Consider the following 497,766-nt stretch of genomic DNA (forward strand, 5'->3'; position numbering starts at 1 on the left):
ACATCATCTTCTGGCCAGGGGGGCCTGCTGACAATTTATGACCCTCTCCTTGTGACAGCGGTCAGTCAACCAGGACACTTATTTCTCCAGGGGTGATTATTCTTAAAACAGACACCACCCAAATAAAGTTACATTCCTATAAGGTGACGGTGTAGTGGGTTTTAGTTAAGAAAAGAATTTACTTAGCCTAAGGTCTAACGTGATTAATATCAAAGGTTAATACTTATTTCTTCTATATATTCATTAACGTGTGTAAGGGCAGGGGATGTGGAGACTTAGCAACAAACATTGGCTCAACAAATGAAAAACCCTTCACCAATACAATTTCTAATCAGCCCATTATACTTATCCTAATAGTTTTCTAACTTTTCTAAGGAACCTGTTTTTAGAAGGTTTAAAGCATCTCGTGCCTCTCACGGTTGGGAGGCTGGGAGCAATCACATGTGGCCGGACAAGCCTGTCAGGCAGGCTAGAGAACCTTTAGAGGAGTTTGTAGGTTAAAACACTCTTATCACGCCCAGGAATTATTATTAATTGGAGCTCTAAGTTAACTCCTTCTCCGAAAGAGGTGGTGGGGGACAGCCCCCCGTAAAGTCAGAGGTGTAGGTGAGAGCACAAAGTAGTAAAGTAGGCAGGCTCTGGTTATGGGGGTAGATGCTCGAGGATTTCCAGGGGGACTCCTGAGGCTCGATCCCGCCTTTGCGTATGTTGAGCCTCCTTCCTCATGACCTTTGCCATGGGCGGAGTACCTCACTCTGGCCCCCAACAGCTGAGTTTGAGTAAACTCCGGGAATTGGTGATAGACAGGGAGGCCTGGCGTTCACCGGGTCACAGAGAATCAGGCACCACTGAGTGACTGAACTAAACAGAAATTATAGCCTGCCAGGCTCCTCTGTCCATAGTATTTCCCAGACAAGAATACTAAAATGGGTTACCGTTTCCTTCTCCAACTATATAAACCGTATATTAACTATCATAAAATCGATAAACCACAAGGTTCTACTGTATAGCGTGGGGAACTATAGTCAGTAACCTGTGACAAACCACAGTTGGAAAAGAATATGAAAGAGAATGTGTACATATGTGTAACTGAATCACTTGGCTGTACAGCAGAAATTAACACAACGTGGTGTATCAACTATACTTCAGTCAAATAAGTTAAACAGAAAAAAGAGCTGTCCTTACAATAGATAAGCTACACGGTGTCAGGGGAAGTCATTGTGGGGTGACCAGGGGAAACTTCTCGAACATCAGTGCTTTAACAACATGTGTGATAAGAAGGATCAGCCTCGAGAGAATGCAAGGGAAGGAGCCAGAGGGAGACCCAGTCCAGCTGTACTGGCAAGTCTGGCAAATTCAAGTCCGCACAAATCTCCCCAGGCTGGAAGATAGAGCAGGGGGTTGGGGAGGGAGGTGCCTGCCAGGAGCTCAAGCAGAGAGGTGAGGTTGTTGCAGAGGCTGCCAGGGAGGAGGCTGGAGCCAGGGCTTACAGAAGAGGAGCCGGGAGGAGGTGAAGGGTCCCAAGGGAGCGACTGCCTTTGGTGATGGAGTCGGGCACCGTGGGGACAGGAGTGAGTGCTGTCGACATGGGAAGGGACTGTGCTCTTTCTGGCAAGAGCCAGCTCACCAATGAGTGTGAGGAGGAGGGGGTGGGTTTTAGGGACTGAGAGTAGAGGTGAGACGGGGTGCAGGTTTTGTCTGGCCATGCTCAGCCAGGAGACCCGAGCCTCCTCGTTGAAAGGGAGCAGGCAGGTTCACTTAGATTAGATTTAGCTGCTGCTGCTAAGTCACATCAGTTGTGTCCGACTTTGTGCGACCCCATAGATGGCAGCCCACCAGGCTCCTCCGTCCCTGGGATTCTCCCGGCAAGAACATTGGAGTGGGTTGCCATTTCCTTCTCCAATGCGTGAAAGTGAAGTCGCTCAGTTGTGTCCGACTCTTAGCGACCCCATGGACTGCAGCCTACCAGCCTCCTCCATCCATGGGAGTTTCCAGGCAGCATCTAAACCCAGACCTAAGCCAGAAAGACCACTAGGTGAGGAGACGGCAGTCTGAGGACAGCCAACCCCACAGCACCCGGGGGCTTCCCACATAAGGCTCGCCCAGGACGCAGCCCACGCAGGACTCTCCTGTTGGCGAGGCTTTGCCTCCCTGTCTCCTGTGGGTGGTGTGCTCCTAACCACTCCCCATTTGGCACTGCCCAGGTCGAATTGATTTTTGCTCAAAAAACTCAACATTTTTTTATATACTTGTTTATCCTTTTAATGAGCACGTGCTTAGTCGTTCAGTCGTGTCTGACTCTTTGTGACCTTGAGACCCTTTGGACTGCACACAGTTCAGTTCAGTCTCTCAGTCATGTCTGACTCTTTGCAACCCCATGGACTGCAGCACAACAGGCCTCCCTGTCCATCTACCAACTCCTGGAGCTTGCTCAAACTCATGCCCATCGATGATGCCATTCAACCATCTCATCCTCTGTCATCCCCTTCTCCTCCTGCCTTCAATCTTTCCCAGCATCAGGGGCTTTTCCAATGAGTCAGTTCTTCATATCAGGTGGCCAAAGTATTGGAGTTTCAGCTTCAGCATCAGTCCTTCCAATGAATATTCAGGACTGATTTCCTTTAGGATGGACTGGTTGGATCTCCTTGCAGTCCAAGGGACTCTCAAGAGTCTTCTCCAGCACCACAGTTCAAAACTATAAATTCTTCGGTGCTCAGCTTTCTTTATAGTCCAACTCTCACATTCACACATGACTACTGAAAAAACCACAGCTTTGACTAGATGGACCTTTGTCAGCAAAATAACGTCTCCGCTTTTTAATATTCTGTCTAGGCTGGTCATAGTTTTTCTTCCAAGGAACAAGCGTCTTTTAATTTCATGGCTGCAGTCACTATCTGCAGTGATTTTGGAGCCCAAGAAAATAAAAACTCTCTCACTGTTTCCATTGTTTCCTCACCTATTTGCCACGAAGTGAGGGGACCGGATGCCATGATCTGTTTTTTGAATGCTGAGTTTTAAGCCAGGTTTCCCACACTCCTCTTTCACCTTCATCAAGAGGCTCTTCAGTTCCTTTTCGCTTCCTGCCGTAAGGGTGGTGTGTTCTGCACACGTGTGGGCCTTGTTCCTGGAGCCCAGATTAAGAGTGTGTGTCTATGCTGAGTCTTTGCGACCCCATGGACTGTAGCCCGCCAGGGCCCTCTGTCCATGGGCTTTTCTGGACACAATACTGGAATGGGTTGCCATGTTCTCCTCCAGAAGATCTTCCCAACCCAGGGATTGAACTCACATCTTTTGTGTCTCCTGCATTGCAGGCGGATTCTCTACCACTGAGCCATCGGACAACCACAGAACATAAGCTGAGGAAGGTGGAAAGTGAGGACCTGAAAGGTCTTGTGGGTCGTGGCAAGACTGTAGGATCAGAGTCTGGGTGGGGGTCGTGGGGCTGGAGCCTCGCTGGAGTAGGAGAGCATCTGGAGTGGGAAGGGGCTAACACCCCTCCTGGGAGAGGGGCGAGGTGTGGCAGCAGTTTTCTAGATGTCAGAACACAAAGCATGGGGAGACCCTGACTCAGAGATCGGTTTTGGAGGGAGGAGCCCAGGTCACCAGCTCAGGGGCGGGGGCTGAGGCAGGTGGGTCAGACTTTGTCGAAATCAGGTGTGAGTGCCAGAGACCTCATTCTCCTTCTTTGAACAGAGGCCGCGATTCAGAGGCTAGGAGCCCCGGGGCCTGTCACAGGGTGACTGATCTGCCCCCAGTTCCTTCCGTGCCTCGTCGGCCTCTGTGCAGTGCTGGCTCATGCTGCTGCTTAAATTTATTTTATTATTGGAGTATAACTGCTCTACAACCTTGTGTTAGTTTCTGCTGTTTAACAAAGTGAATCAGTTATATGTATTCATATATCCCCTCTCTCTTTAGCCTCTCTCTCACCCCTCTAGGTCATCAGAGAGCCCCGAGCGGAGCTCCCTGTGCTGTGCGGTAGCTTCCTGCTAGTTATCTATTTCAAATGGCACCCCACGCCAGTGCTTGTGCCTGGAAAATCCCATGGACGGAGGAGCCTGGTGGGCTGTGGTCCAAGGGGTCGCTGAGGGTCGGACGTGACTGAGCGACTTCCCTTTCACTTTTCACTTTTCACTTTCATGCATTGGAGAAGGAAATGGCAATCCACTCCAGTGTTCTTGCCTGGAGAATCCCAGGGACGGGGGAGCCTGGTGGGCTGCCGTCTATGGGGTCGCACAGAGTCGGACACGACTGACGCGACTTAGCAGCAGCAGCAGGGTATATACACCGCATTCTCCACAGCTGAACTGGGCTTCCCTCATAGCTCAGTTGGTAAAGAATCCACCTGCAGTGCAGTAGACCCCAATTCGATTCCTGGGTCAGGAAGATCCCCTGGAGAAGGGATAGGCTATCCACTCCAGTATTCTTGGGCTTCCCTTGTGGCTCAGCTAGTAAAGAATCTGTGAGGGAGGCCTGGGTTTGATCCCTGGGTTGGGAAGATCCCCTGGAGAAGGGAAAGGCTCCCCACTCCAGCATTCTGGCCTGGAGAATTCCATGGACCATATAGTCCATGAGGTCGCGAAGAGTTGGACACAACTGAGCGACTTTCACTTTCACAGGGTATATGTGATGCTGAAGCTCTAGTACTTTGGCCACCTGATGCAAAGAACTGACTCACTGGAAAAGACTCTGATGCTGGGAAAGATTGAAGACAGGAGGAGAAGGGGACAGCAGAGGATGAGATGGTTGGAGGGCATCACAGACTCGATGGACATGAGTTTGAGCAAGCTTCAGGAGTCAGTGATGGACAGAAGAGCCTAGCACACTGCCCTCCATGGGGTCACAAAGGGTTGGACATGACTGAGCGATGGAACAGCACGCTGTGCTCCCGATCAAGCCAACCCTCACCCTCTTTCCCTGTGGCCACAAGTCCATTCTCTACATCTGCATCGCCATTCCTGCCCTGCAAGGAGTCTGCTTTTTAAAGTGCATCTGAGACCATGGGGCACCCCCAGCTCTTCTGGCGGGGTGGCATGAAACAGACCCTGGGAGAGGGCCCAGGCCAGGCATTGCTGACTGTCCACCATGGGGCCACTTGACCTTGGAAGATCCAGCCAGGCACAAGCTGGTACGATTCTGAGACAAGGGCTTCTCCCTAAAAATGTGTGTTATGTGTTCAACCGACAGCAACAGTGTGACAGCTGTCCTTGGAGAGCGGCCCGCAGACTGGGGCCTAGTAAGAGTTAGCTTGCAGCATCCCCGTCTGTTTCCCAAGGAGGAGGAACCGCCTGCTGTCCTGCCTGCTGTTTTGTAAGTCAGGCGCTTTAGGGAGGACAGGACTTTTGCCATGGGAAGAGGTGTGGGTTTGGGAGCACCGAGGGCAGGGGCGTGTGAAGGGCCAGCCTCCCATCCTTCCCCCATCACCCACCTTCCTCTCTAGTATTTACAAGGCAATGTCTGATCCACAGGTGCTTCCCTGGTGGCTAAAGAATCTGCCTTCAGTGCAGGAAGACATAGGTTCAATTTCTGGGTGGGGAAGATCCCCTGGAGAAGGAAATGGCAACCCACTCCAGTATTCTTGCCTGGAGAACTCCATGGACAGAGAGGCCTGGCTGGCTACAGTCCATGGGATCTCAAAGACTCAGACACAACTTACCATCTACACTTGAGCCATAGAATCATACCTTCCTTGGAGCCAATTGCAGACCTAGGGTTGCAGAAGCTCAGACTCTTTCCACACATCCAGACTGGCGTCACCATGACCCTGGCTCTCCCTGGATTCTTGCCTGCCTGCAGGCCTTCCTCCGAGCAGCCTCTGAGGCCTTGTCCTGACAGAGAGCCTTCCAGAGTGAGTGAGAGGAGATGACGGAGCTCAAAGATCCAGCCCAGATCGGCCTGGCCTCGGAATGCAGAAAGGCTGCCTAGGTCCAGCCTGTACACAGTGGAGAGCTTCAGACATGGCCCGGGGACTTCCCTGGGGGTCCAGTGGTTAAGAATCTGCCTTGCAACGCAGGGGACACTGGTTTGATTCCTGGTCTGGGAAGGTAGCCCGTGGGCCGCCACTACTGAAGCCAGTGAGTCTAGAGCCCACGCTCTGCAGCAAGAGAAGCCACCACAATGAGAAGCCCCCACACCGCAGTGAAGAGTAGCTCCCGTTGCCACAACTAGAGAAAAACTGGTGCGGCAACAAAGACCCACCACTGACAATAAAACAAAACCAAAACCCGCCTCCTGGGGCTGTGGGCCAGTCACACTGCACCTTCACCCCTACCTGGGCTTTCGGGCCGAGGTGACCCTTGGTCCTCTCTCCCGGGCCCTTTCCCCACCCTCTTCCACTCCCCTCGCCAAGCCAGGGGGAGCCAGGCACATCCCAGCTGGACTTTGGATTCCACCACTTGCTCTGACCTTGGCAGGTCGCACAGCCTTGCTGAGCCTCAGTTTCTGCATCTGTAAAATGGGCGTGTGCTCCGCACCTGGAGGCTCAGTGTTCAACTCAGCGCAAAGCTCAGAGACAGAAGACACCCCAAATCTGGAATTTGGTGGGAAGTTGATGGAGTCTGAACAGTCTGTGGCTCATTAGGTACCTCAGTTTTGTGTTGAATGAGAGACACCAGCTTGTTGGTGCCCCCTAATCCCCTGAGAAGTGAACCCCTGCTTGTTCGTCTCAGGAACTAGTTCAGCTGGGAAAGGGGAGCACCCTCAATTCAACCCTTCTGGATGTTTCCCTCTTCAAAAGAGCACTCTGTCCACGTGCCTCATGCAGAGACACAACTCTGGAAACCAGGAGGTCTTCGCTGGTCTTTATATACATGCTGAGGAGGCACCGGTAATTTTGTTCCCACCCGTGGGAGTGCGTTTCTCAGGGGAGAGCCTGCTGACCGGCCACAGACAGGTTCTAAGCTGACTCTGGAGGTGGGCCTCGGGGTCCCTGACACTGTGGCCCCTGCGGGCGAGTCTGTGCACAGGGCTCGGGGCTTTCTTCACACTCTTATCAAGCATCTGAGGCCCCAAGAGGATGAAGACCCCACTGCCCTGTCTGTGCCTGGAGGCTGACATGAAGCAAAAGTCTGCTGAGGGCAGGAGCAGAGACAGGCCGGCCCAGCTGGGCCCTGCCCCACCCCAGCGCCTTCTCCAGGGGCTTCTCGAAGCCCCTCTGAGGGCCCCTTCAGACAGGATCAGAGGCTATTTGGGTTTTTGCTGTGTGACTGTGGCCAACCCCTTGCCACTTCGGGCCACAGCCCCACCCCATCAAGACGTTCGAGGCTGGGCCTCGTGGGGCCTCACCACCTCCCACATGCAAGTGGCTGTTCCCAGGTTCGGGCGTGGAGGGGGCCCCCACGGGCCCCAAATGTCATCCAGGAGGTGAGGCTCCAGAGCTGGGACCTGTGAAGAAGGAAGGGAGGGGGTTCCGCAGGACAGATCCCCTGTATCACCCTGTGCCCTCTGCGTCAGCAAGGGCCCTGACACCCAGATGGGGCGGCACCCAGAGGGGCAGGGTCCCGTCATCTCTTGGGGCTGCACGGGGGCTGATCAGGACCCAGGCCTCCTCACAGGTCCCCTTCCCCTGGACCTGCTGTGGTTTGTAGATGGCACAGGAGTCGTAAGTACCTGGGTCAGGGCTGAGAAACAGACCCTCCCTGGGAGTGTCACCGAGATGGACACAAGCCCACCTGGACCACGCGCAACAGTGTCCAGGAGGGAGTAAGTTCTCAAGAAATGGTAACGAGAAATGGTCAAGAAATGGTGTGACAGTCATCATTCCTGCTGCTGGTTTTTTTTTTTTTTTTTCCTTTTTCATCATTGTAGAGAATCATTTTATTTTTTAATTTATTTTCATTATCTTAAAATTTTTTTTCTATGAGTTTTTATTGGACTATATATGCTTCCCCAGGTGGCTCAGTGGTAAAGGCTCTGCCTGCCAATGCAGGAGATGCAGGAGACTTGGGTTCGATCCCTGAGTCAAGAAGATCCCCTGGAGGAGGAAATGGCAACCTACTCCAGGATCTTTGCTGGGAAAATCCCATGGACAGAGGAGCCTGGAGGGCTACCGTCTGTGTGGTCGCCAGGGTCGGACACGGCTGAGTGAATGAGCACACAAATAGTTGCTTTCCGTTGTCGCGTTGGTTTCTACTCTACAGCAAAGTGAATCAGCTATGCGCTCACATATGTCCTATCTTTTTTTGGATTTCCTTCCCATTTAGGTCACCACGGAGCTCTGAGTAGAGTTCCCTGTGCTCTACAATAGGTTCTCATTGGTTATCTAGTTTATCCTTAGTAGTGTATATCGGTCAATCTCATTGTTACTACTATTAACTTTATTGTTTGCCAGGAAGTTTTCTGGGAATGCAGAAATGAATGGTTCATGGTCCCTGCTCTCTGGAAGCTTAGACATCAAGACATATGCGTGAATAATCAAAGATAGGAAGTCCTATAGCAGACAGAAATACAGGGCAATAGTGATTTTAATAACAGCAACAATAATAGTAGCGAGTACTATCGGGAACATGCTGTATGATAGCCCCTATGCTAGGAGTTGTATCTGGATTTGGTTTCATGCTTGCAATAACTCTGTGGGGTAAGGAATATTGTCACCTTCTCTTACAGATGAGGAAATCGAGGCTCAGAGGTGGAGTAACTGGTCTAGAGCCCACGGCCAGCAGGAGGTGGAGTCAGGGCTTGAACCTAGGCAAATTTCTTCTTCACTGAGACAAAGGGCACCTCCATTGGGAAGGAGGAAAGGGAGTCAGAGAGGGCTTCTGAGAGGAGGTGACCTCGATTTATTTACACATGCACATCTCGGCAGCCCCGCTTCCCCCCCAGAAGCAGGGACACAAGTGAGCTGACCCACATCTTGTCCCCAGTGCCCAGCGCAGGCCCTGGGGCAGGTCAAGGGGACTCGGTGACTTTGATGAAGGAATGTGTAAGGGGTGTCCACTCTGCCCCAGTTGTGGCCTCATGAAGGGCCTCGTTGCCAGAATTTCTTGCCCACTAGGACAGCCCGCTACCAGCCTTGCTCTGGAACACCAGGTGCCAGCCCCATGGCAGGGCAAGCTCCTCCGGGACAAGGCAGAGGGTGGAGCAGCAACGTGAGGACAGGTCCGTGCTGGAGGTGACCGCTTCCCTCAGGCTGATGTTCACAACAGGAGGGTCTGGCTTGTGAAGCGAGGACCCCACCTCCAACTGCCACCCTAGCTGGCTCCAGTCCCCACAGCCTTCAGCCAAGCCCACCTCCCACAGACCCTCAGATCAGCCCTACCCCCACCCCCCCCACCGTTATCACTGGCCCTTTCCTTTCCCCGTGAATCTCCATGAATCTCCGTGAATCTCTGCAAATGCTGGCCCCTAAGCTTCTTCCTCTGTGTGACTACAGAGCTCACCTTGGTGCCAGCCATCAGCCCACAGGTGACAGGAGCCGGGCCTAGATTGAGGAGGGGACAGATATTTCAGAAACTGTGTGTTGAGGGGTGGGAGGAACACTGGGGCCACACGGCTTGGAGAAAGGACCCCAAGTGCTTCTGATGCACCTTCCTCAGCTGGAAATCCAGCTTTAAAAACTGTGACAGTCTACTGTTGTTATTGTTCAGTCGCTAAGTCATCTCCAATTCTTTGCAACCTCATAAACTACAGCACGCCAGGCTTCCCTGTTCTTCCCCATCTCCCAGAGCCTGCTCAAACTCATGTCCACTGAGTCAGTGATGCTATCCGACCATCTCATCCTCTGTCATCCCCTCTCCTCCCACACCGTCAATCTTTCCTAGCAACAGGGTCTTTTCTGATGAGTCAGCTCTCTGCATCAGGTGGCCAAAGTACTGGAGCTTCAGCTTCAGCATCAGTCCTTCCAGTGAATATTCAGGATTGATTTCCTTTAGGATGGACTGGTTGGATTTCCTTGCAGTCCAAGGGACTCTCAAGAGTCTTCTCCAGCTCCACAGAGATCCTCGGAGGATGCAAACAAAACCGTGTGCACACAGGGCCCAGGGCAAGGAGCAGCTACCTCCGCAAGAGACTGAGCCACACCTGCGTTTGAGTGTGTGAGTGTCTCCTGTGGAGGCATAGAGAACTTCCACAGGACTGGGAGAAAGAGACTCTTGGAGGGTACAAACAAACCCTGGTGTGCACCGGGACCCAGGAGATAGGAGCAGCGACCCCACACGAGACTGAGCCAGATTTGCCCGTGAGTGTCCTGGATCTCCGGCAGAGGCTTGAGTTGACAGTGGCCTGCTGTGGGGTCAGGGGCACTGGCTACAGCAGTGCTGGGAGCAGCAGCGTGCTGGTATAAGTCCTTTTAAAGGAGGTCGCCATTACCCCATTACCCCTCATGGCAGGAGAGGGAACACAGCCCTGCCCATCAGCAGAAAATTGGATTAAAGATTTACTGAGCCTGGCCCTGCTCATCAGAACAAGACCCAGTTTTCCCCACAGCCAGTCCCTCCATCAGGAAGCTTCCACATGCCTCTTATCCTCATCTATCAGGGGGCAGACAGAATGAAAACCACAGTCTGTGCATGAGTTCTAGGCAAACCATACCTTTGACTATACGGATCACTGTTGGCAAAGTAATGTCTCTGCTTGTCAGTACGCCATCCAGGTTTGCCATGGCTTTCCTTCCAAGGGAAGTCTATGGTGAACTGGAACGTGTGTTTCTAAATGGAGGTTGGCCCACAGATACACTTAATTTTACTTTTAAAAAGCCCTCATATCTATTTAAAGAGATCTGAGGGCATTTTTATCCTGGCAACAGGTTCCTTTTGAAGAAGCTTCAAGGAGAGCTGCAGAGGGAGGAGGGGGGCAAGGCCAGCCTTGAGAACACACGCCTGCTTCTGGAACATCCAGCAATGAGGCGTGCCGGCTGCAGACGTGGGGTGACTCTGAATGCTGGTCATGATGGCCGTGGACTTTGGAGGGAGGAAGGCCCTCCCAGACGGGCCTTTGGAACAGCTGGCCTGCTTTCTGGAAGAAAAGGCAGCTGAGTGGAACCAGAAGCACCTGGACTGTCCCAGTTGGCAGGGCACAGAGGTGCAGGACGCAGTGATTTGAAACACCAGGATGCAAATAGCTGCCCCCACGTGAAGAGCCTCGGGTAACAGAAGACTCGGGTAACAGGGACGGAATTTCTGGCAGGACTCTGTCGCTAGAAACAGCCCTGAGACAGGGCGGGCCTGCCCGGTTACCCAGAGATGCCGGGGGTGGGGGCAGGAGCCACCGGCCAGCCTCCTCCTTGGTGCGTGAGATTTTAAACTTGCAGGAGGACAGGGCGGGGCTGGGGCTTGCCGGGTCTCTCAGGCAAGGTGGAACCAGCCTGGGATTGGCGGCCTCAGGGCCCATTGGTCATTACCAGATGAGTTTACCTCTTCCAAGTAGGAGTCAAAGCTTGGGGCCATAAGGAGCACACAGAGCCAATGCAAAGGACTCCTGACCTCTGCCAAGAACTTGGAAGAACACAGAAGCTAAAGGTCATTCCCCAAGTAATTCACCAGGGTGCTGGGTGAGGACGGGGCAGACCCACTGCGGGGCTCCGACAGCAGCCACAGACACTCAAACCCCCGTCCAGGCCTGCAGCTGCCCTGTCCACTCTCCTGCTCACTGGGCTGCACTGGAGTCTCACTCTCCCTTCTCTTCCCTGCCCCGGGGCCTTTGCTCCTATTCTTCCTTCCGTGCCCACCCCCTTTCCCTGCTAGGGGAATCCTCACTCAGCCTCTAAGCCCTGGGACGGCTGGCCTGTGACCCCCCCCATTCTGAATGCACACCAGCTGCCCTAGCTCCCCACCCGCCCAGCCTACCTCGACTCTCCTCCAGCCCGTCACTCCTGCGTGTGTGTTTTCCTCTGTGGATGGTGGGCTCCCTGGGGGCAGCCACCTGCTCACGCCTCTCAGAGACACCAGGGGTCTGGGAGGGAGTACGTACTGGGAGATATCAATTTCTACTTTGGATTCTAGACCTGTGTTCCCTTGTGTGTGTGTGTGTGTGTGTGTGTGTGTGTGTTTGGTTGTGGGTGGTCCTGGGCTTTGTTTGATGTGGTCGGATTCCTCCCCAGGGGCCAGAATCAGCTGGGGCCTCTGACTGACCCCCAGCTGCGGCCCACTCTAGAGAGAGCCTTGGGTTATTTGCCACCAGGCCAGGTAAGTTAGTTCAGGACAGACAGTGTGAACTTTCAGCTCACAGTATCTAAATCGAGGATGCTGCTAATGCAGGCTTCCCAAAGCAGCTCAGTTCTCGAGCCGGACAGAAGGACAAAGAGACCAAGAAATTCAGAGTCCAACCCCAGAGAGTAGGGCCTACAGAGGGTGTCACTGGATTAAACAATAGGGTATTTGTTCATGCAGAAGACGTGTCTGGATGGAACTCTTCTTATGGACATTTTCAAATACAGACCCAAGGGGAGTCTACGGCCATACCAGCCTGAATGCGCTTGATCGTGTCTGATCTTGGAAGCTAAGCAGGGTCAGGCCTGGTTAGTACTTAGGTGGGAGACCGAAGTGGAGAGGTTGGTACTGCAGACTTCACAGATTTTCACCTGGATACATCTGTGAACCAGCCATGGGCCCTGGTGGAGCTGCGTCTGGGGGCAGTTTAGGGGAGCTGGGTTCCACTTATAGAAGCCAGGCTCTCTTCTGGTCATGAGACATTTTAAACAATAGTGAGGAAGTGAGGCATGACATCCCTGTCATGGCCAGCGCCTTGCTGTGTGGGGGCTGGGGCATGTCACTCTCTGGGTCTCACCTGCCTCAGCTGGAATTGGGGGGCCTGACCTAGATGTTTTCCAGACCCCAGAGACATCCGGAGCTGAATTCAACACCTGTTCCCAAACCTGCTCTGTCCCCCAGATCCCTAGCTCAGTCTATGTACTGCTGTTCCCCCAGGCACCCAGAGCAGAAACCTGGGTGTTCCAGACTGCTCCCTCTCTTTCACCTCCCTCCAGCCACGGGCCCTGCCCCTTCTCCCTCCTGAGTGCCTTCTGCTGTGGCCATCTTAATCCCAGCCCCACCAGCATCGTCGTCCCTGCTGCCTACTGCACCAGTCCGAGCCATCGACAAAACAAAAAGACAGCCTGCTGAATGGGAGAAAACATTTGCAAATGATATAACTGATAAGGGACTCATATCCAACATATATAAACAGCTCATCCAACTCAATATCAAAAAAATTCTCAAGCGGGCAGGGGACCTGAATAGACATTTTCCCAAAGAAGGTATATAGAGGGCCAACAGGCACATGTAGAAATGCTCAACCGTGTTAATTATCAGAGAAAGGCTAGTCAAAAGCACACTGAGACATCACTTTACACACGTCAGAATGATGATCATCAAAAAAACAACAGCAGTAACAACACACAAATAATAATGGTGAGGATGTGAAGAAAAGGGAGCCCTTGAGCACTGTTGGTGAGAAAGTATATTGGTGTAGCCACTATGGAAAACCGGATGGAGGTTTCACACGCACACACCAAAAATAGAATCACCATATGACCCAATAATTCCATTCTTTGATATATATCCCCCTAACCCAAAAACTCTAAAGGAAAAGATACATACACCCCAATGTTCATAGCAGCATTATTTATAATTGCCTAGATTTGGAAGCAATTGAAGGGTCCATCAACAGATGAATGGATAAAGAAGATGTGGGACATATATTTCTCAGCCATAAAAAGGAATGAAATTTTGCCGTTTGTAGTCACATGGATGGACTTGGAGGGCATTATGCTAAGTGAAATAAGTCAGACAGGGAAAGACACATACTGGATGATATCACTTATATGTGGAGTCTAAAAAGTACAATAAACTAAAGAATATAACAACGAAGACGCAGACACAGATGTAGAGAGCAAACTGGTGGTTACCAATGGGGAGAAGGGAAGTGGGAGTGGCAGGATGGGGTTGGGGTTAAGAGGCACAAACTACTATGCATAAAATAAGTAAGCTAGGAGGATATATTGTATAGCACAGGGAGTATTTCATAATAACTATAAGTGGAGTATCATGCTTGTGCTCACTCGCTAACCTTGAAAACTTGTGAATCACCCCACTGCACGCCTATCATTTATGTGGTATTGAAAAGTAACTATATCTCAATGAAAGCACAGAAAAATTAAAAGCAGCTTTTGAGAGCTGGGAGGGCAAGTGGAAGGTGCATGCTAAGGACAGGAGAGGGGCTGGGAGCCTCCTGCCGCTCGGGACCAGCTCACAAGTCAGCGGCGGCCACGTCTTTTCCAAGGCTTCCTCCAACATCTGTCTGGCTGGTGGCTCCCTCGGGGGCGCCTCTGCAGTGTCCCCACCGCCTTCACACCCCTGTGGGACCATGTCGGCTGACGAGAGCGCAAGCAGGCTCCCCCCTGGCCCCCAGGGCCAAGCTGCCTTCTGCAAAGGATACATTCCTTTAAGGCAATAAGGGATGCATTCCTTTAATCCCCCCGCCCCATCTTTTCCAGGGCTGCCCACTGCCACTCAGGCCTGGGTGCCAGGTCTGCTCAGAGGACTTGCTGCAGGGGATTTTTTGGGGCCCCCCTTTTCTTACCTTCCATGTGGCTTCTACTGGGGGCCCCCATCTGTCTGTCTATATGGGCCAAACGTGCATGCCGGGCCCTCTGTCCGTCAGGGGTGGGAGGGCCGGGGTCGGGCAGGGCAGGCAAGGGCTGTGTCTTGCTGCCAGCTTGCCCTCTTCCCATGCTCCCAAGGGGGCTCCTCCAGAATTGGGGGTGAGCCAGCTGCATTTCCGTGGGCTGACACCTGGCCTGGAACAGCACCAGTGAGCCCCTGCCATTGCCGAAACTACTCCCTGGGGCAGGTGGTCGGGCTCCCCATCAGGCTGGGCTCAACACCAGGAAGGAGAGGTTTGGCTCCAGATGTGGCTCCCTGCGTGGGATCGGCAAAGCAGGGACCACCTAGCTCTGCCGAGGTGAGGAGGAGGAGTTGAGGCCCAGCTGGTGTCCAGACTGGTACCTGCTGTGCCCAGCACCCGCAGGGCAGCTTCACTGCTCCGGGAATCCTAACCTCCCTCCTCTTTCTGTGAACATGACCCATCCAGGCAGCCGATCATGCATCCTGTCCACCTTTTCTGAGCCCCACTTCCTCCAGGCACCAGTGGTAGCGTGGCCCCTCCCTCAAGGGGCTCATGGTCCCTGAGAGCATGCGGCATGTGTCACGTGATTAAAATAATAACACAACGGCAACGGTGGATTACATGCTGACCACATGTGAGGAGTGATGCCTCCCCTGCTCTGACTCATTCAGTCCCCACTGCGGTCCTACAGCATTGGCGGGGGTTTAGGCGACTCATTGGAAAAGCCCCTGATGCTGGAAAAGATTCAGGGCAGGAGGAGAAGGGGGCGACAGAGGAGGAGATGATTGGATGGCATCACCGACTCGATGGACATGAGTCTGAGCAAACTCGGGGACATGGTGAAGGACAGGGAAGCCCGCTGTGCTGTAGTCCATGGGGTCACAGTCGGAGACAACTGATCAAGCGAGCAACAACAGTGAGTGAGGAGGTATGGATCAGCTAAATTACCCAAGGTCACCGGCCAAGACGCACTCGGGGCAGAACAGGAATCCAGGCCACGTGTATCATTGTAAGCCAGCCAGGGTGGGCTGGCTGAACAGTTCATAAAGCACTTTGGGGTGTATTTATTGGTCTTTCCATTCTCTCCACAGATCTGTATGAATCTCAGGTAACCCATACTTCTAGGGAAAGGGGGCCATTCTCCTATGTTCTAATTCTTTGAAGATGATTATGCATACACAGGAGAGAAGGGGATAGCAGGAACGTGTGTCTCCCCTGATAAATCCCTCCATCTCTGCTCCCCAGGGGCATCAGCGTTATAGTACCTGTGGATCTCCCCAGAGATAGTTTACCCTTATATTCTCACGTGTTTATATTCTGTATAAAGTGAAAGTGAAGTCGCTTAGTCGTGTCTGACTCGTCGAGATCCCATGGACTGTAGCCTACCAGGCTCCCCTGTCCCTGGGATTCTCCAGGCAAGAGTACTGCAGTGGGCTGCCATTTCCTTCTCTATATTCTGTATAATTCTCCTTAAAAAAAAAAAAAAATCACTCGGATTTCCCTGGTGGTCCAGTAGTTAAGGGGAAATGGTTTCGATCCCTGGTCCGGGAAGATTCCATATGCCAGAGCAACTAAGCTTGTACGCCATGACTACTGAAGCCTGCGTGCTCCAGAGCCCGAGTGGCATGACTACTGAGCCCTTGATCCAAAGTGCTCGGCAACGAGAGAAGCCTCTGCTCACTGCAACTAGAGAAAGCCTTCGGGCAGCAACCGACCCAGCTTAAAAAAGGAAAAAAGAAAGAACAAGATCCAGGCGGCGGAACCCGATGTGCACTGAAGTACCCTGCTGCATGTCTTCCCCTCGGGTGCGCCTTTGTGGCTTCACCTACCCGCGCTCCTCTCAAGCCGGACACTCCCTGACAACGCTGCTGTTTGCCTCTGGACGAGTTTGGTTCTTTCTCGGGCCCCCTTTTCGGTGTGGTGCATCTTTTGAAATCGTTCCCTCTATGGTGTGAGTTGTTCTCTGCTGTGTGTATGTGCGTGTTCCTTCTGATCACTCGGAAGACCCGTTGTCAGCCAGCAGCGAGGCAGATAGGCACCATCAGCCCCGATCAGGCTAAGAGAGGGGCAGTGACCTGCCTGCGGTGGCCCAGCCTGGGAGGTGTGAGCCAGGACCCAGCTCAGATGTGCGGTCCCAGGCTCCGGCCAGCGCCTTCTCCGTAGGGGCTCTTTATGGAGACAGCAGCAAGACCTGCCTGCCAGGAGTGGGGTGGGGGTTCAGCCATTGTGGCAGGATCCGGAGGCACATGGCGGTGTTCTGTCTTGGAAGGGTTGGGCTGACACCTGTGTAAATAGGTCGGCGAGGGGTCTGGGGGAGGTTTGTGAGCCACCTTGGAGACTGTGGGAGGCAGTGGGAGGCAGCTGCAGATGATGGGGTGAGAGGCGATGAAACGTGGCCCTGCCGGGCACTGGGGAGGAGGGAAGAGGTGAGATGCTTAGGGAACCCAGGGAGCTGGCAGGGGTGGGGTGGGAGGGGAGGCTCAGCATGCTCGATGCTTGATTTCCAGCCGCATCCCCGGGAGAGGATGAGAGGGAGTGGAGAGGTAGGGGGAGATTGTTCTAGGGGATGGAAAATTCAAGGCTGGGGGAGCATCTCCAAAAGAGATGGGGTGGGGATTTTCCTGTGGTCAAGGGGTTAAGACAATGTGTTTTCACTGCAGGGGGCGCAGATTCAAATCCTGGCCGGGAAGGAAGATCCCACAAGCCATGTGGCACAGCCGAAAATAAAGAGAGAGAGATGGGGGTGGGCTGAGCGAGGGCCGCTGCCTTCAGGAAGACAGGCGGGGAGAGAACCTGGACGATAACCTGGGGCCAGGAGAAGAGCACGCCCCTTCAGGGGGGTGGGAAACGCACACCTGTTCCCAGCCGCCCCACCCGGCAGCCTGTTCATCGGGAGCTGACTGGGCACCTGGCTGCCCGGGAGCGGGCACCTGGCAGCCACAAGGACAGGGGTTTTCAGTCGCCCGCTCTCGGGGAAGGGTGCCTTTCCCAGTGGTCTGTGCTGCCCCCCAGTGGGCTCTGCCCGCCCCGCCCCCCCGCCGCATTGCCCTAGCCCACAAAGGTTGTCCGGCCACAGCCACCCTTCTCCTCCCCAGCAGGCCGCCCTTGGCCTTGGCGGCTGGTGAGTCTGCAGAGCTCTGTCCTGGCCCTTCTTCCTCCCGCACCCCGAAGGCCTCCTAAGCCCAGCTCCCCAACCACAGGGAGGGGGAAGTGGTGGCACAGACCCCAGCCCAGTCACCATCTTTCATACACGTGCATCTTTTGCAAAACGCTTGCCAGTCAGAGGCAGAACGGCTCTTCCCTTTACACAGGGGCAGAGATAAGCTCATAGAGGGCAGAGGATGCACTTCAGCCCTGCTGGGCTCAGTGTCCCGCCACCCCCCCTCCCCGGTGTCCCCACCCCTACAAGGGAGGCTGGAGCCATGGGGAGGCCGAGGATGCCAGTCCCAGCTGCCCAGACACTGCCCTGCTTCCCTTCCTGGAGGCTTGGGCCCTTGGATCCCAGAGGGGCACGCCTGTAGGGGGAGGGAGGCCCGACTCTCATGTGTTCCCACACAACCTGGGCCCAGCTGCTAACAGGGCACTTCCTGCCCGGACCCCTGCCCAGCCTTGCCCACCCACTAGAGCTCCATCTGCCTCACCAGCCTCATCTGGAATCTCTTCCTTCCTGTCCATTCTAAGAGCCCCTCATCGAGTCCCAGGCACACCCCACGCTCTCCTGCCCGTGTGGTTTTGCTCTAGAATGCCCTGCTTGAATCTCTCTGCCTCCCTCCCTCCCCACTCCTCCACCCTTCCAGGCTCTGCTCAAACCCCTCCTCCAAGCAGCCTTCCCTGATTGGTCCCCTTTCAGGGGTGAAGAGGACAGAGAGGGAAGACCAGCTTGTAGGGAAAAGGGCACTGGCTGTGGGCCAGCCTGGGCTTCACCAAGAGACCCCCAAGAGACTGGAGCGGCTCAGCATTCACACCTCTGTTTCTGTTTTTGCCTCACTGTGTGGCTTTGCAGGATCTTAGTTCCCGGGCCGGGAATTGAACCTGGGCCCTCAGCAGTGAGACTGCAGGGTCCTAAACACGGGAGCTCCTGGGAGTCCTCCGTAAGTCCTCTGTGGATGGAGGTGGACTAAAGAGATGAGAAGAGGAAGGAAGACCAGCTTGGTGTTTGATCTGTAAGACGCATGGTTCCCGTCCCCTCAGAGCTCCAGTGGTCATCTTGAGGGGTGTCCCGGGCTGAGGGGTCCCTTTGTCCCATCTTGGGTGGGAGCAGGGGCAGGTAGAGGCCCCTGGCCTCTCCCCAGGGCTGGGGCTGGAGCATGGAAGTCAGGTCAGCACCCTGCACCTGGTGCCCTAGAAGTGGGCTGGGAGCGAAGGCTGAAGCGCTGGGTCACCGCACTCAGAAGTCCTCCCCATCCCAGGGCCGTCCAGTGGAAATCCACTAACCCAGACAGTCCCAGGCCACCCGCGGGCACCTCGCTACACTGAGGCCGTCTGGTTAGCAGGTCAGCCCCTGGGCTGCATGCTCCCCTTTCCGGGGCCGGGCCTTGGTGACATTGTGAAGAGCTGGCCCCTCTTCCCTGGCAGAATTGAGGCAGCATTTCAGGAGCAGGCAGGTCTGGAGGCCCAGCAACCTGGTCCTGGCAGGACCCTAACCCGATGTGTGACTCAGGCAAGTCCCTTGGCATCTCTGGGCTCCAGTCCCTTCATCTGCGAAAAGGGGATAATTAACCCCGCTTCATGACATCAGACGGGGGCTGCCGAGGAAGGGCTCTGCACCTGGCCCTGGAAAGGGCGGACCTCCATCCTTGGTCTCCTGTTGGACGCTGCACCCTGAAGGAGGCCTGGGGCACCATCCCAGCCCCTCCCCATCCTCTATGGACCTCTGCTGGGTCTCTGTCGGTCTCTCTGCCCTGAACACACTGAGAGAGGGACCTGGGACAGCCCTGCCGGCCTCTCAAGTCCCATCTATCCAGAATAGCTCCAACTCCCAATATCTCACAGGCAAAGTCTCCGCGCTGATGGCCTGAAGTCTTTTGATAGATACTCCGTGGAAATTGGGAGAAGGCAATGGCACCCCACTCCAGTACTCTTGCCTGGGAAATCCATGGACGGAGGAGCCCGGTAGGCTACAGTCCATGGGGTCGCACAGAGTCGGACACGACTGAAGCGACTCAGCAGCAGCAGCAGCAGCCGTGGAAACCATTCTCCTGGATTTCTTCAAGTGGGACTTGGATGGACTCTCCGATCCCAACACCCATCTCCCTTGGAGCTGGACTCAGCCGTGTTGCCTCTGGACTTAGTCAGGACCTACTGTGTCCAGCCTCCGTGTTGGGCAGAAGGGAACTGGCGGAGGCCCCGGACCTGGGCCCACCACGTGAGCCTGGTTTGGAGGTAAATAGATGACTCTGCACACACAGGGACAAGCGCTTTCCAGTCCTTGTCTGGAAAGTATCAGTTGTACTGATACTCTGTACAGTACTTTTCCCAAGTGTTGCTGGATTCAGGGCCGCTCTCGGTGGCTCGGGATTCTCTCCATCAGTGGATGCTAAGAGGTCAATTGACTCAGGCGACTAAAAGGTCAGGTGACTCTCCAGGTGTGCCTGTGTGTGAAGCGACACCCTCGTTCCGGAAAAGGTTGGAGGCTATGATGTAATGATTCCCCCAATTCACAGGTGGGAAGAGAGAGGCAGAGAGAGGCAATTACTTGTCTCAAGCCCCAGGGACAGAGTCCACTCCAGAACCCACGTAGGTGGGTGGCCGCTTCTTACATCTGGGTCTTGGGTCCTGGGTGAAAGGCTCTTGGAAGATCCCGGCACAACCCCAGGGACCAGATGCAACAGTCAGGATGGAGGCAGGCCTGAGGGTGAGTGGGCACAGGTTCTGCCCGTGGCCCAGCAACCCTTCCTGCCTCCTTCTGCCCTTTTGCCAGTGGCCTGGACCATGTGACCGGCTGGCGCTGTGTTTTCACAGCCTTTCACAGCCTTTCACAGCCTTCACCACTCTGCTATCCCTGCCCCGACGTGGTCCTTCATGCCGCCAGTCAAGCAGCCCATCTTCTCCTGTTTTAAGAATATGGGCAGTGAAGAAGGCAGATTTGATGCCTCTGACTCCTGTGCCGGTTTATGTCAGAAAGCCTGGCCTTTCCACCCAGCACTGCCCAGCCGCTGACCACGGGCCATTTCAACATCCTCCTCCTCCCTTGGTTTGCCACCCACAAAACTGCATTCCCAGTTTTCAAAGCTTGTAGAAATGAAGTCTGCTCTGTGAAACAACAGCCACCCAATCACAGTGCTCGCCGGACGTCTTCCCCATTGGGTGCAGACCTGGCAAGGACTCCTGGTGCCCACGGTGCCCTGCAGCCTGGCAGCCCCTTTTCACTTCCAACAGCTTGTGCCAGCCGCCTCCATCACCTAAGTCCATCTGGAGGCTTGTGGTCCAGCCAGAAGTCAGACCGTTCTGTAGCTCAGGTGGCGATCTTCACCCACTTTTAAAGGATGAGATCACTCATGGCTGGGAGAAGAATACAGTAACTTATTAAAGTTTACTTGTTCCCCTTTTAATGTTAAAAAGAGAATAGAGAGTGCAGGTCTGAGCCTCAGGAAGGCCTGACCGATCAATATCAACCCTTATAAAAAGAGGGACTTCCTGGTAGTCCAGTGGCCAAGACTCTGAGCTTCCATATTGGGAGCTAGGGGTCCTAGGACCAATCCCTGGTCAGGGAACTAGATCCCATACAGTGCAACAAAAGATCGAAGATTCTGAGTACCGCAACTAAAATGCTACACAGACAAACAAATACATATATTTTTTATTATTATTTTAAAAAGAGATCCAGGGGTTGGAGGAGCCAGGGGAAGTCCCAGCAGTGTGGGGGCAGGGAAGAGGAACGCTGATGAATCCCAGGGTCGGGAGGCATGGGCAATGATCTTTAGATCCCTGCCCTGGACCTGAGGCTCAGGGAGTAGCCACCTGTGCCCTTTCCAGACCAGAGTCCCATTCCTTCGAGTAGAGGGCAAGTTACTGAGTCCCTGCTCACTCTGCTAGCCACACAACAGGCCTGTGAATCGGGTGACAAGGTGTTAAGGCAAGGAATAACCAGCAGATCAAGAAGATGGAAGCCTAGCATCTTAAAATAACCATCTTACCGGGGTCTTATCGGTCCAGTGTCTTTTATAGAACATAGAGGAGGAAGAGGAGAGGAAGTGAAATACAAAGGCCATTAATCTTGCAAATACCTCCTGTTATGGCCAGTCTCAGAGAGGGGATGAGCTAATTTCTTCTTTCTTTCAATCATTCACGGGTGGACAGGGTCAGGATGACTTCCTGAACACTCTTTGGTTCAACATTCAGTCAGAGGGGCAGGGCTCCCCAGTGCAGGTCCTTATGTATGGACACCATCCTTTCAGTGAACAAAAGCCACGGGAAGAAAAGGTTAAAGAAATACAGATCCAGCAAAGACTCAGATTCGGTCCTTCCCTGTAACAGACACGCTGCTTCAAGCCGTCGTCAAGGCTCAGAAACCACTTCCCCACTTCTGTCTTCTCTTCTTTTTTGGGGTGTCCCTGTCCTCACCTCCCAGCTCACCCCTCCTCTCGCACGCCACGTGGCCTTCCCTCTGCTCCCTCCTTTTTTTCCTCCTTTTTTCCTCCTCCTTATCTTTTCCTTCTTGCTCAGTTAGGGAGCCACTGGGAAGGTTTCCTTATTTCCTCTTTTGGCCTCCTGCTTGGGACATTTACTGCTTCAGCAACCAGCTCTCTGCAGAATCTCTGAAAAAGGCACCACTCTCCCCTCAGTGAGCCCGTGATCTCTGGCGAGTCTAAAACCCCTATCCAAACACTGATGCTGAATAGAACTCACCACTTACAGCTGAAGATAGACGCCCCCCATCTCAAGTCCGCTGAGCCAGGCCAGAAAGGGATAACTGTCTCCTGTCTTTTTCTTTTTGATATGATCTCATGTTTTCTTGTAGAGAAGTTGCAAGAACTGGGCCCCCAAAAATTCTCATGTCCCCGTAACTCAGGTTCTGGGATCAGTAACATTTGGCATGTTTTGCTTCTCTCTCTAGATAACAGACAGAGACAAATAGATGTGGTTTTGAGCTATAGAAAGATAGTGATTTTTTTTTGTAACTGCTGGAAATTAGGTTGCAGATACCATGCCTCTTCGATCCTGAATATCTCGATGTATTCCCCAAGAACAGACTTTCTTTTATGTATCCACAGTACAGTTTTCAAAATCGCCAGTGTAACATCAGTGCAGCTCTGCGATTTCATTTATGGCTTACATGTACACTTTGCCAATCGTCCGCACAATGTCATTTAGGGCTGTTTTCCCTCCAGGCCAGGATCAAATCCAGAGCTGTGTGTGGCTCAGATGCCCCATCTCTGGTGTCCTTTAATCTGTCCGACTCTTTGAGTCCCCATGGAGTCCATGGAATTCTCCAGGCCAGGATACTGGAGTGGGGAGCCTTTCCCTTCTCCAAGGGATCTTCCCAAGCCAGGGATCAAACCCAGGTCTCCTGCATTGCTGGCGGATTCTTTACCAGCTGAGCCACAAGGGAAGCCCAACAATACAGGAGTTGGTAGCCTATCCCTTCTCCAGCAGATCTTCCCAACCCAGGGATCGAACACGGAAGGCTACAGGGGTGATGTGTGTTAGTATCTCATTGCTGCTATAACTTAGCAAGCTTAGTGGCTTACAAAAGCACAATTTTATTATTGGGTTGGCAAAAAAGTCCATTCGGGTTTTTCCATAAGTTGGTATGGAATATTTTAGTTTGGAAGTTTGGAAGTCCAAAAGGGGCTTCACTGGGTTAAAATCAAAGTGTTAGCAGAGTCTGTTCCTTCTAGAGGTTCTAGAGGACAATTAGTTTCCTTGCCTTTTAGAGCCACGCAGTCTGTGGCTCATGACCCCTTCCTCCATCTTTAAAGTCAGCATCTCATGATCTTTAAATCTCTCTCTGACTCTTCTGCCACCCTCTTCTGTCTTTTAAGGACCCTTGTGATTACAATGGATCCACCCAGATAACCCAGAACAATCTCCCTGTTTTAAGATCCTTCCTTTAATCACATCTGCAAAGACCCTTTTGACATATAAAACAACATATTCGCGGGTTCTGAGTATTGGGATGTGGACAAGCCACCATTCCGTCATTTCTTGAACACTTGCTTGCTTTCTGGTATAAGAAGATGTCCTGGGTTCAGGCTTCCAGGATTCCCTGAGAATCGGGGTAGAATGCTCTACCCCGATTCCTGTAGAGAAGCTTCTGCTCCCTAAATTCTGAAGCCCCATGCCCTCCAGCCAGCCCCTCTGGAGTCCTCCAACCTGAAAGATACACTTCCCCATCTGCTTCCTGCCCTACCCTGGCTCCTCCTACACCTCAGCTCCTTCATTTGTAATATGGGACTGATAATATCTCACTGGGCAGTTGTGAAAATAAAATAGATGACCTAGGAAAAAGGCCTGACCCAGTGCCAGGCAGAAGGTAAATACCAGCAAAGGCGTCTTATCAGTCCTCTCCTAACTGTAACCCATCCCTTCTTCTTAGGTCCTCAGATGCATGTTCTCTGTGTTATTTTAATATTTTATTCCTTGCCTCCTCTTCCCCATTTCTGTTTCTCTTGTCATCCACTCCCCATAGTCACACCTGCTGATATACTTAATATCTGACCTTCCAACCCATCTTGCAGGCAGTTAATACATTATGTTTTTTAACTTTTAACAAATGTATTTTAAATACAAAATGCTTTTCAGGAGTCCACAAGTTTTACATCTTTAAAAAAGCGATGTAATTTTTAGGATTCAAAAATTCTGTTCTTCAAAAGAAATGACTAAGTGTTTTCTTCTGTGGTTTCAAACTTTCTACACACAACTATTTGACTGTTCTATGCTACCCCAGACAGGCCTGGCATAACTGAACTGCTTATGTGTTACTGACTTTCCCAAAAGAAAGTTAAAAAAGGAGTTTGCAGTAAATGCAAATCTCTCATACAATGTTTAATGCAATATCTAACACAAAAGAAGATTTAAAAAGATTATTTCTTTCCTCATTTGATTTGCCAGGAGTTAATGTTCTGTAAAAAAAAAAAAAAAAAAAAAATTTACAAACTGTAACACTGAGGGTTCCTTTTTCACTCAAGATGTTTACTACTCAAAATGACAACAATTACATCTGTAAGAATATAATAAAAGGGATGGAAAACAGCAATGCAATCGACAAGTGTAGATGTTAAATACGATTTTTTAAGGGTTCTTTTTACGGAGTAGGAAGGATTAGAAGCTTGGGAAAATCCAAAATTTGAAAAAAATAAATAAATAAAAGGAAAGAGAAAAAGATGTCCTCAACTGCGACCCCTCTGTTTATCAATAGCGTCTTGGGCTGTAGGACGGAGCGCTTGACCATGATCTGTATCGACTACAGTAAGGAGAAGGGATCTTCTGTACCGGTCATCACAGTCTTCATACCTGTTGTGCCCACGATCACACCCTCCATCAGAGTAAGAAACTCGGCTCTGCCACCTCCTCCGCCTCCGCCACCATGGCCACCACTACAAGGCGGGCTGCCAGTGTATATGTACACCTGCTGTAGGTATGTGGCCCTCTGGGTGACAGAACAGTCCACACAAACTCTCCCACCATCCAGTTCCGGTCCATTTGCCCTTTCCTTAGCTTCCCTTGAGTCATCTATTCTCTCGAAATAAACGAAAGCATATCCTCGGGATCGTCCAGTTCGCTGGTCATGAACCGCACTGCCGCCACTCAGTGGTCACACACGCTGAGGGGTTCGCCCTGCTGCCTGTATGTCTCCTCCGGCTAGACGCTGGAGAGTGACGTCGGCTCCTTTGGCGCCAGGATCCTGGTGCACCGGATCTACTTCGAGATCGCCTCTGTGGCTTCAAAGTTGTTCTCCCCTACATCATTCATGCCGGCCAGGTGCTCCCCAGAACTAAATAAGAAACAAGCCTTGGCTTGAGAACCGATGGCCTAATCAACCCACTAACTGGACGGTGGGGAAGAGGAAAGGGCCAGCAACAACGGCCCCTCCACTCATGCTCTGGCAAAAAGGCGCCACTGATGCATTATTTTAAAAATACATGGCAGAAAAGTATTTTGTTGTTGTTGTTATTCAGTCACTAAGTTGGGTCTGATTCTTTGTGACCCCCATGGACTTCCCGCAGAACACCAGGCTCCTCTGTCCTCCACTATCTCCCAAATTTGCTCAAACTCATGTCCATCGAGTTGGTGATGCCATCCAACCATCTCATCTTTTATCGTCCCCTTCTCCTCCTGCCTTCAATCTTCCCCAGCATCAGGGTCTTTTCTAATGAGTCAGCTCTTTGCATCAAGTAACCAAAGTATTGGAGCTTCGAGTTCAGTATCAGTCCATCCAGTGAATATTAAGGATTGATTTCTTTTAGGATTGACTGGTTTGATCTTCTTGCAGTCCAAGGAACACTCAAGAACCTTCTCCAGCACAATTCAAAAACATCACCTCTTCAACACTAAGCCTTCTTTATGGTCCAACTCTCACACTGGTATATGACTACTGGAAAAACCATAGCTTTGACTATATGGATGTTTGTTGGCAAAGTGATGTCTCTCCTATTCAGTACGTAGTCTGGGTTTGTCACAGCTTTCCTTCCAAAGAACAAGCGTCTTTTAATTTCACGGCTGCGGTCACCTCCTACAGTGATTTTGGAGCCCCCCCCCAAATAAAATCTGTCACTGTTTCCACTTTTTCCCCTTCTCTTTGCCATGAAGTGATGGGACTGGATGCCATGATCTTCGTTTTTTGAATGTTGAGTTTTAAGCCAGCTTTTCCACTCTCCTCTTTCACTTTCATCAAGAGGCTCTTTAGTTCTTCGATTTCTGCCATAAGGGTGGTGACCTCTGCATATCTGAGGTTGTTGATGTTTCTCTTCGAAATCTTGATTCCACCCTGTGATTCATCCGGTCTGGAATTTTGTATGACATACTCTGCATACAAGTTAAATAAGCAAGGTGTTGAGATACAGACTCGATGTACTCCTTTCCCAATTTTAAACTAGTCTGTTGTTCCATGTCTGGTTCTGACTGTTGCTTCTTGACCTGCATACAGATGTCTCAGGAGGCAAGTAAGATGGTCAGATACTCCCTTCTCTTTAAGAATTTTCCACAGTTTGTTGTGATCCACACAGTCAAAGGCTTTAGCATAGTCAATGAAGCAGAAGTAGATTTTTCTGGAATTCTCTTTCTCCTATGCACCCCAATGTTCATAGCAGCACTATTTACAACAGCCAAGAAATGGAAGCAACCTAAACGTCCATTAACAGATCTGTATTTGGGGGAGCAGCAATCAGAGCAGAAAGGTCTCTGTAGATGCTCATCCAAGCCCTCACATTATACTGCAAAACTGCAACCCAGACAGAGTGAGGAACTTGAGCAAAGTCCCAGGCACAGGTTGGGGCTGGGGGAGGGCAGCGGAGTTTAGAACCCAGACTCCCACTCCCAGGGCTCTCCTAGGTCCCTGATCCAGCACAGCTGCAGAATTAAGTCTGACTTGACCCCCGAGACCCGATGGATATTATGTGTCCAACTCCCCCACTTCCGGCTACCAGGTTCGCTTGCACTCTCAGTTTCCTCATCCGCGAAATGGGGGCAGGAACAGCCTTTCCATCACGAGTGTCAGAGACCTGGCAGAAGAGCTGGTCCCGCTCACTGGGGCCCCATCACCCAGAAATCTGGGACTGTGCTCTCGGCCAAGGACGTGCGTGTGGGGGCGCGTTAAGGTGCCCACATCCTGCTGACGCTGCCAGGGCACACCTGGTGCACACCCGGGTATGGGGATGGTGGGGGGGCTCGGCTCGAGGGACCTCATTGGCTGGTGGGTGATGCAGCCCGGGGGCGGGGCTTGGGCTCCGGCCTGAGCTTCACCTCTTGGCCACAAGTCCAACTCGGCACTCAACCGGTGAAACTTCCCGCTGGAGCACCCCTTCTCTGCCCCGTCGGCCAGCGATCATCCCTCCCGGCCCTGTTCCAGCCGCACCCCTGGGTCTGGTCCCATTGCCACGAGCTGCTTCGAGAAGGAGGGCAGCTGGAGCCGGTCCTTCGGGGCGCGGCTTTCCTGGGTCTCTACCACGTGGGGGTGATCCACCGCCTGAGGCAGCCAGCCCGCGCCTCCTCCGCGGCCCCAGCCGCTTCTACGGCTCCTCGTCCGGGGCGCTCATCGCCGTCAGCATCGTCAGCGGTCTGTCTGTCGGTGAGTCCGGGGACTGACTGCGTGGATCAGGAGCGCAGGGAGCATCGCGGCTTACCTGCCCGAGTCGAGGCTGATTCCAACCTGAGAGGGTGGGAGCGGAGAGGAGTGTCTCAGGGAGCCTGGCGCGGTGCCCTGCGCTCCCTACAGCCAGCCTGTTCTCACTTAATCCTTATGAGAACCCCTAGGACGGGGGACCACGGGCATCCCCATTTTCCAGAGGATAAATCTGAGGCTTAGTGCCTGGAAAACCGTTCCCAAGGTCAAGAGGCTGCACAGAGCATTTATTCATTGATTTATTTATTTTAATATTTATTTATTTGGCTGCTCCTGGCCTTAGTTGTGGCATACAGGATCTTTTAGTTGCAGTGTGTGGGATCTAGGGATCCCTGACCAGGGATGGAACCCAGGCCCCCAGCTTTGGGAACCCAGAGTCTTAGCCACTGGACAACCAGGGAAGCCCCCTGCACAGGGCGTTTGAAGGCAGTGCCAGACACAGAAATTCTGAGCTGGAGTTGGAGCGGGGAGACCATTCATTCCCCTGGCACCTGGGAGGGAGGGCGGGGCTGAAGGCCCCCTCCCTCCCCCACCCTGCAGATTTGTGCTGCTCCCTCATCCTGGCCATGGTCAAGCGAGTGGAGCAGCTGAGCCTGGGCATCTTCCACCCCGCCTTCATGCCCATCGAGACCATCAGGCAGGACCTGCAAGACTCGCTGCCCACAGACATTCACATCCTGGCCTCCCAGCGGCTGGGCATCTCGCTGACCCACTGGCCCGAGGGCAAGAACTTCATTGTCACCGACTTCGCCACCCGCGATGAGGTCATTGAGGTGAGCAGGGGGCGGGACGCAGGGCCTGGCAGCAGGTGAGTGAGTGCCCTCTCCTACCCGAGTGACCTGCAGGCGCTTTCCAGGGCAGACGCTTCTCTGGGGCCCTGGGGAGGGGGGCGGATCAAGCAGGAGATGTTTACTAACAGGGAGTTGAGTTGCACAGAGGGGCGGCCACGTGAGTATGGCTCCCAAGCCTGCTGTTCGGAGGCCCCTCGGCTCTACATGGAGGGATATGGCTGGGGGTGGGGGGCAAAGTCAGGCTTCTTCAGTCAGAGCCCCCACTGGGTCTGCTCTTCCCGGAAGAGGGGGTGCCTGTGCACCCCCAACCTGGTCCTCCAGGTGCCTTTGGATGCAGCAGAGAAGCATCGATTCTCTGTTATGTGCCAGTCACCACCCCAAGTGGGACAGCAGAATGACAGACAAAAATCCTTGTCTTCCGGGGGCTCCTATTCAAACCTGTGAGGGTACAGATAATGGCCACAAGCTCGTGTAAGGAAATAAGAAGCAATCCAGTATCGGAAGGGGATATGACAGGGAGCCCCATGGTCAGAGAGGGGCTGGGTCTACAGGGAACTCAGAGAGGTGTCAGGCACATCGCTGCTCAGCCTTGCCACCCGGATCCCTGCAGCAGAATCCTCTTCACCGTGGTGCCCCATCGCCCAGCACGGGGACCATCTCTGGGTGCTGACGGGTGTATGGGGTGCTGTGCTAAGTTGCTCCAGTCATGTCCAATTCTTTGCGACCCTATGGACTGTAGCTCACCAGGCTCCTCTGTCCATGGGATTCTCCAGGCGGGAATACTGGAGTGGGTTGTCATGCCCTCCTCGATGGGATCTTCCTGACCCAGGGATCAAACCTGCGTCTCTATGTCTCCCACATTGGCAGGCGGGAAGCCCAGTGTGTGCAAGAGCGGGGCCATTTGCTGTGCGTTCATGTCCATGGGCTCCTGGGACTCCAGTGAGTGTCCCAGCATCCTGGCCTGGATGACACATAGCCCAGGGCCTGGCAGTCAGTAGATGCTCAGTAAACATTAGCTGCTGTTGCTCTGATGACGAATCCGTGGAAACAAAGCTCTCACCTGCACCTCTATCCTGTCAGAGGTGGGATGGGTTCTGCATCTCTCAGAAAGGGCTGGAGGGATGTTTCTAGGAGTTGAGTCCCAAGAGACAGTGTTCTGTGCTCGGTGAGTCTGGTAAGCTCTAGGTCAGCAGTTTTCAACGAAGAGTGATCTTTCCCCCTGGAGACATTTAGCAACACTGGAGACACTTTTGGCTGTGACGGCTCTATGTGAGTGTGTGTGTGTGTGTGTGCGTGTGCATATGCACACAAAGTACTGGTAGCTACAGGGTACAAGCTGGGGGTGCTGTTAAACATCCTGCGATGCACAGGAGAGCGGCTCTGCCCCCAGTGGAGACTCCTCCAGCCCCCAAACATCACCCGAATCAGGGTCTCTGTTAAGCATCGTTTTCACTGCAGGACTTGTCAGAGCCTCTACTGGCAGGAGTAGACAGTGTTTTCCAAATGAGGAGAGAATCAGAGTTTTTGTCAGAGGTGCCCCTCGTAGGATGACCCCTGGTCCAGGGAACACACTTTAGGACATATACCTAGATTCTCGGTGGAGAATTCCTGGCAGTTGGATAAAGGAGAAATGGTGCTTGGTGTCTGTCCTTGAGGGGAAAGTCCCAGAAGCAGTCCTGAGTCAGCAAGGGGCCCAGCAGGAAGAGGAGGGCAGGTGGACTCCTGTTCAAATCCCCTCTTATGTTTCTGGTTTTTGGCTGCACTCCACAGCCTGCAGGATTTTAGTTCCGCGAACAGGGATTGAACCCTTGCTTCTGCAGTGGAAGCACTGAGCCCTAAGCACCGAACCGCACTTCTCAAATCCCTTCTTAACTTTGAGAGCTAGGCTGGGACGAGGTGATACCTCCCCTCCCTGGACACAGCTCTCCTGACACCGGTGTGGGCTGTTCTGGGTTAGACTCCACTCCCAGAGCAGGTTCTGAATGCCAGGAGCGTAAACGACTGTGTTGTCACTGGCTTGTCTTCCCAGGCCTTGGTCTGCACTGCGTACTTCCCTTTCTACTGTGGGACGATTCCTCCCACGTTCAGGGGGAAGGTAAGTGCACTTCGGGGGCTCAGTGACCCAGTCTGCCCCATCCCTACTGAGAGGTGTGTGGGTGGAGGACCCAGGGCTCCTGGAGCACCTACTGGGTGTGTCAGCCCCCCGACCCTGGTCCCAGGGGTGCTCAGAGCATCCTGGGCGAGGGGACAACCTAGTCGTTCGGGGAAGCTGGAGGTGACCTGCTGCAGCCAGTTTCTGGGGGTGGCTTCGTGGCCGTGTGGGCAGAGAGCACCCCGAGGGCAGCAAGGCCCCCTGAATTGCAGCGCTACATTGACGGTGCTCTAAGCAACAATATGCCCTTCGCGGACTCACCCTCCACCAAACGGGACGGTGGACATCTGTCCCCAGAGCAGCTCTGCTAGCATACACGAGATGAACGCCTTCAGTGCCAACTTCCAGATCTCCACCAAGAACCTCTTCCGGGGCATCACCTGCCTCATCCCTTCCAGCCCCGAGGTAGGTCTGGCCCCCACCCCATGACCAGCCTTGAAGGTGTTAGAGGCTTGGCCATGATCTAGTGCCCGGTGAGTCAGATTCTGTGCCCAGGAGCCTTCCCCACAAGCTCGGGGCAGTTAGGACGTGTGTCCTGAGTCTCATGGTCAAGCCCTTGAACTCAGCCTGGGCTCCCAATGTGTCTTGCCTCATGCTTCACATCGGGGCAGCACCCCAAGGCAACCTCTGCTGAACTGGGGTTTAAGCCAGGGCTCTGCAGGTGCTATTCAGGGTCAGGCTCATGACCAGGTATTGTGGTCATCTCTGCTCCTCAGGGAAGGACACCGAGGCTCAGAGAGGGTAAGCAAACTTCTTCAAAGTCACCCAGCCTGGAAACAACAAGCCAGACTTCAGATCCTCAGCTAGTCCAAACCCATGCTCAGCCTTAACGGCTGCCCTAGGCTGTGGCCAGATTGACCATCTGTATGGCAGCAAGGTACAAGCACAGAAAAACGTGGACAAGAGAGCCTCGTTTCCTGCTTTTTGCTCTTTGGGATTTCCGGGACGTGGGTGATTTGACAGTTTGTGATCCTAACAAGCTCCTTCACACCAGTCACCCCGGCCTCCTCTGGTCCTCCACTTCTCTTATGGTTGTGTGCATTTTGTAATTCATGACACAAAGTCCTGTTCATTTAAGCTGATCCTCCCTACACCCATGGAGTGGACAGAAAATCTCAGCCCGATTTTACAACCGAGGAAGGTGAGGCTCTCAGAAAGGTGGTGCAGCTGTCGAGAGGTCACTCGCAGGCTTTCCTGGGCCTGCAGGGGACTCCCTGTTCCTGGCAGGGCTCTGACTGAGAGCCTTGGCCATCTGAGGGTGGTCCTGGCCACGAACATCCGAGGGCAAAGGGCACTGCCGTGTACTGATCTGTAGGGGCCCAGACATCCCTGGCCAGGCCTTGTGATCCCATTTTCCAGAGGAGGAAACTGAGGCCAGAGAAAGGAGAGTTGGAGCAAAAGCCCCCAGCCAGGGCGTCTCAGAGTGGGAAGGTGAATGAAGCTGCAGGGAGGGAGTTGCTGGAGAAGACATGTCTCCCCGAGGTCCAGTGCTGGCCAGGGACCCTTGGGGTCCTCAAGCCCTGCTGAGAGGGGGTCTCGGGAAGCACAGGCTGTCCTGGGGTCCAGCTGAAGATGAGTCTCTGGCCTGTGACTACTGGCTCGAGGGGTAGGCGCAGGCCTGCTGCCCCTCAGCCTGACCCGTGTGTTGGCAGGTAATGGCTGACAGCTGCAGACAAGGCTACCTGGATGCCCTGAGGTTTCTGGAGAGACGTGGTAGGTGGCAGCCCCCCACAGGAGCTGGGCATCGCCCCCCTATGTGAGTGCCAGGTGGCTCCGCCTCTCAGCCATTTGAGTTCCCAAGGACCTTGGCTCATTCATTCTCTTCCTCAGCGTCTGCTCTGTGCCGGATGCTGGGGACCCAGGGAGAAATCGCACACGTGTCCTGGTCTCCAGCTACCCACTGCCTGGCGCCGGGGGAACAGATCAAGAGAGAGACATCCCCCAGGGATGATGGAGGGATGCTCAGGGTCACGGGAGCCCAGCAGGGGCACCTGGCCCCGTCTGGTGGGTTGGGTGGGTAACGAGGGCTTCCTGGAGGTGGTGACTGAGAAGCTGGGTTTTAACTAGTCATGAAGGCTGCAGAAATATTGACAAGAGGGCACTCTAGGTAGGGAGAAGAAGAGCAAGAGCAAAGGAACAGAACTTGGCACTTCGAGGGTGCATACCTCAGTGGGGCCATAGGATTGTGTGTGTGTGTGTGTGTGTGTGTGTGTGTGTGAGACGGAGCACTGGGAGGGTCAGAGAGGTCTTCTTAGCTGGAGAGCTTGGCTGTCATCCCACAGCGCCATGCTCTTCAACACGGTAGGGCTGAGACTTGAACTCAGGCCTTCTGGCTCCAGGGTCCGTGACACTTGATCCCCACTCTATGGCCCCAAACCCTCAGCAGCAGGAAGCACTCATGGAACACATAATATGTGCTCAGACATAGAAAGCTCAGACCTGGGCTCAAGCTTTGTGTGTTTGTTGTATCTGATTCATTGCATCCAAACAGCCATACACAGCAGGCCTTCATTTCCCCCGTTTTCTAGGGAGGGAAACCACGTACAGAGCTGGCGGGTGGTGACCCCAGGATCTGAGCCTTGGGTTGGGTCTTCTGGGCCTGGGCTCTGTCAACCACCAGAAAGTGCACAGGAATCAGACGGCAGACAGAGCAGGGCCGGGGAGCTCAGGACGAAGTCATTCAGGACCAGCCAAGGGTCCACTCATCCTGCGGTCAGCGGGTCCCCAGAGCTGGGTTCGGGCGTCGAGGGGTGCGGGTGGTGAGGGCAGCATGGAGTGCTGCGGGGGGGCGGTCACTGTCGCTGGGACGCTCCAGCTGTGCTGACCCATTGCATCCCTCCTCTCCCCAACCCAGGACTCACCAAGGAGCCAGTGCTGTGGAGCTTGGTGTCTAAGGAGCCCCCAGCCCCAGCTGACGGGACCCCAGATGCTGCCCATGACAGAGGCCTGTCGCTCAACTGGGCAGTGCCCAATGTGCTGGTCAAGGACGTGCCCGACTTTGAGCAGCTCTCCCCAGAGCTGGAGGCTGGTACTGCCCCTCCCATCCCATCCATGCTCACCTGCCAGGTGCCCTGCACGTGAGGGGCCTGGGGCTGGGGACCCCACCTTGAAGAGGACAGGACTCAGGCGTGCCGGGCGTGGTGCCCATGCCTCGTACACGTTGTCCCCTTCACTCCTCACCACAACCCGAGCGGGCCTGAGTGTTTTTCGCTGATGAGGAAACTGAAGCTCAGAGAAGGGAAGGGGCTCACCAAGGTCTCAGGACCTACAACTGGGGGATTCGAACCCAAGTCTGTGCCTGAGAAAGCCAGGTCTTTGCCCACTGCCCAAAGAAGGGCGGAAGGTGCCGAGGGACAAAGGAGAGGCGCACACAGGCTCTCCAGGTGGAGACGGACTCTTTTTACCCCCGCCCCACTGCCCGCCCCAGATACTCTGAGGATGGTGCTGAATGGTCCCCACTGGACAGTTGAGGAAACCATCACACAGAGAGCTTAAGCAACTGCCCAAGGTCACCCAGCTGGCAAAGCAATTAGTCAGCCCTCCTGCTCAGTGACCTAAATGTCACAAAGGCAGCAACAGGAAAGGGCAGACACATGTCGTGGTCGTGGGAGCGGGAGTCTGAGCAGCACCTAAGTGAAGTGTGAATGGAGGAGTTGGCCAAGCAAAAGAGGGGCCAGATGAGCATCCAGGCAGTGGGCGTGGCCTGTGCAAATGTCCCCGGGTTGGTGGGGAGGGGAGGGGCCCCTGCGGCTGAGGGAGAGGTGGGTTAGCAGAGATCGGCTTGGGGACGACTGGAGGGTGGGGAAGAAGGCCTCCAAAGCTGCAGGAGGAAAGAGACTGGGAGCCACTGGGGCGACCCCTCACTTTCAGAGTTCATGATTGCTCTGAACTCTGGGTCCCAGTGTTGGCTACACCCAGCTGGGACGGGACAGGCTGAAGAGGTGGGAAGCTGGGAGGAGAGGTGATGGTGGTTGAGCCCAGAGCAGGGGCAAGGGGGTGGGTGAGGAAATGAGGCGAGCCCCTCTTTCTGCCTGGGAGACCACATATGGCACAAAGACGAAGTCTGCATCTACGCTGAGCTCCTGAGGTCCAACCTTGGGGCTCTGGAACCCCCGGCGGTGTCCCTGCAGCCACAAGGGGGCACCAGAGAGCTTCTCTGAAGGCCTTTACAGCATCTCCTAATCCTAATCCTGGTCTCCTCTACTGATGGAGATACTACCTGTATCCCATTTTTCAGAGGCGGTGACCTAGTTCAGGGACAGGAAGGGACCCACCCTAGGCCACGTGGCAGGTTACAGGGAGCTAGGTCTTGGGACTGTGTTTTCAGGAACCTGGAGTTGAGGCTGGTGGTGTGTGCATGGCCAAGCCATAGTTTGGAGGTCAGGATTCGGGTTCTGTCTGTGTCCCAGCCAGAATGCTGGGCCCTTGCACGCTGATCAGTTAAGGGGTTGGGAGCTTAGGAAGCGGTCGTGTGGTCACAGCTGCTGTCATCAATAGCGCTGATGTTATGGGAAGGAGGTATGGTGGGCACTTGTCCCCCCAGGGGCCAAAGCAGATTTTCCAGAAGGGCAGGAGAGGTGGAAGAAGTGCAGGGAGCCCAACAGCCTCTGTCTTGGCCCCACCACTTCCTGGCAATGGGCTTGGGTGAGTCACTGCTCCACTCTGAGCCTCAGTCTACTCATCTGTGAAAGGGGCACACTCTGCCGTTTTAGGACTAACGAGGGAGCCTGGGCGGGGCTCCATCAATGCAGCTGCTTCCCCTGCAGACTGGCTGGGAGTGGGGGCGTCCTCTGTGGGCCGTGGGAGGTAGAGACGGGGCTCGGGCTGTCTTCCCTAAGGGTGACCTTGAGGGGGTGGCCGGAGGGGTGAGGGGCAACCGTGGCCTCTCGTAGCACTGAAGAAAGCCTGCATGCGGGACCCCAGTGCCTGGGCCTCTTTTTGCCACTCAGGGCCTGGGTGGGCGCTGACGTACCTGCTGCTGCCCTTTGAGTATGTCTACTTCCGGAGCAGAAGGTGAGGCGTGGCCAGGGGTCCTGGGAAGGGTCTGACCCGTTGAGACTGGTGCCCATGGCAGTAAGGTCACTGGGGCACTGGGGCGAGGGGCAGAGCAGGGCTGGTGTCCCCAAACTGCCTGACGCTGGCTGCAGGCCCTGAGGAGTCTTGGTCTCCTTTGGAAGACGGGACTGATGGGGTGGCTGGGTAACAGCTGTGACTTTAGTCCACCGGAAACGGGGCCTCGTGGTCAGCCTGGACCTTCCTGCCTCTAGGATCTTTGGTCCACTGTTGCACCTGTCAGAGCCTCAGAGGAAACGAGTTCTTTCTGAGGGTAGCTCTAGGGGTTGATCTGCCTCAGATTAACTGTGTGGCCCAGGCCAGGTATCTTGACCTCTCTGGGCCCCAGATTCCTTTTCTGTAAAACGAGGCCTTTCCAGAGCAGACTGGCTGTGGATAGGCCCTCACTAACCATCTGACTTTGCTGGTTCATGGATCACTCCCTGTTGTTTGTCCATTCATTCCACCAACAGTTATTGAGGGTCAGGCCTTGTCTGGGGGCCGGGAGGCAGGACTGACCGAGACCCAGCCCTGACCTTCTGGGGATCACAGCCCACCGATCGTCACGTATTTATCTGTGCCATCCGGCTGTGCCTGCAGATACCTAGAGAGATCGACAGTGGCTATGGATTCCTAGGAGAGGTGTACAGTGGCTGTGAACTGGAGCAGCTCACAAGAGTGGCTATGTGATCAGGAAAGGCTGTTTAGAGGAGGTAACTTCTGAGCTATAATCTGATGAGTAAGGATGAGTAGGAGTCCACTAGGCCAAGAAGGATGGAGCAGCATGTGCAGAGGTCCTGGGGCAGAAGGCAGAGGGAGTAAAGCTCATCAGAAGAGCAGAAAGGGAGGCTAGTGTGGCTGAAGCCAAAATCTGGAGTGTGTACAAGATGGAGCTGAGGGAGCTGGCAGGGGCTAGACACACAGGGGTCTGTGGCCAGGTGAGGGGTGTGGTCTTTATCCTGATGGTTACAGGAAGGCTGTGGAGGATTTTGGCAGGAAAGTGTCATGCAGAGATCTGTATTTTTAAAAAATTCCCCATTCCCTGGAAGAAGGTCTGTGATAGCGAGCCACTTGTCTCTGGCCCACTCCATGCAGAGTCCATGACAGGGTCAGCCCTGCTGTCTGAACTGCTGGTGACCCAAAGCTGGGAGTCAGCTTTCTGCTGATGTGGACTTTTTCTTATGCAGAGCTTTTAGACTGCAACCACAAGTTAAAAAAAAAAAAAAGACAAATGCAAATTCTAGCCATTTCAGTTACAAAAAGATCAATGTATGAGTGTTGATGGAGTCGCCAGCCTAGACCGCAGGGGTCTTTTCTGTAAACTACAGGCTCAACCACAGCATTGGTGATTCAGTGGTAGAGTTCTTGCCTGCCAGGTGGGAGGCCCGGGTTTGATTACTGGCCAAAGCAGGGTGATGTTTTGAGGCTTCTCTGGTGACTCAGTTGTAAAGATCCATCTGCCAATGCAGGGAGAAGGGAGTTTGATCCCTGGGTCAGGAAGATCTCCTGGAGCAGGAAATGGCAACCTGCTCCAGTATTCTTGCCTGGAAAACCTCATGGACAGAGGAGCCTGGCGAGCTCCTGTCCATGGGGTCGCAAAGAGTTAGACAAAGCTGAGCGACTGAGCACCACATACTCGACATACCGGTTACAATAATAGGGGCAGAAGGCCCAGAAACAAGGGGGGACATTCAGTTCGTGTTTGGCTTGTCGCAGTGTGCGCGGTGGGCTGCCTGAGTCTCAGAAAGTGCCTGGCCAGGCGTGCTCTCAGCTGTAGCTGGGTGATGCTGCCCTCTGCTGATCCTGAGTGGTCTAGGTGGGGAGTCCCAGGAGGGCGCTGGGCATGGGAAGGCCAGGCTCAGATGTGTTTAAGAAGCCGCTGGCAGCCTAAAGGAGCGTGGATGAAGGGGCATGAAGGGTGGAGGGCAGGGGCTGTTCTGGGGAGGAGGAGGGGGGATAGAAACGTGGAGGCGGTAAGGGGATGGTCCTCACTTGGCTGGTGAGAAACTGAGGCCCAGAAAGTTTCCCTGGCCTGCCTAGACCACACAGCGGATGAATAGGGCAGCGGGGCTGCAGTGCAAGCCGGCCTGACCCCAGGGCCCTGGCCTCTCCACCCCAGGGCTTCCCACCTGTGCCCTTTGGAGTCGATGGCCCTGAGGGCCTGGTGGTCTCCATCAAGTCCATGGTCCATGGGGACCGTTCCCCGCACCCTGGTGCCTCTGCAGGTGCTGACCTGCTCTACAGTGCAGTCAATGCGCCTGGAGCTCTGTACCCCGCTTCCTCCTTCCCTTAGCCTTGGTGCTTGGGTGCGGGGGCCCCCAGCTCTGCACCAGCCCCATGGGGAGGGTGGGCTCTGCCAGGCTGGGCACAGACCGGGGCCACTGTCGTTGCCTCTCCTTCCAGATTGGTGGAGTGGCTGCCGGACATGCCCGCCGACTTGTGGTGGATGCAAGGCTTGCTGAGGAGCTTGGCCCTCGAGGTCTGTTCCAGGACGAAGGACCAGCTCCTCAGGTTGGTCGGGTGAGACGGGCGGAGGGAGGTGCCGCTGGTTCCCCAGACCCTGGGCGGGCAGTCGCATCGTCCGTGTCCCCATCCACCCGTTCGTACAGCCCCGGAACACATGTTGGGTCCCTGCTGTGGGCCAGACCTGGGATGGCCTTGAGGCAGGAGCTGGCCAGTCACATCCATCAGTCTTGGGGGGGGTCACCTGCCCCCTTCATCCATAGGGATGGCCTGAGTCACGGGGCATGAGTGGGTCTCTCTGCTCTGCCACATCCCCTGCCATCCTTCCAGACGTCCCCCGGGCCTGGTGTGGGGTCTCCCCAACCTTCCCTCCCTCCTGGCTGGAGACCCCAGCATTCCACCCCCTGCCCCTTACACCCACTTGGCACCATTTGCTAAACAAGAAAGTCGGCACCGTGTTCCCAGGGAGCGGCTACCCTGGAACCTTCCTGATACCCCCGCTTGTCCAGGATAAGTGTTTATTGCAGAATTTGGGAGAAGAGCAACCCAGGGCTTCACCCAATTCCAGGCTCTGAAAATTCGCCTTTGCTGGCTTCTGCTTCCTCTGCAGCCTCCTTGTCACCAGCTCCCTCCAGCCTAAGACCGCTCCTCCCAAGGACCTGGCCAAGGAGCCCAGATCTGCCCATCAGGCCTGAGGGGACCGTGCCAGCCCAGCCCAGTGACTGGCCTCCCCTGACTCCCATCATGGCCCTTGTCCCATGCCCACATCTGCCTCTAGTCCTTGAGTCCTGACCCATCTCCTAGAGCTCAGAGCCTGAGCCTAGCCCAGGGTGGGCACTGGAATTGTCAGCCACATGGAGGGTAGAGAGGACAGAGACTCTTCTCCCAGGCCATGTGGGCAGGTGGCCCCCAGGATCGAGAAGAGCCCCCCTGAGTCTCTCCATAGCCCCCGCTCCTGGGTCTTCAGCTTCTTCTTTTCTGGGTGAGGCACAGCCTCTTGGTACAACCCCAGGTCATCCTCCTGTCTCATCACAGGGAGGAAGGAAGCCAGGGGCTGAGACACATGTCTGGTTCTGGAATTTCCATTTGGGGGACTTGGGGCAGCGTCTCGGGGAATCAGGGCTTGGGTGTGTCATAGAGCAGCATGCAGAGAACTTCAGGGAAGGTGGAGAAAATGCTACGGGCATACCAGATCCCTGGCTTCCCTGGTGGCTCAAACAGTAAAGAACCCACCTGCAATGCGAGAGACCTGGGTCAGGAAGATCCCCTGGAGAAGGAAATGGCAACCCACTCCAGGATCTTTGCCAGGAGAATTCCATGGACAGAAGAGCCTGGCAGGCTACATGGGGTAATGCAGAGTCAGACACAACAGGGCGACTGACACTTTCACTTGCACAGAACAGGGAACAAATAGAAATGTCAGGGTGAGGACTGCCACCTCTCTGACCCTTTCTGACTTTCTCTGTCCTGCGCTAGCCCTCGGGGGGTAATCTCCATGCTCTGCATCACTCTAGAAACCTTGACCTCTGACTTCCTCTGGGTCTATTCCCCAGGGAACCCCCAGCAGGAGATGGGAGGGTGGGAAGAGAGAGAGGGATTAAAATCTCAGAATCTCAGCTATGTGTGCTTTTGTTGGGGTTCCCAAAGGCCCCTGGCTGCCACCACCACAGGTCTTCCTGATGTGTTCCTTTTTTTTTTAATATCTTTTTTATTTTATTTTTAAACTTTACAATATTGTATTGGTTTTGCCAAATATCAAAACGATGTGTACCTTAAAAAGATTTTTGATGAGCAGTGCCTCCAGCCTGGCCCCTCCCTCTCTTGGGCACAGAAGGTGCTGGGACATCAGACCCTCCTCCAGCCTCTCTCAGGAATTGCTCCTCTTCCCATCCTGAGAGCAGAGCCCACACCATGCCCCTGGCCAGGCCCTTAAGAGACACTCAGCCTGAGGAGGGCTGGGAAGGATGAAGACTTGGAGGCAGGCCTGAGAGAAAAAGAAGCCAAGGAATAAATGTGTGAACAAGAGACACATTCATTCATTCATTCATCTGACTTAACGAGTTATAGGCTCTGGGGACACAGCTGTGAACAAAACTTATATTCTGGTTGGGGCATGAGAACAGATGCTAAACAGGAAACAGGAAAAGGTGAAAATAAGATCATCTCCAGGAATGGCAGTTCTGTGAGGAGACAGGAGGGTGAGACTGATGGGATGGTGAGCAACCTGGGACCAGGTGGTCCTGGAGGGCCTCTTTGAGGAGGTGGCACTGGAGGGGAAGTCTGAGATGAGACTTGAGAGCCGGCGAAGAGTTTTGCAAGCAAGGGGAACAGCACATGCAAAGGGGGACCTGTGCTTGCAAAGGTCTTGAGTTGAGAATGAAGAGGGGGTGAAGGGGTACACTGTGGGCAGTAAGGTGGTTGTGGGGTGGGCAGAGCTTGGGGCATGGAGGGTACTGTTTGGATTTCGCAGTCATTGGGGGGTGGTGAGAGCAGAGAAGCAAAAGGCGACTGAAGGGTGAGTAGAATCCAGGAGGGTCTGGGCATGAGGGTGGGACAGAAAGGTGAGTGGCTCTCCAGCTCCCAGTCCTGGCTTTCTGAGCGCCAACTGTCTGCTGAGTGTGAACTGAGCCCGAGGCAGATCCCCGCCTCAGGGAGCTCACGTTCCTCTATTGCTATTTCTGCGAAGGTAATAGGGAGTCTGACCCTCACAAGTGCCCACCACTTACAGTTTTCAAATCCAGTTACCTCAGTTAATTCTCACAGCAACTCTGGGAGGTGAGCATTATTCTGCCCCATTTTATGGGCAAGGAAACCAAAGCGCAGAGTGGTTCTGTGCGTTGGGGTAAATGGTAAAGCTGTAAATGCCCAAGTGTGTGCTCCAGGCAGCAGAAGGATCTCTGGAAAAATCACAGCTTCTTTGTGCACCTGCTGTGCAATGCTGAGCAAGTTCTTTCCTCCATCAGTTCCTCATTTCCTTGCCTTTAAAATGACTAGTTGGTTTCTAAAGGGCCTCCAGCTCCCACAAAAGAGACAATTAATACCACCGTGCTCAGGGGGAGGAGAGATGATTCCAGGAGGGGATTAGCCACAGAGGGCTAGGTGTTTGAACTGGGTCTTTATGGAAGCCTAGATTCTAGGTTGGCAGAAAGTTGCTCCAGGAGTGTGGCTGCAGGTGTAAAGACAGGTTTGGGGTGCCCCCTGGTAAGTTAAAGAGACAAGGAGTCTGGCTCAGATATGTGAAGCACCTGATCCCACAGCAAATCATTGACGGAGTTAGCATTCAAGACTAGGTCAGGGGACTTCCCTGGTAGCCCAGTGGCTAAGACTCCAGGTTCCAGTGCAGAGGGCCTGGATTCAATCCCTGGCCAGGGAACTGGGTCCCACATGCTGCAGCTAAGACCCAGGGGAGCCAAATAAATAAATAAAAATATTAGCAGTAAATAATCTAAAATAAATAGGATCATTAAAAAAAGACTAGTTCAGGCTGTGGTTCCATCCTGTCTGCCCACTAGAATGCTGGGTATAAATATTGAAGCTCAGGACTTTCTTCAGAAATTCTGGTATTGAATTAGACCTGTCTAGGCAGGAATGTGATTGAAGCCTGTAGTTCCTGGGCACTAGTGTCCTCAGGGGCCACTCTGTGGGTGTGACCATCTGCCTGAGCCAGCACCCTGGGCTCAGACTTTCTTAAGGTCATCTGTGGCAACAGGCTGGTGTGTGCCCATCTGTGTCCGGGGTCATGAAATGCTATTGGGTGACCTCTGCCCCAGCACTAAATCTTGGCTTCATTAGATATCCTCAGATACCTCAACCCCTCTGAACTTAGCATCCCACCCACAAGTCTGAAACTGTACACTAACTGGATATTTGGTGATGTTAAGGAATAATCATTACTTTTTAGTTGTGTTAATGTATTGGGAATATGATTTCAAAGAGTTCTTATCTCTTAGAGGTCTTTATTAAAGTAATGGCATAACACATGAGTTGCTTCAAAATCATCTGAGTGGGGAGAAGTGGGTGAGAGTTGATGAAACTTGAGTTGGTAACAGTTGACAGTGGGTGATGGGTACATAGAAATTCATTCTACTATTCTTTTTATTTTTGCATATGTTTGACATATTTTGCGTATGTTTGCATATTTCCCTAATAAAAGACAGCATAATCTTAAAGATTTGATAGTCCGTACAAATAGGAAAATATGCATCAAGACAGAACATAAAACAGCAAAACCAGAGCCACTGGGTGTCGTGTCTACCCAGAGTCCCGCCGTGGGCGATCATGAGGATCTGGTGAGCTGTGCGCTTTCAGCACCGCGGACAGCGACCAGCGGCCCCTCCGCAGTCTCTATACAGCCTTGGGTATCTCACAGGGCAGAGAACTTCGGATCCAGGTTACTTAGGAAGAGTTTCTTCAGGACAAAAGACTATCCAGCCTCTTACTAATCCTTAGAGAAGAGGGGCTCAGTACCCATGGGGAAGACCAGGACTTGGTGGACACTTTCGGCTCATAAGAATCTTCTGTTTCTTGCTCTTTAGAGATACCTTTGTCAAAAATCAATCAATCAGATATTTGTGTCTGTTCCTAGACTCTCTGTCCTGTTCCATTTATCTATATGTCTATGCTTATGCCAATCCCACTCTTTTGATTTCTAGCTTTAAGGTAAATAGATTTATAGTAAGTCTTGAAATCAAGTACTGTGAGCATTCCAGCTCTGCTATTCTTTTTGAAAATAGTTTTGACTAGTCTAGTGACCTTGCTTTTTTATATAGGTTTTAGAACTGGCTTGTTAATTTCTACAAAAGGGCCCATTGACACTTCTCTTGGGATTGCATAGACTCTACAGATGAATTTTGAAATATTTGAAATATTTTGAAATATTAGAAATAATTATATCTTAACAATATTGAGTCTTCTAATTGATGACCAGGATATATGTCACCATTTCTTTAAATTTTACAAATTTATCTTATCAATGTTTCGTAGCTTTGTTATATGAATCTTGCATATGTTTTCTTAGATTTATTCACAAGCATTTATTGTTTTTTGATGATCCTGCAAACAGTATTTTTAAAATTTCAACTTTCAGTTGTTTATTGCTGGTATTTGATTTTTGTTTGCTGGTCCTGTGTCTTATGAGCTTGCTAAACTCATTTATTCAGTCTAGTAGCTTTTTTGGTAGGGTCCTCAGGCTCTTCTATATTAACAGAGATTTTTCTTTAGATTTCTATTCTAAAAATTAAGTCAAAAGAGAAGTTTCAAGAAGTAATACAACTGTGGTAGGCAAGAATAACACCTCCCCACCCCCTCAAAAGATGTCCATGTCTTCCCAGAAACTGTGACTATATGTCAAAGGTAATTAAGGTTGCAGATGGAATTAAGCTTGCTAATCAGCTGACCTTAAAATAGATTACCCTGGATTATGTATTGGGAAGACCTAATATAATTATAAGGGATCTTAAAATGGAAGAGGGAGATAGAAGAAGAGTCAATGTCAGAGTAAAATGACGTGAGAAACAGTAAACCCAGTGTTGCTGACTTTGAAGAGGGAGGAAGGGACCATGAGCCCAGGAGTGCGGGCGGCCTCTAGTGGCTGGAAAAGGCAGAAAACTGGCTTCATCCTTAACCTCCAGAAAGGAATGGCGTTTTGCCAACACCCTTGATTTTAGCACAGTGACACCCACATTAGACATACAACCTACGGAACCGTAAGATAAAAAATATGTATTGTTTTAAAGCCCCCGAGTTTGTGGTAATTCACTATAGCAGTGATAGAAAAAGAAGACAACAGCGAATATGCACTGTCACCTACACTCACCAGTTGTAGCATTTGCCACATTTTCTTCTCTTTCAATGTATGTGTACACATTCGTGTTATAATTGTGTTGTTTCATAGAACTATTTGAAAATAAGTTGCAGACAGAATTCTACACTCCCAAATACTTCAGCATCTCCCTCTAAGAAAAAGAACATTCTCTTACATATCCACAGTACAGTTTTAAAGTTCATGAAATTTAAAATTAATACAATGCCGCCTAGTCACCTGGTCATGTTTGACTCTTTTGTGACCCCATGGACTGTAGCCTGCCAAGCTCCTCTGTCCATGGGATTTCCTAGACAAGAATACTGGAGTGGGTTGCCATTTCCTTCCCCAGCGCATCTTCCCAACCCAGGGGTCAAATTCACGTCTCCCGTACTGCAGGTGAGGGCTTCCCTGGTGGCTCAGTGGTAAAGAATCCACCTTTGATGCAGGAGACATCAGTTTGATCCCTGGGTCAGGAAGATCCCCTGGAGGAGGGCATGGCAACCCACTCCAGTATTCTTGCCTGGAGAATCCCATGGACAGAGGAGCCTGGTGCGTTACAGTCCATGGAGTGGCAAAGAGTCGGACACAACTAAAGTGACTGAGTATGCACACATGCACTGCTGGTGGGTTCTTTACTGCTGAGCCACCAGGAGATTCTGTCAATATTATATTACAATAATACAATATTACCAGCTTATCAAGAGTCCACATTCATATGTTGCAAATTGCCCCAAGAATGTCCTTTTCAATTATCTTTAGTCCTTTTATCTAGAACAAGTTCTTTCAACTCTTTTTTGTCTTTCATGACATTGACATTTTTGAAGAGTACAGGTCAGTTGTTACACAGACTGTTCCTTTCCTTCGGTTTTGTATTCTGTCCTGATTTATTAGATCCAGGTTATGAATTTTTGGTGGGAAAACCATGTAAGTGATTTGGGATCTTTAATGTGGTATGGAGTCCGCATCTAAATTTATATCCACATCTGTTCATCTGTATTTATGCTTATATCATCATGTGACCATCACTAAAAGCAAGACATTAACACAATGTTTCCAATACTCTGGAGGGTAGTCTTGTGTCTTTGCCCAGTCAACCCCCTCTGCTGCCTCAAATTGAACACTTTTCTGACCTCTGATCATAGATTAGTTTTGTCCGTCCTTGAATTGTATATGAATAGAGTCATCCAACATACCACCTTTTATGTTTAGCTTCTTTTGTTCATCATTTTGACTGTGAAATTCACCTATATTGTTGCATACACCAATCGTTCTTTTTTAAATCACTGTATAGTAAGAATTCCATTGTATGAATATATCACAATTTATCCAGTCTAATGTTGATGGACATTTGAGTTGTTTCTAATTCTTGTCTAATAGGTACAAAGTGTTAATTTGTTCCTAATTTCAAGCTAGCTCCTGTGTTCTTTTGACCTAGCCCCATCATTTTTAATGGTTTCTTCTTCTGCCCCAAAGATATTTTAGGCTCATCTTGTATCTTTGCCCAGCCCTGGAAGTGGCCTTCTCTCTGAGAAACTCTGGTTCCTTTTTGTGGGGAAGTATTTAGAAACCAAGATCTGGGCGCTGGCTCTGCCTGGTTTTGCTGGAATACAGTGCTTAAAGGCCTTTTCAGCAAAGATAAGGAATAGATTTTTAAAATAAATAATAAATTCATGAAATAGCTTAGATTCTAATCTAAAAGGACGGGGTTCCTCCTTGCTCTTCCATAGTGAGACCCTCACCTGAAACACCAGCTCGTTTATTTGCTCAGTTCCTCCAGCCTTTGGCTGCCTGTCTTTGTGCCATTACCTAATTGTTCTTAACGATATCTTGGTATTTGGGATCTTCTCTTGCATTTTTGTAAAGACATCCTCAAGCCCCCTGAATCAGAGTTAATGCTCTCTTTGCACATTTCATCCACCATGTACACATGGCCAATGTCCCCCTTGCCAGACTGTGAGTGTCTCAATCCTGGGGAAGAAGGAGAGAGAGAAGGTAGGTCCTATCCACCTGCGTTGCTCTGGATTCTTTTTAAAATTAATTTATTTATTTATTTAGCTATGCTGGGTCTTAGTTGTAGCTTGCGGGATCTTTGATCTTTGTGTGGCATGTGGGATCTAGTTCCCTGGCCAAGGATCGAACCTGGGTCTCCTGCATTGAGTGCAGAGTCTCAACCACTGGACCACCAGGGAAGTCCCACAGCTCTGAATTCTTGCTGGTATAATTATCTCTGTCCTCTCAACTGCAGTACCTAGAAGTAGAGAGTATCATTCCCTTTTCACAGTCAGGACACTGAACCTGTGCAATAGCATTGTTTCTTAAAAAAAAAGTCACGAATGTACAGTGACTTAATTAAATGTTTTATTGCTAAAAATTGCTAACTATCATTTGACAATGCAAGATGGTCACAAATGTTCTATTTGTAAACAGCACAGCATCTGCAAAGCACAATAAAATGAGCTTTGCCCGTGTGTGTTTCTTGAGTGAATGGATGAGGGGTTGTTCTAAAACCTCTATAGAATTCAGTTGTTCTCTAATTGTAGTCTGCCTAAGAAGTATATTTTAAATACAGACTTGTGGAGCACTACCCCAAGGGTCCTGGGTCTCATGAGTTCTGGGGTGGGCCCTGGAAATCTTCAGTTAACAGATTTAACCCTTTCCTGCTCTCAGGATATTGTAAGCGTGTGATTCACAGGTCTTATTCTGATCTGAAATTGTCTTGGTTATTCACAAATGTAAGCTCCAAGGGGCTGGGCTCTTGCCAGTATCACTGGTCTGGACCCTCGACCCGTGGCAGGTACAGATCAGAGGCTCCCTAAATATTTGTTGAATGAACGATGAATGAATCTCTTGGGTCATTGCTAGTTGCAGTGTTTATTGAGTTTGTGTTGAAGCTTTGCTGAAGGACAGAATCGCTGGAATCCCTGGGTTGGTTAACATATGCGTGATGAAGGTGATGCGGGCTACCGGCCTGGAGGAGGGCGGGGGAGGCGTCTTGGACGGCCCTCAGGGAGGGTGGGCGAGGGGTGGCTGGGGCGGGGCTCGGGCCATGACGTCGTGCCCGCATCCACGCCGGCGTCGTGACGTCAAGACACGGAACGCCCCCGCCCTCCCGCGACGGCTGGGGTGGGGCGCGGGCCGGGCGGCGCCGTGACGTCACGCCTGCGGAGGAGCGCCGTGACGTCACGCCTGCGGAGGAGCGCCGCGCGGCGGCTGCGGGGCGGCGGGAGAGGGCGCGGGGCGGCGGCGGCGGCGGGGCTGCGGGGCTGCGGGGCCGGGCGGCGGCATGGCGGAAAGCGAGGCGGAGACCCCCAGCACGCCGGGCGAGTTCGAGAGCAAGTACTTCGAGTTCCACGGCGTGCGGCTGCCGCCCTTTTGCCGCGGGAAGATGGAGGAGATCGCCAACTTCCCGGTGCGGCCCAGCGACGTGTGGATCGTCACCTACCCCAAGTCCGGTGAGTCCTGCGCGGACCCCGCCCCGGCTGGCTCTGCGGCGCGCCGGCGTGGACCCTGCGGCCCGCGCCCTGGGAGGCGGAGGGCCGACTGGGGGTGGGGGGCCGAGGGCGGGGGCGCGATGCCTGGAGCCCGACAGGGCGGGGTGGGGGTGGTCGGCCGGGGGTTTGGGGGGAAACCAGGTGTTTGGAGGTTGAGCCCCGGTGTCCGTGGCCAGGTGGCGTCCTGTGGGGATGGAGCCTTGTTTGGCGGCGGAGCTGCCAGGCAGACAGGCCCAGGCCCGCCACCCTTCCCTGCCTCCCCTCCCGATGTCCAGCTGGCTGTGTGACCTTGGACAGTCACTCAACCTCTCTGTTCTTGGGTTCGGTTCAGCCCTTTGATGAGCGCCAAGTCCTGGTGATGATCTTGGGGAGGGGGTGAAACGGGGCGTCAGGGCTGTGTTGGTGATGATCTTGGGGAGGGGGTGAAATGGGGCGTCAGGGCTGCGTGCTTCCCTCATTTCCTTGCGTGGGCACTGGCTGGGGGATGGGACTGGCCCGTGCCCAGAGTGCAGTGTCCGATGCGTCCCCCCTGATTCAGGGCCGCCTCCTTCACCCTGGTATATCTTGGCGTCTGGGACCCAGGGCAGTCACATTTCCTAGCATTAGGATGTCACTTTCATGACTGCTGTGTGAAGTCCAGGTGATCGTTCCCACTTCCACTCTATGGTGGGCACTGAGGCTCAGAGAGGGGAGGTTGCTCGCCCAAGGTCACACAGCTGCTGAGCAGGAGGAGCTGAGATTTAAGGCCAGGCGGGTGTGCATGTGCCCAGGACCTGATGTAAGAGATTTTTGATGTAGTGCCTCTTCTGAGGTTTGTAGGGAAAAGGGGCAACTTTCCTGTTTGAACATTCCTGCGGGTTTCCGTTGTTGCCGCTGTCCTGAAGAGAGAGGGATTCACTGCTCTGAACCCAGACAGTGCAGTGCGTCTTTGGCCTGGTGTCCCGGGTGGTGGCCTTGAGGTCGCGTGGTCGGAGGAACAGGCTGGCAGGTTGCTGGCAGAGCCCGTAGGCTTGGCTGTCCTTGCTGCGCAGGGTCCCAGATGCCCAGGGGGTAGGCCTGGTCCTCCCAGGAAGGCTGAGGAAGGGGCTTGTGAGTGGAGGGGTGGAGAGGAGTCTGGAGGCACTGCTGGGCTGTCTTTGGAAAGAAGGAAAGGAAGTGTGGGGATTCACAATTGGTCAGATTTTAGAGCCAGGGATGTCATTCATATATATAAGACCCCCAGCTGGGTGTGGGCGGGAGAGCATTTTGCTTCCCTTCTGTTATGTGGGATCACTGAAGGCTGAAAATGGCCTCCTGTCTGTTTAGGGCAGGGTCTGCCTACCTCTGAATTATGAAAAATGTGGGCACCCTTGAGGATTTTGGAGTGGCAGATGGACAGTTGTGGTTCTCTGTTACACCCCTCCATTTCGTGAGCAGGAGATGGTGGCTGAGAAGCTGGGCCGCTGGCAGGCTGGGGAGGCCCCGGGCATAGAGCTTGCTTGAAAGGCACGGCCCTGAAGCTTGTGGGGAGGCTTTAGACGGGCCCAGTGTTGGAGGCCTGCTGGGGTTCTGTAGGGACCTGACTGGGCACCTTGATGGGAATGAGGTGTTAGTTTAAAGAAGTTTTCTGGATAACCAAACCTCACATCTTGTTTGTAACTTGCATCTTTCAAAGATAAAAACATGTCCTTCTGAGTTTCCTCTCAGAAGGAGAGCAAAGATTGGCTCTTCCCTTCGGAAACAGAGAACCCAGCTTGGCCAGAGATCCTGGTGTGGGGTCCCTTTGCACACAGCCTGAAAGAGCCTCCTTTTCAAAGCTTAAAATTATTTTTCCCCTTATGGTCTTTCCAGGCCCTTACTGTTTCTCCATCTGCCCCCTGCTGGCTCCTTTTGCCTTTTACCTGCGGACCGGGCAGCCTGAGATGGTGCTAGTGGTAAAAAAAAAAACCTGCCTGCCAATGCAGGAGACGTAAGAGATGTGGATTTGACCCGTGGGTCAGGAATATCCCCTGGAGAAAAGCATGGCAACCCCCTCCAGTATTCTTGCCTGGAGAATCCCGTGGACAGAGGAGCCCACCGGGCTACAGTCCATGGGGTTGCAAAGAGTCAGACACGACTGAACAACACAAACCCATTTTAAGGGCTTCCCTGGTGACTCAATGGCAAAGAATCCACCTGCCAATATAGGAGACTCTGGTTTGATCTCTGGGTAGGGAAGACCCGCCCTGGAGAAGGAAATGGCGACCCACTCCAGTATTCTTCCCTGGAGAATCCCATGGACGGAGGACCCTGGCGGGCTACAGTCTATGGGGTCGCAGAGAGCTGGACACGTCTGAAGCGACTGAGCATGTGCACGGGCAGCCTGAAGATGCCCTTGTTCGAACTGTGTGTGAGCCAGAGGGAAAGGACATTAGTAGCGCTCAGCTGACGACCTGCCATGCTCCGTGCTTTGTCACTTACAAAGGCCTGTGTTCATGGCAGTAAGCTGTCTGCAGACCTCTCTGACCAGAGGTGGTCTCCATTTCAGAAGTCCGACACAGAAACTCTGGGAGGTGAAGTGGCTCGCCCAAGCTCAAGTGCCTGGGACGAGGCTTGTTTGAGTTGACGGCAGGCCTGGGATGAAGCAGCAGCAGAGTGTCACGGGTTTGTGTAGACCAGTATCTGCTGTTCCTTTTTTGCTTTCCTCCTGGTTCTTAGCCTTCACCCAGCCCACCCTGCTTGTCCATGTCGTGGGGTGGTGACAGGAAAAGTGAGACGTTTTCTCAGGAAGGACGACCTTGCTGAGACCAGTGCTTCTGGAGGTCCCATGTCCTCTCAGCCCCCACTGCCTGTAAAGTTCATTACTCAAAATGATCCCAGAGGGGCCTGAAGAATTGGTCCCCCATATCTAGTTTTCACTCAACCAAAGACGGCACACCCTGGAGGTCCTCTCCAGTGGCATCTGGTGTGGCAGGAGGAGCTGCCTGGGGGCAGGATCTGGGTTCCCTTGGGTCCCCCACCCCACCCCGGGCAGTTGCCCTCAGGTGATTCCCCTGCTGTGAAATCCACATGGTGAACCACGCAGTCACAGAGGCGGCTTCTGCCCCCGGGCCCTTGAAGGGGCTGTTACTTTGAACGCAGGCCAGGTGTAGTTTGCCTGGGCCCTCGGAGTGGTGAAGTGGCCCCTTGGCGAATCCTGTGTGCCCGGCGCTCTGCCGTGTCAATCCAGAGGCTCAGAGAAGGCAGGAACTAACTCAGAGTTACACAGCAGCTGAGGGACAGTCAGGTCTGATCCGTCCTCTGGTCCACAGCCAGTTTCGCCCCTGCCCCTCTGGAGGAGGGAGCTGGACTCAGGCCCCAAGGAGGAGGGAGGATCCCACCTTCTCTCCCCTGCCCTGGGGTGGAAGTCTCAGGATGCTTCAGGGTTTTAGGGGTTTTGTCAGAGTTCTGAGTCCTGGGCCACGGGGACTTCAGTCGGCCCACCTCATGATTCCATTCCTTCCCTGTCCCCGCTTCCCTGCTTCCTCCTCCCCACCAGGAGTGGGTCTGCAGGAGGCTCTGGCTTGGACATTGAGAGCCTGGCTTTGGAGCCTGCGTTTGAGCGCAGCTGTGCTGCTCACCTGCTGGCTGGCCCTGGGCAGATGGGACTACCGGCCTGAGCTGTGCTGCCCTCAAGGATGGGAGAGGCCGCCTCGGCGCCTTGCTGGAGGCGGATGAGGATGAGTGGGGTGATGAGCCGGGGCTTCTGCCTGGACCGGATGTGCCATAAGCAGACGGCAGGGTGTCGTCAATGCCAGCTTTCACTCCCTGAGCACCCGTGGCGCCCAGACCTTTCCTTGGGGCTGGGCATGCAGAGAAAAGTCCCGCTGGGTGCCTGTCTTCAGTGAGTGCTGTGTCTGCCAGGGGACGGACGGCTCCAGTGTGGACCCAAGGGACCCCTTGGGGGGGGTCGTCGTGAACTTGCAGGTGGCCCCAGGGCCCCTGTCCACCCTGCCTCCTCTGGTGGGGAACGTCTGATGGGAGAGGTCATAACAATTGGACCCTGCTCCTCTCCACAGTACTCCAGTACTTCTAGAACTTTTCTGTGTTTCTGACATTGGAGCTCAGGTGACAGGTTAGGACTGTGCTGTCTTAATTCGGGAGTCTCTAGTTCCCAGGGGGGTATCGAAGTTTAAGGAATTGAAATAAAATTATAGGGATTCAGTTCCTCAGTAGCACTGGCCACACTCCACAAGCTCAGGAGCTGCACGTGGCTAGTGGTCATCGCGCTGGACAGCAGGGCTTTAGATGTTGCCATCGTCACGGAGGTCCTGCGGGACGGCGCCAGTTTGCGCTGTGACCCCACGCTGGGAGCCCTGGTGCCTTCAGTGTCCGGGGACCCTCCTCGCTGTCCAGTGTTGACGGTCCTTCTTTCTTACAGCCTCTGGTCCCAGGGTCTCTCTCTCTCTCTCTCTCTAGTTTTTAAGTCGTGTCCGACTCTTGGAACCCCACGGACTATAGCCCGCCAGGCTCCTCCTCTGTCCATGGGATTCTCCAGGCAAGAATACTGGAGTGGATTGCCATTTCCTTCTCCAGGGGATCTCTCTGACCCAGGGATCGAACCGGGGTCTCCTACATTGCAGGTGACTTCTTTACTGACCGAGCCATGAGGGAAGCCCAGGGTGTCCGGTGTTAAATCCAATCTTGTCTGGGCGACGTCTGTCCGCGAAGCCGTGGAGATCACGTGGGCTCTGGAATGTGCTCCTTGGCTCGACCTGGGCATCCCCGCTCCTGGTTTTTCTTTCCTTTGGCTCCCACCCGTCTTGAAGTGCACCCCCATTCTCTGGTCACTGGTGGGGGGCAGGGGACAGTGAGTCACTCCCGGGGGGATGGGAGAGCCTGGCCCAACTCCAGCCCTATCACTGTGTGACTTCAATTTGCTCTTGAAAAATGAGAGGATTAGACCTGATGGGTTCACGTAAGTCTTAAGCATTAAGACCCCCCCTGGGGCGGGGGGCCCCACAGGCCCTAGGCTGGATGATCTTTGGCTGAGAGCGTCCCCAGGCCCGGGAGATGGGCGCAGGGAGTGTCGTGAACGCAGCCCTCAAGGAGCTCACTTGGACACTGGAAAGCCAGGCTCCTAATGCTGACAGCTGCCCAACGGGCCAGGGTGCTCATTCTCGGGGGTCAGGTCAGGGGCCCAGGAAGAGGGGCTCTGAGGAGGAGGGTTGCAGGGGGGCTGCATGGAGGAGGTGGCGGGACCTGGCCGTGAGAGTTGGTGGGGCCTCCCCGTCCATCGTGTTTGAGCCTCGGAGCAGCTTCGTGTTCTTTGTTGTTGCCTCTCTTGGATAGAAACAGGCCCCCTGAGGGGCAAGGGCGGTGTCAGCACCCGAGGATGCAGGTTTGACTTGCGGACGGTGGGGAGGAGCCAGCCCCAGAAGACCTGGACAGAGGGACAGCAGTGACCTGGCCTCGGTTCTGGGCTGGATGCTCCCAGGTTTCCAGGGATGGTTATCATGTTCCCCCAGCCTGGGGAGGAGACTGCCCTCAAATCCAGATCTGGAAGCAGGCTAGGAAGTTTTGGGGAGGAACTCGCCACCCACCCTGAGCTCACGTTTGTGCCAAGATCAGAGTCAGCATCCCTGCCTTCCAGCTGCAGGGTGATGAGTGACCCCCAGCTAGCACCTGCTTACCCGCTTCCCTGAAGACATCCCCAGAGGCTTGGTTCCAGATGACTTGTCGCCTTCCTCTGTCCTTCCCCTCCCTCTCCCTTGCCTCCTCCCTCTTCCTTCTCTTTGCTCTGACTCCAGCTGTTCGCCCATACTCGAGAGGGCTTGGCTTTGGGGAAGGAGGTGGCTGGTCCCAAGAGCCAGGGTTAGCTGGGGCAGCAGTCTTCTCATCACCCTATGAGACCTGGAATGAAAGCCTCCAGAGGAACCCACAAGGTTCTGGAGGAAGACAAGAGCAGGGCCACTGGGACGAGCATCTGCTGACACTCGTGGAATTAGGAGGAGGCCCCGAGCCCGCTCTGAGCTCCAGGGTCTCACGGGGCTCCTTACCTCCGCTTCCTCCGAGGCAGTGAGGACTGCCATCCCCCGCCCCCACATGCGCCTCCTTACTGTGCTTCTGTGGCTCCTCCCCCCAGGAAGTGCTCAAACCTGCCCACCCCTCTTGGCCCTGCTGCAGTCTCGGGAGCCTTCCTCTCTTACCTGGACTGTTGTGTGGCCTGCCTCCTGGGTTCACCTTTCACTCTGCAGCCAAAGTGACCTCTTAGGAACGCCAGAGCATGCCCTCGAGGGTTCGATCTCTCCCCCAAATCCGCCATGGCCTTCAGGCAGCGGTGAAGTCCACCCCGTAGCCGTCCTCTGGTGGTCAGCTGTCCTGCCCTTACTCACCAGCACGGTGAGCACGCTGGCTGTCCTTCCCTCCAGCCTGGCTGCCTCTGTCTGGGGTGCTCCTGCCTTCCCTTCCCTTCCTCTCCCTTTCCCTCCCCTCTGATTACCTGATGTGGACCTCTGTTTCCAGAACGCCTCTCATCTGTTCACTGTGGGACTGAGCATCCTCCTGTGCCCCCCGCTCCCACCTCTCAGGACTTCAGAGGTGCCATGCCGTTGTCTGCTGGCTCACATCACTTCTGCTGAAAAGTCAGCTGAAATTCTTTGTTCCTTTTGGAATGGATCTTTTTTTCCCCTTCTGGTGGCCTTTGAGATGTTCTCTTTGTCTGGTTTTCAGCGCTTGGATATTAGGTGTCCAGATATATATATATTTTTAGGGGAGGAGGATGCTTATTCTGCTTGGGGTTCCTGAGCATCTCAGTGCTGTGCTTTGATGCCTTTCCTTATTTTGGAAGAATTCTCAGTCACCACTGCAACTATTTCTGGTGCCCCATTCTCTCTCCTTCTTTTCAGATGCCAATTACATATGTGTTAGACGGTTTGATACTGTCCTATAGCTCTTGGACATTCTACTTTTTCACCCTGTTTCTCTCTTTGCATCTCAGTTTGGGTAACTTCTGTTGGTCAGTCTTCAGGTTGACTGACCTTTCCACTGTATCAGGTATACTGATGGGCCCACTGAAAGCATTCTATATTTCCATTATTGTGTTTTTATTTTTTCTCTAGCATTTCCATTGTGGTTTCCATCTCTCTGCTGAAATATTCATCTGTTTATGCTTGTTGTCCATCTTCTCCATGAAATCCTTCAACATTTGAGACAGAATCCTTTAATATCCTCTGAGTCTGATTCTGTTGATTGTCTCCTGACTGGGATTTTTTTTTTGGTGTTTTTTTTTTTTTGATGTGTACTACTCTTTGACTGAATGCTGGACACTGTGCCAGCATTAGAGACTGGAATCATTTTGAAAGGTTGTTGCTGAACCTCGAAAAGACGCCGGGATTCTTGGCCTACGGAGGAGAAGAATTCAATCTGGGGCCAGAGACGAGGCTTGATCGCTCAGAGCTTTTGTGTAATAATGTTTTATTAAAGTGTAAGGAGATAGACAAAGCTTCTGACATAGACATCAGAAGGGGGCAGAAAGAGTACCCGCTTGCTAGTGTTAGCAGTGGAGTTATACACTCTCCATTGAATCCAAAGAATGTCTGGAGGTTGTAAAGACCTCACCAGACCTACTCCTTAACCTACATTTTAAGATAACAGAATTAGCCAGAAGGTTTAATCCAGAGACTGTGCTCAGGCAGGATACATTCAGTTCAGTTCAGTCACTTAGTCCTGTCCAATTCTTTGCGACCCCATGAATCGCAGCACGCCAGGCCTCCCTGTCCATCACCAACTCCCAGAGTTCACTCAGACTCACGTCCATCAAGTCAATGATGCCATCCAGCCATCTCATCCTCTGTCGTCCCCTTCTCCTCCTGCCCCCAATCCCTTCCAGCATCAGAGTCTTTTCCAATGAGTCAACTCTTCGCATGAGGTGGCCAAAGTACTGGAGTTTCAGCTTTAGCATCATTCCTCCCAAAGAACACCCAGGACTGATCTCCTTCAGAATGGACTGGTTGGATCTCCGTGCAGTCCAACGGACTCTCAAGAGTCTTCTCCAACACCACAGTTCAAAAGCATCAATTCTTCAGCGCTCAGCCTTCTTCACAGTCCAACTCTCACATCCATACATGACCACAGGAAAAACCATAGCCTTGACTAGACTGACCTTTTTTGGCAAAGTAATGTCTCTGCTTTTGAATTGCTATCTAGATTGGTCATAACTTTCTTTCCAAGGAGTAAGCGTCTTTTAATTTCATGCATGCAGTCACTGTCTGCAGTGATTTTGGAGCCCAGAAAAATAAGTCTGACACTGTCTCCACTGTTTTCCCATCTATTTCCCATGAAGTGATGGGACCAGATGCCATGATCTTAGTTTTCTGAATGTTGAGCTTTAAGCCAACGTTTTCACTCTCCTGTTTCAGTTTCATTAAGAGGCTCTTTAGTTCTTCTTTACTTTCTGCCATAAGGGTGGTATCATCTGCATATCTCAGGTTATTGATATTTCTCCCGGCAATCTTGATTCCAGCTTGTGCTTCTTCCAGCCCAGCATTTCTCATGATATACTCTGCATATAACTTAAATAAGCAAGGTGACAATATACAGCCTTGACATACTCCTTTTCCTATTTGGAACCAGTCTGTTGTTCCATGTCCAGTTCTAACTGTTACTTCCTGACCTGCATATAGGTTTCTCAAGAGGCAGGTCAGGTGGTCTGGTATTCCCATCTCTTTCAGAATTTTCCACAGTTTATTGTGATCCACATAGTCAAAGGCTTTGGCATAGTCAGTAAAGCAGAAATAAATGTTTTTCTGGAAATCTCTTGCTTTTTCAATTATCCAGCAGATGTTGGCAATTCGATCGATCTCTGGTTCCTCTGCCTTTTCTAAAACCAGCTTGAACAGCAGGAAGTTCATGGTTCACATATTGCTGAAGCCTGGCTTGGAGAATTTTGAGCATTACTTTACTAGCGTGTGAGATGAGTGCAATTGTGCGGTAGTTTGAGCATTCTTTGGCATTGCCTTTCTTTGGGATTGGAATGAAAACTGACCTTTTCCAGTCCTGTGGCCACTGCTGAGTTTTACAAATTTGCTGGCATATTGAGTGCAGCAGTTTCACAGCATCATCTTTCAGGATTTGAAATAGCTCAACTGGAATTCCATCACCTCCAGTAACTTTGTTCGTAGTGATGATTTCTAAGCCCCACTTGACTTCACATTCCAGGATGTCTGGCTCTAGGTGAGTGATCACACCATCGTGATTATCTGAGTTGTGAAGATTTTTTTGTACAGTTCTTCTGTGTATTCTTGCCACCTCTTCTTAATATCTTCTGCTTCTGTTAGGTCCATACCATTTCTGTCCTTTATCGAGCCCATCTTTGCATGAAATGTTCCCTTGGTATCTCTAATTTTCTTGAAGAAATCTCTAGTCCTTCCCATTCTGTTGTTTTCCTCTATTTCTTTGCATTGATCACCAAGGAAGGCTTTCTTATCTCTCCTTGCTATTCTTTGGAACTCTGCATTCAGATGCTTATATCTTTCCTTTTCTCCTTTGCTTTTCGCTTCTCTCCTTTTCACAGCTATTTGTAAGGCCTCCCCAGACAGCCATTTTGCTTTTTTTGCATTTCTTTTCCATGGGGATGGTCTTGCTTCCTGTCTCCTGTACAATGTCACGAACCTCTGTCCATAGTTCATCAGGCACTCTATAATCCTAAGGAATGTAGAGGAAAAAGTTTGTCCTTTCTTCCTCCTTGAGAATTCCAGGCCCCTCTCTCCTTGGGGACCCCTAGACTTCTTATCAACCTGCCTAGGAAATGACTCTCTCAATTTGTATTGATGCTTTGAAATCAGCCTGTCTCTTCTTGGCAGGCCATTAGTGTAGGCACTGAGTCAGTCTGGTAGGAACTGGGCTGTGTCTGAGTTCTGTTATCTCTCTGGTCACTTGAGTGTTAACCCCGTAGCATCAGCTGTGCTTCGCGTGGCGGGGCTGGTGCTGAGGCCCTTTCCCCAGTGTTCCTGTCCTGTTGTCCAGGTGCTAGGTTGTGTTTGGACCTACTGGTTAGCACAAGGGGCTTCCTCCACTGTCTCCCGGAGTTTGCTCAGATTCATGTCCATTGAGTCAGTGATGCCATCTAACCATCGCATCCTCTGCTGCCCCAATCTTTTGCCTGCAGTCTTTCCCAGCCCTACCTTCAGCATTTGGTCTGAATCTTAAGAGGGGTTTCTCCCCATACCCTGTCCCCTCCCTCAAGGGTGGACAGCTGGTACTTGTTGCTCTGTTACTGGCTGAGAGAGGAGGGTTTTGAGGGCGTTGCCTGGTCCAGCTGCAGCCTTAGGTAGGCTCTGGGTTTCTTGGTCTTGATGGAACTTTCTCAGTGATGCCCTCCAGTGGCTGCCAACTCTGCCTTGATGGTGGGTCTTGTGCGGGAAAGAGTCTCACATCGCTCTTTCTGCGTTTGGGGTCTTCGGATCCCAGGGACGGGCTTCTGCCCTGCCCATAGGGCCAGAGTTCTTTTCTTTGACCCAGTGTCCAGCCACGGTGGGTCTTCACCAGCACCTGGGGTTGGGGTGGAGCAGCAGGTTTTGCTGCCCCTCCTCGAGTGGCTTAATGCTTTCTTCCCATAGAGGAGGAGGGTTGCAGGAGGTTTTCTGTTTTCCTGGGGGAGCTATAATGACCCCAGCTGTGGCACCTTTGTGTCCTGTGCCTGCAGAGCGCCCACGGGGTGGACTGAGCACAGGTGCTCGTCCCTGCGTCCTCTTCAGACCTCATTACATGATGACCAGAAGTAGGAAGCTCTGAGCCCCTGGGAGGAGGAGTGCGATGACTGTGGATTTCGGAAGCTCAATGTTAGCTGACTTAGCAGCTAGAGAACCTAATGCCAGCAGAGGGGAGGGCAGCAGGTACGTGGACCCTTTCACTGCAGGGCCCAGGAGTCGTACACTGTGCCCCTTGGAGGAGTTTGAAGGCAGGAGGCTGTTGCAAAGACAGGCAGGTTTCTTTGGGGGAAGTGGGTCCAGAGAGGCCGTGGAGTTGGGACTGTCACACACAGCAATAGGGTGGGATACAGTGCTGAGTCGGAAATGGACATCAGGTGAAGACCACAACGTCACCCTCTTGCTCGGCTCTTCTGGGATGCCTGTGGTCCAGCAGGGCAGAGAGTGGAGGCGTCTCCTCTGGAGAAATTGACCCCAAAGCGAAGACTTAGAAATGCTCCCACACGGGCATCTGCTGTCATAGTTGTGAGGGTGCTGGGCTGGGCTGCACTCAAACATGTGAGGCCCTGCGGTCAGTAGGCGCGTTCACCGCAGAGAGCTGTGTCCTGGGGCTTGTTCTCACCTGTGGGTGGACTCAAGGTCTCCAGATCTTAGCATCTCCCAACAGGAAGGACAGAGACCTGCCAAAAGGAGACAAAAAGCAGCAAAAGGCACTCAGCAGAATCCAACACAATGAGCAGAGCAGAAGAAAACCTAAAAAAAGAACCACCCTGGCACTCTTGACTCTGTTCCACTGTAAGAGAGTGAAGTCAGGTATGCTCTTGGTGAAGAAAGCAGTCACACCAGGAATGAGCAAGTAAGGATCCTGAAAGAACTCTTGGAATTAAAAACATTGTAGCTGAAATTTTTAAAACTCAGCTGTGAGGTTTGGATGGTGAAGCAGAGCAAATGTCCCGGAAAGTGGAACAGAAATTGTTACAAATTGATGACAAGTGGGAGCAAAGAGGTAGGAAAAGTAGAAGATCTCAGAGTTCCAGAAAGAGGGAATAGCGACAGCGGGAGAAAGTTACTGGAAGTCAGGATTTCCAGACTGGAGCTTGAGTTAAAGGCCCCCTCGTGCCTCAATGTGCCTCCAGGCACCACGAATAAGAGACCTGGCTGAAGCACTTAACTGTGAAATTTCAGAGAAGATCGCAAAGCTTCCAGAGATAAGAATGGGCCACATTCAAGGGACGAGGAACCAGGACCTCAGACTTCTCAGCACAGCGCTGGCAGCTGGAAGATGGGAACAGTGCATTCAGGGTCCCCCGCCTGGAATCCTATACCCAGCTCAGCCAGCCGTCCTGAGCGAGGTAGAATCAGGCGCTTGTCATCAGGCTCCGGCTCATAGAGGGTGGGCTCTGCCGCCGTGCACGCGGACACCAGGGGGCACACGGATGGAAGATTGGGTCCCTCCAGCCCCACGGAGACACGGGGAGACATTTGTGGGGCCCCGGGGGGCAGGGCACGACCCTCAGAGATCCATGGGGTGTGAGCGCAGCCCCTGCGTTTGGCTGTGTGTGGGGTGTTTGCCAGGAATAATTATCTAGAGTCGGGCAAGGAATTGTTAACAGGCACATAAAACAGTGAGCGAGCAAGCAAAGGAAACACAGTGAGCGAGGAAGCGCTACCACTACACTCCGTACTTTGGATTAGACCGAGAATTGTGCCAAGACCGTGTGGGGGAGAGAAGCCTGCAGGAAGGAAGGCAGCTCAGTCAGAAGTCAGTAACCCATCAGAACGTACAGACGTGAAATAACGGTGTAAGCACGTCAGAAACTGGAGGGTAAGAGAACAATCAGCAGGGCTTTGCTGTGTTCACAGGAGTGGGGTGGGGAGGGGCGTGAGATTTCTGACCTCAGTCTTTTGACTCTTTTTTAAATTTATTTTTGACTTCTGATCGCCCTTGCTGCGTGCGGGCTTTCTCTAGTTGCGTTGAGCATGGGGGGCTCCTCTTCCTGGTGGCTCAGACTTAGATGCCCCTCGGCTGGTGGAGTCTTCCCGGACCAGAAATCGAACCTGCGTCCCCTGCATCGGCAGGCGGGTTCTTAACCCCTGGACCGCCAGGGAAGTCCTCTCCTAACTTTTAAACCAGGTGTACACGTGTGATCTTCGGTAAAGAATAAAAATAAAAAGAACAGAATTCCAAGGTTTCCCAGCCCCAGGATCCTGGCGCCTGGGGGTCCAGTTCCGACTGGCTCCAACCGTGGCGTGCTGGTCTGTCCTGTCCCCAAGGGTTCCGGTGGGAATCTTGACGGGCTCTGCCCCAGCCGCCCCAGGGAGTTCCACCCGAAACCTCAGTGTTCTCTGCCGGTCAGAGTCACTGCCGCTGCCTCAGAGCCGCCTGGGAACAGTTTCCCTGCCGTCAGCAGAAGCACGCCTGTGAGCCATTGACTCGCATCTGTTGACTTGAAAACGAGCTGCTGGAAAGCGTGTGGCTCGTGTTACTCCCGCCTGGCCAGTCCCGTGTATCCCTGGGTTGAAAGCCTGGCTCTCCTCCACCTCACCTTGAATTTGCTGGGCGGCGGGTTGGCCTCCTGGGCACCTCTCCCCAAGGGGATCAGATGCAGAGGGGTAGCGGGGAGGGGGCTGAGGCCCAGCTTCACCCCCACCTGCTTTTGCCCATCCCATCAGGGTGGCTGGCTGTGGCCCCCCGTGCTCCCCCAGGGGTGCTGGAGAGGCCGTCGGTGTAGGGCTGTGGTTCCCACCACTCCAGGGGTCGCTCTCCCCTCCCCAGCTCTGTGACCTTGGCCCGGAACCTGAACCCTGAGCTTCTTTATCCACCCGGGGGTGCTTGTCAACCCTGCCTCGGCCGTGTCAGGCCTTGCCCCGGGTGTCACCCATCAGCCCATCTTCGCGGGAAGGCGGCCTGGCTTGGGGTGCAAGGAGGCTGAGGTATTTCCGATGTGAGCGGTCCAGGTGAGCGGTGCCCACAGGTGTTAGGGGATGTGACCTGGGGTGACAGGAGGCGGGGGTCCAGCTTCTCCCTGGAGCCCAGAACAGGGCACACCCTTGCCAACCACCTTGGTGTTAGCGCTGTGAGACCTGTGCTGGCCTCCTGGCCCCCCGAACGATACCTGGGTTGTTCTGGGCCGCTGAGTTGGTGGTAATTGGTTACAGCTGCTGTAGAAACTAGTAACACGACGCAGCCTTGCTCCCTGCCCACGTGAGCTGCCCCCCGTCAGCTCCCCAGCGGCGCCCAGAGTGCTGCGTGCAGCTGGACAGGAAGCCCAGGGTGCCCGGTGCCCCCAGGGCTAGGGAGACTTGGAGGGTCCAGGGAGGCCTCTGAGTGGTGGTCCAAAGCGCAAGTCCAAGGTGACTAGGCAGAAGGGCAGCCCGTAGCAGGCCTGGGCCCCGGGTGCTGGGTGCAGAGGGTGGTGGAGAAGGCTGGCTGCAGCACAAAGGGCCAGAGCCAGGGAGAGGAGGCCACAGGCTGAGCAGGACGGCGTCCTTGGACGTGAGAACAGCAGGCAGGGCCTGGGCCCGGGGTTCCCGGCCACGGTAGCCAGGAGAGTGGGTGGATGCGCTGGGCAGGGGGGACACCTCGGTGGCGGGACTTGGAGGTGCCAGTGGGCAGGGGAGGCGCCAGGTGGAGAGCTTGCAGAGCCGGGGCTGCCTGCAGGGCCTGCATTTGGACTTCGGTTGAGGGGCTTTGTCTGGACCCTGGTGGTGACTGCCTGGTAGAGTCATCATCCCCGGTCGCTCTTTTCCGTGGTGGTTTGGTCACATCTGGCTGGCCTGGGGTCACCAGGGGCCGTTGCCCGAGCTGATCCCGGGTCCCCCACTCCCCGTCCTCCCTGGTGCCTGGCAGGGGCATGGTGTGCCCTCCTGAGCTGGAGACGGGAGGGCCAAGCGGTGCCCCAACAGGAAATGGACTTACAGGGCTGCCCTGGAGAGGGGGCTGCGAGGGACAGGCTGCAGAGAGCTTCCTGTGGGCTCTAACGAGGCTGGCCTTCCGGCGCAGCTCCTTAATGGAGGCAAGGATGGAGCTTGTGAAATTGCTGTGTCGATATTGATGTTAGACGTACTAATGTGCAGGAATGGCCGTCTGGGTCATGCCTGTGGGGGCTCCTGGGGTGGGGGTGGGAGCACTAAACGTAGATCCTGAAGAACTCCTTGGTGGTGGTGGTTTGGCCGCTTAGTCGCGGACTGTAGCCTGCCAGGCTCCTCTGTCCATTAGATTTCCCAGGCACGAATACTGGAGTGGGTTGCCATTTCCTCCTCCAGGGAATATTCCCAACCCAGCAATCAAACTCATGTCTCCTGCACTGCAGGCAGATTCTTTACCATTGAACCACCAGGGAAGCCTGAAGACCTCCTTGGGAGGAAACTGCTCAGGGTCTGATTTCTAAGGGTAACCCCCCAGTTCCCACCCCCACTCTCCCCGCCTGCCCCACCCAAGTGCAGCTGCCTCGAGCTGCTGGGTGGATGGGCCTCGGCAGGAGGAATAGGCGGATGGGAGCCACACACTGGCGCTGTGACCTTGGGCCATTAGGCCTCAGGAACCTCCCCTCTAAATGGGGTGGTGGTCCCCATGTCTCAGGCTGGAGGGCGGCCGCAGCCATGGAGCAGACTCCTTTGGCGTCTCGCTCACTGTGCCCAGCATCGTGTCTGGACCCAGCCCTGCCGGGCGCTGCCGCCCTTTGTGGCTCCCGTCGTCTGAGTCTCGGGGCTGATTCGTTCATCCTGCTGCTCCAGCGACACTTCCGTTGTTTCCAAGGTTTGCTCCTCTGAGGACCACTGCAGGGCTGTTCTGGTCTGTGTCTCTCAGCATGGTCCCGGCTGCTGTTGTTCCTCAGTTGCCGAGTCGTGTCTGACTTTTTGCGATCCCATGGACTGCAGCACACCAGGCCTTTCTGTCCCTCACCATCTCCCAGGGTTTGCCCAGGTCCATGTCCATTGCATCGGTGATGCCATCTCATCCCCTGATGCCCTCTTCTCCTTCTGCCCTCAATCTTTCCCAGCGTCAGGGACTTTTCCAGTGAACCAGCTGTTCAGCATCAGATGGCCAAAATACTGGAGTTTCGACTTCAGCATCAGTCCTTCCAATGAGTATTCAGGGTTGATGTCCCTTAAGATTAACTGGTTTGATCTCCTTGCTGTCCAAGGGACTCTCAAGAGTCTTCTCCGGCACCACAGTTTGAAGGCATCAATTCTTCAGCACTCTGCCTTCTTTACAGTCCATCTCTCATAACTGTAGGTGACCACTGGGAAGACCATAGCCTCAACTACAGGGACCTTTGTTGGCAGAGTAACGTCTCTGCTTTTTCAGCACACTGTCTAGGTTTGTTGTGGTTTCCCTGCCAAGAAGCAAATGTCTTCTGATTTCTTGGCTGCAGTCACCATCCGTGGTGATTTTGGAGCCCAAGAAGAGGAGATCTGTCACTGCTTCTGCCTTTTGCTCCTCTGAGGAACTGTGGGGCTGTTCCGGTCCGTGTCTCTCGGTGTTGTCCTGGTACATTTCTCGTTACAGGTCAGACCCGTGTTTTGCTTTAGTAGATACCAGGAGACATGGTTTTCACTGTAAATAATTGACTGGCCAGTCATTCCCCTGGACCCTCATCACTCCTGGGTAAATGGAAATTCAGGTTCTGGAAGTCCAGGACTGAGATCACGTGCTCATCACAGTCCTCGGGTCCTTGGGGGAGGCAGGCACCGCACGTCCTGTTCACCCCTCATGGCGGCCTCGAGAAATCTCCTGTCTGCATTCAGTGCTGGCAAGACAGGAGCTCAGAAAGGCCGGCTCAGCCACAGTCACCCTGAGAGGTGGCATCGAGTCAGCCAGTGTTCCTCCATTTGACTCAGGACACTGCCAAGACCTCCCCACAAAACCTGCAACCCTTCAGCCGTTTCCTGGGGCGGTCGGTGCTCCCCTGAGAGCAGGGCTGGCCCTTGGGCTTCCTTCCAGGCACCCCCTCACCAGCTTCTCTCCCTCCAGGCACCAGCTTGCTGCAGGAAGTGGTCTACTTGGTGAGCCAGGGGGCCGACCCTGATGAGATCGGCTTGATGAACATTGACGAGCAGCTCCCGGTCCTGGAGTACCCGCAACCAGGCCTGGACATCATCAAGGTGGGCTCGGTGCAGGCGTCACAGCCTACATGAGCCCCTTGGGGGCCTTCCTGTGGTTGCTCCCGAGGGGTTCCTGGGGCCCCTTTGGTTAGAAGGAAAACAGCAAGCTCCTGGGATCCCAGGTGGCCAGCAGGGAGAGACTGCCAGCCTGAGCTGGTGACGGTGACCCTGGAACCGAACCAGAGGGTGACAGGGGGTGACTTTGAGGAGGAAAGGAGGCAGCTGCTGGGAGTAGGGGGGAAGGTGGGGTGAGGGGCCTCCTCCTGTGGTTCGTCCTGCCTGTTGTGGGGACTGGGTAGGATGTGTTTGCATCATAAATACTTGGTACCAAGAGTGAAACAAACATCCCCGAGTCCCGTCCGGCCCACCCCTCATGTTACCTGGGTTTTTTTTCTCTGCACTCTCCCCACTCTCCCCTCCGCCACCTCTCAGTTCAGGCCTCACTGCCCGCGTAGCCCCTCCCTGTCCGTTCTTCTGTGAGATGGGCATTCTGAAGCTCTGAGAGCACCCCCACACCCCCAGGTCAGCGTTCGCATTGCCGCTGGCCGAGCCCTGCTGTGGAGCCGGGTGGGCGCCTGCTGCTGCTGCCCTGCTCCTGGCCTTGGGGTTCCACCCAGAACTGAGCTGACTCTGTGACGTCAGAGCCCTTGCAGCACTTGGAGCCCACAGGACAGGAAAACCGAGGGTCCTAGTGGTTGAACGGTGGCCCCTCCGGACAGGAGCAATGTGGACAGGCTAGGGCCTGTCGGCGGGGACCCCTGAGTCAGGGCCTGGGGGCGGAGCACTGGCCGATGGAGGGGCCAGGGGTGGCCAGGAACAGCGGGGAGCCCCGCGCTGAGACCACTGCAGAGCCCAGCAGCCCCCCTCCCTGTGCTTTTGTTTCCTCCGTGGCCCTTCATGGCCCGTCCTGCGGCCGCTCTTGGCCGCTCCAGTCTGCAGCCTGCCCTCATGTCCTCTGAGCAGACCCCTGCTGGTACACTTAGACTCAGGCTGTTGGTACTTGTGTCTGGCTCATGTCTGCCCGCCAGGGTCCAGCCTGGGCAGGGCTGGGGGTCGTATCTCAGGGAGACGTTTCTGGGGCAGGGGTGCTGGTCCTGACTCGTCCGAGGCCCCATTGGGCCCCGGGCTGGTCAGAAAGTCTGCGTGTCGTCCTCTGACCGCCTCCCCTCTCTGCCTGCCACAGGAGCTGACATCTCCCCGCCTCATCAAAAGCCACCTCCCCTACCGCTTCCTGCCCTCCGACCTCCACAACGGCGATTCCAAGGTAACCCTGGCTCCCCGCTGCTCCCATCCGCTCCCCACTCCTGGAACCGGCGACACCTGTGCCAGGCCAAACTGGGGCCTGTCACAGGCACGGGCTCCCAGAGAGCCTCGGTGGGGTGGGGTCCCCGGAGCGATGTCCTGGAGCCTTGTCGCTAGTGTTTTATATCCACGTTGCTTATCTGGGTTCTTCCTCACAGTTGAACTTGACCAGCCAGGGCTCAGCCTCTGCCTGTTTAAGACCTAAGGACTCACGGCTGCTTTCATTGTCTCTGCTTTTTTCTGTGTTCTCAACTGCATGAGATGTTTGAGGTCTATAGTTCTCATCACCAGGAGGGTCAGGACCATAATTCTTCTGTCTTCTGCTGATGTTAAAGTAGTGCTAGAGACACTGCAGCGTTCATAGCAGCCCAGTGTCCAGTCGCCAGGCTGCGGAAGCACCCTCAGCGCCTGTCACCAGATGAATGGGTATGAGAGGTCTGGTAGATGTGTACGGTGGAAGACCATTCAGCCATAGAAAGAGAAGGGCATTCTGCCACTTGAAGGACAAATACTGTTTGGTATCACGTTATATGGCTTTTTCAGTGGAATCTGAAAAACTGCAACAATCTAGTGAATGTAATAAAAGCGACCAGACTCAAAGATACAAAGAAAACCAGTGGTTACCAGTGGGGAGAGGGAAGCCGGCAGGGCAAGATAGGAATGGGGACTAAGGGATACAAACTGTTATATAAAACGGACATGAACTTGGGCAAACTCTGGGAGATGGTGAGGGACAGGGAGGCCTGGCGTGCTGCAGTCCATGGGGTCGCAAAGAGTCGGACACGACTGAGCGAGTGAACAGCAGCAACAACATGTATAAAATGAGCTACAGGGTATATTGTACATCATGAGGAATATAGCAGATATCTTATATAAAAGGAATATACTCTTTACAAATTTTGAATCACTGTGTTTTATACATGTGACATATAATACTGTATATCAGCTATCAGTTCAGTCACTCAGTTGTGTCCGACTCTTTATGACCCCATAGACTGCAGCACACCAGGCCTCCCTGTCCATCACAAATTCCTGGAGCTTGCTCAAACTCATGTCCATTGAGTCAGTGATGCCATCCAACCATCTCAGCCTCTGTCGGCCCCTTCTCCTCCCGCCTTCAATCTTTCCCAGCATCAGGGTCTTTTCCAAGGAGTCAGCTCTTCGCATCAGGTGGCCAGAGTATTGGAGCTTCAGCTACAGCGTCAGTCCTTCCAGTGAACATTCAGGACTGATTTCCGTAATGATTGACTGGTTTGATCTCCTTGCAGTTCAAGGGACTCTCAAGAGTCTTCTCTAAAGGATCAACTATAGTTTAGAAAAACAAGTAGTGCTGGAGGACAGAAGTGTGATCAAACACGCAAGTGACTGTCCTAGCTGACACTGTCGTGTGGACAGGAGTGCAGCTCTGAGACAGAGCAACGGTGAGAAGGCACTTGGTCGTGGTGTGTGAAGGGCTGACCTCACCACGGGTAATGGGCTAGGAGAGTAGCTTGTAGGCCAGTGGAGCCTGCTCGGGGCGGCCTTCCTGGGCCGGAGGATTGCAGACTAACCTCCCCCGTCTGCCCGCCTGTGCCTCCTCCTCCCCCTGCCCACCCCTCCACCACAGGTCATCTACATGGCCCGGAACCCCAAGGACCTGGTGGTGTCCTATTACCAGTTCCACCGCTCGCTGCGGACCATGAGCTACCGAGGCACGTTCCAGGAGTTCTGCCGGAGGTTCATGAACGACAAGTGTGAGTGTCTGTGTGTGATGTTCCCACAGGGGTGCTTCCCATCACCCCAGGACTCTGATAACCCTGGGGCTGGCCTGCTTCCCTGCTGGTGGGCAGCGGAGCTCGGGCTGAGGGGGGTCAGGAAGCTTGTGCCAGGCCGAGCGGGCATTCGATGCCAAAGCCCATCTCTCTCCCCACACCCTTGGGGTTCTGAGAAGTCTCCCGGTTAAAAGCATCCGTATCCCTGCCTGGATTCCAAGCTGTGGGAACAGTGGCCTAGATCCCCGTTATTGGTGCCCAAGGCCAGCGTGGAGGCTTCGGCTTCGTGTGAGGGCCCCAGGCCTTCAGCTGGACTTGAGGGTCAGATGTGGCCGCCAGCCCCAGGCCAGTGTGGCAGGTGGGGTTCACTCCAAGGGAGGGGCAGGACAGTGCTCTGGGCAGGAAGCATGTTCCCAGGGGAGAGGCTTCGGCAGGGGCCGAGCCTGCCAGGGCCCCTCCATCCATGTCTGCCCTCCCTGGGGAGGAGTGGACCACGGAGGGAGCTGTCCCCTTGGCCGTGGTGGTGATTCTGTTCCCCTACCCGCCAACCCTGGCTTCTCTGCACACCCTGCTGCTTAAGACTTTGCGCTCAGGAGAGTTTTGAAATGAATTAAGTCAGTCCCGAGACTCTCCTGCAAATACACTTCCTGTTTTATTTCCCAGCTTGGGGAACCCTCAGCCTGGTTGTCCATTCGTTGTCCAGCCCAGGCAGGGCAGGGGTTCTGCAGTGAGATTACGTGGCAGGAGCATGATAAAGCGCATAGAGGCAGTACAGGAGCACAGCACCCCAAGTTTACACGGGACCTGGGACGGCTGAATCGGAGCCTGGCTGAAGACCAGACCTCCTGAGTGAGCTCCCCACAGTGCCTGAGGCCCTCTCTTTCTTGCCCTTGCGTCTCTGCTTCAGCCCAGCCTGGCGGGGAGGGACCCCGGATGGGAAGGGACAAGTGTAGGTGGCCTCAGCAGTTGTGCCTTAAGGCCCTGGGAACCTGCTGAAGGCCTCTGTTCAGCCTCCCTTCCGCCCAGCCCATCACCTGGCTCGGGCCCCTCCTGGTCTGTCAGGTATTTGGTTCCCAGAGCCGTGTTTTAAGTCCTGGTTTGCGCTCCTGCCTTTAAAGCAGCTGCTGGCACGGGGACACCGCCATTGCAAACAGTGGGTGGCCACTGCGTTCACACTGCCCCACGGTACAGACCTTAAAAGCCCCCTGCTCAGGCTGGAGGAGTTATAAGTTATCTAGTACAGGCCTGTCCACCTCGTGAAGGTCACGGCACTGCCCAGCACTGACGTTCAAGGCTGCACACGCTTGCTGTGGTCCCCCACAGCCCCTGCACCCGAGCACCTGGTCCTGTTTATTCCCTGCTCTGAGAAGGCTTGCCTTCTCTGTCCAAGGTGCTGAAGAGCTTGAGTGCCGTGCAGAAGAGGCAGTGAAACTCGCTGTCCGTCCACTGACAGTCTGGGCGCACTGCCCCGAGGCCTGTGTCAGGGGTTGTGACGCACACACTGCAGGGCAGGGTGGGTGGGGGGGTGCCTGGGCCCGAGTGCCAGGGGACAGGAGCAGGGTGGAGGAGTGCCTGCGTCCCCTGTCTTCTCGGCCTCCCTGTCCCCGAGTCCCCTCCCCCCCACCGCCCCATCCTCAGGCCCTGGTTGTCTGTCTGCGAGTGTTCTCTGGGAGGGGGGGGGGTGTTCTGGTCTCCATGTCCATGCCCAGTGGACCGCTCAGTCCCAGGACGCCGATCTGCGTGCCAGCTGTGGGCCCAGACTTGGGAGCGTCTGCTTGGGGACCCCAGGGTTACCAGCCTGCCAGCGAGTTGGTCAGGTCCCTTCCTTCTCTGGACTCGCCCCCATGCTGAAGATCGGGAAGGCTGGCCTGGCCCTCATGTCCTGCCCTGTGCGTGGGTCTCCTCCTGGTGTGGGAGGAGCAGGGATGTGCCAGGCCGATGGGAGGGTGCAAGACCTGGAGTCTGAAACCTTGGCCGTGGGGGGACCAGGCCAGAAGGGCCAGGGCTCACCCAGCAGCGGGCCTAGTGAGGCCTTTGGCTGTAGCCTGCACTGCTGATTCATTTCTGCCCACTCACCCCCATCCCCTTCCAGAGCGCCCCCTTCCTTCTCCATAAATGGCCTGAAGAGGGCCTTCTGCTCTGCTCCATCCCCACCACCAGTGCCCCTTGACCCATACCTCCACTCCCAGGACCCACGTCGGACTGTGGGCCTAGGGTGCCGCTGCGCTGCGCCCTGCTGGCGGGATGGCCGACTGCTGATGGATTGGGCTGGCGGGGTCGGGGTCCCCATTTCCCAGCCTTGGTCACGTGTGTACGCATGGCTCTGCCACTCGGTGGACTTCAATAGTATACATGGGACCCCCAGTGCCTCCCGCCAGAGAGGACACACAGCGACGCCCCCAGTGGTCCCCAGGGGCCGAGACCTGTACCTGCTTTTCTTGGGGCGGCAACCCAGTGGTAGGGGGGTGGGGGGGCACAGATTCTGTTGTCATGCCATTCACGGAGGAGGAGGTGCAGACAGGTTCAGGGCCTGCTCCGTCTCGTGGCCAGTGAGGGTGTGAGAGGCTGGCTGCCTCTGATCCAAGTCCTTGTCCTCTGCCCCCCTGCCTGGCCACCGTCTGATGGTGCCGTCTGCCTCTGACCCCCTCCGCCCATGCCCCCCCGCTTCTCTGAGGCCCCTTTGCAGCTCCCTGCCCTGCTTCCCGCCCAGCCCTCGTGGATCGCTTCAAGCTTGCCTGGTGTGGGAGGCGCCTGCCCCAGGCCTTGGGGCTCCCTCCCAGTGCTGGTCACTCCCATGTGGCCGTCACCAGTGTCCTTGGGCTTTGCCGTCAGGGCGGGCGCTCCTCTGGCCTTGGGCCATGCGTCATGTCCTAGGGTTCGGGAGATGGATGGGCACTCAACTAAGTGAGGGCCCTGGCAGTGTGACCACTCCTCTTGACTGGCCTCTGTTGTCCAGCTGGACCTGCTTCTCGAGGCTCCACCGGCCCAGGGGCCCCCACGTTCTCTGGCTGAGACCTCCCTCTAGTCCACATGGAAGCCCCCTTGGAAGCTGCCCTCACGGTGGGGGGCATCAGTGTGACCCTGTGGACACGAGAACCCATAGTTTTTATGAAGAATGCTGTGAAGAGGCCTGGCCACACTGACTGGTACATGGGTCCCCCTGTGGCCGTGGGACCCCAGCCCTAGGCCACAGCCCGGAGGGTCGTGGGACACGCCGGCTGTGGTGTAGGTATGAGCTCGTGTGTCGGGACAGCCTGTTGCCCCTCTTCACACTGTGCCTCCTGGTCCTGCCTGTGTCTGGCCCCATGTCAGCTCCACCCTCCCCGACTGCAGACCGACTGGCCCTGGGCCCAGCTCCTCTAGGTGGCCCTCTCTTGCATTCACCACGTGTTCGAGAAGCTCCTGGAGCCGGCACCTGCGCACCGGGGGGACGGAGGCCTCCCTGCTCAGGGTCGGGCCTTGGGCATCTGGGAGGTGGGGCAGAGGCTGGCAGGTGGGAGCGGTGGGGCAGGCGGCCAGGGGACATGCGGCTGCCTGAGGAGCTGGAGCTGCGTCACAACTGCTGGGCAGAGGAGCGAGCCGCCATCCACTCGCCCATCCCTCCTGTGACCTCTCCTGTCCCCTTGTGTCCACAGTGGGCTATGGCTCCTGGTTTGAGCACGTGCAGGAGTTCTGGGAGCACCACATGGACTCGAACGTGCTATTCCTCAAGTACGAAGACATGCACCGGGTGAGTGCCTCGGGGTGGGCGCCTCAGGGTGAGAGCCTCGGGGTTGTGTCCTGAGGGGTGGGTGCCTCGGGGGTGTGTCCTGAGGGGTGAGTGCCTCGGGGGGGTGTCCTGAGGGGTGGGTGCCTCGGGGGTGTCCTGAGGGGTGGGTGCCTCAGAGGTGTGTCCTGAGGGGTGGGTGCCTCGGGGGCGTGTCCTGAGGGGTGAGTGCCTCGGGGGCGTGTCCTGAGGGGTGGGTGCCTCGGGGGCGTGTCCTGAGGGGTGGGTGCCTCGGAGGTGTGTCTTGAGGGGGTGGGTGCCTATGGGGTGTGTCCTGAGGGGCATGTCCTGAGGGGGTGAGTGCCTCAGGGGTGTGTCCTGAGGGGTGGGTGCCTCGGGGTGTGTCCTGAGGGGCGCGGTCCTGAGGGGTGGGTGCCTGGGTGTCCTGAGGGGTGGGTGCCTTGGGGGTGTGTCCTGAGGGGCGTGTCCTGAGGGGTGGGTGCCTCGGGGGTGTGTCCTGAGGGGCGTGTCGTGAGGGGGTGAGTGCCTCAGGGGTGTGTCCTGAGGGGCGGGTGCCTCGGGGGTGTGTCCTGAAGGGTGGGTGCCTCGGGGGTGTGTCCTGAGGGGCGGGTGCCTCGGGGTGTGTCCTGAGGGGTGGGTGCCTCGGGGGTGTGTCCTGAGGGGCGTGTCGTGAGGGGTGGGTGCCTCGGGGGTGTGTCCTGAGGGGTGGGTGCCTCGGGGGTGTGTCCTGAGGGGCGGGTGCCTTGGGGGGTGTGTCCTGAGGGGTGGGTGCCTCAGGGGTGTGTCCTGAGGGGTGGGTGCCTCGGGGGTGTGTTCTGAGGGGGCATGTCCTGAGGGGTGGGTGCCTTGGAGGTGTGTCTTGAGGGGGTGGGTGCCTATGGGGTGTGTCCTGAGGGGCATGTCCTGAGGGGGTGAGTGCCTCAGGGGTGTGTCCTGAGGGGTGTGTCCTGAGGGGTGGGTGCCTCAGGGGTGTGTCCTGAGGGGTGTGTCCTGAGGGGCGGGTGCCTCGGGGGTGTGTCCTGAGGGGTGGGTGCCTCGGGGTGTGTCCTGAGGGGTGGGTGCCTGGGGGTGTGTTCTGAGGGGGCATGTCCTGAGGGGTGGGTTCCTCAGAGGTGTGTCTTGAGGGGTGGGTGCCTATGGGGTGTGTCCTGAGGGGCATGTCCTGAGGGGGTGAGTGCCTCAGGGGGTGTGTCCTGAGGGGGGCGGTCCTGAGGGGTGGGTGCCTCGGGGGTGTGTCCTGAGGGGGCGTGTCCTGAGGGGTGGGTGCCTCGGAGGTGTGTCTTGAGGGGGTGGGTGCCTATGGGGTGTGTCCTGAGGGGCATGTCCTGAGGGGGTGAGTGCCTCAGGGGTGTGTCCTGAGGGGTGTGTCCTGAGGGGTGGGTGCCTCGGGGGTGTGTCCTGAGGGGTGGGTGCCTCGGGGGTGTGTCCTGAGGGGCGTGTCGTGAGGGGGTGAGTGCCTCAGGAGTGTGTCCTGAGGGGGTGGGTGCCTCGGGGGTGTGTCCTGAGGGGGCATGTCCTGAGGGGGTGGGTGCCTAGGGGGTGTGTCCTGATGGGCGTGTCCTGAGTGGTGTGTGCCCTGGTGGTTAGGTGCCAAGGGGCAGGGGTGATGCTCCAGGCTCCACGCCGTCTGTCCCACAGTGGAGCCCTCAGGGAGGGTGGGGCCTGCAGTGCCTGGTCATCAGGGGTGCATCTTGGACCTCAGGGTTCCAGGTGGGCCCAGAGCCCCTGACAGGGCTTTGCCTCCAGCCCATGCAGGCCCCCAGGCCCTTGCTCTGGCCTGGGCCGTGCGCAGCTCCCGAGTTAGGGGTGGCCTGCAGTGCTTCTGAAAGGCCTGTTTATTTTTCTGCTTCGACGGTGGTGGAGCACTGCCGGGGTCCAGCCCCGGTGGATCCAGGGAATTCAAAGCAGGGACGGCGTTGGCAAACTGGATACAATCAGTTCAGTTCAGTCTCTCAGTCGTGTCTGACTCTTTGCGACCCCATGAATCACAGCACGCCAGGCCTCCCTGTCCGTCACCAACTCCCGGAGTTCACCCAGACTCACGTCCATCAAGTCAGTGATGCCATCCAGCCATCTCATCCTCTGTCGTCCCCTTCTCCTTCTGCCCCCAATCCCTCCCAGCATCAGAGTCTTTTCCAATGAGTCAACTCTTCGCATGAGGTGGCCAAAGTACTGGAGTTTCAGCTTTAGCATCATTCCTTCCAAAGAAATCCCAGGGCTGATCTCCTTCAGAATGGACTGGTTGGATCTCCTTGCAGTCCAACGGACTCTCAAGAGTCTTCTCCAACACCACAGTTCAAAAGCATCCATTCTTCGGCGCTCAGCCTTCTTCACAGTCCAACTCTCACATCCATACATGACCACTGGAAAAACCGTAGCCTTGACTAGACGGACCTTTGTTGGCAAAGTAATGTCTCTGCTTTTGAATATGCTCTCTAGGTTGGTCATAACTTTCCTTCCAAGGAGTAAGCGTCTTTTAATTTGATGGCTGCAGTCACCATCTGCAGTGATTGTGGAGCCCCAAAAAAGAAAGTCTGACACTGTTTCCACTGTTTGCCCATTTATTTCCCATGAAGCGATGGGACCAGATGCCATGATCTTCTTTTTCTGAATGTTGAGCTTTAAGCCAACGTTTTCACTCTCCACTTTCACTTTCATCAAGAGGCTTTTTAGTTCCTCTTCACTTTCTGCCATAAGGATGGTGTCATCTGCATATCTGAGGTTATTGATATTTCTCCCGGCAATCTTGATTCCAGCTTGTGTTTCTTCCAGCCCAGCGTTTCTCATGATGTACTCTGCATATAAGTTGAATAAGCAGGGTGACAATATACAGCCTTGACGTACTCCTTTTCCTATTTGGAACCAGTCTGTTGTTCCATGTCCAGTTCTAACTGTTGTTTCCTGACCTGCATACAAATTTCTCAAGAGGCAGATCAGGTGGTCTGGTATTCCCATCTTTTTCAGAATTTTCCACAGTTTATTGTGATCCACACAGTCAAAGGCTTTGGCGTAGTCAATAAAGCAGAAATAGATGTTTTTCTGGAACTCTCTTGCTTTTTCCATGATCCAGTGGATATTGGCAATTTGATCTCTGGTTCCTCTGCCTTTTCTAAAACCAGCTTGAACATCAGGAAGTTCACGGTTCACATAGAACCGTTCAACTTCAGCTTCTTCAGCATTACTGGTTGGGGCATAGACTTGGATTACTGTGATATTGAATGGTTTGCCTTGGAAACGAACAGAGATCATTCTGTCGTTTTTGAGATTGCATCCAAGTACTGCATTTCAGACTCTTTTGTTGACCATGATGGCCACTCCATTTCTTCTGAGGGATTCCTGCCCGCAGTAGTAGATATAATGGTCACCTGAGTTAAATTCACCCATTCCAGTCCATTTTAGTTCGCTGATTCCTAGAGTGTTGACATTCACTCTTGCCGTCTCCTATTTGACCACTTCCAATTTGCCTTGATTCATGGACCTGACATTCCAGGTTCCTATGCAATATTGCTCTTTCCAGCATTGGACCTTGCTTCTGTCACCAGTCACATCCACATCTGGGTATTGTTTTTGCTTTGGCTCCATCCCTTCATTCTTTCTGAAGTTATTTCTCCACTGATCTCCAGTAGCATATTGGGCACCTACTGACCTGGGGAGTTCCTCTTTCAGTATCCTATCATTTTGCCTTTTCGTACCATTCATGGGGTTCTGAAGGCAAGAATACTGAAGTGGTTTGCCATTCCCTTCTCCAGTGGACCAGATTCTGTCAGACTCTCCACCGTGACCCGCCCGTCTTGGGTTGCCCCATGGGTATGGCTTAATTTCATTGAGTTAGACAAGGCTGTGGTCCTAGTGTGATTAGATTGACTAGTTTTCTGTGAGTATGGTTTCAGTGTGTCTGGCCTCTGATGCCCTCTTGCAACACCTACCGTCTTACTTGGGTTTCTCTTACCTTGGGCGTGGGGTATCTCTTCACGGCTACTCCAGCAAAGCGCAGCCGCTGCTCCTTACCTTGGATGAGGGGTATCTCCTCACTGCCTCCTTTCCTGACCTTCAACGTGGGATAGCTCCTCTAGGCCCTCCTGCTACTGGATACAGTAGCTTTAATTAAATATTAATTAGAGACATAAAGAGTAATAGAATAAGGATAGCTCAGTGAGAAAATTCAGTGGAGAAAAGAGGCTGAATAATTCAGCCAGAAGGCGAGAGAAAGAATGACATGGGGAGACCAAGCTTTGGTGAACAAGGCCTGCACTTTATTTTCCAAAGTAGTTTTTATACCTTAAGTTATGCATAGAGGATAATGGGGGAAGGGGTAGAGTCATGCAGTAAGCCAGGCTTTCTTCCTGCAAACTTATCATATGCAAAAGTTTAGGTGATTTGCATCATCTTCTGGCCCGGAGGCCTGTTAACATTTTAAGACCCTTTCTTCAGAAAACTTATTTTTCTCTAAAGGTGATTAGTCAGGCGCCACCCTCCAAAAGCATTAGATAAAGTTGCATTCCTATAGGGCAAAGGTGTGGTGGGCTATAACAAGAAAAAGAATTAACTCAAATGTCCAAGGTTACAAACATTAAAGCTACTACTTACACCAATTATATTAATCAATACACTGCCAGGGACACAGCAGGTAAGGGATATGGAAACTTAGCAGCAAACATTGGCCCAACAAGTGAAAAACCCTTCACCAATACAATTTCTGATCAATCTTTTAACCGCTCAAAGGAATCTGTATTTAGACAGTTTAGAACATCTCATGCCTCTCACGGTTGGGAAGCTGTGAACAATCACATGTGGCTGGAAGAACTTATTCAGGCAGGCTAGAGGACTTCCAAAGGAGTTTGTAGGTTAAAACACTCTTATCACGCCCAGGAACTTTATTAACTGGAGCTGTAAGTTAACTTTTTTTCAGAGAGAGGTGGTGGGGGACAGCCCCCTGTAAAGTCAGAGGTGTAGGTGAGAGCACAAAGCAGTAAAGTAGGCAGACTCTGGTTTTGGGGGTAGATGCTTGAGAATCTCCAGGGGGCTTCTGAGGCTCGATCCCGCCTTTGCATATGCTGAGCCTCCTTCCTCATGACCTTTGCCACGGGTGGAGTTCCTCACGGCTGGCTTCTGGCAGAGCACCACCCAGCACCCTGTCCGAGGTGAGGGGACCAGCTCGGGGCAAAGGCCGAGGTGGCTGAGTCTGCATGTCTCGTCCGGGCTGTCTGTCTGTCTGTCTGTCTGTGGAGGGGCGGGGGGCTGGTTTGCAGGCTGCTGACCACCCGGCGGGTGTGTGCTGGTGTCTGGCCTCTGCTCCTCTTGGTGAGCTCCCCTGCTCCCTGGGGCATGTTCTTGGCAGCGTGTCCACCGTCGCATGTTTGTCCATCCACTCAGGGCTTCGGGCATTTGGGCTGTTCCCATTCTGGGTAACTGTGAGCAGAGTGCTGTGGGCGTTCCCGTGTCTGGGTGGACACGAGTTGTCTTTTCATCTTTTTTCCCCTCCACCCCTGTTCTGGGATGGGGGGGCACGGGGCTCCATGGCAGGGCGGGATGAGGAGGAGCCCGCCCGTCCAGCTGCGGACTCACCTGCAGGGCGCGGTGCCAGCTGGCAGGTTGCTCCCAGCGCCTCGCTTTTATGAATCACTTAGTATTTCATCCTGAGGGAGCAGGGCGTGCAGTTTACAGAAAACGTCAGAGCTGAAACACAGCCCTGTGCCCCGCTTCTCCAGACTCGCCGGGAGGCTGTGTCTGTCTTGCAGGCCTGTGGGAGAGGAGACAGCCTCTAGCGTTCTCCTCACGTGACCCAGCCACCGCCGGCCGGCATTTGGTCTGCTGACAGACAGCCCAGGCTATGGGCAGGACACTGGGGACGGTGACGCTGGGGCGGAGACCGTGGCGGGCTTCAGTGTTTCCTGGGGCAGGGCATGGCTGCGGAGGGGTGGGGCTGTGTGGCGAGCAGGTGGGTAGGGCCCCTTGGAGACGGTGAGGCAGCGGCAGCTGTGCCGTCAGCAGTGCCAGGACGCCGGGGCCCAGAGATGGCTTCACGTTACCGAATCTTCGCAGCGAGCCAGGTTCCCTGCCCTGCGAGGTGGGCTGGCCCTGGGGCCCCCGGGTCCCCCCCTCCTCAGGGCTCTCCTGAGCGCCGTCTGGGTTCCAGCTGATGGCGGGGAAGGAAGGGGAGAGTGAGCTGGTCCTGCCCCTGGCACAGTGCCCAAGTGCCTTCCTTTACTGCTTGCTGCTGCTGGACATGGCCACCGCTACGTCAAGGCCTCACATCTGCTTCCAGATTCCCAGAGGGCCGGCGCGGGAGCTGAGCGCCCTCGGGCAGTCTCTTTAACCCGGATCCTTATTTCTTGAAGATGATGGCGTCCAATTTGTCTCGAGGACTTGAGTCAGGCTGTGGATAAAAGGTCCCCAGAGTGGTGTTCCACAAAGGTGCCGCCTCTGATGGGCTCCCGCGTCTCTGCTCTTGTCTTCCAGGACCTGGTGACCATGGTGGAGCAGCTGGCCAGGTTCCTGGGGGTGTCCTGCGACAAGGCACAGTTGGAGTCACTGACCGAGCACTGCCACCAGCTGGTGGACCAGTGCTGTAACGCCGAGGCCCTGCCCGTGGGCCGGGGTACGTGCCGCCCGCCCCCCGCCCCGCCCCCCCCCGCCGGCGTCCCGAGGCCCTGCCCGTGGGCCGGGGTACGTGCCGCCCGGCCCCTGGCCACCCCCCCCCACCGCCGGCGTCCCGAGGCCCTGCCCGTGGGCCGGGGTACGTGCCGCCCGGCCCCTGGGGCGCTCCCCCCCTCCCTGCCAGCGTCCTCATGCTTTCTGGACCCCTATTCTCCCCCCGGCCCCGAGTCATGGTTCAGCCTCATATCTCCAGAGCTTTCTGCTCCCCAGGGTGGGGGGCAAGAAGGTAACCCAAAATGGGCCACTGAGGATCCTGGAAGCCCCCGCTGGAGTCAGCCTGTGGCCCTGCACAGGGTGTGGAGTTCACGGCGGGGCGGCTGCTGGCGGGGGGATGTCTCAGGTTCTTTGGGGAAGAGGTTTTCAGGCAGACACCTCCTCAGATGGCCCCCACCCTGGCGATGGGTTTGGGGCTGTGGAGTTGAGGAGCACAGAGCGTGCACACGTGAGCAAGGGCCGTCTCCCTCTGTTCCCCAGGGGAGGCAGCCACACAGGTGAGGTGCAGCGCATCCCAGGGAAGGGGTGTGTGTGTCTGTGGTGTATGTGCTGTGTGTATATGTGAGGGGTATGTGTGCACAGTGTGTGTGTGTGTGTGTGTGTGTGTGTGTGTGTGTACACGCATGTGAGAGAGTGACAGCAAGCAGGAAGTGCAGGCCTCTCCAGGGCTGGCCGGGCAGCTGTCACAGAGGCCAGGGGCTCTCCCAGCCTAAGAGCGGGGTGCTGGGGGTGGAGCCTTCTGAGGTGTGGGCAGGTGTTCCTGCAGGAGTCCTCCCCAGATCCATGGGGGCCGCTCTCTGTGCCCCGAGGGCTCGTGCTGTTTGCAGCTGCTTCACGGCAGAGGGCTCAGGCATTCACATCCGTGGCACCTCAAATCCATGGCCGAGGCTGGTTCCCAGCTCCTGGGTTGGAGGGGAGGGCTCGGAATGACACCGGACTCCATGAGCAGCCGCCCAGAGGGGAGAGAGGAGCTCCTCCTTGGCCTGGCCGGGCTGCTCTGGCCCTTCGTCCTCCCTGTACGGAGGGCCAGTCGGGTTGCCGACCTGTGTGGCTCCCAGGCTGTCCTGAAGGTCAGGCGGTTGGGTGCCTTCCTGTCAAGGCAGGTGGGCCACTCTCCGGGAAGATGTTAGTTAACGAGCCACGTCACCCTGCCGTTTATTTCCTGGCTGCATCTTCACAAACGTTTATAATTTTAAATTTATTTGCTCTTTTTTAGTTTTGCTTTCTCTGTGTTCTGTTACCCCTGGGTGTGACCTTCTCCAGAAGCCCCCCTTTCGGTTCACTTGTGTGGTTAAGAAGTGTCGAGAACACGCTGCGTGCACATATGCTCCTTCCGCTGTGTTTGCATTTATCATCGTTTACCTTGGTTTTGCTTTATTTCAGTTCTTTGGTTTTGTTTTCTTTTAGCACATTGCCTCTTTGCTCAGAAGACCTCCTTGCGTTGGTGAGAATGCAGGGGCTTGAGTAGCCAGCTGCATTGCTTAGATTTGATTCATGTCACAGCATAAATTGCACTGTCTTGAGTCCAAATCCTAAACCAGGTGGGTGACTCCTCTGATGAGCTCTTGGCTGCCTCAGCTGAGAAAAATAATCATGGAAAAAAATATACGGTGTGGTGGGTCCAGAGCTTGTAATTCTGACCCTGAGGTGTCCTTAGAGGGTAGCAAGAACAGTCTCTTGTTTTTTTTCCTCTCCATCACCAACATATAATTTTTCATCACCGAAGAGAAAATCCATGTCACTTTGGATCTGTTAGCTCAGCGTTTGCAGGGTTGCAGTTTCATACATTAGGTCCTGCCAGGACAGGGGTGACTGTTAATAGCACAGCTTAACGAGAGATGCTTGCTGGGACGGTCAGAGCTCTGCCGTCAGAGATGCTGATGGTGAACAGAATTCTAGGCGAGCACTCAGTGCCCTGAGGCCGGTGTGTAACAAGCTCGGCCGTGGTGCTCTGGGTGACGCACTTACTGCAGACGGAGGGCAGGGACCCACTCCTGACTTCTTCACAGTCACCATTCATAGTGCCCAGAACCGAAGATCTCGTAGTTAAGGAAAGCGGGTTCAGCAGTTTTCATCATTTTGATCTCTCTCCCTTCACGAAGAAGGGGAAGGCCCATGCCGGCCCATCAGTCTGTCGGCTCCAGGCCCCTCATGTCCTGCAAGGGGTGGGCAAAGGGGGTCTGACCAAGCCTCATTGGGATGTCGCTGTGATAGAGCAGCCACGAGGGCCTGGGTGGGACTGGTCTTGGTGTCGAGTTGGGAGCTCTAATGGTTTTATTCCCTGTCAGTTCTCCCCTGACGTCACATGGGCAGGCTTCTCGAAATCTCCACCCTTGACCTGGCCCCGGCAGCTGCCTGCCCACCATGAAACATTCTGCCTTTTAAAATTCTCCAGAAGCAACAGCTGCCTTGGTGGAGCTGTTGAGCTGCATGAGTGGTGGTGTCATGGGGCACACAGATCCCACGTGGCCCCTGAACTGCAGACCCGGGTCACGGACACTGCCCGTCCTCGGGGGTGTTAGCACGTGTGCCCCCGCTCTGCCTGGTGCTGGGGCCCAGCGGTGGACGGGCAGGCCCTCCCCAGGGCCTCAGCTCTGCACGTTTCTGGTCCTGGGTGAAAGCATGCCAGGATGGCCAGACTCAGGGAAGTGGGCTCAGCTAGCCTGAGGTTCACATGGCCATGGTGATCCCCGCGGGACAGGTTCAGAGGGGTCCGGGGATTCATGTGGAGCCTTCCAGGTCGCTCTCCCCAGCTCCCTGTGGTTTGGCAGCTGGCCTGACCGCAAGTGAACTCAGCTCGCCCGCCCCGTGTGTGTTGCAGGAAGGGTCGGGCTCTGGAAGGACATCTTCACCGTCTCCATGAACGAGAAGTTTGACCTGGTGTACAAGCAGAAGATGGGGAAGTGCGACCTCACGTTCGACTTTTATTTATAATATCAGCAACCGCACACTTGCATGCTCACAGTACCCAGACACTATAGCTCAGAGTCCCGTTTGCACTCATTTGTTCCTTGCTGGACAGACTCTGGAAGTGAGACCCCGGGGGAGGGAGGGGACGTGGCCGGAGAAGCTGGAGAAAGCGGGTTTGAGTTCTGATCCAGAGCAGCTGTCTCGCCTTTGAAGTCTAAACGTCTGCCCACAAAGATGGCGATGCTGGTGGACCACATGTGTCACGTCTGTTAACATATGCAGCTAGAGTGTCTACCTTTATTACAACCCACACTACGTATTGTATTTTATAGAGCTTTTCACTGGAAACCTAAATAAATCTCAGTAAACCAAATAAAAGTTCATTTCTGAGGGGCTCAGGAGAGCCACACCCAGGTGGTAGGAAGCGCTCAGGGTTGACTTTATTTTTTTTTTTTTTGTCGTTCACACGGCACAGCCATTTGTCCTCCCCTGGTGAGGACCGGAGTGAGGCTGGGGTGGGGGGCCCATTTCCCCCGCGGCGCTCAGTTCTCAGCAGTCGCCCTGAGTTACAGCAGAAGCTGTTCGCAGGGCGGGGGGCGTTTTCAAAGGCTGCCCTCCGGCCAGCGTCCCTGAGGCCAACGCAGAGGACCTGGAGGGATGGGCATGTGACGCGGTGACCCAAGAACCGCCCCCCACCCCTACCCCCCACCCCAGCAGAGACAGACCTGCTCAGAACCTGACTTTTCGTTCCACGGTCTTTGATTCCCCGAAGCAGAAACCTGCTTATGTTGGCAAACAGATGGCTTGACAGTACTTTCTGGAACTCCTGGGTCTATACCTACCGTTCATTGTTGTGTCTGGGCCTGCGGCTCTCAGCCCCACAGACCCACCCAGTGCGTGTGGTGCCCCGTCTTGGCCGGGATGGGCCGGTGGGGTCCCCTCGGTGCTGCTCCAGGGCCCGGAGGCGGGGGTCCACGCCAGGCCGGAGGAGTGACGAGGCGGCGGGCGAGCCGTGGGGCCGGCCGCCGACAGGCACGCGTGTCGCCGCCCCTGTGCACTGGGCTGTCCCGGCTGCGCGGGGCTGGGAAGTGCCTGGGGTGGTGGGGCCAGAGGAGTCACCGCCTCCGCGGGAGGGTCTGTGCCGAGGGCGGATGCGAGCGCTTCCGTCATTTTGTCAAGGAGAGCAGCTTGGACGGGGCAGGTGGTCCACGGCATCGCACGGTGGGCTTGGCAGCACCTTTTTTCTGTGTATCTGCGAGGGCGGCTGCTTTCTGTGAAATTTGTTTTCTATTTTTCTATTTTTAGTACTGTATGGATGTTACTGAGCACCACGCGTGAGACTTCTCTGTGCTTGCTTGCATCTTTAATAAAGACATATCCCATGCCTCGTGTCCAGCCTGTGCTGACGGGGGTGGGGACAGTTGGGGGGCCCCTCCACCCCGCCGTGGTCCCCTCTGGGTTTCAGGGCGGTAAGAGCGAGCCCACTGACCCCTGCCCCTGGGGTGAGGGTCTCAGCCTGGGTTGGGTGGGCTGGGTTTCCCTCGCTGTGGGTCCCGCCACCTTTTGGTATCTCTTTGAAGCTGAAGTGAGAGGGAGGGTGGGGGAGGAGAGACGTGGGAAGAGGTTTTGCCGCATGTGGAGTCCAGGCCTTTTGGGCTCAGTCTGGGAAGGCCCCCTTCAACAAGGCAGATGGTGGTGTAGATTCTGACCTGCTGACTTTCCTTTGCCTCCGTGACTTCCAGAGCCCATCTAACTGATGCCTTGTGGGAGGGAAGTCCAGGATGCTCTTTTATTGGATAAAAAGCCTGGACTCTTTGAAAAGTCATGCTGATTTTCAAATGAACTAGCTCCTTTGGGTCTCTGGTGAAGTCCCGGAATTTACTTTGGTGTCTGGGATGACCTAGACCCACCTTGGGCCCACATCCAGTCTGCTATGTTCCAGGGTGGGAGGGGTCTGCTCCTAAATTACCTCCAGATCACCTAAAAGCAGGCAGATTATAATAAAGGTGGAGCCACTGAATAGAGAGGCAGGGTGGGGCCGCGTGTTCATGGAGCTCAGTGAACGTCCCCTCCAGCCCTGCCCCGTGGATGTTTCACCGCAGTCCTGGATCCACTCAGGACACACCTCGGACGGCTGCAGGCACTGCTGGTGGCACTAGGGTCCCCAGCCTGTGTGGCGTGCCTGCTCTGGCAGGGAAGTGATGTCCTAAAACCCGGGGTGCGTTCAGGCCCAAATGCGCTGCTGGGGGCCCGTGCACTCCTGAAGGACCAGGGAGGCCAACAAGAAGAGGCCCCCTGAGTGGAGACCGGAGGCAAGTGAGGGACCCCGGGCTGGGGGCCGCCTGGGGGAGGGGGTGTGTGCTGGGCAGTGCTCAGAGGCTCGAAGCTGGCGCAGGCAGGAGCCCAGCTCCCAGAAGGCCTCAGGGGTCACGAGAGTTGGATTTTGTAAGAAGAAATGAAGGCCCAAGAAGGCTTAACTGAAGAAATGCTGCCTGGGGGTGCCCCCCCACCCTCAACCCTGCTGCAGGTAGAGAGCGTGAGGGGCCTGTACCGGCCTCCTGGTTCACCGGATCCACAGAAGGAGGGGGTGGTCGGCCGTGTCAGAACCCTGAGGTACCGTCCGCCCCCTCCCCTGGCTCTGAATGCTCTAGGGCGTCGTGTGGTGGGAGCTGTTGCTGCCTCTTGCACTTGGGGCAAGGTTAAAGGCAAAGTGAGTTGAGGGCAAAGGTGCTGTGGATCCTCCGAGTGAAGCCAGGTTAGAGAGCAGAGTGGCCCGGCGGGTAGTAGCCCCTGGGGGTGGGTGGGGTTTGAGGGACCAAGGCGAGGAACATCTGGACAGATGGACAGGACCAGAGAGGCCTGGGCGGTGGGCTGACCTTACGGATCCCACCATGGGGTTCTTGCACATCCCCGTCTCCAGGGAAGTCCCGGGCTGCCTGGCCTTTGGACTTCGCAGACTGAAAAGATTCCAAAAGGCACTTGGGGGACCTGCATAGGCTTTAACGCCCAAGTAGCTGGATTCAGCCACAGCCCCCCACCAGCTGGACCTGTCCCCGTGGCCTCCAGGCTCTGACACAGCCATCCAGGACTCATCAACCACCTCCCCCCAACCCCCCACCACGCACCCAGTCCCTTCATGTGAAATACCCAAGAAGGCCCTCTCACCTGAGCAGGTAAGCCACTTAAATTCTCCAATCCAGTGTGACAATTTATATACAATCTCCATCACGCTAACTTCATAGGATGGTCACAGGATTTAAAAGTGGCTTTGAAAACACGACGAATCACAGATCTGTGCCTGGCCTTGCTGGTGAGCGCCCCCTAGTGGCCAAGTCACAGGCGACGGCCGACATCAGTCCACGGGGAGGCCCCCCAGGCCTGTGGATGCAGGGGGTGTGCAGCCCCTGTCCTAGGAGGCCCCACGTGTGACACAGCTTTGTCGCCTTTCTGAGCGGGGTGGCTGCTGTTTGCAATGGTGGAGGGGAGTCCTTGGGTGTCCCGGAGGACTCCGCCCTGTGGATCCCGCCCTCCCCTAGAGCCTGGTCCCAGCCCTGCCCACAAGGCATCACCTTCCACCCCTCCCTGTTGAACAAGCACTTTCAGACTGGGGTGGCACGTCGGCCAGGCGGTCCAGGCTCCCCCAGTGAGGAATGCCCTCTGACATCCCTGGATGTCCAGTCTCCACAGGCTGACCACCTTCTGGGACGGTCATTCCATTGCTGGTGGTCCTCTCCGGCCACTTAAGCAGACCCCCACCTCTCAGCCTCCCCCCTCTCTGGCCTCCCTGAGATGCCCAGCCCTGCCCGACCTGGTGAATGTCGCCCCTCCGCTCCCAGGTGTTCCCTGCCTTCCTCTCACCCTGCCCCGCCTACTGCTCTGCGCTGGTCTCCCCGTGCGGACAGCGACACCCTGAAAGCAGAGCGGGGCTGTATATTCCTAGGTCAGAATATGGCATATAATTAGCACCTAATATTTGCTGAGAGGCATCTTGCACTGTTGGAGTGGGTTTCATTTTTTCTGAACACCGTCTGCCCTGCCCCTTCTAGGCACTGCTCCTGGTCCTGCCCTCGGGGGCCATAACTTCCCAAGACTTAGGCTGGTGCCCTGCCTCCTCCCCAGTCAGGAACAGGAGTGGTGCAGAGAGCCAGCCTCTGAAGATGCCGAGCAAGGAGAGGCGACTTCAGTGACAGCAGGGAGACGGCTGAGTGGAAGAGACAGGGCGAGAGATGGTCTGTAAACAGGCAGGATGTGAGTAGGACAGGCGCCAGAGAGGGGCATGCCAGGTGGGAAGAAACAGGACGCACTGCAGTGAGTCGGGCATTCGGCTGTAACCCACTCTGCCAACGCTGGTGGTGGGACTGAGGGGACGGCCCCTTTTCATCTCATAACGAGGAGGTCTCATCTCAAGTGTTTTGAAATCCTACCCTGTCCAAGCATGCTGTGATTCTTAAGTGGTCAAACTGCCTATCCATCCAACCCCGGAGGAGCTGATCCATGGGGGAGAGCGTGACGTTTTTAGCCGGGGATGGACTTTGCCAGCGAGGGCAGAGAGGATTGGTTGTGGGAGCACCCGGCACACGGCTTGGGCCCACCAGCGCCTTCTCCGAGGCGCGCTGAGCCTTTGCCAAGTCTACACATTAAATGACAGCCTGATTCTCACACTTGGATCCCTGTAAGCTAGTTGGCACTGGATGTCTGAGCTGTAGTCTTTAAATCTGTCCCCCTCACCATTGACGAAAGGAATCTGTGCTCTATTAAAAGCCTTCTTTAAAAACCAGAGAATGCTAAATGTGTTTAAAATATGAAAAAAAAAATCAACCAGAAAATGCATTTTCCCTTCTTGAGAGTTGTCATCTTTACATGTATCCGTGGTGTCGGGCACCAGCTGGGAACAGAAGTCTTAAAATATCGCGAGCAAGGCCATCTCTGCAGAAGGAAAAACTCCCAAAGCCAATAAGACTCTCTTCTCCAGTCTTTTGCATCCTCAAAAAAAACTTAAGTGATTTGGTTAAAAATCTCCCCCAACCCTATTTTTCTTGTCTCTTATTTCTCCCCTTTAGAGTTCACAGTACATGTGATTTCCAGAAAAAACTTTTTTTTTTTTACTCAAATGCAGCTGGTACCTTGGCTCCCATCTCAGTCTGCCCAAGAACCCCTGGCTGTTAGGTCCCCTGTGCCCAACTCAGCCTGTCCCCTCTGCCTGGACTCCTCCCAGATGACACTGACTTAAGCTTGAAGCTCAGCTCAGGTGCGGTCTACTCCGAGAAACCCCTGGCGTCTCCGGCTGCACCTCCTCCCAGGGGTGGGGATCACTGCCATGCCCCTCCTAACAGACCCCAAACCCAGCGACTGTCTGTTTCTTAAGAATCAAACCATGTCTCATTCTCCTTGGTGCCGAGAAGTCAGCTCAGAAAAGACATGCTGATGTCCGCAGCATCCCGACTGGCCACTGAATTCAGCCTACCCTGGTCGTCTCAACAGCCTCAGACTTTGCAAGCACATCATCTGTGACTTGCTGCCTGCGCCCTCTCCGGTCTGGCCACACAGCTCACTCCTACGCCCCTTGCAAGCTCTTCCTCAACCCGGCTAGGCCGTTTCGCCCTCTTGAAAAGCCCCCTTTGCTATTTCTGCTCCTGCTGCTGAGTCGCTTCAGTCGTGTCTGACTCTGTGGGACCCCATAGACGGCAGCCCACCAGGCTCCCCCGTCCCTGGGATTCTCCAGGCAAGAACACTGGAGTGGGTTGCCATTTCTTCTCCAATGCATGAAAGTGAAAAGTGAAAGTGATGTCGCTCAGTTGTGTCCGACTCTTAGTGACCCCACGGACTGCAGCCCACCAGGCTCCTCCATCCATGGGATTTTCCAGGCAAGAGTACTGGAGGTGGGGTGCCATTGCCTTCTCTGCTGCTATTTCTAAGTATTGCCAATTCATGTCCGCCACCTGCCGCAAGCTGGCCTCAAAAAACAGTCTCCAGGAGGCCATCATGAATTAACTTAGTTCAGACGCTGCCGTCCTGTGGGTACCCAGGCTTCCATTTTTACCAAAGATGTCAGAGGGGTTGCAGATTGGGGCAGACAGATTGTCAGGGGCTGGTGGCTCTCTCCCTCCTGGGTCCCTACCACACTTGGGACTCTGCAGCAGAAAAGGCCAGAACCTTCCTTAGTCCAGAGAAGGAGTGACTCAGGTGTCCCCACTCTCTCCATGAGACAAGCCGTGGCAGCAAGTACTTTTCTCCTTAGAATGGAGTGTGCCAGGAGTGTGCCTTGAATTCTCAAAGAGTAATAACTCTCTATAATGGGATATTGGTTTACATTTGTTAAGAAAACATTTTGTTCCTGGTTCCAAGTTTCCTTTCCCGAGGATGTGTTTTCAGCCGCATGTAGACCGTAAGTAGAGCCTGCGCCTCATTCATCACTCTGTCCCCATCCTGTGTTTAGCACAGCGCTCCACTCCTATCAGGTAATCAATAAATGCTTGTTACCTAACTAAAGGCAAATTAAATGCTAAACAGCACTAATTACAAGCTGTCGCGAGATCCTGGCTCTCCGCAGAGAGAATTGCTTGTGATTGTCAGGGGTTTGCTAGTTGCCCAGGTGTAGGAAACAAGAAATTGTTATTTTCTAACTGCTGCTTTGTTCCGGAGGGTGGGCCGTTCCTCTCAGATTGCTGCAATAAGACGTTCGGAGGGCAGAATTCATTAAAATTCTAAACACTGGTATTCTTCACCGTGGAATCTTGTTCAGGGGTAAGATAAGTGGATTTTGATTCCTGTCTTCGCGAACAGAGACAGGCAGTAACTGTTCAGGGAAATGAAAGGCATCCCCATCTACTGGCGCACAAAAGGGGAAAGAAACCCAGGAGCGGCTACCCGTCTCTCCACAGATGATCTTAAAATGGTCCCCTGTTTACAGACGATAATCAGTTATTTGTAGCGACAATGTTTAAAATGTGCAATTTGGTTTCTGGCTGATTGAACTAAAATGAGCAGCTGCGTCATCTGTCAAGGTACACATCCCGCCCGGAGAGGAAGCACCTATTTTAGTAAATAAAAAAATAACCACGGTGGTTCTTCCCAAAGAGATGCCTGTACCTCATTTCTTTTCGTGTAATTTTATCTTCGCCTAAGGACAGTTCAGGAGAGTCCGGTCTCCATTCTGCGAGGCCACCGAAAGCACAACCACCAGAGAAATCTCAAGTGGGCTTCCCAGGGGCGTCCTCCACTTCTCTTTCAATGGACCATGCATTCGTGGCACGGGCCAGCTCGTCCACCCTTTATTAATAGACGAGGTGGGAAACAGCACTTAACTTCTGAGGGGTCAATCGGTTCCTGCTACTTATTACTCTACATGAAAGCATAACCTCCACTTAAAACATCGCTGTTGATTAACCATGAGATGATCACAGCCTTGATCTCACAGCCTGGTCTCCCAGAGGTACTGAGCTGTGCTGAAAACGTAGCCGTGAGTATTCAGCACCTGGAGGGCACACATAGCTCTCCATCACCCCAAGTTTCTCCTGGATCACTGAGGGATGAGCTGGCTGCTGGATTATCACAGGCGTACATGCACTGCCCTCGCCTTTCCATGGGTTTGTGTCTCCAGATTTCATCAAAGGTTTTCAAAGTCTCACAGTGGTTGTGTAGTAGAGGCTGTGGCAATTTCTCCAGCAGGGAATGTAACTGGTTTTAGTGCTACTGAAATGTATCTTTTTTTCATTTCAGCTGTGCCACACGGCATCTGGGATCTTCCCTGACCAGGGATCAAACCCGAGTGTGTGCGGGCTGGATTGTTTCAGTCGTGTCCCAACTCTTTTGCGACTCCATCGACTGTATCCCGCCAGGCTCCTCTGTCCATGGGATTTCCCAGGCAAGAATACTGGAGAGGGTTTCCATGCCCTCCTCCAGGGGATCTTCCCGACTCAGGGACTGAACTGAAGTCTCTTGTCTCCTGCATTGGCAGGCAGGTTCTTTACCACTAGCGCCATCTGGGGTTTTAAATTTTTATTTATTTTATTATTTATTTTTGGCTGTGCTGGGTCATCACTGCTGTGCAGGCTTTTCTATAGTTGCGGTGAGCGGGGCTACCCTCTAGCTGTGGTGCTTGGACTTCTCATGGCGGTGGCTTCTCTTGTTTCAGAGCTCAGGCTCTGGGGTGTTTGAGCTTCAGTAGTTATGGCCCTTGGGCTCAGCAGTTCCAGTTCTCAGGCTTTAGAGCACAGGCTTAGTACTTGTGGAGCACAGGCTTAGTTTTTCCATGACAAGTGGGATCGTCTCAGACCAGGGATGGAGCCTGTGTCCCCTGCATTGGCAGGTGCATGCTTTACCCCTGAGCCCCCCGGGAAGACCAGAGCATGGAGTCTTAACCACTGGATGGCCAGGAAGTCCTACACTCTTGAAAAGTACTGAGGATCCCCCAAAGCTTTTGTTTTTTTGTGTGAGTTATATCTATCACTATTTATCATACTAGACAGTAAACAGAGAAGGCAATGGCACCCCACTCCAGTACTCTTGCCTGGAAAATCCCATGGACGGAGGAGCCTGGTGGGCTGCAGTCCATGGGGTCGCTAAGAGTTGGACACGACTGAGCGACTTCACTTTCACTTTTCACTTTCATGCATTGGAGAAGGAAATGGCAACCCACTCCAGTGTTCTTGCCTGGAGAATCCCAAGGACGGGGGAGCCTGGTGGGCTGCCGTCTATGGGGTCACACAGAGTTGGACATGACTGAAGTGACTTAGCAGCAGCAGCAGCAGCAGCAGCAGCAGCAGCAGACAGTAAAAGTGATAAAAAGTTTAAACATTTGTTTACCAATTCATTTAAAATAACAATAAACCTGTCACATAGTAACATTTTATGAAGCAATTGTATTTTCCAAAACAAAAAGAATGAGTGAAGAAAGGCCGTTTATATTTTTACGAATTCTTTAATATCTGCCTTAACAGAAGACAGCTGGATTCTCCTATTTTTGTTCTCATTCAGTCTGTTGCAATGTCATACATCATGCAGTGTCTGGAAAACCCTACTGTACACTTATGAGAAAGTGAGAGTGAACACACAAACAATATCTTACTATGAAGATAGTTTCGACAATTATGGACTCTCTGAAGGGGGTCTCAGGACACTCAGGGGTCCCCAGACCACCCCTGGAGACCTGCTGACCTGGACAGTTCAGTCCAAGAGCTGGTGAATGGCCATGGGGTTTAGGACACAAGGGGCAGAAGTGGCCTCTGTGGAAAGCTCCCTTTTGGTTCCAAAGTTCCAAAGCCTCTTTTGGAACAAGAGCAGAAGAGATGGCGGCCAAAGTGATTGTAAGGCAAATGTACATTCCCTTCTTATGGACTGGTTTTCTCAGTGGGACCTGAGGTGAGGTCACTCACTCAGGGTGATGAGTTAAAGGGTGTGGGAGGTCTGAGCAGAGAGAAGACATGAATTGACTCTCTCGGTGAGTAGAAAACTAGCTAGCCAGTGATGGACAATCAGATCGACAAGAGGGATCATAAAACATCCTTCTCTGGGGCTCTTGGCAGGTCACCCTGTAACTCATCAACTGACAGAACCATGTGGCTGGGATTCCTCAGTAAGGCTGTGCCTCTGGGGACATTGCTTCTCTCTCACCTGTGAGTTAACACAATGACGAACAGGGTGACGCATAGCAGGACCTGAGACTCAGCCTGCTGCTGCTTAGTTGCTTCAATTGTGCCCTACTCTGTGCAACCCTATGGACTGTGCAGCCCTATGGACTGCCGGGCTCCTCCGTCCATGGGATTTCTCCAGGCAAGAATACTAGAGTGGTTTGCCATGCCCTCTTCCAGGGGAACTTCCCGACTTCAAACCTGGGTCTCTTGCATTGCAGGCAGACTCTTTACCACAGAGCCACCAGGGAAGCCTGGGACTTAGCCTGCCTGGGTTCTAATCCTGCTTTTGCCACTGACGCACTGTGCCTCTCTGTGCCTCAGTGTCCTATCTGTAAAATGGGAATAATTACTCCTAGAACCTACGTCCTAGGGCTGTTATGAAGATCAATGACGACTAAGTGCATGTAAAGTATTTAGATGAGTGCCTGGTAAGGGCAGTGCTCCGAAGAGTCAGCCACATTATTGCTACTATTACTGGGCTTTCCTGGTGGCTCAGGCAGTCAAGAATCTGCCTGCAATGCAGAAGACCTAGGTTTGATCTCTGGGTCCAGGAAGATCCCCTGGAGGAGGGAATGGCAACCCACTCCAGTATTTCCAATGGGAAATCCCATGGACAGAGGGGCTGGTTGGCTACAGTCCATGGGGTCCTCAGAGTCGGACAGGAGCGACTAAACCACACCACATTATTATCCCATGACTTCCTGAGTTTCTACTCAGCCTGTGAGCATGGTAAAAAACTGGCTCATCGGATAACTATTTATTTACTATCTACAGGGGTTGGAGGAAGACCGGGATGTGAGTGCTGAGGATACCAGGCTGGGGACAGCAACCTTGTCCTGCCTTTTCCCCAGATCACCGGGAGGAGGCCAGCCGTACACAACTAGACGCAGGAGGCAACAACCGGAATCGCTAAGTGCTGACACGTAGGAAGGGCACAGACGTGCTCGGGGCTTAGACACCTGCCTTCACCTGAGGCTGTCCCTTGTGGCTCAGCTGGTAAAGAATCCGCCTACAATGCTGGTAGATCTGCGTTCAATCCCTGGGTTGGGAAGAGGACTGCATAGTCCATGGGGTTGCAAAGAGTCGGACACGACTGAGCGACTTTGACTTGGACTTTGTTCATCCTGAGCCCAGGCTCTGGGTGGGTACGCTTGGTTTTTTAACAGGTGAGGAGTCTGCTTCGCAGGATGAGACTAACCTCCTTCGGCCACGCGGCTCGAAGCGGTACTCTGCGACCCGTCCGACCGCTCGCGCGACGGCCAGGTTAGCAGAAAAGCGCTCCCATGATGCCCGCCACCCTGACTCTCGCCGCGGTACCAGCCCCCCGGAGGACCTGACCTCCGGCGGAAGCTCCTCCCCCGGGGCGGGGGGTGGAGCCACCGGGCAGGCCTGGCCACGCCCTTCGGCGACAACGTCCTAGCCGACTTGGCCAATTGGAGCTCCGTTTCTTGCCGGGTGGGGAAACGTGTTTTCCAGTCAGCGAGCGCCGTCGTCGCTCGGGCAACAGCGTCCTAGCGACACCGCGTGGGCTGGGCCTCTGTGGCCAGGGGGCCCTGGAATCCGCGCGCCGAGTTGGCTCCCATGAGTCGGAGGATTGAGAAAGGGGCCGGGGTAAGGCGGGGCGGCCTCGGCAAGAGGGCACGAGCCCGGAGCGGGGAGTGTGGGGGGCGCTGAGGAGGGCCCGGGAGGACAGCTCTGGGGTGCCACAGCCCCGGGACACGTCGCATCCCCGCCTTGTCTGTGGCCAAGGGGCGGTAGTGACCCGTTTACTCGTTTCACGTACGTGTGTATGTGGCGCACCTGCCTGTGCCAGGAGCCGTTGTCGGGTCTGGGGGCTCCTGAAGTGAATTCGTTGTTGTTTTTCAGTCGCTCAGTCACATCTGACTCTGCGACCCCATGGACTGCGGCTCGCCAGTTTTCCCTGTCCTTCACTATCTCCCAGAGTGAATATTCTCCTGCAGTGAATAGCCCCATCCTTTTTCTATTTCTATAAAGACCGACTATAAACAACGTAGAAGGTGGTGAATCTGCCTCCCAGTCTCTCTGAGGGTCACATCACTCCGACTTACAGAATATCTCATGTTTTCTTCTTCCGTTTGTCCCCACAGCAGCCTTTCGAATATTTTAAGTTCCGCCTTGAGAATGAGGACTTGAACCCCGCAGGGTGAAGGGGGCTGTCCCTGAGAATCACACCACTAGACGTTGCAGAGCCAGAATTCAAACTGAGCACTTCTGTCTCATATCAGAATCTTCAGGCTTTCTGGAACATTCCTCTTCCTCAAACCGCAGGAGTGATCCCTGCCTCCCTCAGAACTCTGTTTGGAAGCACTCTGAAATGTTCAGCGGTTATTTAAGACCATTGGCTGAATTACCCCATACTTCCTTTTCCTTCTGTCCTGAAAATCTTTGCCTTTCAAGATGTCTTGCCCCTGTTAAGAAGACTCTTATTTCGTTTTCAAGAGGAATAATTTAATAATGTTTTTTAAATTGTGTGTGCCGCTAAATGAGTGTACCTACAGAAATGCTGTAAAAAAAATTTTTTTTTTCGACTTTCACATGCTGCTGTTCCTTCTGTTTTATCCATTGTCTTCAACAGATGTATTTACTTGGCTAAATCTGGGGAACTGAAAGTGAATCAGGCAAGGGCCCTTTGATTATCTGTGAATATGTTTGTCTCTTCCTCAGCCTTACTGCAAGGTTTAAGAGGGCAAGGATTTATTTCAGTTAGCTGTGCTCATGGGAACGACACCTTGAGTTTAGGGCCTGGCCCATGGCGGGTGCTTGTGCTTGTAGATGTTTGTCAAGAATTGCTTACCTGAGACGTTATATCTGCTGTCCATTTTGTCTTCTGTGTCCGTACCCTTTTGCAGCTGTCCACCTCTCCCATGCAGAGATCTCTGCATCGCCCTTGCTGTGACCCCTCCAGCTGACTGGCACATGGAGACAGAACCAGCTCTAGCAGAATGCTCAGGAGTCTGGGGCCCGCCTGGAGCAGGAATCCACTGGGAGCCCACTGGCTGTTAACAAGGCAGTTGCTTTCGTAAAGCCTCTTGACTGGGATCAAGTGAATGTTTAAGGTTAGTAGATGAGGAGAGTCACTGAAGTTTTTCTTGGGCGACTCCTTCCCCTGCCAGGGTTGAAAAATAAGCTGTTTAATATAGATGAGAAAGTGTGATGAGGCAAGAAGCTAAAGTCACTTTCTTCCTTTAAATATCACAAGAGAGCTGATCTTTTTGTAAAATGTATTTATCTAAAATTACCCCCAGATCTGGCTTCCCCTGTAGCTCAGCTGGTAAAGAATCCGCCTGTAATGCAGGAGGCCTGGGTTTGATCCCTGGGTTGGGAAGGTCTCCTGGAGAAGGGAAAGGCTCCCCACTCCAGTATTCTGGCCTTGAAAATTCCATAGACTATATAGTCTTTGGGGTTGCAAAGAGCTAGACGTGACTGAGCAACTTTCACTCCAGATCTAGGTTTGTGTAGTTATACAGATTGGATCCTTGTACTAGTTAAATATTGATTCACTTTCCACACAGTGCTGTCTAGGACATCGATGCCATTCAGAAGAGGAGATGTAAAGGGAAGGAGTGTTTGGGGAAACTCTGTGAATGGAGATAGCATATGAACATGATACACTTCCAGTATGAAAGAGCTTCATTTTCTACTTTTTTCTCTTGGTTTCAATCTTTTACTGCTCTTTTGTTTAATTTGTTTCAGGCTCCACTGTTAATCTTTTCACCTGTTTTTCTGCAGTTTGACTATTTCTATTACCATTGCTCCTCCTGGCTAATACTGAGCACTCGCTGTGTTCCAGGCACAGTTTGGAACCTCTTATTACCTTTTTTAAATTGAGTGCTTCTTGCCTATGAAACAGTACACTTAGTATTCCCATTTTACAGATGAGGTAGCAAGGATGTAGAGAAGCTAAGGGGCTGCAAAACAGATAGGTTGTGGCGTGTGACCTCTGCTCCAGGACTGCCTGGTGACAGAGCCTGCTTTCTCAGCCAGTCCTCTCACACTCTCAGAGATGTGTGTGCCCTGCACGTCCCACTGGGCTTTGAGGGGACTTGTAACAATACATACAATATGGTAAATAGGAAAGTAACTTCAAGAAGAGAATAGTCAGATAATTCGTAATGATTAATATAGTTGGGCTGCAAATTTGGCTGTGAGCTTCTTTTTTTGTTTGTTTTTAATCAAATAAAAGATTCTTTACATTTTTTATAGTGGTTTATAATCTTTTAAAATTTCACACACATGATTTCACGTAATCCCATAACAACCCCATTTTCCTCCTCACCTCCATCTTGCCCACCCCCGCTTCCCTCTCCCCACTGGTAACCACTGGTTTGTTCTCTATATTTGTGAGTCTGCCTCTCTTTCGTTTTATTAGCTATGAACTTCTTAAACTCAGGAAAAAGAAAATTAAAAACAAAACAACCAAAAAAAGAAAGAAGTTGAATTCATTTTGTCCAGGCAAATAAGGCATTTTAATTCCTCTGGAAAAAAGAAAGTGTTTCTAATGCCTCCATCGAAAGGACATTTCTCCTGGGGTTCATCAGCAAGTCCCAGATGATCCGTTTAACACAGAGTGCCCAGGGTGTAGGCTCAGTGTCCTAGCTATTAAGGGAAAGAAATGTAGACTGTTGCATTTGTATAGAATTTTTGAGTAGTACAAGGCACAAATCAGAGTCAAAATTTACAAAATACATAACAAAATAAGATTAAACAATAGCCAGCAGCATAGAAATTTTCAGGAACACCTTCTGAATTTTGTTTTTCGGTGAATGATGTTATCCGGTCCCCGGGGTTGGTTCCAGCCATTTGTTTGCTTAGCAGTTACCTATTGAACACCTGCCACGCGCCAGGCCCTGGTCTAGGCAGTGAGGACACTGCAGAGATGGCCAGCCACCCTCCTTTGCCTGGGGTCTCCACCCTGTCATTTTCTCCTGCTGGACTGTTTCTGGACTGACTTTGGTTTGCCATCCTTTTTTGCCCTTCCTGTAAAAGCCAAGACCATACTCAGCACCTTGCACCATAACGGTCTCCCTGCCTTCCACCTGGGCTCTGATTTTTCTTTCTCTGCCTTCCCAAGACCTAGAGTCTGTGACAGCCATCAAGGAGTGAGCACAGCCCACTGCGCGTCAGTATCTTTAGATACATTGTCTGGGTCTTGTGGCAGCCTTTTTTGTTTGTTTGGTTGTTTTGGGCCATGCCCCGTGGCATGTGGGATCTTAGTTCTCCAACCAGGGATCGAACCCACACCCTGGCATTGGAAGGCAAGGTCTTAACCACTGGACCACCAGGGAGTGCTAGCGTCAGCCTGTAGAGGGTTGCACTGAACCCCCGTGGGTCACTTGCCCCTTGGGGGCCGGGTGGAAGCCATGTGTCCTCCCTCTGGAAAAATCATCTCTCGCACCCTTTGGAATTTAATCTCAGAGAGTTTGAAGGTCCAGAAGTGCACACACGTGAACCTTGTCCCTAGATCCCAGATTAAGAGTGTGCGTGCATGCTGTCGCTCAGTCATGTCCGACTCTTTGCGGCCCCATGGGCTGCAGCCTGCCAGGCTCCTCTGTCCATGGGGAATCTCCAGGCAAGAACATGAGTGGGTTGCCATTTCCTTCTCCAAGGGATCTTCCCAACCCAGGGATCGAACCTGTGTCTTGATTAGCAGGTGGATTCTTTACCCCTGAGCCACCTGGTAAGAACACTTGCTTTAAAGAGAGAGATTATCTCCGTTTTGCAAGTGAGAAAACTGGGTGACGAGAAGGTTAATTACCTCTCAAGTTTGCATGGTCGGTAATGGAGCCGACGTTGACTCCACGTCTTCTTGACTCTAAACCCTTGATGCTCAGTAAATGCAGGAGTGAGTGTGTAGAAGGTCCAAAAGGGAGCTTTAAAGTGAATATGCCCCTACTACGGCAGAACATCATTTGATATCAGAATAGACGGGGAGAAGATTTTTCTCAAGTGTTTGGATTTAGCTGCCAAGATCTTTTGTGCTGCTTGCAACTTTCCCCCAGTTTTGTCAAGTGTTAATTTCCCCCCCATGATTCCAGTTCCAACAGTTTTTGCTTCGATGCCATTTCTGTTGGGCTGTGCACATTTCTTACTCTGGTGTTGAATTATGTCTTCTCTGGATGCCAAGGCAGATGGATGGCACTTTTGTTATGATTCTGATATAAATAGCATCTGTTAAAAACTGGACACCCGTGCTTATCTGACAAATAAACAAATACATCAGTAGGATAGCCTTCTAACCGTGTTTTTGCCGGTGGTTGATAAGTGTATCTGATGGTCTGTGACTTGGTGCTTGTTTGGGGAGCAGTGGTTTTATTTTCCTTGCTAATTTCAACCTTATTGTACATTTTGATAGACTCGTACTCATGAACGGCTCAGAATTCTCTTTATTTAGAAAACCTAAACTGAGGTTGACGTCAGGCCGGGGGTGACCTAAAGAACTCATCACAGTGCCTTGCTCACGCTAAGAACACTGTTTAGCTTTCAAGGTCGAGGGTGAAATGAGTCCAAGCTCCTTACCCTGGCAGTGTTAGCTGTTAATAGCCGTGGTCCATCCAGAACAAAGATGAACAGAGTGCCCCCTGTGTGCTAGGCACGGTGGTAGGTGCTGCATAAAGATGGTGAGTGCACTCGACTGCCTCCATGGGAGGGGCTCCCTGGTGAGGAGGGGCCACAGATAAACAGCCAAGAGAAAAGCCTGGAAGCAGAGAATCAAAGTGAAGGTAGATGTGGGGCTAGAGGAAATGACACCCCACTCCAGTACTCTTGCCTGGAAAACCTCATGGACAGAGGAGCCTGGCAGGCTGCAGTCCATGGGGCTGCACAGAGTCAGACACAACTGAGCGACTGGGCGCACACACACACACACACACACACACACACAGCTGGTTAACCATTTGAATTGGGACTTCCCTGGTAGCTGAGTGGTTAAGACTCTGTGCTTCCACCACAGGAGGCATGGGTTTGATCCCTGGTTGGGGAACTAAGATCCTGCATGCCATTCATAGTGGCCAAAAATAAAATTAAAAACAGACAAAAACCAATGTTGTGTTAGTTTCAGGTGTACAGCAAAGCGATCCGATTATACACCTACCATCTTTCTTCAGATCCTTTTTCATTATAGGTTTTTTTTTTTTAATTTTATTTGGCTGTACCGAGTCTTAGTTGCAGCATGTGGGATCTTTAGTTGTGGCATATGAACTTAGCTGTCACGTGTGGGCTCTGGTTGCCCTGCCTTGCACTGGGAGCACGGAGCCTTACACACTAGACCACCAGGGAAGTCCCTCAGGTACCGGCCACACAGGGCGGTGAGGATAGTCCGTCCCCCTGGTCCTTGTTGTTGACCTGTTTTTTATGTAGCAGAGTGTATCTGTTAACCCCTAAATCCTAATTCATCCCTCCCCCTTTCCCATCTGGTAACCATACGTTTATTTTCTGTGTCTGTGAGCTCTATTTCTGTTTTGTAAATAAGTTCATTTCTATACTTTTTAAGGGTTACGTGTATAAAAGGCATCACGCGGTACTGATTTTTCTGACGCTCTTCGCTTGGTATGCCAGTCTTTACGCCCATCCGTGTTGCTGCAGATGGCATCATTTCATCCTTTTTAAGGCTGAGTGAAATGGGGTATTATGAATTTATATACATCTCACAGCTTCTTTAGCCATTCACCTGTGAATGGACACTTAGGTTGTGCTGCTAAGACATGTGTCTTTTTGAATTAGGGTTTTCTTCTCTTCTGGATTATATAAGGCATGATTAGTTTTAAGGAGGATAGGAAGGCCTCATGAAAGGAGGGACTCCACTCTCAGTCTTGAAAGATGAAGTGTGGTGAAAAAGGAGATTCTAGCAGGAGTAAAAAATTCGAGCAGGAGCATGACCCAGTACACAGAGATGAGGACCTGCATGGTATATTCATTTGGATTTTGTGTGAAATCCGGCAGGCATGAAGCTGTGGTGTCTGGAAGTTTCTTGTGGCCAGGTTATTAACGATGTGAATGGCCTTATACAAACCACAATTAGGAGTCTGACTTCAGTTTGTATACCTGGAGTAGTCATACAAATGCATGTTGTTGGTTTTTTTTTTTGAATTTAAAAAATGTAGATTCACAGAAAAGTTGCAGAATTAGTACAGAGAGTTCCCATGTGCCCCCAGCTTCCCGCATGGTACCATCTTACAGAATAACCACAATCCACTTAGCAAAACCAGGGTGCTGTCCCTGCTGCAGTCCTAGTAACAAAGAGAGACTTTATTCAGATTTCACCCGTCTTGACAGGACTCAGTCTCTTTTCTCTTGGTGCATAGTTATGTGAAATTTTAGCACATGGGTGATTTTGCCTTGCACGTTTTTTAAGCCAGGGAGTAACGTAAGTGAGTGTGTGCTTTAGCAAGAGAGATCCTGGCCACAGAGGAGGATGGATTAGAAGGGAGCTGGAGACCTGGATGCGATCTAAGGGGCTGTTTCTGGAATCTACATGAATGAGGATGAACTCGGGTAGTGAAGGGAGGGGTGGAGAGGGCGGGGGGACCAACGTCACAGGTGTCCTCCAGGTACCGCAGACAGTCCCTGCTGCCACTTGCCGCTGCTGCTACTGCTGCTAAGTCGCTTCAGTCGTGTCTGACTCTGTGCGACCCCATAGACGGCAGCCCACCAGGCTCCCCCGTCCCTGGGATTCTCCAGGCAAGAACATTGGAGTGGGTTGCCATTGCCTTCTCCAATGCAGGAAAGTGAAAAGTGAAAGTGAAGTCGCTCAGTTGTGTCCGACTCTTCGCCACCCCATAGACTGCAGCCCACCAGGCTCCTCCGTCCATGGGATTTTCCAGGCAAGAATACTGGAGTGGGGTGCCATCGCCTTCTCCATGCTGCCACTTAGAAAGGGCCAGATCCCAGTCGTGGAGAAAGAAGCAAACCTCAGCTGTCATTACGGACCATGGTCAGTTTTCTAAGGGCAGTAGGAAGCAATTGGAGTTCTTAAAGCAAGGAAGTAACAAAAGGAGATCAGCATTTTAAAATGTGGCGGTAGTCTGTGTGTGTGTGTGTGTGTGTGTGTGTGATTTGTGTATGTGATGTGTGTATATGGTTTTGGTGTATGTGTGCTTGTGTGTGTGGTGTGTGTATGTATAGTGTGTGTGAGTTCGAGTTATGGGAAGAGAAGTGGTGCTCATGGTGCTGGCATAAAATATCTCTATGTGACAAACCCAGAATTTAGCATGAAATTCATGTACAGGACCTGCCCGTGGCGGTGGGCACAGTTCTCCAGTAACCTGCAAAACCGCTGGGTTGCTCTGCAGACCCAAAGTCTCTGTTCCCGTGGTTTGGTGAGCTAAACAAAAAAATCCGCCTAACCCCGCCGCTTTCTTAATTTCCAGAATTCACCAATTCAGAAATAGTTTTTCTTGAAGGAAATGAAACAAAATAGCACCCAAACAAACACCTTCACCGTCCCCAGTACTGTACGGAGCAGTCCCAAGGCCAGCGAGCCGCCGCTCTTTCCTGAAGGTCTGTGTCAGCTGACGGCTCGGAGAAGCACTGTGGGTTCCTGGACGGTGCCGGGCTCAGAAAGTTGGTGGTGATAACCGGGACCACTTCCATCTGCTTTGTTTCCATTGTTCACCCAGCAGGCGTGTGCCAAATGCTGCTTCTTGGGCCAGAATTGTCTAGGAAACTTACATATCTTATCAGCAAGCATCGGCCCGTACATTTTAAAGTCGGGGTCCTTTGTTGGGTGCTCCACGTGACCCCAGCTGTTAGACAGCTACGGTGAACTCGGCAAATGCCTCCCCGCAGGCTGGCAGAGCCCTCTGGACGGCGCAGGTCCCCGTGTCCTACTGCAGGTGGCAGCAGCTGCCCGACTTCCCGGTGCCAAGCTCAAGCTGGGAATCCATCGCATGCCCCCTTTGCCAGCATCCGAGGACTTGCTGGGCCGGCTTCGATAAAAACAGGACGCGTTCAACACTCCTGGTCGGCTCACAGGAGCGGGGAGGGCCCAGTGGTTTCCAGCAATTACATCTTAAAAGCCTGCCAGGGAGACCGCGTTTGAGCTGGGAACAACCGTTTGACAGCCGACGTGCGGTCAGTTCCTCCGACGCAACTTGTTTTTCTGTCGTCTGTTGCCGTATCTGTCAGCACATTAGGTGTGGTGGTGAGTCTGGAAATGTTCGTTAGGTAAGAGTGAGTTTCTGAGGCACTTTCTGAGATTAGGTGTTTGTGTCCATGGTAGAGAAGGCATGTTACAAACAAAATTGCAGTAAGCTTTTTCTTTTTCTTTAAGGCTCTGTGTTCTGGGCCAGCAAGGCATTCATGCTGATATAAATGATCCCGAACCCACAACACTCAATTCAGTTAAACTCAGGAAGCATTATTTTTGGATCGCTGTCATCAGATGTGGTTCCTGCTCTCGTGGCATTGATGGTTCTTAACAGGGAACATAGACATCAAACAATCCTGGATGTGAATTAAGAAAACCTTTCACTCAGGTCACTGGTTCTCAGTACAGGGGATGAGAGTGAGAAATCACAGATGATGCCAGGACTTGTACCTTGGCTGACGGGAAAGAGTGAGGATATGGAACAAAATCCAGGAGTGGCGGGGTGTGAGGAGAGAGAGAGAGAGAGAGAGAGAGTGTGTGTGTGTTAGTGTGCATGTGTGCATTTTGGGAGGAGAATGCTGTTTGGATGACTGGGCTGTGAAAATCCTCCCTTCGTTAATTTGACAAACACTTTTGGAGCTGCAGAGGTGTGCTGGGTGCACTGGGGCAGGGGGTACCGTAGCACCGAGCCACTGTTTTATTTCGTGCAGTCTATAATGAAGTGTATAATTTCCCAAATGAAAGCATAATCACCTACTGAGATGCGTGCAGCTCAGGGGAAGGACAGGCTGTGATGAGAGACTCTACCAGGAGGATGTGGACGAGGCGAGCCGGGGGACGTCTCCAAGGAGGGGGTGGGCACGCTGGGATCTGGAAGAGAGAGGAGTTAGCTGGGTGAGGAGTAGGACGGGGGATCTGGGCAGAGAGCCCCGTGGGGCCGAGGGAAGCAGGCGGGGAGGGTGACAAAGGCAGGAGCTGGGTCCTGTGCTGCCGGGTAGGCCCTGGCAGGCACGCTGTGTCGTGTAGCTAATGTACGTTTATTGTCGTTCAGTTCACTACGCCGTGTCCGGCTCCCCGCGACCCCATGGACTGAGGCACGCTTGTCTGTGGCTTCCCTGTCCTTCACTGTCTCCTGGAATTTGCTCAAACTCATGTCTGTTAATTCGATGCATGTTTATTAGACAACGTTTAAAGACTGATGTTAGCACCATCCCAACATAGCTATTTTGTCTAGAAAATAGACCCTGTCCACCCTTGGAAATAACATTTTTATACCGTGTGTATATAGTATACCTTTTCCTCTTAACCTTGTCCTAAACATGTTTTTCCATTTCCACGTGTTCTATATTATTTATAATAGTGGTAAATAATCACCTGCTCAGACTTGGCAAGCCTTGTGTTATATGTATTTTTGAAATATTTATTTGTGATTTATTTGGCTGTGTTGGGTCTCAGTCGTGGCCCACGGAACCGTCACGTCACAAGGTGGGGAGGGGCGTCTTCCGTGGCGGCTGAGGCTTAGTTGCCCCGAGGCATTGTGGGATCTTAGTTCCCCGACCAGGGATGGAACCCACGTCCCCTACATTGTAAGGCGGATTCTCAACCGCTGGACCACCAGGAGAGTCCCTTGTGTTTTATTTTGAGTTAACTTCTGAGCTGGTGGGTGGGTCTCGTGGCATATATGGGTAGACGTGAAATTTACGCTGCCAGAGAACGTATTTGTAAAAATGAGGTTTGGGAGGAAGGTGAAAGCCCATGTTGGGGTCTGAGGAGACCTTGGTGTAGCGGAGGGTGGGGACCCTGGATGGAGGAAGGCTGAGAGGCTCAGACTGTCTGGGTGCTGGCTGGGAAGGAGGTCAGTTTATAAACGGAATTTTCCACTAAATTGAATTCAGATGACTGGCTAAATTGTTTTTTACGATACCCTATCATTTGAAATATATTTGTAAATCAACTTGCATTCTTATAATTCCTATGTTTAGAGCAGTGAGGGGTTGCCAGCCAATTCTAAGATCTTAAGGGAGTACGGGACCCAGATGAGGGAGGCAGACTGGGCTTCACACATTAGTGCCACGAACCCAGGAATCCTCATATTTGACTAGTTGTTCATGTAAATGTTTATTCGCCAAGTTGTGTCCGATTCTTTTGTGATCCCATGGACCATAGCCCACCAGGCTCCTCTGTCCGTGGGATTTTCCAGGCGAGAATACAGGAGTGGGCTGCCATTGCCGTCTCCATTATGTAGACGACTCACTTCATTTTCTGCATGTTCTTTTGAGTAGGTTGCAGAATTGTTAGACTGTTTTGCAAATGCAAGGTATCCTTTCTTGATAATTGATAGGTTTTCTCATCGCTCTATTAATATGTACAGACTTCATGGTTCTTGTCTCCGTGTTTGTGTGAGCTTGCCCACAGACCACGTGCAGGCACCTGGGCCAGTGCACACCCCTGGTACAGTTGGGCAAAAAGCTCGGTGCCTCTGGGTCTTGGCCTCATGAGTAAATCTGGCTTTTCCTGCTAGTGTTTCATTTCTCTGCCTCTAAACATGTGGATGAAAAATGAAATGAAATGTTAGTTGCTCAGTTGTATCCAACTCTTGTGACCCCATGGACTGTAGCCTGCCAGGCTCCTCTGTTCATGGAATTTTCCAGGCAAGAATACTGGAGTGGGTTGCCATTCCCTTCTCCCGAGGATCTTCCCAACCCAGGGATTGAATCTGGGTCTCTGCATTGCAGGCAGATGCTTTATCATCTGAGCCACCAGGGAAGCTAAAAATGTGCATAGCGGTATCTAACTCACAAGGTTGATGATTAACCAGTGGCCTGAAAAATGGGTTCTTGTGAGGTGACGGTAGTTGAATCCCCGAAATACAGCATGTGCTGGTCTTTTAACTCCATTTTGATGTCAAACTGGGAACTTTCCTTGTGAGCTTCCTTAAAAACTATAGACTTGTCCATGTAAATCAGCTTCAGGTTCTTGTGAAGCAGTGGTCCCAGCTTGTTATTAAAACACAGAGGCTGGGCCCCCCAGCTCAGGAGATTCAGGTTGGTCGGTCTGGGTGGAGCCTGGGAATTTGCATTTCTGATAAGGCCCCAGGTGATGTTGGTATGGCTGGTTCAGGGACCACATTTGAAGAACCACTGAAAGCTGTATGTCTGCTTTAATAACCTTTTAAAACTAATTTTTTTTTTGATGGAAAAGAAACGCACAGAGAAAATAATAGTATTAGTAACAACAGAAAACCATGTTCTGTCTGCTTGAGGAATCTGGAAATGGAATAATAGCTCCAGTCCTGTTGAGGTGGACCCCAAGGACGTCTCTTGGGCAAAGTCTTGAAGCCAGTGCCTGAGCCAGGAGATGCAGGTCAGGAAGACAGGCATCACTGTGACTCTAGGTGCGCCGTCAGGGTGGCCGGACGTGCTGCGGGAGTACCTTGTTCCTGCTCTTTGAAAACACGTGCCATTTTCTTCAAATCCTGAGTTAGGTCTCGTGCTCCTGGGGGGCCGGGTGGGTCATACTCTTCTCTCTGGCCCTCCACTCGCGCCTGCAGCACTGGCTGGAGGATGAATGGTCGAGAGCAGAGTTGGTTGGCAAGTGCTCCCACCAAGGATGTTTAGGTGGGACACCCAGACCGGAGGCTCCGTGTTCAGAGCTGTCCAGATTTGGCTCTCTGAAATATTCATGTCATAATTGAAGTCTCACTAGCTTTCACAGTCCCGCAGTTGGTAGAAATGAGGATCGGAGAAGACCCAACAGGTCATCCAGACCATTCTCCCGCTGGAAGAGGCTTATTCCCTGCAGTGCACTCAGCAGCATTAGGAGGAATTACTTTTCATATGATTACTTTTTTTTTTCCTTCTCATTCTGTCTTCAACTAAGTGTTTCTTGAATTGAATCACTTTGCATTCAAGTAATAAAATGCACAACAGGCAGTCCATTTCTGGGTGATTATCTCACTCCTCAGGTGGCGTAATAAGGCAGGAGGCCAGAGCCCTGGCATGCCTTATTGTTATTAGGAAGGGAATTTATGGACAAAATAAAGAAAGTGGCTGTTTGCATCAGCGATAACCACAACGAGGAGGGCGGTCACGGCCGATCCCCCCACCCCTGTGCTCGGAGCGCAGGGCAGGCAGGAGCCCGGTACCCTAACCGTGCAGGTGGCGGTCGGGGTGGACAGAGGCGTAGCACCACTGCCTTCAAGGGGCTTGTTGTTTATTTTGCAAAAAAGCAGCAGGAAAGCCTTGGCTGTTGACTTGTACCTGGGAGGGCCCGTCTCGGGCACCAGCTCCGGGCTTCGCTTTGTGTGCCTGGGCCAGTCGCTTCCTGCTCTGCGCTCCCGAGTCCTCACCTATGAAATGGGAAGAGCCGTAGGTGGTTGGGCTGGGAAGGGTTAAATGATGTTTTTTTTTTTTTTTTTTTTTCCATAAATCTTAAGCGCATTTCCCGGCTCAAAGGAATCCCTATTAAATGCTTATAGGATTAGAATAATTTTTTCCCCCTTAAAATTCTTCATAAGCTGGAGCTTCTGTGTCTCTTCTTCAGCCCGTGCTTGCACCAAGGATGTTTAGGTGGGACTCCCAGGCAGGCTCCGCGATCACATCGGTCCGGGTTGGCTCTCACGTGCCTCATCGTTCCCGCACCCTCGGTGTTCTTTCCCGAGTACGCTGTGGCGTGTCCTCACTTCCCTCACACATGCCCTCCTCTTGCCGCTTCACACGTGCTGTCCAAGGAGGAAAGAAAGAAAGTGAAGTCGCTCAGTCGTGTTTGACTCTTTGTGACCCCCATGGACTGTAGCCTACCAGGCTCCTCCGTCCATGGGATTCTCCAGGCAAGAGTACTGGAGTAGGGTGCCATTTCCTTCTCCAGGAGATCTTCCCGACCCAGGGATCGAACCCTGGTCTCCCACATCGTGGGCCGACGCTTTACCGTCTGAGCCACCAGGGGAGTCCGCTGTCCAAAACGTGGACCCAGATGAAACCCAGCTCGGTGGCCTCCCCGTGCAGCAGCTGACTGTGGCTGGAGAAAGGCCGCCTCCGCCTGCCCTGGTCCTCAGGTTCCTGTCCACGGGCCTCGGGTGGGCTCTCTCAGCCCTCTGCTGGTCGTGCGTGCTGCTTCTCCCGCCCTCCTGCTCACCTTCCCGTCCAGCCAGCTGTCCCTTCACCCTCAGTCCTGAGATGCCTGTCCCCGTCCTCATGTGCTGCTGCTGACCCGACTTCCCTTTCCCTGAGAAGAGAGAGCCAGCAGGAGGGGACTCCCACGTGCCTTCCGCTCTGCGTCTGCTCACACGCTCTGCTGTCTTGGTTGTCATGAGCCATCCCTGTGCCTAGAAGAGGCTCCGGCACCCAAGGAGATCCTGTCTCCACTGGCAAACCCACCGGAACCACCCATTCCCTCCCTTCTCTCCTGCTTCATCCCTCTTGGCCTCCAAGGCTGGTCGCGACCACGAGTATTCAGACCTGCTGCCAGTTCTCCTGTGATAAAGACAGCTCTCTGTGGCTGCCCATCTCTCCTCTGCTGCCCCCCACCCCACTGCTGCTTTACAGCCGAGTTCCTGGAAACAGGTGCCCCTGTCTGCTGTCACTGATTCTTCTCTGAGTTTATCTGAACTCAGGCAAGCTTCCTGCCAACCACCCGGTTCCACCAGTGTGGCTACTGTTCAGACCATCGGTGGCTCGTGCCTGGCTTCGTCCCGGGGCAGTTCTTGGTCATCTTACGTGGTTATCCCTGTAACCTTTGACACACAGCATCACCCCCTCCTCCTTGACACACTTTCTTCACTTGGTTCCCTGGACACTCCGGTCCCCCGGTTTTTCTCTTCTCCCGCTGGTTGCTCTTCCTCGGTCTCTTTTGCCAGTTCCTCATGTCCCTGAGCTCTGAAAGTCAGTGTACCCCAGGGCTTGGCCCCGGCAGCTCTTCTTTCTCACACCCCCTTTCCTGGTGGGCTGGTCCGATAGCATGCCTTTACGTGCATTGTATGCTGATGATCCCCAAACTTCCATCTTTATCAAACCTCGTGCATCCAGCCGCCTATTCAGTATCTCCACCGGGATATCTAGTAAGCATCTCAGATGTAACACGTCCAGAGGAATTCCTGATCTTCCCCTCCAGACAGTCTACCTGCTATCTTTCCCATCTCAGTTCACAGCCACTCGATCCAGCCTTTCTTTTGCACAGCAGATCCGATCTGTAAAGCTCTTTAGAATGTGCCTGGAATCTGATCATTCCTCAGCACTTTCCCCAGAAGGACTCCACTCCCCACCACAGCTCCCCTTGCGTGGACGATGGCAGGAGACTTGTAACCGGTCTTCCTGTTTCCTCTCTTGCCTCTGTCGATCCATTCTTGACATGCAACCAGAGGGATCCTCCAAGTACAGAGGCCAGAGCGTAATCCTGTGCCTAACCCTCCAGCCGCTCAGCGTCTTCAGAGCCTAGCGCTCACGGGGCCCAGTGCTTTCCGTCCGTCTGCCGCCTGCTGCCTCTTTGCCCTCCTGGCAGCTCTGCTCCCTTCAGACCTTTGCTCAGTGTCTCCTGTTCTCCTCCTCTACTCCGTTTATCCCCACAGCAGTTACGCATGTGTACAGTGCTAGTGCTAAGTCGCTTCAGTCGTGTCCTGACTCTTTTCAGTCCCGTGGACCACAGCCCCCAGGCTCCTCCGTCCATGGAACTCTCCAGGCAAGGAGACTGGAGCGGGTCCCCTTCTCCAGGGGATCTTCCCGACCCAGGGATCCAACCTGCCTTTCTTGAGTCTCTGGCATTGGCAGGTGGGTTCTTTACCACGAGTGCCACCGGGGAAGCCCACTCGTGTTTAATTTACTTATTTTATTTGCTGTGTGTCTTCCGTTACTAGAATCTAAGGTCCCGAGGGCTGTGATTTTGCCAGTTTTGTTCATTGACCAACCCCCCACCCCGCCGCAAGGCTTCAGTCTGCTGCTGCTGCTGCTAAGTCGCTTCAGTCGTGTCCGACTCTGAAGGCTCCAGTCTAGAAGGAGCTTAACAAGCACCTTTTGAGCATGTACAGAGCCACGTTCTTCTGGAAATTTACCAGTGCTGTGATTCTAGGTTTCAGTGCAGTTAAGTGTGTCTGGTTGAAGAAGGAGATATGTGGAGAGCGGTGGAAGCTCTCAGCCTCCCCCAGCATTAGCCCCGGGGCGGTCCCGGCCTGCAAGGACCTACCGACGGTCGGTGGCAGATAGGACAGGTGCAGACTGACGCAGCGCTGGGCGTCTCTTCGTGTAGGCCTGCCCGAAGAGAGGGAAGCCGAGCACCGGCCAATGTGGATTTCCTGTACGTGAGGAAGTCCGATCCATTTCTTCAACCCTGTAAACTTGAGGTTCTTCAGATCCAGTGCGTTAGAGGTGCTGCCTAGCCTGAGTCTGTGTACTCAAATAGTGCTGCGCACACCCACCTCGGCTTGACTATTATTAATTATGCACGTTTGTTGCAGTGTGAAGCCCAGCAGGGAAAACTGTTTTCTTTTTCGGCTGTGCTGGATCTTCATTGCTGCGCGAGATTTTCTCTAGTTGGGGTGCACAGGCTTCTCATCGCGGTGGCTTCTCTTGTTGCTGAGCGAGCCCCGGCTCTAGGGTGAGAGGACTTCGACAGTTGCAGCCCACGGGCTCAGGAGTTGGGGCTCCCAGGCCCTAGAGCACAGGCTCAGTAGTTGTGGCACACAGGCTTAGTTGCTCCGCAGTATGTAGGATCTTCCTGGACCAGGGATCAAACTTGCTTCTCCTGCATTGGCAGGTGGATTCTTTACCACTGAGCGACCAGGGAAGCTCCAGCTCCCAGATCAGGGATCAAAGCCGTGTCTCCTGCATTGGCAGGCAGATTCTTTACCACTGAGCCACCAGGGAAGCCTGAGAAAACTTTTTTTTTTTCCCAGCTGAAAAGGATGGCCAAGTTAGGAGCGTCAGACAGGTGATGGCTATAAAACTTCCTTATAGCGCTTGAACTTAGGCCTCTTGGTTCACTTGAGGCAAGGGAGAGTTTTGTCTCTTACTCTTATACCTAAAGTGGCCAGAAAGGAGTGAATCAAAAATTTGCCCTGATTTCTGAAATGCCAATAAGCCACAGACTGGCAGTCTCTGAGTTGCAAATTCCTAAATGCATGTAATAGCATGGTGACCACTGAGGGCTAGTGCCTCCTGCTGGCGGGTGTAGGGAGCACAGCCAGTTTTGCCCTAACTGTGGGGCATCAGCCTGGGTGGGCGCTTCCCCACAGCGCCCCAGATAAACAGGACATCCCCGATGCCAAAGGTGCCCAGGCCAGTAGCTGCTCTCTTTGCCTCCGCCTCCTCCCCTCCCTCTCCTTCTTCCCCTCCTTTTTCTGTCCTGTTCTGATATAACTCATATACCATAAAATGAATCCTTTTAAAGCATACAGTTCTGTGGCTTTTAGTGTATTCACTGAGGGTGTGACCATCACCACTAACCTTTGTCACCTCCAAAGAAACGCCGTACTCATTAGCTGTTCCATATCCCCCTACCTTTAGACCCTGGCAACTGCCTAATCTGCTTCCAATTTCTATGGATGTATTTATTCTACGTGTTTTGCATCAGTTGAATTATACAGTACATGGTTGGCTGTAGCGTAACGTTTTCAAGACTTGTTTGTGTTGTAGCATGAATCAGTGTTTCATTCCCTCTTATGGCTGAATTTTGTACGTGCTGCTTTAGTCGCTCAGTCGTGTCCGACTCCTGCGACCCCATGGTCTGTAGCCCGCCAGGCTCCTCCGTCCATGGGATTCTCCAGGCGAGAGAACTGCGGTGGGTTGCCATTTCCATCTCCAGAATTATGTATAGCCCGCTGAATGAGTAGACCACTTTTTGCTGATCTGTTTCCTCGTTGATGGGCCTTTGGGTGGTCTCCACTCTTTGGCTGCTGTGGGTATACTGCTATGAACATTTGTGTACAGTTTCCACGTGGACATGAGGTTTTCAGTCCCTCACCAGTACTTGTTATTGTTTCTTTGATTATACCATCCCTTGTGTGCTGTGTGCTTAGTCGCTCAGTTGTGTCCAACTCGTCGTGACCCCCGTGGACGGCAGCCCTCCAGGCTCCTCTGTCCATGGGGCTTCTCCAGGCAAGAATACTGGAGCGGGTTGCCACGCCCTCCTCCAGGGGGTCTTCCCAACCCAAGGATCAAACCCAGGTCTCCCGCACTGCAGGTGGATTCTTTACGGACTGAGCCGCCAGGGAGGCCCCCGGGGGGCTTAATGGATGCCTTCTTGTGCTGCTGACTTGTATTTTCCTAACGACTTGTGATATTGAGCATTTTTCATGTACCTGTGTATCTTCTTGGGAGGACTGTCTGTTCAGACCCTTTGCCCGTTGTTAAACTGGGTTATTTGCCTTTTTATTATTGAGTTGGAAGAGTTCTTGATATAGTCTACATATTAGATTCTTATCAGATATATGATTGACAAATAATTGACTCCATTCTGTGGGTTGTCTTTTCAGTTTCTTGATAGTATCCTTTGAAGCACAAAAATTTTTAATTTTAGTGAAGTCCAGTTAACATTCCTTCTTTGGTTGCTTGCATTTTTCATGTCATATCTAAGATATCATCACATAATTCCAAGTCACAAAGATTTACATGTATGTTTTCTCCTAAGAATTTTGTATTTTCAGCTCTTAAATTTAGGTCTTTGGTTGATTTTTCATTAATTTTTGTACATGGTGTGAAATGGGGGTCCCGTTTCATTCTTTTGGCTGTGGATATCCAGTTGTTCCAGCACCATTTGTTGGAAAGACTATTCTTTCTACACTGAGTGATCTTGCAGCCTTATCAAAAATCAATTAATGCTACACCTAAGGGTTCATTTCCAGATTCTCCATTTTATTCTGGTGTGTTGTGCCTTCATTTTCACTTATCTAGAAGTATTTGCTGATTTCTATCATGATTTTTTTCTTTGACTCACTGGTTATGTAACAGTGTGTTGTGTAATTTCCATATATTTGTGAATTACCTAATTTTTTGTTACTTCTAATTTCATTCTCATGTGATTGGAGAACATACTTTGATGCTTTCCGTCCTCTTAAATTTGTGGAGGCTTGTGTTAGGGCCTAGCATGTGGTGTCTGTCCTGGAAACTGTCCCCTGTCTACTTGGGAGGCGCGTGTCCTGTCGTTGTCGGGTGAGCTGTGCTGTAGTCGTCCGTTAGGTCCTGTTGGTTTAAAGCGTTGTTGTTCAGCTGTTCTGTGTCCTTGTTAGTCTTCTGGCTAATTGTGTCCATCCTGAGAGTGAGTATCAAAGTCTCCAGTTATTATTGTTGCAGCGTCTAGCTCTTCTTTGAGTTTACCAGTTTTTACTTCGTGTCTATTGGGGCTCTGTTATCAGCTCTGCGTATATGTTTGTTTTACCTTCCTTTATTCTTTCTTTACTGCTCTTTCCTTACATAGGTCTGAGTTCTGCTGCACATGAGTTTTTTCATCTTTCTGAAGAATTTATTTTAATAATTCTTACAACCAGGTCTACTGGTGACATTTCCTCAATTTTTGTTGATATGATCAGGTCTTTGTCTTTAAATCTGAAGGATGTTTTGCTGGATACAGAATTCTACGTTGGTGGATTTTTTTTTTTTCCTTTTGACACTTGAAATATTTCATTCCACTCTTTCCGTGTTTGCATGGTTTCTGAAGACAAGTATGTGTAGGCCATACTTTTTTTTGTGGTTGCAAGTGTCATAAAATTTTTGTTGAAAACTGGGCAATTCTCAAATCATCTTGGCCCTCCTTTCCATTTTGTTTGTTTAGAGGCTCTTCTAAACTAACTTGGTAAGTTCTGTATCGTTTGTCATGCATGGCCACCGAAGTGTCCCTGACTGGTCAGCAGCTGGGACAGAACTCTCTTTAAACGCCTGGACACAGCAGCCTGATAGTCTTTGCTGAGGGCTCTTGGTGTGTGTTGAGCCTTCTGTCCACACTCAGGCAGGCAGCTTACAGCCTTGGCTCGGCCTTCACCTCCTGCTGTGCAGAGCCTCCCAAGTCCGCCAGTGCTGAGGGCCTGCTCAGCTCTTTCTGAGCAAGCGCATAGCCCCAGACATGTGCACCACCTTGTAGATCCCCAGGAATATGTGGGAGCTTCTCAAAGCCCCTCTGGACATCTTGTTCCCTAGCTTTTCCGTTTAAGCTACTTAGTTAGTCTTTTATTTGCTCTATCTGTTATCCACCCTCCTTGGGTGGATAACAGATAGAATTTTAAACAATTTTAAACAACAGTTGTCCCTGAATTTTTTTTTTTTTTCAATCAAATGCCTTTTGACAATAGCTGGTCCTCCCTGGGAAAGCTCTGAATCAGTTCAAATAAAGACAGCCTTGCATGTGGGGGTCTTTCAGGGAGCCCTCAGGTAAGTCATAGAATGAAGAGTTTATGCTAATGGGGCTTTGAAGGTGCTTCCACCCTGTTCTTCCCCTTCCAGGGTCTGGCGGGCTGCTGGGTTTTCCCTGTGATGGCAGGATGTTGGTTTCATGGCTACTGCAGATTTGGGGATGAGGGGAGATAGGGAACAGGGGAAGTCAAAATGCCACAAAATGGGGGTTCATTCCCGGATTCTGGCATCTCCCATGAGTGAATACTCCCCAGATTGCTGCAAACTTTGGTTAGTTTCCAGAGTTCTGAAACAGCTGATTCTGACAGTTCTTGCCAGTGTTCTCATTACTCTTTTGGAGAAGGTTTTCAGAGGCCTTCACTCTAGCATTTCTGGTGCTCTTTTCCCCAGCTACGCCTCTGACTGTGTGTCGGATGAGTTCAGAGGACCGAAACTTTCCACCCTTCCTGCCCCACCCACCAGGAATGAGTGACTAGCAGGTACAGGTGTCCTGTCCAAACGCCTCTTTGTTTTCCCATCTTTGAAGATTATTGGATCTGCTATAAAAGCGAGTCTAAAACCCACAATTTTGTATTTACTTTAAGAGGGGGTCTCTGAAACATTGGCGAGGTCCTGACCAGCTACATGTTTACAGTCCCCGGCTGCCCTTTCAGAAAAGGCGTAGACGGGAGGCTGGCCTCACTGGGGGATGTGGTTGAGGGTCATGTGACCTGTTTTTGTTCATTTCACAGGGATTTAATGTGCAAAATGGCAGTTGTACCAGATTGGCATATTATATGTCCTTACACACGGAAATTCACACATACAAGACCACACTCTTCACCATGCAGAGTGTATTCAAGGAGTGTTTTCCAAAATATGTTCAGACCTTCTTCATGTGAGTATTCCTGAGCAAATGGTACTGATAGTGCATGCTGGACTCTGCACAGAGGCCTCACACGATGTGTTGTCAGCCCAATAAAGCTGTGAAATAGATTCTGTTACTGTGCCTATCTGTATGGGGAATCTGAGACCCAGGTTTATCAAGCCACTTGCCCAAAAGTTACGTGGTTTTTAGGTGGCAGGGTTGGGATTTGAACCCAGACATTACAGGAGCCATGGAATTAAACTACTATATTATCTAGTATACTGCCTTACTCAGGTTTTTTCTTAGTTAATAAACTATATTTTTTGAGTAGCTTTTTTTTAAAAAAAATTTTTATGCTGTGCCGTGCAGCTCGTGAGATCTTAGTTCCCTGCCCAGGGATTAAACCTGGGCCACGGCGGTGAAAGCACCAACTAAGCCTTAACCCCGGGACCACCAGGGACGCCCTGAGTAATTTTAGGTTTACAGAGAAACTGAGCTACCGTGCAGAGAGTTCCTGTACACTTCTGCACTCCCCTCCCCAGGTTCCGTTATTACCAGCGTTCGCAATGGTGTGGGACAGTGTTTACAAGTGACACACCATTACTGGTACGTTACTGGAGTTCACACTCTTTGTTTTGTGCATCCTCTGGGTTTTGATCAATGTGTGACGATGTGTATCCACTGTTACCGCGTCTCACAGACAGTCTCATTGCCCGGAAACGCCTCCGTGCTCTGCCTGTTCATCCCTCCCTCCCCCTGGTTGCAGGCAGCCGCTGGTCTTCCTGCTGTCTCCGTAGTTTTGCCTCTTTGAGAATGTCATTTAGTTGGAATCATACAGTCCGAAGCGTTTTCATATTGGCTTCTTTCACTTAGCAATACGCACGTAAGGCTCCTTCATGTCTTTTCATGGTGTGACAGTTCATTTCTATTTTTTCTCTGAATAATAGTCTCTTGTATGGATGTACAACCATTTATTCACTCCTCAAGGACATCTTGGTTGCTGTCATGCCTTGGCAATTATAAATAAAGTTGGTATAAACATTTGCATGCAGGTTTTTGAGTGGACCTGAAAGCCTAACTTATTTGGATCAATTTTAAAGCAATAAAATTTGACATTATATTTTCTCTAAAGTGTGCGTCTTCTCATTTGTTCCTTCCTCCCTCCCTCTCTTTCTTCGCACACATTTTCTTAGCCCTAAGATGTAACAAGAACTGTCCTAGGGACTGAGGATAAAGAGCAGGTCCTGTAGAGGGTCTGCCCTGGAGGAGCCCACGGTCTTGAAAGGGAGAGGAGGCATCCCAGCCAAGAGAGACCAGGGCTGGACTAGACACGCGCACGCCTGGACGCATAGCCCGAGGAGCCGGAAGGGCTCAGAGCAGCACAACGGAAGAACAGGCCGGAGGAGAGGCGAGCCGCTCAGAAGTCACGCTGGCCACCGTGCCCACCTGCCATCCGCAGGAGGCCACGGGCCCCCGCCGGAGAGCCGGAGCGGAGCCCGGACGACGTCTGATGGGCGTCTGTCTGCCCGGGTCTCTGGAAGCAGGGGAGAATGGATGTCGGGGTGACCGGCAGTCTCCGCCACAGACATTTATCGTCACTAACAAAGCTGCTCCACGCCCGCAGTGTTCTGCAGATATATCCTCGTTAACTAGCTTTCTGACTGCACAATGAAGAATGGAGTGAAGCAGGATTACCAGATTAAGGGGCGTTCACACTCGTAAAGGCGCCACAAATCGCCTTTAGGAAGCTTGTAGCTCCACATCCCCCAGATAACAATTAAAAGTGCTTGTTTCTGAGCATCCTAACACAGAATGTTGTCTTTGACTTCTTGTCCATTTGATATGCATGAAACAGCATTCTGTTGTGCTGTTAACCTGCGTTTCCCTAATGGCGAGCTTATCTTTGATCGTCAAGTCCGTCAGGTTCACGTCTTCCTCTGACGAACTGCCTCTTCATGTCCTTTGCCCATTCGCCCGCTGTGGGCGGGTCTTTTTAGTTACTTGTGTGAGCGCTCTTTGTTAAAAGTATGAATGCTTTATGTGCAATCTGTATCTTTTTTCATCTGTCATCTGCCTTTTGTTTTTACTGATGGTTTTTAAAATGTACTGAATTATTTTTCCTTTTCTAAATAAAAGTTATATATTTAAAATAAACACTTAAATAAAAACTATTTACATACATATGTAATGTCCCCTAGCACCCCTTTCCTCTCCAGAGTTGGTCACCATTGAGTGTTTGGCTGTCCAGCAACGGCACATCATTCATGCACACACACGTGTAGATATGTATTACAGAACTCGTATTAAATAAACACAATTCATGGGTAAATCTGTGAGCCACAGATACTAGACACCCTGTTTCCTTTTAAGATGTTTTTTGCTTTATGTTTCAATTTGAATAGTTTCTGTAGACCTGACTTTATACTCATGAGTCCTTTCTTCTGCCGTGTGGACAGTCTGCTGTTAAGCAAATTAAATGAACTCTTCACTTTGATATTGTATTTTTCCTTTCTAGCTTTTTCATGTGCTTTAAAAAAAAGTTTCTGCTTCTCTGTTGGAATCCCCCACATGTTCAGCATGTTGTCAGTTTTCCCTTAATCTCTTTAACATATTTGTCATTCTTAGTTTAAATACCCGATCATTTTCCGCATCTGTTCTCTGTGGGTCTTCTGATGATTGGTTTTGCTCCTCATCAGGTCATGTTTTCTTATTTCACTTGTCTTGCAATTTAAAAAAGATTTAGCAGCAGACATTTGTGTAAAAGAGAGTAGTGTGTACACGCTCAAGTCATGTCCGATTCTTTGTGACCTCACATACCGTAGCTTGCCAGGCTCCTCTGTCCATGGGATTTCCCAGGCAAGAACACTGGAGTGGGTTACCACTTCCTTCTCCAGGGGATCTTCCCGACCCAGGGATCGAATCCACATCTCCTGCATTAGCAGATGGGTTCTTTACCTCTGAGCCATCAGGGAAGCCCCCAGAAAGAGTAGGGAAGTGAAGTTGCTCAGTTGTGTCCGCCTCTTTGCAACCCCATGGACTGTAGCCTACCAGGCTCCTCTGTCCATGGGATTCTCCAGGCAAGAGTGCTGGAGTAGGTTGCCATTTCCTTCTCCAGGGGATCTTCCTGACCCAGGGACCGAACCCAGGTCTTCCACATTGCAGGCAGATGCTTTACCGTTTGAGCCACCAGGGAAGCCCCCAAAAAGAGTAGAGACAGAAGTAAATCATATTTACCACCAGAAAAAGGAATGCTCCTTCCACTCAGGCTTCTGATGAGGTGGACTGGCTCAGTTTATTTCTTGATTTAGTCGTGTCTGGATTTGGTGTCAGTGGTGGTTAGATTCAGGTGACCTCTTGTTTCAAACACTTCCCTTCAGCAGACCCTGAGATCTGAGCAGCGTGGACACTTCAGTCATCTCTGCTTCCCAGTCCAGCTGCCAGCCTGGTGTCCTAGGGGGGACTCTCTGCTTCCAGCCCTCCCGCCACAATTGGAGGAGGGTTTCTCCAGCTCAGACTCCAGCTTTGTGCACCTCAGGAGGTCCCCCTCCACCTTGCCCCCCTGCCTCCAGTCTGCAGTGGGCCACCAACGGGCACTTGGTGAGGGTCCCATAGGCTTCAGAGGGGCTTGCCGCTGGTCTGTACTCAGCCATGGTGAGCAGCTGCCTGATACTTAGGGAAGACCCCCCATGTCTCAGGGCATAGCTCATAGCCCCCCTGCCTTGCTCCCAGCTTCAGGTGCTGCCACTGCCATGTGGGAAGGCCCATGTGGATGGGTGCAGACTTGCTGTGTGCCTGAGGCTCTGGCGATACAAGTCCATGGGATCGGTCCACACGGCTGCTACATGCTTCCCATTGGTGGTTTTCTCTACGCCCCTGTCTAGGATGAATCTGCTTCTCTTCCCAAGACTTTGCGAGGAGGAAAGGAGTCCTGGGGGCTTTCTCTCCAAGGAGTGGCTGGTCCTTTCTGTTTCTTCGCATCCTCAGTTCTTTGATGGATTTCAAACCCTTCTCTCTCTCTCTTTTTTTAAAGCTTATCCTCCTGGTTCTCTTTGCTGGGGTCAGGATGACAGTCTCTGTGACTTCCTATATCCTAAATGGAAGTAAAAAATTTTGTCAATTCTCCTCCAGAAAGATCCTATCAATTCGTACTCCCACCAGCAGGTTATGCAAGTTTGGCTGTTGCTTTCATTTTAAACCAAAGAAGGCATATTAGACTTATGAAATAAAAAGTTTCCTTCAGGTAAAATCAGATCGTTTCAAATCAATATTTTCTGATACTTTAAAATTAGAATCGTTGGTTGCTAAGAAGGGGGTTCTTGGGAAGCATTGAAAATACACGTGAAAAGTCTGAAAAAAGATTTCAAGATGGAGACAGATATAAAGGGGTCCCTCCATGATGCTGGGTGCAGGAGGAGGAATTCCAGGCTGCGTGGGCAGAGGGAGAAATATTTGTCACCAGCTGACATGGGGCCCTGCAGCTCCGCCACGTGAATCAGCTGCTTCTGAGGTTCAAAGCAACAGGAACACAGAGGGAAGCAGAGAGCCGCCCCTGCACAACCAGCATCCTTGGGGACTTCAGTCCCTTCTTCTCCCCCAGGCTCTGAGCCCAGTCTTCTGCCTGTCTGACCTCTCGTAGGTAAGCATTTGGCTCCATGTCCTGAAACACCACTGCAGCAAACAGCAGCTCCATTGTGACCCCTGTCCTAAGCTCCAGGTCGCATCTGCGGTTGCCCCCTGACCTTTCTGCTTGAGCATCACCTAGCGGGCATCTCAAACACAAACTGATGGGACATCTCTTGACACCTGGCATTCTCCATCCCGGTAAAGAGCATCATCCTTTATCTAGTTCCTCAAGTGCAAGGACTTATCCTTGATTTCATTTTCTTTTCATCAGCCCTCTCCAGCTCACCAGGCCAATCTATCAGTGAGACTTTGTCAGCTGTGTTTCTAGGTTATGTCTCTAATCTGCCTCCCCCGCAAAAAAAACCCTGCCTCCACCACAACCTTGACCTTGTTCAAGTCACCGTCACTTCTTCTTGGAACTTGGAACTGCTTCCTCATTGAACTTCTCATTTCTTGCCCCTCTGTAATCTACTCTCCGCATAGCAACCAGAGTAACTTTTTACAAGCCACATATATTAATAAGATCACTCACTGCTTGAACTCTCCTGAGCCTTCCCATTGCCTTTGGAGAAAACCCCAGTCCTTGTGCAGGGATCTGAGGTGTCACCCACTCCGATCTCAGCCATCACTGCCTCCCTTTCTCGCTGGACACACGCCTCTGTCCACAGAGATCTCTTGCTCCCTGGACCCGTTAGACTCACTCTTGCTCAGGGGCTCTTTATTGGAGGCTCTTCTGCCTGTTGAGGACACTCTCACTGCAGCGCTTGACTGGCTCATTCTGTCCGTCTGGTTTCAGCTCATCAGACTACCCAGAGAGGCTCCCCCCAACTCCCCTACCTGAGACAGCTCCCCGGCCGCCCTCACCTCCGTGGTCTGTCCTGCTGCCTGTAAGCACTTGGCACCATCTACTGTTACATCATCATCTATTTTCTGTTTCTCCTCCTGCTTCTCTCTTCTGGAGTCTATCTAAGCTTTCCAAGAGCAGAGCTTCCTGTCTTACTCACGGCAGTCCCGCCAGTGCCTAGAGCAGCGCTGGCCTGTGACAGGTGCTCAGAAATACCTTTTGAATGAATGAATTCCACATCCTTTCAAGCCAATGTTTCGAAAGGGTCTCTTCTCTTCCTGCCTGCCTTCTTTCCTGAGGCTCCCACACAGCCAGTCCCCACACCTGGATCTCCAGCACCACCCACTATGACCTCTAGATTTGTGTATTCAGTTTTCGAATGGACATCCCCACTTGGATATCCCAAACCGAGCTCCTTAGCTTTCCTGCAGACTTTTCTGTTCCAAGTGTGCATTGTTATGAATAAACTCCCCCAAACACAGAGGCTCGAAACCTCAACCATCACGTGTTCTGCTCACAGATCTACAGTTAGGTCCCAGGGATGGCTTGTCTCTGCTCTTTGCACTTCAGTGGGGGAGGTGCCAAGGCGGGGGGCAACTCGACATCTAGGGCTGGAATCTTCTGAAGGCTGGCCCTCTCGAATGGCCAACAGGTGGTGCGGGCTCTTGGCTGGAAGCTCAGCTGGGGCTGTTGGCCAGACACCTCCGCGCGGCCTCTGCGTGGCTCCCTGCCCTCCTTGCGGCGCAGCAACTGGTGTGAGCGTCTTAGGAGGGCCAGGCAGAGGCTGTAGTGCTTTCTTTGTGGCCGTGTCTCAGCAATCACATCGTGCCAGTTCTGCCTTAGCCACGGACTCATGCACATTTTAAGGGGGAGGAGTGTACACCCCACTTTCTGACGGGAGGAGAGTCAACACGATATCATAAGAGAAGCATGTGTGGTGGGCAGCTTGTGCGGCCATCTCAGACAAAACCACCAACCAACCCCATCCTCCGTATTCCTTTTCTCCCGGCTCACCCAGCCACCCACACGAACTTCGTCCTCGTCCCCTGCTCACCCAGCACATCACATCAGAGTGTTCTGTGGACCTCCTCTATCTTAACCGCTCTTTTATTCACCCCTGCGTTGCACCCACTGACCATCACAGTAGTGTAGACCTCCCTTGAGACTCATCTGAGCTGGCTGTAATCACCCAGCACGTCTTCCACCACCCCTCTCCTCCCCCTTCTGTTTCTCTCCCATGTGATACCAGAGTGAAGTTTAAGAATGAAAGAGGGCTTCCCTGGTGGTCCAGTGGCTAAGACTCTGCACTCCCATTGCATGGGGCCCGGGTTCGATCCCTGCTCAGGGACCTAGATCCTAAATGCTGCAACTAAGAGTTCTCATGCTGCAAGTAAAGGTCCCACGTCCCACAACAAAGATGGGAGAACCCTTGTGCTGCACCTAACACCTGGCTTAGCCGAATAAATCAATATTTGAGAATGAAGATTGGGCCGTGTCACCCTCTCAGTGACAGTCCTGCTGTGGCATCTCACAGCCAGAGCGCAAGGCCAGAGGACAGGGCCGCCTGCCTTGGCTCCTTCTGACTTTCCCAGTCTCCTCTCCTGGCCGAGGTCTGCTCTGTGCAGCCCCTCCCCTGGCCGTCCTCCACAGCAGCCACACTTCCAACCCCCTATCTTGCTTTCGAGGAACACAGCCTTGCAGTGGAAATGTCACTGTGTCCTCTAAGATTTTCCTGAGACCCTCATCCGGTCACCTCAAACCAGCCATCTACGTTCAGGGTCTCCAGTGTTATCCCTGTTAAATGATCCCCTGCCTGGAGGTCGCTGTGGCCGTTGTGAGCAAGAGGAACCCCCAGCACTGGGCACAGGCCTCGTGTGTGCACAGAGAGCAAGCTTCAGGGAAGGCGGGCACTGGGGTGACGGCCTGTGAAGCCCCTGGAAGGACGGAGTGGTCCCTGGATCCTGCCACATTGCTCCTCCTGAGCTGAGGGCACCTGGGAGCTCTTCACGGCAGTGGGGGTGCTGGTAGGTCCTCTGTTACTGCCTCAAACAGAAGGCAGCTCAGTCACCCTGCAGCTGTGAGCAGGCCCCTCGCTGCCTCTGGGAAGGTCCATGCTGGCACTCCGAATCTGTTGATATCATCTGGCCCAGGTCACCCCAAGGCTAAAGCCATCGTGTCCACGTGCCAGAAAGGTTCCACTGCTTGATGAGAAATTCTCGTTTCAAGGGAAATACCGAGTCACTCTCTCCAAGCCCCTGCTTGTGAATGATTTGACGAAAAATGCAGCAACGTTCAAGACATTTCACATGACCGGAGTTTACTGCGTAAAACAGAGGTACTAAATGGACTGTGGTCACCAAGATGAAAAGTGAATACAATGGTCTGAAGATTTATGTGATGCTGGAGAGGATGTGGAGAAAAGGGAACCTTCCTGCACTGTCAGTGGGATGTAAATCGGTGCAGCCACTGTGGAAAACGGTATGGAGGTTCCTCAGAAAACTGAAAGTGGGAGTTACCGTGTGATTCAGCAGTCCTACTCCTGGGCACATATCCGGACAAAACTGTAATTCCAGAATTATTCATGCACCCCAGTGTTCATAGTAGCGCTATTCACAATAGCCAAGACATGGAAACGACGTAAGCAACCTACATTTTATAGATACAGTGAGTGAGTGAGTGAGTGAAGTCGCTCAGCCACGTCCGACTCGCTGTGGCCCCATGGACTGGAGCCTGCCACGCTCCTCCAACCGGGGGACTCTCCAGGCAAGAGTACTGGAGTGGGTTGCCATTTCCTTCTCCAGGAGATCTTCCCAACCCAGGGGTTGAAACCGGGTCTCCTGCATTGTAGGCAGACACTTTAGCGTCTGAGCCACCAGGAAATCCTATATATATATAAAATATATATATAGTCCTATATATATAAATATAAAATATATATATATATATGGAGTGCTACTCAGCCGTAAAAGGAATGAAATAATTCCATCTGCAGCAACATGGATACAGCTAGATGGACGTGAGTCTCAGTGAACTCCGGGAGTTGGTGATGGACAGGGAGGCCTGGCGTGCTGTGATTCATGTGGTTGCAAAGAGTCGGACATGACTGAGCGACTGATCTGATCTGATATATAAAATATATATATATAGTCTTATATATATAAATATATATATATATGGAGTACTACTCAGCCATAAAAGAGAATGAAATAATTCCATCTGCAGCAACATGGATACAGCTAGAGATTTTCATACTAAGTGAAGTAAGTCAGAGAAAGACAAATATGTACCACTTATACATGGAATCTAAAACATAACACAGTGAACCCATCTATGAAACAAACAGAATTATGGACACAGAGAGCAAACTGATGGTTGCCGAGGGGTGGGGGTTGGGGGGGTAGAGAGGGAGGTTGGGGTTTGCAGATGCAAACAACATCAGGTCCTGCTGTGTGGCACAGGGAGCTATATTCCATATCCTATGACACGGTAATGGAGGGGAATAAAAAAAAGAATGTGTGCGCATATGAGTATATAACTGAATCCCTTTGCTGTACAGCAGTAATTAACCTAATACTTTAAATCAACTAATGCTTCGATAAAAAATAAATTTGAAAGAAAAAGCTTTATTTGCGATGACATTAATTCTTAACTAGGTTTTAACTCCAATATCCAGTGACATAGGTCCTTTCTAGGGAAGAATCTTTGCCTTTTTCTTTCTTTCTAATGTGACTGCTATTGTCTATATTGATTGAAGTGTAAATTTCAGAGGTGAAGACAATGACTGCAGATTTGCCATTGCGGGTCATCTGCTTATAAACCTAGATATGGTAGAAGAAACACTGTTTTAGAAGTCTGCTGGGTCCTAGTACGCAGTGAAGTAGTTTTCATCATCGTAGCCTTAAGCACGTCCAGTAAATAGCTCTCTCTCTCTCTCTCTCTCTCTCACAGCCACAACTGTTGCAAATCCAATACTGTCGTCCTTAGATGTTAAACGGATTTTATTTCAAAAAATTACCGAGAAAGGAGATGAGTTGAAGAGAGCCTTTCACCTGCTCGACACCGCTAACAACATGACGGTGACCAAGAGTGAACTGCGGAGGGTCATCACAACCTTCCTGCTGCCTCTCACGAGAGAACAGTTTCAGGATGTTCTGGCTCAGGTATCAGGCGAAGGAGACTTGGAAGCACCCGGTATGCGGTGGGGAGATGCAGGAGAGGACGGGGCACATGACCTAGCCTGGCTTTCCCCGCGCTGTCCCACAGAGAGTTTCACTTGTCACAGTTGAGTGGAGTCCTGGCAGGTTTGGGCCACCACCGTGTGCTTGGGTCGTATTTTGCACGCAGCACTATTATAGCCATTCTCTTTTATTTTTTTTTTTAAGACTTCCATATACACAATATTTGGGGGACTTCCGTGATGGTCCAGTGGCTAAGACTCTATGCTCCCAATGCAGGGGGCCAGGTTCGATCACTGGTCAGGGAAACAGATCCCCCCACCCCACCCCGCATGTCACAACTGAGTTCACAAGCGTAACTAAAAATGACCCCATGGGTGGCAGTGAAGCTCTGTTCATTTAAAAAAATATTTTTCCTGTCTGTTTTGCAGATTACATAATATCCATTGATCTGTCTTCAAATTCACTGACTCTTTCTTAGCATCTCCATTCTGTTATTAAGTCTATTCAGTGAACTTTTAACTTTAGACATTGTATTTTTCAGTTCTAGAATTTCCATTTGGTTCTTTTTTATAACTGCTATTTATCTGCTTAGATTTATTGATTTTCTTTCAATTATGAACATATTTCTTGTAACTCATTGAGCATATTTTAAATAGCTGCTTTAAAGTCCTTGTCTGGTAATTCTCATCTCGGGGTTGGCCTGTTTTGATTTTTTTTTTTTCTTGAGAAGGGTCACATTACTCTGGTCCTTCATTTAAAAAAATCTTTTTTTATTTTTTAAATTATCGAAGCACAATAGCACATTTAATGGAGATTTGGAACATACAGAACAAAGTTACATATAGTTCTACTATATATTACAATTATTTTTTCAGTAGATAAGTTAAAATTTTAGTTGGAGTTTCAATATCAAGCTCTTAAAAATTAATATAATGAATAGACAGAAAAGTACGAGGGGATAGTAGACCTGAAAAGCACTATGAACCAATTCAACATAATTGAGATGTATACAGTTTTCACACAACAGCAAGATACAAATTCTATTCAAGTTCCCATAAACTATATACCAGGGACATAAAACAAGGTGCAAGAATTTCATGGTCTAAAGGTTTGAAATCATACTGTCCTCTTATCACTGTGGAATTATGTTAGAAATCAGTATCAAAAGATATTTGAAAATAACCCACATATTTTCAAGGGCAATGTATCCTTTACCAAAAGATCTTTGACTTAGGCATTGAAAGGCTCAATAAAGTTAAAAGACTGAAAAAATACAGAGGGTGATTGCAGAGAAGAAAGCATTTAAATGAGAAATTCATACCAAAATGATAAATTAATATCAAAGATACTTTAAAAACCCCCATGTATTTGGAAATTAAATGTCCACTTTTAAATGATGGGTATATCTAAGAGGCCATAACATGGAAAATTAGAAAATAATTGTAACTAAAAATGAAAAGAGAATTTATCAGAATTTGTTGCATGCAGCTGAAGCTGCTCAATGCGACTAAATGCAATGTGGAGTCTTGAATTAGGTATGAAAACAAATAGTTGGTCCTTCACTGTTGAGTGTATTTGAATTATATCCCAGACTAATGGTTTTCAATAGAAACATAATGTGAAGCACATATGTAATTTAAAATGTTCTGGTAGCTACATTACAAAGAAAAAAAGAAATAAGTGGAATTAGTTTTAATAATATTTTTGTTTGACCAAAATGTCTCATTTCCACATGTCATCACTATTCAAAATCGGTGGTAAAATATTTTCCATTCTTTTCTGTGTACCAAGTCTACAAGGCCTGGTGTGTACTTAGAGCAGACCCCAGTTCAGACACCACATTTCCATTAGAAATACTTTATCTGTATCTTATTATTGTTGTTCAGTCGCTCAGTCGTGTCTGACTGTGACTTCCTGAACTACAGCACGCCACACTTCCCTATGCATTACCATCTACTGGGGTTTCCTCGAACTCTTGTCCATTGAGTTAGTGATGTCGTCCAACCATCTCATCTTCTGTTGCTCGCTTCTCTTCTTGCCCTCAATCTTCCCAGCATCAGGGTCTTTTCCAATGAGTCAGCTCTTTGCATTAGGTGGCCAAAGTATTGGAGCTTCAGCATCAGTCCTTCCAATGAATATTCAGGGTTGATATCCTTTAGGATTGACTAGTTTGATTTTCTTGCAGTCCAAAGGACTCTCAAGAGTCTTCTCTAGCACCACTGTTCAAAATTCTTTGATGCTCAGCCTTCTTTATGGTCCAACTCTCACATCCATACATGACTACTGGAAAGACCATAGCTTTGACTATACAGACCTTCGTCGGCAAAGTGATGTCTCTACCTTTTTTTTTTTTAACCTGTATTGAGATTTCATAAAATTTGCAGTTGAAATACTAATTTCACGTAGTTATTCCAAACATAAGAATTTTCCAAAAACGAGCTTACTTTTAGAATTTAAATTAATTAACATTAAAGGTAACCGCTCGTTTCCTCAATTGCCCTGGCCGTGATCCACGTGCTTTGGAGTCGCATGTGGCTCTGGCTGTTGATTACACAGCGTGGTACCCTGGAGACACTGGATTCTGTTATACTGACTCCTTCAACTGTCAATGCCTTTACTTTGGCACGGCAGTCAGCTTCCAAATTCTTTCTTGCCTGCAGCGGGCAGTCATTCATATCTTGGTTCAGCTCTTTTGTCTTTTTTAAAAAGATTTTATTTATTTTTAATTGGAGTATGGTTTCTTTATATTATGTTGGTTTTGCCATACATTAACATGAGTCAGTCATAGGTACACATATGTCCCCTCCCTCTTGAGCCTCCCTCCCACCCTGCACCCCGTCCCACCCTTCTAGGCTGTCACAGAGTGCTGGGTCGGGCCCCGTTTGTTATACAGCAGCTCTCCATTAGCTGTCCGTTTCACGTACGGTGGTGTATGTCCCCACGCTACTCTCTCCATTCGTCCCACCCTCTCCTTTCCCCACTGTATCCGCAAGTCTGTTCTGTGTGTCCGCGTCTCCATTCCAGCCCTGCAGATAGGTTCATCAGTACGTCCTTCTAGAATCCATATATATGTGTTAATATACAATATTTGTTTTTCTCTTTCTGACTTACTTCACTCCATGTAATAGGCTCTAGGTTCATCCACCTCATTAAAACTGATTCAAATGCATTCCTCTTTATGGCCAAGTAATATTCCGTTGTGTACATGTACTCCAACTTCTTTCTCCGTTCATCTGCTGATGGACATCTAGGCCACTTCCGTGTCCTAGCTATCGTAAATAGTGCTGCAGTAAACACGGGGGCACGTGTGTCTTTTTCAATGATTTCCTCAGGGTCTGTGCCCAGTAGTAGGGTTGTCGGGTCATGTGGTAGTTTCATCCCTAGTTTTTTAAGGACTCTCCATACTGTTCTCCGGAGGGGCTGTATCAATTTTCACTCCCACCTCTTTTGTCTTTAGCTGGGACTCTTCACATGTGACCTGCACACGCATGGTTCAGGCGTCAGCTGGAATGTGGACAGGGTGTGTATACAGAAGGTGGGGCTCCTCCTCTCTCTCTCTCCTGTCTCAGATCCCCCTCACATTGCTAATGGCTGTGGTTGCTTTGGGTTCAGTGTGTTGGTTCTTCAGGCCAGAAAGACAGTCGGGTTTTGGTGGGGTGAGCTGCTTCGTGCTGGCCACTGACTGTGGCCACTCAGGTTCAAAGCCATTAAGAACAGGAAACTCTGTACTTGTCCTTTCTTCTGAAGTTTTAAAGGTTTTTCCTCCAACACCTGCCTGCTTTCTTTCACTCTCCTGAGCCTTTAGATAGTTCTTTTTTTGTATTTTGACAGAGTCTACAGGGGACTGTGGGAGGTTAGTCTGTTCAGAGCTTTCTCTGCCACAACTTCTGCTACTTTGTTTTAAAAAAGCAGTCCCAGAGTTAGGGACCAGTTGGAAGTATACTGCAAAGAACAATTGTTTTTCCTAAGCCATTTAGAAGGAAGCTGCTTCATTACCTCAAGTATCTCAGTGTTCAGTTCAGTTCAGTTCAGTCGCTCAGTCGTGTCCGACTCTGTGTGACCCCATGGACTGCAGCACGCCAGGCCTCCCTGTCCATCACCAACTCCCGGAGTCTACCCAAACCCATGTCCATCAAGTTGGTGATGCCATCCAATCATTTCATCCTCTGTCGTCCCCTTCTCCTCCTGCCTTCAATCTTTCCCAGCATCAGGGTGTTTTCCAATGAGTCACCTCTTCACATCAGGTGGCCAAAGTATTGGAGTTTCAGCTTCAACAGCAATCCTAATGAACTCTCAAGACTGATGTCCTTTTGGGTGGACTGGTTGGATCTCCTTGCATGTTTCCTTAAAACCAGCCCTGTTCTGTACTCCCACAATGCAACCATAATGGTAAAGACAGTAACGTCAAATCACAACGACTGCCTCAGCCCCGGACCCAGGTCACAGTTGTGCAGCGCATCTGGCAAGTCTCCTTCCATCTGGACGTTTTGCAGTCTGTCCTTAGTTTTGAGGACCGTAACACTTTGAAGATTGCAGACCCGTTATTTTGTAAAGTGTCCCCAACTTGAGTTTGTCAGATGGTAGGTGTTTCCCGATGGCTAGATTGAGGCCTGCATCTTCGGCAGGAATGTCGCAGAAGCCTCACTGTGCTCGCCTCGTGACCTTTTGCTAGGTTGCAGGTGACTTCCGCCTGTCCCATCACTGCTGCTGTTCACTGCGGTCTCTCCACTAAGGTGGGAGCTGTCAGATCCCCCTTTCTTTTCCCAGCGGAATGTTCTTTATACTGTGTAATTAATAAGCAGTTTGTAGGAGACATCTTGGAAGCTGTGTAGATGTGTCATTCCTCACCAAGCTTCATATATTCTTTATTGTTTATATATTTTCAGGGACTTGAGATTTCCTGTTTTAATAAGTGGGTTATGATCCATTGCTTTCATTATTTATTTTGATATTTAAATTGTCCCTAATTTAGCCACAAAGGCACCTTCATGCTGGTTTCTGTGTCCTTTTGACGTGTCCCTAGCATTTTTGGAGCACTTTCTGACTTCCTGATGCAAGATGTTACAAGCTCACCTGTACTTTCCATGCTCAGTCCTGGAATCATCTGTCTCTCCAAAGAGCGCTGGTTCTTTTTAATGCAAACAGGCATCCGGAATCCGGGATCTAGGCAGCAGGGCTGCTCATTGCTCCTGGACGCTACTGCTCCGGGCCCTCTAAGTGGGCAGAGCTCCAGGGGCCTGTTCCATATGCACATCCCTATACACACATGTGCGTGTGTGTGTGCTCAGTCACTCAGTCAGGCCCGACTCTGTGACCCCAGGGATTGCAGCCGCCAGTCTCCCCCATCCGTGGGACAGATCAGGCGAGCGCACTGGAGTGGGTTGCCATTTCCTCCTCCAGGGGATCTTCCCAACCCAGGGACTGAACCCGCTTGTTTCACTTATTTGAATGTGCTGGCATGTGACTCATCACCCATCTCCCATCTCCAGCGCCCACACACCCAGGTGGATGCCCTCTGCCCGCCGTGTGGGTGCGCTCCCTGGCTCTGGACCAGGCTCCCTGACATGGCAGACACCACGTGTCTCTGCCCCGTCTAATGACTGCAGGACTGAATTGTGAGGGGCAGACAGGGAAGAAGGGAAGGGGGAGGAAGGTGAAGAGCTTTCCTCCTCTTCTTTTAAAAAATGTTTCCCCTTTATTCGCTTCCAGAATCTCAGAAATAATATATATTGATTCTTTCACCTTTCACTATTTATTATATCCACATTTTAAATAAGAGCTTTACTGAGATACGATTCACATATCATAAAATTCAGCACTTAACAGTGGACGGGTCTGTGGGGTTTTCCGGTGATTTCATTTGTTGATTATTCTGGCTGTGCTGGTCTTCGCTGCTGCACAGGCTCTTCTCTGGCTGTGGGGAGCAGGGGCCACTCCCTAGTTGCGGTGCGTGGGCTTCTCCCTGTGGCGGCTCCTCTTGTTTCAGAGCACGGGCTTTCGGGCACTCGGACTTCAGGAGCTGTGGCCGTGGGCTCAGTGGCTGCAGTTCCCAGGCTCGAGAGCACAGGTTCAGTAGTCCTGTTGCGTGGCTTAGCTGCTGTGAGGCTTGTGGATCTTCCTGGACCAGGGATTGAACCGGTGACTCCTGTGCTGGCAGGCAGATTCCTTCCCACTGAGCCACCAGGGAAACCCCCGAGGTTTTTAATATGTTCACAGAGTGATTCACAATCACCACTATCTAATTCCGGAACATTTCATCATCCCTAAAAGAAACTTTCGTATTCCTTAGCAGTTACTCTGCACTCCCCCTTCCCCTAATCCCTGACAACCACTAATCTACTCTGTGTCTTAATAGATTGTGTAGTCTGGCTATTTCATAAAAAGGAATAATGTAGTGTATGATCTTTGGTGTGTGGCTTCTTTTACTCAGCATAATGTTTAGTTCTGCTGAACATCCATGCTGCAGCATGAATTGGTACTTCGCTCCTTGCTATGACTGAATGGTGCTCCGCTGCATGGAGACAACGCAGCCTCTTTAGCGTCAGGTGATGGGCCTTTGGGTTGTCTCCACGTTTTGGCTTCTGTGAACAGCGCTGCTGGGACTTCCACGTACAAGTTTTTATGTGGACATATGTTTTCACTTCTCTTGGGTACGTACCTAGGAGTGGAAGTGCTGTGTCGTGTGGTAATGTTCTCTTGCTTTTAAAGAACATTTGTCCTCACAAACATCGCATCCGTTTCATCACAAGCTTGATTGAACTGATCTTTTCTTTATACCAAATGGAAAGTGAAAATATTATTTCCTGCTAATGTCTCCCTATATTCATGATCTAATGTTAATTTAAAATTTTGACAGCCTCCCAAGCTAATCAGCTATGCAGGAAGAGGAACAGCACAGAAAATGTGAAATGTGGATCCGTTTTTTTAAAAGCGACATCTGTTTTAAAAAGAAGTCACTGAGAACTGTAGAACTTCAGAGCCTTTACATAACAGGTTCACGTGGTCTGTCTTACTATCAGCGTGTGTTTCTAGAACCTTGAGCTCTCGTGACCCATGCATAAACCCAGGAGATCGGAGTGCAGTGCCTTCACAGGAGGCCAGGTTCACTGGGAAAGCAGGGCAGAGCTTGTCTCCCTAATCCCTGGACTTCACAGGGTGTGTGACCTTTCTAGGTCTTTTAATGACTAATCCACGTGGTGATACCCAACTTTCTTTTTCAATGGTCAATATAAGCCTAACTGGCAATGTATAAAACTGGTAAAATAGTTCATGGAAATCTTAAAAATTAGAAAAGAGGGGGCTTCCCTGGTGGCTCAGTGGTAAAGAATCCACCTGCCAATGCAGGAGACACGGGTTCAATCCCTGATCTGGGAAGATCCCGCATGCCGTGGAGCATCTAAGCCCGTGCACAACTGCTGAGCCTGTGCTCCAGAGCCTGGGAGCCGCAACTACTGAAGCCCTCTCACCCTGGAGCCTGTGCTCCACAACAACAGAAGCCACTTCCACGAGAAGCCTGCTCACCACAACTCGAGAGGAGCCCCCGCTGCCTACAACTAGAGAGAAGCCCGCCCAGCTGTGAAGACCCAGTACAGCCAGAGATAAAGTAAATAAAAATTTACAAAATGCATTAAAAATTAGAAGAGAATTTCCCAGTTTTAGTGAATTTATTTTAGCTGTAATTTTATCTTAAGAACCGTGTCAAGAGTGTTTGAATGTCAGGGTGATGATAGACGAGGCATTGTTTGTTAGCCACCCTGTTCCTTAGTTTCATTAATAGTGATATGAATTGTTTTAAATGTGTCTCAGTCTCTGAATATCAGTATAAGTTGAACATTTTAAAGGAAGTTGCACCGGTTACTAGATGCCAGAGAAGGAAAGCAAAGTTCTATTCAGGTCTTGGTGGTTGTCCCAAGGAAAGAGAAGCCTTGGAAGGTTCTGATCAACACGCTGGACGTGCATTCACAAACTGTGCTTCGCCAGCTGCAGTCTAAGGATTTGCTTCCAGTGATTCATCAGTGGACGGTTTTGAGTCTCAAGAGATTTTTGCCAGAATCGCAAATCCTGGAGAAGTGAATCCATAGTCCAGCCTTTCCTTTTAGACTGGATCCTTGAGCTTAGTTTGGAAACTAGGCATTGCAAAAATGTATCTGCCACCTTAGAATTTGCATCAGATCACAGGTAGTACTTGTGTTCTTGCCTGGAGAATTCCATGGACAGAGGAGCCTAGTAGGCTGCAGCCCATGGGGTCACAGAGTCGGGACACGACTGAGCGACTTACACTTCACTTCACAAGTAGCACTAATTTTCCCAGGTGGTGCTAGTGGTAAAGAACCCGCCTGCCAGTGAGACAGAAGGGAGGGGGTTCAACCCTTGGGTCGGGAAGATCCCCTGGAAGAGGAGGGCACGGCAACCCACTGCAGTACTCTTGCCTGGAGAATCCCCATGGACAGGGGAGCCTGGCGGGCTACAGTCCCTGGGGTTGGAAAGAATTGGACATGACTGAAGCACCTTGGCACGCACGCACAAGTAGCAACATGAAATGTGACAAAAACCTCAACGGTTGATGGACTTTTTTTTTTTTTTTTCCCCATAAGGTGGTTAGTGTAGTGAAATGAGCTTGGGCTCTGGAGCCACAGATTTCTGTGCTGTGCGGGGAGGTCATTCCTCTGCTCTGTGAAATGTGGAAGGTTTCAGCTTCCTCAGAAGGTGGTCTGGGGCTGGATGAGTTAGAACTAAGAGCAGTGTCTGTGCCCGTTTACGAAGTATGAGCCCCTTCACCGTCAGCTTCCTCCCTTCCGCATTAACGCTCATCACTGCTGAGACCAGGGGGCATCCAGTCTGGGAAACTGCACGTTTAATCTGTCCTTGCCCTTCTTCTGTGGGACTTGGGAACCTCTGAGGTGCCTACCCAAGTTGTATCTGCTGAAAACCACCCTGTCAGAAGTCAGAGTCCTGGTGTCCTTTCCAGGAAAAGGCTTTGCAGAGGCCCACCCTGTGAGCCACTCTCCCCACAGTCCCATGTCCTAGTTATACATGTTTTAAACAGTAAAGGGAAACGTGTCCTTTGGGGAAGACCGAGATAACTGTGCTAGGCTTTGAGGCTGGAATTTTAAGGGCTAAGTAAATATCAGACTTGGTTGTATGGGCTCAGGAGCCATTCAGCTGTACGGGAGATTGTACTTGTGTATTTGCATGAAGCTTAAAATATATATTTATATTGATTGTGTGTTTATTTTAATTTTAGTTTCACATGCTTTCTGGGGAAATAATTTTTTCACTTTTTTTAAAAAATTGGCTTTTTATTTAAAAGTAATTTCAAGCCTCCAGCAAGTTTGTAAAGGAAAGTATGGTACAAATAATGGCCGTTTACCCTTGCCCAGATTTTTCAACTGTGAACATTTAACCTCATTCGCTTCTCCTGTAATCTTTCACTCCCTCTGTGCACATATGCAAACTATATATATTTGAAATACACAAATAATGTATGTAATTTTTTCTGAACCATTTAAGCGGAAATTGCTTATACTAATGGTGCTTTCTTTGTTTTTTGGCTGTGCTGGGTCCTCATTGCTACGCACGGGCTTTCTCTCGTGTCAGCGAGCAGGGGCCACTCTTCGTTGCGGTGTGAGAGCTTCATAGCGGTGGCTTCTCTTGCTGCGGAGCCCGGGCTCTGGGCTCTGGGCTTCGTAGTTGTGGCTCTCGGGCTCGAGAGCACAGGCTTCAGCAGTTGTGACACATGAACTTAGATGCCCCACACAACGTGGAATCTTCCTGGCCCAGGGCTCGAACCTGTGTCCCCTGCATTGGCAAGCAGATTCTTAGCCTCTGGACCACGAGGGAAGTCCTATTACTGGTCCTGTACTTCTAAATACTTCAGTGTGTATTTCTTCAAGAATAAGAACTGTTCTCTTACCTAATCATAGCACAGTTATCAACTTTGGTAAACATTGAGGTAGTAATACTTTTATTTACTCTAGAGTCCGTATTAACCCTCCTGGCCCAATGATGTCCCTTGTAGAATTTTAGATTTAAAAATGACTTTTTTCTACCTTAAAAGCATATGACTGTATAGAAAGGGTACATGATACTCAGAGGATAAATTGTGCTGTGGCCTCAGACTCTTGGGAAATATATATATATTTATACACACACACACATATATAAATACATATGTAAAATATATTAGAATATATTTCTACTACTGTTAGTTTATCTTTTTAAAAAACATTTATTTATTTGGCTGAGCTGGGTCTTAGTTGAGGCATGTGGGATCTAGTTCCCTGACCAGGGATGGAACCTAAGCCCTCTGCACTGGGAGCGAGGAGTCTTAGCCACTGGACCACCAGGGAGGGCCCTACTTTACCCTTTAGAAAGACCTGTTGTTGCTGTTCAGTCGCTCAGCTGTGTCTGACTCTCTGTGACCCTGTGGACTGCAGCACTCCAGGCTTCCCCGGCCTTCACTGTCTCTCCGAGTTTGCTCAGACTCGTGTCCATCGAGTCAGTGAGGCCATCCAACCATCTCATCCTCTGTCGTCCCCTTCTCCTCCTGCCCTCAGTCTTTCCCAGTTAGATGGACCTAGATTTTAGCTAATTCTGTAGAGGGCTTGGTGGCTTTGGTTGAGCGCAGACTGGCATTCTGGTGTGTCTGCTGCTCGTGCTTGGTTTGCTGATGGTGCCTGTCGACTCAGGCGCCTGGGCTGAGTAGCTGTAAGCGTCCTGGAGCGCCCGCCCTGCTCTGAGTGCCCTGCCCGTGTCTTGAACCCTGCTGTGCTGTCCACGGCTTGGCCCTGAACTCACTAACGAGCTGCCACTCTTCTTGTTTGGGTGTAGATCCCCCTCACCAGTTCTGGGGCTGTTCCGTACCTTGTATTCCTGTCCAGATTTGGAGGAATTGACCTGAATATCAATGTTATAAAGAGGTAAGTGTTTTGTTTTGTTTTTTTCCTCGTATGAAAATTTAAAACTTGAAGTGATGCGAGATAAGACACAAGCACATTAGAGCTAAACATGTCAACAGATACAATCCTCAGGCAAAAAATTTACTTAGAGAAGATTCTGATGTCTAAATGGTATATGTTTCAGGATAAGAGAAATAATATTGTATTCAAAGTGGAGACACAGCAAATTAAAACCAGACCAACATGTTTCACAAGTAGTGCTAGTGGTAAAGACTCTGCCTGCCAGTGCAGGAGATGCGGGGGAGTCGGGTTTGATCTCTCGGTCTGGAAGACCCCTTGGAGAAGGAAATGGCAGCCCACTCCAGTATTCTTGCCTGGGAAATCTCAGGGACAGAGGAGCCTGGAGGGCTACCGTCCATGGGGTCACAAAGGGTCAGATACAACTGCACACACCCAGCACAACATACTTCATATGCGATGCCTTTCATATTTGGAAATAAGGAATTTAATTTTTTTTTTTTTTTGCCACATTGCAAGGCTTGTGGGATCTTAGTTCCCCAGCCAGGGATGGAACATGGGCCCTGGCATTGAAAGCAGCACATCTTAACCCTGGACCACCAGGGAATTACTTGGAAATACGGAATGTAAACTTTGAAGTAAGAGTATTAAGATGCCACATTTTAAATTTGTTTTTTCCATGCATTTTTAGTGTCTTTCATTGGCTAGTGATCATATTTTTGTAGCTATAAATGAAAAAATTTTAGGAGATCTTTGTATGAGGTCCTCATAGCTGTAGCCTGAGCATGGGGCTCGTTTGCCTTATCTGCAAAACTAGAGTGCTGAAGCCTGAACTTTACTGTCTCTGTCAGCTGTTAAGTTCCTTGATGCTAGTGTACAATGTAGGAAATATTGTTTTATAGTAGAAAAATTATTGACTCAGATTATTCTGACTCTAAATGAGTAAGCTTCATTTTCTCAGGAATTGTGTAAACAATTGTGAGAGAATTAGACTTGGTTCTGAAATATTAGCACATTCTGGTATTGTGACTTTCGTGATCGAAGCCATCTTGGATATAGCTGAGTTGTGAGAATTAGTGCAGCCGTGCAGAGAGGGAAGGGGGATTGGTGATTACTGGGTACAGTTTCTGTTTTGCGAGGTGAGCAAGTCCCAGAGATCCCTTGCATAGCAGTATGGATATATTCACATTACTGAAAGTGAAAGTGAAAGTCGCTCACTCGTGTCCGACTCTTTGTGACCCCATAGACTATACAGTCCATGGAATACTCCAGGCCAGAATACTGGAGTGGGTAGCCTTTCCCTTCTCCAGGGGATATTCCCAACCCAGGGACTGAAACCAGGTCTCTGGCATTGCAGGCAGATTCTTTACCAGCTGAGCCACAAGGGAAGCCCAAGAATACTGGAATGGGTAGCCTATCCCTTCTCCAGTGGATCTTCCTGACCCAGAAATCAAACTGGGGTCTCCTGCATTGCAGGTAGATTCTTTGCCAACTGAGTGAGCTGTACAGTAAAAACAGCTAGGATGGTAACTTGTGTCCTTCCCTGGTGGCTCTGATGGTGAAAGAGTTCATCTGTGATGCAGGAGACCTGGATTCTATCCCTGGGTCAGGAAGATCATCTGGAGAAGGAAATGGCAACCCACTCCAGTGTCCTTGCCTGGAGAATCCCATGGACAGAGGACCCTGGCAGGCCACAGTCCACGGGACCACACAGAGCCAGACATGACTGAGGGACTAACACTTAAAAAAAAAAAATTCAGTGCAGCAGCTCCACCAAGAATGACAAAGTATTATCTGCTCTGGGATCAGGGACTTGTGATCTGCTGATGCTGTCTGTAAGTGATGAGCTAGGATAACTTCCAGACTCATTCAGAAGAATGACTGGTCATTTCATAGGCATATTCTTACTCTTGACATAATGAAACCATCCCCATTTGGGGGATAAGTAACATAATTTGAATATTCTTTGCTGAAAAAGCTCAACAGTTGGAAAAAACTAAAAGCAGGAGAGTTCTTTTTTGTTTTTGTTCAATTGTGAAACTTCAGTCTAATAATTTGAGATGAAAAGTATCATACATTACTTTCTTAAACACAACAGACTGAATATTTAAAGTAAATTAGAAAGATATCTGGCTTACTCATGAAGCTAAATTCTCTTTATTGTTTCAGTTCAGTTCAGTCGCTCAGTCGTATCCGAGACTCTTTGCGACCCCATGAACCACAGCACGCCAGGCCTCCCTGTCCATCACCAACTCCCGGAGTCCACCCAAACCCACGTCATTGAGTCGGTGATGCCATCCAACCATGTCATCCTCTGTCGTCCCCTTCTCCTCCTGCCCTCAATCTTTTCCAGCATCAGGGTCTTTTCCAATGAGTCAGCTCTTCGCGTCAGGTGGCCAGAGTATTGGAGTTTCAGCTTCAACATCAGTCCTTCCAATGAACACCCAGGACTGATCTCCTTTAGGATGGACTGGTTGGATCTCCTTGCAATCCAAGGGATTCTCAAGAGTCTTCTCCAACACCACAGTTCAAAAGCATCAATTCTTCAGCACTCAGCTTTCTTTATAGTCCAACTCTCACATCCATACATGACCACTGGAAAAACCATAACCTTGACTAGATGGATCTTTGTTGGCAAAGTAATGTCTCTGTTTTTTAATATGCTGTCTAGGTTGGTTATAACTTTCCTACCAAGGAGTAAGTGTCTTTTAATTTCATGGCTGCAGTCACCATCTGCAGTGATTTTGGAGCCCAGAAAAATAAAGTCAGCCACTGTTTCCCCATCTATTTGCCATGAAGTGATGGGACCGGATGCCATGATCTTATTGTTTAAGGCCATGTATTAGAGTGAATAGAAAATTCTGTTTCTAGTACTATGGTAGGCTACCTCCATGAACAACACTTCCACTGAAAACAACTAAAATGGTGGATTAAAGGTAAAATATTTTAATGCATTACTGAGCTGGCAAGAAAGGAAGTAATTCTTAGAGGCTAAGCATGCGGTAGGAACTGGAATCTAGAGAAGTTTTGTATAAAGAAGTTTTTGCCACAAAGTATTGGCCAAATCTTGGTGAATTGGTGTTTCAGTTTTGTTGGGTCTTCGGAGTGAAAGGGATAAAAGACAAAGCCTACAGGGTCTATCCAAGGTGGAAAAACCAAAGAGAAGACCAGTACATGGACAGTGGGGACCCCTATACCCTCTTGTAAGGATAATTATCAAAATATAGATCTGCATCACAGAAACCTAGCTATTTCAACACTGGCATTGGGTGAATAGAGGAAAGATTGTAATCACAAGTCAATTTTAATGAAGATCTATACCTAAAATAATGCTACCTGTGTGGTCTGAAAAGTCTCAGGCTAGGAATTTACTTAAAACTGGTCCTGGACTGGGTGTGCCCTTCAAGGGAGGGATACGTCTACAACATAGCCCTTAAAGAAAGCCACAGGTAAAGTGTCACACAGAAAACCTTGACGACACATGAAGAAATGAAGAATGAGGACCGCAAACAAATGGAAATCCTGTCCAGTAGAATCAGATCTCCAGACACTTGCCATGTTGAAACTGTCAGATACAGAATATAAAACCAGTGTTGTAATAGCTTTAAAGAAATGAAAGAATGGATTCAATACATGAATGCAAAACAAGAGGCAACAAAAATAAAGATTTGAAGAAGTACACAGTGGAACTGCTAGCACTGAAAGATAACGCCTGCTGTAGAATAAAGTTTTAGTGGATGGGTGAAAATGGTGGATTCAGCACAGCTGGAAAGAGCATTAGTGGAGTGGAAAGCAGATCTGAAGGTAGTATCCGGAATGCAGCTCAGAAACAGAGATGCAAACATGGAGGACAGGTGTAAGAACATGGGAGGTGGGCAGAGAAGGCCCAGTAATACCTCTTGTTGGGTTTCCAGATATGTGAGAGAAGGAGTAGCACAGGGACTGTATTTGAAAAGGTAACGGTTTAGAATCTCGAGCCAGATAAACAAAAAGGGATGCCTATCTAGACATATCACAGTGAAACTATAGAACATTAAAATCAAAGAGAAAATGTTGAAGGCAGGGAGAAGAAAGATGGGGTTGACTTCAGAGGAGTGACCATTAGACTGACACAGATGTCTCAACAGTGACAACGAAAGGTGTGAGTGTGTGGGAGGAGCTCTTCAGTGTGCTGAGCTAAAGTATTTGCCTTCCTAGATTTTTTTTAAAAGCTGTATTTGTAAGAATAAGAAGGAGAGCTCTTTCTGTGGGAACCCCTGGCCACCTTTCCTCCTCTTCCCACGGTGTCTGCTCACCACTGGGACCAGACTGTTTGGAAAAGGGAGCCACATCTGGTGCCTTTGCCCATGATGTTCAAGGTTACCTTTCAGCTCCATCTCGTAAACTTTCTTCACACTGACTTGCAGAAAGGGAGCCTTTGCATTGGATTATCCTTCCCAGGTGGCTCAGTGGTAAAGAACCTGCCTGCCAATGCAGGAGACACAGGAGACGCGAGTTCCATCTCTGAGTCGGGAAGATCCCCTGGGGAAGGCATTGCAACCCACTCCAGTATTCTTGGCTGGAGAATCCCATGGATAGAAGAGCCTGGTGGGCTACAGTCCACGGGATCACAAAGAGTCAGACACGACTGAGCAAGTAACACTCTCACTTTCAAAGGTTCAGACAGCATCTTTGAATTTCTAAAGATTAAAGAGAAGGCAATGGCACCCCACTCCAGTACTCGTGCCTGGAAAATCCCATGGACGGAGGAGCCTGGTGAGCTGCAGTCCATGGGGTCGATAAGAGTTGGACACGACTGAGCGACTTCACTTTCACTTTTCACTTTCATGCATTGGAGAAGGAAATGGCAACCCACTCCAGTGTTCTTGCCTGGAGAATCCCAGGGACGGGGGACCCTGGTGCGCTGCCGTCTATGGGGTCACACAGATTCGGACATGACTGAAGCGACTTAGCAGTAGCAGCAGCAGCAAACACAGCAAGAAACATTAAAAAAAAAAAACAAAAAAAAAAAGCCTGAGGATTAAATAACAACATTTCAGACAAAAACTGAGATGGTTCACCTCCTGCAGATCTTGACTAGGGAAATGCTAGAAGATGCTACCAGCGAAAGGCAGGTGATCCCACGGAAACTGCAAGGCCCTCTGTGATCTGGCTGGCCTCCCTGATGGGACTCTGCTGCTCTGCTCTCGTTCATGGTGTTCCCAAACTGAGGACATTCTTGTTGCTTCCACCTTATCACTTTTGACTGGTGCTTCCCAGTGTCTGCAGTGCTTCCACCAGATAAGCCTGTAGGTCACTCCACCCACACCCTTGAGGCTAACACACAAGTGAGACTTTCTCAACATAGAACGTGAGCTCCACAAGGGCAGGCAACTTTATCCGTTTGACTTATTGATGTATTCCAAGTCCCTAGGAGAGTGCTTGGCACAGATCAGGTGCTTAATGTGCTTCCCAGGTGGCTCAGTGGTAAAGAATCTGCCTGCCAATGCAGGAGACACAGGAGACACGGGTTCGATCCCTGGGTTGGGAAGATCCCCTGGAGTCGGAAATGGAACCCACTCTGGTATTCTTGCCTGGGAATTTCCATGAACAGAGGAGCCTGGCGCGCTGCAGCCCATCGGGTGGCAGAACAGTTGGAAATGACTTCGTGACTAAACAGCAGCAACAGAGGTGCTTAATGTATGTTTATTGAGTCAGAGGCTGCAAAAACGCCAACTGAAGTGAAGTCAAGTGAAAAGTTGCTCAGTTGCGTCTGACTCTTTGTGAACCATTTACAGACCTAAGCCAGAATACTGGAGTGGGTAGCCTTTTCCTTCTCCAGGGGATCTTCCCAACCCAAGGATCAAACCCAGGTCTCCTCCATTGCAGGCAGATTCTTTACCAGCTGAGCCACAAGGGGAAGCCCAGTGACAACCAACAAATGACATGTGTAGTCAACAGCCTGAATGACTCATGGATGTAACACTGAGGGAAGGAGGAAAAAGTGAACAAATACTTCTGTTCACATGTGAAGTTCAAAACCAGACAACTGAACTGTTTTGTTTAAGGATACATACCTAGGTGGTAAAATTATAAGAAGATAAAAGATAAATGTAAATGAAGATAAAAGTATGTCAAGGCTATGTATTATCACCTTGCTTATTTAACTTATATGCAGAGTACATCATGTGAAGTGCTGGGCTGGATGAAGCACAAGCTGGAATCAAGATTGCTGGGAGAAATATCAGTAACCTCAGATATGCAGATGACAACACCCATATGGCAGAAAGTGAAGAACTAAAGAGCCTCTTGATGAAAGTGAAAGAAGAGAGTGAAAAAGTTGGCTTAAAGCTCAACATTCAGAAAACTAAGATCACGGCATCTGGTCCCTTCACTTCATGGCAAATAGATGGGAAAACAATGGAAACAGTGGCAGACTTTGTTTTGGGGGCTCCAAAATTGCTTCAGATGGTGACTAAAGCCATGAAAAAGACGCTTACTTTTTGGAAGAAAAGTTATCACCAACCTAAACAGCATATTAAAAAGCAGAGACATTACTTTGCCAACAAAGGTCCATTTAGTCAAAGCTATAGTTTTTCCAGTAGTCATGTATGGATGTGAGAGTTAGACATAGGAAAGCTGAAGAATTGACGCTTTTGAACTGTGGTGTTGGAGAAGACTCTTGAGAGTCCCTTGGACTGCAAAGAGATCCAACCAGTCCATCCTAAAGGAAATCAGTCCTAAATATTCACTGGAAGGAGTGATGCCGAGGCTGAAACTCCAATGCTTTGGCCACCTGATGTGAAGAGCTGACTCCTTGGAAAAGACCCTGATGCTGGGAAAGATTGAAGGCAGGAGGAGAAGGGGACGACAGAGGATGAGATGGTTGGATGGCATCACCGACTCAATGGACATGAGTTTGAGCAAGCTCCAAGAGTTGGTGATGGACAAGTAAGCCTGGTGTGTGCAGTTCATGGGATTGCAAAGAGTTGAACATGACTGCGTAACTGAACTGAAAAGTAAATGATATCCAAAGTGCTAGGAGAGTGGTTACTACGAGGAGGAGAGAAAATATTTAAACTGGAGAAGGGCAGATGGGGCCTCTTTGTGTTTGGCTCTAATTCTTTAAAAACTATTTTTTAAAATTGTATTTATTTATCTGTTTTTGGCTGTGCTGGGTCTTTGTTGCTTCATGAGCTTTTTTCTAGTTGCATAGAAGGGGGCTGCTCTCTCGTTGTGATGCGCGGGCTTCTCATTGCGGTGGCTCCTGCTGTTGTGGAGCACAGGTTTGGGGCACACGGGCTTCAGCAGTTGCAGCTCCCGGGCTCTAGGGCACAGACTCAGTAGTTGTGGCACACAGGCTTAGTTGCTCCGCAGCATGTAGGATATTCCTGGACCAGGGCTCAAACTCGCTTCTTCTGCATTGGCAGGCAGTTTCTTTACCTCTGAGCCACCAGGGAAGCCCCAGCTTCTTAATTTGAGAAATTGTTAAACAGGTGTTTGCCTTAATTGTAAGCAAACTATGCATATGTGCTGTACATACTTTTCTGGGTCAAGGTTACATCTCATAATAACAATTTAAAGCAATGAATTTAATAAACAGATTAGATGCAGCCAAGGAAATAAGTGAACTGGAAGATCGGTCAGAAAACATTAGGCAGAATGTAGCACAGACACAGAACATGTAACTGGAGCTCTTACAAAGAGCGCAGCTAGAGAAAGGACGGGAGTAACAGACAAAGAGACCACGGCCCGGCCCGGACCACCAACGGAAGGCGCCGTCCTGTGGATCCCAGCAGCCAAGTCTCCAACAAGATTTAAAGCAGAGGTGGGGGCAGAACCCCAAGGACCAAAAGATGGGAAAGCAGTAAGACGGGGACTGCCCTGGTGGTCCCGTGGTTGAGACTCTGCTCCTCCACTGCAGGGGCCCAGAGTTTGATACCCTGATCCGGCAGCTAAGATGCTGCATGCTGTGATGCAGCCAAAAAAAAAAGATTAAAAAAGAAAGAAGCCAAAGGGCAACACTTACACAAAAGTGACTTTTTAAAAGTAATTTATCGTATTTACTTCTTTCTGGCTGAGGTGGGTCTTCGTTGCAGGGCGCGGGCTTTTGGCTGAGCTGGGTCTCGACTGCAGGGCGCGGGCTTCTTACTGTGGTGGCGTCCCTGTCGCCGAGCACGGGCTCTAGGCCCACAGGCTTCAGTAGCTGTACCTTGTGGACTCAGTAGCCGTGGCGCCACGGGCTTAGCTGCCCTGCAGTGTGTGGGGTCTTCCCGGACCAGGAATCAAACCTGTGTCCCTGGCATTGGCAGGCAGATTCCTATCCACTGCGCCACCAGGGAAGTTCAAAAGTCACTTTTGAATGGATGAATAACTAAGATGTGTTGGAAGACCATCACTGCCTCCCTAGAACTGTAGATCTAAAGAAAGCAGTTCAGTTCAGTTGCTCCGTCGTGTCCGACTCTTTGCTACTCCATGGACTGTAGCCCACCAGGCTCCTCTATCCCTGGGATGCTCCAGGCAAGAATACTAGAATGAGTTGCCATTCCCTTCTCCAGAGGATCTTACTGACCCCGGGATCAAACCTGCATCTCCTGCATTGCAGATGGATTCTTTACCATCTGAAGAGAGGCCCTTTGACAAGTATGCTGGTTGTCATTTCCAGAGCAATTGCTACAAGATTAAAAATGGACTGTGTAACTCCCAAACTCCAAAAAAAAAAAAAAAAAGGCACAAAAACTGAATGATAAAAATTAGATCAACCCAAAAGAAGGCAAGAAGAATCAGAAGAAGCAGGACAAATGGAAATCCTGAAAATATCAGTAATTATAATAAATATTCCATTTAAAAGTAAAGCCCACGAAAAGAAAAACCTAAACATAAGTTTATAGGAAGGTTAAAAGTGAAGAGATTTAAAAAGACATACCATTCCAAGAAATGCCAGTCTAAAGAAAGCTGGAGTCACTGAGTTAGTATCAGGTAATAGAGATGGGGCTCCCTTGAAGGAGACAGAGATGGAGTTTGGAGTTTAGGGTGGCAGAGGAACTGCCTTGACCAAATGCAGAGGTGGGAGGAGGAGGGAGAAGGCTGAGGTTGAGGGGGGCAGCCTCCCTGGGCCCTTGGGGCAGCTGATGGGGGGTACGCAGGTATGTCTACCTTTTACTCCTTAAATCTTAAACATATGCTACATGTACTGTTTTGTATCTCTTCAATACCTAATGAGAACAGTATTAAATATATGACATTTAACAGAGAATTGTAAGGCTGGATTCCTGGTTTCATCTTTAACTTGGGTCCAGCACTCAACTCCTCTGAGCCCTTCGTTCTATGTAAAATGAAGTTAATTTCCCTTTAAAGCACTCTAGTGTCTTCCCCTCGTCCCACTGTGAAGTCCAGGTTCCTCATCAGGGCCCCCTGCACCACTGGGCTGGTGCCCGCCTCCATCTCTGAGCTTACCCCGTGTTCCTCGGCCCTGCTCAGTTGGCTCTGGTCCCCCAGCCCCTGCAGTGCCAGCCCTGGGATGTGCCAGACTCCTGCCACCTCTGGGCTTCCTGCCGCTGCGTGCTTCCTTTGCTTTGCTCAGAGAGCTGTTCCTCCAAGAGAGTGGCTCCTGGCTCCTCAGCATGTGGGTCTCTATCCCAATGCCCTGTTGTCCACCCCGTCCAGGAGACGGGCCTTTCCTTCTTACCCTGTCTCTCCCCGCCACCCCCATCGCCTGCCTTTATTGTCTTCACAGCACTTCTTATTACATCAACTTACCAACAAAGGTCCGTCTAGTCAAGGCTATGGTTTTTCCAATAGTCATGTATGGATGTGAGAGTTGGACTATAAAGAAAGCTGAGTGCCGAAGAATTGATGCTTTTGAACTGTGGTGTTGGAGAAGACTCTTGAGAGTCCCTTGGACTGCAAGGAGATCCAACCAGTCCATTCTAAAGGAGATCAGTCCTGGGTGTTCATTGGAAGGATTGATGTTGAAGCTAAAGCTGCAATACTTTGACTGCCTGATGCGAAGAGCTGATTGATTTGAAAAGACCCTGATGCTGGGAAAGATTGAAGGCAGGAGGAGAAGGGGACAACAGAGGATGAGCTGGTTGGATGGCATCACTGACTCAGTGGACATGAGTTTGGGTAAACTCCGGGAGTTGGTGATGGACAGGGGGCCTGGGGTGCTGCAGTCCATGGGGTTGGAAGAGTCGGACATGACTGAGCGACTGGACTGAACTGAACTGAACGTTGCTTATTTGATTGCTTATTTCCCGTCTGTCACCATCACTGGCATTAAGCTTTTTCAAGACTGGAAATGGTGTTCTGCTCGACGTGGTGCCCCAGACCTGGGTACAGGAGGCGCTGGATAAATACTGTGAAGTGGCATCTGGTGTTCTTTGTCCCCATCCTAGCCCCACGGTTGATTCCACAGAGGGAGTCTGAAGTGATTTATGGGTGGACAGAGGATGCAAAATCAGAGTTAATACAAGCAGATGGAGCCAAGCGGCTGGTTACAGATGTCCAGCCAGGCTCAGCCCTTTTCAGCAGGGCTCAGCATGCACTGCGTTGGAATGGGAGCCCACAGGGTCAGAACGCAGTGCCTCAGCCCAGGGTGGGGAGGGGGCGGCGAGGCCAGGCCACCCGCGTCTGAAGACTGGGCCTCCACTTCCCCATCATGACCTTTGGCCCGCCCAGCCTCTGTAAAGCGGGATGTCTGCTAACCCATGGAATGAGGCCTCATGGAGTGCAGGCTGTAATTACTCAGTCCCCGCACCGCCCTGGGAGGAGTGGATGTTGTATTTCATTTTACAGAAGAGGGGCCCCAGGCCTGGAGAAGCTAAGTAACTTGCCTGAGTTCACACTTCTGGCAAACGGTAGTACATAAGAAACACCTTGCATTTAAAAATATGCAGTGTAGAAATTCTTATCATTTTCATCTCTGTGTGTCCTATGTAAACGTTAATTCAGTGAAAACATGCTAACAAGAGGTTTTTAATTGTTGTCTTTAAGGGGAGGTGAGAATGAAATGAATGGCTGTCGGACGGTAAAAGAGCTCGAGGCCCAAGTAGGAGAAAAGGTAATAGAGATCTTTCAAAGTTCTTCCGCACCCCCCAACCCTACCCCCCGCCCCCACCCCCCACCCCCTGCCCTGCCGCTTGTCCAAAGTAACCGGTAGCAGAGGGAGCTGACGGAGCCGATGCAGAATGAGCTGGGTCTTGTCATCTGCGTTCTCATGTCAAAGTCGCTTGACTCAATAGATCGCATGTGAGAGCCTGCGTTCACTCGCCTTCGCCCGCTCCGATGGCCTCCTCTGTGATGAGCCACACCGGCAGAAGTCCTGGAATATTAATTACCTTTGCTTTAACTTTAGATCATCATCCTTAAGGCGGTCCTTTGGTTTCTGTCTACAACCAAGGCAAGGTTTTCTTTAGACTGAGAAAACTGCTGCTTTTCAGCAGCGAGTGCCAATCAAGAGCGGCATGGTAAAAAATAACCAGAGACACGCAGGGAGATAGACATTTATGGATGGAGTAATTTAGCCACAAAAACTCCCGCATGTGTTTAGGAAGGAGCATGTAGCTTCGTTCTTGCTTGCGGATTACAGGTGGATAGCGGGGCACAGCTAGGGAGGGACGGGGTGTTCACAGCGTTTAGGGTTGGAATCGGACCGCTATTTAAGATGCATGTGAGCCTGCTCAGTTACATGAGCAGTTTGAGAATCATAGTTTAATTCCCTTGACTCAATATGTTGGTTAGAAATGTGACAAATTTTCTTTCCTTTTTGAACTTTTCTGAGATTTTCGTACGTTTCAAAATCAAACAGAGCCAGAAACCCACAAAATGTTTGTCTAAACCCCACAAAATGTTCTCCCGGCTTGTGCCGTTAACACCAGAAATTCATCTTTTAGCGTGATAATTTTTTAGCACCACGCGCTCCTAGAAATGTACTTTCTCTACAGTTTACATCAGTAGGAGCCCTGGCACAATTATTTGCTGCTTCCATTGTTGTTCGTTTGTTACTCTGTGGGAGAAGGCCACGGCACCCACCCCAGCGCTCTTGCCTGGAAAGTCCCACGGACGCAGGAGCCTGGTGGGCTGCAGTCCATGGGGTCGCTCAGAGTCGGACACGACTGAGCGACTTCACTTTCACTTTTCACCTTCATGCATTGGAGAAGGAAATGGCAACCCACTCCAGTGTTCTTGCCTGGAGAATCCCAGGGATGGGGGAGCCTGGAGGGCTGCTGTGTATGGGGTCGCACAGAGTCAGACACGACTGCAGCGACTTAGCAGCAGCAGCAGCAGCAGCAAGAGATACATAACACACTGGATATTATTTATGGTGTATGTCCTCAATTTGTCTCTTCACAAACTGTGTTCATCATGAAATTATCCTGGGAAAGTCAGCTGTTTACGATGGCCATCATGTCAACTTAGATGCCCTTGTGGATCAGTAACGTGACATGACGGTTAGGGGAGGGTGTGGACACAGGTCCGGCTTGTAAGTTACTGAAAGTGAGGCTTCCAAGAGGAAAGCTGGAGGGGACTTCCCACTGGATGGCTGGCCTTTCATCTCAGTTGTCTTTTCATCCCAGCCTCCTTCCAATAAAGCCCTCGCACTAAGAGTGAGTTTCAACCAGGGCAGTTGTCACGCTGGTTCTAGAGAGAACAGAAAGGTGACAGCCAGAGGCTGAGCAGGTGAGGGAGGGGACACCTGCTCCCTGGTTCTCCCTGCCGAGCAGTCAGGCCCACGCAAGCTGGAACCCCAGCTCGACCAGCTACCCTGGCCCTGGGCAGGCAGGTGGCCTGGATGGGCTCTGCCATTTATCAGCTGGTGGTCTTGGGCAAGTCCTTGTCGTCGGGTTTCTTCATCCGTGCTTGGGAATAGGAACACCCATCTCGTGGTGCTGTTGTGTAGCTTAGAAACATTTGGTATAAAGGGCCTGGAACACTTAGGCGATGCCATCTGTCATTATTATGGCGATTACTACAGTTTCCTCTGACGAATAGGTAGGAACTCATGAATGTCATCCCTTCCCACCGAGCCCAGAATAAACAGAACAAACCCAGTACCCTCCTTGGCTGCTGGCTGTGCAGTAGCGTGTTTCCAGCTACCGCTCGGGTCCTGCAATCGGACCACACTCAAGCCCTGGTGACAGAGAGGAACACCTGGCGATTAGTGAAAGAAGGCTCTCTGCATATATACGTTGTCATTGCTGGGCAAGCCACACAGTTGGGGAGTGAAAGATGCTAATGCTTTTGTTTTAAATATAAGTCCACGAGCCTCATTGGAGCCAAGAATGCATGCAAATGTCTCTTGTGAATTTTGGGAGCCAGACTTTGCTAAATGTGTGTGTGGTCTAGCCATCCTAAACCAACAGGCAGTTAGCTGCTGGCACCCCAAACTGCCTGAGCCCCACTGCTTGCGTGTCTCAGTTGATTTCTTCTGCTGTGAGCTTGGTCTGATGGCTGGTTCCTCAGCCTTGTCCTAATTCAGGTTCACTTAGGCCCTCCAAGGGGCTTCCCCAGTGGCTCAGTGGTAAAGAATCCACCTGCCAATGCAGAAGATGCAGGTTCAATCCCTGGGTTGGGAAGATCCCCTGGAGGAGGGCTTGACAACCCACTCCAGTATTCTTGCCTCGAGAATCCCTGGACAGAGGAGCCTGGTGGGGATATAGTCCATGGGGTCGCAAAGAGTCAGACATGACTTAGCGAGTAAACAAACATAACAACCAGACCTTCCAAACACACTAGTCTGGGACTTCCCCCTCCAACTATATGTCCTCCCTATGAGTCTCCTGGGATTTCCCTATATGTCAGATGGTAAAGAATCTGCCTGCAGTGCAGGAGAACCAGGTTCGACCCCTGGGTCAGGAAGATCCCCTGGAGAAGGGCATGGCAACCCACTCCAGTATTCCTGCCTGAAGAATCCCATGGACAGAGGAGCCTGGTGGGCTACAGTCCTTAAGGTTGCAAAGAGTCGGACAGAACTGAGCGAGTAACACTTTCACTTCCCTTTCACTAGACCCTCCAGTGTGTCTTCACGTTCAGTTGAACCCCTGGTCTCCCTGAGCCTCGTTTCCTCCCTCCTGTCAAGGCGGAGATAGACAGGGTGGTCTCTGGGTCCAGACTCTCTGCCCTTCGGGAACTGTGACCCGGGGCTTCACACGAGGAGGCTGCTATCTGCGTCCTGGGGCCCTGTATCGGGGAGGAGGAAGCTCTACATGCCCAGGTGGTCCCCAGGATGCCATCCTCAGGCTCTGGGTCCGGGGTCCTGGATCGATCTGCGCCCAGGTTCTACGCTGTGGGCACTCTGAGTCTGGTGTGCCCCTGCTTGCCCTCCCCTCTCGATCCTGGCTTCTCCTGGGTCACAGAGAGGACTGCTTCCCTGAGCTTCGCTTCTGTACCTTTGGTGGGTGTCTGCGTGGCTGCTGTCAAGCTTTCTGGTTTGCAGACCCCTCAGGGTCTCAGTCTGCTGGGAGGCAGTGGGGCTTAGTGGGCAGGAGGCTCCCCTGGCCTGAAGCCCCGTCCCTGCCCCTGCCCATGGGCCCTCAGGCCTGTCACTGCTCTATGCCACCATCTCTGAAGGCGAGGCGACAGCACCGACCTGCCGGAGTGGCCACAAGAATGAGTGAGAGTAACGCAAGCGACCCCGTGCGTACATCGGGTGCTCGATAAATATCCGTCCCGTTATCTGTCCTGCCAGGCCCTCCTGAAACCCTTCCTGTGGGAGCTTTCCCCACCTCCAGGAGGCAGCCCATCAGCCACCACCACCGAGGTGTCTGGTTGTCCTGCCTTGTGAGAAATGTCCAACCGAGCTGAGATGATAAGGAGCTTCTCATCTTGTCCAAATCTGAAGGGAGCACAGGTCAGGGTCTGCTCACTCACATCTCCTCTGGTCACCAGGAGGTGGCCAGCATTCCAGGTCTGACACATGGATACTGCAGTATCAGGTTTTTGGGTTTTTTCCAGCATACCATTTCTGCCAGTATGACTCTCCATAAACACGGTGGAACGTCTCCTCATGACTCATAGCCCAGGGTCTTGTCCACACACAAACCAGTCACTGGCGATGGCGTTGCTCTAACCCTGGTCATTCCCTGGTGCAGTGGCTGGACTCCCTCGCCCGAGGCACATGACCATGGGTGGGGGGCGAGTGGAAGCTAATATATGAACAAAATGGAAATGGAGGGCTTTGTTAGAAAGAGACGGGGTGGGCAGAGGTCAGTGGCTTTGGAGAAAGTGACCGACAGTGTCTGCTTCAGCCACCCAGCGAAAGGACCCCCAGGCTGGCCAGGCCTTAATCCTCTGGACACTGATGTAATTTTTTGGATTTCTCCAGCTGTGATACTAATAAGAGGTGGCAGGGACTGAGCATTGACTAGGAGCTGTTCCAAGCGCTTACTGTGTTTACATATTCAGTTTCCAGGAGAACCCCCTGGGGCAGGTGCTCTTGGTATCCCATCTTGATGTGGAGGAAGCTACAACAGAGGCTGAGCAGTTGAGCCCTGTGTGCACAGCTGGGGACAGAGGAGCTGCAGTTCCTGCCTTGGGAGCTGGCTCTGGGGTCCTGGCTACTAATTACCAGCCACCTGCTTCTCAAGGAGGCCCTTTAAGAAAGGCGGTGATACGTAGTTTGTGTGTGTGTGCATGTATAGTCGCTCAGCCCTGTCCGACCCTGTGGACTGTGGCCCGTCAGGTTCCTCTGTCCCTGGGATTCTCCAGGCAAGAATACTGGAGTGGGTTGCCATCTCCTCCTCCAGGGAATCTTCCCGACCCAGGGATCGACCCCACGTCTCCCGGGTCTCCTGCATTGGCATTGGCCGGCAGATTCTTTACCACTGTGCCAGCTGGGAAGCCCCAGTACCTCGTTTGCCCGTAGCAAATGTGACTCTTGCTTATGCCCGGAGGTGGACCCGGCTGGTCCCAGAGAAGCCTCTCTGATCACCACTGTATGAACAAGCGGAGGTTGTTTGCTAAACCCAGAGTTGCATTGTTGGTCGTGTGGCATCCACTTCAAACAGGCATTTGGGAGGTTTCTTTCCCTTTCTGTCTCTGGCCTCCTGCCCGTCTCACACTCATTCCCAACTCCTCAGCTGCTTACACTCCTGTCAGCCCTGTGGCGCCCCGGCCTGTCCTGCAGCAGCAGCAGCAGCACTTAGTTCTCCACAGGCTTCAGGTGAGGACTCTGTCAGGGCAAGAGGGCTAGAGCAGGGCTGCAGGGTGTTGCCAGGGCAACCACGTTCAGGTCTTTTGAACTTGTTTCATCTTTTGTCAACTCCTAACATGAGCGTGAGGTGGAGATCAAAGAAGGGGCTAGCAGGGGAAGAGAATCATCTTGTCCTGCCCTCGAGTTGGGTGGCGGGCAGATGCTCCCTGTAAGCTACGTCCTGGGAATGGCCAGGACACAGGAAGCTGTTCTCAGTTATGTAAGAACTTCAGTGTGTGTTTAGAAATGTCACGACTAGTCTCCTCCCCTCCACAGGCAAGAAAAAAATTGTTTTAAATTGAAGACTAGAATTTAAGAGTGTGCAATTCAAAGACATGAAAAAGAAAAAAAAAGGAAAACTAAACAAACCTCAAAAGCCCTAGGTCATTGGCTCTCATACCACATCACCACCCCTTCAAGAACATTCTTTCAAGTCTGGGTGACGTGATGTCAGAACATCTGGTCGACCCAGTCAGCCGCGACGAGCCTGTCTGTGGGACACGGAGTGAACTGACACGCGTTTTTATGGGATCACTCCGGCGCCTTGGAGTCGCACAGATGCAGCTCAGTCATTTCAGGAGCAATTAGTAAATAATTAGAGGCACTAAGCTGCTTGCTTGCTCGGTAATATTGTCACAAAAGTGAAGACACGCAAGTGATGGGTATATTCATTTTCTTAAATAGGTGGATTTTCTTAAAAAAGAGATTTAAAAAATTATCGCTTGAGGAATAAAGAAACAGTCGTTAGGATCACAGCCATTTCATAAACATACCTTAACATTGGAACACCACATTAGCACGCACGAATGTATCAGAATACAGCCTGTTTGCCTAATAAAAAGACTGTGTCAGGCTCAAAATGAGGCCATTTACTAAAACATACAAGCTTTTCGTTAATTCGTAATATTCTCCTAATCCCGCTTTTATCATCTCTCCTCCGGTGCACTTGGTATTAATTGCCTATTATAGCAGGTATTTGAACACATCTCCTCTTTCATCTGAAGAAAATATTAGCATATCGTGGGGCTGTTGGGACAGCTTGTATCTGAGGCACTTTCTCCTCCTGCAGAAAAGCCTATCAATCATAACCGAATATAGTGATTAATAATGTCACAGCTCTTGTTCCTGTGTCTCTGTGCAGCTAAATGAAGAGCTGTGCTTACATTTTGATCTCGAGCATTTCACATAACAAAATAATCAGCTGCCATTTTATTAAAAAAAAAGATATTGAAAATGCTCCTACCCCAGGACCTATTTTTGGTTGCTCTATTATTAATTTACTAAAGGCTTCATCAGGAAAGTAATGCAAAGATGCTGTTATGTCAGAATTTATATTTTTTCAGACTAAGTTTATCTTTAAAAAAAAAAATCTTTCTTACATGTGGCAAGTCAACACAAGATTGCATGAATAAATGTTTAAAACAGCACAGTGTGGGGGAGACGGGCCAGTGGGTGAGGGACAGGCCAATGGTGTAGGGGGGGACAGGGCAGTGGTGTCAGGGGGATAGGCTGGTGGTGGTGTGGGGACAGGCCGGTGCGGGGCGGGGCGCAGGCCGGACCCCTGGCTGAGTGTGCATCTGAACCAAGACACTCACTCTCTAAGTGACCCCCAAGTAAGCTAGTTTCTCTGGAAACTGTTTTCTCAGCAGTGAAATGGGGAAGCAATTTTGCAAGATTTTTCCAATATTGTTGAGACTATGAGAAACAATATAAAATGAACTTACCATAGTGCAAGGCTCATGGAAGTCTTTCAAAAAATTAGGAGTTTGCATTTGGAGTGGATAAAACCAAAGAGTTAATGTGGAAAATTAAAAGTGCTCGGTCATCTATGGTTTAAAGCTTCTAAGGGGCTGCGTGCTGTTGGTTCCCGCGTTTCTGTCTCCATTTGCATCTCCAGACTCACCTCTGTCCACAGACCAAACCAGGGCAAACGGTCCCGCCGACGCCACCCAAGAAGCCTTCCTCTCTGGACCTCCCTCCATCTCAGTGAGTGGCTCCAGTCCATCAGCGAGTCCTGTCCACCGCAGCCTCTGCCGTATCGGAGCTCCGTGCGCTTTTGCATCCCCACGGCCCCCGTGGAGGGCCCTGCCAGTCACCCTGGGGGTGGTTCTTTCTGCTCCCGGTCTTGCCCCTCACAGTCTCCATTTCATGCGACACCAGAGCCATGTTCTTAACGTGAAGAACACGTTAAGGGTCTCATCTGACCCCTTTGCTTAAGACACCCCATGGTTACTGGTCACTTACTGAACGAAGTTCGGACAAGCACCCAGGTTTTTTGGCGCTCAGCATGAAGTTTCCCCACTGGAGTGGCACGCCCACACCCCCCGAAGGTCTCTGGACTACACTATCTATAGTCGCTCAGCACTCAGAACATCCCGAGGTTTTGTTTATTTGCCCATCACTAGGAAATACGCCCCTGGGAGTGGGCACCTTCCCTACCCTGCTCCCTGCTGTCACTTCAGTGCCGTGAACAGACCCCGGCACCTGATCTGAGCTCAGTAAATATTTACAGGATAAGTAAATAAGGTTCTGCAGGAAGCATGCACAGGAGAGACATCACGAGGAAGGTGAGAGTGCAGCTTGAGTTGGACCATGGATGGGCTTTCCATCCACGTTGAGGACAGGGCAGAGGGTGAACGTGGGGCAGCACTCAGGACTGCAGCCTGGCAGGAGGAGAGGAGGCGGAGGTGTGGGCGGGGACGCGTGGCCGAGTCAGGGAGGAGACCAGCTCTGTGACAGGGACAGAGCAACTTCTGAAATGTAGAGAAAAGGGTGGAGGTGTTTGAAGGTGAGCTACTGTTAACCCTAAAGCACGGGCCACGGGGTGGTGGTGGTGGAGCTTGTTGATGTTTCTGATGGGGGCGATGGCCTGAGAGCAGAGGATTTAGGCGATGACGTCAGCAGAGGAGGGCTGCACAGGAGGGGAGAGCAGCCGGGATCAGGGGTGCCTGTTAGCAGGCCCCAGGATAGTCAGTCCCTCACCGTCGTCGTCAGACTGTGCTTGCTGCGCACCTCTGCTGTGTGGGGTCCTGGAGGTCCTGGGGGGGACCGGCCTGCCCCTCCTGGGGTGCAGCTGTATGAGTTCTGGAGTCAGGGTGACAGGGACCCCAGTACGCATGGCCCGTGGTGTCTGGGCAGGAGCTCCCATCCTAGGCATGTGGGTGGGGTTAGGAAGAAGGAGAGACATGAGATACTCCTTCTGGACTAGGCACCCTCTTGGGGCTTATTTTTGTAGCTGTGCCGGTTGTTCAGTGAGTCCACAGAATTCCAATTAGATGTCTTTAAGCCGTTTGTGGCCGGTGAGCATCTTAAAAATGAAAGTCAAAGGTGGGAGGAGGTATATGTGGGGTATATACAGCAAGTTTCTCTTTTCACTGTGGCTGCAAGGAAACCCCAAACCAGAGCTGGATTTTTGCTCTGTGGTAGCAACTATGCCCTGGAGGAGGGCATGGCAACCCACTCCAGTTTCTTGCCTGGAGAATCCCCATGGACAGAAGAGGCTGGTGGGCTACAGTCCGTGGGGTCACGAAGAGTCCGATATGACTGAGCGACTAAGCACAGCACAGCAACTGTGACTTTTAGGTTGCTTTAGCTTTTCTCCCCGCCCCCACCCTGAAGAAGGGAAAGGCTACCCACGCCAGTATTCTGGCCTGGAGAATCCATGGACTGTATATAGTCCATGGGGTCGCAAAGATTCGTACACGACTGAGCAAATTCCACTTTATGGGCTTCCCTTGTGGCTCAGCTGGTAAAGAATCCGCTGGCAATGCAGGAGACCTGGGTTCGATCCCCAGGTTGGGAAGATCCCCTGGCGGAGGGAAAGGCTACCCACTCCAGTATTCTGGCCTGGAGAATTCCCTCGGGCTCCTTTTTAGCCAGATCCGATCCCTTCTCTCCGTTTTCGCCGGTCTTCTTTAGGTGTCTTTCTGTGTGAGCTTGTTCCGTCTTTGGTAAAGACAGGCTTTGAGTCCCTCCAGTGAGTCAACGCCGAGTCCTCTCGGAAGTCGGAAGTCAGGGACAGGGGAGGGTGGGGACATCGCAGGAGCGGGAGGGGAAGTCGGCCCCTTTGTTAAAGGTGAGCAGTGCTGGCCACTGCGCCTCCCACACGTCCCCAGATTGAAAGTTTGTGTTTATGAGGTTCTGAATGTAGTCTAATTTTTTCCTATCTGGTTTGGCTCATCTCTACCAGCTGGTAAATAGGAAATGTTCACGGTAGGAAGCCAATACTCTGCAGAGTGTAAACAGATGGAATCGATATAAAGTGACAAGTTAGACTGTGCTATTGAGAACACAGAGCCAAAACCAAGAACATAACAGTCAAGCTACTTATTCCGTTCCAGTTCATTTAGTCCTGAATAGCGCTTCATATCTGCACAGCTGTGTTGTTCTTTTTTATTTTTCCCCTTTCTTTCTTCTGGGTTGATAATGACAATTTCAAAGAAAAACTTTAATTAAAGATTTTATACGAAATAGCCAAAAGTAGAATAATAAGGAAAATGAGCATTGATGTGTTTATTGTAAGAGAAATCTTTTTCCTTGGCTTCAATTTAAAAAAAAAAAAGAAGTGTACTCCTTAAATTTAAAATGAGTTTCGTCGTGGCGGCAGAAAGCTGCCAGACTGACAGGGTGGCAGCCGAACCCCGTGCTCCGCCGCGGAGCCAAGACACGGCCGGCCAAGGGCCCCTCCCCGGCGCCCCCGGCCCCAGGCAGGTGGGTGGGCTGCGGCCCCCAACCCCCTCCTGCTGGAAACCGGCGACGAAGGCGGCTCCAGGTGAGGAAACAGGAAACAGCTGAACAAGAGCCCGTTCGAATGGCCGCACGCTGGGAAAACATCATAGGCCTTGCCCTCTGGCCTGAGGAGGGTTTGCCGTCCTCCCCCCGGGGAAGGGGCCCTGCCAGAGCCAGGCCTGGACACGGGGGTTGGGGGGCGGGTTCTGGGCTCCAGGGAGGGAACAGGAGGCCCTTCCTCACCTCCTTTCAAGTCTGGGTGGTCATATTTATTTGGGTTCACAGCTTTCTCTCCTGGAGCTCCCTTCCCAGTGCCATAAAGAGAATTTTAAACAAAGAACCGTGGAGTAAGAATCATCCACTGTTAGCAGTTTATCGAACCCGTCTGCACTCAGCGGGGGCACAAACGGAAGCAGTTTGATTCTTTGCTTCCCAAGCAGGGGCTGGTGAATCTGCCGCCTCCCGGAAGGAAGGTGGTCTCAGAGGGTCCGGGATAACAGGCCCAGCTCAGGTTACACCTGCCAGCTTCAGCAGCCCCTCTGCCCTCCCTCCAGCCCCAGGGGCCCCCGCGGCGGGCATGGGACCTGCCCCCTCGCCCTCCTTCAGCCTCTTTCCTCCCGGGTTCATCAGGGGCGTGATGAGGGCTGAGGAAGAAGAGGGGGCCTTCCTGCCCCCGGCCTCCTCTGTGACTGCTCATGGGGCACTCGGGGACTCACAGGGATGGTGCCTCGGGGGCCCCTGAACTGTGTGGTTTCCCGTGGAGACAGAGCAGCTCGGGGCTCACCCTCCCCTCTCTCCCAGTGCCCTGCCCCGGTGGTCCCCTTCACCTGCTCCTGCAGCTCCAGTCCCCCCAGCTGGTGAGCAGCCCCTGGGAGCAGACCAGCTCAAGCCTTCTACCTTTCTTTTTCTTTAAAAACATTTTTTATACAATTTGTAAAGGTTGCTCTCCATTCACATTATTACAGAATATCGGCTCTTCTCCTGCGTCGTAGAACACACCTCGAGCCTATTTCACACCCACAAGTTTGCGTTAGTGTCTCCCACTCCTGTGTTGCCCCTCCCCTGCCTCCATCGGTAACGCTAGTTTGTTCTCTGTATCTGTGAGGCTGCTTCTTTTTTCGCTATATTCACTGGTCTGCCATATTTTTTTAGATTTCACATGTGATATCATGCAGTATTTGTCTTTCTCTATCTGACTTCCTTTCCTTAGCGTAATGCCCTCCAAGTCCATCCACGTTGCTTTGCAAATGGCAAAATTTCTTTCTTTTTTATACTACATCTTCTTTATTTATTCATCTGTCGATGGACACTTAGGTTGCTTCCACGTCTTGGCTATTATAAATAATGCTGCTGTGAACACTTGGATGTATGCTGTATGTATCTTTTCAAAGTAGTGGTTTCGGTTTTTGGGGGGATATATATGCAGAAAGCTAGGACCATGGCATCCGGTCCCATCACCTCATGGCAAATAGATGGGGAAACAGTGGAAACAGTGGCTGACTTTGTTTTTGGGGGCTCCAAAATCACTGCAGATGGTGATTGCAGCCATGAAATTAAAAGACACTTACTCCTTGGAAGGAAAGTTATGACCAACCTAGACAGCATATTAAAAAGCTGAGACATTACTTTGCCAACAAAGGTCCCTCTAGTCAAGGCTATGGTTTTTCCAGTGGTCATGTATGGATGTGAGAGTTGGACTATAAAGAAAGCTGAGTGCCGAAGAATTGATGCTTTTGAACTGTGGTGTTGGAGAAGACTCTTGAGAGTCCCTTGGACTGCAAGGAGATCCAACCAGTCCATCCTAAAGGAGATCAGTCCTGGGTATTCATTGGAAGGACTGATGTTGAAGCTGAAACTCCAATACTTTGGCCACCTGATGCAAAGAGTTGACTCCTTAGAAAAGACCCTGATGCTGGGAAAGATTGAGGGCAGGAGGAGAAGGGGACGACAGAGGATGAGATGGTTGCATGGCATCACCAACTCGATGGACATTGGTTTGGGTGGACTCCGGGAGTTGGTGATGGACAGGGAGGCCTGGTGTTCTGCGATTCATGGGGTCGCAAAGAGTTGGACACGACTGAGCGACTGGACTGAACTGAACTGAACCAAGGAATGAAATTGCTGGGTCATATGGTGGTTGCATTGTTTTTTTTCTTTTTTTGAGAAACCTCCATACTGTTTTCTATAGTGGCTGTACCAATTAATATTCCCACCAATAGTGTCAGAGGATTCCCCTCTCTCCACATCCTCACCAACATTATTACTTGTCTTCTTTGTGATGATGGCCATTCTGACAGGTGTGAGGTGGTATCTCATTGTGGGTTTGATTTGCGTTTCCCTACTGATTAGTGATGTTGAGCGTCTTTTCTTGAGCCCGTTGACCATCTGCATATCCTCTTTGGAAAAATGCCTACTCAGTTCTTCTGCCCATTTTTTCATCGAGTTGTTTGTTTTTTTATATTGAGTTGTATGAGCTGCTTGTATATGCTGGCCATTAATCCCTTATCAGTCATTATCATTTGCCAAAACTTTCTCCCATTCAGTAGGTTGTCTTTTAATTTTGTTGATGTTTTTTTTTTTTTGCTATGCCATGTGTACGTGCCAAGTCTCTTCAGTGGTGTCTGACTCTTTGCAACCCTGTGGACTATATATAGCCCACAGGTGCCTCTCCTCTGTGCATAGGATTCTCCAGGCAAGAATACTGAAGTGGGTTGCCATACCCTCCTCCAGGGGGTCTTCCTGACCCAGGGATTGAACCCGAGTCTCTTGTCTCCTGCATTGGCAGGTGGGTTCTTTACCACTAGCACCACCTTGGAAGCCCCTTTTTTTGCTATGCAAAAGCATTTAAGTTTAATTAGGTCCCATTTACTTATTTTTGCTTTCATTTTCTTTGCTTTAGGAGATGGATCCAAAAATTATTGCTGTGATTTATGTCAATGAGTGTTCTGCCTATGTTTTCCTCAATAAATTTTATAATATCCAGCCTTACATTTAGGTCTACATCCGGTCTACATGTAATCTATTTTGGGTTTGTTTTTGTATGTGGTGTTTAAGGATGTTCTAATTTCACTCTTTAGATGTAGCTGTCCAGTGTTTCCAGCGCCACTTACTGAAGAGTCTGTCTGTTCTCCACTGGACATGCTTGCCTCTCTTACTGTAGACTGGCCGTAAATGTGTGCGTTTATTTCAGGGCTCTCCCCGTTCTGCTGTGATTCTGTTTTTCTGTCAGTACCACACCGTTTTGATTACAGCAGCTTTGTAGTTTAGTCTGAAGTCAGGGAGCATGATTCCTCCAATTCGGTTCTTCTTTCTCAAGATTGTTTTGGCTGTTTGGGGGTCTTTTGTGTGTTTCCATACAAATTTTAAAATTATTTTGTTCTAGTTCTGCAAAAAAAAAAACCAAAACAGATGCCATTGGTATTTTGATAGGGATTGCATTGACTCTGTTAATTGCCTTGGGGAGTATGGTCATTTTGATAATATTGATTCTTCCAATCCAACAACATGGTATGCTTTCCATCTGTTTGTGTCATCTTCAATTTCTTTCATCAGTGTCTGAAAACTATTTTGGAGTACAGGTCTTTTGCACCCCGAGGTAGGTTTATTCCTAGGTATTTTTATTCTTTTTTGAGGTGATGATAAGTGGGATTGTTTGCTTAATTTTCTTTCTGGTACTTCATTGTTAGCCTTCTGCCTTTCTTCTTCTCCACTTAACTCATTGAAAATTCACATATCCTGTCCGTGCCCACAATAGTCACACAGACTGCTCTAATCTGCCCCTCCTGCTCTGCTGTCCTTGTTCAGTTCTCAGTTCCTCCCCCTGGGAGAGTGTAGAGCAGATCACTGTGTCCCCAGAAATGGCATGCTTATCTGCCCTTCTGCAGCCACCTGTCCTGTCTGTACAAGGATTTTGTTGGCTTACCAATGCTTCCCCATGAATGATGCAATCACCCATCCATCCATCCATCCATTTTCCTCTCCACTAATCTATGCATGCATATAGCCATCTATCCTTCCATCTGTCCATCTATCCATATTCATCCATCCATCCTTCTATCTGCTCATCCATCCATCCATCCATCATCCATTCATCCATCCATCATCCATCTATCCATCCATCATCCATACCTTCATCCACTTGACAATTATCCATTGATCCAGGCCCCATTCTTGGCCCTGGACTCCTGTCTACTCAAGACCTTCCACTCTCTCAAGGCTCCTGTTAACCTAGGTTGGGTGGTGAGGAAGGGAAGGAAGTAGACGAGTTGACTGAGTGGGGCAGTAGCACTGATTCAGCCAGTTGCTGTTCCCCAGCATGTGTGTGTGGTCATCTCGTTATTTATATCTCTGTCCCCAGCCTTTGGTGTTGATCAGTGATTCCTATCAGACCACCATCTATTGAGTCTGTTCCCTGTGAGGTACCTGCACACGTGAGCTCATTTCATCTGTGCACTCTGACGCAGTGCCCCATTCATTCCCATTTCACAGATGAGAATACTGGAGTTGGAAGGAGTCAGGTCTCTGTTCCAAGGTTACCAGAATGATGGCAGCCTGGGGCACTTTGGTTCTCCATGGTTGTTACCGCCTCTGAAGGAGGTTTCTTGTCCCCACTCCTCCTTGGCTTTACTCTTCACGGCAGACATTCTCTGCTCCTTATAGTAACATTTGTGAGTCTGCCCTCTATGAGTTCATCTAAGTCTTTTGGAGAATATTTTAATTTAATTTTGCTCCTATCATTCCCCCCCACCCAAAATAATTGCCTCCTTCTTTTTTTACTTCACTCTTCCGTGGGCTTCCCTGGTGGCACAGACAGTAAAATGTCTGCCTGAAATGCAGGAGACCTGGGCTGAGAAGATTCCCTGGAGAGGTAAATGGCAACCCACTCCAGTATTCTTGCTTGGAGAATCCCATGGACAGAGGAGCCTGGAGGGCTACAGTCTGCTGCTGCTAAGTCACTTCAGTCGTGTCCGACTCTGTGCGACCTCATAGACGGCAGCCCACCAGGCTTCCCCGTCCCTGGAATTCTCCAGGCAAGAACACTGGAGTGGGTTCCCATTGCCTTCTCCAATGCATGAAAGTAAAAAGTGAAAGTGAAAGTGAAGTCGCTCAGTCGTGTCCGACTCTTCATGACCCCATGGACTTCAGCCTACCGGCTCCTCTGTCCATGGGATTTTCCAGGCAAAAGTACTGGAGTGGGTTGGGGTCGCAAAGAGTCGAACATAACTGAGTGACTCACACTTTTCTGTGGAATGGGGCTTTTTTTTTTTTCCTTTTCTTGAAATGTGAAGTGAGTGAGTCCTGGTCTTATGTAGCCACACTTCAGACCTTTAAGGCTTTCTCTCTGGCTTCTCCCCACCCTGCTGTCCAGAGGGCAGGCTCCAGCCTTGTTAGCGCATCTTCTCCGTGGTTCCTGTCCCTGGATAGCTTGGTTCTTGATCACCCCCTGGACTCGGTCATCTCCCCACATGGGGACTCTGAGGCCGGGAAGAGGGTTAGATGCTGCCTTCTCACAGGGGCCGTGGTGCTGCAGGGGCCATGGGGGCCGGGACACAGCTAGGCAGGGCCGTGCACTCCTAAGCCTGGCACAGGGCTCAGAGCTTGACGGGAAGGCTCCTGTCTGGGCCCTTGACCACCCAGGATGGAGCGGGGACTGAGTCTGGGGCAGGAGATGGGACAGGTGGCTGGGAAGAGAAGACTTAGGGGGCAGGTCGTCAGAGAGCCTCAGGCCATTTTCTGGCTCCCGAGTCTTTAACTCAAAGTCATAATTAGCTATTGTTTTGGTTTTCTTCTTATTTATTTATTTTTGAAATATTTATTTGTTTGGCCGCATGGGGTCTTGGTTACCACTCAGGATCTCGCTTCGTCACGTGGGTCTTTTGCACCGACTCTCTAGTTTCGGTGCGTTGACTTAGTTGCCCTGAGGCCTGTGGGAACTCAGTTCCCCAACCAGGGGTTGAACCTGGATCCCCTGCCTTGCAAGGGGGATTCTCAACCACTGGACCACCAGGGAAGCAGCCCCCATTTTTAACTCTGCTTCTGTCTGTGCACCTGCTGCCTGACACCTACCGTGGAGGTGCAGGCAAGGGAGTGGAACAGGATCGCGAATGTCTGTGAAGATTCTCAATATTTTTATCCTGGTCAGCCAGATGGTTCAGCCTGGTGCTCAACTCTGCTTCTGTAGGGGAGGCCTCTGGAGGAAACTTATTTACATAAATGAACGGGCGTGGCTGGGTGCCATTAAAATCTACTTTTAGGTCTTGAAATTCGAAACTCATAAATAACTTCCACGTGTCAGAGAATACCCTTTTGATTTTTTTTTCCCAACCACTTCAGTTCAGTTCAATTCAGTCGCTCAGTCGTGTCCGACTCTTTGCGACCCCATGAATTGCAGCACGCCAGGCCTCCTTCTCCATTGCTAACTCCTGGAGTTCACTCAAACTCAACGTCCATCGAGTCAGTGATACCATCCAGCCATCTCATCCTCTGTTGTCCCCTTCCCCTCCTGCCCCCAATCCCTCCCAGCATCAGTCTTTTCCAATGAGTCAACTCTTTGCATGAGGTGGCCAAAGTACTGGAGTTTCAGCTTTAGCATCATTCCTTCCTAAGAACACCCAGGACTGATCTCCTTTAGAATGGACTGGTTGGATCTCCTTGCAGTCCAAGGGACTCTCAAGAGTCTTCTTCAACACCACAGTTCAAAAGCATCAATTCTTCGGCACTCAGCTTTCTTCACAGTCCAACTCTCACATCCATACATGACCACTGGAAAAACCATAGCCTTGACTAGACAGACCTTTGTTGGCAAAGTAATGTCTCTGCTTTTGAATATGCTATCTAGGTTGGTCATGACTTTCCTTCCAAGGAGTAAGCGTCTTTTAATTTCATGGCTGCAATCACCAACCACTTACACATGTACAAATCACTCCTAGCTTTCCAGCATACAGAAACAGGCTGCAGGCAAGAGTCTGCAGGACCTGGAGTGCAGGAGGGCTTCCCAGGTGGCATTAGTGGTAAAGAACCAGCCTGCCAACGCAGGAGACGTAAGAGAGGTGGGTTCGATCCCTGGGTTGGGAAGATCCCCTGGAGGAGGGCATGGCAACCCACGCCAGTATCCTTGCCTGGAGAATCCCATGGACAGAGGAGCCTGGCAGACTACAGTCCATGGGGTCACAAAGAGTCGGACACGGCTGAAGCGACTTAGCATGTACTTAGCACACACGCATGGAGCGCAGTGAGCTCTTCTCCCACAGGCCCCAGAGCCGTGCCAGGAGACCACCCTCTCCTTTCTGAGAAGCTGGGTTTGGAAGGAGGCCCTTCCCTTGTTGTAAGCTGCACAGCCTTTTTCTCCCTCCATGGACTTGGCCTTCTCTGAGCTCTCCCCCTGGGAAGGGGGTGGGAAGTGAAGGGTGATGGATCTCCTGGAGAGCCGTGGTCAGGCAGAGAGTAGGGAGGTCCCCTCCTGGGGGGAGGAGCTGGGTACCCCTTTCAGACAGAGCTATACCAGGATGTCAAGATGGAAGTCAGGGGGACAGTGATGGGACAGGGTACAGTCAGGAGAGCCAGGGGGGACAGGGGCAGGGCCAGGAGTGCATTTGGGCAGTGGTGAAGGCAGCGAGCTCAGTGTTTCTGAGCACCCGCTCTGTCCAGGGACTGTTCTAAGCCCAAGGATACAGCAGCAAAGAAACTGAAATCCCCTTCATGGTGATTACGCATCAATGAATAAGGAAGACAATCGAAAGAAATCTGACACGTCCAGGTGTGGGCGAATGCGAAGGAGGAAAGGGAGGAGGGCGCACTTTTGTGCAGGCCATGGAGAAGGCCTCTGGGGCCCGGTGACATGGGACTGAGACCTGAATGAGGGCCTCAAGGGAACCCATCGTGTGGAGGAAGCCGGACGTGCAGAAGCCTCTCTGGGCGAGAAAGCGCAGGATGGCCTGTGTCGCTGGAGGGGGCCGGGTGAGGTCAGGAGGTCGTGGGGGTCAGGCCGTCCAGGGCTCTGGGCTGTGGTTGAAGAGACCCGGGAGGGCCTGTGACGTGAGGGCGCTCAGTGTGAGGGGTGGGTTGTGGGGAGCAGGGGGCTCAGAGGCAGGGACTCTCGATGCTGACGTGTCCCTGCTGAGCCCAAGTGGCGGGTGTCTGGCCGGCCCAGAGAGGAGCCGGGTGCTCCCCGCGCGGTCCTCCTCGTCTCCCTGCCCCTCTCCCTCTCCTCGTCTCCCTCCTCAAGTGCGAGGGCAGTGGGCTGGGGCAGGGCATGCCCTTCCTTCCCTTCGGGCCGCTTCTCCTTCCGTCCCCTGGGGCCGCTTCTCCTTCCGTCCCCTGTGGGAGCAGCCCTCACGCCGTGGCCCCAGCTCCGGTGCCTCTGATAAACCTCACCATCTGCAGCTCCGCCGAGACGCTGCCAAGCTTCAGTCTGACAAGCGATACGAGACTTGGAGACATACCTCCGGTTGGGTGTGTGCTCCGTGCCAGCTCTGCAGCTCCCCGCTTTCCCCACGGGCCCATATGGGTTGCTTCGGGTTTTTTAAAAAAGCACATCGCCTCCCGTCCTCCCGTTTTACCAGAAGAGGTGAATCAGGACTTGGCATCAGACAAAGTGCTGAGGGTTTTTTTTTTTTTTTTGGCCTCAGGCACAAGTGCTCTAGTGGCTGGGGCTCCGTGCTTTCAGACAAAGGGGTGGAGCTGAGGGTGGACACGCTCGAGCCGTTTCACAGCAGCCCATGCTGTCCAGGCAGCTCCGGGCTTGGTCTTCTGGGTTTTGAATACTGAGCTCGGTTCAGCCAAGGCCCCCTCGTCGGTAGAAGTGGGAGACGTGTGTACAGGTTAGCACAGGGCTTGGCGCATGACAAAATCCAATGACTATTTATTTAATGATGCTATTACTGTAGCCTTGATTGCACTGAATGTAATCCTTATTGCTCTCAGGGTTGGCTCCAGGGAGGTGTGTTTGCAGACATAGAACCTAGCTTCCTCAGAGTGTGGCTTTCTCCCAAGCAGGTGAAAAGAAAGAAGCTGGATTCATTCATTGGTTTGCTCTGCTGAGGCAGCTGCTCTAGACCCTGGGCGGGGGACGTGGTCGACAGAACCCTGCTCTCAGGGAGCCCACATCCCTGAGGGAGAGACGGGCAATACAGACGGGCTTGAAATTAGTTGTGAGGAGTACCAGGAAGATGAGGGTTGGGCGTGGGGTCAGGGGAAGCCTTTTGGATACGATGACACATGGACCAAGCCCCAAGAGAAGCGAAGGAAGAGCCAGTGGGTGTCTGGGGAGGAAAGTTCTGGGCAGAAGGAAAAGCGAATGTTCCTGAGGCCAGAGTTGCCTCGCCGGCACTCCTGAGGAGCGGCAGGGCCCCGGATGAGGCAGGATCGCTGCCAGGAGCCAGTCTGCGGGGCCCTGGCCTTTGACCTGTAGGAGTCAGAGTGGCAGGCGGACTGTGGACAAAGGGGTGTGTGCCTGGCCCTGGATACACAGGCCTCCCACTGCTGCTGGAGCTTCAGCCATGGGTTGGGCATGGACACTGGGAGCCCAGATGGGAGGTGGTCCCACCAGCCCAGCCCAGCCCAGCCCAAGGGTGCGAGGCAGAGACACAGGCTGGATCCTGGAAAAGTCGTCACAGGAGGGCCACTGGGCTCTTGGGACTGAACATGGGTGTGAGGAGAGAATCTGGCGGGACAGCCCTGCCGCAGTGGGACAGGTGGAGCCCGTGTCTGCTGGACTCTCAAGGGGGATGTCCTGACTAAGGCTGAGAGGCAAGGCCAGAGCTGGAGACAGATGGCTGGAGCCATCCTGGTTATGAAGGCCAAGGCCAGGGCCACCCAGGCGGGAGTATGGTTAGACAAGCCAGGAGACCCAGGGCCTGAGTCTGTGGCTCCCAGACTTCAGAGGGACCAGCAGGGAGCAGACCAAGCCCAAGGTAGGAAGCCAAGGAGAACCCGGGACGGGTGTGGAAGCCGGGGTGGAAATGTGTGCCCAGAGGAGGGGGCGCTGAGCCGGGTGGAGGGCTGACGTGTGGGCAGCAAGATGGGCCCCAGGAGCCCCTGGACCTGGCCAGGCCACCACCCCGACAGGGTCACAGTCTCTGTGCGATGGTGGGGACACAGCCGATCGGATGGAGACAGAAAGCGCAGACAGCTCTTCCGGGGGCATTTCTGCACAAGGGAAGAAGCGGCTAGAGGCAGAGGCCAGGCGAGGAGGGAGGTCTCCTTTCTAAGATGGTTCAGGTACTAGACATCATCACGTGCATGAGGGGAGCAGGGTTGGCATCCGGAGCAGGATGAGACCAATCCCTGGGTGTGGAGGAGGACGGGACCCGGTCCCTGGGTGCAGAGGACAGGAACTATCCCTGGGTGTGGAGGATGGGACCCCGTCCCTGGGTGAGAGCAGGACGGGACCCTGTCCCTGGTCCCTGAGTAAGAGGAGGACGGGACCTGGTCCCTGGGTGCAGAAGCACAGGGTGTTGGGTTCCAGTGGCTTCTGTCGTCCGTGTAAGTAAGGGGGAAGGTTATCTGTGATAGAGGAAGGAGACGGATGGGAAGGGAAGTGAAGAGCAGAGATGGTGGGGAGCGGAGACAAGGATTCCCATGCACCCGCTGCTGGCGGGGTTGGTGTCCTGAGTGAGGGGAACCAGGTAGGGCTCCATGGCCTGTCGTCTCCAGCCACATCGGGCACTTGGAAGAGGCCGTGAGTTGGATTTGGCCAGGGTTAGGGTCTCGCCCAGACAGGAGGAGGCAGGCAGAGGGGGCGGGCGGAGAACAGAGGTAGTGAATCATTATAAAGATGGAGTGTGGCGGGGAGCATAAAGATGGGCCATGAAGGTCGCTCAGTCGTGTCTGACTCTCTGACCCCAAGGACTGTATAGTCCATGGGATTCTCCAGGCCAGAATACTGGAGTGGGTAGCCTTTCTCTTCTCCAGGGGATCTTCCCAACCCAGGCATCAAACCCAGGTCTCCTGCATTGCAGGCAGATTCTTTACCAGCTGAGCCACAAGGGAAGTCCAAAGATGGACCATGGTAGGGGTATAAAGATGGAATGTGGCGGGGTGGTGGAGGGAAGAAGGTTGAGGGGGTCAGCCCTCAGGGAAGGGAGCTGAAGGTTAGGGGGTCCTTGGACGTGAGGCTTGGTTTTGGAGAGCAGCACTTACTGGTGACAAGGGGTGAGTGTGAGCAGGGAGGTGACCTCTGGACGGGAGGAGGACACGGGGCTGAGTCAGAGGTTGTCTGTGTGGACAGCACGAACAGTGCTGAAGCAGGGCCGGTGTGCAGGGCTGATGTCCTCCAATTGGGGCAGGGGAGGGGACAAGATGACCCAGCCAGGAGGAGCCAGGGACAGGGCCATCCCTCCTCCAGCCCAGTGCTTCCTCTGGTGAGATCCCCAAGACGTTCACCCTGGGGTGGGTGGGCTGCCAGGGGGCTCCTTCAGGTCAAAGGGAGCAGCAAAGGGAGCAGTCAGTGAAGACGCTGAGGAAACTGGGAACAACGCTGCCATCTTGCAGCCTTCCCTAAACCCCTTCCTTGCGGGGCACTGACCCCTCTGCGTCCGGGCTGGACTTGGTCTGATCTGGAGCGGGATGTGGAGTCAGGCCTCCCAGGATCCAGTCGGACTGGACGTTTGTCACCCTCCCTGCACAAGCGTGCCTTCCCACCTGCTGTACTCAGCGTCCCCTCTCCCAGCTCAGATGCCGCCTCCTGCAGGAAGCCCCCGGGGGGCTCCGCTGGAGGCGTTTGTCCTCTTCTGTGAAGACCCACAGCTCCTCCTTTGTCTGTCTCTGGTGTTGGGCTCTTGTTCCCGTGGTTCCCGTCTTGGGCAACGTTTGTTTACATGTCTTCTTGTCTCTGCGGGAGGTGAGGTTTGGGGATGGACTTGATCCAGGGACCACGGATGCTGGGGGATGGACCCTCAACATCATCGTCGTCTAACCGGGCGATGATGGGTAACTCATGCAGCCTCCTCAACCTCAGTTTTAAATAAAAGTGGGGAAACGGTGTTTCCTTTGTGGGGCTCTGTAGGACTCACTCACGTGGTTCTGGCCTTGGCACGCTGAGCCCCAAGCCCCAAGCCCCACGTTGAGCTGTTTCTCTCCTCCACGCAGAAGTAGCTTAGGGTCAGCACACAGCTCTGTTTTCCTGGGGCCTTACCAAATGCCTTTCAGGTCCGCATGCTCAATAAATATGCATTTGCTGAATTTGGGAAAGATTTGGGAAAGATTGCTATAAAACTTTTCCTGTAACGTCTTTTAAAAATTCAGAGGGGTTGAAATATATACTCATATTTTTCTAGCTCCTAGTAAAAATAGTTTGCATATGGCTATGAAAAATAAAAACTGTCCTCGTCCAGCTATGCCAGAACTATAGTTTTAAAGTATCAAGTAACAAAAAAGATTTTTGTGTGGCTCTTACAAGGGAATGAATTGTGTATGAGACCTACCACTTTACATCAGAAAGTTTTTTTCTCAACTTACTAAGACCATTTATAGAGAAAATTGCTTTGAAAACATTCAAGAAATGGAAAGTGTCCTTTTTTCCACAGATGTGTCATTTTGCAATATCTACGAGTGTGCGTCTTTGGAAACATTTTATTTTACAAGAAGTGTTTAAACACGTTCATCCTCCCGATGTTTTATTACCATCCTGGTTTTTAACACTGGATCTTTTGACTTCTCCTAAATCGCTTTTTATACGCAGATTTTCAAAAACATTAAAACTGTCATCAAAGCCCTTATGCTCATTGATGTTAACACAACTGGTCTGGTCCAGCCACACGAGCTGAGGAGGGTTCTGGAGACCTTCTGTTTGAAGATGAAAGATGAGGAATACAAAAAGTAAGTAAGCAAAGATACGCTGGGACACTGCTCAGTAGAAGCGCCAACCAGTTTCAAAATGGGACTTGTCAGGTTTACTGGATCCAGGCAGCATCTTCCCTCCCGCTTTCTCTGTCTTGACTGTTTTTTTTTTTAAATAGTTCTAACACTGGATTATTTTTTAATATTTATGTTACTTATTTATGTGCCAGGTCTTAGTTTCAGCATATGAACTCTTAGTTACAGCACGTGGGATCTAGTTCCCTGACCATGGATCGAACCCAGGCCCCCTGCATTGGGAGGTGCAGCGTCTTAGCCACCATACCACCAGGGAAGTCTCTGTCTTGACCATTTTTAAAAGAGATACTCAGTCGACGTTTCTCTCATGTTCCTGAAGGTCTCCACAAATTCTCAAAAGTGGGAACTAACGGCTCCAATTCCTCCGGCCCGCCTCGGGTGAGAGTCCGCTGCCCTGCAGCTCTGAACTCATCTCAATTACTTGAGCCATGCATCACCAGTATCTCCCTCTGCCTGCCTGGCACCACGCCCTCTGCCGCCCAGGAGTCCAGTTCACAGATGACTCCTGCTCTGGGCCTGGGGTTAGGAGAAGAGTGAAAATGTCACCGTTTATTCTTTGGTCGCTGCGCTCCTTCTTGGCCCTCTATCCTGATGTAGTAACAGAAACCGACTTTTCCTTTGAGAACTGTGGTTGCCGGGGTTGGGGCAGGCACGGCAGAGCTGGGGGATACAGGAGCTGCTCCGTGGCCTTTGAAAACCGCGGCCACCTGCTCCTGACTCGAGGGCAGTGTGTGGAAGCAGCACATTTTTTGAGCCTCCAATAAGCTCCAGATCATTTAGAAGAAGCCAAATGCTCAGATTCTGTGGTTACCTGACTTTGGAAGGGGCACCCATGTGTAACCTCAGTCAAGAGGTCCTCGTCGTCTTCCTGCCTTTTCCCGCTTTTCTCAGCACCCTCTAGGCCATTAACAAAAGTACCAAGCCTGATTATTTCCCCCCGAGCCTAGGGTTTCACATCACACCGCAGTTATAAATCGCTAGTAAAATGGGCCATTGTGGTTGCTTACGTCGTTTTATTAAATAAAGATGACGTTGCCTCTGTTAGGAAAGGAATTTGCTCCCAGAGGAAGGAAATCTGGAGGGCACGTGACAGCAGCCTCACGGACCACGGCAGGGCCTGGAAAGCCTGGAGACTTAAAGTAGGGATATTTCCGAGTCTTTTGAATATTTTCTTCTTCTTTTTCTCTTTATAACCCACCTCAGAATATAAAAGACATAATAGATGTTTTAATTTTTACATCTTTCCGACTGGGAAAATGTCCAGAATAAGATCCAAACAAAACAAATTAAATAATTTTGTGCATGCAATTATAGAACAGAAGCAACACTCTTCTAAAACAGGCAATCAAAATACAAAACAGTGTTTTATTTGACAATAAACCTTGTGTTTGGCACTGCAGTCTCCCAACCTAGTAAATCTATAAAAAATGTTACTGTCTGTTTCCCTATCTCACAAGTATTGAATAATAAAGAACTCCACAAATTTTTATTTGAGATTTTTTTTTAAGCCTCAAAAACAATGCTGTTTGTGTGATAAGGCTGGAGGAACTTAACATAATAGAATTGCTTTCCTTTAGAACTGAAATGGGGAAGATCAAAAGTAGACCATTTCTTCAATTGCTTTAATGCTTTTCTTGTTGAAGCTGGAGAATATACTCTTTCCTTGAGAAGCTGCTTCAGTATTAGCTTTGCCTTTTCAGTGTTTCAGCAGGAAACACAATGCGTTTTTGAATGCTTTCTTTTATCTGACAGCTTTGTCTTTAATATCAGCCTTCAGCGTTGGGGGGGTGGTAGGGGGGCACGGGGAAGTGGGCGTGGGCTGGGCTTTGAAGTCAGGCGTGCCTGGGGTCAGGTCTGCCCTCCCTGGATTCCTGGGCCTCCCTGAGAGTCAGCTTTCTCTTAAAGAGATGGGGACTCAGGAGCCTGCCTCTCCAGGCTGGAGGACCTGGAGGAATGTGCCAAGTGTGCCTGGCCATGTGCCTGGCACGTAGTAGGCGCTAGTTTCACAGCGATAATCTCATAATCATAAAGACTCCACGGGTGCCCTCTGCTCTCTGAGAAATAGCTCTCTTGAGGCTGCAGAATACCATCCAGCCTGTGGAAACAAGAACTGGGGGAGACGATCACTGCCAGGTGCTACGCCTGGCCCGACCGTCCTGAGACCCGCGGGGCTCTCTCTTCCTTTCCCGTCTCGCACCCCTGTACTGTCCCGTGCGTTCCCCTGCAGGACGAAATATTTGAATCCGGGTAAAATCATTTTTGTGACCCTGAAAAACAAAGAAACAAACAAACTCAGTTGGTCAGCCTGCTGCCTGGGCAGGTGAATGCAGCCCAAAGCGCAGGTGTAGGTGGTGGTGCTGAAGAGGTTTATGGGTCCGTTGGCATCATTTCCTTTGTCCCTGAAGGCAGCCTTCCCACGTGGCCCTCTTGCCCTGGGCATCTACACACGTGTGGGTTCTCCCGCCTGCAGATCAAGTCCCTGGGAAAATGGCCTTTATTGCTGAGTCTTGGGAATGTGTCCAACTTGGGATTGGGAATGCCTTCTTTTTTTTTTTTTTAAGGCTTTTGAGATACTGCATCCTTGGGAAGTACCGAGGCTTCATTTTTGCATCATATCTGTAGGAAATATTACCATGGGTTGTGTCTGCCTGTTCTCAGCGACCGTGTAGCAGGTATTACGAATGCCGGTGGGCTGAACTTTAGGAAAGGTCAGGATTTTCTTGAGCCAGTACCAGTTGGAAGGAATGCTGAGTTTTCACAGGAAGCGGGAGAGCCGGTGACGGGTTTTTTTTTTATCAGGATGCTGACATTTTCCTGGAGCGGCAGAGCAGCGGAGACTTTCTGCAGGACAGCAACTCGGAAAGGAGCCCATCAGGGGCCACCTTCTGGGTTCTTGTGCTTACAGCTTATGTTTGCCAGGCAGAGTCTACGGATGAAAGATGGAGCTATTTAGGGAGTCTCAGTGTTAACATCTGGCAGCTATCATATCTCAAGATAATTTTTCTTATTAGGACAATAGGGAGGATTCACCAAAGTGGAAAAAAAAAGGTATGCATTGAAATGAATACACGACATTACTCTTTGTTAAATTTGGAAAACAAAAATAACAAATACTTTAAGTGATAATTACTAAATTTTTAGGAAGCAGCATGAAATTAGATAATTATAGAAACCAACACATATGGAGACAATATAACCAAACATTTAAAAACTGTCAATTTTTTAAATAAATGTAATAATGCAGAAATTATCTAGAAAACCATTTATCAAGTAGCAGATTTGAGTAATAGAAATTTCATTTTAGAAACAAAAAAGAAAATAATCCAAACATTCCATTTATCTTGACTTTAAAAAAAGAGTGTCTCTGTATATTTCAGGAAGAGACATTGCTTAAGTGTTTTAAAAATTTCTCTTTCTATACATGCAAGTCCTAGAAGGCTCCAAGAAAAGCTCCCCCCTCCCACCTTTAACTGCTTTAAAATGATATGCCATCCTGGGCACAGCTTCTCTCTGAAATGATGTACTTGGTCAAGAAGCTGGGCTGTGTTCTGTCCTCCCCCAGCTCTAGATTTGTCTGGTTATAGAAATCGTATGCTGACTCATGGCCCAGATCCATCTCCCACCAATTATTAAAGGAAATGGGGCCTGCTTTTGCTGTCTGAGTGCAGAGGTGCCCCTCACCCACTCCCACCAGAGAGGGGAGAGGACCCTAGGGGTGCAGGCAAGGGCGTTCCTTTCACGAGTCCTAAGACATTCCTGTCCAATCATACCAATACACAGCCCTCTGGAGGCAGAGTGATGAGATTTCCCCCCCGCCAAATATCTGTGTTTTATTTATTTAATTTATTTTTTAATTGAGGCATAGTTGATTATGCTAGTTTCAGGGGTATTTGCATTTCAAAAATCTTACAGTAACATTTCCTAGGGTTTACTTCTATTTTCTAGCTCTAGCTGGAGAAATGCATTAAAATTAATGCTAGCCCCAGTGTAAAGGTACCTCAGTAAAAAACCTGCTTCATTTAGATGCTCTGTATCGTAATTTCTGAATACTAATGAATGCTTCTATTTTAGGTTCGCACAACACTACAATATCGATAAAGACGCTGCAGTGGATTATAACGTTTTCTTGAAGAACCTCGGTTCAAATAATGACTTGAACCTTAAATATAATATGGGAAGTCAAGGTCAGTATCTTTAAAGCACACAGCTAAAGATTTCAATATCCTTTAGCATGGTAGTTCCTCGTCTGTGACTCTGTCCTGAGGAAGTGCTTTAAAATACGGAAAATGCGTTATCCACCAAGACAGTGACGGTATCCTTATTTGTAAGATGACATAAATGTCTGAAAACAGGGAAAGGGTTAAGTGAGTCACAGCTTATTCACGTGATAAACTGTGCAGCCACAAGCAATGATCTCCACAAAGTTAATTATAACTTGGAAAAATGTGTGTGGGATATCAGTAAATGATTAGAAAGGAAATCTGAACTATGGATTGTCTTTTAAGTGGTACATCTCTGGGTATTTGATTCTTTTTGCTACCTCTGTATTTTCAAAAATTACTGACAGTGAACATGTAACTGCTCTTCTAATGATGGGACAAATCTTGATACAAAAGGGGAAATAGTTGAGTAGTCGGTGTGGTTATGCCGGACACTTTAAGCCAGGCTCATGTAGGCATACGGCCTTGAGAAGGAAAAGCCTTCCTCGTGCTGGTGGAAATCCCAGCCTTTGGAGCGCAATGCCTGGGTTGCACAGTTCTGCAGAGAGCAGGGGTGCAGCTCCTCCAGGTAGATGTATGGAGCACACAGCGGGAGGTGCTCCCTTCCGGCTGTAGGTTGTTTGAGGCAAGAGTTTTCTTGCCTCAGGGGTTTGCCACCTGGGACCGGCTCATTCAAGATGGGTTGTCACTGTCTGGGATCAACACAAGTGATTGCAGCAAATATGCATGGACTACCTCCTCTGATTCCCTGATCTGCCTGACTGGCAAGCTTAAAAAAAAAACGATAAATTCTCAGATTTCAGCCCAGTTTCACTAACCGAGATAGTGTATAGCAGACCCCAGGACTCTTACTTTTCAAAGCCTTACTAGTTTGGGGAATTACTAGGCCATATGAGCTGCCCAGGACCCTCTCATCCTTTACACTGTGTTAGCTCACCTGCAAGTCACTGGACTAATAGGCCCTTTACTGAGTACAAAGCCAAGTGAAATCGTCTTGACTTTAAGAAGTATGTGTGCGTGTGTGCGTGCAGGTGTGTGTGTGTGTCTGTAGGTATATGAACGTACATATATGTTAATAGGACTAGTCCTGTTAATATTTTAATAAGATGGATAAGATAAAGCATGTCACATAAATTAATCTTAAAAAAAACGTCTTTTTATTGTGCTCTGTGGAGTTACTTCATAAAACTTAACTTTCAATTTTATTTTTCTCAACAGCTTTGTGAGGTGGATATTATTATCCCATATCTTAAGAGGAGAAAACTTGGACTCAAGGGTGTTAAATGAATTTCCCAAAGTGACATAGCTAGTTTGTGGTAGGGTCAAGATTTGAACTGTTAAGCTCCCATTCTTTGCAATGTCTGACTCTTTGTGACCCCATGGACTATACAGTCCATGGATTCTCCAGCCCAGAATCCTGGAGTGGGTAGCCATTCCCTTCTCTAGCGGATCTTCCCAACCCAGGGATAGAACCCAGGTCTCCCGCACTGCAGGCAGATTCTTTACCAGCTGAACCGCCAGGGAAGCCCAAGAATACTGGAGTGGGTAGCCTATCCCTTCTCCAGTGGATCTTCCTGACCCAAGCATCAAACTGGTGTCTCCTGCATTGCAGGCGCATTCTTTACCAGCTAGCTACCAGGGAATCACTCAGTTCCAAAACAAACTATTTAAATGCCTACAAGAGAAAAACGAAGTGTCATGGCGTTCATGGAAGGAAGAAGGATGTCTGATTAAGGGGGCACTTTTGCAGGACTGGGGTTCACAGGATGTGTGTGACGAGCACCAGGGGAGTAAGCACTCTGGGCTCAGGGCCCTGGGGGGTAGCATGTCTGGCAGAAGCCTGGGCTGTGCACACTTAGCTCAGGTGGAATAGGAGGCGGGCTCCAGCCTGATCACAGAGAATGTCCGTCAGCAGCGGGCTCATGTGCCTGACTTGGTGATCACAGTGACCGGCCTCACCTCCAGAGTGTGCGTTCAGTGCCAGCCACCAGGCTGAACACGCTCCTGTACTGGGTCTTTTCCTACTTCCTGCAGCCCTGGGAGGCAGGCACTGAGGTGGATGTCTAACAAGGTGAAATAAACAACCAAACCGTTCCTACCACCCAGGAATAACCACTGTCAGCATTATTCCTGGCATCTGTTCATACCTCAATATGGAAAGGAGAGACAGCTCTCTAATCCTAGTAATATTATACATCTTTGAATAAAGCTTCTGTTCCATTTTTCAGATTCATTTCCATGATAGAAACTATCCTTATGTCGGATGGTTTTGCTCTTCTCTATTGAATACATTCTCTTGAAGTGCTTTATTCTCTTTGTCCTCTTCCTCTGTATACATAAGGATCATCCTAGGTCTTTTAGCTACCTCTGTAATTTGATTTTCACTAAGGACCATGTTGTTTTGTCTCCTTTATTTATTCGATAATGTTGTTTCCTCTGGCCTACCATATTGTTTTCTTCTCTCACTGTTTTACTATCTTGTTATTGAACTCTTGTTTTAATGAATTTGTGTTCTTATTAAAATGTTCTGTAAGTAATTCTGTGCTTGAATTATGTTTTATTCCACGGGAGGATCCTCGATTTTTTGCATTATATTCCTCTCCTTCTTTCTCTATCCACCATCCCCTTCCCCCTTTTTTTTAATTAAAAAAAATTAGTTTATTATATTAAACACATCATTGAGATCTACCCACTTAACAGATTTTTAAGTGTACAATATTGTTAGCTATAGGCACAGTGTTATATGGCAGATCTCCAGAATTTATTAACCTTTACGAACTTTTATGCCCATCGACTAGCACTCCCCATTTTCCCTCACCCCTTTCACCCTGGCAACCACCATTCTGCTCTCTGGTTCTATGAATTGACTATTTTACAGAGCTCACATAATTGGAATCATACAGTTTTTGTTCTTCTGTGATTGGCTAATTCTACTTTACGTAATGTTTTCCAGGTTCATCCATGATGTTGCATGTTGCAGAATTTCCTTCTTTTATAAGGCCAAATAACATTTCACTGTATGTATAAACCACACTTCCTGACCCATTCATCAATCGGTGGCCATTTAGGTGTGTCCACATCTTGACTATTGTGACTAATGCTGCAGTGAACGTGGGAGCTCTTTGAGATCCTGATTTAAATTCTTTGTTGGCTAAACATCTGAAAGTGGGATTACTGGATCATATAGTAGTTCTGCTATTTATTATTATTATAAGCTTTTCCCAATATATTTGGTTTCTTCAACATTTTGTATTGAATTATAGTTGATTTACAGTCTTATTCAATTCATCAGTTTCAGGTGAACAACATAGTGATTCAGCATTTTTATATAGTATATTCTATTTAAAGCTATAAAAGTTTGATGCATTCCCTGTGCTGTACAGTATATACTTAGAGCTTATTTATTTTATACATAGTAATTCCCTACCACTAATTTGCCCCTCCCCTAGTTCTTTTTTTTTTTTTGTAGAGTTTGTGTCAAAAGAAATTTGGATTGGTTAAGCATATTTTTTTCCTTTATATTAATACATCTTCAGCTAATCCCAAATAATATCATACTAATTCACATGAAGGGCTTCCCTGGCGGCTCAGGGGGCAATGCAGGAGACACAGGTTTGATCCTTGGGTTGGGAAGATCCCCTGGAGGAGGAAATGGCAACCCATTCCAGTATTCTTGTCTGAGAGAGCCCATGGACAGAGAAGCCTGGCCGGCTACAGTCCAACGGGCTGCAAAACTTCGGACGTGACTTAGTGGCTAAATAACAGCAAAACACAACTCACGTGAGTTACAGGAACTTTAAGCAGCGTTTTCTGGATTCTTCTCTCCTCTCCTTTGTTATATCGCTGTCATATCATACTTTGCATACACCATGACCACAGGCAAGCTGTGCAGCTAGCCCAAAAAGGAAAAAAAGGCAAAACCAAAGACTCCCCGAAACGCAGGGTACAGTCCTCAGCTTCTGTTATTCTGCTGAGATTTCCTGTCTGTTCATTCATTAGGAGTATATTGTCCTTCATATTCTCACACACTGTTACTTTAACATTTTTAAATACTTTAAATTTTTTAACTGCTAATTTCAACATCTAGGTCATTTCGCGATTTGGTCTTTACTGATTTCCTTTTTAAAAAACGTGGATCATAGTGTCCTATGGTTTTTTGTTTGTTTTTGGTCTATGTCTAGTGATTTGGGAAATTATCCTAGATACAGTAAATTTTGCCTTATAGAGACTGAATTCTCTAATGTTCCTCTGAAGAACTTAAGTTTTTGTTTTGGTAGCCAGTGTACCTTAGTAGGAGACTAAACTCTGTCTTCCCCAAGCGGGTTAACATGTGAAATCTTTGTTCTGCTGTTTCGGGCTTCGCTGGGTGTCTTGTTTTCTGCTTTGCACATCTGTAGTTTGTGGTGTTAGCTGGAGATTTTGGCAGGTTTTATTCATAGGCTTTGGAGATTCTCCTCTATCCCTTTTTCCTTTATGTTTGTGCTTTCCCTTTTTACTTTCCAGTCGCAGTGATAGTCCTGAATTCTCTTTTTTTGATTCCTAAAACCAGAAAGATCCTAGATTTATATCCAAACTCTAGCCACTTAGCATAATGTTCCAGCCAAGGCCTGCCCTCAGGCAAAAGGCCAAGGAAACAAGAAACTCAATGAGTTATTTTCCCATTTCTCCAAGTGTTGACTCCAGTTTATGTCATTTGCTTTGCAATGCCTTCAGAGAGTTTTTTGTATATATTTCTGCCAAAGTTTGTCGTTGTTGTCTGCTGGGAGGGTTGCTTCATTATGAGCCAGTCCACCATGACCAGACACAAAACTTTCTGTCTGCCATATTAAGTTTCTTCTTGCTTCAGTTTTTCATAGTGTAAATTTTGGGGGGAAAAATTGGAAGGGGGCAGTATAAATGCATAGTGAAAAATTTATGTGAAATTTATAGTTTATATTTTATACAAACTGTATAAAAGTTATATTTATAGTTATAAAACTATTTTAAATTTATTTATTTGCTTTGCTGGTTTTTACCCTTTTTCCTTTTGCTTATTTTATTAAGTTTTGTAAGAAAGGCGTCTCTAGTTCATACATTTACAGTGACCCACTTCTGTACATAGAACAATATTTACTTTCTACTAATTTTTCATATTTCTGGACTTGCTGCTTTTGTTCTTAATAAGCCATTGTCATCTTGCTTATTAAAAACGCCATCCATTTGAGCACACAAGGAAAGGACACTGGGGTAGGACTTCCTTTTTCCTGCACCTACGACATACAGAGCTGCCCACTTAAGTTGTTTTGCGTTTCCTCTCCATTCCATTTCAAATCAACCAGAATCCTTCACAGGAAATTTTGGGAAAATCAGGAGGGGGCAGGAATTATCAAGCTGCAGAGATGCGGGAAAGCTGGTCTGACTGCGATGAGAGAGGAGCCAGTGAACATGGCACAGCTGAATTTGTCAGCCCCCTTTTGTATCTAGAGCTGCTCTGCCCACTTCCCGAATACTGTCCTGCGTGTAGAAAAGTCACCCACAATGCGTTGCTGCAAATGGATGAACTTCTCGCTGTGTGAGCCCCCGTTAGAGTAGCAGCAGCCCCCCATTGGAAAGCAGGGGGAGACCCACCTCCCCAAGTGAGACCGGCCTGGCTCCCCACCCCTCAGTGAGTGAGGCCCTCGCAGCTTCCGTGTTCCGAGAGCCCGCGTTTCAAGCACTCGGCGTACTGGAACCACAGCACTCCAGGCTGCGTTCTAAAGGACTGGCTTTGTATTTTATCGTGTAGCCACAGGGATCCACTAGAGACTTCCTTTTTTCCTTTTACTTTTCTTCTCTTTTTTCCGTTTCTTTCTTCCTTGTGTGTGTGTGAGGTAGAAAATGGAATTCCAGATGACTAGCAGTTTGTTAACTGCAGCTGAGTAGTTATAAGTGTGCTTAATTTGAGTGGAGCTTATTTGCAGACATTTTAGGAAATAAATCTGGGAAACCATTTGTGATTCTCTGCAGTCGACTTTGAGAAAGAAAACGGCTATATCTTAGATTTATTTTATTCTCTTTTATTATAAAAGTAATACATACTTGTCGCAAAAAGGCCAGAAAGCCCCAAAACACAAACTCTCACTTCCCTATAATCCTGCCGCTGTGTTTTCTTGGTGTATTATCCTCCCAGGTCTTATTTCTGATGCATAGATGGATGGATGGATGACAGGAAAATACACAAAATAAGTGTTAAAGTGAAAATTAAATTATGATAAATTGTCTTTTCTTGCAGTCATGAAACAGTTTCAAGGAAGATTTTTTGCATTCATGGTTTAGACAGGCCCTTTGTTTTTAATGTCTGTGAGCCATAATTTATAGAACCAGTCTTCCACGAGTGGGTATATAAGTTGGTGCATTCTCCCCCGCTTATAGACAGTATAGAATGTGTCCTTGCACACATGCCTCTGTCCCGTTTTTCCTCTAGTATAAGGTTCTAGAAGGGAATTTGAGAACATTCAAGTACCAGGTTTTCTACATACAAGCCGAAACTGATTTCTTTCACAGTCATTTGCCTTAATCCCTGCCTATTTGACAAGTAGGAAAAAATTAACTGGTGTTAATTAGACCTTTTAAATTACGAGTGAGTCTGAGCAGTTTTTCATACCTTGCTTGGCTTTTTAAAAACTCCTTTTTTAAAATTTCAATTACCTGTTTAAACCTTAGTCTGTTGTGTGATTGGGGATTTATATTTATCTTACTGATTCATGAGAGCTACTCATATATTGTGGAAATTAAGTTGTGTTCCTCACGTATATTAACAATAGCTTTTCCCAGTCATTTTTCTTTCATTGTCACCTATGTGTTTTTTAACCAAATCAAAATAAAATATTTATGTTGCCAGGACTCTCCGTTATTTACCTGATTTCTGGCTCTGATGCATGCTCTGGAAAGGACTTCTCACACAGTGATTATGTATTACATGACATTCTTCTTAATTTTCTTCTACTACTTTTATGGTTTTATTAGTCTACTTAGTGTGCATTTGCTCTGTCTAGATTTACCCTAGATAAGATAGCAAGTAGATTGATTTTATTTTTTTCTAAAATGTCTAAGAATTCTAATAGCACTCATTATAAAAGTTTATGTTTTGGTTTATTGAGTCTTAACCTTTAACATGCAGGTGGTGATGAAAAGGAAGTACTTAATACTTGAATGTATGTTTGACAGTCTTCATAAACTGAAGTTCTTTTGTTTTAATAGAGGTCCTGTGGGAGAATCAACGAGTCAAAAGTTTCAAAAGAGAGGAACCCCCCAGTTCTGCTGTATCTGACAATATCTGGAAAAACTACTCCTTGGATGAAATTGAGACGGCCTTTTGCCTAGAGGTAAGATTTTTTCCCAGTGCCAGGGTTATCTAAACTGTGAACCGAGAAAGTGAACAGCTCTAGAAAACCACCAGCCTAGACAGTGTCTCTAAACTGTGTTTGTAACCTGCCTCCATCTCCCAGAACACTGAGACCTCTGCCAACAAAAATGCATGGATAATAATGACCTCGATGAGAGATTGATTCTCAGGTACCGCCTTGGTGCCACTCACGCTCTAAGTCTAACAAGAAATATTTAGACCTATATACAGACATGATACAACTTTGCTGAGTAAAAATAAAGGAGAGCCTGACTAGATGAAGAGGTCTTTTCTAGTTCTTGGACTGGAAGATTTAGTATTAACACATGGTCTCCCTACATCTGGGTGTGTATATTTATATATGTACACACATTTACATATATATTTTTTGTTGTTCTGAAAAGTTACAATAGAGGGCTTATGCTGTCACATATATAACATTTTATAAAGGTATAATAAGACAATATGGCAGTGGTACAGCAGTGAACATTCAAATTGAATTAAAACAGTAGTTGGTTAATGGACTGATCTTGATATACGAATTTAGCATACGATGTGCGGCATTCCAGTAGAGTGTGATGGGGACAGGGAAGAGAATATTCAGTAATTATTATTTAGATAATTCCCTAGACAGCCATCTGGGCAAAAAAGCTTGGAACCTTCCACTCTCCACACCAACATAAATTCTATATGCACCAACTATTTAAGTTTAAAAGTAAAAAATATGAGTGAAAATTTTTAATCTTAAAATTTAGACTTTTAAGCATGAAATAAAGCCCCAAAATCATTAAAGACAAAGACTGATAAATTTGTCTTAAAATGAAAAAGCATTGGTACAGCACACGCTCTCATAAACAAATGATAAACTTGGCAAAGCATGTGCCACATAAGTGACAGATAAATAGTAACTGTTCCTAACATATGTAGAGCTTTTTGTAAATTATTAATTTAAAATTTTCAGCAGAAAATTGTCAATGAGAAAAAATTAACAAAAGCCGTATAGATTAAGGGCATTGGAGGAAAGGGCACATGAATATCCCATTGGTAGATTAGTAAAAACTTGTTTTCCTTGGTTGTCGTTAATGAATTTATTGTTTTCATGAAAACACGGCCATTCCGAAACACATGACCGTTACGAAAAGATGTAAGCAATTCTGAAAAGTATAAAGAAGAAAGTAATAAATTAAATCCACCACCCAGAAATAATCGAAGGCAACATTTGGTGAACATAATTCTAGGCCTGTCTTTATATATTAATAGAAGGATGGCTGCATCAGTGGGTGGGTGGGTGGATACACAGAGAGAAATAATTTTATAAGAAGAGAATCATGCTCCTCTTTACAAATAAGGCATATTTAATTTAAATTTCTTTGAGTTTACCAGAAGTGAAAAAAAATCATCACCGTCAACCTCATAATTAACCCTTTTATGGGGCTGCCTTTTCATACCGCTCATAGGGTTTTTGGAGAAGGCAATGGCAACCCACTCCAGTACTCTTGCCTGGAAAATTCCATGGACGGAGGAGCCTGGTAGGCTGCAGTCCATGGGGTTGCGAAGAGTCGGAAACAACTGAGTGACTTCCCTTTCACTTTTCCTTTCATGCATTGGAGAAAGAAATGGCAACCCACTCCAGTGTTCTAGCTTGGAGAATCCCAGGGACGGGGGAGCCTGGTGGGCTGCTGTCTGTGGGGTTGCACGGAGTTGGACACGACTGAAGCGATTTAGCAGCAGCAGCAGCATGGGGTTTTGCCATTCCCTCCTCTAGTGAACCATGTTTTGTCAAAACTCTCCTCTGTGACCCGTTCATCTTGGGTGGTCCTCTATGGCATGGCTCATAGCTTCATTGAGTTATGTAAGCCCCTTCGTCACAACAAGGCTGTGATACCACTCTAATGGGAGAAAGTGAAGAGGAACTAAAAAGCCTCTTGATGAGGGTGAAAGAGGAGAGTGAAAAAGCTGGATTAAAACTCAGCATTCAAAATACTAAGATCATAGCATCTGGTCCATCACTTCATGGCAAGAAGAAGGGGAAGAAATGGAAACAGTGACAGATTTTCTTTTTGGAGGCTCCAAATCACTGCGGACAGTGACTGCAGCCATGGAATTAAAAGATGCTTGCTCCTTGAAAGGAAAGCTATGACAAAGCTAGACAGCATTTTAAAAAGTGGAGACATCACCTTGCCAACATAAGGTCCATCTAGTCAAAGCTGTGATCTTTCCATTAGTCATGTACGGATGTGAGAGTTGGACCATAAAGAAGGCTGAGCTCTGAAGAATTGATGCTTTTGAATTGTGATGCTTGAGAAGACTCTTCGGAGTCCCCTGGACAGCAAGGAGATCAAATCAGTTGATTTCTAAAGGAAATCAACCCTGACTGTTCATCGGAAGGGCTGATGTTGAAGCTGAAGCTCAATAGTTTGGCTGTCTAATGAGAAGAGCTGACTCTTTGGAAAAGATCCTGATGCTGGGACAGCTTGAAGGCAGGAGGAGAAGGAGGTGACCGAGGATGAGATGGTTGGGTAGCATCACTGACTTAATGGACATGAGTTTGAGCAAACTCTGGGAGATAGTGATGGACAGGGAAATCTGGCACGCTGCGGTCCATGGGGTTACAAAGAGTCGGACACGACTGAGCGACTGAACAGCAACCACAAAAAATGGGGCCGCCTCTGTGCCGGGCAGTGTTATAAGCGTCCCTCGGGTTTTCAGGCCTCATGGCAACTCTAGAAGCTAGGTAGCATTATCATCCCAGTTTCAAGCTGAGGAGACCGAAGCTTGAGGAGGTTTAACAACCTGCCCAGGTTGCTGTGCCAGAGACTGTCTGGCCCGCTCTGTACCCCGGGTCCTCTTCATGACGCAGTCCTCAAGTGAAGCCAAAGATATTCTGGACTTTAGATATTTCTTTACCACAAGAAATATTCAGTCCCAAGAGGGACTTTGAGACAAGAAAAAAGATTAAGAAAGCCTTGAAGAGTTGGAGAAATGACGGTGCTTTGAAGGATGTCTCAATTACAGACAGTGAGGGCTGGCTCTGCTGTGAAATTCCTCAAGACTGGCACTTGCTGTGTTTCTTCCACCCTCCCTCCCATCTCACAATTTTTTGCTGTTTGTATTTTGTTCTCAGTGTTTATGATATTTACATTCTGTCCTATTACCATAATTCCCCCAGTTGTTTTACCCTCATTTTATATTTACATGAATTCAGTACGTATCGCTCCACTCCAGTGCTCCCCTTGCTCATCCCTTTCAGAGGACTTTATTTTGATATATTCTTGGGTTGGCTGGATTTCATTGTCAAGTAATTCCCTCAAGAAAGGCTCATGGGTGCTTTATTCCCTTTTTTTTTTTTTACTAGAACAACAACTTGGCTGGATATAATCCTTCCACCATTCTTTCTTTTACTCAAAATGTTGTTTTTCTACAATGTCTTCTGGCACTGGGTGTTCTTGAGAAGAACCCTGAGGTCAACGGATTTTTTTTTTCCCTTCTTATAATTTTTTTTCTCTACCATGATGCCCAAAGTATTTTTTCTTGATCCATGAAATGAAAAAGCAAAACTGAGCTGTCTTGGCATGGAGCATTTTGTCCGTTTCCTGGAACACAGTATATTCTTTTGATGAATGAAGATTCAGTTCCTCATTCCAGGGAAAGTTTCCCTGTGTCATGTCACGAATACCTCCTCCCTCCATCCCTCCTACCCCCTCCTGTCTTCCTTGCATATTTCTTTCTTTCCTTCAGTGGTCTCCCCACTTATCCTTACACTGGGCCATCTTTGTCTATCCTTGATGATAACTATCCTCTCTTAGTATGCCATCATCTTTATTTTTCCTCTGCTTTCACTGAGATTCTGTCAAGCCATTCCTACTTTATTTGGCTTGCAAGATCTTAGTTCCCCAACCAGAGGCTGAACTCAGGGCGCTGGCAGCGAAAGTGCTCAGCCCTAACCACTGGACCGTCAGGGAATTCCCAAGCCATTCCTTTACCGATAATTTTAATTTCAGCCTTGTCTTTTATTCTTGCTGTTCCTAATTTGTTATTAGTTCCTTAGTAACGCTTTTGTTTTCTATTTTTTTTCATTGTTTTAGCATCTTCAAGCTTTTGTTGTAATGAATTTGTATTCTTACTTAGCTCCTTTCTATCATATGAAAGCTTTGCTGGTGATATATGTATATATTTTGCTGATGTGTTTTCCTACAGATTGGGTTGTCTTCTGCTTGATGTTTGTTTGTTTCTTTTCTATAGAGTGTTTGCACAGTTGCAAAACCATCTATTTTCATCCCATTTGTGCTTAGCTTGAGATCCACTCGTATCATGGATGTAGTCATATTTTCGTTGCTGTACGGTTTTCCATTAGCTATATATACACAAATTATAGACTGTCCTATGCTTGGACATTTGGGTTGCTTCTGGCTCTGTGCTGATCCAAAGATGCCCCTGTAAGTGGTTGCCTACATATCTTGTGGTGTGTATATGCAAAAGTTTCTGGTGTGTATGTGCAGAGGGAATTATACCCAGGCATTCCTTGCTGGGTTGTAGGGAACACATTCTCATCCTTTTTTGGCAGTATCCAATTCAGAATACCAATTTACACTCACATTGGGAGCATGTGAGAATTCCTGTTGTCCCATGTACTCACCAACACTTGAAGTCCTTCGTTTTTTACCTTTTTGTAAGTCTGATGATATTTAAATGGCATTTCAGCTATAATTTAATTTTATTTCTCTTTTTACTGATGTGTCAAATAGCTTTTTACACTTAAAAACCTTTCTTCAGAACATTTTTGGTAAAACTATATCCATTTTTAACAAATATTTATTGAGTGCCTGTGTGCATGTGTGCCTGCTAAGTCGCTTTAGTCGTGTCTGACTCTTTGCAATCCATTGGACTGCAGCCCCCCAGGCTCCTCTGTCCATGGGATTCTCCAGGTAAGAATGCTGGAGTGGGTTGCCATGCCTTCCTCCAGGGGATCTTCCCAACCCAGGGGCCAAACCGGCATCTCTTACATCTCCTGCATTGAGAGGCGGGTTCTTTACCACCAGCACCACCCGGGAACCTCGAGTGCCTACCATTTGCCAAATTGTGATTCATTTTAGACCATTATTAGTGAACAAAACAGACACAACCGTGGCTTTCATGGAGATTGCGTGACCATATATCAGGGAGAGAGCTGTTAAGCAAATACACATTTACAAATACCATTTTCCTAGGGTGGAGTGACTAAAAAGGACGGGGTGTCATGAGAGAGAGTAATGAGGCATCTCATTGCAGTTGGGGATCAGGGAAACACTTACAAAAAACACTTGTACAAAATCGAAAAAGTGTACCTTTTGTTTGTCAATACTGTGGTGGTTGCCTTGTGTTGCTTCAAAATATAGTGCAGATACACACTAGTTCTTGTGGGAGAAGTTTCATGACATGTTGTTAAATGAAAAAAAAAGTTGTTAAAACTGAAAGTGTGGTATGGTCCCATTGTTGCAAAGCTGTAATATACTCTTACGTGATCATGTTGGAGTTTTTGGAATACCATATGGAAACCTGTGGGTTGTGAGACTTCCGGTATCTTTATGGCCTTGTTTATACTTTGCTGAATTGCTTGCATTTTTTTCTTTTGTTTCATTATGAACAGTAACGATGAAAATTCCAAAAAAAGTTCGACGTGTTGCAAAGACATGATTTCTGTTTCACTCCTAGGCTTTTTCCCCTAAGTTCTTGATTTTGTCAAAACACTTTCCTAGGAAAAAACCATATTGGAAACTGAATGTCATTAAGATAACAAAATCGGATTTCATTAATCCAACAAATATACCAAGACCAGACTCTACGTCTGGCTTTGGCTTCTCTCCACAAGTCTTCTCCCAGGCAGCCCCCTCTCCCTGAGAGAGAGATGGGTACATTTAACCGCCTTTGGGGTTAATTTTATGCAACTTTCCAAGGAGCTTAGGCGCTGGGAGTCTCTAGATTCTTTTAAAGATTTCCCCCTTAGATTTCTGATATTCCTGTGCACCCTGAGGAAGTCGTAATGAGTGTGCTTCTCCTTCGTTTAGTGGATAGAGACCCTTGTATGTGTGTTTCCCTGTTCCAGCAGCTTTAAAAAAATAAAAAAAATTTTTTTGGCCATGCCACATGGCATGTGGGGATCTTAATTCCCAGACCAGGGATCGAGAAATACAGCTTTTAAAAACATCACCTTCTACACCAAGTTGATGGTTCTTTTGTTTATCTTCTTATCACAGTTAGCAGGAAAAAGTGAATTCATACAAAGTGGAGAGGGTTGGAAATATTGAAGAATATTGTTATTACTCAATAATAAACAGCAGGAAAACCTTTGGAAATAAAACCAATCTTCACAGCATTTTTATGAGTCATATAAAAATCAGTGGTTAACCTACTTTACTGCATTGTAGAAGTCCCATAAGCAAAGCTCATTCACCCTGATTCTTTGTAATTCCCCATGAAAAAAAAAAAGATAATTAAAGAAATGTCCAATGTGTACAAGGTTTATGAAATTCTTATATTAACGATTTCCCTTACAGTAAAAGCAACTTCTATTTTTAATAAGATGCTACCAGCTTTTTGTTTGATTGACCTGACTTAATCAGGAGCAGCCTAGCATGGGCTCACAGTAAGGATGGCTTGCAAGTATATTAAGAAAGATGTATCAAACTGGCAGATCCACCAAGTATTTTTAGCTCTGAAATTTGAGTTAGAGCTATTATATGTGCTGTTTTTCCCCAAGAAACTTGTCTGCCTTGTCAGTTGAGTAGCTGTGGCTGGGGATACTGTTTTGTAGTTAGCTCATCAATTAAACATTTGAAGTTCAGTACATGCCATAGTAACCTTTTTGATCAGTTTTGGGAAGGAAAATGTGAAGAGGTTTTGGTGAAAATAAAGTGGTTAGATGGCTCTGCACCACTGATTTCTGTGAATGCCGCACTCTAATTTTAATTCACCGCAGCTTTCCAAGTGCTATGAAAAGGTTGAAAAGGCGCTGAGTGCAGGGGACCCCTGCACAAGTGGATATGTGTCTTTGAATTACCTAAAGATTGTCCTCGACACCTTTGTATACCGATTACCAAGAAGAATTTTCATCCAGTTAATGAAAAGGTAAGAGTCCCATTGTTTCCTTGACGTTTTCCCCCCCAGACGTCAATCGTGAGAATAAGGAACAGCTTCATTTATATTTTATTAATGTTTTAGACTTTTTTTGCCACTGAAAATTTCAAACATATGCAAAAGTAAAGAGAATAATGCACTGAACCCACAAATGCGCCCACCACCCGTCTCAAACATTCCCCTCCTGGCCAATCATTTCATCCCTACCCTGGCCCACCTCTCCTCTACCGCAGATATTTTTGAAGCAACTACCAGACATCATATTTCATTGAAAAGATCTCACTGTGTCTCTTGAAAAGAACTCTTGCAAGAAACATGGTGCAAATACTGTTTCACACTTAATAGAATTATCAATAGTATTAATAAACATCCAGTTGGGATTCAGATGTAACTGATTGTCTCCCATTTTCTTTTATAACTAATTTAATCTGTACATTGCAATCTGCCATAATTCGTTTTTAATCTGTAGGGACCCTCTCCATTTGCTTATTTTTTTCCTGCTTAAGATGCGTTCATAGAATAGGTCTGGGTTGTTTGTTATGTGGAGTTTCTTAGAACCTGAACCTGACTGACTGCAACCCGCAGTGGCATGTAACCTGCTCTCCTGTCTCCCCCCCCAGCCCCGCCCCTGAATTGGTAGGTACACAGATCCAGGTTCAATTCTGGGGGCAAGAATGCCTCACAGGTGCTAGCGAGCATGCATACACTGCTTATCTTTCTCCTTGTGATGTCAGCAGCTGTGTTGATCATCCCTGTACCCGATTGTGAAGTGGTGACACTGAGTGTCTCCTTTCTCCTTTTCTCACCTGGAGTGCTTCTGTAATGAGAGCTTCCCATCTCCCACCGTCTGGTAACCGTGAGACACAGAATAAGAGAGGCAGCAGCTCCTTGGTTCTTTCCCTTCGCTTACTGCTTTTCAAAATAATGAATTGTGTTCCCAGCATCCTCTAGAAGTGAGCAATGAGTGATTCTTCTTAAAAAAATATGATTATGAACTCATGAGTGTTGACATATTTGGTGTGTTTCAATTTACTAGAGTTATTATTCCCCTCGATTCTCAGCTTGACCTGTCTTGGCCAGGGGAGCCTTTTCCTGTTGGCTCTGAGTCCTGCTGGGTGACCCTCGTAAGTCCTTGGGTAGCACTTCTTGGTGTCAAGGAACGCCCAGGCCCTTCTGGGACATCTCTTGCCCACACCTGGAGTCAGTCGTTTCTCCCAGGACCCCTGTTTCCTTTCAGTTGGAAGTGGTATATATAGACCGACCTCTGGGTGAGGAATACTGTCTTTGGTTTACCCGGCTTTCTGTCCAGGTAGCTAGAAATCCTTTTCTCCGGGGACGTAGGGTTGAGGCTGATGGAAGCTTGTCCTGCGAAACTCTGAATCGTTACAGGACACCTCGGGGTCACCTGGAAAGGAGAGGCATGAGAGACAGAGAAGGAGAAAATAGTACCGATCCAGACCACGGCACCTCCTTCCCTTCTCAGCACCCTGCGTGTCACCGTCACTTAAGTCTTCAGGTTCCTTTTAGTTCTGCGTGCATTTTTCGTTTAATCGGTCAGTCACCATGCAATTCCTGAGCACTTGCCTAGGAACTCGCTGGGGACTAAGAAAGCCACGATCCCTGCCCTCGAAGAGCTTTACCTGCTGGCGGGGATACTGATGTCAACAAACACACACGGAATGAAATAAAATGTGCAGGGTGATGAAGGCTCCAGGGCTTCCCTGATGGCTCAGTTGGTCAAGAATCTGCCAGCAATGCAGGAGACCCCAGTTTGATTCCTGGGTTGGGAAGATCCCCTGGAGAAGGGATAGGCTACCCACTCCAGAGTTCTTGGGCTTCCCTGGTGGCTCAGCTGGTAAAGAATCTGCCCATAATGCGGGAGACCTGGGTTCGATCCCTGGGTTAGGAAGTTCCCCTGGAGAAGGGAAGGGCTACCCACCCCAGCATTCTGGCCTGGAGAATCCCATGGACTGTGCAGTCCATGGGGTTGCAGAGTCGGACACGACTGAGTGAGGTATATGAAAGCAGTGGAGAGGTTGGCAAGGACGTAACGGAGAATAACGGCAACTCAGACCATTCTAGGGTGGCTGGGCTGGAGGGGCCTCTGAATGAGTGAGGTCAGGGAGAGCAGCCCAGGGCAGAGCCTCCTGGGCAGGGCCACAGCCCTGTTGGGGGGCTGCGCCTGGAGCCCTGTTCTGGGGACTCAAAGAAGCTAGTGCCTGGAGCCAAGCTGACAAGCGAGCAAGAGGGCAGAGACCTGCGGCGGAGGCAGGCAGGGCCGGCAGGGACTGGGGCTTGTGGTAAGCGAGGGGGTTGCAGACAGGCTTTGTCGGGGGATTCCACCTAGAGACCCCATCTTCAGGCACACGGCTTCCTCCTTGGCCGGCACCTTCTTTCCTCAGAGTGTATTTCTAAAAGTCTCATTTGCCCGCAGAGTGTGAATGTTTTCCCGAATTTTTATAAGAATTGCCAAGAATTGTTGTTTTCTCGGAAGATAGCAGTGACTTACATTGCTGTCAACGCGGTGTGAGGGTTCCGGTTTCATATTCTTTTCAGTGCTAAATATTAACATTGTATTAAAATATTGATGACCTAAGAGGTGCGAAACGGTAACCCCCTTATTGCTCTAACTTATGTCTCTTGGAGGGATTGTTGAGGTTGGACTTCCCATGAGCCCAGAATGCTCTTTAGGTCCTAATTGGTCAATGGCCCCACGGATGGTTTTTCATGTCATTTTCATCACCTTTTTGTTTAATAATTTTTTGTAATTATTTCATTATTCACAGAGAACCCTTTTCTGTCACAGGTGCTGCAGCTGTTTTTCCCAGCTTGCTTTTTCGCTTTCATTGTGATTCCTCATTGTTTAGAAGTTTACATTTTAACATCATCAAATGCACTAATCTTTGTCCTTTGCAACGTCTTCTGTTGCTTCTACCAGTTATCATTCTTGTCTAGGCTTGATAAAAACTCTTTTCTACCCTGCTTGTTTTTCCATTTCTTTGAACACAAAACGCTTCAGTCCCTCCTGAAGTAAGATGGGTGTCCCAACTAAAATATTTTTTTCCAAACATATAATTTATTTACACCACCACTTTTTATGTAATCCTTTCCCTCCCGTTGTTTTTAATGTCCACGTTGTGCCATTAACTTATCCATAATTTGGTTTAATGTGTGTTTCTGTATTCTGTCCCGCCACTCTGTAGATTTCTCTTGAGCCGGAACATTTCTGTCCACGGTTCTGTCTGCGGTTGGCCATCCGACAGCCCTGTTTTCTGTGAAATCTTGGGAGAGAACACGGAGGTCCCCACACTGTCACGGTTCTTTGTTTCTCATCTGTTTCTTGAGTTACATAGTGACTGTTGAAGGACTTACCCCTGATTGCGTCACTTTCTAAGCTAAGAAGGGAGAATCTGCTTCTGCCGTGAAAGCAGTGGCCTCCGAAGGGTGAATGAGAAAAGGGACTCGTGTTCCCGGCAGGTGGCACTGGGGGGACCCCTGCCTGGTGCTGACCTCTGCTTTCCCGTGCTCTCCTCTCAAGCCCCCCAGAAGGTGGTTGGGACACCTGGTGTTGCTAGAGGAAACTCTCTAATTCCTCTCAATGTTTGTAATCTGAGCATCACAAGAAGCCGCGAGTCGTCTTCTAAAATTTAGGCTTAGTCTTTTTGTTAACATACCAGGACGTGCCCATGATTGCACTGGACATATTCTGCATGACTTTTGTGTTTAAACAGTGATTTAAGGGTTCATTAAGAAACCTGTGCATGACTGTTGACAGCTCTATTTATAATCACCCCAAACTGGAACCAGCCCAAGGTACCTCAGCAGGTGATTGGATCAGCAAGCTGCTTTACATCTACACGATAGACTATTTCTCAGCAACAAGAAGGAAAGAACTATTGATACCTACACATGGATGACTCTCAGAGACGTGCTGCATGAGAGAACCCAGTCTCGAAGGTTCCTACCGCAGGAGCCTGGTTATCCCATGGTGGGCGAGAGGAGACCCTTATCACTACCCAGTCTCAAAGGCTCCTACCGTAGGAGCCTAGTTATCCCATGGTGGGCGAGAGGAGACCCTCATCACTCCAGCGTGAATGGTGGGGGAGGGCCTGACTCCAGAGGGCCAGCAGCAGGGAGGCTGTGGAGGATGAGGCAGTCCTGGGTTCTGTGTGGGGCGGTGGTTCTGTGAATCTACACGTGTGATAAATTTGTGTAAATGTGTACACGCAAACCCATTTTTACTGCACTTGAAATTGAGAGATAAAGTTTTAAAACTCATCCCTTTTTTAAGGCAAACAATACAGAAAAGAATAAAGGAGGAAGTAAAATAAAATCTAAACTCTCATGCCCTACAAAATGATTTCAGAAATTATTCTCCTATCACATTTAAGAATGGAAAGAAAAAAAATAGGCATTTTTTTAAAGTTTATTTTTAAAAAATACTCCAGATCTAGGACCTAAATTAACAACTCTTAACAGCTTGGTAATGAGACATAAAATCTTGATCTAAATAAAATGTTAGGGACGTTAAAAGCTATTTTCCATATATATATATATTCTAATGTAATGGTAGGCTGTAATTGAACTGATATCTTGACCTTTATTACTAACATGCTGTGCTTTTCATTGTCGCCTAGCCTTTTATATAAAATAGATCTATTAAAAACAAAACCAGTGTTTAAATATGAAGAATGAGGTTTGCGGGAGAGTTGAGAGGATGGAATAAATGCTGTGACTTGCACGTTCACCAGAGCCTGGGCTTCATCCATCCATCACGTGAACAGGTCCCCACTCAGAAGCATCTCCCGGTGAGAAATTTCCCATCCATGCTGGGAACATTAGTAGCCTGGCAGAGCTATGCAAACAAAAAGCAAGCCATTTAGCCCAAATTATATGAAGTGTAGAAGCAATATCCTGGGATATATTTTCAGTTATTGGCCAAACCTTTTTTAACCCACACGTCTAGGATTTCTTCTATTTGTGTGACATTCTAGAAAGGGCAAAACAGTGGGAATGGAGGAGAGATGATAATTGCAGGACTGGGGTGGGGGACGCTGTGACTCACGGCGGGCAACACCAGGAGATTTTGGTGTGAGGGAGCTGTTCTCTCTTCGATTGTGGGCCTTTTCGTCTGGCAGTGCACTGGGCAGGGTCCAGGCAGAAAACAGATGGCATGTAAGTTTACCGAAGGAACTTTTACCCTGGTGAAGGCAGGGCGAAATGTGCAATCAGTAGAAGGGAAAGCATTTCTCTCTCCTAGGTCTGAAGGGGCAAGAGAGGAAGGAGTTAGTGAGAGGAGCAAGAAGGTCGCTGAAGGAGGCAGCCACCCAAGAGCAGATAAGGCCTTCAGCAGGAGTGCGGCCAGAGCCACGCTCAGCCCAGCGGGGAGGGGCTGGGGGGTAACCGGCCTGCTCTCTCCTTTTGCCATCCAGTCCTGCTGCCGCCTCCCACTGGCCAGCCCGTCTGAGAGCCAGAGGCACGAGGGGCCGGTTGAAGCAGGTCACCAGGATGCTGTGCAGAGGGGAGGAGGGCAGAGAGTGGGTCTGGACAGACGTGTCCGGCGCTGGCCATTCTCAGCCTCGGCGACCTTGGAGGGATGAAAGCCCTGGTCCTTTGTAGAGATGAAAGCCTTGTGTCCCCAGGCAGGAGCTGCTCAAAGTCCCCACACGAAATCTAGGATGTTAGCTCTATGAAATATCCGTAGCTACGTTCGAGACGCCAGGGGCTATGTGGATTTGCACACGTGAATGCCATCATCACCTGATTATATTTGCAATAATCCGGTCAGTTTCTAATACCCAAGTATTAGTAGCTTTTGCATGGGTGGCCAGGTGATTTCAATGAGAAGGTTGTAGAAATCAATCCTTTTCCCACCCCTCATCTCCACACGTTGCCAGAGGCATGAGTGTCTACACTTACCCACAGAAGTGGTATTACTTCTTGTCCACTCTCTTATGAAGGGTGGGGTCTCCTCTTTGGCCTTTCCTATCAGCACAGCCCTTATTCCACGGAGAGCAAAACCAATGTGAGGGTTCTGCAGTGACTAAGAATACTTACTCCAATTACATTTTCTGAACCTGAAGGAGCAACCAGGGGATGAGTCGATGCTCTTACTGGACCCACTGTAAAGTGGACTTGAGCTCCATCTCGTCGTCGTTCATTTGCTCAGTTGTGTCCAACTCATTGCGACTCCATGGACCGCAGTACACCAGGCTTCCCTGTCCACTATCTCCCAGAGTTTGCTCAAACTCATGTCCATTGAGTCGGCTCCATCTACCACCTCCATAAGCCTCTGACCTACACACCATGCTGGCACTTCGGTTCTTCAGAGATTATCATTAGTCTGGAGCCACTATCTATTCATCCTGAATGTGAAAACCAAATTTATGTTTCTTCTCGTTAACCCAGAGATGGAGTCACATGCTGCTATAAGACCCCCACCTGGCTTCCTGGGATGGGAAAGATAGATTGGGAGTAATACTGGCCTCCCAGCATCAGAATCCAGAGGGATAGGGGCCTGAGGAAATAAGAGGAGCCCCTGGGGCATTTTTAAAGTCTTGTTGAATTTGTTTCAATGTTGCTTCTGTTTTATGTTTTGGTTTTCTGGCCCTGAGGCATGCAGGATCTTAGCTGCCTGACCAGGGAGCGAAACGGTACCCCCTGCATTGGAAGGTGAAGTCTCAACCGCTAAACTGCCAAGGAAGTCCCCAGAGGCATTTTTAAGAATTAAAAAACCCAGCAATATCCACCTTTGTGACTTTGGTTAATAATGGTTACTCGTGTGATTAGCAAAATTATCTGCTGACTCAATTTTTTGAAAACTACATTTATTCATGTTGATTATAAAAACTGTACAGGCTCAAACTAGAAAATAGAAAAAACGATAAAAAAAATTACCCATAATTGTAATAGCCAGAGATGGCCACTATTAATATTTTTGTCTATTTCCTTCAGAATTTTTATGTGTGTGCATGTACACATGCTCCATACATGCTTAACATGGTTGATGCCATATGAGAAATAAATTATGTTCTGTTTTCTTACAGAATATTACATCAGGAGGATTTTTTTATGTTGTTAAAAAAAAAACCTTTGAAATTAATTTTTAACAGCTGCCTAATGTTTTGTCAGCCCTTAAGTCAAAGGTTTTGAATGCTTCCAAGGTTTACATTCCATTTTGCTAAGATGCCCTTCAGAAAAATGTTGATTTATTCTCAGGAGTGAGGTTCATGAGAGTGCTTTTCACCAGCATTTAACATTGCTGTCTTTAAAGACTTGCTAATTTGATAGGTGAAAGAGCAGCGCCTCGTCGTTATTCTGATTTATGTGACCTTGATCGCTGCGGAGTTGGCACGCTTTTCGTGTTTAATAGTTATATGTACTTCCTTCACGAACAACTGCTTGCTCAGGTCCTTTGACCATTTCCTAAAATGGTCAAAAATATTGTGGTCCCAGTACAAGTCATATAAAGTTCTTTCTCAAGCGTATAGCTTAATGAGCTTCCCTGGTGGCTCATATTGTTAAGAACCTGCCTGCAATGTGGGGACCAGGGTTCGGTCCCTGGGTTGGGGAGATCCCCTGGAGAAGGGAATGACAACCCACTCCAGTATTTTTGCCTGGAGAATCCCATGGACAGAGAAGCCTGGCGGGCTGCAGTCCATGGGGACACAAAGAGTTGGACACAACTGAGTGACTAACACACAGTTTAATGAGTTTTGGCAACTGTGTGTGTTTAGTAACCACTCCCTGAGTAAATGTATGGAACGCTCCGTCACCCTGTGCTGTGCTCCTGCACTTTGAAAGCAGTCCCTCCCCTGACCTCTCGGCCCCAGGACCGCTGGTCTGCTCTCTGTCACTGTCTCTACAGTTTGGTTATTTTTTGGCGTGCTCACAAATGGGATATGCGGTCTTTTGTGTGTGACTACTTTTTCTTTCACTTTCCAAGTTTTAAGATTCATCCATGTTGCTGCACATCTAAATGTTCCACTGATTGTTTTTGCTGAGTAGTATCCCATGGATATTCCCCAATTTGTTTATCTACTCAGCCATTGATAGACATCTGGATTGTTTTCAGTTTGGGGACATTGTAGAAAGCGTTGCTATGAACATTCACATACAGGTCTCATTTTGTGTGGATATGTTTTTATTTCTCTTGGGTGAAATACTTAGTAGTAAAATTGCTGGGTTGTATGATGAATGTGGGCCTTCTAGGTAGCTCAGTGGTAAAGAATCCACCTACCAATACAGGAGACTCAGGTTCGAACCCTGGGTGGAGAAGATCCCGGGAGAAGGAAATGGCAATCCACTCCAGTTTTTTGGCCTGGGAAATCCCATGGGCTGAAGAGCCTGGCGGGCTACAGTCCAGGGGGTCGGAAAACAGTGGGATACGACTTAGAGACTAAACAGCAACAACAGTGATGAGTGGATCTTAAATTTATCAGACGCTGTCAAACCACTTTCCAAAGTCACTGTATCGCTTTGCAGTTCCACCAGCAATATGTAAGAAAGCCAGATGCTTCACTTCCTCACCGAAGCTTCGGTACTGCCAGTCTTCCTAATTTTAGCCATTCTAGTTTGTGTAGTGGAAAAGGCAATGGCACTCCACTCCAGTACTCTTGCCTGGAAAATCCCATGGACGGAGGAGCCTGGCAGGCTGCAGTCCATGGGGTCGCTAAGAGTCGGACACGACTGAGCGACTTCACTTTGACTTTTCACTTTCCTGCATTGGAGGAGGAAATGGCAACCCACTCCAGTGTTCTTGCCTGGAGAATCCCAGGGACGGGGGAGCCTGGTGCGCTGCCGTCTATGGGGTCGCACAGAGTTGGACATGACTGAAGCGACTTAGCAGCAGCAGCAGCAGTTTGTGTAGAGCTATTTCTATTTTTAACTCCTATTTTTTCTGATGACTAATGATTTTGAGACTCTCTTCGTGTGATTATTGGCCATTTGTATCTCTCCTTTTGTTAAGTGGATGTGCAAAGCATTTGTCTATTTTTACAGGATCGTTTCTCTCCCTGTTACTGGTGTGTGCACGTTCAGTTGCCCCATGTCTCCTGCGTTGGCGGGTGTATTCTTACCACTTGTGCTCCTCTTTATGTGTTCAGGATATTAGCTCTCTGTCACATACATGTTTTTCAAATATCTTTGTTCAGTATGGCTTGCTTTTTCATTTTCTTAACGTGGTCTTTTGAAGTACAGAAGTATTTTTGTTTTGATGAAGTACATTTTATCCATTAAAATTTTTATGGGTAATTTTTGGGGAGTTCATTTTCAGAAACCTTTGCCTAACCCAATAGCACAAGGATTTTATCTTGCCTTATCTTTTCTTCTAGAAGTTTAATAATTTTAGCTCCTACATTTAGGTCCATCTCTAGTTAATTTTTGTATATGGTATGAGGTCAAGGTTCATTCTGTTCCTGCACAGATATTCATTTGTTGAAAAGGCGATCATTTCCCTAATGAATTACTTTGCACCTTTGTCAAAAATTAATTGACCGCATACGTGTGAGTATGTTTCTGGACTCTGTCCTCTTCCAGAAGTTGTAAGAATACATCTTGAAACAGTGCCACACTGTTGTCTTGATTACTGTAGCTAAATAGTAAGTCTTGAAATTTACTTGTGTAAGTCCTCTACACTTGTTCTTTTCTTTCAAAATTGTTTGACTATTGAAGGTTCTTTGCCTTCCTGTATATTCATTCAGCTTGTCAATATGTTTTTTTAAAAAAGAAAGAAAGCAAGTTTGCTAAAATTTTGTTAAGTAACATTGGGGAGATTTGCCACTTTTCTGAGTACATTGGGAAGATTTTTTCACTTTAATAATATTGTTTTCCATTCCATGAGCACGGTACATCTTTCTGTTTATTTAGGTCTTTAATTTCCTCAGGCAAGATTTTGTTGTTTACAATGCTCAGATATTACACATATTATGTTGTATGTATTCCTAAATATTTTTATTTTTTGATGCTAATGTAAATGAATTAAAAATTTTTTCATTTTCTCACTATTCATGGCTAATACTAACAAATACAATTGACTTTTTTGGTTATTGACTTTACAATATGGTGACCTTACTAAATTCACTGATTAATTTGTTCTAATACTTTTACTGTGGATTCCTTAGTGTTTTTTCCTAAATAGACAGACATTGTGCCTCTAAGTAAAGGCAAGGTTGCATCTTCCTTTGCAATCTGTATGCCTTTTTTTTTTTTTTGCCATATATTACTAGGTAGGACATTAAGTATGACAGTAGGACATTAAGTACAATGCTGAGCAAAAGTGGTGGGATTAGACACCCTTGCCTTGTTCCTGATGTTAGGTAGAAACCATTCCATCTTAAACTATAGTGATGTCAGCCATGGATTTCTTGTAGATGCCCTTATTAGGTTAAGGGATTTCCTTTCTATTCCTATTTAGCTGAATTTTAAAAACTGTATGTTGATTTTTGTCAAATGTTTTCCTGCATCTATTCTGACGATCATGTACTTCTCCATTATCCCATTAATATTGTGAATTACATGGATTGATTTTCAGATGCTAAGCCAATTTTGCATCCTGGGATTAAACCCCACTTGGCCCTGATAGATTATCCCATGTATATACTGTTCAATTTTATTTGCTAAAATTTGTTAAGGTTTTTTTTGGTATCTTTTTTTCATGAGTGACGATTTGTCTAAAGCTGTCTTTTCTTATACATTTGTTTTGAGAGGCTAGCACTGGCCTGGGAAATGTGTTGGGATCTGTTTCCTTCCCCTCCGTTTTCTGACTGGCATTGCTGCTACTGCTGCCGTCATTATTACTACTGCTACCGTTTTCCTTAAATGTTTGATAGAGCTCATCTGAGAAGCCATTTAGGTTTGAAGTTTTCTTTAGGGGACTGTTTTGAATTACAAATTTCAATTAAAAAATTATATAGAACTATTCAAGTTTTCTGTTTCTTCTTGGGTCATTTTTGGTAATTTGTGTTTTTCAGTAAATTTCATTTCATCTTGGGTTTCCTTGGTGGCTCAGAAGGTAAAGCATCTGTCTGCAATGTGGGAGACCTGGGTTCGATCCCTGGGTCAAAGAGATCCCCTGGAGAAGGAAATGGCAACCCACTCCAGTACTCTTGTCTGGAAGGTTCCATGGACAGAAGAGCCTGATAGGCTTCAGTCCACGGGGTCACAGAGTCAGTCATGACTGAGCAACTTCACTTTCATTCCGTCTTAATTATGTCTGATGCTCTTTTTATTCCTTCTGAGGAGCCAAGGGCTCTGGCTGCTATCATTTTTGTTCAGCCTAAAGAACTTCCCTTGTTGAGGAATATGTGTACTGACTCCAAATCGGGAAAGGAGTACGTCAAGGCTGTATATTGTCACCCTGCTTATTTAACTTATATCAGAGTACATCATGAGAAATGCTGGGCTGGATGAAGCACAAGCTGGAATCAAGATTGCTGGGAGAAATATCAATAACATGAGACATGAAGATGACACCATGCTAATGGCAGAAAGTGAAGAAGAATTAAAGAGCCTCCTGATGAAAGTGAAAGAGGAGCATGAAAAAGTTGGCTTAAAACTCAATATTCAGAAAACTAAGATCATGGCATCTGGTCCCGTCACTTCATGGCAAATAGATGGGGAAACAATGGAAACAGTCAGAGACTTTATTTTTGGGGGCTTCAAAATCACTGCTGATGGTGACTGCAGCTTTGAAATTAAAAGACACTGGCTCCTTGGAAGAAAAGCTGTGACCAACCTAGACAGCATATTAAAAAGCAGAGACATTACTTTGCTTTCAAAGGTTCATCTAGTCAAAGCTATGGTTTTTCCAGTAGTCATGTATGGATATGAGAGTTGGACTATAAAGAAAGCTGAGTGGTGAAGAATTGATGCTTTTGAACTGTGGTGTTGGAGAAGACTCTTGAGAATCCCTTGGACTGAAAGGAGATCCAACCAGTCCATCCTAAAGGAAATCAGTCCTGAATATTCGTTGGAAGGACTGATGCTGAAGCTGAAACTCCAGTACTTTGGCCACCTGATGCGAAGAACTGACGCATTTGAAAAGACCCTGATGCTGGGAGGGATTGGGGGCAGGAGGAGAAGGGAATGACAGAGGATGAGATATTGGATGACATCCCTGACTCGATGGACATGAGTTTGAGTAGGCTCCGGGAGTTGGTGATGGACAGGGAGGCCTGGCATGCTGCAGTCCATGGGGTTGCGCAGAGTTGGACATGACTGAGCGACTGAACTATGTGTACTAAAGATGGATTCCCTTAGGTTTCTTTTATTTCGAGAAGTCTTTATTTCTCCTGCAGTTTTGAGTGATCTCTTCTTAGACGGAACGCTCTGTAACCGATCTTTCTTTCAGCACTTCATTGTTCTGCCGCGCTCCTTTTGGTTTCCATTGTTTGGAATGAGGAGTCGCCTGTTAGACTGTCGTCCTCGTGTGTGTGACGGCTCTCTCGCCTCGCTGACTCTCAGCTTCGTGACTGTACTGTGCCCTGGCCTGGCTTGTGTCACGCAGCAACTGCTTAGTGTTTGTGAGCATCTTAAATCTGTAAATGTATATCTTAATCAAATTTGGGGGAAATTTTGGCTCTTATGTCCTCAAGATTCTTTTTCCTATCCTATTCTCTCTTTTCCTTCTGTGACTGCAATTACATGTATGTAAGACTGTCTTGTCTTTGAAGCTCTATTCATTTTATAAATATATGTGTATTCTGTGTGTGTTATATTTGGTGGTTTTGGTTGATTTGTATTTATATTCACTCTTTCTCCCTTCTGTCTTCTCCATTATTTTGTTAATTCCATCAAGTGATTTTTTTTAAAAATTTCAGGTAGGATTTTCATAATTGTAAAATTTCTGCCTAATTCTTTTTATTATATCCCCTTCTCTGTGAGATTTCCTATCTTTTGACTCATTTTAGGCATGTTTTCATTTATATCTTTGATGATGCTTATAATCATTGCTTTAAAAATTCTTGTCTGGTAACACCACCATTTGGGTTATTTGGGATTCCTCTCGATTGACTTTGTTTCTCTCCTTACTAATGTTTCATTTTCCTGGTTTTTCATATTCCTGCAATTTTAGATTCTATCTTAGAAAGTTTGAATGTTAAATCGTGGAAACTCTAACTTCTGTTATAATAATTTTTCAATGAGTGTGGTTTCTTTTGTTTTGGTAGGCACTTATCTTAATTGAACTCAAGCTGCATATTCTGTTTCTTGGGCGGCAGTTCCGATTTTAATTCAGACTTTTTGTGTTTAGCTACACTTTTTAGTAGGTCCTGATCATGTGAGATTCAGAAACCAGCCAGAAATGTGGTGAGACAGAATTTGGGGATCCCTCTCTGGCCCCTTCTTTTCCAGGATTTCTCTTTCTCTCGAGGTTTACAGTTTATCTGGGCTTATTAATCTTCTAGTTTTCTAAGCTACAAAGACCACTTTTTTTTTTCCTACTGGTGCCTTTGCTATCCCTCATGTTACAGTACCCTAGCCTGGGTTAGATGCACTGAAAATATTCTTACAACTCCTCTCTTCTCAGCATAGATTTCCCACCAGAGTTCACTCTTTAGTCCCTTTGTGTGACATGCTTAGTTGCTCAGTTTTGTCTGACTCTTTGCAACCTCGTGGATTCCAGGCTCCTCTGTCCATGGGCTTCTCCAAGCAAGAATACTGGAGTGGGTAGTCATTCCTTTCCAGGAATGGAACCCTGGTCTCCTGCATTGCAGGCAGATGCTTTACCAGCTGGGCCACAGAGAAACCCCTGAAGTGCTTTTAGGCAGCTGCTTTTGGTATTACATTCAGAGTCATTGTGATCATCTCTAAGACGATTGGTCCAGAAGGATCTTACTCCACCATTACTAGAAGAAGTCAAGTTAATATTTTCATATTAATTTGTAAAGCACTTTATGTTTTAAAAATATTAACAATTTGTTATGCATCATCATGAAAGGTAACTTTGTAAGACTATTGTTTGGTTCAAACTTATAATATTTCTGATATACAGAAATTTATTATTTTGATGTAATTAAATAAATAAGTTTGCGATTTCTTCTCTTCAGTTTTGTTTAAAAATCCATTGTTATTCAAATACCAGATAAATATACACCTAGTTTTTTTCTATTTTTCAATGATCCTAGTTTTTATGTTTAACTTTTTAATCTCTTTTGAGTTTATTTTTCTGTACTATATAGAGTGATATTTTTCCCAAAGAGCAAGGTAATTTCCTAAACATAATATATGCAGCTGATCATATTTTTAATAGTAGTCACAATGTTTCCAATATAGAAAATTAATTTGTAACTTTTTAATTTTCACCTTTAAATTTAAGGTGAAAATATATAGCATTAGCAAACTGTATCAAAATAGTGCTTGAAGTCTGGAAAAGAAAGTTTGAGTAGGAAAGATGAAACTTTGTTTTGTATGTTAATAGCAAGGCATTAAACCACTGTCACAATCTACTTATTGTACACCTGATGAAATCACTTAGTCAATCAATTACTCTTTCTCATGACCACGTACGTGGTGCTAAGAGCAGAAGCAATAACCAGTCAGCATTAGCTGGTATAAAGTAATCATAACTGAAGTGGTATACAAGTGTTAGCCACTGATGATACTAATTCTTAGGTGGTGATAAATGCAATAGAGGATAGAGACATGGTGCTGCAGGACAAACAGCCCTTCCTAGGGAAAAAAGGGGAGGCTTCCTTGAGAGAGTGATGATTCAGTTGAGGCTTGCAAGAGGAGTAGAATTAACTACCTAAAGTGTGGGAGATAGTGAGGGGGAAGGTGGCAGTTAGCAAAGGCAGCAGCGAGTTTAAGGAACCTGCGGCAAGAAGAGCACAAGCGTTCTGAGGAATCTAAGGAGCTGAGAGCGAGGGGCAGCATGGTACGGGATAAAGTCGGAGGTGTGAATAGGGTCCAACTGTGCAGGCTGTGCTTACTGAAGGGCTGTAATTTTTGTCCTAAGAGTAATGGGGAGTTGTGGAAAGATTTTAAGCAAAAGAGTGATCACATTTGCACTTCAAAAAGAGCAGGCTGATTAAAGTGTGAAAATACTTCAGTGGAAGGCAACAATAGGTACAAGAGACCAGTGAGCTATCACAAAGATCCGAGTGAGAAATGATGGTAGCTTGGCACCACACGTGAATGTATGAATGGATGGACAGTTGGGTGGACGGGTGCAAATGTAAACCTCAGTTGAGATGGCAGTACTACAGTCTTGAGTGTGTGTGTGTGTGTGTGAGTGCTAAGTCACTCAGTCGAGTCCAACTCTGCAACCCTATGGACTGCAGCCTGCTGGGCTCTTCCCTCAAGGGATTCTCCAGGCGAGAATACTAGAGTGGGTTGCCGTGCCCTCCTCCAGGGGATCTTCCCAACTCAGGGACTGAAGCTTCATCAGGGACCGAACCTTTGTCTCTGACGTCTGTCTGCATTGGCAGGCAGGCTCTTGCCCACGAGCGCCACCTGGGAAGCCCACTACAGTCTTAGGCAGCTTAAGCTTGTTTCCCACTGTCCCTTTGTATTTCCTCAGTTGGTTAGTTCTTTTCCCCCTGGATGAAAAGTATGAGCAGACTTTGATTTTTCTGTTTGTCTCGATCACACAAACAGCCCCAGCTTACTAGTTGCAATAGTTAGTCACAGATCATGGTCAAAGCTGTAGACCTGATTTAAATGTGAATCGTGTTCCTGGCCCAGTCGGGGCCTGCTGGGGGCACAAGTGGCCTCTTCCCCTCTCCCCACTTGGCACTTCTCTTCCTTCCCCATATTGCAAACTTGGGTTCTGACTCCTTCAGGGCGGAAGTGCCCAGAGGAAGGAGAGGAAAAAAGGGGAGCAGGAATGTTCGTACTGGACTGGCTCTCCTGTGAGCTGGAAACTGCATTCTCTGGGCCTAGCAAGTGTCTTTTGTCTGCAGGGGTTTCCTTTCAGGAGAGCTCTTGCTGGGTCTCTCTGGGTTTTGCACTTGGCTCTCACGGCTGCAGTTCTTTGATGAAGGCAAATGCATCTCCATCTCAGCTGATCACTTACTTCTTCCCTCCTCGGCCCCTGGCAACCTGGAGGCAGGGAAGGAAAGCCTCCCTTTACTAAGGCCCGTTCTCCCAAGTGGCCTTCTTGGGCAGGACCTAGATGGCCCCGTGTCCGTGTGTGTGCTCTCCCGCGCGGGGCCCATGTGAGACTCACAGGAGATCCTCCGCGTTGTTTCCCTGCCGACTCTGAGAGTAAGCCAGCAGTCTTGCCAACACCCACGCTGCCCGCCGCCATTTTCGGTCAACGGCTGAGCAGCTCGTCTCCCATCTACATGATTTCTGTTCTCTGATACACGGGACCCTCCATGGCAGGAGCGCCCAGGTAGAACTCTTCTTCCCACAAGGCTTGAGATGTGGGTACACATTGCCCATCCTGCTTAAGGCTTGGGGGTCTCTCAGACATATCTAAAGCTTTGCACCCCAGATTTTCGCTCGTATTCCTCTGTTTTCTGGACCTGGAACAGGAACATCTTGGGGCTTTTATTCTGCATACCACTCCAATCGAACTCTTCAAATAATGAGTTTGAAAGAATTATTTCAGGAGCATTAGAATTTTAATCAAATCCCTTTGTTTCTCCCTTCAATGTATGTTACTGCGAATAGAATATAGAGACATGGAGATGTACAGTCAGTTTGTTTTTTCCTTGCTTTTAAAAAATCAATTTGCAGTATTATTTTACTGAATTATTTTGTTTACCTTATATACAAAATTTCATGTAAATTCACTGCTGCCATTTTAGTTCAATAGTAAGCACCTAATCCATGCAGTGTTATAGAAAAAATTGTTTGAAATACTATCTTTGTTTTTTCTAATCCAGATTTGGACTTAAAACCACCACTAAAGTCAATTGGAAGCAATTTTTAACATCATTTTATGAACCTCAATATGAAGCTAGCAATAAAGCTCCCTTGACAAAAAGAAATAGGTATGTAAAAGAAAAAAAACTAAAGTTTGGTTACACATATCATAATATGCAAAAGGTTAGAGAATATTCAAATTACTTTTTCTTCATTTATTGAATGACAAATTAGTCTGCATTGAATAATTAGGCTTTTACATAATGATGTATAGCTTACAAATTATTTTCCATATATTTTTCTTATTTAAAATTACCTTAAACTGTAAGGTAGGTATAATTATTATTCCAACTTCTAGATGGCAAAATAAGACATTAAGGGAGTCTTCACTAGATCACAGGCTTCATGAGTCATGGAGGCGGAATCGGAGCCTGAATGTCCTCTGAGCACTAAGTATCTTCTTGTAGAACTGGGTATAAACACGAAGTTCTAAAATGTTATCTGCAAAAGAGCAATGTATGCTAACTTGTTTTCCAGCCACACTCTGCATGGTGCATATACTGTGGATTATTTGCCTTGAGTGCCATTATTTTCATTTTCATTCTAATGTCTATTATAACTTGAGATTTACATTATCACATAAATTGTGGTGGGGGCCCCGAAACATAAAAAAACACTTAATAACATGACATGTTAGCATTTAGACTTTCGCTCTAAGAGCTATTTTGTGTGTGTTGATGTGTACCCTGTAATGATCGCCCTATATGAATCTTAAAGAAAAAAAAACAGCCTTTATAACCTCAGCACGTTCATTGAAAGCACTACGCTCTATTGTAAAGTGAAATATACCACAGCGTTCATTCCCATTTCACTAGGTCCAATCCCTGTCTCAGGGTTTATGAATATTTAATGAACTGCCCTGGTCACCAGCCTTCCAGGTATTCAGAGCCCCTCGCCCCTCACCACACCCCACCCCCCATACATGCAGTTCTATGAGTTCATTTCTTAAGTGAAGTTACTTCTATTTCTTTATAGTTTTCTTGTCCCACAGCACCTTGTTCAGGACTGTACAAATTAACCTGTGAACTTTATTTACTTTGAAAGAGTAGTTCTCAACTGGGGACCGTCTTGGCCCCCAAGGAGATATTTCGCAATGTATTGTCCCAGCTGGGGCAGGGGTGCTACCACTCTCCACTGGATGCAGCCCGGAGATGCTGCTAAGCATCCCTCAGTGCACAGCACGGGACCTCCACCCCTCTCCCCTCCTACCCCCGCAACAAAGAACTGTCTGGCCCCAGTGTCAATGGTACTGTGGGAGACAAAACTGGTGCAAACATACCCATTCATGCCAGTGTTTGTGGTCTTCAGAAAAGCCAGGTTCCAAGTCACACGAAGAACTCAGACCCAGCATTTCTGCTACTTCCTATGTTCCGTAAAAGTGGTGGCAGGGGTGTATGTGTTTGATTGTTCTCGTACAACTGGAAAAAGCTAAGATGGCTGTATAGATGCAGCAGTGAACTCTCCTAAATGATCTGAGAGGTGTTCAGAGCCAGTCTGACTCACCACCATTCTTTATTTCGTGGGACATGTCAAACCGTCTAATTGAACCCTGGAAAGGGAGGCTGGCAAGTGTATATTGCCAGGAGGTTCTTCAGCCTCCGCTGTGATCAGAATCCCTGGTGAAGATGGCTCTGATCTCCCCGGTGGATGATCACGGGCCTCCAAGCATACATGCAGGCTGCTGGCCCTGATCTCGGGGGATGAAAGCAAGAGGCAAGTGAGGGAGACGGGTCTGATAACAGAGGTGGTCCTGGCGGTCACGGCCGCTGTCAGCGGCGAGGGACAGCTTGTGAAGGTGACGTCCTCGGTGATGATGTCGGCGAGTGGGCTGCAACACGCTGCCTCTACAAGGAGGTGCTGCTTTCGGCACTGATCTCAACAGTGATCAGTTTGTTCTCAACCGTGATCTCAGCGTCTTTCCTGGTCTTTTTTTGAGACCAAAGGCCCGAACTGGCCAGACGGCTGGCCACGACTATTCGGCAAGGGAAGGGGAGAGTGATGGGGCTGCAAGACTAATTGGCGCCTGTGGGAACTGCCTGCAAGCTGGCTCCCTGATTAGGTACCGCGTTGACTGAGTGACAGATGGGCCCACACGAGCATGTGACACTTTTTGGAAGAGGAGCCATCCAGAAATAAAGCGTTAGTATAGACGTTGTTAGGGTGGTTTTCTTTTTCTTTTTTCTTTTTTTTTTTTTTTGCGTTAAGAACAAAGGTCAAGAACATAACCTTATTCCTGTCTTTCTCTTATTTTGTAGCATCAACTTTAGAAATCAGGTTCACAAGGAAAACGTTATCACGAAGTTATTTAGACATGAAGATCACGATTCATCGTTGAAGAAAGCACTGCTGCTCATCAAGTCTGTAAGATTTTGAAACTCGTGAAAAACTCACTGTTGTGAGGAAGGCTAACACTCAACAGGACCAATAAAAAACTGTATACTCATTAATTTATCACTCAACAAATATTTTTGAGCTCCCATTAAATGCTATGGGCTTCTCAGGTGGCTCAGTGGTAAAGAATCTGCCTGCAATGCAGGAGATGCAGGTTTGATCCCTGGGTGGGGAAGATTCTCTGGAGAAGGAAATGACAACCCACTCTAGTTTTATTGCCTGGGAAATCGCATGGACAGAAGAGCCTGGTGGGCTGCAGTCCACAGGCTTGCAAGAGTTGGACAGAACTTAGCGACTAAACCACCACCACCATTATATGCTGGCACTTCTTCTGAGTGCTCAGGGATGCAAAGCCTGACCTCAAGAGCTGGGTCTAGTTGGGAAGATGGGGGACATAAAGTTTACTGCAATGTAGTGAGATGAATGCCGGGGGCTGAGAGCAACATGTGTCAAGATTGTTAAGGATGGAGTGACTCGTCACCATTAGCTGTACAATTAAGGACTAACCTTGACCGTCAAGCTTTCCTCCCATCCCCACGGGTTCATAACCAACTTGTAGCCCTGAATGGGAACATTTTCTTAGTCCCAGAATAGTCTGTTTAATTGCTTCCCTGTCCTGCAAAGGGAGGCTTGTCCATGATGTTGCTTTAAACATTAGCTCCTGCCCCCTTTCACGTTCATTTTAGAAAGCAGCATTCGGATGCCTTTGGTTCAGAACCACGTCTCACGCGTTAGTTATTTACTGAGCACATCCGATTACTGAATCTCTAGTAAATAACCAGGAGTGCAGTGAACTACTTTGCCTCAGGCTCAAACACAGAAGAGGAATCCCCTGGCCTCCGGGTCCCCCGGCCAAGCCCGCCACCCCGGGACAGTCTCCGCCATGGGCCGGGCTCGGGGGAGGCTCCCAGGGCCTGGAGGAGGGCCAGAGGGTTCTGGTTTGCGCTCTGCTGTGGAGACCGCAGCTGCATGCTTCTGTCCCTCTAGAATGCCTCTGCACAGCGTGGATTCCGAGCTCTGGGTTCTGCTTTGTCCAGGGGAGATGCTGTAGCTGGTGCGCCAGGCACAGTTCATCTTCACACCTACTAACCTGTTCTCTGAGGACGGCCAGGAATAGGGAACCCATTCTACATGCCAGGCTCTGTCTCCAGTGATTTTTGTGGTGTCCACTCACTTTAGTCTCTCGATACCTCTGTCAGGGAGACACTGTCATTACCTTCAGTTGATCCTTTTTGTTTCGCCCTCACTTGCTGAGGAAAGGAGGCTGGGGCTGAGTGCCCGGCCCGAGGCTCCCCCTGCTAGTGAGCGGTGGGGCTGAGATTGGAACCAGCCGCCCCCAGAGCTGGTGCACTTCCGCCCTGCACTGAGCCGCCCGCCAGCGCACTGACCAGGCCACCGCTTTAAGATAAACGAAGGCTCCTGTGTGTTCACCTGCCTCAGCTTTTATTAGTATATTGAAGAAGTAATTTAATTAAAAATGGTGAAATCTTCACCTCCGCTAATGGAGGGCTGTAATAATGCTTACCGAGCCAAATCTCAGTGACTTAACAGTCCCTGAGGTACCTCTGGACAAATAGACTGATGAACGCACACAGGAGAAGGTGGGGAATTGAGTGTCTGCTCCGTGCCAGACAGAACCCACAGGTGAATAAGGCGAAGTCCCCACTGCCAACGAGTTCACCCTCCGGAGTATCGCAGGAGAGCCACAGCCGTCACACACCGAGAGCCATAGAGGTGGGGTTTCCAATGGGGATCCCCCCACCCCACGCCTGCCAATCATTTGTCTGGGTCTTGGCCACGTTCTGGGACCTGGTAGGAGAAGGAGAGCAGAGGGAAAGAGCCAGCAGTGGGCACGGAATGGCATTTGGCCACAGAGGTGGCCCTGGGAAGCAGGACCCACTCCTGCCATAGAGAAGGACGCAGCATTGTTAGAAGACAGGCTTTCAGTCTCTCCAATTCACACACCCGACGGAGCTGGGTGTGCTGCCTGAGTGTGCCTCTGCCCTCGTGCTAAGTGGACCCCTCACTCCACTGACTTACGTTGAAGTCAGGTGTGGCTCATGTTCTAGCCTGAAAACAGCTTGTGCCCTGCCTATTCATGTACTTCATTCTCAGTGTTGTCATCTACAGCTCACATGATTTTATGAGTAGAACGTCCCAAAGAACCTTCCAAAAATTATTAGAATTAAACAAAAAACAAACAAACAAACAAAAAACAAAAATTATTAGAATTCATCATAGAATTGAGAAGGTCATTGGATACAGGGTCAATATACAAAGATCAGTAGTATTTCTATAAACTGCAATAAGCAATTGGAAAAAGAAGTTTTAAAATATTATTGCTAATAATCCTTAAAAAAAAGCCAAATACCTAGAAATATATCTAACCAAAAATGTGCAAATCCTCTGTGTTGAAGACTTGGAAGATTGCTTGTACACATAGCTGCCTGCTACAAACTCAGAGTGTGTAGAAGGAAGACATGCTTCTCAGCTCATTCTCTGAGGCCGATGTTACCTTAATACCAAAGCCAGACGAAGAGATCACAAGAAAAACCACAGACCAATATCCTTCATGAATATAGTTGCAAGAATTCTCAAAAATATTAGCAAACCGAACCTAGCAATGTGTAAAAAGGATTAAATGCTATGGCCACATGAGGTTCATCCCAGGATGGCAAGGTTGGTTTAACTTCCAAAAGATCAGTTACCATCACACACAATATTAATAGAAACAAAGGACAGATCTGCATGACCATAAATGCAGAAAAAAAAATTTGAAAAATTCAACACTCATTCATGATAACAACTTTCAACCAACTAGGAATAGAAAGGAAATTCCCTAACCTGATAAAGGGCCTTTATGATAAACCCAAAGCTAACAGCACAGTTGCGCTTCCCTGATGGCTAGTAAAGGATTCGCCTGCCAATGCAAGAGGCTCAGGTTTGAAGGTAGGAAGGAACTGGTGATAGGTGATAGGTAGGAAGGATAGGTGAGAAGGAAATGGCAACCCACTCCAGCATTCTTGCCTGGGAAATCCCATGGACAGAGGAACCTGGCAGGCTATAGTCCATGGGGTTGCAAAAGAGTCCGTCGCAATTTAGTGACTAAACAGTAACAGCACAGTTAATGACAAAGGACTGAATACTCCCCCCAAAATCAGGCTGTTGCTGCTGCTGCTAAGTCGTTTCAGTCGTGTCCCACTCTGTGTGACCCCATAGACGGCAGCACACCAGGCTCCCCCGTCCCTGGGATTCTCCAGGCAAGACTGGAGTGGGTTGCCATTTCCTTCTCCAATGAATGGAAGTGAAATGTGAAAGGGAAGTCACTCAGTCATGTCCGACTCTTTGTGACCCCATGGACTGCAGCCCACCAGGCTCCTCCATCCATGGGATTTTCCAGGCAAGAGGACTGGAGTGGGGTGCCATTGCCTTCTCCGCCCGAAATTAAGAAAAACACAATAATGTCAGCTCTAGCTACTTCTTTCCAACATTATACTGAAGTTCTAGACTTCAGTATAATCGGGAAAGAAAAGAAATAAAAGGCATACACGTTGGGAAGAAAAAAGGAAGACTGTCTTTAATCCCAGACTTGATCTTGTAATAAAAAATTCACATGGACTGCTAGAACTAACAATGAATCCATCAAGGTCACAGGATACAAGCTCCAGGTACAAAAATCCGTTACATTTCCATGAATTAGCAACGAACAATGTGAAAATAAACTTCAGTAAGCAATTCCGTTCACAGCAGCATAAAAAGAATAAGAAACCTAGAAGTAAATTTAACAGAAGAAGGCCAGGTTTGTGTACTGGAAATTATAAAACACGGTAAAAAGGAAAAGAAGATGTAAAAACGTGAAGAGACATTTAATATTCATGGATTAGAACACTCAGTATTATTAAGGTGGCAGTTCTTTCCAGATTGATCTGTAGATTCAATGAAAGCCCATCAAAATTCCAGCTGGCTTTTTTTTTTTTTTTTTTTTGCAGAAATTGTAAATCTGATCTTAAAATTCATCTGGAAATGCAAAGGTTGCAGAAGAGCTAAAACAATTTTGGAAACAAAGAGTGACGTTAGAGTACTTAAACTTCCAGCTTTTGAATCATAGGAAAAAGTTACAGTAATAAAGACAGGGTGGTACCGGCATGGGATAGACATCGATCAATGGAACATAATTGAGGGTATGGAAATAAACCCTCACACTGACGGTCAATTAGTTTTCAACCAATTCAGCAGGTGAAAGAATAATCTTTTCAACAAATGGTGCTGAGACAAGTGGGTATGCCAACACAAGCCATGTAGTCAAAGCTATGGTTTTCCAGTAGTCATGAAGGGATGTGAGTGTTGGACGATAAATAAAACTGAGGACCAAAGAAGTGATGTTTTCAAATTGTGGTGTTTGGAGAAGAACTCTTGAGAGTCCCTTGGACTGCAAGGAGATCAAACCCATCAATCCTAAAGGAACTCAACCCTGAATACTCATTGGAACGACTCATGCTAAAGCTGAAGCTCCAGTACTTTGGCTACCTGATGCGAAGAGCCAACTCTTGGAAAACACCCTGATGATGGGAAAGATTGAGGGCAGGAGGATAAGGGGTTGACAGAAGATGAGACGGTTGGATGACATCACTGACTCAATGGGCGTGAGTTTGAGCAAATTCTGGTAGATAGTGAAGGATAGGGAAGCCTGGAGTGCTGCAGTCCATGGGGTCATAAAGATTCTGTCACGACTTAGTGACTGAGCAATGCAGAAAGATGAAGTTAGACCTTGTCTTTACATTATATACAAAACTTAACTGAAAATGGACCATAAACCTAAATGTAAGAGCTAAAACAGTAGAAGTCTTAGAAGAAGACATATGTGCGATTCTTTGTGATCTTGTGTTAGGCAAAGATTTTTTTAGATGTGATACTAAAAGCATGATCCATAAAACAACAAAATGTATACATTGGACTAATTTAGAATTACAAGCTTTTGTTCTTCAGAAGACACCATTAAGGAGGTGAAAAGACAAACCACAAACTGGGAGAAAACGTATGCAAATTCTATATCTGGTAAAGGGCTTACATCTAGAATATATGAGAACTCTTAGAACTCAATAAGAAGACTACCCAATTTTTAAAATGGACAAGATTTTAATAGACATTTCACCAAAGAATATATAGGAATACCCAGCTAACACAGGAAGCGGAGCTCAGCATTGTTGGTCATCAGGGAAATGCAAATCAATAGGGCGGTGAGAGACCACCTCACACCCCCTGGAGTGGCTACTCTGAGCAAGACAGATAACAGTAGGTGCTGGTGGTGCTGTGGAGACGGCACTCACACCCCTGGTGGGACCACACAGTGGTACAACTGCTACAGAAAGCAACCAAGTCATTTCTTAACAATTTAAAACAAGCGACCACATGACCCAGGAATTCCACTCCTAGACACCTCTGCCCAAGAGAGATAAAAACACATGTCCACGCAAAGGCTTGTGTGCAAGAGCCCACAGTAACATTATTCCTCATTTCCAAACTGGAAACAGTCCAAATGTTCATCAGCTTATGATAATACGAAATGTGCCATATCATACAATGGAATAGTAGTAACCAGAATAAAAAGGAACAAAATACCGATCCATGCAACATCGTGGATGAGCCTCACAAACACGATACCTGTTGAAAGAAGGCAGATGGAAGGTGCATACAGATAAAATGTGGTATGAGCCTATTTACATGAAATATCCAGAAAAAAAGCAAATATGTATAGAGCTAGAAACTAGATTAGTCCCTTAGGATAGGGTAGAAATGCAGAGTGACAGCAAATGGGCACAAGGTTTCTTGGGTGTGATGAAAACACTCGAATTAGAGACTGATAATGGTTGATTTTAGAGCTAACACCCAAAAAAGATGTCCTTTTCATTATAGGGGTCTGGAATGCAAAAGTAGGAAGTCAAAAAACACCTGGGGCAACAGGCAAATTTGGCCTTGGAGTACGGAATAAAGCAGGGCAAAAGCTAATAGAGTTTTGCCCAGAGAACACACCGGTCATAGCAAACACCTTCTTTCAACAACACAAGAGAAATGGAGATGACATCACGAGATGGTCAACACCGAAATCAGATTGATTATATTCTTTGCAGCCAAAGATGGAGAAGCTCTATACAGTCAGCAAAAACAAGACTGGGAGCTGACTCTGGCTCAGATCATGAACTCCTTATTGCCAAATTCAGGATTAAATTGAAGAAAGTAGGGGAAACCACTAGACCATTCAGGTATGACCTAAATCAAATCCCTTATGATTATACAGTGGAAGTGAGAAATAGACTTAAGGGACTAGATCTGATAGAGTGCCTAATGAACTATGAACTGAGGTTTGTGACATTGTACAAGAGATAGGGATCAAGACCATCCCCATGAAAAAGAAAGTGAAAAAGCAAAAGGGCTGTCTGGGGAGGCCTTAAAAATAGCTGTGAAAAGAAGAGAAGTGAAAAGCAAAGGAGAAAAGGAAAGATATAAGCATCTGAATGCAGAATTCCAAAGAATAGCAAGAAGAGATAAGAAAGCCTTCCTCAGTGATCAATGCAAAGAAATAGAGGAAAACAACAGAATGGGAAAGACTAGAGATCTCTTCAAGAAAATCAGAGATACCAAGGGAACATTTCATGCAAAGATGGGCTCGATAAAGGACAGAAATGGTATGGACCTAACAGAAGCAGAAGATATCAAGAAGAGGTGGCAAGAATACACAGAAGAACTGTACAAAAAAGATATTCACGACCAAGATAATCATGATTACACATGTGATTACTCATCTAGAGCCAGACATCCTGGAATGTGAAGTCAAGTGGGCCTTAGAAAGCATCACTACGAAAAAAGCTAGTGGAGGTGATGGAATTCCACTTGAGCTCTTTCAAATCCTGAAAGATGATACTGTGAAAATGCTGCAGTCAATATGCCAGCAAATTTGGAAAACTCAGCAGTGGCCACAGGACTGGAAAAGGTCAGTTTTCATTCCAATCCCAAAGAAAGGCAATGCCAAAGAATACTCAAAACTACCACACAATTGCATTCATCTCACACGCTAGTAAAGTAATGCTCAAAATTCTTCAAGCCAGGCTTCAGCAGTACATGAACCGTGAACTTCCAGATGTTCAAGCTGGTTTTAGAAAAGGCAGAGGAACCAGAGATCAAATTGCCAACATCCGCTGGATCATGGAAAAAGCAAGAGAGTTCCAGGAAAACATCTATTTCTGCTTTATGCACTATGCCAAAGCCTTTGACTGTGCGGATCACAATAAACTGTGGAAAATTCTGAAAGAGATGGGAATACCAGACCACCTGACCTGCCTCTTGAGAAATCTGTATGCAGGTCAGGAAGCAACAGTTAGAACTGGACATAAAACAACAGACTGGTTCCAAATAGGAAAAGGAGTATGTCAAGGCTGTATATTGTCACCTGCTTATTTAACTTCTATGCAGAGTACATCATGAGAAACACTGGGCTGGAAGAAGCACAAGCGGGAATCAGGATTGCTGGGAGAAATAGCGATAACCTCAGATATGCAGATGACACCACCCTTATGGCAGAAAGTGAAGAGGAACTAAAAAGCCTCTTGATGAAAGTGAAAGAGGAGAATGAAAAAGTCGGCTTAAGCTCAACATTCAGAAAACTAAGATCATGGCTTCTGGTCCCATCACTTCATGGGAAATAGATGGGGAAACAGTGGAAACAGTGTCAGACTTTATTTTTGGGGCTCCAAAATCACTGCAGATGGTGACTGCAGCCATGAAATTAAAAGATGCTTACTCCTTGGAAGGAAAGTTATGACCAACCTAGACAGCATATTGAAAAGCAGAGACATTACTTTGCCAACAAAGGTCTGTCTAGTCAAGGCTATGGTTTTTCCAGTGGTCATGTATGGATGTGAGAGTTGGACTGTGAAGAAAGCTGAGCACCGAAGAATTGATGCTTTTGAAGTGTGGTGTTGGAGAAGACTCTTGAGAGTCCCTTGGACTGCAAGGAGATCCAACCAGTCCATCCTAAAGGAGATCAGCCCTGGGTGTTCTTTGGAAGGACTGATTCTAAAGCTGAAACTCCAGTACTTTGGCCACCTCGTGAGAAGAGTTGACTCATTGGAAAAGACTCTGATGCTGGGAGGGATTGGGGGCAGGAGGAGAAGGTGACGACAGAGGATGAGATGGCTGGATGGCGTCACCGACTCAATGGGAATGAGTTTGAGTGAACTCCGGGAGTTGGTGTTGGACAGGGAGGCCTGGCATGCTGCAATTCATGGGGTTGCAAAGAGTTGGACATTACTGAGTGACTGAACTGAACTGAATGGTTGATTATTGAAAATCATAAATATTAGTTGTCAACGACTCCTACTTGAACATTAAACAATCGTCACTCCCCCACCAAAAAGTACCCTGAACATACCCTCTAAATTACTTAATTTTCTCCAAGAAAACCTTTTGTCCTTTTCAAGTTTTGGACCCTAAATTTGTAGTTGTCATTCATACACTGCTGTATCACTTAATAAGTCTTTGGTCACATTAATATTCACAATATCTCTTTATGGAGAGATAGGGTCCTTTATTTCCCCTGCCTTTCCAGTAAATAGTTTCTCTCAATTTTGATATTCAATTTACTTATTGGTAATTTTTTATTCTGGGAGAAGAAGTTTGCCTCTCAGTATTATGCTCATAACACGTTTTCTTTATGGTGCGTGGCTGAAATTTTTCTCGCTAAGTAATTGTCCATTTATGTAATTGACGAGGTTGGTGGTAGTGCAAACAAGCATAGTTAACATTCTTAGTAAATTGGCAAGTTGTAATTGAATTTCCAGGAAATGCTATGCCTGGTGTGGCTGAGCTGCAGGGTCCTCAGGTGGGTTAGGGCAGGAAAAGCTGTTTGGCTTCTGAGACCAGCAGCATTCAGCCTGCCCCGGGGAGAGGGTCAGCCTCTTTGTTGCCACATCCTGACGAAGAACATCGTAGCAACGGCACTGGCAAAGTTCTAGATTCCCTCCCCCGACTGCTCTTGGCACGTGGGTTATACAGTGAGCATCCGCTGAGGTTTTCGTATTTCAGATCACAATTCTATTTGGCCCCAAATCTTGATTTATTAAGTGCTGCCCAGTACATGTCATGCTTTTCCTTCCTTTTTTTCTTTTTTTAAAACATTCCCTTATAATATTTTCATGCTCAGAAACCTGATGGACAGATAACAGGGCAAGAACTGCAACGCATTCTAAATTGCATGGTGGTAAAAATAAGTGATTCAGAATTCAGGGAACTAATGCGAATACTTGACCCTGGGTGCACCGGATGTGTCAACGTCAGCAGGTTTATTGAGCTAATTGAAGAGAGCCCTAAGGTGAGTTTTGCCACAACTTCACGTTTGCTTTTGTTTACGGTAGGAAACTTAAGTGTTGTTAGTGAAATAAGAGATGCAGGTGAGATATGGTTTAAATAACTGAATGCACATTTTACACCAGGGTTAATTTTAATTTTAAGCAAGAGTTGTGTTTAAAAGCTGTTTGATTTTAACTTTTAGTTTCTAAACCTGGATTCGATCCCTGGGTTGGGAAGATCCCTTGAAGAAGGGAAAGGCTACCCACTCCAGTGTTCTGGCCTGGAGAATTCCGTGGGCTACAGTCCATGGGGTTGCAGAGAGTCAGACACAACTGAGCGACTTTCACTTTTCTAAATCTCACTGAGGGATGAACTTTGACATTTCCAAAAACCTTTCCTTGAATGGCAGCACTTGATACCCCAGATACAACTCCTTTTCACAGCATTTCGATAGCACTGCTAGAACCTGCCTGCCCATGCAGGAGATGTAAGAGATGCAGTTTCAATCCCTGGGTCGGGAAGATCCCCCTGGAGGAGGGCAAGGCAACCTACTCCAGTATTCTTGCCTGGAGAATCCCATGGACAGAGGAGCCTGGTGACCTACAGTCGATGGGGTCACCGAGAGTCAGACTTGACTGAAGCGACTTAGCATGAATGCATTTGAAATAAAACAACTGCTTATTGCCTCTAGTGGCACTTTTGTATTTATTTTGGTTGAAAAGTTGATACTTTTGTTATTGTTAATCCTTCTATTAAATCCCTCTATTAAAGGTAACTTTAATAGCTATTTAGCATTTTAAAATTTTAAGGACTTTGAAAAAATCGGATTAGTTTCAGATAATGCATGCCATGGACATTAGCAGAGTTTCGTTGCAATGTTTGTTAAAGACTTCTTTTTACCAGGTACAGGTTAGCTTTCAGTTTAAATACTATGGTTTGTGTGCACTCATGGTAAGTTGCTTCAGCTGTGTCTGACTCTTTGGGAACCCATGGGCTCCTGTGACCACGTGCCTCCTCTGTCCATGGGATTCTCCAGGCAGGAACACTGGAGTGGGTTGCCATGCCCGCCTCCAGAGGATCCTCCCGACGCAGGGATTGACCCACGTCTCTTACACCTCCTGCGCCGGCAGGCGGGGTCTTTACTCCTAGTGCCTCCTGGGAAGCCCATCTTGTGCACATCCTAACCCACGTCACTGGGTCCTTCTTGAGCTGTTTCAGAAGTGAGTCCCGGAGTCCTTTCACCTGCAGAAACAGAGAACTGCAGCTTCTCCAGAGTTCCCCAGTGGGACACAGACTGTGCCAGCTCTTGTGCATCATCGCCTCTGCCCATCACCGCATCCCGGCATATTTTTGTTGTTCAGTTCCTCAGTCATGTATGAGTCTTTTTGACCCCATGGACTGCAGCACGCCAGGCTTCCATGTCCCTTACCGTCTCCTGAAGCTTGCTCAAACTCATGTCCATTCAGTTAGTGACGCCATGCAACCATCTCGTCCTCTATTGCCCACTTCTCCTCCTGTCCTCAATCTTTCCCAGCATTTGGGTCTTTTCCAGTGAGTTGGCTCTTCCCATCAGGTGGTCAAATTATTGGGACTTCAGCTGTAGCATCAGTCCTTCCAATGAATATTCAGGGATGATTTCTTTTAGGATTGACTGCACGTAGCCATCCTTTTTCTTCTTTCTTTTTTAATCAAATCCAATTTTTTTTCCTTAAAAACAAAACTGTAGACATGTGAGAGTGTGCTTTCCACGTGGCCAGCATCGTGGTCAGGGCCTGCTCTAGATCAGACCCTGTCCACCTCCGGGCTTGCAGTCCTCTAACGACTGTAGCCTTGTAGATAAAGCAGAATGTCCCAACGTGATTGACGGAGTGCCTTGTGGTCCACTCTGGCCACCTCTCACAGGGTCTCCTCGCCATCCGCCAGGACCTCGGCCTCCCCAGGCTCCCTCCACCAACCTTAGCATCGCAGCTCCTGCCAGGATCCCCTTCCCACTCCCTCGTCCGGGGCCCTTCAGTAGGTCTCAGCCTTCCCAGCGATGCCCCGGACCCCTCTGATGAAGCCAACCTTGAAGTCTTCAGCCTCACACACCTGTTCCAGCCACGGGGCCACGTTTGTATCAGGATGTTGTCGTGCCTCTCGGAAGGCGGGGTCTACTCTGTTTTCACTGTCAGAGGCACCCTCAAGCATAGTCCAGTGCTAGGCACCCTCACAAAGCAGTGTGTTGAGTGAATGTTAATACAAACAAATGGATTAGAAACATTGGAACACAGAGATGTGCAAATAGAGAAAATTAAGATCACTGCTAATTCTCACATGGAGGAATTGTGTTACGTTTTTACTCACTCTTGCGTGTTCTTCCAAACCTTTATACCTTTATACACACACACACTAGTTTATTGAGTTATAATTGATATATAAAAGTACACAATTTAATATACAGTATACAATTTGATGAGCTGGACATATGTGTATATATATATATATTTTCATATATGATATATATTTTATTTTAAAATGAAATATGTAATTGGTGACTTTTAAATTTATCATCAGTTAACATATTGTTAAGCCTTCAGTTCAGTTCAGTAACTCAGTCGTGTCCGACTCTTTGTGACCCCATGAACTGCAGCACACCAGGCCTCCCTGTCCATCACCAATTCCCGGAGTTCACCCAACCCATATCCATCGAGTTGGTGATGCCATCCAGGCATCTCATCCTCTGTCATCCCCTTTTCCTCCTGCCCCCAACCCCTCCCAGCATCAGAGTCTTTTCCAATGAGTCAACTTTTTGCATGAAGTGGCCAAAGTACTGGAATTTCAGCTTTAGCATCATCCTTCCAAACAACACCCAGGACTGATGGTCCTTTAGGATGGACTGGTTGGATCTCCTTGCAGTCCAAGGGACTCTCAAGAGTCTTCTCCAACACCACAGTTCAAAAGCATCAATTCTTCGGCACTCAGCTTTCTTCACAGTTCAACTCTCACATCCATACCTGACCACTGGAAAAACCATAGCCTTGACTAGATGGACCTTTGTTGGGAAAATAATGTCTCTGCTTTTTAATATGCTATCTAGGTTGGTCATAACTTTTCTTCCAAAGATTAGTGTCAGTAAAAATTCTGCTATGTAATATTAAAAGATACAGAGTATTCCCCATTTTTATAATCTAGGTGTTCATTATTTAATTTCTAGGTGATGGATTTTTTTCACGTTTGTTGTACTTTTTAAAATAAGCACAAGTTGAATGTTGTTGTCCTCATTTCCAGACGGGGGCTGGTGGGCAGACACACCTGCTCAAGGTCTAAACTCTTGGCTAGTCAGGGACAGAACCGACAGCCCAAAGTCCGTCTGCCTCCTAAGCCCCCACTGCCTTTATGAGAGACTTGTATTTATACACATTTTCTGTTTCCCAATCAGCTGCACAAAATACCTACCTATAAAGACACCAAGATGCCTCTCTTCCTGGCTTGGGATTCAGTAAGTAAGGCTTTCCTGTGTGGCCCCAGGGTGCTACCTCCCACCCCAGGTTACAAACATGCAACTTGGTAAATATCATTTTTTTTTTCCTGGTAGGTGGAAGAAATTATTCATGACTCGATTGCTAAGAATCTATCAGCTTTCTGTAATATGCTGCGGTCATATGACCTCGGAGACACAGGACTGATTGGGCGAAATAATTTCAAGAAAATCATGCGTGTATTCTGCCCATTTTTAACAACTGAACATTTAGTAAAGTAAGTTTTCAGGTAACAGAATTAGTTCATGTCACGTTTTCCTTAAAGTCTGTTTGATAATTCTAAAGCTTTTTCTACATGTTTTCTGCCATGTTAGTAGGTAGTACTGGTAATAGCTTCTAGTTATTGAGCCTGTACTAAGCCTTGAACGTTGGTTGAGAACCTGGCACATATACTATATGATGAGTCCTCGCCACAAGTGTGTAAGGTTGCGTTACAACTCCTTTTCCGGAGTAAGGAGATGGAGGCCTGAAGAAGTTCAGTGAGTCCTTGGAGACACACAGGAGTGAGCCCTGGTGCCTGGGTCCCATTCTGGTCGCCGTGACTCCTATGGTTTTACTCTTCATACTGTTTACCTCCCAGGGCGTCTGGCTGTGACCAACCAGCCCATAAATGGTAGCCTGATTTATAGTTTATATATGTGATTTATAGTTGATTTTAGTTTAAAACTTACTTTGTGGTAGCTGAGCCGAAGCTGGAGGGGACAGGGATATTAGAGAAAGAAAAGAAGTGTGTCCTGAAGGCTCCATGGGTCCTGCCTGGTGTCTGTTCCACCCTGCAGGTGGAGGGGCTCATCCCCTGCAGCGTTCTGTCACTGCAGATGACCTTGACAACCTGCAGGCTGGAGCGGGACTCAGGCGGGATGGCGCCTGCCACAGGCCACCCTCAGAAACAGGCGGCCAGTGTTCCCCAGGGTGTGGGCAGTGATCTGGGAGATTCCTGTAGGTGGAAATTCAGTGGCATCACAAGGATGCTCTTTCAGTCCTTCCAAATGGAATGTTAAAAGTCTTATTTTTTTACTTTGCTTCATATTACATTGATTTAAAGTGAACCAATTGTTGGCCTCTCAAGTCTCCTTTCTGTGAACACTCATAGCCCCTTTTCCCCGTGGCTTATAAGAAGTGGGAGCAAGGCTTTCCCCATCAGGAGGGGCTTTTGAGAGCTTGGTGTGCTGGGCCGGCTGTTTGCGTCCATCCAGTTTACAGAACTCTTGGAGGAAGATCAGTGTGCTTGGGGCGACGGGAAGAAACAAAGCAAAGGGGAGAAGCAGGTGACAGCAAGTCCAGAGGAGGTTCTGGAGGAGCTCAGGGAGGGGCGAGGGCCTGGGCTGGGCAGCTGGCGGAGGCGGAGGCCACACGGATGTCCGTGTTTGCAGGTCTGGCTTGTGACTTTGCTGTGTGCTCAGTCCCAGGGGAGAGGAAGAAAGAGAGAGAGGGGGAGAGGGAGGGAGAGGGAGAGAGAGAGGGAGGGAGAGCGAGGGAGAGGGAGAGCGAGGGAGAGGGAGAGCGAGGGAGAGGGAGAGAGAGGGAGGAGCCCAGCACTGGCCGGGCGGTTCAGTTGTTCTTCCACTTGGTCTGCCACTTTGAGTGTTGCATGAGTCTCCTGCATCTGGCCATCCTGTTATATCAATAAAAAAAAAGTGAAGTTGCTCAGTCATGTCCAACTCTTTGCGACCCCACCAGGCTCCTCCATCCATGGAATTTTCCAAGCAAGAGTACTGGAGTGGGTTGCCATTTCCTTCTCCAGGGGATCTTCCCGACCCAGGGATCGAACCTGGGTCTCCTGCATTGCAGGCAGATGCTTTACCATCTGAGCCACCAGAGAAGCCCCTGTTATATCAATCAGTTCAGTTCAGTTCAGTCGCTCAGTCGTGTCCGACTCTGCGACCCCATGAACTGCAGCACGCCAGGCCTCCCTGTCCATCACCAGCTCCCAGAGTCCACCCAAACCCATTTCCATTGTGTCAGTGATGCCATCCAACCATTTCATCCTGTGTTGTCCCCTTCTCCTCCTGTCCTCAATCCCTCCCAGCATCAGGGTCTTTTCCAATGAGTCAGCTCTCTGCATCAGGTGGCCAAAGTATTGGAGTTTCAGCTTCAACATCAGTCCTTCCAAAGAACACCCAGGACTGATCTCCTTTAGGATGGACTGGTTGGATCTCCTTGCAGTCCAGGGGACTCTCAAGAGTCTTCTCCAACACCACAGTTCAAAAGCATCAATTCTTTGGCACTCAGCTTTCTTTAATAGGTTTACAGAAATCCCTTCATTTACTGGCGGTGGTTGGGGGTAGGGGGTGCGGGGATGTCTAACATGGGGAAAAGAGATGCAGAAGCACCCAGCATGGCGTGCGAGCACCAGAGTACCATGTACACACCATTCTGGAAGCCCGGAGGGTGGGGCCAGGGCACAGAAGGCAAGCAGCTTCCCAGGGACGGGAGGCTGGAACCCGGAGAAGAAAGGGAAGAGCCTTGCAAGACGTGGGGCAGCAGGGGACGCTCCCGCGGGACAGGTGGGCAGGATACATGGGGAAAGCGGCAGGGGCCTGCGGCACAGGGCAGGAAGGGTGGGCGAGAAGGACGGGCACCCCCCCCCAGGGGACCGGAGTCATCAAGTAGGCAGGGTCCTCCACAGGGCCTGAGAGCCGCCAGGACGGAGGGCTCTGAAAATGCCCCTGCCCCGGTCTGCAGGCTTGCAGGATGCGGGTGCACCGAGTCCCTGTCGCCTCTGCCATTCGGCCCACAGCCGAGAAGCGGAGCTGAGGGGCAACCGGAGGCCGAGAGAGGGTCTAGCGGGGGCGAGTTGCCACGCCAGATCTGTGCTCTGTAAACACGGCTCTGGCTCCAGGGACGGGAATGGGTGTAAGGGGGGCAAAGGGGAAGGAAGGGGCCAGAAGAAGGAGGGGCAAAGGACCGTGGGGCCGGCTGCTCCGGGCTGGTCTGGGCAGCAGAGGAACCGCCCGCTGACTCTGGACAGGGAGGCTGACGGCCGAGGGTGGAGGGGTCTCCGGGGATGCCCGGGGCTGCTCGAGAGGTGGGAGAGACAGGGCCACTGAGGGAGCAGATGGAGTTGGCCAGTCGGGGGTGAAAGCGCCAGAAAAAGGGCTGCAGGAAGACGTGGGCCTCAGAGGGGAGTCCGGGCCGGGCCGAGACCCCGGCGTCCTCACACCTACCGCTTGCTCGTTTGTTTGTTCGACAAGCGCTTGTCTGGGGTCCACGGTGGACCAGCTGGCTGAGGTGAGCGGGCCTCGGGCAGGACCTGAGGCCACCACCAGGCAACCAGGGCCCCGGCTGGTCCAGCAGCAGAGGAGGCCGAGAAGCTTGGGGCGATGGGACCGGATGGGGGTGCCTGAGGCTAAGGGGGCAGGGGGCCAGCAAGGTCAGAGGTCACAAAGGAAGCAAGTGGGGTGAGCAGTTAGGTGGGGGGAGACCCAGCAGGTCCTCGGGAGGTGTGTGGAGCAGAGAGGGCAGGGTCAGGGAGGGAGTCAGCTGGCTTCACAGACAGGCTCTGGCGTGCCTGCGGGCTGGGAAAAGCGGGAGACTGCAGCCAGCATCTGCAGAGGAGAAGCAGATGGAGCCAGGGAGGGAAGAGGGGTTATGGGATGCTGACCTAGGAGTCGCCTCTCCAGACTTCTCAACTTAGGGGGAGGCGAGATCGGTTGCTGAGGGGGGAGCTCGCCGGTGGAAAAGGAGGCTTGGGAGTTGTTAAATGTTTGCAGCGGCTTCCAGGGGCCAGCAGAGGGGAACCTCTTGAGGTCTCCATTTACTTGTCCCTAAAAGGAGGGTGTCGCCCAACGACATTCATGTTCTACCTGAGTACACTTTATTTTCTTTATATCAACTCCTCTTTTTCTGAAGTATATTAATTAAAAAAAAAAAAAAGGCTTTTCTTACATGTTAAAACAGCATCACTCGCTGTAAAGAGGTTACACTAAGTCTGCCTTTCATGAAAACAGTATGATTAAATCCTAATGAGATGTCTCTATCTGCCAAAGGCTCTAAGCAGAAGGCTTGCTATTGCTTTGTTAAAATGTAGGTTAATAAACAGAAAAAAATATGAGTTATGTTTGATACCACTTGAAGTAAAAGAAATGCAAATTTGCAAACGCGTGGAAAGAGCAGAAAAGAGGAGAAGGTGGTTCTCGCGTGTGTGCTGGTGGGTGTGTAAATGACAACGCCTCTTTGGAAAGCAGTTTGGTGTAACAAGGGGCTTTCCTGGTGGCTCAGATGGTGAAGAATCTGTCTGCAATGTGGGGGACCTGGGTTTGATCCCTGGGTGGGAAAGATCCCTGGAGAAGGGAATGGCTGCCCACTGCAGAATTCTTACTTGGAGAATCCCATGGACAGAGGAGTCTGGCAGGCCCCATTCTATGGGCTTGCAAAGAGTTAGACACGACGGAGTGACTGACACTTTGACTTTTTCACTTTGGTGTGATAAGAACCACCCCCCGCCCACTTTGTTGCTGTGGTTCTTCTAGAAATACGTACCATGAGTACATGTGGAGGTTCAGGGTGTGTTTGGAAAACCACTGGCTGAACAGCCAGGAGTGTGGGTTGGGGTGGGGTGGGCAGGAGGTGAGGATGAACCCAAGCTTCTGGCTCAAGCACCTGGGGACTCAGGATCGTCATCTGAGCTGGGGGAGGCTGAGGGGGACAGTTTCTGGGGATAGAAATCAGAAGTTTCATTTTAGACATGTTAACTTGGAAAGGAGATTGGTGGACATCTCACCACCCAGAGTGGCAGGACACTCCGTTCGCCCCCTTCTCCACCTTCCCCTGACCCCACCTCCCGGGTACTCCCCACCTGTCGCCCAGCTGCACTTTTCATGGCTCCTGTCATTTGTTTATGCTTATTACCTGTGCCACCTCCCGAGGACATAACACGTGGAGACTGCCTCTTCCGGCTGAAGCCCCAGTACCTAGGAGTGGAAGGGTGCCTGGCTCACGGACAGGGCGAGGAAATGAATGAATGAATGGGTGAACTTTAGTGGGGTGATCATGCAGGCACCTGGATTTTTGAGATGGAAGCCTTTCTATCCCTTCTCCATTGTGTAACCAGTCTGTCTAAACTACAAAGTGAAGTTGCTCAGTCGTGTCCGACTCTTTGCGACCCCATGGACTGTAGCCTACGAGGCTCCTCTGTCCATGGGATTTTCCAGGCAAGAGTACTGGAGTGGGTTTCCATTTCTTTCTCCAGGGGATCTTCCCAACCCAGGGATCGAACCCGGGTCTCCTGCATTGCAGGGGCAGATGCTTTACCATCTGAGCTACCAAGGAAGTCCTATAGAGATGATCACATTAAAACCCTGCTTGAAGCACTTGGGTGTCCTCTTGCCATTAGGAAAACACCAGCTGCTTTAATAGAATGTGGCTTCCCAGCCCCTCAGGATCCTCAAGCCCCTCTGGAACTCGGGCTCTGTAGCCAGAAGGCCTGGGTTCAAATCCCAGCTCGGCCCTGAACAAGCTGTGAACTTGGGCAAGTGCTGAGATGAGAGCTGTGGTGAGGACCAAATGAGGTGGTAGACACAAAGCCTGCCACCCAGGGCCAAGCGCACGGGGAGCTCTCATTTGCTGCAGCCGTTCCCGCAGGTCCTAGCTCAGCAAGGCTGATGCTGAGCTCTCTGTTGTGTCCGGGTTTTCAGATGATCTGTTCCCTCCTTTCAGAACGAGCACTTCCCCAGCCTCTTGCAGCTCCGTGAGGTGGGCTTGCTCTGCATTGGGAGCATGGAGTCTTAACCACTGGACCACCAGGGAAGTCTCAAACTAACCCATATTTAAATAATACAATTGGAAGAAATCCATCAAGTGTATACATCTCTGTGAACCCATCACAAGCTGTCAATCCAGACACTAAACTTCTTCATCGTCCTTAAAGCTTCCTTGTGCCCTTTGCAATCCCTCTCTTCCACCCACCTGGCACCATATCACTGCAGATGACTTGGCATTTCTAGGATTCTCTGTAAATGCAAGCCTACAAGATGCCAGGTTTTATTCACCAAGCATAATGTCTGTGCGGCTCACTCACGCTGTTGTGTGTATCCACAGTTGGTTCTTGGTCATTGCAGAGTAGGCTTCTGTTTTATGGCCTTCCCCAGCCTTGTGGATCCACTCATCTACGGATGGGCGTTTGGTTTGTTCCTAGTTTTTGCTCTTACAATGAAAGCCACAGGTATTATACAAGTCTTTGTGCAGACATACGTTTTTATTTCTTGCGGCCACGTGCCTATGGGTGGGATAGCTAGATCCTCTGATGAGTATACATTCGGTTGCCCCACAGTCTTCCAAAGTGGGAGCACCACCTCGCACTCCACCAGCCATGGAGGAGACCTGTAGCCACTCACCTCCTTGCCGACACTTGGTAGGCTCTGTCTTATTTCAGCTGTTCTAATGGGCGTGTTCTAATTATTTTTAAAATTCAGACTCTGCAGTAAGTTTCAGGATATTGCTTCAGGAAGAATCCTTTACAAGAAACTTTTGGCATGCCTAGGAATTAATCGCCCACCCACTGTCTCTCCAGTTTCCATGCCAAAGGGTCAACTGTTAAATGAACATCTTCAAAAAGAGGAGCAGCCACTGCCAGACCATTCTGAGAGGTAAAACAAAACGAAAGCATGTATTAAAACCACGGTGCCTACTGCAGGATATGTTAGTTGCTCAGTCGTGTCCAACTCTTTGCAACCCCGTGGACAGTAGTCCACTGGACTGAGCCAGTCTCTTCTGTCTGTGGAATTCTACTGCAAGGTAGACAGTAAATATTTGTTGACCAAAATGGGTATTTAAGTATTTTGGGATTTAATTAAGAAAGATGGCAAATGATGAATACAGTGATTAGAGTCAGGGTGTTTTAGAGCAAGCAGAGGTCTTAGGACCATGCTGCGCTGACTTACTAATTCTAGGACTGAAAGCGCTGAGGCCTGAGAGGAGGTCTGGGGCTGGCCTCACATTATTTGGGCTTCCGAGGTGGCGCTAGAGGTGAAGAAGCCCCTGCCTGGGTCGGGACGATACCCTGGAGGAGGAAACGGCAGCCCACTCCAGTGGAATCCCACGCACAGAGGAGCTGGCAGGCTACAGTCCATAGGGTCTCAGAGAGTTGGACACAAATGAAAGTGACTTTGCGTGCTCAGGTTATTCACAAACTTAGTGGACACCCTGAGGGAAGGACCCAGGACGTTCAGCTCCCAAACAACCCATCTGCCACTCAACTATTACCTCCCTGCAGTCACACTTACTTTTTTCCAGAGTTGTAGCTTCCTTACTGCTTATAATATTTATTGCAAAATATACTCATAACACTGGTTAACATTTTCTAACATGAATGATAGAATTACTTAAATGATTGCCAGATAGAATCGTAACAGTAAAACATACTTAGTAAATCCATTAAAAGTCAGACTGATGAATATTCTCGCCCTTCATTTTGAAAAATATAGGTTTAGTCTAATGAAAAGATATTATTGTAACTTGCTTGTTCTATAGCTTGTAATAAATCCATAAGGAAAGGTAAAATGTAGAACTAATCGGCCGACTTCACTTTGTCATATCCCCTTTAAAAAATTCTCAAGTGTAGAGCAATGGGAATATTTTAATGCTAAGGTGATGAAATTTGAATATCTGGGCACTTTAATAGTAGCTGCTTTATAGATGAGTAGAAAGATGGTATTTTAAGAGAAAGGTAAAAGGTTCTATGAAGAGCTACGTCTGCCTCCCAAAAAAAGCAGTGAGAGAAGTGCTGGCAATTTAACATTTCATCAAACGTGGGCATTCCTGGAGAGCTCTTAGAGCCGACAGAAGCAGCAGGTGAGGGGTCCAAGTCCATTCTCAGGACCATCTCATGGCCATCAAAACGAGGTCTGGGAGACTGCAGGAGGGCTGGAGAGTAATTATCCTTCAAAGACACGTAGATTGTCACACTCAGACACAGAGCACACCGCATAAGATCTGTATTATATAAATTAAATTGATTTTGCGAATCAACTTGGATCAATTGTGGACATCCCTTCCTTCCCATGGCTGTCTGATGATCTTTGATTTGGGGACCATGAAACAGCCTGTTTAATTTAAGGCTGTGTAGCAAGGCTCTGACTTTGCATTTTCCCAGTTCACTAAAGTATCCTTTCTCAGCCGTGTCTTCCCACTCACACACCAGATTCAGCCAGCTCAAAGCACAGCTGAAAACCTCAGGGGTGACGCCAGCCCCTGCCCCAAAGCTCCCCACCCGGGCCTGATGCCTTGTGCTGGGACCTCAGCCACGGAGGGGGAGCTTTTCCTGACACAGTGAGACAGAGTACTGGCCTGGCTCTGAAGCTACGAGCCACGGGCGTGTAGACGTCCCCAAGTCACTCCCTTGACCTCAGCGTCTGTCTGCTCATTTGTGAAAAGGGGATGGAAAACCCCCGTGTTGTCCTGGGTTGAACCATAAGTGGGTGAGGTCTGTAGCAGGGGTCCCCAACCTCCAGGACCTCATGCCTGGTGATCTGAGGTGGAGCTGATGTAATAACAATAGAAGTGAAGTGCACAATAGGTGCAGTGAGCTTAAATCACCCCCAAAGCATCCCTCCCCCATTCCATGGAAAAACTGTCCTCCACAAAACCGGTCCGTGGTACCAAGAAAGGTTGGGGGCTGCTGGCTTACAGAAAGCACGCTGCTGCACCTTGCCTGCTTGTGATTTTAGAGCCACGCCCGCTGAGAGCCAAGGTGCCGTGACCAGGAACATGACCAAGGATGAAGTCATTGAAAAGCTCAAAAGCTGTATACGGCAGCAGGACCCAGCATTCAGAAAACGATTTCTCGACTTCACCAAGGAGCCTAATGGCAAAATTCACACACATGACTTCAAGAAGGTAGGAGAGTAAGGTTTCTCTGCGTTTCTTCGTTTCCTGAAGGAACTTCAGTTGTCTTACTGTGCTTGCTACCAGGCTCTAAAGGCACAAGCATTAAGTTTTTTTTCAGTCAGGGTTTACTCCAGGGCAAAACGGATTCATTTCTAGGCATCTTCCGACAATGTAAAAGGATTCTTCTGGCCAAAAATGTCCTTGGCAACTTTCTTCAGAATATGCTTCTGATGTGAATGCGGCTGGGTTTTGATAGTTAACCTTTCAAAACAAAGAGTTCATCGGTGCTTTCCTTGGCCATCACTGAGGACCCGGCTCCGTGTGCGAGGTGGGGCGGTGGGGGGCGGGGCGGGGCTGCTCAGGCCCCTCCCCAGCCCTGCCAGCGAGGGGTTCCCGGGATGCTGTGATAACAGAGCTGCAGTTTGTGCCTCAAGAAAGTGAGGGAAAAAAAAAAACTGGCAGTGAAAATGGGAAGCTCAGAGTGCTGATTTGCATGTGCTTATGGGAACTGGTAAGGTTCGTGCCAGAAAGAACTCACTTTGAAGGGTTCTGCACAGACTTCTCCGGAATGAATTTGAACAATTGCTTAAAATTCCTATTATGATCCCCCTAGTTCATCATCTGCAGCTATTTTTAAGGGAAACCTTGCCTCTAATACGTAGTAGTGTCCGTGTGGACACCTTCAGAAGAAGGCAGTGAAATATATTTCCAATAAGAGAAATAATCATATTAGCAGCTGCAGTTTATCTAGTGCCTGCCCCCATGCCAAGTGCTGAAATGGGCTCTGTCCGAATCTCATTTCCAAGCTTCTCATCGGCAGCAGTGTGGAGGGTGGGTGGAGGAGGGGGCCGGCTAGTGGGGGAAGGGGGAAGGGATTAGATGGCTGTGGAAACAGTCCAGACCTCCCCTTCCCCAAGCAAGAGACACAGAAGTGGAGGATCTATGTTTGTGCGCCTAAGGGGCCCAGTGAGGAGACATGGGGCTAACGGGTAAGGGAGAGGAAAGAGTCAAGGATGGTTCCGCGAGTTCTGGCTGGGGGGACCAGGAACTGGTAACCAGCCATTGCCGGCTGACAAGAGCAGCTTCGGTGGGTAAATGGGCAGGAATCATGGAACTCTCCCAGGGCCTGGTCCCGGGTTCCACCCCGAATCACCTGGCAAATGGGGCCTCTTTGTGTTTGACTCTGATTCTTTTTTTTTTTTTTAATTAAAATTTTTGATTTTTGTTTGTGCTGGGTCTTCGTTGCTGCGCGGGCTTTTCTCTGATTATAGCAAGTAGCTGCTCTCCAGTTGCGGTGCGTGGGCTTCTCATTGCGCTGGCTCCTCTTGTTGTGGAGCACAGGCTTTAGGCTGCATGGACTCCAACAGTTGCAGCTCGCAGGCTGCAGAGCACAGGATCACTTGTGGTGCTCAGGCTTAGTTGCCGCATGGCCATGGCGTGCAGGATCTTCCTGGACCAGGGATCCAACCTAGGTCCCCTGCGTTGGCAGGTGGGTTCTCAACCACCAGGCCTGCAGGAAAGCCCCTGCTTCATTTCTTTATTCTGCCTGTTTATCTTCCTCCAGTAAAAACACATGCTCCAAAGGTAGACGTTTTTATCTCTTTTGGACAGGGATGCATCCCAGTACTTGGCATGCGGTAGGGCCCAGAGGACATTTGCTGGATGAACAGGTGAACCTGAAGAGTTAACTAGAATCCCCAGGGGAGCCTGAAGGGCCACCACCTGCGGAGTGAGGCAAGCAGGTGCTTCAGAAGCCAGTAGGGATTCCTAAACATGAGGCTGGTTCCCCTCTCCACCTGGCGAACCCACCCTGGCCCCCTTCTCTGCCCCCTGCCCGTCTCTGCTTTCCGGCCAAGCGGAGGGGCAGCTGCAGCTCTGCTCTTGCTTCCCGGTGGCGCCGGCATGCTCCTCCCCTCCCTGGTTGCTGGCTTCCTGGAGACACGCCAGTGGGCGGCAGTGGGTGCGGAAGAAAACAGAAAACACCAGAGGATGGAGATGCAGGGAGAGAAGCCTGTTGTTTCAGGAGACTTAACAACCGGTTCACGGTGAACACAATTAGGGAAGTATTCTACTGGCTTCCCTCCTAGTGACTTGTTGGGTTTAACCTTTGAAAACCTCCTGTCGTGACCAGCCGTTTAACTTGAAGATCAATAATCGTGGAGTGACTTTCCACCATCTGCTGGGGACCCAGATTTCAACTCTAGAGGCTGGTAACCTCAAAGCGTTATGTAAATGTACATTTTCATTGTTAAATTATTTACCGATGAGAGTGATTCTACCACTGGTGAAGTCAGAGCTGGGAAAATCATGGGCTTATACTGTAGAAAGAAACCAGAATTTAGATTGGACATAATGCAAGGCATCCAGATGTTAAAGGTTTGGGAATACCCAACTTCAGTGGCAAGGAAACCTTTGAAACCAACTCGGCAGAGAGCTTTAAGTGTTAATGATGACTAATTCTGTAATGGGAATAATAGCAATGATAATAACCATGATGATAATGCTAACCGTCGCTAGAATAGTGATGGTATCGCTACACTGACTGAGCACTTACTGCCTCTGCCAGTGTGCAGGCACTGGGGGTGTTGCTTGACAAGCACTATTTGTAACTGCCACAGGAGCCCCATGAGATATAGATCACATTATACCCACTTCACAGATGAGGAGACCAAAGCTTAGGACTTAAGATCATGGCTCAGCGTGGTTCAGCTGGTAAGCCATTCAGACACTCGAATTTGAATCCATGCCAGTCTGTATCAGCCTCAGACCCTTGCTGGGAGTGATACTGGCCTGGTGGGTGTCATACAGGCTGTGTGTGTGTGTGCTTATTAACTCAGTCATGTCCGACTCTTTGCGGCCCCATGGACTGGGGCCCTCCAGGCTCCTCTGTCCATGGGATTTTCCAGGCAAGAACACAGGAGTGGGTAGCTATTCCCTTCTCCAGGGGATCTTCTTGACTCGGCATTGAACCTGGGTTTACCACATTGCAGACAGATTCTTTACCTTCTGAGCCACCAGGGAAGCCCATACAGGCTAGCTGGGCACAATCGATGGCAGCTTTGAGCTTGGATCTGGCCTCAGAGTGTGGTAAGGACAGTACTTTTAATAAGAATGACCTTCACTGCTTCCTACCAGTCTGGTTGTGGGGAGGCAATGTTCTTGCCCTCTCTTCCCCCAGATCTCTGTCTTACCAGTTAGTAGGGCAGTGGCTGCATAGTCTCAAGCCCAGGGCATTGGGAGTGAAGCTCTAAGTCCTGTATACCCACTTGCCCAGTTCTGTGTCCATGTACTTGTTCATCCTTTGAACACAGGCAGCGCTTTGTCGTTGGCTTGAATACCTTGCAAACCATCACTTGTAAAAATCACTACAGATAGTGACTGCAGCCATGAAATTAAAAGACGCTTGCTCCTTGGAAGAAAAGCTGTGACCAACCTAGACAGCATATTCAAAAGCAGAGACATTACTTTGCCGACAAAGGTTCCATCTAGTCAAAGGTATGGTTTTTCCAGTAGTCACGTACGGATGTGAGAGTTTAGAACATAAAGAAAGCTGAGTGCCAAAGAATTGATGTTTTTGAACTGTGGTGTTGGAGAAGACTCTTGAGAGTCCCTTGGACTGCAAGGAGATCCAACCAGTCCATCCTAAAGGAGATCAGTCCTGGGTGTTCATTGGAAGGACTGATGCTGAAGCTGAAACTCCAATACTTTGACCACCTGATGCGAAGAACCGACTCACTGGAAAAGACCCTGATGCTGGGAAAGATTGAAGGCAGGAGGAGAAGGGGACGACAGAGGGTGAGATGGTTGGATGGCATCACTGATACAATGGACGTGAGTCTGAGCAACCTCCAGGAGTTGGTGATGGACAGGGAAGCCTGGCATGCTGCAGTCCATGGGGTCACAAAGAGTCGGACACGACCAAGTGACTGAACTGAACTGAATACCTTGCACTCTAAATTAGAAGTCTGATTTATTCTTAGCAGCCATCACCTTCCCTATGGTTAGAGGCAGGAGGTGATGGGCTATACAGGTCCTCTTAGGAGAGACCCATGAGAACAGAATCCAGAGCCAGGTGGGAGCTGACAGGTCACTGCGTCCCTGCATGGTCATCACTGAGACTGTTATTGTTTTCACCTCCCGGGTCAGGCGGCTTTTGTCTGTTATGCAAACTCTTATTTGTTAACTGGTAATTGAACTTTCCCCCTTTTCTGTCTTGAGTGTTGGAGATATCAGAGTTTCTGGTTAGTGTAAGATAACCAGGGACCCCACACTGAGTTGAGAGCCCTGATAGAGGCAGAGCTACTGGGCTTTTCATGAACTCAGTGTGTTTTTCATGGTCAAGTATGCAATTTCCACTGTGGGAGGGAAAAGGACTGTTCTTTCTGGAATTGTACTAGCCTGGTCTTTGTATTTCACATCAAGCATTAAATCATTGTTCACAACAACCCTATGACACATATTCTGTCTCTCAGGAAACCCCCCTCTTCTGCTTCGTTGCTCTGGCCTCTGCACCACAAATCCTGTGACTTCCATGTGTTTTCAAATGTGCCAATTTATTTAAATAATGAGTCAAGAACTTGTTGCAGAAAACCATTTTTGAATTTTAGGATGATCTAGAATCTTTATATTCCTTCTCTGGATACATTTCCCCCCTTTCCATATCCTTCTTTGCTGAATTAGCAGCAAACCCCCAAAACAGTAGCTTAAATTTTTAAAGTGGCTGTTTTTTCTCCTGTAAGAGAGGAGTCCGAGGTTGTTGCCATAGGGTCAGTGCAGCCACTCTACATTGTCTTCAGAAAGCCAGGTTGCTTCTAGCTTCTTACTCTTCCAGTCTTATCCTCATGTATACAAGATAGCTGCTGGAGCACCAGCGATCACACACATGTTTCAGGCATAAAGAAAGGAAAAAGGGAAGGGCAAAGGCTTGAGCCAGAGAAGTCTTTCTTTCTTAAAGGGCTTTTTTGGAAGCTCTTCAAACTTAACATTTTGTTATAATGTATCATAAGCTTCCACTTACATGCACACTTTTTGGCTGGGTACATTACTACCTCCAGAAAAAGCAAGGTCCTGCTCCTATGGGAGAAGGAGAGAATACACATTAGGCAGGCAAATACAACAGTCTCTGCCATCCTTTCTCTTGGTAAATGTTGTGAGGGTGCCTGTTCCACACTTGCAATAGGACTAAGCCACATGGAGACATGGATAAAGCAGAAGCTTCATTGCTTGGGACTAGTGACCCACGGGGAACATAAAGTGACTAAACACCCAAGGACACATAAGTCAAGATTAGTCTAATTGAGTAATTAGACTAATTGAGCTATTCCATCCATCAGGAATTTGAGGGCAGCTCTACAATTCTGGTTCCCTGTAATTGGCTGTTCCTAATGGGAAATTGTTATTCTTCATCCTCAGTAAATACACTGAACATTGTTCAGCACGCTGTTATTCTTAGTCCTGTTTCTGGAGTCCCAGCAGAGGCCCCGGCAACAGACACAGGCTGCAGAGCTCATCAGCCAACACACACAGAGCCCCCAAGACGTGGATTAGGGAAGCCAGAGTCTGTAACAGCCCAGCCCATTGTCCCAGATTCTTAGCAGCCTTGGCCCTTTACTTCTGCACCTTCCTGAAGGCAAAGATATCTCACCTTGCTTAGCAGGAGGTGAGCTTTCTCACTTCCTCCTAGCAGAGTACTTTAAGCCCTCTGGGTGCTGGTCACACTCACATATCTGGGGAACAGGCACCCACCCCACTCACTGCCATCAATTCCTAATCCCACACAGTCTTCTCCATCTAGGGACAGGGACCCTGGTTAAACCAAGCCCCACAAACACCCTTGAGCATCTCTTGGCTGTTCCTTACCACTTCCTAATCTTACACATGTTTCAAGGAGGTGAACCAGTTGTGTGTTGGAGGTCCCTCACATCTTCAGTTTTGTTGCTCCAAGCTCCACACACCCATCAAAAGTCTATATTTATTTCTCTATCTTCCAGCAATAATTCTCTTGACAGATGCCAAACCTAGAGCCTCTCGGCACCTGGCCATGCCCAAACTGGCCAGTTCTCCAGGGCCGGGCAGCTGCAGACCCTCAGTGTCGATGGACCGCACCTCTAGGGCTTCGTTTTTGTCTCTGTGTTCTCAGGGTCTTCCTCCCTGTCGGGCCTTTGTCTCCTAAGTGTGGAGATTTGGATCGTCCTTTTTTAAGTTTTCAGTTCAGGTCATTAGAGTCCAGCCCTGGCCTGTTGCAGAGATCAGCACATGTCTGGAAGGGGGAGCCAGACATGCTCTGAGCCTGCCCCCTCCAACTTCACCACTCCAGCACCATGTTACTAGTGAACGCTCTGCTGGAGTGGCTCTCCGTCTGGCCCAAACCTATTTCTCAGTCCAAAGTCCACTCCCAGAGGCGTCAGCTGTTCCCAGGGGAAATGCAATTGCCTCCCCTCAGTTTGACACTGAAAGTGTGAAAGTGAAAGTCGCTAAGTCCTGTCTGGCTCTGAATACTGGTGTGGGTAGCCTTTGCCTTCTCCAGGGGATCTTCCCAACCCAGAGATCGAACCCAGGTCTCCCGCATTGCGGGCAGATTCTTTACCAGCTGAGCCACAAGGGAAGCCCAAGAATACTGCAGTGGGTAGCCTTTCCCTTCTCCAGGGGGTCTTCCCAACTCAGAGATCGAACCCAGGTCTCCCACATTGCAGGCTGATTCTTTACCAGCTGAGCTATCAGGGAAGCCCTTGACATTGAAAGGTGAGTCCTTTCCACCTTGGGATTTTGGTCCCTTGAAACCTCATGGCTTTTGCAGCTTTCTGATGCCTTTTTGTTATTTTTACTCGATTTTTTCTAATTGTTTTCGTTGGGAATATTTGCTTGCTGTGAATTGCTTGATCCTACCCAAATGCAGAAGTTGAGATCTGTCAGTTTTCTCTTTTCAAAGTAACAACTTTATTTGACTTTTTTTTTTTCTCTTATATAATTTGTTTTATATTTCTTTATTTCTGCTGTTACCTCCATTATTTTCTTCCTTTTACCTGCTAGGGATTTAATTTGCTTTTCTTTTTCTAATTTCTTGAGATAGAATGTTAGATCATTGCTTTCCAGCCTTTCTCTCTCTAATATATGAACTGATGGCTATCCATTGTCCTCTAGGTGCAGTCTTAGCCGCGTGGTACAGGTTTCAGTATACTGTGTTTTCATTGTCATTCGGTTCAACATGTTTTATAATTTCTGTTGTGATTTCTTCTTTTTTTCCAATTGTTTACTGTTTAATTTCCACACAGTTGATATTTTCTAGTTTATCTCTTATTATTGATTTTAAAATTGATTCCATTGTGATCAGAGAATAGATTTTAAAGTCCACATGCATCGAACCTATAGTCCTCTGCTCTAACAGCTGAGCTATCAAAGGGTGTGATTTTTAAGTCTAAATCACTTCAACTGATCCTTCTAAATATGCTGAGGCTTGGATTATGACCCAGTATAGAGACAATTTTGGTAAATGTCCCAGAAACACTTGAAAACAATGTGTACTCCATCACGGACCTTTAGTTTTCTAAGTAGGTCAACCAAGTTGATTTTATTAATTGTGTTTTTCAGACCTTTTGTCTCCTTATCAATTTTTTGCCTGCTCATCCCATTAGCTGTTGAGAGAAATGTGTTGAGGTCTCCCAACTGATTGTGGATTTGTCTAGTGAGATCCTGTTTAGTTCTGTTGATTGTTGCCTTGTTCACTTTGAAGCTAAATTTTTGGGTACACATAGACTCAGAATTGCTGAAGCTTCCTGTGAATTGTCTTCTTTATCATTATGACATGACTCTCTTGATATAGAGTGATGCTACTTGCCTTCAAGTCTATTTTAGACAGGTAATAATATAGTTACTTCAGCTTTCTTTTGATTCATGTTAGCATAGCATATTTTTTCCTATCCTTTTACTTCAAATTTCCTGGGTGCTTATATTTAAATTGTCTCACATGGACAGCATATAGCTGATATTTTAAAAAACAGACTGTGACAGCCTTAGTCTTGTTCTTGCAGTAGTCACTTCATTTTACATTTAATTACTGATAGAGTTGATTTTACTGGAGAAGGAACTAGCAACCCACTCCAGTATTCTTGCCTGGGAAACCCCATGGACAGAGAAGCCTGGTGGGTACAGTTCATGGGGTCACAGAGAGTTGGACATGACTGAGCACATAAGCACACAGAGTTGATTTTATATCTATGAATATCATCTTACTATTTTTTTTTTCTGTTTGACCCAACTGTTCCATGTATTCTTTGCTTTCCTATCTTACCTTCTTTTAGATTATTTAACTATTTCTACCATTCCGTTTTCCCCTCTATCAGCCTACTGGTGTGTATGTTCTTCTGTCAGACTTTAGAGGCTGCCCGAGAGATTTGATATGAATCCTTGTCTTATTGTATGTACTTAAATATGCTGTTATTTTTACCACTTCTCTAGCAAGGCTAGATATAAAAATAATTTCATTCACCCCTTCCTATCTTTTATGTTACTATTGTCATGCATTTAAATTTTACCTCGATGCTGAATCCCATGGGATGCTATTTTTATGGTAAATAAGATATCATATGTATCTGTATGTTTACCTTTGCTATTTCTTTCCATCTTGTATTTTTGTATGCTTGCGCCTGGACTAATTTTTTCAATTAATTTATTGCTATTATGTTTAGCTAGAATGGCTCTTCACTGCTGTGCATGGGCTTTCTCTAGTTGCAGTGCTTGGGCTTCTCACTGTGGGGGGCTTCTCTCGTGTGGTGCATGGGCTCCAGAGCACACGGGCTTCAGTGCTTGTGGTACACAGGCTTAGTTGCCCTGCGGCGTGTGAACACTCCAACAACAAAATCAACCACCCAGCCAAAAAAACTCCCTTCTAGCCTGTAGTCTTTAAAGATTTTTTTAAAAAGGCAGAGGAACCAGAGATGAAATTGCCAACATCTGTTGGATCATTGAAAAAACAAGAGAGTTCCAGAAAAACATCTACTTCTGCTTTACTGATTATGCCAAAGCCTTTGACTGTGTGGATCACAATAAACTGTGGAAAATTCTTCAAGAGGTGGGAATACCAGACCACCTGACCTGCCTCCTGAGAAATCTGTGTGCAGGTCAAGAAGCAACAGTCAGAACTGTACATGGAACAACAGACTGGTTCCAAATTGGGAAAGGAGTACATCAAGACTATATATTGTCACCCTGCTTATTTAATTTATATGCAGAGTACATTATGCGCAGTGCCAGGCTGGATGAAGCACAAGCTGGAATCAAGATTATATCAATAACCTCAGATATGCAGATGATATCAACCTTATGGCAGAAAGTAAAGAAGAACTAAAGAGCCTCTCAATGAAAGTGAAAGAGGAGAGTGAAAAAGTTGGCTTAAAACTCAGCATTCAGAAAACCAAGATCATGGCATCTGGTCCCATCACTTCATGGCAAATAGATGGGAAAACAATGGAAACAGTGACAGACTTAATTTTGGGGGCTCCAAAATCACTGCAGATGGTGACTGCAGCCATGAAATGAAAAGACACTTACTCCTTGGAAGAGAACCTATGACCAACCTTGACAGCACAGTAAAAAGCAGAGACATCTTTACTTTGCCAACAAAGGTCTATCTAGTTAAAGCTATGGTTTTTCCAGTGGTCATGTATGGATATGAGAGCTGGACTGTAAAGAAAGCTGAGTGCAGAAGAATTGATGCTTTTGAACTGTGGTGCTGGAGAAGACTCTTGAGAGTCCCTTGGACTGCAAGGAGATCCAACCAGTCCATCCCAAAGGAAATCAGTCCTGAATATTCATTGGAAAGATTGATGCTGACACTCCAATACTTTGACCACCTGATGCGAAAAACTGACTACTTGGAAAAGACCCTGATGCTGGGAAAGACTGAGGGCAGAAGGAGAAGGGGACGACAGAGGATGAGATGGTTGGATGACTTCATCGTCTCGATGGACATGAGTCTGAGCAGGCTCCGGGAGTTGGTGATGGACAGGGAGGCCTGGCGTGCTGCAGTCCATGGGGTCGCGGCAAGTCAGACACGACTGAGCGACTGCACTGAACTGAACTGATGCCTGTGTGCTGTCACTCCAGTCGTGTCCGACCCCTTGCGACCCCATGGACTGTAACCCGCCAGGCTTCTCTGTCCATGGGATTCTCCAGGCAAGAATACTGGAGCGGGTTGCCATTTCCTATCCAAGGGATCCTCCTGACCCAGGGATTTAACCTGCCTCTCCTGTGTCTCCTGCTTTAGTAGGTGGATTCTTTATTACTGAGCCACTGGGGAGCTCTTCTAACTCAGAGAATGGGCTACTCTTTGAGCCCTCATCCCTGAGAAGTCCTGAACTCTGTCTAACCTTAGTTTCCTCAGGACTCAAAAAGGTAACCCCCCCAAAAAAAATCCCTTCAGCTTTTCTGAGGTTTTCTGCTTTGATTCCTTAGCCTTCTGTCAGTCCCCACCCATGGCTTCTGAATTCAGCAAGTGCCTCGAGGGGAACACTGACAGTATCAGGGTCTTCTGTTTCCCCTTCTCACCAGGAAGCTGAGAATTGAAGCCTCTGATTCTGGTCTCTGCAGTCCCACGCACTCTGCGTGTCTCTCTCTGCTGGTAGTGACCGCCTACCTGGGCCTTCGGCCCTGGTCCTGAACCCTGGCTCTGCTCCCAGAATGGGTCTGTGACCTCCTTCTCTTCCGAGTTCTGAGGCTCCCCCTTCACTCCGACTTGTGTCCCTTTGAGCCCTTGTTGTCTCAGAAAGCCTTCTTCAGCGATCAATGCAAAGAAATAGAGGAAAACAACAGAATGGGAAAGACTAGGGATCTCTTCAAAAAAATCAGAGATACCAAAGGAACATTCCATGCAAAGATGAGCTCGATAAAGGACAGAAATGGTATGGACCTAACAGAAGCAGAATATATTCAGAAAAGATGGCAAGAATACACAGAAGAACTGTACAAAAAAGATCTTCACGACCCAGATAATCACGATGGTGTGATCACTGACCTAGAGCCAGACATCCTGGAATGTGAAGTCAAGTGGGCCTTAGAAATCATCACTACGAACAAAGCTAGTGGAGGTGATGGAATTCCAGTTGAGCTCTTTCAAATCCTGAAAGATGATGCTGTGAAAGTGCTTCACTCAATATGCCAGCAAATTTGGAAAACTCAGCAGTGGCCACAGGACTGGAAAAGGTCAGTTTTCATTCCAATCCCAAAGAAAGGCAATGACAAAGAATGCTCAAACTACTGCACAATTGCACTCATCTCACACGCTAGTAAAGTAATGCTCAAAATTCTCCAAGCCAGGCTTCAGCAATATGTGAACCGTGAACTTCCTGATGTTCAAGTTGGTTTTAGAAAAGGCAGAGGAGCCAGAGATCAAATTGCCAACATCCTCTGGATCATGGAAAAAGCAAGGGAGTTCCAGAAACACATCTATTTCTGCTTTATTGACTATGCCAAAGCCTTTGACTGTGTGGATCACAATAAACTGTGGAAAATTCTGAAAGAGATGGGAATACCAGACCACCTGATCTGCCTCTTGAGAAATTTGTATGCAAGTCAGGAAGCAACAGTTAGAACTGGACATGGAACAACAGACTGGTTCCAAATAGGAAAAGGAGTTCGTCAAGGCTGTATATTGTCACCTGTTTATTTAACTTATATGCAGAGTACATCATGAGAAACGCTGGACTGGAAGAAACACAAGCTGGACTCAAGATTTCCGGGAGAAATATCAATCACCTCAGATATGCAGATGACACCACCCTTATGGCAGAAAGTGAAGAGGAACTCAAAAGCCTCTTAATGAAAGTGAAAGTGGAGAGTGAAAAAGTTGGCTTAAAGCTCAACATTCAGAAAATGAAGATCATGGCATCCGGTCCCACCACTTCATGGGAAATAGATGGGGAAACAGTGGAAACAGTGTCAGACTTTCTTTTTCTGGGCTCCAAAATCACTGCAGATGGTGACTGTAGCCATGAAATTAAAAGAGGCTTACTCCTTGAAAGGAAGGTTATAACCAACCTAGATAGCATATTGAAAAGCAGAGACATTACTTTGCCAACAAAGGTCTGTCTAGTCAAGGCTATGGTTTTTCCAGTGGTCATGTATGGATGTGAGAGTTGGACTGTGAAGAAGGCTGAGCGCCAAAGAATTGATGCTTTTGAACTGTGGTGTTGGAGAAGACTCTTGAGAGTCCCTTGGACTGCAAGGAGATCCAACCAGTCCATTCTGAAGGAGATCAGCCCTGGGATTTCTTTGGAAGGAATGATGCTAAAGCTGAAACTCCAGTACTTTGGCCACCTCATGCGAAGAGTTGACTCATTGGAAAAGACTCTGATGCTGGGAGGGATTGGGGGCAGGAGGAGAAGGGGACGACAGAGGATGAGATGGCTGGATGGCATCACTGACTTGATGGACGTGGGTCTGGGTGAACTCCGGGAGTTGGTGATGGACAGGGCGGCCTGGCGTGCTGCGGTTCATGGGGTCACAAAGAGTCGGACACGACTGAGCGACTGATCTGATCTGATCTGTCTCAGCAGCTGTCTGTATGTCAGACAGATGTTTTGCTGTCTTTTGTCTGGCTTTCTGTTTGTTCTCAGTGGAAGCAAAGAACTGCAAGCTGAACAGCAACCCTTCCCTTTTTGATGGGCATTCATTTCTTTTTCTCTCTTTCCCCTCTTCAAACAGTCATTCTTTATGTATCTCTATGTACTGATGCTTTCATCTCCATGGAACGGATTCCCTGGGGTAGGATTGCTTAATCTGACCCCAGCCTATAGTCTGACCCACCCCTGCCTCTGCCCTCACCCCGCCCCCACCCCACCCCAGCCCCTGGCTGCCACAGCTCTTCCCTAACACTCTGGTTTGCATCAGCTCCAGCCTGGTTCTCTCCCCCAGCCCCCTGCAGCCCTGCCCTCCTCCCTGAGGTGGACCTGCTACTTGGGCAGTTACCTGTGTCCTTTTTATTCTCTGCCCTGTCCCAAGCATCTGAAACAGGGCGCAGCGTAAAGTAAGTACTCAGTATTCTTGGAATGAACCCAGTCAATTTTGGAGCATTGGAGAATTGCGTTTTAAAACTCTGCCTACGGCCATACCACCCTGTACGCACCTGATCTCGTCTCAAAGGCTGACTCTGAGCCACACTCAAAGTCTCAAAGTGAAAAGCTTTGAGTCAAAGCTCAGTCATGTCCGACTCTTTGAGTCCATGGAATTCTCCAGACCAGAATCCCAGAGTGGGTGCCGGGAGTCAAATCCCAGCTCTGTTGCCTAACAACTGTGTGACCCTGGGCAGACGTCTCCGTGCCTCAGTTTCCTTATCCCTCAGCGGAGATCGTTTTCGTAGCTACCTCGTAGGATAGTCTGTGTCAGTCGCTCAGTCATGCTGGACTCTGCGACCCCATGGACCACAGCCCACCAAGCTCCTCGGTCTGTGGGATTTTCCAGGCAAGGATACTGGAGTGGTTTGCCATTTCCTTCTCCAGGGATTGTAGGATAGTGATAAGGATTAAATGAGCCAATGCGCGTGTAGTCGTTTCCTAGGAATTTGTAACAAATCACCACAAACTGGGTGGCTGGGACCACAGAAATCTCTTCTCTCACAGTGCTGGGGCCAGAAGCCTGAAACCCGGGCGTCGCAGAGTCCTGCAGCCTGCCACGGTTTATCTGTGTGAGGGCCCTTCCCTGCCGACTCTGGCTCCCAGCCTTGCTGGCTTGGCGGTCCCTGGCTGCCCTTGGCTTGCTAAACTGCCCTCACGCTGACCTCTGGCCTCTTGCTTGTGTCTGAGACTTCACCTGTGTTGTCCTCACTCTCCAGAGTCCCTTCTTTTCATAAGGACTCCAGTCCTTGGACTTGGGCTCACCCCTAATCCAGCGTGTGCGTGCGTGCCTGCTCAGTCACTCAGTCACGTCTGACCCTTTGTGACCCCATGGGCTGTAGCCCGCCAGGCTCCTCTGTCCATGGAATTTTCTAAGCAAGAATCCTGGAGTGGGTTTCCATTTCCTCCTCCAGGAGATCTTCCCGACCCAAGGATCAAACCTGTGTCTCCTGCATGGGCAGAGGGATTCTTTACCGGTGAGCCATCGGGGAAGCCCAGTCTAGTATGACCTCATGGGAACTCGATTACATCTGCAAAGACCTTGTTTTCATTAAGGTCACATGTGCAGGAACTGGGTTAAGATTTAAGCATATCTTTCTGGGGACACAAGCAACTCAATACCGTAGGTTAACCCTTTCAGTGGAGCCTGGCACCCGAGGGCAGGGTTTCGATCTTTGTTCACCTTTGAGTTCCTGATGGCTTGAATAGTGTCTCCAATATAGGTGTCCCCCAATAGCTCTTGAATTAATTAATAATGTATTAGCTCTCTGTCTTCCGCACTACAAATATATTTATAAAACCTATCATTCGTCTCTTTGTTTTATTATATCTTTTGCCATTAAAGTGTTTTAAGATTTTTGTACAACCCAATATATCTATATTCCATTCTTTTTTCCTCTTTTTTTTCATTAAAGATAAATTCTAGTCTTGCTTAATAAGTTTCCATTCTTCCCTGGTCCCTCCGGGTCTCCCTCTCATACTTTACAGATAATCTAGACTTTCTTGTGAGAATTTTTTACTGCTTTACTTTTTAAATATGAATTCCTAATCCATATGGAGTTAATTTTTTTTGTACTGTGTAAAATGAGGCTCTTCTATATTTTCCCTGTGTCGTTTGTGAAATTCTCATTATACTAGGGCATACATCTGAAAATTCTCATTTTGTTGCACAGTTCTATACATCTTTTTCTATATCAATGTAATTTTTTTATTTTAGTAAAACAGATCTTTCCTTATTTTTTCCTTTTTGTATTTTCTTGGCTACTCTCAGGCCAGATTTAAATCTTTCCTTATAAACTCTATCCATATAGAGTTACCTCCCAAATGCATTATTAAGATCATAATTGGACTTGCGTTAAGTTTATATGTTAAAAATGTATCTGCTTTTGAAATTGAGAAGGGAGAAGTAAAGTCAGGCCCAGAGGGGGGTGTGGCCGCCCGGTGGCAGCTCCTCCTGCCACCTTGACCTTGTGCTCGGCTTTGGGCCCCGTGGTTTGTCTTCACCTGCCCTTTGAACAACAGACATGATTCCGGGACTGAAGAACAGTCTCCTCTGAAGGAGAAATGGCTTGTCCGCTTTCAGCTGCAGTCTTCACAGCTTGTTAACAAAGTGCCGGATTCATTTGCCCGTGGAATGTGCGAAGATTTTACACGTGTGCAAAACAGCACTCTACGTTCTGGGGGCTTGCCTCCAAGGTTAGACGTGTCTGGTCCATTTGCGAGTCACCCCGGGAACCTCCTTGTTACTGGAAGCTGTCAGGTCACCTTGTCTTTTATTCTTTTACAATTTCTGAAGGTCGCGTTTAGGCTCAGCATTTTTTTCACTCTGAGCCTTAAACACAATTTTAGTCTTGTTGTTCTAGGGGGATAATATAGTTTAAAAAACTCCACTAAACCAAATCATATTGTCACTGTTTTCATTGTCATCATCACGCCTGCATCAGGAAAGGAGAGAAAAAGCCCCACTGGTTTACAGCTTGGTGACTGCGGTTATCAAACCCTCAGTGTGTCTCAAAGGTCCAGAAGATGGGGGGATAGATTGTTTTTGGAAGCATTTTCAGCACCATCACCCATGGGTCGGGTGGAACTGGATCTGAACCAGGGATCTCCCCTAAGGGCTAAGCGTGTCTAGATTTGGGAGAGTGGTTGGATTGTGATAGTGGTATCTTTCTAGAGGTCATAGCATTGCCACCAAATATACAGGATCCATGGACTCACGGAGCTGGAAAGGACCTCAGAGTTCATGCACTTGCTGTCCTTCACCCCCTCTTCATGGCCCTCCCTCTCTGCTCTCCAGTACCTCAGGGGGTACTTACCCAGTGCTGCTGGGCGCGGAGTGTGGCTGAGATAGCCTAAGCAGCAGCTGTGGGTCCAGCATGGCCTTGGGCTCCAGTGATCGGCTGTTAGAAGAACTTCCCCGGGGCAGCTGCTGTCCCATCCGCGTGGTCCCCAGAGTGAATGCACGTGAAACGGGCCTACAGCCACCCTGCAGACTGAACCAGGAACCTCCCGCCAAGGCCATCTTAAATGAGCCAAACTGCGCTTGAGCCACAGACCCACTGGTTCAAGGACAAATGTTTGTTTTGTCATTGGCCACCACATTTTGGATGATTGTTACGCGGTAGCTGGCTCACAGAGCCTCTGTCCCTGCTGTCAACCTGCCCCAAACATCTGGGCCACAAAGCCTCACGGAGCACCCAGACCCGGTCTCAGCCATGTCCTCCCAGACTGCTGGGCAGCTCGCTGCAGTGGGGAGTGGTGAGTCCAGACTCAGCCACAGTGCTGGGCTATTTGTCACAGTTACTGAGCATCCCTGGGCAGTACCCCCGCTGGAGTTATTCACGTGTCTCTGTGCTCAAGCCCAGCCCCGGGGACAGGTGCTGGTGTCTCTGGGCTCCAGGCTCCTCATCTGTATGTAAGTGAACCTGTAAATGCCGCAGCTGACACGCTCCAGGCTCTCCCCCCACGGAGTCAGGAGACAGTGATATCTCATGGTGTCAGGCCGACATGCGTTCAAGCCTTTGCTCCACCACTCACAGCGGCTCTTTCTGGCAAACGGTTGTTTTTACTTAGCCGTCCTAAAGTTTGATTTCCTCCTTTGTAGGATGGACTTGGTCCTATTTCTGTTGAGGAGCTGTTGCTCTGCTTAAAAAAGGCTAGTGTGTGGAAGTCACTTAGTAACATGACCGCACCTGGTATATCTTCAGTCAGTTCTCTTTCTCGGTGACACTTGTGAAGCGTCCATTACCCCCTGGAGTCCTGTTTGCTGCTCTGAAGTCGGCCCTGGGTCTTGTCATTGGGCCGTTGATGCTGGGACTGTGCTCTAGACGCTCCCCAGCTTCAGATCCCACTTCTGAGTCCCTGTCTCCGGAACAGTCCCTGCCATCGGTGTCCTTACACCAGGACACTGAGATGCTCGGTGTCCTTTATCTGAGATGCTCCACACCCTGGGAGCGTCCTTCATTCTTCACGATATTCCTGTCACATAAGAAACTAAAAGGAAACCCGTCACTTGAACGGCACTCGGAACAGGCAACAGCCTCTCAAACTGAATGCACCGTGGCCTCTGTGGGCGGCAGCACCGTGACTGCCTCTCAGGTGGGTTTGCATCAGCTGTGAACACCCTGCTTGCTGGGGCCACGTGGACAGTCAGATTGTGTGCCTGAATATTCACGGAAACATTTGCCAAAAGAGTTTCGGCTTTCTATCTGAGTACACATCTGATCTGAAAGTTCCGTACTCTTTTCCAGCCTTGGTGCTCTAATCCCTCATAGCAAATTTGCGTGTGATCAGGTCGTCTTGATGACTGAATTCTCTGATTGTTTCTACCCTCTGATGACTGAGGCAGCTAAGGGTTGGGAAGGGCTGGAAGAGCAGGAATTCTTGGGATAGGGAATGGAGGGTGGGGAGATAGAGTAAGTCTGAAATTCTAGAGAAGCTTTTTTTTTTTGCCTGTTTCATTTTAACTATGAATGTGTATTTCAAGAAGCTGAAGTGATATTATTCATTAAAAATAAAACCCAGAACCTTCATTGGTTCCTTCACAAGTAACAGGTGGGAGAATCTCCAGGTGGGGAGGAATGGCTGAACTAGCAGTCTCCAGGTCTGTGCACCCGACTTCTGCCTTCACTTTGCATCTTGGTCTTTAAGTCTCTGGCTTCTGTGTAAGCCGGAGTGTAAACACGAGTCTTTCCCTTGGTCCCCCAGACTGACAGTTTGCAGAGAACATGACTAAGTGCAGGGCTAAGGGAGGAACAATAAAGATCACGGCTGACCCGGCACCAGAGCCGTGCATCTTTGCAAATCTGAAGCTTCTGTAGTTCAGGTCTCAAGGACAAGTCAACCTTGCAGTTCCAAGCCCGCCTCCCTTTCCTCCTGCTTCCTTTTGTCTGCCTCCCGGGACAATGTCTTCTTGTCCTGCCTAGCAGTATTCTGGGTAGTCTAGCTACTACCTAGCCAAGGCTAGATGACCACTTGCCACTCATATCTGCCTCACGTGGACTCTCTCACATCAGGCGAAAGGTTCACCCCGACGTGCAGTAGGAGTTGGGCTTCCCAAGTGGCACTAGTGGTAAAAGAACCCACCTGCCAGTGCAGGAGATGTAAGAAGCATGGGTTTGGTCGCGGGGTCAGGAAGATCCCCTGGAAAAGGGGCATGACAACCCTCTCCAGTATTCGTGCCTGGAAAATTCCATAGACAGAGGAGTCTGGTGGGCTGTAATCCACTGGGGTCACAAAGAACTGGACACAAATGAAGCGGCTTAGCACGTAGCAGGAGTTGGGAGAGCATTCAGGGTTCCCCTACGCTGGCGCCCCTGCCTCCTCTTGTCATTCGGCATTTGCTGAGCACCTACTGTATGCCCTAGGGGTACACAGATGGAAAAGAAGTGCTGGTGATTTCTCCATCCAACAGGCGTTTATTTGTCGAGCGCCTGAGGGACTGCTTACAACAGAAGCAAGCGGAGGGGCTGTGGATGCTCAAAAAAGAGCATTATCGCTGCAGGTGGGTGGCTGGGAAGGCGTTTGCTGTGCTGGTCCTAGCTGTGATCGCATCAGGGAGTTCTGCTTCTCCTGTGAGTGAATCAGCTGCTACTAGACCAACTTTCCTAGAGACGTAACTGTGAACGCTGGACAATGTTAAACGAGTCAGTAAATTAATGAATAAATAGCTAAATAAAGTACCCGAAGGTCCTGGAGAATGAAACTAAGCAACCAGATTCTGGAGAGGAGTCAACTCTTGGAAATGGAAATAGCATGGGGAAATGTTCCCATGTTTTCAGCTTCTCATCTGAGTGAAGGCTGAAGTTGGTGCCACATAAGGTAGATAAAGTACTGATAGAAAACCAGCAGCCTTTCCAGCCTGAAGAACCAGAGGGCAGAGGGAGGTCCGAGTGACTGATGCCACTGGGGAATAAAGGGAGATTTCTGTAGAGGACAGAGCCAGAATGTAGATGCCTTAAGCTCTGTTTATAAATTCTTCCCAAATCTCTGGCTGACCCCGATGATACAAAAGCAGGGCAGACTGCTAGGAGCCTGGCTCAGGATAAAAGAGCCAAACTGAGATTTAAACTGCTGCCCAGCAGACAGAGTGTAACCAAGTCTACTGCGTACTCAAACAGGTAAACAAAATGTAACAGGATCCAGAACCTCCACACACCACAACATTCATAGTGTCCAGGAAGCCTACCCAACCTTACTCAACATATGGAGAAATAGGGAAGTGTGACCTTTCTCAAGAGCAGAGACTTTGAGATGATCCAGATGTTAGACTTAGCACTTGAAATTTTTAACCATTAAAACTATGCTCAGTCATGCAAAGGAAAGTAACGAATGAAAACACAGGAAATCTCAGCAGAGAAGTAGAATTTATGAAAAAAGCCAAATGGACATTCTAGAACTAAAGAATAAAATATCTGAAATAAAAATTCACCAAGAAAAATTTACCAGATGGGCTTAACCACAGAATGGAGATAACACGAGGAAGAGTCAGGGAACTTGAAGACACATCAAAAGAAGTTACACAAACTGAAGAAGAGAAAGGGAAAGATTCGAAAAGAAAAAGGACAGCAGTTGAGGGATGTGTGAAATCACATCAGGTCTCACATGGATATAATCGGAGTCACAGAAGGAAGAAGACATATGTGGATAATGGCTGACATTTCCCAATTTTTTGTTGAAAAGTTTACATGTGTAAATTTAAGAAACACAGAAAACCCCCAGTAGGATAAATACAAAGAACAAAATCGTACATAAACTGAAAACCAAAATCAAAGAGATAGACCTCAAAGCAGCACGTGAAAGACGGCATGGTAAAAGGGGAACGATGATTTGAAAGACCGTCACCTCGTATCAGAAATGATGGTGGCCAGAGAACAGTGGGACAGAAACTTCACCCTGCTGAAAGGACAGCGGAAACTAAAACCAACAGAAACCCCTCACCCAAGAATTTACATCCAGTGCAATCTCCTTTAAGAATGAAGGTGAGATAAAGGTGTTTTCAGATGAAAAAGCAAACGAAGATCATTCACTGCAAACAGGTCTTCACTCTAAGAAGTGCTGAAGGAAGTTCTCCAGACTGAAGGAATTCGATACCATAGATGGAGACTCAGATGATCACGAAGGAAGAAAAACATGGGAAATGGTCCGATTTTACTCTTCAGTTAAATATAAAAGGCTATTGTTTCTCAATTAAAAATGCATTTGAGTGCTTAAAGCAGATGTTTTAACCTTGTCTTGTGGGGCATAGATGTAAAAAATGCCTCCGGCTTGAAGGACGGGGCAGCGTAGGAATCTCCATGGTTGCAAGATTCCCACATTTTGGGTGGCATGCTTCAGTATTACTGAATAGACTGTGAGAAATTAAGGTTGTCTCTTCTACCCCCTAGATTCAGCCACCACAAAAGCGATGCCCCAGTCACGGCCAACAAGTGTTCCTCACACAGAGACTAGTGTAGGTTTCCCCAAAGCAAAGGCCGCTGTGCAAGAGCGGGACTTGGAAAGGCTGAGTCACTCAGTCACCGTCCAGTTACTGGGCACCTACCAGGGCACCCCTGTCTTCACCGGGGGAGCCCGGCAAGGATTCCTCAGAATGGTGGTGTGCGCTCATAAAGAAGCAGTCCCCGATCAAAGTGGTGTCCCAGGAACGGCAGAAGTGATGATTTGGAGAGTCAGGACGTGCCAGTCACAGTTCGTTCTTCTTTGAGGAACTTTCCTAAGGAAAACGCCTCCTAGGAAAGACCAAAGGACAAGACTTCAGTGGTTAAACACGTTACGGTCGGTTTTATACATGTTGCAGTTTAGCCCTACATTGTGTTATAAATCGCCTCCACGGGTTGCGATAAATCTAGTTGATCGGTGGCCCTATTCATCCCAGGAATGAGTGGCGCAAGGGGAGGCTTGAGAGACGCTCATGTCGGTGAAGACCTCGAGCCTCTCTGGGGACGGTGCTCGTGCACACTGCATGTTCGGTGGCACTCTGTGCCCTTCGGGGATGGCACGCCTACAACCTCAGGACAGGCTGCCTAAGGCACGCCCAGCCTCCCCAGGCTTCTCACCCCTCCAGGCTGTGGAAACATTTGCCTACAGACATTTTCTTACCATCCATTACATATGTTTTTATGAAAGGACTGAGCAGGAGGAATTTGCAATGAATAATTCATGTGTAATTGTTTTGAAAATATAAAGTTATTTTTTTTCAAAGAAAGCCACCGACCTCTCCATTTCAGAGCCCCCGCTGCTGCTGCCTGACTGCCCGTGCGAGAGCCACGGGCGGGCTGTCTGAACGCTTGCCCCATCCCAAGCTGGGACAGACTCCCGCGCAGAGCGGGGCGGGCGGGTGTATGTGCAGATGGCGCAGAGCCGCCAGAGTCCCCAGCCACACACTCTGCCCAGGTCCCCAGGCGGGCCCTCGGGGTAGTCTGGGCATCCGGCGCTGCTCCCCGCCTCCGCCGAGCCCCCAGGCAACACCGTAACACCTGCATCCCCCCTTCGTTTCTCTCTGCTCCCAGTCCTGCACCAAGCCCGACCCGCAGCCTGTTTACTTTAACACGCACACAAGCCCAGCCATGGCCAGGGCCTGACCAACTGGGCAGGTGCAAACACAGCGAGCCGCAGTCACACTCAGCTTATTACTCACATAGATGGCCAGAGAGGCCCGCTCCTGGGTCCTGGCCCACACACCGGAAAGGGGAGCACAAAGCAGGAGCCGGTGGCTGCCCTGCTGCTGTGAGTGCCATGGTGCTGCTAAGTGGGTCTATATTTTACAGCTCTAGCCTGCGGGGGCCGGGGCGGAAGGCACCACCTGTCAGACCCCGGGAACCGAGGACAATCTGTCTCCTGATGGCCTCCTGGGACATGGGGAATGGCAGGTGGCCTCGTACCCACTCATTGGCGGCTTCCCCCTCTCGGGTGTCCCGAGGGCATCGCGAGGTGTTCTGCGGAGACCAGGTCAGCCTCTGCCTATTGGTCTGCTTGGATCCGTGTGGGGGGCCAGCACCCCACAGAGGAGCTCTTCCCCCACTCGCTACTGGCATTCCTATCTGTTTCCACGTGCTCTCTTTGTCTGGAGGCCAGTGGCCTTTCCCAGCAGTGGCTCTCACCACAGCGGTCAAGAAGAAGAACTGAGTTTGGATCCCAGGTTTGTCCCTACCTAATCATGTGTCTGGGGCAACTCTCATAGCCTCAGTTTCTGCATCTTTAAAATGGAGTTAGTAAGAGTGCTTTTCTCACAACTTAAATGAGATGTTAATACCTGTAGAGACCTCAGGACAATGCCTGGCATGTAATAGGCATCGTTGTTCAGTTGCTCAGTCATGTCTGACTCTTTGCGACCCGTAGACTGCAGCACACCAGGCTTCCTTGTGCTTCACCATCTCCCAGAGCTTGCTCATACTCATGTCCATTGAGTTGGTGATGCCATCCAACCGTCTCATCCTCTGTTGTCCTCTTCTCCTCCTACCTTCATCTTTCGCTGCATCAGTATCTTATCCAATGAGTTGCCTCTTCGCATCAGGTGGCCAAAGTATTGGAGCCTCAGCTTCACCATCAGTCCTTCCAATGAATATTCAGGACTGATTTCCTTTAGGATGGACTGGTTGGATCTCCTTGCAGTCCAAGAGACTCTCAAGAGTCCTCTCCAACACTACAGTTCAAAAGCATCAATTCTTTGGTGCTCAGCTTTCTTTATGGTCCAACTCCCACATTCATACATGACCACTGGAAAAACCATAGCTTTGACTATATGGACCTTTGTTGGCAAAGTAAAGTCTCTGCTTTTTACTATGCTGTCTAGGTTGGTCATAGCTTTTCTTCCAAGGAGCAAGTGTCTTAATTTCATGGCTGCAGTCACCATCTGCAGTGATTTTGGAGTCCGAGAAAATAAAGTCTGTCACTGTTTCCATTGTTTCCCCATCTATTTGCCATGAAGTGATGGGACCGGATGCCATGATCTTAGTTTTCTGAATGTTGAGTTTTAAGTCAGCTATTTCACTCTCCTCTTTTACCTTTAACAGGAGGCTCTTTAGTTCCTCTTCCATTTCTGCCAAAAGGGTGGTGTCATCTGCATATCTGAGGTTACCGATAAGCACTGCTAAATCATGATGATGTTGATGGTGATGGTGGTGATGGTGGTGACGGTGGTGGTGATGGTGGTGATGGTGGTAATGTTGATGGTGATGGTGATGATGGTCATGGTGATGATGGGTTCTATCTCATCCCATCCTCCTGCTCCGTCCCCCGCATTCAGCTTCCTCCACAGAATGCAGTCTGTGTAGCACTGACCCCACTATTCCTCTGTTCTCTACCTTCTGGCTTCCTGTGCCACCACAGCCCCTGATCAGCACCATGTCTTATCTTGTCTGTGTGTTCCCCACCCCGCAACACTCAGGCAGAGCCTTTATTCTAACCCATCTCCATACAGCCTTCCTGTGTCCGTCCTGGGAGAGTCTAGTCATCCTGGGTATCTTTGGTCCTTAGATGCACAGACACATTTTGAATTATGATTCAGTGTCCTTTTCTGGAAGGAAAGCCATGTTTTCTCATTTAAATTGTGAACACTTCGCAAGAGGCGGGGGTGTTGTCTTCTGTCCCGCTTCTGGCATCCCTTTGGGGGCATTCACCTCTGGGCAGGTAGCTGTGTCCAGGTTGCTGACTAACTGGCTCTCAGCAAAGGGCTGCCAATGTCACCTGCCCCTGGAACAGCCCAGACCATCAGTTCCTCCTGGGCAGAGTCATCTAGGGGATTCTGCTTCCGTCTGCAATGCAGGGAAGTATGTTTTCTCAGTTGCTGCACCCCCAGCCCCTACCTGCCACCCACACAAAAGAGAGACCGTAGGTCAACAGTAGGTTATGTGTGGTGGAGTGAAGGGATCCTGGGTAACTTTCAGTGAGTGGATCACACAAGGAGAGGAAAGCAGGTGTCTGTGGATCCCCCGCAAAAAGCGTAGTAACTTATAGTTTAAACTGATGAAACTCCGATCAAAATTCTAGTTTTCTGTCCTCAAATCCCCTTGCTTTACTCTACTCTGTTCGTGTTTCCTGGCATGTATGTGAATATATATGAACCTAACTTTTGAAACTCGAAAGCTGCTGCCGTCACAGCAAATGTGAATTTGGACACCTGGACGGTACAGCCAGTGACAAGGCTTGCAGCGATGCCTGCAGCCTGCGTGCCAGGCTGACCAAAGCCAGGTTGGGCCAGGTTGGGAGCCCGCCTGCACCTTTGTTCTCTCACTCAACCAACCAGCCTTGCCCAGGGCCCCAGCCCCAGGACACCCGGCCCTGCCCGTGGGAAGCTGGGGGTGGGAGCAGACAAGTAACAACCAGGCTGGCCCACAGAGGCCGTGGTGATGAGCTCGTCGCGGGGCTGGAGGGCTCAGCCAGCAAAGACCCGAAACCACCTAACAGCCTTTCCCCCTCATTTGTCTTCCTCGTCAGGTCCTAGAAGATTATGGAATGCCCATGGATGACGATCAGTACGCTCTGTTGACCACAAAATTAGGATATAAGAAAGAAGGGATGAGTTATCTTGATTTTGCAGCGGGATTCGAAGGTAGCTAACAGCCAAGTACAAACCCGGCTCCCACGCAGGGCCCCACGGGTCCTTCCGCATGGGGCCCCAAGGCCACTGGGGTTGAAGTAGTGTGAGCTGAGATGTGGAAATCACATGCGTCCTAAGACTGAAACAGACACTCTTGTTTAATTTTATCCGTTGCGGCCTTTTTTTTTTTTACCCCCACTCAGCTGCACTGTGAGTGCCAAATTTTGTCTGGCAGAGCCTTCTACAAATAGTAAGCGCACAAATGGTTTCTAAAATTGACTCCCAAGCCTGTGCTCCTCCAGTCATACCTCGCGTCCTCTAAGGTCTTCCTCCTAAAAGTAGATGCTGGTTATCGGTCATCAGAGCCACCTGTGCACCAGCGGGGACTGTGTCCTTCCTGGACCCAGAGGTGCTGAAAGATTCAGTGACTTGGCCCAGATCCACTGGCCCTGTCCCTCCCCTCCCCCTGCCCCGCAGGGTTGTCAGGGGACTCATGGTCCACAGTGCAGTCTGCTCAGCGCCTGGGTCCTCCCATTTGCCCCTTGCCCCTGTTCTGCTCTCCCAGCCACACACCCGGCAGATGGACGACCAGCACGCTTCTCAGCTTCTCAGCTCTTGTTGTCTCTCTCCTCCCTTGTCTCCACTCTTACTGAAGTTTAGATGGACAAATAAGCCCTCCGGAAAAGCTGCAGAAATCCCGTGTATATATCCACGAGTCCACAGATTATATGAAAGCACTGCAGGCTGGACAGGGCAGAACCCAGACCCCTACTTGCTTTGTGCTGTCCTTCCCCGGGGTTGGTCTGAGCGAAGACTGGATAGTGCAGTGGTCTCACTCAAGGAGCTGGCAGCCGTGACTCCTCGCCAGGAAAGAGGAAGGTCCCATCCAGCGCCCCCACCAGATATCATTTGCTGATCCTAAAGGAGAGAGGTCCTGCAACCTGCTACCCCAAAAACAACATGAGAAGCTGTGGAATTTTAGGATTTTGACACTTTGTTTGGCTATACGCTTTGACTTTTTGAGGCAATAAAAAGAAAGGAACCCGCATTTATCTTAGTGAGTGCTTCCGGTGCCCTGGTGCATCCATCACTGAGGCAAGGAAATCAGGGGCCTAGAGTGAGCAGTGACTTCCTGAGGTTCCAGAGCAGGGGGCCTGTCACGAGTGGGCACCTCGCCCTGCAGCTTCCTCTCTTCCCCCTCTCCCCAACTCCTCTGTCCCCTATCAGTCCCCCCAACACATGGCCAGATGCTGGAGGTGGGGAGATGGAGGCTCCAGGCCATGGGGGGTGGGGGTGGGCAAGGCAGAGGGGATCAGGCACCAGGGGGAGATGTTATCCACTAGGCATAGCAAACCCGGGGTGGAGAGGCCACTCCAGACCCAGGTGCAGGCGAGGCAGAGGTCAGGTTCAAGGCTGGACTAAAGGCTGCCCGTGAGTTCCAGAGGCCCTGCCTGCCATTCACCCCTCAGACCACATCAGGGAGGGGGTTACAGCATGTGTAGAGAGTTGTGTCCTAAACCAAGTCCGAGGTTGCAGCCTGGCTTTAGAGAAGGCCACATTCAAGTCATTGCAACTTCAGGGAAATGGGCTGGTTTTTAAGTTGAGGTTACACTTCCTTCCTCCGTTTCAGGGAAGAGAGAGATGGCCTCATTCAGTCATCAACCTGCTGGAAGCCAGCGGGCCTGGGTTAGCAGCCCGTGAGCTCTGTGACCTCGGGGCACTTGGACCCCTATGTCCTCGTCTGTAGAATGGACATAGTAATAGGTCTCCTTGTGCATAAACCAGGCTCAAGGAGAGACTCTGCCTCTTAGAGCCATGGAAAGGGCCAAGGTTTGTCCAGAAGGTGTCTGGAGGCCTCCAGTCTAACATCCAGCACAGACGTGGGCAGAACCTGCTCCGTGACTGAATTACACGTTCCTGCGTTGAGGACCTGATTCTAGGAAACAGAACGGGCAGGAATCCTCCTTCTCTGCCTCTGGTAATGAAGGGATAGACAAGCAGGATGTGATCCCTGCCCTAGAGCAAGGACGGAGGAGCCAGACGTGGGAACGCGTCAAGCGAGAGGGTGGCCCCGATGGTCTGAGGACAAGCTTTTCTTGTGGTGACAGGGACATTTCTAAGATCAGAACAGAGTTCAAGCCATGTTCTGTCACAGAGTCGTAGTACTGTCAAGAGTTCTAACAGGACTGGGGACCAAAGAAGTTAAGCATTGAGATAGAAGTACAGAGGTGCGCCCACCACTAACAGAAGCCTCCTGATTCACTGTTTCAGATCCTAAGATGAACGAGCCAGAAGTGACCCCACCCCAGACTCCAGTTCTTCCCAAAGGTGATGTGGACAGCTTCTTTGTCACTGCTGAAGAGTGCCTGAGACAGTTCCCCCGGAGACTGAAGGAGTTCTTCCGGGTAAATCACGACCTCCCTGCTGCCTGCCTTATCTGGACCCAGCCCCCCGCCCCATCCTCCTCTCTGTTCAGCCACAGCAGGTATGAGCCCTGCAGCCCCAGAGCTCTCCTTCCTAGACCCAGGCTTGCCCCTTCTCCCCTTCTGGGGAAGGGACTTAACTCTGCAATCCCCTCCCCTCCCTTGTTGACACTCTGCTAGGCCTGCCTTCTGCCCCTCAAAGACATTGGAGAAGTAAGGAGACCCTCCTCACAAGACAGGGAGGGGCGGGAAGTCATGACAACCTGAGTTACAGCGAATTTAGGGTCCTTTCAGCCATCCTATCCACTCCTCTCCTGCGCTCACCAAACAGGCTTTGTGCCCTTTCATGTCATAAGCCAGACTCTCTGCCGAAAGCTGGGGCTGAAAACTGGGAGCCCTGCTCAGGGAGCTCAGTCCAGCCCAAGACAGATGGTCAACAGACATTTCAGACACATTGTGACTGGCTGTCATAGAGGGACTGGTACATCTGTGGGGGCTCAAGGAAAACCATTAAGGAGGGCTTCCTGGAGGAGGTGACCCCCAAACGGAATCTTAAACCCTTAGCATGTGCTGGCCGGGAAAAGAAAGGAGCAAAAAATAGAAGAGTGGGCTTACTCAAGGTGGGTGGCAGACAGGCCATGGGCTTTTGGGAAAGCTCCCAGCTCTGCATGACTGAGGCATGGGTTGCATGCAGAAGTTGTCATGAAAAAGATGGGGGAAATAGCAGCCATTCAAACACAGAGGCAGGGGCAGAATGACCTCAACTGTTTTTGTGTTGAGAAGTAAAGTGAAAGTGAAAGTAGTCAGTAGTGTCTGACTCTTTGCGACCCCATGGACTATACAGTTCATGGAATTCTCCAGGCCAGAACACTGGAGTGGATAGCCGTTCCCTTCTCCAGGGGATCTTCCCAACCCAGGAATCGAACCCAGGTCTCCTGCATTGAAGGCGGATTCTTTACGAGCTGAGCCACAAGGGAAGTAAAAGAGGATCATTAAAGTGGGAAAGAAGATCAGTTTGATAAACTGACCATTTAGCTTCAAAATGGGGCAGAGGACCAGTGTGTGGAGACCCCAGGGTGAGGAGACCCCAGGGTGTGGAGACCCCGGGGAGTGGAGACCCCAAGGTGAGGAGACCCAGGGCGTGGAGACGCCAGTGTGAGGAGACCCCAGGGTGAGGGGAGCCTGGGGCATGGAGACTCCAGGGTGAAGAGACCCCAGGGTGAGGGGAGCCTGGGGCGTGGAGACCCCAGGGTGAGGAAACTCCAGGATGTGGAGATGCCAGGGTGAAGAGACCCCAGGGTGAGAAGACTCCTGGGCATGGAGATGCCAGGGTGTGGAGAACACAGGCTGAGGAGACCCCAGGGTGAGGAGACCCCAGGGCATGGAGACGCCAGGGTGAGGACACTCCAGGGTGAGGAGACCCCAGGGCGAGGAGACGCCAGGGTGAGGAGACCCTGGGGCATGGAGACCCCAGAGTGAGGAGACCCTGGGGTGTGGAGATGCCAGGGTGTGGAGAACCCAGGCTGAGGAGACCCCAGGGTGAGGAGACCCCAGGGCATGGAGATGCCAGGGTGAGGAGACCCAAGGGTGAGGAGACCCCAGGGTGAGGAGACCCCAGGGCGTGGAGACGCCAGGGTGTAGAGACTCCAGGGTGAGGAGACCCCAGGGTGAGGAGACGCCAGGGTGAGGAGACCCCAGGGTGAGGAGACCCCAGGGCGTGGAGACGCCAGGGTGAGGAGACCCTGGGGTGTAGAGATGCCAGGGTGTGGAGAACCCAGGCTGAGGAGACCCCAGGGTGGGGAGACCCCAGAGCATGGAGACCCCAGGGCAAGAAGACCCTAGGGTGTGGAGACCCCAGGGTGAGGAGACCCCAGGGTGAGGAGACCCCAGGGTGAGGAGACCCCAGGGCATGGAGACGCCAGGGTGAGGAGACCCAAGGGTGAGGAGACCCCAGGGTGAGGAGACCCCAGGGCGTGGAGACGCCAGGGTGTAGAGACTCCAGGGTGAGGAGACCCCAGGGTGAGGAGACGCCAGGGTGAGGAGACCCCAGGGTGAGGAGACCCCAGGGCGTGGAGACGCCAGGGTGTAGAGACTCCAGGGTGAGGAGACCCCAGGGTGAGGAGACGCCAGGGTGAGAGACCCCAGGGTGAGGAGACCCCAGGCGTGGAGACGCCAGGGTGTAGAGACTCCAGGGTGAGGAGACCCCAGGGTGAGGAGACGCCAGGGTGTAGAGACTCCAGGGTGAGGAGACCCCAGGGTGAGGAGACGCCAGGGTGAGGAGACCCTGGGGTGAGGAGACCCCAGGGTGAGGAGACGCCAGGGTGAGGAGACCCTGGGGTGAGGAGACCCCAGGGCGTGGAGACGCCAGGGTGAGGAGACCCCAGGGTGAGGAGACGCCAGGGTGAGGAGACCCTGGGGTGAGGAGACCCCAGGGCGTGGAGACGCCAGGGTGAGGAGACCCTGGGGTGTAGAGATGCCAGGGTGTGGAGAACCCAGGCTGAGGAGACCCCAGGGTGGGGAGACCCCAGAGCATGGAGACCCCAGGGCAAGAAGACCCTAGGGTGTGGAGACCCCAGGGTGTGGAGACCCCAGGGTGAGGAGAGCCCAGGGTGAGGAGACCCCAGGGTGAGGAGACCCCAGGGCGTGGAGACCCCAGGGTGAGGAGACTCCAGGGTGAGGAGGCGCCAGGGTGAGGAGACCCCAGGGTGAGGAGACTCCAGGGTGAGGAGACCCCAGGGTGAGGAGACTCCAGGGTGAGGAGACCCCAGGGCATGGAGACCCCTGAGTGAGGAGACCCCAGGGCATGGAGACGCCAGGGTGAGGCAACCTCAGGGTGAGGAGACCCCAGGGCATGGAGACCCCCGGGTGAAGAGACCCTTGGGTGAGGAGACCCCAGGATGTGGAGACCCTAGGGCGTGGAGACCCCAGGTCATGGAGACCCTGGGGCATGGAGACCCTGGGGCATGGAGACCCCAGGGAGACCCTGGGGCGAAGAGACCCCAGGGTAAGGAGTCCCTGGGGCATGGAGATGCCAGGGTGAGGAGACCCTAGGGTGAGGAGACCCTGGGGAATGGAGACCCTGGGGCATGGAGACCACAGCTCATGGAGACCCTAGGATGAGGAGACCCTGGAGCGTGGAGACGCCAAGGTGAGAAGACCCCACGGTGAGGAGACCTCGGGGCGTGGAGACCCCAAGGTGAGGAGACCCTGGGACGTGGAGACCCCGAGGTGTGGAGACCCCAGAGTGTGTAGGCACAAACACCTCAGCAGACGAAACAATGTTGAGTCCAGGGGAGGGGAGGTGCGGAGCTCCCTGTGGTTAGAGCCAGCCCCCAGGAGCAGGGCAGCCAGTTTACTGTGCTTGAAACATCTTCCCGGCACAGATTGCCAATTGGAGGTTTATTTTGGTTATTACCGAGCTCCCATTTTACAATAGACACACTTATGATTGTCTATGGCACCCCACTCCAGTACTCTTGCCTGGAAAATCCCATGGACGGAGGAGCCTGGTGCAGGCTGCAGTCCATGGGGTCGCTGAGGGTTGGACACGACTGAGAGACTTCACTTTCATTTTTCACTTTCATGCATTGGAGAAGGAAATGGCAACCCACTCCAGTGTTCTTGCCTGGAGAATCCCAGGGACGGGGGATCCTGGTGGGCTGCCTTCTATGGGGTCGCACAGAGTTGGACACAACTGAAGTGACTTAGCAGCAGCAGCATATGTATGCTTCAGCCACTGTTTTCGCTTCACCATTTGTCTTGAATGCCTGACCCTGCAGAGTGGTCTCCACACGTTGCTCTGCTCAGGGCGGCCCCTGTCTCTCAGAATGAGCCGGGGTCCTGCCTGGTTGGCTGTAGCCCCTTTCTGACGCATCTCGATGCCCCCCGCCCTGACCCTGGGTCATGCTCCGGCCAGCGCCCTTCCTCCCCTTGCGTCCTTGCACATTCTGCTGCTTTCCCCGGATTGTGGTCTGAGCCGCTGAAGGAAGGCGCTGCCACTTCTTGAGCTGGAAGGCCCCGGAGGATGAGCTGGGGGCCAGGAGTTTGATTTGGGCCTTGCTCATGCTGACGTCTAAGGGGAGATGCTGCAAAGCCTTTGGAGACATGCATCTGGCCGCTGTGTGAGGACTGGGAGCTGTGACGTGGAGGGAGTCCGTGGCAGAGACAGGCCCGTGGTCCCAGTGGGTGGTGCCCCCGGGGACGAGGCTGCTGGATGGTGGCACCTCTGAGGGGCAGGGGCAGCCCTTGATGTCGGCTCCCACTGTAGTTAACGTAACGATTGCACAAGTTGGTGAAGTGATTGCATACTTTGGTGAGTGAATAAGTGAGTACAAGTAGGTCTTCCACAAAACCCCAGCTGGTTTTAATTTCACACCTGAGTCAAAGCAAGTCTTGCTTTATGTGACCTCTATGGAGGGTCCTAGGATACGGAGGTGCAGGCAGGTCCCCCAGAGTGGCCGGAGAGACCCCAGGCGGGGCCGTGTGAGGTGCTGGTGGGACCGGGGGTGGGGATGACAGCCGCAGCGGCTGCACTCCAAGCCCGAGACACAGGGAGCCAGAGTCCATGGAGCGGGGGTGTTGGCCCAGATGGACCCAATTCAGATCCCACTGCTGGGCGCTCGCTGTCCGACCTCCGGCAACAGTAATAGTAACAAACAGCGTTTTAGACCCTAATGGGACTTACCCGTCCGCTCCTAAGCGCTTCGCCTGCTCGGCATAGTCCTCACGATGACCCCGTAGGCAGTGAGTCTGTCCTCCTCTGTGATGGGTGAGAAGCCTGGCAGGGTTCAGTCTCTTTCCTCAGTCACTCTGCTAGTACCGGGCAGAGCCGGGCTTGGAAACTGGGCAGCCTGCCCCCTGGATGTGCCCTGAGCCCCCCAGCCCGGCTGCAGCCTCAGGTTCCCTGCCGGCCTCTGTTCCCTCACCTGCAAAGTGGGAGTCACCGCAGCGCGACCTGCAGACGCAGAGGCAGGGCTCAGGCAGGCGGGCTGGGCCTTCATTTCAGCCCAGGCATCAAACCAGGGCCCATCCTCTGGGCAGCTCCTTGGCAGAGTTCAGCTCAGCGCGGGTTCCCCTGTAGACAGCAGCCGCCTTTCTGAAAGGCGCTGCCATTTCCAAAAGCCGTATTAAAAACATCGAGGACCAGATTTTTATGTGCTGGAAAGCTCCAGCATACTCGGTCTTCACTTCCGATATTGGAAGTACCACTCGCAGAAGGCAAAGGAACAGGAGGGAAAGAAAAGCTGCTCCAGTCCCTTTCCTGAGCTCTGAGCGCTGAAAGAGGGCGCCTGGGAAAGCAAACCATGGCAAGGGTACTCCCGGGGCAGGGAAATCTCCAAAAAATGCCACAGCTGAAGCGCGGCCCTTCCCTCTTGCTGGGGATGAGTCCACAGCGCAGGGCGGGAGTGGCAGTGGGGGGGCGGGGAGGGCGGCCCCAGGTTTCGGCGGCCGGGCTGTGACGCTGTGTCCCGGCTCCAGGACCCGTACGCCGCCTTCTTTAAGATGGATACAGACAGGGACGGCGTCCTCACCATGCACGACCTCCACCGCCTGCTGCAGCACCTGCTCTTCAACCTGAAGGATGAGGAGTTCGAGCGCCTCCTGGGCCTTCTCGGCCTGAGGCTCAGCATCACGTTAAACTTCCGGGAGTTTCGGAACCTGTGCGAGAAGAGGTCGTTCAGTGCGGATGACGACGCGCCCCAGAGACTGCCCAGGTAAGAGGCCAGCGCGGGGCGGCGTCCATGCGGGCTCCACACGGTGCCGAGGGCCGGGGCTGGGGGCGGGGCAGCTGGCGTCCCCGATCTGTTCACTCTGTCTTTTCCTTAGTTCAAGAAAAGCCACTCTCAGGGTCACACGCTCAGTGTAGAAAGACTAGGAAATGCAGAGACAGGTGAGAAGATACACTTGATCTGGGCGCCCGTGAGCATCGTTTTTTTTTTTTTTTTGTACTTCCCTGTGCGTCATCCCAGTCTGGTTAATTTACACGTAAATACACATGTGTACTTGTACGTTCTCTTTGTTATGAACCCAGGGCCAGGTAGATACGCGTGTCGCTCAGCCTTCCAAGACCTCTGGGAGCACCGCATGCAGAGGGCGGAGCTGGGTGCTTGTCAGAACACTCGGACTTCCCCCAGGCCTGAGTCCTTACCTTGGGCAGTAAGCCTGGCACCACAGCAGCTTGTGGTGATTGGTGTAAACCAAGTGTCCTCTCTTTTTTCCATGTGCATAAATCCACCCACATGCTTATATATTTGTCTCTTTTAAACCCTGGGGTCAGCGGTGCCAGCCCTCTGGGAGATGCAAGGACCCCTTCCAGCCCTTTGTCAGGCAGGACTCCCCACCCCCCACCCCTGTTCACCCCACGCCAGCCTCGCTCACAGTAGGAGAATCTGTGTGTCCAGCTGGGGCCATGACTTGTTCGTCTCCTCAGCTTCGCTCAGTAAAGGCATCTGCTCCTTGAAGTAGTGACGGGCCTCCCATCTTACCTGGGACCTGTCACAGTCTCCTCCCCCACTGAGATCTGTTGACAGGCATGAATGAAGGAAACATTCAGCCTCTCCCTTACCAATTATTACAAGTACAATATCAATATTTTTTGAAATGTTAGCCTCCACTTTGCTAGCTCAGGGCTGCCCTTGATACTCAGAGATTCAGCCCAGTAGTGACATCATCCCTGGGCCCTTCTGCCCTTAAGGCACCTCCAGCCCCCAGGGGCTGCAGACAAGTGCCCACCCCCAGACAAGGGCATTCCCCAGGAGGGGGACCCCCTAGAAGCCCCTGTCACTGGGCCAGACTCTGCCACTTGTGCAGGCTGCGGAGGCCGCTGACCTTGCCCTTTAATTTTCCCTTCGGAACTTGCTGGGTTTATTTTGTCTCTACTTAAAAAGCTAGCAAGGAAGAAAACGATTGTAGTGTCAGAAATTTCTAAGTGAAGCAATCATGGAACACGTGAGTTGGACACCTGCTTCCAATTGCTCCAGTTGTGAGGAGCTTTAATATGAGACTTGATTGCTTAACATTCAAACAAAGCAAGAAAATATCCTTCAAAAAGAACTTTCTGGAGAATTTATGCAGAACGGATATGGACAATTTCAACCACAAAGAGCAGTCTTCCCATCCACGTGATTCGGCCGTGTTAGTTGTGTTATTTGTTCATCCATCCCACGTTTATCGAGGGTCTCCTGTGAGCTGGGCAGCACCCCAGGACTCTGTGGTGCAAAGGTGGATGAGATGAACACTCTCCTTGAGGGACTTGGGGCTGAACCGGGACAAGTACAAAAACAGGATGGGGTCCCTGGCGTCTTTTATACCTTTCGGAAAGATATAGAAGAATACAAGGATATCTGAAGTGCCCCAGGGAGGGGAGAGACCAAGCCTGCTTGAGGTGAGGAGGAAAAGTACATTTCAGTTAGATCTTGAGATGTGAGGAGGGGTTTGTCCAATGCGAGTTACCAGACTGTGGTTCAGAGCCAGGGGGCAGCACTTGCAGACCCGCAGAGGAGGGAGTGCAGAGCCTACTCAGGGACTGGGCAGAGCATGCGGGCACAGAGTGGCATGCACAGTGGGCGAGGAGGCCTGAAGTTGCAGGAGGGCCGGGTGAGAAGGGGCTTGGTCAGCAGGCTGGAGAGAATCCTCTGCCATGGTGTGTCAGAGGGTGTGTTGTGCCATGCAGACATCCTTCAGCAGCTGCAGAGTAGAGGGTGGATGCAGAGGCTGGATGCAGGAAGACCAGCTTGGGCCCCAAGGCTCTGGTGTAGTCCGAGCTCTGAGACCCAACCAAGGCACTGCTTTAGAAAGTCAAGCCTTCCCATGGCTGGAGCCCGAACCTGTGCTTCGTGAAGATGTATCTTTTCATACCCTACAACTCTTCAAGGAGGCATCGCTACCTGAGTTTGCAGATGAAGGAACTGGGGTCTCGAGGTGAGTTTCTGACTGGTCCAGAAGGACCCAGGTGATGGGCAGTGGACAGAGATTGGAACTCAGGGTGCATGTGGGTTGGGGCCACCTCCTCTGTGTGGAGAGTTGGTCTCTTTCACCCCCCAGTCTCACTGTTCTCCGCTAGCCAAACCTGGACGCCTCCCGTTTTTAGAAGCCATCCCGCCCGCTCACTTGGACCCCTCTGCGTTCTGGGCCTTCACCTTCCACCTGCATCATCAAATGCAATACTTTTGAAAACTTTGAAGGTTCATAACTTTGTTGAAGACAGGAAGACCATCTTGTTTGCTTCACAACTGCACAGCATTTTCATCTTTAGATGTGTAAATACCAGTTAGAGTGGTTAGTCCAGTGACCCGATACGTTTACATCATCTGTTCCCTTGTTTATAGCACACGGGCCTTGTCCGTTTATCTGCTGACAACCCACATCAAGTTCCTTTTGGTGCGTGTACATCATCAAAGAGGAAAGAATGCTGTCAAGCATCCTCTTAGCAAAATTGGATGGCCAGCTTCTTGTCACAAAATATTGTATGATCCGGTCCTTCCTGATGAGTGACTGACTGACTGAAAACAGATTTCCTTGCTGTTCTTGGATGTGAATCACTCACTCATCAGGAGATTTGGCTTCTATGATCCAGTTCACCATCATCTTCTGGTTCATCTAATCATTGTGGAACATCTTACGATCTCAGTTTTCTTCCCTTTGCCATCTGGGCATGAAGTAAGAATTCTCAGTTCTCAACTGTGTTCAGTGAAAGCTAACATAACCCCAGGATGGGGTCCCTGGCGTCTTTTATACCTTTCGGAAACATGCTGTTACACCTAGGGCAGTGCAATCGGAAAAGTGAGGGGTAACGTAACAGTGGTGATGCTTTTCAGTATATCATCCTGCTAGGAGACTCTGTTTTTGTTTGTTTTCCTGTTATTATTTAGTCTCCTTTTTCTTTTTAGCATAACTGGAAACAATGAATGAAAAAGAATTGAATGTTTCCTAGAATAATGAAATAGAGCTAGTGTCATTAAATCAAGCTCACTAAGACCCCATGATCTGTCCTATTCTAAGAGGGTTCAGTGGAACCATGTGGTAATTGCAAGATAAAAGGAGCTTTATTTCATAAAGAAAATAAATGCCCTTTTTGTGTTTCTTTGGAAAATCTCTAAGAAAGAATAAAAGTCATGAATGCCACTTTCTATTTTCTGGATCATACAGATTTGCTATTTCTTCTTTAAATATTTGATGGAATTCACCTATGAAATAATTCAGTCCTGGAGTTTCCTTTTCAGAAGAATTTTAGCTGTAAATCCGATTACTTTAATAGTTACGGGATCCTTTAGGGTTTCTCTTCCTTCTTGACTGAGTTTTAATAATTTGTGTCTTTTAAAATATTGGTCCATTTTGTTCAACCTGTTAAATTCATGAAAATAAAGTTGATCACAGTATTTCCTTGCTGTTCTTTCAATAGCTGTGGGGTCTTTAGTGATAGCCCTGTTTTCATTTTTTGATATTGGTAGTTGATGTCTTCTCTCCTTTTCTGTTGATCCATTTAGCTGAAGGTTTTATTAATTTTATTGATATTTTCAAAGAACAAGCTTTATGTTTCATTCCTTTTTCTCTGTTGTTTTTCCATTCAATTTCATTGATTTCTCTTCTTTAATACTTTCTCTTCCTTCTTGCTTTAAGTATGCAGTTGATCCTTGAACAACACAGGGGTCACAGGAGCTGATCCACTCCCACAGTCAAAAATCTGTGCAGAGCTTTTGACTCCCCCAAACTTAACTACTAATGGATGATTGCTGACTAGACAACTCACAAATAACATTAAGTTAATTAACACACAGATTATATATGTATTATATACTGTATTCTTACAATAAAGCAAGCTAGAGAAAAGGTAATATCGTTAAGAAAATCATGAGTGAGTGAGTGAGTCAAAGTCGCTCAGTGGTGTCCCACTGTTTATGACCCCATGGACTATACAGTCCATGGAATTCTCCAGGCCAGAATACTGGAGTGGGTATCTTTTCCCTTCTCCAGGGGATCTTCCCAACCCAGGGATCGAACCCATGAGGGAGAGAACATGCATTTACAGTACAGTGTTGATCAACACTGTAAGTTCCTGTTGTCTGTCACAGGATGAATTGTCTGTCTGTCAGTACCCATGTCTGTGTTGTCTCCCATGATACAGAGCACTGTAGGCGACATACATGCTGGTGTACAACTCGACACCTCAAAGATGGAAAGATAATGTGAAAAAGAAGTCCATATTTACTTAGAGGTATAACAATTCATGCACGGATAACAAAGAAGCAGCAATATGATTGCTTTAAGGGAGCTTAGTGTAACTGATACAATTGCTACCTGGTAGCCTAGCAATGGCACCCCACTCCAGTACTCTTGCCTGTAAAGTCTCATGGACGGAGGAGCCTGGTGGGCTGCAGTCCATGGAGTTGCTAAGAGTTGGACACAACTGAGCGACTTCACTTTTACTTTTCACTTTCATGTATTGGAGAAGGAAATGGCAACCCACTCCAGTGTTCTTGCCTGGAGAATCCCAGGGACGGGGAAGCCTGGTGGGCTGCATAGTCCTGTCTATGGGGTCGCACAGAGTCGGACACGACTGAAGCGATGCAGCAGCAACAGCAGCCTAGCCTACACAGTAGTGAATTAATCATTATAAAATCTGTATAGCATACAGTGCCTGTGTGCATACATGCTCAGTCATGTCCAATTCTTTTGCCACCCCAGAGTCTTCAGCCCACCCAGCTCCTCTGCCCATGGAATTTTCCAGGCAAGAATACTGGAGTGGGTTGCCATTTCCTCCTCCAGGGGATCTTCCCAACCTGGGAATCAAATTCATGTCTCCTGTATCTCCTGCATTGGCAGGCGTATTCTTAACCGCTGAGCCACCTGCAGAGCCATGGTATACAATATTACACTCATATTCAAAATGCAGTATTGGAATCATCGTTACTCTAAAAAACAAAAAACAAAAAAACAACCCTTACCTGTGATGATAGACAATTTCTCCAATATGAGAGAGAGAGGGGGCAAGAGAGGGAGAGACATACTACATGGTAATGTAATTCTTTGAAAGTAAAGTTATAAATCAGGAAGAAAATTAAGGCATTAATTTTATATTAAATATCACCTTATGTCTATGTAAGGATAGACTAGTGTCTACAAATATTTTATGCATTTATAACATACCTTTTTCTTAAATTTTTCAATATTTCTAGGCTGTGTGGCTCATCTGTGAGTTTTTTCAAGTTGTCACAAATCCCCCCAAAATTTTCCAATGTATTAATTGAAAAGATTGGCATATAAGTTGACTTGTGCAGTCCAAACCTGTGTGGGGTAAAGGTCAACTGTAGTTTGTCCTTCATTTTTATTTTCTTAAGCTAATAACTCAGATTTTTATTTGAATTATTTCTTAACGCTGTCAGTTTTCTCATAGGTATTGATTGAGCTGCATTTCACAAATTTGGACAAGTTGTAGTTTTTATTTTCACTCAGTTCAAAATATTTTCTAATTTCCCTTTAGAGTGTTTATTGAAACCATGGATTATTTAGAAGGATGTTTTTTCTTCAAAATATTTCCATGGTTTCCAGCTGTTTGTTATTGATTTCTAATCTAATTCTGTTAAGTTTAGATAGCATACTTTGTATGATTTTAATTATTTTAAATTTGTTAAGGTTCATTTTATAACCCTAGAAATGGTCTATCTTGGTGAATGTGCTGTGCTTAGTCACTCAGTCATGTCTGATTCTTTGCGACCCCTTATGACTGTAGCCCTCCAGGCTCCTCTTCCATGGGGATTCTCCAGGCAAGAATACTGGAGTGGGTTGCCATGCCCTCCTCCAGGGGATCTTCCCAACCCAGGGATGGAACCCAGGTCCCCTGCATTGCAGGCAGACTCTTTATCCCATGTGTACTTGAAAATAATGTGTATTTGGCGGTTGCTGGGTGGAGTGTTCTGTAAATGTCAATTGGATCAAGTTAGTTATAAGTGTTCAGATTCTTGCTTAGTTTCTATTAGTTCTACCAGTTACCAAGAGGGGAGTGCTCATGTCTCCAATGATAATTTTGCATTTGTCTATTTCTCCTTCTGTTTTTAATCCATTTATGCTTCATGTGTTTCAAAACTCTGAGAAAAATGTATGTTTATATTCACCATTTCTGCACCTCTTCTTTTATTTCTGAAGTTCCAATTTTCTCTCTGCTGCCATTTTCTTTCCCCTGAAGAATTTCCATTAGTCACTCAGTCGTGTCTGACTCTTTGTGACCCCATGGACTGCAGCCCACCAGGCTCCTCCATCCATGAGATTCTCTAGGCAAGAATACTGGAGTGGGTTGCCATTTCCTTCTCCAATTAGCAAGTCTACTGGAGACAAATCTTAGTTTTCCTTCATTGATAATATCTTTATTGTTCTTTCATTCCTAACAGTTTTTTTTCCTGAATATAAAATTATAAGTTGACAATTCTTCTGTTAAAGCACTTGAAAAATGTTGTTCCATTGTCTTTTGGCCCCTACAGTTTGTGAGGAAAAATCTACAGTCACTCAAATGGTCTTCCCTCCATGGTGGTTTAGTCACTGAGCCATGTCCGACTCTTTTGTGACCCCACGGATTGTAGCCCACCAGACTCCTCTGTCCATGGGATTTCCTAAGCAAGAGTACTGGAGTGGGTTGCCATTTCCTTCTCCAGGGGATCTTCCCGACCCAGGGATCAAACTCGAGTCTCCTGCATTGCAGGCAGATTCTTTATGGACTGAGCCACCAGGGAAGCCCTCTATAAATGTGTCATTTTTCTTAAGTTGCTTTCAGGATTTTTTCTTTATCTTTAGTTGTCAGTAGTTTTAGTATGTGGAGTGTTCTTGCCTGGAGAATCCCAGGGATGGAGGAGCCTGGAAGACTGCGGTCTATGGGGCCGCACAGAGCCGGACACGACTGAAGTGACTCAGCAGCAGCAGCAGCAGCAGCTCGAGGGCTTCCCGGGCGGCGCTGGTGGTCAGGAACCTGCCTGCCAACGCAGGAGACGCGAGAGACGCGGGTCGATCCCTGGGTCGGGAAGACCCCCTGGAGGAGGGCGTGGTGTGTTTGAGCATGATTTTCTTTGAGTTTATCTTTTTTGAGGTTTGCTCAACTTCCTGAATCTGTAAATTTATGTTTTTCCATCAAATTTGAGCAGGTTTCAGCTACTATTTCCCAAAATTTTAAACTTTTTTTGGTACCAGTCTTCTTCTGTTCTCCTTTCAGTACTCCGGTGACCTGGATATTAGATCCTCTGCTTTTGTATCACAGGTCTCTGTATCTTAGTCCCTGGAGAGATTCTTTTCTTCCCCTCTGTTGATCAGATTATTTCTAGTCCTCTGTTTTCAAGTTCACTGACTGTCACTGCTGGCTCTGCCATCTTCATTGAGCCAGTCCAGTGACAATTTTATTTCAGTTGTTGTATTTTTCAGTTCTAAAGTTTCCACTTGGTTCTTTTGCTTTTTTTTTTTTTAACTGCTATTTCTTTGCTCTGAACTTATGTCTTTCCATTTATTTTAAGAATGTGTACTCTTACCTCATGATTATAATAGCTGCTTTAAAATATGGTATTTTCAACATCTAGGTCATCTTGGAGTTGGTGCTTGTTTGTCTTTTATCTTGAAAATTGTTGGCATTTTCCTGGTCCTTCGCATACCGAGTAATTTGGGACTGTATTGTGGATCTCTTTAATGTTCTATTGTGACACTCTGTTCCTGTTAAAATCCTTGGTGGTGTGTTGGTTGATTGATTTTCAAAGCAGGCGATCAGTCCAGCTAGTTTCAGAGTGCATGTCCTGACCTGCCCTCTGTGGTTTCAACGTCAGTTTATTTTTCAGGGCCGTTGCAGCTCTATCAGGGCAGCCCATGAAGGCAGTTCCCAGGAGCCAGTCCTAACCACACTTAGTCAGCTTCTCAACGCTTTCACTGGGCTGCTGTGGGTCAGTCTCACTTGTGCACACATTGGAGCGTGTGCACCTGGAACTCCATGCGTCTGAGCTTCCCTTTCTCTAGCTCTCTCCTCTCTGTGATTTCTTCCCACCCTCCCCAGCAGTCAGCAACCCGCTTTTTTGGTCTTGTGGTTGGAAAATCTTAGGTTTTAGTCTCTCTGTGCTGTTGAGTGCTTCTCATGACTGGGTCCCCCTCCAGGACAACATAGTGAAAGAGAAAAGGAGAAGGATAATAATGTGGATTTCTCCAATCCTCTTTGAACACAGGGACCCCTTTCACCTTCCCCTCTGGTTTGAGAGAAGACTTTCAATTTGGGGTACCTCCTTGGCCAGTACCATTGCTTGACATAGAAGTGCGGTTTTGTAACTGGGCTTGCTTCCCTTGTGTCTCAGCCGGTAAAGAATCCGCTGGCAATGAGGGAGACCTGGGTTCAATCCCTGGGTCGGGAACATCCCCTGGAGAAGGCAAAGGCTCCCCACTCCAGTATTCTGGCCTGGAGAATTCCATGGACTGGATAGTCCGTGGGATTGCAAAGAGTCAGACACAACTGAACGACTTCCACTTTCTCTTGCCTCAGATCAGGAATGGAACAGTAAGAAGTGGCAAGAAGGGGGAGGATTCCCTCATGTCCTTTGCACTTCAGGGGCTTGCCTTCCTAATTCTTTGGTCAGAAAAACAGGCTCTCTTTTGAGGCTTTTTCTGTCCACATCCAATGCACAACTCCACAATTAGAACTGTCTTTAAGCAGCCCTTAAACTGGAAATAGGAGGGAAAAAGCTGTGAAACTCACCACCGCATAAGTCGGTCTTCAAGTTTTGATCCCGCCAGCCACCAGTATCCTATTACTTACTTTTGGGTGTCCTCAGAGAGTTACTTTTTGTATTCTGTCCAGAGTTGTAATCAGTGGGAGAGAGAGGGTGAAGTAGACGTGCCTGCTCCATTCTCCCTGGGACATCTCAGGACTCTGGCCCTGCCTGGAATGTTGTTCCGCAGGATTGCACAGCACCTTCTCATCACTCAGGCCTTGGGGAGCTGCTGTCTGGCCTTCTTGGCTAAAGTGGCCCCGACCCCACGCTAGTCCCTCATTCTCAGTCACATTCAGTATCTGAAGTTACCTGACTGACTTATTTTTCCAAGTGTTTGCTATACGTTCCCGCCATCAGAGCGTGAGCTCCTTGTGGACGTGGATTCTGTGTGCCTTGCTCGTCACTGTGTTTGTAGGACCCAGGGCAGCAGATGGGAAGAGTTTGTGACTGGTGGACTGGTTGATAGGAAGGCTAGGTCTGCCTGTCAAGATCTAAAAGGGCAGGCCATAGGAGAGGAAAAGGCCATGGAAAAACCTTCCAATCTCTCCAGAGGAGACAAGGATATAAAACGGAACAGAGAAGAAATGAATGGGAAATCAGTTGGAGTCCCTGGTTTGAGCATGAGTCACTAAGAAAAATAACCAAGCCTCATAGCCCAATAAAGAAATCAGGGTGTTTTGGATGTGTGTTTAGACAGTGGGATCATTTTGGTAGTGAGTTGACTTTGCAGAGACAGAACAGGCCTCTCAGGACCTCCATCCTTTTTGGGGTAAGTCCAGGTGAGCCCGCTGGGGTCGGGTGAAGTCTAACGGTGAGGGCAGGGGACTGTGTGTCATTAGGACCTACAGTCCTTTAAGCAATAGTTGTGAAAACGCAACGTAATCCACCTAATCTTCCAAAACCTTAGTGGTAAAGTAGCATTGCAAGATCAAATGGCTTAATCCTAAAGGAAATCAACCGTGAATATTCATTGGAAGAACTGATGCTGAAGCTGAAGCTCCAATACTTTGGCCACCTGATGTGAAGAGTGGACTCGTTGGAAAAGACCCTGATGCTGGGGAGGTTTGAAGGCAGGAGGAGAAGGGGGCGGAAGTGAAGAGCGGACTCGTTGGAAAAGACCCTGAACGCTGGGAAGGTTTGAAGGCAGGAGGAGAAGGGGCGGAAGTGAAGAGCGGACTCGTTGGAAAAGACCCTGACGCTGGGGAGGTTTGAAGGCAGGAGGAGAAGGGGCGGAAGAGGATGAGATGTTTAGATAGTATCACCGACTCAATGGACACGAGTTTGAACGAACTCTGGGAGATACTGGAGGACGGAGGAGCCTGGTGTGCTGCAGTCCGTGGGGTTGCAAAGGGCCAGTGACTGAACAACGACAAAAACAAAGTAGCAGTAGAGGACTAGACTGGCTGACCTCTGGATCCCTTTCCAGCCTTGAAATTCCATGATTCTGTGAAGTCCGGTAGGCAGTTGGAGAGAGATGGAACAGGGAAGCAGGTGAGGTTGCCGTGCCAGTGACACAGAGGCGTGGACAAACAGCAGCAGGCAGTGGCCGGGGGCAGGAACAGGGACGGCTTCTCAGACGGTAGATGAGCTTTGAGGGGAAGGAGGGAGGAGGCGCGGGGGGCAGGTGGAGAGGGAGACGCACTCGCTGGGGGCACATGTTCGCCAGGTGGTGGGTGTTCCAACGCACGCTGTGATTTAAAGAGCAGTGCCGTGAAGGGGACGAGAGTGGGAGAGACGGTCAGCAGTGCCACGTGTCAGTACCAGGACTCCCGGGCTTGGCGATGTAGAAGCCACAGTTCACCTGTGTACCCCACAAGCTGGCAGCTGCCAGAAGAGGAACGCAAGGGGGCCCAGCCTCACGTGGTCCTTCTCAGCAGGAGGAGGGAGAAGACTCCGCCCAGCCGCTGCCGGTCCTCTGCACCTGCCCGCTGAGCGGGGGCGAGAACTCTTGTCTGCCAATCCACAGGGGGTCAAAGTCTATGTAATTCACCAAAGAAGCGCCGCTCTGAATACGACCCTTTCCAAGTGACACAGAGGACAACAGCCCAGTGTGGGCTTCTGGGGTGACGAGAGCTGCCGTGGTCTCGGTGACCAGTAGGTACAGAGTGCTGTCATCAGGGAACCTGGGGGCGGTCCCAGACAGCTGAGACTAGCAGCAGAGTTTCTCAGGATTTAGAGGAGAAGCCTCGTAAAGAGCAAATGGTCACTGCTTAATTTGTTGGCTCCAGTGCCATACCCTGCTGTCTGCGTTTTTTTTTTTTAATTGTGTTTAGTTATATTTTTATATTTTGGTCTCGGGGAGGGCTTCCATTGTAGCTCAGTCGGTAAAGAATCTGCCTGCAATGCAGGAGACCTGGGTTTGATTCCTGGGTCAGCAAGATCCCTGGAGAAGGAAATGGCAACCCACTCCAGTGTTCTTGCCTGGAGAATCCCATGGACAGAGGAGCCTGGAGGGTTCCCAGTCCATGGGGTCGCAAGAATCAGACACGACTTAGCGACTAAACCATTACTTACTATTCTTTGGCTGCACTGGGTCTTCACTGCTGTGTGCAGGCTTTCTCTAGTTGCGGCAAGCGGGCAGCTCCTCTCTAGCTGTGGTGTGCAGGCTTCTCACCGGGGTGGCTTCTCTTGTTGCGGAGCATGGGCCCCAGGCACAAGGGCTTCAGTAGTTGCAGCACACGGGCTCAGTGGTTGTGGCTTGTGGGCTTAGTTGCCAGGAAGATGTGGAATCTTCTTGGACCAGGGGTTGAACCCATGACTCCCTTTATTGGCAGGCAGATTCTCAGCCACTGGGCCACCAGGGAAGTCTTCTGCTGTCTGCTCTAAATGTAGGACGGGACCGGGATGTCCCAGGAGAACTTTCCCTAGAGATGGCAGCCGCAGGCCTCACTCGCCCCAACCTTGCACTGGGCTGGACACTCCAGCGGTGCTGGCAGAACTGAGCTCGTTGAAGTGAGATACAAATTGCTGAGGTCCAGCCCCGGCTGATCCAGGGTATTCAAAGAGGAGACGGCTTCGGCGAGTTCACTGGATACAATAGCTTTATTTAAATAGTCATCAAAGATATAAAGAGTAATAGAATGAGGATAGCTCAGTAGGAAAATTCAGCAGAGAAAAGAGGCTGAGTAGCTTGGTTTACACGGAAAATCAACATAACCTGTGACATCAGGTTAGCTCTGACCATGGAGGCCGCAGGCACCCTCTCGAATAGCAGAAGGTGCCCCACCTTAGGCACCTTCTCGAGTGGGTCTTAGAAGCCCAGGCAAATAAATGGTCGCAGAGGACCTCTGCGCTCCAGATGGAGACTCAGCCAGAATGTGAACAGAAAGAATGACATGGGGAGACAAAGCTTTGGTGAGCAAGGCCGACAGCTTTATTTTCAACAGGGGCTTTTATACCCTAAGTTGCACATAGAGGATAATAGGGGATGTGAAATCATACAAAGTCAGCAGTCTTTGATCCTTATCGAAACCAGGGTTTCTTTTCTGCAAACTTATCTTATACAAATGGTTTAGGTGATTTACATCATCTTCTGGCCAGAAGGCCTATTAACATTTTATGACTCTTGACAAAGGTTTGTCAACCGTAAGACTTATTTTCTCTAAGAGTAATTATTTTAAGGTTTGGCGCCATCCTCCAAAGGTGTTAGATAAAGTTGCATTCCTATAGGGCAGAGGTGCAGTGGGTTTACAACAAAGGAAAGAATTTATTGCCTTAAGGGTCTAAAGTTGCTAGCACCAAGGCCACTACTTATTTTTTCTACATACCAAGTATATTAATTAATACACATTCAAGGATACAATACAGGGGATGTGGAAACTTTGCAGCAAGCATTGGCTCATCAATGAAATCCTTTACTAGGTTTATTCTGACAGTTTCTAACTCTCTGAGAGGCTCTAAGCTATTTGAATATCTTAAGCTTCCCGTGCCTCTCGAGGCTGGGAGACTGTAAACAATCGTATGCATAGCTGTAGGAGTCCGGGTAAACTTGTCAGGTGAGTTAGAGAGCTATCTGAGGGGTTTGGATTTAAACACTCCTAATGCCCAGGAACTTTATCAACTGGAGCTGTAAGTTAACTCTTTATCACAGAGCGAGATGGTGGTGGGGACAGCCCCCAGTAAAGTCAGAGGTGAGAGCACAAAGCAGTAAAGTAGGCAGACTCTGGTTTTTGGGGGTAGATGCTCGAGAATATCCAGGGGGACTCCTGAGGCTCGATCCCGCCTTTGCGTATGTCGAGCCTCCTTCCTCATGACCTTTGCCACTGATGGCGGTCCTCACGCCGGCTCCCGGCAACAAATGTTAAGCGAAAAGAAGATCCTCCACGCATAAAACCATGGTGGCCCTCTCACCTCTGTGAACTGAGTCGCGTAATGGGTCCTTTCCTCTGAGGACTGACGTTAGAGGAGCTGCCAAAGCTGTGGCTTCAGCTGGAATGAAAATGATGAGAAAGCCTCGCCTCCAGCCTGGGAGGGCCCTGAGCTGAGGGGCCAGGATTTCCGGAACTGGCTATGTGATTTCGGCAGGCTGTTTCACCTCTCCAAAGCCCAGCGTCCCCCTTTGCAAAGTGGGGTGACGATGCCAACATTTCTGGGAAATCCGTGTGGCAAGTGACCAGCAGCTGCAGCCCGACTGGAGCTCGTGGGGGTCATGGTTACCCTAGAAATCACGTCCGCCCCACCCGGCGTCATATACACGTCATATACAGAGCCGCAGAGCGGCACGGATCACATAAACCTTTGCTGCATTTTTTTCTTTAGATTTCTTTCCTCACAAGCATCTCGCCTGCTGGAACATGAATTATACTTCTCTCAAAGGGTGACCTGGGGAACTTCCCTGGTTAAGACTCCACGCTTCCAGTGCAGGGGGCATGGTTTCCATTCCTGGGTCAGGAAGATTCCCTAGAGAAGTAAATGGCAACCCACTCCAGTATTCTTGCCTGGGAAATCCCATGGACAGAGGAGCCTGGCGGGCTACAATCCATGGGGCACAAAGAGTCAGACGGGATTTAGCAACTCAACGACACCAGGGGGCTAAGACCCTGAGTATTGCACGAGACGACCAAAAAATGAAAAAGTAAAGGGCAACGTGGGGTTTTTTTGCTGTCCTCTTCCTGGTTTTCCGGGCTCCTTTGGGGAGAAATTCCTGTGAAGGTCCCTGTAGGGGCTTGCTCACTCACCCTCAGGCAAGACACCCCGATCACCCACATGCCCATGAGTGAACAGGGATCCAAGCAGGGCAGCCTCAGAGATAGAAGTGGCAAAAGGTTTTATAGGATCTGCTCCCCAAATTTGTTGTAGTGAGTGGAAGAGTCCAGGGCATCCCAAATTCCTTCAGCCAGTCTTCACTGCACTTCGTGTGACTAACCACAGTCTTTTTTGAAAGTGTCTTCGGCGCCCACCTTTCTGTGAGTAAATAGAATTTTGATCATTTTGTATTCCACAGATTCAACCTTTGAGCATGAGCTGAGACCAAATCTGTAGGTCATGTTCCCCTAGGGTTCTCAGACTGTTTGCTTTGGTCCGAGTTATCACACCCACTTGTACATTCAGAAATAAAAGTTTTTGGTTTTTCATCCAAAGACAATGTTGTGCTGTGTTTTCTTATCCCTCTGGAAATAAACGAACCCTTTTTGTTTTGTGAACCGCTGGAAAATTTGAACAGCATTTATCTGGAAATAAGCAAGGACTCCTAACTAAATTTAAGATTTCCCTAACTAGGGAAGTAAAACTGTATTTTAAGAATTAAGTTAGACCAGATGTGAAATAGCAGACTTTTATAGTACCTTTGTCACGAATGGGAGTAGGGGAACCCCTTGGGAGATTAATGAGTCTTTTAAATTGAAACAGAATTATTTATAATTTTTTTTTCTCTTAAGACCAAAACAGAAGGTTGCAGATTCAGAACTAGCTTGTGAACAGGCGCATCAGTACCTTGTCACCAAAGCAAAAACCAGATGGTCAGACTTGTCTAAGGTGAGAAAGCGATTGTTTCCTTAAAAGGGAAGGGCAGCTATTTCAGTGTTCCAAGGTCACTGGGATGATGGAGCTGTTTTGATCCAGTCACTGAGATGGGAAAGCAACTTTTTATACCAATATAGTGCCTCCTTTGATTCTTAAAATACTTTTTCAAAATAAATTCTCACATTCAAGGTCAATTTTGTCTTTAGGGGAAAAAAAAGTGATTTTAGGAATTACATGGACTGAAATTCCTGGCTTTATCTCAGGTTTGATATGAATTAAAAATTTTAATGAAGCAATGTAAGATGCTATCATATTTCTTTTTACACAGTTATAAAGTGTTAGTCACTCAGTTTTGTCTGACTCTTTATGACCCCATGGAGTGTAGCCCGCCAGGCTCCTCTGTCCATGGAATTCTCCAGGCAAGAATACTGGAGTGGGTAACCATTCTCTTCTCCAGGAGATCTTCCCAACCCAGGGATCATACCTGAGTCTCTTACGTCTCTCCTGCATCGGCAGGTGGGTTCTTTACCACTAGCGCCACCTGGGGAGCCACATAAAGTCATGGGGCTCCCCATTCCTGCCAGGCACCACTGGGGGCGCATCCCACTGGATCCTCAGAAACACAGAGGCGTTGTCCCCTCTGGGGACAGCTTAGTATGCTCATGTCTATTGAAGTATTTTTGGAAAATAAGGTCATTGGTTTCTTCAGCAAATATTATTATGAGCTGACTATGCTCTGTTAGTGAAGTCGCTCAGTTGTGTCCGACTCTTTGCAACCCCAGTGGTCTGTAGCCCCCCCAGGCTCCTCTGTCCACAGGATTTTCCAGGCAAGAGTACTGGAATGGGTTGCCATTTCCTTCTCCAGGGGATCTTCCCAACCCAGATGTCGAACCCAGGTCTCCCACATTGTAGACAGACACTTTACCACCTGAGCCACCAGGAAAGTCCTGGTTGCAAGGTACTAAAGATACAATGACCAAAAATAAGATAAAATAAAGACATGTCTGTGCCCCCAGAGACTTGTGGCGTAAATACCAACAAGAACTCTAAAGAATGGTACGGATCACAATGGCAACGATGCGCATACAACGGGGTGCCCAAGAAGAGGTCACCAGTAGAAAGATGAGCAGGTGTTGGACAGGCGTGCAGGGGAGGTGAGAATGCCAAGCCTGAAGCTGAACCAAGGCAGGGGGTTTGCGGGGCTGACCGGCACAGTGGGGACTGCACGGATGGGGCAGGCCTCGGGGCAGACCGGGTGGTTTTCAGTGTGAGGCAGTGGATGGATCACAACCGGCTGCACACGCTGTCGCTTTTTAAAAAAACTGTGGCAGAGGCTTCCCTGGCGGCTCAGCGGTAAGGAACGTGCCTGCCGACGCAGCAGACATGGGTTTCATCCCTGATCCAGGAGGGTCCCACCTGCCATGAGGCAGCTAAGCCCTTGAGCCACAGCTACTGAGCCTGTGCTCGAGAGCCAGGAACTGCAGCTAGGAGTGCACATTCCACAACTGCTCCAGGCCCTCGTGCCCTGGAGCCCTCACACGGCAACTGTACTGCAGCCCCTGCACTCAGCAGCTAGAGAAAAGCCTGCGCAGCGACAGAGAGCCGTCACAAAATAAATACACACATGAATAATATTTATATATTTTGGGATTTCAGTGGTGTGTGGCAGGAGTAAATAAATGAATAAAGTTATTTTCTTTTAATTGTGGTAAAATAGACATAACATAGTTCTTCTTACTACAGGGCCCCAGGAAGTGCTGGCCCGCTGGAGTGGCCTTCTAGAGGGGGTGGTTGTGGGCCTGGAGCCAGTGTCAGCCTGCTAGTAGGCAGGTCTACTTCCCCACAGCTGGGAACTTAGGTTCCCTGACCAGGGATGGAACCCCGGGCCCCTGCAGTGGAAGCGCCGAATCCTAACCACTGGGCTACCAGGGAAGTCCAGTAATGCATCTCAGTTAGCCAGTGGGCAGCTCCCTCCTCCTTGTTCTCTTATTAGAGTTTTTTAATCAGTTTGTCAAATTCTACAAAGGAAAAAAAAGAAACTATTGGGATGTTTGGCAAGAAATGACATCTTTACTACATGGGGCCTTCCAATTAATGAACACAGTGTAGTTCCATTTATTTTGACCTTTTAAAATGTTTTTCAAAACAGTTTTAGACTTCCCTATGTAAAAACTGTACAATCATTTATAAGATTTGTTCCTCAGACTTTTATTTTTGGTGCTGTTGTAAATGAAATTTTTTTAAAGTTCATTTTTCATGTCTGATATATTAAAATGTGAATGATTTTGCCTATTGATATAGAATCCTGGGGCTTCCCTGGTGGCTCAGATGGTAAAGAATCCACCGGCAATGTGGGAGACCTGGGTTCGATCCCTGGGTTGGGAAGATCCCCTGGAGAAGGGAATAGCTACCCATTCCAGTGTTCTGGCCTGGAAAACTCCATGGACAGAGGAGCCTGGCGGGCTGCAGTCAGTTGGGTTGCAGAGAGTCAGACACGACTGAGCAACTTTCACTTTCACTTTTCATAGAATCCAGATTTATTGCCACTTCCTCTTCTTATAACACTTTATCTGTGACTTCTTCGTATACCCTGTATACAGCCATGTCATTTGTGAATAATGACGATTACATTTCTTCCTGCCCTGTTGTTTTGCCTTTTACCAATTTTAACTTGCTTAACTACACTGACTCGTACCTCCAGTACAAGGCTAAATACAGAGCAATAGAGATATTCTTGTCTGATTCTTAGTCGTCCAGAAAACATTTCATGGTTTTGCCATGAAGTACGATGCTTGCAAAGGACTTGGGAAATGAACCCATCGTGTCTTCCGCACAGCATGTTGGAAGGAGGAGGAATGAACTATTGTTTAGAAACAGTTTAAGACAGTGTTCAACACCCTGTGTTACCTGCCCTCCTAGTCTGTGGCCCTTTAAATGCCTGACATCCCCAGAGACCTTTTGCACCCCTTGGGGGTGTTAAAATGGTACCACGTCGCCTCATCATAGCAACTATGGCGTCTTGTGTCCCTGGTTTCCCCTCTGACGCTGGGGGCCAAGTTCTCTGAAAAGTGGAGACGATAACCTCGAGCAGTGGGGCCACACCTCACCTCCCGGGCTCTGGTTGGCCCTTATTGCTAACAGTGTTTGAACCCAAATTGTTGCTCAGGAAAAAAAACCCCAGCCACACGCTCAAGACCACTCGTTACCCGGAAACAAGCCCGTTCTAGGATGTAACACTGGACCTTTTGCTCCGTTGTCTTATTGAGCAGAGTGAGGACTGTACTTGGAACATATACGAAGGAGGAATTAGGGACTTCCCTGGCTGTCCAGGGGTTAAGATTCACCTTCCAACGCAGGGGGCGTGGGTTCCATTCGTGGTGAGGAGGCTAAGATTCCATCTGCCTTGTGGCCGAAAAACCAAAACATAAAACAGAAGCAATATTGTAACAAATTCAATAAAAGACTTTAAAAATGGTCCCCATCCAAAAAAAAAAAATCTTAAAAAAAAAAAAAGTCAACAGGAGGCGACGTGCGTAAGGGGAAGTCTTAGACTGTCCCAGATACTCTCTGAGCGCATTTTACATGTTACTAAATGCTGTCTTTTATATTGTAGAATTTTATAGAAACCGACAGCGAGGGCAACGGTATCCTTCGACGACGGGACATGAAGAACGCGCTGTACGGCTTTGACATCCCCCTCATGCCGAGAGAGTTCGAAAAGCTCTGGATGAGGTGAGTGGCATCTGAAGACTGTCTCTTCCTTCCTGACTGCCAAAATCAGCACCGGGCTTTCATCACAACTCGGGGGTCAGGCAGGGCCAGGAATATTTTCCTGTGGTTGTATCTGCCCTGTTCAACCCTGAAAGCAGCCTTGGCCAACAGGCCGGCCTTTCAGAGCACAGGAACCAGGTCAACACTTGTCACCAACATTGGACATGAGGGTTTTGAGTTTCTCGGGAACCGCACATTCGAGTGCATCCTTTCACTGTTTCTGAGAATGAAGTCACTCCCCAAAGACTTCTCTCGAACACAGCTAGCTCTGCGGACAGATCTGCAGTGGGTTAAGGGGAACGCAGTCTCTCCATTGCCCGGAGATGGAAATCGATGCTACACAAGTGTTTTTTAGATTAGTAATTTGTTGGAAGAAAATAACCAAACTTTTGGCAACTTGGAATAGTTTCCTGAGGGTGTCTTAAACTGAAACCAGGAGCTAGTATTGGCTACATTTTTCAAAATGTACTTTAAGCTATTTCTGCACCAGACCCCCCCATCACAACGTTCCCTGGGTAGGTGTCTAAGTTTCAAGGTGCCCTCACCACGCGGTCCGTTTCTGAGTTCCAGATCCGTCTCTGAATTGCTTCCTCCTTCATTATGTGTTAGTCGCCGCTGGCATCCCCCAGGGTCGTACCCCAATATTTCAGGTCCTCTCGGGGGCCAGCTCAATGGAGCAGTTCATGCAGTTTTGTTTTTTTTTTCCCCCAGCATTTCATCTGTTTAAAGTGGAAAGCTATAATGTTGGCCGAGTTTAGAATTAGGTGGGCTGTTTTGTGTCTAATTTAGAAAAGCATCGTGAAGTTCTTACAAAACCCTATTCTTCTTCTAGATCAGTTCCAACCCAGGGTGAGTTTGGTCTCCCTGCCCGTTTTCCCTTTTAACAGACTGAGTGAGTGGGCCCACCTGAGGACTCAAAGGACGGGGTCGCAGCGGGCAGGCGCATGGAGCTCTCACCACATAGACATTTCAGATGATGCGGCGATGACTGTGTCATTCTGACATTTAGGGAGCTGTTGGCGGGCACAAACATCCCCCCACAACACCGGAGTGAGCATTGCCTGTTATAAGCGCCAGAGGAGGGGCAGGCCCAGCAGACAGGGAGCTGAAGCAGGGTGCTGTGGGCATGGATGAGTGATGCTGAAATGGTTCCTAGGGTCTAGATGGGGCAGGCGGACGGCGAGGGGCTCTCCAAGCGGTCCCTGGGCTCCAGGCTGAGGGGGAAAAGGCAAGGCTGATCGCCCGGCGCGGTCCTCGCTTCCGGGCAACGCTAACGGGACGTCGGGGACAACGCAGGCTGAGTGGCTGCGATGTGGGTCAAGTCTCGCTTCAGGAAGATGAGTCAGGAGCCCGTTCAGAGGAGAGATTGATGGGGCCGTGGGTCATAAGGGGACGGCTGTCTCCATCAGGGAGGAGTGGGATGAGCCCCCCAGGCTGGGTGCCAGCCTTAGGGATGAGGGGTGTGAGAGTCAGGTGTCCCTGGGGGTTCCCTGTGGAAGGAGGGCACGCCTAGCCCTCTTCCTGATGGGAGACAGAGCAGGCTTCCCTGCTCATGGGAGGGAGAGTCTCACCATTACTTTTCGCTAAAGTTTCTTTATCCGTGTGTCACCACTATTCTATAAACACACAGTGTCTACCCTGTGCTGCAAACTGACATGAGGACGTCGGCCACCTTTGTGTAGCCGGCTGTTCGTCATGTATGGTGAGTGGCTGAGAGCTCTGCAGCCACATGGTCATGACCCCTGCCTCCACCCCTTCACAGCGCTGTGGCCCCTGTCAAGTCACTTAACCTCTGTGCCTTGCTGTGCTCTGCTAAGTTAACTCCAGTGGTCAGGGTCAGGGTCAGGGCCAGCTGCGATAACACACAAGGCCGACATCCCAGGGGCTTGCCCCGGTAAGGACGTCACAATTTAATGTGGGTGGTGGGGAGCTCTGCCCACAATCATTCGGAGACCGGGAGCCCGCCCCCCATCCCCTGATCTTACGTGTCTGCCAGCAGAGAAGGGAACGAGCACAGAGGACCGTCTGGTCAGCTTTGTAAGGTCCAGGCCTGGAAACGTGACTGTCACCTTGCCCAGACTCTGTGGACCAGAATCCCTGCATGTGGCTGCACCCTGGCCAGGGAGGCTGGGAGAAACAGTCTGGACGTGTGTCCAGGGAAAGAGGAGCAGAGGTGGGGAGCCCACTATGGCATCTCCACATGGGGAGTCACCTCCGGGGTAGGTGGGAAGAGGGGCGATGGAGACAGGGGGCCCCAGGAGCGCGTCCACAGTGTCCCGGCAGGACCTCAGAAGCTGCCCTCGTATTTACAGCCGAGCGGGGCCTAAGGGAGAGACTGATTACAGAGATGTCAGATGGACCAGAAGTCTGAAAGGGACTGTGGAATTACTCAGAGGCCAGGAGGCTGCTGTCCGCCCCCTAGGGCTGGAAGAGCAAGGAGGGGGTTACCCAGAGACAAGGAGCTGCTCCCCATCAGGGACTGGAAGGCAAAGGGGAGACAAGGTATTTCCCGGAGATCAGGAAGTGGCCTCCACCCCCGATGCCTTTCGGAACCTGCTGGAATCTCATTCGCTGGGCTGAGCAGGAGCCCCTGGGAACAGCCCGGCCCTGCCCTCTCCCCACCTCCGATGGACGTAGCTCCCCTGGAGCAGCGGGGGTAGCTGGGAAGACAGGCAGAAGGACAAACGTGGGGTTGAGAGCCACCAGGTGAATGTCCAGCCAAGTGGCAAAGGGGGTGTCACATCCCAGGACTGCGGGGTCATATGGGGGGGCCCACACATCAGCTGAACCACATCGTGAAGGGAAGGACAAGGTGGGGACTCTGTCCTGAAGGCCAAGTGTTTAGGAGGGACAGATCGAGGCAGGTTTCCATAGTCTAGAAAGATCACTCTGGCCACAGAGAGGAGGATGAATTGCCAGAGAGGCAAGGGAGGCACGGAGGTGAATTGGGGGCTGCCTTGGGGTTCTAAGTGAGAGGACGGGGTAAACTTCCCTGGTGGGGGCCTGGAGGACTGGGGAGGAAGTGATAGGTGTGACAGAGTTAGGGAGTGACAGTTAGCCTTTAGCAGCCTAGAAAGGGGCTTCCCCGGTGGCTCAGCAGTAAAGAATCCAAGGCAGGAGAGTACAGTTTGATCCCTGAGTTGGGAAGATCCCCTGGAGAAAGAAATGGCAACCCATTCCAGTATTCCTGCCTGGAGGGCTGTAGTCCATGGGATCACAAAGAGTCGGACACGGCTTAGTGACTAATCAGCAGCAGCAGCTGGCGAGAGAGGCTGAGCCATGAGATGAGACGCTCCTTGGGCTTGTCTGATGAGCTCGGGCAGAAATCAGGAGGCCCCCCTGAGGTGGCCAAGTAGCCCACAGCTGAGGGCTGTGCTCTGAGCGGGGCTGTGCCTTGTCCCCTGGAGCCCAGGGTGAGCTGTGTGACCTTGGCCAGTGGCTCCCCTTCTCTGAGCTTCAGTCAGCTATCCCATGGCATGGCTGTGTGAACAGTATAATGTTCACAAACAGTATAATGAGGCAAAGATAAGCATAAAAATAGCAAAAAGATCATACAGATTTGAAATTACTTTCTGATAGCAATATTAACGCACCTCATTTTAGAAGACTTGGAAAATCCAGAAAAGCATCAGTCAGTTCAGTTGCTCCGTAGTGTCTGACTCTTTGCGACCCCTTGGTCTGCAGCACACCAGGCTTCCCTGTCCATCGCCAACTCCCAGAGCTTACTCAAACTCATGTCCATCGAGTTGGTGATGCCATCCAACCATCTCATCCTCTGTCATCCCCTTCTCCTGCCTTCAATCTTTCCCAACATCAGGGTCTTTTTCAGTGAGTCGGTTCTTGGCATCAGGTGGCCAAAGTATTGGAGTTTCAGCTTCAGCATCAGTCCTTCCAATGAATTTGAATATTCAGGACTGATTTCCTTTAGGGTGGACCGTTTGGATCTCCTTGCAGTCCAGGGGACTCTCACAAGTCTTCTCCAGCACCACAATTCAAAAGATCAATTCTTCGGCGCTCAGCTTTCTTTATGGCCCACCTCTCATGACTACTGGAAAAACCATAGCCTTGACTAGACAGACCTTTGTTGAGAAAGTAATGTCTCTGCTTTTTAATATGCCGTCTATGTTGGTCATAGCTTTTCTTCCAAGGAGCAAGTGTCTTTGAATTTCAAAAAAGCCTAAGGAAGAGGAAAAGACAGCAACAAGAAAGCAGCTATGCCCCACTCAGCAGACATGACGAACTCGGTGGTGTGGTTTCTCATCCATTTTCTAGGCATTTCTGTGATCTCGGTTAACCGTGCTCACCCTCCCCCCTCCCCCTTCCACTGGCCTACTCCTCTCCATGGTTCAGTGTTTGCCGACACAACTCACCCTGGTTTCCTCCCTCCACGTCCCCACCTGCCTGCTGCACAAAGCAGGAGGTGTGGCCTGGCAAGGGGGCGGCCAGCGCTGGGCTGCCCAGGGTCCCCCCGCCACCGAGCCTCCCGCAGCTGCTCATACAAGGGAGGGGCATTCTTCCACCATGAGTGACAAGGCGGGAGCAGCTGGGGCCAATGTGACACGCTCTGCCAGCTCCTGGAGTCTACTGGTGAGAATAAGAAAGCCCACCGCCAAAACTGGGTAGCTGGAAGTGATCAGGACAATAACGTCCAGCTCTTTCGAAAACACAGAATTAGAAAACATGGAGAATATAGACAAAATAACTGTCATCACCCGTCGCTCACTCAGCACTTGAACAAAGCACCTGCACTCGATTAGAGCTTTGAGGCGTCCGGAGGTCGCATTTACACTGCGAAAGTAGATTAATGCGTTAACCCCCAGGTCTCAGTGACTTGGCACATGGATGTTTTGGTTCTTATTCACCGGAAGCCTAGCGTGTCTAGCAGCTCTTCTGGACACTTCTCTTCCAACTGGTGATCCGGGATCTGGCTTCCAAAGTGGCTTCATTCCTCAGCAGGGTCCTCGGGGGTCTGCAGAGTGCAGCAGGTCAGCCCGGAGTGACTCACCTCTGCCCCCAGCCCATGGCCCAGGGATGGGTGGGCTGTGGCCCCTGCTGACCTCTTGGGGTGGACAGAGTGGGGCAGGTGCGTCTTAAGTGAGCCTGGCTCACCCAGGGTTAAAGATACACAGCCCTCAAACCTGGAGGAGGCCCTTGTGAAAGGAAACCTCCTAAGTGAAGCCAGTAGGATCTTTCAGCCCAAGATTTCAGGAGCAACACGTTTGGTTTCAGAGAGACGGCTGAGAATAAATTACAGGATGAATGTGCATTCACTCATTCCTTCATCTGAGGTGATCATTAAGCAGGAATTTCCTGAAACTTTCGAGATTGCAGGCCCGGTGCCAGATTCGGGGGCTTCAGAAATGAAGGCAGCCCCTTGCCCACGACTCAGCCAGGAAGACAGCATCTGCATGCCAGGAGGGAGAAGCCGGGCAGCCTGGGCTGTGGGTGTTCCAGGAGGGACCCTCGGCGGTGCGATGCCTGACCCTAACCCCCAAATAAGCTGTCATTAGCCAGAGCGGGGAGAGGGCGTCCCAGCTAGGGGAGAGGCCCAGAGTTGGGGGGCAGGAGTGGGAGGCCCCCAGAAGGGGGAGGGTGCTGCCTATGTCAGCAGAGCCCGGGGACAGGGAGCCCCAGGACCAGGGCTCCGGGGAACATGCACTTCTGGGGCGCTCAGCATTCCAAGCCCCTCCTGTAGCCTAGCTTCCTTGGATAGATTTCTGCTATTTTGGACCTAAAACCAACTTTGCCAAGAAACTACAAAGCCGTTGTGTTATAAAAACACACAGACAACTCAAACAGGACAGCCAGCAGCCTGGGAAATTTGAGTATAGACGCCTGTCGTGTACAACCAGCTGGTCACGCAGACCTGGTAGAATGTTCTGGAGATGATGCCTAGTTTATGCACATTTCTTGTTTGGGTAGATACGCTGTACATGAGCATTCCAGTATGAAAAGCGAAGACTATCACAGAATCCCTGTGTCCTGTGCGTCGGCTCACGTGGACACGTGTGAGCACGTGAAGCTTTGGGTTGTCTCCTAGGCTCGGCCAAGAGAACCCGCCAGGCGCTGTGCTGGGCCGGAGAGCCCCGGGGTGGGAAAGGGTTCGGAAAGGCTGAAGGAACAGTTCAGGAAAGGAAGGACTGGGACTCCCCTGGTGGTCCAGGGGTTAAGACCCTGCCTTCCAATACAGGGAGTGCAGTTCCATCCCTGATGGGGGAACTAAGATCCCACATGCCACAGAGTGTGGCCAAAAAATTAAAATAAATAAATAAAACTTGTTTAAAAAGAAAGGGAAAAAAAGAGGTTGAACGGGATGTGCTGATGGTAGGAGTCGAGTTAGAAGAGCTGGACATGAAGGGGGGCTCAACTTGGCGAGGACTAACCCGGCAGGCCCCTCGCCCCTCACTAAGGGTGTTCTAGCAGCTGACATCCTCTAGAACCAGGAATGCTGGGCAGTCCTGGAAGGAGTGGGTCTCCCTTCTCTGGTGTGGCTGCATCCAAGGCCAGACGGTCACTTACTGAGGTGCATAAGGGCCAGACTGTGGCCCTGGGTGGAGCTGAGGCAGATAGTATCTGGTCTGTGGCTCCCCCCGGCCTGGGTGAATGTGCCCACTGGGCACCAACCCTCAGGCAGCCGGACACTTTGTGCTCTGCAGGGCAGCCCTCTGAGCAGGCACGCTGCCCTCCCCACGGATGTTCCCCAAAAGGACCCACATGTCCAAGCTGCCCAAGGACCACGTCTCCCTCTGCTGCCAGCCTGGGTCGTCAGTGGGGCTCGCACCAGACGCTCTGAATCTGGGGTCAGTGGTGTTGGAAGGTTCTTCTGTCCTTTATGTAAGAATCAAGCAGTAAACTGAGCACAAAAGAGTAAGACTTTCTCAGCCCAGCGATCGATGCGAATGTATTCACACCGTGTGTACAACCGAACGGCTATGTGTGCAATAGACAGGCAGTAATCTGATTATGTCATAAATTAGTGGCCATTGCCACATGCAAATGTGAGTTTTTATGGGCCCTCTGTTTTATATGCACATTTTTCCTGGTGCATCTGTTGCCGAACCATTTTAAAATTCAACCTTTATAACCAAGTTGATTTTTTTTTTTAATGTGACACAAAGGATTATATAATGAAGGGTGAGGTTATGTAAGCTGAATTAACTCTCTTATTATTCACATGCATAACAATATTTTAGTTGCAGTTGTGCAATCTGGTCTTCTGTTCCTTGGAGATGCGGAGAGAATGTGTATGATCTTTATCAATGAAGTAATTAAGAAGTGTCTTTTCATTCAGTCCAAGTGTCACGATTTAGAGTTTGTGGCTGGGAATCCCGCGAGTATTCCCCTCGGGGATGGCAGGCCTTCCTTAGGGACACGCACGCTTCACGTTCACTCGCTCAGCCTTTGCAGGGTGGGCTGCTGGGAGCTGTGTTTGCCCATCAAGATAAAACAAGGCACGTTCCTCAGGAAGCTTTCCAGCGAGCCGGGAGGGGAGACACAGACTGGAGGGGGAGGTGGAGGCAGGGCGTGCTTGAGCCTTTGGGTGGCCCTGGTCCCGGTTCTCCATGCACCTCGGCCCCTGGTCCTCATCACGGCCTGGAGGGACCCACGGGAGGTGGAGATGTAGTCCTTTGACCTTAGGACCAGAGAAAGAGAGGTTCCAGACGGGTGCCCTGCTGGCCGGGGCTTTCTTGTCGGGCGGGTCGTCTGTGCACCTTCTCTCAGGAGCCCTCCCCCTGGGGTGGGGAGCCCTCGGGGAGCTTTCTTCCAGGGGTGTCTTTCTAGAGTGAGTCATAGCTGCATCTGGTGGCACGAGGCTGGCAGAGATGTGGTGAAGCTCAGGGCAGGACCACGGCCCAGGGGTCGTGAGAAATGGTTGAGAAATGGCAGCCCCTCCCCCTCCCAGGCGCCCTGATGGAGCCTCATCACCAGCAGTAGGGGGAGCCGTTTGCTAGCGGCACCAGCCCTTCCTGCCACCTGGAATAGAAAGCCAGGTACAGTGGTGTGGCTTCCCGGGGGGGAACTAGTGGTAAAGATCCGCCTGTCAATGCAAGAGACGCGTGTTCAATCCCTGGGTCGGGAAGATCTTCTGGAGTAAGAAATGGCAACCCACTCCAGTGTTCCTGCCTGGGAAATCCCACGGACAGAGGAGCCTGCTGGGCTGCAGTCCGTGGAGTCTCAAGGAGTCTGACACGACTGAGTGACTAAACATGCACACACAAGCCCCAGGAGTCAGAGCCCCCACGGGCCGCCTCTGGTGGGTGGGTCACTTCGTTCTATTTTAGAAAACTCATTGAATAAAGGTAGAATGGTATTTTGGGAGGGTTGCAAGCCCTAAGGCTGTACTAATAACAGATGCCACTACGCCAAAGCCTTTGATTGTGTGGATTACAACACACTGTGGAAAATTCTTAAAGAAATGGGAATACCAGACCACCTGACCTTCCTCCTGAGAAATCTGTATGCAGGTCAAGAAGCAACAGTTAGAACGGGACATGGAACAACAGACTGGTTCCAAATCAGGAAAGGAGTACGTCATGGCTGTACATTATCACCCTGCTTGTTTAACTTATATGCAGAGTACATCATGAGAAACGCTGGGCTGGATGAAGCACAAGCTGGAATCAAGATTGCTGGGAGAAATATCAATAACCTCAGATATGCAGATGACACCACCCTTATGGCAGAAAGCAAAGAAGAACTAAAGAGCCTCTTGACAAAAGTGAAAGAGGAGAGTGAAAAAGTTGGCTTAAAACTCAGCATTCAGAAAACTAAGATCATGGCATCTGGTCCCATCACTTCATGGCAAATAGATGGGGTAACAATGGAAACAGTGATAGATTTTATTTTCTTGGGCTCCAAAAATCACTGCAAATGGTGACTACAGCCGCGAAATTAAAAGATGCTCGCTCCTTGGAAGAAAAGCTATGACCAACCTAGACATCATATTAAAAAGCAGAGATATTACTTTGCTAACAAAGGTCTGTCTAGTCAAAGCTATGGTTTTCCCAGTAGCCATGTACGGATGTGAGAGTTGGACCATAAAGAGAGCTGAGCACTGAAGAACTGATGCTTTCGAACTGTGGTGTTGGAGAAGACTCTTGAGAGTCCCTTGGACTGCAAGGAGATCCAACCAGTCCATCCTAAAGGAAATCAGTCCTGAATATTCATTGGAAGGACTGATGCTGAAGGCTGAAGCTCCAATACTTTGGCCACCTGATGGGAAGAACTGACTTCTTGGAAAAGACCCTGATGCTGGGAAAGATTGAAGGGAGGAGGAGAGAATGAGATGGTTGGATGGCATCACTGATTTGATGGGCATGAGTTTGAGCAAGTTCCGGGAGTTGGTAATGGATAGGGAAGCCTGGCATGTTGCAGTCCATGAGGTTGCAAAGAGTCAGACACGACTGAGCGACTGAACTGAATTGAGAAAGGTCTGGAAGTTTCTCCCAAATCCTCAGTAACAGTGCCAGCAGTCAAGTACTGATCTCCGCCTGCAGGTGTGAGAACCCCCCACCCCCGTGCTCACAGGAGCAGGCCAGGAACCCAAGAGCAGACGGTGGGGAGGTGGTGATGGGAGGACCTCGCTGGGGTCAGACCTCACCTCCCTCCCTGCCTCTTAGTCACAGGAGGGAACACTCCTCACCTTCTGGGACAGAGTACCTGTTGAAAACAGGCCTGGGTGCTGGGAAGGAGGTGGAGGTGGGGTCTGCAGGCCTGCGGGTGCAGAGAAGGGAGTGGACGGGGGCCTTGGGCTAGCAGCCACCTTGGGGGCTTCTCACCCCGCATCCTCCACCCACCGCCGCTCCCCTGGAGAGACGAGAAAGTCAGGTAAATAAATCCATCTTCCTTGTCATCACTCAGTTGAAAGGGTCACAGAGGACCCAGGGAGCATGCGATTCTGCAGTCCTACTGTGTCAGGTGGGCTGCACGCAGAGAGGGGCCCTGCCTCCCACAGGAGAGCCGGCCACGTTGACGCTCCATCCAACAAAGCCCTGAGCAGCAGCCGGCTGGAGCGTTGCACCCCAGACATCATGTAAATATTTGGTTCTCAAAACACTGAGTTCATCTGGGGAAAAAAATCACCTTGACAAAATGCTGTTTTTACCAGTTAGAGAAGAAGACCAAGATCTGTAAGAATAAATGCTTTTCTTTTCTTTAAAGAAAATTGAAAACTTGCCTTAAAACTTTTTATTGAAATAATTCTTTCTATTCTGTTTGAATAATGTTGGGGAGATAAAAACCCTCCATTATGCTTTTTTCTTTAAAAAAATGAATTATAATTCAGAAAAATCCCAATAATAGAAAATGGCATAAAAGGTATGCAGCGTAATTCTTATCTTGTTTTCTTTCCTCGCCTCTCGCGTTGGTTGTGTGTAATTGGCATCTCTTCAAAGAGGAAATGGGGAACTGGAATCAAGGGGCGTTCATTTATTTGAGTATTAAGACTGAATATGAGTTTTTTTTTGTTGTTGGATTTTTCTTCTGAACCTTAGCATAGTTCTTCTTTGGTGGAGGTGCTCAATAAAAGACCTTTGAATGAGTGGAAGGGTTCGTTTTAATTTTCCATGGTCACAGTCATGTTTCTACCGAAAGCTGGTAGGTGAATCCGGCTGCTCTCAGGGCGTGAACCAAGACCACCTCGTATGAGGTGATCCTCCTGTTGACTGGAGCGGTGGGTTTCGATGGAATATTGATGAGCATATGGATGGCCTGGGGATCTTGTTAAAAACAGATTCAGATCAGGCCTTGGTGAGCCCTGGGCTCCAGCACGTCTGACTCCCTCAGGGAGGCCAGTAATGCAGGAACCTAGGGTGTGAGGAACCAGGCAGATGGAGTGTAGACAGGGTTAAAGCCCTGAGCATGCCCCCTCGGCGGCCACAGCTGAGAGTTTTGTGTTTGTCTTTAAAGGTACGACAGTGAGGGAAGAGGGCACATCACTTACCAAGAATTTTTGCAGAAACTGGGGATTAACTACTCAGCAGATATTCACCGGCCCTACGCGGAGGAGTACTTTAACTTCATGGGTCATTTCACGAAGCCTCAGCAGGTGCAAGAAGAGCTGAAGGAGCTGCAGCAGAGCACAGAGAAGGCCATGCCAGCCAGGTGAGTCGGTGAGCACCTCTCCAGGGGCCAGTGTCTGTTCTACACTGACCCTGGCTGTTCTGAGGCTGTCCCCCCTGGTGCTGGCAGCGCCGCCGAGAAGTTATCACACTCGTTCACTGCTGTAGATTCTAGTATGTGTGCATGCTCAGTCGTGTCCGGCTCTTTTGTGACCCCATGGACAGTAGGCCACCAGGCTCCTCCGTCCATGGAATTTCCCAGGCAAGAATACTGCAGTGGATTGCCATTTCCTTCTCAGGGGATCTTCCTGACCCAAGGATGGAACCAGCGTCTCCTGTATTGGCAGACAAATTCTTTACCACTGAGCCACCTATGAAGCCCCTGTAGATTCTAGAAACTGGTGTTAAGTCACAGAGCCGTGGAAACAGTGACAGACTTTATTTTCTTGGGCTCTAAAATCGCTTTGGACAGTGACTGCAGCCAGGAAATTAAAAGATGCTTGCTCCTTGAAAGAAAAGCTATGACAAACCTAGACAGTGTATTAAAAAGCAGATATCGCTTTGCCAACAAATGTCTGTATAGTCAAAGCTATGGTGTTTCCAGTAATCGTGTATGGATATAAGAATTGGACCCTAAAGAAGACTGAGCACTGAAGAATTGATGCTTTTGAACTGTGGTGCTGGACAAGACTATTAAGAGTCCCTTGGACTGCAAGGAGATCCAACCAGTCCATCCTAAAGGAGATCAGTCCTGGGTGTTCATTGGAAGGACTGATGTTGAGGCTGAAACTCCAACACTTTGGCCACCTGATGTGAAGAGCTGACTCATTGGAAAAGACCCTGATGCTGGGAAAGATTGAGGGCAGGAGGAGAAGGGAACAACAGAGGATGAGATGGTTGGATGGCATCATCGACTCCATGGACATGGGTTTGGGTGGACTCCGGGAGTTGGTGATGATCAGGGAGGCCTGGCGTGCTGCGGTTCATGAGGTTGCAAAGAGTCAGACACGACTAAGCGACTGAACTGAACTTGAGAACTGAAGCTTTTAGGTCTGTACTAACATACACACCCGGCCCCTCCCCTGGGCAACTAGAATGCAGGTTCCAGGAGGCCATGCCTGTCTCCCCTTAGTTTAGAACAGTGCTCGGCACCTAGCAGGCACTCAGTGGGGATTTGTCCAGTGAGTGCATGAAAGGACACGTTCTTAAACCCAGCAGTTCAACCTTGGAGGATTTATCCCACAGAAATAATTCAGAGGAGTTCAGCAGGTACAAGGTATGACTTGCAGTGTCTTCAAAGCAGCAACAAAGTAGACACCTGCCCATCGCAGATGAATACCCGGGCTTGTAGAGAACACGGCTCCAAGGAACGTGAGGTGGTGTGTGCCAGTTATAGTCATCACCATGGGGCCTGTGGGAGTGTTTGTGATGGAAGACTGGTGGGCAATGAAATTTTAAACAGTCTGTGTGCCTTGATGGTAACCACACCAAACATACATGCCTGCCCACGAGGACCAGAAGATGCTGTGCAGAAGGCATCATGTTGTGTTTGGATGGTGGGACTGTGCATGGCTTTTTTCAAGGTTTAAAACTAGTCACTAAGGCCATATTTTAAAATTTTTAAAGAATGGATAAAGAAAATGTGTGTGTGTGTGTGTGTGTGTGTGTGTAAATATGTATCTACACACACAATGGAATATCATTCAGCCATAAAAAAGAATGAGGTCTCGCCAGTTGTGCTCTCATGGATGGATCTTGAGGGCATTATGCCAGATGAAATAGATCAGTCAAAGGAAGACAGAAATGGGTGGTCTCACTCGTACGTGGAATCTGAAAACGACAGCAACAAAAGCAAGCTCGTGGATCCAGAAGATAGATTGGCTGTTGCCAGAGGTGGGGGCGTGTCAGAGCAGGTGAAGGGGTCCCAAAGCACAGCAGTGACGGTAGGATGAGTCCTGGGGGCGTGAGCACGGTGAGGTGACCGTAGTGAGTAGTACTGTGCCGTGTATTTGAAAGTCACCAAAAGTAAATCTTCGAAAGTTCTCATCTGTTGGCTGGTGACGAACAGCATCTACACTTGTCCTGGCGACCACGTCACAGTGTGTACAGACGCCAAGTCATTACCATGTACACCTGAGACCGACTCGATGTTATATGTCGATTATGCAGCAACAAAAAATTAAACACAGGAGAGAGTGTTGCCGCATTCGACATGACGTGAGACGAGACAGACTCTGCATCCGTCCCCGTCCTGGGCCGCTCCACGGCACTCTCATCTGTGTTTCTGTCCACCTCCCATCTGTCCGGTCAGCTCTCTGTCCGCACCATCTCTGAATGAGTGAATGAGCTAAAGAATCCCCTGGAGGAGAGAAGCACTCCAAGGCCACAGAGACGGGATGTGATGGCTGAATGGGGTTTAAGAGAAAGGCCTGTTGAACACACCCCTGAATTATGTCCAAGTTGCTAAGTTATAAAGCCCAGAAGCAGAGAATTGAGTTGTTGAAATTTCAAGTAAAAATATGCACAAGATTGTCATAAATCACATATCCCATAAAACGAATGAAAAAGTGGGATTTATCTTTCCCAGGCAGGGCTGGCCTCATTACCCACGCGTGTGTCCCCTTCCCTCCCCTCCTACCGCTTGTGAGTAATGAGGCTCGGAGAGGAACCGCGCGTCCTTGGCGATGCCCACACACGTTCTCTTCCCGCTCCTGTTTACTGGTGCGTGTGGTCTGTGGCTGGGAGCGCTGGGAGCCAGTGGACGATGCCCCTCACATCTTCACAGCACCAAGCTCGGCGAACCGACGCATGCTCGGCCAGTGCCCTGCCACCGTCATGCTCTCCTACCCAGGAACACAAGCCTGGGCCATAAAAACTCAGGACCGGCCCCTGTTCTCAAGGAGTCACACTGTGAGGTTTCACGTCGCTTTGCCCTTCAGGTTAGCCCGCTTTTCAGTTTCGGTGTCAGTGGGTCTTCCAGAGAACCCTTCGGGAGGCAACGTTTCCCGGACTGTCAGCCTCCTCCTTTATGCCGAACCCTGATAAGATTCACAAACAGGAGTCGTGCTCATCAAAGTGAAGTCGCTCAGTCGTGTCTGACTCTTTGCGACCCCATGGACTGTAGCCTACCAGACTTCTCCATCCATGGAATTCTCCAGTCAAGAATACTGGAGTGGGTTGCCATTTCCTTCTCCAGGAGATCTTCCCGACCCAGGGATTAAACCCGGGTCTCCCACATTGTAGGCAGACGCTTTACCATCTGAGCCACGGAATTTCACGTGTGCTTCTTAAATTTAAGTGAATCGATTTTGTTTAAAGTGGCCTGAATACATTTTTAAGATTCAGAAGAGTCCTTTCTCAAGCCTGTATTTATTTTCCAGGCCTTGCTCTTTTGGGGCCCAAGTCTGAGTTGAAGATTCAGGGTCAGGGCAGCATCAGTAAACCAGCCACAGAGCACAGTTGGCTGTTCTGAGATGTGAACTGAGAGGCTCAGGAGCAAAACCTGCTGGGTCACCCAGGATTCTTCCCACCGTGCCGGCCTGGCCGCAGGGCGGGGCGCTCTGTGGCCCCACCCTTGTAGGGCTCCCGTCTCGCGTCCAGACTAGGGCCCAGACGCTGCGTCGGCTGCCACGGGTTCTGCTGGGCAGCTGGCTGGATCCCAGGCCCGAATCCTCACTCACTCTTACTCTGCAAGGGAGGTGATTATTGCCTGGAAACCAGTCCAAGAAAGGCTCAACGCCTCAATTCTCTAAAAATATGTATCTCAAAAAAAGTTCTGATTTTTTTTTTATACCTTCATTTGCTTCCCTTTTTGAAGGATTAAGTGTAATGTAATAGTTGTGATGGGGAGTAACCAGTCTGTAACATGGGACTGAATTCAGAGTACACCTGTGCGGGAATCCAGGCAGTTGCCTCTCTCGAGACACATACCCAGACAGTTAGCGCAGCTCATTCGTGTCAGCTTCTTGGAGGCACACATCGGCCAACTCAGAACCGGGAGCCAGTGGGGAAGGGAGACCGTGACCCGCACGGCCTCGGCGTCCTTGCCTCCCCCACCCCAATATACTCTCAGACTTTCCTCTCCTGACTTCTGACTTTTTTGTTGCTATGGATAATGTTTTTCCCAGGCACACTCAAGGAACCTATTTGTGGGTATGTATCCACAAAGGAGAAGGCAAAAGGAGAAAAGAGTGGCAGAGGATGAGCTGGTTAGATAGCATCACCGATTCAGTGGACGGTTTTCTCAATGGAGAAAACTCCAAGAAATAGCAGAGGACAGAGAAGCCTGGCATGCCCAGCCTAGTGTCTGACAACAGGAACAATCCGCAATACGTATCTCAGGTGGTAGACAAGTACCAGCGAAGATTTCGAGTTTGGAGTTTCTGGCTTTTTCTTTTCCCCGACTAAGAACCTCACAGCCGAGCTGGAGTCAGATAGGCACAGTGTTCAGTGTGGTAGGAAGAGCGTTCTGGAGACATAGATAAGCCGAAGTTATAAAATAAACTCCATGCCCCATAGGTTCGGAGCAAGACTGCTCATTCTCAAAGACATCCACATGTTTTTATTCCCTTACCGATAATTTCTGTTAAGTCTGGGAAGAAATTTCCTGAAAGACTGAATCAGAAACTTGAACACATTCCCAAGGAAATCAGTGCTCTAACTAAAGCAGGAGCTACAGCTAGACGTCGTCCCTGTGTCCCTGCGAGGGACCACTGGCCAGCCCAGAGTCCGCATGGGCGGACGCTGTCCCCTTCCTATAACATGGGATGACAGTTACCCGCCTCCCTTGGCAAGAGGAAAGAATGGGAGATGGGACATGAAGGCAGCACAGGTCCTGGCTTGCCAACTGACGCACGCAAACGATGGCTGCGTTTCTTCACAGCGAAGGACCTGGCAGCAGACAGGGGTCCTGGACCCCTGCCCCCTCAACGCTCACCGACGGGACCCAGGCTCTTCGCCGTCCTTGGTCCCGCTGCTGCTTCAGGGCCTTGGCACTGGCTATCCCTGGGCCCAGAGAGGTCTGCAGGGGGCTAAATCCCAGCTGAGTCCTTCAGCTGCCATCTCTGCTCAAGTGTTGCCTCCCCAGTGAGGCCCACCGGCACCCGCTACTGGGGGTTGCAGCCCGGCCCACTGTGGACATTCCTCGCCCTGCTCACCGGCACTCAGCTGTCCCACTGACCCATCGTGCAGGCCACTGGTGTCTTCTGTTTATCATCGGTCTTGCCCCACCTGGAACGGAAATTCTGCTAGGGTGGCCGCTCTGACACCCAGAGCAGTACCTGGCATGTGACAGGCACCCACCAAGGCTTCGTCAGGGAGAATGGAGGTGTATTTCCCATGTCTGTGATATCACTGTATTTTTAAATGCTTCGCTCCATTTTTAAAGTACTCATTCTAGTAAAAAGCCGAGGTTGTAATTTCTCTAACATAGTTTTGCTGATAATAATAATAATAAAATGATAATGATGATTTTTTTTCCCGAGTACCTTTCAATGTATGTATTATACCAAGGCTGCAAAGCATCTTCAACAATAGCTGGTAGATGAATCATCAGATCATCGCATTAGAATGATCGTGGAGCTCTTGCTCCAAAGAAATTATTGGTTTTCCCTGCTGGAGTGTGTGTGTCTCAAATGCATTCTCTTTCAGGGATAAACTTAAGGACCACGATCAAGATATCAGCAAAGCACTCGCCAAACTAGATAAATCCAGAACTGGCTACATATCCTTGGGCAGGCTGCGGAGGCTGCTGCAGGAGTGTGGCTGTTCTCTGAAGGAAGAGGAGCTGATCGATCTTCTAAACAGGTTTCCTTTGAGCAAGTTACCTATGGTTCTCACAGCACTGAAAATCAGGCTGGTCATGTCGCTTTCATGAATTTTTCCTTCCCTGTTCACTCAAACAGCCTTTCGGCATTGAAGTAACCCCCATGCCACCAAAAATTGAGTTTCAACCTGTGTTCAGAAGTAAAACTATAATGTTGTACTCCCAGAACATTTATAAGCCAATGTGACTCAGTTAAAAAACAAAAAGAATGAGCCTTCTAATAATCCTCTGGTCGGGCTATGTTCTATTGGGTTTGAGTCAACCCAAAGAAAAAAGAAAGCAACTTGACAAATACATAATTTTCCTGCAGGTGTGTCCAGCAGCACAATCATCATTTTTTCACATTATTTTTCTTTCACCCACGTTATTCATACACTTGGGCAGGAGTCAAGTCATCCTGCAAGGCTTATTAGAAACAGCAGCCCTCTGCCCTGATGTCCCCCACCCCCACCTTCTCCTCCCTAGAGTCAATAACTTCCAATGCTTTAAATGCCTATTTTTGGTACTTAAGTTAATAGTCATAAGTGACAAACTTAAATAGCTACTTATTGATTTTTCACTTTTAAGGCAGTGTCTATCGGCTTCCTATCAGGAAAATGTGGGTTTAACTCTTTTTCACCCATCGCATAACCGCCAACCCCCTCACCACCGCCAGCCTCCCCGACCCCATGGAAACCCACGCACGTTTACCTGCACGGGCTCCCCGTTTGCCGTGTCACCTGCACGGGCTCCCCGTGTACCGTGTCACCTCCACGGGCTCCCCGTGTGCCGTGTCACCTCCACGGGCTCCCCGTTGGCCGTGTCACCTCCACGGGCTCCCCGTGTGCCGTGTCACCTCCACGGGCTCCCCGTGTGCCGTGTCACCTCCACGGGCTCCCCGTGTGCCGTGTCACCTGCACGGGCTCCCCGTCTGCCGTGTCACCGTGTGCTGTAGCTGAGTGTTCGGGGTTTATATTACTGTGACGGAATGATCACTTTTCTTTTCCTGTGTAGCATTTGTTTTCCCTGGAGTTAATCGTTATTTTTTGTTTGCTTCGTTTCTATGTACTTCTTATCATTAATTAAACCCCAGTTCTCTCCCATTTGTGAAATCTCTTTCTAGTGTGTTCAGACAACCTCAGCTAATCTGTCAGCTTCATCTTCTCAGATGTCCCTTTTCACGTTCCTCAACTCTCAGAAACTTTCTTGATTTGTTTCATTAACGAGCTCCTCTCCTTTTTGTTTCTTTCTGAGCCTCCTACTGTTATTGACTAGTGAGCCACTTGAAGTGTCTCCCAGTATTTTAAACCTTTCCTGTCCTCCATCCCTTTTCCTTCTTGCTCCACCTTCTGGGAGATTTTCTCAGTTTTAGTTTGCAACCCTTCTTTTGAGATTTTTATCCCTGCTAAAAATACTTTTCATATTGTTAATTACCAGTGCATGTTTTTAATTCTCAGAATATTCCTTTTCTATAGTATCCTGTTCTTGTTTCATGGATATACTAGTTCATTCCTCTGAAACCATTAACAATAGATTTTTTTTTAAGTTTTCTTCACTTGAGAAATGTTGCTTCTCTCCTCAGTGTTGCTTTTTCCTCCCATCTTCCATGTTAGACATTTTCCTCAAAAATATGCCCCAAATAAGAGTGAGATACTAAGAAGCAGATTAAAAGTTCTGCACAGATAGGTAGAGCTAGTCAACTTTGGTTGAACTACTTTGGCAGGGTAATCTGGCAGGTAGTTTCCTTGGAAGCCTCCCAATGTCAGAATGTTTAAAACTTTTCTTTTGGGCTCGTCAGATTTCCCAGGGACTAAGGTAAGACATAACATGCTATGTTAAATGTAAATTTCAGATAAACAGTTTTTGTGTGTGTGTGTGTGTGTGTGTGTGTTCCATGCAATATTTGGTATACATTAATACTAAAGTTATTTTTGTTCATCTGAAACCCAGCTTGCTGGGCCCCTCCCTCAGGCTCTCTGACTTAGCCTGGGCCCTGGGAATCTGCATTCCTAACAAGGTCCTGAGTGATGCTTACACTGCTGAATCAGAGCATCCTGAGAACCACTGTTTGACACCTTTTAAAAACTCCTTCTTCTGTCACTTTAGGAGGAAGTGAACTAGTTATGTGCTTTGGGGCCACTTGAACTGCAAGCCTTATCCTCTTGTAATTTTGAATCAAAACAGTTCATTTGCTTGCCCCTCCTCAAACTGCTTCCACATGCAGTTTCTAACTTGCCACAGCCCATAGCTGTGCAGGTTGGCAGGTCTGTGACTGAGCACCTGGATCTCACGTTCCTCTCTTTGTGATGTGAGAATATTAGCATTCCCTCTCTTCCCACTAAAAAAAAATGTGAGCAGTTGCTCTAGAATTTGCAGTCCAAGTGGACAAGTAGCCTAAGTCCCATGTCAAGTAACACGCTACTACTTCACAGAAGGTGCAGGTACCTTATTACAGAGTAAGTGTTCCCAAGTCCTGTCTCCTGTTCCTTAGGGGTCCACAATCCCTGGCCACAGACTGGTACTGGTCCACATTGCACAGCAGGAGTTGAGCGGTGGGCGAGCTAGCAAAGCTTCACTTGCCGCTCCACATCACTCACATTACCTCCTGAACCATCCCCGCCCCCCATCATCAGTGGAAAAATTGTCTTCCACAAAACTGGCCCCTGGTGCCAAAAAGGTTAGGGACCTCTGCCTTATAACTGCTGTATCCACCTCACCTGTCCGTTTGCTATAATCACCCAGTACATTGTTACTGTAACGTTGAGCAAACAGTGGTTTATTAGACCAACTAAGAATAAGAAAGATAAAAGATATTATTATTTTTAGAATATTTATTTATTTATCTGGCTGTGCTGGGTCCTCGTTGTGGTACTTGGGATCTTCTATCTTCATTTTGACATGCTAGAGCTTTAGTTGCCACATGTGAGATACAGTTTCCTGACCAGGAGTTGAACCTGGGCCCCTGGCATTGGGAGCATGAAGTCTTAGCCACTGGCAGCCTGGAAGTCCCTCAAAGATATCATTTTACCTTCATTTATTCCTTCTCCCATGCTCTTTCTTCCTTCAGGTAGATCCATGTTTCTGGCTCTTTGATTTTCTTCTCTCAGAAGACAACGCTAACGCGTTTTAGCGTTTTTGACGGCCAGGGTGGCTGTGATGAATCCCCTCAGTGATTGTTTGTCAGAGAAGGTATTTATTTCTCCTTCACTTTTGAAAGATAAGTTTCACTGAATATAGTATTCTAGGGTGGTGATTTTTTTTTCCTGTCAACACTTTAAATATTTCAGTCCACTATCTTCTTACTTGCATGATTTCTGATGAGAAACTCCATGTAATTCTTATCTTTGTTCCTCTATAAACAAGATTTCCGCCCTTTCTGGCTTCTGTAAAGATCTTCTCTTTGTCTTTGATTTTCTACTGTTGCCCAAGTTACCACTTATGTGTTCCTACTGGCTTACAGCTCCAAAGGTCTTTGTTCCAGGAAAGCAGATCTTGGCTGTAAGTCTCTGTGTTCACCCATCTCTCCAGATTTGGAGGTAATGTTTTGCCCTGTGACCTCAGTTTTCTGATGGGACCAAGAAAGGCTATTGGTTTTCAGTCTGTTGGGCTTCCTTCTTGTCGTAAGAATGAGAGTGACCCTTCCAAGCTCTTAGGCACAGAGCCCCGCTACCCCCTTCCTGTCACCTTTTCTCTCCATGTCCCACCTTTTGTCGGCTACGATATTTTTTTTGCAAAAGATAGTTAACTTTTACATGGCCTGCAAACCCAACCAGATCCTCTCTGCTTGATTCACAGGTTGATTATAAAACTCAAATGCCATTAAACAGCATTTCATAATTATGACTATGTACATATTCATAATTCATAGTATTCAGTGTCCAAGTAATGAATGAAAATTAACTTTCTTCTCAGTGGGTCTACCCCTGGGCCTCCGTGCCCACCTCATCGTCGGCAAACCTAGGGACACCGTGCATGTTTCTTAAGCCATTTGCGGAAAGGCTGTAAATGAATATGTACAGTGTCATAACTATGAAATGCTGTAAACTCTGCTGTAAACTACTTCCTAGAACAAAGAGAACAGGTGTTTTCTTTAACTATCGCTGTTTCCTAAAGTGGGGTTCAGTGTTTGGAGTTGAACATCGTCAGCCTTCAGCTCCCCCAGCGTCTGCCCTAACTTTCTCTTGCCTCCAATTTCCCCTGGGCTCCCTCCACCCGAGAGCCTGGCTCCTTGCGTCCTGCTTCCAGGTCCCCACCAAGAGCCTCCCGGACTGTCCAGGGTTGGAGCCCCTGTTGCTTAAGCCCACATCTTTTTATCTCTGAATTTGCATTCTTATTTTGCTGGAGTATTTCCTGGAGTAATTTCCTAAGAAAAGGGGGGACAGGAAAACAATTTTCTCAGTTCTTTGTCTGAAAGTGTTTTTTGTTTTCCTTTGCACAGATTGTTAGCTTGCTAGAACATAGACTCCTAGAGAGCAAGTCATTTTCCCTTAAAATTTTAAAGGATAGTGTTCTATTGCCTATATGTGTACATGTATGTATATGTCTGTGCACGTAAGTGTATGAGTGTGGATGTGTGTGTGTGTTTGCATAGAGAAAAGAAGGACCATTTCATCCTCAAATGCCTGTATCCTCTTCTTCCTTAAATAGGGTCTCCTCTCACTAAATCTATTTCCAGCTGAACATGAATTCAAATGCATTCAGTGAATAAATCACGAAAAATAGCACCAGATAAATAATCAACTAAATGATTACAAGAGACTCTTGTTAAAACGTAGTCAGGCCTGATACTTTCGTAAACACCACAAGGGCTGTGGAATTTCTGTAGTCCACCTGTCAATGGGGTGATCAACTTTTTTACGAGTTGAAACCTTAATAAGGATCCATCGCTCAGTTGCTTGTTTCTTCTCAAAGACCTCTTGATGATAAACATCTCTGTTATTTATAATTATATGTAGATTATTCTTTTCTAGATCCAAAATAGACTTTTCTAAATAATACTGAGATTAGCATATGCATTTGATTTTATTACTAAATTTTAACACCAAGTTGGCAATTTACCCCGCCGATGAAACGGAGCTGATTATCCTCTTCCTCGGCATCTCGGCGCGCAAGCCAGAGACGCGGGGCCGTGGAAAGCAGCTCTGCAGCTGCGGTTGGAGAAACACGGCTCTTGGCTCCTTCTCTTTAGAAGCTGCTATTCCAGTCTCTGGAAACCTTCCTCTCCGCTTGCTGGCATTCCGAGCTATTCTTTGACACACACTCCATCTTGCGAAGGCGCGCATAGGGGTTAAGATGCCAGTGATCCCCAGGGAATCTGTTACAGAAACGTGAACTTTGAGTGCCATCAAGCTGTGTTTTGCGTTATTTTACATCTTTAATAAATAAGCTCTATAGTCTCAGGAAACTTGGATTTGCTCTTGCAGAGTCTTCTTTTAGAATTGAAGGTATTTTTCTGTGTGTTGGAGTGGAGTGCAGGAGCCTCTTTTTTCCGTGTGGATGTCCTTGTTGAGACGCACACCCAGATGGAATGTCTTCTTAAAACATGTTTACTTATTTATCTGCCGCGTCGCGTCTCAGTTGGGCCACGTGATCTCCTTCGGTGCAGTACTCAGACTCTCCAGTTGTGGCGTGTGGGCTTAGTTGCCCTGCAGCACATGGGGTCTTCGTTCCCCAACCAGGGATCGAACCTGCATCTCCTGCCGTGTAAGGTGGATTCTGAACCACTGGACCACCAGGGAATTGCTGTTTGAGAAAATACTAAGCTGTGTAGGTTTTGTGAAAAAAAAAAAAAAAAAAAGATGTTTTGGGTGCTCTCAGCTTGCCAACATAGTTTCAACCACTCTTTGAAAAAGAATTTAACATCTATTTTACTCAGCCCGTCTTTTCCTCGTCACTGGCTCTGACGTATTTCCCTGATTTCAGAGTCCTTACCATTTCTCAGTGAGAGGGCCCTGGTCAGCTAAGGTCTCGAGGAACACAGCCCCGGCCCCCACCACTCGAGTCCTGCCTCCATCCCGGCTGTGCCATCACCATCAGACGCATCTCCCCAGATCACGTCTCCGCACATGTCACGTCTGTGCTGAGGCTCCTGCATCCGCCCCCATCACAGGGCCGGATTCCTCCAGCCAGTCCTCCTCCCCCACCCTCTGCTCTTCAAACCCTGTGAGCCCGACTGTCCAGCCTTCAAGACTCAGAGCGCCAGCGCTGCACGGTCTGCAGCCCCACCTCTGTCATAGCCCTCCCCTGAGCCCTCGTATAACAGCATAGCTGGCCCATGTGCAGCACCTCCCGGCCAGGAAAGGGCGCCTCTCTTTATCCGTGTCCCCCGCACTGTTTTGTGCTCAGCAGGTGTTTGTTGATTGAGTAAGTGATAGCGTTTTTAACTAATATATTGTGTTCTTTCTTTGGGGACAAGTTGGGGAATCGCCTGGCACAATAACTCCATCAATTACCTTGACTTCTTGCGAGCGGTGGAGAACAACAAGCCGACAAGACCTCAGTCCCAGGAGAAAGAGGAGAGCGTGCCGATCAATTTTGCAGCCCTAAGTCCAGAGGAGGTTCTGAAGAACATCCAGGGAGTCATCGCCGCCTCCAGTGTGGCTTTGTCAACGGTACGGCAGGCCACACGCGCCTTTACTGAGGGGACCGAAGCCCTGGCACCATGCCAGCTCCTGAACACCACCTCGCAAACTGGCCCCTCCTCCTGGGCCCCTCCCCCTCCCTCCACTCTCCTGGGGCATCAGAACCCGATGGTGGGTCGGCACCAGACTGTTCGTGTGAGCACATGTGTGTGTCCATTTTTGCTCCATGCAAAGCTGCCATGATCACAGCCAGCATGTGTTGCGTGAGGCCGAAGCACTCGCCTCCAGCAGAGGCTGGATCTGCGGTGAGGGCAGGGGTTTCTGGGCAAAGAGGGCAGAGGATGGAGGCCTCAGGTGAGAGTGGGCTCTTGGGCCCATGGGGGTGGGCGATGCCATCTCAAGGTGGCCTTGAAGAGGCTGCCCAGGGCAGGGCTGTGGCCAAAGTCTCACTGTGACCAGAGTCCCAGGAATGTGAGAAGGGAGTCCCCTCAGTACACTCACATTGAGGCTGACATTTCTTGACCCCGTGGGGTATGTCAAGACCCAGACTACATGGGGATAGTGCCATGGGGCGCATCCTCGGAAGACAGTGCCCGGGCCATGCTCCTGGCGAGGGGCTGGTCCCCCTTGAGGGTCCCCACGTGAGCTGCCCCCTGTAACAGACATGGGAAGAGGAGATGCCGTGTGCAGAGGGCAGGCCTTGCTGCCTGATGAGACGGCGAATCCAGAGCTGCCCGTGCAATGCCAGGTGCACGGTCCAGACAGCACAGTGGGAGCAGGGCTGTCTCTGTGACTGTGATACACAGACCCACGGACCCGCCCCAGGCCTGGGCTTTTTAACCCCCTCGGCGCCAGGAGGCAAGCTGGGCTCCTGAGTCCAAGCCTCTGGGGTCAGAGGGAGAGACGAAAGGCCAGGGGCAGCCCAGCCAGCCCGTGACTATTCTGGAATGCCAGTGAGTGTGGCCTTCCTCCCGGACAGCAGAGATGGTCTGTGTGTAGGAATTCACGATGAGGATCTGACACTTTTGTGTCTTTTTTTTTTAATGACTATCTAAAGATCACAGATTAGTGTGACCTCGCTGCAGGTCAGCTGGAATCCCGTCTATAGACCCTGTCGACACCAGGTTGCCCAGGCCCAGGGGTCGCCTTGTGAGGTTTGCAGACTCAATGCTCACGGAGGAGCCAGGAGTAAGGAAGTGCCGCAGGGGTTGCGGGCGGCCGCAGCAGGCCAGGGGCACAGCCCTGTCCAGAGGGCAGCTTCTGCTCAGCACTTCCGCTGACCGACCGCTGCTGAGCTGAGAAATGGTCCCAGCTCAGCTAGATCTTTGCATTTTTTATAAGCAGCTATGAAACCTCCTGATTTCTCAATGTCAACACATGTTTCAGATCTGTCGGAGGCACCTTGCAGGCCAAAGAAGTCCACTGCAGGCGGCCCTGCCCTCTCCCAGCTCAGGGCGGCTCTCAGACTGAGGTCCGTGGAAACTGCGGGAGGAGCTACGGTTCTCACTCCCGAGAAACACTCCTTAGGGGGCGAGGTTTTAAGCAGGAGAGTGAAATTCTCTGGCCACGAGACTGCAGGTGGCCTGTAGGGAGGGTGGCCTTTGTGGCAGGGAGGGAAGGAAGGAATGACAGTGTCTGGGGAGAAGGGTCAGCAAGGGGACCAGAGACACATAAGGCGTCTCCTCAGGTCATGGGGGACCCGTCTCGATTCAGCCTCTTATTTCTGAAATGATGCAGCAACACCTTGTATATCTGTGCAGAGTCTATAGCTCCCTGCTGCTGCTGCTGCTAAGTCGCTTCAGTCATGTCCGACTCTGTGCGACCCCATAGATGGCAGCCAACGAGGCTCCTCTGTCCCTGGGATTCTCCAGGCAAGAATACTGGAGTGGGTTGCCAGTTCCTTCTCCAATGCATGAACGTGAAAAGTGAAAGTGAAGTCGCTTAGTTGTGTCTGACTCTTCGTGACCCCATGGACTGTAGCCTGCCAGGCTTCTCCGTCCATGCCTTTCATATCTGAGCCTCCCCGCCCCCAGCCTGTGTGTGGCTTGTCAGGCTGGACTGATGCACGAGGAAGCCACCCAGCCCCAGGGAAGTGCGGGTCCCATGGCCACAGTGAGCCACACCCCAGCTCACCCCTTAGGTCCACGGAGCCTTGTGGCTCCACGGGGCCTTCTAACGCCCTCAGGACGGGATGCTCAGTCAGCGCCCTTCATCTGGAGGGTCGTTCCCCTTAACAACCTGTCGAGATCCACTGTGCGCAGGTACCTGGGACGGATGTGTCTTCAGGTTTGCTGCAGTAAAACTTAGACCAGCGCGAGTTCTGAAGTCCCGGTTTTTATACTGAAGACGTTCGGCACAGAGAGGTTGAGGGCTTACGGTGGGTAACACAGCCAAGGTTCAAAGTCTACCTCCCGGGCCGTGGCGCTAGAGACGTCCCACCGTCCCTGGCTGTGTCATATCGCCACAGGCAAACGCAAGCTCGCAGCCAGACAGCAATTTGAGGTTAATTTAGTGACACGCATAACGCCACCCCCTGGACCGATGAGGGTGCCTAATTAGTCCTGAGTGACAATTAACCGCAAGGGAATTTGGGTTTCCGTCTGCAAGCACCTTCAATTCTCACCTAAGAAACTAAGATCTTAACCTGCACCTTGATATAGGTTTTCTAATGCAGGAGAAACAAATAGTTCTGTTTCAACAGATGGGGGGAAACGTGCTTCCTTTTTATAGCAAATGTTTGCACTTTGGTTTGACTGCTGTTCTGCTGGGTTGACACTGTCTTCCGCAGCTCCTCCAGCACAGATGTCGGTGGTGGGGTGTCCCTGGGAAGGAAGGCCGTGTGGGCTCTGGCCAAGGGTGGGCAAAGGACAGCAGCCTCAGGGTTCAAGCCCTGGGGTGGGGATGGGAGGGGTGGTCCCCTGACTCCTCCTCCTGGCCACACTTCTGACGTTAGACTCCTATCACGAGACCCCTGCCCTACATCCCAGTGCAGTGGAATTTCACCTGAGTCTCTAGTTATGAATGATTCATTCAGGAGCTCGAGTTTAATGATGAAGAGACCTCAGGCAGGTTCCTCCACCCCTCGGCTGGAGACCAGTGAGGCTGGGGTTCCTCTCTAACCCCTCTTCCTCTTCATATCCAGGTTGGAGGGAGGGAAGTGAGTTTCCTCAACAACACATCGGCTCCTATACCAGGCGCACCTTCTACCTGCCTCTCAGTCCTGGGGCATTTATTTAGTAATTTAGAATCTACCGGGAACTCCCATTCACTTTATTTCATTTGCATTCCAAAAAGCAATACTTAAGAAAAATATTTTTGAAATATTTGACTGTAATATCTGCTTTTTTTTTTGAAATTGTAGGCATTTTCTGCATTGGATAAAGAGGACACTGGGTTTGTAAAGGCTTCAGATTTTGGACAGGTTCTTAAGGATTTCTGTTACAAGCTAACAGATAACCAGTATCATTATTTTTTGAGAAAACTCAGACTTCATCTCACCCCCTACATAAATTGGAAATATTTTCTCCAGAACTTCAGCAGTTACGTTGAGGAGGTAAGAGTGTCCGCAGCACATAAGCATTTCTCTTTGGAAAAGGGCTAAAATTAGTCTTGGCAAAATAGATAATTGATTAAAACCGTGTCACATAAATCGGCAACCACCTGAGTTAATTAGCTTATTATAAATGAAAAGTTGATATTGATTCTACGTTGAGTGTCAGAAGGTACATATGTATCCTTTACTTCACTGAAATGTTATTTTATTTTACTGATTTTCAAAGAAGTTTAGGAGAGGCTTCAAAGTTCTAGGAGTCATAGATCCCTGAAGATGATCTGGTGTCCGGAGAAGTCAGGCCCTGAGGGAGTTGGGACCCACGTAGGAGACCCTTGTTGGGACCCACTATGTTCCAGGCTCTGGGCCATGCAGCAGCCAAGCCTGGGGTAGGGGTCAACATGGTTGTAGCAGGGTCCTGGGGGAAGTCTAAGGGGACTTCCTGGAGGAGAGTGGATGGCTGACCACAGGGCTCTTGTTCATTCCTGGGACCACTTCTCTGGCTGCATGAACTGTTCCTTCTTAGGCTGTTTCCTCCATCTCTAACTGTAAATGGGCCAACATCAGTAGTGAAATCACAGGCTACTTTCAGTGAACTTGGATTTCTTTGGTCGCCATTCTGTGCTGAGTCAGACGGTGCTATGGTCCCTGCCTTCATGGAAGAGGAGATAACAAATAGGAAAAATACAAAAATAATGCGGCAGCTAAATCTCAACAGGCTGTGCTGGGATGTATTTAACTGCAAACCCTACCCCCCGCCCCCCGCCCTGACAACACACACACACACACACACACACACCCCAGCCACACACACACACCAGCTACACATACACACCAGCCACACACACACACACACACACACCAGCCACACACACACACACACACACACACACACACTGTCATAGCTGGATATTCCTTGCCTGGAGGATTCCACGGACAGAGGAACCTGGCGGGCTACAGGCCGTAGGGTCACAGAGAGTCGGACATGACTGTAGCAACTTAGCACACAGGCACGCATAGCTGGACGCTCGGGTCATTTCCGACTGCACACGTTTGTACACAATCAACATCTGAGTCCATAAATCCTCAGTCACTCACGTGGGATAAACTCTTGGAAGTGAGGTTGCTAGAGCAGATAGTATGAACATTTTTACGGTCTGAGGCTCCATGCAGTAATAATGACAACAGCAAAGTCTACGTGGGCGAGGCACTGTTCTTAACCCTTTATACGCACGTAGTTCTTCTGCGATCACTGGCGGCACATGCTAGTAATATCCCATTTCATAGACGAGCCCTGGGGCACGGACGTCAAGTCATTGGCCACAGTCACTCCCGGAGGTGGTGGCAGAGCTGGTTAGTGACCCCCGAAGCCTGGCTCCCGCCTCCAGGCTTCTAAACGCTCTGGGGACTGTGAAGATTTTCGTCTTTGCCATTTCGATGGTCATTCCTATGTACTATTGTGTTTTCTGTTTTAAAACTATATATATGTATGACATTATATCAAACTCTTCAGAGCTTTAGGTTTTCTTGCTGTACTATCAGGAATTTAAGATTTATTCATGTCGTTACACTGGCTTCAGTTCACCCACTGAAGCTGCTGTAGAACTAGCCAGTGAAGGGAGACGTGGATACATTCTGCTGAACGAGCAAACCCCATTCAGTTGTCCTGCTGCTCACAGCGGGCAGGTGGTTTGCCGTTTGCACAGTCAGCCTTCTGTGACTGTGTCCTTCGCACACTCAGGGTCACTCCACGGAGACCGACTGGGTCGGGGAGGGGGCGGGACGGCACAGGTTCAGCTCCACAGACACCCCCACAGTGGCTGCAGCGATCAGCGTGTATTCCGGCCGGCCCTGCGGGAGAGCTCCCCACGTGCCATATCCTGGAGCCCTTGGTATTATCCAGATTTATTTTCTGCCGACACTTTCAAATGTTATCAGCCACCCAGGCTCCCTCCTCTGGGAAGTGCCTAAAAGGGCCCCACTTCTTTGTTGGGTGGTCGTTGTAAATATCTCCTCCTGATCCATGACTTGTCTTTTCTCTTTGTTTATGGTGACTCTCCCTGTTTTTATGTGACTTACATCTTTTCGCTGATTTTAAAAGAAATACCTGTTGAGAAAATTTTTGAAAATACAAGTGTAAAAAAAAAAGAAAAAGTCATTTAACCCCATGATGATGGTGCAACAGTAACAAGCTCCATCCTGCTGAGCGAGACCTTCTGAGCTCCGGGTCCACCCCGTGCATCACCTCACCTGGGATGAGGGAGGGGATGGGTGGAGCAGGTGGGCTCCGGAAGTCAGGCACCACCCGCCTGCTTCCTCAGCCAGTTGGACGCCAGGCAATTCAGCTTCCGAGCTGGTCTTCTTCCCAGGGCCCCAGGGCTGCTTCGGAGAGCTTATTCTTCTATTTCTAGTGCCTCCCCCCTCCCCAATTCTTTTATCGTGGTGAAATACATCTACTGTAAATGTCACCATCTCATCCTTTTCCAAGTGCACAGCCTGGTGGCATTAAGCCCACTCATGTTGCTGTGTATCCATCTCCAGAACTCTCTTGATGTTGCAAGAGCAAGCCTCTGTCCCACTTAACTCCCTACCCCTCTGCCCCAGTCTCTGGCAAGCGCCGTCCTGCTTTCTCTATGAACCTGACACCTTTAGGTGCCTCGGGTGAGTGAAATCGTACAGTACTTGTCCTTCCGTGTCTGGCTTGGTTCACTGAGCAGAATGCCCTCGGAGCTCCTCCTTCTGTAGCACGTGTGAGAACGCCCTTCCTTGATAAGTCTCAGAATATCTGTCGTGTGATAGACTGCATTTTGCTTACCCATTCACCTGTCAGCGCACACTTGGGCTGCTTCCAAGTTTTAGCTCCTGTGAATAATGCAGCCGTGAACCTTAGCATACAAACCAAATGAGTGTTTTTACCCAGTGGAGGTAACGCTGCAGATGTAATCACGTATCTTGCTTTTTTTCTCCTTAACATTCCATGTCACTTCAAGTTCTTCCAAACATAAGTTAAATGTCTGTATAGCATTCCACTGACCCTTTGTTTTTAAGCATTTAGAGTTTTTCTCCCAGTTTTTGAGATTGTCACTTGCTTTGCAGTGAACACTTTCTATGTCTACATCCACATTTTGGATTTTTTCTCCTAAAGAAAGAAACCGAGAAATACAATAACTGGGTAAAAAGGATAGGAATACTTTTATTGATCTTGAAAGCAGCCCCATTTAAAGAAAATAATTTCTTTTTCTGTGAGGTTGCATCCTATGAAATTGCCATCTTTAGAGCCCTAAATGATTGACTATTGACAATTTCATATGGTTTAAGCTAATAGTAATAGTTGCCATTTGTATCCATTTGCATGATTTGGAGCATAGCAATCATTGTGATGGAGAATTAAAGTCACCCTTCGGGATAAAGTGTTAACATTTTGGAATGAAAGTGTTAATCACTCAGTCATGTCTGACTCTTTGCAACCACATGGACTGTAGCCTGCCAGGCTCCTCTGTCCATGGGATTCTCCAGGCAAAAATACTGGAGTGGGTTGCCATGTCCTCCTCCAGGGGATCTTCCCGACCCAGGGATCGAACCTGGGCCTCCTGTATCGCAGGCGGATTATTTACCACCAGGAAAGCCCAGTATCTTGGTGTATTCACCTCTGGTCTTCTTCCCTATACAGATGTCCTTTGGCGGTGGGCTCAAGGACAGGGAGCGTGTGCTGCTGAACTGGGGGGTTGTTGGGGATTTTCCTCAACTCTTAAAAGACTCTTTTTTTAAACAAACATTTATTATTTGTATCAAAGTAGTATATGCCCATATAGAAAAAAAAAGGAATTGTTGCCAAAGATTTCAGGACAGAGACCACTTGATCAGCTGTTCACCCCAGTCCCATCCCACCAAGCAGCCCCTGTAAGCCCTGCTGTTTCTCTAGCTATACCTCCCTGTCCCTCAGCTTCTTGTCCCCCCATTTCTTAGCCATCCCCCGCCCCAGAACTTTCACCATTTCCCACCCCTGCCACCTAGCCTCTCCTCTAGGCCCCTGCACATCCCTCCCGGAGCTGCCTCTTCCCCTCCCGTGACATCACTGGCGTTTCCATGTCACCAGTGTGTCTCTAAAGCGTGGATCTGGTGGGATGTGCCCCCTCCCACCCACTTTGTCCATCAGCCAGGGCTTCCGGTGGGCCGCTGCGCACCCAGCACTGGGCAGGGTCCTGAGGTCAGCCATTGAGCCAGGCCTGTATCCTAGCAAGAGAGACAGATGAGCAATGAGAAAACGTATCAGATGTCAGCATCTGACCTGTGCTGTGGGGTCAGATAAAGCTGGGCAGAGGAGGGCCCGGTGAGAAGCGGACGTCTGAGCTGAGACCCATCGGAGAGGAGGGAGGGAGCCGCGTGACTCTGGTTGTGGGGGGGCGCCCTGAAGAGCCCGGCTGGCTTGAGGTTGGGCTGCCTGGGCTGGGGCGAGGGGCAGGGCAGAGAGGGTTAGTAGCAGGCGCCCAGGGAGCGATGGGGTGGGCGGCCTCGTAGCACTTTGAACCGCGTGGAGACCCAGGGAAGGTTTGGGGAGAAGAGTGTCGTGACCATGCGGGGCCTCGGGGGAGAAGACTTAGGGGGCGGGGGCCAGCAGGGAGGCCGGCGTGCTCAGGGGAGGGACGTGCTGGCGAGAGACAGAGAATGAGTGCTGAGAGAGTGAGTCAGGAGCAGCCCTGTGACTGAGGAACGGAGCAGGGGGACAGGTGTCCTGGGCCGTCGGTGTGACCGACGCCCCATCACGGGACTCATAGTGGCTTCCAGGCCTCCAATTGCTACAGCGTGTCCTTGCCAAACACCCATGAGAACGTGTCCAAACCCTTCCCGCGGGCCCCACTGGCCACGTGGAGTCCTCACGGGCCCCGTCCAGAGGCTGCACCATTGGCAGCGGAGGAGGCCCATCCCTGCTCACAGGTCCCTCTGAGCATCTCTGCCGGCTCTGGAGTCCCTGAGCCCAGAGCATGGCGAGGGGGGGCTGTTCCCAGAGCCTCGAGTGTTGCCCCCTGCTTCCCACCACACTCGTTCCCCCTGACCTCATCTCGGAGTCCCCTGCGCCTCTGGAAGCACCTTGCCGAACATTCCTAAGAGGACGCTTTAGGACTAACTGTAACGCGGGTGACGGCAGGAAGTGTGCTTCAAGACAGATGGGGCCGGGGGGCTGGAGGGGCTGCAGCAGGGACGAGGGCACCCCCCAGCCCACTGCTCGGCCCTCCTGCTCTGCCCGTCCGCGTGCACTAGGCGCTTGGTGTGAAATGGTATCAGCCCTTGAACTGGCTCGGGGAGTGGGTGTGAAGATGGAGGTGCCTTTACCAGAAGAGCAAGTTGAGGCTGGGACTGCTGACCTGAAGGGTGAGGCACAGGGGGACCTTGGATGTTCAGGGCACGTCCATCTGCTGATTGGGGAGGGGGCAGGGGCAGATCGCCTGGGCCCCGCACGCCTCGCTCCAGAATTCAGGTCCCAGACCCTGGAGATGTCTCAGCGGGGACGTAGTCGGCTCCCACGAGGGTGGACTGGGATGGCAAGGTGGCTGTGGACGAGCCAGGACCCTGCCCCTACCTGGTGGCGATTTCGGAAGTCTAGTCGCGGACTGACGACCATTCTTGACAGAAGGAAAAGAAGTTAACTAACAACAGGAACAGTTAATGCATCCTCCTCGAGCTCATTAAATACGACACCAGCCATCCCTTCCTCTAGGGGATGCACGGGCGGCAAGTAATTAAAAGGAGATTACCGAAATGTAATTAAGGCGGTCGGGACCTCTCCTTGCAGAGGAAGTTCGCTGTGAATAATCCCCAGCTGCACTGAATCCGCTCTTGGAGAAGGGATAGCTGCAAAGGTAGGGGAGGCGTCGCGAAAGGCCTTAAGGGAGCTAGGAGCACCCAGAGCGTAAAGACGGTGGCTTCACCCGTCTCTTAGATGGGGGCCAAATGCCCCCCCAAAACCTGTATAGATCCGTCTCCTGTGTCCATCACACTGCGGGGAAAAGCGCCTCAGCTCCCATCACACCAAATGCTGTGGAACTTTCCAGATCCCAGGGTGCAGCTGAGCCCTGGCGTTTCGGCCCCCCTGCACCGTGGCGCACCCCTGAAGCGCTCCTCAAAGTGGGGGGGTGCACAGCCAGTACAGATCGACCATCCTAGCATCGGCTCCAAGCGTGGCCCCGTGTCCCCGCCAGGGACCCCGCACCACCACCCAGCCCCGAGCCCACAAACTGCTGACCACCAAGGCAGGCACCGGTCAGCTTTGCCGGCCAGAGTCAGGATGAGACGCACTCGCCTAGGTGGCATCAAAGAGGAGCAAGGAGGTATTATCAAAACTGAAGCAGTCCCGAGGCCTCGGTTGCAAAGTAAAGAAAGATTAACCAGGACAAGCCGTGGACCTCAGCACCAACACCTTTCTCGTAAGATTCTCGCAAGCTGGGAGAGATGTCACCTGAGTGTCTGCCCTCAGCAAATACCTCTTTTTCACTTCTGGGAAAAACATTTTACCTTCAAAAAGCTACGTGCGAGCTATATAGAGTATCACCTTGTTTTTAGAAAATCATTTCTGTTTAACATTTAAGTCTTAAAGTGAAATTTCAGCATCCTTTGTGAATATAAAATAATGCTCAGAGCAGACATAGAATTTTTAAAAGACACAGTAGGAACCCGTATAAAATCTTTCTACTTTATTACCATGGAAATAATGGAATTTTTAACAAAGCGCATCCTTATTCAATGCAGAGTAATTATTTTGCCACATTTTAGCTAACCGAGACCCAGTGAGATCAGTCCTTACCTGGTGTTTATAATATATCACCTCTAAACTTATCCAGTGAGAGGTTAAGCAACTTGGAGATGATTTTTTTCCTAAGGGAGAATTTAAGATTATAGTTTTCAACCAAAGAAGAGACCGTAACCCACATCAAAATGGTTGTAATCTTTCATGAGCATCACGCTTATATTAGTTGCCAACAGTGTTACTTTGATTTATTTATCTTTTTATTGTAAGTATAATGGTATCCATGTATTTTTAATGAATATTGTAAAGAATGGGGACATTTCCTTTTCAGGAAAAGGCCCAAAGATTATTGGAAATAAGTTAAAGAAATTATTAAGATATGCCATTCCAGTTATTTACTCTTTCCCCTGATGTCAAAAAAAAAAAAAAAAATCCAAGTGCTCTAGATATAATTTTGGGGATTTTTGAATGTTTCCCCTAAATTTCACTCACTTTCCACTTCCAATGGAATACTTGCTACCTGTTGTTATTGTTGTCCTGGAGACGGTCGAGGACACAGCTTGGGAGGGATAACTCAGGTCACTTGGACACTTGGGGTGACCTTGGTGAGAGTGCAGGGTGAGGGGCTCTGGGCCACCGTGCCTGAGCTAAAGGAAAAGAAACGGAGTCAACCGCGTGGAATGAAATGACACCGTCACACCAGAGGAGCAGTCAGGGGCCAACCTGCTCAGGTTACCTGACCACCAGTCAGCGTGACGCACTGTCCTTCTCACGAGGTTAAAATGCATGTGTGCGTGCTAAGTTGCTTCAGTCGTGTCTGACTCTTTGTAACCCTGTGGACTGGGCTCCTCTGTCCATGGGATTCTCTTAGGCAAGAACGCTGGAGTGGGTTGCCATGCCCTCCTCGGGATCTTCCAACCCAGGGATCGAACCCGAGTCTCTTTTGTCTCCTGCATTGGTAGGCGGTTTCTTTACCCCGAGCACCACCTGCAAAAAACCCAGTTCTCCCAAACCCGAGTGGTTGAAGCAGCCCACAGTCCAGGGCCCCACCTGGACCTGGAGCTTCCAGTCGGAAGGAAGAGCAGTGCAGCCCCGCCACCCGCGCCTTCACCAGCTTTCAGGAGGCTGGGCAGTCGGGAGGACTGGGCACCTGCTGCTCTAGCAGCTGCCAGATGGGCCCTGGCTGGAAGCAGGACGGGCTCGCCCGCCAAAGCAAACTCAGCCTGGTCTCCACACGTCTTGCAGAAAAGCAAAGAGGCCGTGCCAGGCTTGCAGCCACCTGAGCCTGCACACCGCAAGCAGGGCCAGCCTCAGCCCATCTCCAGGGGGCCCTGGGCAGCTCCTCCAGTGCCTCACAAGCATTCCCCTGGTGTCCGGGCTGGCACTCCCTCCCTATTCCTACCTGGGCGAGACACTCTCTGCCTGTTCAAGTAAGCAGACTGTGGTGTAGCCTGCCCCAGAGACCCTCACTCATTTCATCCCTCTAGGGATTTGTGATCCAATTCAATTGCGGTGTTTGGATCAATTAAACACCAGCACTGAGCTGTACTACTGATTCTACAAGGTCGTGACCGTATCAGGAAGCTAGAAGTCAATCCAAAAAGTTGTTGTCCCAAGCAGGCCTTGCAGAGCAAATCCAGGATGGCATTGCGTCTTAATTGTTACCGTGTACACGCGTGTCTGGCTTGGAGGGGAGCTGCTTGGGTTCTGCCTTGAACTGCCCCATTCAACTGGGAGCTTACCTCCCCACGTTTAGCAAACGTGAACAACGATGTGCCAGGCCCTGGGCCAGCCCTGGTGCCCAGGCTGGTGGGAGGACAGGTGACCACGCACAAACCTCCCCAGGGGCGAGGACTACTCCGGCAGAGATGGCTCCGACCATTCGTTAAGGAACCAGAAAGCTCCACCTCTCAGCCTTCACTGAGGCCTGAATGTGAATGGTCCCTGATAAGAGACTGGGAGGAGGAAGCGCGCCACCTCCCTGGTGATTCTGCCCGGCCAGCTCCTGCATCTTCTTGCCACCCACAGTCAGGTACCAACGTCCAAACAGAGGCTGATACCCACTGGGCATGTGCTGTGAGCCCAGCCCTGTTCCAGGCACTTTACCTGAATTAACTCAGCTCATCCTCCTAAGAACCTTTTCAGTTCAGTTCAGTTCAGTCGCTCAGTCGTGTCCCACTCTTCGCGACCCCATGGACTGCAGCACGCCAGGCCTCCTGTCCATCACCAACTCCCGGAGTTGACTCAAACTCATGTCCATCAAGTCAGTGATGCCATCCAACCATCTCATCCTCTGTTGTCCCCTTCTCCTCCTGCCCTCAATCTTTCCCAGCATCAGAGTCTTTTCAAATGAGTCAGCTCTTCGAGTCAGGTGACCAAAGTATTGGAGTTTCAGCTTCAACATGTCCTTCCAATGAACACCCAGGACTGATCTCCTTTAGAATGGACTGGTTGGATCTCCTTGCAGCCCAAGGGACTCTCGAGAGTCTTCTCCAGCACCACAGAGCAGGCAACAGGAACAGAGAGCTTCAGCATGTATTCCCAGCCGCACAGCTAGAAGCACCAGGGCCGGGATTAGAAATCCAACTAGCACCAGGGCCCCGCTCTCAGCTTGTTGCTGTCAGTCTGAGTGTCTGAGTGTCCACCGTACAGGATTGCTATTCTGGTTAAGCAAGTTAATGTGGAAGGAGCTTTGCATGGTCCTGAACATAGCCAACACCAAATGTCTGCATTATTATTATTTTTCATTCTATCCTCCTTCACTGAGTGCCTGCTTAGTGTACAATGTTCAGTAATGATGTGATTATACAGTGTGTAATTTATTTGGGTGGAAGAATTCATTTTCATAGTTTCATAAATGACTTCAGCCAAGAGTTTATTGAATCATTAAAGGGTCACAGGGGTAGCTCAAGTGTTTCCTCTGTTTCTTTGCATTTTATGGCAATTTCGTGCTACCAAAGGGTCTATGGATTGGGTGTTTGCAGACATATCAAGTGGACCCTCTGCGAATGTTGAGCTGTGGAGAGGAAGGGAGCCTGAGCGGGAGGCCCTCGGTCTACGTGGTCAGGGCAGAGGAGGCAGAAAGGGCTCTCTAACGAGCTCGCAGTGCGTCTGGACGTCGGGAGATGGGCTTCCCAGGTGTCAGGATGAGTGTGTGCAGAGACCCAAGATGGGAAACCTGTACTTTGGGAACAGCTGGAGTGTGGGTTTGGGGCCGGGGTGAGGACAAGGAGAGGGAGGGGGATGCGAGGCCAGGACAGAGGGTCTGGGAGGGAGGCCGTGGGGCAGGGCTTTGGGGTGGGTCTCCCGTGCTTGCCTCCACGGGCATCCCAAAGCATCAGCTTCTCCAGGCAGGGGCTGGCCTCAGCCGTTCAAGTCCCCGAGCCTGGGACAGGCCCGCAGTAGCCCTCAGTCTGTGTTGATGCCTTTCTCGGGTAGGCTCTGTACTCGTGCGTGTGGTGGGGGCTGGGGTCACGGGAGGATGGGAGAGCACAGCTCTGAAGTCAGGCCATCTTGAGCTCCATCATCAGCTCACAGGGGAGCAGCCCAGGTCCTGATCTCTTCAGGGAGAAGCCCCACTTACTTGTCTAGAAACAGGGATGACACAGCTGCCCCCAAGGGCAAGGAGAGGGTCAGAGGAGCTTCCGCAAGGCTGCAGCTCAGAGCCTGGGTGAAAGAGCACAGCAAAAGGTGGCTCCCAGGACCGGGTCTCAGTAAGCCTCGGTTCAGTTGGCTTGAAGCTTGGCTTGAGTGTAGCCTTTCCAAAGGAAAAGAAGCTGAAATCTCCAGATCTGCATCTGTTTATCACCCAGAAAGAATCCCTGCTTGGTCAGAGACCCCAGGGTTGGCAGCGTCATGCCCCAGGAAACCCGAGTGGTACCCGCAGTTCTGGTGTATCTCCCTCACTTCTGCACGCATCGTGCTGAATTGCCAAGGCCAATCCGTCCATCACTAAGGCCTCCAGACCTCCTGATACCCGAGCATCCACCCTTGGCCCTGTGCGCAGGGGTCCCTGGGAGTTGCCGAAGTTGGTTCCTTGATCCAGCGGGAGGCCTCTGTATCAGCACGTTTGCACACAGAGCTTTCACTTTATTTTCATCTAGATTTTTAAAATGTTTTATCTTTTTTTTTGACAGGCAGTTTTGCTGCTGTTGTTATTTTTAGCATTCATTAATTCACTGTAAATACAAATGAAGATACAGTACAATTAATTTCTTTGCTAATCAAAATATTTGATCAAATGAAGCAATTTTTCAATTCTTAGAAGTAATTACACTGTTCTTTAAAAGGAAGTGGAAGAATTCTTTACCGAGTATTTCTAATTAGGAGTTTTTGCTACCTGCTGTGTTCTTATTCTGTATGAAATTTCAGGATTTTTTTTTACCCCTCCTCTAAGGAATCATGGGAAAAAAACTGTTTAATTGTCTCCCTAAGTATTCAGAACAAAACTTAGTAGAAGAATCATGCAGTCTGATTAGCTTAATTATATCCTTCCTAAGAGTTAAATCAATATACTGACGTGATTCTAACCTGAGAGCTGAAGCAGACCTTGCTAAACCATGTGGACCCAGCCAGGTAAAGGCCACCTTGACACCCACAGGACGAGTGACATCTGGTGACCATCGTCAAGGAGCAGTGACAGCCAAAAGGCCACCTTCTCTGTAGTCTGAGCGCAGTCCCTTTTATTTCTCACTAACCAGAAATTCAGAACTGAATCAGTCAGCTGTCGCTGCATAACAAAGAGCCCCAGCACCTCCAGGACTGTAAACACTTGTTCAGCTTTTGCATGTGGGCTGGTTGGCCCGGGCTCAGCTCTGGTGGCCTCCCTGGGATGTCTCTGCTCCCTTGGACCAGAGTGAAGCAGCTCAGCTCCTCTCAAGACAGCACCACAGACACAGGGGGGCTTGCCGATCACGCAAAGGCTTCTTAATGCTTTGACCCCATGGCACTTGCTGACATTCCCTTGGCCAAAGCAGTCGTATGGCTGAGTGCAAAGCTGTGGGATAGGGAAATAGTCTCAGCTCTTCGGTGGGAGGAAACCCGGAGCCGCATGGCAAAGGCTGTGGAGACAGGAGCTGAGGAAGCAGGCCTTGAGTGCCCCGTGCCTCCAGGAAGCATACACCCACGTGTCTCCGTCTCCAGCTGCACTGGATCGCGTGACAGTTCGCCTGCCCTCCCTGCCGTGTTCTCGCTTCCCTGTTGTCTGGAGAAGTTGCTTAGATACTGTGTCATGGAAAACTGATAAGTCAGCCAAGACGAGGCTGGACACAATTTATTGACAGGGTACTAGAAGGCTCTTTTCTAAAATCACTCCCTTAATAGAGCTATTGAATGAGAGTACAATGAAGCCGAACGCGAGCTAACAGAGTTCCCGGGTCAGTGAGCCGTCCAGAGCACACCCTGCCCTGTGTCACTGATTCTCGTCCTTGGCTAACTTTCCCCAGCTTTTGTGAACTGCAGGGCACAGGCTTCTCCCTTGGGGTTTCCCCGTGCATGCAAGCTCAGTTACTAAGTCATGTCCACCTCTTTTGCAGCCCCATGGATTGCAGCCAGCCGGGTTCCTCTGTCTGTGGCATTTCCCAGGCAAGAATACTGGAGTGGGTGGCCATGCCCTCCTCCAGGGGATCTTCCTGTCCCAGGGATCAAACCCACAACCCCCTTCAAATATGAGTTCCCTACAGCAGAGCCAGAGCTAATTCCTGAATCAGTGGGGTGCTCCCTGTTTTTCCCCTGTCTTCTGGAGTGATTCTCATGGGGAGTTCCCTCCGACTGGTGTGGCTGGCATGACGCTATAGACGGAGAGCCTTGGCCCAGAGAAGTGAGGTGCCTGCATAAGGCCCAGCTGGAAGATGGGAGAGCAGAGCTGTACCCTGGCCATCCCGAATCTGAGCCCACGGCAGGCCCGAGGCTGCTGGTTAGAAGCCCAGGTTCTCCCCCGCCTCAGGGTGTGTGACCACATCTAGACCAGGCTTCCATCCCAGGCAGGTTGGCTTAACCTGCAGGCAAGAGCAGGCGCCACGTGCCTCTCCCCTCTGATGACTTGTGACAGAGACTGTGGCAGCCAGGAGCCAGGACTCAAACCCATGTCTGCCCCACCTCTTGACTCAGGCCAAAATGTCTCTTAAAAAAACCGGCAGGAGCAGCAAGAAGGCCGCCCGTGTCGGCCAGCCATCGGGTGAAGCACTGCGTGTGTCATCTTGTTGAGATCTGAGGCTGCCCTTGGAGACAGTTCGGGTTTTATCCCCGTGGGTAAAGGGATGGCGGAGGGTGTGTGTCTCGCCCGAGGCCACCAGAAAGAGCCCACGCGGAGCTCCGTTCAGCCCTGGCCGGCGCTGAAGCCCTCGGGTGACCGTGAGCAGTCCTCACCGTCCACCCCGGGCCCCTCCGCTGGACCGGCCCAGCCTCTGACCCCCTTCAGCTCGATCCAAGTCAGCCGAAACTTGGGTTCCTGGTGTGGCTTCCCTGGCAGTGCTCCAGAGGCGTGTGCAACCGTCCCTTCTTCCTGTTCCGTGTCAGGCGCTGAGTGATGATGGCAAGTGCGGCCTGAGCCCCAGGGGGACAGGACAGGGTCTGGGGGGCCCTGCACTGAGCCTGTAAGCTCCCCCCAATGGTCACCCAGCACTGTCTGCACTTGGAGACACCCCAGTTTGAGCAGAAGGCGGCATCAGAGATGTCGGGGTTGTGGGGGTAGCGGAGGGGCTCTGAGCTGGGGCAGAAGAGGGGGCTCTGGGAATTCAGCACAGGCCTCCCTCTGACCCCCCAGTCCGTGCCGCCTCCCTCTGACCCCGCACTAGTTGGAGCTGCCTCTTGGGTGAGTCCAAGCAGTAGCAGGATTTAGAACCACTGGATTTCACTGTAAAGCTTGGTTTTTACTAAATGAGCTACGTGGCTACATTTGAGTCCAAGAAAAGCCCCACAGAAGCGCAATGTTATCAGCTGGTTCTTTGCTGACCGTGTGCTTCGTATCTTGGCGCATTCTTCCTTTTCTGTATTGTGCTACTGCTGCTGGGTAGTCACAAAGGGGACCGGGAGTTTTTTTTGCACAGGTGGTCTATATTTCTCTGTGATATCAAGAGGGACAAGCGTTTAGTAAAACAAAGTTCTATACAAATACCCTTGAAAAAATGAGAGATGAGTCCTTCCAAACATGGAAATCATCCTGTAATTGGGTCAGACCCGTGTACATAAGATTCCACTATTGTTTTGTTTTTTTTTTTCTCATTTGTAAAGTCACCGGAAGAGCCTTGCGAGCATCCAGTTGTCAGATGACGGCTGCAGGAGGAGCGGGCCCACCGCTCCCACTCCAGACAGTCGTGGGGACGGAAGCAGGCACCCGACGCCCCATCCTTTCCCCAAGCTCTGTCTTGCAGCTGCGATCCCTATCCTGAGGAGGCCTTTTATGTAAAGCGTAGTTGGTTTTGGAAAGTGACATTTGCATCTGAAGATAGTGGTGTCTTTTCTGATGAGGAGAAACACTGCTTCCAGTTATAGAAAAAGCCCTATTTTCCCCCATTCAGATAGAACAGTCACGTGACAAGTGCCAGGGACACAAAAGCGCCAGACCAAGAGCCATCTGTTCCTCCCCAGCGTCTCCAATCACTCGGAGCGCGGCTTTGCAAAAAAGGGAGCAGAACATGGGCTCCTGACCGCGTCAAGCCCAGTGCCCCAATGGGTGAGCCGGGAGGCCCTGCCCTCCCGAGGCCAGTGGGTGCCCCGGGTGGCACGGGGTGGGGCGGGCTGGGACTGCGTGCCTGGGGCCCGGGGACCTTCCGGTCCCGGCTGGTCCCACGGGCACCAGGGCGACGGCCATGGTGCCGCTGGGGGCAGGGCCCCCACGACCTTTGTTTCGGTTTGTGCCCTGTTTGTAGTTTCCAGGTTTTCTGCCGTGAACACAAGTAATCATCTCTGCTGGCAGCCCAAGCATATTCCCCGACCGGCCGTGAAACCAGCCTTGGGACAAACCGGAGTCGCCCTCCCTCTCTGCGTCCTCAGCCTGGCCCCTGGTGTGGCTCTGGGGAAGTTGGGGAAGAGAACTGGGGGCGCAGGAGGCCAGCGCTGCTCCCCCGACCTTCACGCCAGCTTGCCGCGTGAGGTTCGTGAGGATCTGTGCCTCCTTCACCTCCGGGCTCTGAGGCTTCCTCCTCAGGGAGCCATTCCCATCAGCTGTGTCGAGAGTACACGACCCGTCTCATAATCTCTGCTCACCTGTGAAACTGGCTCTCCTCTCTCTCCCCGGCCCCAAGACCCTCCCCTGGCAGAGGCTATTTAAGGATCATCTTTTACTTCCATCTCCCGCGCATCAGCAGAAGAGCCTGGCATGCAGCAGACGCTCCAGGGGTGTCTGTGGATGGCTCGATGCAGCCATCGTGGGCGTGCGTTGAGTGTTAGTCCTCTCTGGGTGCATCACCCGCGTGTGGGTCACATGCCTGGCTCAGGTGCTCGGGCGCCCCCCTCCCGCCCCTCCCCCCAGACCCTCTGGGATTCACTGTGACCCCGTGTCGCTGTGATTTCCTGCCCAGGCAGAGATGGGCAGTCACACCGAGCAGGGCTCCCGGACCCCTGCCCCTCCTCTGCGTTGCTTGCCACCAAGCCGTCCCTGCCTCCTGACCTCCAGACTCCAACCCGCGGGAGAGGCAAGATTGCAGCTCAGGAGCCCCAGTTGTCTGCCCACCCCTGCCCTGTCTTACTCCTCCTCCAGAGAGCAAGCGTTAGTGCTGGTGTGTGTGTGCACATGTGTGCGTGTGTGTGGTCATGTGGACCAATTTGCACATTGCAAACATTTTACCATACTGTTAAACTATTTCTTGAAGCCTTCTAAATAGCTGCATTGTAGAAGTACTATGGTTTATTTAGCCATTCTCCTGATTTAGACAATTTTGACCTCTAAAGTGTTGCTAATTTTTTGTGAACTGTGTAAATAATATTGTGTGTATGTGTTAGTCGCTCAATCGTGTCCGACTCTTTGCGACCCCATGGACTGTACTGTAGCCCACCAGGCTCCTCTGTCCACGGGATTCTCCAGGCAAGAATCCTGGAGTGGGTTGCCAATTCCTTCTCCAAATAATACTGTAGTGATCGTGATTTCATGAATTCATCTTGTTTACTTCCTTGAGGAGAGTCTTCAAAGGGCAGGTGCCAGGTGGAAGGACAGGCACTTTCGTGGCTCCACCTACCTTATTCTACCTTTCCCAACCCTGATATTGTCACTCCAGAAATTTGTGTTTCTTAGAAGAAAAACAAACGGAACCTTGGTTTCATTTCCATTTTATTTTTAAAGAGTGATAAAGTTTTCTAAATTATTATTTCACTTTTGGCCACACTGTGTCTTCATTGCGGCACGTGGGCTTTTCCTTGGTTGTGATCAGCGGGGCTGCTCTCAGTTGTGGTTGCCGGCTTCCTGTAGCAGTGGCTGCTTGTTGCAGAGCGCAGGCTCTGGAGCGCCAGCTCGGCAGTTGTGGCATGTGGGCTTAGCTGCTCCACAGCCTGTGGGATGTTCCCAGACCGCGGGGTGAACCTGTGTCCCCTGCCTCGGAAGGCAAGATTCTCAACCACTGGACCACCAGGGACGCCTCTAGACCAGAGCTTTTTAACAGAAGACCCGGGGTGGCCGTGCAGAGCGGTCATTTGATTGATTGGCTATGCTGGTGACACTGCTGATCCATTCTTTCTTTGAACAAAGATCAAGGCCCCACTGTGTGCCGGGTTCTTTAAAGCACTCGGGGACTCAGCAGTGAGCAAAAGACTGGAGCCCTGGCCTTGAAGTTTATTTTCTGTTGGGATGCAGAAAATTAGGTTAAATATAAGGTGGATCAGAGAGCGGAACGTGGGACAGAGAAGGAGAAAGAAAAGGGAGCGGGAATGAACGTGTCGTTCGGCTCAGGAATGTGTGGAAACCCTGAGGGGAGGGCAGGAACAGCAAGTGCCAAGGCCCTGAGGCAGGAACGAGCTTGTGTGTATGAAGCTTAGCGGGAGGCTGGCACGGAGTGAGGTCAGAGGTCCCAGTGGGCGGGCTGGCGGCCATTGTGATGCCCTGCCGGTTGCTCCGAGCAACGTGGGGAGCCATTGGAGAGCTGTGCATGATCTGACTTGCACTTTACAGAGATTGTCCTCAGGGGAAAACGATGCTGGCTTTTTGATTATGGCTCGGCCCTCCCCCACCCCTCTGCCCAGAGAACAAGTGCTAACACATATGTGCATGTGATGCTCATGCGTGTGTACTTTTAACAGATTGAGGGTGGAAGGAAGGAGGCCATGATTTGTGGCAAGATGATGGGGGCCTGGACCAGGAGGTGAGGGTGGAGCAGTCAGCTTCCAGGTACGCACTGGGCGTGGGGCCACTGGGATGTTGGCGAGGTTTGGACGATAGATGATAGGCAGATTGCATGATGGACGCATCACAGAGGACTCCAGGCAGGCTGGGCCACTGGGCCAGTTTCCATTTGCTGAGATGCAGACCTCGGGGGGATGGTATTCTGAAGCTGTTAACTCAAGAGGGAAGAAAGAATTCCCTTTATGAAACTGGGATGTTCAGTCTTGCTTAGGAGGGCTGCCCTCACCCAAAGGTCTCTTGGAGTCAACCAGACCACACTGCACCCTGCTCCTTTTTTTTTTGATTCCACATATGAGTGATGTCATATGGTAACTGTCTTCCTCAGCCTGACTTACTTCACTCAGTGTGACAATATCCAGGTCCATGCGTGTCGCTTCAAATGGCACTGTAAATGCCAGAACAATGTAAATGTTCCTTTTTATGGCTGAGCAATACTCCACCCTATTACTCCATCCTGTGTGTACCACACCTCCTCCTTCCTGCTGCCTTTGTAAGTTTGTAACAATGGGCTTTGTGAAGTAAGGGCTCAGTCACAGAAGAGACTTCCTTCTCACTCATGAACAGCCTGAGTAGGTGTCCACTGTTCTGCTTGTATATCCTGGGCCTTACTGTTCTCATTCTATTGTTCTGTTTATATCAAGTTTGTGGTGTTTTGATATCTGGTGACTCAGAAACATCATTGCTAGCCTCTTCCAAAAATTCCGTGGCAAATCTCACATATTTATGTCTCTATATTACGTTTAATATCTATGTCTAATGGGTCTCCCCCCCTCAAATAGCCATTGTGATTTTTGCTAGAGTTTTATTTATTTATAATTTGAAAAAGGTTTTCTCTTCTGAAATGGAGTCTTCACATCCAGAAACATGGTATGTGTCTGTTTTTAGTCCAGTCTTGCTTTGATAACCTTCAGTAGAATGTGTCTGGCTTTCTTCATATAGGTCTCATGCCTTTCAGATGAAATCTATCCCAAAGTATTCAATAGCTTTGTCATTAATGTGGATTTTTTTATGAGATAATTTCTAACTAGTTGTATTTATTGTATAAGAAAAAAGGTATTACGTTTTCTGCATTTTTTACTTTAATTCAGCCGCTTTCATAATTGTGTTGAGATTTTCTAGTTGTACAATCATACCCAAGAGTAATGATAAATGTTGTTTTTCAACATTTGTTTTCAACTATTTATTTCATCTTCCTGTCTTATTTCAAAGGCTAGAGCCTCTAAAAATGTGACCAGCAGAACTGGCGGTGAGCCTGCCTGTCTTGTTTCTAACTTTAATGGAAATGCTTCATATCTCACCCATGGCACACATTGACAGATAGTGTCTGATTAATACTCTTGTGTTTAAGATGTTCATTTTATTCCTGGATAGTATGTGTGTACTTTTCTATTCTATACCATTTTATCGGGAATGACTGCCAAATTTTGATAGATGAACTTTGCCATGTGTTGATATGTGACCTTTGCTAATTATAAGGAAAACTTCCTAATTCTTGGAATAAACCCTAATTGATTTTGGTGTGCCGTTTTAAAACACAGCACTAAATATTCCTAAAAAAAATGGTTTTAAAAAAAGTTTTGTTATATTTGCCATTATGTCCGTAAACTAGATTGGCTCATATTTTTCAAGTGTTTTCTTGATTATATTTTTGTGTTAGGGTAATATACAATGAACTGGAATACTATATATCCCTTTTTGTGTTCTGGAATAATTTGACTAATGTAAAAATTATCTGGCTTCCCTGGTAGCTCAGCTGGTAAAGAATCCGCCTGCAATGCAGGAGACCCTGATTCAGTTCCTGGGCCAGGAGGATCCCTTTGAGAAGGGATAGGTTACCCACCTCAGTATTCTTGGGCTTCCCTGGTGGCTCAGATGGTAAAGAGTCTGCCTGCAAGGCAGAGACTGGGTTGGGAAGATCCCCTGGAGGAGAGCATGGCAACCCACCCACTCCAGGGCTTGACACCTTTTTAGTGATAGATGGTAGCTCTTTTAACAGCTTTTTAAACTTCTTTTTTGATTACCTGTCTATTCGTAATGTTACTTACGTTAAATTTAGTAATCTATATCTTGCTAGAAAATGATTCAATTTCCTCTAGAGTTTAAAGCATATTAACCTAAGATTGCCCATTTTACTTTGTTAGAGTTCTTCCATATCTATTGTTAAAACAGAAGAATTTCTGATTTGTTTTTTGTGTTAACACTTTCAAAGAGCATTCACACACCCCGTCTCGTGGGAGCCTAGATTCCTCCCGGAAAAAATGAGGAAACCCAGGAAAACTTGATTCGACGGCGTGTGGATGTCACACGGCCAGTTAGAGCCAGAGTCAGAGGGGTCTCCACCTTGCCCCGCGCAACACGACACCCGTGTTCTTTCCAGTTATGTTCACCCGTGGCACGTCCTCCTCAGGCCCCACAGGTGTGACCAGCATAGGGATGGAAACCACCCAGCAAAGATCCCTCTGCTCTCTGATCAATGACACCCCTCGCGGTGTTTAGGGAAAGGCCTTCATACTTAGACACAGGAGGCGTGTTTCTAACTGTTCGAAAAAGTGTAAGATGCATCTGTAGGATCACTTTTTTTTTTCTAGAATGAAAAATGAAAGGCATTTATTCACTTTGCAGATGGCTCCCAATGGATGTATTTGAAAGCGTCTGTTAACCTTTGGGTGGTCGAGGATATAGTGGGCTGTGGTATGAGTGTTGTAAGGGTGTATAGCCACGCTTTTGATGGTGTTGTCAGCAGCATCCCGTGTTTGATACAGTTTTGTAGAGGAACGTTCTGCTCTGTCCTGCAGGAAAGTAGCATATACTCCACATACTCCTGTGGAACTGCTGAACTTGAGTCATGACCAAGTTTTCACATAGGTTGTGGGGAATGGATGCGATCATCTGGCCAGGTGCTGGTGCTTTGAAAGAACCGGCCTTCTAGCCACCAGTCACTAATGGTTTTGACTGGAGAAACCCAATGTATCTGAGAATCCACCCTGGTGTGGGGACAGCCTTCATGCCTTATTACCCCTGGGTTCTCATGGAGCCCAGCCCCGCCCCCCAACCCCAGGGCCCCACCCCTTCCTCATAACTCCAGGAGCCCACCTGCTGATGTGGTGACCACAGGTCTGGCTTCTGGGGCCTTTTCCTAGTGGCAGCAAAGAGACGCTGCAGGCCTCGCCCTTCTAACTACCCTTGCAGGAGGCTCAGGACTCAGTCTCTGCCCACCCCGCCCCCTAGCCCCGGCTTCTCCCTTCCAACTTCAGTCTCCTCGGTGCCCAGGGTAGACACAGAAACCCTTGTCATTTCCAGGGCTATTGAGAATCAATCAGTAACTCGACTCACTGCTCTTCCTGTGGTCTCTCTGTCCACCACACTGATCATCAGCAGTTACTGAACGTGGGCTGCAGGCCTCCACAGGCCCCTCTGGCTCACCTGGCCACATGCTCACTGCCAGCCCATCAGCCTGCCATCCAGTAAGAAGATCCTCTCTTTCCTCCTGGCTCACACCTCCCCGCAGAAAGCTGTCCTGTGCCCAGACTGGTCCTATCCCTCCTCAGGGCTCCCCAGCACCATGGACAGCGTCCCCAGGCCCTGTAAGCACCTCCCAGGGGTGCAGAATGAGATCTAGGCAAGCAGGCCAGCTCCGTGGTCCCTGCAGCCTCCAACTGCAGGACTCTGCACTCGCCAGGATTAAATCCCTGAGGGTCTCAAAGTCTCAAGGACACTTCACCGAGAGTGGAGCTGCAGCGTGATATGGTAGCAGTCAACAAAAAGAAACACCATTTACAGGACTTCCCCGGTGGTCCAGTGGCTAAGACTCCACTCTCCCAATGCAGGGGGCCCGGGTTCGATCCCTGGTCAGGGAACTAGATCCCACATGCCGCAACTAAGAGTTTGCATGCCACAGCTAAGACCTGGCACAGCCAAGCAAATAAATTAACAATGCCATTCACATCACAGCTGTCATGAGCATAAATCAGCCCATACGGAGGGCTGGAAATGAAAGCAGTCTGGATCCGCATCCCTATTGAGTCCCTCACCACTCAGAGCAGACATTCACAGTGTGTGTGTTCAGCAAACCAGGGGACAGGCCGAGTGAGCGAATGGCTGAGGGTAAGAGGTGTGCCCTCCTCGGGCCCGGCCCTTGCCCTGCCCTGCGGGCTCAGTCGCTTTGCTCCCTACTCTGCGGCTGGTCAGCCCAGGCTCCCACTTTTCAGGCAAGTCTGCACCTGCAGTCCTGCCTCTGGTCTCTCTGACTCCTGGCTCAAGTTCCTCAGGAAGCTGGGCCTCCCAGGCCCCACCCTTGCCTGAGGCTCCCAGAGCTAAGGCAATTCATTATTCACTAAAGGGATCAATTTTCTGTTCTGTTTTGCCCAGACCGCTGTGGAGTGGGCTGAGAAGATGCCCAGAGGTCCACGGCCCTTATCGCCCAAGGAAATGGCAAACCAGGAGCTGCTGGCTCGCCTGCACAAGGCCCTGACCTCCCACTACCACGCCATCGCCCAGGAGTTCGAGAACTTTGACACCATGAAGACGAACACCGCCTCCAGGGACGAGTTCCGGTCCATCTGTACTCGCCACGTCCAGGTTCTGACGGACGAGCAAGTAAGGACTGCGTTCTGTTCAGCCTCCTAAGCAGTGTCATTATGAGCATCAGGCCGGCTGTTTCCCAGAGTATAGAGAGTTTAAGGTTGTTCTCTATTTTTTAAATATGGGAAGGGTTTTTTTTTTTTTTTTTGGCAGTTTTGGGGAGAGGGGGATTGCTGCTGTTGTTTTAAATCTTACTAAAGAGACACAGGAGCCTTCTGTTCCTGTAACAGGTATGGAATGCACCATCTCAATTAGAGTGCAAATCATGTCACCTTTATTTTTAAAATCGAATTAAACTCAGCTCCAGCTCCCGCTACCCCTCTTACTCCTTCCCTGGATCATTCTGGGGCCCAACTGATCCAGAGAAATGGCAAGTTTCTCTCCACACTTGAGCCGGGGAGGTGAGGCTGGACAGAGCAGGTGCTCAGCATGTCCCGCGGGTGGACCATGTCCACGTCCCCCACCCAGACCCCAACAGCCCAGGCGCTGAGCAGCTAATAACACAGAGCACCAACAATCTGAACACACACGTGGCTGTCCCTTCTCCCCCAGAAAATGCACTGCCACCAGCCCGCTCCTGCTTTCAGACGAACTGAGGCCCCATCCATTCCCAGAGAATAATTCAGATGAAAAAGGAAATCCAGAACACTCACAAAAGCAACCCAGCCTCCCCTCTTCCTCCTGGTTCCACTCAGACCTAGCCCATGCGCTTCCTACAGCTCCCTATATGGGAATGTCACTCTGTCCCGCCCCCCCCCCACCCAGAGCTGGGAGAGACTCCACTCCAACCTCAAGACTCCTAGTCTCAGAGTTTTTAGGGTAAGGACTGAAAATAATCTTGAGTGATCATCACACCCACCCTCCAGCCCTACTCAGGCCGCTGAACTCACTACCCTAAAGAATGAATTTGTTAAAGATATTACTAATACGAACATCAGATCTCACTTTCCTAAAATACCACTTCTTTGGGCATTATGACCATTTTTTTGCTAAGAAAAATTAAGCGCTCTTTCCAAAGAATTCTGTCCCGAAGAACAACCACAGCAAGTGAAGCTGTTTGAAATACGTCTCTCCATTGCTACCAATGGATGGAAGCCTTTCAAATTAATACAGTTGCATTTATTATTCTATGGAGCCAACTAATAAAGGTTTTGCTAATAAAGGTTTTACTAATAAAGATTTTTCATTCCATCTAAATGAGTAAAATTTTACTCTAATTGTAGATGTAAATTAATGACATGCTGGCGTATCTGGCATTCTCAACAGAGAATTTGATTTTAATGGTCCACGAAGAAAAAGCTTCCCCATCCCCAGCACAGACACCCCCACCCCCACCCCATATCCCCTGCCACACGATCAAGCACTTAAACGCTGCCTTCTAAAAATACACGGACATATCTCAGAGACAGACTGCATCATCAAAAGCGTCAAAGTCTGGCATAAGTACCGCGGTTTAAGTTGGGTGATGATTAGCAGAAATTGTGCTATATTGGGGAAGCCTGCTTCTAGATACAGGCTGGTAAACAGAAAGCAAAAGCCCCCGAGATCCATATGTTTTCTCCTCGCATGAGCTGCTTAGCCAACGACCTTCTCAGGTGGATGGTCCTGAGTCTGGCAGAGTAAGATGCAGAAGTAACGTGCACGCTGGACTGGACACGTCCCAGCAAGGGGACGAGTCCATCGGAGACGCTGGGACAGGTCCGGCCAGGTTCAGTAGCTTGCCGGTACAGATTCTAGGACTTAGTTTATCTACATTATAAACTTATCTCTAAAAGATCCAGTCATCGTGAATCCGAGGGGCCAGCTTTCTTGACTTAACAGAGCTCCCTAAGCCGAGAAGTGCCACATCTTTGGAAAACTTTTGGCACAATTAAACTTTCAGAAAAGGAGAGTGGCTTTCAGAGCAGGTGAAGTTGGACACTGAAGGTCTTCATGGCTCTGTGTAAAGCATGTTATAAAAGGCCATAGAACTGTGTCCTCTTGGATCTGGCTTAAGGAGACAGGGGCCCCACAGGGAGAGCCTGTCCCAATGAGGCGATTTAGAGCAGCCCATGGCGACTGCCTAAAGACTGTGACTACGCAGCTGCATTAGGGAGAGGAACTCAAACGTTTCTGAACATTCCAGATGTGATGCTTCTAAAGCAAACACCTCTAGGAGTGAGAGAAATGTAGGCAGCCCTGCTTCTGCACTCGTCCAGCTGTGTAACCTTGGCATACTCAGCCTCTCTGAGCTTCGGTGTCCTTCCCTAGGAGATGGGACAGCGCTCCCCAGGCTGGTCCAGGCGCCCTCCACCCAGGCTGCAGTTCTGCCTTCTCCATCTTTGACCCCTGCTGTCTCTGCCTGCCCCCGGCCCGCCCCCTTGTATCTCTCTGGTCAAGTGAATTCTTTTCTGACCACGCCTTTCCCTGCTGGAGCTGACCACACCCCGCTCTGCCCTACCCGTCCCCCACCCCAGCTCTCCATCTGCCGACCCCTTGGCACCCTCTTGCGTGTCCTTGCGCACAGCGCTGTCTGTCTTGGCTGCACAGTGAGTGCCCAAAGGCAGCAGGCACCCCCTCCTTCACTGAGGAGTGGACTTCTGGTCCTCTGAGCAGAGTGTTGACATCAGGTCCTGGGGAACCAACGAGGGCCTGCTCCCTGCCTCCCTTGAGTCTGCATCCCGGGAGGGTAGAGAGAGATTAAATGCCTGTGGGAACATCATTTCTGTGATTCGACACCACTCTCTGCTATAAAGGGAGGCTCGGCATGCTAGGAGAGCAGAGCTAGGGGCTGGTCTGGACCCAGGGGGTCAGGGTGCTTTCCTTGAGGACACAGTGCTGGGATGTGGACCCAGGAGACACACCCTGCTCATGGGGTCTTTGTTCCTTGAGGGGCAGATGGACAGTAAACAAAATATGTTAAGATATGTGTATCTTGGATGGCCATAGAGGCAAAAAATAAAAACCAGGAAAGAGTGAAGTGCTGGGGAATTGTTGTAGGGAGGGGTGGGGGCAATACATTGTGAGGAGGGCAGTCAGGGGAGGCCCCTGGGAAGGAGGCATGTGATTAAAGACCAGGCCAGGTGGATGGCTGGGAGCAGACGAGGTCGAATCACGGATGTGTTTCGGAGCTGGAAGCAACAGGATTTGCTCAGTGAGTCTGGGTGTAAGAGAGAGAAGAGGGGCAGAGGATAAGGAGGCCGAAGGAGCCAGGGATGGGGTGCTGCTGGGGTGGTGACAGGGAAGGGGGGTGTTGGGTGCCTCACTGATCTGATGTCCACCATCACCCACCTTTGGTCCCACTCCCACTTCCTGTTCACTTCCTCTTTTGCTCAACCGCATCTTTACTTGCCCTTTCAGGGACAAGTAAGCCAGAGAGCTTCTCTATTTCATGCTCATCCTCGAAAGGTAGTTTGGCTGGGGATAGAGTTCTAAATCCAAGTTTTCTCCCCCTGACACTTTAAAGCGATCTCTTAGCTGCCTTCCAGCATCTCTCCGTGCAGGTGAGACGTCTGCTAATTATCACATGCTTGCTCCAGGGCCCAGGTCCCAGCGAGAAAGAAAGGCAGGGGCTGCCAGTGCCAGTTCCCTTTTACCAGAGGCCCCGCGCCGAGACTGGGGGTGAGGTGTGAGGAGATGGGAGCCAGGCGGGCGCTTGCGATAAGCCCCAAATGCTCCACACGCAGCTCGCCCAGGCGGATCAACCCTGGGCATGGTCCCCACTTGGAGGTGGTCCCAAAGCTGCCTTGGCTGGTCCTAGAGACTGACTGGGCTCCTCCTGTGTTGGCCTCCAGGCCTCTATCCTCAGTGACCGTGGAAATCCTGCGCCCACTGTCAGCATCAGGCTAGCCGCGGCTCTCCCCAGCTGCCTCTGTTTCCACGTCAGGTGGTGGGCGATGGCCTCAATCTAACTGCCCGTCTCACACGGGGGCCTCTCGTCTGTTCCTGAGAGAGTCCCACCCACCACCTGCATCACACCAGGCCGCCAATGCCACGCTGCTCGTCTCTGTTTCTGCTTAATCCCATTTCTCTGTTGTGTTTGAACGTAACAGTGCATTTTAAAAAATAGCTTCCACCTCTTGGATGAAATTCTCCTTCTGTTCATGCACATTGTGCACCTTTTCTATTACATCCACGGACGCATTAGTTCATGGATCTAATGTGTTGTTGTAATGTCCTTAGTTTAATGTCCATAGTTTTTTTAACGTCCTTGTCTGATAATCCCCACACTGGGGGTCATCTCTGAGTCTTACCTGTTGACAGCTGTATTTCTTGGCAATGGGTCAGTTTTCCTTTTGTTTGTATGTAGAACTTTTAAAAAAAAATTGCTGAATGACAGACAGCATGTAAAGGAGAATCGTAGACTGTGGTGGAAATAATATTTATGGCTGGAAACAGGCTTACCTCCTCTCTGTCAGGCTGTGAGTGTGGGGGTTTGTTGAGTCAGTCTGGTGGGTGATCGAGCCACATTTGAATTTTGTTACTGCTATGCTCGCCCCTGGTGTGCTCGGGGGCAGATCCCTCCAGCAGAAGGAGCCCCCCGGGCTTGAGTGGACTCGCTTTGCCTCCCTCAGCGGCTTCGCCTCCCAGGAGAGGGTATCTGGAGAAACGGGTGGTGTCTCACATCTGTCCTCCACCAGTAGCCTCCCCTTCAGGAGCAGCAGCAAAGGCCAAGAAGGAGGGCTTGTGAGCTTGATCATTCCCTGTGCCCAAGACTCCCAGCCTGAGCGCCAGCCCCCATTTGGCCTTGGGGAATTTGCTAACATCTCAGCTGATTTCTTCCCACACTCCCACTTCCTCCTGAGCCCCACCGGGCATGAGAGCTGGGGTGTCAGGATCTCCTTGGAGCCTTGGGGCTCGATGGAATTCAGTCCTCTCGGCTCCTGCAACCTCAGCTTGCAGACAGGCTCAAGAAGAGTTTTGAGTTCAGATTCCTTTTTCTTGCTGGTAAGATGAGGTGGCGTTCCCTTGCAGCTTGCCACCTCACGAGCAGAAGCAGGACCGAGGTCCTGAGTCCTCATGTTTAGCAGGCCGATGACTGCTCTTCTGCATTCCCAGGGGACCTTTCAGCAGGCCACGCTCTGCCACATGACGTGGAAACTCACTTGCTTTTCAGCTTATTCACAAACCACAAGAATTCTGCCCAGGTTTCATGTCCAGCTCACAGGACTGTAATTCTCCAGAATCTACTTTTGGGGTGCCCATTCCCAGTCCTCTCGATGCCTCGCCTGTCCCCGCAGCACCCCCACCCCCAGCCGCCATCCTGCGCTGCATCCCTGGCTCCATCAGTGTCCTGGGCTGTAACCTGTCAGGACTGGAGAACCACATGTGGCCTCCCATTCTTTACCAGCCCACCCAGGCTCCTGTTATCCTGTCGTTGTGTAGTCACTAAGTCATGTCCTACTCTTTTGCAACCTCATGGACCGCAGTAGCCCGCCAGGCTCTTCTGTCCATGGGATTTCCCGGGCAAGGATATTGGAGTGGGTTGCTATTCCCTTCTCCAAGGAAATCTTCTTGACCCAGGGATTGAACCCATGTCTCCTGTATCAGCAGGTGGATTCTTTGCCACTGAGCCACCAGAGGAGCCCCCGAGTCACCCTAGGGATGTGTATTCTTCCCATCGAGTCCCCTTCAGTTACAAGAAGATGAGAATAGGGTTTGCATGGTCCTGCGTTGATCTCACTGCGTCATAGGATTTCATCAGGAAGGTAGTGGGCCCTGCCTCACATGCCTGAGAACAAGCCCCTTTTGTTGTCCTGGGCTGTTTTGTAAATGTCTTCACATCTGTTCTTCAACTCATCGCCGCATCCCATCCTTTGTCTCTGTCCTTCATAGCATGACCTTCTTCCTGCCTGCCTCCCAAGTCTTGCTAAGACGGGAGGGCCTGAGAGCCCCCCGCAGCCCGCCCTCCTCTTGAGCTGCATCTTCCTTCCGTAAAGCCCTTCCTGATGATGCACTCAGAACGTGGTTGAGCGCCCTGTCCCCTGTCCCTCTTCATTTCTAAAGGGTCTTCCCGTCTGGTCAGTTTTATCATGTGAGTCTTTGGGGGATCTTCAGCCATTAACAAACGTATTGAGACCCCACTGAGTGTCAGCCCCTTTGCAAGACAGTTGGCATTTAAAGATGACTTTCAGAGGCCCCTCCAGGGAGTCTCTCGGCCCGGTGAGGTGTCACCTACAGGGGTGGCTCCATCAGGGTGCAGGTAGGAAGAGGAGAGCATCTGGTTTCCTTGGTGGTCCTGGAGAACTTTCCGGAGGAGACCTTGGTGCCGGTGAGGTCTGTCTGAGCTTCTGTGGCCACTTTCTCAAGGACCCTCACTTCCACTCCATGAAGTAGGTTTCCCTCATTGATCAAAACGAAAGCAACATGCAACTCTAGATGTGATAAATGACACTGAACTACACACACACACACACACACACACACACACACACACGAAGTTGTTACATAAGATGTAACCTTGGAGGGAAGTTGGGCAGAGGATCCGGGGACCTCTCTGTATCATTGTTGGAACATCCTGCAAACCTGTAATTATTTAAAAATTAAAAGCTTAGCACAAAAAGCTAAGACGAGTCAAGAAGATTGTCCCAGACTAAACCGTTTCTCCTTCTCAGGGCCTGGAACGTTCTCCCACTCTTCCTCAGCCCTCACTGCATCTTGTCCAGACTTTCAAGCAGCGTCGGACATGGCCCCTTTTCATTTGCTCCTGGAAAACCCCAGTGGAGCGGGCAAGCCGAGTGGCTTTCTGACCAAGTTGAGGCACAGGGCAGGAATGTCCCTCCTTGGCCTCAGGGTTGGAGTTGCTGGTTGGAAGCTGGGCCTTAGGGGCTGTAAAAAAAAAAAAAAAAACGGAAGCTAAATTACCATTCTTCTCAGCTCCCTGAAAGCCCTCAAGCCACCTAGAGCAGCTCGCAGGGCCCTCTCAGCCCAGTGACAACAGACGCGCTGACGCCAAGACCATAAACTGCTCCCCGTCCTCCAGACGCCTCTCTCCTCATCTCCTGAGAGGATGCTGTTCACCCTGAGGGTGACTTCCACTGCGCAGCAGCCCGGGCTGTTCCCAGGGCTCTGGGGCTCTTCAGCAGGAGGGAGCCTCGCCAGGCTCCCCGGGGACCCAGAGAGGCTGGGGTTTGATTTGCGTTTTCCCCTAGAACATTCTTCCGTCCTGCAGCTCAGTCTCTGTGACTAATGCAAGATTTAATGGCCTTAAAGTGCTCGCTAAGGGCCCAATTCAATTAAAAAATGTCCCGCAGAAGCCATGGATAATCTGTGCCCCTCCCCAACCCCACTTTCCCAGGAAGCTGGGGCTGGCCGGCTGGGTGTTTTTCATTTTTCAATTTTTGTTTAACTTGATGTGAGCCCGGGACCCAGCAAAGGAGCGCACCGCCTTCACTGGCTTCTGTTCCCCTTGCCTAGGGTGTGCGCTGACCCAAGGGTGACCTCTGCTGCTTTGCCAGTTTGACAGGCTCTGGGAGGAGATGCCCGTCAACTCCAAGGGGAGGCTGAGGTACCTGGACTTCCTGAGCAGCTTCAACGTGGACAAGCCGGCCACGCCGCCGGCCACGAGTGACTCAGCCAAGGCGCAGAGAGGGAGCAGCGTCCCCGAGGTCTCGGACCGGGGCCGGTCCGCAGGGTCGTCGCCCACTCGCGACCCAAAAGCGGGGTCCAAGCCACGGAGTCACCCCTGCGTGAGTTTCTTCCCATCTCTCGGCATCTCACTGGGTCCACGTTCTCCCCAGGCCAGGGACTTCGTGTCCCCAAGGGTTCGGGTGACAGAGGTGTCCTAGAATGAGCCCCTGGGCCCGGGGGGGTTCTGGAGAGGAGCCACTGGTGGGTCCTCTCAGTCACCTGCCTTGGAGGGGAGGGTGGTGGGCATCAGGGGCAGAAGAGACAGAGGAGAATTGGGGGTGGGGGGCAGGACCTGGGGGAGGGGGCAGGTCAGCCATTGTCAAGGGCGTTGTCACCCAGGAACACAGATGCCCCCAGGGTGGACAGATCTGCTGAGGGCCATGTACCGAGAGGTAAGGCGTGTTAATGCCCATTTTACAGTTGAAGATCCAACACTCTTAAGAGGGACCCGTGTGGGCTCAGGGTCCCTTGTTAGTACAGAGAGGCCCAACGGCAAACCCATCCTGTCTGACTGCACAGCCCTGGTCCTGGGCTGAGTCCCCCAGCCCGGGATGAAAGGAGGGGCTCAGTCTCGCAGAGGGTCTCCCTTCCTCTGTAAGAAGCATGACGAGGGGTGGGGTGGTGTTTGAAGGGATGGCAACTGGGCACGTGAGCACCCACCTCCATGCTCCATGCGTGGTGAGCCATCCGAGACGGAGCTGGTTCCTCATTCAGTCAACACGTGTCTACTGCACACCTACTATGTGCCGAGAATGAACACCGGCCCCTGCACTTGTGGAGTTCATGCTGTCCTAGGGGATGATGGGCAGCCAGTGAACCTGTAAGTGGAGTGTTTAGTGCGTTAAAGATGGTGAGTGGATCAGACTCAAGGGGGTCAGAGCACCCCAAGGACATCCACGTCCCAGTCCCTGAAGCCTGTGATGTGCAGCTTACCTGCTGAGGGGGGAGTCAAGGTTGCAGATGGAGTTAGAGCTGCTTATCAGCTAACAAGATTGTCCCCGAGTGTCCAGGGGGCCCACCTGACCTTGTCCAGTCAGTGGGGACACAGAGGCACACGGGACATGCAGGAGAGACTCAATTTGAGAAAGACCCACCCACCATTGCCTGGTGGCTCAGATGACAAAGAATCTGGTCTGCAACACAGGAGACTTGGGTTCAATCAGGGGTTGGGAAGATCCCCTGGAGAAGGAAATGGCCACCCACTCCAGTATTCTTGCCTGGAGAACTCCATGGACAGAGGAGCTTGGCAGGCTACAGTCCATAGGATCGCAAAAAGTTGGACACGACTGAGCAACTAACATACACACACACCTATTGTTGCAGCTTTGAAGCTGGAGGACAAATGGGGCCTTGAGCCAAGAAATGTGGGGGCCTCTAGATGCCAGGAAGGGAAAGGCTATATATTTGCACCCAAAACTGTTCTAGTTAAAATGGTTTTTCATTCTACTTCTGAAATAACACCTCCTATGAATTGCGCACCTCAAAACCCGGGTAACATCTGTAGGTTTCTCCTATAATGTCCCTCTAGAATCTCCAGGTACAAGACTGTTTTCTTTCTTGCTAGACCCCCTCGAGCATGAGCGGGACCCCGCCCCTGCAGAACTGCGAGCCCATCGAGACCAAGCTTCGCAAGAAGGTCCAGGGCTGCTGGCGCGAGCTGCTACGCGAGTGCAAGGAGAGGGACTTCAACAAGCAGGGCGAGATCCCTGGCCCCGAGTTCCTGAGTGCGTCCCACTCCTTCCCCCCAGGGTGCATGGGGCCACCTCCCAGCCCAGGTCCCCTCCTCCTGGTGGAGCCTGGGCAACCTGCAGCAGCATCTGGGGGACAAAGGCTCCTGACGCCTCCGCCCTCACCGGGCAGGTCGATCAAGTCAGTTGTTGGTTGGTTCTGTTGGTGCTGTTGGTTCGGTGTTTGCCATGTATCACTTTGGTAAACTTCAAATGGGCTTCCCTGGTGGCTCAGAGGGTAAAGAATCCACTTGCAATGCAGGAGACCCAGGTTCAGTCCCTGGGTCAGGAAGACCCCCTGGAGAAGGGAATGGCTACCCACTCCTGTATTCTTGCCTGGAGAATCCCATGGACCAGAGGAGCCTGGAGCGGGCTACAGTCCATAGGGTCGCAAAGAATCGGACACGACTGAGCGACTCATAATTACTTGCTTACTTATCACTTTGGTAAACTTCAAATATTTATGAAAATCGGTTGGATTTACGCTCCCTCTAATTGCTGCATACTGAAAATCCCATGGACCGAGGAGCCTGGAAGGCTGCAGTCCATGGGGTCGCTGAGGGTCGGACACGACTGAGTGACTTCACTTTCACTTTTCACTTTCATGCATTGGAGAAGGGAAATGGCAACCCACTCCAGGGTTCTTGCCTGGAGAGTCCCAGGGACTGGGAGCCTGGTGGGCTGCCGTCTGTGGTGTCGCACAGAGTCGGACACGACTGAAGCGACTTAGCAGCAACAGCAGTTGATGCAACAAAAACCCAGCGCAACCAAAAATTATTAATTAAAAAGAAAGAAAGCCAGACACAGATCCTCAAAGTGCACAGTGGTTGTCTCTTCAGGGAGGTCCTTGTGTTCCAGAATGGAATGTTAAGATCTTCATTAGAATGAAAACCCCAAATGCACAATTTGGTGTAGCCTAGAAGACCCCTGAGAGCATATCTCTGAAGCCCAGTTGAAAACGCTTGCAGAGGGCCAAGTCTGAATTCCTGACCCCAGGGGCCCCTGCCAAGCCCACAGCCTAGCACATGGAACCTTCCCTTCTCCCCACCTGCCTGGCCCTGCCCGACTCCCATGCGGCGGGAACCTCGCTCCATGCTCTCGCTGCCTGAGGTCATGGCCCCCCACAATGCTATGTTCCTACTGCTGTGACCGCAGCAACAGAGACCAGGCAAAGCTGGGCCAGCAGGCTAGGCCAGGACAGAGGGAGCCCAGCAGGACGCGGGGTCCCCCCGTCCCGGCCACACTTACCTTGTCACTGCCTGTGTGTTTCCACATCCGTCCAGCCAGCGGCCGCGAGCCTGTGAAGCAAGGATCGGGGCCGGGCCGTCTCAGCAAGTGAGGAGTGATGAGTGAGTGAGTGAGTGAAAGCTGTGATCAAACCAAGAGGGAACCGCCCGCCTCCAAGTGAACCGATGTGCTTGCCTTCAGCTCTCGTGGAGAAATTCAACCTGGACATCAGCAGAGACGAGTGCCAGCAGCTCCTCATCAAGTACGACTTGAAGAACAACGGGAAGTTCGCTTACTGCAGCTTCATCCAGAGCTGCGTCCTCCTGTTAAAAGCAAAGGAGACCTCGCTGATGCAGAGAATGAAAATCCAGAACGCGAATAAAATGGTACGTGAATCACCAGAGGACAGGGTGGGGCCAGGCTGCATGGGTTTCTCAGCTCCTCCTAAACCCTGTCGTCTCACTTCATGTAAGCAATGCACGTGTGAACCTTTACCAGGCTGGGAACCAGCAGCCTGGATCCCAGGCTCGCAAGCTGGCTGAGCGGCACCTGCCCGAGGGGACCTCTGTGGGTTGGAGGGAACAGAGTCGGTGGCTCACAGGGCTGCTGGGAGCAGGTTTCGGTCACTTAACTGGAGACGCAGGTTGGGGGGGGCGGCCACAGTGAAGGGAAACGCCTGTACCTCACACGTGACTGCTTGCTCGCTCATCAGGCGTCTGAGACAGGCCCACCTTGCTCAGAGACGCGGGATCTTTCTTGCATAAGCTGCACCCACGATGCATTGTCTGCAACCCTGTTGTTGCTTCTTTGAAGAGGAATGAGACCCTAAAGATGCTTAAATCTTGCAAGTGGAGGCCCTGGGTTTTCACCTTTCTCTGTCATTTGTAGCCATATGCCTCTTACCCACACCCATTTCAACCACACCGTTAAGGACACGCTTTGGTCAAGTCTTTCCGAAGCGTGAAGACTTTTCCACACTCACGTTCTATCATCTGTAACACTGAATTGAGTTACACTGAATTAAATAAGTACGAACAGGCGTTGCTGACTTGGAGACAAACACGGCCAATGCCAGTCACCCTCAGTCCCAGCTGTGGGGACCAGAGGTGTGGGGCAAGCCCGGCAGCCCCCACCCAGACCCCATCCCGCATCCCAGCGGCAGCCGAGTGATGGTGTGCCAGCCAGCAAACGGTGGATTCCAGGCAGCGAAATCTGTCATTTTGTGCAAAATCGGGCCGCATCTCTCCATGGTTTCTAGTTTAGACAAGCAACAGCTAGCACCACAGGCTTGCAGCAAACTATGGAAGAAGCACTTAGCTTTATGACAATTCTTTCTGTAGCTCAGTTATTCTGTAAGTAGAGAAAATACTTTCCTCGTTCAATTGTCAGAGGGTCCACCTGTGAGCATAATTGGAGAGCCATGGAGACCCCTGCCCGCTCTGGCCCTCCTCTGCTGCTTTGGGCCTCAGTTCTGTAAGTGAGGGGTGGTCTGCTGGCTTTGAAGAGCCTGTGAGGGGTGGCCTGCTGGGAAGAGGCTTCACGCCCCCTTCCAAGCCCCCCGTGTGCAGAGGCCGGCCTGCTCCCAGTGCCTTGCCTACCCTCGCAGAGGCGTCCAAAGGCTGCTCATGGACTGCTTGTGTGTGTGTGGCAGGGTGACTGAGATTGTGTATGGGAAGTGAGAGGCGCTCTGGGATAGGACCCCCCACCCCCCAACCAGGAGCCTGGGCCCCCTGGCAGATGTTCCAGCTCACCTCCGTGTGCCCCTGCCTCGCCCCCAGCTCTGGTCATGCACCCAAACCCAACCACAGCCTCCACTCCGCAGCTCAGGACAGTCCTGCCTTCCATCCAGGAGCCCACCCTGGGCCTGATTGACAGGTGGTGAGACTCCCGGGAGCCTCTCCCAGGAAGCAGTGGGACCAGGGCCTGCCCCGCCCCTGCCTGGTCCCCTCTGCAGGCGGCCCCTGGCCCCACCATGCCAGCCGTCTCAAGGGCCATTTCCTTTTCTAGTGTTTTGAGGCTTTCTTCTGTAGCCTTAACAGCACATACACTCCTCTGAGGAAGTGAGCTGGGGCTTTGCTTTTTTTTTTTTTTTAATAATTCTAGTTATTTACTTATTTTGGCTGTGCTGGGTCTTTTTTTGCTGCACAGGCTTTTGTCTATTTGCAGCGAGCGGGGGCTACTCTCGAGCTGTGCTGTGCGGGCTTCTCACGGTGGTGGCTTCTTGTGTTGCGGAGCACAAGCTCTAGGCATGTGGGTTTCAGTAGCTGCAGCTCCGAGGCTCTAGAGCACAGGCTTTCCCTGATGGCTCAGATGGTAAAGTGTCTGCCTGCAGTGCCAGAGACCCGGGTTCGATCCCTGGGTCGGGAAGATCCCCTGGAGAGAGCAATGGCAACCCACTCCAGTACTCTTGCCTGGAGAATCCCATGGAGGGAGGAGCCTGGTGGGTTACAGTCCGTGGGGTCGCAGAGTCGGGCACGACTGAGCGACTTCACTTTCACCTTCAGTAGTCGTGGAGCATGGGCTGAGTTGCTCCGAGGCACATGGAATCTCCCAGGACCAGGGATCTAACCCATGTCTCTCCTGCATTTATAGGCAGATTCTTAACAACTGAGCCACCAGGGGAGCCCTGGGACTTCGCTTCTGGGGGGCACTGCTAGCGGCCAAGGACCCCTGGGTGGGTTGGTGTCCCGGGCTGGGATGGGAAAACCCTTTCTCAAGCCAGACTTAGGTGTGGGAAGAGCAAGTGCTCACAGAATCCCTTCTCTTCCGTGGGTGGGGACCAGCTGATTGGTAAATCAGCCGCTGGTGAAGCTACAGGGCACCTGGTGAGTGTTTATCATAGGTGCTAAAGGATGTAAAACTTGAAAGCAATTTAACATTGTGCTAGTGTGTTTGATGTGGTGCCATGTTAAAAATTAAACTTTCCCAAAATGTATTGCAGATTATTGCCTACAGTTCACCTCTGTGATATTCAGACATGTGTTGGGGCTAAATCACGCTAAAATACCTTGTTTTCAAATCTGATAGCACCTAAATGAAATAATCACAGTGTAGTGTGCTGTCTAATTACTAGATATAATTACAACCTTGCGATTTTTAAAAAACTCTGTTCATTATAAGAACCTACTAGAAGATCCAAATCGAACCTCTTTTTTTTTCCCCTCCAACTATTTCGGTTATCTGCCTGGCCATCCCCTCAAATACACAGGGAGGGGTTCCCTGGGAGGTGGTCTGGTGGTGTTGGCATCAAACGGAGCCCCGAGGGGTCCTGATCCTGCCCCTTTGCCTCCCTGAGCCTCCATTTCCCGGTCCAGGAAATGGTGATGAAGAGACCTACCTTCCTCCCAGGAGACGCTGTTTGTGCTGAGATTTGTTTAGTCACTAAATCGTGTCCGAGTCTTTGCGTCCCTGTGGACTGTAGCCCGCCAGGCTCCTCTGTCCACAGGATTCTCCAGGCAAGAACACTGGAGTGGGTTGCCATTTCCTCCTCCAGGGGATCTTCCCGACTCAGGGATCGAACCTGCATTTCCTATGTTGGGCAGGCAGATTCTTTACCACCGAGCCACCTGGGACGAGCCTGCAGACTCCCTTCCAGCGGGGAGCCCTGGGTGGGGAGTGAGCCCTGGGGGCCAAGACGAAGCAAGGCCCAGGAGAGGAGCTCACAGCCCTTTCCCTCCGCCTCGGGCCACAGCCTGTCCACACCATCCTTCCCACCCCAGAGCTCCTTTCTCACCTCCTGATGGGTTTTGGCTCTTCTCCCAGAAAGAAGCCGGCGCCGAGACCTGCTCCTTTTACTCTGCCTTGCTTCGGATTCAGCCCAAGATCGTGCACTGCTGGAGGCCGATGCGGCGCACGTTCAAGGCCTACGATGAGGGCGGGACGGGGCTTCTCAGCGTGGCTGACTTCAGGAAGGTGAGCATGGCTCTTGCGGGGCTTCTCCCTCCAAATAGGACGTGGTCACCAAATGCCAGCGGCCAGAAAAACCTCACCAGGCCCGGAGGAAGGCCCAGGCATGGGCAAGCTGTCCAGACCTCACTTCCTGGGCTCCCCCAGGTTACTGGGGGCCACGTCCACTTGTCGTCTGCAGCCGACCCCAGGCTGTCCCCACCCCAAAGGCTTCTAGAATCCCGCTGGGCCTTCCCAGGGCACCAACACCTGAGTGCAGCCTTCCACTGCCGCTGCTCCTCAGAGCCCTGCCTGCACCCCACACGAGGCCGCAGAGCAGCATGATGACCTCGGGGACTGAAGCACGTCCTGGGCCTGGCTACTCAGGGTCCGCAGACCCCAGCCCTGCCCTGCAAGAGCCCCCCACTCAGCCCTCCCCTCTCCCTCTGCTGTCCTGGCATGGAGGGGCTGCCCACCCTGGTCCATGCAGTCTGGCCAACCAGCTCCCCCAGCAGAGACTGGACTCCGGGGCCTCTCCTGCCGGTCTGGGGGAGCACCTCGCCCGCCCCAGTCCACCAGCTGTAATCGCGACGGCCCCCACAACCCCACCTCTGGAACAGAATCTATGCTAGACTTTACCCCGCAGAACCTCTGGAGGTTAACCTTTGGAGGGTTTCCTCCCGAAGGAAAGAAACGGGCCACCCTCGAGGGTGACTTAAAACTCCCACATTTGGAATAACGCAGAACTCCTCAAATTGTCAGTGGGCCTGGTCCCATTCTTTGCTTCTCTCTCCCATCCCGGTCCTAGCTAAACACTAAGGTTGAGAAAATAATTGAAGTCTAGAATGTTAGATTAAAAATCAAATATTACAGCCAGGAAAAAACCTCAGTCAACACATCAAAGCAAGAAAGGGTTATGACCTCTCAGTGCACTTAGGAAAAATGTATTCCTTAGATTTCTCTGCGCTTCAACAACTAAGACAAAAAAATTTTATGTAAAAAAGCTTTTCTTAAATAGCGATGCAGGCAGATGAGCGGCAGTTAGTGGGTCTGAATTTGCAAGGACCCCATGCAGGGCACTAGAGAGTGAGGGGCCCCTGGAGCAACCTCCCCCCACCAGCAACACACACGCAGAGGGTGGGGCCAGGCCTGTCGCTGGCGGCGGTGAATACCCTGTCACCTCCCCAACGTGGCCTCCAGCTCACAGCGCTGGTTAGTCACTCACTCATGTCCAACCCTTTGCAAGACCATGGACTATAACCTGCCAGGCTCCTCTGCCCATGGAATTCTCCAGGCAAGAATACTGGAGTGGGTTGCCATGCCCTTCTCCAGGGGATCTTCCTGACCCATGGATCAAACCTGGGTCGCCCGCATTGCAGGCAGATTCTTTACTGTCTGAGCCACCAGAGAAGCCCCGGTCTTTACTTTGGGGTCAAATACAATTCTCAGCCAGAGAAGAGAAGGAAGATAACACCCTAAGAACTTGGGGTGGGTGACAAGCAGGGAGGGGGCAAGAGAAACGAAGACATTGCCCTTGGCAATGAGACCCGATGGGTGCTGGGCCCTCTGGACACCCAGGTTCACTCCCCTTTCCTGCTCTCAGCCCATCAGCCCCAGAGGCAGGCCAGCTGACCTCAGCCCCACGGGCCCGGGCCAGTCCTGCCAGCCCTGGAGGAAACTTGGGTTCTTCCAACCGCACTCTCTAGCCTCCTCTGAGAAATGAATTATAACACAAAATATACATAGGAAATGTATAACCTAATCTTCATATTTATTTAATACGATATCTATCACAGTTTGTCTCAGTTGCATGTAACAGAGGTGAAATAAATCACAGCAGCTTAGACATGGTAGTCTTCTTCTCTCTCATGTAAAAGAATCCCAGAGGTAGGAAGTCCGGAGCTGGCATGGTGTCTGGACTGTCATCAGGGACATCTGTATTTTTTTTCCTACCATCCTCAATACCTGGATTCCTTCCCCAAGGTGGCCTCATAAGCCCAAGATGGCTGCTGGAGCCCCAGCATCACTTCAGCATTCCAGGCAGCAGAGAAGAGAGAAGGAGGGCATGCCTGTTTTCTTTAGAGGAGGCTTCCGAAAAGTCCACCATAGCATTCTCATTTTGTTTTAGTGGCCAGAACTGTGAGAGAGGCTGAGAATTGTCACCTTTCATTTTGGCTGGGCACACAGCAGTCTGGAAGAAAATCAGGGTCTGATAATGGAAGGGGAAGGGCCAATGGGTATTGGTTGGGAAATCAGCAGGCTCTGGCAAGGGATGTATTACTGTTGAGTCATAACTACTCGATGAAGCCTACACCTGCGGGCCTGCCCTTCTCCCCTCCCCTGAAGCTGCACCCCAAGGCCTCCTACCTACTTAAGGCTCCGTGGCCAGTCTCCCCTCCAATCCCCTCCGCTCTGTCCATCTTCCTCGTCCTCCACGTTGACCAGCCTCACAACACCTGTGTTGCTAGACAGGGCTGCCTTGTTGGAAGGGTGGCGGGGGCGGGGAGGGGGGGCGGCGAGGGAGGGCGTGACTCTGGAGGTGGGCTGTCCAGGCTCGGGGTGGGAGGAGAGGTGGGCAAGGGCCCAGCCTCTTCCTGGCAGCCAGCCTCCTTGGTCTTGGTCTTGAACGGCTCCAGTACCAGGGGCGGCTCCTCTCCCCTGCAGGTCCTGAGGCAGTACAGCATCAACCTCTCCGAGGAGGAGTTCTTCCACATCCTGGAGTATTACGACAAGACTCTGTCTTCAAAAATCTCCTACAACGACTTCCTCAGGGCTTTCCTCCAGTAGGGGCCCTGCACCGTGAGCCCAGTGCGGACAGACAGGGACCGCAGGGTCCCCACGCCCCGGGAAATCTATCAGCAGAGGGTCTCATGAATGTCCGGGGCATCCCCAGGCTCAGCCCACGCCCACACCCACACCCAACCTGCATCTTTGTGAGGTCAGCCCAGGCCTGGGCTCCAGGGTTGGCAGCGGCTGCTCTGGAAGGCCCTGGGCTGCCCCATTGAGCTCAGGACCCCTCTTAGTCTGAGCAAATTAAAATGTTAGCTTTTGCAAGAATGATTCTTGAGACTTTAAAAGAACCACCAACAATAAACTTGGAAACTCAGAATTTCTGCCAGTTTTATTTGTTAAGAGCCTGCTGGGTGACTCAGGGACACCCTCCTCCTCCACACAGGCCCCGGGGCTTCCCCGACATGAGGCAGACCTGCGCCCCTGCCAGGCTTGTCCACAGGGCCACCTCTCTGTCCTGGGGGCACAGGCACCAGCCGGACCCCACGAGGAGCGGCCGACATCTGAGTCAGGCCCCATCGGTGCAGCGGGGGCTCAGCCCTTCCGGGCCCAGCGGTACCCATTTCAGAACACAGCAGGGTCTGACAGACCAAGTGCTGGGCTGTGTGCTTAGTCACTCAGTCGTGTCCGACTCTTTGCAACCCTTGGACTGTAGCCCGCCAGGCTTCTCTGTCCAAGGGGTTCTCCAGGCAAGAACACTGGAGTCAGTTGTCATTTCCTCCTCCAGGGGACCTTCCCAACCCAGGGATCGAACCCAGCTCTCCCTCTTTACTGTCTGAGCCACCGGGGAAGTCACACCAGGGAAGACAAGCCAAGAGAAGTTTTAAATCACCATAATTCTACCTACCCGTCATGAAGCAGATGGAAGGGAAACAGAGCCTGTTTCCTTCCTGAAGGTTCTGGAAGGAACTGGAGAGGCAGGCAAGAGGGCTGCCCCTGAGCTGTGTGACCCCAGATGTCAGGGAGGGGTGGGGACCAGGACCCTCCACTGTCACCCTGAGTAAACTCAGGAGCACGACACAGCCCAAGGCCCTCCCTGGGCGGGGGGAACCACCCAGCACCCACCGCGGCCCCAGCCACCAGGAGGGCAGGTTCCGCGGGGACCTGGGCAGTGGCCTAGCTTCTCCTCCCCTTTCCTGGGGCCGTCACCACCATGACCACGCCTCCTCCTCCTCTCCATGCTCCCTCTGGACGCAGCCATGGCTGCTGATCAGGGAAGGAGGCCAATGTTCAAACAGAAGCCACAGGGGCTCTTAGAAAGCCAGACCAGCGCCAACCTCCTTTGAGCCCCGCCGGCCACACCACACTCCAGCCAGCCAGTGGGGTCTCCACTCCCACTGCAGAGAGGGAGACACCAAGGCCCCAGAAGAGGGGAAGGATGCCCTGTGGGATGCATGGGAGTGAGGAGGCGGCTCCTGGTGTCCTGCTCAGCCTGGCGAGGGAGGCATCAGCGACCAGGCTGAGGAGGTCTGGCTGGGCCAGGACTGGGGAAACCCCAAGATCCCAGAGAATCTGGGAGCCCTGCGGGAGTTCAGAGGAGGAAGATGCCCACCACAGGGGAAGGGGTGCCCAGGCAGCCTGAGTTCAGGGAGGAGGATGTAGGATGGGGCTGTGGTTCCAAGTCAATGCCGTGGAGCAGAAATGCCCTCCACCCCGGCAGCTCTGCTAAGAGGGAAGGTGGGTGGATGCCCCTGCCCCAGCATTCGGGGCCCCTCCTGTGTGTCCAGCCCCTGCCCCATGTGCCCGGCTTCAGCCTTCCTGAGATGCCTCTCACACAACCTTGCACTCTTCACCTGCTTCTCAGGGAATGCCAACTTGTCCTTCAGCACTCAGTGCAGAGCCACCTCTTACAGGAAGCCTTCCTGACTTCCCCAGGCTGAGCTGGGCATTTCCTTCAGTGCGTTCAACAAGTGGCAAGTGGCTCATCCTGACACAGAAGCAGGACTCAGTGGGGTCATAACTGGCCACACCCAGACCACCGGCCCTCCTGAAATATTCTCAGAGTACCTGTGGTGTCAGTGACACTGGGTTCAAGTTCCAGCTCTACCGTGACACCCAGCCAGGTCACTTTGCCCTCTCTGAGCCTCAGTTTCCACATCTGTAAAATGGGCAATCATCCCCCCACACACACACAATATACACACACATGGAAAGAGCTTAGCCCTGCAGTGGGGTTTCTCTCTCAGAGTTAGCAGGGGCTGATCCAGGTATTCGAAGGAGAGACGGCGAGGCGAAGATCAGGAAACAACTGCTTAATTAAATGTTAATTAAGGATAAAATAAGGATAGCTCAGTAGGAAAATTCAGTGAAGAAAAGAGGCTGAATAAAATTCCAAAGCAGGGAATTAACGTCACCTATGAAGGCCGCAGGCGTCCTCCCGTTCTCCCGAAGGAGAGGAGACACTAAGGCCTCCCCGGTCGGATCTTAGAAGCCCAGGCAAAATTAGTAGGCTTGACGAGCTTCCCCGCCTCAGAGGAAAAATTCAGCCAGAAGGTGAAAGAAAGAATGACATGGGGAGACCAAATTTCGGTGAACAAAAAGGGGCGTACTTTATTTTCCAAAGTAGTTTATACCTTAAGTTGTGCATAGAGGATAATGGGGGAAGGGGTGGAGTCATGCAAGGACAGCAGTTCCTGGTCCTAATCGAAGCCAGGCTTTCAAACTTATCATATGCAAAAGTTCAGGTGAATTACATCATCTTCTGGCCAGGAGGCCTGTTAACATTTTAAGAAACTTATTTTTCTCTAAAGGTGATTATTCCAAAGTCAGGCACCAGCCTCCAAAAAAGCATTAGACAAAGCTGCATTCCTATAGGGCAAAGGTGAGGTGGGCTCAATCAAGAAAAGAATTAACTCAAGGGTCCAAGGTTACAAACATTGAGGCTACTACTTACATTTCTATACACCCATTCTATCAATCAATACACTGCCAAGGACGCAGTAGGTAAGGAGTATGGAGACTTAGCAGCAAACATTGGCCCAATAAGTGAAAAACCCTTCACCAATACAATTTCTAATCAATCTTCTAACTACTCAAAGGAATCTGTGTTTAGACAGTTTAGAACACCTCCTGCCTCTCACAGTTGGGAGGCTCTGAACGATCACATGTGGCCGGAAAAACCTATTCAGGCAGGCTAGAGGATTTCCAAAGGAGTTTGTAGGTTGAAACACTGTCACACCCAGGAATTGTTAACTGGAGCTGTAAGCTAACTCTTTTTTCAGAGAGAGGTAGTGGGGGACAGCCCCCCGTAAAGTCAGAGGTGTAGGTGAAAGCACAAAGCAGAAAGTAGGCAGACTCTGGTCTTGGGGGTAGATGCTCGAGAGTTTCCAGGGGGACTCCCGAGGCTCGATCCCGCCTTTGCGTATGCCGAGCCTCCTTCCTCAAGACCTTTGCCACGGGCGGAGCTCGCTCCCCCCCTGGGTCTACAGAAGCCCGAAGAGCCCTGGCCCCATGCCTAGAGCTGGACCTCAGACGGAACCACAGCAAGAGGTCAGAGGAGGGCTTCAGCCCAGGGCCCTCAGAGTCAAAGCGGGGAGCCTGGGGGCTGGGCCGCTTCCGGAAGGCAGCCCCGTGTTCCCAGGTGGGCTCTGGGGGCCCTCTCCTCTCTTTCCTGGGCCCTTATATCCTGGTCAGGTGTCTTCAGCCCTGGGTGTCCTTCCTAGGGCCTGGCCCAGCTGCGAGCAGCAGCCCCTCTGGATCCCAAGGTGTAGAAAGAACGGAGTGCCTGCTTTCCCCACCACAATAGAACCCACATGAGAGCAAATGGCCCCACCTGTCTCCCCTTCGTGTATCCACGTCCCTTGCTTTTGACCTTGAAGTCCCTGTCTCTGAATAACATCCATTTCCCCACTCCTTGAAGCCACACTCAGCCACGTGACTTGTTTTGGCCAAAGAGCCACAAATCAGCATGATACAACCGAGGTCTGAGAAGCACCTGTGGTTTGGGGCCTCGAGATCCTGGAGAGGGCATCACTCCCTCCTGTACAAGACCAAAGGAGATTAACAACTTTCCGTAAACCCACCCGAGAATGGAGTCAACACAGACAGTTCACTACGGTCTGGAGATAGGTACCTTCAAGGAGATGCCAGACCCAAGCGCTGGCTTTTACGGGCTAGACACAAAATACCATGTAAACCAGCAAGAGGATTCCGCTGTAACATTTCAACAAATTGCCCAAAACCAAATGCAGGCTAGCCTGAGGACGTGGAGACTCGGGGGACTCTGACACCAAGGAACTGGGATTCTCCAGGAACCACCGCAGGAGCTCACGGACATCAGGGGGTCCTGGAGAAAGCTGCCACATTCCTGCACCCGCCGTGGAGGGGCTAGAGGAGGAGCCAGCTGACACTTTGCCAGAATCCACCTCCCTGTCCCTCGAAGGGAGCAGAAAAGCGCACCATGCAGGGAAGAAGACACCAAGACTGTGCCCGAGGGCACTGGTGGGAACCCAGCGCAGGAGAGGGGGCAGAGCAGGCACTCCTCCTGGGGGCAGGTGGAGGAGAAACCCACGCAGGAGCACAGGGGCACGGAGGAAGGCTCCCAGTGCTCCCAGGGTCTGAATCAGAACCACCCCCTTCCCTATCACCACACCAACCATCACGGAATAAAAGGGGAACCAGCTAAGAGAGCTGCAGGAGCCTGTCTCTCCAGGGGGCCGCACAGAGGAAGCCCCAAGGCAAGGAGGGAGCAACGACAATGCAGCCCAAGTTCTGATGAGGTTGACCCGAGCCCCACACTCAACTCCCAACAGAAAGACAAATTCTTCCCCAAGCATAAAAATGCTTACCTCAGTATCTACTGGGCATCCTGGGTGGCACTAGTGGTAAAGAACCCACCTGCCAATGCATAAGAGAGGAGACATAAGAGACGTGGGTTCAATCCCTGAGTCAGGAAGATTCCCTGAAGAAGGACACGGCAACCCACTCCAGTATTCTTGCCTGAAGAATCCCATGGACAGAGGAGCCTGGCGGGCTACAGTCCATGGGGTCACAAAGAGTGGGACTTGGGGGCACGGGCACCAGCCGGACCCCACGAGGAGCGGCCAACGTCTGAGTCAGTGACTCAGTGACTTAACACATGTGCTCAGTATCTACTGTCCTTTTGTATCAGAAGTTAGCAAACCACAGCCAGGGGACCAAATAGGGCCTGGGTTCTATCCCTGGCTTGGGAACTGGTCTGGCATGCTGCAGCTAAGACCCAGTGCAGCCAAATAAATTAAAAACAATTTTTTAACAGATTATAAATTAAAACAAAATTTTGTAAATATTCTTATATATATGTATGTTTGTATGCTCGGTTGTTCAATTGTGTTCAACTCTTTGCAACTGTATGGACTCTAGCCTGCTAGTCTCCTCTGTCCATGGGATTTTCCAGGTAAGAATACTGTGGGTTGCAATTTCCTTCTCCATATATATATATATATATATACACACATATGTATATATGAAAAGTAAAGGAATCCCTTTTTTATTTTTTTAAATAAAAAAGAAACTAGAGTAGCCAAAACAAACAGCTCTTTTTGCTCTCTGTGAAAAGGGGCAAAAGCATTCATACCACCCAACTTCAAGATTTAGCCATAAAATTATAGTAATCAATAAAATATGATTTTGGCAAGATCACAGCACTTTGATCAATGGAACAAAATAGAGTGTCCATAAATAAATGCATGCAAATGTAATCAACTGACTTTTGACAAATGTGCAAAGGAAATTAAATGGGAAAATAGTGTTCATTTGAAAAAATATGAAATTGTCACGTATCTCACACCTTACACAGAAAGCAACTCAAAATGTATTGTAGACCCAAGTATAAAATGTCAAACTATAAAATTTCTATAAGAAAACATCAGAGAATCTGCATGACCTGGGGTTTACCAATGGGCTACACCAAAAGCACAATCTATAATAGAAAAAATTGATAAATTGGACTTAATGAAAATGAAAAACTTTTGCTCTGAGAAACTGTTAAAAGAGTAAAAAGACAACCTACAGACCAAAAGATTTGCAAATCATGTATTCATTTAAGGACTTGTGTCCAGTGCCTAAAGAACCTCAAAATTCAAACACACGAAGACAGACAATCTCGTTTTTAAGAAGGGCACAAAAGATCCGAGCATGCGCTTCACAAAAGAAATATGGCAAATAAACATATAAAAAGATGTTCAGCATCATTAGTCATTTAAAAATGGAAATTCAAACCACAATGAGATATAACACACCTACTCAAATAGTCAAAATTTTTAAATACCAAATTCTGTTGAGGATGTGGACTCACAGGAATATTCATTATTGCTGGTGGGATTACAAAAGCATGCCCTTCTCCAGGGGATCTTCCTAACCCAGGGATCAAACCCAGGTCTCCCGCATTGCAGGTGGATTCTTTACCAGCTGAGCCACCAGGGAAGCCCTTTTGGAAAACAGTGTGATTTTAAAAGGGCCAAATAAAAGAATCTTTTACATAATGGGACTGCTTCCTATAGTACCGGGGTCATGGATATATAACTCTACTGCTACTGCTAAGTCGCTTTAGTCGTGTCCGACTCTGTGTGACCCCATAGATGGCAGCCCACCAGGCTCCCCTGTCCCTGGGATTCTCCAGGCAAGAACACTGGAGTGAGTTGCTGTTTCCTTCTCCAATGCATGAAAGTGAAAAGTGAAAGGGAAGTTGCTCAGTCATGTCCAACTCTTGGTGACCCCGTGGACTGCAGCCTACCAGGCTCCTCCGTCCATGGGATTTCCCAGGCAAGAATACTGGAGTGGGGTGCCATTTCCTCCTCCAGGGGTTGAACCCGCATCTCCTGCATTTCAGGCGGGCTCTTTACCATCTGAGCCACCAGGGAAGCCCCTTACATGGATTAGTATTCTAAAAAATATTTCCTAGCTCTGTCCACTAAGAGGGTCTAGAAATAGTGATACCCCAGTAGCAACTTGCCCATCTACAATCCAGATATGAATTTCTAAATAAAAAGAGCCAGAACTTGAAGGAGAAACAGCGAATGCACTGCGACAAGGGAAATGCAAGATGAGCCTGCTCCAAAGTAAGGAAGTGAAACAAACAAACAAAAGGAATATGTCAGAAGAGCACAGGAACCAACGTGAAAGAACTCCCAAATGGTCAGAGTTAGAGCAGTCTGAGCAACAAAGTAAATGACAGCAATAGGTTCTAACCTAACGATTATCCACGCTGATGTAAATAAGCAAATGGCAGAGAAGGGGCAAATCTCCCTTACAGAACAATTTCAAATAATAAATGTAGGAGGGAAGAAGTTGGAATAGAAAATCACCATGAGAATACCGCAGTAACCACTGCTCCAGGCAAGACCCATGGATGGATGCTAAAATCAGTGGGAAAAGTGTTAGGCGGTTCAACTAGCCTGGAGATGGCTCCTCCAAATAGGTGTAAGTCAATGTGGTGATTTTATCCTATGTCCACGTTCTTGGATGCCTCATTCCCCTCTCCTTGAGTGTGAGCTGGTCTAGTGACTGTTTCTAACAGACCGAGTATGGAAAAGGAAACCTAGCATCTTTCCAGTGGAGAAACCCAGCAGATATCCTGTAAGTGTGTGATCAAGATTAACGACCACGTGAACGTCTCTGGTGGCGAAGCAGGTAAGAATCCGCCAGCCAATGCAGGGGACACGGGTTCGATCCCTGATCCGGGAAGATTCCACACGCCCTGGAGCAACTAAGTCCGTGGGCCACAGCTACTGAGCCTGAGAGTCTAGAGCCCCTGCTCCATAACAAAAGAAGTCACCGCAACGAGAAGCCTGCTTGCCGCAGCTAGAGAAAGTCCACGCACAGAAAGACTCAGGGCAGTGAAAAATCAATAAACAAATACTTAAAAAAAAAAGTTTAATAACCATGTGGTAAGTCACAGTGGTCTCACGTAACCCCAGTATAATGCCTTGAGAAGAACGCATTACCTCCACACGCTTCTCCTCCTAACACACAACCACAGGCAAATCCTGAGAAATTATTGGAGAAACCCAACTGGAGGAACAATCTACCAAATAGCCAGTCCTCAAAATTTTCAAGGTCATGAAAACTGAGGAAAGGCTGAGAAACTACCACCAACCCACAGAGGGCTACAGAGACATAAAGACCAAATACCACACGGACTCATGGATGGGACATTATTCAGAAAGATCCAAAGGAAGGGCTAATAGCCTTACACCGTGCTAATCTCTTAGTTTTGATAAATGGACCATGGTTATGTAAGATGTTAACATCAGGGCAAGCTGTGGGGACTCTCTGTACCGTTTTTACAACTCTTCTGTAAATCTAAAATTATTTCAAAATGAAAAAGCTCTTTAAAGTGGGGAAACCATTTCCTGTTCAGGGCTCCCTCTTCCAGGAAGCTTTCCCTGATCGCCCTTGAACACTGGGTTTGATATTCCTCGGGGCCCCCAAGCCTGACCCTGACTGCCATTCACGGAGCCCCAAGCATGTGACAGCTGAAGGGTTCAGCTTCTTCCCTGGATCAGAGGAGCCTTCCAAAGTACCTCTCAAGCTTCCAGACAACAGGGCCTGTTTCCCATATCCTGGAGGACTTTGCAGTCTAGTCCTTCAAAGGAGGATGGGACTGAGGACCCTGTGGAGTGTCCAGGATCTTCTGCCACAAGACCCCCAGCTGGGAGTTGTGGGTGACGTTAGGGGAGAGTCTTGGGTGAAGCCCAGGTCCACAGAGCTTGTCATCTCTACTAGTTTATCCAGGGGGCTGGGGCGAGGGTCTGCTGGAAGAAAAGGGCCTGAGGATTTGGTCCCGGTGGAGGTTGAAGAGGGGTTCCCTTGTGGCTCAGACAGGATGTTCAAGACTCAGCTCCATGAAAGCCAAACTGCAAGAAAAAGCGGCTGGGGGCTGGGCTTCCTGAGTGTGAGCTCCCGTAAGGAAAGAGGCAGAGGGAAGGGTTGCAGCTCATTGGGCTTGCCCCCTGGACTCCCAGAGACAATAGGAGCGTCAGCAGGGACCCCATCCTGTATCAGAGACGGCTGGCAGCGTGAGTGAGCCCAGCGTGCTACACTCTCTTTGCTATGGACCCCGCTCCACCACTGAATAAAGCTGCACAAGTCAGAGCCGAGCTGAGAGTGGGGGTTGGGGGGGTGCGCAGTTCATGATGGCGTCAACCCGTCTCCCCACCCCCACCCGCACCTCGTCTACACTGAAGGCAGCAGGAACACAGGGCTCAGAACTCAGCAGCTGCCGCGTCTCAGCAGAGCGGGTGCTTGTGCTCAGTGGTATCCAACTCTTTGCGACCCCATGGACTGTAGCCTGCCAGGCTCCCCCGTCCATGGGATTTTCCAGGCAAGAATACTGGAGAGGGTTGCCCGTTCCTCCTCCAGGGAATCGTCCCAACCCAGGGATCGAATCAGCATCTCTTTCATCTCTGCATTTGCAGACGGATTTTTTTTACCGCTGCGCCACCTGGAAGTTTCCCCAGCAGAGCGGGTACCAGGCGCTAAAGCAGCACCCGCAGTGAGACAGCGCCTCCGGGGTGACCGCAGCCCCGGGGGGTCCCTGCCCCTGCCCGGGAGCCCTGCTCGCGGACACAGCGACTGAGCACAGCCACGGGAGGGCCTCGAAGCCCCAGCCTACGGGCGGGACCCGAGGCCCAGGACCCGTCATTGCAGCCACGTCTGAGGCTCTGGCGAGGGAGCTGTCTGGAAGGGCGGGTTACAGGTGGGCCAGTCTGAGGACAGGAGAGGGTCACGGCGGGTTGATGCCATCTGAGCCATCTGAGCTACCCCCAGCCTGCTCCCCAACCATGGCTCTGGTTCTGACCCACAAATGAAGGTCTCCAGAGAGGCTCCTCCCCTCTGGGTCCATTTATCACACCCCACCCCCAGCCACAGGACACTTCCCCCTACATCTCCCAAAGGCACCTCCAGCCCCGGAGTCCCAAACAGGATTCAGCATCCTCTCCTCAAACCTGTTCTTCCTGCCGCATGTTCCCCCTCCATGACCAGCAGCCAACAGCCATTATATCATCTCTGGCTCCCCACACCCATCCTTCATCAACCCCACCTCCTAAATCCATCGCTGCCATCACTGCCATGTCCCTATTGCAAATCAGGCCCAAGAGAGGTGCTGAGTGAATGTTTGCAGGGTGGATGGATTGATGGGTGGGTGAGTAGATGGATGGACAGTAGTTGGACTAGATGGATAGATGGATAGATGGATGGTTGTTGGGTGAATGGATGGATAGATAGATGGTGACCAGATGGATGGATAAACGGATGGCGGTGAGATGGATGGATGGATGGATAAATGGATGAATGGATAGATGGTGGTTGGATGAATGGATGAATAGATAGTGACTGGATGGATGGATGGATAGATAAATGGATGGTGGTGAGATGGATGGATGGATAGATGGATGGTTGTTGGATGAATGGATGGATAGATGGTGACTGGATGGTGGTGAGATGGATGGATGGATAAGTGGATGGATGGATAGATGGATGGTTGTTGGATGAATGGATGGATAGATAGATGGTGACTGGATGGTGGTGAGATGGATGGATGGATAAGTGGATGGATGGATAGATGGATGGTTGTTGGATGAATGGACAGATAGATACATGGTGACTGGATGGTGGTGAGATGGATGGATGGATAAGTAGATGGATGGATAGATGGATGGTAGTTAGATGGATGGATGGATAAATGGATGGATAGATAAATGGATGGTGGTGAGATGGGTGGATGGATGGATAGATGGATGGTTATTGGATGAATGGATGGATAGATAGATGGTGATTGGATGGTGGTGAGATAGATGGATGGATAGGTGGATGGATGGATAGATGGATGGTGGTTAGATGGATGGATAGATGGATGGTGGTTAGATGGATGGATGGGTGGATAAATGGATGGTGGTGAGATGGGTGGATGGATGGATAAATGGATGGTGTTTAGATTGATGGATGAATAAATGGATGCTGGTTAGATGGATGGATGGGTGGGTAAATGGACGGTGGTGAGATGGATGGATGGATGGATGGATAGACGGATGGATAGATGGATGGTGTTAGATAGTGGATAGATAGATGGATGGATAGATCAATGGACGGATGGACAGATGAAAATGGCAGAACTCCTACAGCTAGGGAGCTTTAGAACTGTAGTCATTATATCTGCCAGAGCTTTTCCTGGGCAACACTTGGACCCTGAGTTTGACAAGGGCTGGATTGGAACTTGCTGCTTCCGGGAAGAGGCCAAAGCTAAGGCCACCTTGAAATACTGTTTGGGGGAGGACCAGATGCTCGAGCTATGTGAACATGACAGGGCACAGAAGTGCACGTGCCAACCACCTCTGAGGGAAGCCAGAGCCAGCAGAAGGATGCTAGTCGCTGGCACACAGAAGGTCTTCGGCCTCTGAACTCAGCCCAGGACTTGGCCGGGAGGACACCTCTCCTCCCCCACAGGCCCCACACAACACCCAGAGACAGAGGAAGAGACACCAAGTGGACTTCTCTTTCTTTTTACAAAGACTTTATTGTCTGACATGCTTGACAAAAAAAAATTACAGCCACAATCAAGTTATGCCAAAATGATTGAGGAGCACGCCATCATCTTTCATACCTCAAGGACTTTTAATGAATTTTTCTTTTAAAGTAACAGCTGCCTTCATAACTTTTATTTTCCACATAAAAATACACCATATTCTGAAGATACCTTAGGAAAAAGAATTTTTTTTTTAAGTTTATAGTTCTTGGTCCGCATAGAAATTCAGTAGAGGCGATCGGAAGAGTCTGGAGTCATTGCCACCCATTTAAGCACACACACGCCGTGCGTCTGAGGTGCCCCCAGAGACCCTGTAAACATCCCCGGCTACCAGGAACCACGTGGGTTGAACAGGACTCCTGAAGCCCTGCAGGCTGCAGAGTAAAGCTGGCCCCGGCCAGCATGCTGCTGCTCCTGGGCTCCCTGGATGGGTCCTTCACCCTATGGGAGCCCCATTCTCATAGGGAAGGAATCACGGTCTCCTGGGACCCTGGGCTCAGAGATCCAAGTCCTCCAGGGCTCCAGGGGCTTTCCGTGAGAAACGAACCCGACAGGTGCTGAACAGGATCCTTAAAGAAAAAGAGCCTTGAGTCCTGCATCGCCTTGTAGGGGCAGAGCTTCGGGTGCTGGCAGAGCAGGAGGCTGTGAAGCCAGAGACCAAGGTTCAAACCCTGCCTCTGCCTCTTTTGAGCTGTGCACCCTCAGGCTAGTTGCCTCACCTCTCTGACCTCAATCACTTCATCTCTAAAACAGGGCCAGCAGTACCCACCTTGCAGGAGCGCTGGAAATGGGATCACATCTGCAAAGGGCTCGTTAAATGCTGGTTCCCAGGCCTGGGATGAAGAGGAGGCAGGCAGGGCCCTCCTCTCGGACACACAATTGAAGAGGGCACCAAAAAACTCGGTGATCCAAATCAATGATACTATTTTAATGCAGTGTTTTTAAAAACCAAAATTAATGCAGGGGAGAAAAAATCTATGATAAACAGAATACCTAAATTTTAAATAAAGAATCTAATGCTGCCCGTGCCAGTTCGGCCTCGACCGGCCTCACCCCAAGCAGGCCTGGCTGGTTCTCTGTCCATCAGAGAGACTCAGCCCAACGCTGCAGTCCTTGAAGTCCCCCTGGTGGAACTGCGGGAGTCCAGTCCCGACTCTGACTCTGGGCCGTGTTCCCATTAGGGGGCAGCTGCTACCCGGTACCACAACTGTGAACCATTCAGCCATCTCAGCCAAGGGCAGGGGAGACAGAACCCAAGGGGCGAGGGAAATCCCACCGGGGGCCAGAACACATCCGAGGACAGCAGTGGGAGCCCCGAGGTTCACCTCACTAGGTTAAGAGGGGTGCAAGGATGAGTGTGTCCACATCCCCACGGGCGCACAGGGCGCAGCGCTGCCTCGGCCCATGGACCCCCCGGCTTCTGGGTTCTGCAGAGCTCGGCACACCCCAGGGGACCAGGGGTGTCCAGCACGTGGGGATCCTCCGGCCCAGTCCTGGGTCTTCAACAAGCTCATTCTACAGAACCAACCCCTCTCCACCCCACCAAGTCCAGGCTCCAAGCAGGTGTCCAGGATGCTCAGGCCATCATTCACATCAGCAAAAATGCCCACAGGAAGAAAACACGGGACCGCAAGAAGCCGACGGCTGGGTGGCCTGGCCAGACGCAGCCCGATTCCTGAGACGTCCCTGATCGCTCCCTCAGAGGCCTGGGAGAAGCGGAAGGGCTGCCCGCACTCAGACTGCGACACCCCACCCATCCACCTCCCAACCCTGAGGCGTGCAGCCACTCAGACCCTCAGTGAGAGGGAGATTTTGTGCCAGAACTTCAGAATCCGTCCAAGAGCAGCAGCTTCCCAAACCTACGAGGGCGTCCAACTGAGCAGATGAAGACTCCGTCACGTCCCAAGCAGGACGCGGCTGCGAGCATAGTAGGTCCTTTAACAAGGAACACATGGAAGGGACACGCAGAAATCAGCGATGAGTGTGGAGCCCCCAACAGCCCGCGGGTCCCGACTCCAGGGACAGAGTCAGGGGTGATTTTCTTCATTCCAAGGCCTCAGCCTGTCGGCTGGGCTGTTCCCGGAGCTGGACAGGCTGTGTGCAGGGAAGGAAGGGCGGCTGGGGGTCCGTGCTCTCGGCCAGGCGTATGGAGCTGATGTGGTGGGAAGGGCTGGGGCCGTGGGGGCAGTCAAGAGTTCCGGGGGGTGGGGAGGTCGATGACTATGGGTGGGTTCACGGGCTGGTAGTTCACGGTGCACACAGAGGCATTCACATAGGTGGTCGTCCCATCTGCCATGACTCCGTACCCTAGAAAGTAAGCACACAGTGGTCAGGGCTGAGCAGCGACACCAGGACCCAGAGCAATTGACGGTGGTCTGGCGGGTGTGGTAGTCAGAGGACACTTAGCCGCAGGAGGCTAAAGATGTCTGGGGCGAGTATTAGCAAGAAACTCCTCCCGACCTGCTGTGAGCAGCAAATGACATAATAATCCACGTGTTCAGCCCGGTGCCTGGAAAGTGCGTGTCGAGACATCATCACTGACATCATCAACAGCACCACCACCACCACCACCATCATCTCCACTTCTGCTATCGATACTACCATCATCACTACCAAGACCACAGCCACCACCACCATCGTCACCATCACTGTCATTATCAGAACCATCATCACCAACACCATTATCAGCACCACCACCACCAGCACCATCACCACCATCTCCACTTCTATTATCAACACTACCATCATCACTACCAAGACCACAGCCACCACCACCATCATTATCTCCATCACCATCACTGTCATTATCAGAACCATCATCACCAACACCATTATCAGCATCACCACCACCACCACCATCATCATCATCACCACCACCACCACCATCATCATCTCCACTTCTGCTATCGATACTACCATCATCACTACCAAGACCACAGCCACCACCACCATCATTATCTTCATCACCACCACCATCGTCACCATCACTGTCATTATCAGAACCATCATCACCACCACCATTATCAGCATCACCAACACCATCACCATCATCATCACCACCACCATCACCACCATCATCATCTCCACTCCTGCTATCGATACTACCATCATCACTACCATCACCACAACCACCACCATCATCTCCACTTCTATTATCAACACTACCATCATCACTACCACCACCACCACCACCATCATAATCTCCATCACCAACACCATCACTGTCATTATCAGAACCATCATCACCAACACCACCATCATTACCATCACCACTTCTATTATCAATACTACCATCATCACTATCAATACCACTACCACCATCACCACTATCACCACCACCAACATCATCATCTCCATCATCACCACCACCATCACCATCACTGTCATTATCAGAACCATCACCACCATCATCTCCATCATCACCACCGCCACCACCATCACCACCACCACCACCATCATCTCCACTTCTATCATCACTACTATCGCTGTCACCTCAATACCACTACCACCATCACCACCATCACCACCACTACCATCATAATCTCCATCATCACCACCACCATCACCATCACTGTCATTATCAGAACCATCACCACCACCATCTCCATCACCACCACCACCACCATCATCTCCACTTCTATCATCACTACTATCGCTGTCACCTCAACACCACAAGCACCACCACCATCATCATCACTACCATCAACATCACCATCCTCCCCACTTCCACCCTGGTCACCATCACCACCATTGTCACGTACTTTCTTCTCCACACCTCTGTCCTCATCATACCCTCTTCCCACCACATCTACTTGTCAGAATCCTCTTCAACCTTCAGCTCAGATCACCTCCGCACCAAAAGGGACACTTCCCCTCCTCTGCACAGGTTACGAGTTCTTTGGAGCCTGCATTTTGCTTGTACAATCATGCAGGGCGTGGTCTTACATGTCCACAGTGGGACTACAGAAAGCGACAGGCGTTATTATTATCCTGCAGCACATGCGCCATCCATCTCTCCCATGACCTTTCAGATCCTGGGCAGTGACAGGCCAGGACAGGGACAGGGCGGCAGTCAGGACTGCAGCCACCAACATTGCCAGTCACCTTCACAGCCACCCTGCCCACTGCCTGAGATGATATGGACACCCCCCAACTCCAGCCATGTGGACACAGCAAGCGGTCCTGCCCCAGGACAGAAGGCAGAACCTCATGTCTGTCTTGGGTGGGGACACTGGGAGGAGAAGTGCCGCTAGAGCCCCTCAGGTAGGCAGGGAGCCCTCCACATTCATTAAGCACCTACTGTATGCCAGGCCATAGAGACATAAACAGGAAGACAGGCTTCCAGCCCTGTAGACAGCTCACAGTGTACCCCCAAATGCAATCCTTCTCTAGGTCACATCCAAATGTCCCCTCCTCCAGAAAGCCCCCTGCTATCTCTGAAGACTTCTCAGGCTAGAGGCACGGCAGAGTTGCAGGGCTCTAGGAAGTAAAACTTACCCCTGAGTCTTGCCAGACTTTGCCCTCATCTTCCTATGATGAAACACTTCAGCAATAGGTAACTGACAGCCAGCGTGTAGACAGGCATATGTAGATACAAAGTGTATGTAGGTGGTGGGCTATTTCCCACTGGCCAGGGAAGAGGTGACCGGGTTCAAGGGAGCCAAGAGGGCCCCCCTGAGAAGCCAGTGAGGTGCACTTCCCCCACCAGCGTGTGATCAAACCAGTCCATCCTAAAGGAAATCAACCCTGAATACTCATTGAAAGGACTGATGCTGAAGCTGAAGCTCCACTACTTTGGGCACCTGATGGGAAGAGCGATTCACTGGAAAAGACCCTAATGCTGGGAAAGATTGAAGGCGGGAGGAGAAGGGGATAACAGAGGATGAGATGGCTGGATGGCATCACCAACTTGATGGACATGACTTTGAGCAAACTCCAGGAGCTAAGTGAAGGACAGGGAGGCCTGGCGTGCTGCAGGCCATGGGGTCACAAAGAGTCAGACACGACGGAGCGACTGAACAATAACAACAACCACGTGTACGGCCCCCGCCCTCGCTGACCTTCGTGGATGTGGCCGAAGACGTGCAGCCGCGGCTGGACGCGCCTCTGCACCGTGTTGAGCAGCTCCACGCAGCCCACCCGCTGCATCTTCTTGGGGACCCAGTCCAGGAAGCCTGGCAGGGGAGAGAGAGGGAGGGTAGTGACGGGCCCAGGCAGGCCCGGCCCTGGCCCCGCAAAGCCCAGGTCGCAGCTCTGCAGTCTCAGGGACACGGCAGTCCTGGACCCACCCTGCCCTGCCCAAGCCTCAGGGAGGGAAGCCTGGCTCCAGCGTGCACCTCCTAGGGCCTGTGGCCTCCCCACCTCCCTCGTCCCCTGCTCCTCCTGCAGGGCCTCACAGAGAACACACTTATAAGAGCCCAAGTGTGCCAGGCAGCACAGGGCGGAGGTGGGGTAGGGAAGACGGCTCCATAGCTGAGAGCCTCCAGACCATTCGTGCTCAAAGTGGCCTCAAGGCTGGCATCCACCCATTGCAGAAAGAAGCCAACTGAGGCCTGAGAGGGACAGGTGAGGCCCAAGGTGAGCCAGCAGCAGGGAGGAGTCCGGGAGCAGAATTTGCAGGTCGGAAACTTTCTAAACAAACATCACAAAATCAGGAAAACACCCTCTTTATCCACTGCAGCCTCACGCACGTGCCCACGTCTGCGTCTGCTCGCACGGCCAGCCTCCCGGAGCTGCCCATATGGTGGCGGCTTATTAGCCTCACATGGCTACACAAACGAAGAGTAATTGATTACTCCAAGCGGACAACGAGGGCTCAGCTCAGCCCCTTCTCTGCTTGGGCGGGAGAAACAGGTTTCTAAAACTGCTGGGGAGGGGAAGACGGATCCTGCAAAGAATCACACAGGCTGCGGTGGACCTGACTTAGAGAGGAGAGAGAGAGAGAGGAGGAAGAGAAGGGGAGAGGCAGGAAGTGGGAGGAAAGTAGGCTTGGAGCAGACCCTTGGGTTTAAGTCCCAGGCTGTGTGACCTTGGACAAGTCACTTAACCTCTCTGTGCCATATTCAACAATTCGTTTAACAACTGGGCTGGGCTGAGTACACAGGCAACCCCCAGAGCAGGGGTTGTGTGTTGTGTGTGAAGCAGATGTGGTGAGGCACGAACTCAAAAGATGCCAGTAGGGGAATGGATAGGGAGGTGGAAAGTAGGGAAGAAGGAGACAGAGAGAGGAGGGAGAAAGTAAGAAACCTGCTCCAGAGCCCCACTACAAGCCACGTTGTCGTGCCTAAACCATGTCAGGGCCCTGGGCCTCCAGGTTCTCTCCATTTGGAAATGGGGAACATTTTGTGAGGGTGGAGGGAGGCACCCAAGGGTGTTGGCTGGTCGTCTGGCACACATAGGTGCTCAGGACAGCTTCCCCCAGAACAGGTATCAGAGTGAGGGACTCTGGGGCTGCGCTGGGCCTCACCTGACAACCTTCCCATCTGGGATGACAAGTGGTGTCATCAGCTGGGACCGAAGTGGGGGCCGTGGGGGCTGGGAGGAAAGCTGGAGACTGCTGGGGTGGGTGGTCTCCCGGGGTGAGGGGTGCAGAGGATGGGGCCTGCTGGGAGTGACCTTGTGGTATTCAGCCCCCAGGACTCAGGTCTTTGACACCCCTGAGCTCCACGGTGTCCACCTGTGTGAAAGGGGCAGCTGAGTCTGACCTCACCACCTGGCTGTGAGCAGTCCAGGAGGTAACACGTGGAGCCCCCAGCACGCAGTAGGTGCTCAGGAAATGAGAGCGACAGCGGGGTGACTGGTGCCCCAGCACCCTTTGGCAGCTCCCTGGACAGCCCCAGCGGCCCCGGCCTCAGCACCAGAGTCCTGTGTCCTCCCAGCACGAGCGGGCATCCGGGGCCAAGCGCCCGAGGTGGGGGCAGGTGAGTCTTACCCAGCGGCGGTCCGTGGGTTATCAGGACATCCACGCCTTCGGGAATGAGGTTCCATTTCTCAAGCAGCGCTTGGCCACGTGGGAGGTTAAAACCCCAGCCGTAAAACCAGGGCTGCCTGTAGGAGAAGAGCAGGGGGTTCAGAGCTGGCCACCGAGAGTGGGGCAATGAGAGTCAGGAAAGGTGGCCATCCGAACCAGTCAGATACCCAGCACCTCACACCCAGGAGGTGTCCACCTGGATGGGGATTCAAGGTGCGAATTCATCCAGACTGTTGCCCAGGTAGTGACCAGTCTTGTTTGGCTTTTTTTTTTTTTTTGGCTTTGTCTCACTTAGGATCTTAGTTCGAAAACTAGGGATCGAACACATGCCCCCTGCAGAGGAAGCTCGGATTCTTAACCACTGAAATACCAGGGAAGGCCCCTGATGCACCTTTTCCTTCTGGCTTCACTACTAAAAAAACAAAATCATCTTTTTTCTATGATGAAGAATATTATTGGGTTGGCCATAATATGTTATAGAAAAAACAAACTTTTGGGTCAACCAAATAGTCATGTAATTTTTTTAAGTGAAAGTTAAAAAAAAAAAAAATCTTCTGCCAAAGACCTCTCTTGCTCTAAGCCCTTCTAAGCAAATCCAGAGAATACTCTCACCTGTCCCCACGGTGGGAAAATGCTCATCCATCATCCTTCCCACATCTGGGGCCAGTGGGGCCCCCAGCAAGAGACAGAAGGTCCCAGGTAGGAATGCTCATTCCTGTCCCCACCCTGAAGCTCCCAGCAGGGGCTCCACAGTGCTGAGTCCACCCTCAACATCAAGGTCAGGGCCAGGTGGACAGAGACCAATGAACAGAATTCCAACCTGTTGCCCATCCCAGCCCTAGACGGACCAATGCAAGCCATTCCCCATCCCACAGGGTGAGCATGTGACCTTAACCCTTCCAGTTGGAGGCAACTCCAGATGTTTGCTTCAGTGATGAGAGAAGGAATGCTGTCACACCTGCATATCAACCAGTGAGCTTCTTACCCTGGGAGTTGTCAGCACCTATTACACTGTCCTAAAGGGAGATGGCTGGAACACATGCTCCAGGGCAGCAGCTGGATCAAACTGCACCTGACACCCACCACACCCCTGCACTTCCCAGTTACGTGGGCCAATAGAAGGCCATCTGAACTGGGTTTTCATTGACAATGAAAGTATCCCAACTAAGAGTCAGCTCTTAGGGCTAAGTCACTATGAGATCCCCAAATTAACACAGCCTTTAGCATCTACAAAGTCACCATCATCGTCGTCACCATCACCACCACCACCACCACCTTCACCCCATCGTCATCACCACCACCACCACCACCATCATCATTACTATCATCACCATTGGGGGTCCAATTGTGTCTCCCCAAAATACTAATATATGTGGAAGCATGAACCCAATACCTGTGAATGTGACCTTATTTAGAAGTAGGGTCTTTGCAACATAATAAAGGTGAGGTCATACCTGATTAGAGCGGTCCTAATCCAGTGACTGGTGTCCTCAGAAAACACAGACACTCAGCGTAAGGGCCATGTGCAGTGGCTGCACAGACCGGAGTGATTGTCTACCAGTCAAGGAACCCCCAGGCTTCCAGCAACCACCAGAAGCTGGGAGAGTGACAGGGAACAGATCTTCCCTCAGTCCCCTCTGTAAGAACTAACCTCGGTGACACCTGGATTTCAGGCCACCAGTCTCCAGAGTTGGGCAGAATTGACGCCTGTTGTTTTAAGCTTTGTGGTTTGTGATAATTAGTTCTGCAGTCCTAGGAAACTAATCACCATCACCACCATCACCTCCTCATCGGCCACCCTAGGGACCTTCACACCTGCAACAAGGTGAGCAGACAGGTCTCTTTCTTCCTGTTTTATGGATGAGGAGACTGAGAGCCACGGAGTAGAGAGCAAAAATTGTCACCAGCATTCCCTGCACACCTACTTTTTGCCAGGTGCCAGTTATTCCTAAAGGAAATCAACCTTGAATATTCATTGGAAGAACTGATGCTGAAGCTGAAGCTCCAATACTTTGGCCACCTGATGCAAACAGCTAACTCACTGGAAAAGACCCTGATGCTGAGAAAGATTGAGGGCAGGAGGAGAATGGGGCGACAGAGGATGAGATGGTTGGATGGCACCATCAACTCAATGACCATGAATTTGAGCAGACTCCAGGAGATAGTGAAGGACAGGGAAGCCTGGCATGCTGCAGTTCATGGGGTTACAAAGAGTCAGAAACGACTCAGTGACTGAACAACAACAATCTGATTACATCACAGGAAAGGGTTCACCTAACTCTTACAAGAACCCAGTGAATTAAGGGCTAGGATTATTCCCATTTTTCAGATGAGGAACCAGAGGCTCAGAGAAGTGAGCTGGCTCAGGGATCTGGGCCCAGGTGCAAAGACCTCCAGGCTGGGCACCTCCCCACCATTGGCCGCATACTCTACACAAGTTGGTCGTGGGGCTGGGCTTTCACATTCAAAGCCTCTCATGTGCCCAGAGCTGCCACTAAAATCCCCCTCATGGCCCGTGAGCACCCCTGGGGGAGGCTGACATCCCTGGCTATTGGCCCATTGCCTCTGCCTTGTTGGCAGCCGCCCAGTGCACCTCTATGGAACCCTGGGGGTTCCAGGGGACAGCATTTGAGAACTGATTTAGTCCCACCATGGTAGGTTCTGGACAAGACTGAGGTTCAGCGAGAGAGGAAGGGAGGTCCCCAGGGTCACACCGTGGTCAGTGTAGAAGTCATTCTGAAACCCAGAACTGACCCCCTCTCCCCGTTGCCTTTGAGCCTGCAGTGTCAAATCCTGGAACGTAGGCCTGTGAAGGAGGAAGATGAGCGGCCACAATGGCCTTTTGGGGGCAAAGGTCTTTTCCCATTTCAGACACTTGTGGGATTCCCTTCTGCCGCCAGCCTTTGCTCACCCATGACCCCTGCCTGGGACACTGGGTCACGTTTCTCCTTCAAAGCCCTGTCTCCTCCATCTTCCCTCTCACCCCAAATGCCCAGCACCTGCCCAGGGGAGGGGCAGATGTTTGTTCAATGACTGGTGTTGAGAGAGAGAGCCTGGATGAATGAGTGAGCTTGTGAACAGGATGTCAAACAGAACTCTTTCTGTTGTCTTGGGATTGCAGCCAAAACCTCAAGGCTGGATATGATCCTCCATTTGGAATGAAAGCCCCCAGGTACCACCCAGACAAACTTACTACTAAAAGCAAGCAGCACACGCCAGGCTACCATCTCCCCAAGCCCCCCACCAGGCTAAGTTTTGATCTTGAGGGTGACTTGTGCCTCCTGCCTTGTTCTTGGGGCAGGGGGATGGGGTTCCTGGACACCTAGCCATGAGTGGGTACCAGAGGAACCACCCGTATAGGTAGGGACCTGGGGATCTGCCCGTGGGGCCTGTCAGAGAGAAATAGACAGTAAGGGCGGGCACGGAGAGCTGTCTGCACCCCCAGGTCTGGGCTGTCCCAAGGGATCCCCAACCTCAGGACGTGCCCTCCATGTGATGTGACCAGGTGCCTGGGGCTGGGGAAGGCAGTGAGGTGGGCAGCACTGGGGAAAGTCCCCTCAGAAGGTGCCTCCTCCCTGAGGCATACCTGACCCAGGCCTGCTTTAGCATGTCTGCAGAAAGCTGAGGGTTATCTCTGCAGAAAAACACCCCCTCCCGACACATACGCGATTTTACACCCAACTTGGAGGGAATCAGAAAAAAATCAGAGTTTCAGAAAAACATCTATTTCTGCTTTATTGACTATGCCAAAGCCTTTGACTGTGTGGATCACAATAAACTGTGGAAAATTCTGAAAGAGATGGGAATACCAGACCACCTGATCTGCCTCTTGAGAAATTTGTATGCAGGTCAGGAAGCAACAGTTAGAACTGGACATGGAACAACAGACTGGTTCCAAGTAGGAAAAGGAGTACGTCAAGGCTGTATATTGTCACCCTGCTTATTTAACTTATATGCAGAGTACATCATGAGAAACGCTGGGCTGGAGGAAGCACAAGCTGGAATCAAGATTGCCGGGAGAAATATCAATAACCTCATACATGCAGATGATACCCTCCTTATGGCAGAAAGTGAAGAACTAAAGAGCCTCTTGATGAAAGTGAAAGAGGAGAGTGAAAAAGTTGGCTTAAAGCTCAACATTCAGAAAACTAAGATCATGGCATCCGGTCCCATCACTTCATGGCAAATAGATGGGGAAACAGGGGAAACAGTGGCTGACTTTATTTTTTGGAGCTCCAAAATCACTGCAGATGGTGATTGAATCCATAAAATTAAAAGACACTTACTACTTGGAAGGAAAGTTATGATCAACCTAGATAGCATATTAAAAAGCAGAGACATTACTTTGTCAACAAAGGTCCATCTAGTCAAGGCTATGGTTTTTCCAGTAGTCACGTATGGATGTGAGAGTTGGATAAAGAAAGCTGAGCACCAAAGAATTGATGCTTTTGAACTGTGGTGTTGGAGAAGACTCTTGAGAGTCCCTTGGACTGCAAGGAGATCCAACCAGCCCATCCTAAAGGAGATCAGTCCTGGATGTTCATTGGAAGGACTGATGTTGAAGCTGAAACTTCAATACTTTGGCCACCTGATGCGAAGAGCTGATTCATTTGAAAAGACCCTGATGCTGGGAAAGATTGAGGCAGGAGGAGAAGGGGACAACAGAGGATGAGACGGTTGATGGCATCACCGACTCGATGGACATGGGTTTGGGTGGACTCGGGCAGTTGTTGATGGATGGTTAGGACTTCCCTGGTGGCTCAGATGGTAAAGCGTCTGCCTACAATGAGGGAGACCTGGGTTCAATCCCTGGGTTGGGAAGATCTCTGGAGAAGGAAATGGCAACCCACTCCAGGACTCTTGCCTGGAAAATCCCATGGATGGAGGAGCCTGTTAGGCTACAGTCCATGGGGTCGCAAAGAATCGGACACAACTGAGTGACTTCACTTTCACTTTCAGGGAGGTCTGGCGTGCTGCAGTTCACGGGGTCGAAGAGTCAGACACAACTGAGCGACTGAACTGAACTAGAGGGAATCTTGGGATCATATAGACCTGGGTTAGAATGTGTCCACCTCTAATTACCTATGTGACCTTGGGCAAGTGGCTGAATGTCTCTATGTCTCAATTATCCCCCCTGTAAAATGGCATAATAACACCATTTGCCTCAATACAGCTTTGAAAACAATTAATCCAGGTAAAGTGCTTACAACAGGGCCTGGTCCAAGGCTTTTCAACTGCCATCCTCTCCATCACCACCACCACCATCACCACCATCATAACCATCATCACCACCACCACCACCATCACCACCATCATAACCATCATCACCACCACCACCACCATCACCACTACCATCACAATCTCTATCATGAAAAACCCTTTCTGAAACCCACTCATGGAACCTAGATGAAAAACCTTTAGCCTAGGGCAGGGCTTTTCAAACTGCGTTTTGAAGGGTCAAACCACATTAAAAAAAAAAAAGAAAGAAAGAAAAAGAAAAGGAAAAAAGAATAGAAAACATCAGAGTACAGCATAGCAGGGAAGGGACACTTCAGTTAAATATATTTGTATTTAAATAGACACCCACATAAGGGTGTACTGAGTCACAAAGTAAAAAAGACAAATGCTTTTCCTACCACAGTTCCTGGTCAAAAACGGTTGACAGCCCTAACATAGAGCTCACAGCTCTGCCATTCTGAAGTCTGCAGACTCTGGGCGCCCTCAAAGCCCCACTTTGGCTGAGCCGAGAAAGGGTCCCTGCAGGGGAGGCTGCAGCAGCCTGGAAACTGCTGCTAAAGCCAAGCCCGGTGGTCCCCTGGAAGCCCACAGCCCATCAGCTTACAGGAAAAGGAGCAACGCCCTTCTGGTGCTGCCTTGCAAACACAGCATCCATTTTTCAAAAACCCTAATCAAATATTTACAAGAGGGGAACGAGACCTCATCAGTATGGAGAGAAGACGTCTGCTCGTTCCCATGAGTCGCGGCAGGAGCAGCTTGTTGGAAAAGACACTCAGCAACATATCAGAGGCCCCACAGGCCTCCCGGGAGCCCACCCACACGAGCCCCTGCCTACTCCGCCTTCCCTTCCAGCACCCAAGAGCCTGCGTCTGGGGGTGGCATTTCCCAGAGATGGTTCTTGGAAACACGTGCCCTCATAATCCTGGGAAGCTGGAATCCACCCCACCCCCAGGGATGCCCAAGACATCTGCCCAAGGGCACCCAAGTTGGCATCAGACATTCCACCTCTGCCCCAGGGCAGGATGCTCCCAGACTCTGTATGTGTGTAAACTGGGATAAGGACGCCTGTGCCCCAGATCTTACCCATTAGAGGGGCTCCTTCCTGCTTGATGCTGTGCCCCACTGGCTGACACAGAGGGCAAGGAGACACGGTGGGAGGGAGGACATTTAAGAGAACGAAAGTACCACCACCACGAAAACAAACCTCCAGATATCCAGGGGCCCTGTCACTGGGAAATGGGCATGTTCTGGCCTTGACTGAAATCTGAGGGGAGCAGAGAGTCAAGTCATACAAGGGACCGTCCAGAGATGTTCCTCAGGGGGTCTGCAGGCTGTTAGCGGGCCTTTCCCAAGGGAGGCTGGAAGTGGGGGCCAGAGCAGCAGGAGAGACCGACTCTTCAGGGTGACCACACTCCCCAGGGTCTAGAAAAGCCACGCATACATGACATCCATCCAGGTTTATGCCATGGGAAGAGAAGCCAAAGGGCAGGGGGTGGCCCTTGCCCTTACTGACAGTGAAGTTGGCCCAGATTCCCCCAGCATCCTCGTCTGGTCATTTGACCCCCTCTCCTGGTCCAGCGGGGACTTTTGGGGTCAGAGATGAAGTTCAAGGCTGCCCGGGGTTCCAGACATAGGACAAGGCAGGCAGGGGCTCTCAGGGACTGTCATCCAAGCAGCCAAGCTCCAGAATCCCCCATCCACCCTGGGGGCAGCTGTGGTCTGAGACCCACAAGTGTTCCTGAGACCCTGGTGCTGCCAGGGCCATGGTTTCTGGCCCCAACACAGCTGGCGTCTTGCCCGGACCCACAGCCTGACTGCCCCCAGGGCCAGGAACCCCAATGTCCACCCACCGTCCAAGACACATCACAGACCCCAAGGAGCTCAGGCGGATCAGAATTCCGACTGAGCAATGGCAGGCGGCTTTATGTCCTGAATTTCTGTCTTTCTGTTCTAAAGTAACCATTGGAATAATTTTCTTACAGAATGATAGTTGCCATGACAACCAGAGCAAATTTTCCTTTTCTGAAACAGATGTCTCATTTAGTTGAAAATTAGAATGTGAACAAACCCATGGGAAAAATTAATTCAAACTTTAACAGAGCGCTGAATACAATGTAATCTCTCAGAGGTTAACCCCTTAACAGCTTTTTTGTGCGCTTATGGTAACCTTCGAATCCCATCTAATTAGGCCCGCTTAGCCAATATAAATGACCTCCTCGTGGCCAATCATTAAACGGTTTCCCCCTGAAGTGTGAATTCTGGGTTCCCTAACAGCAGGCGGGAGGGAGGCGATACTTGTCTGTAGAAAACACAGCCTTCCCTGCTCTGGTTTTTCCATCTCCCCAGGTAAGGCGCATGCCTCTGGGAAGGGGATGTACCGGGGGCCATTTAATCAGCCACCCCATCTCCCGGGGATGCTGGGGTGTGGGGCGGAGGAGGTCCAGGGTGCCCCAGGTACAGCTGGGCCCGGCGGTACACCTAGACCAGGGCACAATGCCTGAGAGCAGAGGGCAGGGGAGGGGCCCCCTTACTGGAGGATGCCAAGAGGTCACTGAAGTGACACCCGCACAGGCCAAGCTCCAAAGACTGTCCACGAGCCCCCAGTCCTCACACCCATCCCGGGACGCAACCACCATCACGGCCTCATTACAGATGCAAAATCTGAGGTTCAGAGAGGTTCTGAGATTTGCGCAAGGTTACCTGGGAACCAAGTGGCAATGGCTAGGACTCCAATCCGGACTGCGGACTCCAGAGCTGGGCGCTGCGCCTCCACCCCAGACCCACGACCGCAGCACCAGGAGTCCTGCCGTCTGGGACCCCACTTTCCCAGCCACGCTCACACCTTAGCTCAGTCAGTCCCCAGGACAGAGCTCTCGGGAGGCCCCCACTTGAGAGGTGAGGAGACAATGCCACAGAGAGGCCAAGCGGTGTGTCTGAGCACACACAGGAGGCCAGAGGGCCTGGACCAGGGCTGCTGGCTCCTGCATCCGGTGCCCAGTGGGCCGCTGACCCAGACAGGATCCCCCTGGGCGCCTTCTTGCATGACGACTGCTGCCTGTCCCTCTGAACAACTCTTGAGTGTCCCCTGTCTGCTCCCCTTCTCTGAGCCTGGCTGCAGAGAGAAGACACGCCTCTCATACACCCTGTGACTTCTACTCCTGAACCTTTCACGGCTCCCCATCACCTCCAGGGCAAGCCTGGACTGCGTGGCCTGGCACACAGGGCCCTTGGGCTCTGCCCCAGCCTACCTTCTGGACTGTCTGGCTCAGACTCCTCAGTGAGCTCACCACCCACCAGCCACAACGATCCTCTGCTTCCTGAACCCAGCCCAGCCTCTCCCCACCTCTGGGTTTTGGCTCGTACTGTTCCAGCCATCTGAAACGCCCTTCCCAGCCTCTCCTCGGAACCCATGACCCGTGATTTATTAAGACCTGAGTCAAAGGCCACCTCCTCCAGGAAGCTTCCCCTGATAACCTCCATCTCCGAGCACAGGTAACCCTTCCTGCTCTGAGCGCCCTTGCACTGGCTCCTTCTGAGCAGGCCCAGGTCAACCATCCCTGAGTCCTTCCTGCCCCAAAAGATGGCTGGGTCTAGGCAGATGTCAGGGAGGGCTTGCACCAGGTATGCATGAATGAATGATGGAACGAACTGACAGGTGCTCTGCCTGGCAGACAGGCAGGTGGGAAGAACTTAGCATGAACCCTCTTCTCCCGCATCCTCCCGATAGGATCCTCCCCAGAGCCCCTGGAAGTCCTGAAGCCCTGAGACCCCCTACCAGGACCAGAAACAGAACTCTCACCATCTGCTGAGCTTCCCATTCTCCCTCCCACTGCCACAACCTGCCTAGGGGAACTGCGTGCCCATTTCACAGAGGGGACCTCAGAGGCGATGCTCACATCTTTGGCTTCTCCCGACTCCCCTCCCTCGGGGGACCGTCCCTGCCTCCCGAGGCAGCCTGTTCCCCAGGTGAGGGCCTGGGCGGCTGCCCTGCAGATGGAAGGGAAGAGCCTCTCACAGTGCCCGCTCCCGCAGGACAGGTGGGCTTCCACTTGCGCCTCTCCTCCTACAGGAGGAAGGCTGCAGGGACCTGCAGGGACCTTTCACCGCAGAGGCCACCCCTGAGCTCAGACAAGCCTGACAAGACAAGACAAGCTCAAGCAAGACGAGTGGAACAGGTCCACTCCAGGCCCACCATGCATCCTGATCCCCGTCTACCCTTCCTGCCCCAGCACCCTGTCCCCCAAAGGCCCGGTTTTCTGGGGCCACTTCCAGGGAGCCGGCCACGGCCCCCTGCCTCTCAGGTGAGGATGACGCCTGTCACTGGTCCACGTGTGTCCTGGGACCCTCTCGGCACCCCAGCGAGTCTGTGCTCCATCTGCAGTAAGGGGAAACCGAGGCTCAGATGGGGTGACATGCCCGGGTCTCCCGAGCCAGTTCCAGCTGACTCCTCAATCCACAGGTTTCCCCGTCTCCCAGGGAGGTCCCGGCTCTGAGGGAGACAGGCATGCCTGGCTCCTTCTCTGCATCTCCCAGGCTGGCGAGTTGAGGGGGCCTGGGGGAGACACTGCCACCCACCCTGCGGTGGGGCCAGCGGGAGCGGGCCTGTCAGTCACACTCCGCGCCTGACGCCCATTTACGGCAAGTCAGCAGCGAGGTGAGTGAACCCAAAATGGGGTCCTTTGTCATTGCTAATTAATTTTCCCCACCCTTCCACACTCAGAGTCATTCATCTTCTGTCTGGCTGGGACTCTGCGGCGGGAAGAAGGCAGACGACGCGTTCAAACATTAATCTCGTGTAGAAGAGTGTGCGTGTGTGTGTGTGTTGAGGGGCCCTTCTATAAAGAAAACACTGTGAAATCAGGAAAGATAAGGACAGTCAAGGCAGAGCAGAAGAGAGTCCTGTGTGTGAGAGAAGAGAGTATCTGTGTGCAGGAGTGCATGTGTGAGAAGACGGAATGCACGTGTGCGAGAGAAAGCGTATGGGAGAGGGAGAGAGTGTGTGCATGTGAGTGTCTGTACTGCACGTGTGGTGTGGGGACCTCTGTGTGTGTGTGTATGGGTACATACATGTGTGCACATGTGTGAGAGGAAGCATATGGGGAGACAGACAATGGGTACATGTGTGTGTCTGTACTGCAGGTGTGGTGTGAGGCCCCTGTGTGTGTGTACGGCTGTGTATGTGTGTACATGTGTGTGTGCGTGTGTACTGCATGTGTGGTGTGGGGGCCCTGTGTGTGTACATGTACGTGTGTATGTGTTGTGTGGTGTGCGTGCGTGCTGCCTGTGCAGTGTGGGGGTCCTGTGTGTGTGTTAGTGTGTGCATGTGTGTGCACGCACCCAGAGGCAGCACAGCGTGGGGCCAGAAGGTGAGGAATTTCTTCCTCCAGCCAAACTTGTCGATCAGGACCTCCCTGGTGGCAAAGACTCTGCCTGTCAACGCAGGAGACACAGGTTTAATCCCTGAGCCAGGAAGACCCCACATGCCCCAGAGCAACCAAGCCCCTGCATCACAGCTACTGAGCCTGTGCTCTAGAGCTCACAAGCCACATGCCACAACTACTGATCCGTGCACCCCAGAGTCCGTGCACCCTGCTCTCTGCAACCAGAGAAAAGCCCACGCAGCAACAAATACCCAGCACAGCCAAATACATAAAAATTATTCTAAAAAAACTCATCAACCGCCAGTGGTGTATATGACAAGTGTAAGTTCCGGCGGAGGAAGGAGAGGGAACTGATCGCTGGTGGAGGACACTGCTCGTCCCTGGGGGACCCTCCCAAGTCTGTCATGTTGCCATCACAGGACTGACCAAGGAGGCACGCGGGGCACCACAGCTCAGGTGGGGCTTGTGGTCAGCCTGAGAGGCAGGCTTCCCAGCTTCCCTTGAACAGACATGGGCTGTTCCAAATTTGATTTGGGCTCCAGGCAGGGGAAAGAGGGATGAACCAAGATTCTGCGATGCTCCAACCAGCAGCTCCAGGGGCCTCACTCGGGGCACCCGGGCAGGGCCCTGGGACAGGGCTCTGAAGCACCACTGACGGGGCCAGGAACCTGGGACCCCTAAGGCCAGCCCCGACTGGTTCAGAAGCCTAACAGGGGCTACAGGAAGAATGTGCCAGGGGACAGGCTGGGAAACCACAGCTGATGAAGCAGGTCAGGGCTGGCGACCCCCGGAGTCACCCAAGTCCAGTTCCTGCCTATGGCTGAGATCCTGGACCTGTCACTTGACTCCCCCACGCCTGGCCTCACCCTCCCCCTCAAAACAGGGATAAGAACAGTCCTGCCTTGTCCTGTGGGGAGTGCCTGGCAGAGTGAGGGAACTGTGGAGCAGCTCTTGGGAAGTCTGCGGAATGAGGGTTGCAGGTACCGAAGGGGACTAAGAGCCTTGGCCTCTCTTGTCTCAACAGACCACGCCCACGGCCCATGCTGAAACCGTCTAGAAATGCAGGGTGGAGTGTAACAAGCATGGCTTAAATGCCCCAGGACCTCCAGCCTCTGAAGCCGGGAATGTGGGTCTTCACGGCCGTGCTGTGACCGCAAAGCTGGCCCTGAGAAGGCTTCTGGGAAAAGCAGATGCCCCCACCAGGGAGAGGATGCTTCCCCTGGATCCCCCGACCCAGGCTTCCGCAGGTGGTGAACCTGCACGCCGCCAAAACTAGGCCAGGAAAGGACTGGAAAGCAGTCCCTGGCTATGTGCACCCACAGGCTGTTGCAGACATCCTCTCTGCGGGCACCCCCAAGTCAGGCTTCCCAGGACCCCCTGATACAGCCTTGCAGAACATAAGCGTGCTCGTTCGCTCAGTTGCCCGGTCATGTCCGACTCTTTGTGACCCCGTGGACTGTAGCCCAACCAGGCTCCTCTGTCCATGGGATTCTCCTGGCAAGAATACTGGAGTGGGTTGCCATGCCCTCCTCCAGGGGATCTTTCCAACCCAAGGATCGAACCCACATCTTCTGCATTGCAGGTGGCGTCTTAACAGCTGAGCCACCTGGGAAGCCAGAACAAAAACAGGCAACCTCAAATTACAACACCCCAAACAACTTGGAGAATTATTGCAGAGCCTGAAAAATCAGTATTTTTTTTAAGATTTAAAAGATTTTCTTAATAGCAAAAGAGCAAAGGGTTGTAGGTGGTTGGAGTCGAGTCCCAGACCCAGCCACTCCTCACTCCGAGCCAGGAGGACCAAGGGTCAGGAGCCCAGCCAGGGGCGCAGCAGTCCACGCTGGCCTCACTGTGGTCGCCCACCGGCCTCTGGCCCGCAGGGGCAGTGCGGGCTGCCTCAGGTCCCCGCCCCACCCAGGATCCTGCCCCACTGACCCAGCCTTCCCAGGACTTTGACCACATGCTGGTAAGAGGTGCTGAGAAGCAAGGGAAAAGTTAGGAGCTCATAATTTCATCCTCTATTCTTTTTTCTCTAAAAGATGTATTTCATCAAGTCTTTTAGAAAGCATTTTATTTTAGCGACCTCTCTGTCCTCAGTTCTGGGCAGGCCCAGCGGGACTCTCAGTTACTGTGGGACCTTCAGCCAGTCACTTCACCTCGTGGGCCTCAGTCTTCTCAGCTATATAATGGGGACAAGGGTCAGACCTCCTCCTGGTGGTAAAGGCTTGAGCCGCTGGAGCAGCTACAGGTAGAGAGCCTCTGGTCAACTCAGTGGTATGAACAGTAACTATGTTATTGTCTCATCAGCAGCTTCGGGGCACAGGCTTTAAATTCCCTGGCAGCTGAGCTCCTGTCTGCCCACCCCACCCTGTACCGGGCCTGCTCCGTGCACACAGAGAAGCGGGAGCTCAGACTGAGTCCACCACCACCTCGCCCAGGACCACACAGGCTGTAGGTAGACAACCTCCCCCAGCCCCCATTCTGGGCAGTCGAGGCCGTAGCTGGAAAGGTTTGGGGGTGGGTGGGACTCCCGTGTGTGCCAAGCATCTTACGCCAAAGACCTGACTCCTAAGAACACCCCTGCACAAGGGGACTGCCCGCTGTCATTTCCCAGAAGCCAAGACCTGACCCGAGGTCACCGCTCATGCTGGCGGTTTGCACAGCGCTGGACCCTCAGCCTTCAGCTGCCCCCAGGCCCTGCCCTGCCCGCAGGCAGCCAGGCCTCCAAGCCACCGAGCAGGATCCCAGCCCAGACGCCCAGCAGTGGCCCGGCCGCCACTTCTCAAAGTTTCCTGTCTCAGCTGGTGTAGATGCCTTCTTTCAAAATACCAGACGTAATTAGACCAGATGGACTAGCTGCATGCCAACTTCACTCCCTCTCTCACTCCTTAAAAAAAAAAAATCAAGGCCGTTTTCAGTTAAATGAGAACAAAAAATGCATCCAAAACCCATAAATGAATACGGTATGTATACGGAATTTTTTTTTTCTAACACTTAGGATTTTGTAACAGCTGAGCTCTTCCTCTTCTTCTGCGCTTGGTTCCCGCTCCCTTCCTCTCAGCTGCTCTGGGCCAAGGCTCAGTGCCCAATGCCCAGTCTGCATCTGAGGAGACCAGACATGACTTCTAGAAAGTCACGGTGCCCTGGGAGGGTGGCCACACAAGCCTGTGGCTCCCAGGGAGACCTTCATCCCTCCCATACTGGGCTGGACGGAGGATGTGGTGATATGACACCACCCTGCCCTGCCCCCCGGAAGACAGGTCCCTGCTTTCCTGGAGCTTCAACTATTCTGGTCAGGAAAAGAGACTTGAAAGAAATCGGTTGCCAGGGTAATTAAGACAGTGTGGTCCTGGAGCCAAGTGGACTGAAGGGGCTAGAGACAGCCCGGACACAGCTCCCCGCCTGTCGGGTGAGAAGGGCAACATGGAGCAGCCGGGAAGGACGAACTCCATATGCGTGCCAGGCCACGCGGAAAATCCCCAAATGGGATCCCTACCTCACGCCATCAGCGCGATCACAGCCAGTGGAGCTAACACCTAAACAGAAAAGGCTAAACCGTGAAGATCTCAGATGATGTGGAAACACATTCATGACTTCAAGGGAGGGCTTTCTTAAATAGGACACAGAAAGCGCTAGCCACAAAGAAAAACACAGACCTGTGACTGCTTAGGCTGCTTCCCAGGTGGCTCAGATGGTAGAGCGTCTGCCTGCAATGCAGGAGGCCCAGGTTCGATCCCTGGGTCGGGAAGATCCCCTGGGAAGGAAATGGCCACCCACTCCAGCACTCTTGCCTGGAAAATTCTATGGACGGAGGAGCCTGCTAGGTTACAGTCCATGGGGTCGCAAAGGGTCAGACACGACTGAGCGACTTCACTTTGCACCAAAATGAAGACCTTCTGGTCGTGGCAGCCCACTCCTGCATTCTCGCCTGGAGAATCCCATGGGCAGAGGAGCCTGGCAGGCCATGGTCCATGGGGTTTTTAAACGGGCAGAAGACCTGAGCCCATCACAAAAGAAGAAAGCTAAGTGGCCAAGATTCTCAGCCTCACAGGTCATCAAGGGAACGCAAGTGAAGACCACATAGTGATACCAACCCAGCCGCCAGATGGGCACAACTTACAAGTCGCACAAAGTGCTCACAGAGGGGCGGGACAAGTGACTGTGCCTCTTGGCCTCCACTGAAGAGCTATGCGGAGGCTCTCCTGACCACCCCATTCCTAGGTGTGTGTTGGGGGGGCATCCTCATTCAAGAGTATCTCTCTCTGTGCACCAAGATACATGTAGGATGTTCACAGTAATATTATTTATAAGGGGCCTATTTGTAGAATGGATAAATAAGTCATGAAATATTCATACGGTGAAATCCTACACAGCAAGGAAAAAAGACCCAAGCACAGCTGCACATGATGGCCTGGAGGAATTTTAAAAATATAACATTGAGTCAAAAAAGCAGGCATGGTACAGCACATGAGCCCATTTTTACAACATTCAAAAAGCAAGCAGAATCCAGCTATCTCAGGATTAGGGTGGCCAGACGATCTCCCCATTAAATTTAAATTTCAGGCAAACAATATATAGTTTTTTTTTTTAGTGTAAGTACATTTTGGTGGCTCAGATGGTAAAGAACCTGCCTGCAATGCAGGAGACCTGGGTTCGTTTCCTGGGTCTGGAAGATGCCCTGGAGAAGGGCATGGCTACCCACTCCAGTATCCTTGCCTGGGAAATCCCACAGACAGAGGAGCCAGGTGGGCTACAGTCCACAGAGTCTCAAAGAGTCAGACATGACTGAGCAAAAACACTTCCATTTTGACATTTAAAATATTGCAGAGGGCATACTCAGATTAAAACATTTTTCTCTCTCTGCCTCTGACCATCCTGCAAAGTGGGGTTGCTAATGGTGCCCTGTCGTGGGGGGAAGAGCCAGGCTGGATCCATTCTTGGGCCCTCTCCCCCGCAGGGGGCCAGGCACCCGACGGCCACTGTGGGCCTCCAAGTGTGTGTCGGACAAGAAGTGGAACCGCTCAAGTCTGACCCACTGGTCTCCCAAGCAGAGCATCTCCGGTTGGTCGTCCTTAAAGGAAAGGCCAGTCGTGATAACTGTGAGTTTTCTGTCTGCTTCCTCCTCCCGGCTGACTTCGGTGAGTTTTCAATATCAAGGCCAGCCCGGTCCCACTCCTGACCTCCCAAGTCCAGCACCAAAAGGACCTCCCCGAGAGCTGGCTGGTGCATCCCTCCACCTACAGGGAATCATCAGCCTCAGGCAGAGAAATGGTGGCCCTCTAGGAAGGGGAGAGGTTGGGAGGACACCAGGCCCAACCACAGTGTATCTCTGCTTGCATGCCCCTTGTAGCAGGCAGCTCACCACTCAGCAAAGCCATACTGCCTCCCCTCTGGGCTCTCACCTGTGGGATAGATTTCCCACACTGATGAGACTGCCTCTTGTCCCTGATCTGCCTCCTCGGACAACACAGACTAGGTCTGCCCCTCAGCCCCGGGCAGCTTTGCCCACACACCCCAGATGCCATCGATATTAGGCTACTCAGGGCTACCAGTTTATTTGATCCCTGATCCCTGCCTGCTGGTGTTATGATGCTGCTAAAGTCGCCTGTCTTCCACATGGTAGTCAATATGTTAAGGGCACAGGAAAAAGAAAAGGAAAACCCGGAACATCTGAATTTAATAATAATCACCATCAGCTTTGCTGTCTGCCCCCTCCAAGCGGCCTGTGCCCAGGTGGCTGGCACTGGGGGCGAGCTCACCCTGCCTCTCCCTCGACAGACAGTTGGAGGGGGCGGCACACAGACCCCCTGCCCTGGAATCAGGCAGAGTCAGCAGCCAGGCCACGAGGCTCTCTGGCCGGGAACCCCCTCTGGGGACTGCTCACTGCCCCTCCACCGTGTGCTTCACCCAGGGCGGCACAGAGAAGATGCTAGGGCCCCCTCGCTCAGAAGGGAGACAGAGGCTCAGAGACGCGACATGCTGAGGTCAGACGAGGAGTGAGAGTCGGGACAGTGGGGATGGCCCTGTGTGTCTGGGCCCAAGGTACAAGCGTGACTAAGCACCAGCCCAGCACACACGAGCACACGAGTGTCCCTTCCAGGCCTTGGATGTAACGTGCCAGGTCCCCAGGGGCTCAGGACACTGGCTACAGGCAGAAAGAGTACCGGGAGCCCAGGGGGAGGCCACCACCCACCACGGCAGCCGCCAGCCCACCCGACGGCCCAGCCTCTGGCGTCTGCTCTCTCCGAGACCCTGGAAGCCACACTCCACCCCAGTGTGCCCACGGCCCTCTGTCTGGCCCTCACCAGGGCTGTTCCCTCTGCCTGCCACACCCTGCCACATAGGTACAGAGCTGCCTGTACCTATGGCTCTCCCGTGGGGAGCCTTCCCCAACCCCAGCCCCTAGAGCTCCTCGCGACTTTTGTTGAATCAAGGAGTTGGTGGTTGACATGCCTCCCACGAGCATGAAAAGCCTGTGACTGCAGGAGCTGTGTGTGCCTGGCTCATGGCACACCCCCAGGGCAATCACCTGATCAATGAATGAACTGATCATGAGAACGTCACTCTGATCCCCAGATCTCAGTGTTCGCACGGGCCAACAAGGCAGGTGTGAGGTGCGTCCTGAGGCTGTTCAGAGAACCCAGGAACACACGAAGAGCATGTTGTTCCACGCCTGGCGCACAGTAGGTCTTCATAAAGGGGCCTCCAACATGGAGCAGACAGAGAGTCAGGAGAACCACCCACCGGGGGCCTGGGCAAGCTGCATCCTCACCTGGGCCTCTACCTGCCCTTGCATTAAATGAAGTGATTGCAAGCCTGGCCCTCCCCTGAGGGCTGCTGAAGTACTAGCAGGAACATAGCTCCCTCTGTCCTGGTCTCCACCGCAGCAGTAACAAACACAATCAACCTTCAAGGCCTCACTCTGGGCATAGCCTCCATCTGGACGGGTCCGCACAGACCTCACAGCCTCCCTATAAGGGAGTTAGGATCATTTTCCTAGACAGATGGACCAGAGAGGCTAAGGTACTTGCCCAGAGTCACACAGCGAAGAAGTGGTGATAAGCCGCAGTTTGAACAGCCCTTCCCTCACCACTCCACTGCCCAACCACGACTGTAGCTGAGATGCCAGCGGGCATGGTGGCAGGGGCCCGCCTTCCCAGGCACGCAAGTCCCAGGGGGGTAAGGTGGCAGCGGGAAGTCAGGATTAACTCCATGATGCCGGAAAGCAGATGCAAACAACTGGTTCACGCAAAGAAACTCAGGGAGACTTCCCCAGCACAGGAGCCCACATCTCTCCTGCTCCCAGCCCCAGACAGGGCCCAAGGGAACCTGGGGTTGCTGCATGGAATGCCAGCTCCTGGCCTGCGTCTTGGAATGCAGATGAGATGCCCTTTAGCCCTCTGTTTGTGTCAAGGGCTATGAACCAACAGCAGCCCAAGAAGAGTCTGACAGGGCCCAGCACGTAACAGTGGCTCCTTCCCACCTCCTCAGCCCACAGAAACACCAATTCAGTTCCGTTCAGTTGCTCAGTCGTGTCTGACTCTCTGTGACCCCGTAGACTGCAGCACGCCAGGCCTCCCTGTCCATCACCAACTCCCAGAGTTACTCAAACTCATGTCCATTGAGTCAGTGATGCCATTACAGAAACACCATGCCTCCTTCAAATACCCCCTCCCACAGGGAGCCCTCCTGGATCTCACCAAGCCCTGCGCGAGGTCCCTTCTCTGTCCTGCAGCCCCTCCCACTCCCGCAGCCTGGGGCTGGGCCCGCCAAGGCATGGGGTGGAGGGAGGTGTGCACCCAGCTAGGAAGAAAGGTAAGGGTCAAGGAGAAGATGCTCACCCCTTTCAGGCTCCAGGGGACCTGCAACTTGAGGTCCACAGCTGCTGGTTCTGGGGTCACAAAAGGCAAAGCAGAGACCAGGGGCAGCTGGAGCATGCTGCAGCCAGACCCCAGCAAGGCCGACAGCAGCCTCATCCAGGCCTCAGCAGCTCTAGCACGTGGCCTCGAGCTGGCAGAGAGGCCACAGGGCTGGCCTGGCAGCCTGGCCAGGAGCCTGGGGAGCTGGCTGTCAAAGGGGTTCTTTGGAGCCCAGCTGTGGGGCTGCATCAAGCTGCTCTGGGTGGGACAGGAAGGACACTGAGTGACGCCTGCTGCCCCCTGGCCCTGCCGTGCTCCATCCCACACGCTGGGCTCTGGGGAGGGGGCAGGAGGGGAAGGGGGGGCGGCTCCACACAGCAAAGAACAAGAATGGTGTCTCTGTCCATGGAAAGCTTGGTGCAGCCACTCGGCTCAGCTGAACCCTCCTGACAGCTTTACAACCACTCTCCATGGGAGGTGCCCGTTATTTCCATTTTGCAGAGGCAAGGAGAGGTTAAGCGACTCGCCCAGGGTCACACAGCCCATAGGAAGTGAGGCCAAGAGTTGAGCCCAGGCAGTTTGGTCTCAAAGCCATGCTGTTAACTTCTAAGGAATACAAGTTTAAAAAAAAAATGTTGTGTGTTTGTGTATGGGTACGTGAGTGTGCAGAGGAGACAGGCTGTGGGAGACCACTGGGCAAAGAGATCCAGCCCAGAGTGCCCGGGCTGACACCTGACCCTCCGGACCCTTGACCCTCATCTCCCCGCCTCCCCACCTGCACCTCACACTCCGGTCCTCCCATCACCTCCAGGCCTCCATTTACCCCAGTTCCTCCTCCGACAGCCACCTCCTTCTGCTTTTTAGCCTAAACACACCTCCCCTTCTGGTCTGAGCTCTCACGGCCTGACTCGGCCACCTCGTCTCCCAGCCTTGGCCCCGAGCTCATCACACCTGAGTGCCATACCAGACCTTGTCTGGGATCCCATAGGCTCCCGGGAGGGTTTGTGGAGACCCTGTACATGATGAGGACTGGGGAGGTGAACGCAGGCACCTCTAGGGGCTCAAGGACAGCCCGGCATCTCACCCCAGCCCCTTGAGGGAGCCTTGGCAGGGTGGGACCATGTCCTAAACCCACCCGCAGCATCCAGGCAGCAGGGGTCACCTGCCGCATCAGTGGGGGCAGCCCAGGCTTCCTGGCTACTCTCAGTTGGCAGCTGCTCTCCCTGAAGACTCTGCACCCGGACAGACCCCGTGTCCCCTGGATCGCCCATCAGCTCCCTAAGTGCGCTGCTCTGGCTGATGGCACAGCCTCAGGCCCTGTCACCCTCCACGCCTGGGAATGCCCCTCTCCTCCTATGTGGCTCTGGTCACACCATCCCCTCCAGGGACCCTTCCATGATCAAGCCACTCTTTCAAGCCCCTGAGGTCTCTCCTTCCTTGTATCCTCCTCCCCCTGCCAGTACTTGGCATCTTGTGGCCACTGCCAGCTGGGCCTCCAAGGGCCAGTCAGTCTGTCCACCTGTAGAACAGGGACAATAAAGGAGTCCTCACAGGGGTCAAGTATTAGAGACAGTTCTTATGAAGACTTAAGCCCAGGGCCCAGCTGACTGTAATCGCCCAGGGATGGTTTGTTGTCATCATCACCATTATTGTAATCTTAACACCATCATCATCACCACCATCACCTTCACCATAACCATCACCTTCACCATCACCCCCACTGCCATTATCACCACCACCACCACCATCACCATCACCAGCACCTTCCCAGCACCAGCACCATCGCCATCACCATCATCACCTTCACCTAACCATCACCTTCACCAGGACCATCACTATCACCGCCATCACCTTCACCATCACCACCACTGCCATCATCACAATCACCTTCACCATCACCACCACCACCATCACCTTCACCACCACCATCACCACCACCATCACTACCACCACCTCCATTATCACCACCACCACCACACCATCACCATCACCTTCACCAGCACCACCACCATCACCTTCACCAGGACCATCACCATCACCTTCACCAGCACCAGCACCATCACCATCACCAGGACCATCACCATCACCTTCACCATCACCACCACCATCATCACCACCATCACCATCACCTTCACCGGGACCATCACCATCTTCACCAGCACCATCACCATCATCATCACCACCATCATGTTCACCATCACCACCACCTCCATCATCACCACCACCACCACCATCACCTTCACCAGCACCAGCACCATCACCATAATCACCACCGTCACCATCACCATCATCACCACCACCATCACCTTCACCAGCACCAGCACCATCACCATCATCACCACCATCACCATCACCACCATCACCACCACCATCACCACCACCACGATCACCACCACCACCACCATCATCACCACCATCATGTTCACCATCACCACCACCTCCATCATCACCACCACCACCACCATCACCTTCACCAGCACCATCACCACCACCTCCATTATCACTACCACTATCACCACCATCACCTTCACCATCATCAGCACCAGCACCATCATCACCACCATCGCCACCACCATCGTCACCTTCACCATCACCTTCACCAGCACCATCACCATCATCACCACCATCACGTGCACCATCACCACCACCTCCATCATCACCATGACCTTCACCAGCACCAGCGCCATCACCACCACCTCCATTATCACCACCACCTTCACCAACACCATCACCAGCACCAGCACCATCATCACCACCATCGCCATCACCATCATCACCTTCACCACCACCTTCACTATCACTACCACCACCATCACCATCATCACCACCATCATCATTACCTTCACCACCACCACCATTATCACCATCACCACCACCACCTTCACTACCACCATCACCACCACCACCATCACCTTCACCAGCACCAGCACCATCACCACCATCACCTTCACCAGCACCATCACCACCATCACCATCATCACCACCATCATCATTACCTTCACCACCACCACCATTATCACCATCATCACCACCACCATCACCTTCACCATCACTGCCATTATCACCACGACCACCATCACCATCATCACCATCATCATTATCTTCACCATCACCATCATCACCACCATCACCATCACTTGAGTTACTATGGACACACTGACCATCACAGAGACCAGTCATGATCTGTTCTCACCCTGATGCCCACTCATCCAGGTGAACCTAAGGATAAGGCCTGATTGCTCTGTGTCTCCAACAGGGAACAAAGTCTTGATGCACGCTGGTGATTTAAACAACTGCTGTCCCCAGGACAGTAAACCAGGCCTTTGGTCCTCCATGGAAATTCTGACTGCCTCATCTCAGTCTGGCTAATGAGTCATTACCTCCACCCAAGCATCTTCCATGTGTCAGAGGGACAGACAATAGGGAGATCCTGGCGTATAGGATGATGGTTAAAAGCAGGGATTCTGGAACCACCTGCCTGGGTTTAATCTCAGCTCTGCCCATTCCTAGCTGTGTGACTTTCAGCAAGACCCTCACCCTCTCTGTGCCCCTGTTTCCTCACTTGGAAAATGAAGGTAATAATAGTTCCTGTTTAAATGTGAGCCAGTATAGCATATCTAATTATCTGTCAGATATGGGGAAACCAAGGCTCAGAGAGTGGCAGTGACCTGCCCAGGGTCACACGGCGTGCGGGACAGCTGGCCCCAAGTCTCTCCATGGTTTCTCCCAGCCCCACCTCCCTCTGAGCCCTCAGCCTCAGCTCCACCATCCCCCCTACTCTCACATAGCTTCACCATCACCAGCGGTCAGGACGGCGTCCTCACACTCACCACGGGGAGCCGTAGATCCGGAAGCCCCGCACGGTGACCTCCGAGTCCTGCAGGTAGATGCAGTTGGTCAGCAGCGACTGCACATTCTCGTAGTTCTCGGGCTTCAGCTTCGACACGGACGGGAAGTAGTAGAAGTCCTGCTTGATGAGGTCGGCCATGAACTCCTGGTCGAAGGTCAGCTCGTGGTTGCCAGCGATCACGATCTTGTACTCGTAGGGCAGGCTGCCTGCAGAGCCAACACACACACACACACACACACACACACACACACACACAGGGGCACTGCTGTTGGCTTCCGGAGGCCACAGGGCAGTTGGGGGAAGGGGGGCAGGCAAGAGCCCCTGGGAGCCCTGGCAGAGGTGACCCTCCCTCCAGACAGGTGCCCTCTGATCACCAACCCTGAGGTCTCCCTGCCCCCATTTCTGCTGGGCGGCCGACTGAAGCTCCCCCAGACCAGCGGGAGGGGGCTGGGCAGCTTCCTGCTGGGCCTCTGAGCTGCAGGGGCCCCGCCTCATTCTCAGGACTTCTCTGTCTCCGGTTCTTCTGTCCGGGCCAATTCCGCCCGGGAAGGAGACCCTGCTCCCAGGTCCCCGCCTGCCTGTCTCAGGCCCCTTCACCTGGGGGCTACACAGTGAGTGGTTCTCCTGACACTTGGTCTGTTCATCACTGCCTCACAGTCACCCCACTCCCCCTCAAAAAAAAGACATCTCTTTTTTTGGGCCAAACTGCACAGCATGTGGGATCTTAGTTCTCAGACCAGGGATTGAACCGGAAGGCAGAGTCTTAACCACTGGACTGCTAGGAAGTCCCCAGACTTCTTTACAGGTTGGAGAAAAATAGCATTCTCTCTTCTCTGGTGTTTGTCAACTCAGGGAGGTTGTCCAGTGACAGGCATGGGGGCTCTAAGGGCTGACAGCTGGGGCTCAGACAGTAACGAGCCATGTGACTTAACCTCCTCTGTTAAACGGACCTCTGTTTCCTCACCCATGATATGGGAAGAAAAATGTCTACCTCGCAAGACTGTTCTGGGATCAGGCAAGCCAATGAATGGAAACACAAAAAGGCTTTTGAGGTTCAAAACGGAGTCGGCTTCCCTGGGCCAGAGTTTGCAACTAGAAGCCCGCAGGCCAGCCCTGCCCACTGACATATTGTTCGGCGAAAAAAAACTTTCTCGTCTTTTTAAAATTTCAATTTGTCACCAACGTTAAAAATTAGAGAAACTCTCAGTAAAATGTCATTCTTTCTGTTTTCTAGAAATCGATCCATTTTAAATCTCACAGTCTTGGCCCAGGCAAGTGCTAGGTACCTATGCCTCCTTCAGGCAAGAAGCAGAGGTCAGTTTGGCGCAGTCCCAACCTGTCTCTACCACTGACACCCGGGCCCGCTGCACTCATTTTAAGGCACTGGGGCTTATGGCCTGGCCACAGTCCCTGGAGACAAGAAGGGGACAGACCTGGCCTCTGCCCCTCGGCTGCCAACAAGACCACGCTCTGAGCTCCGTAAGGCCCCTCTGCCTCCTGCCTCACCCACCTTCCTATCTGTCATCCAGGCCTGGCCCAGGGGTGCTGAGCAGTCTGCTTGTTCCCCTCGCAGGAGAGCTTCGGGGGCAGACAGGAGATATGTGGGCTTCACCCACTTCCAGCCCAAGCAGGTCCCAGCAGAAATCGGGAAATCAAAGGCCCCACCAGGACCCCAGGTGACACGGTGCAGAGACCCCTCCCCCAACCTCCAGTGATGCTCGGGCTGCCGGTGAGGAGGGGAGAGGGCCTGAGGGCATCACAGAGAGAAACCCGCCACTTCCTGGACCTTGCTGTCAGGCCAGCCACCCTTGGAAACAGGCTGGGTGCTCCCGAGGCAGGTTCAGTGACCTCTGGTCTCGTAACTGGGGAGCCAGGTTCGCACGTCAGGGGCCTGAGGTCCCACAGCAGATGAGTGGGGCAAGTGATGCTAGGCGCTGGTCCAGCTGACCCCACACCTCCGGGTCAGCAGCTCAGATTCTTTCAAGGCCACCAGGCCAGCTCCTCGCTGCACTGGAGTCACGGCTGGAGCAGCGGCCACCACAACTGCCTTCCAGCGCTGGTTCTCTGCGTTTCTATCACATCACCCATCCGTCCCACCCCAAGTGCCTCCCCGACTAATGTATTTATGTCATGTCTCAGACTGGGGGTGTTGCTTAAGCAAATTAGCAAATAACTCCAACCGTACAGTTTCATTTATTTCCGCAGCTCCCGACTACCAGGGACTGGGGAGTGGGCAGGAGACGGTCGGCTCTCTCCGGCTCCTCCCACCTCGGATCAGAGGAGGTGACTGAGGCTTCTTCCCTCCCAGGGGAGAACGAGCTCCTGTACACAAAGCCAGGCGGGGGCAGGAGCCCCAACAAGCCATCATGACACCTTCAAATACCGTCTGGTCTCTCTAAAACATGGGTGCCGTGCAGCCTGGAGGCAGGGGGCTCATCCGTGTGTGAACACAGAGACCTCCCAGCCCCACATCCTCCTGAGCTGGAGGTCCAGCCCCAGGCACATCTGTCTGAATGTAGCAACTCACCAGCTATTTAACCTTCAAAGACACTTAAGCCACTATCCCCATTTTACAATTGGGAAAACAGAGGCTCAGAAAGGTTACACAAATCCATAATAAAGTGATGCACAAGCACAGAGGGTACTGGACATTTAGTCTTTGTAGCTCGGCCTCATCGAAGTCACCCTGACTCAGCACCGTCATGCTACACTGCTTCTCAGGGGGAGACGATCACTGGGTGGATGAGGGATGGGTGGGTGAGTGAGCCGATGGGTGGACAAAGATGAGAGGATTACGGACAGATGGAGGCATTTATAAATCAATCCACCCATCTTGAGATAGCTCTGCCTCCTTTATACCAACTGATCTCTCTCTAGCTGGATCCCTCCCTTTCCTCCAAATTTTTCCTCCAACTGTCCTGGCGTGGCTTATTTTTCAGGCACACAGAATAGCAGTCACACCAGCCAGCCTCTAGGAGGACACACAGGGTGAGGTGGGGACTCGAAAGACAGGACATTCGGGGAGAGTGGCATGGGGACCTGCAGGTCTGCTCAGCTCCTGGGCCAGGTGGGCCTCGCTGGGTGGGCCAGGGGGTGGTCTCCCAGCCTCAGGTCTGGGAGAAGCAGCAAGTTCTCATGGAAACCTCCGGGCTTTTCAGAACTGGTGAGCATTGTTAGGCATTTGTATTCTGCATGGTAACATTCAGCCCGTCTTTCCAAAATGTTTCCTTTCTTCTCAGCCAGCTCACTTGAGATCTTGGCATTTGCGGGCCATGGCTTTGTGGGTGGTGAAAAAGACCCATCAGGTATTCATCAGCAGAGCCCTGGAAGACGACCATATCGTTTTAACTTTTCACCGGCCATCTATGTCCAAATAGACACACACCCACACGTGGCATGCACACAGCAGCGAGTGTGTGCGGGGCTCTGGGCAGAGAGGGATGCGAACAAAATCCACTACTCGCGCTTCCAAGATTAATCTTCCTCCAAAAGGTTACAATGCTTTCTCGCTAACACTTCCCCATCTCATTTAACAGAAAACACTGCCTTCCAACTGCATAATCTGTTAAATTCAACAAGATACATGCAAGCTTCTCCATAATCTACGTTGTTCCCGGAGCAGCGTATGGAGCCCGGTGGAGTTTTAGTGTGTCTGAATGCAGCGGCAATCAGACAAATACCCCCTTACGGCTCCCCCACCCGCACATCCCCGGCTCGCAGAAAACAGCAGAGGGGACTGGAATAAAGAGACAGCGTTAACGATCTCTGATTGCATTTTTAGTGCGTCTTTGACAGTTCTGTGTTTAAACACTTGCCGATGTCTGGGAGAGTCACGTGAGCAGACTTTTTGGGATGGCACGCGGTCTAGAGTAACTCTGGAATGCGGAGCCAGCCTCGAGCCATCATGGGGGCTGCACATGGCTTGGGTACCCGCATGCCACTGCCGTGCACGCGTGGAGGACACGGGCCGGCGATGCAGGAAGGGAATTCTGAGTGCAGCACGAGCGGGCAGGGGAGGCTGAAGATGGGAGCCTGGGACAAGGGCAGGGCTGAGCGAGGCAGCACGCCGCAGAGGCTGTGCTCCCCACAGACGCTGGTTTGTGCTGCCCTGTGCCAGGCACTGTGATCAGCAATTCACACTCGATGCTTCTAGGTACCCTTAGAAAGCAAAGCTGGACCCCACCTCCGCTTCCTGGCTATCTGGCCTGGAGGGAAAACCATCACTTCTCTGAGCCCCAGCATCCTCACCCATAAAGGTGGAATGTTCAGGGCTCCTCACAGAGTTCTTAGAAAAATCAAATTGGGGAAGACAGGTAAAGCCCCTGTATTGCACTTAAACAGGGGGTTGTTTTAATCAGGGGTGGTAAGACTCGCAGACTTGGAAATTACTGTCCTGAGGAGGAAGTTTATACTCACAAATCCCTAAAAACAGGACAAGGGGGTGGAAGATGAGCTAGTGAATAAGGCAGATGGGCTCTGGGGGAGACGGTTGATCCTCGATGTCTGCTCCCGGCCCTGGGGGGACCAGGACAGCATACAAGAACCTTGGAGAGGGCGTGGCTGGGGGCTGGGGGTGGGTGGGGGTGGAGAACTCTGGATCGGCTGGTTTGCTTCTGAAAGGTATGCTCAGAACCGAGTCCTTACTCTTCTTGTCAATAAGTAAACTCTGGAGGGCTAGTCCCGCCAGAGACTTGGGGCCAGCCAGCCTCCAAGATACCAAGTCAGAATTCAGAATACTCAAAGGCAGGATTTATACAACCCAGATGGCAGCTGTCATCATTGTCTTTAGGGCTGGAAGGAGGATGAAATGCCATGCTTTACCAGGAAATCCAGTATTCTCAGGGCTTCCCTGGTGGCTCAGAGAGTAAAAAATTTGCTTGCAACACGGGAGACCCAGGTTCAATCCCTAGGTCAGGAACACTCCCTGGAGAAGGGAATGGCTACCCACTCTGTATTCATGCCTGGAGATTTCCACGGACAGAGGAGCCTGGCAGGCTACAGTCCATGGGGTCGCAAAGAGCTGGACACGACTGAATGACTCACGCTTTCATGTCACTCTGTCACCAGGAAATCCAGAGATGGGAGCTGGGAGGATGGAGATGAGAAAACAGACCTAAGGAAGTTAGGTCACATGCCTGGGGTCACAGAGTAGCACCGGAATCCAGACTGCCTGGCCAGACCTGGGTGTTCAGACCCCCACTGTGGGACAGACGGTCCTGGGAGGGTGGCCCCTCTGCCAAGCTGCAGGCTGGCCGGCTCGGGCCCTGTGTGGGAAGCTCTGGATTTATAACCCAACACAAGTGCCCATATTTAAAAGGCAAATGCAATTTTTCTTCTGTTTCCTCCTAATAGCCAAAATGTTTAACTTTCAAACATTTGTTTTTCCTGGGAAATGTTTTAAAACCAGGAACATTCAGTCCTCATCTTCTATTTAAATGCTCGTTTCAATCGCTACGGCAGACCAGATACGACTTGAGGCTGCAAAGGACAGTTGAAAGGTTTCTGTGTTCTTTCTCCTAAAAATTAGGCCTCCTATAGCCAGAAAGATTTTGCGGAAACTTCCCCAGAAGTCACGGCTTGCCAGAACACACACCCGCCCACCAAACACTTCACAAAAAGCCCCTTGAGACCTTCACCAAGGGCCAAGCTGGTGACCCTGTATGTAGCATGCATGCAGAACTCGAGGCTATGGCGCCCCCTCCAGGCCAGGCCCCGTCGGTGCCACGACCTCACCTTCCCGCAGCACAGCACACCATGCACCTCTGAGCTGCCGAAGGCTTCCTGATATTTGCTCACGCTGTTCCACCCACCTAGGACTCCCTTCCTGCCTTCTTCCTGAGCCAACTCCAACTTCACTCACCCGTCACCAGCGGGCCCAAGTGCCACTTCCTCCAGGCTGCCTTCCATGATCACCCGCTTTCACCGAGCCCTGCCCAGCCTGCGCTCTCTCTGTCAGCTGCTTTGTCCGCTTCCCCCATCGGCCGACATCCTGACCCTGGAACCCACTGCTTCCTCCCTGCACCTAGCACAGGGCTGGCTACACGGGGAGGTGCTCATACACGTTACCTGAATCCCATGCAGGACTAAGGATGAGGGGTGGATGGTGAGGTCACTGAGTCACCAAAGGTCCCCCAGGCAACCCACCACAGAATGTTCTGGAAGGACCATCACTAAGATGACCAGCACATCGCGCGGCAGATCCCAAGCTGTCGTGTCTTTCACTCTCTCAACAGACATCAGTGGGGCATGAGGCCCGGGCACAGGGCTGGTACCCAGAGGCTCCGGGAAGAGCCTGGGCTGGAGGCTGGGAGGCCTGGGCTGAGCCTCACCTCTGTTACCACCTCCTGGACCCAGGTGAGGCCTCCCCTGCTCAGGCCTCAGTTTCCCCATCGGTCCCACAAGAAGGTGACATGGAGGTCCTGACCTCTTGTCAGCTTCCTAAGACCTTCCAGGCGATGCTGGGATGGGGGTCCCCAAGACAGGTGCTGACTGTGTTAAACAGAAGGGCTCACACAGGGCGGGTGTTCCGAACACCCACGCTGCCTGCATGTTGCTGACAGCCTGTGACGTCAATGGTAGAGGAATAAAAGGGTGTGACTCTCCCACAAGAAGCAGGACAAGCTACGGCCGGAGCCCCAGGCGGCTTGGGGACCTGGGCTCAGGGGCACAGTCTGACCTAGAACATCAGGAAGCAGGCAGGCCCAGAACCCCCCATCAGGCCATCACCATGCCCTTCACCCCCTAATCTCTGCAGAAAAGAGGGCATTTACTCTCAAGGGAAAACAATGGCTCCACAGCCCCACTTAGAGACCACTGTCCTGAGGGGAGATGGACAGTGAGGCAAGAGCCTGAACAGCAGGAAGATGAAGGGCAAGAATGAACACGGTGACTGTGGAGGCCCCAGGCCCCTTCCCCGACACGCTCTCAAACTCTGGAAGCCAGCCTTGCAAACCAGGGAACTCATCTCTGGGGAGAAAGACACGTCCAGGAGGAAAACCTACAGACAGCAACATCAGGTGCTCCCCAAAGAGACAGCCAGGGCTATCGTGGTACATTCCCCCTCCACATATACACACATGTATACACACAGCTTATCAACAGCTTTGGGACTTCCCTGGTGGTCCTGTGGGTAAGACTCCACACTCCCAATGCAGGGGGCCTGGGTTCGATCCCTGGTCAGGGAACTAAGATCCCACATGTTGCAACTAAAGATCCCACATGCGATTGAGACCCGGTGCAACCAAATAAATAAATATTTTTTAAAAAACAGCTTTCAAGTGTCTGGTTCTTAAACACAACACAGGGTCATCAGATCTCAGAGAAAAGCCTCCAAGCTGAAAACGGGCAGAGGCGCAAATAAGAAAGGAAATTGGAGAAAACGGGGTTGATGCAGGGAAAAAAACATACATATATAGTTATCACCATTGGTGAGATGACAGAAGACGTTGCATCCATGAAATTCCAGCAGGGCGCTGTTAACAAAAGAAATTAAAATGTGGCAGAATATTTTAGTTTTGGTTAAAGAGTAGAAGAGGTAGTTGAGGAAATTTCCCTGAGATTGAAACAAAATAACAATGAAGCGAGACAAAAACCAGGGACTCACATGTGAATACTACAAAAAAGAAGTCAGGAAGAAAAAAAAAAGAGGGGTGGGAAATTTTGAAAAATTCACAGGATGAAAGATAATATTTGCTCCATTTAAAGGGTTACCTCAATAATGAACAAAAACCACTCACATCTGAGACACACTGTCTAGAAACAGAGCAGGCCACATACGAAGGATGAGATGCTCAATAGAGACGAAGGAGACTGCAAGAAAACAGAGCGACGCCGTCCGAGTTCTGAGGGAAGGTGATCTGCTACCCACAACTCTACACCCAAACTACCAATTACCATGGGGGACAAAATACTTTTCCTGACGTACCATTTGGCCAGACAGTTATCTCCAGCGCATTCTTTCTCAGAAAAGCTACTGAAGCGTGTGCTCCACCAGAATGAGGGAGTAAACCAAGAAAAAGGAAGTCACAGGACCTCAGGACCAGGAGCTCCAAGACAGAGGAAGGCAAACGGAAATGGTGAAGGGCGATCCCAGGATGGTGAGGGTGCAGAGGCCTGGCAGGCAGCTAATCCAGATTGGGGCAGGGGTCAGAGGCTCAGGAAGTACAAGAAAAATGAGCCAACAGAGGGTCCAGCCCAGCTCACCACACTGCTGAGAGGCATTTAAAACCCTGCAGGAGACAGGGATGAACCACGATGGGTACACAGGGAAAAAAGCAAACAAATAAACCAATTAATTACTTTACAAAAAACAATAGGTTATACAGTGAACATTTAACCAAAAACTGTGATGGGACTGTAGAAAAAGGATCAGAGATGTGTATATATGGATAGAGAGACTAAGTCTGTAAGTTTTCACTGTAAGACATTAAAAAGGAATCTCTAAAATGGAAAAATAAAATGCAGCAATATGAGGTTGTTACTTAGAGATGCCGCGGTAATAAAGGAGCAGCTACCCAATATGCATAGGGAATAGAAATCACTAGGGAGAAGACTGTTGGCTTTACCATAAGCCTTGTAGCTGTTATGACTCACTGCGCACATGCATTACCTTAACAGGTGGCACAGTGGTAAAGAAACTGCCTGCCAAGGCAGGAGACGCAGGAGATGCTGGTGTGACCCTGGGTTGGGAAGATCCCCTGGAGAAGGAAATGGCAACCCACTCCAGAATTCTTGCTTGGAGAATCCCATGGACAGAGGAGTCTGGAGGGCTACAGTCCAGGGCGTTGCAAAGAGTCTAACGCAACTGAGCAACAATAGGGTAATAAATAAAACTGCAATGAAATTAAACGAAGGCGTCAGAGGCCAGGCACTCCTCACCTGCCTCCTGCCTCTGCCCAGAGCAGCCTGATCTCTCACTCGCTCTACCTCCTGCTCAAAATCTAGAACCAAATAAAACGAGGCCACAGTTGAGACTGGTGGAAAGACAGAGCAGGCAGAAAACCTGAACTGGTTGACTCCTCTGCGATTCTGAGGGTCTAAGTGCTGGGAGGTCTGGCAACCAGGTTCAAAGGCAGGTGATCCGGCCAAGCAGCTCCTCACCTGGCAGGTCCGACAGCCACGAATGGCATCGCAGGTGTCACCTGCTGAGAATCTGAGACATGCTCCCCCATGCCCGACATCTAACCCTCACAACTGCCCCACAAAACTGGCAGTAGATCAGTGGATGAAGGAACTGGGGCTCAGTTATGTTAAAGAAGTGCAAATTGGTTAAGCAGAGAAGTCGGAACCTGAACCCTGATCCATCTGTAGCTGAAGCCACGATTTCTCCATATCTGTCACAATCACCCAGACGTATTATATACACCAAAGTTTTTGCATTAAACATTTCTCTAGAAATGGAAAAAATGGTGCTATACACTTGAGTCCTTACAAAACCTCCTGCTGAGGAGCTCTCAATGACTTTATTTTAAACAACATAATATTTTCAAGATATCTTGTGGCTTCGTAAACAAACCTTTAAAGACCATTTTGAAAAGCAGTACAGATTTTAGAACAAAATAAACGAATTCAGCAAAGGTGCAGGATACAAAAACAATGGGGAAGACAGTTGCATTTTTAAACACTAACAATAAACAATCTGAAAAGGATATTAAGAAAACAACCCTATTTGCAACAGCATCATAAAGAAAAAAATATATAAAAATAAATTTAACCAAGCAGGAAGAAGATCTGTATGTAAAAACTCCAAAATGTCTGCTAAGAGACTAAAGAAGACACCAATAAGTGGAAAGATATCCTGTGCCCATGAATTGGAAGACTTCCTATTATTAATATGTCAATACTACCCAAAATGATCTACAGATTCAATGCCATTACTACCAAAATTTCAATGATGTTTCTTTCGGAAACAGCAAATCCATCCTAAAATTCACATGGAATCTCAAGGGTCCCTAAATAGCCAAAGGAATCTCGAAAAAGAAAAACCAAGTTGAAAGTCTCTTACTTCCTGACTTCAGAACTGACTACAAAGCTACAGTAATTAAAACAGTATGGTACTGGCATAAACACAAACACACATATCAATGCAATGGAATAGAGTCCAGAGATAAATGTATATGGTCAAGTTATTTTTTACAAAGAACTTAAGACCACTCAGTGAGGAAAAGACAGTCTTCCACAGATGGTGCCGGGAAAACTGGACATCCACATGTCAAAGAATGAAGCTAGCCACTTAATCCATGCTTCCTAAGTCACTTTATTCACATCTCACTTTTTGTGACCCCCTGGACTGTAGCTCACCAGGCTCCTCTGTCCATGGGATTCTCCAAGCAAGAATACGGGAAAGGGTTGCCAGGCCCTCCTCCAGGGGATCTTCCCAACCCAGGGATCGAACCCGCATCTCTTAGGTCTCCTGCATGCAAAAAGTAACTCAAAATGGAACAAAGATCTAAAAGTAAGAGCTAAAGCTATAATACTTTTAAAGAAACCATAGGAGGAAAGCTTCATGACACTGGATTTGGCAATGATTTCTTGTATATGACACCAAAAGCACAAGCAACGAATGAAAAAACATATCAAAGTTTAAAACGTCTGCACATCAAAGATACCACCGGCAGAGTGAAAGGCAACCCAAAGATTGGGGGAAATATATTTGCAAATCACATTACTAGGGAAATGCAAATAGAACTCTGAGATAATAACCTCACATACATCAGAAAGGTTACTATCAGAAAAACAAAACAACAAGAGCTGGTGAGGATATGGAGAAATGACAGCCCTCGGGCACTGTTGGAGGGAGAATAAAATGAAACAGCCACTATGGTACAGAAATTTCTCAAAAAATTTAAAACAGATCCAGCAATTCCATTTCTGAGTATATAACCTAAGGAATTGGAAACAGAGGCACAAACAGGCATTTGTACACTCATATTCAAAAGGCCAAAAGGTGAGACCAACTCAAGAGTCCATCAGCAGATAAATGGATGAATACAATGTGCTCTATCCATACAATGGGATACAATTCAACCTTTAAAGGGGAGGGAATTCTGACTCCAAGCTTCAGCGTGGGTGAACCTTGAGGATATTGTGCTCAGAGAAATAAGCCAGTCACAAAAGAACAAAGCCTGTATGATTCTACCTGTAGCAGATGTTTATAGCTAAATTCACAGAGACAAAAGAATGGTGGTACCAGGGGCTGGAGGAGTTAGTGTTTTGTGGATATGGGGTTTCAGTTTGAGAAGATGAAGAGTTCATGAGACAGATGAAACAGAGGGCCCCATGACAGTGTGAGGAGACAGACGGCAGTGAGGGCCCCATGACAGTGTGAGGAGACAGACGGCAGTGAGGGCCCCATGACAGTGTGAGGAGACAGATGGCAGTGAGGGCCCCATGACAGTGTGAGGAGACAGACAGTAGTGAGGGCCCCATGACAGTGTGAGGAGACAGATGGCAGTGAGGGCCCCATGACAGTGTGAGGAGACAGACAGTAGTGAGGGCCCCATGACAGTGTGAGGAGACAGATGGCAGTGAGGACCCCATGACAGTGTGAGGAGACAGACAGTAGTGAGGGCTCCATGACAGTATGAGGAGACAGACAGTAGTGATGGCCCCATGACAGTGTGAGGAGACAGATGGCAGTGAGGGCCGCATGACAGTGTGAGGAGACAGATGGCAGTGAGGGCCCCATGACAGTGTGAGGAGACAGACGGTAATGAGGGCTCCATGACAGTGTGAGGAGACAGACAGTAGTGAGGGCTCCATGACAGTGTGAGGAGACAGACAGTAGTGAGGGCCCCATGACAGTGTGAGGAGACAGATGGCAGTGAGGGCCCCATGACAGTGTGAGGAGACAGATGGCAGTGAGGGCCCCATGACAGTGTGAGGAGACAGAGGGTGGTGAGGGCCCCATGACAGTGTGAGGAGACAGACGGCAGTGAGGGCTGCATGACAGTGTGAAGGAGAGACAGTGGTGATGGCTCACTGATAGTGGGGAAGAGACAGCCGCCAGTGATGGCTCCATGACAGAATGAAGGAAGTAGATGGTATTGAGGGCTCCATTCACAGTGTGATTGAACTACATGCCACTGAACTGTACTCTTCAGCAAGGTTACAGTGGTAAATGTTTGTATATTTAATCAAAAAAATTTTTTTAAATAATTTTAGAAGAGAACTGAGCACCCTGAATCCTACGTAGAACCTTAGTTTGTTGGAACTCTGAGAGTCCTTGAATCTTAGAACCCTGGTGGCCAATCATTCTGACCTTGGAAGTGAATAAATCTAGAACTTTGGAAGTCATCAGCATTTCAAGGTGGACAGGGACTGAGTGGCCATCTAACGACTGGGCCCCCTTACCCTCCCCACTTTATCAAAAAGCCCTAATTGAGGAGTTCCAGGCTAGGAAGTCTATACTTGCTTCCACCCTTCCAAAAAATTCCCAGCATGGATTTCACCTGGGATCTGACCACTCTGCATGAAAGGCAAGGATGCAGGGCAGAGATCTGACCCTCATGTTACTGAACAAACATTTTCCATAAGGTTCTTCTGGTGCCTTCTGACACCTACAGACCAACCATTTAAAGGGGGGAAATTGATCCAAACAATCTTCTTCGCAGTAAACTGAAGTAAGTATTTGAAAATGGTAAAGACAAAAGATTCCTATTTTTAAAATACTTCTTAGTGAAACCAAGTGTTTTAAAGCTAAACAAGCATTTTGAAGATTAAAATATAGGAGAGTAGAATCCTCTCACCACTTTTGTGTATTCTCTCCTTCATTCCACAGTCACTCTCCTTGGTCCTAATAAGTTCTGGACCCTCTGTGCTGGGAGCTGGGGACAGAGAGGCTCCCCCCTCCCCAGCCCCTTCTCCTGTAATCTAGTGTGGGAAAGACACATGCAAGCGATTTGGGATCTGTAATGGGGGTGGTGGTCTTCCCAGGTGGCGCTCGTGGTAAAGAACCTGCCTGCCAGTGTAGGAGATGTAAAAGACCTGGGTTCGATCCCTCGGTCAGGAAGAACCCCTGGAGAAGGAAATGGCAACCCACTCCAGTATTCTTGCCTGGAGAATCCCATAGACAGAGGAGCCTGGTGGGTTAAATCCATAGGGTCTCGATGAATCAGACACGACTGATCATACACGCATGCATACAATGGGGGTGGTACCAAGTCCTAAGGAACCATACACAGCCGTGAGTTTTCCTTTCCCCCATCAGAAGAGAGGGGGGAGCTTCGTAAAGGCGGATGAGAATGGGCATCAGAGAAATAGCAGCTCTCCAGGCAGACAAAGCTGGGAGGGGTCTCCGGGAAGACTATGCCCCAAAAGCAAAGGCATGGAGGTGGGAAAACCCACTGGCCAGGTATTTGGTAACTGCTTAAAAACCTAGGGCAGATGACGATGCGAGAGGGGGCAGGCCTGGGAAGGGACAGATGGGGTCACAGCAGGAGGGGACGCCACTACCCAGGAAGGTCTGGACTTCACCCGGGACACAGCAGGGAACCAACAAAGAGTGTTAAGGGGAGAGGGTTCTGGTTGGACCGATAAACAAAAAACTTCTTTCAAACACCAGTATGACAAATGCTAGTCTGGAAAGTGACTATTTGGAGCGGCTGGGACGCCACCAGAGAAAGCCCAGCTTTGTCAGCTCCACGCTTCCCCTTCAGTGTCACGGCTGTCAAACCAGCCCCGAATTAGCTCCAAACGGCCTTCCCAGAGCGCTCAGATCTTCATTTGCATCGTGCACACTTGGAAAGGTGTGAAATCCCTTCTTAAGAGAAATCAAGAAAACAAACCTATACACTTTTTAAAAACTGATTTTCTGAAAAGCAAATTTTCTAGAACTAAATGCTAGGTTTTAAATATCTGATATTTTTTTAAAAGGAAGGCAGGGAGCTTCCCCGGTGGTCCAGTGACTGAGACTCCATGCTCCCAGTGCAAGGGTGTGGGTTCAGTTCCTGGTCAGGAAACTAGATCCCATATTTCACAACTAAGACCTGAAACAGCCAGATGAATAAATAAATAAAAACATTTTTAAAGGAAGGCATCCTTGCCTGATATTAACAATAGTAATTAAAACTCCCATAGGGGAGTCTGGGGGAGAATGGACACGGATATATGCAGGGCTGAGTCCCTTCGCTGTCCACCTGAAACTATCACAGCATTGTCTGTTAGTGGGTAAAAAAAAAGAATGAACACTGTATGGGCAAGAGCTTAAATCTGGCCCATCATTTAAAACAAAACGAAACAAAAACAAAGCTCCCATCAACTGGGCATCTGCTTTTTGCCAGGCATTTTAGATGCGTTCACAAAACAGCCACAACAAAAACAGTAGCGGCATTTATTGTTACGTGAGTAGCTCTCAGGTCAGGCCCTGTGCTGAGCCCAGGGCTCAGCCTGCGTGGATCAGTCCCTGCCTCACAGGGCAGGATCAGTCCCTGCCTCACAGAACTCTCCCAATATCAGTCCCATTTTACAGATGAGAAAACTGAGGCTCAGGGAGAAGACATAATATGCTGAAAGCCAGGTGGCTTGGAAGAATGGAGCCACAATCCAAACTCAAGGGGGTCTCTCCAGATCCACATGTTTAAACAGGATCCCACCTGCAGTGGCTTATTCAATCCTCACAACAGCCTACAAAGAAATGTGTGTTGGCCTCACACTGGTTCTTGCCTGGAGAATCCCGGGGACGGGGGAGCCTGGTGGGCTGCCGCCTCTGGGGTCGCTCAGAGTCGGACACGACTGAAGCGACTTAGCAGTTAGCAGCAGCAGCAGATGAATACATTGAGGCCCAAGAGAGTAATCACTTCCTCAGTGCTCCCCAGCAGGCATGTGGCCAGGCAGGATAGGGAAGGCAGTCCTGCCCGCTCCAAAGCCGCATGCTCTCCACTGGCTCTTCTCTCACTTCTGGATTTATAAATCATTTAATTTATAAATAATAAGTAACAATTTTGAGTGCCGACTGGGTGGCTGTTGCTGTCCATGGTGCTGAAGATGCAACATGACTGAGACAAACAGCACAATCCTCGCCTTTGAGGAATGAACCTTCCTAGGAATCAGCAATAAACGAACAAAGAATTAAGTACTAGGTCAGGTGGGGATAACAGATATGGAAAATAATAAAGCCAGGTGAGAGGGACAGGGCACATTGAGATGGGGGCGTGGATCATGTAGGGCCATCAAGAAGGGCTCTCTGGGAAGGTGACCCCTGACAGCCAGGACCTGGGTGACCCCCAGGAAACTACATTCCTACACCAGGTCTCAGTCTCCTCATCTGTAAGGTGGGGATGACATTACTCAGGATCCAGGCTGTTTGTTTCAGAGCAAACAACATGAATGCACCTTTTAAACTGTAAAGTGCTGTCCAGAAAAAAAATCATTGTTCAGCTCTCATACAACCTGTATATGAGGCCTTGTAGCAAAATGTGGCTCTCACATATGAAACATAGAGTGTTGAACCCTCTTGTGTCCTGTCAGCAACTTAAATATGACTTTGTGAATTGGTTCTGATGCTATAAAGTGTTACTTCTGACCACAAATACTAAAACAGACTTGGAAAGGAGGAATCTGCTGATAGAAAGGGCATGGATACTCTGAATATACAAGGTCATCTTAAAAGTGAAAGTGTAGTCACTCAGTCCGACTCTTTGCGACCCCATGGACTGTAGCCTCCCAGGCTCTTCTGTCCATGGAATTTTCCAGGCAAGAATACTGGAGTGGGTAGCCATTCCCTTCTCTAGGGGATCTTCCTGACCCAGGGATGAAACCTGGGTCTCTTGCACTGCAGGCGGATTCTTTACTGTTTGAGCCACTAGGTATTAAAAAAAGAATTTAAAAATTTTTAAAGAGCCTAGGCCTTGGGTTAGAATCTTGATTCCACTTTTATTCACTATACAATCTCGGGCTAGCTCTCCACCTATCCAAGCTCAGTTCTTTCATCCACAGAGACAGTAACAGCAGACTCTTCAAGGGGTTGTCTTGTCCCTACAGTAGCCATTAACCCCCTGTGGTTATTTAATTTAAATTAATTGCAATGAAATGAAACACAAGAGTCAGTTTCTCAGTCACACTAGCCACCATTCAAGTGCTCAATATCCCCAAGAGACAGGTGGCTGCAGTACTGGACAGCTCAGGGTCTGGCTACTCATCAGCTGGGAGCTGGCTAGAAATGCAGAATCTCTAATTGATACCTACAGGGCATTTCATCCAAAACCAGCAGAGGTGACTTTTTTTTCAGGTGCACATGGAACTTCCCCCAGGATAGATCACATCTTGGGTCACAAATCAAGCCTTAGTAAATTTTTAAAAATTGAAATCATTTCAAGCATCTTTTCCGACCACAATGCTAAAGACTAGATATCAGCTATAGGCAAAAACAACAACAACAACAACAAACTACAAACTACAAAAAAACCACAAATATATGGAGGCTAGAAATGCAGGATCTCCAGCCCATCTCAGAACCACCAGACTGAGACTTGCATCTCAACCAGATTTCCCGCCACCTCTCCAGGGAATTCTCATGCACCTAGCATCTGAGCAGGGCCGCCTGGGAGAGGCTGGGGTAGGGGTTGGGGGACACTCCACGAGAAGGGGCAAGCTCTGTAAGCCATGGCAAGGATAACAGGACAGGGCAGTTCCCACACCTTCTTTAACTGATGGTCCTAACCTCCAAACCAAACTAGTCACCGAACCTCTGACAAAGGTTGGGCTGAGTCCAGGTGCAGGGGGCAGGCAGAGGAAGGTGGTGTAGACAGAAAAATAGAGTCTCTCAGACATTTGATAAGTGTGTGCACAGGGGGACGGAATATTTCAATTCTGTGCTGGGCAGGATTTTCTGGCTTGTTGACTATTCCTGTTTTGGAATGAAGTCCAACATGAAAATGACATTTTAAAAAACCCACAGACTGATTTCATATCCAAACACATCTCTCCATGTTTGTAGGGAAAAAAAAAAAAGCATACTAGCAAGAGAATCTTGCTTCCCCCAACTCTCTAATGGCCAACCAGCTATTTCTCTTCCAACCAACGATTTCTCCCAATGGTTCCACAGCCCACAACCAGCCCTGATGAGGAAAAATGCAGTTCAGGGCAAAGAAGAAGGTTCACAATGGAAAACCCAGCAAAGCCTCAGAGAACAAGTTGTTTTTAACCCTTCGTCTCTCATTGGCACAATCACCAGTCTGGGAGGAAGGCCTCACCATCCTCCTCTAGATGGATGAGGACCCTCAGATGCAGGGCAGGTGAATCACCGGCTCTCCATCTCACACACCTGGGAGGCGGTTGAGTGTCTCCTCTGGTCACAGGCTACCACTTCACCCAGTTCTGCCTCCTTGACATCATGGCATTTTCTTGTTTATGTTCCTGTTGCATGGGAGTCTTGGCTGTTTTGCTCCCCACCATATCCTGGGCATCTAACAGATGCCTTAGACTAGAGGAGGCCCTTAGTAAATGTACGCTGAATGAATGAAGGAGTACAACCTAATGGCAATAAGAGCTCCAGCCTTGGACTCTTGGACAGCCTGCCCCTTTGAGTTGGAAGGCCTGCACCCCACCCTCCACTTGTCCAAACACTGCCCAGATGCCAAGGTCTCCCTCCTACATGAAGCAACCCCACCTGCCCTACTTGGTCCCCATTCAGCCTCTACGGTCCCCACTGGCCCTGGGGCCCTCCAAGCGCACCCCAGGCCCCATGTCTCCTTGCCAGTCCTTGAAGCTTCCACCAACTCTCTGACTCAGAGCTGCTGCCCCCGCTAATAATGTCCTCCCTGACGTGGACATGGCTGGCTCCCTCCATTCTGGTCTCTGCTCCGGTGCCACTTCATCAGAAGGTGATGTCACACCCTGTCCCCTGATCCCTGATCCTCCCAGCATGTTATAGCCCTGTTTGCCCATGGCCTGTCTTCTGTGTGTTCACTGCTGCATCTTCAGTGCCCAGAATCATACCCTGCACATAAAAAAGGGCTCAGCAAATGTCCACTGAGTAAAGAATCAGGTGCAAATGGGAAAACACACACAGTAATGACGGTGACTGCTGTGAGGTGGTGTTAAAGTAAGACGGCAAACTCCAGACAACAAATATACATAAGACAGTGGTAGGAGCGGGTGTGGTGGGCACATTCCAGCGACCTTCAGGGAAGAGGGGGAGTGTTGATTAATTTTAGACTAAGTTGGATATGCATATTAAACTATTACGAGTAACCATTAAACAAATTGAAAAAGAATGGAGAATTTCCAAACCAGTAGAGGGGAAAAAAAGAAGCTTCCATCAATCCAAACAATAAGCAGAGGAGGGAGACAGAAAGCACAACATGAATGACAGAAATGTTTTATGTCCTAGAAAAAACTAAATAAAGAGTCATTATTTTTTCTATTCACATTATTCAAATCAAAAATCTTTACCAAGGTCCCCCTACACAGAAATGACCAGAACACAGGTCTGATCCTCAAGAGAGTCACAGCTGAAACGGACATCAGACATCGCTACAGGGGATGGACCAATCAGAGGGACTGACACATCTCCTCCACCCAACAATCGCAGCGTTTGCAGATGGACCAATCAGAGGAACTGACACATCTCCTCCACCCAACAATCGCAGCCGTTTGCAGATGCGTCCACCATTTTTCACCTTGGCCACCAGGAAGCTCAGGCTCAGCACAGCAAGCCCACGTGAGCCCCGGGTGTTGATAGTCTAAGCCAGCCCTCTGAACTGCTCTGATTTCTTTGTCTTAATTCTGGCTCTTAATTTATCACCAACACTCTACCATTTTACCATTCTTACTGTTTTTTATAAACCGTCTCAAATCTTTTCACACAAGATGAGATATAAATAAGCAAGCAAAAACCCAAACGAACAACGAAACAACGAAACACAAAAAATAAAACTAAGGAAAAACTTTGAGAGAGCCCACACCTTTCAGAGAAATATATCTGTACCTTATTTAAACATTAAAAAAAAAAAATTTAATATAAGGCAAAGACTTTTAGGATGACAGTCTTAAAAAACCCACAAAACATGTTTGAAATACACACACACACACACACCGCAGTGGGTCTCATTTCATTTCCAAAGCCATTCTGTTGTAAATAGATAATTAGCACTTAAGCACACCTTTCAAGGGGTTTATACATTAACATGAAAATACTATAATTATGGCTGGCCAAAATCGCTTGACTACCACTTAGAATTCTAGATTTTTCATCTTTATTAGAAGTTAATTTTCTTATAGCCCCTGAAACACAGCTTGGCTTTGTGAGAAATTTTTTTTTGATGAAAAATAGAGAAAGTCAATTTTTTGAATGAATACCAAACCTCTGCTCTCCTCGCCCTCCGATTTTTGATCTGAGCATCAGTCTCCCTCTTTCTGGGCGACCACTTGTTTATCAGTCAAGCTGGCCACTGTGCCTACACACAACCAAAATCCCTTGACACCAACCCACTCCCAAACAGAGACAGCCAGAGATGATGTGAGGCCCAGAGTCAAAAAAAATTTTGTTTTAAATATTCAATCTCTAGTCTATGTAGGAATAGCAACCTCCTGTGTCTGGAGGACGTCTGGATCAGGCCTTTTTATCCAGACTAACAAGCAAATGAGCCAGGATCTGCTTTAAGCCTGCTGGGCACATCCACTGATGACCATTATGAACTCTCTAAAAACTGGAGTCGTGTGTATGCGTGCACTTGGTCGCTCAGTCGTGTCTGACTCATGTAACCCCGAGGGCTGTAGCCCACCAGGCTCCTCAGTCCATGAGATTTTCCAGGCAAGAATACTGGAGTGGGTTGCCATTTCCTCCTCCAGGGAGATCTTCCCTACCCAGGGATCGAACTCCAATCTCCCGCACCGCAGGTGGATTCGTTAACCATCTGAGCCACCAGGGAAGCCCACTTGGTGACAAAGACTTGCCCACCTCGTGCCAGGCCTGCCAGGTTCTGTGGACACCTGTTAACCATCCCCCCGGCCCGCCAGCCCGTCTCTCCCAGCAGCCTCTCCTGTTGATCTCATCTCCACGCCGTAGCCGAACCCCCGCCCTGCTCTCTGTCCCTTGGGCCCCCTCCAGGTCCACTCCCAGGTCCCCCTGCCTCTCCTGGGGCCCCAGTGTCCTCCTCCGCCTGCTGTGACCATGCACCACCCAGCAGCCAAAGGAGTCTTTCAAAACACCGAGTCACACCGTTCAGTTCAGTTCAGTCGCTCAATTGTGTCGACTCTGCGACCCCATGGGCGCAGCAAGCCAGGCCTCCCTGTCCATCACCAACTCCCAGAGTTTACTCAAAGTCATGTCCATTGAGTCAGTGATGCCATTCAACCATTTCATCCTCTGTCATCCCCTTCTCCTCCCGCCTTCAATCTTTCCCAGCATCAGGGTCTTTTCAAATGAGTCAGTTTTTCACATCAGGTGGCCAAAGTATTGGAGTTTCAGCTTCAGCGTCAGTCCTTCCAATGAATATTCAGGACTGATTTCCTTTAGGATGGACTGGTTGGATCTCCTTGCTGTCCAAGGGACTCTAAGGCCCCGTGGCATCTTTAACACTTAGGATAAAATTCACACCTTTGCCCCACGCATCAGCAGACCTGGGCCTTCCTCCCTGGCCTCTACCATCTCTGGGCTCAGCCCTGCAGACCTTGCCTGTAAACCAGGCAATTCAGGGCTGGGTCCTCCTCTACTCATGGGACCTCTTTTAGACCATCCTAAACCATCTACTCCGGGAGTTGGTGATGGACAGGGAGGCCTGACATGCTGCAGTCCATGGGGTCGCAAAGAGTCGGACATGACTGAGTGACTGAACTGAACTGAACTGAAACCATCTATATTAAAAAAAAAAAAAAACCCTCCCACCTTGATCACTATCACCTCTCCCTGATCGTCTGATTCATTGATCCAATCACCGAAGTGACCTTGCCTGTTGACTGCATTGTCAGACCATACATGGGTCCCTGGGCCCTCTGGAAGTAGCTACATCGGTTATCACTAAATCTTCAAGACAAGACAGTGAACACAGCGCCACCCCACCCCACCCAAGACCTGGGATGACTGGGACGCGTGTGGACCCCTCCCCTGTTCTCCCGTGGGAGAGATGGACACTCAGCTCACCCACAGCAGGGCTCAGAGGCCAGAAGGAGTTTGGTCCGAGAGGAGACCCAAGCTGGGGCCCAGGGAGGGGCCTCAGTCGACACATGGTCCAAACGTCATATTTTTTGGACATGGACGTGAACATTCAGCAGGAAAAGCGAGGTTAAGGTCAGAGTCAGAAGGAGGGGCCCAGAACCAGACTCCCAGCTCCACTGAAGGGGCTGCGAACCCTGACCTCAGTCCACATGAAGCCTGTCCGCCCGGACCTGCCAGCCCGCTGAGCCGCTTACACCCTGGTACCGCGGCCAGTCCTGGGAAACCCACTGCACCCCACCACCCTGGCCACATTGGGCAGGACAGCAGGATGGCTCCGCCCAAGAAACCCAGAAGGTTTTCAGCCCCACTCGTGGGGTGTGCACACACCGGGCCAGAGCCACCCCGGTCCTGTCTCTCAGGCCTGATGCTCTGATGCCCACTGTGGGGACAGTCCACGGCCCGGGCAGGTACTGGGCACAAAGAGACAGATGTGAACATGAAGGTCCGAGGCTCTGGGAAGAAGGGAGCCTTTGCATGAGGTGAAAAACAAAAAAACCAATTTTCTCAGGAATAAGACAAAAGCAGCGACTTGCATAAGCCGCTGTGGCCAGAGCTGCGGGGAGTGGGGAGCGGTAACTTGGCCTCGGCCTCACCCCGGGCCGGGGTTGGGTGGGGGGAAAGAAGAGAAGGGCTGAGGGTGGGCAGTGGGTGGGGAGGTCGTCAACTTCCAGCCGCATCTGAAACGGTTGTTCCCGCAAAGACCAGTTCTGCACTCAGGAGGCATCTCCCGCTCCTGCACGGGGACCCTGAGGCCCCCCCGCTCCTTGCCAAAGCCCCTCGGGTCCACCCGCAGCTCCTATCAGGGGCTCTCGTATCTGATGGCACAGAGGCAAAAAGACTGCGTGGAGCCCTTTCTTCCCCAACCACCCCCGGCCCCTGCCCGCGGCCCCGCAGCCTCCCTGCAGCGGCAGATGAGGCAAACACCTAAGAAACCCACCTCGGAACGGCTTCTCTGCTTTCCCTTTCTCTCCCTTCCTCCCTCACAGATTTTAATTAAGGGTTTACTTGCAAAAGACCTAGCTCTGTTTAACTAGATCCTTGGACCCCTTTTATATTGTCTTACACATCGTTTTATGGTAGGGCGCCAGTAAAAAGTTAATTATAACTTCTAAGCTCTCCATTTCCAGGCCCTCATCTTCCTCCCTGCCCAATGCTGCTAAGGGTAGAGTCACTTAATTAAGCGACTCCTGGGTGCTCTACAGACCTTTCAGCAGATGCCCGCCAGCACCCCTCAGGGCCAGGGGGGACTCCGAGGGACCTGCACTTGACCCAGCTCAGCCTCGACCCTCAAAGGGCTCACAGGTCCTGCAGGAGGATGGGGAGGCTGGCAGGACGGCCCACTTGGGAGCTCAAAGCAGCTCAGTGGTGGCAGAAGTGAGTGACGAGGACATGGGCAGGACAGACAACAGCAGAGCCCAAATAACAATAGGAGGCCCTGATAACTTCAGAGGGAAGGGAGCTGGGGTTGAGAGGGTCTCAGTGGAGGCCCGTGCCTTACCACATACCCTCTGGGAGTGGATCTACAGTTTGGGAGTTCAGCTTGACACAGAACAAGTCTAAAATCCTGGTGGACAGCCAGGAGGAGGTGTCTTCTGAGTTGACTGAATAATACACCCTCTGGATCTCAAAGAGAGATCTGGTCCGGGGCAGAGTGGGAGGCGTCTGTGAGTCTGGGTGGGAGCAAGATCTGGTTGGGGGGGGAGCTCATTATCATCTGGACAGAAGGCGGTTGAGAAGCTCAGGGTTGGTCCTGAGCGGAGCCACCATCAGTGAGAAGGAGAACCAGAAACAAAAGGAGAGATGGAGAAGGGGGCGCTAGAGAGAGAAGCTGGAGAAGGAGGCCCCAGGGTGGACAGGGAGGTGGAGAGGAGGGGTGATCGGTCACTCTGAGGCCAGTGCTAGGGTGTGAAGCTGGGAGTTCCAGGGGACGGGAGGGGCTGTGGAGGCTGCAGGCTTCTCCTGGCAGGGGGTGGGGTGCGGAGGAAAACCTGGCACCTGCCAGTCACAGAGAGCGAGCCTTCCAGCATCTCGCGAATCCCCAGTCAGGAACTGACAGTTCTCCAGGGCATGGCTGTCACTCCAATCTGGAAGCAGAAACGGGCCGGTGTTCTTGCCTTGGGGCAGACGCGGGCGGTGTCCAGGCCTCAGGGTCATCCTGGGCATGGGTGCTCCCGGGCGCTCAGCCTCTGCTCAGCACCCCTGGCTTCCAGAGGGGAGCCCACACACACCCCCGGAATACCTGGCCCTCCCTAGGCCGGGTCCCCAACACCCACTGGCCTCAGTTCCCAGCCTCAATCTGGAGACGCCCCGCTCGGCCTCTGCCCCTGCGAAGACTCTCCCCAAGTCCCATGTTGTGACAGCCACAGCTCACACTCTCTGGTGTCACGGTCCTGCCCTCCTGGAAGCCCCTCTTATGGCTGCTCCCTGCCGCCCCCCATGGCAACCAGCCCTGCCAGGATGCAGGGACCAGCTCACAGCACACCCACCCCGAGTCCATGCCTCTGTCCAGGGCTTCCCCAGGCTGAGGCCCGGTCGGCGCTGGGGGTGAGGCTCGTCCCACCCTCCAGGGGCGGACAGTCTAGGTGGGGCCGACGGGAGGCATGAAGACACAGGGGCCTCCCTCCAAGGGCCACCACCAAGCCCTGAACAGGGAGTCCTGGTGTACGGGGGGCAGAACCGATGTAGCCCAGCAGGGCAGGAGGGGGCCGTGGGGCGTGTAGTTTCACAAGAGCTACATTCGAGCCGGGGTGGGTCAGACTCTGCCAGGTGGACGAGAAACAGCCAGAGGACAAGAATGAGCCAAGGTCCAGGGTGGGGAACTGGAGTCAACCGGTGTGGCCAGAACAAAACGGCTCGGCCAGTGCTGAGGCTGGTTGGTTGGCAGGTGTGTTTGTGGGGTCTCGGATCAGGGAGAAGCAAGCTTTTTATGACAACAGCCGCCACTCCTCAAGGGCTTCTCCCTGAGTCCGCGATGTACTAAGCATATGACTATCACTTCTCCCCAACCCTCTGGGGTAGGTAAATAAATCTTCCCATTTTACAAATGAGGCACAGAGAGGTTGAGCGACTAAGTGAAGGTCACACAGCAAATAAGAGGCTGAAGTAGGGGTGAAGACAGGCCTTCTTGACTGCCAGACGGGAGCGCGTAACCTCCCTGCCGTCCCACCTCCCTGCACAGACACGAGTTACTGGGCCAATCGGCCTGCAGGCTCCAGGCTGCCCGTCCGTCATCACGCGATTCCTGCGGATGAGCATGGGGCTTCCAGCACATTCTTCTCCATCTTCAGTCAACTGTGCTCTTCTTTTCATTCTTTACAGCTGGAAAGCCCATCCTTAGCAATTTTTTAGCTGCTTACTGGGACATTTACAAATCCATCTGGCGGTTCTACTTCATGAATGTATTGGGGATATTAATGGCCCACGGGAAAAGGGATCTGTCAGGGGGCCCTATCACCCCCAACCTAGTGCCCTCTAAAGAACACAGACCCAGACAGAAGCCTGCAAGTGGGCAAAACGCGGACACCCTCACAGCCAGGCTGAGAGCAACCCACCCGACAGCAAATTAGAGACGCGTGAGGGGAGCCGCACGTCTCCCCAGTTAGGCACCTAATCTTCTCTTACAAAAGGGTCTTTATTAATTTTTTAAATCTCCTCCTGTCTGTCTGGAGGTGGCTCCTACAATATGATTGTAGGTATTCTCCATGAGATCAATGAGCAGAGAAGAAGCTGGTTATGAATTTCAGATCAGCAGCTTTCTCACTCAGGAGGAGGAAGGGCTGGGCCCGTGGGTCTGAGAGGCAGGCAGGGCCCTGCTGGCTGGGGAAGGGACTCCAGGTGACCTCCTGAGTAGCTGGATGATGCCAGGACTGACCTGGGCCCAGCACCGTCCCCACCCCCATCCTGGGATACGCCACGCATCAGACTCCAGAGAGGCCAACGTTTCTTTAAAAGCAATGGACTTTAGTGTTGTCTTCAATTAAAGCTACGAGAATAATACATGCTCCCTACAGAAAAATCAGAGGGATAAAAGAAACAGAGAACCACAAAGAAGAAAATAAAAATCCCCCACAGTCCCAGACATCACTTCTGGAACATTCCAGAGCCTTGGCCCTCACTGGCCTTGAGGCCTCCATTCTGCCTCTGCAGTCCAGGCCTTTTTAAAGGTCACTGCCTTTTGCAAACCCTCCCGAAGAGCCCAGCTCACCTAGAATCAACCCCAAACTCCTGCCGCTGGCCCACGGGGCGTAGCTGCAGTGGTGGAAACCCTCCTGCCGCCTGCCCGCGGGGCCTCTGCAGCCGCTGTGCCCCTGCCTGGAATGTTCCTCCTGCAGGGCTCACTGTCACCTTCATGCCTCACCCAAGGCCACCTCTTCAGGGAGGCCTTCCATGGCTGCTTCAAGGAGCTCTCCGTCAGCATCATCCAGGGCCAGCGCTCCACAGACCTCATCATGAGAATGGTCCTCTTGCTGCTTCCGGTGGGTCCACCCGTCCGCGGCATCCCCATCATCAAACGCAGTGGCCTCTCCTCACTCCTACCATCACCCACTGCACACTTACCCCATGTTCTCAGAGAGGTGCACTGACGGAGGAATGAAGAGCCCCTGCAGTCTTTCCTACGCGCGCGTGTGTGTGTGTAAGAACCGCCTGCATAGATGAGGTTCTAGGTCAACATTTCTCGGAAACTCAACATACTTTGACACACAAATCATCTACCGCTTCTCCTTGCAATTCAGCATATAGGCTCGGGTCAAATCCCCCAGCCCTCCATGGGACCAACCCATGACCCCTACCTCTACCCCAAGGGGAGCCCCGATCTGGCCAACGCCACCTCCTGGGCTTTGGCCATCTGCACAGCCTTTTACAGATTATAACACTTGAGCATTTCCTCCAGCCCAATAGAGCCTTAAAACAACTCACCTCCGAAGAGGCAGACAGGATAAGGGAAGCCTGACCTCCTCCCCATTTAAAATGAGGTCAGAGAGGCTCAGAGAGGTCACCTGACTGCTGCGGTCACCTGGGAGGAAGCTGACCCTGGACATCTGGCCCCAAAAGGCACATCTTTATTTCAAAACAGAGAAGTTTCACCACAAAAACAAGAGAGGTGATACAGAGGAGACGATGAGAGCTTGGCTCCAGAGTCCAACTGCCTAGGTTTGAATCCCAGCTCTGCCACTTGCTGGCTGTGTGACCTCGGGCAAGTTACTTCACTCCTCTGAGCCTTGGTTTCTCCTCTGTTAAATGGGGATGATAATAGCTCCTGCCTCATCCCCTGACCAAGCGAATCAAATGATTTAAAAATATACATAAAGGGCACCCAGCACACGTGAAGAGTCGATAAACACGAGCTCTTTATAAAACCACACCTCCTGAGTCCATCTCTCCACCATGATCACCAACCACATCCCTGGGCACGTGAGCCACAAGCCCTCAGAGGGGAGTCCCTTTGCCCAGCAGGCACGCTCCCGAGAAGCCGGCTGCAGTTGGATGCTCTAAACAGTTCCTACTGATGCTCACATGCAAATCATCCCCTCCCTCCCCTCCCCCCCGGCCCATTCAGTCACTCCTCAGCCTCAAGCCCCGCCCAGTCCACTTGAGTGACAAGCACTGACATCTGCAAACTCTTCAAGGCTGCCAAGGGGAGAAGCCCCTTTTGTAAAAGGAAGACCCCTCTGCAAGTTCACCCTTCCCACCTGCCACGATCAGGCAAATAAATCAATCCAACGCCAAGTGCAAATTACCAAGAAAGCCCCCTCCCCCGCAAATTCCCACAGCACCTAGTTCTGACTTCTACTAAGAGGCAGGTAGAGAGATTTTCCTAAAATGGCCATCTCACCAGGCAGGCCTCCCAGGCCCCTGGCTTCCACTCGGCTTCAGAGTCTCTGGGAGGCCTCACGCCCCTTTTCAGGCTCACTGCCTTCATGTTCCCCCAGACCCCCTCCCTCCAGCCCAGACACATAACGCCACCTCTCACGTGTCCCACGAAGGCTCTGGCCTCAGCTACCCCTTTCCCCGCACAAACTCCCCGATTTTTCAGGCCAAACCCAGCCCAGCGACAGCTTGTCCCTGAAACCTCCCATCCAGGGGGAGGCCACCCTCAGCACCTGCACTGAGAGCTCACGGCCCCCGGTCACCAGCCCTGGCCACCAGCCCCCCGCCCTGGCCACCCACCCGCCATGGTACATGCAACTGTTGGCTTCATTACTCATTCAGCATGGAGAGGAACACGTTTGGGCCAGGGGTACATCAGAAACAGTCCCCACCTTTGGGAACCTCAGGGCGGGGCCGGGGGCCAACGTCGCCTTTGGTCAGATAAGGATCCAGACAGCGCCCATGCCAAACAGCTGCTCCTCACATCCAACTGGGCAGCAGCGGTAAGGAGCCTACCAAGTGGGCCTGGCAGAGCACGTGCCCAGCCACCAGCGACTCCTGCTCTCTGCTGGGGACGTGGACTCTCGGTTCAGCCTCACGTCTCTTTGAGACCCTAGAGCAGGGGGCTAAGAAAGCAGCCTCGGGACTGCCCTGGTGGGCCAGTGGTTAAGAATCTGCCTTGCCATGCAGGGGACACAGGTTAGATTTCCTGATCGGGGAAACCAGGATCCCACATGCCATAGGACAAATAAGCCCAAACACCGCAACTAACCGAAGAGGGGTGAGGCTTCCCAGGGACTAAGACCTGATGCAGCCAAAATCCAGTAAATAAATACTCAAGAGAAAGCCATCTCCGCGAGGGCCCCCTTCCTAGGACCTGGCAAAGGGAGATGCACTGAGGCAGACTCACCTCCTGGAGGAGCGCTCCCCACCCCATCCCAGCCTTCACAGGTTTCAGCCCAAACAGGGGCCTCAATTAGAATTTCCCATTTGAAAGATCAATATTGAAAGCTCCAAGCCTGCCAAGAGGAGGGAAAGGCCTTGCTTGTAAATATTTGTCTCGACTGGCAAAGCCGGGCCTCTCTCGCTGCAGCTACCCGCCTCGCTCCTGGCCCTCTGCTCGTGGAGCTCCCAGCCAACTGCACAGCGGGATGCCCCTGGGGAGGCGCGGGGGACCGTCTGGCGGCCACGAGGGGCTGCGAGGGGAGGTGGGCCGGCCCCGGCCCCACGCCTCCGAGACAGCAGGCCTGCGCACCGGGGCCGTCCAGCAGTCCCCACTGGGGCCGTGGCGGGGAGAGTCGCCGTGAGGTTTCTCTGGATTCCAAGCAAGCAGCTTTTCCCAGGAGGGCACCCCATATTTATGTCTTTCTTATTTTGGAAGAAAACAAAACCAGAGACAAAACCCTGGGGGTTGTGTTGCGAATCACGGCCCACCATCTCCCACAGCATGGGATGGCGCTCGCATTGCTGCCTGTACCAACAGCTGTCCACGGAGGAGCCCACACCGAACCCCTGGGCTCCTGCTGGGGCCACGGAGGCCAGGAGGGTCCTCTCATTTGGGCAGCGGTCGAGGGTGGCGGGTGTCTGAGCCGGTCTGACCAGCTGAGCACCTGCCTTGGTATCACTGTTCCCAGAGAGTCATTCATTTGTTCACCCACTCAGCCACTGACTCACCCATTCATTCATTCATTCATTCAGTTAGTTATTGGGACTTACCTGGACCAGGTACTGGGGGCTGGACACGCAACCAGACAAAAATGAACCTGGGTTTGCGGAAGGGAGTCTCCCAGGCCGAAAAATATCCCACAAATAGAAAGTCACAGCACAGACACGTGCTGGGGCAGGAGACCTCCCAGGTGTGACGAGATAGTCAGAGGGCTGAGGCCTGGTCCCGGAGGTCAGGGGCTTCCCTGGGGAGGTGGACAGGTGACAGAGGCCGGGGAGGGGCCAGGCAGAGCAGGGAGGAGGGGCGGCGGCAGGGGTCTGGCCCGAGTCTGGCCGCTCCCAGGCGCCACCCCTTCTGGCACCTACCCAGCCACTCGTTGAATTTCTTCACCTCGCTCGGGAGCCCCAGCTCCGTGAAGTCCCCGGCGTGGATCAGCACGTCGCCGTAGGGCATCTGGATGGGGTCCGTCCTTGAGTGGGTGTCAGACACGCAGACAAAGCGGGTGTAGCCGGGCGGCTTGGGGGCGTCATGAGGCACCGGGTCCACCCTGGGGAGAGAGGGGACCGTGGGGTCCAGGGGCCAAAGCGTTGGGAGCCTACAGCGCACGTCCCATCCAGATCGGATCACGTGTGGTCCAGATCACATCCACCCGCATTCAAACCCTGACCCTCCGCTCACCAATCTGGCAGAAGATTTCCCCCTGAGCCTCAGTTTCCCCTCCGTAACACAGGAACCCCCAGGTGTTGTGTGAGGGTTAAAGGAGGTGATGAGTGGAAAGAGCTGACAGGTACAGCCCAGCACGTGGGCCTACGTGCACCTGTGTGATGACCACAATTGACCTGCTGTTTGATAAGCAGTGCCTCTCAACCATTTTTTTTTTTCCATCATCAGCCTCTAAGGGACCTGATGCTTTTTCTACTCACTCCTCTTGTGAAATTTTAACACCACAGATACTCTGTATATCTGTTCATTTACGATGTGTGTATCTGCACTTTATAATAAGAGTAAGATTTTGTTCACCCCCAAAAATCCAGGTTTCACCCCCTTGGGGGGTTGCTGTCGGCCCCATGGAGGATGCATGGACTGAGGTCCTCATCCAGTTGGAAGAACTGACTCTGCAGGGCCGTGCAGAGAGAGCATCCAGGGAGAGCCATGTGTGCAGGGCAGGATTTCATGGGAACTTGCAAGATAAAGGCACGAAAGGCAAACAGCAATTTTCCAAACCTATGAGCTGGTCTGATCATGTTGAGAACGAGGGCTTTCCAGGGTCCTGCAGGAAAACAGCTCTGGATTTAGAAGACCCAGATCTGCTGATCGTTGCTAACATATAACCTCAAGAAAATGCCTGGCCTTGGTTTGCTCACCTGTATAATGGAGCTCCGTCCCTCACTAGGCAACGACACAGAACATTTAAAAGCTGTGGCTGTGTAACTGTAAGCTCTCGGTCCCCGGGAGGCCCTGGAAGCCCTCTTGTCTTGCATGTGAGGATACTGAGCCGGTGGCCCGGGTGTCCCAGGGAACAAATGCAGACCGTGGGAAACAACCCCAGCTCCCTGCTCCCAGTTCGCGCACTCCCCGAGAACCCCAGCTCTTGCCTCCTCAGCTGACTGGTTCTGCCAGGCTCAAAACGCTGAAAAACAGCACAATGACATTTCAACGAGCTGCTCTCTCCAAATGAGTATGCCGCTCGAGGAGCTGTGTTTAAATCTAATTATGCGGCAAACCAAAAGCAGTACCATATCAGTTACATAAATACTTTTAAAGACATCTTTCTAATTATCCTTTTTTTTTCAGACAATATACTTCGAAGAAATTTAATTAACACCTTACGAGAGACGTGGGTTCAGCATGCTAATGTGCAGAGAGCACGAGGAAGCTCCATCCGCCCGGCGGCAGCCGCAGCCCCGTGCCAGCATCACCCCGTCACCCGGCCTCCGGGGAAGAGACTTCCAGGGCCCTTTGCTGGGGGTGGTTAAGTCAAGCGAGGACCCCCAGCGGGTCAGAGTTAGGTCCGATCGCGGAAAAGGAAGAATTTCTGAGTCTGATGATGTCCAACAGGAGGGTTCTTGGAGTCCTTTCTCTTCTCTCCATTCTTTCCTTCCGTCCTTCATTCATTCAACAAAACACACCCTGAACGCCTACTCGGTACCAGTTATGAGCTCAGAGCTGGAGAAGTGAATGAACCAGGCCAGGTCCCAGACTGATGGTGGAGACGAGACTTGGCCAGCTAGTAACAATAAAGCCACAAGGTCGCATGGGGCAGCAGAGGGCCTGGGGGCCAGAGAAGGCCCTAGTCTGGCCTGGGGCCCCCTGAACTTGCCAGGAGGAGGTGATGCCTCAACCAGTGGAGAAGCGCAAATCTCCCTCCCAGGAATTCCTGCCACTCCTCTGTCCTCTGGGTCGCTCCCCGCCACCACCCACCATATGACAGACAAGTCTTGCAGGTAAGAGGCCTGGGAATCCACCTGTCTGCCCCTAACACAGCTGATATTGGAGCAAGGCAGCCAGTCACTACTGGGCTATTGGCCTGGCCCAGTAATTAACATGAGTGAGTCAATCAAACTCATCCATTCATTCATTGGCCTCACATACACCAAGGTTGTAAAGATGCCACAAGGCGGCTGAGACCAAGTCCAAGAGACAAAGAAGGGGGACACAGGGAGTGAGACATCATCCCCAGAGCCACCTCGGGCCCCAGCAACCCCTCGTCCTGTGCGTCCCTCCGTACAGGAGCCCTGAGCCAGCTGACGCTCCTGCTGCCCACCAGCCAGGAGCACACAAATTCCACGGGCACTAGTCGGGCTGGGCCTGCTCCTGGAGCCCAGGCTCTTTAATTAACTCCGCTCTTGTTTCTCTTCGCCCTGAGGCTTCTGAGCTCCGTGAGGAGGCAAACCTAATAATCCCCAGAGGAAAAAACAAAAACAGACTTTTATTTCCCTGCACTGTCCTCCAGCTATTCGGATTGTAACAAATGCTCAACCTTGAAATAATAACAACAGTAATGATATTGATGATTCCCGCGGGTAGAGAGCTCATTGTGTGCAAAGCACTGTACACGCATCTGCTCTCTTCACCCTCACAGGGGCCGTCTGAGCAGGGCACTCTGCATGTGCCCATTTTATAGATGAGGAAACTGAGGATCAAAAAAAGGCTGGCTAGGGACTTCCCTGGCGGTCCCGTGGTTAAGACCACACCTTCCCATGCAGGGGGTGTGGGTTTGATCCCTGGTCGGGGAGTTAAGATCCCATAGGCCTTGTGGCCAAGAAAGGAAAACATAAAACAGAAGCAATATTCTAACAAATTCAATAAAGCCTTTAAAAATGGTCCACATTAAAAAAAGAATTTTTTTAAAAAAGAAAAGGTTGACTTGCCCAGGATCTCAGCTATGGAAGCTGGTGGAGCTGGAATTTGAAGCCAGTTTTTGGTTCCAGAATTCACACCAAGCTGGACTATTTCCAGGCCTTACTTCATTGCATCCAGTCAATCTATAGACAAATGCTTCTTGAGTCCAGCCTACTACATACCAAACACCTGCTGGACACCCATGGAGACCTTGTGCAGCTCCTAGAAACCCCACCTGTGTTTCGAAGGGAGGAAAAGAACAAGAATGAGGGTACTGAGGAGGAGACAGCACGCAAAGGGTGGGAGGGCTTGGCAACACCAGCTGAGCCCGAGATCCCGCTGTGCCTGAAGCTGGGCCCAAACCTGGATGTGAGCCAGGACACTCTCCTTTACCCATACGACAGTTTGCAGTCCAGCTAACCCTTGAGTTGTAGCAGCTCGGTGTAGCAAGTAACTGAGGGCTGGAAAGGTTAGTTCCACACCCAGGACCGGGGCTCCTAAGTTATAGAGTAGAATTTGAACCTGGGTCTTCAGAACAGGAATTGGAGCACTTAACCTCATAAAACAGAGGAAAATGGTTATTTCCCAGCCACGTTCTTCGGGGGACCAGAGAGAAAGGATGGAAATAAATGTTCCAGGTCTGGGAGGGGGCAAACTCGACTCCTGCAAAGCGTCTACCTGCCGAGATGGCCCCAAGCAAGTCTGTGGCTCTTTCCTTCTTTCTCTGAGACCTGAAACCTGTCACCGCGTCCCCCCAGCCTCCCCCGGGACCTTCCCACAGGAACCCTGGCGGCAGGGAAGATGCAGAATAGAGAACCCAGCCTCCAGCGCCCAGATCCAGGATAGCGTCTGGGCTCAGTGGCCTCCTCACTGTGCCCAAGACCCTCCCAGCCTCCCATCCGGCTCTGTGCGGTGGGGACCACCCACTCTCTTGGAGATGCTGTGAGAACTGGAAACCTGATGCATGTCCCTTGCAGCCTGTGTCCTACGTCCTGGCCCCCTGTCGGTCTCTCCCCTGAGCCACTGACACCCTGGAAGTGCAACTACTGATGCCAAAAACTCACAGAGGCGTGGGAGGCAGAGGCCGTCCCACCCCATATCTCAATTTCTGGGGAAACAGGGTACCCTGAAGGTCAGGGGGCTGGATGGCACAGGACCTGTCTTCAGTGAAGTTCCAAAACCGTGTCCAATCATGTGACTGGGCACCAGCCACGGTTTTTAGAATGAGAGATACCTCTAGTCTCCTTCTCTCCTAGCAGTGGGGAAACGGAGGCCCAGGGGAAGGCAAGGACTGGTTGGTGCTAAGCTGCACGATTGCCTAAGGCTCCTTCCCACCAAGCACTGGCTCTAAGGCAAGCCTGCACCCGGAGGCCCCATGCCTCCCTTCCTCCCCACATCCTGGCTTTGCTTTTGCCGGTCCTCCAAGCCCAGGGGTTATGCCGTCGCCACCAGGAAGCCCTCCTTGATCCCCTCACTCTTCCTGGAGCGTGTGCCTTGCCTAATCCTCGCTCCCTTTTCTTTCTCTCCTCCTGTCCGCCATGCTAGGCTTGGGAGATAGCCCGTGTTGGCGGAGGGGAGGAACGCTTAGAAAGCTCTCCCACGAGTGCATGTATCAGCACAGGCTGAAGCAGTGCCGTGAATGGGAGGCTCTGCATGCCTAGATCTGGGGGAAGGAGGGCAGCCAGAGAGATTTGGCAAGGGATCGGGGAAGGCACTCTGAGGAGATGAGATCCGAAGGATGAGTCCATGTTAGCAGGACATAGACTAGGGGAGGCAGCCTGTGCAAAGCCTGGAGGCAGGAGGGAGAAAGTAAGGTCCCAGAAAACAGAACTCCACCCGGAGCCCTTGGGGAGAGGTTCAGGGTGGCACTTGAGAACAGACAGAGCCCAGGTGAGGGCCGCCTGCCTGCCGTTCCACCCCAACCCCCACCTCTCCTGGGCTCAAGGCTGACCCTCACTGTCTCCTAGAGACCTCGCAGCACCTGGACAGGCTAGGGGCCAGCGGGCCCCTTCTGAAGCCTCCATCTCACCTAGTGAGGGCATCAGCTCTCCAGCCTTACTCAGTGAGGAGGCCGGGAACCAGGGGACACTCCTGGCCTGGCACAGAGTGATGCCCCCCACCCTGCCACATTCATCAAGGACCCCCACACAGTCTGACGTGCTTGGAGGGTCTTTAAATGATTCCACTAGCATGAGACGGATGGATGGCACCACCGACTCGATGGGCAAGAATCTGGGTGAACCCCGGGAGTTGGGGATGGACAGGGAGGCCTGGCATGCTGCAGGCCATGGGGTCGCAAAGAGTCGGACACGACTGGATGACTGAACTAAACCGAACTGAGTATCCACCAATAGGACTCCTTTTAAAGACAGAGGGATTTCCCTGATGGTCCAGTGGCCAAGACTCAATGCTCCCACCCAGGGAGCCTGGGTTCAGTCAGGGAACTAGACCCCACGTGCGCCAGTGAAGACCCAGCACAGTCAAACAAATAAATAAATATTATAAATAAAAAAGGCCAAAGAGGAGTTGCCACGCCTGGCTCCAGTCTCCTCTAAGGTGGATCCCTATGGTAATCTGTCCCTCCTGCATGGTTCTTGCCTTCTCACTCACTGAGCACCAGGCCAGTGGTCCACCTGCCCCGCTCAGGACATAGGGGCCGGTACCTAGAGGGGATCTCCCCAGGGGCAGCACTGCTCAGTCCCCAGGGTGAGGGGGTCTTTGGTCTCAGGGCTCCAAACCCAGAGCCCCAGATCCAGTCATTCGTTCTTCAGGCAAAGGCAGCCTGGTTACCACCAGGGTCTCTGGGGGCAACCGCATAAATCACAGGGCTCCATCGGAGGCCACGTTTGGGCTGTCATTGTTGTTATTAAATATAAATTGTGGATTTATTAAATAAGGCCCCTCGCTCCCTCACCCCGAGACAAAGCCCAGGGCGGCGATAAATCACGTGTTGGGAAGTGGCATCTCCCTCGGTGGAGACTCGCCATGGAAACCCACACGCTTCCTCTGCGCGCAGGGTGTGAGTCGGAAGAAGGGGGGTGGGAGACAGCGGCCACCCACCTAGTCCTGCAGGGGCCCGGCTTCACCTGGCTGTGTGCAAAGCTGCATTTCCAAGCCAGGGTGACCCAAGCAGACAATCAGAGAGCACTGGACCAGGAGTCCAGAGCCGGGGCTCACTGTATGCTCTCCTCGGGAGCCCGGCCAAAATCCCTAACTACCCCCGAGCCCTACTGCCTGAGCCTCAGGAGGGGACCGCACAGAGCAAGCCAGGAGGGATGGAGCGGGGCAGGCCAGTGTGAACCTGCTCTGCCCACAACAGCTAAGTGACCGCAAAAAGCCATTAAGCTTTTTCTCCAGGGCACTTAGCGCTACCAGAACCCTACGCTACTGCACTTTCTGACTTTCATGGCACAGCCCACGGGATCATCAGCTCAGTGCAGGTGAGGCTGCATCTGTGGTCACTGCTGAGTCCCGAGCACCTAGTCCAGTAGGCATGGATGCCTGCCGCCAGGCCCCTCTCTACGTGGATCCACATACTTGATGCTCAGCAATACAAGGAGCAGCATTATGTAGGCGGGGAAACAGAGGCACCAAGAGACACATCACAATCAAGCGGCAAAACCAGGACTCAAATCCAGGTGGTCTAGCCTGGAGCCCATGGCAGTGGTTTAGTCGCTAAGTCATGTCCAACCCTTGCGACCCCATGGACTGTAGCCCACCAGGCTCCTCTGTCCACAGGATGCTCCAGGCCAGAATACTGCATGCGTGGCCATTTCCTTCTCCAGGGGATCTTTCCAACCCAGGGATGAAACCTGGGTCTCCTGTATTGCAGGCAGACACTTCACCAAATGAGCCACCAAGGATGCCCCCGGAGCCCACATTCCTAACTAACCAGCGTGCTTGGCAACTTGCTCACAGACACCCCGGCTGGGTAAGTGAATGAAGAAATGAACCAATAAGCCAGAGTTGTTAGATGAGGGGACTGACCCCTCTCACCTGGCCACTCACCGCCCTTCCTCTGACACAGCCTGACCCGCAGGGGCCCGCGAGCTTCCTGCCTGGGTTGGAAGTTCCTGGACATTCCCACTACCTTTGGCTCAGACCCTGCGGCAACTTCCCAACTTGCTGCCCCTGATCCTGCTTCTCTGGGTCTCAACCTACAAGGCACTTTCTCCAGAGGGTCCTCCCTCAGCCCCTTGGCTCCCCCAACTCTCCTGACTTCTGTAGCCCTAGCTCTGTTCTGCGACTGGGGCTACCCAGGGGTCCCCTACATGACAGCTCTGTCTGTCTCTACTTGGCTTTATCTGCTGTGCCCAGGCACCCCTCTGAATGGGCGTGCACACAGGCACACACACACACCCCCACCTGCTCCGCCTGAGGGCCTGGGGCTCCCACCCATTCCCAGCATCTGGGGACCTCAGGCACTGTACTTGCAGCCCAGGAGGACCAATTCCATCAACAGAAGAGAAAACCCAGCCCTGGGAAGGCCTCCCCTGGCAGCAGCCACGCCAGGCCTCAAGGTCCCAGAGAGACCAAGGAACAGCGTGCTTGAGACTCAAGGCCTCCCGTCCTGCCCAAATCTGCCGTCTGATTCCAAACTGGACATTGCAGGGAGTTTCCCAAAGAGAAATCTTGTTCTTGTCCTTCAACTGTTCAGTCGTGTTCAACTCTTTGCGACCCCACGGACTGCAGCCCGCCAGGCTTCCCTGTCCTTCATCTCCCGGAGTTTACTCAAACTCATCATGTCCGCTGAGCCGATGATGCCATCCAACCATCTCATCTTACTGACAATGCCAGCCCTGCAGCCCCCACGGAAATGAGCAGGCACTGCAGGGAAGAGGGAGGTCCCAGTGCTGGGGCCCACCCCCAGGCTGGGTGCCCCCTGCCCTCCAGAGCCCTTGCTCCCACGAATAATCGCTGCACCCACCCTTTACAACAGAAGACTCGTCCTGAGAGAAACACACAGGAACACGAGGCAGTGACCCAGTCACACCACCTCTGGGCCTGGGAGTGGAACTCCCCCGGGCTCCTTCTCGACTCGGGTCACATCCCAGATCCTCCTGTCTCCCTAAACGGGCAGCGGCCAGCACTTCACGTGACCATTGCCCCCCAGAGCTAGTGCCCATGGCCCAAGAGGAAGCCGGGCCCTGTGTCCTCGGGGGGGAAATCTGACCAGCCTGCTGGTCTGGGGACCTGCCCTGGGCCCCACAGCCCAGGAACGTCCCACCACAGCTCTCATCTCCTATATTGTCACTGTGGACTCGTGGGGCTCTCCACTCACCAGGGGCTTGTCAGAGACCCAGACAGACCCAGCACAGGGGTACCCCGAAGAGGCTGAGAGGAGTTTCAACAGTGGAGCGGACAACGCCTAAACTCTCAGAGGAAAGCACGTGAGTACTCCTGTCCACAGACATCACCAGGAAAGGATGCTAAGCATGCAGAACACCCTGGATTGGAGGCAGATGTCAGCTCCGGTGCCTGCCAGGTGTGTGGGGCTCGCAGGGGGTCACCTGTCTGGCCGGACTGATGGACAGGCCAGCGGAGACAAAGGAGGGGGAGATGGAGTGGCACAGGGAGCCGCCCAGGGCCGGGCCAGGAATTTATCCCCCTCTACCCCGTGCCATCGGCTCCTCTCCCAACCGCTGGAAAAGACCCAGGGAGCAGAAAGGTTCTCCTCGTGCGCGGGTCCTGAGTCTGCGCTCTCACTGCAGCCCTACTGCTGGGGCGCCTCTGATATTTTCCATCAGCCCCAAAGGGCAGGTGGCAGAATTCCCCAGTTCTCTGGGGGAAGCCAAGGGGGTCTGGGCAGAAGGAAAGGAGAACAGTCAGTCCACGACCAGGGTCTTGCCCTGTCCTGGTCCTGCAGCAAGTCTCGTCTTGCCCCCTCTCTGTGCCTCAGTCTCCCCATCTGTGCAATGAGGAACAGGAATTAGACCAGGGGGTCAGTAACCCAAACACCAAGGGGGCAGCAGCTGGAACTCAGTGCCCCCCGCCCCACAGACGCTACCACGAGGCCAAATGGGCCTGGGGTTGCCACGACTTTGGGTTTCGTAGAGCAAAGCCAGAAGTCTGGATTTTTACGTGCCATCACGTTGTTTTTCAATGTTTGTAAAACGTCCTCCTGGCCAAAGGAAACAAGACTCTGGGCCAGAGTCAGCCCACAAGACCAGCACACTGCAGCTTCTCCCCCGTCCCTCCCGTCCCGAGCCTCACCATCCACCGCCGTCAACGCGCAGGAGACGGTGGGGTACCCCGAGTCCAGGAGCCCACCCCCAGGCGGCCCTCCCGCTCTAGCCCCCTCCCCCACCCGGGGGGGTGGGGTGTGGATTCCATCAGGGGTGCCCACTTACATCTGCACGTGCGGCGGCTGGAAGCGGCCCTGGTTGATATTGTAGAAGGTGAAGGCCTGGGTGGGGTTGGAGCTGTACTCGTCCACCTCGATGATGAGCCGGCTGTGCTGGTGCCTCCGGGCGGCCATCACGTGGGACTGCGAGAAGGCCATGCCCAGGCCGCAGGGCAGGAGGGCCAGGGCCTCTGCCTTCAGGACGCCGGGGTCCCACCTAGCGCGCCACATGGACCTCCGCGGGCCCCGCGGGCATCTCCCGCCGCCCGGCCCCGAGCCAGACCTGGGAACAGACTGAGGAGACGGAGCAGAACCAGGCGACAGTTAATCTGTTTGGGATTTGCCTTATTTAATGTCAGATGAAGATTTAGAAAGAGGGAGAGGGCGGGGAAGAGGGAAAAAAAAACCCACAGTCGTACAGCTCAAAAACTCATTACAAATCTTTCCAACTCAGCAGTTTGATGAATATACTTTGGTAAAAAGAAAAGGGAAGGGAGGGAGGGGACCAAAAAAAAAAAATAAAACAAAAACCACAACACCATGGACAGATGCATGCATGGTCCAACATGTTTAAATACTTAAGACTTTTTTTCTGCCTTCAACAAACCACCACCACCCCCCTCCCACCCCCAGAGCCCATAGGGTGACCGTGAGATGCGGAAGACAATGGCTGGTATTCTGGAAACAGGTAAGGTAAGTTTTACTTTTCAGGATTGGGGAATAAGAAGGAATCACCTCCAACCCCACGCCCTCCGCACAGACCTCCCCCCACCCAAGCATACACACTCTCCCACACAGACCCACATGCGCACCCACACAAGCCCAAGCAGGTGAAGACGGCGCGGGGGCAAATTCCTTCACCAACAACCATTTCGCCTAAAGATCTTTTAGCAGAGCCTGGAGAAGGGATTTTCCCAGAAAGCTTGCCGTATACCAACTCAACTCAGGGGGTGGCCGTTGCGGTGTGGGGTAGGGAAGGGGAAGACCTACTTTAAAAGAAAAAAATAACAAAAAACCTTCTCAAAAGCTTTGTAAGGATCTCAGGAATTTCGCTGTGCCCAGTCAAACCTTGAAACCACTCATAATCACAGCTCACAAATGCTATATATATTTTTTTCATTTCGTTCATTGGAAAGTGCAGTTTGTATTTGTAGTTACTGGATGAAACTGTCCCTTTTCGATTCCAGCTCAGCTATGTGGAATCCTGGATAAGATTCCATCCTACTCTGATACACAGACTTGCCACGACAGCCGCAGCTTCTTAACTAAGATCATCTTTTTTTTTTTTTCTTGCTTTTTTCCATAATTTTTTTTTTAACTATGTAAATAGGAAACGCTTCAAAGATTTGTTTTGTTTCAGGTTTTGGTCATTAAGACCCTCCGACGATTGCATCTGTGCCACATTTAACCAAGGAGAAAATAACATCATTTAAACTATTCTTGGACAGTCAGATCCCAGTCACATTAAACGAAGAAAAATCCTCTTTGCAAGCGGCAGAATAGACACAGTCAGAAAATAAACTAGATTAGGAAAACGACAAAAATTAAAGACTGGAGAACATTTTAATTAGGTGCAAAGCAGAAGTGGATTATTAATTTTTTTAACTCTCAACAAGCATGCCCATACACAGTGCAATAAATAGCAATATCCTTCTCTTCTCCCCTCACTCCCTTCCCCCCCTCCCAAATACATCCTGATTCAGCATACACATCCCTCTTATCCACTTGGGAAGATCAGGGGAAAAAAATCAGCCTCTTCTCTCCAGGAGACGACTCACTCCTGTTCCCTGTCCTTTTCATTGTTTCTAAGCGAATCAGCTCTCCTAACCACATGCTGTGTGGCCGGCCTCCTGGCTGGGTGAGTCCAGGCATCCAGGCCTCTGGCCTGTTACCATCCTGTTATCCCTGGGAGAGGCCTTGGGGCAGCAAACGCTGAGGTACAGGCTCCATCAGCCCAGGTCTGAATGTCCCCTCTTTGTGCTGAGCTGCTGTGTTAACCTTGAAGTGTTAAGTTGCTCAGTCAAGTCCAACTCTTTGCGACCCCATGGAATGTAGCCTGCCAGGCTCTTCTGTCCATAAAATTCTCCAGGCAAGAATACTGGAGTGGGTAGCCATTCCCTTCTCCAAGGGATCGAACCCTGGTCTCCTGCATTGCAGGCAGATTCTTTATCCTCTGAGCCACCAGGGTGTGATCTCAAGCCAACTTCCTAATCTAAGTCTCAGCTTCCTCTTCTGGAAAGTGGATTTGATAACAGTAACATCACCTCCCAGAGCAGCTATATGAGTTAAATGAACAGGAATTCTGAGCACAGGTACCAAGTTCCTAGCTAATATTCTCAGGTACTATTGCAATCACAGGGGCTTCCCTGGTGGCTCAGTTGGTAAAAAAAAATCTGCCTGCAATGCAGGAGATTGCCTGCAATGCAGGAGACCCGAGTTTGATCCCTGGGTCGGGAGGACCCCTGGAGGAGGAAATGGCAACCCACTCCGGTATTCTTGCCTGGGAAATCCCATGGACAGGGGAGCTCAGTGGGCTACAGCCCACAGGGTTGCAAGAGTCGGACAGGACTCAGTGACTAAACCACAACATCACACTATTCAGCTCAGCTGGAGACCTGTGTGCAGAAGGCCCGCTGTGGGCAGGTGCTGCCCAGGCACTGAGGTGCCTGTGGTCCAAGGGCATTCGATGTGAAGGCCAAGCAAGGCCAAGCAAAGCAGACAGCAGAGCAGCCTTGAAGAACCTCAGTTTTCTCAAATGCAAGCTGACCACATCACGGCCCTGCTTGAAATCCTCTCCCTGGGTTTCCATGGCTCCAATGATGAGGACCCAAGACCCGAGGGCCCTAACTACACTCCAGCTACACAGGTCTGCGCCCAGCGGGCTCTAGTGCTCAGATGCCTCCAGCTAAGGAGTGCTGTGTTCAAAGCACACAATTCAAATCCTCTCAGGGGGCCTTCTCTAAGATCACCACCTACCTATAACATAGATACTCTGATTTCTCCCATTTTGCAGATGAGAATGGTGAGTCACAGAGAAGTGAAGTCTCCTGCCAAGCCCGGCACGGAGAGAGAGAAGGTGATGCTGACATCTGGACGCAGGCAGCTTGGACCGCCTTTGTCCTCCTCCCCAGCTGGCTAACCTCACCCTTCACCCCTCCACAAGGCCAGTATTTCCCCAGAGAAGCCTTGATCAGGGGTCTTTGTCCCAGGGTCCCATGAAGGGCCTGCATGTGCTCGGGGGGCTGAGCCTGGGTCTCACTTGATTGCTCATCACCCGGTACCTCCGACACAGCCCCCACAGCTCTGCGACCCTGAGCAAGAGGTTTCACCTGCCAGAGGCTGTTTCCTTGTCCACGAAATGGAAGAGAGAAAGAGTAGCCAGCATCAGACAGTCGTGAGGATTAAATGAGGTGACATGTGTAAACAGCTTATCACAGAGCCCAGTGCCTAGTAAACGCTCAAAAACATTGTGAGTGTTGGTTTTATCATCACCATCCTCATCACCCCAGGGCTCATCACAGATGCTTCATAAATATTGAATTGGTGAATGTGCGGATGGAGGGATGGAGGGAAGGATGGAGAAATGGAGGGAAGGGTGAAGAGATGCAAGGATGAAGGCAGAGATGAAGGGAGGGGTGCAGGGACCAGGCCCTCACCCGTCCCCCTGCCCCCAGGGAGCGGGTGGGTGCCTGCATGCCCTGCGGCCAGCCGCAGTGGGGGAGGACACTCAGCACCAGGGGACTCAGCCAGGAAAGGCAGGCGGCACAGCGTCCCGGGAGGCACTCTGCAGTGAAACGCTGCATTTCACATAAAGGGGGTTTGCAATGGGCCCTGCTCAGAGAAATCAGGGAAACTGGGAACGCAGAGCTTTCTTTTAATACCCATTTAATATTTATGGAGCCGCAGCAGCATCAGCCACCGTGCGGAGAACACAGCCGATCCACAGGCGGGAGCGCGATTCCCCAGCAAATGGCTGTGAGCTTGGGAAGCATTCACACCTGGTCCACAGAACAGCAACGCGTGCAGGCAACACACGCAGAGGATGCTGGGACAGAGACCACCCGGGCTTCCGTCCTGGATCTCTGGCCAGCAGAGTGACCTTGAGCAAGTCGCACACCCAGCCCGGGCCACAGGGGCCTCCTCCGTGCCAGGGAGCAGGAAGGAAGTGGGACCACAAAGAAGAGGGTGGAATAGACTGGTTAATGCCTTTGCACGCGTGCATGCTCAGTCGCTTCAACTGTGTCTAACTCTTTGTGACCCCGTGGACGGGATTCTCCAGGCAAGAATACTGGGGTGGGTTGCCATGCCCTCCTCCAGGGGATCTTCCGAACTCAGGGATGGAACCCACATCTCCTGTGTCTCCTGCATCCCAGCAGAGTTCTTTACTGCTGAGCCATCAGTGAGGTCGCTCAGTCGTGTCCAACACTTTTCAATCCCATGGACTGTAGCCCACCAGGCTCCTCCGTCCATGGGATTTTCCAGGCAAGGGTACTGGAGTGGGTTGCCATTTCCTTCTCCAGGAGATCTTCCCAACCCAGGGATTGAACCCAGATCTCCCACATTGTAGGCAGACACTTTACCGTCTGAGCTACCAGGAAAGTCGTTGAGCCATTGGGGAAGCCCAATTAATGCATTTCCTTACTCAACAAATGTTTGCCTTGGCCCTACACACCGTCACCAGTCCAGATGCCACGAAGAGCAGTAAAAGAATGAACAGGTCACTGCCCTCAAGGGGGTGGGGGCAACAAAGCAAACACATAAGTCAATAGAAGAGATACCTACAGACAATAACAGGTACCGGGCAGGAGACAGGACAGGGTGATGGAGTAAGGGGTACGAGGGGAGAAGAGGGCTGTGACTTTAAACTTTTGATCAAGCAAGGACTGACTGAAGAGGTGACATCGTTTCTAAAGTGAGTGCTGAGAGGGAGCCAGCCACGCCCAGAAACCTGGGAAAGAGAATTCAGGCAGCGGAACGCAGGTGCAAAGGCCCTGAGGCAGAGGCAGCATTAATGAACTGTCTCATTGCATTATTATTTGGCCCTGGTGCACTTCTGCAACAGAGAAGGGCCCAGACTCTGACGTCAGTACTGCTGAGCCGTGGGACCCTGGGCAATCCCTTAACCTCTCTGTGCTTCCGCTTCCTCACTGGCCCTGTCTGGAGGTAACAGAGGGGATGGTGGGGAAACTGTGCTGGCTGCCCCACAAAGGCCTGGTCAGTCCAGACTGGGAAAGCTGAAAAGCTCTTGAAATGTCTGGGTTGAAAAATTCTTGCTGAAAAATCCCTCCATTTTTTTTAGGGATTGCTTTTCAAAAGTCTTATTCTCTCACAAGGCAGTTTCTCTTTCTGTTTTCCCTCAGAGGCATTTATTTTTTGGCGTCCTAAGTCAAGTCAGGCCAGGAGAAGTCCGGGCGCCGGCCAAGCTACCAGGTGGTGAGGAGGCATTAGGGACCGACGGCACCGGAAGCTTACGGCCAGGAAAGAGGCTGAGCCAGGCGCCTCCTCCCGCGGCTGCCCCACAACCTGCCTGCCCTCCGTGGTGTGTCAGCAAGCCCACACACCACACCAGCCTCCAGAAACAAGGGCCCAGGAGGCACCCTGGCCATGACATTCCCTCCCACACACTAGATCTCATCAGGAGCATCCTGCTGCCCTGAGGGGAAATCCGGCCCTCAGATCACCCAGGGCCCCACTCAGGCCCTCAGATCAGCCAGGACCCCACACCAGCCCCTCAGACCAGCCCACGATCCCACGCCGGCCCCTCAGACCAGCCCAGGAGCCCACTAAGCCCCTCAGACCAGCCCAGGAACCCACGCCAGCCCCTCAGACCAGCTCAGGAGCCCACTCAGCCCCTCAGACCAGCCCAGGAGCCCACTCAGCCCCTCAGACCAGCCCAGGAGCCTACTCAGCCTCTCAGACCAGCCCAGGACCCCACGCTGGCCCCTCAGACCAGCCCAGGAGCCCACTCAGCCCCTAAGACCAGCCCAGGACCCCATACTGGCCCCTCAAACCAGCCTAGGAGCCCACTCAGCCCCTCAGACCAGCCCAGGACCCCACACCGGCCCCTCACACCAGCTCAGGAGCCCACTCAGCCCCTCAGACCAGCCCAGGACCCCAGGCCAGCCCCTCACACCAGCCCAGGAGCCCATTCAGGCCCTCAAACCAGCCCATGAGCCCACGCCGGCCCCTCAGACCAGCCTAGGAGCCCACTCAGCCCCTCAGACCAGCCCAGGACCCCACGCTGGCCCCTCAGACCAGCCCAGGAGCCCATTCAGCCCCTCAGACCAGCCCAGGACCCCACACTGGCCCCTCAGACCAGCCCAGGAGCCCACTCAGGCCTTCAAACCAGCCCAGGAGCCCACGCCGGCCCCTCAGACCAGCCCAGGACCCCACGCCGGCCCCTCACACCAGCTCAGGAGCCCACTCAGCCCCTCAGACCAGCCCAGGACCCCACGCCAGCCCCTCACACCAGCCCAGGAGCCCACTCAGCCCCCCAGACCAGCCCAGGACCCCACGCTGGCCCCTCAGACCAGCCCAGGAGCCCATTCAGCCCCTCAGACCAGCCCAGGAGCCCACACCACCCCCTCAGACCAGCCCAGAAGCACACTCAGCCCCTCAGACCAGCCCAGGAGCCCACACTGGCCCTCAGATAAGCCAGGACCCCACGCCGACCCCAGCCTCACCACTCGGGCCACAGTTTCTGCTCCGGGTTTGCACACGGGGAGTCCCCACCTCGGAGCCTTCAATCCTGCTCTTCCTCTGCCTGGAAGGCTCCAAGCACGCCCCGCCCCCCACCCCAGGTGCCACACCTATCTCCTGGCTTGGGGAGATGTCGCCTGCCCCGGCCCCCAGCCTTCCCAGGCTTTCTCTCACCAAAGCTCCCAGATGAACGTTCTGAGTCTGAGGTCAGAAGCCAAAGCATAAAACAATACATGAGCAAATGAACCAGTGAGAGAAACCGCAGCCCTTGGGCCTCAGGTCCAGACTCCAGAGCACCTCTCACCTCCTCAGATCCCAGGTTTTTCACCTGCAAACACGCGGATGCCAGAACCTCCCTCCCAGAGCCACTGGCAGGAGTCCAGGGCACGGGCGCCTGCAGAACCACCTGGCAGAGAGCTGGCACACAGCAGGTGCCCCTCAAGCACCTCTTCCCCTCGGGTCAGAAAGTTCCAGAGAAGCCCAAGAGCTCTGCGCGGAGTTTCCCAGCATCAAGCAGAGATTTTCAGATACTCAGGGGGCTCCCAGCCCCCACCCGCCCACCCTGTGACCAGGCGTTCCAGAGGTCAGTCCTTCCCAGGGTGATGCAATTGGACACACCCAGTACCACCTGCCCCGTGACGAGTTTTCTAGGCCGACTTCACCACTCCCGTGCCCTGGGCACCACAGGACTCCAGCCAACTCTGAAACACATGCTGCCCCAACTCAGAGGGAAGATCCTGTTCTGGGACCCAAATGACTCAGATGGGAAACTGACCCTTGAAGGGCTTGGGACCCAGCAGGAGGAGCTGGACAGATCAACAGGGCAACTCAGACCCTAGAGGGGAGGGGGCTCGGGGGCCCCGAGAAGGCCCCTACCTACACCTACCAGCATGTGCCCAAGGCCCAAAAAGAGCATCTTAACAGCAGGTGGATTTTCTGCAAAGGAGAGACCTGAGTGATCCCAGCAGCCCAAATCTGCCCAACAGGCCTGAGAGGGAATCTACGAGCCACTGTGCTGCCAGGGTCGCCGATCGGCAGCCCCAAGATAGCTTCCTTTTTCCACTAGGCTTGAGCAGCACGTCCACAGGCTCCTCAGAGCCAGGACGGGCCCGGGACAGTCTCAGCTCACATCTGCTGTCCCGTCAGTCATTATGACCAGCATTCTCTCCGGCTCTCAAAAGTGTTCCCATTTCAACAGCTGAAAATGTCACGAAGGGCAAAGGTCACCATAATCAAAGTCAACCTGAGGCTGTTAAGGTGACCAACGTCTGTCTCTCTCCAGCATTAGCATGTTTAGAGTGGCTCAGAGGTAAAGAACTGGCCCGCCAATGCAGGAGACACGGGTTTGATCCTTGGTCCAGGAGGATCCCCTGGAGGAGGAAATAAATGACAACTCACTCCAGTATCCTTGCCTGGGAAATCCCATGAACAGAGGAGCCTGGAGGGCTACAGTCCATGGGGTCTCAAGGAGTTGGACATGACTTGGCGATTGAAGAACAAGAAAGCCGTAACTGTGAGGCCAGGGCAATGTTATATTGTCCTGAATCCCAAATTAGGAGGACAATCAATGACCACACAGGAGAGACTATCCATTAAACAGGAGACGCCCCCGAGAAACACCTGCCGGGAGAGACTGCACCGCAGCAGCGTTCCCACAAAGCCCAACACCTGGAAAACCTCTGCAGGATCCCAACCCCGTCTTCGCTCCCACGCCTCTCCTCCCTGGACCTTGAGTTGGGGGTAGCCGGCAGCCCGCCAAGGGGGCAGCCCAGCAAGCAGACGATTGGATCCGACCGCTCACCCAGAGCGATGCTGAGAGAAAGTCAGCTCAGCCAAAGGCGCTGATGCTTTAGTTGAGAGCTTAGTAGCAAGGTGGCAAAGTGTCACAGAAAATCCATGCTACCACCTCCTAAGTCGTGGCTCCCACCCCAGGCAAAACGCTGGGGAAATGGAATCTAACAGAAGAGTATTAATACCAAAGTGGGGGTTTGGGGATGATTCTCTTATAGGCCGTGCTTCCACACGAGCTCAAAAAAATCACATTTAAACTGTTTTTTCCCCCCCTTATTTTGTTAGTGCCAGCAAATACGCAGTTGATTAGCCAGTAGTTGAAAATATCAGAAAAGGTAAAAATAAGAAACACTGCAAGAACCCAAAGGAAAAGAAAGGGGACAGACAGCCTAGCAAGAAAAAAAAATTCAGACCTAATCCCCTGATATCCCGAAAATAAAGCTCTTATATTTGACCTCCTCCTTCTTCATGAACTGTGGATTCCAAGAGGGTTGGGGAACGCTGGCATGCAGCTGATATTAGCAGCCACGTTGAATAAGTTGATGAGTAAGTCGATGAAGGAATCCACAAATACTATGAAAATTAGACCATATTCCTTGAAAAAGGACCAACCACAAGTGACTTTAAAGCATTTACCACTTTCAAACCTTTTAGCCGGGCCTGTTTTGAATTATGACTACATGATTTTAAATTACCCTTTTTAATTCCTCGCTGCCCCCCACCCCAGCAGCCGCTGCCGCTTCATTTTCCAATTATGTACTTTTATTTCAGAATGATGAAGAGAGCTACTTACTGGATCATGTCCTGTCTGCCACAAATAGCTGCTCACTTATTCCTTGAACCTTAGATAGGAAGACAGTCAGTTCACCCGGCTGGTCTTCAAATTCTGAATATCCTCCATTCCCATAGCACCCAACGAGGCCCGAGAAGCAAAGAAACCCTCAAAGCTCGGGTTGAGAAATAATGTTTGTAAACCACTGCTCCGCTCCATAAATTATTATAATTCTTGGTGCTTTCTATATCCATCTAGCCGATCAGCAATCACATAAATAACGGTGAATGGACTGATTTTTCTTCTGCAAAGTGCTATGTCCTAGTTTTCAAAATAAAGCATTTGGAGATTCGAGAGTCTGTGGGGTTGAGGTGGGAAGCTGCTCAGATTCGTTTCAAACGTGCACGCAGACGTACCCACACACAAAAGGAAAAAAGAGGTACACGTGAAAAAACCAGGATTCTGCGTCCCCTTCCCACGTATCCATCCAGTCACACTCCACATTCCTGGGGGTGTGGGGCACACACGGTGGCGGGGAGGGGGAGCAGCAGGGTGGTCCTGGGTGCTCGGCGTTCACATACAATTTGCAAAGAAAGTAAACGTGGATTTACAGTTCTCGTGGAAATCTATTAAACAGATGTCACTGAAGCATAATCAAATCGGCACTATGGTAATTCTACACTTAAGTCGGAGATTGGGGTTTTGCCATTTTTATGATCAGCTTAAGTGCATTTTTTTGTGTGTGTGATCATGCGGGAATCTGCAATTAAGGATGAAACCTCCAAAAGTATGATCAATTAACGAATGTGTCTGAATGACAAACTTAACAAAAGCAAAACTCCGTTCTCTGTGTGCCCCCTACCCCCACCACACACGCCCCTTTGTGCAGGGAGCCCAGGGTGGGGGAGGGACCGGCTGCCTTTTCCATGAGCACCGCAATGCCAAAGCGCTTCGCTGGGAAGGGGGAGAGGCAGGGTTCGGGGAAGAGCTCACGCTTCTCAGGTAGCCAGTGCCATATATTTTGCAGCCTTGCAGGCTGCGGTACTGTCGGAAAATGCAGGAGAATGAAATGAAGGGGAAACGCGAATCAGGCCTCATGTTCTCCCGAAAGTGATGAAATTAGCACAGGTGGTGCCAAAAGTCTTTCCATGTGTCTCAGGGCTGAGCCTCAGATCCTTGGAAGGAGGGGAGGGACATGTGAAGTCGTGCAATCGAAGCAAACTTGCAGGGTTTGGGGTTGGGGTGGTGGAGAGAGGGATCTGGTCAATTCTTGGTTCTGAACTCAACGCATATCGCAATCAGCCAGAGGGGTGACTTCTTGTTTCGGTTGCTGCATCTGCCTCTGATGTACAACCAAAGTCTAACATCAAGCTGGCCAAGTTCACATCCAAGAAGAAACCCGGAACAGTAATTCACAGAATGGTATAGAAAGACCAAAGGCCATCTCGAGCCACTACCTGAGTTCAAAACTAAAATACATAATCCCAACTTGCTAAGACTGTCTATCATGAGATTGGCCTGCCCTTAGCAGTCACAGATACTTTAAATGGAAATAAAGCACAATGGAGTCTTATCTCGTTTGGGGGGGGGGTAGGGTCAAAATAAAGTATCTGTTTTGGAAGCAGAATGACCACATCACCAGGGAGAACCACAGCAAATTAATGAAGAAATTATATATACCTTCTCTCCAACACCACCTGCCAAAAAGGGGGTCTCTCTTTTTTTCTCTCCCTTAGGGTTGCTTTTGTTTTTTTACAATTTTGTCACTTCTTCAGCTCCAGGTCACACAACGTCAGCAGCAGTCTGGAGAGGATGCTTGCTAGCTGGTGGTTTCATTCCACCTGGGGGATGTCGACACCCCAGGAAACACGGTTGCAGGGAAGAACTGCCTTCAGGATGAACTAGCACAGGCTCGGCGGTTCTCACTATGGGACACATTCCCCTCACCCCCGTCTCTTCCCTGCCCAGCAAGTGTTTGGCACACTGATCCTAGAGGGTAAGACGTCTGGCCGGAAGGAAGACCCCAGGACAGCCTGTCTCTCATCCGAGATTCCACTGTGATCAGCGGGCACAGCTCAAGCCTGAGATTCCATTCCCGGGCTCCTACACCTGGGGTGTCCCTCTCCCCAGGACCCCTCACTCCAGAGGTGCAGACAGACAAAGGTAAACACCAACTGCCGAACGGAGAGATCTCAGAGAGAAGAATGAAAAAGGGGTGATGCTAGAAAAGGTCCCTTTTCTGTTTCTGGAGAGGGAGGGGCGATGGAAGAGACATGTCGCATTGTCACACTGAAGGTTTTTGACAGACAATTCAGCGATAACGCAGAAATTCCACCCTAACGGCAGCTCGCCGCCGAAACTTAAAAGGCATTAACTAACCTCCACTAATTGCGTGTTTTTCTGTGCATAATATTTACTTGTTAAAAGTCGTTGCCTGGCCGATTAATTTCCTCTGCCCTGCTATTCGTGATTGGTTCACGGGCCTGAAATTGGAAAAATGAAATCATTTTGATAGATTAAAAGATGACTGCACTTCAGGGAGGGTTTTCTTTTCTCCACTAGTCCGGAACCTGCGCCCAGAATGCTGGTTTTTCTCCTTGAGCGCTACTCTTCGGTGAAATCCTGCTACCATGCTTAATTCTTCAAACAAGTGCAGAGATGTGTCCTGAGAGAGATGTGTCCTTGCAGGTGAGAGCCTGCAAGGGATTGTAGCAAGTTCAAGGGAAAACAAATGAATTTAAATCGCTTTCATCGGATGAAGATTTAATAGTCTAACCGGTGGACCGGGAAATTTTTCAAAAGCAGGCTTTTCTTGCATTTGTGTGTCACTGCAATCCTGACAGTGAGGGTCTTAACAGAGAGACCCTAAGCCCTAGTCTCTTACCTCTACTTAGACCTATTTGTCCATAAACACAGCCTACAGGGTTAGGGTGTATATGAATGATTTTAAGTGTTCATACGGCAACTGTGCCCGAGATATGACATCCCTCGGGTAGGTGACAAAATCTGAGCCCGTCCACATCAGCATCATAGGGGTCTACTTCAATCCAGGTCTTCGGAAACTCCTAGGGCTGAGAAATAAATAGGAAGGCAGCCCCATGTTGTACCACTTCCAAAGACACGATTAAACCACTGTGACTGGATTATCGCCTTTTGACTAGCCATCAGCCAATTAATGGACCTCCACGGAGTGAGCACTCAAATAGATGTAACCATTTCGCAGAAACCCATCTTAAGGAAAAAGGTTTTACAAGTGTTGTGGGGCTGCCACTCGGAAAGCCAATTTGCAAGGAGCCGGGCATCATGAAGCACAGTTTATTATGCACGACTCTCACACCGCGGTCCCCACGGACACTGTGCCGGGCTCCAGAATGCCTCCCGATCCCCACCAGCTGGCTCGACAGCCCCGGTGTGCTATCCACCACCAGAGGCCTGCCTCGGCCCAGCCAAATCCACCAGCCCCTCCCCAAACAGCCTCCCAGTTCACTGGTTCCCATGGGTGGAAGCCCGGCTTCCAACTTGAACGTGGCAGTCAGCCGGTGGCCTCTCCGACATCCCCCAAGCATTTTAGGCAATGTGACAAATTATTCGTGAAGTTGGTGCATTTTTCTGTTGTTGCAAATACCAGCCAGGATATGGACGATGGTAGTGTCAAACCCCCAGCCCCCAGCCTGGCTGAGCCCTGCTAACAAGTCTCCCACCACCATTCAAGTCCTGCGGAGCCAGCTCACCATTCACCAACCACCCCACTTTTGTTCCCGGGTTTAATTTCATAATTGTTTGCCACTTAACAAGCTCTCCTCTGGGCCATTCAATAGGGGCCTTAGAATCCAGGAGGGAGAGGCAACCAAGCCCCCAAGGGATGGGAGAAGCTCAGCCCCCAGCACCCAGGCAAAGACTTCCCAGAGAGGACAGCTAAGTGGCCTTGGGGGCCAATTTCAGAGTGGGGCTTCCTGATCCCAGCCCAGGCGCCCAGCCCCAGTGGGGAGGCAATGGAGGAAAGGGGGTGGGGGGTCTAGGACACGAAGCCTGGACACAACAGACTCCTGGACACATCAGCTCTCAGACCGACCCTCTTCTGTTTCCACCAGGTCAAGGGAGACTGGCGTGAGAATTCACCTTCCTGTAACAAGTACCAGAAGAAACACACAAGAGGCAGAACTGCTGCTTAGCCTGAGCAGCCCCTGAAATATTGCCTGCGAGGGCTGGAACCTGCCTGGGTAGCCACTGAATCCCTTGCGACCGGCACAGAGCAGACAGTAATAAATATGTGCGGAATGAGTGAGCGGATGAGTGGATGGATGGGTGGATGGCTGGGTGGGTAGATGGATGGATGAAGTTTCCAGCAATGCGGAGCCAAAGTGGCCAGTGGATCAGCATCAGTCCCCGCCTCCTGCGCCCCCCAAGCACCAGCAGGGGCTTCGCTGCGCACAGTAGGCTCTCAGCGTCGAGGGGCTGCTATTGTTATCACCATCCTCATCACTTGCACCCCACCAATGCGCTGCTTCCACCAGCAACTCCGCCAGCAGGCAGCAGCGACCGGCGAGCCGGGGAAAAGTTTCGCTGACCCCTCGGCCCCAGTCGAAGTCCAGCGCTCCGGCCGAGCCCCTCCCCGCGGCACCCGCTCGGCCCACGGAGCAGCCAGGCTGCGGGGCCAGGGCGCCAGCACCCGGCGAAGGCAGCCAAAGTAACTTTGCGGGCGCCCCTGCGCCGCGCCGCGGGCGTCACCCCGCGCCCGGAGAGGGTCCCGGCCGCGCCCCCTGACCGGCCCGGCGTCCGCGCCCCGCGCCCCTCGCGCGCCCCCGGCCCGCGCCCCGCCCGCCCCCAGCCCTACCTGGCCCCGGGCTCCTCTTCGGCGGCCGCGGCGGCCGCGAGCAGCAGCGCGCACGGAGGGAGGCAGGGGCCCGGCTCCGGGGAGGGAGGCGCGCAGGGGCGGGGGCTCCTCCGGCGGCGGCCGCCTAGCCGCGCGTCCGAGGCAGCAAGTGGGAGCCAGACTCCTCCTTCGGGGGGCGGGGGGCTCCCCGCCGCCCGCTCCCTCGCCCGCCCGCCCGCCTGCCCGCCGCGCGCCTCCGAGCCTGCCCGGCTCCCCGCCCGCCGCCGCCCGCCGCCCTCCCCCTCTTCCTCCCCGCCTCCCCCCGCCCCGGCGCCGGGAGGGGCGCGATCGCGCCCTCGGGCCCCGGCCCCGCGCGCCCGCCCGCCGGGGCCCCCGCCGAGCCGGCCAGGCCTCGGCCCGCGGCCCCCGCCCGGGCCCGGCGCCGCATCCCGCCGCCCCAGGGGGAAGAGCGGGCCCGGGCGCGGCGAGGAGGAGGGGGCCCGCGCTGCGGAAAAGGGCCGGCGCGGCCCCGCCTCGCCCCGCGCCCCTCTCCGGCCCGCCCCCGGCCCCCCGGGCCCCGCAGCGCGCGGGGTGGGCGGGGAGCGGGGCGGGGGCGCGCTCACCTCCGGATCCGAGGCCGCCGCGGCGGGTACCGCGTGCTGGGGCGTGCGCGGCTCCTTCCGGGGCGCCGCGGCCCCCCGCCCCCGGCCCGGACCCTCTCCCAGGACCGCGAGGGCACCCCGCCCGGAACCCCTCCTGCCGGGCGTCTGCGAGTCCTCCTCCGCCCCCTCTTCCGAGAGATGTGGACCCCCAGCCCCTAGGCTGCGTAGGCCTGGTCCCCCTCCGGTGTCCCCATGTCTTCCCTCTGGGGGTCTCAGGTCCCCGACCCGGAGTACAATGGGTGGCCAGCGGAAAGCTAACCCAGAGCGGGCAAGTCATCAGGCCGGATCCGAGGACCTGGCCCCTGGTTTGAAGAAGGCTCTGACTCACTGGGGAGACAGGGGAGCGGCACCTGGTGGGCCCACCCTGGGGAGATGGACTGGTCCCTTATGACCTCTCACCCCTGCCATGGGTGGAGACTGGTGGCCACAGGGCACAGGTCAGGCTGGGGCCTCCCAGACCGAGAGGTGAGGAGGCCCATCTAAGGCACCCCAACAGAGGTTTGTGGGTCCCCCTCCCCTGGCACACTCACATGGCATTCTGCCTTCATCAGAGCTTCAGACACAATCCCCAAGGACAGGACACCCTATTGGGGAGGAAGGCAGACAGGGGCAGGGCAGGTGAGGGAGGGGAAGTGGGAGCCACTACCCAGTGGGGCTTCCTGGAGGTGGACACCCCCCAGTGAAGTGGGTGTCATGGAAAGAAGGTATGGAAGAGGCAGTCCAGGCAGGGCCTTCGCGTATCTGAGATGGCAGCTTCCTCGGAGCTGGAGAAAGAGGAAATGTGGGCAGGAGGGGGAGGAGAAGGAACCAGAGCTGAAGGGCTTGGATGCCTGCCTAAGGGGGTAGGCTTTGTCACTGGGAGCCATCGAAGGTCTTTGAGTGGGAGCACCTGACCGGCTTTACCTTAGAGTTTGCTCAGGCAGCCCTGGGCTTCCCAGGCTGTGCTAGAGGTAAAGAACCCGCCTGCCAAAGCAGGAGATATAAGAGACTTGGGTTCAATCCCTGGGTCGGGAAGATCCCCTGGAGGAGGAAATGGCAACCCACTCCAATATTCTTGCCTGGAGAATCCCATGGACAGAGGAGCCTGGCGGGCTACGGTCCATAGGGTCATGAGTTGGATACGGCTCAGACGACTCAACATGCACAGGCAGCCCTGAAGAGGAGGGGAGAGGCTGGGATTGCAGAGGGAGATGATGGAAGCCTGGGCCAGGGCCGGCTGAGGGGGGCCTGGGCTGGTCACCCCTCCCCTGTTTCCTTGTCTGTGAACCTCACTGCACAGTATCTCTGGGGCAGAGTCTGGGCTAGAAACACAAGATGAGCTGGGCAAGCAGGAGGGACAGGTGAAATGTGGTGGGTGGGCACGGAGACGGCAGGTCACCCGCTCTCCTTTGGGGCCAGTCCTGGAAGGCAGGTTCCCCCCAGTGTCCCCCCATGATATTTCTCGGGCCCCCGAAGCCATGCTGATGTTTGCAGATGCCCAGCTTGAGTAGGCCTGGCCCTCTGAGGGTCGGAGCCCCAAGGCAAGCCCTCCAGGCCAGGCGGAGAGGAGTGGCAGCGTCCCCTGGAAATTTAGGAAAGAGACCCCAGGTTAAAGCACAGGCCTGCTGTCAAGGAGAATGTTTGATCATTCCATTGTCAGCTCCACAGCTCAGGCAGCTAGAGCATCCACCAGGGGCCTGTGTTGTCCTGGGAACTGTGTGTCTCCCAGACCTGTGTTGGGTGACCAAGGATGCAGGGGGTATCCATGAAAGGCCAAAGGGGAGACAAACCCAGAGACCACTCCGGACCAAATGTTGGGTGGTAAGGAGAGAGGCCCAGCCTGGGGGATGGTGCCGGGCTTCCTGGAAGAGGGCCTGGAACTGGGCCTGGGAGAAAGGGCAGAGTGTGGACAGAGGACAGGGGCCTGATGGGCATTCCTGAGAGCACAAACAGCAGAGGCCAGGACAAGAAGGGTGGGGAGGGCAAGGAGGCGCGGACCCCTGGAGCATTCCATAGGCTGGCCTTGAATGCCGTGCCCAGTGGGTCGTGGGTGCCCCTGAAGGCTTCTGAGCAAGAGGTTCTGTGTCCCAGCACCCGGGACAAGGCCAGTGTTGAGTGAGTGAGTGAAGGAACAAGCAGGTGAAGGATGAGGTCTACTGACCTCAACTCCACTTAGCACACAGCCTCCCAGCTCCTGCAGCTCGGCTGCCCAACTCTGGAGCATGAAGGAGCATCCCAAACTCCACCGGGTGCATCTTCCTCCCCTCAGGATGGAGGCTTCCCGAGCACAGTGTCTCCAGGAGTCCAGCGTACCTGCCTGGGAGACAGGACTTGGGCTCAGTAGCCCAACAGACTCCACCCGTTACCAGCCAAGGACAAAGGCACAATTTGTTCATGACCTCGCAGACCATGGGGGACATGTGGTTGAGAATTGGTGGAGAAGTTTTGGTCTTGGGGCGATAGTAGAGACATTCTGGTGACACTCATCCTCCAAATTCAGCTTCTTCCCTTCCTCTGATCCCACCCGCCCTCCACTCAGCTCCCAGACGGCATCCCTTACCTTCCCGCAATACACGTTTATGGAGCACCGACTGTGTGCCCAACACTTACCATTTCCTTCCAGTCAAAGCATAAGGTCCCCACCCTTTACGGGGCCTGGCATCACCTGCCCCACCCTGTCCCAGGCACTGAGCTCTGAACTTGACCCACACCTACCCTGGTCCCGGCTATGCCTGCTGGGGGTCAGGCTGCCTCGGCCCCCAGCACTGCGTCCCATAGGCCTGGAGCTCAGTAGGTGCCCAGCGAATGGGCTCTGAAAGACGGAGAATGAGGAGTGAGGGATGGGCAGGGTAGACCCACTCCTAAAAGAGCAACCAATCTGGCAAACACAGCAGACATTCTGCTTTGGGAAAATTTAATAACACAGTGGCACTTGTTCATGGAGACTAATAGAAACACCACACAATCCCGCACTGCCAACCAGCCAGGGGATGGCTCGTTCAGCGGGGAAGTCTTTCCCAGGCCCCTACTATGTGCTGGAAGCCGGAGGGGAAAACAGGAGATGGTAGGCTGTCTGCCCCGCTGGAGAAGCAGGTCAGCAGATGCTCACGACACCAGAGAGAAGAGGGCAGCTGAGAACAGGGCAGCAGCGACGCTTCAGCAGGAGGTGATGTGCGAGACATCCCTGGTGGTCCGGTAGTGGAGGCTCAACGTTTCCAATGCGGGGGCCCGGGGTTCCGTTCCTGCTCAAGGAACTAGATCCCACATGCCACAACTAAGACCCAGCCCAGCCCAATAAATAAATATTTAATATATATGTTCTAAAAAAAAAAGAGGTGACAGGCATGTTTCCAAGGAAGACGGCTTTGCTATGAGGATAAATGGGATAAGGACAACCCAGCAGAAGGACCAGCCGTGCCAAGCCATAGAGTCTCCAAAGAGCGTGGGGGTGATATTCGCTGGCCAAGAAATCCACCTTTCCAGGAAGGTGTCTGGGGCAGTAACTATTTATAGTAGCCCCCTATCCAAAACAAGCCAGGTGCCCAGCCAGAGGGGATCGGTTTTAAGGTGTGTCCAGGGGATATTAAGTAGCGAGATCCTGGTGCTGGCATGTAGCGTGGCAGGAACGTGTCCGTGGTCATCACACATCCTGCGGACAAGGGAAGCAGGCCCCTGACTCTGGGTTTTGAAAAATGAAAGGAGGGGAAGAAAAAGAGCTCGGTAGTATTGTAGAGCCACAGGTCAACCCTGGGGATAACATGAAGGGTGATTCGTAACTCCATTTATGGGACCTTTATGTTGTCTCAAACTCTTCTAAAATCATCAGAGTATCATGAGGAGTGGAGAGAGGGGCGTCCAGGCAGGGGAGTGAGCAGAGTGAGGGGGGCAGTGTAGGGCAGGGGCTGGGGTGAGCTGGAGGTGTGGCAAGTAACAGGCCCTGGAGGACTTGCCTTGTTGGCAGAGGAGATCCTCCATGGTGCCTGGCTCAGAGCCAGCCCGTAGGAAACAGTTATTATTCAGCAGATGTTCAGTGGGCCCCTGTGGCATGCCAGGAGCTGGGTCAGGCCCTGAGAATCGCCCTGACAGAGGAAGCCCCAGGATTTAGGGGAAGTGGGAATTAGCATGGGCTAGAGGGATTGAGAGAGGCTCCCTGGAGGAGGTGACCCAAGCTGGGGCTGGAAGGGTGAAGCCTGACCCTGCACCCCCACATCTTCCCCCCTTCCGCCCCTCCAAGGTCTCCGCCTGCTGGTTCAGGTCTATCTGGACCCTGAAGGCTGGTCAGTTTCAAATGCAGCCATCTGGCGTGGGCCTTCCCTGGGTCTTCCCCTCAGCCGGGAGCCGTGGGTGGGAGAGCCACCCTGTCGGGAGCCCCCCTGTCGGGAGCCCCCAGACTCTTCCCACCTCTGGTTAGGGTCAGGTATAGCCTATGAGGACTGCCCCAACTATGGAACCACTGGTTCAAGTCCAGCCTCTGCCACTTACAACCTGTGACTCTGAACCTCAGTCTCTTCCTTTTTTTTCGTAAAGCCGGTACAGTAATTTCTAACTCAAGGGCAGTGCAGCTAGAGGGCCCAGTGCCCCGGTGGCACTCAGCAAGTGGAGGCTGTTAGCACCATCACAGTTCTTGATACCAATTCTAGGGATCTGGATTTTAACCTAGTTCTGCCACCAAGTAGCTTGGGCCCTTGGCACATCCTCGTGGTTTTCTCAGCCTGAGGACAAAAGTGATGTCCCAGCTCACTCCTGGACTTGCTCAAAGGTGAACGTCAAGATGTGGGAAGACCCCACAGCTCTCTCCTGCCCCGAGGTGAGGACCTCAGGCAGGCTGTGGGCCAGATGAGTCCTCCACCCCGTTCCGGGGTGCTCTCCCACATGACCCTCGGATCATCGTTCAGAAAGCCAGGAGCAGAGAGGCTGTTGTTTTTGTTGTCCAGTCGCTGAGTCACGTCCGACTGTTTGCAACTCCATGGACTGCAGCAGGTCAGGCTCCTCTGTCCTCTACTATCTCTCGAAGTTTGCTCAAAGTCATGTCCATTGAGTCAGTGATGCTATTTAACCATCTCATCCTCCGAGAAGAGCTGACTCATTGGAAAAGACCCTGATGCTGGAGAAGACTGAAAGCAAGAGAAGGGGGCTGCAGAGAAGGGTTCCTTGTATAAAGCGAGCTCCAGACACCTGACTGATCATTCCACCGGGGTCTGCCCCTGGCAGATGGGCCTGGGGGGCGAGGCATTTGTCACTGGACAGAGGGCCCAAGACACGCTTCAGGAATCATGTTCCCTGCCCCAAGCGATGCTGCTCCAGGACTGGAGTCACCAGGAGCTGGACAGAGGCCAAGCCCTGGGAGGCCACCCACCTCCCTGCAGGCTGCGGGAGCAGGAGGGTGCCCAGCCCACAGGCCTCCTGAGGGTGGGGTCAGCTCCTGGTGCCACTCCGAGTCACCACTAAGGTGGGTGGCCTAGGTTCCCAGCACCCTTGGCCCCGCCCCTCACTGGCTGCCTTTAGTGTTTCTAGAGAATTTTTCCAGATTCCTTAGAGCTGCCTTATTTCTCACCATAGCCTGGCTGGGACCTCAGGTAGGGGCGACCATCCCTGCAAAGGGAGACCAGAAGGCCCATTTTACAGATGAAGAAACTGAGGTTCCAAAAGATTATTTGAGGCCTGTCCAGCTAGTATGTGATAAAAAGGAAACTGCAAGGCCGATCTTCAAACTCCAGGACACCTGCTCTCCCCCTCACCCATCCTGCTCCCTGCCAGGTGCCAGGCCAGCTCCTTCCAACCCCACCAAAGGCCCGCAACACATCAAGGGACCGTCCCAGCCCTGCCAGCTGTTGCTGAGCTCTGCTGAGCTGTCCAGGGTCCTGGCCATGCCCAGTCCGGCCCTGCAGACTTCTCCGGTCCTTCCCAGAAGACTATGTCCTCTGACCTCCTAGACAGTGAAGAAGTGGGAGAAGGTGGAGCTGGCCCCACCCAGGGCTCCTGCCCTTGCTTTGCCTGCACTGCCTGGGGGCCCTTGAATACCACACTTGAACACTAAAGCCTTGGTTTCCTTTTCTGAAAAAACGGGTGCAACAGAGGTCAGGCCAGTGGGTAGCTCATATTCAATAACCTTCCATAGATATCCTAGCCACCTCCTCAGGGCCAGGCAAAGCCAGAGACTTAGAGGGACTCAGAGGTGACCCTGCCCCTGAGCAAGGGATCCAAAGGGTGTGGGGCCTGGAAACTAGCAATGGCCATGCACTGCTGGGCACATGGGGGCCTCACAGGGGACCTCTCACCCCACAAGGGGACAGATGAAGAGGAGATGCTCAGACAGTGCCTGGTGACAAGGGCAGAGGAAGGAGGGCATCTCGGGGGAGGGGCCAAGTAAGCAAAGATCTAGAGGCAGGAACCAAAGGGGACCCTGGGGTGATGAAGGGAGGGGTTCAGAGAGAGGAGTGGGCAGAGGTTCACCCCGCCCAGCACCCCTGTAGCCGCAGAGTAGAGTCCGGGGAGCGTGGGCAGAGCCTGGTCTGATCGCTCAGCAGTGGATGAGGGAAGAGGGGACACAGGGATGGTGAAGAGGGGCCCGGGAGACGAAATGCCCAGGGCTCCCTGATGTATAGGCCATAGGAGGTAAATCCCAGGCACTTGATGTGGGTCTCCTCCCTCCATCCTGGCAACCCGTGCACCAGCTCGGGACGGAGTCAGGAGAGGCGGTGGGAGGAACTGAGACGCAGCAGGCTCCACGGGCTGCCTCCAACTGAGCTTTCGATCTCCTCAGCGTCCCCGGGTCCTGCATCCTCACCCAGAAAAGAGGTGGACGTGCCAGATGCCTCCTGGGCTCCTGGAGAAGCCAGGTGAAGCCCAGACTGCCCTCCACCCTTGGCAGCGCTTGGCTCCATGGCTGGCACTCACACACCTCTCCAGGCAGCTCTGGCACTGGCCAACTGCCCTGAGTCTTCCCTTCTCTGGGTCGGCCGTCTAGGAGCTGCTCCGCCCCCTACCAAAAGCAGCTTGGGTTTGTGGATACCGGGACGGGGGGGACCCTATCCTCACAAGAACCCCAGGGCCCAGGTGCCACACCCAGTAGTGGGAGCCCCAGTTTCAAGTCGATGAGCCAAGTCAATGGCAGTGCCAGAGCCAAACCTGAAGAAAGAAGGGAGGAAGCAGGGTTTTGCTCCCGGGACCCAGGAAAGGATCAGGGCAGAGAGGTCCTGCCCAGATCCAGCCCTCTGCCTCCCCCACCCGCACTGGGAGGCCAGGATGCTCAGGACAGACCCAGGCTGGTCCTAGCACAGGAGTCCTGGCTGGGACCAAGCAGGGCCCCCAGGTGGGTCCAGACCCTAGAATGAATGCCCCAGGGGAATAGAGAGCTGGGAGGTGAAGGCACCCGTCACCAGCTCAGAGCGGGCACCCCCATCAAAGGCAGCAGGATCCGAAACCTGGGCACCCCCATGCCCACCTTCTGTCCCTCTCTCCTGCCTCTGCTGGCTCCCCCAGTCGTCCGGCTGCCTCCTGAGTTGAAGCCCCCAACCTCAGGGCCTTCCCTGAGCCCTCTGCCCCACAGTGCTGTCAGGAACCCCTCTCCCCTGATTGGACACCTCCGGGGCTCCCCACTGCTCCTAAGTCTGCATCCTGAGGAGGAGGGGGTCGGGGGACCTCGGCCCCTGCCACACAGGATGGACTTCCCTAGGCAACCTGTCCCTCCCGGGCCCACACGGGTCTGTACCTGCTCTGCCTTCCCCCTCAGCCCATGGCCAGCAATGGGATCCAGGCTCCCTCCGAGAGGGGATCAAGAGTTAAGCAGGCCTGGGGCGCAGCAGCACTTGGGACTGGGGCTTCAGGCCAACATCCCCCAGCCCCGCCCCACTTCCCTCCAGGCACCTCTCACCTGCCGGACGCAGTGCTGGTGGGCGAGCAGGGTCCGAGGGGTCGCACGGGTGTGGACCTGCTGCTGGGGTCCTGGGGCAGGGTGCTGGACCTGGTCCCTCACCTGTGAAACCGGGGTAAACATACCTGCCGCGTTAGGTGGCGCCAATCACGTGGGGTGAGGACTGTGAATGCCCTAGTGCTGCCATGACTCAGCAAGTGCCCATCAGTGACAGTGCCCGGGAGACCTCTGCCCGGCCTCTCCTTGACCACTGGTGTGTCCGTGCTGTTCGCTGCCTGATCCCAGCTCCACTCCCCACAGCTGGCAGGTCTATTAGACAGAGGAGCCCCAGGGAGCCCCCTCACCTTTGTTGATGCCCTCCCACTGGGAGGGACTGCTCTCCTTGGTGAAAGGCAAAGAGAGTCCCAGGGAGGCATCGCAGTGGGGGCGGGAGTGCCAGCCTCCTGTGCCGATGCACCCCCCACAGTCCCCTGCTTTGGGGAGGAAGCCCCCTCCCCCACATCCTGCAAGGACCCTCACACCTCTGCTTGTCTGTCCCCAAAGCCCATCCCACCCCACTTCCCCAGGGACCTGTTCCACTTCTGGGGTCTTCTTACCTGTCAGAAGGTTTTATCTTCTGTGGAGCTTGTCGCTTTTCCCCCCTGATTCCCACCCACCTGCAGGATTGCACCCTCGGCTTCCCTCTTCCAGGGTGGCCTTGAGGAGCCCTGGGGCCATCAGCAGAAATCTCCCTGAGTCCCACGGCTCCCAGACTCACACCCGTGTCCCTGCAATGATCCCTCCCTCAGCTAAGCTGGCCACACCCCACCCCTGCCCATCTTCACCCTCTTTGGACGAGTCTCTCTCTTCCCACAAGACTGGCACTGAGACCAAATGCAGCTCCTAGGTTGGCGTTGGCAGGGAGGGAAGAGGCCAGCAAAGTACTGCTGTGCTGCTGCCGTGGCAGTCACTCACACTCTAGTCTGAATGTGTCCAGCCCCTTCCTAAGAGCAGTTTTGAACAGAGCCACCAAAGCTGGAAGAGATATTTGTGCCCTTCTATCACAACCTCACCCTACTGCCGTACCGTACAAAGAAGAGACTAGGACCAGACTGAGAAAGAATCATAAGAGCAGGGATAGCCTGTCCTCAGCTGAGGGTGAAGGATAAATACTCGCTGAAAGGAGAGTGGAGGAGTGGAGGGGAGGGAGCTGAAAACAGACTTTCATGAGTTCTCTGTCCATTGATTTCTCTGTCAATGGACATGAGTTGGTGATGGACAGGGAGGCCTGGCATGCTGCAGTCCATGGGGTTGCAAAGAGTTCAATACCATTGGGCGACTGAACTGAACTATCCAGGATGGTCGATGCCAGAGGCCACGGGCCTGCTGATAAATCTCACTGCTCCAGTTCATCAGGACGATCACCTTGTCTTACCTTATTTTACAGTGAAGTTGGGTCACCTGTTGGGTGACCTGGCCAGTATGCATCCAGGACCTGTCTAGATCTTCACGGCCCCACCCTCCACGTGCTTTCATCCGTGACGATGCTCTGCGGACAGCCGAGGGGAAGGGAAAGACGTGTGCCCCAAGCCCCCACCCCAGTGGAGCCTCGCTCATTCAGCGTCCCTCCTGACTCCCATCCCCAGACTCCCTGACTCCACCCTGCTCCTTCTGCCCATCACAGAGGCGACACAAGCTGCCGTGTCTGAGCACACACATCATGACTTTCATCCTCATGATCGCCCGTACAGGTGGCCCTATCATTTCCAGTTTACGGATGACAGGCACTGGGGCTGAGTCACACCTTGAGTCCTTGCGTGGGGTGGAACGACACCAGTCCCAGCAGTGTTCCGTGCCTGGCCGCCGGCTTTCTGCTGCTGCCTGGGCAAGGGGGGCAGCACAGAAATGGCTCAAGCCCTCCCCTTCCATCGTGTGCTCCGAGCAGACATCACTAATCAATGGTGTGCTCTTTCTGATGAGCCAGAATGCTAGCCAGGGCCCCAGGCAGCCCCCAGGCAGGGCTGGCCCTACAGACATCACCTACCTTCCTCTCCCCAAGAACCTGCTGGGCTGTGACCTTCCCACGGCCTCAGTCGGCAGGTCCGCCTCACCCTGTACAACAGAGGCGGTCAGCTCCCTGCAGGCTGGGGTCTGGAGCTGCACCCAGACTCACCATGGTCCAGCAGAGCTCCCCTACACTCCACCATGCCCTCTCCCCAGAGACCTGGCCCCTCCCCACAGCTCTCTGGAGCCTCTACCCACCCACCCCACCCCCCAGAAGATGGCCAGCCTTCGTACTCCACTCAGCCACAGAACCCCCCCACCACCACCACTGGTCTAAACCCAAAGCTGAAGCCCTTCCTGAATCCCCCCCTCCAGGGTTGCCCCTCCAGCTCTGCCTCATTCAGGGACCCCTGTAGTCAGTACCGCCTTTTCTGTGGCTTCAGGCACCCCAGTGGTCCAGCGCCTTACCACCTGCATTTATATCTTCTCAACTCTCCTGACCTATGAAACAAGACCGCTGTCCCTCCATCATCACCCCCCAGCTACTACCTCTCTTTTCTCTTCTCAGCCAAGTTTCCTGGAAAAGGGCCTCCACCCATGCCGGCTCTGCTTCCCTGCTTCCTGGCCCTCTCCTCAGGCCAGGCAGGGTCTCCCTCCTGGTGTCCACCACCACTCTGCTCATCGCCAGTCATCTGGGCCTTTTCCCCTGCTCTCAAGCTATAACCAACCTAGACGGCGTATTAAAAAGCAGAGCCATTACTTTGCCAACAAAGATCCATCTAGTCAAAGCTATGGTTTTTCCAGTAGTCATGCATGGATGTGAGAGTTGGACTATAAAGAAAGCTGAGCACCAAAGAATTGATGCTTTTGAACTGTGGTGTTGGAGAAGACCCTTGAGAGTCCCTTGGACTGCAAGGAGATCCAACCAGTCCATCCTAAAGGAGATTAGTCCTGCGTATTCATTGGAAGGACTGATGCTGAAACTGAAACTCCAATACTTCGGCCACCTGATGTGAAGAACTGACTCACTGGAAAAGACCCTGATGCTGGGAAAGATTGAAGGCAGGAGGAGAAGGGGACAACAGAGGATGAGATGGCTGGATGGCATCACGAACTCGATGGACCTGAGTTTGTGTAAACTCCAGGAGTTGGTGATGGACAGGGAGGCCTGTCCAGGGAGGACCCCATGCAGTCCATGGGGTCGCAAAGAGTCGGACACAACTGAGTGACTGAACTGAACAGGACAGAGTGCAGCCTCCTGGCTGCGGCCTTCGAGTCTGTCTTTCCTGATCCTAGGAAAATTTCCAGTCTTGTTCCATGCCCTACTCCACCCTATTCTCCAAATGCATCTACCAACTTCCTTCTCATTGGTTCTGAGATTGCGTGCTAGCTCAGTCCTCTCCCCCGGTTAAGAAAAAGAAAAAAACACCAACAGAACATTGTAAAGTGATTATCCTCCAATTAAAAATAAATAAAATTTTTTAAAAACCTGCCACAAAGCTATTGCTTATCTAGAACTGCTATATGCCAGGCATTGTGCTAAGAATGGAATATTCAGTCCTATCCTCCAATGCTGATTCATTAGTTCCAAAAATATTTATTGAGCACCTACTTTGTGCCACACCCTTTTGTAAACAGAAGGATTCAGCAGTGAAAAGTGATGTGGATACTGTTGTTTCGGCTGAACAGGGGCGCAAGCTGAGGCTCAGAGAGGTTAAGTGACCTGCCCAGGCTCACACAGCCTTGAGACCCCATGTGTGGCCTCAGGCATGGTTGTCAGGCCAGCAGGGTGGGAAGCCAGCCCCAGCCCACGGCTACAGGAGGCAGGGAGGGGTCCTCACTCAGGGGCAGGGGTTGTCCAGCCCTCCGCATCACAAATCAGGACACTGAGGCTGGGAATCCACCTGGTCTTTTCTGGAACTGTCTAAATTAGTCAAGTCAGCCCATCAGAGTGACCATCCGAAATCTGGACGAGGTTCTCTCCTCTGCAGGGATGCTCTCCGTTCAGCCCCTGACCGACTCTCAGAGTTCAGCCAGGGTGGCCTTTGCTCAGAGGAGAGTCCTGTCCATCACTCGGGTCCAAGCCCCACCTCAGCACTCACAACACTCACCCCAAATGCCAGCCAATGGTCAGCCGGATGGGCCTTGATGGATGGCCCTGATGGCTAAGGAAGCCTAGGGCCAGGAGACGGGGCCTCGTGGGCTCTCCAACTTCTCCTCGTGGTGGACACGTGGCGGGCCCTTCAGGACAGCTGTGTGGGGCTCCTAGAGGCAGGACCACCATCCTTATCCTGACTGTGCCCAGGGGAGGCAGCTGCGGGCTGGGCAGGCGGACCCCTGATTTCACAGAGACGTCTCAGGAAACTGTCCCCTGCCCTTGGCTTCGAATGAGGATAAGAGACCCCAGCCCTGGCTCCAGGATTGCCTCCGCGGAGACCCTCTGCATTCTCTGAGCCTTCGCGTCCCCCTCTGCCAATCCAAATCCGCTTCTTCTGGGCAGCCTGCTGACAGGTGGAAGGAGTGAGGGGGCTAGCTGCCACCCTTCCCATCCCCCTGCTGCCCTCTTTCCAGAGTGAAAAGTGAAAAGGAGGGCCCCTGCAGGAAGGCAAAGGCAGCCCTGTCTGCTTGACCACAGTGACTTCTCTAGGCCTCCCTGGCGAACCCGGGAAGAGCCCCATCCCGCCTCCGCCCCTGCCCTCATCAGGAGGCCTCAGAGGTGAGGGCGGGCCCCCGTGAGGCCTGGGAGGGCCTGGTGGATGCCCGCCCGGTTGGTCACCTGTGTCTGGGCTTCAGGGAGTAGCTGCTGCACCCCGGCACATCAGGAAGGAGGCCTGAGGACGGGTGGGCTCCCAGATCGGGGCCATTCCAGAGGTGCCATGGCTTCCCGATGCCAGCACAGGCTCTGGAGCTTGGTGGGGCTCGGCTCAAATCCTGGCCCTACCACTTGACCTTGGGTAGGTCTGGACCCCACGTCAGAGCCTTTGTTTCCTCATCTGTAAAATGGGCTTTATGCACCATCTCCTGGGGCTACTGTAAGGCTTGGTTTGTATTAATACTTCAGACAGACAGCTGGCATAGAGAGAGAGGAGCCCTGCTTAGGTTGGATGTTGGACCAAAAAGAACCAGACAAAGAGAGGGGCTTCCCTGGTGGTCCAGGGATTAAGAATCTGCCTTGGAGTACAAGGAACACAGGTTCGATCCCTGGTCTAGGAAGATCCCACATGCCGTGGGCAGCTAAGCCCGTGTGCCACCACTATGGAGCCCATGCGTCTCAACTACTGAAGTCCGTGAGGCTGGAGACTGTGCTATGCAGCAAGAGAAGCCACCGGCATGAGAAGCCCGTGGATCGCGACAAGGAGCAGCCTCCACTGCCTGTAACTAGAGAAAGCCCGAGTGCAGCTACGAAGACCCAGGGCAGCCAAACAAATAAATCAGTATTAAAAAAAAAAAAAAAGAACCAACCAAAGAAATAAAGACAGAACCAGTGCAGGCTCTGCCCTTCGGTAGCTGGCAGCAGAGAGCAGCCTGCAACTCGAATGCTCCAATACAACAGTCAACCAGCGGTGCTGTGGGACCTCCAGGGCCCCAGTGACGCCCTTAAATATGATCCAGTCCTTTCCACCTGCCTGCCTTTGCCTGTACCATTGCTTGGTGTGGCCTGGGTCGCACCTGCACCCTCTGGCCTGACTTATTTCAATCAGCTGGAGCTTGTCACGCTGTCCCAGCTGACCTCCTGGGGCTTCTCCGATGGCCCAGTGGTAAAGAATCCGCCAGCAATGCAGGAGCCTCAGGAAACGCGGGTTCGATCCCTGGGTGGGGAAGATCCCCTGGAGGAGGGCATGGCAACCCACTCCCGTATTCTTGCCTGGAGAATCTCATGGACAGAGGAGCCTGGCGGGTACAGTCCACAGGGTGGCAAAGAGTTGGACACGACTGAAGCGATATAGCAGTCATACGTGCACAAGTACAACTCTGATGGCCCTCCATTTTTATAATTTTATTTCTTTATTTTTGGCCACCTGGGTCTTCGGGGCCGCACTCAAGCTTTCTCTAGTGGCAGGGAGTGGAGGCTACTCTTTGCTGCGGTCCACGGGCTTCTCCTGGCGGTGGCGTCTCTTGTTGCAGAGCACAGACTCTAGGCACGTGGGCTTCCGTAGTTTCGGCTCCCGGGCTCTAGAGCGCAGGCGCGGTTGTTGGGGCTTACGGGCTTAGTTGCTGGCAGCACGTGGGATCTTCCCGGATCAGGCATCGAACCCTTGTCTCCTGCGCTGGCAGGTGGATTCTTGACCACTGAGCCAGCAGGGAAGCCCGCATTTGACCCTTGGAAGCTTGTGTTCTGAATACTCGGCGGCTCACGGATCCAGGAGGCCCGCGGGAGCCGAGTGGACTTGCCCACCTTTCTCGCCTGACACCGAGGGAGGGCGGGCAGGACCAGGCAGCCTCCAGCAGGAAGCTGGGTGTTTACATGGCAAACAGAGGCTGAAGGGAGATTGTGGGGCGTCGGAGGGGCAGACGCCCTGGTGCCAGCTGCGTGTCTGGCTCTGATGCCCCCAGCAGCCCGGCGCTGGTGCAGCCACGCTCGTCTTCCCCCCGCGCTGCGTGCACCACGTGTGGGTGGAGGGCTGCACCCTGTCTCCTCGTTGTTGGGGAAGCAGTCCACGCGATCTCGAGCGACCTGGTGAGCAGGTTGGCGGGGACGCCCGGCCAGCCCCCGGCGCCCAGCCCTGCCCCAGCCTCATCCCACTTCCCTGTCTGGCGTGGCCTCTTGCTGGCAGCATCGGCCCGCTGACCCGCTGTCAACACTCTCCCCCAGCAAACTTCGCCCCATCCCTCATCCCTTTAACAAGCAGCCCTTGTGCCAAGCCGTGTGCTCAAGCTGGGCTCCTACCCAGGGGAAAACAGAAGCTGCGAGAAGGGGCCGGGAGCCCCTTGGCTCAGACCACCCCACCCCCCAGCCCTGCCGCTCACCAGCTGGGGGATCTCGCCCAAGTTGCTGCGCTGCTCGGGCCTCTTTCTCTTTGGCTGTACCACGCGGTGAGGTTACTCTTAACTTCCACCTCGTGGCGCCATCCTAGGTATTCAATAAGCTAGGGCAGGTACAGTGTTTAGAAAGCCCCTGGCTCAGCCCGAGCTCACTGCCAACTGTGGGTCTTCTGGGGGGAAAAGCTCCGTCGTGTAGCATTGGCTGATTTCCACGGTGTAAATGGGGACCTCCCAGTAAAGAACCCGCCTGCCAAAGCAGGAGATGTAAGAGACGCGGGTTCGATCCATCCCTGGGTGGGGAAGATGCCCTGGAGGAGGAAATGGCAACCCCTCCAGTATTCTGGCCTGGAGAATCCCGTGGACAGAGGAGCCTGGCAGGCTACGGCCCTAGAGGGTCGCAAAGAATCGGACATGACTGGCGACTTAGCACGCACAAGTGGTGCAACTCCTCGCACAGTGGTTCATCTCAAGCTACCGACCCACAGCCCAGGTGGGAGCAGCTGTGTGTAGACACCCGCTGGGGGCTGATGAGAACCACCCCCACCACACCACAGCCCCCTTGTCTGCTCCATCACCCGCGTCCCTCGTCCCACATCAGCCGTTTGCTGACCTCTGTGCGTACCAGGCGTGTTCCTGCCCCGGAGCCTTTGGACTTGTTGTTGTATCCTCTGCCTGGGACACGCCTCCCTCCAGCTGTGGCGCAGCTGGCCAGGTCTCGCTTCCCAGGTCTCAGCTCGAACGTCACCTCCTCCAGGAAGCCTGCCCTGTCTGCCTGGGCACTCCTGCCGCCTTTGTCTCCTACCTGTCTACGATTTCCTGCTGTTTTAGTTCCCTCGTGGCGCTTGAGTCTATCGGGAAGTGTGGCACACGTGCACGTATCCGCACACTTATCTACTGTCTGCCTCCCCTACCGCGATTTGCTGTCAGAGCCAGACCTTGCTGGCTGGGCCTCTGGGGGGTTAGCACATAGTAGGTGCTCAGACAACATGAACATGAATGAATGACCGAGTGTGGAACGGAGGAACAATAACCTACCTGGCCTGGTGCTCCTGGGCCCTGCCTGGCCCCCTGCGCCCGACCCCTCCCCTGCCCCCTGCCTGCGCAGCGGCTCTAATTGACGGAGGCCCCTTGACGGCGCCCCATTGTGGGACCTGTAATTGCCGGCTCCTGCCTCTTTCCCGCAGCCCAGTCTCCCTCTTCAGCAGAAAGACAGACCCTGGCCCCATTGTGCGGCTCCTGTTGACACAGGGATGACCTCACCGGGGGCCTCCTGAGACGGGGCCGGGGGGAGGGAGGGGGTGGGAATGGGGGGTGCGGGAGGGAGTTGAGGGGGTTGGGAGGTGGCCGAGCCCAGGTTGGGAAAGCCTGGAGGCTGTGGCCTGGGACAAAGGGCGGGAGGGGAGTGAAGCCCTTCCCGAGAGAGAGCACGTCCCGGGAAAGACAAGGGCGCTTTCATTAGGGGGAATAATTGTGAGGGGTGGGGGGCGTTTAATCTGTGAGAAAGGATCCCAGGGAAAGACTGGGCTGGGAGGCCATGGGCCCAAGGGGGGCTCTGGAGACACAGAGAGACAGACGGACAGACCCGGGCCTGCAACCTGCTCGTGGAGTGGCCTGGGACTGGAGCTCCTCTCCCCGGGCCTGTCTTCAAGTGCAAGGTGGACAGACGGTGATCTCCTGCATGGGGTTTTATAGGCCTGTATTGGATGCCTGCCGTCAGGTGCCGGGTGTATACAGTAAGTGCTCAATAAGTAGTCATCTCTCCCCACCCGCTTTCCTGGCCTCTCCTCATTCCTCAGCCTCCCATCAACTGGACTCAGCTGACCGTTCCCCCCCAACCCCCGCCCAGGCTGCCTGCCCCAGGGCTGAGCGAGCCGGGCCAGGTCCCCAGCACAGCTCCGGCTCTGGCTCTGGCTCCTGAGCTCAGAACCCGGCAGGCCCCAGGGAACCTCTGTCCTCACAGAGGAGCCCAGGGCAGGCCCAACGAGTCCTCTCACCCAGACCTCTGCCCCAGGCCATTGTCATCACTCCAGCCCTGAGCACCCTGCATCGTCACCCTGCATCGTCACCCTGCCTGATGGCCCCTGACAAAGGAGCATCTGCCCCATGGGGCATGGGAGCCCCAGCTGTGCACCCTTCATCCCAGGGAAGGGGGACAGTGATGGGGGTGTTGGGAGCCCTGTGGAGGGGCCCCCACCTGCTGGGGGAACAGCGCGGCACTCCCTGGGGGCAGAGTGCGATGCCTGGCCCAGCCTTCTGACCTCTTGTTATCAGTAACAAGCATTCTCATTGGCGGGATTCTATCAGCACTGTATCATTTTCAAGATTGAAGCTCCTTCCGTTGGTTTAGTTTCTTGGCCAGTCTTCTGCCAAGTGAGGTTAACCTGTTTCTAATTTGTTTATTTTTTAAAGTCTTTCTTGAATTTGTTACAATATTGCCTCTGTTGCTGATGTTCTGGCTTTTTGGCCTTGAGGCAGGTGGCATCTTACTTCCCCAACCAGGGATTGAACTCTCACTTCCTGTGTTGGAACGTGAGGGCTTAACCACTGGACCGCCAGGGAAATCCTCTGGTTTATTACTTTTATTTTCATTTTACTGAACTCATATTCACGGGGATCCATAGTTTCCCATACGACATTTGCCCTGATGATTTCATTCTCCCAACGGCGTTTCAGCCGTGTCACATTTTGCCCATCATAGCTCCTGCCACACTGTGAGTTTCCTCTGGTAACGGTTTTTTTCCCACCAAGCTCAGTGTTTCAAAGACCTAGGTTGCAAGTTCTAAATTCGGTTGAAAAGGTTTGATTCTTCCATCAACCCCTAAATCAATAAGCTTTCTGGGGTGGGGTTTGATTTGGGCTTGGTTATTCTCCCAGTGGCTTAGATGGTAAAGAATCTGCCTGCCATACAGGAGACATGGGTTCAATCCCTGGGTTGGGCTGGAAGATCCCCTGGAGAAAGGGCATGGCAACCCACTCCAGTATTTTTTCCTGGAGAATCTCATGGACAGAGGAGCCTGGCCAGCTACAGTCCATGGGGTCACAAAGAGCTGGACACGACTGAGCGACTAACACACACATATTCTCCCAGTGAGATTTCTCCTGCAGTGCGTAAAGGGCTCAGGGTTTGTGTTGACTCCCGGCAGCAAAAAGCTTTAGAGGTTGGGGTACATGCAGGGTTAAGATGCCTGCCGGTAGGGGGGAAAGTGCCCTATTCCTGAAGGCGGCCTGGTCTTTGACAGCAGAATCAGGATGGGGAAACATCCATGGGAAATGACAGCCCGATCCAGGTAGGACTGCTAATCCAGACTTAGGAATGAAGGTTGGGTCACTCCACCAGTAGGGAACCACAATCAGCTGTGATGCTGGTCCCCTCATATTCAATAGCAGAGACATTACTTTGCCAACAAAGGTCTGTCTAGTCAAGGCTATGGTTTTTCCAGGGGTCATGTATGGGTGTGAGAGTTGGACTGTGAAGAAAGCTGAGCGCCGAAGAATTGATGCTTTTGAACTGTGGTATTGGAGAAGACTCTTGAGAGTCCCTTGAACTGCAAGGAGATCCAACCAGTCCATTCTGAAGGAGATCAGCCCTGGGATTTCTTTGGAAGGAATGATGCTAAAGCTGAAACTCCAGTACTTTGGCCACCTCATGCGAAGAGTTGCCTCATTGGAAAAGACTCTGATGCTGGGAAGGATTGGGGGCAGGAGGAGAAGGGGACGACAGAGGATGAGATGGCTGGATGGCATCACTGACTCGATGGACATGAATTTGGGTAGACTCCGGGAGTTGGTGATGGACAGGGAGGCCTGGTGTGCTGTGATTCATGGGGTCACAAAGAGCCGGACACGACTGAGCACACACACGCTGCACGTGGCAAAGCTGATGGATGTCACTCCTGTGATGAGGTGACGCAAGATTGTGACTCCTGCCTCGCTGGCAGACTCCCCGCCCTGCTGGGTTTGACGACCTGTGCTGCTGTGTCGTGAGCTGCTATCCCGGAGAAGCCCACAGGGCATAGAGCCCACAGTGGGCTCCAGCAAGGAGTGGAATCCCAAAACAACCACGTGCTTGGGCGTGAATCCTTCCCCAGCTGAGCCTTCAGGTGAGACTGCAGGCCCTGGACCGACACCATGATTGGAGCTTTGGAAGGGTTCTGAAGCTGAGAGGACCCAGCTAAGCTCTGCCAGACTCCTGACCCACAGAAGCCATGAAATGTGAATGACAGATACGTGGTGCTTTAAGCCACTCCGTGCTGTGATGCTTTATTATAGACATTTAATACACAGGCGAACATAGTAATGCTAAGAAGTAGCACTGACAGTCAGACGCGTTTATTCTACTGAGCACCTACTCTGTGCTCTGGGAGATGGTGAAGGGCAGGAGAGCCCAGCATGCTGCAGTATACAGGGTCGGAGAGAGTCACAAATGAGTGACTGAGCGACTGAGCGTCTATGTGCTGGGCACCATTTAAATGCCTCCCATGCGCTCTTATTTATTCCTCACGCTCACCAGAACTATCTTATGGTTACCATTCACAGGTGAAAAAAACAGGTTAACAGAAGACAGAAAAAATGAAAGTGTTAGTCCCTCAGTCACGTCTGACTCTTCGCGACCCCATGGACTGAAGCCCACCAGCCTCCTCTGTCCATGGAATTCTCCAGGCAAGAATACTGGTGTGGGGAGCCCTTTTCTTCATCCAGGAGATCTTCCTGACCCAGGGATCAAACCCGGGTCTCCTGCTTTGCAGGCAGATTCTTTATCATCCGGGAAGCCCTTAACACAACAGAGTAAGCCCCAAGCCTCACGGTCTGGCTGTGTGCTAATACAGGTAGCTCGGGGGCAACCATCCGGTTCCCCTTTTTCCTCCCAGATCCACCCCTCATCCACACCCTTTTCCTCCTTGGGTATAGACGCCCTTTATCTTGTCACGAGGGGGACCACGTGGACGCACATGCCCCTCAGCTATCATGCTACACATTTCCCAGAAACACAATATCAATTTTACCCGCACTTTTAGTAAGCATTTAGCTCCTTCAATTGTCTGGTGGTCCATTTGCAGGGGAAACTGAGCTACCTGATCATTTCTCACTTCACCTGCCATACGGGAAATAGATTCAATTAGAAAAATCTATTGCTAATTTGAAAGCTCTGATTCTATCATTTCCTACAGGGAAGACATGTAAATTGCGCGTTATTTAACACCCTTTCATGGCAGGTGAGTTCCGCGGGGGGCAATTACAATCCGCTCTCCACTCTTCTTGCAGATTCCTGACAAGTGGGAAAGAGGGAGGAGGGAAGTGGAGGGGGAGGAAGAACAGAAAATATTGTGAAGGCTGGTCTCCAACCAGCTTTAGGAGCCACCAAGCTGGAAGGGCCTGGGCCAGGTCGGTTGGTTGGGTGCCCACCTGTCTGCCCATCAGTGGGTCAGGTCCCCAGTGTCTGGTCTTTCCCTTGCCATCTGGACCTGGAAGATCACTGAGGCTGGGGGGAGTCGGGGGGAGGCAACCAGGATACCCAGCTCTGTACTCCAGTTTGGTCACCAACTGTGTGGCACGGAGCTGTCCCCTGGACCCTTGGCCCTGGTCCCCTATGTAAAGGGGAAGCTGAAATACCCTCCAACCTGAGCTGTCAGAGCCCCAAACCCAATACTGAGTGTGACTTAGAAGGGGGTTTTGCAAACCACAGAGCACTGTCGTCCATGAGAGATGCTAATATTGGGAGTCAGATCCTGAAGCCCCCCAACTCAGAGTCTGATTTCCACCCTCTTCCCATCCCCCACAAACTGGCAAGACAGTTTCTCTCTAGTTGGACCCAAACCTTTCTGGCTAAGGAGTTTTTCAAGACAAGACTATTTCTTTCCCTATGGTGTGGCTCTGACATCCCCCCTCCACACAAACACACATGTGTGCATGCGAGCATACACACACAATGGAAGAATGTTCAGGAAGCCAAGACAAGTGGGGCTGACTGGGGGCAGAAAGACCTAATTTTCACTTTATGCCATTTTGGGTTTTTTTTGTTTGAATATTTATTTATTTGGCTGCACCGGATCTTAGCTATGGTACCAGGATCTTTAGTTGTGCTGTGTGGGATCTAGCTCCCCGACCAGGGATTGAACCTGGGCCCCCCTCATTGGGCGTGCAGAGTCTTAGCCACCGGACCCCCAGGGAAGTCCCACGTTATGCCCTTTGGCTCTGCTTAGGTTCCTCTCCTTTCATTTCCCTCCCTCCCTTCTCCCCCCTCCCCTCCTTCCTTCAATTCTTTTTACATCCATCCATGACCCACTCAGACACAGGCTTTTGTACATGTAAACATTTGTTCATTTCAAACGAATGAGACAGGAGTCTCGGGGCTCCTCCTGCCCACGCCCACCCCACCAGCCCTCCGCTGGGACCTCTTATTCCACGTGGTTCGGGTAACAACATTCGAGCACCTTCCCCACACAGACCCCCCGCTGGACCCCCAGGAAGGGTCCCTTTTGCCTGGAGCGGCTGCTGAGCTGGGCGTTGAAGACTGCACCAAAGCCCTCTGCTCCCCGCCGGGAACTGTGAGCAGACACACCCCCAAAATGAATACACTGTGAGGGGACACCCCAGCAACTCACAGCACGCAGCCAGACTGCCACTGGCCTGTGGGCAGGGGCGGGCGCCACCTGCTGGGCACAGCTGAGAAGCGCATCTGTGTCCGCTTTTCACCGTTGTCCTTGAGCGTGGGCAGGTGTGTCCTGTTGGGGGGGTAGGGGGCGTGGCCGCCCCTTCCCTACAAGTTCCTCCAAACAACTGCTCCACGTGGTTTTCCTAGATGTGACTTCTTTATACGTCAGAGATGTGTCAGACACTAAAAGCCTTCACTAACTCCCAAACGTGTACAAAGGGCCGGCTCTTGTGCTTGGCACTGATGAATGGTGACCAACAAGACAACCATGGTCTCTGTGGACTCTGAGGGCAGGAGGCTGGGATTAAACAACTTATTCCTCAGGAACCATTTAATTGTAGGCATTGTTGTGTTAGTTGCTCAGTCGTGTCCGACTCTTTTGCAATCCCCATGGACTGTAGCCCTCCAGGATCCTGTCCATGAAATTCTCTAGGCAAGAATACTGCAGTGGGTTGCCATTTCCTTCTCCGGGGGATCTTCCTGACCCAGGGATCAAATCCAGGTCTTCCGCGTTGCAGGCAGGTTCTTTACCGTCTGAGCTACCAGGGAAGCCCAGATGTTAGCATAATCGTGCTAATGGGCAAGGAGAGCATGCAACATTGCTTCAGCTGCCCTCCCCACCAGTTCAGCAAGGTAGGAAGGATGTGACTGATATTTTACAAGTGAGGCTCAGAGAGGTGGAGGGGCTTCCCCAAGATCACACAGCAGCAGGAGGTGGAGCTCAGATAAGGAGGCAGGTCTGCTAGGACCCAGGAGGTGGGAATTGCAAGGCTCCCTGGCACATCTACCACCAGGTACAAAAATAGCCCTTACAAGGAGCAGCTGTTTCTCCAGGGGTTGGGTTCATGGGTTTCCACCATTTATATGAGTTAGACCCACATTCAGGAAGATGCTACTCCTCTCCCATCTAAAGGGATGAGTAAGCAGAATGCCAAGTAGTCAAACGCCATCTGCCGGAGACCATCTTCCCCACCCCTACCCAACCCCTTCTCCCTGAATGAGCCCATCATCCTTTAGGAGAGAAGAGGGCCCTGCATAAGACAAGCCAGTCCCTGGGGCACTTGGCAGTTACTATCTCCTCCCTGGCTTCAGTTTCCCTCCCACCTAAGTTGATCTGAAGCTTTATAATCCTCTTCGCCCACCTCCCCTCATCAGCAAGCGCAGAGATGCACAGGCTCCTCAGTGGGGCCGCACGTCCTCAGTTTCCCCAAGGTGACCTGTCTTTGGGTGACCAAAGCCAAGATGGTTCGGAGACTGAGAAGGCAAGCAGGAGTCCCCGGCCACATGGTGGCTCAGGGATGCTGCAGCCAGGACAAGCCCGCCTCCCTCTAGGACAGTGAGGCGACTCACTGGTGGCTGGGAGGGCTCCGTGGACCAGACCACACCGGAGTCCCCTCCGTCTCCAAGTTTTGGCCCCTCACTGTATCTGCAGCCACTCCTGGAGCCCGTATCCTAAGGCCCCTTGTGGGTAAGTCATGCACTTCTCTATAAACATGGTGGAACTCAGCTTCCAGTCCAGCCCTGGTGTTTGAGGAGCCCTTGGGCTGGTTACCTGCCCCACCCATGTAGTCCCATCTGATCGCTGGTCAGTGAGGATGCTGGAGGCAGCTGCCTCCTGGACGACGGAAGGATCAGGGAAGATGACCTCTGCACAGAGGGCAGAGCACCGGGGTGTCGTTGGTGCTCGTGAATAGCTGACCTGATGGTGAGCGTTGCCCAGGAAGTGATGCCAACCTCCGAAAGTGACACGAACGCTGGCTGTGTGCACACCCGTCACCTTGCCAATGCTTGGCCCTTTTACCACTGTTATCTCACTTAACCCTAATGAAACCCCTGTTTCCATCCCCATTTTTCTTAAAAAAAATTTTATTTGGCTGCTCCAGGGCTTATTGCAGCATGCGGGGTCTAGTTCCCTGACCAGGGACTAGAACCCAGGCCCCGTGCATTGGGAGTGCAGAGTCTTCTCCACTGAACCACCAGGGAAGACCCATCCCCATTTTTCAGTTGAGGAAATGGAGGCCCAAAGAGGGTTATTCCGACTGTCACGCTCACTGTAGACCGGGCAGCTCTGAGTCAAACCCCGGTCTCCCGAGAATGTCAGCAGGAGCCTGGACCCTGGTTCTCGCGGACAATCACAAACCCCTTTATCCACATCACAGCCGGCACCTCCCCGCTGCAGCCACAGGGAGGCAGCAGCGCCCCGGCCATCGCGGGGCTGCCCTCCCGCAACCCGCGCAGGAATCGTGGCCCGGCCAAGCACAGCGGACGACGTATACGGTTCTGTTCAGTCTACAAAGGTTTTCAAAAAATCATATTTAGTTGTTAGCATTTAAAAATCATATTTCATACCCCAGTCCAGAGTTTTTGGCTTTCTTAGAAACCAGAAACTCTGGCCACACTGGGCGTCCATCAGTCGCTGCTGGGCTGGATGACTCTGTCCCCCCTTCAACACCACTCAATCCTCCCCCAAGACATTTGTGCAGCCCTTGGACTTCAGAAGGCATCCGCATTTGAGACCAAGGGGGCTCCTTGGTAGCCAGGCCATGTAAGGCGGGGTTTCTCAGTTCAGTTCAGTTCAGTCGCTCAGTCGTGTCCGACTCTTTGTGACCCCATGAACCGCAGCACGCCAGGCCTCCCTGTCCATCACCAACTCCCGGAGTTCACTCAGACTCACGTCCATTGAGTCGATGATGCCATCCAGCCATCTCATCCTCTGTCGTCCCCTTCTCCTCCTGCCCCCAAACCCCAGCACCGCTGATTTTTTTTTGCATCATTTAATTCTCCTCTGTCTGGGGTTGGTCTTGCACCCCCAGGTCATGACAATCAAAAATATCTCTGGACACCGCCAAACATCCCATAAGCTACTGCTATGAGCATTCGTGAGTGGCTTATATACACAGCCAATGACCACTCCCAGACAAGATCTGTGCAGATCCTTGAATTCCAGGGCCATCCCAGGGACCAAGCTAGACAGCAGCTTTCCATCCTTCCAAAGCTGGGACCTTGCAGGGTAGAGGGGTGGGGGGTGAGGGGAGAGACATACACACAGAGGTTGCGACAGTGACATGAAGGGACACTTGGCATGTGGGTGGCGGCCGCTGAGCAGACCTGAGACCTGAGCAGGGGGCCGGGTGCTGCTCTCCCATCATCCAGGCACAGGGACCAGTTTAGAGCATGGGAGAGCCGTGGCGGGGGGTGTGCCCATAGTTCAACGCAGCTAGGGATGCCCGAGGGCTAGACTCACCCTGGTAGCTCTGGAGTGCATCCTCTCTGGTCCAGAACTTTCTTGAGAGTAATATTCATATATACTCATAGATATATCTCACATCTTTATCCATTCATCTGTCAATGGACACTTAAGCTGTGTTCCTATCTTGGCAATTATAAATAATGCTGCCATAAACATCTGATCCCATCAGTTCAATCGCTGTTGTGTCTGACTCTTTGCAACCCCATGAATTGCAGCACGCCAGGCCTCCCTGTCCATCACCAACTCCCAGAGTTCACTGAGACTCATGTCCATCGAGTCGGTGATGCCATCCAGCCATCTCATCCTCTATCGTCCCCTTCTCCTCCTGCCCCCAATCCCTCCCAGCATCAGAGTCTTTTCCAATGAGTCAACTCTTCGCATGAGGTGGCCAAAGAATTGGAGTTTCAGCTTTAGCATCAGTCCTTCCAAAGAAATCCCAGGGCTGATCTCCTTCAGAATGGACTGGTTGGATCTCCTTGCAGTCCAAGGGACTCTCAAGAGTCTTCTCCAACACCACAGTTCAAAAGCATCAATTCTTTGGCGCTGAGCTTTCTTCACAGTCCAACTCTCACATCCATACATGACCACTGGAAAAACCATATCCTTGACTAGATGAACCTTTGTTGGCAAAGTAATGTCTCTGCTTTTGAATATACTATCTAGGTTGATCATAACTTTCCTTCCAAGGAGTAAGCGTCTTTTAATTTCATGGCTGCAATCACCATCTGCAGTGATTTTGGAGCCGACCCCATCACTTCATGGCAAATAGATAGGGAAACAGTGGAAACAGTGGCTGACTTTATTTTTCTGGGCTCCAAAATCACTGCAGATGGTGATTGCAGCCATGAAATTAAAAGACGCTTACTCTTTGGAAGGAAAGTTATGACCAACCTAGACAGCATATTCAAAAGCAGAGACATTACTTTGCCAACAAACATCCGTCCAGCCAAGGCTATGGATGAGATGGTTGGATGGCATCACCGACTCGATGGACACGGGTTTGGGTGGACTCCGGGAGTTGGTGATGGACAGGGAGGCCTGGCGTGCTGCGGTTCATGGGGTCGCAAAGTCGGACACGACTGAGCGACTGAACTGAAACATTGAGGTGCTTGTATCTTTTCAAGTTAGTGTTTTGGAGTTTTTCAGACACATACCCAGATGCAGAATTGCTGGGTCATATGGTAGTTCTATTATTAGTTTAGGGGAAAAGTTCCATCTGTTTTCCACAGTGGCTCACGGATTTATATTCCCACCAACAGTGCACAAGGGTTCCCTTTTCTCCACATCCTCAAATGACATTTCTTTTAGATTGTTTTTCCTAAGTGATGGCAGATAGTGTATAAACATACAATTGGCTTTTTAATGTGTTTTTATATATTGAACAGACTTGCTGGACATTTGATTCTAATAATTTGTTGTTCAGTCGCTCAGTCATGTCCAGTTGCAGCCCCATGGACAGCAGCACACCCGGCTTCCCTGTCCATCACTTACCCTGTAGGGTTCAAGGCATTAAATGAGATCATGTTAGAGTGACCACATGTCTTTCTTTGCTTGGGACAGTATCAGTTTATACCTGCTGCTTATTCACAACTAATCAGTTCAGTCGCTCAGTCGTGTCTGACTCTTTGTGACCCCATGGACTACAGCACACCAGGCTTCCCTGTGCATCACCAACTCCCGGAGCTTGCTCAAACTCCTGTCCATTGAGCTGGTGATGCCATCCAACCAGCTCATCCTCTGCCATCCCCTCCTCCTGCCCTCAATCTTTCCTAGCATCAAGGTCTTTTCTAACGAGTCAGTTCTTCACATCAGGTGGCTAAAGTATTGGAGCTTCAGCTTCAGCATCAGTCCTTCCAATGAATATTCGGATTGATTTCCTTTAGGATGGACTGATTTGATCTCCTTTCAGTCCAAGGAACTCTCAAGAGTCTTCTCCAACACCACAGTTCAAAAGCATCAATTGTTCGGCACTCAGCTTTCTTTATGTTCCAATAGATGGTCATACTGTCTGTTTTTAGTATTAGTTTTATTTCTCCCTTTCAATCTTTATGTCGTTTAGTTTTTCTTGTATTACAACCCTGGCTAGAACCGAACCTTAAAGTTGAAAAGAATTTGCATCCCTGATTTGTTTCTGATCCTCAAGGTAATATTTTCATTATTTCATTATTATATATCATGTCATTTTTATCTATTTTCCTTTACAAGGTAAGGACATTCCTTTCAATTCCTGGTTTGGAGAGAATTTTTGTAACGAATGAATGTTAAGTTGTATTGAATAAGTTTTCATCTGATGAAATAATCACTTTTTTCCTTTAAACTGTTAATGTGATGAAGTATGTCCCTTCCTTTCCTAATACGCCAACCTTACCTTCATAAGATAAACACAACTTAAACATGAGGCACCGTATTTTTCAATTATTGCTGAATTCACTAAGCTGACTTTTTTAAAAGAATTTTTGGACCTGTGTTCATGAGTGAAATTAACTTAAAAATTTTCTTTACTGTACTGCCTTCACTTTGGAGTAGAAATTTAGGTAATCTTGAGGTAGTCTGTTTTTTAATAGCAGCATTCATTTATAAAGCCATCAGGAAATGGTGTTTTGCATATAGGAAGATTTTAAACTACTAATTTAATTTATTTCATAATTATGGAACCATTCAGGTTTTCTACTACTTGAGTCAGTTTTCGTAAGTTTAATTTTTCTAGGAGTTTGTCAATATCATTTAAGACTTCCAATAAATAAGGTCATTTATACTATTTTTAGTATAACTGGTGCTGGAGAAGACTCTTGAGAGTCCCCTGGACAGCAAGGAGATCAAACCAGTCAATCCTAAAGGAAATCAGTCCTGAATATTCGTTGGAAGGACTGATGCTGAAGCTGAAGCTCCAAAACTTTGGCCACCTGATGCGAAGAGCAGATTCATTGGAAAAGACCCTGATGCTGGGAAAGATTGAAGGCGGGAGGAGAAGGGGACAACAGAGGGTGAGATGGTTGGATGGCATCACCGACTCAATGGACATGAGTTTGAGCAAACTCAGGGAGCTGGTGAAGGATGGGGAAGCCTGGTGTGCTGCAGTCCATGGGGTCACAAAATTGGAAACGACTGAGTGACTCAACAACATGCTATTTTTATATGATCCATGTGGTCTGCACTTCATCTGTCATCATGCCCTTTCATTCTTCATACTGACTATTTGTGCCTTCTCTTTTATCTTAATTCATCTTGTAAGAGATTTGTCTAATATTTTTATTGTTTTCAAAGAATCCTCTTTTGTCTTCGCTCATCCTACTCTCTGCTGTCTGTCTCATTCATTTCTGTGCTTCTAATCATTTGATGTCTTTGGGTTGATTCTGCTGTCCTTGTTCTAACTCTTCAAGTTAGATACTTAGCTTATTAGGTTTGATCATTTCTTACTTGCCAATATAAACATTCACAGTTATAAACTCTTCTCCAAATACTGCTTTGGTGGCATCTCACAAGTCTTGATGCAAATATTTTTGTTATTGTTCAGTACTAAGTATTTTCTAATTTTGGTTATGATTTCTTCGGTGGTTCGTGAGTCATTTGGGTGCCTGCTTCCAAGTTTCCAACAGTATGAGCTTTTTTTAGTTACCTTTTTGGTTATCAACGTCTGATTTCTTTGGACTGTGATCAGAGAATAGAGTCTGTGTACACACGGTGCTGGATGCTATGATCACTGCTCAGGACACCTGCTGGGATGAAGGACTTACTCCCCCAGGTGCTAAAGGAGCGGTCCAGAAGGTGGTCCTCAGTGTCAGCCTTGGGAGGGAGAGGGTGGCATGGGCTAAAGAAATTGCCCGGCCCCACCAAGCTCGTGCCTCCTTCAGGCTGATTCCAGTAAATGTGGGAGGATAAAGGGCCCTCCCCCAAGCCAAGAACCTAGAGTACAATACCTGTTCCAGAGCTGTCCATGGAGGCAGCCAAGGCTGCCGTTAATAGAGCACTGCAGCTCAATTTCCTGCTATATCAGCCTGCTTTTTCCTCTCCTTCTCCTTGGCGCCAGTCCCAAGAGTGTTCCCTAATAATAAACTTCCTGAACCCTGAGCTCCATCTCAGAGTCAAGTTCCCAGGAGATCCAGACTGCAGCCCTAATCTTCAAATTTTGCTGAGGTTGCCTTTATAGACTAGCATCTTTTCTAAATGTTCTAAGCGTGCTTGAAAAGAATGTGACTGGGATCCCACAGTCTACATATGTCGTTCATATTAAATTTACAGTCATGTTCAACAGATGTCACATGAGATGGCCTAAGAAATAGCTCATTACGAGGTGGCTACGTCTCTACTCCTGTTCTCCCTGTGTTTGTTTATATGTTTTGCAGCTCTGATACTGTTGTTCAGTCACTAAGTTGTGTCCGACTCTTTGTGAACCCATGGGCTGCAGCACGCCAGGCTTCCCTGTCCTTCACCATTCGAGTTTGCTCGAATTCATGTCCCATTGAGTCGGTGACACTATCATACCATCTCACCCTCTGTCTCACCCTTCTCCTCTTGCCTTCAGTCTTTCCCAACATCAGGGGATCTTTTCCAATGAGTCGGCTCTTCTCATCAGGTGGCCAAAGTACTGGAGCCTCAGCTTCAGCATCAGTCCTTCCAATGAGTATTCAGGGTTGATTTCCTTTAAGATGGACTAGTTTGATCTCCTTGCTGTCCAAGGGACTCTCAAGAGTCTTATACAGCACCACAATTTGAAAGCATCAATGTGTTCGGCACTCAGCCTACTTTAATGTCCAACTCTCACATCTGTACATGACTACTAGAAAAACCATCGGCAAAGTGATGTCTCTGCTTTTAAATATACTGTCTAGGTTTGTCATAGCTTTCCTTCCAAGGAGTAAGCATCTTTTAATTTCATGGCTACAGTCACCGTCGGCAGTGATTTTAGAGACCAATAAATAAAATCTGTCATTGCTTGCACTTTCCCTCCTTCTATTTGCCATCAAGTGATGGGGCTGGAGGAAGCACAAGCCGGAATCAAGGTTGCTGGGAGAAATATCAATAACCTCAGATATGCAGATGACAACACCCACATGGCAGAAAGTGAAGAAGAACTAAAGAGCCTCTTGATGAAAGTGAAAGAGAAGAGTGAAAAAGTTGGCTTAAAGCTCAACATTCAGAAAACTAAGATCATGGCATCTGGTCCCATCACTTCATGACAAATAGACGGGGAAACAGTGGAAACAGTGGCTGACTTTATTTTTCTGGGCTCCAAAATCACTGCAGATGGTGATTGCAGCCATGAAATTAAAAGATGCTTACTCCTTGGACGGAAAGTTGTGACCAACCTAGACAGCATATTAAAAAGCAGAGACATTACTTTGTCAACAAAGGTCCATCTAGTCAAGGCTATGGTTTTTCCAGTGATCATGTATGGATGTGAGAGTTGGACTGTAAAGAAAGCTGAGTGGTGAAGAATTGATGCTTTTGAACTGTGGCGTTGGAGAAGACTCTTAAGAGTCCCTTGACTGCAAGGAGATCCAGCCAGTCCATTCTAATCATCTGTCATCATGCCCTTTCATTCTTCATACTGACTATTTGTGCCTTCTCTTTTATCTTAATTCATCTTGTAAGAGATTTGTCTAATATTTTTATTGTTTTCAAAGAATCCTCTTTTGTCTTCGTCATCCTACTCTCTGCTGTCTGTCTCATTCATTTCTGTGCTTCTAATCATTTGATGTCTTTGGGTTGATTCTGCTGTCCTTGTTCTAACTCTTCAAGTTAGATACTTAGCTTATTAGGTTTGATCATTTCTTACTTGCCAATACAAACATTCACAGTTATAAACTCTTCTCCAAATACTGCTTTGGTGGCATCTCACAAGTCTTGATGCAAATATTTTTGTTATTGTTCAGTACTAAGTATTTTCTAATTTTGGTTATGATTTCTTGGTGGTTCGTGAGTCATTTGGGTGCCTGCTTCCAAGTTTCCAACAGTATGAGCTTTTTAGTTACCTTTTTGGTTATCAACGTCTGATTTCTTTGGACTGTGATCAGAGAATAGAGTCTGTGTACACACGGTGCTGGATGCTATGATCACTGCTCAGGACACCTGCTGGGATGAAGGACTTACTCCCCCAGGTGCTAAAGGAGCGGTCCAGAAGGTGGTCCTCAGTGTCAGCCTTGGGAGGGAGAGGGTGGCATGGGCTAAAGAAATTGCCCGGCCCCACCAAGCTCGTGCCTCCTTCAGGCTGATTCCAGTAAATGTGGGAGGATAAAGGGCCCTCCCCCAAGCCAAGAACCTAGAGTACAATACCTGTTCCAGAGCTGTCCATGGAGGCAGCCAAGGCTGCCGTTAATAGAGCACTGCAGCTCAATTTCCTGCTATATCAGCCTGCTTTTTCCTCTCCTTCTCCTTGGCGCCAGTCCCAAGAGTGTTCCCTAATAATAAACTTCCTGAACCCTGAGCTCCATCTCAGAGTCAAGTTCCCAGGAGATCCAGACTGCAGCCCTAATCTTCAAATTTTGCTGAGGTTGCCTTTATAGACTAGCATCTTTTCTAAATGTTCTAAGCGTGCTTGAAAAGAATGTGACTGGGATCCCACAGTCTACATATGTCGTTCATATTAAATTTACAGTCATGTTCAACAGATGTCACATGAGATGGCCTAAGAAATAGCTCATTACGAGGTGGCTACGTCTCTACTCCTGTTCTCCCTGTGTTTGTTTATATGTTTTGCAGCTCTGATACTGTTGTTCAGTCACTAAGTTGTGTCCGACTCTTTGTGAACCCATGGGCTGCAGCACGCCAGGCTTCCCTGTCCTTCACCATTCGAGTTTGCTCGAATTCATGTCCATTGAGTCGGTGACGCTATCATACCATCTCACCCTCTGTCTCACCCTTCTCCTCTTGCCTTCAGTCTTTCCCAACATCAGGGGATCTTTTCCAATGAGTCGGCTCTTCTCATCAGGTGGCCAAAGTACTGGAGCCTCAGCTTCAGCATCAGTCCTTCCAATGAGTATTCAGGGTTGATTTCCTTTAAGATGGACTAGTTTGATCTCCTTGCTGTCCAAGGGACTCTCAAGAGTCTTATACAGCACCACAATTTGAAAGCATCAATGTGTTCGGCACTCAGCCTACTTTAATGTCCAACTCTCACATCTGTACATGACTACTAGAAAAACCATCGGCAAAGTGATGTCTCTGCTTTTAAATATACTGTCTAGGTTTGTCATAGCTTTCCTTCCAAGGAGTAAGCATCTTTTAATTTCATGGCTACAGTCACCGTCGGCAGTGATTTTAGAGACCAATAAATAAAATCTGTCATTGCTTGCACTTTCCCTCCTTCTATTTGCCATCAAGTGATGGGGCTGGAGGAAGCACAAGCCGGAATCAAGGTTGCTGGGAGAAATATCAATAACCTCAGATATGCAGATGACAACACCCACATGGCAGAAAGTGAAGAAGAACTAAAGAGCCTCTTGATGAAAGTGAAAGAGAAGAGTGAAAAAGTTGGCTTAAAGCTCAACATTCAGAAAACTAAGATCATGGCATCTGGTCCCATCACTTCATGACAAATAGACGGGGAAACAGTGGAAACAGTGGCTGACTTTATTTTTCTGGGCTCCAAAATCACTGCAGATGGTGATTGCAGCCATGAAATTAAAAGATGCTTACTCCTTGGACGGAAAGTTGTGACCAACCTAGACAGCATATTAAAAAGCAGAGACATTACTTTGTCAACAAAGGTCCATCTAGTCAAGGCTATGGTTTTTCCAGTGATCATGTATGGATGTGAGAGTTGGACTGTAAAGAAAGCTGAGTGGTGAAGAATTGATGCTTTTGAACTGTGGCGTTGGAGAAGACTCTTAAGAGTCCCTTGGACTGCAAGGAGATCCAGCCAGTCCATTCTAAAGGAGATCAGTCCTGGGTGTTCATTGGAAGGACTGATGCTGAAGCTGAAACGCCAATACTTTGGCCACCTGATGCAGAGCTGACTCATTTGAAAAGACCCTGACGCTGGGAAAGACTGAGGGCAGGAGGAGAAGGGGACGACAGAGGATGAGAGGATGGCATCACCGACACAATGGACATGGGTTTGGGTGAACTCCAGGGGTTGGTGATGGACAGGGAGGCCTGGCATGCTGCAATTCATGGGTCGCAAAGAGTCGGACACGACTGAGCAACTGAACTGAACTGAACTGATGGGGCAGGACGCTATGATATTAGTTATATATAAATTAAGGACTGTTGAACTTCCTGGAAAATTGAAGCATTCATCTAACCCTGTCTATCTAACATCTATCTAACCCTATCTCTAATAATGCTTTTCTCCCTGAATCTCTATTTCTATTTCATGAATACAGCCGTAGCAGCTTTCTTTGAGTCAGTACTTGCCTAGTAAATTTTTTCTACACTTGGGACCTTTAAACATTCTGGTCCTTATGTCTGAAGTTTATCTCCCATCACAGAGCATAATCCAGGTGTTTCTAAAATCCAGTCTAAATAAATCTCTTTTAAACTAAATCTAAAATAATTAATAATTATTAATTAATAATCTAATTTTAAAAAATCTAAAATAATCTCCTTTAAACCAAAGACTTTGGTCCTTTTACATATATTACTGATAGCTTATCTTACGATGTATTTTCTATTCATTCCATCTTTTCCTGTCCCCAGCTCTCCTTTTACCTTCTTTTCAATCATTTGTGATTTTTAAAAAATCACAGATTTCTGCATTTGACTGGGTCTTAGCTGTGGCATGTGGGATCTAGTTCCCTGACCAGGGATCAAACCCTGAATTGGGAGCCTGGAGTCAGCCACTGGACCAGCAGGGAAGTCCCTCATTTGAGATTTTTAATCTTCTTTTCCTTATCCTAATTTTTCTAACTGTTTGGAACTTGTACATGCTATGACTGGTTTTTTTCCTGCTTACCCTAGCCATTTTAATACTGAGCAGTTAACTAACAACGTCTAAACTTAATATATTTGCCTTCTTCTCAAGTCCTTGAAAGAATTTGAAAACTTAAATTTTGACCATTCCCTCCAAAGTTATATGTTGGTGTTCAGTACTTCAGCACCAGCCTGTTTTTCTTCTACCATAAAGTAGATAATATTGTGTGCATGTGGTTAGTCGCTCAGTCGTCCGATTCTTTGCAACCCCATGGACTGCAGCCCTCTCTCCATGGGATTCTCCAGGCCAGAACACTGGAGTAAGTTGCCATTTCCTTCTCCAGGGGATCTTTCACACCCAGGGACCGAACCCGGGTCTCTTGTACAGCAGGCAGATTCTTTACCATCTGAGCCACCAGGGAAGCCTTGTAGAATGATACAATTCTTCTTTTTCAGCTTCTCTCCAAATATTTGCCAATATCTTTGCCCATTTTTCCTTATGTATCTTGCCTTTTCCCTGGAATAATTTTTATTCTGCCTGAAGTACATTACATTTAGAATTTTCTTTCGTGAAGCCTTTTGGTGGTAGTATCTCATGGTTTTTTATTCTTCTGCATATATCTTAATTTCTCCCTTACTTTAAGAATTTTTTTTAATGTGGACCATTTTAAAGTCTTTACTGAATTTGTCACAATATTGCTGCACTTTTATGTTTTCGGTGTTTTGGCTGCGAGGCACGTGGGATGTTGGCTCCCCAGCCAGGGAACCGAGCTGCACCCCCTGCATTGGCAGGTGAAGTCGGAACCCCTGGCCCACCAGGGAAATCCGTTTCCTTTGCTCCTGAAGGATGGTACAGAGCTCTAAGCTGACAGTCACTTTTTCTCAGCACTCTAAAGATACAGCGCCACTGTCTCCTGGCTTCCGTTGAGGACAGTGAGATGCTCGGTGTAACCCCAGCAGTGGATTTACACTGGAGCGGATTTATTTGGAGATTATTTTTTTCTCCGATGCTCTTAGCATCGTCTCTTCTTCTTTGATATTCCACAATTTTTCTATCGTGTGTCTAGATGTGAATTTCTTCTCATTTACCTTCCTTAAGGTTCACCGGACTTCCTGGATCTGAGGTTTGGTATCTGTCAACACAACAATTCTACAGAATTACCAGCCATTATGTTCTCATTGCCTGTCCCTGCATCCTATCGTCTCCTTCTAGAGCTCTGAAAAGATGTACCGTAGGCCCTCTCACTCTGTTCTTCTGGATATTTCCTGTGGCTCGATTGGTTTACTAATCCTCTCTTTGGCTGTATCTAATCCACTGTTCAATCTGTCCACTGAGTTTCAAATTACAGGTCTTAACATTTCTCATCAGTTTTCTTGGGTTCGTTTTCAAACCTGACCATGACAGTCTCATTCTCTGCTCTTGCTTTCAAACCTCTCTTTTATTTCTGTAGAGACACAACGATAGTTGTTTGAATTTGTTTTAGTCTGCATAGGATCATTTCAAATCTAAAGGCTTAAGAGGTGTTTCTATCGTCTCTCGTTCCTGCCGGTTCTCTTTTCCTCCTTGCGGAGTTTATTATTAGTTTTCACTGCGAGCTGCTCCTTTCCTTTGGAACTGTGTTTGTGGACGTTCTATATGGTTGACATGTGATTCAGTTCTCCGAGGGAGGCATAGGGTTTGCTTCTGCCAGTTGACTAGGGGTACGACCAAGCAGCGACCACTTTAAATTTTCCAGTTGAGTTTGTTTGAGCCACACAAGTAGCATAAATTCAAACTGAAAAGCATGTGAGGACCAGCTTGTGATTACAAACTCTCAAGGGAGATTCTTTTTCTTTCCCCTCTCTCAACCCAGTGTCAAGTTCAAAACAGGCAGCCTTGCTTTCTCTTCTGCAGGGTGAGACGCACTTTTCACTCCTTCCTTACCCTCTGGACGTAGCCCTTGGACTCTAACTTTGAAGGGGGTCTCCCACCAAATCCTGCCTTCGAGTGGTATCCAGTGTTTATCTCCTGTTCCTGGCATTTCAGCAGCTACAGAAACAGGTCAAAGGGCGTCGCCCCCACTTCATTTTCGAGATCCGTCATTTCCCGACTTTCATGCCAACTCAGCAATGTGTCAAGAGAGAAGTTTAAAAAAATATTTTATCCAGCATGTTAATTATAACCAGGGGAGCTGTGAAAGGCCTCTAATCTGGCAGAGCGCCAGGAAGAGAAGTTGTCTCTGAGAACTTTCCAGAACTTACTTTGGCCTTTTCAGCCTGTTTGCCTCTATTAACACACACGACCGCAGCCTGTAATGACCCGTGGGCTTCTTGTGGTGCTTGTGGGGGTTGCTGTTGTGTTATTTTCCCCTCAAGACCATGGGTTCCTCCAGGGTCAGAAGGGAGGGCAGTCTGGTGTTCTCGGTCCTGCTCTGAGCCTGACATATTGTGGGCACCTGAGAAATGCGTAGAGAAAGTTGAATAAATGAATGAACAAGCCAATCCTCGTTACAATACCCAGTCTGCTTCATCTGCACAGTCTGTGAATTTCCAGTCCAACCCATGCCCTGCCTGACGGCTTCTCTCAGGTGTTGGGAGAAAGGATAACATTTGTGCGAGATATTTGTGTGCCGCTCGCTGCTAATCCCAGCTGCATCTGGGTGCTCAGAACTGTGTTTCAACCAGGATATGGTCACAGAAAGTTTCAAAACTGACCAGTTAAAAAAAAAAAAAGGTTTCATGCCACAAAATGAAAATATTTCTTGCCAGCTGGAATCAAACCAACCACATTTGGGGCCTGTGGGTTTCAGCGACCCTCCCAAGAAGGCGCGACCCATGGGCGTCAGAGCCTGGCAGAAAACAAGCTGCCCTGTCTGACGGAGCACCGATGCTTCAGCCCTCGTCTCTCTTAAAATGGAACGGATCCTGGTACCTAAATATACATGGGTCTTTCAAAACCTTGCTGCTTCCCCCACCTACCTTCACACTTCTGACTCAAGGGGGGAAAATAACCCACCAGCAATTCATCTTCCTCAAGGACAGCTGCCAAGCTTATATATATTTTTTCACAGCCGAGTTATTTCTGATCTCGGTCCTGGCAAAAAGCAATACAGAGCAACCGTGGCTGGGAGACATTTGGAAGCCGTGCCAAGCCAAACAGTATCTCAGAGTCTACACTGGATCCGCCAACCTCGTGAAAGTGTATTTTAACTTGACGGAAAAACACCTTAAAACACTTGCGATGTAAAACCAGTGAAAGTGAGGGTCAGGAAGGAAAGTCTCACAAGCTGTAATGTGAAGCAGTCCCTCGGCCCCTGGACACATGGCCTCAGGGTTTAGGAGGAATCACAAAAGCACAGCACTAGGGAGGCCCCGGCGACAGCTGGGTTCAGAGGTAAAAGGCAAGCTTGTGAGTCAGATAAAACCGGCTTTACAGGCTTCCCTACCACTTCTCAGTCTCATGACACCGAGCAAGTCACTTCCCAGGAGTCTCCATTTTCTGAACCTAAGAGAGAGGTGATGCTAATAAACCTACCTCATAATGTTGTCATAACAGTCAAATAAAAGTATATACGTAATTATATATAACCGTGGTGTTTATCGAGTTTGAGAGCAGACGGACCAAGTGTTGGTGGTATGACAGATGCTGCACTTTCGCTGTGTATCCACACTTGTGAGACGGTGATGATGGTGCTGGAGGAGAAGAAACTGAACTGAGAAAGGAAACACACGATCAAAGTTACTTTAAAAACAGGGGCTGGGACTTCCCGGCGCTCCAGTGGTTAAGATTCCGCACTTCCACTGCACGGGGCACAAGTTTGATTGGTGGTCAGGGAACTAAGATCCTGCATGCTGTGTGGCCAAAAAATTAATACATTTTTTAAAAAAAGAAAGAAAAAAGCAGGGGCAGAAGCAGGATGGCAGCCCAGGAGAGCTAAGGAACCATCATCCCTCCTGTCTCTGGCTTTGCTTTTTTGCTACTCTTTCTAGGATATTTCTTCAAGTTCAAAAGATTGGAAGATTTCAACCTAAAAAAAGTTACAGATTTCCAATCCCGTGTTTTTTCACCATTGCCTACTTCTAATACTGTGATCATACTTTCCATATTACTATTAACTAAATATCTAACATGGTCTCGTGTTCATTCAGTGCCCTCGTATATACCTTCTGGCCTCTGCTTTAGATCGACTTTATGAGGTAATCTAGGTATACCCATTTTGCAGATGAAAAAACTGAGGCACAGAGAAACAAAACGACTTGTCCAATTCCAGGAAGTCCCATCTCCTGGCTTGAGATCTGCCTCCCTTGTGGGAAGGTCAACTGGCTTTTCTCACCTAAACCATCAAGTTCACAACTGCCGAGGCTGGGTTCTGTGCTTACTCAGGGGACTCAATGAGGAATTGGCATTGCGAGGAAGCTTGCAGGCTAATATGCCAGAGACATTAAAGAAATAAACAGGGATTTCCAACAGATGACAGATTCAACACCTGCATTGGTGTTTTGCCTCCCCAAGCCCCATTAAAAAGACAGCAAAGGGACTCTTTGAAAGCCAGAACCAAAGAAAAGTGGAAAGGATGGGGGAAGAAACAGCAACAACCAAATTTAAGAAGCTGAAGAGCATATGGAAGACTTTGCAGGTGAGGAAACTGAATGCTAAGCTGGTTAAAACCAACTGGATTTCATCAGTGAAGTCAGAACACAACCTCACATCCTACACAAAAATAAACTCAAAACAGCTTAAAGACTTAACTATAAGACATGACACCATAAAACCCCTGGAGTAGAATATAGGTAAAAGGTTCTCTGACATAAATTGTACCAATGGTTTCTTAGATCAGTCTCCCAGGGCAATAGAAATAAAAGCAAAAATAAACATATGGGACCTAATCAAACTTACAAGCTTGTGCACAGCAAAGGAAACATACACAAAACAAAAAGACAGTCTGTGGACTAGAATAAATTATTTGCAAATGATGCAATTGACAAGGGTTTAATTTCCAAAATATACAAATAGCTTGTACAACTCAAAGACAAACAACCCAATCAATAAATGGGCAGAGATCTAAATAGACATTTCTCCAAAGAAGACAAACAGATGGCCAAACGCACTGGAAGAGATGCTCAATATCACTAATTATTAGAGAAATTTGCAAATGAAAACTGCAATGAGGTACTGCCTCACACCAGTGAGAATGGCCATCATTGAAAAAAAGCCTATAAATAACAAATACTGGAGAGGGTATGGAGAAAAGGAAACCCTCCTACACTGTTGGTGGGAATGTAAATTGGTACAGCCACTATGGAAAACAATGTGGAGTTTCCTTTTAAAACTTAAATGTGGGTTGCCATATGATCCAGCAATACCACTCCTGTGCATGTATCTGGAGAAAACTAATCTGAAAAGATACATCCACCCCAGTGTTCACAACAGCACTGTTTACAATAGCCAAGACATGGAAGCTATTCCATTTAAAGGTCCATTGACAAATGAATGGATAAAGAAGATGTGGTACATGTAGGCAGTGGAATATTACTCAGCCGTGAAAAAGAATGATACAATGCCATTTGAAGTAACATGGGTGGGCCTAGAGATCATCATACGAAGTCAGAATGAGAAAGACAAATGCCATATGATGTCACTTACACGTGGAATCTAGAATATGACGCAAGTGAAGCAGAAACAGACTCAGACATAGAAAACAAACATAATTAGCAGGAAGAGGGATAAATTAGGGGTTTGGGATTAGAAGATATAAAGTACCGTATATAAAACAGATAGATAAGGGCCTACTGTACACCACGGGGAACTAGGCTCAATATTCTGTAATAAACGCTAGTGGAAAAGAATATGGAAAAGGAAATGTGTATATATATGTATAACCGAATCACTTTGCTGTACAGCAAAAACTAATACAACACTGAACCAACTACACTTCAAGTTTTAAAAAGAACTCTTCGAAACCAAAATCTAGCAGAGGTTTAAACAGAATAGAAGAGCTTGACTGCAAATCTGAAGAAATATTCTAGAAAGTAGAGCAAAAGAACCAAGGCGGAAGTAGGAGATGTACTGGTTCACTTTATGTGTCGACTTGACTAGATCCCAGGGTGCCCAGTATTTGGCTAAACATTATTTCTGTGTCTGTGAGGGTGTTTCCAAGGTGAGATTAGCGTTTGAATCTGTAGACAGAGGAAAGCAGATTACTCTCCCCAAAGTGGGTGAGTCTCATATAACTGTCTGGGGGCCTGAATAGAACGAAAAGGTGGAACAAGGAAGAATTTTCTCTCTCCTCTTGACTGCTGGAACCGAGAGATCCATCTTCTCCCATCCTTGGACTGGAACTTACAGAACCAGCCTCTGAAGTTACATCACCAGCTTCCCTGGATGTCCGGCTTGCAGACAGTAGCCTGTACAACTTAGCCTTCATAAATTCGTGAGTGTGAATAGGCAGATGGATGGATGGATAGATAGACACAGAACCAATAAGATGTATAGGTATAGATTCAAAACCAACAGGATGTAGAGCTAGAAATAAAAACAAAGACGGTTCCTCCTGGCTCTTTTTCTCTGGAGAACCCTGGAACTAATACAGTGCTGGTGGCTCAGTTGCTAGGTTGTGTCTGACTCTTGTGATCCCCGTGGACCGCAGCCCGCAAGGCTCCTCTGTCCATAGGGTTTTTGGGCCAGAATACTGAAGTGGATTGCCATTTCCTTCTCCAGAGGATTTTCTCTACCCAGGGATTGCAGCTGTGTCTCCTGTATTGCAGGCAGTCTCCTGCATGGCAGGCAGATTCTTCCCCCTCCAAAGGGTACTAATACAGAAGGAAAAACAAACAAGTGGAGCAGTCCAAGAGGTATGACATCCAGTTAGTAGAACTTCCAGAAACAGACCAGGGAAAAGGAAGGGAAGCAATTCATCAACCACTTGGAGAATGTTTTAAAACAAAAGGATCTAAATGTATCAATTATAAAGACCCACCAAGTACCCCTCTGGGCAAAGAATAAAAAGAGACTCATACAAGGGTACATCATCATGAAACTTGAGATGCTGGGACAAAAGAAAATCCCACAAGCAGAAAAGGGTCACATACGAGGCTCCCTTTAGCTTTAAGCTTCTCGACTACATCAGCAGCTCCAGATGATGCCTGAAAAATGCTGAAGAAGTTACTTCCCAAGCTAAATGTCTTTACCCAGACAAGCGGTCAATCCAACAGAAGGATAAAATGAAGCTATCGGTCCAAAGCAAAGTGAAAGTCTTGAAACATTTCCAGACCATCCTCATTATTCACAGATTCCTTATGTGCAAACTCACCTACTCACTAAAATGTATTCGTAACCTCAAAGTCAATACTCGTGGTACACCCGTGATCGTTCACAGACTTGCACTCAGTAGCAAAATCTTCAATGCCCTTCTTCAGCTCTCATACTGTAAACCGTGTCCTTTCGGCAATCTACGAAGCGCCGCATTTCTTACTTTTTTGTGCTTTTTGTTGGTGATTTTGCTGCTGAAAGTTGTTCCAGGCAAAGTGCTGAAAGGTCGTCTATTGTTCCCAAGTACAAAAAACCGAGGTGCCTTAGGGAGAAAACGCGTGTGTCGGCTGAGCTTTGTTCAGGCTTGAGTCACTGTGCTGGTGGCCGAGAGCTCAATGCCAGTGAGTCAGCAACACATTAAATAAAGCGTGTTGACACAGAAAATACACATAAAGCCCCCAGAAAGCAAGGGTAGGTGTTGATCAGTTGATACGAATGCTGTGGGAGTTCCCTGGGGGCCTGGTGGTTAGGATTCTAGGCCTTCACTCCTGTGGCCCAGGTTCAATCCTTGGTCGGGGAACCAATATCCCGCAAGCCACTGCAGCAGCCAAGAGCCAAAAAGAGAAGAGAAAGAAAACACTGTGACCACAGACTCGTAGCAATCTAACCTTGTGTTTCTGCTGGGAGCAATGGCACGGCAGGGGCTAACTCAGTGTTGTGGTGACTTCACAGAATGTCATTGTTGTTCAGTCACTAAGTCGTGTCTGACTCTTTGTGACCCCATGGACTGCAGCACGCCAGGCTTCCCTGTCCTTCACCATCTCCCAGAGCTTGCTCAAACCCATGTGTATCGAGTCGGTGATACCATCCAGCCATCTCATCCTCTGTCGTCCCCTTCTCCTGCCTTCAGCCTTTCCTAGCATCAGGATCTTTACCAATGAGTCAGCTCTTCCCATCAGGAGCTTCAGCTTCAGCATAAGTCCTTCCAATGAATATTTAGGACTGATTCCCTTTAGGATTATCTCATAGAATTTAACTCCCTCAAATAATGAGAATGGACTGTACTTTCCGTACACTCTTTCTCAGGACATTACTTGTCAAGATCACCTGAATAAGGGGATAAATCAAGAAAGAGGAAAGGGACTTCCCTGGTGGTCTAGTGGTTAAGACTCTGCACTCCAGTGGAGGGGGCACAGGTTCAACCCCTGGTTGGAGAACTGAGATCCCACTTGCTGTGCAGTGTGGCCAAATAAATAAATTGTTTAAAAAAGAGAGAGAGCAATATGGGATACAGGAAACTGGAAGAGGAAAGGGGACTCCCCAGGCTGCTAGGGAACAGAGACCCTAGGACAGCAGCCCAGCCCCAGGCTGGAAGTGCAGAAAGCCTGATGTATCCAATAGCCGTGAGGCCAGTTCCAGACTGAGTTAGCAGCATCAGCAGAAGAACCTAAGAAAGGAGAAATAAGACAGCTATCAGCTGGGATGGGGGTACCACTGAGACTCAGGAGAAAGAGGACAGCTATCAGCTGGGATGGGGGTCCCACTGAGACTCAGGAGAAAGAAGACAGCTAACAGCTGGGATGGGGGTACCACTGAGATTCAGGAGAAAGAGGACAGCTATCAGCTGGGATGGGGGTACCACTGACTGAAAGGTTGTCACAGATATGGCCTTCTCTTCATCTTGACACTTGTGAGCACATTCTATTTCGAGCCTGTGTGAGGCAAGCATTTTACGTAAATGAATTCATTTTAAAATTTTATTTCTTATTTTTATACCCTGTTTAAAGGTTATATTCCATTTACAGTTATTAGACAGTATTGGCTGTATTCCCCGTGTTGTACAAGACATTCCTGCAGCCTCTCTTATATCCAACAGTTTGCGCCTCCCAGCCCTCTGTTGCCCTTGTCCCCCACACTGGTATCCACTAACGTGTTCCTTACATCTGTGAGTCTGCTTTTTCATTGTATTCACTAGCTTATTGTATTTTTTTTAGATTCCACATATAAGTGACATATGGTATTTGTCTTTCTGTGTCTGATTTATTTGACTTGACATAATATCTCCCAAGCCCATCCACGTTGCTGCAATGGCAGGATGTTGCTCTTTTTTATGGCTGAGTAATATTTCATTGTGTGTGAGTTCGTGTGTACATATGTATATGCCACATCTTCTTTATCCATTTATCCATGTCTTATATCAATGGACACTTGGCAATTGTAGATGCTGCTGCTATGAACACTGGGCTGCAGGCATCTTTTCCAATTCATGCTTCTGTTTTTTTCGTGTATATACTCTGGTATGGAATTGCTGGGTCATAGGGTAGCTCTATTTTTAGTTTTTTGAGAAACCTCTATACTGTTTTCCACAGTAGCTGTGCCCATTTATGTTCCCACTAGCAGTGTACAAGGATTCCCTTTTCTCCACATTTTCACCAACATTTGATAATTACCTTATTTTTGGTGATAGCCACTGTGACAGGTGTGAGGTGACATCTCACTGTGGTTTTGACTTGCATTTCCCTGATGATTACCAGTGTTGAGCATCTTTTCATGTGTCTGTTGGCCATCTGCATTTCATCTTTGGGAAAATGTCTATTCAGTGCTTATGCCCATTTATTTTGGACTGCAAGGAGACCAAACCAGTGAATCCTAAAAGAAATCAACCCTGAATATTCACTGGAAGCACTGATGCTGAAGCTCCAATACTTTGGCCACCTGATGCAAAGAGCTGACTCATTGGAAAAGACCCTGATGCTGGGAAAGATTGAGGGCAGGAGGAGAAGGGGGCCACAGAGGATGAGATGGTTGGATGGCATCACCCACCCAATGGACATGAACTTGGACAAACTCTGGGAGATAGTGAAGGACAGAGGAGACTGGCGTGCTGCAGTCCACGGGGTCGCAGAGTCAGACAAGACTAACGACTGAACAACACTCATTTAACTCACCTCCCAGCGAGTCCTGGTAGGTGGCTATCAACCAAGAGGCTGGGTGACTTGTCTAGTATCACACAGCTAGAAAGTGCCAAAACAAGGGTTGGAACCAGGGCAGGCAGCTCCAGAGTCCATGCCCTTAATTACTGAAAACAGAGATGGCCAGTGTTCATCAGGCCTGGGAGAGGTGTGCCTGGTGGGGATGAGGCAGGAAACAGCAAAATCCTCCCCTACTAGAACAAATCAGTCGATAAAGCTGACAACTACAGAAACCAAGATGCAGTTTCAATGGCAGGGAGGTAAAAATCAAAATAATCAGTTAAAGGAGGTGAAATAGCCTCTGGGGAGGGCGTATGGGAGAGAGTGGGGAACAAGAGAAGGAAACTGCTGTTTTTCTTAACAAACGCTGTAGAACTATTTGCCTGTATAAGTCTGATCAAAGTAAAAGCTAAAAATAAAGAAAAGAAATAAACAACATTCCCCTGATCCTAGACTGAGCCTGCCAGCCAGGGCTGCCAGGGTGGGCCTGGGGTGGGGGTGTGTGGAGGGGGAGTGGTAGTCTCGTTTCCCCCTGGACCCTGCCTTTGACCTGGCAGGCACCCCCACTGGCCCTCAACCATCATCAGGGCCATTCCCCTGGGTGAGTTATGGCCCCGGATTGGTGGAAGGTTCCTGCCGAGACCCCATCTGCGTCAACCTCCTAGCTCATTCAGGGGCTGCTGATATTGACATCTCCATGTCAACTGCAAATGAGGGATTCTCCCAGGAATGCTTGGCCTGGCCCCTCATCTGAGAACCTCGATCCTTGAAAGCAGCCGGGCTACCAAGGGCTGTCACCACACACGCTAATGACACAGACACAGGCTGACACACGGACTCTCCAGGGACACGCTCAGCACCTGAGGTCACAGAGACCAAGTAGAATCCGTCGGGGGGCACGGGGAGGTGCGTGTGCCTCAGGCATGCGGGAAACCTCATCCCATCTCAGCTCAGCCCCCAGCTCAGCCCAGATGGGACCCTCTGCCCCTTTCTCCTGATGTCCTTATGCTGATTCAGTTGTGGGGTCCAGTTTTACTGAAGATTCCTAGTTGGCAGCCCCCTGATCAATGAGGCTGAGTATTAGACGCCATCCCCAACTTTTCTTCTAAGTGTTAAACTCAACAACCGAAGGTGCTGCTGGCCAGGCAGTTCCGGGGAATTTCATATCCTAAAGGAACACTTTTGTTCCCGCGGGGCTGTGACAACTGTGTTTCATCTGATCTGTCCCTTAGCCCCTGTCACTCAAGGGGACACTCGGCTAACGGAATTAAGGCTTCTAGCCTCTTTCACCAGGTTTTCGCAAGGGCCACGTGAATCACACAGGCTGGTGTATTTTGGGAAATAGAAGGGTGAGAAATCCAAAGGATATTTTGAGAAACATAAGCAATCAGTCCTCTCGGATGTTAAAATAGATGATTAGCCTCTGGATTAAATAGCAGGACAGGCACGGATGAAACAGAATGGAGACAAAGAAAGCTTCTCATGTAAACGAATTTAAGATATGATAGGGTTGTCTTGAGTAGACAAAGAACAATGAAAGAAGTCGAACATGAAAAAAACTCAGTTTAGGGGACTTCCCTGGTGGTCCAGTGGCTAAGACCCCACACTCCCAAACAGGGGGCCCAGGTTCTCTCCCTGATTGGGAAACTAGATCCCGCATGCCACAGCTGAGATCTGGTGTGTGTGTGCATGTGTGTGCGTTCAGTCATCTCCAACTATGTGCAAATCCATGAACTGTAGCCAGCCAGACTCCTCTGTCCTTCACTATCTCAAATTCATGTCCATTGAGTCAGTGATGCTATCTAACCATGTCTTCCTCTGCCATCCGCTTCTGATTGCCTTCAGTCCTTCCCAGCATCAGGGTCTTTTCAAATGAGTCAGCTCTTCCCATCAGGTGGCCAAAGTATTGGAGTTTCAGCTTCAGCATCAGTCCTTGCAATGAATATTCAGGGTTGATTTCCTTTAGGATTGACTGGTTTGATCTCCTTGCAGTCCAAGGGACTCTCAAGAGTACAACCAAATAAATAAATGAAATTTTTTAAAAAATCAGTTTAAATACATTTTCCCCATCTTTCACAGATCGTCACAACACAAATGGTTTATAAAGCAAAGCAGATCTTAGGAAGACTGGCCAAAAATGTAAGTGAATATTGACCAGATCTCTGAAGGAATAGGATGTTTTCAAGCTCTTAAAATTATTGATATTTTTTTTAAGCAGAGGAGAAAGGGTTGGGCTGTATCAAGACAAAAAATCTTCTGTACCACAGAAAAAAGTTAACATGGAGAAAAATGAACTAACAAAAGGTTAATAACAATAATCGGGGGGTGGGGGAGGTATATTCATTGGTAGGAAAGGTCTTAAACCAACACGGGTTTTATTTATTTATTTACTTTTTGGAACTTGACAAAATGATACCAAATTTCATCTGGAAAAATAAACATGTGAGACCAGCCAGGGTAATTCTAAGGAAAAACAAAACTAATGAGCGGGAACTGGCTTTACCAGATGTTAAAACATATTATGAAAGTACAATAACTTTTAAAGTTTAGTATTGGAAAGGAACTAGACACTCAATCCAGCCCAGAGTGCAGAAATCCATGGAAATATGTGTGGGAATTTGGCACGTGGGAAAAAAAGGAGGCATTTCATATCAGAGGGAAGAGACCTATTAGTCAAAGCAGGACGTTGAGATACCTGGGTAGTCAGCCATCTGGAAAGAATAAAATCGAATCCCTACCTCACCCCTTACACCAAAATAAATTCCAGATGGATCCAAGATTTCAACAAAAAAATATTGAGCCATAAAAATTCTAAAGGGAAACATAAGTGAAGTTATTTATAATCTTGGAAAGGAAAGCTCTTTCTAAGCAGGATACCCAGAAGCCATAATAAAATTCATTTGAGGAAATAAATGAGTGAGAAATCCAAAGATTATTTTCAAAGAGACGAGAAATAATCCCTCTCTGATATTAGAATCCATGATTAATGGAGAGCAGAGAAACTCTCTTTCCTTTGTAAAATAACTCAAACTATAATAACAGTGTCTTCTCCAACTAATGAACAATGAAGGAAGGCTGAATAAATATGAGACCATGTGAGGAAAAGTACAAGTTTTAATCCATTTTTATATGCTGAAGAATAAATGATTTATAAAGCAAATTAAATTCTAGAAATACTGGCCAAAAATATAAGTAATATTGGCCAAGTCTCTGGAGGGATAAGAAACATCCAGGCTTTAAATTGATTGAAAAAATTCAAAAAAGGAAAGGAGAACTGATTCAGCTATTTTTTAAAATATATCTTCTGTACCAAAAAAAAAATCAAAGTTTAAAAAATATGATTTACATAAAATTTTTAAATGTCTAGGTGAAGAAAACAGTATAGGCAAAGTCATGACAAAAGTCAAACAGTGTCTGACGTTTCTTAGGACTGATTGCTTTAATTTGGGAAACTCTCATACAAGTGAGAAAAAGACTTAAAACCTAACAGAAAAACAGGCAAAAGCTGTATATGGAAAGGAAATTCATACAAAAAGAATTTAAAATGAACAACATTATGAAAAATGTTCAACCTCACTCATAATTAAGAAATGTAAGTAAAAGCTGCAACTCTAACACTTTGGCCACCTGATGCGAAGAGCTGACTCATTTGAAAAGACCCTGATGCTGGGAAAGATTGAAGGCAGGAGGAGAAGGGGACAGCAGAGGATGAGATGGTTGGATGGCATCACCAACTCAATGGACATGCGTTTGAGTGACCTCCAGGAGTTGGTGATGGACAGGGAGGCCTAGCATGCTGCAGTCCACGGGGTTGCAAAGAGTCGGACACGACTGAGCAACTGAACTGAACTGACTGAAGTAAAAGCAATAAAATACTCTTTTTTTTTCAACCTGTCAAACTGGCCAAAATGTCAAAGCTTGAAAATAATGCCTAAGTTTAGAGAGAAAAGAGTCAGTCTCACACACTGATATCAGGAGTATGAAATGGTTTCCTCCATTCTTTTGTATGGCTGTATAATACTCGACATGTGGACGTAGAAAAGATTATTTAACCGGTCACCATTTATAGATGCTTAGAGTTGCTGGTTCTTTTTCTTCCAGTTCTAGACATAAGAAGCAGTTCCCTAGTGGAGCTTCCCTAGCGGTCCACTGGTTAAGAGTCTGCCTTGCAATGCAGGGGACTCAAGTTCAGTCCTTGGTCGGGGAACGAAGATCCCACTAAGACTGCAGTGAGGCAACCCAGCCCATGCGTCACAACTCCTGAGCCTGCACTCGCGAGGCTGCGCACCGCGACTAGAGAGAAGCCCACATGAAAACAAAGATCCAGGGGCTGCAACTGACGCGGCCAAAAATAAATCAACACGTTTTTGTAAAGTTTTTTAACAAGTAGTATTGTGGTGAACATCCTTGTACACACATCTTTGCACACACATGAGGCTATATTTGTAGGAATAATTCTAGGCGATGGAAAGTGAAAGTCGCTCAGCTGTGTCCGACTCTTTGCGACCCCATGGACTGTAGCCTACCAGGCTTCTCTGTCCATGGGATTTTCCAGGCAAGAGTACTGGAGTGAGTTGCCATTTCCTTCTCCAGGGGAACTTCACAACCCAGGGATCGAACTGGGACTTTTGTATTAAAAGTTTTGATAGATATAACCAAATCGCCTTCCCATGAAGTTACAGCAGTTTGCACTCCAATCAATCTGTGTGTCCCTGTGCCTTTTCCAGTAGCAAAATTATAATATTAATATTGTTTTAAGTATGTGTTTAAAAAAAGAAAAAAGACAAGGGATAAGGCAGAGATGAGCAGGAATTGCAAACCGTGGTACAAAAGTTTAAAACATTTCTTAGTTCTGTCTTTGCCATTTACCTGACATATTGCCTCCCCACTCTGAGCCTCAGCTTCCCTATCTGTAAAATAAATGGAATAAAATGAATTGATGCTTCTAAAACCTGCTCACCAAATAACAGAGTGAATGGGTCGTAACCTGTGAGCATCTGGACGGCAGAAGCAGGTGAGAGGCCACGCCTGCCAGCTCTTCCCTCCCACATACAGAGACAAAGTCACATCAGAGGCTCCAGGACGGCCCCACTGGGCAGACAGGACTGGGTCTCATTCTTCAACGGGTGGTCAGGGAAGGCCGGGCAGCCAGTTTCTACTCTGTTGGAGCAGTCATTGTTTTTTTTGCCAGGATGCAGGCTGGACCTCAAGACTGTCTTTCCTGGTGTTTTAAGTGTGGGCCATGCAAAAGTATCCTGGTCACAGCCCTTGCTCAAGAAGCATCTGTGGCTCCCCATTACCTGCAGGAATAAAGTGGGACCCCTTAACTGTGTCTGGGCTTGAGGCTGTGGATTCTGGCCCCACCTCCGCCTGTGGTTTGGGCAGACACACAGTCTCCACTTCCCAAACTGAACTTTGAACGTGCACCTTATCTGGGGACTTTCCCGCCTCCTGTGGCTTGCTCCCCTGCAAAGATCTCCAGGTCATCTCTAATGACTTCCTTTGCACGGTTATCTTGCTCATAATCTACACTGTGTAATCCGAGAGCATAGGGTCAATAGAGAAATTTGATAAGCCTTCATCACAGCTTCCTGGCTTGATGAATTTAGAGGGAAAAAATGTATGCATGTGCAAAACAGTGCATAGTAAAATTAAGCTCAAGCCTGGGTATGTTTAAATACACAGAGAAAAAGCCCAGGAGGAAAGGCACACCACAGTGCTCTCGCGTCCAGCGCCTTCATTAGGATAACAGGGATAAAGCAACCTGACTGTCCATCAACAGAGAAGTGGGTGAAGAAGATGTGGCACATATATACAGAGGAATATTACTCAGCCAGAAAAAAGAATGAAATTGTGCTGTTTGCCAAGATGTAGATGGACCTAGAGTCCGTCATACAGAGTGAAGTCAGAAAGAAAAACAAATATTGTATATTAACACACACACGTAGAATCTAGAAAAAATGGTACTGATGACCTATTTGCAAAACAGAAATAGAGACACAGGCATAGAGCCCAGATGTATGGACACCAGAGGGAACGGGGAATAGAAGGAACGGGGAGATCGGGATTGGCATACTGTGTATAAGACAGGTAACTGATGAGAACCTACTGTGTAACAGGGAACTCTACTCAGTGTGCTGTGGTGACCTGAATGGGAAGGAAATTTCAAAAAAGAGGTGTTATGTGTACATGTATAACTGATTCCCTTTGCTGTCCAGCAGAAACAAACAACATTTTAAAGCAACTATACTCAATAAAATTCTTTTTAAAAAGGGTAGCACAGATGACAAAGATGATGACAGCTTACACAGACTGAGTGCTCACTCCCAGCTGAGCAGCACCCTAAACGTTTAACAGGTGCTTCTCTATTTATTTTGATATCTTTTTTAAGGTCTCCACAATTGACATGTATGGCTTTTATAGTCAGAAAAACAACCGTGGTTTTTAGTTCATTAGAGTTGAGTCATCTGGACAAGGGAGACAGCAACCCACTCCAGTGTTCTTCCCTGGAGAATCCCAAAGACAGAGGAGACTGGTGGTCACAGGAGTCCGTGGGGTGGCAAAGAGTCAGACACGACTGAGCGACTAACACACACACAGTTAAGTCATAATAGATAGAGAATTATTTTCAGACAATTAGAGGGAGGTTCTGGACTGGGATGGATGAGGTCAGATCCCCCACCATCACCTTCCCCGTGGTCCCCTCCTGTCCTGCCCACTCCCCACAACCCGTGCGGTCTCCCTGGAAACTGGGCCCTCTGAATGTCCACAGCCAGAGGCACCAAGCTAGAACCCACATCCCAGCAGTCCCCTCCCGTGGCCTGTTCAAGTTTCCACGGCTACCTAGTAGCAGGTGGTGGTTAAGCATCTAGACCCTGGAAATCAGACCAGCCTGACCCGGCTCTAGGCCTCTGTGTGAACTTGGCCAGGTGGGTTCCTTCCACTGTGTCTGGGTCCCCATCGTAAAGCTGTGCCCATAGCTGGACCACGTCCTTGTAGACCAGGGCAAGAATGAAACGAGACGAGGGGACCCAAGGTCTGGCACACAGTAGGTGTCCACTAAGTAGGCGCTAGGGTCCTACGAAATTTACAATTTGTCACTAACTTGTTGGGGGGACATGTAAGGGCAGCAGACAGGCAGTCCCCTCAAATAAGGACTTATTTAGAAGTCCTCTGGACAGAAGCCCAGAAAACCAGCATCTTAAAAGGATAAATAGCCTCCACGAGCTGGACAAAGTCTGGGACCGCTGGGGAGGGGGGAGGGGAGTCGGCGCAGAGAAGGGTTTAAGCCTCGGACAATGGGCGCCGTCTGAGCTAACCAGTGCCGCTGCTTTGAGCCGTGAGAAGAGCTATTTTCTTGTTTAAAGCCTTAAAGAGCTATTAGGTTGGGCAAATCACTGGTAAAACAGCTGGAAACTTAAGTAGCAATTTAAACAGCCCATTGCCCTTCCAGCCCGGGGAGGAATGCGAGCCGCCGGCCGGCCAGTCTCCGGCCCACATTGTCTGGACTCAGAGGGTTGAGCCGGGACCTCTCCGCGGGCCCTGAATGCAGCCCGGGAGCTTTATTTAGCAAATCCACAATTTCTCCCCTACTCCCCCACCCCCTTCTTCTTCTTCTTTTAAGTGAGCAGACCGAACTCTAATTTTCCCTCTTTTCTCTCCCAAGCCCCCTTGAATCGGCCCATTCTTTCATTATGTGGAACTAACGAAGGCCTCGCACAGTCTCTGCCCAGGAACGGGCCCGTAAATAAAACATGTTTCATTGATCAACTTCAAAAAGTCTTCGGCGGGGTTGGGGGCGGGGCGGGGAGGGTTGGGGGCGGGGGAGGGGCTCCCGGAGGGGGAGGGAAGGGGAGGGGAGGGGAGGGGATGGCGCGCGGAGGCCGAGGGACCGCACGGGAGGAGGGGCGCGCATAGAGCGCTTCTGTGCCCCACGATCGTGTTTGTTTTTTTGTGGCCAGCTATTCTGCAGGCGCCGGGCCCGCCCCAAGCCCCACCATCCACCCGCAGTGGACTTGGAAAGGATGGCTGGGTCGCTTTATATGTTTTATTTTACTTTTTCTTAATCTCCCTACAAATAAAAAATTGGAGCCAACCCAGCAGAGCTCTGGCTGTAGAGCAGCAGTCCCCAGGGAAATGTGGCCACCGGCTTCAAGCTTCCCCTAGCATCCATTCCAGGAACATCCCAGGGCCCTGGGGGAGCCTGGCACAGGGTCATGCGGGCCCACCCCGGTGGGAGCAGGCAGTCGAAGGAGAAGCTTTAGCAACCTGAGGGCAACCGAAGCCTTGCCCTTTATCAGCTATTTAGTGAGCACCTACTGTGTGCCAGGCACCTCTCCTGCTTGATTTTATTTCTGTGGGATTTTTTTTTAATTGCAAAAGTAGTGACTGCCCATTGCAAAACAATTCCATGACACGCGGGGACACAGTAGACTCAAAGATCTCAGTGGCGGCTCCCTAATCCCTCTCGATGGAGGAAACCACTGTTCACACTTGGATGTCCCTTTTTGAGACTTTATACAAATACACAAGCACAAACAGAGAGGGATTTTTAGTTTCTGTGCTTTTTGCAAGCGCAGCATCGCAGATCTTGTTTGAAAACCTGCTTTTGCCACAATGCATCAGGAACATTTTTTCCGAAATGCTATTTCATGGCTGCATATTAATATTCTTTTGTGTCTGTGCCACCATTTCCTCCAGCCTTCCCCTACTGAAAGATATCTGAGTTGTTTTCAAGAGTTGTTGCTAACGACTGGGTCCTGAGCATCCTGGAGCAGCTACCTCTGTCCATGAGCAAGGGATAGAGATTCTTGGATGGGCAATGGTTGATCAAAGGTGATTTTGCATTTTATTTCATTTTTCCTTTTTTATACAATACATAGGGTAAGGTGCATAACAGTCAGCTCAGTACATTTGATATGCAGGGATGCATCTCTGTCATCCCACCCAGACCAAAGTATAGAACATTTCCAACACCCCTAGGACGTTCCTGTGTGTGCCCTCCTCACTCAGACCCCCACCCTAGAGGTGAGGAAAGACCAAAGTTTTGACAGAGAAGTGCCAGTGTACTTCCCACAACAGTGCCCAAGACTGTCCATCTCCCTGCAGCTTCTCCAGCACTGAGTGTTACTAATATTTGTCTTTTTTGCAAGTCTCATTGAGCTAGTTGGCCCCTTTGATAGGAGTGAAGTTAGCGTTTTGTTTTTTTCTTTCTGGAAATACTCTGTCCTTTAGGAATTCCTCCTCTGTAAACTACCTATTCACATACTTTGCCTATTGACTCCAGTCCATTATGAATTCATTCCTGTGACCACAAGGAGTTTGGGATTGATCTGAGCCCCTTCCCTCCCCACCAGTAAGGCATCCCCTTCTTTCCTATAGATCTTGTGTGGTTTACGGTATCCAGGGCCACCTTCTGTCACAACCAATGAACTCTAAGCCATGCTCCTCTTTCTGCCAAGCTGGCCCTCCCTGAACTTTTCTTTACACCGATTTCTTGACACTTACTCTATCCTGTCTAAAATTTATTTCAGTTTCTGTTGAGTGTCAGCTGCATGCCAACAACGATGCCAAGAGCTTCACGTGCCTCGTCTCATCTCTCCCTTGCTGAGCACTTGTTCTTTGATTCTGTTTGACTGCTCTGGGTCTTGGTTGCTGTGTGCAGGCTCTCCCTAGTTGTGGTCCGTGGGCTTCTCATTGTGCTGGCTTCTCTCGTTGTGGAGCACAGGCTCTAGGGCTGGGGGGCTTCAGTAGTCGTGGCTTAGTTGCTCCAGGGCATGTGGAACCTTCCCAGACCAGGGATTGAACCTGTGTTGCCTACATTGTCAGGCGGATTCTCGACCACTGGGCCGCCGGGAAGTCCTCACTGAGCACTTATGACGAGAGCTTCCTATACTTGTCTTACATGTGGGGAAGCTGAAGCCGAACGTCCTTGAGGACACGCAGCTGCTTACCTAGTTCTGTCCTTTCCGGTTTAAAACCAATTCATGTGGTCGCTTGCAGGAGACTTGCAGTAAAGCAAAGAGGAGCAAGGGTGGATTTAAGAGGCAGGGCCCTCTGGCGGGAATTTTGGCTGCTTCCTGCAGAATTCATGAGCCAGGGTCTCCCTCTCTAGCCTGAGCTCTTCCTAAACAGGGTCCAAGTCTCTTCCTGTGTTCTTAGTGTCCAGCACAGGAAGTCATTGCTTAGTAAATTTCCCTTTTTTTTTTGATTGATCCTGGACCGCAGCAGTGAAAAGGCCGAGTTCTAACCACTGGCTGCTGCTGCTGCTAAGTCTCTTCAGTCATGTCCGACTCTGTGCGACCCCATAGACAGCAGCCCACCAGGCTCCCCCATCCTTGGGATTCTCTAGGCAAGAACACTAGAGTGGGTTGCCATTGCCACGGAATTCCCAGTAAATGTCTTCCTAATGGAAATAACTCATCTGTCTCTTTTGGACAATAGCACAACAACTAAATAACTCTTCTCCTTTCTCTAAGAATTTAGGTGGAGCCAATGCACTTTATGGGCTTCCCTCGTGGCTCACCCGTAAAGAATCTGCCTGTGATGCAGGAGGCGTGAATTCGATCCTTGAATTGGGAAGATCCCCTGGAGAAGGAAATGGCAACCCGCTCCAGTATTCTTGCCTAGGAAATCCCATGACAGAGGAGCCTGGCGGACTACCGTCCATGGGGGTCACTAACAGCTCAGACATAACTTAGTGACCAAACAACAGTGCAGTCTACAGTGGGGGGTATTTTCTTTTCTTGGACTCAGGCTCTCCGCCTGCAAAACAGGCTATGAGACACGTGATCTCAACCTTTGTCTTTGAGGATCAAACAGGATGATGGGTGTGAAGGAGTCTGGTAAAGTCTTGCGCAAATGCCCATTGTCAATATCAGCCTGGCCTGGCTAGTTATCAAAGCACATTGCTGACCCTAGGGCAGGGCGGGAGAACCCAAGCTCCCTGGAGCAGTCTCCTTCCCGCCCCCCATAGTCCTGGGAGATAAGGATGTCAGGCAGGAAAACCACAATGGCTCATTGTGAATGGGAGCCATGACCGGCTGCAGCGTGCCAAGGGCGGCTCTTGGGAGACCTTTATTGTGGTCACACAAGCTCTTCCTCCTTTGTGTTGAGGACAGTCTTGGAGTTGAACTAGGCTAGGCCCTAGGACCAGAGAAGGGCCAGCATCTTCCATGCAAATGGCAGTCTGGGACTAGACCCTGGAAGATGGGAAAGCCATGGGTCCCTGGGACATGCACCCTCGACTTTCTGGATCCTGAGAGACCCGCTCTCGGATGTCGCTGACCAGCATCGTCGCCTCCTGATTGTCTATGATTGCTGCCAACAATTAGCCCGAGAGAAAATGTTTGAGGGGATTCCAGGCAGACGTCGCCACTGCTACGCCTGTTTTCAGTGCCTGCCCTGCCAGACCACTTGCTGGACGTGGGAGGGAAGGAAGAAAACCGGTCACCCCCTCATTCATTCATGGGGTCCCTGCTTGCTACCTAGTATTAGGGGTCTCATCCTGTCTGCAGCCATGAAGCCCTTGTCTGGCTTCCTGATGGCTCTGTCTCCTTGGAGGGCTGTATTGGCTTGGGTTTTTAGAGATGCTTGCATCTCAAGCAAGTGGCGTCCATGGGCAGTGTCACTGGGAAGAGTGCCAGCTAGTGACCTTAACGGGCAGAGGAGGTTGAGATGATGGAGGGGGGTCCATGGCCTTCTCTACTCTCTTTGTCTCTTCTCTGGCCCTTCCCATTTCTTTCCTCCGCTCTCTGACGGATTCATTCCCTGAGGCCAGCTGTCTGCATGGCAATAGAACCACAGCCACGGGGAGCTCCGACACCCATCCTCACTGCTCTCTGCCCATGTACGGAAGTAGATACACCTCAACAGCCCCACTCAGAGAACCCCCGGGCAGACATCTGATGGGCTTCACTTAGTCACATGTTCTTATTGTTCAGTCGCTCAGTCGTGTCTGACCCTTTGCGACCCCATGGACTGCAGCACGCCAGGCTTCTCTGTCCTTCACTGTCTCCCAGAGTTTGCTCAAACTCATGTCCATTGAGTCGGTGATGCTATCTAACTGTCTCATCCCGTCACCCCCTTCTCCCTGGACGAACTTTATAGCTGGGGCATAAAATACAATGAATGGCCCAACCAGAGCCACCTGTTCACTACTGAAGTCTTGGCTTAAGGTCTGCAAGGGATACTAGGTGACCAGGAAGTCTAACTCACCTGCCCACCCCAACATCTTGACCTAAGTGAAGGAAAAATCTTCTAGCCAATCAGTTCCAGGTTTCAGAGCGGAACCAGTGCCCATGGCGAGGGCTTCTGCAAGACCAAGGGCCCCAGGTCGCAGGTTCCGTCCTGCTGGCAGGCCCAGCGTGCCCTCAGGGCACAGAGGATGGAGGGGGACAGGAGAAGATGGGCGGCTGGATTCACTCCACAAAGTCGCAGGCAGGACAGAGCTCCTGAGCCTTGAGTCTAAGCCTGTCAGACATAGGAATGGGGAAGTTTGTTGAGACAGAAGGGAGCAGAAAAAGCTGTGGCTCAAGGCATGAGGCAGTGCAGGGCAGAGGGGAGGCGAGGGCTTTCCCAGGCAGAGGATAGGCCCACCTCCCACAGCGTTTTTTGTTTTTTTGGCTGGGCCAGGTCTTAGCTGCCGCACGAAGGCTCTCTAGTTGTGGCACATGGGATCTAGTTCCCTGACCAGGGATTGAACCCAAGCCCCCTGCATTGGGAACGTGGAGTCTTAGCCACTGGACCACCAGGAAATCCCTCTCCCACGGCCTTGAGTGGACGGTGTCCTGTAGGCAGCAAGGACTGGAGAGGTCCGGTCTGCCTTTGAGCACTGACTCCGCTACTCTGATGGGTGTGGGTGTGAGCATCTATGGAGTCATGCGGGCGGAAGTTGGTGTCCTTTCGTCAAAGCCAGCGGCCTCTGGGAATGGAGAGAAGTGATGTGCCATTCGTTGACAGGGCTTGGTGGGTGAGGAGAGAGGAAAGATGCCAGCCCTGAGGAGCAGCCCTAGGCAGGAGGAGGTGAGGGCCCAGTTGGCGACTTTGAGGTGCCTAAGGGGGCTCTGGTGGGCCCGGCCGTGGGGCAGCAGATCTGGGTTTCGGGCGGAAGTTTCCCCGCTCTGTGATGCTGGAATGTCTCCAGGTTTCATTTCCAGCGTTCCCTGCATGTATGGCCTTGCAGCTTGAGTCATTTCCCCGGGGGGAATGGTGTGTGTGTGTGTCATATCACCTCCCCATCACTTCCCACTTCTACACAACCCCTCCCAGGATCCTAGAGTGACTTGTTGCCATCCTAGATAAGAAAATAAACTGGGAAGGGAGGAACTGTTAGATAGATGGGTGAGCATGAAACTGGTTAGTACCTAAAATCAGCCATATGAACTGTGAACTGTTACAATTTGTCTGCTATGTAAAAACCTCCTTTCTCAATATGGAAACCAAAACATACTTTGTGTGTTACAGCCAGGAGTGCCCTAATGCCTTCCGAGTGGGTTTTATTATCAGCTCTTCCCAGGTGGTGCTAGTGGTAAAGAATCTGCCTGCCAATGCAGGAGACATAAGAGACACAGGTTCGATCCCTGGGTAGGGAAGATCCCCTGGAGAAGGAAATGGCAGCCCACTCCACTATTTCTGCCTGGAGAATCCCATGGACAGAGGAGCCTAGCGGGCTACAGTCCATGGGGTTACAAAGTTGGACACGACTGAAACGGCTTAGCACGCAGGCAGTGGCTTGGAGCCTGTCTTCAGGAGCTGCACAGAGCTGAATTCGGATCCCATGTCTGCCATTAGCTGGCTCTGTGGTCCCCAAGGAAGTGGCGTGGGTCTTTGTTTTTTCAGGTGTAAGGTGGGGATGGTGGCAGTTTCTACCTCTCGGGATAAGTGATGTAACACACAAGACATCTGGGCACAATGCTAGGAACACAGGGACACTGCTTACATTGTACCTGTTGCTATAACTGGGGACAGAGAGAGCCAGGAGGTCAGAATACCCTGAGTGCTGAATCTGAGGCCAGTGATCTCAGAGGAGTCTGGAACATGAGCTGGAGACGTCCCTGGCTTCTGGGGACTGAGACCCTCATTTGAAAATAAGAGCTGGAGCCGAGGAGCCTGGTCCATGGGGCCCCTGGTCACCTGCTGCTGTTTAGTTGCTCAGTCGTGTCCGGCTCTTTTGCAACCCCGTGGACTGTAGCCCACCAGGCTCCTCTGTCCATGGGATTTTCAGGCATGAATACTGGACTGGGTTGCCATTTGCTTCTCCAGGGGGATCTTCCCAACCCAAGGATCAAACCTCCATCTCCTGTATTGCAGTCAGGTTCTTTACCACTGAGCCACCAGTTGCATGAGAGAGAAGCCCCCATAGTCACCTACCGATTACAGAAAGGATGAGCCTTCAAGGTCTAAAGAAGTATGCAAACACGAAGTGGTATGACTATGAACGTTCATTTTTAATAAGAGAGGATAACGAAAGCCTCTAAAGTCATCAAGATCAAGGCTTTCACATCCCTGCAGTGACATTTTATGCTTAAACTTTATTTTCTCAAAGAACTTTCTGTGGTTAAAGAACAACTGTTAGGAATCAAGAGACTTTTTCATGAGGAAGTAAAAACAAAAGCAAGGTGTTCTTACATGGAGGGCTGGAGTCAGCAGGCTGGCGTCCAGTGGCCCAGGCTGTGTGTCTGTCTGGCAGAAGAGAAGTACTCAGGTCAGCTTCTGCGCAAGCCTCTGTCACCAGGGGGCGCCAAAGGGCCCCAGAGGACAGCGGTCCTGCTGGCCAGCCCAGCTTCCCTGTGGGCACCGAGGATGGAGGTGACCAGGAGTGTGTGGGCAGCTGGATTCACGCCCCAGGACCCTGTCAAACAGCCAAAATAAGCTTTATCCACTCCCTGGGGTGATGCAAATCCTCAGTTAAGTGATGTCTGCCTTGTTTCTTTGTCCATTCATTCATTTATCCAACAATCATTCCTTAGGTCCCAGCTGGGAGCTGTGACTCCAGACGCGGATCAGCTGTGAGCCCCACCTTCAGGAACCCCCAGGCTGGGAGGCGACAAAAATGAAACCCAGGGTGAGCTGGACTCTGATGGGAAAGCGGCAGTGCCTGTTGGATCCCAGAGGAGGACCTACCCCCTGCTTGGGGGTGGGGATGGGGCAGAAGAAGAGGGGTGAGCCTTGTGAAGATCAAGGGTGATCCTGGCAGAGACTGAGAGCTGTGAACATAGGATGCCTGTGGGGCCCTCTTTGCATTGGTTTGTTGAGGAGAGGACCACTGGGGAGGGCAAAGGGTGCGTTGTGAGCCCCACAGAGTGTTCAGCGTTGCTTGGTAGGCAACAAGGAGCCATGGAGTGTTCCCTCCCAAGGCGACTGTCTCATCCATGTCCAGGCCTCACTCGCCCAGCTCAGTTTCTAGATGAGAAACTAGTATCTAGTTTCAAGATACCCCTTGCTGGAGTCCAGACAAACGGGATCTCACCCCACCAGCTGCCCAGGCACCACCGTCTCTGTGAGCAGCTGGCTTCTGTGTCACCAACAGCCTTGTGCAGCACTTTACAGTTTGTGAGATGCATTGAGAACACTCACTCCTAGGTCCCCACCTTCTCCCGCTGACCTTGCACACGGCCTTGTCCATCGCAGAAATCTCCTCCTCACCCTTGGTGCCCAATTCCAGGGTCCTGTGCCCCGGGAGGCCTCCCTGACCACCCCTGTGCCAGAACCAACCACCTCTTTCTCTGCCATGTCCTTGAGTGCATTTGTGGGGGACTTAGGAGTGTGTCTCCTCTCCAGCCCTCTCTGCTTCCTGACTCCTCTGCACAGACCATCATCTCTTGGAAGGAATGACTTTTTCTCTGCACACTCTGGCGAGGCTAGCTGGGGACAGGACTTGGTGTCACTGAGAGCTGCCTCTGGGTTCTGGGAGGGACAGTCTAACAGGCCACCATCCTGCCTCCATTGCCTCCTTGATTTGGGACGACGGAGCCCAAAATAAGAACCCCCTGCTACCATCAAGCTTGGGGGGCACCGGGCCAGGGATGAGGGGCTGCTGTTGAAGAAGCCCATTAAAGAGCATTGTTTCTAGTCGGCTCGAGCCCCTGAAAGGACCTGCCCTCCCGCCCC

At 50.6% G+C, this 497,766-nt stretch overlaps 4 protein-coding genes and 1 non-coding gene across 9 annotated transcripts; 4 read left to right on the top strand and 1 right to left on the bottom strand.

The window, feature by feature from the left end:
* The first annotated feature begins 24,947 nt into the window (after window positions 1-24,947).
* Window positions 24,948-38,991, top strand: PNPLA5 (patatin like phospholipase domain containing 5). The gene is given in 15 exon segments (XM_014483258.2): window positions 24,948-25,043; window positions 25,364-25,479; window positions 27,162-27,314; window positions 27,566-27,633; window positions 27,636-27,689; window positions 27,692-27,784; window positions 28,379-28,611; window positions 30,659-30,724; window positions 30,994-31,049; window positions 31,051-31,186; window positions 32,434-32,494; window positions 33,636-33,809; window positions 35,674-35,794; window positions 38,237-38,353; window positions 38,907-38,991. Coding segments are annotated over 15 exon segments (1,629 nt in total).
* An 8,372-nt stretch (window positions 38,992-47,363) lies between these two features.
* On the top strand, window positions 47,364-82,002 carry SULT4A1 (sulfotransferase family 4A member 1). 2 transcript variants are annotated; one of them, XR_011464138.1, is made up of 8 exons: window positions 47,364-47,551; window positions 64,214-64,344; window positions 65,528-65,608; window positions 67,253-67,379; window positions 71,033-71,127; window positions 77,584-77,722; window positions 79,183-79,316; window positions 80,597-80,725. XR_011464138.1 is itself a non-coding variant. In XM_070370075.1 (7 exons), the coding sequence occupies exons 1-7, from the start codon at window positions 47,383-47,385 to the stop codon at window positions 80,707-80,709; spliced, it is 855 nt and encodes a 284-aa protein (XP_070226176.1). In that variant the 5' UTR covers window positions 47,364-47,382; the 3' UTR covers window positions 80,710-82,002. The 2 variants fall into 2 exon arrangements, 1 of the variants encoding a protein (XP_070226176.1); XM_070370075.1 differs by lacking the exon at window positions 79,183-79,316 and having other exon boundaries at window positions 80,597-82,002.
* A 9,788-nt stretch (window positions 82,003-91,790) lies between these two features.
* EFCAB6 (EF-hand calcium binding domain 6) lies at window positions 91,791-344,263 on the top strand. 4 transcript variants are annotated; one of them, XM_070371471.1, is made up of 33 exons: window positions 91,791-91,928; window positions 93,188-93,394; window positions 112,143-112,231; window positions 112,484-112,629; window positions 122,015-122,226; window positions 133,075-133,163; window positions 144,135-144,201; window positions 166,739-166,875; window positions 171,004-171,116; window positions 178,371-178,495; window positions 185,471-185,619; window positions 202,458-202,565; window positions 204,753-204,858; window positions 214,085-214,252; window positions 217,649-217,708; window positions 217,805-217,965; window positions 224,162-224,335; window positions 226,415-226,583; window positions 251,111-251,225; window positions 253,485-253,618; window positions 259,115-259,350; window positions 274,236-274,332; window positions 277,934-278,052; window positions 289,000-289,194; window positions 294,801-294,956; window positions 301,370-301,565; window positions 304,897-305,088; window positions 326,526-326,753; window positions 334,175-334,405; window positions 335,911-336,070; window positions 337,502-337,686; window positions 341,063-341,212; window positions 343,850-344,263. In XM_070371471.1, exons 4-33 carry the CDS (start codon window positions 112,491-112,493, stop codon window positions 343,970-343,972), a joined length of 4,494 nt encoding a protein of 1,497 aa, XP_070227572.1. In that variant the 5' UTR covers window positions 91,791-91,928; window positions 93,188-93,394; window positions 112,143-112,231; window positions 112,484-112,490; the 3' UTR covers window positions 343,973-344,263. The 4 variants fall into 4 exon arrangements, with proteins under 4 accessions (XP_070227572.1, XP_070227571.1, XP_070227573.1 ...); XM_070371470.1 differs by lacking the exon at window positions 112,143-112,231; XM_070371472.1 differs by lacking the exons at window positions 112,143-112,231; window positions 304,897-305,088.
* A 13,403-nt stretch (window positions 344,264-357,666) lies between these two features.
* MPPED1 (metallophosphoesterase domain containing 1) lies at window positions 357,667-423,380 on the bottom strand. The gene is made up of 6 exons (XM_005910620.3): window positions 423,157-423,380; window positions 413,830-414,011; window positions 384,757-384,982; window positions 362,410-362,525; window positions 360,539-360,652; window positions 357,667-357,785 (listed from the first exon to the last, which is right to left on the bottom strand). Exons 1-6 carry the CDS (start codon window positions 423,378-423,380, stop codon window positions 357,667-357,669), a joined length of 981 nt encoding a protein of 326 aa, XP_005910682.1.
* Window positions 376,744-376,815, top strand: TRNAC-GCA (transfer RNA cysteine (anticodon GCA)). Its single transcript has one exon. It is a non-coding gene; the product is annotated as a tRNA-Cys (tRNA).
* Window positions 423,381-497,766: the final 74,386 nt, after the last annotated feature.

This window comes from Bos mutus, chromosome 5 (assembly GCF_027580195.1).
Source record: "Bos mutus isolate GX-2022 chromosome 5, NWIPB_WYAK_1.1, whole genome shotgun sequence".
In the NCBI taxonomy this organism is placed as follows: domain Eukaryota; kingdom Metazoa; phylum Chordata; class Mammalia; order Artiodactyla; family Bovidae; genus Bos; species Bos mutus.

Bases quoted from the DNA above. Each gene is read 5' to 3' on its own strand.
- EFCAB6 (XM_070371471.1), top strand. From the start codon at position 112,491: ATGTGCAAAATGGCAGTTGTACCAGATTGGCATATTATATGTCCTTAC. The intron at 166,876-171,003 runs GTAAGTAAGCAA...CTTCTATTTTAG, and splicing joins AAAGATGAGGAATACAAAAA to GTTCGCACAACACTACAATA. The intron at 274,333-277,933 runs GTGAGAAAGCGA...TTTATATTGTAG, and splicing joins GATGGTCAGACTTGTCTAAG to AATTTTATAGAAACCGACAG.
- SULT4A1 (XM_070370075.1), top strand. From the start codon at position 47,383: ATGGCGGAAAGCGAGGCGGAGACCCCCAGCACGCCGGGCGAGTTCGAG. The intron at 64,345-65,527 runs GTGGGCTCGGTG...TGCCTGCCACAG, and splicing joins CAGGCCTGGACATCATCAAG to GAGCTGACATCTCCCCGCCT. The intron at 67,380-71,032 runs GTGAGTGTCTGT...TTGTGTCCACAG, and splicing joins GAGGTTCATGAACGACAAGT to TGGGCTATGGCTCCTGGTTT.
- MPPED1 (XM_005910620.3), bottom strand. From the start codon at position 423,380: ATGTGGCGCGCTAGGTGGGACCCCGGCGTCCTGAAGGCAGAGGCCCTG. The intron at 384,983-413,829 runs GTAGGTGCCAGA...TTGGCTCTGCAG, and splicing joins GAAATTCAACGAGTGGCTGG to GCAGCCTGCCCTACGAGTAC. The intron at 362,526-384,756 runs GTGAGTGTGAGG...CTTCTCCTACAG, and splicing joins CGGATCTACGGCTCCCCGTG to GCAGCCCTGGTTTTACGGCT.